The sequence below is a fragment of the Desmodus rotundus genome, chromosome 5 (genome assembly GCF_022682495.2).
Source record: "Desmodus rotundus isolate HL8 chromosome 5, HLdesRot8A.1, whole genome shotgun sequence".
Classification (NCBI taxonomy): Eukaryota; Metazoa; Chordata; class Mammalia; order Chiroptera; family Phyllostomidae; genus Desmodus; species Desmodus rotundus.
The window spans coordinates 100,765,672-101,342,387 of NC_071391.1; the positions used below are offsets into that span (position 1 = coordinate 100,765,672).

Here is a 576,716-nt window from a genome sequence, read left to right on the forward strand (position 1 = left end):
AATAAACATGCTCTCCAAATCACCTAGACTCACGCTGTGAACTCTTTCCTACACCAAGTCAAGAATCCACATGCTACAGGCCGGCCGGAGGCAGACATGCTCCAGCTTCCAGCCCAGTCCATACCACTTGCCTAGAGGCAAACTCAGCAGGTGGGGGAAGGGGCACCACACATGCACTAGATATGGGCAAGAGCAGTCTTCTTCCCATTATGCAGACTCTGACCTGCTCTCTGCCCAAAGCCCTTCCAGAGAACAGAGTGTCACAGGTGGGCACAGGTAACCAGGTTCTTGGTGATGAGGACAAAGAATTGAACTGAACACCCAGAGTTGATAGCAGAGAACATGGGAGCAGACCAACTCCAAGCAGAGATTGACCTCACGGGCTGGAGGGATTCTGTTCTTATAGGGCGGATCCTTCCTGGCTAGTTCTGGTGGGCTTTTATTGCGCATGTACAAGTACTTGTATTACTTTAAAGTTACTGCACATGTGGTCTCCCATGATTTTCCTTGATTGGCCACCAGAGAAGGGGTCGTGCAATGTTACCAAATGGACCCCCCTTCTGCTGGGGGTCCCCTGTACTAGGTTCACCTTGCCCACTGCCAGAGAATTATATTTGTCAATGTCAGAGATTGGTGAAAAGGAAAGAAATTGTTTATTTAAAAGTTATGCAGACTTAAGAGTAATGACTTAATGTCTTCATTAAAATCCCAAGGACCCTTATAATACCCACAAACATACACAGTCCTTCCCCCCCCACCTTTGCCTGGTCCAGGGTACCATATCTCAGGAAAAGAAATAGAGGTCTATGGTTCAGGTAGCCCCCGGTTCTTCCCAGTAATCCGTGCTTGGCTGGCAGGCCTCCCTCGGTTCCCAGCACCATCAGCTGTGTCACCCGGATCTCCAGTTCTTAATCTAAAACCCCACTTCACCTTCTCATGGCCCACCAGCAGGAATCCTTTCACCCCTCTCCTTCCCACAGTGTCTGTCCTGCATTCTTCCAAACTGCTGAGAGACAGCTCTGCATCACTGCTACATCCTGCTTTCCAGCTTCCTAAGCTGTGTGACAAAGAGAGACCCAAAGCCACGTGGTTCTCCCCTTACTCCAAAGCCATGTGGTCCCTCCTACCATGGCTGCTGTGCCTGGGTTTAAAACCCAGCACCAATCTTCCTCTGCAGTCCCATTTCTGACTCCTCCCACAGTCTGCTACACCTGCCAGCATTCCTATATTTTTCCAGCTTTTCAGGGCTGTCATAGTAAGTCTGGGCAGGTGTGGCCCTGTGGCATGGAGCCAATCATCTCCAAGCTCTTATGCAGGCGCTGTAACCAGGGGGAGCTGCCTCCCAGTTAAATCGAGTGTGGAATTCTCTCCCATCTCCCTGGCTCAAAGCATGGCCACAGCTATTTAACATATCCATGAAACAGGTCAAAAGTTATAGATATGTTAAATGACCATTCTAGAGGTTATTTGCAAAACTGTTGCTATGCAAAACAACTCTCAATGGCCCTGCTCCATGTGTCCCATCTCCCAGTTCAGACTTGTGGGGGTGAGGACAACCCATATTTTTAGTATTTCCTGGACACCCTGAGTTCTGGACCCCATTACAAATCCTTCTGGGGGGGGCCCTGGATGCACCCTCTTACAAGAGGGCCCTTCAAAGTCTCTGCTGGGTGTATGAAACAGACCTCTGCTCAGGTCCTGAACTGCTGCATGGCCCTCCCAGCAGTCACAGACTGGAGCGAACTTCTTAAGCTAGTGTTGTAACAATGGGCTCACTCCTTCCCTGGGATGGTGCTGCTCTCGAGCCTCCCAGGTGACTCCAATCCCTGCTGCTTCCTACCACCCGATGCTACACAGGCTGCACTTCCCTGTCTCTTATTGCTCTTGACTGGGACACCTGCATGGGGCTGAGACCCCACAGTTCCCAGGGAGAGGGAGCTCTGCTGCCGCAATATCCCTCTGGCTTCCCTGTCACCACACCTGCACAAGAGGGCTCACCCTTTCCTTGTCTCTTCCCATCTCCCTCCATGCTCCTGTTTATAAAGTTTTAGATTAGCTACACTTCAACTGGTTTTTCAAGTTGATTTTTCTGAAGTTTAGCTGCAAGTCCAGTCTAGGTCTGGGAGGAAGCAAACAGAGCTTCCAACCACTCCACAGCCATCTTGGAATCCTTATGCATTTAATACTTTTTAAAATGTGACAATTAAAATGAAAATAATCCAGGTATGTTGTTGACAAGAGCTGAGCTGAGTAAGGCTCAGTGTTTTTCTGCATGATACACTTCTACTGAGTCAGCATTATTTCTCATCAGCTTTTTGCCAGTTTTTGTGGAGACACATCATCCTGAGGTTTCAAGTCCTGTTGAATGAGACCGTCTAGGCCACATCTCTTCTTCCTGTACGTGGGTGGCTGAATTTGGGGGGGGGGCATAGTGCAGAATCTTACATTTGTTCCTTGTAAATTTTCTTGATCTCCATATTCATCCCATCATGGAAGTCTCTCAATGTTTTGGGATCCCGATCTGCACCCATTATTTGGCATATTTCCTCAGTGCATGTTAATTGTACATTCTATCCATAATAAAGTATACAGAGTCCATATCTTTACCCAGGCCTTGATGAAAACGTTCACCTGGGCAGTACTGAGCCCCAGGAAAGTCACATCTATTAAGGAGCACCTCTGATGACCTTCATGTTACAATCCACTAAAAGAGTCTTGCATACAGTACACGTTGGCCACCTCTAACAATTAGCAAAGGTGACTGTTCTTTTGTAGGTGAAAAATGAAGGCTTTGGGCTTCGAGGAAAACTCAGGCGACCTTCCTGGACCAGGACCAGGCTCGGTTGTGAGAGGGAGCAAGTTTGCCCTCAGGGTTCTCTGTCTGCCATCTGGGCCCTGTCCCCTCTGCCATGGCACACACACCACCCCCTCACTGGTCTCCAGAGTCATTGAATGTTCATCTCAGTCTTTCTTACCAGATGTTGCATTTGATTCTTTATCTACATTCTATATTGGAATTATCTGCATTTTAAAGAAACCAAAGACTGAAAATGGAGGGAGGGTGGAATTTCAGTCCTTGACAGTCAGATACAGGAAATTTGGGTGGAGTGGGAAGGCTGACTATGGGGCCGTGTAGACGGTCCCTACTGTTCACTGCCTACCATGCTGACCTGAAGTGGGGCTCCCAGGGGACAAGGTAGATTAGACCCCAGAGTACCACAGTCCCCCTCAAGCTCTTAATGATATTGGATAGAGTTTACAACTCTTCAAATCTCACTCATTTAACTTTCCTTCTATCTTCCCAACTGCCAGGTAGGTGAGGGAGACAGATGCCATCGTCTCCATTGCCTGAGAAGGAAGCAGGCAAAGTGGGCCTTAAAAACCAAAAAGAGCAGCTTCTGTTTTCCCCCATTCAGGGCCTTTTCAGGGCCTTTTCCCCCTAGAAGACTTTGCACTGACAGAGAATTCCTGCTGGGGAAATTGGTGTGTCATCATTGGTGCTCATGTGAACCTTGCCTACCTCCACATAAATATTTAGTTTCTCAACAGCCATTCCTACAAATTGCCCTATCACTTGGCAATCCCCTAAACTATCTGTGGGAGCAGACCCACACCCTCCCGTTTATGATAACTGGGCCTATCTGTGTGCACTCCTGCTTTTCATCTGCTAGTCTGGTTTATCCCTTTATTAGATTGCGTGTTTTTTAATGCACTGCCCACCATGTGGTCCCCAGCTGAAGTGCTGTCTTGTTGGCACCTATGCTACAATTTATGTGCCTTTTAAACCTAACCCATAAATATCAGGGCCCAGTACATCTGAAATTTCTTTGGACAGGCAAATTTTACATCATTAGAATATCAAACATTTAGTTCCTGTCAAGTTTTAAAATAAAAAAGTATAAAACACACCAAGAATAAATAGCAAATAATATATTTACACAGTGAAACTTAAAGGACTATAGCTACAATCAATATTAGATGCATTACTGAATCTAATATTGATTGGGGGGAGCAAATCCCAGAAGACTATATAAATTATAATCACATTTTCTAAATGTTAAAAACAAAGCTACACATTGGGGAGTCCCCAGAGTCACAACACTGACTGATCAGGCCAGGATGCAATTCCTCTAGGCATGGCTTGCTCTTGTCCTTTTATTTCTCTGGCGCTGAAGTCACAGGTGGATTGAACTGGATTCACCCAGGTCCCTGGGGTCGGCCTTCTTCAGCTCCTGATGATTGGATATCACCCTTTTCCCCACAAACCCTTCATTCCTTAGCACATCCTGAGTAAGATTGAGAAAACCTGGGACTCACCTAGTCCTTTCCCCTCCTCCCAGCCTCACCTGCCCTATCAGAGCAAGGAAGTGGTACTTTCTCTAAAGCTCCCTTCTCACTGTGGTCTCCCTATTCTGGCACAGTCTTTGGGTTTCTGAAGTTCCCTTTGGTGCCATGGACCTGTTAAGACATCACACTAACTTGTCTGGGGTTGCAGAGTACTGATTGTGTCCTAGAACTTGACAAAGGATTGATGTCCCTTCCCACACTGTACCACACACACCTGGTTGTATGAAGCCTGAACAACAGGGCAGATCCCCAGAGGCCACCCCATCCAGTGAATCTTTAGCCAAATCTGGATCTCCATCCTGGCAGCCCAGGATCTTGCTGCTGGATGACTTTTGCAGGCAAATCCACAGATATATCCCCTCCAGGCTCTTGCTGCTGATATCCGGTCTGTTTTTCTGATTCCATCTTTCAGGTACCAAAAGTTCTTCAGTGATAAATACTGCCACACACATTGTTTCCTGAGGGCCAGTGATGTGCCTGATCCCAAACTGGATGCTCTACCTCATTTATCAGACTCAGTGCATGTCAGCATTTCATGCATTTCATGGTTAATTTTGTAAGGTCTTGTTCTCCCACCATACCCCCAGATCTTACAAATGGTCTGAATTTCAAAAACAAAATCCAAAGGGATTTTTTATTTTTAGGATTATGCCTTAAACTGTCTCATAGTAACTACTACTTTCTCCAAAATCAGCTCTGACATGTTTCTAGACAATAGAAAATAACCATCTGTTTCTCCAAAGGCAAGACAACAGGAACCAGCTTTAATTTGTAGCATAAATGATGGGAATTAGAGGAGGAAAAGCATTTCCTGACAATGAGAACTGTAAAAAAAAATTGTTCTCAGTGTAACTGATGTATGTTGGAGGTTCTCTTGATTGGACACTAAGGGTCTTGGTGAAGCATGGCTCATGAGTGATGTTTTCTCTCGTGTAACATTCATTTCAGGTTTCTTCCAGGAACCCAAAAGATAAAGCAACAACTCTTTTCCCCTTCAGCTTCTGTGGCTTCAAAACAGAAACTTTGTTTTGTTGATTCTCCACTTCCATTCATTTGCTTTCCCACTACCAGAGTCCCTTGATTCCCAATGTTTAACCCTGACTTGACTTTTGTGAAAGTTTTTCTAGGTTTTGCTTCCCTTCTTTAAGATGAGTGTGTGTGTGTGTGTTAATGTAACTGTTTATTTATCCAGTGAATAGTGTACACTTATCTCTTTCTTCAACTGTTGCACGGACTTGAAAACTTAAGCCTTCTAAAGACAATCTGCTCCACAAATAGAAAATTGGATAGATGCGTTCTGGAAATGCCACGTGCTCCAAGTCCCTAGAGAAGCCTCTGGTTTTCAGGCTGCTGTGGTATCTGCTCCTGCAGTGGTTTCCCTCATAAGTGTGTCTGTTAGTCATGGAAAGCTGGAACCAAGAGGCTTCCAGACTAGAACACCAAATTCCTCCTGGGATCTGCCCCTGCCATCCAGAATCAGAGTGAGGGTGGGGGTGGGGGAGGTGAGGTTAGGTCTCCATCCTGGATGGAGTGCCCTTCTGTGAGGAAAGTGAGCTTGGAGAAATGTGGAGGCGTTGTGCAGTAACGTTATTCTTTCCCCAAGGAGTTTAAGTTCCTTTGGCTTCCATAGAGGGCAATGATGACTAGCTAGATTGGTGGCTTTTGGTTTTTAGTTCAGGGCATCTGGTATTGTCTGTTGTGATAAAAGGAAACAAAAACTCTGCAAGGAGAACACACAATATTCCTAAGAGAGATTGGTGTCTAAACCCTCCCTAGGACTGTAAACAAGTGTAGACTGTAGATACATTCCCACCTTTAACTCCAGACTCCCAGATCTGCGCTGTGTCCTCACCTAGCGTGGACGACATCACTGGTAAAACAGGCCAGAGCAGAGTCCAAGGTGGACACTCGCGGGTAGGAGAGAGTTCAAGGTTGACAGGTGGACTTCTCTGCTTTCTTACTCCCGGCTCCCCCTCTCTTCCCCAGAAGGGATGGTGACATGACCCAGGGGCTCCCGCCTCTTCCGGGACCGCCCCTGAGGCTCCAGAGCCTCACCCACGTTCTCAGAGGGAGGCTACAGGCTTCCACTGCAGAGCACGGTCCTGGGGCCTGGCGCCCACACCCGGAGGGAGGCAGGAGACGCTCAGCCAGACGGGCGCACCGCGGGAGCTCAGGCTTTGGTGGGGTAAGGATTTTAGGGGCTCTTGAGCTGGAAGTGCTGGGGCTCTGGGTGGTGTGCTGAGGAAGCAGACTTGGCCTGGAGAGGGGTTAAAATAAAGTTCGAGCTGGGGAGCAGAGTGCGGAGCGTTTGGGGCGCGGCGCTGTCCTCCGTCCCCGGTGCTGAAAGGGGCTGCCTCGCGGCGGAGGAAAAGGGCGCGGAAAGCAAGGGCCAGCTGGGCTCTGCTCTCACTCGCCACCCCTGCCACACGCACCCCTGTAGCCGGAGTCGCTGGACAAGAAGCTTCCCACTGTTACCCCCGTTCTTTCGCCCCCTTTTTTACTCACGTCCCGCAGCCGCGCTGGACCAAGCCGGCTGAGCCGTTGGGACAGGAAGCAGAAGAACATGGGCAGGCTCCCAGTGAGGACAGGGAGGGAGTCCACCCGCGACACCACCCCCTGGACACCTCCCCAAGACACTCTACACCCGGAGGCTGCGCGTCCTGGAAGGGGCTGCCGACCGCCTGGCTTCCCCGCTCCCCGTCGGGGACCTGCACAGCGCCTCCCCCAGTCCGCGACGTTCGTGGGGGAGGTTTGCCCAGGGGTCGGAGGAAGCGGGAGCCCCGGGAACCAGCGGACTCGGTCGGGGACTGCCTCCGCTGGACCCTAGTCAGCCTTGGGGATCCAAACGGGCAGGTGGGCTGAGGAGGAGGAGAGGAATTAAAACCTTCTGGGGAGTCAACAGTCACTGTTTTTAAAGTGATAAAGTCATAACTCGAGATGTAGTCTCAGCGCTCAGGAGCTGGGAGCAGGGACGCGGGCCCCCTGATCCTCTGCAATCCCCTAACCGGATGATCTCACGGCTCCCTGCCCTCGAGCTTTTCTCTCAGCTCAGCCCTTATCCCCACACCCCCGGGCTGGCCCTCACTTGCTGGGATGCCTCGGAGCCTCTCCGCGGGCAGCTCTGCGGACGCAAACTCCGTCCCGGAAACCCAACAGCCAGACGGTGGACGCCCCTCACCAAATCTCCCGCGGGGCAAAGCTGGACTGTGGCGCGGTCCCTGCCACCCCAACCGCATGCACATTTTCTGCGCCACCCTCCCCCCTCCCCGGCCCATGTGGGTTTGGCCCAACCCCGTCGTAACTTTCTCTGAGGACTATCTACCAGCCCTACCCAACCTGTGCGAAGAGCTCGTGCTCACCCACACACCCATACACATACCTTTATCCATAAAAACTAGCAACCACGCCACTGTCTGGACATAGGTCACACACTCCCTGAGTGACAAATCATTCAAGGGGGCAGGGAGAGGGGAGGTGACCACTTTCCTAACCAGGTCTCCTACGCCAAAGTCCCGTTTTCTTGAGAATTCTGCCAGGTCGGGGAACTCAGCTGGGGTTTCACTGAGCTGGTGGGAGACCCCTGGACAGGGGAGGGGCTGGGAAGACATGCCGGCCCTATCACACAAATGCCCAAGCACACACTTTCCCTCTTCAGCCTTTGTTTATAAACTGGGGTTCCCCTCCAGCGCTGATTCTGGGAAAGGGTGAAAGGTGGCTCTCTGGGTGACTGGCTGGTCAGTACAAGATGTCAATCACTTTAGCTGGGACTTTGGCCAGGACTTCCTGTGACGCTTGCCTTTGATGCACCTCTTTTTATACCTTTTCTGTTCTCATGCACTATCTGCCAGGGATCCTGCATGTGGTAAATAATGGGGTTGCCATAGCGCCAGCCTCCCATTGTTAGGGTACCCAGGAGATAAAAAATTGGGAGATGCAGAGGCTCTTCACTAGCTCCCCCAGATCCTATGGGCTTCTTTGGGTTTCCTGGAGAACTTGGGGGGGGGGTATGTCCAAGCCCTGCAAACCCCTCTCCCACTCCCACTGCTCCCACCAGCAGCCTACTCACCTGAAAGCCTCTCTAGTCCCTACAAACCATTGGGGCCTCCTGGTTTTTCCCCTTATCTTTCAAATGCATAAACTGAAACCAGGGGGTAAATGGCTTTCCCTCTGACCTAATTCATATCAGCTGCACACTGTCAGTACTCCTGAGCACAAATCACAAGGTTAAATCCTGTGGGAGAAACGGAATTAAACACAGCCCACTCTGGACGTGATGGTATAGTGTGGGAGACCAGCCCTCACACCATGGGACAGCTAGCCTGTGCTCTGGGCTGAAATAGAGGTGATTACAGTGCTCTGGGAGTGTAGAGACGTGGGAGAGACTGACTCCCAGGGGAGGTCACATTGGAGTTGAAGGACCAGATAGGCCCTGCTGTGGTAACATATAGGCTCAGAATGCCTCAGTGGCTTAACCCATCATTTATGCAACATTATAAGCATCGATCCTGAAGAAGAAAATACCTACAAGAAGGGTTCCTGATTGCTAATTAGGCTCAAAATTAACATTTTTTAAAAAAAAGACTCTATAATAGCCAAGTACTGGAAGCAACCTACATACCCATCAGCAAATGAGTGGATCAAAAAACTATGGTACATTTACACAATGGAATTCTATGCAGCAGAGAGAAAGAGGAGTTTATACCCTTTGCAACAGCATGGATGGACCTGGAAAGCATTATGCTAAGTGAAATAAGACAGGCAGTGAGGGACAAATACCATATGATCTCACCTTTAACTGGAACATAATCAACAAAAGAAAAAAGCAAACAAAATATAACCAGAGACATTGAAGTTAAGAACAATCTAACAATAGCCAGAGGGGAGTGGGAAAGGGACAGTGGGGGAGAGGGGATTACAGGAACTACTTACTATAAAGGACACATGGACAAAATCAAGGGGGAGGGTGGAGGTGGGGGAGGGAGGTGGGTTTGGCTGGGGTGGGGTGGAGGGATGGGGAGAAAAGGCAGACAACTGTAATTGAATAAAAATAAAAATTCTTAAAAATTAAAAAAAAAAGAGTCTAGCAGTCATTCCTAAAGAAGGCCTCTCATATAAGCCATGCTTCAGGGAGAAGCCTACACTAAACTACATGCATGTGCACTGAGCTGTTTGCCTGCACTGTTTCTACCATCTGAGTCAGCCCTTAAAAAGGAGTTCCTGGAATAATATTTCAACCAATAGGACTGAGACTCCCATCCAGTTGGAGCTACACAACTATAGCCTCATTAACATTTTCACCTACCAATCAGAGTGGCTCCATTCTGACCAATCAGACAGTGCTTTTTGGACCAATCAAACTGTGAAGATTTGGTGTCCTCATTTGCATGAGGACCGCCCAATGAGGGACCAGTGGTGGAGATGCCTACTATATAAGTCAGGTTTCCTCTGCCTTGGGAGCACACTTTCCCTTTCCACTGAAGCCTGGGTTTTCCTAGCTGGAAACTGAGTGGTCCTATCTCAGCACACCTGAGTGGCAAGGGCAGCCTTAAAGACATGTTTTTCCATAGCCCTGCTGTATCACGATTGAGCTGTTTGCACTGAATAAAGACTCCTCCTTCACCATACCTTAAGGTGGGGATCCTGTTGGTATCCAGTTGGCACCAGCAACACTTACTTGACATGGGCATTGGGGGAACCTGCATCATGGGAAGAGTACACCAGCCGGAATTTTCACTCAGCTCTCACCTGGCCTGGAAGGGAAGCAGAAATACAGGAAAGCACAGGTCAGCTTGGGTGAGCAGTCTCTGCCAGTTGGTGAGACAAGAAAATTCATGACACACTTAAGGAAAGGGTGAGTAATTTGGTTTAAATTGAGCGCCCCACTTAGGCTGACATCATCTTGGTTATAAAAAGTCTTGAATGTCAGGTTAAGACTCTGTGCTGGAAAAGACAGGCAGCCTCTGAAATATCTGAGTCACATGATTAAAACTGCCTTTCAGATACAAAAGAGTGCCTGTATCTATTTATATGCATTGGTACAGTACAAAAATAGGTGGAACTAATCTATGATGAAGTCAAGAACGTGATTAGCCTTGAGCAGGTATCAGCTGGGAAGGGTTTGCTCACTTCTGGGGTGGGGGAAATATTCTGTTTCTTGATCAGGGTGCTGGTCACATGGATGTGTTCACTCAGAAATTTTACGAAGCTATATGCTTATGCTTCGTATTCTTTTATGTAAATATGTCATGCTTCAAAAAAAAGTTTTTAAAAACTACCTTTCAGAAAGACCCTGGCGTCAGTGAGGAAGATTCACTCATTTGTTCATTCCACACTTTCTGAGCACAGCCTGGGTGCCAGGTTTTGGATGGGTTGCAGAGGTGAGATTGAGGGTGGAGGTGAGCAATGGGAATTGTTTCAACAATCCCAGGGAGGGGGACATGGGCCTGAGCAAAGGTGGGAGCAGAGCTCAAGGAGGCCTCTTTTGTCCCCCTCTGCAGAACTTCCTACATTCCACCCTGTATTATAATAACATAGAGTAGGGGTTAAACTGGAACAGACTTTCATTCCCCAGTTCTGCTACTAGGTGACTTTGAATAAATTGTTTAATCATTCCAAGGCTTAGTTTCTCCATGTGTAAATTGGAAGTGATAGTTATAATACCTGCCTCATTGGATTGCTTAGAGGAGTAAATGAAGTAAATGGGGTTTCTTCCTTCACACAGCACCTGTCATAGCAATCACTCAAAGTTAGATATGATCATGTATTATGATTTTCTATAATGACAGTGGATCCCTTTTATAAACATGTCCCAAAAGTTAATTAAGGAAAAGATACACACACACACTTTACCACCTGTGTCTGTGGCTAGGCTTTATGAAACAGGTCCTTGGGGGAAGAAAGGGAGGTCTCCTGTGCATGTGTGTTGGGGTGTGAGGTGGTTGTGGGGAGCAGATGGACTTCTGGGGAGAGCATCTGTAAGCCTGTCTACAGAGATCTGGGTTCTCCAGCTCTGGCAACATCTGGAAAGCAGTTTCATCTTCTTGGAATCTCACTCTGAGCAGCTGAATCTTATCACAAAGCAGTTGTTTTGAAACTGAGCACACTTAGAGCTGAGGAAACCAGCGTCCCATTAGTTCTGTGTTACCTCTGCAGAAGACTAAGACACTTTCTAGGCATGAGGCAGTCCTCTGTCTGGGGGTTGGGTAACATAATTGATAACCTCGTTATAATTCCAGTGCATTCTCTTTCACCCCAAATCTCTTCCTGTTCTTGGGAACAACGTTAATTTTTATTCTCAGGCAGGAATTGAAAACCTGCATCTGGAATATGGTTGTGTTATAAAAACACACAGAGTTCAGGAGGGAGAGATCTAGCTCACAGCCATCAGAGCTTTTTTGGGAAACAAGACTCAACTCTTCTAACTCAGATACTTTCTACCTATCTTGGTGTGGGGGCATTCCTGGGGTTGCCTATACCTACAGGGGTCAGCAAAGTAGATTTACAGTTGGAATACAAATAAGTAATACAATAATTAATAACTAATAATATAAGAATAAACTCTGTGTTTCCCATAGTCACAACAGTAAGCCTACTTTTGCCCACCCCTGTAAACATTGCTCCACAGAAAAGGGGAACAAGGACTCTGACCTCCATATCCCTCATCACCTGGCTCAGCCCTGAGCACACCTGGACATACCCTTGTGGTCTAAGACTTGAGCTGCCCTTTTGGACCTTTTATGGACAAATGAAGGAAGCTTGGTATTTACTGGTCCCAGAAATTGGCCTTGTTTATTGAGAGGCAGGAGATTAAGCTTGCAGGCTCTACAAGTAGCTTGTCTGCTATAGCCCTGGCTGTGTGAACTGTGTACCTCAGTTTGCTCATCTATAAAACAGAGATGATAATAGTACTTACCTCAAGGTATTATTGTGGGATTAAATGAGTTAATACTTGTAGAGCAGGGCCCTGAAAAATATTGTTGTTGTTATAACTATTATTATTATTGTGATATTTTGACATTTCTCTTCTTTGTTACATTTCTGGGTTTGTTTTGGGTTTTGGGGTGTTTTTTTAGTTCCTTGTAGGAGATATTCTGAATTTTACATTTTAAAAGCGTTTTGATTTTAGATTGAATATTACTTCTTTTTTTAGATATCATTCACGTGCCATAAAAGTTGTCCATTTAAAGTATACATTTCAGTGATTTTTAGTATATTCTCAGTTGCACAACCATCACCCCAATGTAACTTTAAAACTTTTCAGCATCCTGAAGAGAAACCCTGTGGTCATTAACAGTCATTCTCTCTTCTGACCCCGCCTTCTCTTGTCCCTAGCAACCACTAACCTACTTTCCAACTCTATGGATTTGCCTATTCTGGACATTTTACACAAATGGAATCATACAACATGCGGCCTTTTGTGCCTGGCTTCTTCCACTTAGCATAATGTTTTCAATTCATGCACATTTTATTCTTTTTTTGATGTCAAATGCTCACCAGTGAAGGGGTTCTTGCTCCCCTGACCACTGTCCCCCCCATAGAAATCAAGACAGGAAGCAAAACAGATTTAAAAAAGAAGAGGTTTGACCTGACCAGTGTTTCATTTGGTTGAAACAGTGGTTCACTTGGTTGGGCATCATCCTGCAGAGCAAAAGTCGCCGGTTCAATTCCCCATGGGGCATGCCTGGGTTGTGGGTTCAGTCCCGGTCAGAGCAAGTATGAGAAGCAGCCGACTGATGTTTCTTTCTCACATTGACATTTCTCTCCAACTTTTTCTCCCTCCCTTCCCCTCTCTCTGAGGGTAAATAAAATATTTTTTTAAAAAGACAGCTAAACTTTAAAAAAAAGAAGAAGAAAAGGAAGAAAAAGAGGTTTACTGAAAACAAGGTGGAGAGAAAGGAGAAAGGGGGGGTTCGATGCATCAAGGGAGCACACACTGGCACCATTTGTGTATGAGGACTCCAGTTGCTCTTACCAACTCTTGCTATTGTCTTTTTTATTGTAGCCATTGTAGTTGGTGTGGAGTGGTATCCCATGATTTTGGTTTGCATTTCCACATAACTAAATGTGTTAAATATCTTTTTATGTGCTTGTTGGTCATTTGTATGTCTTCTTCAGAGAAAAAGCCATTCGAGTACTTTGCTCATTATATAATTGGGTTGTCTTTTTATTATTGATTTGTAGGTGTTCTTTATATACCCTGGATACTAGTTCCTTAACAATATATGATTTTAAAATGTTTTCTCCAATTCTGTGGGCTGCCTTTTTACTTTCTTTATGGAGTCATTTGATGCACAGTTTTTTTTCTTTTTGTGAAATCCAATCTATTTTTTCTTTTGTCACTATGTTTTTGGTGTCATATTTAAAAAACTATTACTTAACCCAAGGTTGTGAAGATTTACACCTATGTTTTCTTCTAGGAATTTTATAGTTTTACCTCTTAAATTTCAGTCTATGTCTCTGAGATTCTATCCATTCAGTAGTTTTTCAATTATTCTGAGTCACTACCACAAATCTAGTTCAGGCAACTATTCTCTCTCCCCTGAGATACTGCAGCATTTAGCTGCTCATCTCGTATCCACTCATGTTCCCTGAATTTGTCCTTCCCAGTGCATCCCTTCTAGACACAACTTGCAGGACCTGTGGGTCGACCATCTGCCCCACTAGACTCTAAGATCCTTGAGAACAGTCTTTGTCTTCTCTTTCTTTATATGTCCTGTGATCAGCCAGAAATACACTGTTATATAAATAAATAAAATTTTGAAAAATCAAAACATTGAGAAAATTATAAAATTTAATGTCATAAACTATCAGACATCGGAGATGAACCGTGAGCATCTGAGCCAATGGCTTCCCTGAGTAACTCACAGTGAGTTGACCTTGGTTAGCCGAGACCACACTTATGATGGCTGCTGTGGTGCCGTGCTCTGGGCTCCTTGCACGGACCTTCCTTTGGGCCTGGAATTAATGTAGTCTTAAAGTGTGTCACTTGGTTATTTCTAGAAATCACTACCTTCTACTGGACTGATCTTTACTGATGCCTGACACACTGAAGCCACGTGGTTGCTCAAGAGAGCCAGTGCCCGTCTGTTCAAGAGAAACTGCCCTCAGGGACTCATCTTGCCCCTGGAAGGCTCTGATCAGAATTATAGAACTGGCCAGTCTTTGTCTTCATGTTCTTCACACCAGCCCTGCACTCACATCAGCTTTCTTTTCTCGTCAACCATAGGAACACCTTCCAATGTTTGCTGATGGACGGTATTCATGGCCTGATTTCTAGCACCAGGGTCATGCCATTGACAGGTTTTATCTATCTTTTCATTTGGCAACCTGCTTAACACCTCTGAGTCTCAATGTAGCCATTTTTAAATGAGGATAAAAATCATAATATCTGATGAGATTATTGTGAAGATTAAATGAGATGAAATGTATACTGGGTTTAACATCACTTTGTAAAGATTTTATGAATGCCAACTATTATTAGCTTTCTAAGTTTTGTTTTAAAACAGGATTTGGGGTAGCTGTGAAAACATGAGCAAAATTATAAGAGAAAACCAGACTCAAGAAGGATATCTCATTACCCCAGACAATGAGGACTTCAGCTTTCTTTCATCAGATAGCAACTTGGCCATTCATTCATTCACTGGATCAGCACTTAACTTTGAGCAGCTCTCAGGCATGGCAGCATATATGAAGGAGTAAGGGACTTTGCTTATGCTTCAGATAGGGGAGCAGAGCCCAGAGATACCCAACATGAAACACAGCGAGGCAGGAAATGTGAGACGAAGTGGAGGAGGGCTTGCCTGGGGAGTAGCCCTCACATAGGATGAGCTGAGTCTGCAGTTACTTCCTGTTTTGATCATATCTGCTGCGTGTTCTGTTTCAGCAACCACCTTGGGGCTAAATGTGACAAAGCAAGAACATGGCCAGGATTAACACTCAATACTCCCACCCCAACCTGCCCTGTCCTGTGGTAAGGACCACGGACAGAGATCTTGATCACCTTGAAAATGGCCTCAGCAGGTAAGATGGATTTTTTTTTTAATTTTATGCCTGGAAAAGGTTATTCCCATAGCTGATCTATACTGTGGGGGAAGAAATGCCTTTGCCTGTCACCAACCACAGGTCAGTGGGCTGGGGCTATTCACAATGAGCCCCCTAACTTCATTTTTCATCTCACTCAATCCCCACAACCTACCCACAAAGCTATTGAAGTAGCTTTTGGTCTTATTTTAGAGATGTAGGGAAATAAGGGTCCAAGAGTTACATAACTTCTAGAAAATAACAAAATGAAGATTCAAATGTGGCAGATTCAACTCTACTGTAGAAATTTCTCCAAACTGCCACACCTTCCCAGGTATACAGCAAATATGTACTGGACTCTGTGTGCACCAGCCATTGTCCCAGGCACTGGGGATGCCCTGCCTTCACTTCCAGGGGCAGGTCGGGATTTACCCTGTGCTCACAGGCCTGTAGGGAGTGGGCCGTGCCCTGCCAGCAAAGCCGTTAACCCTGTCAGTGACATCCCAACACACTCAGCTGTAGGAAAATCTGCGGCCTTGAGTTCTACTTCTACCTGGTTGCTAACTTACTAGGAGACTTGGGGAAATTCACCTTAACCTTTCCTTGCCTCAGTTTCTACAACTGCACAGTGGAGCACATTCTTTTCCAAGTCCCTGACATACTAGTGAAGAAATGGGCGGGTGCCTGTTTGGTGTAAGTGGACTTACCTTTTCACATTTCTTAAATTCCCAGTGAGCTGATTAAGTGGAACCATGAGAAACATTATTTCCAGTAGTTGTGTTATTTTTGTCTTACATATATAACACTGAAAATTTCTCCCTCCCATGATAACTGCATAGTATCTGATGGCCAAAACACTGCAATGACAGTCCCTCGGTCCCCATGTCACTGGTATTGGGCCCTCATCCATCATTTCTCCTCACTCAGATACACATTTGTCTCTTCTTGGTCTGGGTTCTTGGTTCCAGTTCCTTAACTGTGAATAAGTGAGTGATGGACAACAATTTCCAGAGAGATTGAGTCTTTGTTATTGAAAATTTATGCAACCCTGCCCAGTGTGGCTCAGTTGGTTGGGAGTTGTTCTGCAGAGTGATAGTTATTCTGCAGGGTCGCTGGTTTGATTCCAGGTTGGGGCACGTGCCTGGGTTGCAGGTTCATTCCTGGGTCGGGGCGCATGCTGGAGGTGGTCGGCCAATCCATGTTTCTATCCCTCTCTTTCCCCCTCCCTTCCCCTCACTCTAAAAATAAATGAATAAAATCTTTGAAAAAAAGAGAACATTTATATAGCTCTTGGCTCCCACCTCTTGGGATTCAGGCAAAAGGAGGAAAGTCTCCAAGCATCCCAACAGAGATTTATTCCCTCCATCCATTTCAACAGGGTGCTGGAGCCGCAGGAAATTTGACGTGACTCAGGGGTTTCAGAAACCCCCACCCTCCTCGCACTGCTTCCTCCTAACTGGCCTGCTGTCACTATCTGTGTCCCACCACTGGAGACTTACTCCTTTAGGTTAAGGCATTGCCCCTTACTTAAGGGAAAATGGAACATTTTTAGGACACTAATCTGCTATTAAAACTTTGATATGCCTTAATAGTGTCCTTCCCATATCTGAGCTAATAAAGTCCCTCGAAGGTGGGCTTCTAACGAGTTTGGGGGGAGGGGAGAAAAGAGCCAAGCATGGGGCATGTTAGGGTGGTAGGTGACTCTAGCTGTGAAAGAATTCACAAAGAGAAGAAAATGTAGAGAATAAAGTTTTTAGTCACTCTCCAAGAAAGGAGAGGGGCATGGAGTGGAGAGAGACACCAGCATTGAGGGGTGGTGCTTTGAAATTGTATTGGGTTATAATTGGATTAAAAAAGGGTGGGAGGTTGCTGTGTGTGTCCCCTGGGCTGTTGGGGTGTAACCCGAGGCTGCAGTTTGTTCCCATGTTATCTTCTGCCTGTGGCTGTAGGGAGCGGTTAGTTCTGTCCTTGCTCTCCAATAATTTCCAGTCCTGAGGACATAAGCTCAGAAGAGTAAAATAGCAGTCATGTTAACAAGGTCACAGGCTTGCTCAGCAAATGGTGCCACCATAGCAAATGGCACTGACTTTATCCTTTCAGGGCACAGCAGTAAAGTCATGTTCCCTGGGTAGCATCTGGCTCCCAGGATCTTGGGCTGTCAGGATCAGGGAGAGTTTAAAGCAAAATGGAACTTTCTCCCTACTGCTCCCCTTTGCCTCCAGTGGGGCATAACCAGAGCATCTCTTGGAGCTTGCAGCAGACTCCCTGGGGCTGAAAAGAGCAGCAGAGGCTCAATCTGGCTCCTTCTTGTGAGATACTCAAGAGAAGGAAGGCCCAGTGGTGCTGGGGCTCTTGCCCAGAATGACTGCTTGACCAGATACCACAGTGGTCCAGCTCTGCCTGATTTCTCCTGGCTCTTCCTGGGCCAGTGGCCTGCAAGCCCTGACTTTCAAGTGGGCTAATAAGAGCCCCTGGAAGATGAGCCTTTGCAAAAGGAATTGCTAGCTTATTAAGCCACACTGACACCTAGCGATGGGCCTCTGGCTTCCAAGAGACTCACTGTGGGCTCATGTCAGTTCAAATTCTCTCAGGGGGGGTCGGTCATCCACACAGGTCAGGGCTCTGAATCAATGCTCTTCAACAATGCTATTTGCACCTCCAGGGCCCCTCCCTACTGCCCATTCCCTGACCGGCATGAAGACTAATAGCTCAGGTCAGGCTGCAGACCTGAAGAATGGCTCCATAACTGACCAGCTCTGAAATGATGCTTAACTGCTCCAAGTCTCAGTTTCCTCATCTGCATGATGCACTAGCACTTACCTCAGAGGGCTGCAGTGGGGTTCAAACAGGTTAGAGGTCTTGGCTCAGTCCCTGTCTGTAGTAAGTGCGCCATGAACACTCACGTGTCTTGGAAATGAGTTCCCCTTGTGTGGGCCCTCTCTGTGTGGATGCCTTCTCCTCCTCAGAGAGCCCCAGCTGTTCCAGCATCTGGAAAAGGCCCTTCCCTGACTGTGGCCCAGTCATGCTTTCTCAGGCTGACCACTAGCTAAATCTCTCTGGGCACCTGAGGCCTCACCCAACCGCTCATTTGGGAAAATCTTGTTGGCAAATTAATACAGAATCCCATGAAAACACTGCATAGAGTTGAGAGAGACAGAGAGAGAGATTGAGAGAGAGAGAGAATGTTTCTTTCATGAGAGAAGTGCTGTGCTTTATCTCGTGAAAGCAGGAGTGGGTAAACAGATGGAAATTTACAGAATGGTCCCCATGGCATCACCAGGGATTGGGAACCACATTCAGGCTGGGAGTGGAGCAGGTGCTTCCCAGCGCAGCCCAGCATCTGTCTAGTCACAGACTAATTTTCCCAGTAAGATTTATTTGAACACAGGACTCTGGCACATACAAGAAAACATTTTAAAGTTTCAAGTCACTATTTTAGGGGAGGAAATAGTGTTTGAACAAACCACATATCTTCACCTTAAACTTCAAATCCTTTTAGAAAGCTTTTGGGAGAAATAATTGTGAACGTGTGTCCTCTTTGTCCTCAGTGACACCCAGCACCTGTGCCGGGAGCCTGGGCATCCAGGCCGCCCTTCGAGGAGGCCCCAAGGGCGTGGAGACACTTTGGCCTCTCTCCTGAGAGAGCCCTGCCCCCAGGGTTTTGGGATTTTTTTTTGCTTTTTACCAAATTGGAGATTCAGGTTTCTGTTTCTCTTTTTAAGTCATTGGGGTCATTTTCCTGGTGAACAGTCATAAGGAAGAATGAAAACATTTCATTTAACAAAAAAATTAAGTTTACTCCCTGAAAATACCAAAATTACAAGTTTGTAATTTTTATTTTCTATTTAGATCTGTTTAGTTGATGATTATTTAAGAGCTTCCTGGTGTATTTTTGAAGATGACACAATAGGGAAAGACTCCAGAATCTAAGGCAGAAAATTGCTACTGGGACCAAGGGCACCCCAGGTCCCAGCCCAGTGTCCTAGGGTAGCTATTTTAGGTGAGCTTTGGGGCAAAGGGGTCTGTGTCCTACAGAAAAGACACTGTCTTCATGTTGATCCCTGAGCTGAGTGCCAAGGAATTATCACTGAAGTAAACCATTTTCAGCTGCTCGCCTGGAACGGAAGGCAAGAACACAGTGGCTTCAGTTCCCTGAGCACATGCGGCCAACGGCAGTGCATGCTGGCCACTCAAGTTCCTCGGGACTTGGAAGGATGAAAAGAAGTATAATGTACCATCATACTCTTCACTCTTGTTCTAAAAGGTCACTTCTGTTTACTCTCATGTCCCCAAAGTCACTGGAGGAAGACAGCAGGTGCTCCACAGAGGGCAAAGTTAATTAATTACCAGTTCCAGTTCTGATGAGACCTCTGTCCTCTCCCAATGACAGAGGACACAGGTACCTCGTAGACATCACTTCCTCTTTATAAATAAACATGGAAGGTGAGCATTGTACGTTGGAAAGTACCTTGTCTTTCAAAAAGTCACCTCATTGTGTTGCCCTCCTTGCTCTTGTTATTGCTAATTACCAACCTCGTGGGGCTTTTTCCTGCAAGAACACCATCACCGCCTAGAGCTGGGGTCTATGAGTGGGAAGGCAGGCAGCTTCAGGGCTGTCCTGGCCTGATCTGCCCATTTTGCAGAGACTGAGGCCCTGTCAAGTCCTTGCCCCAGGTCCCCCAAGAAGCTCCGGGAAGACCAGGGTCCAGTTCCCAGTCTGTTCTGCCTCTGAATTTCCCTAGGAGGTTCTAGGTCCCTTTTTTGCATTGGTTGCCAAAAGTGTCTCTTTTTTCTCAGTACCTGTGCATCCTTGGGGACTATAAATGTCACCTCAGACATTTGGTTCCTCTCCTCTCTTCTCATCTTCCCTTCCACCTCAAAGGAGTAACTAATTGGGTTTACTGTTTAAATACGCCAGGCATTTAACAAGGTAGGAACTCTGGCCTAGAAGAAAGACATCACGGTAGAAATTCAAGCATCAAGAACCAAGTGTAGAAATGCATCAGGAAGAAAGACTCCTTCGGGTCCCGTGAACTTAGATCATACCAGGCTCTCACTGTTCCCAAAGGAAGAACAGTCTGGAAATAGATTCTTCCATGCTGTCACAGGAAAGGCATTTCAGGGACACATGTGTAGGGGGACTTTAAGAAACAGTGCAAGATTTACTAGAGCTCCCTTGAAAAGGCTACCATACTCCACGAGGCACTTCCCTGGTGCTCAGCTGGTACATCGAGCTCACTGCCCCCACGTTCACCACCCATGTCTCATCCATGACCAGGTAGTTCAGCTCCTTCTGGCTGTGGGTGAAATCTAGCTTCATGGGCTGCAGGCCCGCCAGGCCCAGGAGGATCAACAGGGCCTAGAGCTGCATCACCCCAGCACCCACAGCTGACTTTGGGCAAGTTTCTAAATTTCCCTGTGCCTCATTCCCTATCTGCACAACCTCAGCCAAGGCTCAGTGGCATCTGGCCAGGTTGCCACTGCGCTCTGGCCCATGGGGCTGCTAAAGAGAGACTGGGGCCTTCCTTAAGCTTCCCTTGACTTCCTTGAGTTTGGGGAGGGGTAAGCTTTCTTTCAAACTATCCAATCTCTTTCCTGGCTTTTCCCAGGTTTGTATCCATTTTGGCTCCTACTGTGCATGCATCCATACAGGAATTTCCTCCTCACTGTTCCTCCTTCCCCCATTAATCTGGGGGAAATGAGGGGTTGTTCCCTGGGGTGATCGGAAAGCCTGTCTTCCATGAGTGACTGGGCCATTCCCTGGAGTGTCTGTGAAACTGTAGTTTCCTAACTTCGGGCTCAGCCAGTTTTCTTCCTTCTCTTTTGTTAAACCTAACTAGCTTACTAACTAACAGCCCCATTCTTCACCACTAAACGTGCCCTCTGGACTTGTGTCTGTGAACAACACTTAAATCAATATGAAATCCTATTTTCCCCTTTCTTTCCTCTATGAAGAACAGGAAGCAAACTCGGGAAGCGTGAGTGGTCCGCCCACAGAACACCAGGCTAATAGAAGCTGGGGTAGGGATTGGACCCAGGCCTCTCACTCTGCCATCTCTCCTCCGAGTGAGTGCCAAAGGTCCTGTCCACACACAATCGCTCTCACTGATGCCAGCAGCAGACCTGCTTTGAAACTGGGGTGGGCTCTGCCCTCCTCACTAGCCCACAAGTTCTGATGCCGCGGGCATTGACCTTTTGCTGCTAATGCAACTAAATCTGGTTTCAGGATGTGCCTCCCCCACCTCATAATTAACTGAAACCAGACTCAGCTGAAATGCTGGGTTGACTGCTTGGTGCCAAGAGCTCCCTGAGGACCTGCTGGTGAGGAAAAGACATGTCCATCCTTGAGGATGCCTCCAGTTCTTCCAGGTGTTCATGCCATGACCAAGCTCCAGGCCCCTATCTGTGCACTGCCCCCTCTCATCAACCCCATAGGCCAGCTGTGAGGATCCAAGGGCTGTCTCCTCCTCTTATAACTGACCTCAGTGCCTTGGAATGAGCATTCCTCCTTTGCAATACACAGACTATTAGAAGGGCAACTGAATTATAGCTTCCTAACTGTGGCAGGGCTGACAGGGTCTCCTATATGTATAAAGATGAGACATGAGTGGTCTCTTATAGGTATAGAGGTAGAATTCAGTTAAGTGGTTTGGAAATAAAGAGTCACGCCTACACAGTGCAGCTAGCTGGGTGGATCAGAGTCTCTAGTTGCATGCCACAGGGGTCAGTCCTCAGCCATGTCCTATTTAACTTTTGCTTTAAATGGTACCATATATACAGAGGGCAATTTTGTGGCGTGGATGCAAGCAGGCTTTGAAATGGGATGGAATGGCATTCAAATCTCAGCTTTGCCACTTGGCTGTATGCCCTTGGAAAAGTTACTTAACCTCTTTGAACCTTGTTTTCCTCTATTACATGGTTATTATGTGGATTAAATGGTAAAACATATGTGGCTGGCATAGAGTAAGCAGTAAATAAATGGCATACAGTTTGTGTATTGTATTTGTGAATGAGATGGAGTTGGGAGGAAAGACTCAGATAAATGGAAGGTCCAATACTTACTTTCAACAAATAAATTGTACATGCATAAAACAGGACCTTCTGGCTTAGCAGCAGCCATGCTACAAGACTTGGGTTTTCGCTGATAGTGGTTGGTGATGAGGGCACCAAAAGCACACGAACCCACAAACAAAGACCTCTGGCTTGGGGTCCAGTAGCAGCAGGGTGGTCTTTGTCTCCCTGCCCAGTCAAGCAGGAATGCAGGAACCTGTCCGCAGGGGAATGACTGTGACAGGAAGAGACATGAACCTGGTAAGGAATGGCTGGGTGAGCTGAGGGTTCCAGGCTGGAAAAGCAGCACAGGTGTGAGAGTTGTCTCATCGTGGAAGGTGGCCATGGAAGAGATGGAGGTGCCTGACTCCGAGTTTCCAGCAGAAGAAAGCAGCCTTGATATGGGGAAGCTGAGGGAGAGGAGAACCTGCTAGCAGTAGAGGCTATGCCAAGATGCCCCAGCAGAACATGGGTACAGGATTCTGACTTCTCATCACTCCCTGGGGAGAAATGGGGCCTTTTCCTCTGACATTAATTCCTCCTTCAGCCTTTACCACCATGTTAAGAAGGCTGATTGGGTTGGAATAGGTCATGAGATAGAATTAACTTGTCTTGCCTGGGCTTTTCAAGACTCACAGAATGAAGTACAAATCCCTCGAGGCCAGTGCCTGGATGGCTTTTAATCAGGCTGCTCAAGCCTCAGTCCCAGGAGATTTTACAAGAAAGGGAGAAAAAGAAAAATATTCACAGACCCACTGGTCTTATTCTAGGCAATTCCATAAACACTAGGGAAGACCTTCTCAAGGTGGCGGCACTTGATCTTGCCTTGGAAGATAGGGTTTCATTAGGCAGAGATGAGTTTGAACCAAAGTCCTCCTTCCAGAATCAGTGTGGAAACAGCTGCTGTGGCTCAAGACGGCAGCACCGGGACCGCCCCCTCCCAGTGCTCTGATGAGGACCGGTTGCCGGCTGGCTTGCCCCTCACACTGAGCCCATGGCAGCAAGCAGCTGGTCTTGAGCTACTTTCCTTGGTCAGGTTTGCTGCGAAGGAAAGGCCACATTTATCGTAAGATCCAGGGCCTGGAGCAGCGTGACCCGAAGTGGAGAGCCCCTGGGTCGAGGCCCCATGATGGCAGCTGTCCTCATTAAGCACGGCGTCTGGCCATCTCATTCCTGAGTGTGTCCGGGAGGTGGATGAGCTTGAAATCAATTTAGCCTGCCGAATATTTGATTTCCTAGGACTCACTCGCCATGCGAGGAGACATCGTCAGGACTGCAGCAAGGGATCGCCATGGAGACCAGAGGACGGTCTGAATCTGGGCAAGGCTCCTTCACGGGCCAGGATCCTGCCAGGTAACTGATGGGTCTCAACCTTCACCTTGGGAAGGGGGAACTTGAGGCAGAAAGGAAGTAGATGCATCTCAGAAAGAAGTGGTGGTGGGGGTGGGTTGAAGATTTACAGAAAATAGAGGCAGGAGCAGGGCAGTCAGAAATCCATCAGTGAGTAATTCTCTCTTGGGTCAGGTGTTCTGAGCTCAGAAAAGTCTAATAAAAACTGTCTTTATCTGAAATTGCTTTAGTAAAAGTGATCTTGCGGGACTTGCTCAATTCTGGAAGAATTCAGGAAAAAAGCCAACCAGGGAAGGTTCAGAAAAAAATTCAGGAAAAAAGTCCAGCCAGCCGTGGGAGACCATTGGGTGGACCACGCAGCACGTAGACCACAGCAGTGGCACTTCTGACGTCACCCATGGCAGGTCCTCACCAGATATCGTGTGTCCGCGTGAAGGCATTTGAAAGGTTAACCAGGCTCTGTCTGCCTTCCGGTGCCATCTGTACTCTGGCTTCAGTAGCTGTACCACCTGAGGGAAATCATTGCACCTTTTCAAGTCTTATCTAGAAACACCTGTGCCCACGCTGGCCGGTGGCGCGGGGGCTGCATCAAAGCCGGGCACGGACTCACAGCGGGTCCACAGACCTGTGCTCCTGGTCTCCATCCACCAATTTTTTTAACAATGCCATAGTTATTTTCGATAATCATGTGTCCTGCAGTTTCTGCCTAAGGTAATTGCAAATTTATTTATTTATTTATTCTTCACATTTTTCATTGTGAATGTTGCTACCATTATTTATTTCACTATTCCATTATAGTTGGACATTTAAGTGATTTGCAGTGTTTTCGTCTTACTAATGAAGTGCTGTCTTAAGGCTCATTGATTGCAAGGGAAAGAATGCCTTCAAACTAGCCCAAAATATAAGACCTGGGACAGGGCTGGGGCAGGGTGCTGGTGAAGGTAAGATACAGGCTCCTCATAGAACCGGAGCCAGTGGGGCTCATAAGGGGAGCTGGGGAGGCACTATCTTCTCCCTCTCATTTTCTCGTGGACTTTTAGGTCTTGATGCTTTTTTTCTGCCTGTCTCCTTTGTTTCTGTCTCTCTGCTCACACATCAGCAGTACAGGCTGAAAATGGCCTTCACCATGTGCTCTTGAGCTAAAACATTCAGCCCCATGTTGGAGTGGCTCTCAGATCAGTAGCCTGAGTGACTCTGATGTTCAGCTGTCCATCTCTGAGCCCTTTGGCTGAGGCTGGGGGGTGGTATGGCCTTGGTTTCACCTCCTTGGCAGAGGGACATTGTGGAAGCCGGGAGCACCCAGAGCAGATAAGTTGGGCTGAGAGGCAGCTTGACAGGTGTCCACAGCAGCAGCTGTAAACATCTGTTCCTGGGATGTTTTCTTGCTTTAATTTAGTCCCTTAGGCTAAGGTCACAAGAGTGCAGTTAGGGTCACTATGTGTGACAGTTCACTACTTTATTCCAGGTTGTTCAGAACTATATTTATTGGGGACTGTGGCGTGCACTGTTGGTGCCACGTTAGGGAAACCAGACACCGAAATAAAGAGCTGAGCCTCTCCTCCCATCCCCTGGCAGAGTCAGAGATGGCGGAAGGCTGGGCTCAGGGAAGCTGGAGCTAAGACTAACACTGTGGACATGGACTAGTGGTCTCAGGGCCCGAGGCCCAGGTGGGGTCTGGCTCCAGGAGAAGGGTCAAGGCAAGGTGCAATGGAATATACGCATGAGCTGGTGAGAAAATGAGAGTTTGTGTAAGAAACCATCGGACAAGGGTTGTGGGAAGACTCTGTATTGTGTCTGAGGATGCCCTGGCCAGGCAGCTCAGCTGGTTGGAGCGCCATCCTCATCCCATCCTCAAACATCCCAAAAGGTGGCATGTTTGATCCCTGCTCAGGGATGCGTAAGGGAGGCGACCGATTGATGTTTCTTGCTCACATTGATATTTCTCTGTAGGTAAGGATTTTTTTTAATTGTATCTGAGGGCTTGTTTCCTTAAACCTTGTTCTCAATTTTTCCCCACTGGGAAATGATATTTTTTACTATGCTTACCAGTCGTAGCAGAGAGTTTCACATGGGGCAAAAGGAACAGTGAGCAGAGAAGCTTGCTCTTGTCCGTTTGAAGGCTCATGCCTTCATGGAGTCAAGGTGTTAGGGAGACAAAGCCATTGTGAGGACAACGTCCCCAATGGAGGAAGCTGTGTTCTGGGTGCAGGTGTCAGGGAGATGGGAATGAAAGGCCCCAGCATAGTGAGGTGCAGCCTGAGCCTGGGACCTAGAATGAGACAGAGCTTTCCTCTTCTTCCTCTGTGTACTGGCTACCCGTCTGTGCCCTTCCAGGCTGTGGCGCCTCATCGCCTCATTGCGTATGTGGGCTTCCAGGCACTTACACCATCAGGACCAGAGACCTGACTCCTTCTTGGAGCGTTTCTATGGAGCTGAGCTCAAGGAGGTGTCCAGCCGAGAAAGCAATGCCCAGGCCAATGGGAGTGGCCAGGAGTCACCAGACAGAGAGAGCAGGTAAGGAGCCAAAAGAAGGGTGAACCACCCACACCAGATGGGCAGCAGGAGGCATCGCTTGCTAGTTCAGCTGTAAGCTTCTCCTTGAAGAAGGCTTCTGTCTTGCTATCACTGTCCAAGTGCACGAAGTCCTACAGGAAAGAAACCCTTTAACCAGGGTCCCTAGCCTCATGAGAAACTTGACCTCATCCTATTCAGAGTTCAGCTAGTGTCCCCTGTAACTGGTGCTCTCAGAAACACACACGGGGGTGATTGCCTCACCCATCTCTGTCCCTCAAAGGACCCTCCTCCTAGACTGCACTGTATCCCACCTTGGTACAAACCCACCTTGATACCATGAGCCTCGGGGAAAACCTGAATGGCACCCAGTTTTATGCATAGGTATGCATGCATTTTTCTGGGAATAAGGTTGAACATTGGTGAGAATTTTCAAGGAGAACCACTCATTCCAGATCAGGTTAAAATCCATGGGGAAGGACACAAGGAAAGGCTAGGGTGGGGAAGTATTTGCTTTTTGATAGAACAAGTGTCTGCAGAATGAGGGTCCTGGACATCTTGCCTGACCCATTGCCCAATGGGGAGCTTGTGGCCAGTGCCATCTGGGGCAGACATGTAGAGAATACAGGTGCTGGGCTGATGTCCCCACCCCACCCCCAGCATCCCACACAGCCGCTGCTTCTCTCCTCTCTTGTTCTTGAGAAATCTCCCCAGCCCGTGGTCAGTGGAGAGACCACTGGGCCACCACCAGCTGAATCAATAGTCACTGAGCAGCAGGGGGTCTCCAGGACCTGAGAGGCAGTTGGAGGGGAGGGCAGGCAAGGCGTTCGTGCAGGAGAAGCTGATCTTCCCTCTGCCTCATGAATAGGCGGGCTCCTGCTCAGAACCTGCTTTCTGAAAAGAGGGGCTTGAAAAGCTCTCTTGGCTAAAATTTCTAAGTAATGCCAAGATTTATAAGGTACAAAGGTGAAACCCTGACCGATGTGACTCAGTGCATTGGGTGTTGTCCCTCAAAGTGAGGGGGCACCAGTTTGGATCCCGGTCAGAGTGAATACAGGGGTGGGGAGCAGCCGATTAGTGTTTTGGTGTTTTCTGTCACATCAATATCTCTCTCCCCTTGTTCCCCTTCCTCTCTCTCTCTCTCAAAAAAAAAAAAAAAGATGCAAAGGTGAAAATAAGCCCCCTGCTGCAGAGCAGAGTCTCTATATAACTGCTGGAGACAATGCCGTGTGTCTTTGTACCAAATGACAAGTGCTCAGCTGTGGGCATCTGAAATGAGCACAGAAGGGCCCCTGGGGGTAAAGGTCATGAAGGTCAGGGGACACAGGATGGCTCTTTCTGGAGCTTCCATTTAACTTCTGGACATGCAGTAGATGGCAAAATGCACATGCATGTTTAAGATGAAAGAGTCCAAGGCAATTTCTTGCTAGTGATCACTTTCGGAGACCCGCCTTCAGTCTTCTTGCTGGGGAGAGTTGTGAGAGTTGCTGCCTCAGATGTGAAGGCCCTGGAGCGACATTCTTGGGCTCCTGTTTTCTCATAAGCTTGGAGTGCAAACTCCTGGGCTCCCTGGGAAGGGGACCATGGAGGGCCTGGATGCTGGCTAAGACCTGTGCAGGATGTCCCAAGTTGCTAGGGCCAGGCGCCCCAGACCAAGCAGGCCCTCCCTGACTGCAAGGCCTGAGCACTATTCACTGCTGAGCCAGAAAGATGGGGGTTGCACAGGGTGGGGAGGTTGGCAGCTAAGGAAAAAGAAGGTGGGGAAGGAGGAGGAGCAAGAGAAGCAAAGAGGAAAGAAAGAGGTTTGCTAGCAAGCCGACCAGACCCATTCAATTCTTTTTGGGGAGGCAAAGACTTCTTTGGCTAAATTGATCAAACTAATTTCTCTACAACCTTAGGCTAATGCAGATGAACATTAGACTCTGTCGATTTCCCAATGTGGCCAGATGAGTGGACGATTGAGGTAGGACCTTATCAGGGCCAAGCTCAACTGTATACAAATGCCTGGTCTCTTTTGGGAATGTTCAGAGTACGTAGATGAATTTGATGGTGCAGGATGGTAGCTGATCAATTAAGAAGGCTTCCTGAGGGAGGAAGACTTTGAATTTTTGAAGCAAATTCCTGTTGGCAAAGCAAAATGTATGCAGAGATGGATCCTTAGTTTGGTGGGTTTGGGCTCGTGCAATTACCAGCACAGAGGTGTGATAAACACAGGCCACTGCACCCCATGCAGCTAAGCTTTCGCTCCTTCACAATCTCACAGGAAGTTTTGCTTCCTGGCTTTTCAGATAATTGGAACCAATCCCCACTGAGGAGAGGGAGACTTGGGCAGGGTAAGAAGGAGACCCAAGATGGCATTTGGCCAGGTGGTCAATATAGTAGCAGGCGGGCCCTGAGGGTTAGGCTGGGGTGTTGCTGACCACTAGCTCTGCTCTCCAGGTCTCCCATGGGTGTCTGCAGTGACCACAGACAGGCAAGCCACCCTCTGGCTCTGTGAGGCAAGCTCCTTACACCAGCAGTGCCAAAATGTGCCCTGGCAGTTGACTGCTCGGAGATAATACTTTTGACCCTGAAGTACTGTGCAGTTCAGCTTCAAATAAATGTTTAGTTGGTTGCAAGACCAGCTCCTCCTCCTTCCAGGTTCTCGCATAGATCAGGGGCGGCAGCCCTGGAAGTTTTAGGATGAGCACGAGGGCAGGGGATGGGAGAGCAGAGACTAAGAACTAGGACAGTGCTGCCCACCATCTATGTTTGCCCTGCAAATTGGAAGTGACAGCTGTGACTGAATTTTCAAGCGGAGGTGCCCGCCGAGAGCCCAGCCTGCGCAAACAGGGATAGCAGGTTGTCACTGCTGCTGACGTGCCCATTCTGGTGCACAAGGCGCTCCACCTGCCTTACCTGAGAGCACCCCAGGGCAGGTGCCACATTAGGTCCATGTCTGTACCCTCACTGCCATTTCCCCACGGTTAAACTGAGTGAAATAGAGTGGAATCTGAGCCAGATGCTGGATGGACTCACACGGTTGATCCCCATTTATTCAGAAGCCTCCATTTATCCAAGCATTCACCCCCTCATCCACCATGGCTTTTACCAGAGTGAACTAGTCACAAAACATTTTCGTCCCTAACACCCTCTGTTCTTCAAGCTGTGTGGAAAGGCCCAGGAGACGGGGTAGGGGAGTGCTGGAATAACCACTTGGGGCAAATGGTCCCCTGAATCGGAGCTGAGTCCATGTTCCCACACTTCGTTCTCTTGCAGTGGCAGGGGCTTCCTGCAGTGGCTGGCCCCTGGCCAGGAGCAATGCCAACACCTGCAACAACTCAGAGAAGGAGTGAGTACCTCTTCTCCCCGCAGAGCCCCCGCCTTCCCTCCTCCCCATAGATGCCCCACCTTTGCCTCCCTCCTTAAGTATCCCTGCTTCCCTCTCAAAACACTGACAAACCATTCCAGAATCCTGTTCCTCTCATTGGACTTCCATTCCTGTGGACAAACAGGGGAGGGACCTGGTCTGTATAACTTCTTAGGGCAAGTCTTTTTATGTCTTTATCTCAGTTTTCTTATCTATAAAGAAGGGTTGGATGGGACCACTGCTTTCAGCTTGAGCACCCTCTATTGCTGTACAGTTGAGCGCAGAACTGGAGCTCCCTTACGGAGCATTGGGCATTCTCCTTCACAGAACCTCAGGCTCCCGTGTGCCAGTGAAAAGCTCCTGTCCTAAAGGTCAGTTCAGGCCAATTTGGAACGTGGAATCAGGGCAGTGTGGGAAGAGGAAATTTAAATATTTCCGGGGCATAGCCTCTAGAAACGGTGACCCATTGTAATTACTTTCTGTCACCAGTCACTAAGCCAGCAGATCAGTGTGATGTGTGATCATGGCAAATGCCATCCAAGAGCCCAAGGAGGGAATGTGCATGTGTGATCATACATGTGTGTTAGCGTGTGTGTGCCATTCTCTTGCCTCGTTCATGGAACACCATGGGAATAGGTAGAGGTGAGCATCTCAGTCAAAGCTGAAGGAAAAATCATTGAGATCAGCAAGAAATGCCAATTTCTTGACTTCCAATTGAAAGAGAAATGCACCAAGATTTTTTTGTTATTTCCTTTTTTCCCTCCAGTAAAACTTTTCTCCATCACCCTTCATGAACCTTAGTTGCACTTTATTTGCATAAATTTGGACGTCAAATCCAGAGACCCAAATGCCAGCAATCAAGAAAAAGGAAATTATTTCAGCTACAAAACAATAGCTATTGAAATATGTGCTTGGTTTAGAGCCACACCTGATATTAAATACCTTTGAAGCCAGGTTTTGAGCCCTACAGTCAGGGAGAGGCTCGGGGCTCTAGCAACCATGGGCGGAGGTCCTGGGGGTCTCTAGGCTTCTTTGTCCTGGGGCTGGCATGTGGACGAGGCCGGCAGGGGAGGGGGGGCAGTGGATGGTGTTGGCTGCATTGAGCTCCGATAAACCTTTCAGACGGGCTCATATCATATTAGTGGGTCCACACTGCAGCCAAGGACCAAGGGACAAAATTGGAGACTGTCCCAAATAAGGCCACCTAGACACAGAGATACAGAAATAACTCTGATGGACATGCATCCCCATTTTTCCACCTCACTTCTGGCTTTTTCCTGTAGTCCCATGCGTCCTGAATCTCCCTCCCAGATCAAAGTGTTCCAGCCGAAACCAGTATTGTATTGTGTGTAGGTCTTTCGGGTCAGTGCTGGGTGGATTTGGAAATGCAGCTGGATGGTACAGGGTCTTTCCTAGGCCCTCAGCAGGTTGGTAGCCAGAAGAAAGGCCAAAGCCTGTGTTTGGGGCGGGGGGGGGGGGGGGGGGGCCGGGAGGGGAAAGCTGGGGGTGGCACAAAATTCTGGACAAAGAAACCTGTACCTGGTGCAATTAAAACTCCCAGCAAGGTTTGCGACAGCATGGATGGAACTGGAGAGCATTATGCTACGTGAAATAAGCCAGGTGGTGAGGGACAAATACCATATGATCTCACCTTTAACCGGAACATAACAAAAGAAAAAAGCAAACAAAATATAACCAGAGTCATTGAAGTTAAGAACAATCTAACAATAGCCAGAGGAGAGGGAGGATGGGACAGTGGGGAGAATGGTTTTCAGGAACTACTATAAAGGACACATGGACAAAACCAAGGCAGAGGGTGGAAGCAGGGGAGGGAGGAAGCAGGGGAGGGAGGTGGGTTTGAATGGGGTGAGGGGAGGGGCGGGGAGAAAATGCGGACAACGGTAATCGAACCACAATAAAATAAGTAAAAAATAAAAAATAAAATAAAATATGAGATATACTTTCAACTAAAAAAAAAATAAAAATAAACAAATAAAATCCCAGCTGGGCTTAGCATGCCCAATTAGCGTGTGGGCAGCGCCCTCTGCTGGTGTTTTGATATTAAGACTTCAGCAGCAGAAAAGACTTGCTCTTCTCACTTAAGTTTAATACATTTTATTCTTATCCAATGTATTTATATGTGCATTGTTAAAACTTGCAAAACACAGAAGAGCAAACATTAACATACACCCACAGAAAATTACACTTCATGTTAACAGTGGAATCCCATTATCAGAGAAAACCCTTCTTAACATGTGGGCAAAGATACTTCCCAGTTTTTCCTAGGTATGAAAATTGAATGGATAGATAGACTGTATTTAATACACATACTGGTTGAGAGAATTTGTATCCCAACTCGGCCACGGCAGGTCTTCGTGACCATGGGTATATTACCCGACCTCTGTGCATCAACTCCCTGGCTTGTAAAATAGATATTGTAATAGTCTCTTTGTTTCAGGTTTATATGAAAACTAAATGTGTTAAAATATGTAAAGTGCTTAGAACAGTGCCTGGCGTGTAGTCAGTGCTCAATAAATATTGGCTAGTATGTTAAGCAGAATAATTTCAGACTGCAGCTGGAACCGGGCTTAGGGGTTGGGACCTCAGGCTGCAGGTCCGCCTGGGCCGGCTGTGTGAGCTGCTGGCCTGGCCTCTGCAGTTCCCACCGAGCCTGACCCTCCTGGCTGCCCCACCTCACTTGCCTCTCTGTGTCTCTGCCAACCTGGGCTGCTTCTTGCCACAGGCCCACAGAGCAGCTGCTTCCAACGTGCTGGAACTCACGGACGACATCTTCTTTAGAGAGTCGCCTCTCTGACGTGGGCTCTGCAGTCCTCGTGCTCTGTCAGGTTCTTCGCCCTGGTGTGGACCCTTCAGGAAGCTTCCCTCAAGTGTGAAGCTGCAGCTACCGGATTAAAAGGAATTGTTCCATTAGCAAGGGTTGACTGTACTGCCAACACCAACACCTGTAGTAGGTCTGGATGCAGTGGATAGTCAGCCCTGAAGGTATTTGGAGATGGTGAAGAAGCAGGTGCTTATGGTGGCCTGGGACTGTGGATGGAATTGTCAACCACCTGAAGAGAAGGCGGGACCAGCTTCAGCTCCTCTCGGGGATCAGGAAGAATTCGAGAAGTTCATTAGTGATAAGGATGCTTCTGGGGTGGATTTCTTCAAGGATTTATTCAGTGAAGCTCACTCGGAGCTTCCAAAAGCAACCAGCAACTTGAGGGATAACTAGTGATTCATGCACAATGATGTCGAGTCTCTGGTGAAAAGTATGATGGTCACGGTGATGGTATTACCTTGTTCATCCTTCACATCTGACGAACAAGTTTGAGGACAAGATGGTGGCCTATGCAGAACAGAAAATGTCCGGTGGCCAGATTTAAAAACATATCCAGGAAAACATTCCTGGTATCTGCCTTACCAGGCAGAAGACAACAACAACTTGATACGGGGCAAAGACTGACTGGAGGCTTACCCTGATGTGGGCGATGAAAAGAATGCTAAGAGTTCCACCGCTGGGGAAACAGGGTGGCGATGGGGGCACAGGAACTCCTGGATGGATGCTGGACCAATCTCAAGTCTGCTGTAGCGAGCCGCAAAACCTTTACGCACGAACTTTCCAATTTTGGTCTGGAAAGCACTGCCAAAGAGGTTCTGCTGTTGCCGTCAGAACTGCAAAAGGAGAGAAGCTTGTTGTGCAGCAGGAATTCTCACATGATGGTGTGGCTCTGGGGAGATCCCTGCGGGATTACTCCGATGGGAACCCGAAGGGATACCTGAAGGCTGAGCCTGTCCTGGAGAGGAACAGCCACCCCATGAAAGCAGTGGTAGGTAGAACAATGGGTCCCTGTGATGCCTGGGCCCTAATCCCCACTCCTGTGATTATATATTGCCTGACAAGACAAAAGGAGCTTTGCAGATGTGATTAGGTGTAAGGACCATGAGTTAGCAGATGATCTTGATCCTAGAGTATCAGGGTGGGCCCCCTCAAATCACATATATCCTTCAAAGTACAGAACCTTTCCCCGTTGCCAAGAACGAGGGAGACAGCATCTGAAAAAGAACTGAATCTGCTGCTTCTGGCTTTGAAGATGGAAGAAGGGTACCACAAACCAAGGATGTAGCAGCCTCTGCAAGCTGAGAATGTCTTCGGCTTACAGCCAGCGACAAAGTGTAGATGTTGATCATACAAGCACAAGGAATTGAATTCTGCCAACAGTCCAAGTGAGCAGGAAACAGATTCTACCCTGGAGTCTTCAGAGAGGTCACAGCCCTGTGACACCTTGACTTTAGCCTGGTGAGCCCCATACCACACTGCTAACCACAGATCTGCAAGACAACTTTGAGTTGTTTAAAGCTATGAAGTTTGTGGCAATTTGTTCTGCCAGCAGCACAAACAAATACAGCTATTATTATCAACTCGTTGTAGTCTGCTTTATAACTTAGCTGAACATCAGGACCATTTTCCCATGTCATTGATACCCTTCAATGACCTTTGCAGAGGCCTCGTTGGATTTCACCGTTGATGATGACTCTCCTGCCGTTGTGTGATTGAATTGCTTACACTGTTTGACTATTATAAGTAATGGTAGTGCCTATTCTTCTGTATGCTTGTTTGCACAAAGCTTTAATTACTTCCTTAGGAAATGCTAAGTAAATTGCATTGGTCTTCTTCAATGAGTGTTTAATGAGCCAACATTGATCTCTCAACCAGTGTCTTCCTCCAGGCTGTGGAAAAGGGAGTCAGAGGGGCCCAGGATTCTGGCGGGGACCCCTGAGGCAGGCCAGGCCACTTCCCTTCTTCCTTGGTTTCCTCAGCTGTTCAATGGGTGGCATTGCCTGACTTGCCGAACTATCGTGACTATTAACAGAGAGCCTCTATGACTGTGCCCAGTCCTTAAAGGGCAGCTGATAAAGAAGAGGAATCGGAGTGAAGCCCTGTGTAAGCAGATGGCTGCACTCACAGGACCTTTGGGCCCATGGCTTTCCACCCACGTTCTTGGGTGACTCTAAGATGAGCCGCCTGTGGCGAGCCCGTTCTCACCTGTGGGGGGCTTGCTTCCTTCCTGCCCCCAGCTTTCTCATCAAGGCCAGGTTTTCATTTGATCAGAGGCAGGTTTTGAGAACAACCAATGGGCCACACCCTTTCCTTCAGAACAAAGTGCTTTGTAGGTGACTTCCAAGACTCTCAGTGACTTTTTCACACTAAAAGTGTGGGTTTGGGTTTACTTCCCATTACCTCAAAATGTCTCCAGTCTTAGCTGTTTGTGACATCCTCAGGGCTCATGAAAATGGGCCGAAATTTGCACAACAGTTGCAGGGCTGAACCACTGCGCACACTTCAATGTACACACCGTGAGCTTTGCTGGCTGGTTTACCTCACACTTCAGGATTATTATTATTATTATTACTATTATTATTAAATCAGTAACTCCTTTCACCCCAGCATGCTGGAAACACCCAGTCCCCACCCCAGGCCTTCTCCTCCGCCTCAATCCGGCTTACCTCTCCATGTGGTAGTGTCTATGGTTTACGAAAATTGCTTAATGTCACCCTGTATCATCAGTGACAAGGTGAGAGAGGAGGAGAAAGAGAAAAAGGAAGAAGAGGGAAAGGAAAACTGCCTAAAACAAGAGTAGTAAGTACTGAGAGAAGTGCTTCCCAGGAGGGGTTCAGTGGTCACATGGAGCCTGCCCCTGCCCAGGGACCCAGGGCCTGGGAATAAGGGTGATGCTGTCAGGCCTCAGGGTAGCCCTGGAGAGGAGGCTGGTGACGGCTGCAGAAGAGGAGTTGGTCCCAGGCAAGGGTCAGGCCTATGAGGTCCTGTGAGAGCCTCGTCCTGCAGGGAGAATCCTGGCCCAGCTCCAGGACTCCAAAGCATGCTTACAGGTAGTGAGGGTGGTCTGCAGCCTTGGGGAATCAGCTAGAGGATGTCCCTGTGAACCGGTGCGACCCATCACCCCCAGGCATTCTGTTTGCCCACACAAGTGCCATCCACACAGTCAGGCAAGCTGGGGCCTTCTCTGGGCACTTGGAAGTACTATAGTCACAAACCTGAATCCAAACCCAGTGCTGGTAAGTGTGGAGAACAGTTCATATCCTATCGGTGAGCAGGTAATCTTACACTTGCTGAGCCCAGGTGAGGGCAGCAAGTTCCCCAGGGCTCCCCCAAGACAGAGCTGAGACAGCACATGGATCATATGGGCTGGAGGAGGGGACCCATGGGCCCAAAGAAAAAGCATCATTAGCACTGTCTGTAAATCTAATCCCCAGGAAAGTGAAAACAGAAAGCACCCTAAGCCATTTGTCCTCTTGGCGTTGCCCACCTCACCTGGGTATGCGCAGGGCGGTGGTTTTGATGGAGAGGCAGGATCCAGGTGCTTGGAAATGAGCCTTTAGAACATCTATGCAGATGGCATGAGCAAGGCGGGAAGTGTTCTCCAGGGAGAGCCCGGGCTCCCAAATGCTGTCCAGAGAGGAGTTGCCTCAGAACCACCCAGCAATGTGTGAATGCACATTGGCAGGCTCCAGCCCTGGAGGGGGTTTGGGTGGGCCCCGGGGAACTGCATTTTCACAAAGCTCCTCAAGTGGTTCTGAGGCTTCATCCACAACCCTCGGTGACATCATCCCACTGCATCTTGAATCCCAGCATCCTGAAGGCACGGATGTTACCACCGTGATGTCACAGTCAGCTTGGCTTCCGGGGGAGCAGAGCTGGGACAGAGGACTTACACAGTCTGCCCTGCCTCCCAGCCTGTCTTCCCATGCAGGGACACTCGTGTGACCCTTGAGGCTGACACTGTCTGGGACAGCCCTCTCTCTCGAGCTTCCACCTGCAATGGCCCTAGGGTTCCTAAGCTAGGCCAGGTTTTTAGGACCCTCCAAGCTGTGGTCTTTCAGCACACTGCACTGTTTGTGGATGTCTGTGTTTCCAGAAAGAAGGACACCATCGTGGTGGACCCCTCTAGCAGCGTGTACTACCGCTGGCTGACCGTCATTGCCCTGCCCGTCTTCTACAACTGGTGTCTGCTGGTGTGCAGGTAGGGGTGGGCCTCCACCCAGGGAGGTAAGGGAGAGGGAGGGCAGCCAGGCATCAAAACAGAACTCCGAGTCTCACTCCAGACCCTAGGCTCCCGGTCTCCTCTTGGCCACCATCTAGCTGCTTATACATCAGTTTCTCCATCTGTAAGCAGGTTCTAAAAAAGCACCAACAGGGTGCTCTGAAGCACTGGTGGGACCTGTGCTCAGGACAGACAGCAAGGATCCTGGCACCTTGGAGCCTTAATGGAGTTGCAGGAGAAAGATGAAGCAGGCAGGGAGGGGGGCATTCCTGAGCAGCCTGTGGGTCAGGGTGTGGGTCAGGGGCGCTGTTCTGTGATTGCAAGCTGTGGGCTGGGCTTTTTGCGCAAGTGTACAGGTAAGCTGCTGCTCTCATGAAAGCAGCCAGATCCTTTGGGGTGCTCCTGAGCAGGCCTGCAGGACAGGGTGCAAGTTCCTAGGCAAGTGTGTACTTCTGGGATGCAAGGGCGAGCTGTTGCTCTTCTGGGGATAAGAGGAAGCTCAGGAACTTTCCTTGGTAAGCTGGGGGACAGAAAGGTGGGCAGGCTGCAGCTCTCTGGGGGCAAAGAGAAAGTCTGCAGGAGAGTAATGTCCGAATGGGTCGTTTCTCCTCTGAAGGCATAGGCAGAGGTCAGCAGGCATTTCTGAGCAAGGTACAGGGCAAAGATTCAGGAACAAGAGGCTGAATTTCTGAGAGTGATCTGTGGCTTTGGGGCATTCTTGTTCAAGTCCAGAGACAAGAATGCAAGGGTGAAGGGGCTCTTGGAGTTGGTGCAAGGGGGACCTGGAGGGGATGAGCAGGTGCAGCTATTCTTCTGAGAGGTGGGGACTTTGGAAGTTTCCTTAGCAGGCATTCAGGGACAGAGCTGTTGCTCTTCTGGGCATGCAGGAGGGTTTGGGCTTTTCTAACCAAACTTCAGGACATGATAAAGGGTGAACGGCTCCTCTTTGAGAGTTAGCAAGGGGTTGGGGGCTCTTCTTGGCAGGCCTGCAGGACAAGAGTGCATGGTGAGCTGCTCCTCTCTTGAGGGTAGAGAGGGCACAGGGAAGGTGGCAGGGGAACTTTGGGCTCTTCCTCAGCAAGGCTGCAAGGCAGGTAGGACTACTTCTGGGGGGGGGGGGCACAAGGCATTGGGGCTTTCCTAAGTATGTGGTAGGACCAGGATGCAGGGGAGAGATGCTGCTCTGTGAGGACAAGCAGGGCCTTCGGGGCTTTCCTGAGCCAGCCTGCAAGGCCAGACTGAAGGAGTGAGTACTGCTTTCCGGGTTGGTGTGGGAGCCACCCGATGGTGCCGCATGGCAGGGATGCAGAGACCCACGGCTCTCGGGGTGTGAGCAGGGCCTTTTGGAGTATTTGAGCAAGGGGCAGACTCTTGTTCCTCTGAGGGTAAGTGTGGGGGTGAAGAAGGGGAGAACTCAGGACCTTTCCTAGCATGCCTGGGGGTACAGAGGTGAGCTGCTGCTCCTGGGGGCCAGAGGGATATTTTGCAGGCAGTGTCTGCATGAGAAACAGTGAACACAAAGATCTAGAAATTAGAAAACGTCTACTGGTTTGGTCAGTTGTTGACCTCCCAGAAATTCTCATATTGTTGACCCCAGAAAGGGCAAGTCCTCAGCCCCTTCACCTGACATCACCAGGGAGGCCTAGAGAAACTGCCCCCTCCCCCCATCCCAGGGTCTCAGAACTTCCTTCTCAGAAGCATCAAGGCCCACTCATTGGGGTCAATCCCAGCTCTTCCAAGCTACATGACCTTGGGACAGAAAAGCCCATCAGAGTCTGGGGTGCTAACACTGGGGTACAAACCCTGCAGGCACGGCTGTCACTGGACCAGCTAGCCCAGTGTTTGCAGGCTGAGCTGGTGCCCAAACAGGCACCGTGCCCCACACACCCACTCCTTGTCACGCTGTTTAGGGCCTGTTTTGATGAGCTGCAGTCTGAGCACCTGATGCTGTGGCTGGTCCTGGACTACTCGGCTGATGTCCTCTACGGCGTGGATGTGCTGGTGCGAGCCCGCACAGGTGAGTGTGTCCCCACCTGGGACCCTCTGGGCCAGGTCCAGGCCCCACATCAGGAAGGGTCCGGGGGGAACCACAAGCCATGTTCAGGAAGATCGAGAATGGTGGAGTAACATTACCTACCCCTGACCACTAGAGGCCAAGACGGCCTGGGCTACCTCCAGTAGTGAGGCCGGTGGTGCTGCCTCAAGCTTCCTGTACAATGACCCCTTTGATGGGGCCTCATTCATATTACCTATGAAATAAGAAGGCCACACCATTCCCTCAAAGCTCCCCTCCAGGCCTGGAAGCAGGAGACATCTCGGTCAGTCTTCCCTTGGAGAGTCAGAGGACCCAGGGCACGTCACTCTGTGGCTTTTACAGGAGTATTTAATATGGAGAACTGCAATCTGAAATAGGGCCTTCCTACAGACCGCCTCTGGTTGCAGGTGAGAGACAAACACCCCCATGCCTCAGCCTCCGAGCCATGCATCTTTTCCCAATTTGCACAGACATCCCATAAGCTAGTGGAGGTCCTGCTTGTGACTTCCAAGATTTTTTAACTAAAAACTGTGCCATAGTCATCAATATAAACAGCACTGGATCACGGCAATGGACCATGTGGCTTCACAGTATGCAGAGCGTTTCAGCACATCTGGTTCCCTAGTAGGACTGCGACATGAGAGAGACGTGCAGGCATGACTCTCTCCATCGGCTGATTTAGAAACTGAGGCCCAGAGAGGCTGAGTGACTGGCCCAGAGTCCACGGTCACTACCCAGCAGCCCCCTGCTTCCACATCAGTGCCCAGCATCGTAACAGAAGACCTCATGTACACAGCTGGAAGCTTGCATGGGTGACTTGGCCAGTCCTGGGGGTCGGCCGCTCCATGCTCACGTAAGCCTGCCAAGACACAAGAACTCCTGGAGTGGCCCAGCTCATTGGGCCAGCTGTCCCTGTTTCAACCAAGCTTCAGGAGGACAGGTTACTCTGACTTATGCCTCAACCACCCCCACCTCCTTGTGTTTTGGTGCTATCCCTGGCAACTTAAAATTCAACAGGGAGCCAGAGGACAAGGGGACAGGTGGGCACAAAAACAAATTGACTGTGATTATATTTCAGAGGAAAAAAAACCTCTTAACTCTTCAAAACTGAAAGGAGATGTAATAACGAAGTATTGAGGTGTCTCAGGGCACAAGGAGTGCCATGAAATGATCTAGGTTCTCAATGAACATGAGTATAAGCAAAGAATGGAATAAAGAATAGGGGACTGGGAAGCAGGGTATCCCTAACATACAACAACACACTTGATGTTTATTTTTCCCAGGGGGGCAGTCCTACCTCTGTCTGCCTCAGAGCATGGCCCCAACCCCTGTGGCAAGCGCCCAGGCCTAACTCTAGGGAGAGGTCCAGCTCCCGGTGTTTCACAGCCCTCAGGCTGGCCCAATGCTTATCAAAATCTAAAAACATTTGTTAAATTATTCTTTCTACTTTTGTGCATGTTTGAAAATGTTTAAGAAAAGAGAAGAAGAAAAACAACGCAAGTCGTGCTCCCTGGATTGATTCCACCAGTAATCCAGCAATTGTGCCTCGTGACTCCCAATGTCCAGACCAGTCTAATTTTTGGGGGGTAGGTTTCGGGCTTCATATGTTTTCAGGTCTCTTGGATGACAGCTGTGTGCAGCCAGGAAGGAGTACTGCTGCTTTCCTAGATGATGGCTTTCAAAGGCAGGTCATCACCCAGCAGTGACTGGTGAAATCAGCTGGATAGGCTATGACCTGTGCTTTTAACATTTTTATCAATAGTTTCAAATACACAGAAAATCAGAGCGAGTAGTATTATGATCTCCATGTCCCCTCACCCAGCTTCAACAGTTACCAACACTTTGTTAATCTTGTTTCATCCGCCCTTTCCACCCCTTTTCTTGTCTGGAATATTTTAAAGCAAATCCCAGACAGTAACCCCTTCACCATGTATCTTTAACTTTAAAGGACCCATTAAAAATATCACTTCCATTTATGTTTCAAAAGTTAATAATCATTTCTTTCTATCTTTAATACCTAATCCACATTTAAGTGGACCCAGTTGATCTACATTTTTAATTGAATCAAATGGATTAGAACATTATAGACTAGTAAATATCAGAGTACATTTCCTGCAGTAATGATAAGTATGGTTTTTGACATGGTTTCTATTATTTGTCTATAACTATGTCTCTTGTAGTCATGTGAAATATCTGTCTGTGGGCAAAAAACCCAGCTTCTTGGATGCCCAAGTGACCTCCATCTCCTTCTTTAGGCTTCCTTGAGCAAGGCCTGATGGTCAGAGATACCAAGAGCTTGTGGCAGCATTACACAAAAACCTTGCACTTCAAGCTGGACGTGTTGTCTCTGGTCCCCACAGACCTGGCTTATTTTAAGCTGGGCATAAACTACCCAGAACTGAGGTTCAACCGCCTACTGAAGTTTACCCGGCTCTTCGAATTCTTTGACCGCACAGAAACGAGGACCAACTACCCCAATGTGTTCAGGATTGGGAACTTAGTTTTGTACATCCTCGTCATCATCCACTGGAATGCCTGCATCTACTTTGCCATTTCCAAGTCCATTGGCTTCGGGACAGATTCCTGGGTCTACCCAAACATCTCAAACCCAGAGTATGGGCGCCTTTCCAGGAAATACATTTACAGTCTCTACTGGTCCACCTTGACCCTGACCACCATTGGTGAGACCCCACCGCCTGTGAAAGATGAGGAGTATCTCTTCGTAGTCATAGACTTCCTGGTAGGTGTCCTGATTTTTGCCACCATTGTGGGCAATGTGGGTTCCATGATCTCAAACATGAATGCTTCACGGGCTGAGTTCCAGGCCAAGATTGACTCTATCAAGCAGTACATGCAGTTCCGCAAGGTGACCAAGGACTTGGAGACACGGGTCATCCGGTGGTTTGATTACCTGTGGGCCAACCGGAAGACGGTGGATGAGAAGGAGGTGCTCAAGAGCCTCCCAGACAAGCTGAAGGCGGAGATCGCCATCAATGTGCACCTGGACACACTGAAGAAGGTCCGCATCTTCCAGGACTGTGAGGCTGGGCTCCTGGTAGAGCTTGTGCTGAAGCTGCGGCCTGCAGTGTTCAGCCCGGGGGACTACATCTGCAAGAAGGGGGACATCGGGAGGGAGATGTATATCATCAAGGAGGGCAAGCTGGCAGTGGTGGCTGATGATGGGATCACCCAGTTTGTGGTCCTCGGTGATGGGAGTTACTTTGGGGAGATCAGCATCTTAAACATCAAGGGGAGCAAGTCAGGGAACCGCAGGACGGCCAACATCAGGAGCATCGGATACTCAGACCTGTTCTGCCTTTCCAAGGATGACCTGATGGAGGCACTCACTGAATACCCTGATGCCAAGAAGGCCCTGGAGGAGAAAGGACGGCAGATCCTGATGAAGGACAACCTGATCGACGAGGACATGGCCAAGGCTGGGGCAGACCCCAAAGACATCGAGGAAAAGGTGGAGCACCTGGAGTCCTCCCTGGACACCCTACAGACCAGGTTCGCACGGCTCCTGGCTGAGTACAATGCCAGCCAGATGAAAGTGAAGCAGCGTCTCAGCCAACTAGAAAGCCAGATGAAGGCCTGTGGGAGCAGCCCTCTGCTTGATGGGGTCGCTCTAGAACCAGAAATCAAACAACAGTGAAAACACAGAAGTCTGTCTCCTGCTTCTCAGAGTCAGCTGTCAGTGTGATACTAGGTAGCCAGCAAGGCAGGGGACTGGGCAGGGCTGCATTCCAGCTCCCCTTGCCCTTTGCAGGTGGTGTGGTCCTGGCAGAGAGCCTCAGGTTTCTCACCTAGAAAATGAGACTCATTATGTCAACCTCAGTGGAGTGGTAGGTTAGTATGGAATCCACATGAACATTGCGTGGGGCAGGACTTGGTAAAGTGCAAGGTGTCACCAGCCTAAGCATATGAAAACGTAGGAAATGAACTCTTATTTTTTTTATCTCTAAGGAATTTAGACTTCTGGTCTTCCTTTTGTATAATTGAAATGTGGTTTAGTCCCCCTCCCCCTTCCCACCTTCCTCCACCACCTGCCATAAAGGGAGAAGTAACAAGAGGCTGAAAATACAATGTGTGGGTACAATGTGAGTATTCTAATACAATGTGAGTAACTAACTCAAATCAACCTCACTCAAGGCAGTTTGAGGCAGATTTCTGAACCTGGTGTCTCCTCGTGGGCTGTTTGGGACTCTAGAACCCCCGGCCTTTAGTGGTGCTGTGACAAACACAGTGTGAAGCAAGATCACTCCATCTGAGGTCACTCCGAGTCTGTGATGCAAATCCAGACACCGTGCCATCCAGCACCTGTGAAATGGGAATCCGCTTCATGGAAAAGAGCATCTCAGTTGGGGAAGGATACCTTCCTTCTAACCTGCCAAAGGGTTTCAAAGATAGCCTCTCTTGTCCTTGAGTGGGGGCTCTGAGGAGGCCTGTCCTGGCAGGAGGAGGAGTTACGTTTAGGGCAGAGCCTTTCAGGTTGGTGGTTGGAATGAGGTTTTCAGCCAAACAAAGCGGACAACTGAGACTTCAGGAAGATGAGATCCTTAGGCCATATCTTTGCAAACTGCCCATTCTCCCCCAGGAAGCCTCACCCTCCCTTGGAATTACATCTTGAGGCAAAGCTTTTAGCTAGCAAAAAGCATATGGAGTGCAGAATGTAGCTTTTTAAAAAATCCAGTAAATAGGATTCCATTAACATTTTATAAGATATTTATGTAGTTAAGTTCTATGATTGAAAATTATAATCTTAATGATGAGACTTTGCTTAAATCACCCCAAGAGGAGCCACTCTCCTAATGTAGACAAGTCATAAGGGCAAGTTTCCTTCTTTTCTCCTCAATCTCTCTCTCTCTCTCCCCACCCCCTTTCATATCTCTTTTGAGACAAAATATCCCATTTTGCTTTGGCGACTTTGAAGTCTCTGTGGTCTGATGTTATAATCCATATGCCCAATAACTGGGCCCTAATGTAGTTCATACAAAAGGTGCTGCATTTTCAAGTATGTGTTGTGGATTTTTATGGGTCTCTTCTGGTTTTTATTATGACTCATTTCACCATTTTAATTTTTTGAAATGAATTTAAAAGGTTTATTAAATGATATTATGATCAAAGCTCATATCATCAGCAAAATATAACTAGCAATGTATTCTCAAAATGCATATATTTTAAAAGCCTTAACTGTTAATTATGCCTACATCCATATTTGCAGAGGAAAAATAAAGACCTGAATTTAAGAACATTGAATGACTCCTGCTTTGTATTTTTCCATATTTTGTCATGAGGAAAGATGCAGTCATGATGTATGTTTCTAAGGCCATGGGCTGGCTATCCCAGAAAGAACAGGTGCTGGTGGGCAGGGGACAGCTCACTCCATGTGAGGACACATACACAGCTCAAAGCAGGTGAGAAAATGCAACCAAAGCTGTGGCATTTGTCAGAGTGAAGAAGTCAAAGCATTCAGATATATACAAAGTGTATCCCAGGCAGGATGCTCAATTTGCTGGTATACTTTGTCCAGGGTCATCAGAGGGGTGCTCAGGCAGTTTGGGAAGGCATGCATAAACAGAAAGGAAGCTGGAGGAGGCCTGGGTATAGGAAACCTATCCGCATGGTATGGGAAATATAGCCCAGCTTCCACTCGGAAAGGCCAGTGGGGAGCAAGGTACAGGACACACGCCCACAGACAGGTTCTCCCATGGGGAATCAGGCCTGCATTGTACCTAGGCTGCTATGAGACTTGTTTTTGCTAAAACTCCCTCACCCTAGATTGAGGCAGCAAATGTTTACTGCATATCTTTAAAGTAACTTCCTAAAATCTGTGCTAAACCTCCCACATATAGAGTGTAACCAGGTCAACCACTTTTCCCCTTGATCTGTAGCATCCTTCTCTTTGAAGTAATTAGCAACATTCTTTCCTTTGTTATCTGTAAAAGGTAATCACCTAGAGTGAACCTGTGCATAGTAAATGAGGACCATCCTCGATGTAATGTACCCAGAAAAGCAATAAAAGCCTGTCCAGGCAGGGGTCAAGGCCCTCTGGCCCTCTCTCTCACTTACAGAATGGCCATGCATTTCCTTTTCCTCCACGGGACTTCTGTGGTCCATGTGAATTGTTTTTTGCAGCCACAACACACAGACCCTTCTGGCCAGGGTCCACATCACCTGGGTAAGCATATTCCCAGCTTTTCCACTGCTTACACCCAAGGAGATTTGGTAGTAAGTCAGAAAATGGGAAGACAGGCCTGCTCTTATTCAACTCACCACCTTTCCACACAGGCAAGATATTTTATCTTTAGGCCTCACCTTTTTCACCTGAAAAGTAGGAATCACACTGCCCACCTTATAGAGTTGTAGTGAATAATCATTATTTTCGGCTAGTTAGCCTCCAACTTTCAAGATAGTTGAGAAGCTGAGTCTTGGGTCATTCTCAGGATTCCTATTCACTGACTTGGAAACTGAGACAAGGTTTCTGGCCTCCCAGTCACTGTGGCTGCCCCTGGAGGCCACCATCAGAACCCAGGCTGGGAGATAGCTTCTCATGGAAGTGTGTGTGTGTGCATGCCTATGTGTGCCTCAAGACAGAGAGTCCCTGAGACAGGAAAGGAAGAAAATGGATATGGACTGAGGCAGGTCCCCTGGCAGAACCCTGGGGAGGTGAGAGGTGGTAGGATCTCAGATGAGGGGCTGGAGCCTTGGCTTTGTGGAACCCGGTCTGGCAAAGATTCCAGCACCTCAGGTTTGGGAAAATCCAAAAGCTGCTAGTCCTCAAGGATCCATGCATAGTTGGACAACTGGTGTCTTGGTAGTAACTAGTATAAAAAATGTCTGAAAGTATTTGTAACTCAGCTGAGTTATCAGGCAGGAAACTTGCTCCACCCCCCTGAAGTATTGGCCCTCAGAGATCTGATGCTCCCAGCTGTCAAAGTCAAACAGGGCCAGGGGCCTATAACGGCTTTTATCAGGACACCTCTGGTCCATCCCAGCCCCTTCTGCCAGCATTTCATCACAGAGAAACGAAGGTGGCTTCCTTCTTTGGGTCTCATAGCCATTAGTAATACCCCAAGGAAGGAAAAGTGAGATGCAAAATATGATGAGCAAAATGGAGAATGAAAATGCTTCCCTGTAGTGCAGGGAAGGATTTTGTCCAGTAAAGAAGAATATGTCAATCCATGTCACCTAGCAAGCCTACTTCTGGCTCCACATTATAAGAAAGCTCTCACCCATGTGTACCTGGGGATGGGTATAAATGTTTATTGCAGCATTGTCCTTAATAGAAAAAAATAAGAAAGAACCTAAATATCAGAATCTAAGAACAAATTGGGATAAATATATAATATGTTAGGTATTTCACCAAAGAGAATTTAATAGATGGAATGAATTGATGGGCGTTAAAGGGCTGAAAGGGCAGAATCAGAGCACTGAGGTTATTTGGAGGGAGCAACTGCGGGAGCAGCTATTGCGCCCCCTGGCAGGGAGAACAGGGGCTAGAAGGTTAGCAACTCAGAGCAGGACCTCAGACCTTTGAGGAAGGGCTCCCACTGGCTGTTTCTGGTAATGTAGGAACCCAGAGGAGTTCAGCAAAGAAGAGACTTTGAACATTATCTGAAGAGGGGCAATGCATGGTGAGACTAGTCCTGGGAGCCCCCCACCAAAAAGTCCCGAAAGAAGTCTGGAACCAACTGCCACTGTCACGATCTTCCGTTGCTGCTGGGATGATATAATCAGGACAGTAGGCAGACAGAAAAAGAAAGTCCATCTCTGCTCCCCTTCTTTTCCATCTTTCTCATAGAAAGTTCTAGAAAAGCAAGGACAGGGAGGAGGACTTCGGACTTGGCTAACAATGTTGTTTCGTTTGTATTTATTTGTTCACAAGTGATTCTACTATTCCCTCCATTTGTTTATTAGACATTTGAATTTTATTTCCTATGTATTGTCCATTCCAAGCCTATTTCATGCTGACTATACATTCCAGAGAAACAGGATCACCCCTTGTAGAAAGGCTGGACAAGAAGAAAATCAAGTGTTATCAAAATCACCCCAGGAAATCTCTTGCATGGTTCTCTGCTTTCAGTCTAGAAGTGTTTGTTAGGTCTAGTAGAGCCAGCATTCCCTTCAGGGGAGCAGGTTGCTCACTCTTGGCAGGGGATGAGAGGAAAGAGTTGGCTTGTTTTTACCGACACTGTGCAGGGCTGTCACATGTGATTGCTATAGTTGTGCACCACCCAAAAAGGTCCCGTCAAAAAAAATATTCTTAGAGGACTTCTGCTCAAGATGGTGGTATAGGCAGACATGACTCACCTCCTCTCACAACCACATCAAAATTACAACTAAAATTTTAGAACAAACATCACTCAGAACCATCAGAAATTGAGTTGAATGGAAGTCTGGCATTTACAGAATTAAAGAAACCACATCCATCCAGACTGGTGGGAGGGGTAGAGACACAGAACAGGTTGGTCCCACATCCACATGCAGTGGATAAAAACTCAGGGAGGCTATCTTGGGGGTGAGGAGTCCCAGCCCCACAACACGCCCCTCAGCTCAGGGTTCCAGTGCCAGGAAGATAAGTCCCCATATTTTCTGGCTGCAAAAATCAGCAGGGATTGAGTTGGTGGAAGAAGCTGCTGGAGCTTCTGCCCAGGATGGGAGATGTAGGTATACATTTTACTTCCTCACACAACCAAGAAAGGATAACAACCAATTAAAAACAAACAAACAACCAGACTGCCAGAAAATCAAACTGAATGGAAGTCTGACAACCCAGGAGTTAAAGAACAAACATTCATCCAGACTGGTAGGACAGGTGAAACAGGCAGCTGAGGTGGAGAGGACACTTGGCAAGGCAGAGGCTGGAGGACCAGGTGGTCCCACATTTGCATGCGGATAAACTGGGAGGAACGAATGGGGTGTGAGACAGACCATGCAACCCAGGGTTCCAACATGGGGAAATAAAGCCTCAAAGCCTCTGGCTGTAAAAACCTGTGTGTGTTGCAGTGGCAGAAGAAACCGCCAGTCTCACAGGAAAGTCCGTTGGAGGGGCTCATGGGGTCCTAGAATGTACATAAGCCAACCCACCCAAAAATCAGCACCAGGGCAGCACCTCAAAGGGTGCAATTCATTTGGGGAAGTGGGAGAAGTGACTGAAAGTGGGGCAAGAGCCAAGCAAGCAGTATTGTTCCCTCTCTGACCCCTGCCCCACAGACAGCACCACAACAAAGCCAAGTGGGTTGCCCTGCCCTGGCAAACACCTAAGACTCGACCCCTTACAACTTAACAGGTGGGTTGAGACAAAGAAGTATGGCTCAAATGAAAAAACAGATCAAAACTCCAGAAAAAGAACTAAGCAATGAAGAGATAGCCAACCTATCAGATGCAGAGTTCAAACACACTGGTAATCAGGATGTTCAGAAATGACTGAGTACAGATGCAAAATAAAGGAAGAAATGAAGGCTATGCAAAGTGAAATAAAGAAAAAAGTACAGGGAACCAACAGTGAAGGGAAGGAAACGGGGACTTAAATCAACGACTTGGAGCAGAATAAAGAAATAAACATTCAACCAGAACAGAATGAAGAAAGAAGAATTCAAAAAAATGAGGAGAGGCTGAGAAACCTCCTGGACAACTTTAAATGTTCCCACATCCGCATCATAGGGGTGCCAGAAGGAGAAGAGGAAGAGCAAGACATTGAAAACATATCTGAACAAATAATGAAGGAAAACTTCCCTAATATGGCAAAGGAAATAGACCAAAACTATGAACAGTAAAATGACAACAAACTCACAACTATCAACAACTGAACCTAAAAAACATAAACAAACCAAGCAAACAGCTAGAACAGGAACAGAGTCACAGAAATGGAGATCACATGGAGGGTTATCAGTGCATAGGGGTCAGAGAGAATGGGGGTAAAGGAACAGGGGATAAGAAGCATAATTGGTAGGTACAAAATAGGCAGCAGGAGGTAAAGAATAGAATAGGAAATGTAGAAGCCAAAGAACTTATATGTATGACCCATGGACATGAACTAAGGGGGGGAATGCTGGAGGGAATGGGGGTGCTGGATGGAGGGGGATAAAGGGGTAAAAAAGCATTGGACAACTGTAATAGCATAATGAATAAAATATACTTTTAAAAAAAGAGAAACTTTTGGAGAACCAAGCAGTTCCTATTAAAGAACCCACACAGACTTACTCAGGCTCACTCTCTCTGAGCTCCAGCACCAGGGTAGCAGTTTGAGAGGCACCAGAGGGGCATACAGGAAGGAACGGAAGTGTCTGGCGTCAAGGTGGGAGCTGGGGGACAGCTTTCTCCCAGACAGAAAGGTGGGCAGAAGCCATTGTCCCTTTGCTGAGCCCTCCCTCCACACATCCACAGGAGCTGGCAGGCTGTGGCTGTATCTGAGACTCTATCAGTCTGGTTAACACTGTTTGCCCTGCCCTGGAGATCCCCTGAGACTCTGTACCAGTCACACCCAAATTACAGGTAACCCAAGCTGTTAACCATGAGTTTTCCATATGAATGGCTGACTCATGAATCTTGACTCATGCTTCACGACTACCTAAATCTTATCAAATAAGCAAGAGCTGGCCTCAGTAAGTCCCCAACCCCCATCTCCTGTACCTCTTGTTAAGTGGCCCCAGGACCAGCACTAGCAGCAGCCAACCTAGGTTCAGAGCTTGGCTTCACTTGGGTATCTCCAAGCCCAGCACAAGTAGCAACCACCTCAGATTGCTTTATAACTCAGGCAGGGTGGCCGCAGGCAAAACACGGGTGGGTGCTGACCTTGATCTGTACCACCCAGGAAACCCCAGAACTTGTGCACCCAGTGGACAGCTACTGACCACATCAGAGCACCACCACCTTGCCCCTGAATAGCTCATCCTCCACAGAGGGTGAAGGTTGGTGGTCAGTGGTCATAGCCAGTCCTTGCAGCTGACTGGTCTGAGTAAATCCCTCCCATAGACCTGCCAACAGCAATTAAGGCTCAACTACAAGAGGAGGGTTTACTCAGCCCTCAAAAGGGCACACCTTGAGTACCCAGCTTAGGTGATAAGGGAGAGCTGTGCCACTGGATCCTGCAGGATACCTACTATATTAGACCACACTACCAAGAAACGGAGTCAAAGTAGCTCTACCTAATACATGGAAACACACAGGGAGGCTGCAAAAAAAAGGAGACAAAGAAACATGGCCCAAATGAAAGAACAGATCAAAACTCCAGAAAAGGGACTAAACAAAAAGGAGATAAGCAATCTATCAGATGCAGAGTTCAAAACACTGGTTATAAGGATGCTCAAGAAACAGGGAGGACCTCAAGAGCACATAAGAGATCCAGTGAGAAATGAAGGATACACTAATTGAAATAAAGAAGAATTTATAGGGAAACAACAGTAGAATGAATAAAGCTGAGAATGAAATCAATGATTTGGAACATAAAGAAGCAAAAAACAACCAATCCATATAACAAAAAGAAAAAAGAATCCAAAAGACTGAGGATAGCATAATCAGCCTCTGAGACAACTTCAAGCTTTCCAACATTTGCATCATAGGTGTACCAGAAGGAGAAGAAAAAGGAGCAAGAAATTGGAACTCTATTTGAAGATATACTGAAAGAAACTTTCCTAATTTGGTGAAGGAAATAGACATGCAAGTCCAGGAAGAACTGAGAGTCCTAAACGAGATGAATGCAAAGAGGCCCACTCCAAGACACATCACTCAAATGCCAAAGGTTAAAGAAAAAGAGAGAATCTTAAAAGCAGCAAGAGAAAAGAAGTTAGTTACCTATAGGGGAGTTCCCACAAGACTGTCAACTGGTTTCTCGAATGAAACTTTGCAGGCTAGACGGGATTGGCAAGAAATATTCAAAATTATGAAAAGCAGGGACCTACAGCCAAGATTGCTCTACCCAGCAGAGCTATCATTTAGAATCAAATGGCAGATAAAGAGTTTCCCAGACAAGAAAAAAACTAAGGGAGTTCGTCATCACCAAACCATTATTGTATGAAATGTTAAAGGGACTTGTTTAAGAAGAAGAAGATCAAAACTATGAGCGATAAAATGACAACAAATACTTATCTATCAACAACTGAATCTAAAAACAAACTAAACAAAAAAGAACAGAAACAGAATCATGGGTACAGTGTTTCAATGTTTGCCAGATGGTAGGATGGATGTGGGAGTGGATGAAGATGTGAGGGGATTAAGAAATACAGATAGAAGTTACAGAATAGCCACGGGGGTGTAAAGTACAGTGTAGGAAATGGAATAGCCAAAGAACCTATATGCATGACCCATGGACATGGACAGTGGTGCTGGGATTGCCTGAGGGAGTGGGGGATGCTGAGGGGTGTAGGGCAAAGCGGAAAAATGGGAACAACTGTAATAGCATAATCAATAAATTATAATTAAACATAAAAAATAAAAATAAAGTGTTTGAAAAAAGAAAATTAAATTTAAAGAAAAAAGCATTGTGGTTTTTCACCATCAAGGTTTTTGTTCATTATGACGGAAGGATTTTTCTAATGCAGTTATTGCAGTATGACAATTCTCCAACAGGGGGAGGTAAAGAGTGTTGTCTGGACAGGCTGCTGTGTATCCTTCCCGTTCACTTACCTACAGAAACATGGGTTTTTAATTAATTTCTGCCCCCCACTAGAATGTTAAAGTGTGCATGTAGCAATGATTCACTTCTCAGAGTTCTTACATATATATTTATATACAAATTCAGGTAGACAATACCAGTTGCTTGTGGAGAAGGTAGCTTCTTAAGACTTACAATGTCACAAGAGAAATAGACAAATGCCATAATCATATCTATAGAAAAGAGATCATGGGACACAAAGCATTTAAAATGTCAGAGAATTTCATTTCCACAGAAGCATGTGTATGTATTTGATAACAAATCAATACAGTTTAGTGATTTTGAGTTCCTGTGAACAACAGTTCAAAATTTCTATTTTTGTTTGATAATTTGCTTCATATAAAGAATGGTTTTATGTTTGTTACAGTTGTTAATATTGAGAAATGTAGAAATCCATGAACTAAAAGCACTGTTTGCCTGGTCCTGGCATGTTGAATGTCAGTGTGGTGAACTGCTCGCGCTCTGAGATGCTCTTGGGATGCCAGCTCCCTTCAGCAGTGGAAGGATGTGCAGAGCCTCCCACACTGTTCAGATTGCCTCTTGCCTTCCCTCCCTCCCACCCAGCTCCAAAGTCAGACAGTTGAATTTGCAGAGATTACATGAGCACATGGTTCAGCTCTACCATGTTTCTGAATGTTTTGTCAGGCAAGGATACTCTGTTCAGGGCTCTGGGACCGCTGTGGTGGATTAATGTTTCTGCTATCAGGGTTTCATCACAGCTACTGTATCTCTGCACCTGGGGCAGGGTCGGGGGCGTGGAGTTACGCAGTTTCTGAGGCATCTCCTGCTCTGCCCTCCTCTGATCCTGTCAGGAGGAAAGAGGATAACTGTGGCCCTGGTGTTTTGTAGGTAACTCTGGTGGCCACCAGTCCTTTGAGTAAAGTCGCCCTGGCAATTGAAATGGACTCAGTGTTTCCCAAGAACACTGGAAACATGTTCATCATGGAAGAAAACAGGAATTGTAAGAGTTGGCTCCAAGTTATTGAAGTCATGAGTTTTGCAGTTGTTGTCTGGGGCAGGGCAGCCCCTCCCTGTATTGGAAGCATCATACTGTGCCCACTGGGCATCTGTGGCCCATCCCCACTAAATGCCTTTAGCACCTGCAGTCACCTTGACAAGCCAGCACTCTTTTGCCACACTTCCCAGTGCTCTCTGGAGGGCTGGTTGAGAACCACTGAAATTTATTCTAATTTCAGAAATTAATGTGGCTTTTAAAAATCCTTTTGGGACAACAGTTCTATGTACTTCTTTATTTTAAGTTAGACATATATTGTAGAATACAGAGTTCTGTCCTTATAATTCATTTTGTTTCCACAAGCCACTCGATAATTCATGTCAAACACATTTAAAAGTAATAGTGAGTTTTCATTTTCAACTGAAAGCTCACTATTTAGAAAAGTTACTTACCTTTAGATCAAGGTGCACTTGGGGGAGGTAAAAGGCAAAAATCCACAGGTTTAGGGGACGGTAAGAAGAAAGGAAAAGAGGCTTCGGAGGGAGCTCCCATCTTTTGCTCAGCCTCTCTTCCCTCCCCTTACCTCCAGCCAGGCCGAGCTTTGCTCCACATTGCCCTAACTCACAGCGCTCATGGCACTTCTGTGTCACCAGTATGGAGAAGCCTGTCTTCCTTATAAAATGGGTGATGGGCAGGGCAGGGATGGGGGGAGTAGAGAGAGCCTGATTGTCGGAAAGAGAAGATTCTTGCTATCCTGATAGAATTCTGGTTTTATTTTCTAATAGAAACATTGTTATAATATCAGTTAAATAGAAATCTGCAGGCTCCCTGGAAACTTTGTCCCCATTTGTAACACTGATTCTCTAGGGCAAAAAAAGGCAGCACGATTGTAGACAACTTTGGAAACAACTTTTCTCTTTGGCAACTGCTTTCACAGGACTGATTTTTTATTTGGGGCAATGACAGACAAGAGGATTATAATGAGTGACTCCCTTTTTTCCCCCATTAGCCAGAGGAAACACTGACATCTGTGCAGAGCACCATTTTTCGGTATACTCAGGAGCAGCTTACACAGTCTTAAATGAATACATTATCCTACTTTTATTGGAACCTGGGAATGTACATGTTAGTATGTTTGGTTCCCTGGGCTCACAAGCACACACCAGCATTTCCTCAATTTTGGAGAGGGTAGCCGTCCCTCTGTGTCCCTCTGCCACCTTTACTCTTTCCTCCACACCTGATAAAAGTCCACTCCGAGATTCAGAAACCCACCTTCCAATGCATTTCTGGACCTGTTTGTAGCTTAGTCCTGGGGGACCAGGGGGCTCAGTGCTGAAAACTGAAGTGGTCATGAAATTATGCTCCATTTGAAGAGTGAAGAGAAGCTGCTGCCTGCATTGCCCTAGGGTTTTGGCCTTCTGGACTTTCACCTCCTCCGTGGATAGAGATGCTGGGGCTATTGAAACAACTTATTGAAAGTTCAGCATCTAGTTAGTACCCTTATTTCAGGCTACCAGCTTCATTGATCAATTGATTGATTGATTCATTCATTCATACTATATCTTATATTGCTAGAACATAAAAGTTGGGATGGCTTGAGATGAAGTAGGAGAGACAGTTAAGGGCTGACCATTTTATTTCCTGACACATCTTTCTTGAACCCTTTTCACCCTGGTGATCCTCCTGGAGCAGGAAGTTACTTCTCTCTTGGTGCTTTCCAGATTCTCTCCGTCTTTGGCTTTTGCTAGTTTGATTATGATGAATCTCTTTGAGTTTATCCTAGTTGGAATTTATTGGACTTCTTGGATGTGTAGGTTAGTATTTTTCCACCAATTTTAAAAATAAAATTGGGAAGTTTTTAGCCATTATATCTTCAAATATTCTTCCTGTATCTTCCTCTCTCCACTCCTTCTGGAACTCCCAGTATGTGTATGTTGACATTCTAAATGGTGTCCCACACATTTCTAAGGCTTTGCTCATATTTTTAATTTTTTTTCTTTATGTCCCTCAATTGACATCCTTCAAGTACTAATTCTTTCTTCTGCCAGATCAACCTGCTGTTGTACTCGTGTAACAAATATTTTTCATTTCAGTTACTGTACATTTTAATTATAGGATTTCTATTTGTGTGTGTGTGTGTGTGTGTGTGTGTGTGATTGCTATCTCTTCACGGATACCCTGTTTTTGCTGCTCTCATACTTTCCTTTAATTTTCGGGTCATGATTTTGTATTTGCCTGGTAAGTTCAACATTTTATTTTCTCATGGACATTCTATTGGCCTGTGTTCTTTCCCATTTCTTTATGTGTCTAGTAACATTTTGTTTAAAACTAGACATTTTAAATAATTAATGTGGCAATTCTGGAAATCATATTTCCCTTCACCCTAGAGTTTGTTGTTGCTTTTTGTTTGTTTAGTGACTTGGAATAATTCTGTAAAGTCTGTATTCTTTGTCCCTTCAAGCCACTTAAGTCCTTGCTTGGTTAGCTTAATGACTGGCTAATGATTAGATAAAATATATTCTCAAATGCTGGAACCAACATGCCTCCCTATCTTTATGGAGAAGCTCTATGTGTACGCTGACTCACATCTTCAATGCCCGGGCAGGCAACCTACAACTCTGCCTTACCCTTCGCTGCTTGCTTTCTCGAGGCCTCAAGGTCAGCCAGAAGTGAGAGATTATGTGTGTGCTTTTACAGTGCCAGAAATATGTCAGATCTTTCCAAAGCCCCCACCCCCATGAACGTCAGTTCCTTATTGTTTCCTTTTAATTTATTTGGTCATCTCCTTTGTAAGCTCCAACTGGTGTCACCTCCTTAGACCGCTGCCACGTTAAACAGTTGCTGCTATTTGAGTCACCAAATGCCTTGTGATAGAGCATTAGTACAGAGTCAGTTCTGAGCCATGTCAATTAAAGATAACCCCTGAGAATGGAGCTTTTCAAGTCAGCTGCCAGGCAAATAGTCACACCTCTCTGGGGAAAGGACCTTGGCAGCCGGGCTGTTGATTTTCAAGGGTACATATGTTCTCTAATGAAAGCCCATATGGACATAAATATATTGTGTTTAATAGCCCAAAAAGAAATTCTCGTATAGGTTGGTTCAAGTCCCGCAAATTACACTATTCAGCTCACAATGACCTAATATAGATGATCTAAATTAGCTTACTAATTGTATATAGGACTGTCTAGGTCCACATGTTTATCAGAGTCCCCTGGCTCGTTAAATAGATTGCTTGCCCCGCTTTCAGTTTTTGATTCAGTAGATCTGGCATGGGGCCTGGGACTTTGCATTTCTAGCAGGTTCTGAGAGGATGTTGTCATTGCGGGTTGGGGAACCCATGATGGGAGCTTCTAAAGGGTGGGAATACTTTCTTCTGTCACGTTGTGATGCCTGCGGTGCATAGCACCATATTTACTGATAAACTTGGCTCCTCTTCTCTCCACAATATTTACTCTACAATTGAAGCCCCACTTCTTGCCACATTAAAAATGTGATTAACCTTTTAAGATTATACAGAATTACACAGCAGTCAAGTGACAGTGTTGTTGGAAGCCTGATCCTCATGCAGTGTTTGTTACTGTGCTAAATGAATGGTGTGAACAGAACTGATGTCTATTTATAAATGTTTGTGAATTTAAATTTGTTTCTTTTTTTAAAGCTAATGATTTAAAAATTTTCAGTTTGATTAAAGCTAGCATGGCCATAAAATATATTGTCTGAACTTTTTTGAGAACACTTTTGAGAGTGAAAGGGGCCCCTACTAATAATTCAGTTGGATAAAAGGTGCCAGCTGGGGCTGTCCCAGGTAAAGCAGGTATAAGGGTCACCCTTAGGATAGAAAATAAAATATAAAAATATGTTTGCATTTTCACAAGCTTGTTTGATTTTCTGACTTTAACTTTATACTAGGGCTAAAGTTCTGACAATATATTTTTTCCATTTATCTAAAGAAATAAAAAATGTTTTGTTAGTAAATTACTTTCCAGAGTAGAAATAAAGTAAAAAATCAGAAAAGAAGTTAAACCGTTAAAGTCATTTTATATTCGCTTATTTTTATTCCAGATTATTATCGGCATTTGGATTTTGGTGACTTGGGGTGTCTCAGATATAATTCTAAATGAGATCAGAGAATTGTTTAATTTTTATTTCTAATAGGTTAATATCCTTTCTTTTAAAGGCAAATTATAAATGCTTTAATACCTACAGGATGTGAACGCTAAGAAGTGTTCTGATTTATTGAATTAAAATAGTTCTCATTTAAGAATATTTAAGAAGAAACATTTTTTCTCCTGATAAAATGTAAAGACCTCAAGATAAAATGCTGTTTTAAAAAGACTTTAATTTATTTTTAGAGAGGGGAAGGAGGGGAGAAAGAGGGACAGAAACGTCAACGTGTGGTGTCTCTCATGAGTCCCCTACTGGGGACCTGGCCAGCAACCCTGGCGTGTGCCCTGACTGGGAATCGAACCGCGTACCATTTGGTTTGAAGACTGGCACTCAGATCACTGAACCACAGCAGCCAGGGGTCAAGATACAGTGTTTATATTCAGTCTAGTAGTTATCTTTGCTCAAGCAGAAATATTAAGGTTTAAAGTCATATTAAAGTACAAAGTTTCTTCCAAATTTTCTGACTATTCTATTTTCCTGTAAAAAAAATAAAGCTTTGGGGGAGAGAGGTGTAGGGAACTAATATTTGGTGAGAGTCTATAAATGCATATTTACATAATGTACTGGCACAAGTGTGGATGTTAACAGTTTCTCTTCTTTTTGCTTATCTGCATTTTGGCATTGAGATGTTAATTTTGCGTGTTTCTGGGTTAAGTGTTGCGTTTCCTTACTTCTCCTAGGGTACCTGCAAGCGGACGGCGCGCTCCTCCTGCCGGCGAACCGCGGAGCGTGTCCCGGCTCGCGCGTCTCCTACGGAGCCTCCTACCTTGCGGACGCGTCAGGCCCGCAGAAGCGTCAACACACTGGGCCGAAATGCCTAGGTCCACGTAGGTGAAGAGGTCCAAGGGCCCCCACTGGTGATGCAGTCCCCGCCGACAGCGGGGTCTCGCGGGAACCCAGGAATAGGATTCAGAAGTCGGTCTCGGGGGCGGACCCAGTGGGGCGCATGCGCGGGGAGGGGCGGGCCTGGGCGGGGCTGCCGTGGCCGCGGCCTTCAGAGCTGCGGCTGTCGTCCGGGAGTCGGGCTGCGGCGCGGGCGGTTCTTTGGCGGCCAGCGCAGGAGGACCAGCAGCGCCTGGAGCCTGGCCGGAGCCTGCGACCTGACGACTCCGCGGCGGCGCTGCAGCTACCGGGCTCGGGCGCGCGATCCGGCGGACCGAAGACGGCGGGGCAGCTGGGCGCTGGCGCCGCGGGCCGGAGCGCGCCAGGTACGGGGGCCAGACGAGCTGGTGGGTCGGCTGGGCAGGGGGCGCAGCGATGCTGCGGAGCTGAGACCTCGATGCCTCCGGCGGGGCGCTGTGCGCATCCTAGCACCTGTGCTCGAGATAGGGACGGCGCCGCGGTTGTCATGGAAATTTGCAGCCGAGCTTTGCAGTCTAGGTCTCGTCTTCTGAGACCTGACCGACCCTGCGCACCCGGGCGAATGCAGACCTGGCGTCTCCGCCGGAGGGGACCGGGACGCGGGACCCGGCGCCCCGGGCCGGCCGGCGCCTGCCTGGTGCATCTCCAGGGCGGATCTGGTGACTCCAGATGTTGCAGGCCTCGCCGTGTTTCGGGTGTAAACATATCTGGTAAAAATAAACGTGGGAAATCTGCGAAATATGCCTTCCATCTTCGAAACTCTGCCCTTCGCTGCAGTCCTCTAACCCCCGACAGCATTTGTGGCATCTTTGTTTTTTTATAATTTGTTTATTCCTGCCTTTGCTAGTCAATGAATGGAGGCCTGAGACATTTGCAGGGAGCTGTGCCCGTCTCTTTAAAAGCCAGTCATGAATATGTAGGCCACAGAAGACCGAAACACTCAAAATGTCAAGGTGAATTTATGTCTTTGTGGACTCAGCTTTCCCTTCCCCGTGTGGCCTGCCCTCTGACTTTACATAATGGTGTGTTCCTCCTGCTTGAGTTGTCTGTAATGACAGATCCTGGAAGTATTCCCCTGGGCAGGAAATAAGTATAAGGCAGTGGTAAAGTCCATCTTCTTGTGTTTTGCTTTGCTTTCTCAATGTGTTTTGTGTTGGGAGGCTGCTTAAGAGGAGTGTTTGATCTGTCGCCTGCGCCTCAGGGCAAGACGAGGGGGTGGGGTGGCAATTTGAACGCCTGATTCTTCTCCATTCACAGTGGATTGTGTGGACTGTGGGCGAGCCAGTAGGGTGGGGACGGATAGACAGACTTACTGAGTGTGAATCCTGGATCTGCCACTTGTTAACTTTTATTCTGAATTTTCTCTTCTCTGAAGGATGAGAACAGAACCCCCTTTGCTGAGTGTTTTGGGATCTACCTGCTCTTGGCATAGGATAGCTGTAGGTTGGCCTAGAATTAAACCTAATTTTTCTTTGGTTGAAAATAGGCTTTCTTTAAGAGGAATTTTGTCTTTGGATCTGGGCTAGGGCCTTTCTTTTGGGGGTTCTTTGCAGAAATGTTTACTCCTAGGAGATTCAATTTATTAGTTTCTTTGACAAAAGATGAGTGATGGTGCCCACATGGGAAGGTCAGTGTGGTGGTCCTGTTGGTGGGTTGGTGTCAAAAGACCATCTCCTGTCCCTCGGGTGGTGTTGCATGTGAACAGAACCCCACAAGGCCTCGTTCCCTGCTGTTCCTTGTAAACACACCTTCTTAACAACAAGCCATAGTTACCAGGAGGTTTGCCCAGAAGACAGGCTTAAATGAGTGGATGCTGGACAGATCCAAAGAGAAGGGAGGGTGGGATTTCTACTGAACTCAGTGACAGAATTAGTTACACTAATTCTATATAGTGGCTACTTTACGTATCTAGTTTTTATTTGGCTTATGCATCTTGGACGGAGTGTTTATCTGCTCATGTACAAGTCCTGTCTTCTAACTAGACTCAAAGTCAAGGGTAGACATAGTTTATGCCATTGTTTTGAAAACCGAATATTTGTCATAAGGTTATTAAGCTGAATCTTAGGATTTAAAAAAAATCACTTTAAGGAAAAGGTGAAATAAAATAATGTATATGAGAATGTGTTGTAAACTGTAAAGCACCAGGGAGGCAAGATGTATGATGACAGAGGGAACTGCTGACCCTGAAAGTCCCTTTAGCCAGCTGCCTACCTGGGAGCATTCTCCACAGCCAGCAAATCTGTGAGTGCACCAGAGGGACGGAATGGAGAGGTGTGTGAGGCCAACTGACCTCTGACCTTAACTATTCTTTATTGCGAGACATTTAAGTTGTTTCCAATCTTCTGCTTTAAGAACAGTGAAGCATGTCACTGTTAACACTCACAAATACCTGAGTCTTCTAGATACCTAGAGATGGAATTTCTGGGTCAAAGAATAATTTTAAACTGATAGTTTTGCCAGATTGCTCCCCACTTGTAAGAGGCTTTATCAGTTTGTACTTCTGTTGGTATGTGAATTGCCTTTTCCCCTTCAACTCAGCCAACACTGAAGAGTATAAATCTTGCTAATTTTTGCAAATCTAATGGATAAAGAAGACATTGTTTCAGTTACATTTTACAGCTTACCAAATATATTGGAAACCTTATTTTGCTAGTTTATATTTGAGCTTCTGTGATTTAACAATGCACAGCTTTGCCTGTTCTTTTCTTATTAGGTTGTTTTCTTTATCTTTTTGGATTGTGGAAGTTACTATAAATTCGGACTTCATTGTAGTCAGCCTTAGGAGTCTCCTTTAAGTGTGATGTGTTTTCATCCTAAAGGAGAAGGAGCCTAACATTTTCTGAGCACCACCTGCATACCAGTCCCCACAGTCTACATGCGCCTTCTCTGAGGAGATCCTGTGGGAGTGGAGTTGGTGCATGGTGAGGAGTGGTTAAGGCACCTACCTGAGGGGTAGTTGTAAGAGGTTGGGCTGGCATTCAAGCCTAGGTCTGTCTGGATTTAGTGCCATTTACATGAAATCACATGGCTGCCTTTACAGGACTTTAAAATAAATGCCGTGCCCTAACCAGCATGGCTCAGTGGGTTGGGCATCATCCTGTCCTGCAGAGCGAAAGGTTACGGGGTTGATTCCCAGTCAGGGCACATGCCTGGGTTGCAGGCCAGGTTCCCAGTCGGGGGTGCACGAGAGGCAACTGATCTATGTTTTTCTCCCTCTCTTTCTCCCTCCCTTCCCCTCTATCTCTGAAAATAAATAAATAAAATCTTTAAAATAAATGCTGTACTTCATGTATCAGTAAAAATTAATCACTTGGAGTCCCCAATATCAGCATTTTTTATTTTCGGTATTTTGATTTATTAGGATTTTTTTTTACTCAATCCTGTTTTTTCATTATACTAGTCTTTCAAAATTATTTATTTTAATCCTGAAACTATTGTGGACTTTACAGCTGAGTTCCCCATGAACCCCCAACTAGCTGTGTGATTTGGGGCGAGTAGCTTAATCTTTCTGTGCCTTGGTATTCTCATTGCAAAACTAGGCTGATAGTGGCAGCAACTCCAGAGTCTTGTTAGGGGTAAAATGAGTTAATACATGGCAAGTGCTTGGAGTGACCCCTGGTACCTGCTGAGCACTGAGGGACATCAGCTGTTGTGATGAGTTCACATATAGAGCAGGTGCAGGCAGTGTGGAGCTAGATGAGCCTTTTCTCTGTGGGTTTAATTTCTTTTTTTTTTAAAGATTTTATTTTATTTTTAGAGAGAGGGGAAGGAAGGGAGAGAAGCATCTGTGTGTGAGAGGGAAACATCCATTGGTTGCTTCTTCTGTGTCTCCACTGGGGACCTGGCCCGCAACCCAGGCACGTGCCCTGACTGGGAGTTGACCCAGCAACCTTTTGGTTTGCGGGAGGAGGCCCAACCAAATGAGCCACGCCAGTTAGGGCCGTGGGAATAATCTCTCAACCGTCCCTTTCGCCGTAACCTGGCTGACGAGTGGGAAATCAGAGCCCCAGGGTGTCTGCTCTCTGCACAGACCTGCTCACGCCTGGTCTGTGCCTGCCAGCCCAGCTGGCCTCTGGTGTTTGCCTGTGCTCCCTAACCTGGGTCAGGTGAGACATTGCAAGGTTTTCAATGTGAAGTCAATGTGAGGTTCATTTGGCGAAGGCCTCAGAAGCAGGAAGCACCCAGTGGGGGAGGGTCATGCTAGGGTGATAAAATGAGGTGTCCATTTTCTGGGATAGGGTCAGGAAGACAGAAGTGTGTCCTCTGGACTCCAACAGGAGGAAAGTGTTCACCTCCTCTGTTCCTGGGGTTCTGTCTGATCCCTGCCCCACAGACACCTGGTAATTCTCCTGACTTGGAATTCCTGCACAACCCACCTGTTACACTTACTAGGTAGGATTGTGAGGCCTCCGAACCCCCCTGCCTCTCTTCCCGTTCCTTGTCCCCACACCTCCACCACAGCCCTGCAACAGCTGGTGTCAGCTGCTGTTACAGGAGCTGATTAAATCAACTCACTCTGGGATGTGGGACTCCTTTTCTTCCCTCTCCTGTGTTGCTGGCATTGCACATGCTGTATTCTCTAAGTTATTAGTTCAGATGTTTAAGAAGAATGACCCAGGTGTACCAACTCGGGAGGTATGAAGGAAATACAGTTAGGTATGTGGGTGTTTCTGGGGATCAGAGTCCTATGAGGAAAGAATGATGCCCAGTTCAAGGGTCTCCCTGGATTGTGGGGTGTGCCAGTGGGTGCTTTTGGCTGTCAAGTAAACAATAAGGACATTTGTGATCTCACAGCACTGGAGTCTTACTGTATCAGCATTTTCATCAAGGTCCTGGATTCCTCTCTCTCTGCCTGCCAGCCATCACTGCCTCCTCATGATTATGAGGTGGTCCTTAGGGTCAGTGGGACTGTGTGCTGCTCCCCTGCTCCTGTTCCTGTCAGCAGCAGGGGAGGAGACACGCCAGCTGGTCCCCAGCCATGCTGTCTCGCAGTCCTCCTTCTGGCTGTGGAGTGGTGAGGGTCATGTAGTCTCCCTGGACCAAGAACCCAAGGCTGTGAGAATAGGGTTCCTCCAGGCGTGGTTCCCAGGCCAGCAGCTTCAGCTTCACCTGAGATCTAACAGAAATGCAGCCTCAGTCTTGCCCTCCGCCCCGAATGAGGACCTCTGAGATGGGGCCCAGCAACGATTATCTTTTAACAAGCTCTCCAGGTGATTCTGATGCAAGGTCAAGTTTGAGAATTGCCTTAGTCTAATCAAGACCACAGCCACTCCTCAGCTGGAGATGGAACTGGCTTTTCCTTAATCCAGAGAGGGTAGTTCCCAGACTAGGAAGAAGGCAGAGTGAGTGTTGGGTCAGCCACAGTGGGAACTGAGGGTCACGGGAAGTGTCTAAGGAGCCTTTGGGCAGCTTTGCTCTCCTTGCACCTGCCCCATACCAGCCGTGTGCCCCAGTTTATCGACCCAGCTGCCATGCCTGCAGCCTCTCCAGTGTCTCTGAAGGACACCCACGTCCCCCTGCAGACCTGGGTGCTAACGGAAGCAGCATGGGTGACAGTCTGTCTCTGACCCAGCAGGAGTGGGGTCTGTTGGGCTGGCCATCGAGGATCTGGTCTGGCCCTTATGACCTACTTTCCCACAGATGCTTAGGGTTTGCATTATCTGCTACTCCTGCTCAATTAGAAAAGAAAACAGAGCGCTACTTTAGTAGGGGCGGGGCTCCTTGCAGCGGCAGCTTGTAGCTCCCTCTGGCTTTGCCCAGAACAACTTGCGCTGTTGTCCCTTCTGCAAGTAGAGCTCCAACTCTATGTTTGGGTGAATTAAAATAGCCACCCACACCGTGTAATTTGGGAGATTGAAATAGCCCACTGTTACACATTTTTTCCTGGAACTAGTCAGCTGTGGTACTTCCAGATTTTCATGACTTTCCAAGGCTTCCCAAGGTTCATCTTAATCCATGAAAAGGACAGTTAGGAAGGCTCCGGCTGAGCTGCGCCACATCAGTGCTCATCACTGAGGGAGGACGAGCCCCTGGGGAGGGGGTGGCTGGAGAGGGGTCCAGAAACAAAATCCATCTGAGGTTGTAGTCAGTAGTTAAATTTTTTTTGAAATAGAGTAGAAAATATCCACATATACATTTTGTAGGAAGAGTAAGCATTTTTTGATAAAACATGTTAACTGCATGTGGTGTATGTTGGCGCGTTGTCACAATGTGAATGGTGCTCATGGTGCGTTTTGATGAAAATGTGTCAAACCCAAGCGCTGAGCACAGGGAGGAGGGGCCACAGGCAGTCTTTTCCTGGGGAGAGGGCCTGCGACGCACCAAGGGGAGAGAACCACTCATCTAAAACGAGAGGGGCCTTCAGCGGTGCGGGCCAGTGCGAGTGGAGTTGGGGCCCACAAGAACAGCAGGAAGAAGGGCCTAAATTTTGCTCGTGCTCTGCTTTGTTCTCCATGGTGTTTGACCACCTAGGCCAGACCCTTCTGGAGATGTAGAGGGTCCTTAGCATGGCCACTCTGAGAGATGGGGAGGCAATGGCAGGAAGTGTGTCAAGTTGTCAGAGGTTTAAATTTTAACTCTGGATCCCTGACCATTCCTCCTACCAGCGGGGATCAGCATACCTCTACCTATAGAGGGGGGTGGGGGGGGGAGAAATAGACGTCTGGCCCCACTGAAGCCACTGCTGCCTGTGACGCCCCCCTGCAGTCTTTGTGGTTTAACAGTGACAGGACACGCCCCAAGTCGCTCTGGCTGCCTTTGGGTTGGGTGTAATATCCGTTCCCTGATGCTGGTGTGAGTCTAGTTTGTGTCACAAAGCACACGCAGTATGCCTTCGGGGGCATCTGTCTGTTTTTTGAGGGAGCAATGCTGGATTGCGGGAAGAAAAAGTGCTGATGTGAACCTGCATCAACTTTCTCATCTGTGAAATGGGAAAGTGCCCAGCGGACAGTGGGTCGTGTGGATTAAATAATGTAAGTGGAGAGATCTTCGCCCACAAGCTACAAGGCTCTGAGCCAGTGCAGGCAGGAAGTTGCTGTCTTGCAGGAGACTCAGTCTCTCCTCTCGACTTCACAGTCCTGACAGCTCTGTTTTTCCAGGAGTGCCCCTCCTTTTCTTTAATTCTCAGTCAAGGATATTTTATTATTGCTTTTTAGAGAGAGAAGAAAGGAGAGAGAGGTACATTGGTACAAGAGAAGCATCGATTGGTTGCCTCCTGTACGCACCCAGAACGGGGATCAGATGTGTCCAAACTGGGGATCATATGCACCCAGACGGGAGACTGAATCTGCATCGTGGGCATGTGTCCTGACCAGGAATTGAACCCACAACCTTTTGGTTACCAGACGAACCTCCTATCAACTGAGCCACACCGGCCAGGGCATAGAGTGCCCCTATTTTTTAAAAAATGTATTCAGAAGGCAAGGGTACCTCCCATCTCTGACTCCTGCCCAGGACACCTCTGAGGGGAAATGTTGCAGAAGCAGGAGTCTCTGAGAGGCAGGGGACCACCAGCAAAGGTCAGAGGACTAGGATGTGGGCAGAGTGGGAAGGGGGAAGTGGGTAGGCCTTGGCTCCTACAACTTAGTTAGGTGGTCAGTGACCCAGCTAAGTCTTCTACTGACACTTTTGTTTTTTAAGAACCTAAAATGTTGTGATTGTGTGTGGTGGAATGTTGAGTATTTTCACATTTGTTATTCATTGCTTTGACTGTGTTCTGTATATACAAGTGATAAACCAAATGATCACATTCCATGATTGGGTGACAATCAGATGGACAAAACATGGAAGTAAGGTGGTACTATGTGCCGAGAAATGTCAAGCTACCCCAGAATCTTCCAAACATTGTTCCTCCCCTGGTTTTAAAGAGGAGAGAGAGGTGGGTGAATGGATTGACTTTAAGGAAACACCCTGCTGGTGGACAGTGCTCATCTCAGGTGGCAGAAAAGGGCACACTTGGATTTTGCCCCCAGCTTGTGGTGACCTGGTAAAGTCATGCCCGAACCTCATTGTCTCCTTCCTGGTAAAGTAAAGGTGAGCCTCTCCATGTCTTCTTAGCTTGTCCTCCCCATCCATCCAACACCAGCGTGAAGTTGTGATAGTGCTGAGTTGAGGGCTGGTGTGTGAGGGGCTATGTGCTCTGGATGTAGCTGGCCTTGGAGTCACACACACACACACACACACACACACACACAATGTCTCTTTAGGGAAGTGCCGTTGTAGTCTGTGGCCATGGGAATCCAACTGCTGCCTCTTTAGCCTTTCACTTTCATTCCCCTCTGCAGTGATTCAGCAGTAGCTTTCTAGAGTAAGACACTTGGAGTCAGGGACCCTGGAGGACCCCAGATATGTCCATGACGATCGAAGCTGCCTGTGTGTCATGAAACCAGACTCTTCCTGGTCCAGGTAGAGCATCTGGTGCCTTTCCCTGGCTCCACCCTGCTCTGTTCCCACATTGCCCTTCTGAGGCCCTTTGCAGGCACTTCTCCGGTACAACGACAGGTTTTGTGTTGAAGCCCACGTCATTTTGCCATGGACCGGTGGGGACCACTTTACTTCCTGATAATTTCCTCCAGTAATTTACACACAGTTGTCATCTGGTTCAGGTCTGGACTCTGTCTTCCTGGAAGCTTGACATTCTTCCCTTAACATGTCTTTGATCTTTTTTTTAAATCCTTGCCTGAAGATACATTCATTGATTTTTAAAGATATTATTTATTTATTTTTAGAGAGAGGGGGAGGGAGGGAGAAAGCGAGGAGAGAAACATCATTGTGGGAGACAGACATCAATGGGCTGCCTCTCGCATGCCCCCAGATTGAGCAGGCAACCCTTTGGTTTGCAGGCCGGCACTCAATCCACTGAGCTACGCCAGCCAGGGCTACATTAATTGATTTGGGGGGGTGGGGGGTTGGGAGAGAGAGAGAGAAAGAGAAAAAAATATCTACAAGAGAGAAGCATCAATTGGTTGCCTCCCGTATGTGCCCCGATCTGGGACCAAACCTGCAACCTAGACATGTGCCCTGACCAGGGGTAGAACTCATGGCCTTTGGGTGCACAGGACAGTGCTCCAACCAACTGAGCCACATGGGCTCTTTGATCTTTTTTTAAACTCTATTTTAACCTTTTATATTTCCTACTTAGCCATTCCCAACCTTTTATATAAAGGGTGCCTGGATTTAAAGTTACTGTAAAAAAACATAAACTGATTAAAAAAAACAAAGAGCTCAAATGGATACAACTCTGCTGAGTGCTGCCCCTTCAGGAAAAGTCCTGAACGTATTGCTACAAGCTTTCCCGTTCTTCATTTGTGTGTCTTTCTCCTTGAAGCGCCGCGGGCTCAGGAGAGCAGGAACCTGCCTTGCCTGATGGTGCGTGCGGTCTTCAGGTAGTCAGCGCGCTCCCGGAGACTGCTCACCCATTTGTGATGGCTGTTACAGGTGCCTGTGAACTGTGTGGCAGGCAGAGTACTTTTCCCGGAGGGAGGAAGATCTTTGCATTTGGAGTCAACTTAATTATTTTAATCATTCTTCAATTAGTCAAATACCTTCCCCAAGCTGGGTATTAACCTCGTTGGTCAGTCGGAGTGAAAAAAGCCACAGGCGGATTGTGCAGCAGTAAGAGGCCTTTGCTGGGTTGGCTGACTGGTTCCAAGAGAGGCCGCTTTAGTGACCACAGTGTCACTCTTATACTGACTTGCTTGTTAAGAAGCATCCAGGCTTTAAAGTTAATTTCAGTTAGTTTCTAACCTGGGGAAACACTGGCCTTTTGCACTGGGAGCTTGACTGTTGGGCTGTGTTCCCCTGTGTGCTCCGGCCCTGAAGCTCATAGGGTGTCGGGCTGCCTGTCTGGAGGGCAGGTCTGGCCTCATACAGCAGCCACCGCAGCTTCAGCCCCTTAACAGCAAAGAGAGTTCCAAGCTGTAGTGGGCTAGATACAGGAAAAAAAACGAAGGAAAGGAGGCTTCGTCAAGACAGGTGTTGGTTTTTCTTTCACGTGCTCCCTGGGAGTTCTGGGCGGAGCTGTGCATGAACGATCTTTACAGAGAAACGCTACCTGATTCTTACATCTGAAGTGAGGGCATTTCTGATTGTGTCTCCAGAAGTAATGATGAACCTTTGCTAGTCTGCAATAGCAATTTTTCCCAGCCTTCAAAAAATATAATTTCACATTTTAAAAAGGCAAGGATTGTCGCCCGGCCCTTTCTCACCTTCTCCGCCCAGAGAGGCCATGGCAGGCAGTGAGCAAACAGCATCTTTCCTTGATTCCCACCTGGAATCGTTGCTGCCTGAGCTGGCGGTTACCTTCTACAGAGTTCTGCTATCCAGCTCTTTCTCAGTAAAAACATAATTGTTTATTCATCGTAGAGAGTGAAATATTTTACTTAAGGGAGATGACTACTGAACTTCACAGAAAGCCCCAACGCCACCCTGCCCCATGGGTGTGCTGGTTCAAGTATTATTTGGGACTCACCTTTTCATTCCCAAGGTGCTGCGGGTGGGTGTCTGGCCCCAGTGAGGTGGATGCCACTCATGTTTTCAGAGGAAACTGACTCCTGGGACACTCCGTGTGTGCATTATGAATGCAGGAGCGGAGGGCCCGGCCAGGGGGGGTGGTGACTCTGATTCCACTTCATCTGCCACTCTTAAAGGGAGGCATGACAAGAACAGAAATATAGAAAAGGTGGAAGCTTTTGAAAGCATTGCTGACGAGAAGGTGGCTGTCAACACACTGTGTGGCCATCGGTCTGGTAACTATTGCCAGGGACATAGTAGGTATTTGGGGAACGTGTTTCCAAGTGGCGACCACCACAGGCACAGAGGCACCAAAAGAGTGGCCGGAGCATCCACGCAACACAGAAATAGGTCCTGGTTGGGGTTGGGTGGCGCTCAGGTAGAGTTCTGTCCTTAGTGAAGAATGTTTACTGTGAGACAAGATGGACAGAAGGGGTCTAGACTGTCCTAGGGGAACAGTTCACGTGCTGACTGGACCTGGGTCAGGTGCTTGCCCCTGATGCTGGGGGCTCAGCACTCTGCCTGCCTGAGTCTGTTGACCACTGTGCCCCCACCCCCGAACTGAGCGGCACACGCCCCTAATGGAGCTCAGGGAGCTGTTACTAGGAGGAAGGTGGTGAGTGCTGGGTGGCAAAAATGAAACAGAATAAAGTAACCTACCCTGGGGACCCTGAAGGGCTGGCGTGCAGGGTGTTGAGTAGCTGGCTGTCCTGTGCCCCATGTTTGGGCGGCCTCTTACCCTCCTTCTTGCTGTGTAGCTCCTGACAGTTAACACCTTCAGGGTCTGAATCCCTCGTGTTAAATTCTGCTTTACTGCGTTTTATGGGGTGTTGTGTGCCACAGTGTCATTTACAAATGTGAAGATTGTTTTCTGGGGCCATGCCCAGCGAACACAACAAATCTGGGGTGTCATTCCTGAGTCTTAAGTGTCCTCCGGAGCAGGGACAACACCTTGGTTTTCTGTGTATCTTCAGAGCATCCCGGAGTGCCCCACACAAACCACGTGTACAGTCAATGTTTGTCGAGTGAATGAGTGAACAGAGCTACTACATCATTGTCAAAGGTACAAGAAAAGCCTTGGTCTCTCTTGGGAAGCTAGCCTGTTTGTGGGAGGTCAGGTTGGGGTTCAGTCTAACTTAGGAGAGGGGGGTGAGGCGAGAGCGGTGGCACAGCTGTCAACCCGGTACTTCCCCAGAGTGAAGCCCAGCCTGTCGGTCGTTCCCCAGCCCCTGATGTGTCCTTGCTGTGCAGTGACATTTGTGTCCTCGGCTCACTAGCCCTCTCGTCCAGCTGCCAGAATCCGGGGACTGCTTCTGCTCCCCTGGGAAGAAGGGGCCACACCCTAGGCGTTGGTCATCTTGGATTTTTCTTTCTAAATTGAACCTAAAGAATACTTCTGTTTGCACGTGCGTAGGGCCCTGAGCGTGGTTTCGTAGGCACTGAAGATGAGGAGAGGCCGGGAAGGTGCAGTGCCCAGGGAATGTGGGGGCAGCCCAGAGCTCCATGCAGGGTGAGTTACTGTCTAGAGACGGTGATGGCCCGAGCTGGGGGGTCACATGGGAGAAGTGTGGGCAGGGCTGGGGGTGACACACCAGGCGAGGCTGGACAGCCCAGCAAGTGGCTCAGGGCCCATCAGGCCTTCTTCAACGTTTGGGGCTTCATTCATCCCACCCTGGAGCTGCTTCAGACTTTTTAAAGCCTTTTTATTGTTTTGCTTGTATCATTATTCTTATTTTAAATGACAACAGCAACTCCATAACAGCTACAACCACTTCTCAATGGTTTGAGGATACTCTTTCTTAGATTGTCATAGTTCTTCTAACCATACCTGCTCTCTAGCAGGTTTGTGGACCAAGATTGGCTTCTTCCTCACTGCTCAAGGTTGGCCCAGCAGGTCCTGACGCAGGGTGGCAGATTATCGCCAGAGCCCGCAGTGGTGGCCCTGAAACCGTGTCTGAAATGATAGAAATGAAACCAGCACTGGGGAAGAATATTCTCAACCACCTGTGAAAACCAGGCTGCCTGAAGAAGAGGAAGAGGAAGCGTTGGAGTGTGAAGAACCCCCAGTAATACAGGTTCCTAGAAACGGATGTTAATGTCTCAGGGTCCTCCTTGTAGTGAAACAGCTGAGTGGGCAGTTTTGGTTGCTGTGCCCCCCCCCCCCAGTCATGCTGCCCTCGTGACCTCGCAGTCTCTGTGCAGTGGGCGCAGCCTGGCAGAGACACAGAACAGTCAGGCCTGACGTCCACTGGCGGGAGGAGAGCAGGGACTTAGAGATACAGGGACAGGCTTGGCTTTGTGATTCCTGTAAAGTACTCTCCATCTCTAAGATCTGGGACTTTGGCACTTGGAGCCTGAACTTTATATAGTGATGTAGGCAGAGAGGAGAATGTGGCAGGATGAGCCAGGTTGCAGAAGAGGAAGGTAAAGGGCAGGGAGCAAGGGATGCTGGTGGTGGCGAGCTGACGGAGGCGTTGCCAGCAACAGCACAGCCCTGTTCCCTCACCTTTCATCCCCCCACCCACTTGTTGGTGGCTAGGCATGAAGCGACACTTGGTGGGAGTCCTCAAACCTGCCTTATTTAGCTTTATTGGAAAAATTTGATAACATTTTATGTTATGTTTTATAATAGGCATACATTTTCATGGTCCAATAATTAATAAGGTACAGCAGGGTACCCGGTAAAGTCTTCCTCCTGCCTCACCCCCCAGCCACCCAGAAATCTCCCTGGAGACACCAGTGCCATGTGCTTCCTGTGTATTCTTCCCCAAGAGACTCTGTCTGTGCAGCGAATGTGTATATGTACACGTTAAACACTTTTTTCACACCCGTGGCATCATCTCCACATTTGCTGCACCCTCGCCTTCCCCTCCTCACTGTATCCTGGGACTCAGGGCACACTGGAACAGAGAATTTCTCTCTCTCTCTCTTTTTCTTTTTTTTTTTTTTTTTGCCCAGCTGCACAGCATCCCCCTCCAGGCTGCACCGTCAGCTCTTTAACCCGGGCTGTCTTGGTGCCTGGTGGGCTCTTGCAGCCTGCGCTTGGCACTGACATGGGAACTCTGTGAAAGGACTGCACCCACTTCTGTGAGGTCTGGGTTGAGTATCGCCTTGGCCGGAAGGAGAACCTGGGTTTACATGATGTTTGAAGGCTCTTCCCCATTTATTTCACTTCTCATCTGGCCTGTAACTTCTTTGGGGAGAGGAGGGCCGTTAATCTATTATGTATAAGCTATGCTGCTTTAAAATATGACCTTTTAGTTACCCACAGACCTTTTAAACAAACCCATGACATCCTGAGTGAGGCTTGTCAAGGCTGTCTTTGACCCCAGCTTTAGAACAGTGGCTCCCAGGGGCTTTCTTTTGCCTGTTCCCCCCCCTCCCCGAGGCTGAGCTCCCCAAGTTCTCGATAGTGATTTGTAGAGAAATCTTCCCATGCTGTTCTCTTCCAAAGCAATCTCCATGAACGTCTTTAGTTTCCTATGTACAATGGCTGCAACATCCTTCACTTTCTAACTTTTATGTTTACCTTTACTAATAACCAAAATAATATGCATAGCAGCCCTGAGAAATGCTGTCCCCTTCCTGCCCTGGTGGTGACTGTGAGCTAGCTCGGGGCACAGGTCTCCACCAGGTGAGCCCAGCCCTTGCTGGAGAATAATGGGGCAAAGAGGGCAGTTCAGAGGGCAATGCAAACGGCCACTTTCAGGAAGTGAATAGGCTTCTTCTTTTTGTTCATCTTTCTCTAAAGTGCTCACAGTTTCGAGACTCCACCCTGACTGAGCTCTTTGTGGCTAAGGGTTGTGTGGCCTGGTGAAAGGGACAGTCCTCAGTCCTTATCTTGTGTAGCTATTGTGGAGATTGCAGGCTGGAGCCAGGGTGAAGGGGCCCTCGGGGCAGCACAGCCCCAACCCTGAAGTGAGTGGGGGCAGGGGGGAGGGCACAGAGCTGCCAGGATCCCGGCCTCATGATGCAGAGCCCAGAGGAAGCTGAGGCTGCAGGGTCTGCACAGAGGAGGCCTCCAGCAGCACAGGAAGTGGAGTTGCTGCACATCGTGCACTTATTTCGACACTGGGACTCAACCCTCAAGAAGAAAAGCCGAGAGTGGGGGATGCACGGAGCAGGCCAAAGAAAGGAAAAGCTGGCGCAGAGGGCCAGATGTTAACCCTCATCTTCCACGGGCTCAGTGGCCTTCGGCCTGGTTGGCCCTCACTGGTAGAGGTCTCAGACTCCACATTGGGAGCCCAGCTCAACCCCTTCTTTGGCAGCTGCAGCCTGTGGCTCAGAGAAGTGCTCTTGCTGTGTCTACTCACAGCTCATTGTGCCTGAGGTCTGGAGGGTCCGCTCCAGAGATGTCAGCAGTGGTCCCTGTGAAATACCTGAGCTAATTCTGCTGTGTGTTTGATGAATGAATGTGGCAAAATTGGCTTTATATAGGCCAAGCTAAGAGTCCTTGGGAACCCCTTCTGGGAGAGACAGTGTTTGTGAAGGAGCTTTAAAGTATAAGCAGGATAATGACAGCATGAGTGGCAGCCCTCGTGCAGTTGAGGACTGGCCAGTGGTCCAGGCAGGGTGGCAGGAACCACCCTTCCCTGACAGACTTCTTGGTTTGGAGGAGGGCTAGGCACTCTGCTGGTCGCTTCACGTGCACTTCCCGTTCGATCCGGGGTCCATGTCCTGGGGCTGCTGTAACCGATGCTTGCACAGGCGTGGTCTCTCTCAGTTCTGGAGGCTAGGAGTCCAAAGTCAATATCACAGGGCCAGAGTCAAGGCATCAGCAGGGCCGTGCTTCCTCCGGCAGCTTTCGGGGAGAATCCGGTCTTCCAGGTCCAGCTCCTGGGGGCTCCTGGATCCTCCTCCATCTTCAGGGTTGGCTGTTTAGCAACTTTTGTGTGACTGCTTCCCTCTGCTTCTGCCACATGGCCTTCTTTCCTGTCTGAAATCTCCTTTCGCCTCCTTCTCATAAAACACTTAGGACCGGATTTAGGGCCAACCCATAGAATCTGGCATAATCCCCTACCTCACACCCTCAGTTTCATCTTATCTGCAAAGTCTGTGCCATGTAACCACACTCACAGGTTCCAAGAGTTAGAACAGGGACATATTTGGGGGCCATTCTTGGGTTTACCTCATCCACCACAGCCTTACGAGGACATCCAGTTGACAGAAGGAGGAAGCTGAGGCTGAGCAACTGTTGGGTGGCCATGGTTCTCTTCCCTCCAGATTTTGCAATGGTGGCTGTTTTGTGATGTTGCTGGACATGTATTGGGTTGGCCAAGACGTTTGGTATTTTCCATACGATGGCTCTAGTAGCACTTAGTTGTCTTTAACTTCAGAACAGTTTTGTTAGATTGTATTGTGACAGCTGTCACATCAGCGTGCATTTTTAAAAAACAATGAAAATTGCTGAATTTTTGTGTAGCCATTTTAATAATGAAGATGGAAGAAAATAAGCAACATTTTCTGCATATTATGCTTTATTATTTCAAGAAATGTAAAAACTCAACTGAAATGCAAAAAAAGGTTTGTGCAGGGTACGGAGAAGGTGTTGTGACTGATCGAACGTGTCCAAAGTGGTTTGCGAAATTTCGTGCCGGAGAGTTCTCGCTGGACGATGCTGTTCCACGGTCAGGTAGACCAGCTGAAGTTGACAGTGACTGAATTGAGACATTAATTGAGAACAATCAACATTATACCACATGGGAGATAGTTGACATACTCAAAATATCCAAATCAATAAAGTATTGGTGAAAATGGAAAATGTGTCTTATTTTTACAGGAAAAACCATAGAGACTTTTTGGCCAACCTAATACTTGGTGAACAGAGCAGTCCCTGTTGTTTTTCTTTCTTGTTACATTGGTTTGAAAGAGCAAGAGCCTTGGTGTCCAGCACCCAGGCTGCGTCTTGTTCGGGACACCTTTGTTGACTGAGTGAATGCGTTTCACTGTGGCCGGGTGCTTGGGGCAGCTTCATTCACCTCTTCTGCACACTGGTGGGAGGACAGCCTGTGGGCCCTGGTGAAAATTAGATCCTATCACTTGGGTGAAGTGGCCCAGCAAGGGTCTGTGTGCCGTGTCTCTATTCAGTGTGCGTTCCAGGTTTCAGCCGAGGATAAGGCACATGAACAAGGCATTTAGGAGTGACCGTGTCTGTATCTGGAAGAAGTAGTGCACTGGGAGGTGTGCACGTAGTTGATCCGTTAACATGACAGACATTCATCGAATGCCTGTTCATGCTGGGCAGTCTAGTGGACAAAGCAAACAGAAACAGTCCTTCTTGCCCCGAGCGTGGGAGTCAGGGGACAGATAGTTAAAGAATCCTTCTGCAATTGCAGACTCAAGGAAATAGTCTTAACATATGAATACACATACATTTGCATATGTTACATATTTATATAAGTAACCTGATGGATATTCATGGTAGTTCCCGCTCCTGAATCTGTTTGATATCTTCAGCTCATCCTTGTCTCTCACCCACCTCAGTGGCTGGTTGTTAGTCCCTGAGGTCCCAGTGGCTGGCTTTCAGGTCCCTGGAGGAGCCGACTGGGCCCAGTTATTTCCTTCCCATTGAGCAGAGTCCTCTTCCTGCCTCTTCTCCCTGAACACTCGCTCCAGTCGGGGCCTGTGGTTTCTTCTCCCAGTGCAGCCCTGGCTTCCGCCCAGCTGTCGGGTAGACAGCCGCATGGCCGTTAGAAGGAGCCACCGGCTTTCAGGAGCCTTTCTGTGAGCTACTACTGTGCGCTGCCTGGGTGCACATTGGTTCCTTTAATCCTTTGAGCACTGAGTGATATGTGGCTGGCTCCCATTTTACAGATGAGAGAATGGGGTTGCAGGGAAGTCGCCCGGCTGATGAGTGGTAGAAGTCTTTGTTTCTACAGAGCCGCTCACTTACAGTTAGACCAGTCACCAAATTCACAGGAGTGATGGGTGCCCGCCGGTGACAATGCCTGCCTGTATTTTTTGGGTGGGAACCTACAGTTTTATCTCTGTCTCTTTCTCTTTGGAATGCTTGTCTCACACTTGTGGCTGTCCGGCAGTCCTCGAGTGCCGACTCCAGGCTTCTGGACTCTGAGAGTCTTACAGTGGAGTGGGGCAGGGCGAGTTGCTTCCTTTCCCCCTTGGGTGATGCCTTGTGCCTCTGCTACACGTCCTCCTCCTTCCCCTGGTCACCATTCCGTTTACGTGGTCTCCACCTGTTTACCTCCTTTCTCCTTTGCTGTGTTTTCCGTTAAGACTGAGAACCTGTCGGCAGTGTTAGTGACGCCCTGCATGTGGGGCCACAGGTGTGGTGAAGACCCAGCAGCATCTGTGTCCTTCGCCCTTGGAACTGAGCAGAGCCCCCGCTGGGCCTCCGTGGACTGACTTCCACGTGTGTGATGTCCAGCTTCTTTCCTTAAGTCAGAGAATTCTCTCATATGCCCCACACACTCGTGCTTGATTTTCTTGTAAATAGATGCACATGCAACCGCACACTTGATTTTCCTGAATTATAACAACACTTTTTCATATTTTAAATCAGTAAAACAACAAATGAGTTAAATAGCCATTTGCCTATCAGCTTGGAAACTTAAGTGGCATTTAATGGTAATTGTACATGAAAAGTATTCTCCAGGTTCCAAATAACTTACAAATGGGCTTTGGAAGGCCACTGTCTGTCAACTCAGCCTCACCTGTGTGAAACGCCAGAACTGAGTTTTAAAATTGCGTATCAATGGTGGTGCTTTGTTTACTTTCCAATGCAGTGAGAGCACGGCCTAATTTAACATGTGATAACTTGGAGTGGAATAGTAGTAAAATCTTGAGGTTTTATAGTAAGGAAGTGAGAGCCTTAGATAACCCAACTTTGATGTCTCAGTGAAGAACACAGAAAATTTAAGGGTGCCATCATGGAGAAGAAATAAAGAAAGGAAGGGAAATAAATAAAACCCAGACCAGAGCCAGTACGGTGCCGTGTGAGGCTGGTGGGTCACAGTTAAGGCTCTGAGACCTGTGTGGGCGCCTCCTTCTTGATGGTCTCGATCCTGACCCAGTGAGATGTTGGCTTCCGGAGAACAGTGAACAGTGAATGACCGTAAGCCCATCTGAGACAGTACAGAGCTCATGGCTGGACATGGAGGGCTGGGGGCACCTCAGGTTGCTCCCCCAATTCTGGGACTCCCAGCCGAGGAGGTTGGTGGAAGCCTCTTGAGGTCCTTGCTGAGATGGCAGACAGGACAAACTGGCAGGACAAACGTGTACAGCCTTGGGAAAGAAATTGTTGCGGGTAGGGGGTTACAAAGGGAAGCAGACTGGTACTATGACTTCTTCTACCCTACTGCATGTGACAGTCACCTGGGAGCTTTTGAAAACCCCACTACTCCCACTCAAGGCCAGTAACATACTGTGGGGGTGGGGCCAGCATTGGCATTTGTCACCTTTTCCCAGGAGGTGATTCTAAGGGGCAGCTGAAGTGGGGTGATGGGCCCTAGAGGCTCAGAACTTGGGCTTCTGACCTGGACCAGCCTGTTTTGAATCCCACAGAGCTAAGCTGAGCCAGCCTTGTAAATGCCGAGCCTCGCTCTTCGGTCCATCTCTCAGAGGAGCGAAGGTGGAGTGAGGGGGTGTATGGGCTACAGTGGAGTCTGCCGGCCCGAGGAAGGCTCTGTGGCAAGGGCAGCAGTTTATCGCTGACATGAAGGGGCCATTGGCGAATGGCCCACCTGAGCCCTCTCTCTTCACGGCTTTGCTTTGTGGAACCACGGCCCTGGCTACAGCCAGTTGTCAACACAGCGTTAATGGCTGAAGAAGAACACGTAACCACACTGACAGACCTCTCCAAAGTCATGGCCACAGAGCATATTTCCCTACTATCCTAGACCAGCGCTTGGCCAACTTTTCTTTGAAGGGCCAGAGAGCTCATGTTTTAGGCTTTGTGGGGCACGCGGCTCTGTAGACAATAGGTAAACAAATGGGCATGTCTGAGTTCCAGTGAAACTCATTTCACAAAACCAAACACTGTGCAGGATTGGACCCTTGGGCTGTAGTTTGCTGACTCCTGTCCTGCACTATTATTTCATACTCTGTCTTCACACTTCAATACCTTTTGTCTCCCCCACCTGACCCCTCGCTGCCGCTGGCCCTACTTCCAGTTTGCTGAGAAAACAGCCAGCCTGGAGAGCACTTCTCAGAACCACTCACCAGGGTCTGTGCCCTGTGCCTGGCCTCCAAGGCCAGCCCCCAGGCTGTGTCTTAGGTGGCTTGTCGTCACCACTTCATCAACTCCCTCATCCTTTAACCTCAGCTCCCAGGATCCCTCACTTCAGGGTCCTCCTGACAGCCTCCTTGGCTGTTTTTCTTCCACTCCCCTTTGGTACTGGGCGTGTGCTGGGACCTCTCCTCCCCTCTCCTCATTGCTTTGGTGGCAGTGTCCACTCTGGTGCTTTAATTTCCCACCGCCAGGCCCTAGCAATACTCTCCAGTTCCAGCTTCTCCCCTGGCCTCCAGGCTCTGATTCCACCGCCTTCCTGACAGCTGGCATCTCAAACTGAACACGTCCCCTCAACCCACACCTCCTTCCCCTTAGCCGGTGAACACACATCTCTGGTGTCAGGTGTTCAGTGAAACCTTGGAGTCGTCCGTGACAGCTTGTCGCTTCCCGTGCTGCCTCTGTCAGCACTCCTGCTGACTCCGTCTTCAGAAGACACACGCTCCTCCTTTCTTGGTGTCCAAACCTTTGCGCAGTCACCCGCCCTCCCTGCAGCTGCCCTTGCCCAGGTCAGTCTGTTTCTAGCAACATCAGCTCAGTCACTCCTCTGCTGACAGCCCCTCCCCCCCAGGCTCTCATTTGTGTGAAGCAGCACCGTGAGGCCCCACCTGGCACCCCCACCGAATCTCCTCCTGCTGTCCCCACGGTGGCCTCAGGGGGTTCCCTGGCTTGCCCTGCTCTCCGAGCTCTTGCCTCACACGTTCGCACGGCTTACTCACTTTCATAGCTCCTTTGGGTCTTTGCTCAGAGGTCACCTTAGTGAAGCCTATCCTGGCAACTTTATTCAAAATGTAAGTCTGCCACCCTCCCCAGCTTGCCCACTGTCTCTGCCTTGGTGCTCACCCTGCCGCTCGAGTGCCCCCGACGTTGCCATAGGATGGTGCCCACATGAGGCCCAACACCCGGCAGCTGTTTCCAGATCCTCTTCAGCCAGGTGTGGCTGGGTTTGCAGCAGGCATCCTGTGAGAGGCCTCGATGGGCCAGCACGGCCGACCTGTGTGCGTCCTACAGCCAAGTGTTCCGAGTGGTGATGGAGAGGTGAGGGGAGAGCTGTGGGAAAGCCCTGCTTTCTTCTTGAAAACAAAGGCAGCTTATTTTTCATTAACAGCTTAGGATTTATAGCCACAAAGCCTTTGAAATGATACCATTTGTTAAACCACGTTCCTCTTAGACGTATAAAGGGTTAATGTGTAGGCTGAGGCTGAGGTGTTAACCCATCTGGCTTCCACAAACACTTTCCCCTGCTTTTTCTTTTTCCTTTCCTTTTCGCTTGAGATTTCAGAGTCCTACTATTCGCCTTGTCACGTCCCTGGATATGGAGCCCATTTCGGGTGTGGTGGGGAGTGTCAGTCTGTGGGGGCTAACCAAGTGCAGGTGCACCCACCCTGGGTGCCTCCTGATCCCGGACCCTGGACCCAGGGTGCCCCCTGACCTCATGACCCCCAGCCCCCGGGTGCCTACTGACCGGAGCCTTCCTGGCTCACAGCCCCCATTGCACAGAGCAGAGGGACGAGGCCCTTTTGCCATTGGTTCTGAGCTCTGCAGGAAATGCTGTGTCCCCGAGTGGGTAGCCCTTCCCTTCCCCTGCATTGGGAGGCATGGCTAGACCTGGAGCCCCGAGTTCAGCCCGCTGCCCCTAGGCCCTGTGCAGGGAAGGTTGTAGGTGTTTCTTTCTTCCTGGGCAGCCACTAAGGAGCAAGAAGGGAAAGGAGTGGTGGCACTTCGGGTGGTTCCTTCCTGGGTGCCGCTTCTGGTCGGGCATGGTTCAGGGCCACGCTGCAGGAGGGCCTGGAGGGCTTTTCCTGAGAAAACTTCACTGGCCACCTTTGGATGGGTTCCAATATGGGCTTCATTTGTGCCACAGCTGACCCAGTCTGCAGTCTCAGAAATCAGAATGAAGCGGGCAGACTTGATTGGAGGTCACATTAAAACAGTTCTAGCCATGGGCGTCGTATGTGTGCGTGTGTGTGAGTTCACATGTGCCCGTGCCTGTGGCTCCTCTGCGGGCGGCCAGCACCGTCCCTGTCCTGACCTTTGCTTGTGAGAAACACCATGTCATTGTTTCCAGTCACTCCATGTACGAGGAAAGAATGGATGACTCTGGGGGGTTAAAACATTGAGTTTTAGAAAGCTTTTTCCCTTTAAACTTGACAGTCTCACAAAGCTATGTAGGGTTAAAATACATAACAGGTAGGGGTGTGTGCATTTTTAACTTACAGTTAAGGCTTCCATCCTACCTTGTCACACGTGGAATGTCTATTAGGCCATCGAGGAGTTAATTCTTGTGAATGAAGGCAAGGTGCTTTTTGAAGGTCAGGACTGTGTGCTGCTTCTCACAGAATAAAAGCCTCAGGCTGAGCTTTTGGGAACTAGGGACCAAGCTCAGTGTGCATTTGCTGAATGGACTGTGTAGGTTTGAAATGCTCAGCCCAGTGGTCTGCAAGCTTTTTTTTTTTCCATCCCATAAATGTTGAAGCTCTCCAAGATGTTGTGGACACTGTTAGTGATCCCCCAGCCCTCCGGGCTCTAGAAGTGTTCAAGAGCCCCCAGTGCCACCCACGGGAAGATCAGGTTTTAGACCTGGGATCTAGCCTGTGCGAGTGGACTGCCAGGGGCGGGGGCAGCCAGGGGCGGGCTCTCCTAAGCAGGAGTTTCCTTGGATGGCATGGAAGGCACTGCAGGCCCCGCTGACAGTGGCATTGGTGCTGGGCCTGTATCTGAGGGCCACCTGTGCTTGTCCCTCTTTCCGTGCCCTGCTGGGAGTGTGTGGGGACCAAGGTATTGACTGGGCTGTGGTCTGCTTCAGCAAGTCCCCCTTTTTGATCTTCTGTGTGATTTTATTTTCTTTTCCGCTCCTTCAGCCAGGCCTGCTTCCGCCCCTCTTAGGCCAGCAACACTGTCCACACTGTTGGAGAGCTGGTGAGCACAAGCCACAGGTGGGGGTGCCTGAGCTTGGTGAGGGGAGAAGGGCGTGGGTTACACGGCTGGGCATAAGCCTAACACCTCCCATAGTTTCCGCAAACACTTCCAGGGTGCAGGGGTCAGTGGCGTGAGCATACACAGATGGCAGGACCCAGGGCCTTGACTCTTCTGGCAGGTGCTCACTGCTGCCTTCTGTGCCAGGCCCTGCCCCCAGCACCTCTGGGTACTGTGGGGAGGGTGTGAGTGGAGTGAAACTCCTCTGGGAGCCCACAGCCCAGCAGAGGAGGCAAATACTGCGACCAGTGTTCAAGGAACCAGGCCAGTCTTACCCAGGGACCTGATGCAGACATCAGTCCCTCTTCTCTAGCTGCTTCTGCTGAGGTCCCCTCTCCCTTGTATAGCCTTTTCTCATGTGTCACCCTGTCTTGTGGATGGAGACTTCATGAGGGAGAGACCACAGCAGACTTCTGTGTCCTACCCCGAGCCCTGGCCCAAGCCTCCCTGATGGTCCGTGCTGGACCTTGGGATGTGTGGGCATTTGCATAAGGCATCTGTAGAAATGGGCAGTGACTGGGGGTCTGAGTTACTCTTGTTACAGAAGAGGGAGCCAGGGGCCAGAAAGAGCAAGTGACTTGCTCAGAGATTGGCTGCTCAGCCAGAGCCAGGACTGGTTCTTGAGCCCAGGCTCCTGGCCTCCCACTACACTGAGCTGCTCTTCTGTGAGCCACAGAGCTGATGAAGGGAGGGCATCATGGGTACAATTTGGAGAGGGTAACAGCTGAGTGTTGGCTCCTGCCTCTCCATACACTGGGTACAGCCATGCTGGCTGCATTAAGAACTGTGCAGTGTGGGCAGTGGCCTCACCTGGGCTGGGCTGGGCTGCCTTGGTGCATAGGTGGGTACTGGGGATACCTGGTACCTGCAGGCTGTACCCCCGCACTCCTGGCACACTGACCATCCTACCTGCCTTGATTCATCCACTCCTTCATCCTTCATCAGTCTGTCACAGATTTGCATACCAGCTTCCAGGTACACTGCTGGCCAAGTGCTTTCTACCTGCCCTTCTATTCAGACCAGTCGCCCTAGGGTCAGCGACACGTGGAATGTATGTGCTTCCGAGAAGCTGGGAAGCGATTGTTTTGTTAAATGCCTACCCAGGGTCACACAGTTAAGAAGCTGGTCTGGACCTTAAGTTGTCTTGACTTTCCGCCTCACCAGGGAGTTGAATGAAAACATGTTTGAGGGTTAATACATGTGATTGGAAAAGATACGATTCATTCACAGTGGGACATTTTCAGAACTTGTCTTGAGGCTAATACATATCTTATGTCAGTAATTTTCAACCTTTTTCATCTCATGGCATGCACCAACTAAGTACTAAAATTCTGTGGCACACTAAAAAAATTTTTTTGCCAATCTGACAAAAAATAGGTGGAATTTTGATTCACTCACACTGGGTGGCTATTGTGTTGTCTGCTGTCACTTTTTTATTTGACAGTCTAAGGGAAAAGGTCAGTGCCCCTGACCGAGCAGTCAGGTATCGCATGTTTTAAAAGTTCTTGCAGCACAGAAGTTGAAAATCTCTGCACTACACAGTCACACACTGTCAGGTTGTAATTCACCTGTGGTGTCCAAGATTCCAAAAGTCAGGAAAGTCGGCCCCTGCTTGTCCTCCAGTTGCCCCAGGTGTAGCCAGCAGGCCTGGGCTTCGCGCCCTCGGGAGGCTGGCTGTCGGGTAGATGTTAAGTACGTTCTGTGCCTCTTCCTTCTGAGGTGTGCAGGAGTTTAACCAGGCTGGTTTGGAAGCCGTGTACACAGGGTTATGAAATCACATGTGGTTTTTATTTCAGCCTCCCATGTTTTCCTTGTTGTGTTAATAATATCTAATATCACCGTCTCAGCCTCAAGATCCGCCTGCTGCTCGTGAGACGTTGGTGTCCGCGATGCAGCAGCGCGGGCTGCCTGCCAGCCTTCTGGGCGCTTGGTGATGTCGGTGGCCGGCTCTGTGTTTTTAAGCAGGACTCCTACGTGAAAGGGTGTTGCGCGGAGTAGCTGCAGCTGGAGGCTGGTTTTGTTGCATTGTGTTCTAATGCCTGAGACATGCAAGTGCTCTTGCTCAAGAGCTTTGGAGTGAGGTGAGTCCTGACTGATAGCCTCGGACCCTTCACTCTCAGAAGTTAGCCAGGCAGAGAAGGGGCCTGCTGGTGAGCAACAGACAAGACTCAGACCAGGCTTCTGACCCAGCCCTTGTCCTTCATGTATACCGCAAGGCTCCGGAAGCTGTGGGCCCATTTCAGCCAGTTGCCATCACCCTGGCAGGCCGCCCTCACCCGGACAGTTTGCAGCCTCTCTTTGCGCACTGCCACCAGCATCTTATGGTCATGACTTTAAAAACAGCTATTTCATTGATAAAAAGCACTTCCAAGGCACTTTCCTTACATACCAAACCCATCTGGGACATTGGTGATACAAAAATATTTTTTCTGTCATTTATTCATTTAATAAAAGCCTGCGTGGGCTCCTTCTGTAGGTGTGCTTCATGCTCGGCACTGAAGGGAACAGATGAAGGTGACTCAGTCCCTCCATTAAGGAGTACAGGGGAGATGAGGATTTACAATGCGTTATTTCTTCTTTTTTTTTTTTTAAGATTTTATTTATCTATTTTTAGAGATGGGGAAGGGAAGGGCAAAGAGAGGGAGAGAAACATCAGCGTGTGGTTGACTTTCACATGCCCCAAACTTGGGTACCTGGCCCTACAACCCAGGCATGTGCCCTGACTGGGAATCGAACCAGCAACCCTTTGTTTCACAGGCCTGTGCTCAATCCACTGAGCCACACCAGCCAGGCCCACAGTGTGTTATTTCTTAATGGCTGTAGATAGGGCTGTGCCATAAAATCCAAAATATTCTGCCCTGGAGAAGCTTCGTAGAGGAATTGCTGTTTAAATTGGTGGTAAAGCATGAGTTGAAATTGTCAAGCCCAAGCCCAAGCACAGGAAGGGCGTTCCAAGCAGAGTGGACAACCTGAGCAAAGGCAGGGAGAGAAACAGCTGGGGCCTGTTACTTAGTAAGCTTGGGAAGGGGGAGAGAGGGTGGTGCTGGAAGGTTCATGCTGGTGAAGGACTGTGCACTACCTCCTTTCTGCGCTGAGAAAGCCATGGGAGGGATGGAGTCTAGGGACTTAGCCCATCAGGTTTATAGGTTCCAGGGAGCCTCTGTAATCCCACAGGCCATGGTTCAGGTTCAGAAGTCATCTCCCTCCCCCAGCCATTTAAACTCGAAGCCTGATCAGTGAGGATGAGAGCTGAGGGTAGCAGAGGGAGGCCAGGCCCGAATGAAGCAAAACCATGGGCAACATACTACATAAAACCATGGGCAACATAAAACCATGGGCAACAAAAAGAGTCAAACATACTACAAAATGAGTTTACTCTGGCTAAGATTACATGTAAAATTTAGCAGCACGTTGAACTTTTTCAGATATATTGTTTTTATACTTTAAGCGTCAGTATTACATTACATGGCCAAAAATGGTCATAATGGCTTGCCCTTGACTGTGGCAGACGGGGCTGTGGGCAGGGCTGGAGCTCCAAGCCCTCGTCCTCCTTCCTGGTTTCCTTACCTGGCTGGGAGCTGAGGAGGAGGGCACTCCCCGTGGTGGGGGAAGACAGGCCTCAGTGGGGGCCTGTGTGTGCCGCTTGGTTGCGAGTATTTCCGAGTAGCAGTATGGAGTGCGGTTATAATGGCTTTTGTTTGTTCCCACAGATGTACTGTCTTCTCATTGTTTACCAAGGCTAAGCCACAGCTGTTGAATCTGCTCACAGGTAGTCAGAATTCAAGGGCAGAATCTTACTAAAATTCACTCCAAATAGCTCTGTGGCAATGAGCCTTTTTGGCAATGAGATTTTACCCGTTTTTCTCCTTAATAAAATTAGTCAGATTTGCCCCTGGAACTTTTTTTTTAATCTCAAAACTTTAAAAAAAATTTAATTGGAATGGTTGCATAGGATAATAAAGACTTATATCATAGAAACTTTCTTTCTCTCTCAATTTGAGTCTCAATATTTGCTTATTCAGTGGTAGGTAACCCCAGGGTTTGGGTCTGGTGTTGCTAGGACACACGTGCCAGAGCTCACTGCACTGGGCTTGAAGGTTCTGCGTGAACCAGCGCTTGACTGCACTCTCCGTCTCAGCGCAGCTCCATGTTGAGTGGAGATCGCCGTGCTTGCTGGCCCTCAGAAGGGTCCCCATCCAGGAGCAATTCAGAGCAGGACTGTCTCTAGCTGGGCTCTGGGGATGAGAGTCCCCTCTTCTCTCCCCCTCAGGTGTCTGGTCTCCAACCCTGGTGTCATGGGGCCCTCCCTGGGTACTGTGGCCCGGCTCCAGGTTGTGTGTGTGGAGAGGAAGCCACTGCAGGAAGGTCTCTGCTGGGGGCAGGGGCAGGGGCTGGGGCGGTGTTCCTGGAGACCTCTCCCTGCTTCAGAGGGAGTGGGCCCACCTCCATCAGGGGTCCTGGTCACCAGGTAGTTTCCCTCATGCACCATCACCTGGAACATTCAGTGTTGACTTGTCTCCCTTGTCTTCCAGAAATTCTCATAGGGCCCGCTGGGCCATTCTTTTCCTAGCCAGGTTTTTAAAGGGTACTTTTAATAGTTTTATTGACCTTCTTCAAGGCCTTATTTCCTATGGGAAGCCTTCTGTTTCTCTGGGCATTTGGAGCCCGTCCCTGCTGTCCTTGGTGTAGTGGCCTGGCCTGGGTCCTTCCAGGATCCTTGTTCCTGAACAGGTAAGGAGTCCAGGGCCTTGGGAGCATCAGATGGCCTTGTTTGCCATGACAGTAATAAAAGCAGCGAACACTTAGGTAGCATTTGTGTGCGCCAGGTCCAGGTTATAGGGATCGAATGTGCCTAGTCCTTATAATAACCTGGTGGCCTAGATGCGTGTTCTGCTCATTTCAGGGGACAAACTGAAGAACAGAGGGTTAAGCAAGTCCCCTGGTTATAGGTAACCTGGTGAGTGGCAGAGCCGGGACTGGAACTGATGGTCTGGCTCCAGTCCACACCCCTCACCGTGAAGCTGCGCCTCTTTCCAGGGGCACGAGGCATGCTGCCCTTGCCCCACTGTGCGCCAACTCCTTGAACTGCCCACAGCAGCACCCTTGGGTCTGTCCTGAGCAGGTGTGGTGGCATACCCTGGTCGTCCTGCCTGGACTAGGGAAACGTGGCCCCAGCAGTGTCCCAGTTCTCAGCAAGTGACTGCTCCAGGCCTCGTTTCCAAATTCCAGGGGCATCTTTGCTGCAGCCTTTCTCAGGTACACAAACAAGGTGCTCTCAGACCACATCCTAATGAGACAGGGTTAACCAGACTGTCCATTTCAACAGACCTTCAGCCGTTTTGGCTGGCCATCACCTGCCTCTCCCTGCCCTTGTGGGAACTGTCCCCCATTTGTGACAGAATAAGACCATGATATTCACAGTTCTAATAGTGACAATTCTTTAGCCCACAGTTTATAAGTCTGATGAGCAGGGTGTGTGTGAGGAGCACTTCCTCCCTCCACTCTCATCCCCGCCCAATGCCATTGCATCTAGGAACGCCCTCCCTGCCTGGAGACCACAGTTGGAGGAGGGAGGAGGGGCTGTGGGCCGTCCTGATCTGAACGGCCTGGGCCCTGTGGTGAGAGCAGTGTGCAGAGGTCAGAGTGGACAAGGTAGAATTTGAGTCAGGAGGACCTGAGCAGCCTTTTTAGCTCTTGGGGCCTCAGTCTCCTGGTCCTTCAAATGGGGATGGAGGGGGAGGGGGCTAAATGCTATCTGTGCTCTGCAGCCTCATATTACAAAGTTCTCATCTTCCAAACTTGGGTTCTATTTTGTAGCCCACTTAGGACCTGCCTTTGATTTCCCTAAAATATGATGTGGTATTTCGGACTTGCTGCCCATGAGAGGGATGTGTGTTTAAAGCTAAAATAGGGTGTACTTTCTAACTTGCGGGTGTTTCCTTTTCCTGACTCAGGCACTCTGTGTTTAAGTCATAGGACAGCCTCAGGCCACGTGAGCCCAAACACTGGCCTTGGAGGTGGCATCCTGCTCAGTCAGGCTCCTCCACTCCTGCGTGCTTTTCGAGGATCAGTGTATAACCTCAGCTACTAGGGGAGGTAGTTATTCATTTTCAGTTGCAGATCAGGGAAGTGAGCTCAGAGAGAGATCAAGTGGCTTGCCCAGGTTTTATCCAGAGTCCTGTTGTGTGTTCTTGTGGCTCAGCATAGTTTTTGTTGGAGGAAGGATTGTTATTGTAAATCCACCTGTTAGAAGCACCCTTGCTGACTGTTTTCTCTGCACCACCGGTTATGGAGCACAGGGCCCGAGTCTGGGCTCCTCCTTGGCTCTCTGCTGTCTCATGTGGCTCTCTGTGTGCTGGGCAGTGAAGGTGGCCAGCCTGCCCCTGTGCATTTGCATGCTTGCTCCCTCACTCCTGGCCAGTAGTCATACCGGACAGAATGTGCTCTGTCGCCAGCCCTCTCAGTGGCCAGGGCACTGACTCTGCAGCCAGCCTGCCTCCTTGTTCCTGGAGCCCTGTGTCTCCCCAGCCACACCCCCTGCTCCAGCCTGTGGGCGGTGGGGAGGCAGGCCCACTGGTGCCACAGACCCTCACAGGAATGAAGGATGCCATTGGCATGCCTGCCCTTGTAGGTCAGGCTTCAGCTGTGGGGTGAGCCCAGGAAGCCAGCCTCTGCAGCACACTGTCACTGTGCAGAAAAAGAAACTGAGGCCAAGAGAGAGGAAAGCGGTGCTGGGAACTGACTTCGGGTCACATAGGTGTGTTGCTAGTTAACCTGCTTTCAACTCTAAAACCCTTTGGAGGTGGGGATCCAACAAAACAGAATTTAACCAGAGCACCTGTGAAATATTCCTGCCTTGGGTGCTTCCATCCCAAGGTCATGGGTGTCACTGGGTGTTTTTCTCTCAGTGTCAGCCCTCGCCCCACAGAGAGGCCGGGGGTCCGGAGCAGGAGCATCTGTGGACATGGTGTGACCCTTTGAGAGAGTTGACGACACCTTCCTCTGAAAATTCCCTAGAGCAGTGATTTTCAACTGGTGCGTCACAAGAATTTTTAAAACATGTAGTACCTGACTATTTAGTCAGGGCACTGACCTCTTTTCCCTTAGATTGTCCAATAAAAAATGACAGCAACCCACACAACAATAGCGTCTGGTGTGAATGAATCAAAATTACACCTATTTTTTTTGTCAGATTGGCAAAACATATTTTTTAGTGTGCCACAGAATTTTAGCTCTTAGTTGGTGTGTGCCAATGATGAAGAAGGTTGAAAACGCCGCCCTAGAGAGAAACCGCACATCCTCCCCTGAAGCCTCAAAGGTTCTCACGTGCCAGTGCCCGCTTGGTCACTTGGCACGTTCGAAACACACCGCCCTTGGCAACTGGAGCCCTCGCATCCGCATTTGCCTTCATTCCCTCTGATGGCCAGGGGCCACTGGGTAATCCTGTGATGTTTAGACTTGATTTTAATCAAAATTTCTTTTAATGTATCACTGTTTTTATTAGGTTCCTATCTTTTTTAATTTATTTTTAGACAGAGGGGAAGGGAGGGAGAAAGAGAGGGGGAGAAGCATCAATGTGTGGTTGCCTCTCACATGCCCCCATACTGGCTACCTGGCCCGCAACCCAGGCATGTATGTGCCCTGACTGGGAATTGAACTGGCCACCCTTTGGTTCACAGGCCAGCGCTCAATCCACCAGCCAGGGCTAATAAAAATATTTTAGTTGATAATTTATGTGGAAAACCACAGGAGGAATAATACAGTGAATGCCCATTCAGCTTAAGACACTTTAATTCCCAATACAATTGAAACTACATATGCCCTCACCTCTCCCTGAGGTTAGTATCTGAAGTCTGCTGAATTTACGTTTTATTATTCTCATTCACTTAATTCTTTGTATTTAGTGACTCAGTCATCATAGATTTTTATACTGGGAGATGGGAAGTAAGCATTACTTCTCAGTTTCAGTCATGTGGTGCTTATGGTCAGAAACAGCTGTTCTTGAAAATGGGCTATGGCTGCTGGGCTGTCCCAGGTGGTAAGAGAAAGGTCAAGTTCAGTGTGGGGCCAGGTCCTAGTGGATTAGGCTCCCTCTCCTTCTCTTCCTTCTGCCTGACCTGCTGGGTGGGCATGACCTGCCCTGGTTCCCAGTACAGAGCACTGCCCTCCTTTGCTGCAGAGTTGACTATTCTGGCAGGTTCTCTGTCTGCCACCGAGCATCCCTGTACTCTCTGCTTCAAACACCCTGCCCCAAAGATGGCAGCCCGGGCCACCTCTCTGTCTCCCTTCTTCCTGGGCCTGTTCCCATTTTCCCCTCAGCCACCCTGCCCCGTGGACAGTGGGGCAGGAACACGCTAAGCTGTGTTGCCACCCGAAGTCTGGTGAATAGATGGGCTGCGCTCAACAGACAGATTGTGTTTATATTCAGTCCTGTGAAATCTTCCACTTTCCCCACTCTGCCGGGAGCCTTTCCTTCGGCTTACTGATGCGCTTGGTACCTGCCCCACCCCCTCCTCTGCAGAAGCCCCTTTGCCTCCTTACGTTGACTGAAATGAGGCTGGTTCTCCTAGGAGAGCCAGAGCCTCAAAATGGAGTGGGGTCCTTTCTCTGTACATCCTGGAGCCCCTTCCTTCTTGACCCATAACTGTGCCACCTTCTCCACTTCCTCTCACTGCCCTCTGTCACTCCAGGTTACCCAGTCTCTAGAGAGGACTGGGCACCTGCCTCTGAGGTCCTGTCACCTCTGACAACTTTTGTCTGTGGGGGGCATGTGGTGCTGCTACTAAGCCTTTGTCTTCGGCTTCCTCTCCCGTGGTCATTCCTTCAAACTGCCTCCCCACATTGCCCACCCCTGGATCTTAGCCTTCTGAACCCCCACCTCCCCTCCTGCTGTGTAGCCTGCTCTGTAGGCTGAGAGTGGGCAAGTGTGATTGACATCAGGGACATGATCCAAAATGCTAGATGCATAACTTCCTATTTAAAAGAAATGCGTGACTTCTGAACTCCCACCCCATTTTTCTGTGTCTGTCACTTCCCCCAGAGCTTCTTGTCCATTGGTCCATTGGCCCTGAGGTACAGGAATGACCGAGTCCCAGCCACTGACCTAAAGGACCAGTGCAGGGTGTGACAGTCTCGCTGTGACTAGTGTGATGAAGGAGAGGTTGGCAGAGGGGCGAAGTATTTGAGGAAGCTCTGGAATAACTCTTCGGGCAGGATCCGGAAGCTGCAGAGAGAGGAAGTAGCCCCAGAAGCCAGGTGGGAAGGACATTGCAGGGGGTCTGGGAAAGACAGGGAGGTACTCAACCTAATGTAGATATGCTTTTTCCAGTTCTTAAAATCTTGCATACTTATTGTAAAGGGTTTAGAAAAACATGGTTCCATAGATAAAAAAGAAAATCACGCTACTTCCTATGTTAACATTTTAATATATTTTCTTCTATCTCTTCCATTTTGTGAGTGTGCTTCTGTGTATTTACATTGGTGGGTCTTAGAATTTTGCACTTACCAAGTTCTTATAAACTCAGTGCTTTTTGTTTGAAATGTCTATATAGTATTGGGTTGGTCAAAAAGTCTGTATGTTTTTTTCTGTAAAATGAAAGATACATTTTTCATTTTCACCAGTAACTATTGATGTGGGCATTTTGAGTATGTTGGTTATCTCTCACATGGTATAACACTGATCGACCTCTGTTAATGTCTTGATTTGATTGCTCTTCACTTCAACTGGTCTACCCGACCACGGAGCACCATCCAGCAAGAACTCTCCAGCACAGAACTTTGCAAACCACTTTTGACAAGTTCAGTCAGTCGTAACACCTTCTGCAGACACTGCACAAATCATTTTTTGCATTTTAGTTGTGTTTTTACTTTTCTTGAAATAAAAAAGCATAATATGCAGAAAATGTTGCATAGTTCCTTCCATCTTCAATACTGAAATGGCTATACAAAAATTCACCAATTTTGATGTTTTTTAAAATACACACTGATATGACAGCTGTCACAATACAATCTAACAAAATTGTTTTGAGTGAAGTTAAAGACAGCTAAGCGCTGCTAGAGTTACCTTATGGAAAAAACCAAATGAACTTTTTCAGCCCACCTAGTATTTCACCATGTAATTGAACCATAATATACAGTTTCCTTGACAGGCATTTAGGCTGCTATTGAATCTTGCAGTTTGTGGTGTAAAATACGTAATGGCATAAATAATGGTGCAGTGAGCATCCCTGTCTGACGTCCTGCCAGGGAGCAGACTTCTGTCTTCTAATCTCACTGTGGCCAGTGGTAGCAAACGCACTCCCCTCTGCCCCCAACACACACTCCTGGTGGCCGCATAGAGTCTAGCGGCTGCACACCTGCCTTGTGGGTGGATGGCTGGGCCTCAGGGGAATGGCCTCATTCCTTGTGGAGTTCTAGCCTTCCTGCTTAACAGAAACAACCACACAGGCCCTCGGGGCCTTGCCAGTCCAAGGCTGTTATCTTCTTTGTAAGACCTATTTTAGATTAAAGTTTAAAAAATACATGTGCATGAGGATGTTGGTGCAGTCTTTCAAGTATCATGACCGTGCAGCCTGGTAACAGCAGGAGATCTGTTTATGCTCTAACATTCAAGTGATTAGCAGGATGCTACACATTGGTACCCACTGATCTTGTCTATGTAAAACACAGGGAACAACTGACTTCATTTAGGGTGTGGTTATGAGTGGGGGTCCCCTTTATTTTCTGAGCTTGCTGTGATGGAACTGTGGTAACAATTTTTAAAGGTTTTGTGCTGACCGCCCTTGGCTGGCCTCAGGGTGGGTGCGGGGCAGCCCGGCTTCAGCGCAGCCAGTGTGTGCTGTTGGGCCCCCACCTCAGGGCCCACTTCTGCTCAGGGCCCACTGCGAGCTCTTCTGGTGATGGTCCCTGTATTTTGTTGACTTCCGAGTATAAGCATCTTACTGACTTTAACGTATTTTGATTTTTCAATAAGACTTTTGGGGACTCTTTTCATTTATCATCCTCTGAGTGAGTAATCCGGAGATTTGTTATAGTAGAATACTCTTTTCTTGAGGTAAATCTGTAACTGAGAAAATAGAAGTCTGTTGGAGACACCTTATCTAAAGAACTAAAATGTGCTATTGGCTAACCACCGAAATTGAATATTTCTCTTCTTCATAAAGATTATTTGTTTTATTGTAAGAGATACTGCTTATTTAAATCGGAGGAGGAAGGGCTCAGGATGAGAAAGTGAAATTAGAAACAGGTCTGTTTAAACTTTAATCACAACCTTAGTGGTGGACTTGCCACAGTCCGCACAGTGGACAGAGGCTGCTGCCCAGGGCCCCCAGCAGGCGGTTTCTCTCTGTTGCTGGAAGAGTCTGTGACTCTTTTCTTTCTTTTTCCTGGGAATCTTCCCGGGGTCCCGTAGTTGTGTTGGCTGACTTGTGTTTTTCTTGGAATCTTACTAAGAAATTAGGCCAAGTTTTACGGAAATGCACGTACATGGCAGGTGCTCTTACGCGATGGCCTAGGAAGCAGCTGTAACCTCGTGGCGCTTTGGGAAGCGGCAGACGTGCTGTGAACCTTCCCGGGTCCCAAGAATCTGGGCAGTTTGAAAATCCTCCCACCCTGCCCCGCTCCTTTTCGGCTCTTGGTTCTGTTCTGGGAGAGGACATCCGCAGTCTTTCCCCACCTTTGCCGTCTGCCTGTGTATTCCTTTCTGCAGCACCGTTTGCCTTCATGGGTTAAGAAGGTGTGGAAACCATAAATTGGCAGGTGAGCCAGAAGAAGTGAGACCCAAGTTAGAACAGGCCGAGCTCCCTGGAGTTGCCCGAAGGCCCTGCAGTTTGTGGTGGGCAAAGCTGGCCTGGATCACTGAGCGTTTAGGTCATGAGCCTAGGTTCCTGCAGCCGAATTGCGCCAGAGGAGTCTAGGAATAGAAGTCAATTCTTAGAAGGCTGGGTGCGTGACGGGCAAGGCAGCCGCTCTCAGATGTCCGATGGCTTCACTCGTGCTGGCCTCTGCTGGGAGGGAACTGTCCTGGGAGGAGTCTGCTGGCCTGGAGCTCTTGCGACTGTGACCTATGCCAATAGCAGGCGGTGAGCAAGGGGGAGACTGCAGCCAGCACCAGGCTGCCCAGGAATGGCACTGATCGGCTCCAGTGGAGGCCAGGTGTAGCTAAGGGGTGCTCTCTGGGGAGATAAGTACAGGTTTTCATACTTGCTCTTAAAAAAACATAAAGGAAAGGCTAGTTGATTCAAAGCTAAGCTTATTTTTAAATAAAGTTTAAAATTTTAGGATAGTTTTAGATTTACAGAAAAGTTACAAAGATAGTACAGAGTCTCTCTATATCTACCCACCCCCACCGCCCCCCGTATTGTTGTCCTAGCACATACAGTGCTTTATTAACTGAAGTCCATACTTTATTTAGATTTCCTTAGTTTTTTTAATTAATGTTCTTCTTCTGTCCCAGGGTCCTAGGATCCTATCCAGCATGCCACATTGCATTACATTTATTTGCCTTATTTCCTTAGGGTCCTCTTGGTTGTGAGAGTGCCTCAGACTGTCCTTGCTTGTGATGGCCTTGAGAGTTTTGAGCTGGACTGCTCAAGTGTGTGGAATGCCCTTCATTTCGGGTTTGTCTGATGTTTTTCCCATGAGCATACTGGGTTGTGGGTTTGGGGGAGCTAGTCCACTGACATGAAGTCCCCTTCGGGACATTTCATGGCAGGGCACATACTGTCAACACGATTGTCACCGCTGGTGTTGACCTTGCTCACCTGGCTGAGGTGGGGTTTGTCAGGTTAATCTGGAAAGCGACTCTCCCCACCTCCCCCGGCGTGTTCTCTTTGGAAGGCAGTTGTTCTGTGCAGCCCACAGGTGAGGGGTGGGAGTTGGGCTCCACCCCTTTGACAGGACAGGGGTATTTGCAGAAACTGTCTGGAGTTGTTTTATATGCTCAAATTGTTCCATCGGGAATTCTTTCAGTTGGCTCTTGTGTCCCTTTGATGTACTCCTCTTATAATGCTTTTTTATGTTTACATTTTATTTGTTTAAGCATGCCTTGCCTTCCTGGCACTGCAAGATGCTCCAGGATCACCTTGTATATAGTTCCTGCTCCAGCCCCAGGGTCAGCTGTTTCTCTTTTTATTGGAGAATAGTATTAGAGACTGAGCACCGAGTGGTTAAAGCTACTGTAATTTCAGTTTCTATGTACTCAACTTAGCAACAAAAGCAAAACCTGTACGTAGCAGTACCAGCAAGAAATAACTGAAAATCTCTCTCCGTCTACCAGCTCTGCACCCCCTTGGGCTCTGTGACCCAGATGTGCTCCCCCTCCTGGTTCTGACCTTGTCTGTGTCTGGTGTTGTCTTCATGCGCAGGCTCTCACTCCATCTCTGCAGTCGCATGCTGTCTCACTGGCTTGTCGTGAAGATGCAGTGAGCAGGTCTCGAATGAATGGTACCTGCTGCCTCAGCCCTATAGTGGCTCGTGGTCAAAAGCAATAAAGTCTAACCGGAGAAAAGAACCTGACAGAAGAGAGTTTTAGGCACACAATGAGCTATGTAGACAGGACGCACAGCCAGAGCTCCTTAGAGAGAGGGGTTGCTCGATGCTCGAGGCTGGGGGTCAGGGAGAGGAGGATGGGGTGGGTGGTGCTGGCTCCTGCAGGCTGGGTCGGGGGGAGTGTTGTGGGGATGGTAATATGGAAGCTACAGGTGCAGGGGACTGATCAAAGTCTTGCACTCCAACCTAAAGACTCTGGATCCTCATCTTTAGGCGAGTGTATGCATGTGTGTGTGTCAGTGAATGAGTATGACAGAAGTGTAATCTTTGGCTCTCAGCCAGGAGTCCAGGCGAGGGCAAACTGACTGGGAAATGCTGGATTGGGCCTCCCGAGAGTCCTCAGGGTTGACGGAGTTAGGTGTCATCTACTGGATGGTTGAGTGGGTAAAACTGGGAAGGTGCAGGAGAGTGGAGGCCCACACAAGGACCAGGTCTGACCTGCAGCCTGTCCCTGTCCTAGCACTTGTCCTTATTGTTGGCAAAGAGAGATGCCCCTATCATGCTGAATGACTCTGGCAGCCACTGGGACACTGAAGCACCACCTTCGAGCTGTCATTTACACATTATCTGTTGACACCACTGGTTCCAAGTGGTTTAGGGTCTTATGGATTCTGGACCACTGTGCTGGAACCCTGAGGAGCCCAGCTCCTTTGAAAATCTCATTCTCAGGGAAATTTGTCCCTAAACTTTCCTTCTTGGCAGAGCAAACTCTGCTCCTCACTTCCTGGGGCTGAGAGGACGCATAGGCATATGAACCCCTCTCCCCTACGTAACTATGGGCACGTAATTTGTTTCTGGGAGGGAGATGGTGTGGAGGCATGTTTAAGTGTTTGGTCTGAGTTTTTGTCCTTGGATGACGTGGCATTTCATGTAGGGTTTTTACATCGTCCCCCTGCGCAACCACCAAATTCTGACTGCCTTCTCTGCTCCATCTGTATGGAATTAACATCTGCGTAGTGTTAATGATCAGGGGCCTGGCCCTGGGTGGGTCTGCCTAGGGCCAGCCGTAGTGTGGGTTCTTGACTTCATGAAGGAAAGATTTCACAACATGAGTCCAGGTGACTATGAGGATACATTTATTAAAGCTGGGGGCAGTGAAACAAGGAAGGGCTTAGACAGAAGATGCAACAGGAGAGCCTAGGCTGGGCTGCCTGAGCTCACTGGGAAGTCGGAGGAAAGGGGGCCTGGGGACCAGGTTCGGGGGTCAGCGTGGGACAAGCTGCCAGCTGCCTATTGCCTTAGACAAGTGTGCCTGTGGGGAAAGAGGAAGGGAAAGGAAATGGCTTGGGGTCCTTTGTCTTGAGGCTTTTATCTCTTTCTTGCAGGAATCTTAGGGGAGGTGTCCGGCGGGTTTCAGCAGAATACTCCGTCAATTCTCCCAGTGCGCCCTTTCAAGCTCATGGTCCCCTCTGGTTGGTCAGTGGCAGGGCAGGGGGTCTTTAGTCAGTGCAGTTGGCTCTGGCCTCCAACCCACCTGGTGTTGCTGCTGTTCTGGGCCTGGAGCTGAAATACAACTGAGGCCTAGGTGTTACCTCCTGGGAGGAGAGTTTACCCGGGGGGTGAGGTCCTTGTTTTCCCAGTTTTGCCCCCTGCCAGGCACTTGGGACCTTCAGCCCTGGTGACCATCTGCATCTGAGTAAAAACTGCTCAGCCACTGTGTTAAGCTATCTGTCTCAGCTTCCTAATTCCACTGGCCAAGGAACTAATTTCCTTCCTTCCTTCCTTCCTTCCTTCCTTCCTTCCTTCCTTCCTTCCTTCCTTCCTCCCTCCCTCCCTCCCTCCCTCCCTCCCTCCCTTCCTTCCTTCCTTCCAAGATTTTATTTATTTATTTTTAGAGAAAGAAGGGAGAAAGAGAGGGAGAGAAACACTGATGTTTGAGAGAAACATCAGTCCTATGAGAGAAACATCGATCTGTTGCCTCTCAAACACCTGTAACCAGGGACCTGGCCTGCAACCCAGGGACGTGACCTGACTGGGAGTCAAACCAGTGACCTTTTGGTTTGCAGGGCAATGCCTCACCCACTGAGCCACACCAGTCAGGGATTGCCAAGGAATTTTCCTAGCTTCTCGCTGTCCTGTCTCAGTAGGACCCACATGCATGTGGAGTGACATGGACCATCTAGAAAGGGCCAGGGTGATGGAGTTTATCCAGGAGTCCTTGTGATCTCATAAGGTGTGGTGGCAGGGACCTAGGTGGGAGCTGCGCTGATGGCAAGAAGTGCTCCGATTCTGGGCATGTCACTGGGACTTGGTGATGGGTTGCATAAGAGGGGGAGAGAGACTGATGGAGGAAGAAAGGGAGACCATGTTTTTGGCGTGGCCTGCCTGGAGGATAGTGATGCCGTTTGCTGAGTCAGAGAAGACTAGGGGCAGAGCAGGAGGGAACGAGGACCAGCACTGATAGCCCCAGAGAGTTGAGTGTGGCCACTTCAAGGGCTGGGTTTTCTGCTGATTTCTTTTTTGACCATGTTCCTTATCACAGGGGAATCTCTGAAAAGAGAGGAGAAGAGGTTTTGGGACCAGTACCTGGCTTCGGAGAATGGAGCCCCTGTGGACATGGAAGTGCCCATGTGGGGGGCACTGTGTCCGTCCCATGGTGGTTCTCAGGCCTTGCGGAGGTACCCGGGGTCCCTGCACCTGTGGTGTCACCATTAAAAATGCATGAATAGTCTGAGGCTTGGGGAAGGGTGTTTGACACTTCACTGCTTACTTCTGGGGGTATTTGTGATCTGGTTCTGTCCAGACCCCTTTCTCACCTTCCTGGGGATGCCTCCTTCCCTCTTGTTCTGTTTGAAGCTAGGACCCCACTCCATGTCTCCTCGCCCTGGAATCACCACTGACCTGTGACACCAGGACCTTCTAGTGGGTGAGGTGGTGACAGCTAGGGGAGTGGCAGAGAGGGTGTGCCTGAATCTGGTCAAAGAATACTTTGAGGAGAAATATTCAGTCCTGTTGGTGGCACAACAGATCTTAAAAGTGTTTGGTTTGTTTGCTTTCCAAAATTACTATTTTATAACACTTGGACTCTCTGTTTAGAACAAAATAAAACAGTTTCTGCAGAATAAAAGCATTTTAATGCTGACTTCTTACTTTAAGAAATATTACAGTGGGGAAAAATGAAATGAAGTTGCATTTCTTTATGGTGATGGAGAAAAAATGTCCAAACCTGAACTGGGTCAGGCAGACAAGAGTAAGAACAATAAGCTCCATCTGTATCTAATTGCAGCTTGAGACCCAGTTAACCGAAAACAAGTTATATTTCCCAAAGGGAGTGGGAAGTGAACTTTGCGCACTTCCAGAGAATTTCCACATTATGGTTAGTGTCACAGTCAGATGGCAGATTTTTTAAAGTTTGGGATAAAGTCTGTTTTAGGCAACTGACCCCCTGAAAGCTCCCAAGAGCCTGGTAACACCTGCAGCAGGAGGGTCAGGAGGTCAGCCAGCCTCAGACCAGTGCAGAAGGTAAACCGAGTGCCTTTGAGCCCCCAAGGCCCTCATCCAGTGGGGGTTCTCTTTAAAACAGGCGTGAGCACACATGTGTACACACGCTCTGTCATGGATGATTTGGTTTCCTCCCCCCTGGCCAGGGAGAAGCACCGTATTTCAGTTGACATCAGTGTTGAAAACTGATAGACCAATTGTGGGTGAAGAAGGTGAAGCTGTGGTAAAGCACAGATATAACGATGGAAAAGGAGCAGTAAGTCCAATGCATTTTATATTGAACTGGCAGCCCGCATGCGCCTGAGAGAAGGCAGCTGGTGTACAATCACACGCTGAGTTGTTTTCATCTCTTTCCCCTTACTGTTGAGAGAAAGGGAGCCCAGGGGTGTGACTGCCAGAGCATGCAAGTCAGGGACAGGACCGATCTGTGTTGTGGGTCTCTTGTTCAGAATGGTTCTTAAAGTCAGGGAAGAGCGTCATATATTTTAGAGTAAGTTTCGTTTACTGTGGTTTGCTTTTTAAAAATTGTTGCCCAAGTGATAGCTTACTGGCCAGAAGCAGCTGTCAGGGATTTTCCAACTGGAATATCTCTCTTATGGTATGAAGGGCAGCCTTAGCGATATGCCGTCCCTTATCATTCATTCCCATCTTATCTCAGAGGGGTCAGAGGGGTTTGAGGGATCTGTATCTCTGTGATGCTTCAGGGTCTTCAGTGATCTGTTTGTGCCTTCCTGAAGGTGAGCACACTCAGGTCCCAGGGGATGTCCAGGTAGGGGCTGGCTCTGCAAACGTTGCCCACAGGAAGCATAACCCTTGGATATCATTGTGATATCCAGACCCATAGGGGGAACATCCCAGGGAGGGCCCCTGACGAGAATATCTGCAGTTTGCCAAGTGCTGGCTTTGAGCCACAAAGGCTAGGGCAGGTCCCCATCCAGTTCACAGATCCCTAGTCTGGGGTTCGAGGGTCCAGGGTCCAGTGCAGTTTTTAGCTCCTGCATGGCAGAGCCAGCATCCTCCCCTCCCATCCACTGCTCATCAGGTGGAGGTGGTTGGCTGGTACCTCACATTCCCAGCCCCCTGCTCAGTTTGGGGTCTGGGAATGCCATCTGCTGCCCTTGGGCCGTGGGCAACACTTTGTGACTTCCAAGAACGTGTTGGTAACTCCCCTCTCTCCCATGCCTGCTTACCCGCAGCCAGTTGTTTGGGGTAACATTTCTTTTGGATGTTGATTAGAACCCTTTGACCTTCTCAGCTGAATGGCCCAGAATGAAATGAGCCCCTTCTGTGTAGAGAGAGCCCCTAGAGGTGGGTTTATTTGTGAAAGACGTGTGTGGCTTGTTTGCTTACTCTGATGTCCTGATCTGTGACCCCGCACCTCTCATGCACAGCGGCATTTCCTCACATTTTTCAAATGACTTGCTAATCAGGGTATCTGTCTAGGTGGCTGTCACTTTTAACAAATAAAGTGTATTTATTTAACGCGTGGCTTAGTTTCTGCTGTGAGGAGGTTACCTCGTACTGTGTAGAATTCACATTCTGGTGGTTGACGTCAGCTTTCCTAAAATGGAGTATTAGACAAAAAGGAACTCGCACGCAGTATTTTTTCGTTGATTGTTAGAAATTAAGTATAAATTTTGGGGGGACTGACTTTTGGAATGATAGTACAATATTAGGAGCTCTGAGAGCTGTTGGTTTTTCAGCAAAACAACAGTTGTTGAAAATTATTTTAAGAAAGCAATCAATTAAAATATTGAGACAATTAAATTGTCCTAAGCATATACAGCAAATGAAGAAACATCTATTCAGGAAAATCTAAATTTCAGTAACAACAGCAAGAGTTTGTGGCACTTGAGTCATGACCCACTCTTTCCCACCCAGTTCAGCAGGATGGAAGCTCTGCTCTGGCTGGGTGTGGCCAGGAAGATGTAGCTCCCTGTCCCCGAGTTTCCATCAAGGCTGCAGTATTTCCCTGCAAGGGGAAAGCTGCCAGCATTTCTCCTTCCCCTCAAGCTCCACATTGTAGATGCTAAATTCTAGGAGAATATAGCCAGCCAGCCCTTGCTCATGGCTGGAGGCCCTGCACCAAGCCAAGACTACTAGGGCCCCCGTTGTCCTCTGTCATCCCAGTTTGCTCATAGAATAGAGGTTTGATTTTAGAAAAGTCAAGCCAAAGAAGAGCAAGGCTACTGCCATCACCCAGCACTCTCATCATAAAGTGGGGGTGTCCGCTGAGAGAGGTGGGCCGTTGTCTTTGGTCTCAGCTCCAGAGTAGTGATTCAGAGATTTTGCCAAGGAGGAGAGGTAGGCCACAAGAACAGAAAGTTCTGAGGTACTGAATTTATTCATAATGAGTGTGGGGATGATTAAACCTAAGGATGCTCTCAAAAACAAGGAGATTTTGGTGGTAAGCAGCTAACAAGAGCCAGTAGGTCCATGAGTGCAACAGTTGGGACTTTAGGCTAGAGATAGCCCAGGAAAGAGACAGCTGAGGAGAGCCCTCCTGGGGTTAGAAAAAACCTTAACATTGACCTCAAAAATTATCTCTGCAGAAAAGCCTAAGTTTGATTAGACTAGGCTGCTCAGCAGTTGATGCCCCAGGACATTGTCAGAACCAGTGGAGCAACCAGCCAGTAATTCATGGAGCCTAACAGCTGGGCGTGATAGCATCAGAGGCAGGCAGCCTAACGGGGAGGAGAAAAGAGTCCTAATAAATGCATTGTCACCCCAGGGAGACTGCACACACCCAGGGCAGTGCTCTCTGGGGAACAATGGCAGAAGCTGCATGCTCTGAGTGAGGGAGGGGTGGGGAGGATAGACTTCACTAAACTGGTCTAGCGAACTCACTGAAAAAAGGAGCAAACAAAGACAAGCTCAAGGGGGGAGGTGAGTATTCAGAATTGCTACCATATATTATTGAAAAGGTCCAAGATTCACCATAAAAGGATAAGATGTGCAAAGAAATAGAAAAATATGTTGGAGGTGGGAGAGGAAGCAATAGAAACTGCCTGGGAGAAGGCCCAGATGTCGGATTTAACAGACAAAGACTTTGAAGCGGTTGTTATAAATACAACATGGGTTTGTGTTTATAGAACATTATAGAACTCACAGGTTTGAGCTGCACAGGTCTACTGATATGTGGATTTTTTCCAATAAATAGTATGGTCGGCCCTTGGTATCTGCAGATCTCATGTCTATGGACTCAACCAGCTGCAACTGGCGGTATTTTCATATTCTGAATCATGATTTTCCAATCGTGAATTCCCAGCTGCAGGTTGAAAGTACTGTTTTCCACCCACAGTTGGTTGAATCTGCAGATGCAAATAGCCAACTATAGTGTCAACAGTTACACCAGATTTTCAACTGTGTGTGGGGGCGTTGGTACTCCTAATCTATACATTGTTCAATGGTCAACTATATATTCAAATAACTAAAGGAAATCATGCTTAAAAAATAAAGACAAGTATGGTTACAATGTCTAATCAATTACAGAATATCAATGAAGAGACAGAAAGTAAAAATGAACCAAGCAGCAATTCTGGAGTTGAAAAGTAAAATAACTGGAGGGTTACGACAGTAGGTGTTAACTAGCAGAGGATAGGATCACTAAACTTGAAGGTGGAGTGATAGAGATTATGCAGAAAATGAGGGGATGAAGAAGATGAACAGAGCCCCAGAGAAATGTGGGATACCATTAAGCACACCAGTATACACATAACACAAGTACTAGAGGAAAAGAGAGAGAAAGGAGCAGAAAAATATTAGAAGACATAATGGCTAAAAACTTCCCAGATTTGATAAAAAACAATGTACACATCCAAGAAACACAACAAACTCCCAAGTAGTGTAACCACAAAGTTCATACCAGGCCCATCATAGTAGAAAGTGTTGAATGACAAAGATAGAGAGAAAATCTTGAAAGCAGCAAAGGAAATATGACTGATTGTACCAGGGAGTCACGGTAAGATTCACAGCGGACTTCTCATTAGGAGTAGTGGGGACCGGAGGGCGGAGGGATGGAATGATCAACGTCCTGAAAGAAAACCAAACCATCAACCAAGGATCTCATATCCAGCACAACTGCATATGAGATCCAGTTCTGAGATCATAAACGAAGGCAAAATAAAGGCATTCAAAAATTTAACAAAACAAAGCAGGGTTTGCTGTCTGTCAGCAGAGCTGTGCTACAAGAGAAATATAAAGGAAGTTCTTAAGGCTGAAAGCAAATGACCGCAGGTGGTAATTCAAATCCGTATGAGAAGACAGTGGCAGTAAAGGGTATTGTGTTGTTATAAAAGACAGTGTAAGTGCACATTTCTCCTCCTTTCTTAAGTGATTTAAAAATTAATTTTGTGAAATAACATGTATACCAGCACACCTCATTTTATTTTGCTTCACACACACTGCGTTTTCATCAATACCAACACGACTCTCCACCAGCAAAAAAAAGAATTATGACTTGCTGAAGGCTCAACTGATGATTAGCATTTTTAGAAATAAAGTATTTTTAATTAAGACATATACATGGTTTTAAAAAGCCATAATGCAGTCGCACACTTAGTAGACCACAGTCCAGTGTAGACATAATAACTTTTGTGTGCGCTGGGAAACGAGAAAGTTCACGTGACTCGCTTCATTGTGACATTTGCTTTCATGTGATGGCCTTGAACTGAACCTGCACTCTCTGGGGTGCGCCTGTATCTAACTATATTGTGGGGCCCTATAACATTTAGGAAGGCAGTGTGCTCGACAGCAGCATAAAGGAGGCAAATGAGAGAAAAGCTGTATCGGAGTAAAGAAATGACCTTGCATTAGGTAACTCGAATCCATCGGAAATAATGAAGAGAACCAGAAATGGTAATAAGAAGATTAATATAACAATCTGTACAAATATATACGTGCTTTCCTTCCTTCCCTCAGTTTCTTTAAAAACATGAAGTTATGTGTAGTGGTAATAACACTTTTTGAGTTTTTAGTGTATAAAGATGTAATATGTATAAAGATAATTGGACAAAAAGGAGGAAGAGGGACTAGAACTAATTAGGAGTAACTTTTCATATATCTCTATCATCGGAATTGTGTGTGTAAAGGAATGAAAGTTTACAATAGAAAGTAATGCTGTTAACTCAAAGGAAAGCAGAAACGAGGAAGAGGAACAAAGAAGACAGGGATGTCCATGTCCTTGCCACCAGCCAAGTGTCTTATTATTAAAATAAAGGGTGCAAACTAAATATTAGAGTGTGACCTTTCAAGAAAAGAAATTTCATCAGCCTTCTTTAGATAGAGCCCTTAGCTGTCTCAGGTTTGTAAGGAATCTGGGCCTTCTTGTCAAAGGTGTATTTCAAATGTATTCGGAGCATGTACAGGTCTGACCTGGAGGTAGTGCTGGAGTAGCACTGGAGTGAGGGAGGAGCTCAGGGCAGGGAGCTCACAATCTGGGGTTGGGGTGTTCTGCCTCTGCTGATGTCTGCATTGTGACCGCGAGCTGCTCACTTTTCCGTGTCTGACACTGGGTGTCCACTGTGGCATGGTCGCCCTGAGCACTCTGAGATAATGACTGGGAAGCGCTTGACCACAGATGGCTCTTCCTGCCTTCTCCCAAAGAGCCAGATGTGGGGAAGGGAGAGAGGGCATTCAAGGTTCTGTGCCCCAGTGGGAGGGCACTGCACCCTCTGCAAGCAGAAGGCGGGGCAGCTTCACTGCCTGTTATTCTTAACCTCCCACTGGCAGCACCCACCCACGCAGATGCTGGACTTGTGCGGCGCTTTAGAGATGCCAGCTGCAATCTGTAAGGCGTGTGATGGGCTGAATTGTGCCCCTCCCTTCAATTCACATGTTGAAGTCTTAACCCCCAATGTCAGTGGATTTGGAGACAGCATCTCTACAGAGGTAATTAAGGTTAAATGAGGTCATTAGAGTGGGGCCCTAATCTAATGAGACTGGTGCCTTTATAAGAAAAGACACCGGGGAGGATGCCCAGAAAAAAGGCCAATGTGAAGACAAGCAAGAGTGTGCCCATTGCCTGCCAAGGAGAGAGGCCTCAGGAGAAACGCAACCTGCCAGCACTTTTGACCTTGGACCTCCAGTCTCCAGAACTGCGGTAAAATAGATTTCTGTTGTTCAAGCCCCCCGTCTGTGGTGTTTTGTGACGGCAGCCCATGCAGACTCGTACGCATGTCTGATTGGAATCTGCATGTTCAGGCTTGATACCCAGCAGCGTGACTCCAGGTTCTGTCCACTGAGGAGCTGGGAAGCAGCCGCACTCCGAGTCAGCAAGTGCAAGCATGCAAGATAATCACACACACAAAGGTGGTTTTGGGGACGGTCTTCTCTCTGCCCTCCTTCTGACCTGTTTAATGACCAGCCTGGCACAGAGCCATTCGAGTGGCCGCGTTACCCTGTGTGCAGGGCTTTGAGTTTGGCTACTGTGCAGTGACCCATTGGGGAAGGGTCACGTGGCAGCAGTTCGCTGAGAAATGCCAGATCGGCCCTGGATTTAGATCCCCCCCTGTGTTTTCCCCTAAATCGTGGTATTTTTAGAACTGCTTTGCAGTTTTCTCTGTGCAAACCTTTCCTCAGTCGGGTGTATGGTTTAATACTCTCATACAGCCTTTTAAAGATCTACAGGGCGCTGTATTTATTCGACTTCATCTGAGATTTCAAGGCTTTTCAGAATGTTGCTCCAAGAAATCTGATGAATGCAGAACTCCAGAATGTATGCCTTAAAGGCTTACCTGCCGATCGGTTGGTAGACTTTCTTATGACTTACCTCCCCCTTTTTCTTCTAGACCCCGTAGGGCAGGGCAGCTAAAAGCCCGCCTTGGCCTTGGAATTAATGTCTGGAAGTCTTTTTTTTTTTTTTTTAATAAACTTTATTTTTCAGAGCAGTTATATAGACTTATAGCACAATTGAGCAGAAAGAACAGAGCTCCCTTTTACCCTAGCCCCCCCACAGTACATCTTTTTGGAGCAGTAGTAAGTTTCTCAGGTGGAGCGGTGGAGGGCGAGTGTGTCAGACGACCCCCCTCAGGCTGTGGCTCATTCATGACTTTGGGCCTGACACCCAGCACGCTGTCCTTGTGTCTGACGTGGCCCCGTGGAGCCCCGGGGATGTCATTGGCAGGCCCAGATCTAATTCCTGGGCAAGATGCCCTCTGCTGACAACTAAGGCTATATCATTTCTAGAAAAAATGTGTTATTTCAAGATGTAAATTCTTACTCCTGTCTTTGCAAGACATTTTTGCCTTTGTATCTCACTTGACCCTTGGAAGGCCTGGTGTCACTGAAGTTTAACATAGTAACTTGGGGTCTGTAGAGCCTTCCCACAGAGGTTTTCTTAATTGAGATTTGCAGCAAGCCTCTAAGACGGGAACGTCTCCCCCACAGAGAGATAGTGGCCGTGAGCTCAGAGTCAGCCCTTCCCACAGCAAACAGCTGGTGGTGGTTGGGGTGGAGGTGGGATGCTGCGTGCTGGGCCTTCCGTTATAGGCCCAGGTCTCCTGACGGGCGGGTCTGCCACGGGGGAGGTAGATGTGAGCCTTGTGTCTAAACAGTTACATTTCTTTATGTAAGTACTTAAGTAGTAATTTGTTCAAAATGCTAAATGTAGTAAATTTAAGTTAAAATTTTATTTAAAGGAAAATCTATGAACGACAGTGCAAGGCTGTGGTAGAAGTTGTGACCCCCAAGTGCCTGCCTTTTGAGATGTGCTGCAGTGTTGGCGCTGGGCCTGCGAGGTGACCAGAGTGGCAGTCGGAGTCCTGCTGTCTGTCCCAGCCTCGCTGGTTTTCCACAGAATGACTGAGGGTGAGACACCCTCTTCTCTGAACCTGATGTCACAGAGACGGGGTCCAGTGATTTACCTGGGACTGGGACAGGCTTTGTTGTGCGGAGCAAATGACAGAGCAGAAGAAATATGACTCACACTTTCTGGGCACTCCACCAGTGTAGGATAGGAGATTGGGGCTAAGGGGTGGGGAGGAGGGGGCCACATGTGCAGGCAGAGGGTCACTGAAGTGCCCAGAATCTGTAATTTGCCCAAGATCTGGTAGCAGAATAAAAATCTGAACCAGACCAAGAGCACAAGGGCTTCGACTCCCATCCATTGTGTTTCCGTGACATTTCTCTGCTCTCATGTGTGGCTGATGGGTGGCCCTCCCATCAGTGTCCTGGCCGGCCCTGAGGAGGCAGGGCCTGAGGTGGCTTGCTGCATGCCAGCTTCCAGTGTTTAGTGTTCCTACCAATTTCTCCTGGTGGGAGATGGGAGAAGTTCTAAAAAATAAATTTTTAAGGCACATTTTCCCTGATCTCTTTATTACCCAACTTCTAAGAATGTTAAAAAATGTGAAAGCACAGTAGAGATTTTAATTAGCCTTCACTGTCCCTGCTTGTGTTGGGGTAATTGTAACCCACGCTTGTGACAGGAAGACACTTCCTGGGGTCCTTGTTCTCAGCGCCCCTCTACAGTTCACAACTCAGCTGCGAACTTCGGAGGAAAATAATGCCAAAAGTACCTCCTGACGTTTTTCTTATTGTTGCCCAGAAATCCGATTGTTAACCTTCTTCTAAACAAAAGCACAAGCAGCTTAGGGATCTCTGTGGCACAAGGTCACAGTGACAGACAGGGAGGCCGGCTCTGGCTGAGCAGTCTCTCTGCTGCACAGCTGAGGCAGAGGTTGCCTGAAGGGCTGGCTAGTGGCAGAGGGTGGCCCTGGGGTAAGGTGTTTGCCAATAGACCTGAAATTTCCAGGCCTCTTCACTTACTAAGTGGTCTTAGTTCCTTTTGTGGTAGTTGATTTTGGGTTTTGTTTTGTTTTTAAAAACATACATATTTAACTTTATCATTGTCATTTAAAGCATGATTTTAAAAAACACAAAAAGACATTTTTAAGAGTTCTATATCACTGGAATTTAAACAGTAGAAATAATGAAGAAATAACAATAGTTTTGTAGGTGTAAGTTATATACATTAAAATCAAACAATTGGAGTTTTTTTCAATATGGAAGTTACACAAATGAAATAAATGGTAAAAGGACCTTACAGCAATATTTTGTTATTATGGATTATCAGTTACTTTAGGAGTAAACAAAGATGCTGAGTACTCAGACTTCTTACGCTGTGTTTCATATTTACCTGTGTTCTGAGTCAAGCTGCTTGACTCAAAGGTCTGATTTAGGAAGGCATTTCGCGCTAAGGAGAAGTTTTCCCATCTACGGTTACCACCTCCCAAGGAACTGACATTACAGTGCTGATGTAAGGTGCTGGCTCCCTTTGAACAGTGTGCAAAAAGTGACGTCTATAAAAGTTAAACAGGTATCAAAAAATGGGTCATTTATGCACAGTTCAGGAATAACTTTTCCCCGTCTAAAAACTAATCAATGAGATAAAACATGGAGTACAGTTTACTTGCTTCCAGGAAGCACACACAGGAATTACATTGTTACTCTTATCTTATCTTCAGCGGAGGAGGGGGATTTTGTGGGCCACCCACCGGGCTGTTTACTTTGTGGGCTGTAGTAGTGAAGGAATGCAGATGGGCATGCTCAGAACTGGTAATGAACTGTGGTCCCAACTCTTCCCACTTTTCAGGCACAACCAAATCTTTGTATAGATCAGCAGATCAAATAGAGAAACTTCCAACTGTGGCAGAAATGTCATTGTGGCTGTGGTCTGTCTGAGCACCGAGTGGATTTCATCCTGGGCAGCTTTCCGAGACTTGTCTGGCTGTGTTGTCACCTTTGGCAGTTCTGTCACACTTAGTATCAAAAGTACCATCTTTCAAGGACCTCACAACTTTCAGCATTCGAGACGACTGCCTCCAGTTTCTGAACTGAACGTGTGTTTAACCAGTCTTCTAGCTGTTCCACCACATTATTTAGGCATTTCATAAGGTCACGATCGGTAGTTACAAGCAAGGTGAGTCCATGTTTTGCACTTGAGTAAAGGTTTCAGAAAGGTGTATGCCACGCTGATGTAAAATGCTGTTGATGCCAAATGAGAAGAACCGGGCCAGAGTCCCGGCGTCCCCGAGCAGGGTGATGCCGCCCCGTGGCCTGGCGCACGGCTGCAGAGCCCACTTACCACAGGCGACTGCAGGGCTCTGCGGCAGCTTCCTGCCACTGCTTTCAAAAGTAACCTGGCTTTCGTTTTTTATTTGCAGAGCTGGATAGCGCTTACTTCAGAAACAGTGCATGTCCTGGCTTTAGGTTTAGCCGGGCCGGAGACCTGGCAGGACAAGGAAGTTAGCTGTCCCTATGTGTTGGTCATAGATGTAGCCTGTCTGGTTTATGACGGCGCCATCTTGGCCCAACTTTACCAGGCCCGACTGGGTTTGTACCAAGAGAGTAAGAGGTTCATTTTCAAAAGCTCGGTAGAGTTCGGGAGAGTACCAAGACTTTTCTGACTTATTTGAATGATTAAGATTCCAGAGATTTCTTCATTGCCTACTAGCTAAAATGCACTCCATGGTCTGGTATCAGTGGCTCCCAGAACTGGCCTGGACCTGGCTCTTCAGCCCATTCTTTCTGTCCCTGAGAAGACTGGGGCTCCCGGTTCCCTGAGATCATTGTCGTGCCTGTGCCGTTCGGAGTCAGATCTGGCTACACTGCGTCAGAGTCGTCTCTGGCTGGATTTAAGGTTTCTTGCTCCCTCCTTCCCCCTCCTGCATGTGCTTTATTTTGACCTGGGGTTGTCTTGTCTGAATGTCTCACCCCATTGTTACACTTTTGGGTCCTTGTAGGCAGGGACCACTTCTGACTCACCTGTGTGTGACTTCTAAGTGTCTGGTTTGCTGCCTGTTGAACAAATGAATGCGCAGCTCAGGTTCCAGATTGCAGGCTCCCATGAACACTCCTGTCAGAGGCACCACAGTGTAGGTCATCCAGCCAGGCTTGGTCCTGAGGACAGAGATGCCCCCAGCGCCGCTCTCTGTCCTCTGCCCCTGGTCCCTCCCCTGTTGGCCTGATCTTCACCAGTGGCTGTCTTTTTCAAATCACTTTTTGGGGGTGTTTATCATTCCTGTCACCGTCAGCTTTGCGATGAGAGCTGTGGCCAGGCTCCTGTGGCAGCAGCCCTGGAAGGCCTCCCCTGAAGGTGCTCTTCACCCTGGTCTGGAGCATGCTGCTGACCTTCCTTGGCGGATGCTGCCTGGGAAGGAGACAGTCTGACCAGCGGTGGTCAGAGCCATGGGACCCTCCCCATCTCCCCACCCTCCTCCCCGGAGAGGGAGCCTGCCTCTTCCAGCTTTGGCCCAGTCCTCTCCTCCATGCACACATGCACGGGTGGAATATGGGAAAGAAAGGATTGTCTCTCATGCCAGACTCTCTTCCCAACTGGTCAGCCAAAGGGCTGGTCTCCTGGTCTCAATCCTGTCACATGACATCATCTGAGAGGAAAAAACAAAAAACAAGGCAACACCACAACTGAAAAAAACCCAGACAACTGAACAGCAGACTGAGTAGCTGAAGCTCTAGACTCCTGTCTCCTGAGCGGTCTCATGTCAGAATCCGACCGCCTGAGTTTTATTTCTATGTGAGAATTTGGAGCACTGAAGGCCTTTCAGAGTCTCCTCCACATGTGCCACCCAACAGTGACTGGTTGAAACAGGATTCTTTTTGCGGGTAACGTACCACTTAGCCAGAGATTTATGTATGATAAAACTTGGAAAATGCGTGACCTGCTTTGTGTTTCCAAGATACACTAGAAACCGAGAGTTCTCTCCCCGACTTTGGTTTGTTGCTGTGCTCGTCCCTGGTCTCCTGTCCTACTGCCTTGTTCCAGAAATAACTCCGTCTTCCCAGCATGTCATTGATCCGTGGCCATGGCCTTGCATTTATAGCCCTTTATGGAATTGTGTTGCTACTCAGAAAATTTCATATTCTCCCATGAAGCCAACTTTGACACTTTGAATTAAAAAACAAACTTCCCTAGTGATTATAAAAATAAACTAGACCTATCCAGCCTCAGTCATGTAAATTACTGTCATCCCTGCTCTGTCACAGGCAATCTGGAAGGAAATGAAGGTTTGGAGTGACCCTGCCTCTTCAGGCCTGTGCCCCACCCTGTCGAAGGGCTGGGGTGACGAAGGTGAGGGAGGGTTTGGCAGGAGCAGGGTGGAGGTCGGGCTGCCGCAGGGCTGCTGGTTGGAAACTCGTGGTACGGTGCCAGTGCCCCTGTGCCGGAACTTCAGGGAGCCTGTGGCTGCTTATCAGATGAGCCCTGGGAGCTGGGCCTAGGAGCTGGGGTGGAGGGCGGCTTCCCTTCCAGGGCGCGCTTTGCTGTTAGGTTTGTGAAGGACCAGGCACGTCTTTGGGACTCCCGCCTGGGTCAGGGCCTGGTTTTGCACGTGGCCTGCTGTGTCTCTGTGTCCAACCACTGCCCGCACCGCACGGTGAGCTGTTCACTTTCCCTGAGAGAGGACGTGGGAGAGTCTGTGAGGAGAGAGGCCGCATGCTTCATTCTTCAGCTGTGGGGAGTGTGTCACCCGTGACACTTCCCCAAAGCACCATGACAACACACACTTACTAGCCCAGGATATTCTACACGAATGAGTAAAACCTGTTGGGAACAGTAAAGAGAAGGAAATGACCAAAATATATAGCACTTACAAAAAAAGAGCAGAGGAACTTTGCTAATGAGGTTAATGTGTCAACTGCAGAAACTAGGTCTTAAGTCACAACTTTCTGGTTCAGGGATCGATGAATTTCCCATTCTAGTCTCCCACTGAAATGTATCACTTCTGTACGGTATTTATGTAAGCTCCTTCTCCACTATCAGGAATACAGAACATTATATATATATTTTTACTTTAGTATTAGTTAGTATTGTTGACCAGGTCTGTTTATCTTGTTCACAAATTTTTGTGTTTTTTAAATACTTATTTTGAAATATTTTGATTAAAATATTTATAATATTTTTTAAGGAGCTTAATTTCAGCTTAGGAAAAGAAAATCAAACATGAATGATGTAAAAAAAGAAGCTGCTTCCATCCTAAAGTTCTCTCTTTGGACTTCTCTGGGAAGATGCATTCCTCACAGGTAGCTAGTGCTGTAGTGTTGCTTACCTTGGAAGCTGGAGGTGGGTGTCAGAGAGCGAGTAACTGGAGGGGCAGGGCGCTTGTAAAGACGGTGGCTGGGGGCAGAGATGGAAGTCGTGTTCAGTGTTGGATTCTTGGATCTAAAATCTTTTCTTCTGGAGGGGGGTCCATTAAAGGGGTGGAGAGAGGAAAATAATATTGTAATGAACATTGAAAGGTTAAAATAATATGCATGAAAGGGCTTATAAAATGAAGGCCTCTACGAGTGAAAAAGATTGTGCCTTTTATTAGTATTCGTTTGTAGCTGAGTGAATGTGCCCTGTGTACTGTTTTGCACAAGGACTGGACTAATGAGGCCTGATTTCAGGGCCCGAATTCCTTCCATGGCTCATGGCCTTGAGAAAGCCTGTCTACCATTGTGAGCCTGGCTCCTGTCTGTCAGACACCCACCCAGCAGTTGTGTGTGAGGAGGGCCAAGCGAGCCAGGGGACACAGAGGGCATTGCAAGCTGTGTCATTGTGGCTCACACGCTTTTTTCCCAGCGAGGTGTCCTACTGAGATGGCCTCTAGACGGGTGTTTCGTTCCATGGAGACCTGAGAGGCTGGTGAGTGGCCAGAGGCAACCTCGGCTCTTCCTCTTGATACTCTCCCACAGGTTAGACACATCGTGAGACACTTGGTCACTTAGGTGAACTGGCAGCAGATGTTAGGAGCATAACGCTGTAAACAGGCTGAGGAGAGGAAGATGGCTTCCCTTCTCAAAGGCAGGGTCACAGGGGTCGTCTTGAGTTTGCCCTTGAGTGGCCCTCTCTATGGGTGCTCCACCACGGGGACTCGAGGGAAGTAGCCGGGGTCCAGTCTTTCACACAGCCAAGCCATGAGGCTGTCTTTTGCACTTTTTCTCTATAACTTTCTTGATTTCATGCAAAAGAGCAAAAACATGTGGAGGCCCTGCCACCTGCAGGGGTCCTTAGACCCCTGTTCATAGTCTAGGGGTATCGCCACATCCCCACTCCTATGCGCAACTCGACAGCTCATTTTTCTGGGCAATGGTGGCTGCTAGCCACTGCTATTTTGACCAGATAGCTGCTGGGTGGACCAGAGTGGCCATTGTGGGCATTTGTGGCCTCGGGCCAGGCTGTGGAGTAGAAGGTGTGGCGGGCGAGGCCTTTGGAGTCCTCAGGGTTATGTTGTGTGATGGTTTCTGTACAAAGCCCACCCTTCACATTAAATCAGCGCAAACGTGAGTCCGTTGGTGCTGGGGTTTTGTTTGTCGTTAAATTATAGATCTCTTAGTTTTACTGTAGTTTCAGAGCTCCAAGGGAAAAGGAGTCTATACCTAATTTTATGCTTATGTTATCTGTTTTAAACAATGTAGAAAACATTTAGTTAACACTGGGAGTTCTTTGACTTTCTTCTTAAAGTTTTAAGAAACACTTGCTGCAGGCTTTCTCCACTTGGCACTAAATGTTGCTGTGAGCTGAGGTGCTTTGTTCGGTCTCCCCTGTCCCCTTTGTGGGCACTGCCCCCACCACACTCAGTCCCATGGGAGCACCCCTGCAGTCCCCCAGCCAGGGGGCACCTGGCCTGAGCTAGGCCCTTGGATTACCTTTACCAGGAAGAGCTGGACCAATGGCTCAGAGAGAATCCATACACTTGTCCTCTCCCATGGCTAGAGCTAGAGGGTTTAAAGTTGGGGGCTGCTGGCTGCCTCGTGTCTACAGTGTACACAGACAGTTGGTTCATTTGCAGGGATGGGGGGGTGATGTGGGAAATAGAGGGGAGCCTAGTAGAGTCATCTGTGCCACTGACATTGGGGCCCACCAGCCATATTCCTGCTCAAGTTCTGTCAGTCCGCCAGAACCTTTATGACAAATGTGCCTTCTGCTGAAACATGTCTGAGTTGGGTTCTCCGACCTGCAGCACAGGTGTGCTGGCTGCCAAGTATGGTGCCTTGGTCAGAATAGCAGGGGTACCCAGAAGTCGCCCTCCCTGCGATGGCCTCATCACCACACCAGCAGGATAAAGCAGAGGGAGTTGCTGCAGCGGGGTGTGGGTCACTGCCCCTGGGAGGCACCCCCTCTTTGCACTATGATCCTGAGGAGCCATGAGCACCTGTGGCCACACCCACACTTGCCATCCCCTTGGCTAAAAGAGTAGACCATTCCCAAAGGGGACGAGGAGAGAAGTAGAGTCTGGGTGGGCATCTGCCCTGATGGCTGGGTGCCATCAGCTTTCATTTGGTCAACTTTGAGTGGGGGAGGTAGAAGCAGGCACCAGGACAGGCCTTAAAGCTCTGGGTTTGGGTGGAAAAAGGAAGGGGATGGGAAAGAAGAGTCTCAGGCAAGGAGTAGGGAACACCTGCCCTAGAGGAGCCAGAGCTCCCTTCTAGCTGCAGCTCTGGGAACCAAGCTCTGAGTGAGTGCCTTGGGGGCGGCAGCGTGTGGGTCTCCAACACCCTCCTTCTTGCTGGTAAGGCCTTTACGGAGTCCCACTCTGGGGCAAGCTGACCCACAGGTCACAGAGATGCTATTGTCCTCATCTCTGGCTCTCGGTCCTCTGGGACAGCATGTGTTCATTAGCAAAGAGAGTTGATAAATACTGATGGTTTCCCCAGTCCTTTTACACACCTATTAGGAAATTTCTGTGGCACTACTGAGAGGCCTTCCTGGCCAACATCCAAGAGGACTTTCAGTTAATTATGGGAGGGTTTTGAGTGGCACTAAATGTTGCTGTGAGCTGAGATGCTTTGTGCCTAGGAGTTGACAATGGGGCAGGACATAATACTTGTCACAGTCATGGACATTTCTCGGAGGGAGAGGGACAGCATTGACACTGATGTGCATTGTCTCCAGCACTGAACAGGCAGCTCTCACAGGGTCCAGAATGCCTGGGGCAGCAATTCCATTATCTTGGTCTGTGGTGTTCTGGGAATGTATGTGGTAATTGAGTGACAAATGAAGCCTGGTACATAGGAACACTGGGTTGATTCACCCCAAGAGTCAGCCTCCAGAAACCTTGGTGCTAGCCCCCTGGTGCTCCTGCCCAGGAAGTGGACAGCTGCAGGCCAGTCCTTCTCACAGGGAAGGTTCCAGAAGTGTCCTGAGCAGCAGTATGACCCTCAACTTATCCATTACTCCTGTTTTGTTTTATTTTGTGTTTTTATCCTCACCTGGGGAGGATAGGTTTATTGATTTTGATGGGGGGAGGGAGGGAGGAAGGGAAGGTGAGAGAGAGAGAGAGAGGGAGAGAGAGAGGGAGGGAGGGAGGGAGAGAGAGAGAGAGAGAGAGAGAGAGAGAGCGAAACATCAATTGGTTGTCTCCAGTATGTGCCCCAACCTAGGATCGAGCCTGCAACCTTTTGGTATATGGGCAAATGCTCCAACCAGCAGAGCCACCTGGCCAGGGCAATCATCACTCCTGTTATGTTTCCTGTGATATGTTTCCTGCCCAAGCCTTCCTGTTCATCTCTGCATCCCTAAGGCCTGGTCCATGATAGACCTTGACTGTTTGTTGAGGAGATCACCAGTTGATGGAGAAGAAACAGCATGAGAAGGTATGGATGCTTCAGAAGAGTGGCCAAGGCACGGGAGGGCTTGTTTTGACTGAGGCAGCCCGAGGACTCCCACCCACCCACTGCAGCTGCTGCTGAAACTTCCCTGAGTCTCTCTCGTCTCACAGATGCCAGCACCCAGATGCCTGGTCCTGTACCCGTGTTGCTCAGCAGGAACACTTATAAATACTTTTTAAGGGTGACTTATTTTCAAGCTGGTTCCTGTAGAAAATCCCCGAAAGGCTCATGGTTTGTAGGTGAAACACCAGGGCCCCAAATGCAGTTTCAAACCGACTGTCATGAAGATGTTCTGGAGAGGCTGATTTTGGGAAGGACATGTATGAGGGGGACCCAGAAAACCCCCGAATTTATTTATAAAACTTGTGTATTTATTCTTACATGTTTAAACTTCAGTCACCTTCAAAGTACTCTCCATTTGATGCAATACACCTATTGGGACATTTTTTCCACTGCTCAGAACAGTTTTTGAACTTGTTGATTTTGATGCCTTTTAGTGCTTCGGCCACTTTTTGTTTCACTTCTTCCACATCAGCAAAATGTTTCCCTCTGAGGACTTTTTTCATCTGGGGGGAAAAAAGTCACTCGGGGCCAGATTGGGTGATGTGGGGGTTGGGGCATGGGGGTCACACCAGTTTTGGTCAGAAACTGCCGAACACTTAGCGCAGTGTGGGCAGGTACGCTCATAAATCACCCATCTCAAAATGGACAAATGTGTTGAGTCTTCAAAAAAAATTTACTGAAGCCGAATGCAGCCTCTCGCAACACCAGCTGGTGCACTGATCCAGATGGGTTCCTAGAACGCTCACCTAGCGGGAGGAGCCTGTACTACAAAGGGGCCCACCCTCCAGAAGATAATTCCATTCGGTTTTGGGTCCCCCTTGTAGGTGAGGGAGCTGCCTTCTGGATGAACTTGAGGAGGGTTGCTGGCTGGGGAGATCCCGGCAGCAGGGAGGCCAGGGCTGGAGCCACTGCTGTATGGAGGCAGACTAGGAGCCGTGGAGGGACTGGTCAGAAGCCAGGCAGGTGGGGCTGGAGCGCTGAGGTGGGCTGAAGTCTGGACCTCTGGGAAGGTACAGCCAACAACATGGTGGGTGTGGGGTGTGAGAGAACGAGGAGGCCAGCAGGCAGCGCTGATTTTGTTTCTTGGCTGGAGCAGGTGGAAGGAGGGAATGGCCAATGACTGAGATGGGGAAACCGAGGGTCTGGGGAGAAGCTGGAACAGTCTGGGCTTGTCCTACCCAGGAGCACTTGGCCTGCCTGGCTTTTTAGACACACCCCTGTGGCCCACCCAAGGCGACCGACTCCTGCCCTTGGAGTCCCAGTTGTGCATCTGAGTCTGGGCTAAGGCTTTATATTATATCAGCTACCATCCTCATGAAACCAGTGAGGCAGGTTACTTAATTAAATCGGGTGGTGAACCATCGCCAGGGCTGCTGCCTGTTCAGTGTCACTGGCAGAGAACAGGCTCGGGAAGTGGGAAGCAGGAGGGACTGCCTGCTGTGCGCAGGCCCACAGGGACCCCGGGCAGGTTGTTTGTGACTGCCAGTGAGAATGTGCACCGACTACAGCCCATTTCTCGTGTCCTGGCGTGACTTCCTAAGGCCTGCGAGTCCTTTCCTGAAACCCTAGCAGGCTGCTCTGGGGCTGCAGCGTGCTCACTGTTAGTGTTCTCTCAGTTGAGCTCTGCTCAGTGAGCCTGTCCTCACCGAGGCCCTGTGAGGGTACAGGGAGCAGGAAGTAGCAGAGAGCTGGCTCATGGCTCGGAAGGCAAGGAGGAAGCAGGCCTCGGTATAGGCTTTTTCCTGCACTAGAGGGAAGGGGCTGAGAGTTATCTGTTGGGTGTCTGGGAAGCAGGAAGAAGCCAGACGCTGGTGAGCAAATACAGTTGCCACAGATGTTGACAGTTTGTTTATGGGTGTTTGTCAGAAAACCTGGTCTTTGCACCAGGAGGGTATGGGAGAAGCAAGGGGTTAAGTGTGGCATCCCTAACACACAAGGTCCCAGCCGGTCATCCCTGGTCACACAAAGAAGGGATGGACCACTGGCCATGCCGGGGCACCGCCAGGAAGAATGGCTGTGGGCTCTGGGTCTGTGTGCAGGACGGGCTTCGTGCGGGGGGCGCAGCCGTCTCTGTCAGGCTCTACCGGCAGTGGTGTTTGGTGCCAGGGAGCGCTGCGATGCCCCATCGCTGAGTGATCGTAGCAGTCCTGGATTGAGGGGTTTTAGAGAAAACTCTTCCTCTTTCTGATTCCTCTGAAGTAGCCTCCTCCACGGGGCTTCCTGATCCATGGTGTGACTTACTCAGCCTTTCTCATCCAACTTTCTCTGTCAAGCTGCCCGTGTGAGGAGAGCAGAAGCCCAGGGAAGATTTGCTGTGAGCCCGTTGGCTCCCACATGACAGCAGCAGGGGAGGCTAGGCTACAAAGGACAGGGAGCAGGGCCCCAGCTGAACGTGGGCTTTTTGCTGTGGGTTGTGCCTCACAGTTCATCCCATACTTTCATGTGACCTTGAGAAAGTCAGCTATCCAGTCTGGACTTCTGTGCCCTCATCCGTGCTTCTCCTTTGTAAGATTGTTTTCAGACGAACCCCAGTGTGTATGATGGATAGAAGTGGGGCTCTGTGCTTAGTCCTCCCCAGAGATTACTGATGCGTCCAGAACCCTTTCCTGGCCTGAGGCTTCTTGTTCTCTGGAGAAGCCTCTGACAGTCATCGCCCACCCTCACTGAGCCTGTGTGCGTCATAACATCCCTCCCTGCCTTGCTGATGTCCTCTGCCATCATCTCCCTGGCCCCACACGGGTGGCAGGTACGTTTTGGGGCTTGCTGTTCACTTGGTGGCCTGTGTCCTCTTGTCCAAAGGGACCACGTGTCCCTCACAGAGTAAGGAGGAGGCTGTCAGTTTCATGAGTGCTTCTTTCCTTCTTCTTGCCGCCCTACCCCATCCAGTCCTCTGAATAGCTCCCCGCACCCTCTGTCCTCTTTATTTTTAGTGTAGTTTTGCTTCTTATGAGCTGCAGTCTTCAAATGAGGAAAAAAATGAGGATGGAGGGGACATAGGAATCCTTGGTGAATTACCTTAAATTAATGAGACTAATAATATAAGGGGATTGAGTTCAGCTGTGCAAATTAGTTTTATATTCTGGGCTTGATGACTTAAATTGCAGATTCTAATTAAATGCCCCAAAATAACCACAAAAGCTTCTATGATCTGTGAACTCTATCAAGTGTAAAATTAGTCTGTAGGTGTTTCCCTTTAAGCATTTCTACCCCCAGAATCTCATAACACCTATAATACTAACCCTGCTCCTAGAGGGAAGGGACACATGGGTGGAGTGGTCAGGGGTCCTGCAGGGGGAGGAGGGAAGTGAGGTGCGGCCTCCTTTGGGCTATTGAGATGTCAGGGCACAGATGTAGCCCTCTGGTAGGTGGCACGTCTCTGCTGTTCCAGCTGAATGGGGGGCGGTGGCTGTAATTTCATGAAGAAGCTGGGAGAAGGTTCAAGAGAGAGGAGTGCCTGCCGCTGGCTGATTCATTTCTAGGGCGCCACCTTCGCCCTCGGCCAGCGTAGCATGCAGCTCTCAGTGATGCAGGGGATGACAGTGAGCCCAGGAAGGAAGCCCGCAATTCCCTGCGCCCATGCCCCAGACCTGGCCAGTCCCCCGGCGTCCTGCTGGCCCTTTGTTGCTGTGTCACATCTCTTTAAGGGCTATAACCAGAGCACAGTTGGAACAGTCCATTAAAACCCCCCATGATGCAGAACTGACATAAACATTTTTTCATACTGTGCTGTCCTTATTGTAACCATTGACAAAGTTAAACTTTTTACAGAGGTATAAAAATAATTGGTGAACAGCTCAATGAGTTTCACTCAGTAAATTCACTCATGGAACTCAGATTGGGGGACAAGGCCCCCCAAGCCTCCTCACAGCCCTCCTCACAGCCCTCCAGTCCCCGTCAGTACTTGCCCCGCAGAGGGTCCACCGTCCAGGCTGTAACATCACCCTCATGCGGCTGTGCCTGAACCTCATGGGAATGCAGTCGCCTGGATGCACGCAGTGTCTGGCTCTTCCCCTTGGCATTGTTTCTAGGAGTTGTGTGTGATATTTTGTCCATTCTGCTGTTGATAAACATTTGGACCGTTTCTGGTTTTTGACTGTTAGGAATGTTACTGCTGTACATGTTCTTTACACCTTTTGGGGGGAACATACGTATGCATTTCTGTTAGCAATTCCAGACCATGGGTTGGGTGTATGTTCAGTTTGAGTAGATACTGTGGTTGTGCCCTTTACTCCTCCAGCTGTTCGTCTGGTTCCATTATTCCACACCCTCCCAGCACTTGGAATTGCCTGTCTTTTCATTGTGGCTATTCCAGTGGGTGTGCAGATACAGCTCATGGTTATGATTTGCATTTTCCTGATGACTAATGAGGTTGAAGAACTTTCCCTATGTTATTGGCTTTATTATGATCATGTGAACAGCCATACAATAGTGTGTCTTATAGGTGTTAAAGAACCAGCTCACTGTAGTTGGGCATTTAGACTGGTTTCGGCGTTTGTCATTGTAAGTAATGCTGCAGTAAGCATGCCTGGAGTGTTGGTAAGAGTGTTGTGGGAAAATGTTGATAAATAATGTCCGATTGCTTTCCAAAATGCTTGTATCGCTCTGAAATGTCGTGAGCGATATAGGAGAGCCCTATAGAATTTCCCCGGGGGTCTGCCAACAAAGCATACTCTCCACAGAACAACAGACCGCTCTTGGGGTACTAATTTAGGGAATATAGATGTGGCGAGCCTGGCATTAACGATTATGAATGAGTTTGGCCACTTTTCAGAATGTTTACCATGTGTTCTATGAATTCTTACCTTTTGCTACTTGGATTCTTAGTGAGTTTTTAAAAATTAGTTTGTACATCTCAGATTAACAGGTATTAGTACTGCAAGTACTTCCCCATTTGTATCGCATATTTTTGACTGTATATATAGCCTTCTGAGGTTAGTAAACTGATGATTCTTCTCTTTGGTTAGATTGGTGTGTGGAGCTCAAAGGAACATGTAGTAGCTTTTGACTTCCCCATATTTCTAGGTATCGAAATTATAATGTATGTGCTATCTGTTCACTAGAACTCGTGTTTGCTGACTAGCTTGTTAAATTTATAATTTCTTATTTTTAGATGATGGATTTGGACATGCTTCTATGAAGAAATGCCACGTGTCTCTACTGACCCAAGAACAAACATGTCCAGTAAGTTATTGGGTGAATTCACTCGAGAGTGGGAGCGTGGGCCCTTCAGGTTCAGAGGTGTTCACACACTTGCACAAGACAAGGGTGTCTGAATACTGGAAGCTTCGGAAAGGGGTGTTTTAAGCCAGCCTTATTGCTCAGTCTAATCATCTTAACTGCTAAAGTGTGGTTCCTGCTAGAGCCAGCAGGAGTTAGCGTACAGGGTTGGAAAACTGAAACTCACTTCTTGCTGCTACCCCACTTAGAGCAGAATGCGAGTTCTGTGCTGTGTGACCGAGCCTGCAGTGGCTGTTCTCCCAGGGGCGTCCACATCCACAGCACAGCACCGCCCACTTTAGGCTCAGGTTGCCACCTACGTGTATGTGTTCTGTGGGAAAGAAAGCCCCGGACCGAGCCCCACAGGAAGAGGGGAGGTTGGAGGGCACGTGCCTTTGTCCTTCAGTGCTCACCACACTGCTGTCCTTCTAACAGAGGTTGTAGTGAAGTGGTTTAAAATTTTATAAAATTCTGTGAGACCTGCCAATGGCAAAGCATAATAATAAAATCAACAAGAAAATCTCAAAAGCCATATTTCATGATTCTCTGTAAACTGTCATTTAATTTGGCAATCTGTATTGGAGGGAACATGATTTCTGTCTGGGAACCCACGGGCATGCTGTGTTGACACGTGCGTGAGCGCGCGCTGGGGAGCGCACAGGAAGAGACCCTCACTCGGCCCTGACTTGCTGGGACCCTGGCTTTGCTGCATCTGCCCATGTTAGATCGTGGACTTTCGTGGTCACGCAGTGTCTTTCTGCCACCATCTCTGTGCTTCTTACCAGTGTTCTGATTCTCAGGGCTACTGCCACCTTAGAGGACTAGTGCTGGGTGACAGCTCTTCCTGGGAAATCAGGCATCATCTGAACCCAGGAGCGGGAAGCACATCATCACCAATGACAGCATGACAGCAAGAGAGCACAGCCCTCGCCATGGCGCCAGGGCCCGTGTGATGCAGCGGGCATCCACCATTGATGTGGCAGCTGACATGCTTGGCCTCTCTCTGGCAGGTGAGCCCCAGGGGTCCTGCACCCAGCTCCTGGTGGGTTCCACACTGCGGCAGTTCTGGGAGGGCCAAGCATGCCTCCTGGGGCACCTGGTGAATAGCCAGTATGAGACCCCATGACTGCCCCAGCCTGGAGGGGGAACCTGGTGTGGCACCCTCTGGTTGAGTCAGAATCGGGAGGGGAGAGTCAGCACGCTTCCTGGGAACCGCCTCCACTAGAACAGCTGACAGCGGACTGTCAGACTTCCAGTTTGGGGGGCCGATTCACCAGGAGATCATGTGGAACGTCCACAGGGCTGTCTGGCCGGTGCCCGGGCCACAGTAAAAGCCTGCCTCTTGTGGATATGTGGACCTGAAAAGGAAGGGGTTTGGACTCGGAGCCTGATACTTCTTAGGAATCACAAAATAAAATGTTTAGAAAATGAAGAAATCATCTTGCCTAACAGTTTTGGATGGAAAAATCTAGTAGAATGTTGGAGTTTCCCCCCCCCCCGACCAATTTTATTGAGAAGTAATTGATACAAATCATGATGGTTTGATTTACAAATATTGTGAAACAATTATGAGTGTGTTGGGGGTTTTTTCCCCCATAAAATCTAAAAGCAGGGAAAAGTTGATTAAGGGTAACTTTTTTCTGGCATTTCTTTTTATTCAGGAAATCTACAAGATCCAGATGAACCCATTTTAGAATTCAGCTTAGGTGGGTATCTTTAAAATTTTTTTTGTTTTAAAATATATGTTGTTCAAAAACAAAACACAACTGTTACCTTGAGTTTGTCTTAAAGAACTTGCTGCCGCCACCACTGCTACTGAAGTGTCTCTGAGAAGGTAAAGCCGGAGGCTGGTGTGGACTTCTGTAGGGGGTGGGGAGGCCTGGGAACTGCATGCCTACAGGGCTGGAGGTGGTGAGCCCACTCAGAGCTGCAGAGACAGCCTCTCCTCCCCTCCTCCTGCCCCTCTGGGAGACCCGGGAGGGGTCAGAAGGTGGGGCTTAGGGCCAGCTGTGCCATCCTGGCCATGAGGCCCTGTGTGATTGAGGTTAGCTTTCTTGCCCTCATTTCCTACTCAGTGAATGGAGGTGGTGACACATGCGTGCTCCCCTTCTTAGAGAACATCATTGAGGGAGTGGACTAAAATTAGTAGAACGTGTCAGCTCCAGGATCAGGGAAGTATGGCATTACAGTGGCTTGTCCAGGAGGTTGGAGAGCAAGGTGCGCTCAGCTGAAATGTGTCTTCTCTGGAGTCAGTGCTCTCTGAACCAGCTCACTGTAGTTGGGCATTTAGACTGGTTTCGGTGTTTGTCATTGTAAGTAATGCTGCAGTAAGCATGTCTGGAGTGTTGGTAAGAGTGTTGTGGGAAAATGTTGATAAATAATGCCCGATTGCTTTCCAAAATGCTTGTATCACTCTGAAATGTCGTGAGCGATATAGGAGAGCCCTATAGAATTTCCCTCTGGTGTCCTCTCCCCTTTCCTCATCCCCTCGTGGTGGTCAGCATTGGTCAGTGACCTGACAGTGGTGTCCAAGAGGTGATGTGACATAAAAGAAGCACCTCCTGGGGAGTCAGATGGCCTGGAATCTAGTCCTTGCTGTGCCACAAACTGACTGCTTAGCCTTCAGCCTGTGCTTGGCCTTGCTGGGCATGCGATTGTGTAGATCAGTAGCTCACGCCTTCCTTGCTGGGTGTTTGTCCACCATGTACATGAACCACAGCTTGTTCTCCTGCTGATGGACATGTGGGTTGTATATAAATTATATATTTACATAAATATATTTAATGCATATTTATATATAAAATTATATTTATATATTTATTATATATAAATTATAATTTGTAGCCTCGAGAGGATAGTAAATCCATCCAACAAGAATGGGATACTCTAAAGAAAAAGAGAGCAGTTCAAGCATATGGATAACTTTAGAAATTTTAAAAAGGATAGAAAATATTTAAAAATTCAGTAAAGGTTGGAAGATATTTAAGGAATTATCCCAGAAAGTAAAATTTTAAAAGCAAAATAGAAAATGGGAGCGAAATTAAAATGGAAAGTTACAGAGCAAATTTGGGAGGTCCACCACTCAGAAAATCGAAAAGAATGTAAGGGGGAGCTTCGGGTCAAGATGAAGGCATGGGTGGATGCACCCTACCTCATTGCACAACCGTAAGAAAGACTACAACTTAAACACAAAAACCACCCAGAACTGCCAAAAAATCACCCAGAAAAACACCAAAAACTGTATGGAAGTCAGACAACCAAGGATTTAAAGAAGCTAAATTCATCCAGATGGGTAGGAGGGGCAGAGATGGGGAGTCGGGTTAGAGGGGACATGGTGTGGGGGCCAGCGGGGTGTGGAGAGGCAGAGAGGCAGTGAGGCAATGAGGTAACGGAGGCTGGCAGAACAGGCAGCCCCACATTCACGTGTGGTGGATAAAAATCAGGGGGACACCTTGTGGGTGAAGGAGCCCAGCCCCAGACCATACCACGCAGCCCTGGGCTTCGGTGCCAGGAAAAATCAAGCTACATAACTTCTGGCTGTAAACTCAGTGGGTCTTGGGCTGGCGGAAGACACCGCCAGAGAGTCCTAAACATACACAGACACACACACCCTGGGAACCACAACCAGGACAGCAGTTGAAGGGGTGCCAGTTGCACACAGGAAGTGCGTGAAGTGACTGGAAACAGAGCAAGGGCCAGGCAAGCTCCCAGAAGTCAGCCTGCAGCGGCATTGTCCCCTCTTCGACCCTTCCCCACACATGGAGCCAAGGTTGCCCACCCTGACGAATATGCAAGGCTCTGCCCCATACGACTTAACAGGTGTGCTAAAATAGAATCAAAGCAGCTCTACCTAGTACACAGACACAAGGAGGCTGCCAAAATCAGGAGACAAAGAAATATGACCCAAATGCAGGAAAAGAACAGAACCCCAGAAAAAGAACTAAGAGATGTGGAGATAGCTGACCTATCAGATGCAGAGTTCAAAACACTGGTGGTCAGAATGCTCAAAGATCTCGCTGAATATGGCAGAAGCAATATAGGAAAGAAATGAAAGCCCTACTAAGAGAAATAAAGAAAAATCCACAGGAAACCAACAGTGGAGGGAAGGAAGGATTTAGATTAAATCAATGATTTGGAACATAAGGAAGAAATAAACCTCCACCAGAACAAAATGAAGAAACAATAATTCAAAAAAATGAGAGTTAAAGAAGACTCTGGGACAACTCCAAAAGGGCCAACATCCAAATCATAGGGATGCCAGAAGGAGAAGAGGAGCAAGAAATGGAAAACTTATTTGAAAAAATAATGACAGAAAACTTCCCTAATTTGGCAAAGAAAATAAACATACAAGTCCAGGAAGCACAATGTCCCAAATAAGTTGGACCCAAAGAAATCAACACCAAGACACATCATAATTAAAATGTCAAAGATTAAAGATAAAGAAAGAATCTTAAAAGCAACAAGAAAAAGGCAGAGAGTTACCTACAAAGCAGTTCCCATAAGACTATCAGCTGATTTCTCAAAAGAAACTTTGCAGTCAAGAAGGGACTTGCGAGAAGTATTCAAATTGATGAAAAGCAAGGACCTACAACCAAGATTGCTCTATCCAGCAAAGTTATCATTTAGAATGGAAGGGCAGATGAACTACTTCCCAGACAAGGTAAAGCTAAAGGAGTTCATCATCACCAAGCCCTTATATGAAATGTTAAATGGACTTATTTAGGAAAAAGAAGAAGATCAAAACTATGAACATTAAAATGACAACAAACACAACTATCAACAACTGAATTAAAAAAACAAAAACAAACTAAGCAAACAACTAGAACAGGAATAGAATCATAGATAGGGGGATCGTTTGCAGGGTTATCAGTGGGGAGGGAGAAGAGGGAGAATGGGGAAAAGGTATAGGAATATAGAAGCATATTGGGTAGTACAGAATAGACAGGGGATGTTAAGAACAGTATAGGCAATGGAGAAACCAAAAAATTTACATGCATAACCCATGGACATGGACATGAAAAGGAGGGGGCGGGTATTGCTGGAGGGAACAGGGGATCTAGGCGGAGGGGGCAAAGGGGGAAAACTGGGACAACTGTAATAGCATAATCAATGAAATATACTTAAAAAATAATGTAAGGGAAGAAATTAGCTACAAATACTACCAGGGGTCTCTCAGGACTGAAGAATGTGTTTCTAGGTTAAAAATGTCCACCAGGCCCAGCATATTTATAACAGAACCATCATAAGTCACATTATGCTGAAATTTCAGACCATGGATAATAAAATCAAGACTCTAAAAACTTCCAGAAAGGGAAAAAAATGATCATATGCAAGGATCAGGGATGAAACTACCGGGGAGACTCTCAGTGGCGTTAGAAACTTGAAGGCAGAAGGGCAGCACTTCTAATACGGGAGGAAAACTATTTCCAACCTAGAATGCTGTACTCCCAGACCGCCAGTCAAATGTGAAGGGAGAAGGAGATGTGTTTCAGCTATACAGAGCTTTGTTGAACTTTGAGCTAGGAGTTAAACATTTGGTGAGGTTTCGGTAGGCTGGGTTGGGGAGGAGGCCAGGAGAGAATGTCACCTATAGGAAGATGTGTTCTGAAGGTGGCATTTGGCCCATCAGCCTTTAAACTGATACTAGTCTTCCCATGCTTTGGCCACCTGTTATTCCTCAGTCTGTCTGCCTTGACGTGTGCTTGAAAGGCCCGAATGTTCCAGCCTTGCATGGGTGTAAAGAACCCGCACGTGACGAAAGGGCACATCAAGAGAGACCAGCCCAGGGGTCACTTAAGGGCATAGCATAAAGGACAGAAAGAAAGCAGAACAGTCAAATCCCCAGTTCCTGTTGAGGTAGACGTAGTAGAAGAAATAGAAGAGAACTTTAAACAAGTAAAATCTTAAAGGTTCTAGAGGTAAACAAAGGATATAACTCACAACCTCAGGGTAGTCAAAGATGTCTTAGAATGCAAAAGCACTGACTCTGTGCTTTAGTTTGCTATTGCTGCCATAACAAATTACTATAAATTTAGCACTTCAAGACAACACAAATTTATTGTCTTTACAGTTCCCTAGGTCAGAAATATAATGCACTCCACTGAGTCTCTGCTTAGAGACTTACTGCACCGAAACCGAGGTATCAGCTGGGCTGCGTTCCTTTCTGGTCCCTCAGGGAGAACCTGTTTCCTTGCTGGTTCTGATTGTGGGTGCACTTAAGTTCCTTGTGGCCTTAGGGCTGTGGTCCCCATTTCTTTGCCAGCTACCAGTTGAGACTGGTTCTCAGTTCATAAAGGCCACTCACTTTTCTTGGCTTGTGGGCCCCTTTCTCCATCTCCAGAGCCAGCAGCTGCAGGTCCAGGTCAGGTGCCTTTTGTACTTTGGATCGCACCTCTTTTTCCAGGCTCACATCTTTCTGACTCTACTGTCCTCTCCTACTTTTAAGAGCTCATGTGATTAGATTCAGACCCTCAAATAATCCAGAATAATCCCCTCATGTCAGGATTCCAAGACTTTAGTCACACCTATGGAGTCCTTTTGCCTGTGTCCCATAAACCAAAGTTACGGGTTTGATTCCCAGTTAGGGCACATGCCTAGGTTGCAGGTTCGGTCCCCAGTTGGGATGCGTGTGAGACGTAATTGATCAATGTTGCTCTCTTACATCGATGTTTCTCTCCCTTTCTATCTCCCTCCCTTTCCGTCTCTCTGAAATTAATAAGCATGTCCTTGGGTGTGGATTAAAATATAAAATAATAAAAAAAATATTCACAGGTTTCAGGGACTAGGATATGGATAGTTTTGGGGGGAAAGGAGCATTTTTCTGCCTACCACTTCCTAATATTAAAAATCTAAAATAAGATAATTTTAAAATTTTTAAGAAAATGACTAGATAAATCACAGACTGGGAAAGAGATAATCACAACACATATGCCTGTCAAAAGAACATACCTAAAATAAAATGCTTACAAATTAACAATTAAAAAGTCAACAATCCAATTTAAAAATTGGCAATAGACATGATTAGACTCTTGACAAAAGAAGTTTTAAAAATAAACAATAAGCATGTGGTGAAAAGATGCTTAACCTTGCAGAAGTACAAATTAAAACACATCCATTAGAACAACTAGAATAAGCACTGACCTCACCGCACATTGGTGGGGATGCAGAGCAACTGGAATCCCTGTACATTGCGATGGTGTAAAATGGTGCAGCCACATTAGGAAACTGTTAGCTTATGAAGTGAGGCACATCCTCTGCTGTAACCTAGAAATTCACTCTTAGGTGCTTCTGCAAGAGAAATGAAAATGTAAATTCACAAAAAGACATGGACAAGAATGTTGATAGCACCTTTATTTGTAATGGTTCAACATGAAAAAACTGAAAAGTCCATTAACAGAATGCATGAAAATTTTTTTTGGTACACTTATGCAATGGAATATAACTCATCAATTTAGAAGAAATTGAATCATCAATACGTATAACAATGTAGGTGAAGCTTAAACCATTCCATTTATGTGCAATTCAGGACTAGACTAAAGTGATGGATGTCAGAAAGTGGTTGCAGAGGTGGGAGTTGACTGGAAATACAGAGGGAACTTTCTAGTCTGATGGAAAAAGTCTTCTACCTTGCTTCGATGGTGGTTACATGGGTATATATGATTGCCAGAACTCATTGAACTGAAAAGCTAAGCTCTTTAACATTTCATTACATCCAATAAATAATAAAACCTCTAGGTACATGGGAAGATATTACAAAGGGGAAAATCAGAGGACCAAAATTAATTTTCAGAAGTAAAAATCAATTTCTAAATGTTAAGTCACCAGTGAGCATTTTAAAAATCAAATGGGAATGATGGGGGCAGGAATGACAGAGTAAGGAGCCCCTGAGGTTTTCCCTCCGTGAAGGCGAAGAGAACACTGGCAGAAACGGTCGGAATCGATTGTTTCCGAGCCCTGGAAACTGCGCGCCGCTGGCAGCGCTCCGGGGAGCGTTTGCTCTCCTCCAACAGGGCTGGTTGTTTCTGCTCGTGATGAACTTGGAGTTACTGTATATTTAATCAGTTCCAAGATGTATATTTTTTCATGTTGTGATATCTCTGTAATAAAAAAGTGTTTCACAATCACTAGCATAGTTTAAAGGCAGTGGGGTCATTTTTTTCTTCCATAGTGTGTTTTACAAGAGATAGCATGTTAGGTTCAATGAAATAGGACCGTTTTCCCTGGGTCACTTCTATGATGGAATTCACTGAGTCTCACAATCTATTTCAAAATGCTTATTAGTACAATAAATTTTCTAAATGGAACAATTCTAGTTCTAAAAAGTAACATTTTTACTAATCTTGCATTTAATATGAGTCTTGTGAGGAGAATCAATAAACAATGGCTAAATTTTTAAAAAAGTTTTGTTTACTTTGCCATAGAATTTTAATTTGCTCCCAGTGTCACCCACGCAGAGGCTGTGGCTAGCACAGGCTTGGGGCTCGCATGGCACTGTGGGGCGCGGGCATGAGCAGCTGTGCTGTGATTTCATAGATGCTGGCGCCGCTTAGCTCAGTTGGTTAGAAGTTCACGAAGGTCGCACATCAGGGTCCGACACCATGTGAGGCTGTCGGCTCTGGGCATGGACAGAGATGCCCCCTTTGACTCAGCCTTCCCCTGGCACTTATGGCACTGCTGTCATGGAGGTGGGGGGAGGAGGGGAGGAGTGAGAAGAGATTGTTTCCAATTTAAAAACTCGGCTCCCTGCGACACCCAACAATGTAATTGTCTAATCCCTTTGAGTGCCATGTACTTTTTTTGCTCTTTGAGTGTGTGTAGAACTGAGATCTAACTAGAGCCTTGGTTCCTGATAGTAAGGGATTCATTTCTCCCCCCATCTTGATTCCATAGCCTGCAGTGAGCTGCATACGCCATCGCTAGATCGGAAACCAAACAGTTTTGTAGCAGTGAGTGTGACCACCCCTCCTCAGGCGTTCTGGACGAAGCATGCTCAGACGGAGATCATCGAGGTGGGTGCTGCTGGTCCCGGGGCTCCGCTGCGGGCTCCCCGTGTTTGCCACTGCAGGGGGAGGGCTGCTCAGCAACCTGAGCACCTGAGTTGTCATAACAGCTATGTCAATTGTCGCTATTTTCCATGTCTTTTTAGTAATTGGTATTTTTTCATCACACTCTTCTGGAGGGCATTTTCATTTGCCATATCCTTTACAATTATTGCTCAGCTACTGGCTGGTTATTTTTGAACATTGGTGCTATAAGGTTGATTGCCTTTGAAGAGGTAAGATCCAGTTCTTCTTTGTCTCTTTCAGTTGGCTGCTACTTTTGGAGAATTGTGCTCATTAATCAAAGTTTGGAGAATAACTCTTAACTAACCCTCTTACTGGACATACCTCTATTTTTATTGGTTTTTATTTGTACATCCTTTTTAGTTTGTTATATATTTACTTTTTACATTAAATGATATGCATTCACCTGGGGAATTTTACAAAAGCCTTTCAGCTAATTGAGCACACTGTGTAGTTGTGAAACTAAGTGTAGGAGTTGCTGGTGTGAGATTCTCCTGGGGTCTGTTGGCGATGTGCGGTCCTGAGTGAATTGTCTGCTCCCTGGTAGGCTCCAGCAGGCTCCCACTGCACTTCTCTTCATCCCTGACTTTACGGTTTGGGAGATAGACCTTTTCATTCACTTGTCAACTTATTTCCAAGTTCAAGTCAACAGTCTGTTTTCTAAGCCTTTTTTGAGCACTTCCCACCCACGAAGCATAGTGCTGGGCACTGAGGGTGATACAGGGAATGCTGAGGCCCACCTCCTGCCCCCCAGAGGTGCACAGTCCTGTGGTTGGGGAGGCAGAAATGAATGTGTCCACATCTAAACCCAGTAGAATGTGTGAGGGGGGGTGTTAGAGATGAGGACACCAGGAGGATGGGTTCCCAGGCAGTTCTGAGCACAGGAGGTGGCTTCTTACAGTCGCTTAGTGCGATTCTAACTCCATAGGTCTGGGGTGGTGCCCAAGACTCCATTTCTCACAGACTCCGGATGAGCCCTTGTTGCCAGTCGAGGGACCACGCGTTCAGAGCAATGCAGGTCTCTGCGGTAACGATGCACAGGCCCAGCCACGGGGGAGCGCCACGCGGCTTGGAGATACCGTACTTTGGCCTTGTACAATGTGCTCTGCGTATATGTGCACCCACGTTTTGGGCCCAAACTTTCAGGAAAAAAATATTTTGTTTTAATTTTTTAATTCAATTATTTATTTATTTATATTTAGATACTTCTTTTTTATATTATAAAGGAATTTTGGCATTTGAACATATTATGGTCAAGAAATTTTATGTGACAAATAATTACAAAACACAAGAACAGATACAAGGTACAAGAAATTTTCATATGGATATCGTTATTGCTTCCTAGAGTTATACTTTTAATGCCTAAGCATAAATGAAGGAATTAAAAACATTTATATAGATATGGAATTAGTACTACCCATGTATAATGTGCATCCTTGTTGTTACCTCAGAAATTTGGGCAAACAAGTACATGTCATACATGGCAAAATACAGTAACTTTAGCCTGTGTGATATGTGCGAAAGGCACAGGTGGAGGTCAAGGGGAACATCTCAAACATCAGGCTGAGGGTTTTTTTATAGCTGACCAGCGTAGGCTTTTATGCAAGGGTCACCTGACCAGACTTGGACAGTTGTGTGGGGGTGGGACTTGGCACTTGACTGCACTGGAAAGGAGGGGCAAGAAGAGGCACATGTGAGAGAGGATTTGTGGAAGAGTTCATTGTCACTGGGTGGTTGAGACTGACGAGAAGGAGGCACCAAAGTAGATGCCCAAGTTTGTGGCCTCCTTGGAGGGGAAGTCAGAGACGGTTAGCCAGGGGCAGTTGGAGGGAGACGGGGAGGGCTGTCCAGCAGACTGAGAGACTGGGTCTGGAGCTGCAGAGGGCACACAGCCAGAGACACGGACCCCACCACACAAATACACACGGAACCGCTAACCGTTTGGCTGAGATCATTGCCACTGCCTGAGAAAGAGAAATCGATATCATGGGGCTTTGGAGGATGAGGCCATGCTGCCAGGAAATAGCACCTATGATCTAGAAGCTAATAGCTAGTCCTCAAAAAAAGGGATAGTCTTAAAAAGGTCAGGCCTTAATTGTTCCGAATCTCACAGGATTCTAGAGATAAGAAACAATTCAAGCCATTCAGTTCCTCTGTCCACCTTGGCACATCTTACAGGAACAGCCCAAAGTAGCAGATCCAATCACATCACTCACCCAAAGTTGAACGACATGTGGACAGGCAGCCTGTTTCCACTTTATAACGTCCTCGTATTAAGGAGAAGCCCTTAGAGCGAGCCCTGGGCGCAGCTGGTGGCGCCCATTCCCTGCGTCTCTACTGGTAACGGTCTGTGGGGCTCCTTCCTCCTCTTGGAAAGCAGGTTTTTCTCTGTCTGCGTCCATGGAAGCCCAGCGAGCATTTGCGTTGATCCAAGTTGGTAGGGTTGTTAATTTCTTGTTCTGAAAATGTTGGTGTATTTCAAGAGCAATTACTTTAAAAATTTAACTCCACGTTCTGATGATTTTCTTTTCCATTCTAGGGAACCAACAATCCTATATTTTTAAGCAGTATTGCCTTCTTCCAAGACTCCCTTATCAACCAGATGACACAAATCAAACTGTCGGTGTATGACGTCAAAGACAGATCTCAGGGAACAGTTAAGTAACACGTGGTTCATAGGATTTTCTTCCCTTTTTAAAGTTCTGTGATCATTTCAGTGAGAGGTGAACGCGAGATTGACTCCACTTCTGGGTCGCATATTAACTGCTGTCTGAACGGCTTTGTCTCTGGGAGTTCCCCTCCGAGCACCCCCACTGGGCTCCTGCAGTGAGGGTCAGAGGTGTGTGGGCCCGGCCAGTGGAGCAGAGGCAGAGCGGGTGAACTCAGGCTGTCTTTCCCTCTTCCTCAGATGTACTTACTGGGCTCTGGGACATTCATTGTCAAGGACCTGCTCCAAGACAGGCATCATCGGTTGCATTTAACACTAAGGTTGGTATTTAATTTTGTTCCTTTGAAAGGGTCCAGAGTTATGAAGTCCAGGGACTGATGGGGAAGGGCCCATTTCCTGGCCTCTCCCCGAGGCTGGTCATAGCAGGGAGTGGTTGTTCACGGAAGCAAACTTGAACCTCAGCCTCTCGGGGAGCCTGTTGTGGGAGGGTGCGTGTGGCCTCCAAAGGAAAAAGGAGCACCGCTGGCTCAGACCTGAAGGAAAACGTAGGCACGTATCTATTAAACCACATGTGTTTGCATAGTACCTGCCTCCTGCCCAATAGAACGTCAGCTCCCAGAGAGGGATTTTTTTCTGTTTTGCTTCGTTGCTGCACCCTAACCACGTAGAATAGTGCCTCGGGCTCAGTAAATATGTGTGAGGGGAAACTCCACTGTGTCCCTGGAAGGAAGATGAAAGATGTCAAGACAGCAATCCTTCCCAAGTTCATTTTAGGGGCAACTTCCACCCAAACCCTGACTGGTGTTCTTGTTTTCAAAATAACATGAAAAGTGGGAAAATGGTCCAGAATAGCAAAGAAACTTTTGAGAAAGACGATGCACCCCCAGCTGCATGGTGCGATACTCTGCAGCGTGCTGACAAGAGTGCTGCAGGCACCAGGCGGGCAGAGCCCTGCAGATGCCCTGGTGTGAACGGGGACCTGACTCAGGGTGGAGGAAGGGCCTTAGGGGAAAAGGGAGGGGTCTTGTAGGGGAAAGGGCTCTTTGAGAAAAATACCCAGGTACATCACATACCAGAAGTAATTCTAGTTGGATTGGAGTTACTTGTAAGAATTGGACACTATCCTTTTTAAAAAAGCTAAAGATGACCATTGGGATGGTGTGGGGAAAGGGACTTTTCTGGGCATGAGAACAACGAGAGAAAGTCCCAAAGGAAATGGGCAGTAGCAGTGACCACATGAAAATTAGAACTGGCCAAATCAGCCTCTTAAATTAAAAGCCTGGGGCTTCCCTGGAGGAGTCAGATGGGCCTGGGCAGCCACAGCCCCCCAAGGAATCTTAGGGGTAAAGCTGACCAGGGCTGGATGGGCATTAGCTGTATTGTGTCAGGATTCAGAGGCTTTTGGAAGCCCTGGGTGACCTCAACTGACTTGGGGTGCAGCCCTAGGCCTTGGGCAAATCAAAGCTTGCGGCAGGTGGGAAGGAGCAGAAAGGGATCAGCTGCCAGAAGAAGGTATTCTCCAGGCCTGATTCTGAGATGTGGGGCAGGGGTCAGCCCAGGGGAGCAAACATTGGCCCCTCCCCTTGGCTTCACCAGGCATGCTCACACTGCTCTGTGAGCTTTGTCCCTTCCTCTGTGTCCCTGTGGTTTCCTGGTTGCTGCCCCTGGAGTCTGGGCATGCAGTGAATGCTGCTTGACTGACCAGCTGGCCAGGTCCTGGCACGCCCCGGGCCCCTCAGTGACCCAGGATAGCTGAGATTTAAGCAGAAAATCAAGCACAGTCAATGCCACCACTTTACAAAGCGTGTTGCTTGTTGCAGGTCTGCAGAGAGTGACCGTGTGGGTAACATCACCGTCATTGGCTGGCAGATGGAGGAGAAGTCAGACCAGCGGCCTCCAGTGACCCGGTCTCTGGACACTGTCAATGGGAGGGTGAGCACACCCCTTCCCGCCTCCATCAGAAGGAGTACATAGTTCTTCGTAAATAAATTCTGGGGTTTTGGCCCCTCCCCCCACATATTTATTGTAGTGCTGATGGTGGGCGTTAATCCTAAACGTTTTTCCATGACATCTGTAGGCCCCCTGAGTGCTGTGTGCTCGTCTGAGTCACGATTTTCTTGTGCTTTTCTGTTCACATCACCAGATGGTCCTGCCCGTTGATGAGAGCCTGACCGAAGCGTTGGGAATACGATCCAAATATGCTTCACTGCGCAAAGACACTTTACTGAAATCGGGTAATCAGCTTCCTCCACCGGTACTCATGCCACTCTCATGAGTGTCCTCTGGGCCCATAGTCGCCCTTTCCAGTCCACCTGTTGTGCTTGCCACGACCCTGCCCCCGAAGGTCTCTTCTCTGCTCTGTTCTTTTTGCCAGCATAGAAAGAGTTGGCGGTACTCCCAGGAAGGGGTTTGCTCCTTCGCCTCACTGTCTTGTCTTGCATTGGGTTTAGTGGCTGCCAGCCTCGCTGTCCCAGCCCTTACACTTGGGGATTAGTTACACATTCCAGGACAAGAAGATTGCAGGTCTTAGGGGAAGAGCATTCAGGCTCAGTCACCTGGTGGGTTTTTAGTTTAAATGTTTAATTCCCTTGAGATGACCAGTAAGAAGACTGAGCATGTCAGCACCATTGAGGGCCTGGGAGGAGGACCGGGCACAGGTCCATGGCCTGCTCACACACAGACTGTCTCCCGCACCTCAGTGTTTGGTGGCGCCATCTGCCGCATGTACCGGTTCCCCACCACCGACGGCAACCACCTGCGGATCCTGGAGCAGATGGCGGAGAGCGTGCTCTCCCTGCACGTGCCTCGGCAGTTCGTGAAGCTGCTCCTGGAAGAAGATGCGGCCAGGTGAGGCCAAGTGGAGAGGCTGACCTCCCACCATGCCCATGTCATGTGCCCTTTTCCTTCTGGAAAGCTCTTAAATGTGTGTGGTGGACAGAGCACTGGCACCAGATAGGCCAGTTGGCAAACCCAGCCTCTGCCACTTGCTTGCTCTGTGGCTTGGGCTTCCAGTTTGCTCATCTGTATCCTGGGGTTTCTTGCAAGGACTTCACAGGGCAATGTGCCTAGAACACCAGATGTGTGCCCAGAACTTGGTACGTGCACTCTTCCCCTCTCCTTTCACCTCTCATTTGGCCTCAGAAAGTTAAAAATGGCTGGTGGTTCTTTGGTTAGGCCTGCCTGGGTCAGCAGTTTCCTTGGGCAGAGCCACAGCGATATGGGCTCCAGAAGGTAAAGTAGGTCCCATTGGAGCACCTTCCAGCTCAGGGCGTATGTCATTGGTCCCATGGCCAGGAGAAGCCTGTGAGGTGGTTCGGGCCCTGCAAGCGCTCTGTCTCCCATCTGCCTTATGCGGTCAGTACCGCTCCTTGTCATAAAATGTTAATCACAAACAATATGACAGAAGCGTGAAAGAAGACAATACAGCCAGAATCTGACTGTTTTAATACAGCTATTTAGTTTTAAATTTTTATCTTAAAAACATTGAGACTTAAAAATGGCAAGAAACGCAGAGCTGTTTTCTATTTGTACACATTTTATATGTACTTTAATTTTTAAATTTTTTCTTTTAGCTTTTCGTATTTGTTTCTATATACTTAGCTGCTGTATATCTTCTCTTTCCTTCTTATTTCTAGTTAGGGCATAGTCTCCCATTATTTGTACTAGGTATGTACTTATAGGTACTGTAACTTTAAAGGCTGTGTTCATTTAACAAGCATTTTGCTTTCGAGGGTTGTGTCGCTTTTCATCCTGTGAGGTGGGCGCTGTGCTCAGTGCAGAGGCTTCTTGATGAGTGAGACGGACCACAGGGGACTGTCACTAACAGACAACGGGGCTGCACACAGAGCCCCAGATGTGCCAGCAGAAAGGGAAGGGGGGCTGTGAGAGGAGGGTGGTCTGAGCAGGCCTCTGTGAGACGGTGGCATTAAACTGACACCAGAAACCTAAGAAGCAGCCACATGAAGCACAGGCAGACAGCCAGAGAGAAGGGCCATCCCGGCAAGACAGTGGGGCTCTTGTGCGCGTGAGCCGACCTCAAGCTGGGGCCAGCAGGCCTCAGTGCGGGAGGGTGCTGCCCCCCCACACCCCAGCCTGGCCTGCACCGGGTGTGCTTTTACATTAATTTTGCTAATTTAATAATTAAATAGTATAAGTTTTTTTTAACATCAGTCAGTTTAGTAGATTCCTAAAAACTTTTATAAAATTAGCTATTTTTTTTCCTCAAAGGAAAATGTGCATAGTACAAAAAGCCAAAAGTGCCACGGGCTTTAACGTAAGTCTCGGGACCTCGACGTCCTGGTCCCAGAAACAGCCCCTGTCATCCATTTTAGCGTTGGCGCTGCATTTCTAAATAGATGTGTAGAGCACTTATAATCAGTTTTGGGAATCAGCTACTGATTTCCTATGAAATGATGAGTTTTGGCCTTTTATACTTTCCTGCTCCCCAGTTTCCTGAAATGGTTATCCTTTTTTTTTCCAAAAAATCCATCTTGTGTTTTGTTATTCTGATTATGTAACTATTATTTATCTCTGAGGTAAGAAGTTTATATTTCAGTTCTTATACAGCTGTTGTTTTGATGGAGGTAACAGATCAGGGCGGTTGCTTGTGGCCCCCAGCCCCTCATATCCGGGGAGGGCCACGTGTTGTTCTCTGCTGCCCGGACCCAGACAGGCTGCAGCTCAGCCTTCGCCTGTGTGGTTTGTGATATGACCCAGCGTGTTGGGACCATAGCAGAGCTGCTCTCCTCTCCACTCTTCCTCTTAGTTCCCCTCGAACATTTGACTAAGTTTCTATAAAAAGCTTCTCTGTGCACTTGCCATGTGGTCTGTGGTCTCCCTTCCATGCAGCCCGTCCTTCTGGAGGGTCTGTCATACACCCTGCTGGCCACACGGCCTGGGCCTTCCCTGGCATCGGCGACACTTCCCGTACACTTTGTTCTCTGGGTGGGTCTTCGCTGAGCCTCTCCAGGGAAGTGAGCGGGCTCCACGACCTGATGGGTGTGTCTTGCTTGCAGAGTGTGTGAACTGGAGGAGCTGGGGGAGCTGTCCCCTTGCTGGGAGAGCCTCCGGCGCCAGATCGTCACCCAGTACCAGACCATCATCCTCACGTACCAGGAGAACCTGACTGACCTTCATCAGTACAAAGGTGGGTACCAGGTCCCACCTTCATCTCAGCGCACTCTCTCTCCATTTTCCCACCTGCAAACCTGGAACCCAAAATTGCTCAGATATTCTCACTGACAGGCACTAATGCATTTTTAAAAATAGGTTCTCATGGAGGTGTGAGTTCTTTAATATTTAGATTTTTCAGATCTTAATTAAAAAGACAAATCTGTGAATCGCGTTGAAAATTCCTTCCAAGGTGTCATCTGCCAAAGCAACCGCTGTGGGATGAACGTTGGGAGAGACAAAGTTACCGGCTGTTGGTTCATGTTCTTTCTGCATCTGGGTCTGATATCAGTGAGATGCCCAAAAGGATGTAGGCTGTGTGCTGTCAGACAAAGCAGTTTTCTAGATTTCCCAGTTTACACATTCAGTGGTACTCGTGTTGAACATATAAATTGAGCGGAACTCTTCATTTTAAGGCTCAAAAGGAGAATGAAGTCCAGACACCTCACCTTTTCTTGAAAGATGCTATTTGATTTCCAAAACTCTCTCAGAGAAGATTTAAAAGACTATTCTTATTTCCTTTTTATTCCAAATAGAATAATTTTTTTTGGCTTTTCATTATTTTATTCTCTATCTTTAGATTCTTCCTCTTCATTATTAAAATTTCAGGGTTGAAAAAAAGTCATAAGCCCTTAATGTAGTTTTGACACAGACTGTATGGACGTATGAACTTGGCTGAGAAGAAGCCAGATACAGGGATGATGACAAGATGATAGTGCCCTGGGGTTGCTTTGACCCTGAAGAACAGATCTAAGTGTGCTTCTGAGAGAAGTGGCCGCATTTGTCTGAAAGAATGAATCAGGGTCCTGCCCATGTTGGATGCCTGTTACCTGGGGAAGTCTGACACCCACACAGCCTTGAGTTCTCTGGAGTAGAGCTTTTCAGACGTCACTGTGTCATATACCCAGAGAGTCGTGTTAATGGCAGATAAGGGATTCTGCAGTTCTAACAGGCTCCCAGGCTGCTGGTATCTAGTGAACAGTCTCTTGTGTGAAAATGCAGAAAAGACAGTGGTTGGTCTGTATTTTGTATGCTGGCAAAATAAATTCACCTTCCTTCACAAGCTGCAATGTTTATTTCTTCTACCCTTCTGATTGTCCATATAATTTACAATCCCTTTCTTTTCTAGGCATGGAGTTCCTCACTTAATTAGTTACGGATTCTGACCATAGAAATGAGATTGTGGACATTCCTTACAAAACATCATCCAGCCTCCTTAACTACCCAGGCATATAGAAGGGAATATGTTTAAGTGTGTGCTAAATTACAGAGGGATGTAATTAAAGCTGTCTCACATCTGTTCATCTTGATAGAGCTGGGGTGGTGAGCAGACCTCAGCATTTCTCAGAACTGAGATGTGCTGCTTTGGTCGCACCTCTCAGTTCAGAGCTGAGTCGTGGGCAGGCAGGCATCATCACCGTCGCCTTCTGAAACGGCTTCTCCCTGGGGCCGTTCACCACCTAAGCACCCAGAGGCAGCCTCCTGGCCATCAGGCTGCCCCGGCTCCGTGTTTCACCAGCCACTGTCTGGAAATGAGACTCACTCACAGGTGACTCAGAATCACCTCGGCCACGACCAGCACATCCCTGCCTTCTGAGCGGCACCGCAAACTCTCCCTTTTCTACTTGCCACTCCTGAATGCGGGATACATGCTGGTGACCTTTGTTTTCTAATACTCTGTTTCTCAGGTCCCTCGTTTAAAGCAAGCAGTTTGAAAGCAGATAAAAAGTTGGAATTTGTTCCCACAAACTTGCACATACAAAGGATGAGAGTTCAGGACGATGGAGGATCAGGTAACACTTTTTCTGCCCCTCTTTTGAATCACATCTCACTTCTGTTCTCCCTGTGTACTTGGTCCCCGTGCTGCCCCACATCTGCCCCAGCCTTGCCTGTGTGTCCTGCTGGGCAGCTCAGATAAGAGACACGTCACAGGACCTTTGTAAAATCTTCATTAAGGAGCACAAACCCCTTCCTCTTGTTTATCCTCCATCCAGCCTCCTTTGAGTTGCTGTGGCAGAAAGCTGCCTGTTTAGTCATCCTTCCGAAGGAGGGATGCAGGCTGAGTATTGCTTCCAGCCCTATGTGGCTGCACCCTGTGGGACATGTAGGGGCCCTTGGACAGCCCAGGTGATAGGACTGAGGGAAGCACAGGTTGCATGGGCCTGGGTGGAGGGTCAGGACCCAGAGCTGTGTGCACATCCCTGTAGCTGGCTTGTCCACAGGCCCAAGCCCAGAGTAACGGAGGAGAGCTTTCTGTCATTCAGATCAGAGCTACGACATCGTCACCATTGGGGCGCCAGCAGCACACTGCCAAGGTTTTAAGTCAGGAGGCCTCCGCAAAAAGCTGCACAAATTTGAAGAGACCAAGAAACAGTAAGTTTTTGGAGGTGTTCATGGTCCTTGTACAGCTGTCTGATGCTTCCTAGGTAAAAAAAAAAAAAAAAAAAAAAAATCAGAATATGACCACAAAAACATCCAGCCGTTCAGTCTGCTTTTGCGTGGCGAGGGAGGCCCCTGTGCTGCTGCTGTGTGTGTGACTGAGCTGGGTGGGCGAGGAGGCAGCCTGATCAGTAGTCCTGCCCTGAAAAGTGAAGTCCACCTTGAAAGTGGTGCTCTTGGTGGCTGCCCTGTGTGGACTGCTGCCTTAGCTGTCCTTGAGAGTCCCTGGTCAGTCAGTTGAGTGTCCCAAAGTGTGCACCCCAGGGGAGACTGCCGTGGGTAAACAGTCCCAGTTTTAAAAAGGCTCAAGGGGCTGCCCGCATCTGCCGAGCTGGGCCGGATGCTGTCAGGCAGCCAGCCAGTGGGTGGGGAAGGGCCCTGCAGAGCACACAGTGAGGTGCAGCTGGAGGCATGGAGGCCTGGTGCTTCAGTGCTTTGTGGAGAGGAGCGAGGGAAGAGCCAGCCTCAGTGTGGGGCTGTGCGCTGGTGCCAGGGTGCAGGCTGATAGATCTAGGCCTGGCCCTGAGAAGCTCTGGGCATGGAGCAATCAGTGCTGTGCTTGGGAGCGAGTACACAGAGGGTGCTGTGGAGTGTAAAACAGTTAACACGGGGGTGGGGGGAGAGCCATAACTCCAAGCTGGTGAGTTGGACACGTGGGAGGTGATCTTCCAGAATGTCACCCATCAAGATTTAAATAGATCAAGGGATGTGAGTGTAAGAAGTGGAGGTGGTGAGTGTAGATGGTCCTGTAAAATCCTTGGACAGTGAAAACAGAGGATGAAGGTCTCAGGTTTGGGGAGGACGATTATGACGTGAGTGTGTGTTTAGGCTGAAAGGAAAGGTGAAAGCAAATGAGGTAGATTGAGGAGGACACGGATGGAGCAGGTTCTGGAGAAGGTGGAAAGAGGCAGGGCCAGGCGATTACGGGACAGGAGAAGAAGCTGAGGTTGCAGAGATTTTTGAGGTGGGAAGGAGCAAGCTGAAGGTTTAGTGGAATAATGTCTGCAGATTATGGAGCTGAAAGTTCACACTTGTCCCTGGGAGTGGAACAGTTTGAGGGAAGGTGAAGCAAAGGCCTAGGGAATGTCAAGGGACTTGCACAGGGTGGTCAGACGGAGAGTGTTAGGTGGTGCTGGAGGTGGAGCGCCCTTGCCTGGCCCTGTGCAGCCGTGGCTGGGAGTCAGGATGTGACTGGAGCAAACTGACCTTGGACTGGACCATGGATGGATGAAAGGTCAGGTGCAGTGGTTGGTCACTGGGCTGAGGGGTCAGGGGTACAGCTAGGAGTGTCACTGACCATGGAGATGAGGTTGGAGAGGGGACAGGTGGGTGAAAGAGTGTATTGTGAGGAGTCACCATTCAGATGTGAGCACAGGTTGCCCTGAGCCAGGGAAGTCCTAGAGATGGGAGAAGGAGAAACAAGAGAGGGCCTGATTAGAAAGGGGAGTTTCAGCCTTGGGTGGAGGAGCATTCTCTGGGAGGCCCCCACACAGCCTGCTCCACCTTGATTCATCCCCACCAAGGGCTCTTTCCTGCTCAGACAAGCCAGGTGACCACACCTGCCTGACGACTCACCGACTTGGGTTTCTCTGGACATTGTGACAACTATGAGGTTCCCTGTCCCCACCACAGCTCTGCACAGCCAGCAGAGATCATGTGTCTGTCACGCCATTGCATGTGGCTGTGTGGAGTGTGAGCGCGCCATCTGAGGGTGGTGCGGGGCCCTGGGGGAAAAGCCAGTCAAGAGGGGTGCCCCCTGGCTGTCTATATCGGAAAGGCCGGCAAAGCGATGCCTGACCATTCTGTGTTAGCTTCAGAATGTCTTATCCCTAACAGGCCTCTGTGGTATTTTTGAAATATGTAATATGAATTTTTATTTAATTTCCTACTAATATCATAAAATCCCTGGTAGAGATGGTTTTCATCAGTGGAACTTTCCTTTCGGTGCAGCGGTACCTTGCCCACCAGTGGGATGTCTTCTCGGGCGTAAGCACAGGCCCCGGCATCGCTGCAATGAATAAGTACATGGGACTCATAAGTAAATAGTCTTTCAAAAAGCAAATTCAAGTATTTTGACAAAAGATAACTTGGCTTTTTAATTTTTTGTTTTGCATTTGGTGTTTGCTAACAGATGCTAATATTTCATTTTGGTTCTTTTCTTTAGCAGTTTTGAGGAGTGTTGGTGAGTTTTCTGTCTGTGGAGAGAGTGTCTGTCTGGGTCTCGCTCTCGTACAGAGAAAGCCTGTGCTGTCCCTTCCCCTGAGAGGTGCTTCACCCTCGGTGCCAATGTGGGCTCCTTGTTAAAGCCTCGTGAACAGTTCTCCTTCCAACTGCAACGTTCTTTGATAATGAATAGCCAGTCTCCAGTCTGCTGCTTTGTCTTCACAGTCTGGCAGCCCTACGTTGCTGTGCTCACTCTGAGTGCAGGCCCAGTGCTGTTTTTCCCAGGAGGGTGAGAGCCCAGGCCGGCATGTCTCCGGTGCTGGGGTGTCGGGCCCACCCACTGATGCGCTGGGAATCTCCTTCCGGCTCTTCCGTAAGAATCTCAGGCCGTTCCAGTCTCCACTTCACCATCACCTCTTGTGACAGTGAAGCCAGTTTACTGTTCAGGATAGTTAATAATTTATTCATATTTTTCAGTGTTACTGTTGTCAGTTTTACCAAGAATTATAATAACCAAGTGACTTTTTTCACCAAAGAGTAGATGGCAACCATCGTGTCTGTTGCTTGGGGGTCCCACAGATGCTGCAGGACCCCCAGTCATGCCCAGCATGCTTGCCCTGGCCAGAATGGGGGCTTTGCTGTGACACTTCTTTGGGAGACAGGCCCCAGAGGCACCTTCAGCCCTTTGGAATTGCTGCCCTCTTGGAGCTGCTGAGGCCGGGCCCTGCCTGAGACATTGGGCTCTGCTGGGCACATGGGACAGTAGGCAGTCCTGAGGAACGTGCCTCCCAGGCCCGGGCCTCTTCAGCTTTCCCTGTGTTTGGGACTGGGCAGTTGGGCACACATGCTCGTACAGTCATGCTCACCCTGAACAGCAGCTCTTTGAGATCTACTCATGTCCTTCCTGTGCAGAAGGCCCAGGTTCCCATTATTAGGACATGAACTGTAAGGATGGGGTGAGTGGGCTTGATGCTTTTCTTGGGTGTGGGGAGTATGTGTTTGTTGAAGTATGCACAGCCACGCCCATACACACATGCATGTCTGCACGCAGCACACACTACATGAATGCTCTAAGTGTCAGGACCTGGGAGGAATAAATGCTTTTTCAATTCTATTTGGAGGTTGTATTGTGAAGACCAGATTGTCTTACATAGGCAGCTATTCATTGGGAAGAGGGGTTGCAGATTGGAAAGGCGTCATGCACGCGTGGAGCTGTGGTTGACTCCTGTCAGACCACGCAGGCTCGAGCACAGTCTGCTGCTGCATGGGCTGCTGGCAATCCGTCATCTTTATTGTGGTGTGTGGGCTTGCGTGTGGTTTCTTTCTGGGGTGCTTTGGGTTTTGCTTTTTGCATGTTCAACCCTTATTTCATCCAGGGAAAGGGCAGGGCAGTTTCTTGGTGACTCGCCTTTGGGTTACCCTGGAAAGAGCCCATTAGGGGAGGTTCTCAGTCCTGCCCAAATCACCCCCATCTACAGGGAAAGTGATGGAGGATTCAGCTCTCCACCTTCCCACTCTCCACCCACACTCTCAAAGGGCAGCTCTGAGGGAATCAGTCAGGGCCCCTCATTCTACGAAGTGTGGACACCAACTCCAGCCAGAGCCCATGACTTCAAATTGTGGGGGAGACCTCTGCATTGGTGCTTTATCCTCCCCTTCGCTGCTCCCCTCTGCTTTCACACGTGATCTGAAAAGTCAGTTTATAATGTTGGGTTGATTTGGGATCTCAGCTGAGAGACATGCAATTTACTGTCTCCATCTAGAAGGGCCAAACATGCCAGTCAGATGCAGCCGGGATGTTGAGCTGGTTCTCTAGAGGCTGGACTTCATTTGTGCCAGGCAGTGGCTGGGCGGTAGCATTGATCTCAGATCCCAGACACACACGCTGCTTGGTGACCAGGAGGCAGGGAAGGAGAGAGAAGCAGGTTTCCAAAGCTCCCGGATTTGACAAGAGCCAGGTTTGAGGCATGCAGGCCCGGCCACTGGTTTGGTATGTTCTCTACCTCCTCAACTGATAGAATGTTATTTTTTCAAAGTAAGGAAGTCCTGGAGCAGGGGGAGGGGAGGAAGCCCGGTTTTCTGAGGATTTGCTGGGGTCAGACACAGGAGGGAGGTGGGCGCAAGAGGTTTGAAGAGCTGGGGATGTGTGCACAGGCAGGCCAAAGGAGGATCCTTTCGGCAAAGTCCAGCACCCACGAAAGTCTTCTTCACTGTGATAGACTGACTTCTTCTGGCATCAGCAGACCCCATGTCTCCACTTAGTCCTTCTTAGAATTTGACAGGTGAGGTTCTTAGGTGAAAAACTATGAGCATTTGGATAACTTCTGGATTTAATATCTACATACAAGGCCCTGGCCAAATAGCTCAGTTGGTTAGAGTATTGGCCTGATAAGCCAAGATTGTAGGTTCGATCCCCAGTCAGGGCACATACAAGAAGCAACCAGTGAAGACATAAGTAAGTGGAATAACAAAACGATGTGTTTTTTAATTTTCTTACTCTCTCCCCCCCTTCCTCTCTCTAAAATCAATCAATAAAAAAGAAAACACCTGCACACAGGCACACATGCACGGTATAAGGACAGATGCAGACAAATATAGACAGAAAGCTTAACTGTATGTTAACACTTCAAGCTTCTATCACACACATAGAAATGATCTCCTGAGATTTACTTTTGTGTACCAACCGCTACCCAGTCCAGGACAATGTTCCTGAGTTATAGTGCTTTACTTTGTGTTGGTCGTGGGCTGGGGTTGGGAGGGTGTTGCTGGCTTCGTTGGTTCAAGAGAACCCCTTAGGATCTGTTCTTACCCTTTTTAGTACGTCATCCAGCTGCCAGTCCATTGTCTACATACCACAGGACATCATCAGAGCCAAGGAGATTATCGCCCAGATCAACACCCTGAAAACCCAAGTGAGTTACTACGCAGAGCGGCTCTCGAGGGCGGCCAAGGACAGGTCTGCCACTGGCCTCGAAAGGACACTCGCCATCTTGGCAGACAAGGTAGAAGGGGCTGTGCTGCTGCTGTGGGTCAGGGCTCCCTTGGGTTTCTGGCATCCTGTGCCCAGAGCCATTCATACAGAGGGTGACATTGGGATGATCTTGAAGATCTGGCTTCAGGTCTAGTTCCCACAAGGTCCAGGGGGTTGGTGATTTGCCCGTGGCCACAGACCTGGATAGGGGAGGCCAAGGACAGAGCCCAGGGCTGTGATGACAGCTGCTGCTTCATGCAGAGGTGTCTCCCAGCAAGTGCCAGGGGGTTACTTATGGCTGGGCCAGTTCCACAGCTTTCTTAGTAACCACCTACTCAGAAAATTTTGATCATGATTCTGTTGTACTTGGAATTAAAAAAAGAAAGTGAGTTATTATACAGATACAACATAAGAACAATAAAATGTTACTGGTTTGGCTTACATATAATCAGTAAACCAACCTTTAGTTAATGGTAATTTGGTCCTGATTGAAAATATATAAATGTACATCCAGACCAGGGGACATAGGTACATCAGATCCTTTTGAAGGGTGATGCTTTTTCAAATTACTCATCTCTGTCACTCACCCCCCACCCCCCGCCACACACACACAGATTCTGATCACACTTCCCTATTCACAGCCTGTGCTGGGGTGAGGTACTGTTCTTGAACAGGATGTGTTATATCCTTCACTTGTGTTCACCAGCAAAAAGATTGAGGGCTGGGATTAGAGCCATTTGGAAAAGAAAGATGTCAGAAGTAACGCGATGCGCCACAGAGCCCCCGCTGCACACACAATTCCCCAGAAGCAGGATTGCTCTGCCAGGGGGCCTCTGCCCAGAGCCCAGGGCTCCAGGTATTAGATGTGAAAAGACAAGCCTTCAGTGACCGAACCAGAGTAAGGCTGACCCCTGGAATTAGAGGGGACAGCCCCGACATCCTTGAAGGCTGGGACACCGGGCTCCCTTTAGGCCCTTCCTTGAGTGATGTCATGCTCAGAGGCAGGCAGGGTCAAGGGCTGTCAGAGGTTTCTCAACCTCCCCTCATCTTCTTCGTGTTCTCCAGTCTCCCTGTGGGAAATTCTGGCTGAGGCTCAGCCAGGCGGGTCATGAGGCAGCCTTTAAACTTGGTGTCCTGTGGGCGGGAGCCCTTCAGTTGTTTGTGCTGTGGAGAGGGGCAGAGGGAGGAGTGCTGGGCTCAGGCTGGTTCCCAAGCTCTCAGAGAAGACAGGTCTTATAGCCCCTGGCCTGGGGCTCAGTGGCCTGGTGTGTGTGTGTCTGCAGACCCGGCAGCTGGTCACCGTCTGCGACTGCAAGCTGCTGGCCAACTCCATCCATGGGCTGAACGCGGCAAGGCCCGACTACATTGCCTCCAAGGCCTCCCCTACCTCAACCGAAGAGGAGCAGGTGATGCTCAGGAATGACCAGGACACCCTCATGGCCAGGTGGACAGGCAGGAACAGCCGGTCTTCTCTGCAGGTGGATTGGCACGAGGAGGAGTGGGTGAGTCTGCTGTCTATGGCCCTCATGATACTACTTTGCTCGGGTTGAGAATGTGAAACTTCCCACTAGTCTCTCCCCTCACAGGGGCCTAAAGGGTTGGTGCCTTTGCAGACAAGCTCCGAGCCTCCTTCCAGATGGCTGCTAGGTCACCTGATTTAGGGAGGGAGATAGTATTTCACCACCTGTGTCCATCTGAAGAGCAGGGCAGCTGTGGGCTGGCCATTCACAGACCTGGCTGTAAAGGGGTGATTGCCTCCCTGGAGTTCTCACCAGCCTCCCTGCTCCCTCCACGTGGTTGGGTCAGCTCCCTGGGCTATTTGTGTATTTGCAGATGCGGGAGCTCAGGTGCTGGGGTAGTAGGTGAGGGCTTGGGAGACGCTGCCCTGACACTGCATCGCATTGTTGCTTCCCCACAGTGGTGTCCCTAAGAGCAGATCTGTGTCTCCTGAGGAAGGGGACATACCATAGAACTTGTTCTGTCATTTGTCAGGACTATGTAGAAGCAGAGTCTTAAGGCAATGAACTACTCAGCAGCCACATGCTCCTCCAGCCCTGATCAGGCATCCGGTTCCCATCCCCTGGCCCCCTCTTACCTCCTCCCCAGCACCCCATCTGAAGTGATTGGCTGTTTCTATTCTCTTCCATCCAAAAGGCACCTCAGTCCCCTCTGGTGGGATGTTGCAGGAGTTCTGCAGGACTCCCTGGGCCCTGTGACCCTTCTCTTAGCTCAGGAAGGTACTGAAAGTCCTAGCTGGCCTTCATGACAGTTACTCACAAACATCTCCCAAATTCTGAAACCAGCAACCCCAGAACCTTGCTTTTTAGAGGACTGATTCATCCTTTGAAAAGCAGATACAACTTTAATGGTATTTGGGGAATTACAAATCCCGTTTTGATGTTTCTAAATCTTGTGGTGTTTAAAAGTCTGGTGCTTGGGGTGGGGGATCCATGGAGGATGGTTTGGTTTGTGTTCTGTTCTGTCTTTCCCATTGGAGAGCTGACCCAAATGAGCTCTCTGATTGGAAGGAGAAAGTATGGCTGAATGTTGACAAGAGCCTGGAGTGCATCATTCAGCGGGTGGACAAGCTGCTGCAGAAGGAACGTCTGCATGGAGAGGGCTGCGAGGACGCTTTCCCCTGCGCGGGTGGCGGGGCCAGCAAGAAAGGTAACCACAGCAGCCACGCCTACTGGATCAGACCGGAAGACCCCCTGTGTGATGCCCACTCCTCACCATGCCCTTCCACCATGTCTGCTGCATGCCATCCTCAGCTGACCACATGTGCGTATCATCCACGCTTCCCACCCACTAATTCCATCTCACGCTGCATCTGTCTGTCTGTGTTTGCCCCATGTCCTCCTCCCCCACGCAGACTGCAGGGTGGGCTGTTGGGCAGAGCAGCCATTGCAGTGCATGGGGCATTGGGCAGTGAGGGCAGAGGTGCCCGTAGGCTTCATGCCCACAGAGCCCGCTTGTGCACCTGTGTGTCTGGCAAAGGTAGGCGCTCGGCCCTCCTGGGTCACACTGCCACTGCAGGAAGGGTTGGGCTCCTAGGCTTTTCTCATTTATAAACTGTCTGAGAACCTGAAGGCCAAAGAGCACATGCCTTTCTCATGAGGCTGTTGATTGCATTAGGAACTGGTAGAGTCGAGGACAAGGTGAGTGGTACAGGGACATAGCTGGAGGACAGCTGTTAGCAGGCCCAGCGAACTTGTCTGAAGGCTGATGGTCATTGGTTGGGCATACTCACCCAGCAGAGGCATGTTGCGTTGGGATGTGTTGGTAACTCAGTCTGGTGGTGGCACCAACTCTTGTGCTTCTGGGGGCTGAGTTAGGTTCCTCTGCTGTTCCTGCCTCTAGGGTGGGGCTCTCAGTGTATGGTAGAACATTGGCATGAAGCAGCACGCTTCAGAAGGAGTCTTCTGTCTGCGGAGACATAGAGCATAACCAGATGCTGAGCCCTGCTTATAGCCATAAGGCTGGTGACAGGGCTCCTCAGTCCCTGCTGCTCAGGGCCTCCCACCTTTTCCTGCAATAGCTGGAGAGGGACTTGGCTGCAGACTGAGCTTCTGTTTCCTCTTACTCTTCTTTGGGGTATTTAGCCACAGGCAGCAAGGCCCAGAAGTGCCAGGGTTAGGCTTCCTACAGCGAGGACTTTTATTTTTGGAACCGGGCAACTTTTATTCAAGTCAGGATCATGCTTCGTGATTTAGAGCCTCTAGGTAAATCCTTCTCCATTTGTAAGGGGCCCTTCACCTTCTTAATCTGCCTGCAGTCTGTCTCCAGGGCACTGTTTCCCTTGAGCCTCTGTCTCAGCAGTGTTCATGTCCTCCACTATTCCATTCGTCAGGGGCTAGAGTTCAGTTCCCCAAGCCTGTGATTGGTTCATGGAGCTATTTTGTCTCTGTTTGTATTCTCATTTTTAATGTAAATTGTGTTTCTTTTAAAAGTTTTTGGAAGTTCATCACTCATTTCTCTTTACATTGTCGTGCTTGTACTTTAAATTTTTTCTGCAGATATAAAAAGTAATTATTAGATTTTTTTAAATGCAGGAAATAGTTTATTTAATCAGATAGACTGTTATATCCATAACTCAAATGTCATTTGTCTCTAGGTGCATTCTGTATTGTTCAAATAGAGACATATTTATGCAGTTTTAAGGTTTTTTAATGAGCACTTATTTATGACTTGTACTATTTAGGGTTTGACGTGTAACTGTGCGTGCCACACAGACGAGCTGTGCTGGGACGGTGGGAACAGGAGGCACGCATCGAGAGAGTCCGACTGCTGACCAGCACTCACAGAAATGCGGGGAGCCTTATGCCACTGAGTTAACTGCACACAGCCCCTAGCTCAGAAACCTTGCACATTGCCAGGACTCTGTTCAGCCCTCAGCATGACCAGGAGGGTCAGAAAGAACCAGACCATGAGCCGTGGATTTTACTCAGCCTCTTTTCCTCAAGGGCCAGGGCCGGGCCCTGTCAGACCATGCCCTGTTTCTGGAGCAGGTGTTTGGCCTAGTAAGCAGGTTGCATTCACGCCCGCATATTTATCACATACAAACAACTCCCTGCTTCTCTGAAAGTCCTCATTACTTTTTGTTCCAAGTCTCTACCCATCCTGGGTCCTTGTTTTCATCATTTGCTGCAGATCTGCCCCGTCACTTGGCTCACTGTCCTACAGACTTGGTCCAGAGCCTTGCCTGGCAGGTGGCGCTCACTCAGGGCCAGGGCTCTTTGGGATCCACTGGAGGCCCCGTAAGCCTCTCTGTGCTCCCCATTTTCCCCACAAGTGCCCACACCCTTTTCGCAGCCTGCACCCCGCTCCCCCCACCAGCATTTGTGGCCCCCATTACCTTCCACACGCACGCTTTCTTGTTCTCCTCGTCCCTGAAGAGTCATTCAGCCAGGACCAGGTTGTCCTTAAGTGTAAACCTGTGGGTTGCACCCAGGTTTGTGTGCACTGAGATTAGGTGCGAAAACAAGAGAAAGTTCATAGTGGTTATCGAATCTCAAGGGACTCCATTGACCTAAGACACAAGCAATTGGTCCAGGAGTACCCCAGGGGACCACTCCCACTCCCCTTTGATTGGAAGATGAGTTTACCCAGTGGCTTTAACCCCAGGCCTTCTGAGGAATTCCCCCAACCCAGCTGTCTGGGATTACCATGGAAGATCATAAAAATAGGCACTAGACTCTTGCAAAAGGCAGAAATATGTTTTTTTTTTCAAGGCCTGGGGTAATTCTCATGAGTCAGACAGGTGTGTAAGAGTCACTGTTCCACATCTCCACGCCACAGGGGTCACTCTCTGCTGGGCAATGAGCTCTAATGATGAGGTTGCAGTCTGCCGCTCACAGAGGCCTGCAATTACACTCTATTTCGGTCCCCTTTGCCAGGATGACTGGAAGGGAAGGATCCCTTGCCACCCACTTTCGGACAGCTCCACAGGTTTTGAAAGTCTCTGGTCCTAGCTATTCTTGGGGATCTGAAACTGCCTATTTCAATATCCTGAAGACATTCTCTGAACCAAAAAGTTTAGACAGCAAAGTAAAATAAGCTCTTACTGCAAATGATCCGTTTTCAAACTTGTTTTCTTTCAGGTGGCACACCCAGTAAACCAGGAAATTTAGAATTTTTAAAGGAAATGTGAAATCGAAATGAGTACTGCCCAATGTGACTCAATGTAGGTGAAACTGAATTAAAATTGGTATTCTAGGGACCTGGAGGGACATTCTAATTCTAGACTTCCCCCTGATCATAAAAGTTCTAGATTTGGCTTAAATTTGAAAGAGTGGCATAGATGTTTCTGGCATATTGGCTTCATCACTGGGTCCTACCTTTGGATCTCAGCAGCCAGGCTGTAGCCCAGGTTCCACTGGTCAACAGAGCAGTGGGAACCTCCAGGGACTGGTCAGGCTCTCTCATCTCAAGTTTGCTTCCAGTGTTGTGAGCCAACATGGGGCTCCATCACATGCAATGTGATGGATGTGGGCACTTCGTCACATTGCAGTGTGTTAGAGTGCTCACCATGGAAGAGCACTGTATGTTGACATACTAGCAACATGAATGTGCATGCCTGTGAATCAAGCTGTGTTTACTACCAAGGGGGCTCGGCTGCCGCGGAGCAGCTGGAGCACGTCTGTGACTTGTCAGGGAAGAGGCAGGCTGGCCCCACCTCTTCTCTGTTCAGGTTAGCCACCTTACTGCAAACTGTTGAAGCAGTTGCTCTAAGTGTTGAGTTGCTGGTGCTTGAACTGTGTGCTGCTCCTTAATCATCCATGTTGCCCTCCGTTTCTGTGCAGATTGCAGCCCCCCTCCTGAAGAGTCCAGCCCAGGTACGTGGTTCCTGCTCAAGGTGTCTGCAGATGTCTTTTTAATACACAGCTAGCATTTGTAGCTATGTTATCAGGTTACCTTATGCTCCCAGAGTTAGAAAGTAGTTTTAGGAGTTTCTTCATTGTGAGCATGCTTTTCTCAGTTTAGAGAGGGACCAGCTGGTCTGGGGACTGTGGCCTGAAGCAGGCCTACACATGCATTTTCTCCACTCACCCACCCTAAAGCCTTTCCAGATGAGTAAGTCCATGAGTGCATTGGGATTCCGGAAGCAGGTGACCTGATTTGGAGAGGTACACAATTGTAAAGGGTACTACCCTTGATTTCACCTGGACTTAGGAGCATCACATGGAGGGAATGGTTGGATAATAGATAGCCACCCAAATGTTGACACTCGTGATCACACAGCACCTCTTCTCTGAGTCTGGGTGCAGCTTTAGCTGTCAGGCACTGCTGTGGGCTTCCGCTGGAGTTAACACTGGAGATGGGGCTTTTGCTCCATTTCCTTATAGAAATGAAGGTTTATGGCTCTCGTTCAGGGGGCGGCAGACCACATGGCTGAGCCATCCTGCCAGGCGCCTGCTCTTGTAAATAGCATTTTCCTGGAAACCGGTCGTGCTCATGTGGTCACGTACTGTCTCTGGCTGCTTTTGCAGGGCGGTGTCAGAGGCCAGTAGTCGCTGTGGAGACCCCATGGCCTTCAAAGCCTAAAATATTTACTCTCCAGCCCTTGACAGAAAAGGAGTGTCAACCCCTGCTCTAGTTCATATGGAGTTTCCCAGATGTAGCCTGTGGTTTCCTCACAGTGAGAGTGGGGCCCCGAATAATATGTCATTTTCCTATACTCTAAAACAGTTGCACAATTGTCTGACGACCACATGTTCCTGACTGGATGTAATGTGAGCTAGCAGGACGCCGGCTTTGTATCTACAGGGCAGCACACAGGCACGTGTGGGGTTTCCCAGACTATGCCTGTCAGGTGTTAGCAAGGCCTCTCAGCTCGCAGCAGCAGCACCGGGGATCCAGCTCAGCCCCTGGGGGGTCACTGCTGGCCACAACCCCAGAACCCCATTGGTGTGAGCTCATTAGTGGGCTCATCTGATTGGGTTCATCATTCCCCACCCCAAAGTTGCTTTTAGCCCATTTACAGTTTTTCTTTCCTCAAAAAGTCAGTGTGGGGTCCCCCATCCCAAACCTCTAGACCCTCAGGGCCACCTAAGTCTTGGTAGACACACAGGTAGCTACTTGGTCCTGGCCCCGCCATTGCCGCTCGCGGCCTGCATCCTCTCCTCCCTCATCTCTGTCTCTGTGCTTCCAGTCCCCAGCTTCCCCCCACGGCCAGTCTGTGCCTTCTTGCTGTGCTGGTTTCCTGGAGTCTGCGGTAAAGTCCAGACCACACCCAGCTGCCACCACTAGGAAAGGGGCAGCAGCATGAACCTGTGCCCTGGAAGCTCAGGGTTCCCTCCGCAACAAAGTGTCCTGACGTTTATAGAATTAATGGGGAGACTAGTGGGTTCCCAGGCAGGCAGCACACAGGCTGTGCCTGGCCTGTAGGACTCTCCTGGCTTGTGTCAGCTGTGTCCTCTCTAGAAATGCTGGTGCATGTCCACAGTTGATGTCAAATGGACTAAAAGGTCCCCTGCCAAGAATTCCTTTGACTTTTACTGCAGAACTTTATGGAGTCTGGATTCTCTCTCTCTCTCTCTCTCTCTCTCTCTCTCTCTCTCTCTCTCTCTCTCTCTCTCTCTCTCTCACACACACACACACACACACACTTTCTCTTTCCCTTTCTCTTTTAATCTCCTTCCCTCCTTCCTTTCCCTATTAATAAGGAAAAATGCAACAGTATGGTCCATGGATTGGCTACCAACCAGGAAATGCTACAGGTTAGCAACAAGATAAGGAGCTTGCCCCAAACAGTGTGTTGGCTGCATCACTAAGGGCATTGTTAGTTGCTGCTCTTTTCTTTCATAGCAAGACTTTCTTGATGAAGGAAGCAGAGTAAATAACCCCTTCACCAACCCTAACGTCCCAGATACCTTACAGGTCCTGGATAGACGTCTTGTTACTGTCCCTGAAATTCGTTTTGTTTGGAAGTTTTACATTTTAATTTCTCCTCATATTGACCCAAAATGTATTACCCCCAACCCCTACTCTGAAGCACTGTCACATCACAGAAATCCACATGGACAAGTGGCCAGTCTTCCAGTGTGTCTTCCTCAGCCTTGCTGAGCCTGTTTCCTTACCTGTGTCAGTGGCTTAAGTGAGAAAATGGTTAAACAGTGAAGCGCTCAGCAGGCAGTGCGTGGGGGGGGGGGTGGCTCACGCTTAGTCTGAGCCCTTCTCTATGCCGATGGCAGACCCAGCCCCACCCCAGTCCTCATGTCCTCTCCTCCAGGACAAACACCCAGTGCTTTCTAACCACTCATTCTGTACTCCCAGGGCTTTTTCTGTTTCCAACTTTGTGTGTGTGTGTGTGTGTGTTTAATGTAGGAAAACAGTCATCCTTCTGTGGATTTTTTTGAAGGAGAAGTAGGCAACGTCAGAAGCAGCTGTGTGGAGAGGGCCTGTTCAGTCAGAAAGGACCACTCCTGTGTTTTGAGCATTTTCAGGTTAAAATGATCATAACTGTCATGTTAATGGCACATGTATATGCACATTAAGTGGAAAAGAAAGTAAAATTGCAGCAGTTGCTCTAAGAGCATTTACTTCTTCATGAATAGTCTTTATGACTGCTCACCTTTCCCCTGGACTTTCCGGCTACTAAAACTTAGTTGCCATTGGCCTTTGTTAATAGTTGCTGAATATAGTTGACATGCATTCAGCAGAGTTCTTCAAAGAAACAAAAACATGGTCTCTGAGATTTTTAGAGGAAGGACTTGGATATTATTTAGTAGATCGCTCCCATTTTGTCAAGCACCCGCACAACTGAGAGGGTCGAGGGGCCCGCCCACGGCCTGCCACGTCGGCAGTGGCACTGGGGCCCAGGACTCACACTTTCCACGCTTTGGTCCAGGGTTCTTTGTCATTGTGATTTATTTGCTAAGACCTTTCTGCTGTAGACTTTCTAAATTTAAGCCTGCTTTTTTCCATTACACATATAAATCCTTGTCCACATACAGTGCGCTGACGTATAGTTAGTTCATTGCCAAGTTTTGAATAGCTATGTATACTTCAAAAATCTACATTCACCAAACAGTATAGGGAAGTTCTTCTGCAGGTTTTAGGCATTTGTCTAAATTTGTTTTTCAATGAAGCACTAAACACCCAGTCAGAGAGCAGAGCCAGGTCGAGCTTCTTGCTGCGTTTATCTAAGGCAGAGAGCTTACCCTTCCTGCAGATGTTCTGCTCACGCGGCCCCAGGGCCTTCCCGAGTGCGGTGACATTTGTGGGCATTCTGTGGCTGACACCTCGTGCTCAGAGTCATCTGCTGGCCAGGGTTCACTCCACTGCCTCTGCCGCACTTGGTGTGGTGGGTGCACCCAGTGGTGATGACCGAGTGACTATTTCTGGGTTTGGTGACCTGGTAAAAATATAACTGATGAGAGCATGTCTTCTCCGTTTCAAATGTCTTCTAAATAGGAAGAAAAAAAGAGCCAAAGCCAAAAATACCTTTCACTCTGTTTTTCTCCCCTGAGGTTCTCTTTTTACAAAGTTGTTTTGGTACAGGGTCAAAGCTTCCTTATTTTCCTAAGAAAAGAAATCTAGGCTAGAAATAGATGACAGCTGGGCAGGAACGTCGGGGTGGGGAAGAGAGTGAGTGCGGAAGGGACGTTCTGGGAGCTGGAAACACGGGGAACCGCTGTGGGACAGTCTTTCTTCCAGATGTGCACAGGGGAATTCAGCCCAGTTGCACGAAGGTAGACAAGGATAGAGTTGTCCTTTGCTCTACGAGGACAGGAGTCTTCCTTAATACTTACATCGAGAGAAGCAAGGCAACAGGTCACTTTCCTGGGTGCCTTTATCCCCGGGTGGGGGACCATTGGTGCTGTCAAAGGGGCTTGGCCTTTGCAGAGTAATTTTCTTCATTTATCAACTTGAACTTGAGGTTTTTTTGTTTTTTGTTTTTGTTTTCTCTGTTTCCCTCAAAAAGAACAGTCTTGAGTACTTATATGTTGAGTTCCCATAGGTTCAGGAGACCAGGCCTGTGTCAGGGTCCCAGAAATAACATTTGAGTTTAATAGAAAGCTTCAGGCTGGAGGGTCAGAGACTGGATTGTATCCAGGCAGAACTTGGCACCATTTGGGGCCAGAGCATGGGCCAGGCAGAGTTAGAAGATGCAGAAAGGGTGGGACTGGGACTGGGAGTGGGAGTGGCAGTGGGAGAGCAGTGTGGGTGAGAGATGGGCACCTTGTTAGCCTTCCAGAACCTCATTCTTCAGTCTTCTCAAACGCTGTCTTCTCCCCTCACCCCCTGTGCTCAGGTGAATGGAGTGAGGCCCTTTACCCCCTGCTGACCACGCTCACTGACTGCGTGGCCATGATGAGCGACAAGGCCAAGAAGGCAATGGTCTTCCTGCTCATGCAGGACAGCGCGCCCACCATAGCCACCTACCTGAGCCTGCAGCACCGCCGCGACGTGGTCTTCTGCCAAACCGTAGGTCCCAGCACCTCCGCCCCAGAAAACAGGCAGAGGAAGCCGTTCCCCCTCTCTGTACTTTGGAGAAACCACAGATGGTGACATGTTCTTCCCCCTGTTGCTTTTACATTTATTCGACATGGAGCACTAGATTTTAACACAGAGGGAGGAAACTACTCAGTTGTCTGTGTTTAGGAGCGGGTCTGATTCCACACTGGCTTCCCTACCAATGGGCACTGGGAATGCACACACCTGTTCCTCCTGCCCCCAGGACATGGGGGTGCTGCCAATGGCTCAGGCCTCTTTGCTACCTTTTTCCCCGCTACAAATGAGTTTAGTGAGGGAGACACGGCTGTCCGCCGTCAGTGCAATCTGTTTTCTTGTTTATAGAACAGCAGGTGCTTAGTTCTGCAGCTGTGTATACTTCTGTGTTAGTGATTTCTGTTGTCCTCAGGGAATGGAAGAACTTAAATGAGTGGCACAGGTTTCATAGATGCCAGTCATCAATTTAGCCGAGGAAATGGCCATAGAGGGTTGGGCTGGCTTTCTGTGTGTTCTTACCCATCCGCATGAGACCTGTCTCATCCTGTGGAACATCTCCCACTGAGAAGACGGGCAGAGTGACTGTGTCCTCTCTCACTTCTGTTCCTTGTTGTGGTCACCTCAGGTTCTAGCCAGAGCTGGCATGGAACTGTGAGTATATAGACCCTTTCACTGAGGGGAATTAATTTGGCTTCCAGAAGGTTCTAGCCTAGGGGTAAATGCAGGGAGTTCAAGTCAGAGGCTGAGGCAAAACCAAACTTACCTTTGGGAACAACAGAGAAGCGAGCCTGGAGCATGGCACACTCTCCCTGGGGTCCCAGAGCTGGGTGCTTCCCACCCCCAGGCCCCACAGCAGATGCGTCCTGCTGAACCTCCATTGGAGTGAGGAAGTAGAGGAGCTGGGACCAGGGCAACTACCACTGGGTGAGGAGGTGTCTGTCCCCACAGCTGACTGCTCTCATCTGTGGCTTCATCATCAAGCTGAGGAACTGCCTGCACGACGACGGCTTCCTGCGGCAGCTCTACACCATCGGGCTGCTTGCCCAGTTTGAGAGCCTGCTGAGTACCTACGGTGAGACCCTGGGCTCCCACACCTTTGCCTCTGTGATCCGGGGTTTCGTGCAAGCGCACACATGTGTGACCCCATGCTCTCTTCCTAAATATTTTTCTGATTAAACAAATAACGTGCTGATTCAAATATATCCAACGTCGCCAAAATATGTAACCAAGAACCAGATGAGAGTCCTGTATAGTTACCCCCACCTGTTTGTTTTGTGGTTTTTGTTACGTATCTGGGGATCTTCCCAGTTGAAGATGGATGATGATTCTTTATGCCCCAACTTCCTGTAGGACCCTTAGAGTTCCTCCTGTGACAACAGTGTTGGTGTGTGTGTGTCTCTGCACATGGTCTGTGACCTTGTGGGCCCATTTCTGTAGCCACTGAATTACTGGAAAGTTGCTCTGCCAAATGGTAGAAATATGTTAAAATTTCATAGATATTTCCAAATTGCTTTCTAGAAAGGATCTTTCCTCCCTACCTTCATTTTTATTTATTCTGAGAATGTAAAAATAAATGTCTTTTAAGTGTTAATTTTTAGAATATAAGGCATCTAGTAAATATCAAGCTGTGTGCAGTGGAAGTATCTGGCTGCAATACTGTCTTTGTCCACTTCTGAAGAGCCAGCTCTTCCTTCTGAGGCTCTGTGCCTTTCTGTGTCCCTCCCCACACTGTCCTTCCTCAGGAAAGGGCTGGGCAGTGTGGGCTATGTTGCCACCAGCTGCATTTTTAATGTGACTGTGGGTTTCATAGCAGCATTTACTCAGAGAGGAGCGAGGTGCCCAGTGAAGAGGCTTAGACAGGCCCCTGCCCACACTCTCCCCACCTCTCGTCACAGCCACACCTGATTGTGCCACCTTTCATTTGTGCCCTACCCTATGACCAGGCTGAGTCCATGGGGAGAGTGGCAGGTCCCCTCCATCTAACAGCCCCCCTTCCCTCTTTTGCATCCAGGTGAGGAGCTGGCCATGCTGGAGGACATGAGCCTTGGAATTATGGACTTGAGGAATGTGACCTTCAAAGTCACTCAAGCCACTTCCAATGCATCGACTGACATGCTGCCTGTCATCACAGGAAATCGGTAGAAGTATTTTATTAAATTCTCAGAACTAGCAGTGTCTTAATTTATGTTTATTACCTGTCATGCACTCTTTTTACTAAATTAATTTTTAATTTTTTAATTACAGCTGACATACATTATTATATAGTTTCAGGTATACACCACAGTGATTAGACATTACATAAGTGATCATCCCGATAAATCTCGCACCCATCTGACACCACACATAGTTATTAGACTATTATTGGCTATATTCCCTGTGCTGTACTTTACAGCCCCAAGATTATTCTGTAACTACCAAATTGTGCTGCTTAATTCCTTCACCTTTTTCACCCATCCCCCCAGCGCCTCTCCCATCTGGCAGCCATAAGAACGTTCTCTCTATCCATGACCCTGATTATGTTCGACTTGTTTATTTTGTTTCTCTAGATTCAATCGTTGATAGATACATACTAATTGTCATTTTATTCATATTTTTGATCTTTTTTTCTTCTTCTTAAAGAAGACCCTTTAACATTTCATGTAATATTAGTTTGGTGATGATGAATTCCTTTAACTTTTTCTTGTCTGGGAAGCTCTTTATCTGTCCTTCCATTCTAAATGATAGTTTTGTTGGGTAGAGTAATCTTGGTTGTAGGTCCTTGCCTTTTATCACTTTTAATATTTCTTGCCAGTCTCTCTGGCCTGCAAAGTTTCTGCTCAGAAATCAGCTGATAGTCTTATGGGATATCCCTCGTGTTTTTTACTTAATATATTCCAAATCGCTAGTTTGATTCTCAGCTTCATCTACTCTATTGTTGATTCCCTGTAAATTAGTCTTCATTTCAGTTAGTGTATCCTTCATTTCTGACTGGTCATTTTTTGGGGCTGTTGATGGTCTCGCTAAGTTCATTGTGCATCCTTATAACCAGTGTTTTGAACTCTGCATCTAGGGGATTGCTCATCTCCATTTTGTTTAGTTCTTTTTCTGGAGTTTTGTTCTGTTCTTTCACTTGGGACATTTTTTTTGTCTCCTCATTTTGGCAGCCCCCCTGTGTTTGTTTTTTTGTATTAAGTAGAACTTCTGTGTCTTCCGGGCTTGGTAAAGTGGCCTTAATGTAGTAGGCATTGTGTAGGGTCCAGTGGTACAGCCTCCCTGATCACCCAGGCTGGGCACTTGAGGTGTACATACCATGTGGGCTGTGTACACCCTCCTGTTGTAGCTGAGTCTTGATTACTGTTGGCGTGTCAATGGGAGGGATTTACCTCCAGGCTGATCATCAGCAAGGACTGACTGTGACACTGACTACAGCCCTCTGACCACCATGGAGGATCAGCTGTGCAGGGGGCCCACTCCACAGAGCAGAACTTACTTCACTGGGGCTCTGGTGCCTGCTGAGTCTGCCCCTTGAATGTACCGCTTGTGGAGATGGTTGGATGGTGGTGCTTCAATGTGGTCTGAGGCCTTCTGGGAGATGCAGGCCAAGATCAACTGCCTCCTGTGTTCTGCCCAGGGCCAACCAACACGAGCTTTAAAGCGATATGCAGGTAGCTGCTATATGTTCTGGGCTTGAAGGTGCCCAGACGAGGCCAAACTGTGAACCAAGGCTGGCTGCTGCTGGTGCCAGGGCTGGGACCACTTGGTGAGAGGTATGGGGCATGCAGAGACCAGATGCTGCTTGTTTGAAAGATTTTAGGAAAATCTGAAGCATGAGTCGAGACAGGCCATTGGTATGGAAAAGCCACTGGAACAGCTTGGGTGGGCCTGAAAGTTGGGTGTGGCCTCAGAGAATCACCAGGGTAGGGTTAACAGTGTGAGCCAGGTTGATGGAGTCTCAGATATGACACCTGCCTGGCTGCTCTTTAGGGGAAGGGCTTAGAAAGGAAACACTGGTCTCTGCCAACAGTTCTGTCTGGGAGAAAGCTGCCCCCCAGCTCTTGCCCTGATGCCAGACAATTTAGTTCCTCCCCATGTGGCTCTGGTGCCTTTCAAGCTGCTGCCCCAGTGCTGGTGCTCAGAGGGAGTGAGTCTGAGGAAGTCCATGTGGGGGCCCTTTAAGAGGAACTTCTAGGGCTCCAGCTGCCCTTTGTCTCCCTCAGCCTAAATCTCCACTGGGTTTTACAGCCAGAAGTTATGGACACTTCTCTTCCCGGCACTGGAATCCTGGACTTGGTGGCCTGGTTGGGGCTGGGACCTCTTACTCCATAGGGGGGACCTCCACAGCCAAGATAATCCCTCACAATTTTTATTCTGCACACGTGGGTGTGGGACCAGCCCAGTACATGTTTCTGCCCCTCCTGTTGTTATCAAACAAAAAACCTTGGAGATTTGTCTGCCTATTGCCACAGAAGCCAAACTTGGGAGGCAGATGCTGGGGCAAAAGGAAAGAGGTTTTATTCAGGTGCTGCATCATCTGGGAGAATGGCGAACTCCTGTCTCAAAGCTCACCTCCTCTGCAAGACCAAGACCAAAGTCAGTGTCCAGAGTTCCTGCTTCATTTTAAAGTACTGTCCTTTGGAGCCCACAGGTGACTACTAAGTAGTCATCTAGGTAGCTTAGCTTTTTCCCAATGACAGTTCATTTCAAGCTCCCCCCTGGAAGCTGTGTGTGGAGTCTTTGTGGCCATGGGCCACGTGGCTGCCGTGGTCACAAAGTCGTTTGAACGCACTAACCAGTGTGTCACCAGGTGGGCAAGAGACTGAGAGAGAGGCTTCCTTATGAAGGCCATGGGCTCCATGGCTGCTAAGGCCACGTGGCCCATGGAGAGAATAGGTGAGCCCACCGTCCAAATGCAGATCATGAACCAGGAAGCCAGAGAAAAGAGAGTGAGTTTTCTGTTCCTCTGGGACTGTGTTTGGGTGTGGGACGGACCAGGGGCTTTCACAGCCTTTGGGTGGGTTCACCTCCCAACCAATCTCTTCTTTCCCCAGGCTAGACTGACAGGCCTCTTTGGTCCAGCGCTGCCCCCACTGCCATTTTGACTTCAATGGCGCATGTGCCTGCCTTCCTCCAATTGAACCCCAATCTGGTACTGGGAGTGGAGGGAGGTCTTTTTCCTCTATCCAATTATCTTGTTAGCCTTGCACATGCTCAGTGTAGGAACCTCCCCCTGCCACCATCTTGGCCAATGGGGAGACTTCCCTGACCCATCAACTCCACACCTCCCATGCCCTAGTCCCTGCAGGCAGTGAGTTGCCCTCACTCAGAGCCCACTAACAGCACCGACCCATAGGCCTAAGCAAAGGATCCCTGGAAACCCCATACAGCCTCTCATGCAGCACTAAGGGCAACCTCAGTGGGAGGGATGGGGCGTCTGCTCCAGGGACGGAGTGTTCACAAGGCTTGCACTCAGTTACTCGGGCAATGCAGCATCACAGCACATGGAAGTGCAACCTGGCACTGCATGCATTGCACTGAGAAACTCGGTGCCGTCACTATTACACTGGGCCGTTCGTATAGGTATTCTTTGACCACCTGCATGCCCTCGGTACTCAAACCTCTGACTTCTGTCCCTAAGGAGTGTGGCTTGATGCACAAGTGGCTCCCAGGTCCCATTCCAAAGGCCTAGCTAGCTCTATCCTTTTGGCAGCTCCTCCTGTTCCCCACCCTCAGCCTGCTCCCAGCACTGCTACAGGCCAGAGCCTCCTCATTGGTCCAGACAGGCTGTCTACTGGTAACACAAGTAGTCTTGTAGTGGCTTCTTCTTTAATTCCCTAGTTGTAGGACTTCCATTCAGCCAGACTTTGGGTGGTTTTGAATAATGGTGGTTTTGTAGTTTAGTTGTAAAGATGTGGTTGGGGGAGGAGGTGAGTATTGCATTTACCTCACTGACATCTTGACCAGAAGTTACTGCCATACACTGTTCATTTTTGTTTTATTGTTTCATTCAGTTAAAAGTGCTGATCACAGCTCTACATTAATTTTACCCTTTAAAGGTCACACCCAGCAGTTTGGAAATCACTGAGCCAGATGGCCAGCCCACACTCCATGTTGAGGAGAGCTGGTTTTCCTCTTCTTACACACCTCCTCTCCCACCACCTCATCACAAGCCTAACCCCTCCTCATCCTCTCTCCTGTTTCCTAGGGACGGGTTTAATGTGCGGATACCTCTGCCGGGCCCCCTGTTTGATGCCCTGCCTCGGGAGATCCAGAGCGGCATGCTGCTTCGGGTGCAGCCCGTCCTCTTCAACGTGGGCATCAACGAGCAGCAGACACTGGCTGAGAGGTGTGTGCTCTGCCATCGCAGGGACCGGAGTAGCTGGGATGGTCAGTGAGATGATGTAGAAAGTGTACTTGTCCCTCTTCAGTTTCTGAGTGCTGGGTGGACTTTGTCATCCCTTCCTTCCTTTGGCCAACAGTCTTTAAGTGCAACTATATACCCAGCCCTGTCTTTGGTGGTGGGGACATGCGATGAACCAGACATGGCCCGTGTCCTCAAGAGACTTGGGCTGGTAGGAGAGATGTGGGTGCAAGGATGAAAATAAATGCAGGGAGTAGGGGCCCTAACAAGGTCTGAGAGGGCCTGTGAGAGCTTTCCTGTAGAGGGTGATTGCTAAAGTGGGATTTGAAGAGTAAGTAGGAATTGGTCAGATAAGGAGATAAAAGAGGACCCTGGCTTCCCAGGCCAAGAATGCTGAGCAAAGACAGGAGGGGACAGACTGCCTGAGGGCCAGAGGCCGGCCCCAGGCAGGATGGGCAGTAGTGAGGTTAAGCCTATGTGCAGGGTTGAGAGCCACACCTTCATCCTAAAGGCTTAGGCCTGTAAACTCCCTCCAGGGTCACCTTCTAGGCAGCAGGGAGGAGTCATTTGTGCAAGTGTGTGCGTGCACATGTACCGAACACGTGTTGCAGAGGAAGAGGGGTTTGGATGTGTGTAACCTGCAGTGAACTTTATCACTAGTACATAAAAATCTTTCTGACTTCACATTGTATTCATGTGCTTTGTGTGCTTTAAAACAGAAAGATCTCTTTCTGTTAAGGACATTTGATCTCCAGGATGATAGGCTATATTCCTACTGGGCTTTTAACCCAATGGATGTTGACCCGTAGGTGTAGGGTCATCCCACTTAGCAACTGTGGGGAGAGAGATGGGAGAGCTGTTAGCAGGGCAGGACATGGTCAGGTTTAGTAGATGGCTTGCTGGCTGTGTCCTGAATGATGTTAGGGCACAGTGTGCTGAGGAGGTTATTGGAAAGAGTCCAGCCAGAGGCAGGCAGGGGCCATGTGGGTGGCAAGCGATTTCAGCAGTGAAATTGAAGGCTGGGTCTTCAGTTGGGCAGGTGTGAGGGAGACAGTGAGGAGAATGACAGCCAGGTTTCTAGATTGGCAGTGGGAGTTGGAGTGCTTAGCTCAGGAGCCAGGAGCTCATGCTCTGGGCAGATGGAGGAGCCCATTTCAGGGAGAGTGGGTGTGTCGGGGCCCTGCAGGGAGCTTGTCCCAGGGAGGAGAACTACATCTGCTGCGAAGGCAGCTGCCATTCCCACTGACTCTGGAGAGCAGTTTTGGGAAGGGCTGAGGCAGTGTCCTATCTCAGTGAGCGAGGTGGCAGGTGGAAGAGGACGTGATGGTAGGGTGAGTACAGGGCTTTTATTTTGCTCCTGGGACACTCCACAGCTCATGAACAAGCTCTGCTGCCATGCCCCAGGGTGATCCCCAAGGCAGCAGGTACCCAGAGGAAAATCCATGTGGTCCTCAGAGGTGGACAGGCTGAGATGGACGCACAGGAAGGAGTCCTGCCCTCTGAGCAAGGACATGGGGCCATGAAGAGGCTGCTATGCAGGGAGATCACACAGCAGGGAGGGGTAGAGCTGGACTGCGCGCCAGGCCTTGAAGCCAGTGCAGAGCCTGCATGTTTTTGTGACCGCTTTGCACCTTCTTGGTGCTGGCTCCTCTCTGCCTGTCTCTTACGCCTCGCATGTCTTGATGCCTGCGAGGTGGGCAGGGTGAACCTGCGTGGTGAGAGGAGCTAGAGTCTCCACACAGTCCAGGAGGAGCAGCTGCGGGTGTGGTCATTCAGCAGGCAGTGCAGCTTCAGACCACGTACAGGACTGTGTCCTCACTCCCCAGCCTTCACCCCGCCACTGTCCCCTCTCCTAAGTCCCTCCAGGGTGGGAGGACATGGGACTCCCAGCCATGCGCAGTCAGGGTTTCTGTGCTGTGCTCTGCTGTGCTGCGTTGTGCAGGGGGCTGGTACAGACTGAATTCTCCTAAACTCTTAGGCATATCTGTAACCCATTGTGCATGGCTCCCACTAATGAAAGGGGTTTGAACTTGTCACCAGCACAGTGGAGACAACCTTATGCTTGGAGGAGGAACGTGGCTCAGAATTTGATGTGTACAGTAAATGTTTGAGAAAATCTTTGGTGCACTGTGGTTGTAGTAGAAGAAAGTGACATTAACCAACTAACAGTGTCTCCTGTGACCTCCAAAGGTTTGGCGACACATCTTTACAAGAAGTTATCAATGTGGAGAGTTTGGTGCGATTAAATTCCTACTTCGAGCAGTTTAAGGAAGTTTTGCCTGAGGATTGTAAGTGTTTCTTCATTTGTGGTAGGTCCAACCCTTTGATATCACTTTGGGAGTTTGTGTGCTTCCTGCCACTCCGGCTGCTTTCTGGCCTTCCAGGTGCTGCCTCCTTCCTTGCTCACTGTCCCTCGTGACAGCCCTTTTACCTGCTCAGACTCTGCATGGTCGAGACCCCACCCAGAGAACTATCCTTGGATTGCAGTCCCAGGGGTCTCCTTTCTGGCTGGTCCTCTTCCACCTACATCACACAGGCCTCTGTCACACTCTGTCTTAGTCACTGGCAAGCCCTGTGGGCAGGAAGGGGGAGTTCTGTGCTTAGCATTTTGGGGGGTGGACAGTTTCCAGTGATGGAAGGCCCCAGGAGATGTTAACATGGCCTGGTGATGAAGCCAAGGAAGGGTGTGGCTACAGGAGCAAAAGCTACCTGGGCACGAGCCTCTCCAGGGCGGAGCCAGCAGCTCTGGACTGTGACCCAGGGGGTTGGGGGAATGGCAGCCATGTAGCCTTTAGCCCCTGCAGAACTGCTGGTCTGTGAGGCTGAGCGGGTAGAACCCACCCGGTGAACACCCCTCTGGCTGCTCTGTTCGTCAGTAGGCAGGTGTTCACTGGGAGGGGCGGTGGGGGGCCAGGAATAAGCTGCAATTCATCTGGGGAAGTAAGATGGTCTCCTCCAGGACACTGAATTCTCATTTGTCTCAAACTTGCCTCCTCTGGGCACCCACAGCCTGCATCACAGACCAAGCCTGTTTCCGTTCCGGTGTTTCTGCGCTGTCCTCTGACTGGCATGGCACTGAGAGTATGAAATGATTAGCACAGGATCCTGTGTCCACCGGGGTGAGGTTTTACAGTGGGCACTACATGTGCATCTAAATCCCAGAATTTGGTGTATTTGGCTTTGATCTGGAGACTTAGGCACCATGACTGTTATCCGTAGCCCTGACCTTGAGATTCCTCTTTTCCTCTGATGATCCAGGAGTCTGAACATCCCAGGTTTATTAAGTGAGATGGCCATGTGACTGATCTTTGGTGTGAGCGGTCCGGGAAGGGTTTGGAGATGTCATGGCAGAGGGAGCTGTTGGAGAGGGTGGGAAGACACCTGCCTGGGCCACTCCAAGGCCACCTGCAGGAGGCTGCCCTTCCCACATCCCTCAGCGATGGCAGAGCCTACCTAGTGGTTGACACCACTGCCCAAAGCATCCTCCATCTCTGGGGAAGGTTGTGAAGACTAGATGGGTCCTCCTCACTCCTACTTCCCTCCCTCCTGCCCTTGGCAGTTCAGTGTCTGCCTTCCAGCTTCTTGGAAGAGCTGAAATGGGATGAAGCAAGTGCCCTTTGCAGGTGGAACCGAAGTGGCAGTGGAAGTAATTTAGTGCTCACCACACTGGCAGCCAGGTCCGGGGCCTAAACACACCCCTGCGTTCTTGCTTAAATTGCACTGAACTTCCACCTTCAGACAGAAACCCTTCATCTTGCCATTTCTGAGCCTAGACAACTCACAGGGCTGCGCGCCTGGGCATGGTGGCAGCTCCCAGCTCCTCTTCTCTTCCAGGCTTGCCGCGGTCTCGGAGCCAGACGTGCCTGCCAGAGCTGCTGCGGTTCCTGGGCCAGAACGTCCATGCCAGGAAGAACAAGAATGTGGACATCCTCTGGCAAGCTGCTGAGGTGTGCGTCACCATGAGGAAAAGGGTGTTACTGTAATATTAATAATAACAACAGTAACAATCCAGACCTGGGCCAGGAATGGAGAGGGCGCATTTCTCCATGTGGACACAAGGGAAAGACACTGAGCGTGTCCACAAACTCGGGCAGATACTCAGAATTGCCTGTGACTTTCAGGCTCCCTGAATGCTGATAAGCTTGACACAGAATCTGTGCCATGGGGCACTTAATAACCAGGCTGATGGTTGTTGTCACCCTCAGACACCTGCATTTGATACCAGCTAAACTCCCTGCCTCCTGCATCTTGGAATAGGCCCAGAGACAGACTGTGGTGACTGGTACAGTCCCTGTAAATGCTTTATCATACGCAGCAGCTCGGATCTCCTCTATGACCTGAGTGTCTAACATTCCAAATATGTGGGGTTCTAGGTCCCTGCTCTGAGCCTGGTGTCACAGCCGTTTAGTGGTGAGTTGTTCACTCACCCCTCACGGGGCGGGTTTAACTCATCTCCACGGAGCACTGGGACCTGTTTGTCTTTGGGACTCACAAGTGGCCCCACATGGCATCCCAGCTCCCTGCCTGCCCTGGGTACAGAACCTGGGGGCAGTTGGGGGGACTGTCCCCCCACAGTGTTACAGATAGCAGTGGATGCAGAGACCTCTGGTGCAGGTCCACAGGCCCTGTCTGAGCCCCTTGTGGCCAGATGGTTTGGAATTCACAGATGTCCTTATTTCAGAAGTGACATGGCATACAGTTGGTACATATGCATGTAACGTGGAACACGTATGTGATTTAACATCCCAGGAGACTCTGGGAAACACTCTGGAATCAAACCGATTAATGCTGCTTCACTGAAAAGCATGATTATTTATACAAAAGGGGTAAATAAAAATTATAAATAGGCTTACACCAGCTCAGCTCTGGATCTGCTGCCAAATGAAGCTGCTGCAGACTTACTCAGAAAATCTTTTGTTTTAGGGCTTTTTGGGTTTCGGGACTGTGTACCAAGGATTGTACCCAGGGATGCAGATGAAGTGACCCCAGACATCCTTACCATGGGGCGAGGGGATGCCCTGAGGTGTCCCTTTCCCAGCCTGGAGGTGGCCCACCAAGCGAGCTCCTCATATGTGAGGGGCAGGCACACTGGCACCTTGCCTGTGCCAGGGCCTGAGGGAGGTGGAGTATGCATGGCCTGTGGGGCCTGGTGGTCAGGAGGTGGCCTTCTGAATTGTCCCCATCTGTGTGGGACAGGAGAGTAGAGACCAGTGGGTCTGTTTTGTGCCTTCCAGAAAGGTCTAAGGACCTGACCAGGGCCTTGGCCTTGGCATTCTTTGAGCTGCTCTGACTTCCTTCCTTGAGTTGGTCTTTGCTGCCCCTCCACCCATCCTCAGAGTGGTCAGCAGCAAAGGGCTGGTTGATGAGACGGTGTTGTCATAGTTTGGAAGAAGGTGACACTCCTAAAGGGAGGGGCTCTGAACTGTGAAAGAGCACCCTGTGAGTGCAGGCACACGCCACCTGTGCGGCAGGGCGGGGTGGCCCCAGGGCAGGGACCACTCGCCATCTCCACCCCTGGAAGGACACGAAGCTCCCTGAAGCTGGGGAGCCGGTACAGAGGGAGTGGCTGGGCCTAGGACTGAGCTGTCACCTCGTCCCCTGCTGGGCCCTCCGGAGCCTGTGTCTCGTGTGGAGTGTGTCTCCATTCTGCAGCCACCTTCTAAGCACAGCCTGTGTTCCTGTTGGCAGATCTGCCGCCGCCTTAATGGGGTCCGGTTCACCAGCTGCAAGAGCGCCAAGGACCGCACGGCCATGTCGGTGACGCTGGAACAGTGCCTGATCCTGCAGCACGAGCATGGCATGGCCCCACAGGTCTTCACCCAGGCCCTGGAGTGCATGCGCAGGTGAGTCCGTGCCCACCCCTCCGTCCCCCCTGCTCCCTCCCCGGGCTCCCCGGCACAAGGCCCCTTGACGCCAGCGTCATGCTCTGGTTTGACTTTGGAAATTTTGCTAGTGTCTACAAAGTCAAACTACTGGCACTATCAAATTGAGACAATGTTCTCTTTTAAGTCAAGGGGGAGATAAAGAGCTAGCAGCCTCTGGAGCAGAACTGCACGGAAACAGGTAGAGACAGGGGCCAGCTCAGGCGTCAGGAGTGATACAGGGAGCACCTCGTGAAAGCCATGTGTCACATGGCATTCCCCCAGCCACCAGCCTTGCTGTGGGTGTGACTTACGGCCAGAGCTGTCTCAGCATGTGTCTGCTGTTTACATCATTCGTATGTCTCCGAGTGACAAAAGCGTGTCTGCAGGTTGCACTGGTCCGCTCTGCTTCTTCCCTAGCAGTCGACACAATTTGCTTTTATGAGCAAAGTGTCAGATGAGTGTTCTGTGGCGACGGCAGCCACCCGCCCGCCTGTCTGTGGGCTGTGGCGACCTCACCCTAATAATGTTCTGATTCCGAGACAGCAGGCGTGTTTGCAGAATGAAACCCAGGACTCAAAAGTGTCTGCTGTTGACTGATGCCTTGTTTCAAGCACTGCCGGGGAGCACCCTACCACACATACCAAAAGAAAGGATAAGAAACCTGGTTTTCCTGTCTCCTTCACTGTAGTCACCAATGCTGTCACAGTCTCGTTTGCGAGTCACTCCTACTGAATGTTCTGCCATTTGTCCTCTCACCAGATTCTTTAAAGCGTTCGACTCTCTTATCCTTTCTGTATGTTTCTGCCGTTTGGCCTTCTCACAGTGGTGCACAAATGCCAGGCCTGAGCTCTTGCCTCTTGGTAACATAGCATTTTGTAAAACTAAAATTGTTCTGTCTCTGTTTTGCCTTTCCAAGTTCATCTACACCTCTCCGTTTTCTCAGAACACACTTTCAGAAAGTTCACCACTCTCCCTGCCTTAGCCTCGGGAAAGCAGTGGAGGCTTAGAGACCCCTGCCCAGAGTGCCCTTGACCGAGGGCCTGTCCCCATGGAGTTTATGCCTTTCAGGCTCAGTGTCCCTGGTGCCACTGGAGTGGCAGGGCCGGGCTTCCAGCCACACCTGTGCGCTGTTGTTATCCGAGAGGCGGTGGGAGGCACTGCTCTGGTGACGTGCAGACCTCAGCCAGCAAAGAAACAAGGGACCTGGATGGGGGATGCCCTGGGAGCAAACACTAGGAGCAAACACTAGGACCAGGTCCACTCAGGAGGGCGCAGGAAGCCTGAAACATCGCTGGAGGCAATGGACGAAGCTGCAGTTTTCCTGTTTCACATGCATGAGAACACAGGGCTCTTTGGGAAAAACAGTAATGCTGGGAAAACAGAAGGCAGCAGGAAAAGATGAAACCCAATATGGGTTGGATTGACTCCCTAAAAAAGCCTTAGGCGTGAGTTTACAGAAGCGAACAGGGCTGTTGAGGACGGGACACTGTGGACATCAGTCATTCATGGGGTCGCCAGGAGTCGGGGCTGACTCAGCGGAACGTGATACACAGCATTCAGGAGACCGGGCCCTGAGCCAGGTGTACAGCTGATACGTAACCTCTGTCCAGTCTTGACTTCTGGAACAAATTCAGTGACGACAAGAGTTGATCCTGACTGCATCTGAAGGGCTCAGGAGACCAGGGAGGAGGAGGCTCCTCAGCCATGTGGCTGCCCCACCAGCTGCCTGTAGCCACCTGGGGTGAAGGGGCCGTGCCCACACGCACACAGATTGGTATTACAGTTTAACATACAAAGCACATACAGTTTACACATACAGTTTTTACTTTTTATTACAGAATTAATTGACACTCCTTATAGGAAAATTAGAAAATGCAGTGGTTCACACAAATGCACACCACAGAAAAATTCTCCATATTCCTATCAGCAGGTAACAGTGCTAACACTTGATATATACTCTTTCATAGATGCACACGTACAGACACGCACAGGGGTGTGAGTGCGGTTAATCCACACACTGCTTACCCAGTCCCCGAATGAAACAGAAAATCGAACACACACAAGCACAAAGACATGCGCAGTTCTGCCTGCTGGTTTGAGGCCGCTTTTTTCATTTAACGCTCTTGTGAGCATTTTTCAGGTTAATAAACATAGACCTTCTTGTGGTTAGCACAGCATAATGTATCCAATTGGTGGTCACTGACTGTTTAAGCTGTTATCGTTTGGGGCACTTTAAATGGCACAGTGAGTGTCCTTATGTGTTCTCCTGGCCACACTTTCCCCATTGAGTTCTTAGGTTAAAGAGTGTACATCTTTGTGAGGCCTTTAAATGACACCAACAGGCTGTTGCCCTACCAAGTCACACGCCCTCCCCGTCTCGCAGCGACTGCTCATCCACCATCTGGGTGTTTCCATTCCTGTCACCGTTCTGAGCACTCCTGACTCCCTGCAGTTGGTGACGTCTTCTTACCTCATGGGAGGACCCCCGGTCCTGAGCAGGGAAGGGCCCTCCTCCCATGGGAACAGGCACCATTCCCTTGGTCTCTGCTCCCTCTCTGAAATCCCCACCCACCTCCAATGATTTTATCTTTTTAAAGTTTCTTATTTATGTTTTTCTGAATTTTCTAGATCTCTATAGTGAACATGTATTACAATAATAACTGTGTCTAAGAAGTTATTAAAAACAAGGCTCGATCCCATTTCACCTCTGCCTGCCCCCAGAATCCTCTCAGCACCAGCCCAGGGTGCTGTCCCGATTGCCACCTTGTCCTCTGACCTTGTAGCACCTCAAGCTCTGGCCACATGCATTTGCTTTAAGGTGACACTGTTACACTTGACTTCTGGGTTTTCTGGATTGTCCTGTGTGGGGAAGACAGGTTCGCTCATCACCCACAAGCCCGAGGGGCAGGGTCACGGGCCCTAGGGAGGCAGCAGTAGATAGTGGCTGTGCCCTTAAGTGAAGGTGCGCATTTTGGTGCGCTTGCTGTCTCCCTTGTATCTGACCTGAGGAAAGTAGAGCGTGCAGGCCAGGGTGGGTGTAAGAGAGAAGTGGGTGTAAGGGCCAAAGCTGATGCCCAGGCTGGCCTTCTCCTGGAGGCCCAGGGTGAGTAGTGGCAGTGTTGTGCTAGCAAATGTTGAGCAACCAGCAATCTCTCCAAAAAAAAAAAGAAAGAAAGAAAGAAGAGAGAGAGAGAGAGAGAGAGAGAGAGAGAGAGAGAGAGAGAGAGAGAGAGAGAGAAAGAAAGAGAGAGAGAGAGAAAGAAAGAAAGAAAGCCCCAAACCCCTGATCGGTAGCATTTGGCAATTCTGTGGCATAAATACTCCCACTGGGGCCTACTTAAGCTACCAGTAGGACACTGTGGGACACGGAGTTGGGAAGAGATGTGTACACATGGCTTTCCGAGCTATCTGAGCCGATTCCAGTTCACCGCTGGTGGCCCCCTCTTCTCCAGTCCAGTGGCTGAAACACCAGAGTGGACCTACCTAAGGACTGCTCGGGAACATGGCAGTCAGCCAAGGCGCGCAGCACGGAGAGTGTCCCCGTCAGAGTAGCACCCCTAGCAGGTCAAGTCCAAGGCCTCCTACTCCCTCTGGGAAACCCTGGGAGGACCTCTGGACTGTCCCTCTCCCAGTGAGTCCTGGCACCTCGGTGTCACTGTTGCCACCTCGATGACCATGCATGGAGGATGTGGTTCCAGAGCCCTGCGTCTCTGGCTGCCGTCTCACTCACCTCAGGACATTTTTTCTGGAGCACCAAAGGGAGGGAAAACTCAAAGTTCCCAATGGAGCTTGGTTGGATGCCATTCCTGGGGATAATAACTTGAAAAGCTGGAGCTGCCAGCAGCTCATGCCCTGCTGCCGCTGAGCCTGAAAGCCAAGGTGCGTCTGGTGAGGGCTCTGCCTCGGGTTGACACTTGAGGCGAATAGTATTTGTTTGAACAGTTCATCAAGAGGCAGCTTCGGCAAGCTCGGTTGCCCCGCCCCCTGCTCAGGCACCTGTCAGAAGGTCAAACTGCCCAATGGTTCTTCATGTTCAGCTTGCTGTTTGGGATCCGTGTCTTCGCAGCATGTGAGCGCATGGCTGGGCCGCATGACGCGCGCCGGGCAGCTGAGAGCGTGAACATGGAAAACCATTTCGTCAGCCTGTGTGTGTATTTTCGGTAGACTATGGTATTTTTTTCTTATTTTCACTTCTCTTTCTCTTCTTTTTTCTTGTAACTGTGCTGGTTTTGTTTTGGTATTCCTTTCACACCCTTTTCTGCATCTCATCTTTTCTTTCTGTTGTGGCTTCATTCCCTTTTTTTTACTTTATCTTTTGGTTCTCCTCTTTTTTTCCATGATTTTGATAAAATCCATTGCATGTGTCTCTCTCTTTTTATTTCCTTTCCCTTTTTCTTTTCCTTTCTCCCAAACTTTTTCCTTTTCACAGCATTGGAACACGAGAGGTAGTCACCCAGAAGAACTTGAGCGGCCTGGTGCCCATCCGAGACTTAAGACTAGATCCCAGCCTCCTCTGTTCCATCCCTTTATTGGCTCTGAGCCCCAATTTACTGATTGTGTGGCTCTTTCTGAGCATAGCATACCTGGTGACCAAATTGCGTTGCAAATGAGTATCATTATGAAAAATTAATAAGTCACAAGAAAACAAAAGTGCCAGAATATACCTAACTGGACAGAAGGAATGTGTCAAAGCGCGGTTGCCGAGAAATATTTCATGCCTTACAGTTGGGCGTTTTGTTGTTCTGAACTATAAATACCTGCCAAATTGTCTCACCAGGAGGACTTGCTGTTTGACTTCTGCAGTTTTCAGTGCTTGTAGTGCGTTCTTACCGTGCCCTGTGGCTGCACTGTTTAGCTGGTCTGGAATCATTTGTACCAAATCTCTTATTTTCTGATGTAAAGCTATTCATTACCTGTATATCACATGTGCCCTGTTTCCAAGAGAAAGGAATTCTGTCTGAAAGAATTTGTATATTTGATACTATCCTTTAAATGTACTGCTAATCTTTCCTTTCCTTTTGAAGAGAAATGATAAGAAAATGATAGATGCTTTATAACTGGCTCATCTGTATACGCCTATTTATTAGGACATTGACTTTCTGCTTTCATTTCAAAGCGCAGTCCCTTAAATTACAGTAGCAAACAGTTTGCAGAATCATAACATTTCCTTGCTCATGTTTATTATTTCCAATTTGAGGTGACACGAAGCGGTGAATACAATAGCACATTGTACCAAGTCAGGCACATAAGAGAACATACTGCATGTGACTTCAGATTTACTCTTTTAAATCTTTAAGGATCATTAAACTGATCACAGGAATTAATACATATATTAACAGAAGGCTGTTAAAGTTATATACATTTATTTTTCTTGAAATAGCATTTTCCATTTTAAAGACTGCATCTTTAAATTTGGATTAAAGTCCGGACAGCTTTTATATCTACAAATCAAATGCAGTTAATAATGAAAACAAAGTCAAAGAAAGGAGACCAAGAAAGGAGGCTTGCGCTTTGGGCAGTTGTGCTAGATGGAGCTGTGAGAGGCACAGAGTTACTCTGGTTTCTGCTCTTATCACTCTTAATTTTAACAAGGCACTGTCCATAAAGTGGGATGATTTATTACCTTAACATCACATTTGGCAGAAGGGTAGTTGTACACCTGTAACGGTATCAGAATGAATAAGGGGAAATTCCAGAGGCCCTGTGTGAGAAAGACTTGGTGGCTTCTCTGTTTTTCAGTTCAGATTGTGTTGTGAATTCTTTTTGACCTCCGTCTGGTTCCTCATACACGGTATCTCATGAAATATTTTTTACTAGTCGAGGAAAATTGGAGTGGATTTAGAAAAGCTAGCGTTTTCAAAAACTTTACATCCACGCATGCACACACTCAGTCCACCACAGAATCTTGCCTCTACATTCCCTCCCCAAGACTTCCAGGACTTTCTCTGGGAATTCTCTGGCTCGGTGTCAGATCTGAGTCTGGGTTTCAGGAATCGCAGAAGCAGTTGGCAGTGAGTGATGAGCGCCAGACTCAGGCTTCAAATTCTAAAATGGAAGCTAGTCCTCCTCACACACCTGGGCACCCTTCCCTCCTGGACCCACCAGAGCACTGCAGGAGCCCTGGGGCAAGTGTCACACCTGGAGAGAGTCCACTCTTCTCACAGGTACAGTGGTGGCTGCACTGTCTTTTCTAGAAAAAATGAGGTGGCTGTTCTGTGGCACAGCTCCTGACAGCCTTCAGTAGGGAGCCTCTCTGCGAATGCCAGGGACTGGTGGTGGTAGATGGTAGAACATGACCCTGGTTACGAGGAGTGGTCCTGTCAGTTGTGATTCTAGGAGAAGTACGTTGACCACTTGCTCTCCTCTGGATCCTGGTGCACTCATCAACTCAGACCCTTGTTTACTTTATTTGAAGGAGGGAAAGTAGAGTCCACAGACACGCTCAGTTCCCACTCACAGCTCCCTGGTGCCCCGCAGGAGGGACACGTGCTGTGCTCACCTCTAGGCTGGGCACAAGCCATGCACAGGTGACTACAGACAGCCTGCCCCCCTCTTCCCTGGGCCCATGCATACATCTGTGACTCATCAGAGGCTCGCTCAGGACCCACCCACCGCAGAGCAAAGGAAGGCCAGGCCAGCCGGGGAAGCCCCTGCTCAGGGTCACAGGGCTCATGGACACCACCGCCGCTCCTTGGCTGTCGTGGTGCAGCCAGGCCTTCCTGCTGCATGTAGGATTGGCGCTAGGTTGAGAGGATATGAGATGGATGAGAGAGAGGATACGGTTCTTGGTTTTTCTCTTCAGGCGCTGGGTCAAAAGCCAGCACGTTCTAACTCTGCAATGGTAAGGCCAGCACAATGGAGGACACCGTCGGCCTAGTGCTGTGGGCTGTTGGTTTGTTTTGCTTTGTTTTTTTGGTAGAATATCTGAGAAAAGAGACTCAGTATGCCCACCCATTGTGCTGAATTTTAATCTCACTAAGGCCTTTTACTCTAAATCAAGCTACATGTATATCTGGAATCTTTTCTGCTTTAGTGAGAAATAGGCAAGATGAAACGAACAGGGAAGATGATTCAAGAAAGGGGAGTCCCTGAGATTTGGTGATGACTTTCAGGTGGCTTCTAAGCTCATGCTAATGCTGAGAATGGGTCACTCTAGACATTCAGAGTCACTAAGACACCTGTGCATCCAGATGGGCCCTAAAGTGGAAGAACCCACCAGAAAGGGAAAGCCAGAGTATCCCTAAAATGAGTTGCTGTTTGGGTTTCCATTCTAATCTTCCGTTAAAAAAATGGATGTTTTGAAAAAGAAATTATTGTATAATGTATTCAGCCAGTTAAACCAGTAATTACCTTCTTTAACATGTAAATAAAAGATAATGTCAAAGTTCCCAAATTATTCTTTGCTCCTCAAAGGAGTTACTCATGAGAGGTGGTTTTTGAGAATGTACACTTCTGTATAAATGGAGAAGCCCTGGCAGAAATAGCCCCATAATGTGAGTTTCCAAAGATTAAATGAGCCTAGAGCTTCTGCTTTAACTGGAATTATATTTTTATCAGATTATTGGATGTTAGACAGACATAGAATTGTTTACTCTGGGATCCTCTCAGACGGCCTAGACGTTCAGCTCTGATGACACTTTTCCTCACTGAGGGCTTGAGGCTCTGATGACAGAGCAGCATATTTGAGTTACTAAGTTATGTAATAACAAGCAGGTGAATACTTTTCTGAAATACCCATGCTTATCTTTTGAATAAAATTACTGTTTCCCCCAAAATATTTTACATATTCTTGAAAATGAGAATGTCATTTTCACTTTAACCACTGATATTTTTTAAAAAACGCATGACATAATGGTGTTCATACAATGGTAAATATTTTTTTAATCACTGTTTCTTGGTAACTCTAAATTTTACATCTCATAAAGGGGTTTTTGTACTAAATTTGATAACTAGTTGATTTCATTGGTAGTCTCAGAAAATACAAAAATACAATTAGACTACAGGAAGTCATTTATATTGAGTTGCTTTTGCCTGTTAATTTGATGTCTACACCAGAACGCTTTCCAGAGAACTCCCCTGATGCTCTCATTTGGGAACGTGAGGCCTGCCTGCCCCTCATCCTCCTGCTCTGTGCTTGCTTTGCACACTGGGTCGCCCCCCATCAAATCCAGCGGGGACGGTGCTGGCCGTGGCTTCTCTAGGGAAGGGCACCTGTTGGCTCTCACTGGCTTGGTAGCACTCTTCTGAAAGGTGACCACAGTTCACCTGGAGAGGGTGGCTGGCTGCCACCAGGGGATCTCAGTAGGGTCACTCCTTCAGGACACCCCAGCCCTGATAGCCATGCAGACCCACCATGCAGCGTCACCTGGGACCACTGGATTGTTTTGCACCCACTTAGGAGACAGCCTGTTAGCACAGCCTTCTCAGCCACATGGCTTTGCTACACGTTGAATTCTGCAAGGAAAACCAGCTTTTTGAATTTGAGGTGATTAACAGCTATGGCTAACATAGAAAGATGCAGCTCTTTAAAGGCTTTGGTAAGAGTCGCACTGCCTTGTTTTCCATTTAATTTGCTATGTAACAGAATCTTTGGACCACTAGTTAGGATAGAACCCTGAAATATCTAGAAATGAAATACATGACACCATTAACTTCTAAAAAGTTTGCTTTCATTTAGATACAGTGCTGCTTTCGCAACTGCAAAACGCGCAATCCCATACACCTGTTCATCGCTGTGCTTCTTAATTACCTTGCTCAGAAACCCACCATCTTATGTGCGTATTGTTGGAAATAGTCTGGCACCCATTTAAATTAACCTTTTTTTTAATGCTATAAAAATAATCAGTTCATTCCATCTTAGTTTAAGTCTTTTCTTTTTTTTTCCTTTTTTACTGCTGTCATTTCTTGTGCTTGTTTTTTCCCCAGTGAGGGTTGTCGAAGAGAAAATACAATGAAGAATGTTGGAAGTCGCAAATATGCGTTTAATTCCCTGCAGCTGAAGGCTTTCCCCAAGCATTACAGGCCTCCTGAAGGGACTTACGGCAAGGTTGAAACTTGAACACTTGGTGTCCTCTAACTAGCCATTATGTAACAAATGTGGGCGCCCTCTAGTGTCACATATGAATTCTTCAAGAAGACCCGAAGGATTGGTTTTTACTTTCGTGTTTTAAAATATTTCACTAAAGAGTCTATGGAGCATGTTTTTTATCCCGTTGGAATCAGTAGGAGGTAATGTCTGGCTCAATGGTGTGGGTAGTAGCAACTGCCCATTTCAACAGTCTGCAGCCAGAACCAGAGGAGTCACTGATAGTCACCTCCAGGAATCAAGCTAGGTAGGTCTAAAATGCTAAAAGATTTTTTTAAATGTCCATTTAGGCAGCTGCTCACTTATTTTTCTACCAAGTAACTCAAAATTGAGCATCGAATTACAACCTACTTTTTAAAAATCTGAATGTAAAACAGTAAACATTTGGATCCTGGACAGACCAGTAAATGTTACATGCTAATTCAAGATTTGGGGAAAGAAGCTAACTCTGCCACATGCAGTGAGAGCAGGTGGCTCTAATGAATTATGTCTGTGACAGCACAGGTGGAGCCAAAAGTTGAAGTAGAGGTTGAAAAATGGCCTGAGACAGTACTTTATTAGAGGATAACACTTACAAAGCCACTCACCCAGTAAGGACCTCTTCTGTCCCTTATGAGTTAGAGAACAGGGTCTCTGCTTGAGAATGGGAAGCCAGCTGTCTCCTGATCTCTTATCTCCATGTCTAGTGACCCAGGGTGCATGTCCCCCTCTCGCATGGACGCTGAGTTACAGCACCCCAGGACCTCGCATGGGTGTGGCTGATGCCTTTCGCAGCAGTGGAGGTTTATGTGCGTAGGTGGTGGAAGCCTGAATCTTTTCAGATCAGGTGTCCTTAGTGGGTTTACCTATTTGTCTTCTGAAAGACAATACAATGTTTGACTCTTTGATGAAAGTGTTTTAGGTTTGCAATAATTGTTACTATCCTTTTCTCATTCTGTTATGTAAGGTGACTATTGAGAAAGTTGAAATTAGCTCCTAAAGTGAGATTTTGGAAAGGGATTAATGGGCCATAAAACCTAGGAACTTCATAGAAAATGATGTCTGGTCATCTATTATAAGATGATGAGTCTTATCTGTACATAGCAGAGTTTTTTTTTCTTAGTGCATATGTTTTATCAATTCTGTTTATTATGATGATTGTTTATGTTATTTAAAAGGCTATAAAAGGAATATATTTGGCACATTTATGATGCTAATCCTAACAACTGGTGCACCCTTAAGAAATTCCTGTGCCTACAATTCTGGGTATTATTCTTTGGGCTCCTTTAGAAATGCCACTTGGAAATGCAATAGCCTGGGGAGCTGAGGCACAGGCAGGAAGAACCACCTGTGGCAGGGACAGGCGGGGTAAATGTGGAACTGGATGACCTTCCAGATCCCTCCTACTTGAAAGTCAGTGTGTTCTGAACAGCCCGACGTGTTCTGATTTCCGATGGAAAGAAAGTTTCCACTGGTCGAGTGTGAACTGGTGTGGAAGACACGTCAGTGAGGGACAGTTGGAGCTCACCGTCTCTGTCGAAGCTGGATTCACTGGAGGGTGGTGGCAGAGAAACTCACTTCCACCAGACCCACTGCACAGGGGGCAGCAGCTGGTGTCAGGTTCTCTTGTGCCGATCCCCGTTCAGACAGTTTCCAGTATGGCTGGTTAGCCTTTTACCTGCCCACCATTTCATTTATTTTGTAATTTTTCTAGTATCTTTTACATTTCCATTTTTTCTCATTTTAACATCAGTACCTTTTAAAATATTCCCTTGTCTTTTTAAATTAAATGTCACCCATATTATTTTCAGATTTTTTTTTTTTTGGTCTGAAAAGCATTAAACACCTGTGTTTATCAAAAGGGAATATGGCAAATGTTGAGCCAGTTGTCGCAGTTTTGCATGTGGCACCTCACTGTTAATTACTCTTCCAATTTTGTCTTCATGTTATGGACGACTGTGAAACCCTGACTTGGCTAATCCCACAGAAAATACTCGGGTTGCAGTATTCTGTCTGAGCACTGCTGCTGGGCTCCCACGAGGCAAGTCTCCAAGGGCCTCACACACTTTCCATGCTTGCTGAGCAAGGCACGGTGTCACGGTGGCCAGCAGCTCCTCAGGACACCTAGGAGCTTTGAGTCTGCAGTTGTACAAGGAAGGCAGTCTTGCAGGATACCATAAAATAAGAGGTTCATCCAGTGTTCCTTGTAAGGTCCCCACTGAATAAGAAATGTTGAGACACACTGAAAACCCAGGACGTGCTGTGGGTTCTGTCAAAGAACCTGCGGCACCGATGCCTTCGGTTTCCTTTAAAATATACAAATGTTGTATAATGCAGTTTGTCTCTACACAATTGTATTTACCAAGCTTAGTGCACTAAAGTACTTTTATTTATTGTTTTGGACAGTATTAATATATATAAACATGTAGTTACCATTTTATATATTCTTAGCTCATTCAAAGCCATGTATGCTGTAAATGTGCTAGTCTTTAGAATGACAAATAATAAACAACTGACAACATTAAACTTGGTCTTGCCTGATTCATCCCGTTGCATTAGGACCATTAGGACCAGTTCTCTAGCCAGCATCTGACTGGACGACCGTTAATGGGCACTGCATTGAGCACTTGGGTGTTTGTAAACATGGGACCATGACTCGTTTTGTGACCTTTTTTCACTTAATTTGAAATGAAGGGGCGTTGGGGTGTGGGATTAAGAGCATGGATGTCTACTTCGGACAGACCCAGGTCCCAATCCTGTTGTCACTCCTTGGCTGTGATTCTGAGCAAGTTATTTTGTTTTCTTTGAGGCTCTGCTTCCTCATGTGCAAAGTACAGACAAGATGGCACCTTCTTCACAAGGCCATTATGAGGTGACTCGGCATCAAGTTTGTTAGATTTGGTTGTCACTGTCCCATGTCCATTAATATGGGTCACATCTTCTCTGTGGGTTGCCTGGTCATCTGCTGTGTGACTTGATAAAACATTTCATTAATGTTTGATTGTTTGTTATAACCAGGACTACATCTTGCACCCTTTTCTAGGCACGTGTGCCCAGTGACTTCCCTTTGGATAAATTCCTGGCAGTAGAAATATATAATTTAAAGGATAGTGTAAATGTTTTTAAAATTTTTAATTTTTCATACAGGTCTATAACTCAGAGATATTGCGGGTTGGTTCCAGACCATGACAATAAAGTGAGTCACATGAATCTTACAGCTTCCCAGTGCATAGAAATGTTTATACTATACTGTGTAGTCTAGTACATGTGCTATAGCTTCATGTCTAAAAAAACCACTGTACATACCTCAATTAAAAATTACTGCTAAAAAATGTCAACGATCATTTGGGTTTCAGTGAGTTATCTTTTTGCTGGTGGAGGTTCTTGCCTTTAATTTGTAAAAACTCAGTATCTGCAAAGCCCAATAAAACAAGGTTTGTATTGTTCCCAGAAAGATAGCTTACCGCCTGTAGCATGTGCCTCTTCCCTTTATTCTGTTTAAAACGGCACCTTGTTTCAATTTTCCTATCTCTGATTACTATGAAAACTGAACAGCTTTTACACTTGTATTCCTACCCCTTTTGTGACTTCATTAGAGTGGGGTTTTTTTTAATGGTTTTTAAATATACAATATATTAATCTATCATGTTGCTGCATTTTAAAAGCTATTTGTTAGTTGTCTTTTAGTTTTGTTTATGGTAGGAGTATGTAGCCAAGTATTCCTGCCGGGGTTGGTTTGTTTGGTTTTTTTTTGAAGCTTGTTTTGAAAACAGGTCCTGGCTTCACCACGGAAGGTGACAGTGGGAGCACCTGTCTTTGTCCATGAAATGGGCACAGTGCTGTGCCACCCCTCTCCATTCTGTGCTGAGATTCGGCAAATGGGTAATAACTGTCTTACTCTCATTCCAGCTATCACTACCTGAGCTGTGGCACAGAATCCCAGAAGTGTAAATCAAAATAGTCACACTTCAAATTCCCCCTCGCACCCCCTGTGTGCCTCAACACTATCTTTGCTATGACTCCTTCCTGCACCAGGCTCCTGGTGGGCCTTTTTGGCAGGTCCAGGCTGGTCTGCATTCAAATACAGACCTTATGGTGCCGTCTCTCTGTTGTACCATTTAACAGACAGAAAGGGAAAAAAATTAAAAAGCTGAGACAGGTTAGGGAGGATAGGAAACTTGCTCTGTGTCCACTGTAAGGAGGAAGATATCTTCACTAGAGAGACGGCTGTAGAAACACAGAGCACTTTATCACTTCCTCCTGCTTGCACTTGCCCTCCTTTGGCTTTTGTGGCTTCACTCTCCTGGTAGTCCTACCTCTTACCATCCCCCTCCCTCTGATTTGCTTGCTGTCCTTCACTCACCACTAACATTGTGTTCTTCAGGTTTCTGTCCCTAACCTTCTTCTCACTTTGATGCTTTTCCTGAAGTGTTAACTATTCCTATGGGATAAATTACCACTTACTTGCCAATGACTCCCAAATTTCTAGGTCCACCAAGACTCCCTAGGTCCAGATCCATCTACACATCCACCCGCATCCTAGTCACTCTACTTGCGTGTCTTCCACACAGCATGTCAACACCGAACCCCTGCATCCCCTCCTCCATGTAGGCCAAGTCTTCCTGATAAATGACCGTACCTTCCACCCTGGCATTCAGTTAAAATCTTTCCTGTTCCTGCACTAGACCATGTTGCTTTCCTCTGGTCTAGTGCTATAGTCTGTTATAGTAGTACCCACACCCCCTATCCAAGATTTCATTTTCCATGGTTCAGTTACCCACAATCAACATATCACCACAAGAAGGGTGAGTACAGTACAGTAAGATTTTGAGAGAGACTACATACACATAACTTTTATTAGTTTATTGTTATAATTATCCCATTTTTGTTACTGTTAATCTCTTTGCCTACTTTATAAATGAAACGTTATCAAAGGTATGCATGTATAGGAAAAAAACAGAGTATATACAGGGTTCAGTACTATGCAGTTTCAGGCACCCATTGGGGGTCTTGAAACATTATCCCCCATAGATACGGGGGGACTACTGTACTCTAACACATCTCAAGGAGCCAAACGCGACAAGCTCACAGGAGAAGGAAAACTTAAGAGCAGAGTGTAGCAAACACCAGAAGAGTGGTTTTCTCTCAGAGGTGAGCAGAAAAGTCAGGCATTAGAACAGGTCATTCAATATTCTGTTGACCTGGATGGTAGTAACGTGAAGATTTATAATTAGTTAACGTTATACAAACATCCTATGTATTTTTCTGTATGTCTACTGTGTTTCACAATAAAATTATAAAAAGTTAACCCATCATCCAAATAACCTAGAAAGAAAATTAAGAAGACAATTCCACTTCCAGTGGAATTTGCATAAAAAAAAATAAGATACTTAGGAATAAACCTAACCTATTTAGGAGTCAAGAGTCTTGTACACTGAAAAATTACAAGATGTTGCTGAAAGAAATTAAAGAAAACAACAGGTGGAAAGGCTTCTCATGTAAATGGACTGGAAGACTTCATACTGTTAAGATGCCAACATTCCTCAAAGTGACATACAGGTTCAATCCATCCTGAAATTCATATGGAACCTCAAGGGACTCTGAATAGCAAAAACAATCTCAAAAAATAACAAAGTTGGAGGTCTCACATTTCTTGATTTCAAAACTTATTACAAAGCTACAGTGATCAAAACTGTGTGGCATGGCATAAAAACAGACATACAGATCAGTGAAACAGAACAGATAACCCAGAAATAAACCCTGGCATACGTATAGACAAATGATCCTCAGCAAGGGTGCCAACACCATTCAAAGAGGAAAGGACAGTCTTTTTATCAAAGATGCTGGGAAAACTGGATATCAATATACAAAAGGATGAAATTAGACCTTACCTTACACGATATACAAAATCAACTCAAACTAGATCAAAGACCTAAACATAAGAACTGAAATGGTACAACTCCTAGAATAAAATGCAAGGGAAGAGCTTTATTAGACTGGGCAATGCTTTCATGGATATGACACCAAAAGCATAAGCAACAAAAGTAAAAACAGATAAAGTGGACTACATCAACCAAAGAACACAATCAACCGAGTGAAAAGAAATGGGAGAAAATATTTGCAAATCATATATATCTGTAAAGGGTTAATATCTAGAATATACAAAGAACTATAATTCAACAACAAAAGAACACACAACCTTACTTAAAAATGGGCAAAGAACCCGAGTAGACATTTCTCCAAAGGTGGTTTACAAATGCCCAACAACAACATGAAATGATGCTCACCATCGGCAGACAGTGGCTGCCAGGGGTTGGAGGGACAGGGTGATGAGGGGTTATTTAATGGGTATAAAGTTTCAGTTTTGTAAGATGAAAAATGTTCCAGACATTGGTTGCATAACAAGGTGAATATTCTTAACATTGTTAAATTATATACTTAAAAAGTGATAAAGATAATAAATTTTACATTATGTGTATTTTACCACTAATTATACAGTTACTAATACAAGTATCAGAAATTATTTTTAAATGGATTATAGAGCTACACATAAACTATAAAACTCTGACATGGAAACATAGGAATAAATGTCCATAAACTTGGGTTAGGCAGTGGTTTTCTTAGATAAACAGATAAATTGAGTTCATCAACATTGAAATTTGCTTCGAAAGACAGCATAAAGAAAGTGAAGACAAATCACAAATTGGGAGGAAACATTTACCATTGATTTGTGTTTAAGGAACTTATATACACAACCTATGAAGAACTCTTACAACTCAACAATAAAAAGATAACTCAATTGAAAAATGGATAAAGGACTTGAGCAGACAGTTGTCCAAAGATATAAAAGTGACCAATAAGCACCTGAAAACATGCTCATCATTAACCAGTAGGGAAATGCTAATTGAAATTCCAATTAGATACCAGATCCCACTTCAAATCTAGAATGTCTATTACCAAACAGATGAAAAATAACAACTGTTGGTAATGATATGGACAGACTGAAATCTTCATTCATTGCTGGTGTAGCCACGGTGGAAAAGTGTGGCAGCTCATCGAAATGTTGAGTTAAATGACCCAGTAATACCACTCTTAGGTACACAGTAAATTCTCACTTAACGTCCTTGATAGGTTCTGGACTTTAAGTGAAACAGCGTATAATAAAACCAATTTTTACCATAGACTAATTGACATAAACAAGAGTTAAGCTTCTACAGCATCACATCAATGTTATAACAACGTTTAATAACTAGACCTTCTAGGACCAGCTGTATACTATTATAACATTAGTCATAATAGCCCCAAGGTGCAAACAACTGATGAGTGGATAAATAAAATGCAGTCTAGCTATACTATGGAATATTATTCTACAGTAAAAATGAAGTACAGATAGATGCTACATATGGATGAGCCTTAAAAACACTATAAGTGAAAGAAGCCAGGCACAACAGGCCACATATAACCCTACAAAGGCAAATCTATCAGAGACAGACAGAGAAGGCATATTAATGGCTGCTGGGTGCTAGGGGAAAGGGGAATGGGAGTAACTGCTCATGGGTATGGGGTTTCTCTTCGGGGAGATGAAAATGTTCCAGAATTAATGGTAACATTGCACAACTCTGACTAAAAAATCCAAATACAAAACAACTGAATTGTATATACTTCGAGGGTAAATTTTATAGCATGTGAATTTCTTCAAATGAAACTCAATAAAGCTGTCACTAAAAGTAGAGTTCTATAACAATTTTAGCAAGATTCCTTATCAAAGTTATTTTTAATAAAAGTTGTAGCACTTAAGTAGTTATACAAGTATTATTGAAAAAACCCATCATTTCCCCTTTCCCAGTGAAAAGTAGCACACACACTAGACCCCCAGCGTTTGGCAACAAGGACTAGTGCTGTGTGGAATCCTCGCAACTTTAGGTGAGCATCTAAAAAAGAAACGAGCTACGGAATACCTTGACTGCTTTAACTCCAATAACCTGTGGATGTTATGAAGAAGCTGTGGTTCTTCATTCTTCAAAACTGAAAATAAAGTTGAAAACTTGGATTCATATTCAGCTCTGTACTGTATTAAGTGATCAGAATAAAATTACTGTGGTTCTAAACTTCTTCAAGCATTTCATGTTTTTTACTCTTGCCTTCCATCGTGAACACATCTATTTTTTCAGTTTGCGCTGAATCCTCCTTTCTTTTTGAGAAGAGGCCCATCACTCATCCAGTGCGGTTCTCACAGGAATAATGAGACCCAGGCCTGGCTGAGAGCCTGGCCCTATTCCTTTTGCCACCGGGACTGGTGCAATTTAAGGGCAGGAGATCCAGGGAAGACAAGAGTTCTTTTGTAGAATCTGACTTGTGGCTCCAGGTAAAGGAGATTCTCTCTCTTCTTTTTGGATCAGGGATCTTAAAGACTTGACTTTTGGCTGACACTGTCCTCTTTCCTATTACAAGAGAGGGGCAACTTGAAAGTGAGGCCAGGAAGCAAAAACTATAAGGTCAAGAGATGGAGGCAAAGGGCTCTGGCAATGGAATCTGGGGCTTCGCATCCAGCTATGCGTAACATATGATATTAAGGTTCTGAGGCTGTTACCTCAGTGAATCAGCACAAATGAAGCATTTCTCCTCCAAGAAATCAAGCACAAGTTATTTTAGAACTAAATAGGACAGACCGAATAAAAGCAGAGCTTTATCCTAAACCTTCCCGATAGACGTTTTCTCCTCAGGCTCCATGTTATTGATTTTAACAGTCCCCTCAGTGGCCTTCATGATATTCACAGAGGATGTACAAAGTGTGTCATTTGGTTAAGGAGTCAAGTTTGGAAATAACAATCTTTGTGCTTTAGAATAATTCTTAAAACACATTTATTATACTTTGCACTCATAACTAGTCCATTAAATTTTCCTTCTAAAAATAACTTAGAGCAAGAGAATCATTATACACATTCAAAACCATAACTCATCCATTCTCTCCAGGGTTCCATGGTCCGACCAAATAGGTTTAAGATAAAAGTATGTTTTCTATGTTGGTTTCTGTGTTTTAACGACCAGAAGAAATCCTTTGTTGTTTCCATCTTGGTTTCAACATAATACTTATCAATATCCTTTTCTTCCTCTGAATCTTGATCTGGCATCCAACTGAAAATAAATGTACAATTAAATCAGATTTTGTACGACATAATTAATTAAATACAACTTTGGTAAGGGACAACATTACAGAAGAGAAGTAAACCAGTTTCTGGCACGATCAAAAAGGCAATTGTCGCTGCTCTCTCTAGGGAGCCTTCCCACCTCCTTCCCCTGAGTGTGTTTTCCTTGCCTCTTTCTTGTAAGCTCCAAGGGCCCTTCTGCCTCTGTAACCTATTTCCTGAGCCCATTTCCCCCACAGCTCACTTCTACCTCTGTGACTTTCTAAATAAAGTTTCTCTTATTGCTTGAGTCTTGGCTCTGAGTTCTTTCTTAGCCAGAACTCAAGTACCAAGATGCTGAACTAAGCTCTGGTGTGACTCCATGGGCCTAACACCTGGTGCCATTTTACCACCAACAATACAATTAACTCATCTTAAATACAATTCAAGGTTTTTTTTTTTTGTGCATATTCACCATCATCACAATCACCCCCATTCCTTCCTCCATATCCCTCTTCCCCATGTCACCAACATTAGAAACCATTAATCTACTTTCAATTTTATGTATTTGTCTATTCTGGACATTTTAATATAAATACATATATGCAAAAAAGGCTGAAAAAAAGTGAGCTAACTGTTCACCTGAAGATGTTAGAAAAAGAACAAATTACACCTAGGTAGTAGAAACAGGAAACAGAATTTTTTTTTAAAGGCAATTTTCAGAACTATCAAAAAACCCCACAAAGAATCCAAAATACTAAAGATGGAGTTAAAAACAAAATTTGCATTTAAGGTCACAATAAGGATTTTCTTCTCAAGTAGAATCCCAATTACATTTCTCTTTTTCTCTGAACTATACTCAATGTATGTTTTTCTAGCAAACAACTTCAAAGAGCAACTAAAAAAAGAAGAGCCTTGAAAAATGGTAAGTAACAAGTAATCATTGGGGGATTAAAAATCCTTAAATTGTCTATTCAAAGGATAAAGCGATTAAGTTCACAGTACAGCCTCTTAAGGGGAAGGGGGAGGGGAAGGGGAGGGCCAAGTCAGTATGTAAGGTGAATTTGCATGGTTGTCAGTGTCACTCCCTAGGAATTCTACAGGAAGGAATTATTTTAAAGATAAACTATTAATGAATCCAACACAGTAAATGTGGGACAGACAGCCATTTTTTCACCTGATCACTACATGAAGCTAAGAGCCATATTTTCAAAAAATTAATAATCTTTAAACATGAGCAAGATGACTAGATATTTAATACTATGAGAAAACAGATAATTCAAACTTCCCATCAAACCTTCGTTCTTAGTTATACACTCATTGTTTGAAGTATTAAGTAAAATTACCAGCACGATTTAAATTATGTTTCAGGTTTTTGCTAAGCATGTGTAATTGAAGTTGAATTAGGAGTGATATCAGTCCTTTCTTGAAGGACTAATAGTGAATCACTACTTTCTATTATACTTGCCAAGACTCCATTATCGTCCCCTAAAAAGTTCATGATGTCAGCAGCTGTGGTTAGTGTGGTGGCAGCGTAACTGTGGGTTTTCCTGAGTGCCACTTCACATGAACTCACTGGAGGTCTGCACAGTGTCACTGCAACGTCATTCACATATTTGATTCCACATAGCTAATTTTTAGGGTAAGCTTTAAAAAGTCTTTTCTTACCATTGATCTTTTACATTCAAAAAATGAGTATTTCAGAGCTCTGCAGTTTCCTTCCTTCAGACATTGCCGAGGGGATTTTCCTTCCTATGACACATAAAACAATATAAATGCCTGGAAATTTTCTAACAAACAACAAAACAATACCCTTCTGAAAACAGTTCTTTTTTAAAAATCCAAAAGAAGAAAACAATAAATTATGTAAGAAATAGTTCATAATTCATTTTGACTATTTTAAGGGGGCTCTTGAGTTCTTGAAAACACTGGTTTCCATGGGATATTTTTCTTTGAAATGTATACATATAAATCTAAAAACTGGTATCTCCAGCTCCTTGTGGGCGGGAAAGGGAAAGAGTAAAGGAGAAAGTAGTAATGGCTTCTTCCGTGTTCTTAAAACGTTTACACTCGAGAACTAGAGACAGAAGAAAGTAGTGTGTTTGAGACAGAACACATGCATATGACACATCGGGCCTGTGGTGAATGGGAGGGCTTGTTCTGGAAGGTAGTATCAAGTGCCTTTAAAGTCTCCACTTGTATCTTTATAATGCAAGTATTTTACCTCCAACACATCTCTGCATTTTCCCACCTCCTAGCCCCCACAGTCAAGCTCTCTATTCTGAGAAGCTCAACTGAGTAAGAACTGCAAGAGGAAAAGAAGGTATAAGCAGAATTGACATTCTTGTGAGAGGAAATCTGCCTGAACCTGACGTAAAATTAACTCATCTTTAAGCAGTGAAAACTCAAAAGGAGGTTACCAAGGAAACAGGATTAAACCACATTCCCTTTTGGCCATCACGGCAGGATGCCGTTACAAGAATGTTCACAAGAGAAATGCTTGCTTCTGACTCTTAATAAATAAACCTTTTTTTTTAAAAGCTATAACTTAAAAATCTGACTTGACAAAGTAACAACTGCAAAACTAGGTAAGAGCTAAAACTCGGTAGTATTTTCCTTTTAAGTTATCAGGGAATAAAAACCCTACTACTACCTCTGCATTATCTTAAAATATTTTAAACAAATCTGTAAATTTAACACAAAGGCACTTAAATATATTGTACGCACAGATGCATCTACAGAAGGTATATTACACAACTCAAAAAGGCAAAATTAAAATTTAATTGCCATAAAATTTCTTTCTGAATACTTAAAAAAAAAATCCTCACCTGAGAATGTTTTTTATTGATTTGAGAGAAATGTCAATTGATCAGTTGCCTCCCATATGCACCCTGACCAGGGAACTTGCAACCTAGGTGTGTGCCCTGACCAGAACCGAACCAGCAACTAACTCCTTGGTGTACGGGATGATGCTCCCACTAGCTGAGCCACCTGGCCAGGGCAAAATTTCTTTTTGAACACCCTACCCTACTAATTTGTGTAGTAACTAGACCCTCATAAGAACCAACTTACTAAAACATAAATAAATCAGAACAGTCCTAGATCAGTTTAGTAGGAAGATAAAAAATGAGTATATACTAGATATTCCTGCCTACGCAGGGCTTTTCATACGAGGCAGGAAAGAAGGTGTATACATGCAAAGGCTAACTGGCAGTGTGAGCACATCACAAAGCAGGGGAAGTGCCTGCCACAGGGGTAACAGGGAACTGTTAAAGGGGTTTAGTTTCCCAGAAATATAAATACATAAAACACCTGGAATAAGCAGACTAAACTTGAAATTTCTGAATAACTTGAGGTTTAATGATACCAAATTCTGATTTGCAATCATAAGAAAATAAAAACATTATTTGACTATTAAGGAAATGTTAATTAAAATAAAAGTCTTACTGCTTATAAACATCAGCCTTATGCAGTACTTGACAATATAAGGGTGTAGGAGAGCTTTGACGCAGAGTCCCAGCCCCCCCACCCATCTGCCACGGATAAAAATAAAACTACCAAGACAGGATCTGCTTGGGGAGGAAAGGTGGCAGATCTCTCAAAGGAGAAGAACCAAGAGCCTTTTCCTCAATGGGCTTTTATTGGGTTCAGTTTGCACAGGAATACAGGTAAAGCTCATCAATCATTGTGAGGCAGTAAGGATCAAACAATAGATAACAAACAAAGAACTCTGAGGGCTTATTCTGAGTCAGGGCCAGTTAGCTAAAGTTAAGCAAACTCATTCAGGCTTGGATCCTTATCATTTAAATTGAGGGTATTAGCAAAGCAGGCTTCACAGGATTGTATGCATTCTTTCTTAGGCCTGATCCCCCTGGGGAATCTGCCCTTTCTAGCACATGGCCGCACCCACCTCTGTCACTGTTTCAGGCTTAAGTTAGGCAGGGAAGTAAGGCAGCCAAGAGATCAGACAGAGGTCTGATCCTCCTTGCAGACAGAATGAGGACTCAGGCTATGTCAAAGCCAAGGGGCGAGGGTCCATCACCCCCTTTTTCTATAGCTCCCCAAGTCCTTCCCTATGGGCATCTTCGTGACCATGCCTGTCTTAGGTCGTCCCTCCCTTGAAGAATCTTACCCCATCATTGGCTAACTGGTCAGGCTCAGGGCCAAGCAAGGTAAAGTAAACTGGGCAGAGGTGGAGTCCCTGCCAGGGAGATAAGCTTTGTCTCCTTAGTGGCTTATGGTCCCAAGGTCTCTGACTCAGCCTCAGCCATGGGGGTTTACAGCTTCTGAAACCAGGCAGGGCGGTTCCCAACATAAGGGAAGATATAATTTTGCAATTTTATCTCAAGCAATTTTGATGATAAAAATGACCCTTTTAGTGTTACTTTAAAAGCTCAAACAGCCAAAATTAGGTACCCTAAAGTTAGAACATTTTTAGTGCTAGTAATAAATACTTTAGATAGATATTAATGGAGGGAAGGTGGAGTACTACTTAAATAGAAACACCTGGTATGTTCATGCACCGGGAAAAATTAACCCAAATTTTATCTATTCTGCATCTTCAGAGATTTCCCCTCAAGCAGATTTTGACACCCAGCCCACCACTCTAACCACTCCCCACAAACCACCAGAGAAGACAGGATATTGTCCTGAATCTGCAAAACCCAATGTTTTGCCTCTATACTGCCCTTTTACACTCCAGTGGAAATCACCCATCAGGATGAATTTACCACAAACAGTAAATGCACTTCCCTTTAAAGGGATGTTTATAAACATTAGGCTCTCCTAGGTGACCAAGTTCAGCATCAGTAGAGCCATATATCAACAGGGGAAAGCAAAGTCTGTGTCATGTGTCCTGGTCATTTTCTCTGACTACCACTTTCTAACTTTCCAGAGATGCAGTTTCTACACAGGAGACAATGTGTCCCATTCATCTGTATGTTCCTTGACTTAGAGCTTGGCACCGAAATGTTTGCTAAATATTTCAATGATTCAATTGTTGTAACAAGTCACCCGAGTTTCTTTCCTCAGTCCTACTCTATGTACTTTATTCCCTTGATCGCTCATCTCCATGGCCTTCTTGATGCTGACTGTTAGGATAAAATCCAAACTCCCTCTTGACACACAAGGGCTTTGACAGCCAGGAACCTTCCTCTCAAGCCATCTGCCATACTCTCCATCCTTCAGGCCCAAGTAAAATGAGGTGCTCTCCACTGGGCTTCCAAGGCATTTTGCTCCTACTTTACGCATTAAATAAATGCTTACTAAATGCTTAAACAGCCCTTGTCACAGGAATTCAACCCCTCACATGTCCATTCTTCCCATCAGACCAAGCTTGTGTAGGTAGTGACTGACTATTTCTGTGTGTCTCCAGTGCCTGGTAGCATGCCTGCCACTTAAGAGGTATTTGTTGGGAGCTGGCTGAATAGTTGTACCAAGAATCAGCAGTCTGGAAATAGCCCTGGCCAGGGGAGTCTGAAGGTAGGACACCTCAGTTTCCTCACTTGTACATAAAATAAAAGCTGGACTACATAACCTTTTAAATTCTTAACTGAAGGAGAACCAAGATGGTGGCGTAGGTAGACACACTGCTCCTCCTCGCACAACCAGAACTGACAGAAAATCGAACGGCAAGGAAGTCCGACACCAAGGAGATAAAAAATAAACATTCTTCCAGACCAACAGAGATGGCAGCCAGGGCGGAGAGGACTCGCGTTGCCGTGGTGGGACCAAGACTGGCGGAGTGTGGGACGAACGGGGCAGGCAGTCTGACCACTAGCAAACCCTGTGGCCCTACACTCCAGCACAGATAAACCAGGACAAACGGCTGGGAGCGAAGCAGACCACGCAACCCAGGGCACCAGCGCCATGAAATAAAGCCTCAAACCTCTGAGTGAAAACACCCGTGGGGGTTGGAGCGGCAGCAGGAGAAACTCCCAGCCTCACAGGAGAGGTCGTTGGAGAGACCCACAGGGGCCTAGAGTGTGCACAAGCCCACCCATTCGGGAACCAGCACCAGAGGGGCCCAACTTGATTGTGGGTAGCAGAGGGAGTGACTGAAATCCAGCAGAGAGTGGAGCAAGTGCAATTGCTCCCTCTCGGCCCCTCCCCCACGTACAGCGTCACAGCGCAGCAACCAGCATTACCCGGCCGGGGAACACCTAAAGCTCCGCCCCTTTACCTAGGGAAGCACCAAGACAAAAAAAAAAAAAAAAAAAAAGGCCCAAATGACAGAACACTTCAAAGCTCCAGAAATAATTCAACTAAGCAGCGAACAGATAGCCAACCTATCAGATGCACAGTTCAAAACACTGGTAATCAAGAAGCTCACAGAATTGGTTGAATTTGGTCAAAAACTAGATGAACAAATGAAGGCTATGCTAAGAGAGACAAAGGAAAATGTACAGGGAACCAATAGTGAGGCGAAGGAAACTGGGACTCAAATCAACGCTGTGGACCAGAAGGAAGAAAGAAACATCCAACCAGAAAAGAATGAAGAAACAAGAATTTGGAAAAATAAGGAGAGGCTTAGGAACCTCCAGGACATCTTGAAACATTCCAACATCCATATTATTGGGGTGCCAGAAGAAGAGGAAGAACAAAAAATCGAAAACTTATTTGAACAAATAATGAAGGAGAACTTCCCCAATCCGGCAAAGGAAATAGACTTCCAGGAAGTCCAGGAAGCTCAGAGAGTCCCAAAGAAGCTGGACCCAAGGAGGAACACACCAAGGCACATCATAATTACATTAGCCAGGATGAAACAGAAGGAGAGAATCTTAGAAGCAGCAAGAGAAAAGAACACAGTTACCTACAAAGGACTTCCCATAAGACTGTCAGCTGATTTCTCAAAAGAGACCTTACAGGCAAGAAGGGGCTGGCAAGAAGTATTCCAAGTCATGAAAGGCAAGGACCTACATCCAAGATTACTGTATCCAGCAAAGCTATCATTTAGAATGGAAGGGAAGATAAAGTGCTTCTCAGATAAGGTCAAGTTAAAGGAGCTCATCATCACCAAGCCCTTATTATATGAAATGTTAAAGGGACTTATCTAAGAAAAAGAAAATAAAAAATAGGAACAGTAAAAATGACAGCAAACTCACAGTTATTAACAACCACATGTAAAACAGAAACAAAAGCAAACTAAGCAAACAACTAGAACAGGAACAGAACCACAGAAATGGAGCTCACATGGAGGGTTATCAACAGGGGAGTGGGAGGGGGAGAGAGGGGGGAAAGGGGGGAAAGGTACAGAGAGTAAGTAGCATAAATGGTAGGTAGAAAATAGACAGGGGGAGGGTAAGAATAGTGTAGGAAATGTAGAAGCCAAAGAACTTATAAGTATGATCCATGGACATGAACTATAGGGGGGAAATGTGGGAGGGAGGGGGGTGAATGGGACAACTGTAATAGCATAATCAATAAATATATTTTTAAAAATTCTTAACTGAAAAGTTTTATAGACACTGGGAGGCCAGTCTGGCTGACTGCGAAAGTCAGTGAACCAAACGTAAGTCATGAATCAGTAGGAACACTGATAGTCCTTTCTGTTTATGTCCATTTTGGGATTGTTTCCTTTGAAATAGCAACTTTCTGAAACTGTATATCCAATTGCACACAACTGATTGCCCTCTGTAATTGGAAAAGGCACTCAGAATCTAGCACAGTGGCAGCATTCAATAAATATTTCTTGAACTGAAATGGTTTGTCACAAAAATCCAACGGGGGTGGTATCTTTATTTCCAATCTAAAACCGAAGGGAACTGAGGCTCCGACAGTGCCTATATCCAAGTCTATTAAATTGGAGTTGTGATCTGCACCCAGCACCAATAAGTCTGAATCACGTGTCCTCGCCGAAACCGTAAACCGCCAGGGACACCTTCCCCACTGCCCATCCCCCCTGCCTGGCCCCCCCGCCCCCCCACCCGCCCGGCCTCCTCTTTCCAGCGTTAGCTGCCGCGGACTGCGCTACCTGAAGCACACAGTCGGACTGCAACAGACATGCGCCCAGGTCCTCCTTCACGCCGGCGCAGGCGCCGCCCTCCGGTTTGTCCTCGTAATACCTAGGCATGGCTGCACCTCCCGCCTGCTGCGACTCGAACAGATTTGGTCGGCAACGGCCGCGACTAGGCTGTGCACCTGCAACACCCCCTGCAGAAGGAACCAGAAAATGGCAGCAACAACTTCCGGTGAGCTCGAGCGAACCTGTAGTAGGAGAGGGCCCGCGCGGCGGAAGTAGGCGCAGGTCACGTGTCGCATCCGGGAGGCTTTCTACGTTGCCGGAAGGGACGTTAGCCCAGCGGCTGCGCGGCTAGGCTGCGAGGTGGTGGTGCCGGGCTAGTCTGGAGCCGGTGGAGGCCGCAAGGCGGCTCCAGGTGAGTCTTGAGGAGGACTCTGTGCGGACAAGACTTGAGCTCCCCCGGTGCAGTTTCCCTCGGCCATTGGCGGCCCGGCCTCTCTGGCCCTGGAGTGACTAACGCGGAGCCTGCTCGGCCTGCGGGGGGGCGGCGGGATAAAATGTCGGACGCTAAGCTACGGCGAATTTCAGATAAAGTAAATAAAGAATAATTTTTATTATGAGAATGCCCCACACAGTGTTTCAGACATACTTATACTAACAAGCATTCCCATATCAGATTCCAATGTAAGTGGACGACTTTATTTGTTACATTGGCAGCCCTACCCTGGGCGGGGTCTGTTGGGGAGCTAAAGACTGCGCCGCCGGGGCGTGAGCGCCGGACCGAGGCTGACTACCCTCACCTGGCTTCAGAGTGGTTCGACAGGTCTCTCAGGGTGACATTCCTCAGCTGAACTATTAACGGAGAAAAATACTGGATTTAGTTTTGCTTTATTTTTGTAACACCTTCTAGTGAACAAGTTGCCTGTTGGCAATGCTTGATGGACCACCTGTGTGATTAGGTCATTTACTTCACCTGGTTGGTAACATCATTTCGTTTCTAATTGGCCTAAACAAAGGTTTCTTTTAAAGCAGGGGTGTCAAACTCATTTTCATCGGAGGCCACATCAGTCTTGCGGTTGCCTTCAAAGGGCCGAATGTAATTTCAACTCCTTAATAGTTACGGAGTAGTTACGTTTATACAGTCCTAAAATTATTTTGGGCCTTTGAAGGCAGCCGCGAGGCTGATGTGGCCCCCGGTGAAAATGAGTTTGACACCCCTGTCTTAAAGGCTTGATGTTTTAAGAGCCGAGGGATTTGAGCCAGAATGTGATTCAGAATCTCAATCTCCCTCTCTCCCGCCCTTCCTTTCCCTCTTGCTCTCTCTCTCCCGCACCCTCCCCACACCCTCACTCTCTTTTTCTCTGACTGTAGCTGCCACTACCTGGGAGGACTGTTTTGAGGACTGAGGGAGGTGAGGTGTGGGAAACGTATGGCCCCTGTATGAGTGTTACTGTGTTCAGAAGGGTGTGGTGCCGCAACAGGCAGTTCTCCAGCCCCAACCAAGCCTCAAAAACAACTACATTTGTTTTGACCACTGACTTTTCTCAAGGATTGGAACGCAAGTGTCAGGTGACTTGCCTCGCATGTAACTCAGAAGAGGAGTGCTAGTAGCCAACACTTTCTTCAGATTACTAGTAAAGTTTCCTCCCCCCCCAACCGTAGGAAGATGTTACCAAGTACTTCCGTGAATTCCTCAGTGCTGGGGAATGGAGCATTGAATTCCAGGGATGCAGCAAGACACACTGCAGGAGCGAAGCGCTACAAATATTTGAGAAGGCTTTTTCGTTTTCGGCAAATGGATTTTGAGTTTGCTGCATGGCAGATGTTCTACCTGTTCACATCCCCGCAGAAGGTTTACAGAAACTTTCATTATCGAAAGCAGACAAAGGATCAGTGGGCCAGAGATGATCCAGCTTTCTTGGTCCTATTAAGTGTCTGGCTGTGTGGTAAGTGTTAGTTCATCTTCAGTACAATTGAAAACAAATTGAGTGTGTGATTGGACTTGTCATGTGGAGACACTTTTGTTGTAAACTGTTGTGGGTCAGAATTTGGGTATATGTAGCTCTTTTCTGAAGCCCCCTAAATCTCACAGGAAAGAAATCTGTATTCTCCCTGGTTCTAAAGGGCCCAAGAGATGCCAGAGTAAATCATTACCTCAGAACTATAAAAAGAGGGACAGAGTCGCTCCATGTCTTTTTAACTACTGTGGTAAATACATTGATACCCAAATGCAAATTTACTGTGAAAAGGAATGTCAAGGTTGGAAATTGCTTTTCACAATTAGGGAAATTCAGGGAGAGAATTCTAAAAGTACAATATTTATATGAACTTGAGAGACTACTTATAAGGTCTCCAATAGTGTAGCCAAAGGATCCTATAAGCCTTTAAGGTAATAAAGTGTGTAGATATTTCTCACCTTTAACTTATCTTAAATATATGGGTGTCTTTTCAGTACTAATGGTATTCCAAAAGGTGAGCCACCCTGGTGAGCCACACACAGGGGCCGCCTTGGTAAACTTGAGGTATTTAAGTGGCCCTTCCATGTTCTTAACCACATAGAACACATCCTGGGAGTTTTGTTTATAACCGTCTCCCCCCACTGGACCTTGTGCATCTGGAGGGCAGGGACTATGTGCCTTATATCCCCAGAACCTTGCAAACTGCCTGAATGAAACTTGTAAATCTTCTTTCAGTGTCCACTGCAGGATTTGGCATTGTGTTGGACATGGGACTTTTTAAGATGATAAAGCTTCTCCTTTGGGTCGTATTGATAGATTGTGTGGGTGTTGGCCTTCTCATCTCAACTCTGATGTGGTAAGTACCATACCTTTGGTTCTTCTGATACTACTATAGAGCCTCCTTTGCTTGCTTCACAGATACAGTAGCTGGTGAAAACTGAGTCAAGATAGATGAACTGAAAGCATCCATTTTGACTGTTAAGATTAGTGTTACTTTCCTTCTTGTGTCTACCTGTGTCAGAAAATACTCTAAGGTAGGGTCTGTATTGTCAAAGTACATGCAGCAAATAAGTGAATTGAAGTAATGATTATATCATACTGACAAAATTGGTGATTTTGCAGTTAGCCAGTTCTGGTTAAGTTGTCTGGATGATGGCTCGTTCTGCTGCCTTTGTCAGTGGGTCACAACTAAATATATAAGATCTAGGTTATTTCATGGAATCTTACTTTGACTTTTTTGTGTTAAATGTAGCACATTTGAAAAGATTTTTTCATTAGTGCCTTCCTTCTGAGGGAGACACACACACACACAGAGGTTTTATTGAAAGGATTTTCAATTTGATTTTGTCTAGGTTTAGTTTAACAACAGCAGTACTGAGTGTAAATCTGGTGTTTGGTTTTTCGTTGTTCTCACAGGTACAGGGCTCCTCTGTGGTTGGCATGATGAATGAAGGAAATGAATGTGGTGGGTGAGCTTAGAAGATGGCCAGTGATTGAGTAGGGCTGGTGGTCATTGTGTATCAGAGAAAATACTCTGGAGCATTTTAGGCACAGAGAGAGCTGGGTTCAAATGCCAGCTCAGCCATTTACTGTGTAACTCTTAGCCTCGGACCCCTTATGTAAAATGGAATTATCTACTTTGTAAGATATTTGAGAAGCTTGTAGTAGGAAAAGCATCTGGCATTTAGAAAGTGCTTAATAAATGGTAGCTATTAATGTTTTAAACATAATTCTAAGACTTTAACCTCAGAAGATACCAACCTTTTCATTTCCTTTATAACTTATGACTAGTACAGCACAGGTTTTGTATGTGCTGGATAGTCAATAAATTGTTAACGTAAAACTCTAAAATCTGACCCAAAAATAATACTGCTAGTATAAGTCACATATTCATTGTCCAGATATCCATGAAAAACATGATATATGGAAAAATTGCAATAACTAAGTCTTTCAAGAGAATAGTTTGGTTTGTCTTGGGTTGGCTAAAAAGTCCATATGGTTTTTTTCTGTAAAATAAAAGACATGTTTTTGGTGTTCACCAATAACTCTATTGCTGTGGATATTTTGAGTATGTTAGTATCTCCCACTATTGGCTTCCAGTAGGTAGAGGCCAGGGGTGCTGCTAAACATCTTCCAATGCATAAGACAGCCCCACGGCAAAGAATTATTTGGCCAAAATGTCAGTAGTACCAAGAAACTTTGTAAACCACTTTTGACACGTTTGATCAGTCACAGCGCTTTCCCCATACACTGCACAAATCTCTTTTATTTTTTATTTTTGCATTTCAGTTACATTTTTACCTTGACATAATAAAGCATAATACATTGAAAATATTGTGTATCTTCCATCTTCAGTATTAAAATGGCTGCACAAAAATTCACCAATTTTGATAAGATTTTTTAAATATACACTGATATGATAGCTGTCACAATACAATCTAACAAAATTGTTTCAAATGAAGTTAAAAAGACACCTAAGCACTACTAGAGCCATCATATGGAAAAAAAAGTAACGGACTTTTTGGCCAACCCAATAGCAAGCTTTCTGCCATGAATGCACTGACTCTGGAGAGCCACAGAAACGAAATCATTCTGGAGTTGAGTACCTTTAGTATGCTTCTATATGATAGTGTAAGTTAAATAGAAAAGGACTCAGTGTGTTTTTGAAAACTTGTCTTGCAAATGATATGAGGAGCTAAAAATAGAAATGATGACTTGTGATTGCAGTTACCCAGAGGCACCACAGGAAGTAGCACGAGGAAGTGGTTTGGGGGAGATGAGATCAATGATTGCAAGGACGTAGAAATGTGGACAGCACGCTGGGTGTGACAGTGTAGGGTGACAATGTCTGGGGCAGACATTTGACTAGAGAAATTGGCCTTAAATGCAATTCAGAAAAAATAATTTGACTTTATCTCAGAGGCTGCTTGTGGAGGTTTGGGGACGAGGGAGAACTGTGGACCTTGGAGACTTTGAAGTAAGGAAACAACATCAAATTCACACTTTATTTTCTATGGCAATGGTGGAGGAGAAGCTGGAGAGAGGTAAGGCTGGATACAGTTGTGGGTCTGCATGAGTAGAGGAGGCCCACACTAGCGTGGTGATCAGAGGAAGAGAGGAGAGAGATGGGCTAGAGAGCTTCCTGTGATAAGACGGTATGATGAGGACAGGGGAGGAGAGGAAGCCAAAGGCTCCTTTGGGATGGCCGACAAGTTTTTGGCTTAGGAGTAAGTGGTGGGTATAGATGAAGGATTCCATGTTGTACCCTGAGTTCAGGTGGCACTTTGAATATGTAGTGGCAACAAAGGTTCATTAGACAATAGGGTACGTGACTCTGAACCTATGGTGAGCCTGGGCCAAGGTGAGGACATAACTGGCTTCATTAATGTGAACATGGGAGGGGAAACCACAGTTGTCTTTGGTCTTTCTCAAAAGGAATGTCTGTGTGCTAGAGGTGACACTCTCTGAGGACAGGAACCTAGAATGTGCCCATTTAAGGGATAACCAGAAGGGTAGGAACAGCAGCAGGACTACAGAATGGAAATTCTTGGGCAGTGAGCTAGATTCTTATTCCGTTCATTTGATGACACATGTTTTTGGCTAAAAGGGAAAATGTATTGGTAAGTTCCAGTTTGTTCAAGCAAAGCAATGTTATTTTGACATTTTTAAGGTAACTTGAGTATAGAACGGTTTTATTAGTACTGTGCTCTGTTCTTCCTCTTGTTTCCTTATTTTTCCTATTTTTATTTCTAATGGAAGCATACCATGTTCTTAATTGTATCCCTGAAATGAAATCACACATACAGAAATCTGTTGAATTTCTACAACTGGGTCTATAATACAAATGGTCCTGTTTGTTCTTTTCCTTTAAAGATCTATTTTTATATTACTCTTGATATTTTATTTTTTAAGTTTATTTTTAATTAAAGTTGACATACAATATTATATTAGTTTCAGGTATACAACATAGTGATCAGACTTTTTATGATTCCCACACATAAGTGAAATCATGATATTTGTATTTCTCTATTAAACTGATTTCATCTTTTTTCTTGGCTGAGTAATATTTCATTTTATGTATCTATCACATCTTCTTTATGCATTCATCTATGGATGAACACATAGGTTGCTTCCACATCTTGGCTATTGTAAATAATGCTGCAATGAACACAGAGGTACATGTGTTTTGTTTTCTTCAAATAAGTATCTAGAAGTGGAATTGCTAGGTCAAACAGTAGTTCTGTTTTTAATTTTTTGAGGAAACTGCATACTGTTTTCCATAGTGGCTGCACCAATTTATAATCCCACCAGGAGTACATGAAGGTTCCCTTTTCTCCACGTCCTCACAGAAGCTTACCTTTTATGATAATAGCCAATGTGACAGATGTGAGGTAATACTTCATTTTGGTTTTGATTTGCATTTCCCTGATGAGTAGTGATGTTAAACATACTTTGATATGTCTGTTGGCAATCTGTGTATCTTCTTTTTTTAAATTAAAAAAATTTTTTTCAATTACAGTTGACTTGACAATATTAGTTTCTGATGTATAACATAGTACATTTATACAAGGGGTGACCCCCCCCCCCAAAAAAAAAGAAACCAGAATTATATTCTGGAGGGTGGGACCCTTGTAGTACAGGCTTCCCGGCTAGGTGAGTGTTCTAGGAACCCATCTGTATCAGTGTACCAGCTGGTCTTGTTTTGAGACACTGTGTTCAGCTTCAGTGAATATTTTTTTGAAGACTCTTTCAAAGCATTTGCCCAGTTCATGATGGGTGATTTAGGAGCACACCTGCCCACACCACACTGAGTATTCAGCAGTTTTTTACCAAAAAAGTCATGACTCCCATTACCCCTATTCACCCTATCTCATCTGGAGTGACTTTTTTTTGTTTTCCTGGATGAAAAAAGACCGCAAAGGGAAATGTTTTGCCAGTGTTGAAGAGGTGAAACAAAAAAAATGGCAGAAGCACTAAAAGGCAAAAACATCGACGGGTTCAGAAACTTTAAGCAGTGGAAAAAAAGTCTCAATAGATGTATGCATTAAATGGAGAGTACTTTGAAGGTGACTAAAGTTTAAACATGTAAGAATAAATACACAATTTTGTATAAATAAATTTTGTTAGTAGTTATAGATCTAGTCTCATTTTCTGGTTCTTGACTCAGTCTTGGAAAATCGTGTTTCTAGAAATTTTCCGTTTCAGGTTGTCCAATTTGTGGGCATATGATCGTAGTATTTCCTTATAATCCTCTGTATTTCTGTGGTGTTGGGTGTCACTTAACTCCATTTTTTATTTTCTTTGGGTCCTCTCTATTTTTTTAATTTTTAAAAATTTATTGGAGTGGCATTGGTTAATAAGTTTATATAGGTTTCAAGTGTACATTTCTGTGATACATGACCTGTATTTGCTTGTGTGACCACTGCCCAAAGTCAGATAATCTCCATCACCATATATTTGGTCCCCTTTACCCTTTATTACCCCTGAACCCCTTCCCTGTGATAACCACCATGCTGTCTGTGTCTATGAAATTTTGTTTTTGTTTGTTCCCTTGTTATTTTCAGTTTTATATTCCACACAAGTGAAATTATATGGTTCTTAATTTTTTCTGACTTATTTCACTTCGCATGATACTCTCAAGATCCATCCATGTTGTAGCAAATGGTAGACTTTGTTTATTATTGATTTGGGTTGGAGGGGGGAGAGAGAGGGAGAGGGAGAGAAATAGTGATAGATCATTTCGTTGTTCCACTTATTTATGAATTCATTGGTTGCTTCTTGTATGTGCCCTCACTGGAGATGGAACTTGCAACCTTGGCTTATCAGGACGACTCTCTTAACCAACAGAGCTACCCAGCTAGAGCTATTTTATCTTTTCTTATGGCTGAGTAGTATTCCATTGTATGTATGTACCACATCTTCTTTATCCATTCATCTATTGAAGGACACTTCCATTGTGTCCATGCCCTGGCCACCGTGAATAATGCTGCAGTGCACATAGTGGTGCATATATTTTTGCAAATGTTTTCAGATTTCGTGGGGAGATATTTAGAAGAGGGGTTACTGGGTCATATGGTGTAACTCTGTTCTTAATTTTTTTGAGGAACCTCCATACTGTTTTCCATAGTGGCTCTATCAGTTTCCATTCCCATCAGCAGTGAATGAGGGTTCCTTTTTCTCCACGATCGGTGCAACACTTGTCATTACTTGTCTTGTCGATAATAGCGACTCTAACAGGTGTGGAATCTCATTGTAGTTTTGATTTCCGTCTTTCTAATGGCTAGTGAAGTTGAGCATCTTTTCATATATTTGTTGGCCATTTTTATGTCTTTTTGGGAGAGGTTTAGGTCCTCTGCCCTTTTTAAATTTTATTATTGATTGATGTTAGAGAGAGGAAGCTGGGGAGAAAGAAACATCAATTTGTTGTTCCACTTATACATTCATTGGATGCTTCTTGTATGTGCCCTGACCAAGGATTGAACTCACAACCTTGGTGTATGGGGACACATTCTAACCAACTGAGCTACCTAGCCAGGGTCTGCCATTTTTTAAATTGGATTATTTGCTTTGTATTGAGTTCTGTGAGTTCTTTATATATTTTGGTATTAACTCCTTGTCAGGGATGTTTGCAAATACCTTCTATTTGGTTGGTTGTCTTTTTGTTTTATTAGCAGTTTCTTTTGCTGTACAGAAGCTTTTTAGTTTGATATAGTCCATTCAGTTATTTTTGCCTTTACTTCCCTTGCCTTTAGGGTCAAATTCATAAAATGTTTTCTAAGGCCAAGGTCCATGAGTTTAGTATTAGTACTTAAATTTTCTTATATGTAACTTATTGTTTCAGATCTTATATTTAGGTCTTTGATCTGTTTTGAGTTAATTTTTGTTTGTGGGGACAAGCTGCAGTCTACTTGCATTGTTTTGCCTGTGGCTTTTCAATTTTCCCCTCTTTTTTTCTTGATGAGTCTGGCTCAAGGTTTTTCAGTTTTGTTTATCTTTTCAAAGACTGGGTTCTTGGTTTCATTGGTCTTTTCTATTACGTCCCCCACCCCCACCTCACACTCCACCCCCCACCCCTAGTGTTTATTTCCTCTTGGATCTTTATTATTTCTTTACTTGTACTCACTTTCAGCCTTGCTATTTTCTTTTTCTAGTTCCTTTTGTTATATGGTTATATAGTTTATTAGAGATTTTTCTTATTTCTTGAAGTAGGCCTTTATTGCTATGAACTACCCTCTTGAGGCTGTTTTTGCCGTGTCCCATAGATTTTGGGTCATTTTTTCATTTTCATTTGTCACAATATGTATTTTGATTTCTTCTTGATCTTGTTAACCCATTCATTGTTTAGTAGTATGTTTTTTTAGCTTCCATGTGTTTGTGTGTCTTTGTTTTCTTTTTTTCCTTGTGTTAAAATTTTTTTTATTGTTGTTCAAGTATAGTTGTCTCCATTTTCCCCCAACCCAGCCACCCCCACCTCCCACCTTCCATCCTGACCACCTTTGGCTTTGTCCACGTGTCCTTTATACATGTTTCTTGACAACCATTCCCCTTCTCCCCACCCCCCCTTATTCCCACCCACATTTCTATGTCTCTGGTTATATTTTGCTTGCTTGTTCATTTTGCTGATTAGGTTCCACATATAGGTAAGATCATATGGTATTTGTCTTTCACTGCCTGGCTTATTTCACTTAGCATAATGCTCTCAGTTCCATCTATGCTGTTGTGAAGAGTAGGAGCTCCTTTCTTTCTGCTGTGTAGTATTCCATTATGTAAGTGTACCAGTTTTTTGATCCACTCATTTACTGAAGGGCACTCAGGTTGCTTCCAACTCTTGGCTATTGTAAGTTGTGCTGCTATGAACATTGGGGTGCATAGGTTCTTTTGAATTGGTGTTTCAGAGTTCTTAGGATATAATCCCAGCAGTGGAATAGCTGGGTCAAAAGACAGTTCCATTTTTAGTTTTCTGAGGAAATTCCGTACTGTTTTCCACAGTGGCTGCACCAGTCTGCATTCTCGTCAACGGTGCACTAGGGTTCCCTTTTCCCCACGTCCTCATTGGCATTTGTTGTTTGTTGATTTATTTATGATGGCCATTCTGACAGGTGTGAAGTGGTATCTCACTGTGATTTTACTTTTCATCTCTCTGATGGCTAGTGATGCTGAGCATCCTTTCATGTCTCTGGGCCCTCTGTTATCTCCTCCTTGGAGAAATGTCTGTTCAGGTTCTTTGCCCATTTTTTTAATTGGATTGTCTGTCTACCTGGAGTAGAATCGTGAGAGTTGTTTATATATTTTGGAGATCAAACCCTTGTCTAAGGTATCATTTGCCAATATATTTTCCCATACAGTTGGTTCCCTTTTCATTTTGCTGATGTTTTCTTTAGCTGTGCAGAAGCATTTTATTTTGATGAGATTCCATTTGTTTATTCTTTATGTCCCTTGCTCTAGGGGACATATCAGTGAAAATAGTGCTGCGTGGAATATCTGAGATTTTCCTACCTATGTTCTCCTCTGTGATTTTAATGGTGTCACGACTTATATTTAAGTCTTTTATCCATCTTGAGTTTATTTTTTGTGTGGTGTAAGTTGGTCAAGTTCCCTTTTTTGCATATAGCTGTCCAGCTCTCCCAACACCATTTGTGGAAGAGGCTATTTTTACTCCATTTTATGCTTCTGCCCCCTTTGTCAAATATTAATTGACCATAGAGACTTGGGTTTATTTCTGGGCTCTTTACTCAGTTCCACTGATCTACGTGTCTGTTCTTAATGCCAGCACCAGACTGCTTTGATTACAGTGGCCTTGTAATGTAGTTTGATATCAGGTATTGTGATCCCTCCTACTTTGTCCTTCTTTCTCAAAATTGCTACGGCTCTTTGGGGTCGCTTATGGTTTCATATAAATTTTTGAAATGTTTGTTGTATATCTGAGAAATGTCATTGGTATTCTAATAGGAATTGTGTTGAATCTGTAAATTTCTTGGGCTGGTATGGACATTTTGATAATGTTAATTCTTCCAGTCCATTAACAGGGTACACACTTCCATTTGTTTGTGTCTTCCTTAATTTCTTTCTTCAGTGTTGTGTAGTTTTCTGAGTACAGGTCTTTTACCTCCTTGGTTAGGTTTATTCCTAGGTACTTTATTTTTCTTGTTGCTATATCAAATGGGATTTTTTTCCCTGATTTCTGTTTCTAATGTTTCATTGCTGGTTTACAAAAATGTCTTCGATTTCTGAATATTGACTTTGTGTCCCACTCTTTTGCCAAATTCACTTACAAGGTCGAGTAGTTTTTTGGTGCAGTCTGCAGGATTTTCTTTCTACACTATCATGTCATCTGCAAACAATGACAATTTTGCTTCTTCCTTCCAATTTAGGTGCCTTTTATTTCTTCTTCTTGTCATATTGCTGTGGCTAGGACTTCCAATACTATGTTGAATAGAAGTGGTGAAAGCAGACGTCCTTGTCTTGTTCCTGATCTTAGTGGGAGAGCTTTTAGTTTTTGCCCATTGAGTATATTGTTGGCTGTAGGTTTCTCATATACGGCCTTTATTATGTTGAGGGATGCTTCCTCTACTCCCACTTTGCTGAGTGTTTTTACTATAAATGGGTGCTGTACCTTATCAACTGGTTTTATTGATATGATCATGTGATTTTTGTCTTTCCTTTTATTTACGTGATATATTACGTTTATTAATTTGCGAATATTGTACCATCCTTGCATCCCTGGAATCATTCCCACTTGATCATGGTGTATGATCTTCTTTGATGTATTGCTGGAGGCAGTTTGCCAATATTTTGTTGAAGATTTTAGTGTCTAGGTTTATCAGCGATAATGGACCATAGTTTTCTTTCTTTGTTGTGTCTTTATTTGGTTTGGGGATTAGGATGATGCTCGCTTCATAAAAAGAGTTTTGGAGTGTTCCCTCTCTTGGATTTTTTGGAATAGTCTGTGAAGGATAGGGGTTAGGTCTTCCTGACATGTTTTGTAAAATTCTCCTGTGAATCCATCTGGTCCAGGGCTTTTGTATGCTGGTTTTTTTTTTAATTACTGCTTCAGTTTCATCAGCTGTTAATCAGTCTGTTCAGGCTTTCTGCTTCTTCATTCAGTTTTGGAAGATTATATATTTTTAGGAATTTCACCTAGGTTTTCAAATTTCTTGGCGTATAGTTCTTCATAGTAATTTCTGACAATCTGTTGTATTTCTGTGGTACCAGTTATAATCTCATCTCTTTCATTTCTGATTTTGTATATTTGGGTCCTCTCTTTTTCTTGATGAGTGTGTTTAAAGGCCTCTCGATGTTGTTTATATTTTCAAAGTACCAGCTACTAGATTTATTGATCTTTAGAATTGTTCTTTTAGTCTTTTTGTCATTTAATTCTGCTCTGATCTTGGTTATTTCCTACCTTCTACTTGCTCTGGGCTTTTTTGTTGTTCCTCCAGTTCTTGTAGATGTAGGTTTACGTTGTTTATTTGAAATGTTTCTATCTTCTTTAGGTAGGCCTGTATTGCTATGAACTTCCCTCTCAGAACTGCCTTAGCTGTGTCCGTAAGTTTTGGACTGTTGTATGTTCATTTTCATTTTGTTTCCAGAAATTTTTTGATTTATTCCTTGATGTCATTCTTGACCCATTCATTGTTTAATATCATGCTATTCAGTCTTCATGAATTTGTGTGTTTTGAGCTTTTTCCTTGAGGTTGGCTTCTAGTTTCGGGTCTTTGTGGTCTGAGAAGATGCTTGATATGATTTCAGTTTTCTTGAATTTGTTGAGGCTTGTTTTATGTCCTATCACGTGGTCTATCTTTGGGAATATTCCATGTGCATTTGAAAAGAATGTACATTTTATACTTCTTTGGGATGAAAGGTTCTATATATATCTATTAAGTCCATTTGATCTAGGGCATTGTTCAGTACCGCAATGTCTTTGTTGATATTTTGTTTGGAAGACCTATCCATTTTGGGCATTAGGGTGTTAAAATCTCCTACTATAATAGCATTGCTGTCTATATCTTTCTTGAAGTCCTCCAAGATTTTCATTAGGTATTTGGGTGCTCATGTGTTGGGTACATATATGTTTATAATGTTTATGTCTTCTTGGTGGATTCTTCCCTTGAGTATTATGAAGTGTTCTTCTCTCTTTTTATGGCATTTGTTTTGAAGTCTGTTTTGTCTGATATAAGTATTGCTACCCTGGTGTTTTATTCTTGTCCACTTGCTTGGAATATTTTTTTCCAACTCTTTCACTTTCAGTCTGTGTAGGTCTTTTGTTCTGAGGTGGGTCTCTTGTAGGCAGCATATGTGTGGGACATGTTTTCTCATCCATTCCGCTACTGTATGTGTTTTGATTGGAGCATTTAAACCATTTACATCTAAGGAGATTTTTGATAGGTACTTATTCATTGCCATTTTACCCCCTTTGTACCCATGTTTCTGTCACATTCTTTTTCTTCCTCCTCTTAAAGCAGTCCCTTTAGCATATCTTGCAGTGCTGGTTTGGTGGAGGTGTGTACATTCTAGAAGTAAGGAAGAATACAAGTAAGCAGAATTTTAAAAACTACTCATAATTCTACCACCTAATGTTCTTTTTTTGTCTTTTATTGCTCACGTTTTTCTGTGCATGTATGTGATATACAAATGTACCCTTTCCTTTTAAAAATACGATATTCACATATTCCTTAGTAACTTTCTTTTTATTTTATATCCTGTCAGGAACCTCTTTTTGTATAAATGAGTAAAGCTGTCTCTCCTATTAAAATGCAGAGACCTGAAGATTGTTTCCAAATATGATAAACAATGAGATGTAGAAATAAGAGATGCATCTAAAACCACTAACAGCAACAAGTTAAAAGTACAAAAATGGAGAAAGGTTTCTCAGGAAAATGTAAATCCAAAGAAAGGTATATGACAATGTTAATATCAGAAAAAATGAAAATCAGGGTAACGTACATTAAATAGGGGTAAGAGTAGTTTCAGTTAACCTTCTGGTGCATCACTTTAAGTTTGTTTCTTACTCTCCTTATCTCCTCTAATTCATTTACTTCTCTAACCATATCATCATTGCTTAAATGCCTATTGTGTATGTCTTCTTTAAATTCCTGGAGAAATTGAATCAGCCTTTCTCTAAAAGCTCCTTCTGTTTTTCCTCCTTCTCTGGCTCTTCCCCTGATTTTGGCTCTTCCTCAAGCTTTGGTTCACTTTTATTTTCTGGTTTTCCTTCAGTTTTTTGCAGGGTTTTATCTTGTGTCTCTCCTCTTCCTTCCTCCTTTTTTCTCTCCCTTTCTTTTTTCCTCCTAATTTTTCTTTGGATAATTGCTTCAGTACTGATCTGGTTGGTTTCTTGTCTTGTTTAGCTGTTGTGTGTGTAGTGTTGTGGACCACAGATCTGCAAAATTCAGGCCAGTTGACTCTTTCTCCTTCCATGGCCTCAGGTCTGGCATTAGCGCTGTGGAAGGAAGCTGGTACCCAGACAAAGACCAGACTAGCAGGACTTCTGTCTTGTTCTCTTCTACTTGATTTCTAGTGTCTTACCATTGCGATCAGAAAACATGCCTGATATGAATGATTTCAGTCTTCTTAAATGTATTTGTCACATGTGGGCACAGGTAACCAGGTTCTTGGTGACTGTGGACAAAGAATTGAACCAAACACACAGAGTTTATAGTAGAGAGAGAGCAGATTCATTAAGTGATAGTACACTCCACAGAACATGGGAGCAGGCCAACTCAGAGCAGAGATTGACCTCAGGGGGTGGAGGGTTTCTGTTCTTACAGGGCAGTTATTTCCTGGCTAGTTTTGGCGGGCTCTTATTGTACATGTACAAATATTTATATTACTTTAAAGCTACTGCACATGTGGTCTCCCATGATTTTCCTTGATTGGCCATCAGAGAAGGGGGTTGCACAATGCTAATTTATTATAATGCTGTTATAATGAAGCAGGGGTCATGTAGCATCTTCTGCACAGGTGCATTCATGAGTCACCATGATTCAGTGCTTTTCCAGAGAGCGGGGGCAACCCATCTTAGAACAGGGTCTCTGTCCTGTATTGATGTCCTTCATCTTAGCCCTGGGGCACCTACGGAGTTTCCTCCTCCCTGACTATCTCCTGCCTCATATTGAGACTTGTTTTGTGGCCCAGCACGTTGTCATGGAAAATGTTCAGTATGCACTTGAAATAAGTATATTCTGCTTTTGGATGAAATGTACTAAAAATATTAATTATACGTTCATCTGGTCTAATGTGTCATTCAAGGCCACTATTGTCGACAATTTTGTCAGTGCAATGTGAAAGTCTCCTACTGTTACTGTAATGCTGTTGATCTCTCTCTCTCTCTCTCTGTCAGTATTTGCTTTATATATCACTTCTACATTGAGTACATAGATGTTTACAAGTTATATCATCTTGTTGGATTGAAATATTTGTCATTATGAAATGCTTCCCGTCTCTTGTTATAGCTTGGGTTTTAAAGTCTGTTTTGTCTGATACAGGTATTGCTACCCACCTTTTTATTTGCATTTACATGAAGTATCTTTTTCTATCCTTCTACTTTTAGCATATGTGTGGTTTTTAATGTGGAGTGGGTTTCTTGTAGGCAGCATATGTATAAGTCTTACTTTTTTAATCTATTCAGTCACCCTATGTCTTTTGTTTGGGATATTTAATCTATTTACATTGAAAGTAATTTGATAGATATGTCATTATTGCCATTTTATCAGTTGTTTTCTGATTATCTTTGTGATTTTTCTCTGCTCCTTTCTTAATCTCCTCTTGTATGTTGTTTTCTGTTTTGTTTATTTTTTTTCTATAGTGTTGTATTTGGATTTCTTTCTCTTTATTTTTGCATATCTCTCTTGTAGATTTTTGGTTTGTGGTTACCATGTACTTCCTATATACCAGGCAATGTTTATATCAGACTGTTTCAAGTTGATGGTACCCATCAACTTGGGTTGTTGGGCTGTTAAGTTCAAACAGCCTATAATCACTATAATCTTTACCCCTCCATGTTTGTTTTTGTTATTGTTTTTTACTACTTTTGCATGTGTGTTTGTGTGTATCCCTTAATTTAATGTTGTAATTACATATGGTCTTCCTGCTCTTTTAACCTTTGTAGTAGCTTGGTTGATCCACAGTTTTTACTGTTTGGTTTTTTCAGTGAGATTTCTTTCCTATATTTTCTTACTCATATTTTTAATCTTTTCTACTTAAGCCCCTTTAACATTTCTGGTACACTGATTTTGTGGTGATGAGCTTGTTCAGCTTTTCTTGTCTAGGATACTCTGCTTCTTCAATTCTAAATCATATTCTGCTGGTTAGAGTGATCTTGTAGGTTTTGGCTTTTCATCACTTTGAATATTTTGTGCCAGTTCCTTCCTTTCGGCCTGCAGAGTTTCTGTTAAGATATCAGCTGACAATCTCATGGGGCCTCCCTTGCACATAACTGATTGCTTTTCTCTTGCTACATTTAAAAATCTTCCTTTTTTTTCCCAACCTTTAGCATTTTAATTATGACACATCTTGATGTGGGCCTCTGGGTTTATCTTGTTTGGGACTCTGCACTTCCTGGATTTTTATGTATGTTTCGTTTACCAGGGTAGGTAAGTTTTCCATCATTATTTCTTCCAATAGGTTTACAGTCTGTTTTCTCCTGTCTTCTCCTTCTGGGACCCCTGTGGTTTGAAAATTGGTAGACTTGATGTTGTCCCACATGTCCATTAAACTATTGTCATTTTTTAAGATTCTTTTTTCTTTTTGCTGTTCCAATTGGGTGTTTTTTACTACCGTACCTCCCACATCACTGACTTGATCCTCTGCTTCATCTAACATGATGTTGATTTGCTCTAGTGTATTATTCTCTATTCTAGTTATTGTATTCTTCAGTTCTGATTGGTTCTTACGTTTTCTTTTTTTTTGTCTCTATATCTTTGTTGAAGTTCTCCCTGAGTTCATATATTCTTCTCCCAAGTTCATTGTAGTGTTTTGAACTCTGCATCTGGTAGATTGCTTGTCTCCATTTGATTTAGTTCTTCTGGAGTTTTGCCGTTTTCTTTTATTTAGGACTTGTTTCCTCATTTGGTTGACTCCCTGTGTTTATTTCCATGTACCAGGTCAATATGGTACGTCTCCTGGTCTTTTTAGGGTGGCCTTACGTAGGAAGTGGACAGTGGTATAGTTGTTCTAGTCACCTGAGCCAGTTGCACCAGGGGTGTATGCGCCCTCCCGTTGTAGTTGTACCTCTTGCTGGTGGTATGTCATTGGGTGAGAGGTTGACCCTCAGGCTGACTGGCTGTGATGGTTGGATGTAACTGCACTGGATGAGCTGTTGTGTGCGACCTGACCCTACAGATTGGGTGTTGATTTAGCACCCAGTGTGGCTGTGGTGCCAGCCTAGGCTGCCCTTTGGGTGTACCATTTGTGGAGCTGGTTGGGTGATTCTCTGGTGTGGTCTGGAGATGTATTGGGGCTGGAGTCTCTTGGGAATAGTTCCAGTGCAGGCCAAGGTGAACTACCACTTGTGCTGGGTTTAGTGCCTCTTGATAGGTACTGCAAAGTGATCTGAGGTTGGGTGTTGTATGTGCTGGGCTTGGAGGTGCTTGGGAGAGTCTACACTGTAAACCAAGGTTCCCTGCTGCTTATGCCATGATTGTGACCCTTTGCTGGGCGCTACAGTGCACGCTGAGATCATCTGCCACTTTTGCCTGGCTTGTGGCTTCTTAGTTAGTACTACGTTACAGGCCAAGACTGGCTGCCACTTATACCAGGATAGGGGCCACTGGATGGAAGTTAGAATATAAGTTGAGACTGGTTTCTGCTGGAACTGAGCTTGGGGCCTCTTGGGAAGAGCTACAATGCATACTGAGGCTGGCTGTTGCTTATTTGAGGTTTGCAGAACTTCTGTGGCACAAGCATAGGACAGACACTGCTTGTGAAGTTTGGACATTTTGAGGAAAGTCTACAGCACAGGCCAAGGCAGGCAGCTTATGTGGAGGAGCGGCTTGAAGAGACAAGGGCCTAGCCAGCAAGTTGAGTGGAGTTTTAGGAATGATCAGGGTGAAGCAAACAGTGTTAGTCAGTTTTATGAAGAGCACCACGGATTTGGTGCCTATATGCACAGGGCTGGTTGGGTGGGAGGAGAGGTCAACCAGGGAACAAGGGTGCCTGCCAGTACTTTCCGTCCCTGGTGAAAGTTGTCCCAACCCCTGCCCCTCCAGCCTTCACCCTGAAATTAGTCAGTTCCACTCCTCTTTGTATGCTTCTGGCACAGTTTGAGTTGCAGCCCTGCGCTTAGGTTTAAGAGTAAGTTCCTGAGTCAGTGAGTCTGCATAGTCCCTTTAAAAGCAGTGCCTTAGTCTCTCTGGCAGCCCTTTGCCTTTGGACACAGTCCTGGCTGTTTTGCGCAGCCAAGTGTAATGGTGTTATGAGGACTCCTTCCCAGCACTGGGTGCCCCTGTCTGGGGAGTCCAGTGTAGGGCTGTGACTCCTCGCTCCTTAGGACAGACCTCCGCAGCTACATATCCCTCACATTTCATAATTGCCACACCATGTATATGGGACCTGCCTGGTCCCAGTATCCACTCCTCCTGCAGTCTTGACGTGCCTGCTGCTGTATATCTAATTATAGCAATTCTGTTCATCTAGACTTCAGGAGGTTCTCAGTGTTGTTCTATAATGTAGTTGTGATTTTGGTGTGATCGTGGGAGTTGATGAGCTCCAAGTTGACCTACTTGGCCATCCTGACTAGAGGTTGTTCTCTCTTTTTTTATTTTTTCCCTCTGTAAGTTCAACTGGGTGATTTCCATTTCCTTGTCTTTCAGCTCATGGTGTATTCTAGAACATATCTTTTGTCTCATTTTGGTTCTGTTTTATTCTATGAATTAGGGAAAACAACCACCTCTCCCAGTCTTGAAGGCGTGGCCTTGTGTAGGAGGCCACGCCTTCCCCTTTGTAAACTGCGAGCATTGGGTATCTTTGGCAGGGCAGCTGGAGCTGGAGCGTTTGTGAGCTGCAGGGAGCCTCAGGGTCAAGCTAGAGCACTAGGGCTGCCTTGGCAGACCAGCTGGGACTACATACAGTTGAAGCCAGCTCAGGCCTCCTGGGGTTGGGCGTCACAGGGACCATGTTGACAGGCTGGCTTGAGCTGTAGTTGGAGGGTCCAGAACTGCGGGGAGTCCTGGCACAAGCCACACCAGGGGCTGGAGCTTTAGTTGTAGTTTAGTTGGTGTAGGGGCAGTTCACACCAGGACTGCCTTGGCAGGTCAGTTGGAACTCTAGTTGGAACAGGCTTGGGTTGTGGGGAGTTCTGGGAGCAAGATGCCAGAACTTGCCAGCATATTCTGAAGCCAGCATAGTCTGTGGAAGTCCCAGGGACAAGCCATACTGGGACGGGAGCTATAGCTAGAGCATGTATGAGCCATGGGAAGTTCTAGGGACAAACTGTGCCGGAGTCACCTTGGAAGGTCGGCTGGAAGTGCTTGCTGGAGCAGGCCACTGGGAGACCTGGGGACAAGCCAAGGAGATGCTGTCTGCCTAAAAGCTTTAGCTGGCCTTGCTAGAGTGCCTGGGTCATCGTCCTGCCCATGTAATGAAGGGGTGGGGAAGGGCAACAGTTGCTGCTCTGTAGTACCTCTGACACTGGAGAGAGTTCCCATGATTTCCACAGTTCCTCTCACTTTTGGCAGATAGTTTAGGTGCCTTTTAAACCACTTTTCACCATGTCCCAGGGTGGGTGAGTCTGCGTGTGGGCCTTTCAATGAAACCCTCCGTAGATCAGGTTATTGGGTTGGGGTTCCCACTGTACCGGTGCCATGTCTCTGTCTCTCCTACTGTTTCCATATGGTCTCTCTCTGTTTGTCGTGCAGAAGCTGTTTAGTCAGCCCTTGATTCTTCCTTAGGGGGAATTGCTCTGTGGGTGTAAATTCTGTGTGTGTGTGGGAGGAGATGAGTTAGGGTTACCCCATCTTAGACCAGAAGCCAATATTTTACTTTTCATTTATTCGTAATTTAACTAAACTCATGGCCCGTGTTGTGGAACGGTGGCATAAGCTTGAATAATTTTTCTTATGGTTAGACACGTCGCTGTTCACTCTTTTCTTACCAGTTCCACCTGATTCTCTGACCTCAGACCTTGGACCTGTTCTCTCTCTGCATTCTGTAGGTGATTGCACTCAGGCCCTTGTCTGGAAATATCATCCACACACTGATGAGTTTGTATCTTGTCTGGCCTTCTTCTCTAAAATCTAAGTTTAGACTTAAAGATTTTTAAGATTTTTTTTTAAAGATTTTTTTTTATTTTTAGAAAGAGGGGAAAGGAGGGAGAAAGGGAGAGAAACATCTATCGTCTCTCATACACACCCTGACTGGGGTCCAAACTTAAAACTCAGGCATGTGCCCTGGCCAGGAATCGAACCTACCTTTCACTTTGTGGGACAACACCCAACCAGTTGAGCCACACCGGTCTGGGATAAATAAACTCTAGACTTTATATATAATTTGTTATTCTGTACTAATTGACATCTTTTACATAACAGATCCAAATCCAAACTCCTACAGTCTCCTTCCTGTGCCAGACCATTCTTTCAGCAGCCATTCCTACCTCAGTCAGTGGTAGCTCAGTCTTTCATTTCTTTAAAGCAAAAATCTGTCACTCTTGACTTTTTCCCCTCATATTCCACATCCAGTACTTAAATCCTGTTGGCGCTTTCTAACTATAGCACACCCCACATGTCCCTCCTCCACCTGGGGCTTCTCACACAGAAGACTCTCAACTGCTCTCTCCACTTCCACTTTTGTCCCCGTAGTCTGCTCTTGGGAGTGGCAGCTACAGGAACCTGCTCAAAACAGTAAGTCTCTCTTATGGGAAATCCAATGATTTATTTCACCAAGAGTAAAATACAGAGGTCTTAAAATGGTCACAGACTGTATAAGATCTGGCTCCCTGTTTCTTTTCTGATTTCATTTCCTGCTCCTCTGTTCACTTGGTCCTGGCACACTGGTCTCCTCACCAACTCCTCAAACGTGCCGGCACGCTGCTACCTGCTCCGAACTGCACCATCTCCTCCTCCTCTGTACTTGGCCTCCCCCGGCCTGGAATGCTCTGCCCTGGGAAAATCCTGTTACTGCCCTTGGGCCTTCACCTAGGTGGCTTTCTTGTGACTATCATATCTTAATATTGCATTTCAACTCTGTATTGTTTTTTTTTTTAAGACTTTATTTTTTAAGAGGGGAAGGGAGAAAGAAAGGGAGAGAAACGATGTGCAAAAGATACATCAATTGGTTGCCCCTTGTACTCCCCCAACTGGGAACTTGGCCTGCAATGCAGGCACGTGCCCTAGCCTGGGAATCGAACTGGTGATCCTTTGGTTCACAGGCTGGCACTCAGTCCACTGAGCCACACCAGCCAGGGCTTCTCTATTTTTCTCTACTGTTTTTTCCATAGTACCATCTAACATGTATTTATATTGTTAGTTTACTCCCATGAGATTGAAGGTAGAGATTTTTTGTCTGTGGTATTTACTGCTCTAACTCCAGTGTGTGAAATAATGCTTGGTATACAGAAGGCAGTCAGCAAACATTTATAGAATTTTTATTGTATTATGAAAGAAATTTTAATTTTGCTCTTCAGGTTTATCTCTAACAAGTATTTGGTGAAACGACAGAGCAGAGACTGTGATGTGGAGTGGGGCTATGCCTTCGATGTGCATTTGAATGCTTTTTATCCTCTCCTACTCATTCTGCATTTTATCCAACTTTTTTTCATCAACCGTAAGTAACAGTTGCTTCTTAAAATATTATTCAAATCTATTGAATGCAATGAGAAGTGAGTCATTGTCTGCATCTCTTCACCAGATGTCATCCTAACAGACACATTTATTGGATATTTGGTTGGAAATACCTTATGGTTGATTGCAGTTGGCTATTATATCTATGTAACCTTCCTGGGATACAGTGGTAAGTAATGAATTTTCTTGGTTGTCTGAGAACATAACAGGGTGGGGGAAGTTAACAGTAATACAATTAGCTTGCGATTATGGAGCCTTGCGAGCACTGTCCCAAATATTTTATATGGATTATGTCATTTAATCTTCATAATTATATATAATGTAGGTTTACTTATCCCCATTTTTCAAATGAGGAAACAAGCAGAGAGAGATAAGTAACTTGGTCGTGGCCACTCATCTCAAAAGCAGCATGGCAAGTGTGTAACAAATTTTATCATTTCAAGGAATCATACTATCTTATCTCCATGTTACCTACTGGAGCCCATGACCAGCTTCTCTTTCCCAGGCTTTCAGGTTCTGGGTCACCAGTGATAGATAGGTTAGAGAAAGGAAAGGATTGGTGGGATGAGTTTTAAAACTTTTGCCTCATTTTCCACTTTTGTGGTCACTGTATGGTTCTGTAAATGATCCCAGAAGATCAGGCCCGACTTCTACTGACCTGAGAATGTGTTTGCAAATTTATTGTTAAATGCTGCTATCAGTTTGTTTTAATACGAATGAGAAACATATTTACATTATTCTTCATTTATTAAGAAATTATTTCCATTAAGTAGAGCTAAATTAAATCTGGAGATCTTATAACTTATTAATGTTACATATTTTTTTAACCCTTCCTTTCCTGTCACTCTGGATGATTAGGACTTTAAATGCAAACTATTACTCACTTATGACTGGCTCCCCTGGTCAGAAAACTGTCTCACCCTCTTGGCTGCTTTGCCAGAGACCACGTAATCCCCTCAAATTGAAATCCTTGTTTGGATAGGGAGTCCTTTCTCCAGTTAAGGGGAGATGTTTGTGTCATGTCATATGATTAGCATGCTGCAAGACAGTGGCTTCTCTGAGTGGATTTTTGTTGCTCTCCTGGTGACTCCCTGTAGTTTAGAACAGTTTGAGTACAGCTCAGTAGTGTGGTTCTGGCTACATAGCATCATCTTATTGATTGAAAATATGCCTCTTTGGCCCCACGTGTTGTAGTACGAGCTGTCTTTCAGAATGTTCATTTATTAGTCATATTTCCTCTTTAAGAAATGAATTTATACTTTATTTTCCAGCATTGCCATTTTTGAAAAATACGGTAATTCTTCTCTATCCATTTGCACCTCTCATTCTGATCTACGGGCTGTCACTGGCGCTAGGATGGAACTTCACCCACACAATGTGTTCCTTCTACAAGTACAGAGTAAAATGAAAAAAAAAAAAAAGTGAGACTGTTACATCTTAACTGTGTCAACAGTATTGGTGAAGTGATTTCTTGTGAAACTTGTAAGTAAACTCATTGTAGATATCTTAGAGTTGTAAAGTTTGTGAATTTGAGAAAATATATTAACACTATTGTCATACATTCCTAAAAACTAAATGTACATTTCTGTAATAAATGTTTTTTAAACTACAGCATGTATTTTATTCTAATATTTGTACACACAAGAATAATATACAAAATACTGAAGGCATGAGGAAATTAGAAAGGTAAAAGCTTTTTAATATGAATTCTTTTTGAAAGAGTTTTAAAAAATTTTTTTAATTGTTCGAGTAGTTGTCTCCATTTTCCCACCACCACTTCCCCCCGCCCCGCCCACCCCACCCCCCACCCTCAATCCTATCCTCTGTTCCTGGGTCCTTCAGACACGCTCCTGAAAGGGCTTCCTTTTGGAGAATGTAATAGTGTGCTCCCCTCCCCCACTGGTACTGACAGATTACATCTGCTGCCTCCATTTGTAATGGGTTATATTTTAAACATTTATGTGGGGCATGTTATCTTAGTTTAAACTTCAGAATGTAAATATTAACAGCATTTTCTCTGCAAAACAAAACAAAAACACAATGCTTAGAGTGAACAGGCCCGTTTGGCTACACTTAATTTGGAAGCTGTATAGTGCACATAATACATGAGCGAGTATCTGTATCACACTGATAACCACTATCTTAACATCAAGGCTGTTTTTTTCTTTAAAAGATTTTCTAAAATCCACATGGAAGATCCACTGCCGTTTTTCCAACTGAAAATAGTTCAAGTAAACTATTACTGTATCAGTGTTAAACAAAACCAATAAAAACAAAAACCTTGCTGCCCATTAAGTCTTACCTATTTTTATTAGGAGTCTTGAATTCAGCATGACTTTAAACTTCTTTATTTCAATACACATGAACAGCTGTGGCACAAACAGTGATGAAAAGGCACAGTCAATGGGACCAGTTATTACCATATTTTTCGGACTATAAGATGCACCCCTTTACCCTCCCGCCCCCCCTTATTTGGAAGGAAAATTCGGTCTTATAGTCCGAATGTAGCTTACCTGGCTCCCTGGGGGTGGGGGTGGGGGGCAGTGGTGGAGCGCATTTTTTTCCCTGTTTTCCTCCTCTAAAACCTAGATATGTCTTACAGTCCAGTGCATCTTATAGTCCGAAAAATACGGTAGGTTACATCAGCATATTTGAAAATAAATAACCTTCCTTTCAAAGTCTTAACAGGTACCCAAAATATTACTACAGATATTACCCAGTCAACCAATGAAGACATTGTAAAGAAATACGTACAATACATTAAGGACAAAAAAAAATGTACAACCTGGAAAAGCAGTTCCCCAGACAGCTTCTCCCAGGGGTACTTCCAGAAATATCCCCAAATGCAAAGACTATCTTTCCCAACAGTGTTCTCAATGAGAAACAGTTTTTCATTCTATGAATGAAAAATGACTGTTTAATCAGCTGATTTCTAAATCTTTCCTAGAAAACATTACTGTCTATATTTAAATGAAAAGTATCAAATCTGCTGGCAGTGCATCTTACAGTTCTGGCAATACCAGCCATTTTTAAGGCTCAGAAAATGTATTTGAGGGGCATTTTCATCCAATTTCAATAGTATTAGAATGCTCATCTCACTAGGGTACCGAACCTTTGATTCCAGGGCAGTTTGCCATAGGAGCAATGTTAGAGTACACCCCACAAATCACTCCTAATTTTACGGTACATGACTCTTAACATTTTCACTGCAACACTGACAACACTGGGAATAGCACAAAGTACAGTCCATTCAACACTCATTTTCTTGAACAATGTCTTACAAATTCTCAACTCAAATGCACTCGGGTGCCAGCTTATTCTTGTTTGTTCCTTTGAAAGCGATCTAGTTAGCATCCATACTGGTGAGGGCAGCGTTTCAGGTGAGAAGAGTTTATATACATAGGCATTGACATACATACATATGTAACAAATCCTTTTATAAAAAATATACTGTGGTGATAAGTTTTATTAGCATTATATGTCCACATACATTAAAGAAATAAAATAAGGATAGTAGTTACGGCATACATCTGTTAAGATTAATAGTTAAAATTTACAACAAACTAAACTTTCCACACACAGCTTGGAAAAGTTATCTTTTCTATAAAATAGATGGAATACGTTCAGTTCCCTTAATACTAAGTTATGATTATGACCCCAATTTATTTTTTTAAGATTTTATTTATTTTTAGAGAGAGGGGAAAGGAGGAAGAAAGAGAGGGAAATACACCCCCAACTGGGGACCTGGCCCACAGTCCAGGCAGGTGCCCTGACTGGGAATCGAACCACCCACTTTTCAGTTTGTAGGCCGGCGCTCAATCCAGAGCCACACCAGCCAGGGCAACCCCAGTTTCTGACCTGACGGTGTTAGCCACTCATTCTTTCCTTTAGCTCTACTTACATCAAGTAAGTATGTATGGCATTATAATAAAAATAAAAATTAATGGAAAAAACAAAATAGAACACTTGCAGGTCATGGCTTGGAAGCAGAAATAGTTTGGAAAACATTCACACAGTACAAAAGTCTGGCTAGGACATACAGGATTTGATCTGTGCTTAGATGAGCAGTTTTGGTTTGAAACAATACTTCAATATAAAGTAGATTATAGGATCTCTACATAAAGGCAGAAAGGTTTTTTTCCTTTTTAATATCTTATTTAAAATACCACTGTTCATCATTCTTAATACACTGACAGGCTCAGAGCAGACTAAATCAATATAAAGTAATACTTGCAGGAGAAAGGTTCCTTATACACTACTTGGGTTCTACTCCTACAATCTCATTCTAGCAGTTCCTTTAGAAATATTACTAAGATCCTGCAAGTTTTTGTCAACAAACTTCCAATTAAGACTGAAATCTCTGGCACAGAAATTCCTGCTGAGGCCCAGATATATATGCTAGTAAAACTATTCATGCATTTATTGAGAAATATCACCCATACTATAGGGAATCTTAACCTTTTAAATACTGTATTCATTTTTCATTGCTGCGTAGCATGTCACCACAAATTTAAGATACCCATGTCGTATCTCACAGAAGTCCAGGCAGGCTTCACAGTTCTCTGCTCAGGGTCTCAGGCCGGAATCAAGTGTTGGCAGCCTGGGCTCATCTGCTGGAGGTGAATCCACTTGCCAGCTCACCCAGGTTGTTGGCTGGATTCAGTTCCTGTGGCTTTACAGGTCCTTTCCTCACAGCTGTCAGTTGAGGTCTCCCTCAGCTCCCTAAGGCCATGTGCGTTTCTTATGTGGCCTCTATCTTACACCAGCCAATGATGCCTCCTCTTGCTTTGCATTTCTAACTGCTGCTACCAGACTGAGAAAACTGTTTACACACAAAGGGCTCACATAAGATTTACTGTCCCCAGATAACCTTTTGCTGTGTAACAATTATGGATATTCCCAGGTTCCACCCACACTCAGAGGGGGAGGATATCCATACAAGGTCATCAGGGGTCATTCACAAAATTCTGGCTACTACAAATACACAGTTATTAATTAGAGCAGTCTCTCCAAACATGCTGTTCCATAAAACCAGACTTGTCTTTGTGGACAAAGAGCATTGTTGGGAGACAATTTTTTTATTATTATGACAGATTTGAAAGAATACTTAATATTGCTGAAGCTTTTTTAAATAAAAAGACACCTAATTAGTGGTGGAACCATTGATTTGAAAAGCAATACCCTTATTCATAGACATTTCCAATGTTTAAATTAATATACTTGTCTGTAACAGAAATGCATCTGTGTGCTCAATAACCCATTGCATTCACTTTTTCCAAAGCTTTCATCTACCTCACACCATTGCGCTTTTTGTTGACGTAGGGGGCATGCTATAAAGAACACCAACACTTAGGACAAATAACACACAAATCTTGGCTGCTCTTAGAATCCTAGAAATAGGTCCTCAACCTCTTCTCACCCAAAATGCTCATTCATCATTTGCATCATGATACATTCTGCATGCCTACTTTTAACCTAATAATCAAAATTCATTATTCTGGTTTCTAAAATGTTTATACATCAGCAAGCTCAATACCGTGCTGGCAAACAGAACTTTCTGCAGTGAAGGAAATACCTGTGCTGTCCAATCCAGTGGCCAGTGAGCCCCTAACTGTAGCTAGTGTAAGGGAGGAGCTGAGTGTCGTCTTAAAGGCCCACCACGTATCCAGTGGCTACCATTCAGGACAGCATAGCTTGTCTAGAGTTTGAATAGTTTATGTGAAATACACACCAGACGCCAAGCCATGCCCTATTTATGTAAGTAGTTTTACCATTGGGTTTTCCCCACTCTCCATTTTGGTAAAAGTGATTCAGTGTCCTCTCAAGGTCAAGAAGTTTACTTTTAGTCCCGGGACTCCTCACTGCTGATCTTCTGTCCACACCCCTCACTCATTAACATGACTCTTACGCACTACCACTATAATTTTCTTGCTTGAGGAAAGTATGCTGCTTCTAAATGTCTAGTATAGAGCTCAGAGAAAGGAAAGAACAACTAAAAATGAGACTGTCTGAGCACCTGCTGGCCACAGAGGACAGGGAAGAAGTATGAGTCTCAGTCTTGCCCTCAGGAGTTAGAAGGTGGTTAAAAGGTTACTCCCCATAATCAAACACTGGAGAGCTGAGTGTGCATGTAAGTGTGTGGCAAGGGTAGTAGGTAAAGCAAGTTAAGGAAGAGGGTTGGGCTGGAACAGCTGGTCCCTTATCCAGACACTGACTGGGCACCTCCCACGTGCAGGCACTCCTGTAGGCACTGGTAACAGATTCACGGGGAGGGGAGTCCTTGGAAGACGGACAAGATTTGGCTGAAAGTACGTGTTCTCAGAAACAAGGGATGATGACCAGGAAAAGACTCAGTCTAAAGCCTGAGACGTCCCAATGCATAGCAGGGGCCACAACAACTGTGACCCCTGTGGATGTTCTGAGCACGGCATTTCTCCTGCAACCAGCTGGCTACTTAGGAAGCAGGGAAACAAAGGGACTTCTGAACCTACCTCCAAATTTTACCTCTGAATACTTAGCAGCAATTTAGTGTGTTAAGCTAGTGACGTAATTTTATAATGAAAAGTTATTTTCAAGTAAAATCTGCTGGTAGGCACTGGGCCAAGAAAATTTCAGAAGAAAACCAATAGTAAATTTTTTAATGAAGAAATAAATGTAAAATTCCCAATAAAAATTTTTAACTGTAGTTTGACATAAAATATCATTGGCAACGTGTGACTTTTTATTAAATTAAAAACTAAAAATTATTCTAATATGGAGTAATTGAAACCACCCTATCAGTGCTTCCCAGCCTGTCACTTCATAACAACGCTGTCTGGTCAGCACACACAACCAGGTGAGCTCCTCCAGTCTAACAGCCACCAGCTGGAGCCCCCGGCCGCCCAAGGCCTTAGCCAATGACGTCTGAAAGCTCGGATCGATCTCCACCATCTGTTATCAGTCACCCACCTGCAACCCACCTGAGGCATGCCAGACTGGTTGGGAACTGACATTGATAATTCAGAATTTTTTTTTTAAGTAAAATACTTTTGTAAAGATCACTGATGCTAAGACTGATTAATAGTTTTGTTATAGCTATGCAATATTTGGAATTGCATGTTTCAGAGTAATACTCTTTGAATATGAATTTATAAGTTCTAATGCAATAAGTCATTTTGAAAAAATACAACTGCTACAATACCTTTCACCAAAAAGCAGTATTACAGTTTTGTTTTTCTTTAAAATTAAACCAGTTAAGACACAATAGCATTATCTAGAAAACATTTTGTCAAGACTCATGGAATACAAAGATCAAAAAAAGAGTTTGTCATCTTCTATGTCAGAAGAAATGTAATGAGTTGTCTATAATAATTTGGGTTGAAGGCATCACCCCTGCATATTAAAATTTATCAGACTGCCCTGGCTGGTGTAGCTCAATGGATTGAGCACAGGCTGCAAAACAAAGGGTTGCCAGTTCGATTCCCAGTGAGGGCACGTGCCTGGGTCATGGGCCAGGTCCCCGGTACGGACCACAAGGGAGCAACCACACATTTGATATTTCTCTCCTTCACTTTCTCTTCCTCTTCCCCTCTCGCTAAAGATGAATGAATAAAATCTTTAAAAATATTTAATAAAATAAAATTTATCAGACTGATTTTTTTGTTGCTATACACCATACACAGTATAGTAAAATAAACCTCAAAAAGGGCATTGGTTTTTTAAATCTCAGCCTTAAGGAATGACAAATGCCTTTGAAAATATTTTGCTTGAAATCAGTGATATAGAAGTCCCCCCTTAACCAAGGGGGGTACATTCCAAGACCCCCCGTGGATGCCTGAAACCGTAGCTAGTACAAAACCCTACATATTCGATTTTTTCTATATATAAACATACATACGGATGGTACAATTTATAAATTAGGCACAGTAAGAGACTAACGACTAATAACAACAGAACAGATAAAACAACATACTGTAGAAAGTTATGTGAATGTGGTCTCATACGTGAGACACAATGCCTGCGTGATGCCATGAAGTGAGACGCACACACTGGACAAAGGGACGATTCAGACCCAGGTGGGATGGATGGGACGGCGCAAGGTTTCATCACACTACTCAGAACAGCGTGCAATTTAAAACTTATGAACTGTTTATTTCTGGAACTTTGTATTTAGTATTTTTGGACCACATTTGACTATGGGTAACTAAAACCGCGGAAAGCAAAACCGTAGATGGAAGGAAGCTACTGTAAAAAAGTACCTCAGTTAGGAAATCAATCCAGAATCACTCTTAAGTGGCAGTGCATTTGAAAAATGGCATTAACAGATAATGTGCATTTCCAAAGGAAAATGTAGAAAGAACTTAAAAAAGCAAGGTAACCATTTTTCAAAAAAAGTATTGATTCAAAAATTTACTGCACAAAAATATGTACTTCTTAAGTGTTTCTAATAAATTAACTCCATAACATTTTTATGTATATTTATATATATATATAATCCCTGATAATCTATAAAAGAGGGTCTATAATAGTAAAATAAATGAATTTCAAAAGTACCCCCTTCATAAAATGTATTTATCATTATTTTTTTTTTCAAATTTAAGCAATGTAACAATATGTACAACTCTTATGTATTAGTATAATACCAAAATAGTACAAGTCATATTAACAGGCTGTCGTAAGTGTAAAATGTTTGAGTCACGTTAAAACTGGAGGACAGCTTAGGTTTGAATGAATATAATTATCTGTGGGAGATTCACTTTCCGAGTGGAAATGACAATCATCTACAGTAGATTTCACAAGAGGTAGCGTTCAAGTAAAAAAAAAAAAAAAAAGTACATGCTTCATTATCTTTAATCAACAAATTTACAGGAAAAAGAGATGTATTGGTTTCTTAGCTGATAATCAGTTGGTGACTTTTTTAATATGAATCTGAAATACAAAATTGTGAAGAGTACAATGAGGCAATTATTTTTCATTTCCAAAAGTCTTTAAATATGAAATCAAACTGTGAGAAAAAGTGGACTCTAAGCTGTCTCTCTGATGTCATTTATTGTCTTACCTCGTTAAGAATGGCCCAAACAGCAGAATTCTGAATAACTGAAAGTCGAAAGGCTGCAATGGGGTTCAGGTTGGGATCCACCATTCCTTCTGCAACACCATTCTCAAATTTTCCTTCAAAATAAAAATCAACACTTGTTGGGTAGGCTGGAACAAACATGCTTCAAATATCACTGACATAAAGCAGGAAAGGAAAACACTGAAATATTTCCAGTGGAAGTCTTCAGACAGGGAATGGGCCACTTTTTCCTTCTTCTTTTATTCAACTTTAAAATTTTTCATGAAGTAGTACATGCTTTAAAATAATAGAAGCAATCCACTTGAAGAGGAGGAGCTATATTTTTCTTATTGTAAATTAAGAACAAAACAAAAATATATTTGTTCGTGCATCAACACTGTTTTAACACACAGCTTTTTAGCACAATGTGACTTAAACCACACTAGAATATACTCTGTACCAACCTCATGGGGAGTTAAGTCAATAAACAAATTTCAATGCTTTAATTAGACATACATATTAATATACAATTGCTGGCCCTGGGCAGGGGCTCAATGTATGTGTACTCTTTCCAAGGGCTCATCTAGAAGGAATTACAAAGTGATACCTTCTCTAAGCAAATGCAAAGTAAAACTCCATTATAAATGGCAAGCTGAAAAAGCTCTCCCATAAGGATAAGGACCAATAACTTCTATAAAAGTTAATGTGCTCTGTACCCAATTCTTCTTGCTGTGAGGAATACTATTCTTTTTAAAACAAAACCAAGTAATGCTGTTGAATAAGTGACTGAATAAGTGACAGGAAGATGATTAGTTCTGAGCCACACTTCCCCAAGCCAGGAATTGGCCACCTTTTTCTCTAATAGGCAGACAGTAAATATTTGGGGCTTTATCAGGAAGCCCCAAGAGGAAAACTGAGGATACCATATAAGTATGTACATAGAGAGAGAAGACAAATTTCCACAAAATTTTTATTGATGCAATTCAAATATATTAAGAACTGAGTACAGTATTTTCCCATTACAGGTGTACTAAAGAGAATGTAATTCTTTTTGAAGGATAACATTTCAATTAACTGGAATTCAAAATCAGTGTTCCTTACCATCAAAAATCAATTGCAAATGGTCTATGTTAATGTGGACCAATGAAGATTTTATATAGTTCACCCTGAATATTTCACACAGCTGAGATACTGCCTAATACATCAGTCCACAAGCACGTGATTTTAATGGAGCATATTTATCACTTGGAAGGTATTCATGGAATTCTTAGATTATTCTCTTTATATTTGCGTTAGTGTGTCATTACTTAAAGGGATTTATGGAAGCACCTCATTTAGCTTGCTATGACTTGCAGTTCAAACCATGCTGTCATCAGTGACTTGGCTGCGATAAGCACTGTCTGTAATTTTAGGCCAAATTCATTAAGAAATATCAGGTCTGCAGCAAAAATTAATTTTCAAAGAGATAATAGTGGTTGAGGGCAGCTCTTTGCACTTAGAAAAATTTTAATCTTATTCCTGAGTTCAAAATAAAAAATACTTTTTTAAATCACTACTAAGCTCCAGAACTGCTGTGTGGTAGGGCAAGTCAGGATACTCAGTTCCCGTTTCTCACACAATTCACAAGACTGATGATAGCGAAGTCCATGAGAGAGAATAAAATTCACTGTAGACATTGCTGGTTCAATAAAATGATGACATTCAGATATTCGCTGTAAAGTACCTGCTGATGAATAATAAAATAACCAGAGGCTTTAAAAACTTTACATGTTCACAAGCTTTGTAAATTTATCCAACTAAGCCTTCTTCTCCTTCACATGTATTTTTACCACCATTCACTGTAACACGTCTTAGCAGATTCCACTTGCGGTTGTACCAATTTTGTGTTCTCTCAACTTGTTTGAAAATATTCTTGTCTGTAGTTGTTCAGAGACTATTCAGAGACCAATTCTTCAGTCACTTCATTGTGGCATTGGCTCCAAATAACTGGGCAGAATCAGTACCATCTGTCAACTTATCAAGAGCCAAGGAAACAATTCAAATAATTTGCTTTGCTTTCTGACCATTGATATCGTTCCCCAAATCTTCAACTCTTCAAGTAATTATTGCTGAAAGCCTACCAGTTTAAAGTTTTTTCTTCTCTGCACACATATCTTTGGCCATTGCAATTAAGAGTGATTTAATTAACTCATAATTGGTCAGTGGTTTTATCTGTTTAACACGAGCCACTTTAAAATTCACTTTGGTTACTTCCTCATTTGAATTTATTTTGTGAAGAAATTCTGCTGTGATGACATACTCCATTTAAATTGTCTAAGTTTTCTGATCACTGCCGTCCTGTGAGCTGGGAACAGTGTGAGTGCTCAGTATGGTTACGTCTTTTTGGCAGGGCTACTGCATCACTGAGTAACAACCACAACGACCTGCCACCTAATGTCATAAAATAACCCACTGAGTTACAAAGCACTCAGAGTCTACTTGTTATGTTCTGACATGGTGGGTAAGCACTGGCAACTTTTTTGTAAATGTCACAGTACAGTGATGTGTGTGGAACTAGAAACACTGTCAAATTAGAAACACATTGTTGGTATTTTTTTTTAATTTGTTAAGATTTATTTTTTAGAGCGGAGAAGGGAGGGAGAAAGAGAGGGAGAGAAACATCAATGTGTGGTTGCCTCTTGCGCAGCCCCTACTGGGGACCTGGCCCGCAATCTAGGCATGTGCCCTGACTGGGAATCGAACCAGTGACCCTTTGGTTCACAGGCCGGCAATCGGTCCACTGAGCCACACCAGCCAGCCATCACTGCTATTTGTAGTGCGCCAAGCAACAATTCGAAGCAGTGAGAGCACTACCTCGATCTCTATTGCAACTTCTCCCTCTGCTGTTGTAGCATGAAAGCATGCAGACAATCCATGATACAAATACAAATGAGCATGGCTGTGTTCCAACACAACTTTATTTATGGACACTGATTTTAGAACTTTTTGTAAGTTTTACATGTGAATGATATTCTTTTTATTTTTCAACCATTTAAAAGTGAAAATAAACAATGAGAAAGAATTTTAAAAACGTTCTTAGCTCACAGTCCATTCAAAAACAGGCAGTGAGCCAGATCAGACCCTGGGCTGTAGTCTGCTAACTCGTATGGCGTTACACAGTCTACTCTAGGGTCTTACAACACACAGACAGACTAGGCCTCGAGTAAGATAAGATACAAACAAGCTGGAAGTCATACCAGACAAGGCTTGCATTCATTTGTATAAAAATATTAAATGTATGTACCTCTAAAGTAATGTTTTTATTGAAAAATTATTAATAAATTTTTTTCATAAAAGTATGTCCACACTTGGGACTGGACCAGGATAGGGAATACCAAAAATATTACTGATTATTGGGTTGTGCAGGGATTCAAGGCTGAAAATTACTGTGAAATTGAAACACTTCAACAGGGAGCTATCTGGCATTGTCACCTGATGAGCTCATTTAATTAGAAAAACAATTACCAAGTGATGTAATTGGCCTCATTAAAACACTTCTCCCAGCAATTTTACTCTGCAGATATGTTCTTACATGTGCAAAAATTGCAAACGAACTAGGTAACCATCACTAGGAGACTGGCGAAATAAATTATGATATGCTAATACGATGAAATACTAGGCAGCCAATGAAAAGAATGAAGTTGAAGGTAATGCAGTTGAAGACTTCCTGCCATCTCTAAGTGTATGTTGTAGAGCAGGGGTGTCAAGCTCATTTTCACCGGGGGGCCACATCAGCCTCGCGGTTGCCTTCAAAGGGCCGAATGTAATGTTAGGACTGTATAAATATAACTACTCCTTAACGAGGGGCAAGGAGCTTGGCGCTGCTGCCGGCTACAAACAGGATAAAACACGGTGAAAGGCCAGATTCGGCCCACCGGCCTTGTGTTGGCCACCTGTGTTGTAGAGAAACTCATACACGTGTGCGCCTAAGTGTTCAAATCAGCATTGTTCATAACAAAGAATGATGGAAACAAAGTTTATGCCAAGCAAGAGAATGTATAAGGCAGTGAAAATGAATGAGCCATAGATACACACATCCACGTGGTGTCACAATGGTAAGAGAAAAAAATTATAGACTACAGAATGATGCAACATCAAATTTAAAAACAGTAAAAATAACACTGAGCATTGCTCAGGGGAATTTTATACTTATGTAGTACAGTGCACATGGAAATGGTAGCCATAAAATTTAGCACAGCAGTTACCCTTGGGTGGAGGGAAAAAGAAGATATTAGGAAAGAAATGAATCGGCAAATCTTAGGCTGGATACACAGATATTCATTATATTTGCATCTTTTTGTGTATCTGAAATATTTACAATTTTTAAAACTGTTCATTTTCCACATGCACATATGTACTTTGTTCAGAGAAAAAAAGATGCAGAACAAGATTGTACACTCAGTATGGGATCATTTGTGCATGATTATGTGTTTTCAAAGAATGTACTCATTTTTATTTGTGACTAGGCTACTTCTGGAAGGACACAAATCATCATAGTCATTGCCTCTGCGAAGCACTAGGCAGGAGGGGAAAGAAGAGGGAATAAAACTTAAGTTTAGCCGTGGGTGGGTGGCTCGGATGGTTGGGGAGTCATCCTGTACACGAGAAGGTTGCGGGTTCAATCCCCAGTCAGGGTGTGTGCAGGAAGCCGACTGATGTGGGAAACTTGATTCTTTTTGCTGATGCAGTAAAGAATTAAAGATCAGCAAGCTGATTAGTATACAGGCAGAGTTTCCTAGTAATACTTTCTCAGGGAGGAGAACAGGCCTAGGCCTTAACCCACCAATCAGTATGTAACTCCCTCATCTCACCCTGCAAACTATGTAAATCCTCAGGACAAAGGGACTGGGGGCCTATGCCTATCTCGCCCACACTGGCTAGGCCCGTTGTCTTCCCTGAGAATATGTTACTAATAAACTCTGCCTGTATACTAGTCAGCTTGCTGATCTTTAATTCTTTACTACGTTGGCAAGAAGAACCAATTTTCCCACAACAGATGTTTCTCATCTGTGTTTCTTTCTCTCCCTCTCTCTCTAAAAAACAAAAACAAAAAATATATCCTCAGGTGAGGATATAAAAAAATGTTTAAAAGACTTAGGTTTACCCTTTTAAATTTGTATTTTATAGCATGTGTATGTATTATCTTTCCAAACAACAAATTTAACTTCTGTCCTTAACCCAATGGTCTATACTAGGTAAGCAAGACAGGAAAAAGGGAGAAATTGAAGGAGGAAATTACTAAACAATGACTAGAATCGTATTGTAAAATGTTGGCATTGCCAGGGACTTCCAAGGTCATCCTTTTCAGACCTCATTCTGCCCCCCTGACAGTGGTTCATTTCTTTCAGTGTTTCTCTGTGAAAGGCTCTTCTGCCCTCTTTACCTTAATAAATCTAGTATTTCTTTCACAAGACTGTCCTTGGCTGTCATGCCACACGTATCTAACCTACCCCGTCTTCAACCATCAGTTCTCTACTAATTGCCAGTTGACTGTCTCCTGTTTCTGATGTGGCTTCAGGCATAATTTGTTGATTGGTCAGACCCAATTAAATCTTGCCCCCTTGGTGGGCCAGTCATGGTGACTCCTTCCCACCCAAGAAGACTCTTACTAAGTAGCTCTTTCCCTGGTTCTGTCAAACTTCTGGATAGGCTACAGTTTAGCTTGAATGTAGCTACCAGTCTCCTCTTAGTTTCTCACCAACAAAATCACAATCATATTCCACACTGCCCTTAGGCTTGAACTTCACCAAGCTCTGTTTCAAATAAGTCAGTGCCCTTCAGGAGAGCTACAGAGCTCTCTGTTCTTAAGTCTGCCTCTGTACTAGAGAAAAATCGCTGTACAACTGCCCAGGATCTTTGGCAGGGACAGCAGTCCATTTCCCCCAGAGTAACACCCTGCTTTATTGAGCAGAGCACTGGGGAGCAGCAGTATCTCTTCATTTTCTTGGCTCACCTCTCCCAGTGTGCTGGAGCAAGTGACCTGAGCTGAGAGTGTTCAGGGCCAAGTCTTCTCACCTTGCTGTGCCTAAGAAAGAGCTTCTGCCCTATGAAGGGAAGTTTAGTGAAGGAAGGGAGCCTCAGATTTCTTAGCTGCTCTTGTCTGAACAGAGCTTCTGCACCACAGAGTTGAGGAGGAGGAGACACTGGCGCCTGCCTTTCCTGGGGAGATTCCACAGGCCCAGCACGGGAACTGGTGGGAGAGGGAGTTCAGTGTTCTCGGCTGTACCTGCAGAGAGCGGAGCTTCCACCTCACTGACCCGGGCAGTGTGGGTAATGAAGTGAGTGAGGGCTTAAATGCCTCGGACTCTTTAATGTTCTTACTGAGATTCAGATTTTCACAAGTGAATGCTTCTCATTTGCTGTATTTTTCAAAAAAAAAAAAAAAATTTCATGCCCTAGCCGGGTGCTTCAGTTGGCTGGAGCATCACCCTATACAAGGAGTAGTAGGTTTAATCCTCCGTCAGGGAGTGTACAAGAGGGTAACCCATAGATGTTTCTTCCTCTCCTCCTTTCTCTCTTTCTCCTTTCCACCTCTCTCTTTCCCTTCCCCTTTTTCTAAAATCAGTAAAAGCATATCCTCAGGTGACAATTTAAAAGAAATTTTTTTCACCAGTTGTGGTTATTTCACAAGGGAGAAGGCCTGTGAAGCCCGTCACACGCAATTCTATTAAGCACACTTCTTAAAGGAGATTTTTTTCTGTTCAGTTGAAAAAAAAGATCACTGCTCCATGTTTCTGATGAACACTTTTGTGATGCAAGATCCAGGGGTCTCATGATTCGTAAGTTCTCTTCTGGTTCTAAATATGTATGAGAGGATGTTTGAGATGATCTTATGTTCAGATTGCTGAAGGATACTTAATATAGATGTATGTATTTCCTATGCTACTTTTATAATCTAGAACACAATATTCTGAGAAATTAATCGACATGTAATAGGGTTAATAAATGTCTCAGTGCACTCTGCCATTTTATGGATTTTCTAGAGGTGGGCTAAGATATAACCCAAATATGAAAAGAAACTCATCTGTACACCCACACTACGTAGAAAGTAGTTAGGGTTAGCATCCAAGCCTTGTGGCAAAAATTGAATGACATTCACCAAATGTAAAATTGCTCTATACGCTGTGTCTGCCCTGTAAACTCACAATATTAATTTACCAGTATTCTTTTTTGCCTACTACTAAGAAAAGCATTAATTTGTTGTAAGCAACAGAAAATAGGCTCTTTGGCCAAGATGGAGGTGTAGGTAGATATACTTCGCTTCCTTGCACAACAAGAAAGATAACAACCAATTTAAAAACAAAAAACAACCAGAACTGACAGAAAAACTGCATGGATGTCCGACAGCCAAAGAGTTAAAGAAGAAACATTCATCCAGACAGATGGGAGGGGAGATGGGCAGCCAGAGTAGAGAGGATGTGTGACAAGGTGGCAGCTGGCGGATCAGGCAGTCCCACATTCGCATGCAGATAAACTGGAACAACTGGGAAGGGAGACAGACCACACAACCCAGTGTTCCAGCATAGGGAAATAAAGATTCAAAACCTCTGGCTGTAAAAACCTGTTGGGGTTGCAGCAGTGGGAGAAACTGCCAGTGTCACAGGAGAGTTTGTTGGAGGGGCTACAAGATCTTACAACATATACAAGGCCACCCACCCAGATGTCAGCACCAGGGCAGCATCTGAAAGGGCACAATCTGCAAGTCAGAAGCAGGGGAAGTGACTGAAAGCGAGGCAAGAGCGAAGACGGTGGCATTGTTCCTTTTCTGGCCCCTCCCCCACATACAGCGCCACAATATGGCTGCCACGTCCTGGCAAATACCTAAGCTTCTGCCCCTTACAATGTAACAGGTGTGCTGAGACAGACAAATATGGCCCGAATGAAGGAACAGATCAAAAATCCAGAAAAAGAATTAGGCGACAAGGAGATAAGACAACCTATCAGATGCAGAGTTCAAAACACTGGTAATCAGGATGCTCAGAGAAATGATTGAGTACAGTCACAAAACAGAGGAAGAAATGAAGGCTACCCAAAGTGAAATAAAGAAAAATATACAGGGAATCAACAGTGACAGGAAGGAAACCAGGACTCAAATCAATGGTTTGGAGCAGATGTAATAAAGAAACATTCAATCAGAACAGAATAAAGAAAGAAGAATTCAAAAAATTGACGAGAGGATTCAGAACCTCTAGGACATCTTTAAACGTTCCAACATCCAAATCATAGGGGTGCCAGAAGGAGAAAAGGAAGAGCAAGAAATTGAAAACTTAGTTGAAAAACTAATGAAGGAGGACTTCCCCAATCTGGCAAAGGAAATAGACTTTCAGGAAGACCAGGAAGCTCAGAGAGTCCTAAAGAAGCTGGACCCAAGGAGAAACACACTAAAGCACATCATAATTACATTACCCAAGATGAAACAGAAGGAGAGAATCTTAGAAGCAGCAAGAGAAAAGGACACAGTTACCTACTAAGGAGTTCCCATAAGACTATCAGCTGATTTCTCAAAAGAAACCTTACAGGCAAGAAGGGGCTAGAAAGAAGTATTCCAAGTCATGAAAGGCAAGGACCTACATCCAAGATTGCTCTATCCAGCAAAGCTATCATTTAGAATGGAAGGGCAGCTAAAGTGCTTCCCAGATAAGGTCAAGTTAAAGGAGTTCATCAGCACCCAGCCCTTATTATATGAAATGTTAAAGGGATTTATCTAAGGAAAAAAATATGAACAGTAAAATGATAATAAACTCACAGCTATTAACAACCAAACCTAAAAAAAAGAAAACCATAAACAAACTAAGCAAACAACTAGAACAGGAACAGAATCACAGAAATGGAGATCACATGTAGGGTTATCAGTAGAGGAGTGAGAGGGGGAGAGAATGGTAAAAGGGAGAGAGAATAAGTAGCATAAATGGTAGGTAGAAAATAGACAGGGGGAGGTTATGAGTAGTATAGGAAATGCAGAAGGCAAAGAACTTATATGTATGACCCATGGACATGAACTAAAGCGGGGGGAATGTGGGCAGGAGGGAGTGTGCAGGGCAGAGGGGAATAAAGGGGGGAAATGGGACAACTGTAATAGCACAATCAATAAAATATATTTTAAAAAACTTATCAAAATTGGTGAATTTTTGTGTAGCTGTTTTAATATTGAAGATGGAAGAAGATATACAACATTTTCAGCATATTATGCTTTAATATTTCCAAAAGGTAAAAACACAACTGAAACACACACAAAAAAAATCTGTGCAGTAGAGAAGGTGCTGTGACTGATCGAACATGTCAAAAGTGATTTTCAAAGTTTCTTGGTTCTACTGACATTTTGGTCAAATAATGCCTTGGTATGGGCCTGTCTTATGTATTGCAAAATGTTTATTTAGCAGCAGCCCTGGCCTCTACAGGTTAGAAGCCAATACTAGGACATAGCAAACATACTCAAAATACCCAAATCAATAAAGTTATTGGTGAAAATGAAAAATGTGTCTTTTATTTTATAGAAAAAGCTAAAAAATATTTTTGGCCAACCCAATAATAGTGACCTTTTGAAGAGGTAACTGCAGTGGCTCTATGGGAAGCCAATAAGAGGACAGAGGCAGACGCAGTCCATCTCTGCTTCAGTCACGGAGGCACGGAGCCTAGATCACCGTTACAAATGGACATAGTTATACTAATGGGTAGTAAAGCGCATGGGGTGGTATGCGGGGTGTCTCCCCACGTGACACGCAGGCAACCAGATGAATGGTGACAACAAACAGTGTGGTGAGCAATAAAAAAAATGTCGGTGTTACACACGCTCAGAGTAGGGGTTCTGGCATATGGATATCGCTGAGACCATGAGAACAGCTAGGGTACAGCAGCAAGACTGCAAAATGCAGCTGAAGGCAGATTATCTGACATGTATTATCAACAAGTGGCAGGTGGAGGAAAGAAAGGGGAACCAGTAAATGAACCTTTGATCTGAAATCCTAGTTGGGTCAAGATAATAAAACACAAGAACAAATAAAACTTGGAGTGCACTGGTGGTAACTGTAATCCTAAAGCTGCTGAACATTTGAAAGCATTTAAAATTACTTTATGATTAAGTTCAAAAAAATCAAGGACATTTTTACCAGTCTAAAGTAGGCATTACCTATCCTGAAATAACCATCTTCTAATCGTTTGTCTTTGGTTTCCTTGCTTATTTCCAAACCTTCACTCTAAAATAAAACAAAGACATTAATTTTATAAACTCTTCCATTTAAAACAAAGATAAGTTATCAATATACCTTAATAAAAATAAAAATGGCATTTGTGGCACAGCTATCTCTAAAAACAGAAAATGTCATTTTAGTCTTAAACCTTAAAGGGCTTATCAATATGCGTGTTCTTTTTTTCTAACTATCATCTGAACCTGTATATAATATACTGGTGATTAGGAATTTAAATTTTAAATAATTTAAAATTCAAATCAATTTAATGAAACACTAGTTTCTATGAAAAATACGCACAAGAACTGTGTGCTAACTTGAAAGAGATCTAAGCATTCCTTAGAGGCCAACACATTAACTCTGTGTACTAATCAATAAGCATTAAAGCCACATGGTATCTGGGGACTTGAAATACAAACAGCAGGTAAACATTAAAGTAAAAGAATGATTCATTTATTTTCCTAGTATAAACTTCCAAGTATTTTCCAACAGGAAACAAAATGAAGGCTCATTCCATGAATAAGGCAAACAGGACAACATAGTAGGGGTTCCATATTTCAAAAGAAATTAGTATTACCAATGAGGTCCCACAATAATGAAAATTTTCTTTCACCTCATAAATAAGAATAGCCTCAAACCAAGTCTATTGGTATTCTTAAGGAAAATTAAGGGGAAAAAATAGTCATACCTTAAAAGGCAAAACTTCCACAGATGTGTTTAGCAGCATGTCTCCTGGATGTTCTTGGTTGCCACTATGGAATAAATAACTAAAAATACAAACATAAAAATAAAAATACAAGTCAGACTAAACTTTACAAATGTTCAAGAAGGTGGCCTTCCTGCAGAGGAAGCTTCTACAGAAGCTGACGCTAGAACTTGCAGCAACTGCACATTATGTTCTGAGTTGCAGGGAATTAAAAACTGAAGGCTGCGAGCCTTAGGTGACATGTTAATTCCTTCTGTCAGAAGGGACATGTTTGCTGTTTAACGTAACAATGTACTTAACAGATTAAAAATGATGGCGGTTTTATGTTGCTGTTTATATGGCTTTAAATATATAAACTTCTTGACAGGAGTAGTCAAAATTGCATTACAATACTGTGTCTTGATCAGAGAAAATTTTCACTAGCACAGACACGAGTTGTTGCAAGGTCAAAGACTAGTTTTATCCAATACAAATAATTTTAGTACTAATAGGGTAAAAATGCATTAACCAATTCCAAATATCTGAATAATTCCATTTGTCAGTGTTAACAAATATTTGAATAATGACCGATTACGTGACATACTGTGCTACATCTGAAATACTCTCTGGGTATGAGTGTTTTGTTCTTATGTTTTGATAGGCTGAAAACCAGTATGTGTGGGTAAGTGGAGGGGGGTGGAACCCAGACAGGGCATACAAAGCATACCTAAATCCAAATCTGAAACTCAAGATTAGTAAATTAGGTGGTTAAAAGTTTACGCTCAGTAGTCACAAAGACCTGCAGCCAAGCCCTAGGTGTCCCGATCCCGAGAACTCCACCTCAGCGGGCTGCACCAGCTTTCTGAACCTGAGTGTCATCTAATACAACGCAGGTATTCTCACCCTCACATGACTGTTATCAAGAAGTTTATGAGAACTGACAAAAAGTACCTCGCATATTAAAAATACTCAGCAAGTAATAGTTACAATAGAGCTCTGACATGGTTACAGTACGACATTTGTGGGCAGAAGTCATCTATGATGAGGACTTGATTTTCAAATGTTACACAGGTCAGGGATCCCAGTAAGAGGCTCCTTCTAAGCTACACTAAAAATTACTTCCGCATTTTCCCTAAGACATGTCTTTTTAAGACATCTTTGCCTTGGAATGCTACATCCTATTACCATGGGCCATTCAGTATCTCAGCTACAGATGCAAAAGTATGAGTGGATGTAATCTGGAGTGTAGACAGGTTGATTCAGAGGTGTTCTCTATGCAATTAACTATAGGGAAAAACTCAGTACCACCTAAAAATTTAACATTGGAAGAAGTAAATGATGGTGGAGCCATGCCTGTGCAGCCACTAAAATGTTCACGAACCATATATGACAGAGTATAATGCTGGAAAATATAAGATATAAAATTACATGTCCACTATGACCTCAAAGTAGAAAGCACACAGAATAACCATGAAAAACATGTGCCAATGTCACAATGGTGTCCTTGGAGTTCTGATTCTTTTCCTTATTCTTTAAACTTTTAAATTTTTGTATGACATTGTTGGTGGGAATGCAGACTGGTGAGGCCACTGTGGAAAACAGTATGGAATTTCCTCAGAAAACTAAAAATGGAACTGCCCTTTGACCCAGCAATTCCGCTGCTGGGATTATACCCTAAGAACCCTGAAACACCAATCCAAAAGAACCTATGCACCCCAATGTTCATAGCAGCACAATTTACAATAGCCAAGTGCTGGAAGCAACCTAAGTGCCCATCAGCAAATGAGTGGATCAAAAAACTATGGTACATTTACACAATGGAATTCTACGCAGCAGAGAGAAAGAAGGAGCTCCTACCCTTTGCAACGGCATGGATGGAACTGGAGAGCATTATGCTAAGTGAAATAAGCCAGGTGGTGACGGACAAATACCATATGATCTCACCTTTAACTGGAACATAATCAACAAAAGAAAAAAGCAAACAAAATATAACCAGAGACATTGAAATTAAGAACAATGTAACAATAGCCAGAGGGGAGTGGTGAGGGGACAGTGGGGAGAGGGGTCTACAGGAACTACTATAAAGGACACAAGGACAAAATCAAGGGGGAGGGTAGAGGTTGGGGAGGGAGGTGGGCTTGGCTGGGGTGGGGTGGAGGGATGGGGAGAAAAATGCAGACAATTGTAAGTGAACAATAAAAAATAAAGAAATAAAGAAAAGCAAAAAAGGTTTTGTATGATGAACACATACCATGCTATACAGTCAGAAAACATTTTTCCTAACATGTCATGTCTATAGTGATAAATACAACTTCTGCTTTCCCCCTCTTAGCATGTAAGTTATTGTGAAAATCAAAAAGTGATTCCTTTTTTACTGTCCTAGGACGCGTGGGCCTATCCAAGAACTCTAAAATTCATAATGAGTTTCTGCTAGAAAAGTGCCCTCAGGAGGGGCATGTAAATACTACTTTACAGAGATTTCTTGTAAATGTACTATTGTTAAGAAATTTGATCTTTGATACATGAGGTTTTTAGGTAGATTCTTCAATGGAATTTTCATTTGCTAAAAATAAACCAATAGACATGCTTGAGGCTATTCTTGTTCATCAAGAAGGTGAAAGAAAATTGTTTCTAATCCTGCGATGACTCTAAGTGCAGTAAACAATACCTCAAAGTACAGATAATCACTATGTAGTATAAACATAAGCATTAAATAACAAATATTACATACTTATTTAAGTGCAAAATATTACTTCACAGTACTTCTATGTTTTTCCCAGTGATACTCCCATTGCTTAAAACATTCTCACACTTAAATTTCTCTTTAGAATCAGTTTAGAGTAACTCAAGAAAATTTACAATATTTCATTATAGCTATGCATTGTTTTTGTCCACCTTAAACAGAATTACTCCAAATGACTTTTGGCATATTCTAAAAACCAAATGACCTCTCGCAAGAACGCATAACATAATAAACCAGAGGCTAAAGAATTATATTCTTTTCTGGGGATCACATGTAAATATGCTACACAGTCTGGGGAACACAGCAGAAGCAGAGTCTGAAGGACTCATGATTACTAAAAAAAAATGGAGATAAAGAGTCCTAAACTTTATACAATGGACGTAAGTGTTGAAAAACATAAAAGGGTTGTGAGTTCCTCCATGATGTAATAAAAGTAACCCAACATTTGCAAAACCATTGACTAGAGATAGTCACAGTCTGTTAAACTAGCCATTTCAACCAATCTTCTGAATAGTCAACCATCTCTCACTCAAATCTTAAGGGATATTCCAGGATAAAGATGAGAATACGAATTTGAGATTTTGTGGCACAGTTCTACATGTAAGTATTAAAAATATACTAAATATATGTTTAGACATAGCAAAAGAATTTATCAAACATGCTAAATGCTGCTTTCCTATCTAAAAACAACACAACCATTTTATTACCAAGTTGTAGAAAATATATACTATAACCCAACATTTGGAACCCACTGTCTCCTCATATCTGTTATACACACAAAACACTCCACCATCAATCACATTATAAAAGAGGTTTTAAATGTAAGCCCTAATGTATTGCAATAATCACCAACCTTTCTACATTGACCGGCTTATCAAATTTAAACAAGATGTAGTCTCCTGCCACTGGGGTTATAGCCCAGAAGAAATCCTCCCCCATATATGTTTTCTCCAGTGTATGTCCTTGGTAGACCTTCAAAGAAGTAGAGACTTCTGCAGGTGGGTTTACATGGATTTTTAGGAGTAATGGTTTCATGTAATCTTTATCCTAGGAGGAAAGATACATATACAATTAAAACAACCTATAACTTATTTATACTTAAGAAGAGGACTGATAATGTACTACATAACAAATTGTATGTTAATGAGAAAAATCAAACAAAATCACCAACCGTAAGTTTCTGAATTTTTCCTGTTAGTGAAGAATGGAGACCAACATGTTGAAAGAGGGAAGGTCTGAAGCGAATTCGTAGATTTGCTTTCTGTCTATCACAATGTTTCTAATTAGGAAAAAAGTCATGTTAGTGTTACATTATAAAGTGAAATCCTGTCATCTGAAAAATGAGTTCTTTAGGTAAACATTGAAAAGACCATCCCACTTCATCTCATAATTACAAATCACATTTTTTAGGGTCCTCACTGAGACATTAATAGACTTACTACCTACCCGATAAACAGACATGATGCAGAAATTTAAAATAAGCACATATAAGGGAAGAGTTAAAAATTTAGTTCCAACCATTTCTCAAGATATGTCAAAAGAGAGTTGACTTTTAATATTAAAATGCACAAACTATAAACTAGGGGTTTAGGTTAAATAGACAATATATACAAAAAGATAATAGAATGAAGAATTTACAAATAATATAAGGCACATTTTGTTACGTGAAAGCAATTTGAACATGTGAGGCAACAACTTATATAAGCAAGCAAACCGTATTAAAGGTTCCACAGACAAATCCATCTCGGCGCAGTTACGGGACACCTACTTTTCAACTCAAAGTGCCTCATGACTCACATTTCAGATTACAATCTGTCCTCAAACTTGACCATAGTGGGACACCTATAATGTCAGCAGGATTATCAGTTAGTCTGATGCTTCAAGGTAGCCATGGCTAGCTGGTGATGCTTTTATAAACTGTTCATTTCAATGACTTTTTATAAACTTTTAGGCCAAGAACATATTGAAAAAAACCTATTTATAAAACATTTCCACTTTGAGTGGGAATAGAGGGAGCATCCTCAACATAATAAAGGGCATATATGAGAGACCTACAGCCAACATCATACTCAATGGGCAAAAACTTAGAGCTTTCCCACTAAGATCAGGAACAAGACAAGGACATCCGCTTTCACCACTTCTATTCAACATAGTATTGGAAGTCCTAGCCACAGCAATCAGACAAGAAAAAGAAAGAAAAGGCATCTAAATCAGAAAGGAGGAAGCAAAACTGTCATTGTTTGCAGATGACATGTTAGTGTACACAGAAAATCCTACAGACTCCACCAAAAAACTGCTCAACCTAATAAGTGAATCTGGCAAAACAGCAGGATAAAAGGTCAATATTCAGAAATCAAAGGCATTTTTGTACACCAACAATGAAATATCAGAAACAGAAATCAGGAAAAAAATCCCATTTTCTATAGCAACAAGAAAAATAAAGTACCTAGGAATAAACCTAACCAAGGAAGTAAAAGACCTATACTCAGAAAACTACACAACACTGAAGAAAGAAATGAAGGAAGACACAAATGGAAGCATGTACCATGCTCATGGATTGGAAGAATTAACATCATCTACCCAAAGCAATTTATAGATTCAATGTGATCCCCATTAAAGTATCAATGGCATATTTCACAGATATAGAGCAGACACCTCAAAAATTTACATGGTACCATAAATGACCCCAAATAGCTGCTGCAATTTTGAGAAAGAAGAACAAAGTAGGAGGGATCACAATACCTGTTATCAAACTGTATTACAAGGCCACTGTAATCAAAACAGCCTGGTACTGGCATAAGAACAGACACATAGACCAATGGAACAGAACAGAGAGCCCAGAAATAAACCCAAGTCTCTATGGTCAATTAATATTTGACAAAGGGGGAAGCAGCATAAAATGGAGTAAAAATAGCCTCTTCAACAAATGGTATTGGGAGATCTGGACAGCTACATGCAAAAAAATGAAACTTGATCACCAATTTATACCATGCACTTACACCATAAATTCAAGGTGGATAAAAGACTTAAATATAAGTTGTAACATGATAAAAGTCCTAGAGGAAAACATCGGCAGGAAAATCTCAGATATTCCATGCAGCAACATCTTTACTGACACATCCCCTAAAGCAAGGAACATAAAGGAAAAAACAAACAAATGGGACTTAATCAAATTAAAAAGCTTCTGCATGGCTAAAGAAAACAGAATTAAAATGAAGAGAGAACCAACTATATGGGAAAACATATTTGCCAATGACACCTCAGACAAGGGTTTGATCTCCAAAATATATAAAGAACTCACACAATTTCCACTCCAAGAAGAAAAAAAAACCCAATTAAAAAATGGGCAAAAGACTTGAACAGACACTTCTTCAAGGAAGACACAGAGAGGGCCCAGAGACATATGAAAAGATGCTCAGTATCACTGGCCATCAGAGAGATGCAAATTAAAACCACAATGAGATACCACTTCACACCTGTCAGAATGGCCATCATAAACAAATCCACAAACAAGTGTTGGAGAGGTTGTGGAGAAAAGGGAACACTAGTGCACTGTTGGTGGGAATGCAGACTGGTGCAGCCACTGTGGAAAACAGTATGGAATTTCCTCAGAAAACTAAAAATGGAACTGCCTTTTGACCCAGCAATTCCACTGCTGGGATTATACCCTAAGAATCCTGAAACATCAATTCAAAAGAACCTATGCAACCCAATGTTCATAGCAGCACAATTTACAATTGCCAAGTACTGGAAGCAACCTAAGCACCCATCAGGAAATGAATGGATCAAAAAACTATGATGCATTCACACAATGGAATTCTACGCAGCAAACAGAAAGGAGCTCCTACCCTTTGCAACGGCATGGATGGAACTGGAGAGCATTATGCTAAGTGAAATAAGGCAGGCAGTGAGGGACAAATACCATATGATCTCACCTTTAATTGGAATATAATCAACAAAATGAACAAGCAAGCAAAATATAACCAAAGATACTGAAATTGAGAACAGGCTGACAGTGACCAGATGGGAGTGGGGAGGGGATTATAGGGGAAAAGGGTGAAGGGTTTGCAGGAACAATTATAAAGGACACATGGACAATAACAAGGGGGGGTGGAAACAGGGGAGGGAGGTGGGGAGGGCTGGGGTGATGGGGAATGATGGGGGAAAGGCAGAAAACTGTACTTGAACAACAAAATATTTTTTTTAAAAATTTCCACTTTGAAAGACCTCCAATAATTTACTGAGTGTTAAAAGGCCTGATTTTTTTGAGACCCACTGTCTCCTCTCATCTGTTATACACACAAAAAGTTCTGTGATAAGTCACATTATGAATAACAGATCAAAATTGTAATACCAAGTATATTTCAATAATCACCAACCTTTCTATATTGACCAGCTTATGAAATTTAAACAAGAGGTTAGTATTATTACTAACAATACAAGTGTAATAGTATATTTTATTCACACAAGTTCAACTACTCAAGTGGAAGGAGAGGGAGAGGAAAGGGGAAGAGCAAAGGCAGGAAGAGAAGAAAAGGACAATTGGGAGCTGAGACTGAGTCAACCACTCAGTAGGCAATGGACACATGTGGGCCTGAGTCCGAGCCGGCTGACAGAGCTTTGGAGGAATGTGTGAAAGCTCTGAAGCGCTCCCCAGACCACTGCCAGAGAGACTGGTGCGGATGCCAGCAAGTACCGTGAGAGCAGACAGCTTCCTGGACAGCCTAATGGAAGCAACTGAAGAATTACAGGCCATGGAAAAACGTGGCCTAGGAGTAAAAGAATAGATAGAACTGGCCAAAGCATGGTGTACTAAAATTTACTAGTGATTAAAAGGTTTTCGTTGTTTTAATTTTTATTTTCAGAGATTTTAACTTCAAGAGCTCATTTTAGAACCTAACTATATATTAGATTAAACTGCATAGGACCAATTAAATGCAAGCAGATTTTAGGAGTGTAACGGTGACATTGTGTCCTATAAATAAAAATTCTTGTAATTTACAAAGCAAAGACAGGTATGGTTTTCATCATAAAAATAGGTTGTTCAAATCAATTTATACATTCAATTTAAATGCTAGAAAGTAGATATTCTTCTATTTCACTATATTCAACAATATTCACTATATATCTTTTCTCTAAGCAACTGATTATTTAAAAAAAAAGTAGAGAGACGATGAATGCGATGATACATTACAGATACCAGAAGACAGTGTCCTAAAAGCTGACTGGAGGGTAGGATGATAGAACTATCCTAGGGAGTGTAAGGTCAAATTAAGTTAAATGTTTATTTGTTAGAATGACTATTAAATCAACCCTATAATGACATATGCTTAAATGAACATTTACTCATTACATGTCAAAACTTATTCATTTTTAAGAATGTATCAAGGAACATGTACAAAGGACACATGGACAAAGCCAAAAGGGGTTAGAATCAAGGGTGGGAGGTGGGGATGGGTGGGGTGGGGGAAGTGGAGAGGGACAAATGGAGACAACTGTACTTGAACAACAGTAAAAATAAATAAATAAATAATAAATTTCATTAGATTATTTGTTAGGTTGGAGACTGGACAATAAAAAAAGAGAAAAATGTATACATTCATATTTCATTTATGCTTATACTAAATAAAATATTATTTTTTTCAGAGGTATAATTCAAATTGGACAAGAAAAACTCTAATTTTCGTAATAAGATTTCTAAGAAAGTAACTTGATATTTGAATAATCAAAGCAAAAATCATCATTCACTCACCACCGCCATCCCACAGGTCAGTGTATATGAACACTGGTTTCTTCCAAGTAATAAACTAAAAGGTACTTTTTTGATTTGCCATTGCTTTAGTATAAAATATTACTTCTCTGTTACTACTTATTTCCAGATGGCCAGGGGTCTGATATTGTCCCCAATATATTTGAGAAAAGCAAGCTGACAGAGAACATGAAGAAAATTGAACTAACAACCGACACAGGACAGATATGATCAACACCGACAGTCAACAGTAATGAAATGGCAGAGCCTATTTAAAGAAAGGTGGGCTTTCCCGATTTATCAGACTTTCACACTGCTATTTAAAGGTACCTCTACTATAGAAACTTTGTCAGTTCCAGAAAGAAGGCAAGCACTTGAAATGTTAAGTGGAAACACCTATTTCACTATTCATTTACAAAATCTAGCTCCATAAAAGTCACTTTCACAAAACATAGAAAAGAAGTTTCTTCTACCCTCATAAGAAATTAACTTACTGCATCTTTTTCCGGGTTGCAGACTTTCACCCAGAGAATATGGTCCAAGAGCCAATCAATGGGCTTCTCCTTATAGAACATAAATATGAATTCCACAATCAGAGTGAGGTCTGGGGCTTGAAACATTTTACCTGAAAAGATATTCCAGTCAATAGATGTAATAAAGTAACCAAGCATCAATTTGGCTTAAGTGAAACCAATACAACAAATAAACCAAAGCTTGGGCTTTCAGCTATAAATCATTATGAATAATGTCCCCTCTTGTCTTATCAAAAACAACAAACTGGCTTTAGCTCAACACTGAGCTGTCATCTGGGTATAAACGGAAGTGCTGAGTTCCCAACTTTCTCTATTACGGAATCTGTACGACACACAGAGTTTTGGAATGCAGACCAGTGATCTGCCGAATAGATTCTGTAATATACACAAGCTGGAGATTTTTCCTTCATGTCTTATTAAGATTGTCCCCTTTAAAAAAAAGATGTTTAGATAAAACAAATTTTAAACAAGGACCCCTAATTCTGTCTTCACTTCACTTAAAATTTCACAAGTAAAGATGTTTTTTGACTTTTAAAGTAAGTTTGAGATACATGATCGACAAGGTCAAAGGCCCAGCCTCTAATAAAGTTTTACAGTACTATTATCCTCTGGGTGTTTTTTAAAATCTGTATATTTCCTTCAATTCTTCATCTTTCAACACATTTCCTTAAGTTGTATAATTTGGGAGTATCAGTGAAAAAAGCCCTTTAAAGCGAGCACCCTGAATAGTCAATAAAAGAAACAAATGAATATAAATTAATCACTTAACAGGAACTTCATGTACTACATCAAACACCAGGAATTCATATTAGAAAACTGTTCGGCATTCTTTAAAAAAAAAAAAAATCTTGCAAAAGCAGTGGGCTACAGCAGAAGTACCAGAGAACTCAGACGCTTCACCAGGACCATGAGTGGCTTTACACTTGGACATATGGAGCCAATGGCTGCCTTGGAGAACTCTAAAGTAAATACTACAATCTTAGAAATCTCCAAATACTATTTTGGATGGACTTTCATCATTTACCTAAGCTAAACTCCTAAAAAACAATGCATTTCCAGAGAGTAAAGACTACTTTATTTTATTTTATTAAAGATTTTATTCATTTATCTCTAGAAAAAGGGGCAGGGAGGGAGAAAGAGAGCGAGAAACATTGGTGTGAGAGAGAAACATCTATCAGTTGCCTCTCGTATGCACCCTGACTGGACCTACCATGAACTGGTGACATTTTGCCTTGCAGAATGATGTCCAACCACTGGCCCACAACAGTCCAGGTGAGAATAAAGACAATTTTAAAGTAAAAAATAATAATAATAAAAAATTTAAAAATCTAATATCCCAAAAGACACAGTTATTTCTGAAAAGTAGGTAAGTCCAACATTTTTCTTACCAATGAAGCCCAGCTGGGAGAATTCCAGTATCATCCATTCCTCAGAAGAAAGTTGAAGGGCAAAATTTTTTATAGTATTAAAGTAATTCTGTTTGGCAATAATATCATCTTCAAGCTAAAGAAAGTTGATCATATTAATAAATCAGAAACAGAGGAAAGATGTAGATAGAAGAACCTTCTTTATTATGAAAAAAATAAACCGTACTTTATCATGAAAACAAGTAAACAATGGTCAAAAATGAGGAAAATACAAAACTAAATTTTATTAAAATAAAATGGAAGGTGCACAGAGCAAGTCAACAAAACCACTCCCTTTTCACATGAAATATTTGGTCTTTTAATATAAAGTGCCCAACATCAACATAATTTCACACTGTCTTTTTTCTTTTTAAAGGAAATGAATTTTTATAGACCTTTATTTTATTTAGTTTCTTTGCTTTTTACATGATACACATACCAAGTCAAAGAGAAAGTAAAAAAAAAAAAAAAAGCTAGTAGCTTCCCTTCTCTGCCCCCCACCTTGCTAATTGAGGTAACCAATGTTAAAACTTGGGGGTGCATCCATTCAACACCTTCTGTATGAACTTATACCGCACAGAGACCCATACACACTTAAGGTTCCCATTTCCCTCTACGTTTTTATTAAAAGGGGGAATCATATTGTGAACATTTTTTCCTTCGTATATCATGAATTATCTTTCCAGGTTAATAAATACATCCTTTTAAATGAAGTCATAGTATTCCATGCTACAGATATGTAACAATTCATTCAACTTGCTGTGCTCATAGGCAGACATTCAGCTTCTCATTTTTCGCCTGGGCAAACAATGTTGTGCTAATATGCTTATACTTAAATATTTTTCATTTCTGTAGGATAGATTCCTAAAAGTTCATTTACATGTTTAAAAAAAAATCTTCAAAATTCTTAAGAAGACAGAGCAGTTCACAGAGTACCAGGTAACCGATGTGTTCTGCCAGCACCAAGAGTTATCAGTGCTTGAATTTCTGCCAGTTCGGTAGGGAGTTGAGAGACATCCGCAATCATGAATGTATGCAAAGACTTACTCCCCAGAATCTCCTTTAAGATCATTTTAAAGTCACAAAATAATTTTAATATCCTAAGAAAACTTTTCCTTTCCTTAATTTCACACTATCATTTCTAGTTACCTGCTAAGTAATTTTCACTTATTTTAGCAGATAGTGTTTTCACGTATTTAAGTCATATAAGATTTCTTCTATCTGTGAAGAAACAGTAGTAGCATTTGAAAAGATATTATAACTCGCCAAATATTTATTGAGCTTTTGTTACATTCTAGACACTGTACTAAACCCTGGGAATATATCACTGGCACACAAAGGTATCTACAACATGCTAAGTAACAGCAAAATAGGCTACCAAACGTATGTACAGTATAACCCTGCTCCTGTAAAAAGGGTCGTATTAAGTGACTTTATATGTAAACCATAAATTGTAAAAAACAATACCTGACACAGGGTAAGCATGCAATGAATGCTAGTTCATGGCCGCTGCTGTTGTAATACTAACCCCTGCTGCTACATACTGACCCTGCCTAGGGGAAGTTTTCTTTATCACCTTCTTTCTAAACTCCAACTTTTAATTTCCTATTTACTTTTCCTACACTCCACAAAAAGCTTTAAGTTTCCATTAATTCTCTCCTTGGAAAGAAACTTAAAGCAAATTTTAAAAGAAAAGTAATTTACTTTTAAGTTCTCTTTATAAAGTTCTTTTTAAAAAAATATGTATGTATTTAATAAAATCTGTCTTCTTTTCAGTAAAGTCACCTACAATGTTATAATCAAAACTTTTACATAATTTGTATTCTGTTAAAAGGGATGATCTAAAGGATTAAAAAATAAAATGTAACTATTCAAGTATACAAAATTTAAATATAGTTTCAGCAAAAATGCAATTTAAATATCAAAAACTTAATTTGAAAAATTTATTTTTCAATATTTTCAAAAAAGTTATTTTCCTCCAAAATATTAAATTTGGCTATTAAATTTAAAAGGTAAAATACAAATAATCAAGTTCAATTTTTAAAAACAAAATTATTTAATTTTAATTTATTAAAATTAAAAATCACTTAATTTTAATTTAATTAAAAGCCAATCTTTTAATTTTTAAAAAATATATTCAGTTTTATTAACTGTTCTTGTCAAAATGAAACTATTAGCAATAGTAAAAAATCATTATTGCATATATATATTTAGATCCTCAAATTTAAGAGTAAATGAATTGTTTCATATTGCAAACTATTCTTTAGTTCTTAACTATAGTGTAAATATATATATAGTGGCCCTAGAACAAACAGCAAGGTTTAACTACAGTAATATTTGGGATATATTAAAATATATGGGGGGTTTTGGTATATTTTATTTATTATGCTATTATAGTTGTCCCAATTTTATTTCTCCCCTTTATCCCCCTCCACCCTCCACCACCCTACTCTTCTGCATTCCCCATCCTTAGTTCACGTCCATGGGTTGTACATATGTCTTTGGCTTCTCCATCTCCTATACTATTCTTAACCTCCCCCAGTCTATTCTGTACCCTGTCTATTCTGTGCCCACCAATTATGCTTCTTATTCCCAGTGCCTTTATCCCCATTCTCCCCCCACCCCCCACTGATAACCCTCCTTGTGATCTCCATTTGTGATTCTGTTCCTGTTCTAGTTGTTTCCTTAGGTTGTTTTTATTTTTGTTTCTAGGTTCAGTTGTTGATAGTTGTCAGTTTGTTATCACTTTACTATTCACATTTTTTATCTTCTTTTTCTTAGATAAGTCCCTTTAACATTTCATATAAGGGCTTGGTGATGATGAACTTCTTTAACTTGACTTTATCTGGGAAGCACTTTATCTGCCCTTCCATTCTAAATGATAGCTTTGCTGGATAGAGCGGATAGAGTCATCTTGGATGTAGGTCCTTGCCTTTCATGACTTCGAATACTTCTTTCCAGCCCCTTCTTGCCTGCAAGGTTTATTTTGAGAAATCAGCTGACAGTCTAATGGGAACTCCTTTGTAGGTAACTATGTCCTTTTCTCTTGCTGCTTTTAAGATTCTCTCCTTATCTTTAATCTTGGCTAGTGTAATTATGATGTGCCTTGGTGTGTTCCTCCTTGGGTCCAGCTTCTTTGGGACTCTCTGAGCTTCCTGGACTTCCTGGAAGTCTATTTCCTTTGCCAGATGAGGGAAGTTCTCCTTCATTATTTGTTCAAATAAGTTTTCAATTTCTTGCTCTTCCTCTTCTCCTTCTGGCATCCTATGATTTGGATGTTGGAATGTTTAAAGTTGTCCCAGAGGTTCCTCAGCCAGTCCTCATTTTTTTGAATTCTTGTTTCTTTATTCTGTTTGGCTGGTTGTTTATGTCTTCCTTTTCTTCCAAATTATTGATTTGAGTCCCAGGTTCCTTTCCTTCACTGTTGGTTCCCTGTATATTTTTCTTTTTTTCACTTCCTTCATTTTGAGACCTAACTCAGTCATTTCTGTGAGCATCCTGATTACCAGTGTTTTGAACTTTGCATCTGATAGGTTGTCTATCTCCTTGTCACTTAGTTCTGGAGTTTTGATCTGTTCTTTCATGGGGGCCATATTTCTTTGTCTTGGTGTACCAGACTGGATGAATGTTTCTTTAACTCTTTGATCGGTGGACTTCCATGCAGTTTGATTTTCTGACAGTTCTGACTGTTTTTGTTTTTTAATTGGTTGTTATCCTTCTTTTGGTTGTGCAAGGTAGCGAAACATTTCTACCTATGCCTCCATCTTGGCCAGAACTCCAGATTCATCAAAATAAATGTTTTGAAATTACTATTTTTGCAATTAAAAATGAAGACTTCTCTAAGGTATTTAAAGGAAATGTACTCTCTAAACTTAGGATATTGGTTTTTATATGCTCAAGTGTTGTATAGTGTCATATACAATGTTAAATCCTGACCCTAAAGTCATTTACATCTCCATTCCTGCGAACCAAGGCAGGGTTCATGCACATGTGAATGAAGCTGGCCCAAGGTCAAATGTCAAGGGAGACAAAGTCTGACCTCAGTAAGTCTACCTTCCCATGTGACGCCAAGCTTCCTCCCTCTTTCCTCCCCTCCCAATACCCTCCCTATTTCTCTCAACCCCTTCAAGCTGCCCACCATTTCCTTTTTGATTCATGGACACATAATCTCTTCTTGATACTTTCATCAAAACATTCTCCTAGGTAAGGATCTAGTAAACTTTTTATACTGAAAAATCAATAACCAACAGGCTTTGTGTGCTATTCCTCTTGGGGGTGTTTACATTTCAAGCAAGGGATGAAGGCCTTTGGTGAAAGAAACAAAATTCCAATTGGAAAATTTAAGCTTAAGTCATTGAGTAAAATGAGATTTGAAAGAAATAAGAGTTTTCTAGATTATTGAGATGCTGTCTACCTGGCTAACTCAAAACTCTTATCCCTATAGATTTATTCTTTTAGCCATGCTGCTAAATTAAATGTCAGTTGTATTATCTCCAATATAAATATCATTGTCCTGTAGCATACAAAGAAACTATACTAATAAGACCACTAATAAAATTATTAGGAAATCCTTCTTTAAAATTTTTCCAAAGGAGGCTGAAGAGAGAAGATGGAGGTTTGGGAGAAAAGGAAGGAGATGAGTGACCTGTTCATTGTCACACCAGTAAGTGGAGAGCTAGTGTTTGTGCTAAAGAATAGAACCTCAAAGCCCACATTCTCACTGACTATGAAAGACCCTTCCGCTCTCTGATATATGTATTGTTACAATCTTATCGATCTCAGAGGGTTTGTGCTTTCAACACATTCTGCTTTAATGAAAGTACACCCTTGATGTTACTTTTTCTTTTCATGTGAAAAACATTAAAGGAAAAACCATACTTACCTGAATGTAATATATGCCCTTCTCCTGAGCATACATCATTAGAAAACAGTAATCTAGGTTTTGCTTTGTTCTCCATCTGAAAGAAAAATTTTCAAAAATAAGTTAGGAATTGGACTCAAATTAAGCAAAATAGGGTTAAAAGTGTTATATTTTATAATGTTATGATATAATATTCTGTAGTATATCCCTATATTACAGACACGATATGTATATGACATATTCTATATACATCATGTATACACAATATATATCTGTATGTCTATAGATACGTAGCTGTAGATCTATATATCTATAGACATACAGATATATAAAAATACACACATACACAATGTATCCACTTAGGGGAACGTGAAAGAGAATTCACTTTTCTCTAATGAAACCTTTATCAAAATGTATTTCCCAAAACACTAATTCTCAAGATACCCTGACCAAAAAAGGAGTCTACTATCAAGGAAGTTTCGGGAGCACAGGTATTCCCCCTCTGGAGATACATTAATACGTATTTAGAGGCACTGAAACATCCTGCAGTAAACACATTTACTGAAAAAAATCTGCAATTCAGTATTTTCCAAACTTCCTTGCCCCTTTTTTTCTTAACATCTTAATGTCTTTGGGGACTTGTGCTTCATAAATTATACTTTGAGGGTCACTGCTCTGGTGGCTAGGACTGTGCTTCAAATAGGTAGAAATTAATAAGTATGTATTGAATGCTTAAAAAACCCAAAACATCCTATTAAAATTTATAATATTAAGTCCTTTCAGTGAATCCTGGTAGCCTACAGAAACTGGCGAATGTTAGATAAGAAAAGTAGTTCTAAAAACCAAGTTTTAAAAAAAACAGTAAAATATAAGCTTTGAATCATACTAAGCAAACTTCTCCACAATATAGCTCATGGGCTACTCTTAATTTAATGAAACTACCTAGAATTTCTTACCAAATACAACCCTAAATATTTTTAAAATAAAATTATATTTACTAAGATACAATTAAACAATTATGTGGACATATCTGTCTTTGGGACAAATTAACAACTCAAGAAGTACAATAAATCTCTTCCCCTAATACCATTTTCTTTCTTTTCTCTAGTTACATAAAATCCAAAACTAATACCAATATCTCTTAGATTACTTTGTTTTTAATAACACAATGAAAGTTAAGTCCTTCAATTTTAGAGTTCTAAAGACAAATCCAACTGATTAGTTATTATGATATAATTTTGTAGAAGAGTTATTGTTTTTGTCACTTTTATTGTGTCAGTTCTCATTTCTATCGCATACAGACAGGACATTTCTATATGGACTAACTTCTGAGTTATTGATAATACACTCTTTAAAAAAGTCATAATATCAGAGCAGCAGTTACAAAAATTATTAAGTTTACCAAATTCAACCTCTCCTCAGCTCATCACCGAGTTGCCAGAAGATACAAATTTTTCCAATACCACAAGAGAATTTCCAAGAAAATACCCAAGAATTCATTAGCTCTCACTAATTGGCTGAACCCTAAAATGTATGAAGCTTTGATAAATAAGAACTACATTCATAATACATTATATTCACAAGGGTGGGGGTTCTAAAATCACAGGCTCACCTTACTCTTTCTTTAGAGTCTCCAAACGTCTCCTTTAAGTTTGTCAAGTCAGGATAATAGCTTTCAGGAGGTGATATTATTTCCACCAAACCAGAACTGATTTCTTTAGAAAATCTATCATGAGAAAGGTTAGCTGAGTTATTTAAGCTCTGTGAGATTTTATTTATCTTAATGCTCAATTCACTGTGTTAATAACATAAAACACATCAGGAAGGTGTGTTATGGTCACAATGTGTTCAATGAAGCAGCTCATCACCGAGTTGCCAGAAGATACAAATTTTTCCAATACGACAATATTATTTTTTAAAATAATGCTTTAAAAAAGTGTAAAATGCCACTATCCTTAAAGAGCATGAAAATCCTAGGCCAACTGCAGATATTACTTTCCTAAAAAGTATAAGAATTTTAACAAATCAAATCAAGGTATCACATAAAATAGGAATTGAAGAAAAACAAACTAACAAATGTGTGTGTGTGTATTACATACATATATTTACACAAGAATCAAAGCACTTCAATTTGAGGAGGTTTTTGCTGTGAGTTATACACTGTACCGTTCTATACTGGTGTTTCTCAACTGAGAGGGATGTTGTCCCCTGAGCAATGTCTAGAGACATGTGGTCACCGTAACTGCGGACTGTACTGACATCTAGGACAGTCCTCACAACAAAGAGTTAGCAAGCCCAGGATGTTAACAATGCCAAGGCTGAGAAACTCTGTTCTGAAGGTTTTAAAATCAGTCTTACTCAACTATAATTTCTTTCTCATTTGCCTTCTCCTTTATCTCATTTTTGCAAATCTCCACAAAATGCGTGTGCAATTTATCTGCCTTTGCACAAATGTTTTCAGTGCTTAATTGCACTTTTTTTTCTGGGCAAGACTTTCCTACACATTGATGAAGAAAGGAACCAATAGAATCACTTCATGTGCCCCACAGGAGCCCAAGAGAAGGGGACTAATAATTATTGCCCTGGTCCTACATTAAGGAATCTACACTAAGCTGTGCTAATATGAAGGCTGCCAAGAAATTGAGCACTTGAGGAAAAATCTAACAAATGCACAGTTTAATCCTGAACTATACATATACATATACCTTTTTTTTAATCTCTGGTTTTAACATTTTGAAAGAAAACGACAGAGCCACATCATTTTAATTCTAGAGTTGGCAAATAATTATTTCTTCTCTTTTGCCTTTTAAGTAGAAGATAGTTTGGGGGGACAAAAAGAGACACAACTCAATAAAGAAACCATATCAAGACTGATTTTTTTAATGTTTCTATTGAAAGTACCAAGGCAGTATTTTAAAAATCAATGACACCTGAAATTTACTAAACTTTCCATCTGTCACTTGCGATGTTCCTTGCTGCCAGCAAACTATTACTCAATCTTTGCAAAATAGGTCAGATTTAGATAGTTTAGCAATGAGGTCTGAAACTGCTACATGACAATCTGCCTTGACAGCAGAAAAATATTTGCTTGGTAAACAGGGTTAAAGATTTAAGTAATCTCATATGACTCTCTCTACATTCACTGTCTTCCACATAAAAACTGTTATTTGATAATGTTACATAAATGACATTCAAATCTTTTCTATAATGAAATACACCAATTTATACCATCAGGTAACTGGACAGTTATATACCTACTGTATGACAGCGTCAAAGACCAATTATAGGTGGTCCAATGAACACTGAACTCCAGAGAAATGCACTATAAAAGAAGGCATTATCTTTTAGCAGAAAGCGAAGAAATAATAGTAACAATTATTTTCACTTCCATAATCAAGAAGAACTTACTCTTTCTCCAGGTTGGCTATAACACCGTGTACATAATCAATATCTGTCTGGGAAAGAAAAAAAAATTGTACCTACGTTGTTTTTATATTTTTATTTAACTTTTAATACTGAACTCAAAATTAAATAAATGAATAAAACATTCATTGAAAACATTACATTAAATTTTCAGATAGCTTATGGGATTTGCCTTTCCGTAGTACACCTTACTGCGCCACTACACATCACTGAGTACCCACTAATACAATAAGCAGGCAACTATGTTTTTATTGTTTCCAATTGTCAATGTTCAATTCAAAAGAAAAATATTGAGCACAGGAACTGTTTCTACTTCTTCTGAAACATCCAAACTATAAGTAATGAGCAAATAACAGCTGCAGCATTGATAGGGAAAGATTTGTCCACTTGGAATCACAAAACCCAGCTTTGAGATTTGCCTCTGCAGCTACTGGCCTGTATAAAGTAAGCCAATTCTCTGAGCTTCAGTCTCCTGTCCATTAAAAAAAAAAAAAAAACGGGAGGAAAAAATACCTCATAGACTATGACCATAAGTGATACAAATGTAATAAAAAGCTTAGTTATTATTCTGTATTTTTATTATCAGGTTGATAATGAAAACCCAAGTCAGGAGCACTTTAAGCACAGTTAGAAATAAAATTTATTAAACCTGTGTACTTTCAAATTATATACAAATGCAGATCTAATACCCCTATCAATTTCAAATTTTAAAAGTGGCAGCTTATATTAAAATGCTCAATTGCTAAAAGAATTCAATGACACATGAAGCCTGATCTATGTTAACAGACCATCAAAACACTTAAAACTTTACAAAAAAACAAAGATAAAGCTTAACCCTAAAAGTTACAAAACTTTTACATTATAAAATGTTGTTTTATAAGAGGTTTCATGCAAAGGTATTTTAACTTTAATTTCTGTAAGTTGAAAATAATCCCTATTTTTATTGTTAAGTTTATAGACTTGAAAGTGAGACATCTGATTAAGACCACATCCTTCAAACTCTGAAGAACTATGGAGCTACAACTAGAACACAGCCCACAACCCTCTGTACTTCCCCTACATAAATGTAAACAACAGTGCTTTCTTTTTCAATAAATTATTACCCGGATACATGTTTAACCAGTGAGTATCTTACTACTTGTTAGGTTCTAATTTTGGACAACATGATCAAGCCTGGTTTATATAAACTATAGTAAGTTTAGCAACAACCTGAAATTCAATTTAATATGCATTTACTAAGTATCACTAATTTTCCTAACCAAGCAAACAGAAATACAAAGATGAACAAGACCAGCTCCCTATCCTCAGGAGGCTCTCCAAGAGGAGGGCCAAGAAGAATAAACTTATGTGAATGTAGACTTACTGTGCCACATGCAATAAAATTTATGAAACACAAGTGCTCCATATCTAATACTACACATAACCCCTATGCTGCATGCTAAATTACATAACTAACACAAGATTCACTTGAATGACTGTACCTGGTGTCGTTTTCATACAACAGAATCAATCCTTTCTGCTATCAGCTGAGGGACCTGTTCTGGGACTTCTCTGAAGAAAGCCAAACATATAATTGGCCCAGAACACACAGCCAGGCCCATCTATGTCTCACAGTAGGGGCTCTGCTTGCCTCTCCCCCACTCTTGAATGTTGGCAGTAAGAAAGGCAGTCTCTGAGATTTTGGAGCATACTTGATTTATGTAAAGAGAGAACTTTTTCCTGAGACATTTTTAAAGGCACATGGAGACTGTAAAAAGGTAATATTATCCTCCAATTCTGAGAAAGTATCTGTAAATCTAAAACTAGAACACATGTATTCTAGGGGTATGTAAATAATATGCTTGGGGTAGGTGAAGAAAAGTGGACGTACATAGCAGAAGAGCATTTTTTCCTACAGAATCAAGTGTTCTTCATGGTTAGGTAAAGTTAAATATTTTTATATTAAAGCTAGGAGATATTACTGATAATACTGCAACTTGCATGAAACTCAGAAACATTATGCTAAGTGAAAGAAGCCAGTCACAAAGAACCACGTATTCATATGACTTAGCTTATATAAAATGTTCAGAAATAACATCACTTCTGAATGCAATAGCTGTTGTATTCTGTAACACTGCAGAGATGTGTGAAAAAGAAATATGAGTAAAAAGATATTTTAAAGTAAATTATATATATTTATTTCTAATTATATATATTTACCTACAACAGAAAGTTGTAGGTAAGCTCCTATGGAAGAAAAATAAGTCTTGCGAATGTTAGAGACTTGAAGCTGCTGTAAGAGTTACCCAGATGAAAAGGAGAAAAAATAAATTTTAAGCACCAGATCAGAAGAGAACACAGAAGTAAGAGAACTAAGTTTAAATAACTTGAAGGTAAAAATTGGTTCTAAAAATATTCTTTATATGTAAAATTGCTGTCTTCTTTCTAGTCATTTCACCCTCACAAGTGTTTACTTGGTGTCTGTACCATACGTGGGGAGATGCTGTCAAGCTCTGCATATAGACTGGTAACTAAACAGACAAAATCTCTGCTTTGTGGAATTTAAAACTAGTGAAAGATGCAGTCCATGAAAATACCAAAATATTATATATAAATATATAATTGAATATTTATTATGCACTATAAAAATTATGAATAGAGAAAAATAGAGATGACCGTATAAACAGGATAGTCAAAGAGTCTCTCTGAAGATTTGACATTTAATCCTAAATCTGATACATATTTCCATTCAAGTCTACAAAAATAAACAGAAAACAGTAAAAGATTACTATAGCTTAACTGATATGTTAATTAGGGCTTTGCCTCTGCCCAGAGACAGAGTATGTGCAAGATAATCCACTGGAATGTATCAGACTGTAAAATTTTCTAATTTTGACATATTTTAATGGGTATAACATGCTAGTAATAGTACACATATGTAATTCATAAATATACTCTATACATACAAGTTAGGAACATGTGATCAATGGAATTCTGAGCAAAGAAGCTTAGATAGCGCCTATATTGGATGAGTCTCGGTGAGACAGGCTGAATTAACCAAATAGCTCATAAGGTGGTCTGGGGAAGAAGTAATAAAAATAAAGATGATATCTACCACCTTTGATGGTTACCTTCTAAATAACCTCTTACAACTTTGTATCATTAGGTGGAGAGCATCATTCAAGCCTTCTCTATCCTCACTCTTTTACTGTCTACCCATTCTAGCAAGTCCTGAAACAAACTGCATTTGAAATTGCAAACAAAGATTATGAAAGGACTTCCGTAGGTCTCAGAAGCCCACTGGTCAAAGGTCCCCAGCCTGTGACACAGCAGGAGGGCAGGCAAGCAAGCACTGTGAATGGGTCCTCAGGGTGCCCACCTGAAGAAGGGACAGAGGCTGGAGTTCCTCCCAGGTTTTACAGGTGCCCACAAACCTGGGTGTTAAGAGGTTCTATGCAGCATAAACTCTATGTAGTGTTGATTGATTAAATGTAAGATAATTCACCAAAAAAGTGGGCTTTCTACCCCAGCACATTTTTTAAGTCTCTTACTCTGTATATTTTACCTTGGATAGATTCTATTGTTATTCTTTTAAGTTCACTGACCTTTTCTTCTGCTGTGTATCATCTGTTATTAAGCCCTGGCAGTGAATTTTCAATTTCATATATTGTAATTTTCATTGTTTTATGTTCCATTCAATTTTCTTATATATCTTCCATTCCATTCTTAATTGTGTTTTCTTTTAAGTTCTTGAAAATGTTTATAACACCTGTTTATTGTCCTTATCTGCCAGTTTATCAACTCTGTCATTTCCGTATTTCTATTGGCTAAACTTTATTCTAGTTATGGTCACATTTTTGTTTTGCTCCCTGGCATTCTAATAATTTTTATATTAGAAGTATACTGGGCATTTTACATGCTACATTTTTGAGTGTTCTGATTTTGCTGTCTTCTTTAAAAAGTGTTAAGCTTGCTTTCTTCTACCAGATAGCTGTGGAGCAGTTGATCCCTTACAAGCCTCTTTTATTTTATTTATTTTTACAGAGAGAGGAAGGGAGGGAGAAAGAGTGAGGGAAACACTGATGTGAGAAACATTGATTGGGTGCCTCTCATTCAAGCCCCCACTGGGAACTGAACCCATAACCCAGGCATGTGCCCTGACTGGGAATTGAACCAGCAACCCTTCACTTTGCAGGACGATGCCCAACCAACTGAGCCACACCAGTTTTCTAACTAGTCTCCTTGCTTCTGCCCTTTCCACAGCAACCAGCATGATCCTTTGTTGTTCTTGCAAAAAAATGCGTGACTACAATCTCATCATGAGAAAACAGCAGACAAATTCAAATTGAGACAGTCTACAAAATAACTTACCAGTACACATTAAAAGTGGCTAAGTTAATGAAAAACAAGAGAAAACAGAGGAACTGTCTTGGATAGAAAAAAATTAAGGAGTCAGAACAACTAAATACAATGTGATATTCTGGGTTGAATGTTGAAACAGAAAAGTGACCTGAGTTGGAAAACCATGGAATTTGAATAGTCTGTAGTTTCGCTCGTTGTAGCATAACAATGTTAAGTTGCTGGTTTTGAGCATTTTATTATGGATGCATAAGTTGCTAGTTAACATTAGAACAATCTGAGTGAATGGAATAGTCTGTATCATTTTTGTAACTTTTCTGTAAATCTAAAATTATTTCAAAATATGTTTTAAAGTGTCTTAAAGGAAAAAAAAAAGTTCAAGTGTCTTCTCTACTGGAAACCCTTAAATGGCTTTATATCATAATTAGAGCAGTGGTTGGCAAAACAGATGGGATGCCTATTTTCATAAAGTAAAACAATGTGAACACAACTCCCCCCACTCATTTAAACTGTATTTATGGTTGTTTTGGGCTATTACAGCAGAGTTCAATAGTTTCTAAAGAGACTGTACAGCTTTCAAAGCCTAAAACAGTCACCATGTGGCTCTACAAAAAACTTGGCTAGTCCTCTGATTTCAAGTAAAAGCGAAGTTCTTACAATGGCCTGTAGTGTCCTACATTATCTGCCCCACTCCCCTCCTTCTCTGACTGCCTTACTATTGACCACTTCACTTTTTCTGCATCAGCCACACAAGCCTCTCCTTACTGTTTCCCAAAATGTGCCAAAGCAATACTCTAACCTCAGGGCCTTTGATTAGGCTGTTCAACTCCTGAATCCTTCACATCTTTGTTCAAATGACGACATCTCTAGTAAACCATCCCCTGGAAACTGTGTACTCCCTTTCCTATCTACTGATTTATTCTTCTTTTAAAAAGACTTTATTGATTTATTTTTAGTAAGAGGAGAAGGGAAGGAGAGAGGGAGAGAAACATCAATGTGTGGTTGCCTCTCACATGCCCTCCACTGGGGGCCTGTCCCACAACCCAGGCATGTGCCCCAACTGGGAATCGAACCACCAGCCCTTTGGTTCACAGGCCAGTGCTCAATCCACTGAGCCACACCAGCCGGGGTACTGATTTATTCTTCATAGTACTCACTACCATCTAACATACTACACCAGCAGTTTTCAACCTTTTTCATCTCTTGGCAACATAAACTAATTACTCTGCAGCACACCAAAAAATGTATTATATATTTGGCCAATCTGACAAAAAATTGGTTTAATTTTGGTTCATTCTCACAAACACACTACTGTTGTGTTGGCTGATGTCATTCTTTCATCTGACAACCTAAGGAAAAGAGGTCAGTGCCCCTGACTAAACAGTCAAGTATTCTATGTTTTAAAAATTCTTGTGGCACACCAGTTTAAAATTGCTGTACTATACATTAGTTCTTTTCATCTGTTCTTTATAATGCAGGTTCATTGGGCAGGGGCTTTGTTTTATTTGATGATATGCCTCGCACTTACCATTGTTTCAGTAAATATTTGTTGAATTACAAGCAAATTTTATGAGGTATTACGTGTGTGTGTATACACACATATACACACATACACCTCCGATTTCTTCCCCATTGGACTTGTATGACTTATAACCAAATGTATAAGTAAACATCTTAAAATCTCACTGCTGAAAAATTACAAGCCCAAAAACTACCACTGCACCAAACGATAATCTGTAATTTAAAATCAATAATAGAAACAACAGCTAGACAAAAAATCAACAAGTCTACAGAGTCCTTGAACAGCACTATCAATCATCTTGATCTAACAGGCATCTACAAAACACTCCTCTCGACAACAGCGAAATGCACGCTTTGTAAGCATACATGGAACCTCGTCCAGGACAAATTCCACATGCAAGTCCATACATAAGCTTTAAGTACACACGGAACTTCGTCCGCAGGTTCAATATGCTAGTCCGTAAATAAGTACAGGAGGCCCCTGCTGCCGTCCACATTTCACTTTCCACAGTTCTAGTCACCCACAATGGTCAGAAAATATTAAATGAAAAATTCCAGAGAGAAACAACTCCCAAGTTTTAAATCATATGACATTCTGAGTAGCATGTGAATTCTTGCACTGCCCCACTCCTTCTCCCCCAGGAACCATCCCTTTGTCCAGTGTACCCACATTGTACATGCTACCTGTCTGTTAATTACTTAGTAGCCATCTTGATTATCAGATTGATTATTGTAGTATCATACATAGTGTTTGTGTTCAAGTAACTCCTATTTTATTTAATAATGGCCCCAAAGCATACAAGCAGTGATGCTGGCAATTCATGTATGCAAAATAGAGCCATAAAGGGCCTCCTTGAAGTGAAAAGGTAAATATGTTTAGGAAAAAAACACAGAACATATAAACCTTGGCTCTTGAACATCTCCCATCTTGAAAAGTTTCTCAAGTTCTTCACAAAAAAAAAGTCTCAGTTGTGAAACAAAATTTCAGTTCTCCATCTGACAACTCTTTCACGCTCATACCTGTATAATCAGTCACATGTCTCTTAGGCAACAAACAAAAAAGATGCAGTTTTCAAACAAATCAATTTTCAAACAGTTTTCAGAATGACTTAAGTTTGAGAACTGAGGTTCTACTGTAATATATACGTTCAGTACTATCCACAGTTTCATCCGCTGGGGGTGCTGGAATAATATCCCCACGGATAAGGAGGGAGTACTGTACTGATGAACTCAAAATGGCTAAAATCATCCAAGGTCTCTTCTCTGACTACCAGGAAGTTGAATTAAAAATCAAACAACTGAAGGAAATTTGGAATATCCACAAACAGGTAAAAATCAAACAACACATTTCTGAATAAACCATGCGTGAAAGATATAATTACAAGGTAGAAAACATTTTGATCTGAATGAAAATTACAATGACATATTAAAATGCATGGGATGTAGCTAAAGTAGTGATTAGAGGGAAAATGCTCTAAAAGAGCATTAAACTGCCTATATTAGGAAAGAATTCCAACCAATAATCTAAGCATTCACCTTAAAACTCCAGAAAAGAGTTAGCCAAACTTAAAGTGAGCAGAAGAAAGAAGAAAATCAATTAAATAGAAAATAGAGAAATAATAAAGTCAATAAAACTAAAAGTTGGTGTTTTGAAAAGATCAAAAAATAATATGAATGGAAAAGCATAGCAGGAAGCCACTTCAGTTGATGACTAGCCACCTAGAACTAAAAGAGCCAAAGGTCTCAGAGGGAGAGAAAATGAGAAAAGGAAAAGGAAGGGGGGACAGGGATAGAAAAATAAAGACAGGAGAATGCTATTTAATACTACAATGAACTCTGTGGAACAACTGGACTCTTAAGCCATGTGCATGTATAAGAAATATTTACAAAAAATAAATGTTTATTAAAAATTGACAAAGGTATAGAAAAAATATTACTGTAGATGCCAGACTACAAGTTAAAGATACGATCTATTGTCTAACAGATTTTTAAAACATTTTAGTCTCCTCCAGTATGTTCCTCATTCTATTACTTCAATAATTACTTCATCAATGAGTGAATGAATACTTAGAATAAAATATGTATTATTGCCTTTATTAAAAAAAGGAACAAGTAATCATGAGAGCTTGAGAAAATGTAACTATAGAGAAGGCTACTATTTATTTCTGAGGCTGCTGTACTCTCAGGTGCTTTAGGGTATAAAAAGTTCAAGGAAATCCAAAATGGCAGCAGAATAAGTAGAAGCTACACTGACTTCCTCCCAGGACCAAACTGGAATTACAACTAAATTATAGAAAAATCATCCTGAATTACCAACTGAGGACGAGCAGGAGAGAAGCCTTATAATCAATGACTTATGGAAGAAACCACATCACCACATGGAGACTGGTAGAAAGCGCGGAGGCGCCAGAGGACTGGCTGGGCTCCCACGGGCTCCCATGGGCGGCAGCTGAAGTTCCAGAGAGATATTTCAGTGGCCAGGGGCTTTCCCCTAAGAAGTGTGGGGTCAACCCTAAGCCAGGCTCCTCAGCCTAGAGCACTAGAACTAGGAAAAGCACCCACATAACATCTGACTGTGAAAATCAGCAGGGTTTCTGTCTGCCAGGGAGAGACAGCTAGAGACACTGCCACCCTCTTAAAGGGACAATGCATAAAATTTTGTTTGCAGCCAGTTACCCTGGGCTCCAATGAACAGAGGGCAAAGCAAACTAGAGCTGTGTAAGGAAAGTCTGGGGTTGGTGGCTCTGGGAAGGAGGCTGACAGGTCACACACCAAGTTTGCTGTGCTCAGTTATTCCCCATACTGCAGAAATCATCTTTCAAGGGCAGAACACTCTCCTCCATGTGGCTTCAGCCTGGGGAGAAGCAATAACCCCATCTGCAGGCCTTCCGGTCACCCCACCCTGTACAGCTTAAGCCCTGCTGCTGAGGAGCAGAGCTGGAGGCACTTTCAGTGATTAAGCCTAACAAACAGTCTGAAGGCTGAGGTAGATCTCTGGGTGATTTGAGACTTTAGCTGACCCGCCCCCAGGCCCAGTGCTGGTAGAAGCCAGCCTTGAAGCACAGCTTGCTACTTTACTCATGCACCCAGGTCCAGCAAAGGGTGCCACAGACTGTGAATCATTGATAGCACCATACAGGTGCCTGGAGCCAGTCAAAGGCAACATCTGACAGAGAACTGCACCACAATCTTTTAGATTTACCTAATACACAGAAACAAACAGAAAAAAGCAGTCAAAATGTGGAGACAAAGAAATAGGCCCCAAATGAAAGAACACAAGACTTCTCCAGAAGAAGAGCTAAATGAAATAGAGGTAAGCAATTGATCAGATATAGAGTTCGAAGTAATGATTATAAGGATGCTCAACTGCATGAAAAAGACATAGAAACCATAAAAAAGTCAGAAATAAAGAAGGCAGTATTTGAAATAAATAATACCCTGGAAGGAATATGGAGTAGGTTAGATAAAGCAAAGGATCGAATCAATGATTTGGAAGAAAAGGTAGAAAGAAATCAGAGCAGCAAAAGGAAATAATAATTTTAAAAACACAAGGATAGTTTAAGGGACTCTTGGGACAACAGAATTTTAACAACATCCACATCACAAAGGTACCAGAAGGAGAAGAGGAAGAGCAAGGGATCAAGAACCTATTTGAAGAAATAAGGACTGAAAACTTCCCTAACCTGGTGAAGGAAAAAGACACACAAGCCCAGGAAACACAGAGTCCCAAACAAGACAGACCCAAAAAGTCCTACACCAAGACACATCATAATTAATTTGGCAAAGCTGAAAGACAAGGAGAGAATCTTAAAAGCTGCAAGATAAAGGCAGTTAGTTAACTACAAGGGAACTCCCATAATACTGTTATCTGATTTCTCCACAGAAACATTTCAGGCCAGAGGGATTATTATTTCACCCTGGCATTTTCACCACAAAACAGTAGAATAAATTCTTTCCAAATACACATGGAACATTTTCTAGGAGAGACCACATATTAGGAGACAGAACAAGTCTCAATAAATTTAAGAAGACTAAAATCATATCAAGCATCTTCTCGAACCATAATGCTATGAAACTAGAAATCGATCACAAGAACACTGAAAATTACACAAAGACACGGAAGCTAATTAACATGTTATTAAACAATGACTGGTTTAACAATGAGATCAGAGAAGAAGTCAAAAGATACCCTGAAGTAATGAAAATGAGAACACAACAACCCAAAATCTGTAGGACACAGCGAAAGCAGTCCTAAGAGGGAAAGTCATAGCATTACAGTCCTATCTCAAGAAACAAGAAAAAGCTCAAATAAACAATCTAACTTTACACTTAAAGGAACTGGAAAAAGAGCAACAAAGCCCAAAGTGAGCAGAAGAAGGAAATAATAAAGATCAGAACAGAAATAAATAAAATTGAGTAAAAAAATGATATAAAAAATCAATGAATCCAAGGGGTGGCTCTTTCAGAAGATAGACAAGACTGACAAACCTTTACCCAGACTATTCAAGAAAAAAAAGTGAGAACCCAAATTAAAAACATCAGAAATGAAAGAAGAAATAACAACTGACACCAAAGAAATACAAAGGATTGTAAGGAAATAATATGAGCAACTATATGCCAACAAATGGGACAATCTGGACAAAATGGATCAATTCCTAGAAACATACAATTTTCAAAAACTAAATCAGAAAGTCTGAATAGACAGATTACAACTAGTAAAACTGAAGCAGTAATAAATTCCCCCAAAACAAAAGCCCTGAACCAGATAAGATGCCTTCACAGGTAAATTTTACCAAAGATTCCAAGAACAACTTACACCTCTCCTTTTCAAACTATTCCAAAAAAGGAGGGAAGACTCCCAAGCTCATTTTATAAGACCAGCATTATCCTAATTCCAACACCAGAGAAAAACACTACAAAGAAAAGAAAATTACAAGCTGAAAAATGTGGGAGCACAGCGGCAAGGTAAGTGGGAGCAGAGCCCCCTTCTCCCTGTGCCCAGCTGGAACACCTAGCCAATCTTCTAAGGAACAGAGTGAACAGCCAACAGAATCCTAGCTTATATGAAGTTTAGAGGCCAAAAATTGTAGAGGTCATTGAAAAACAGACGGTGAAGAGATTGCATTGGGATGCTAAGGTCCCTGGGATCTGCACAGGGACTTAGGCTGCTGTGGCCCCCAGCCCAGCACCTGCTGCAGGATAGTTGGAGGAGAGGTTAGATCACCAGCTCCCTCCCCTACTAGAGCAGGGAGAGCAGCCCAGCACCAGGAGGGACTTGGATGCTTGAAGTCGCTGGGGGGATAGGGACAAAGTGGGAGACACACAGAGGTGGTATACATCTGCTGGGACTAAGGACGCCAGCTAGGTCATTACCAGAGAAATTGGGGAGCCGGGAGACACCTGGAGAAGGGAGAAGAGTTGGGCCATGTTGGACCCAGACGTGGACAGTCTCCAGTCTGGTTAAAAAGTTGGGCTATGTGAAAAGCCAGGTGCTTGTTAAGAACAGTGGGCTTAAAACAAGAGGCTTTTACTAAAAAAAAAAAAAAAGAAGAAGAAGAAGAAAAAAAAGGCTCTCAACTGCTTTTTAAGGAACTCTCAAGTAGCAGCTGGCTCACACTGCTGAATCAACCCTCTTACCAGGAGGCTGACTGGAGCCACTAGCCTGGCAGCTGAGTCTCAGCTGACTGGCACCACTTGTCCGGACACGGTGGGCTGGCAAAGAGCAAGGAGGAGGCGGGACAACAGGGACCTAGGCACAACTGGTGGATTAAAGGTGCAGGCCTGGCACAGATGGACAGCAGGGACCTGGCAGCTCACAGAGGACCTGGGCTGGAGGCTGAGCAACTGTGAATACTGCAGACCACACCTGGCCCCCTTTCTCACAAAACCACAGGAAAGGAGAAAACCAAAGCCCAGCCCCCTTTCCTGTGGCATCCAGGAAGAATAGCAGAACTCACTCAGCTGGTTTAAAATCAGCAGGAGGCTTATTTTTTTTCTTTCCTCTTTTTTTTTCTTCCCCCAAATGAGACAATAAGACCTGGAGTTGTGAAAGGCCGGAGACAGATCCAAAGAAGGAGCACAAGGTTAACCCCAACAACTGAGAAACTGCGACAAATTCCACTCTGCTACCCCACAGAACTGGCATTCTATTGTTTATTTGTATTATTATTATTCTTTCATTATTTTTACTTCTTTTATTAGTATTTTTCTTTCTCTTCTTTCTTTTAGTTTTCTTCATTTTATTCGTCTGTTTAATTGCATTGTTTGACTGGTTTTCCTTATTTTCTCTTTCATATTATATTTTAATTTTCCATCTTTCACTTCATTCGTATTCCAATAACACACTACTCTTGATCATCTATTTTCTATTCTTATTATCAAAATCATATATGTGTCATATTATTGTTGTTCCTATAATAAATAATTGTTGTTCCATACAATTGTAAATACTACACAGCACCCCTCCCTGATCTTACCCCATTTAACTATATTCCTGAGCTTTATTACTGTTGTGGTTAATTCTATTCTCTCACACGCTACGCCTACTTTCTATCCTTTACTCTCACTATATCTCATCGTCTAACTTTGTATAAGCACTCTGTTTTCTGGATGCAGATCACAATCCTCCTCCACTATAACAAGAGTCTTATCTGGTTTTCACCTTTTATTAAAAGTGGCGAGTTGGGTGAAACATCAAGGTTAACACTGTACTTATCCAGAGGATCTCCTATCTCTTCTTCACTTGTTGGTACTTTAAATCCCATAGAATACTCTCCTGCTGTCTTAATCTATTTTGCATACCTCCTGCCACTGATCACATACAAGATTAAGTGGGAGCCGTGAACATCAGAATGCCCAGTGGAGGAGAGAACCCACCAACAAAGGAATCACCAAAAGGTAAAAACCCAAGTACAACAAGAAAGTCCACACAAACAGAAGAAAGGGCAAACCTAGAACATCCAGACAAGGAGATCAAAGAGACCACACCACTGAATCCCACAGAATTCCTACCATAGAGGTTTGCCCAGAAAGACAGCTAGCAAAGCGGAATATCAGGAAGCATAGACACAAACTAAAAGTCACCTAAAATGGGAGGCAAAAAAAGAACCTACAATCAAAAGGAATGGAAGATTCCCTACTAAAAAAGCTAAATGAAATGAAGGGAAGCAAACTATCAGATATAGAATTCAAAATAATGTTTATAAGGATGCTCAAGGAACTCACAGACAACTACAAGGATCTGAGAATAGTATGAAAAAGGAAATAGAAACTATAAACAAAAACCAGGAAGAAATGAACAATAAAACTTCGGGGGGAAAAAACACACTAGAAGGAATTGCAGGAAGGCTAGATGAAGCAGAGGACCAAATTAGTGACCAGGAAAACAAGGTGCAAAGAAACCTCAGGTAGAGCAGCTGCATGAAAAAAAAGACTAAAAAAATATGAAGATTGCGTAAGGGAATTCCAAGGTAACATGAAATGCAACAACATTCAAATCATACGAATAACAGAAGGAGAAGAAAGGAACAAGGAATAGAAACCCTGTTTAAAAAAATAATGACAGAAAACTTTCTGATCCTGGAGAGGGAAAAAACCATGCAAGTTCAGGAAGCAGAGAGCCCCAATCAAGGTGAACCTGAAGAGGCCAACTCCAAGACACATCATAATTAAAATGCCAAGTATTAAGAGAGAATCTTAAAAGCAGCAAGAGGAAACAAGAAGTAACACACAAAGGGGCTCTGAGAAGGCTGGCAGCTGATTTCTCAACAGAAACACTCAAATCCAGGAGAGGATGGCAAGAGATATTCCAAGTAATGACAACCAGAGGCCTGCAACCAAGACTACTCTACCCAGTGAGGCTCTCAATTAAAATGGAAGGTGAAATAAGGAGTTTCCCAGACAAAAGAAGGCTGAAAGAATACACCTCCACCAAACCAGCACTACAAGATTTACTAAAGGGACTACCATAATAAGAAAATGGAAAAGAGTGAAAAAGAAATGAACACAAGTACAAAGAGGGAAAAAAAAACAAATACCAATCAAAACTAACCTTAAATGTTAATGGATTAAGTGCTCCAATCAAAAGACATAGAGTAGCTGAATGGATAAGAAAACATGACCCACACATATGCTGCCTACAAGAGACCCACCTCAGAACAAAAGACCTACACAGACTGAAAGTGAAGGGTTGGAAAAAAAAAATTCCAAGCAAATGGACAGGAATGAAAAGCCAAAATATCAGACAAAACAGATTTCAAAACAAGGGCCATAAAAAGGACACTTCATAATACTCAAGGGAAGAATCCATCAAGAAGACATAAACATTATAGACATATATGTACCCAACACAGGAGCACCCAAATACCTAATGAAAATCTTGGAGGACTTCAAGAAAGTTATTGACAGCAACACTATCATAGTAGGGGATTTTAACACCCTAATGCCAAAAATGGATAGATCTTCCAAACAAAATATCAACAAAGACATTGCGGCACTCGACAATGTCCTAGATAAAATGGACTTAATGGATATGTATAGAACCTTTCATCCCAAAGAAACAAAATACACATTCTTTTCAAATGCACATGGAACATTTTCAAACATAGACCACATGATAGGACACAAAACAAGCCTCAACAAATTCATGAAAATTGAAATCATATCAAGCATTTTCTCTAACCACAAGGGACTGAAACTAAAAACCAACCTCAAGGAAAAAAACTCAAAAAAATTCAAATTCATGGGGATTGAATACCATGCTATTAAACAATGAATGGGTTAATAATTGGATCAAGGAAGAAATCAAAAAGTTTCTGGAAGTAAATGAAAATGAACTCACAACAGTCCGAAACTTATGGGACACAGCGAAGGCAGTCCTGAGAGTTCATACTGATACAGGCCTACCTAAAAAAGATAGAAACATTTCAAATAAACCACCTAAACCTATATCTATAAGAACTGGAGAAACAATAACAAAGACAGCCCAGAGCAAGTAGAAGGAGGAAATAACCAAGATAAGAGCAGAATTAAACGACATAGAGACTAAAAGCACAATTCTAAGGATCGATAAATCCAGGAGCCGGTTCTTTGAAAAAACAAACAAAATTGACAAGCCTTTAAGCAGACTCATCAAGAAAAAAAGTGAGAACCCAATAAACACAATCAAAAATGAAAGAGGTGAGATTACAAAGAAATACAAAGGATTGTAAGAAATTACTATGAAGAACTATATGCCAAGGAATTTGAAAACCTAGGTGAAACAGACAAATATCTAGAAAAATATAATCTTCCAAAACTGAATGAAGAAGAAGCACAATGTCTGAACACACCAAACACAGCTGACGAAATCAAAGGAGTAATCAAAAAACTCCAGGAACAAAAAAGCCCTGGACGAGACAGTTTCACAGGACAATTTTACAAAACATTTAAGGAAGAGCTAAACCCTATCCCTCACACACTATTCCAAAAAATCCAAGAAGACGTAAGATCCCCAAACTCTTTTTATGAAGCCAGCATCATCCTAATCCCAAAACCAGATAAAGACAACAAAGAAAGAAAATTGCAGGCCAATAACGGCGATAAACATAGATGCTAAAATCTTCAACAAAATATTGGCAAACAGCATTCGGCAATACATTAAAAAGATCATACACCATGATCAAGTGGGATTCATCCCAGGGATGCAAGGATGGTACAATATTTGCAAACCAATAATTGTAATACATCACATAAACAAAAGACAAAAATCACATGATCATATCGATTGATGCAGAAAAAGCATTTGATAAGGTACAGCACCCATTTCTGATAAAAACACTCAGGAAAGTGGGAATAGAGGGAGCATTCCTCAACATAATAAAGGCCATATACAAGAGACCTACAGCCCACATCATACTCAATGGGCAAAAACTTATCAAGCTTTCCCACTAATATCAGTAACAATAACAGGATATTCACTTTCACCACTCCTATTCAACATAGTGTTGGAAATCCTAGCCACAGCAATCACACAAGAAAAAGAATAAAAGGCATCCAAATTGGAAAGGAGGAAGACAATTGGAAAACTGTCATTGTTTGCAGATGACATGATAGTATACATAGGAAATCCTATAGACTCCACCAAAAAACTATTCCACCTAATAAATGAATTTGGCAAAAGAGCAGGATACAAAGTCAACATTCAGAAATCAAAGGCATTTTTGTACACCAACAATGAAATATCAGAAACAAGAAACCAGGAAAAAAAATCCCATTTGATATAGCCACAAGAAAAATGAAGTACCTAGGAATAAACCTAACTGTGGAGGTAAAAAACCTGTACTCAGAAAACTACACAACACTGAAGAAAGAAATCAAGGAAGACACAAATGGAAGCATGTACCATGCTCATGGATTGGAAGAATTAACATCATCAAAATGGCCATACTACCCAAAGCGATTTATAGATTCAACGTGATCCCCATTAAAGTACCAATGGCATATTTCACAGATATAGAACAAACATTTCAGAAATTTATATGGAACCATAAACAACCCCGAAGAGCTGAAGCAATTTTGAGAAAGAAGAACAAAGCAGGAGGGATCACAATACCTGATAGCAAACTATATTACAAGGCCACTGTAATCAAAACAGCCTGGTACTGGCATAAGAACAGACACATAGATCAGTGGAACAGAATAGAGAGCCCAGAAATAAACCCAAGTCTCTATGGTCAATTAATATTCAACAAAGGGGGAAGCAGCATAAAATGGAATAAAAATAGCCTCTTTAACAAATGGTGTTGGGAGATCTGGACACCTACAAGCAAAAACATGAAACTTGACCATCAACTTAAACCATACACAAAAATAAATTCAAGGTGGATAAAAGACTTAAATATAAGTTGTGACACCATACAAGTCCTAGAGGAGAACACAGGCAGGAAAATCTCTGATATTCCACGCAGCAGTATTTTCACTGATATGTCCCCTAGAGCAAGGGACATAAAGTAAAGAATAAACAAATGGTATCTCATCAAAATAAAAAGCTTTTGCACAGCTAAAGAAAACAGCATTAAAATGAAAAGAGAACCAACTGTATGGGAAAACATATTTGCCATTGATACCTCAGAGAAGGGTTTGATCTCCAAAATATATAAAGAACCCACACAACTCCACTCTAGGAAGACAAACAAAGGGTCCAGAGACATGAAAAGATGCTCATCATCGCTAGCCACCAGAGAGATGCACATTAAAACCACAGTAAGATACCACTTCACATGGGTGAGAATGTCTATCACAAACAAATCAAAAAACAAGTGCTGGAGAGGATGTGGAGACAAGGGAGCCCTAGTACTTTGTTGGTGGGAATGCAGACTGGTGTGGCCACTGTGGAAAACAGTATGGAATTTCCTCAGAAAACTAAAAGTGGAACTGCCTTTTGACTCAGCAATTCCACTGCTAGCATTATATCCTAAAAACCCTGAAACATCAATCCAAAAGAAACTATGCACTCCAATGTTCATAGCAGCACAATTTACAATAGCCAAGTGCTGGAAGCAACCTAAGTGCCCATCAGTAAATGAATGGATCAAAAAACTGTGGTACATTTACATGATGGAATACTATGTAGCAGAAAGAAAGAACTCCTACCCTTTGTGACAGAATGGATGGACCTGGACAGCATTATGCTAAGTGAAATAAGCCAGGTGGTGAAAGACAAATACCATATGATCTCACCTTTAAGAGGAACCTGATCAACAAAACAAACAAGTGAGCAAAATATAACCAGAGACATTGAAATTAAGAACAAATGGACAGTAACCAGAGGAGAGGTGGGAGGGGATAATGGAGGGAAAAGGGTGAAGGGTTTTCAGGAACAAGTAAAAAAGACACATGGACAAAACCAAGGGGGTGTGGAATCAGGGAACGGAGGTGGGGATGGCTGGGGTTGGGGGAAGCCGTTGGGGAAAAGGCAGACAACTGTACTTGAACAACTATAAGATTTTAAATAATGAAAAAAAAAAAGAAAAAGAAAATTACATTCCAATATCCCTGCTGAACATAGACACTAAAATCCTCAAAAAATATTAGCAAACCAAATACAGAAATACATCAAAAAGATCATACGGCATGATCAAGTGAGATTCATCCCAAGGATGCAAGGTTGGCACTATATCTGCAAAAAAACCCCAAACAAACATGATATACCACATAAATAAAATGAAAGATAAAAACCATATGATTATATTAACAGATTCAGAAAAAGCATTTGGTAAAAATTCAGCACCCATTTACGATACAAACTCTCAGCAAAGTGGGAATAGAGGGAAGATCCCTCAATATAATAAAAGCCATATACGATAAACCCACACCTAACATCATACTCAATGGGCAAAAACTACAGTGTTTCCCTTAAAATTGGGAACAAGACATGGATGTCTACTCTCACCACTCTTATTCAACATAGTACTGGAAGTCCTAGCCACAGCAATCAGACAAGAGAAATAAAAGGCATTCAAATTAGAAAGTAAGAGGTAAAACTGTCATTGTTTGCAGACAACATGATACTATATATAAAGACCCCTAAAGATTCCACCAAGAAACTACTAGAACTGATAAGTGAATTCACTAAAGTAGCAGGATACAAAATTGATATCCATAAATCAGTTGCATTTTTATATGTCAATACTGAACTATCAGAAAGGGATATAAAGTAAACAATCCCAATCACAAATGTTTCAAAAAGAAAAAAACACCAAGGAATAATTTTAACCACAAAAATAAAAGACCTATACTCAGAATATTATGAGACACTGAAGAAAGAAACTGAAGAAGATACAAATAACTGGAAGCATATACTGTGTTCATGGATAGGAAGAAGTAACACCATTAAAATGTCCATACTACCCAAAGCAATCTATAGATTCAACGGAATTCTAATTAAGATACCAATGACATATTTCACAGAACTAGAACAAATAATCTAACAACGTATATGGAACCACAAACACCCAAATAGCAACAGCAATCATTACTTAAGATTTTATTTATTTTGAGAAAGAGGTGAAGGGTGGAAGAAAGAGGGAAAGAAACATCGATCAGCTGCCTCTCGTATGCCTCCAACTAGTCACCTGGCCCGTGCCCCAGGTATCTGCTTTGACTGGGCTTTGATCAAACCAGTGACCTTTCGCTTTGTAGGACGACACCCAACCCACTGAGCTGCAACAGTGATCTTGACAAAGAAAAGCAAAGTTGGAGGAATCAGGTTACCTAATATCAAACTATACTATAAAGCCACAGTAATCAAAATAGCATGGCCCTGGTATGAAAGCAGACATAGATCAATAGAACAGAATAGGAAGCCCACAACTTTATTCTCAAATAGTCAACAGAGGATGCAAAAACATACAATGGGCTAAATATAGTTTATTCATTAAAGGGGTGGGGAAAATTGGACAGGTATGTGCAAAGAAAATGAAACTAGACCACCTTCTTATGCCACACACAGGAATAAACTTAGAATGTATTTAAAACTTTAATGTTAGACTCAAAACCAAAAATCCTAGAAAAAAAACCATAGTAAAATCTCAGACATCTCTCCCAGCAATTTTTTTCGATATATCTCCTTGGGCAAAGGAAATAAAAGAAAAAATAAACAAATGGGACTACATCAAACTAAAAAGTTTTTGCATGGCAAATAAAACCACTGAGTGGGAGAACCTATTTGCTCATACAGATGATAAGGAGTTAATATCCAAAATTTATAAAGAACTTATAAAACTCAACACCAAAAAACAAACAATGCAATTAAAAAATGGGCAAACAACCTGAACAGACACTTCTCCAAAGAGGAGAGATGGCCAACAGACATATGAAAAGATGCCCAACCTCACGAATCATCAAAGAAATGCAAATTAAAACCACAATGAGATATCACCTCACACCTGTCTGAATGGCTATCATCAACAAGTGCTGGTGAGGATGTGGAGAAAGGCAAACCCTTGTGCACTGTTGGTAGAAATGCATATTGGTGCAGCCACTGTGGAAAGCAGTATGGAGTTACCTCAAAAAATTAAAAAATGGAACTGCCTTATGATCCAGCGATTCCAGTTCTGGGAATTTATCCAAAGAAAGCTGAAATGCTAATTCAAAAGAATATGTTGATCTCACAAATACCCCTTTGCTGATTGCATTATTTTAACACCCTATATTTGGAAGCAGCCCAGATGCCCATCAGTAGATGAGTGGATAAGACAGCTTGGTACATTTACACAATGGAATACTACTCTGCCATTAAAAAAGAAGAAAATTTTACTCTTTGTGACAGCGGGATTGACCTGGACAGTATTATGCTAAGTGAAATGAGCCAGTCAGACAGAGACAAATACCATATGATCTCACTTATATGTGGAATCTAATGAACAAAATAAACTAACAAACAAAATAGAAGCAGACTCATGTAGAGAGAGCAGGCTGACAGCATGGTGTGGGGGCATTCAGGGAGGTAGAGAGAAAGAGCAAAAACAGAAAATCAATTCATAAACACAGACAACAGTGTGGTGATTGCAGGTGGGAGGGGGTGGAGGTTGAAGAAGGTATAGGTGGGATACATGGTAATAAAAAAAATACAATAACCCTGGCTAGTGTGGCTCAGTGGATTGAGTGCCAGCCTGCAAAACAAAGGGTCGCCAGTTCAATTCCTAGTCAGGGCACAGGCCTGGGTTGTGGGCCAGGTAGGTCCGCAGTAGGCGGTGCACAAGAGGCATCCACACATTGATATTTCTCTCCCTCTCTCCCCCCCTTCCCCTAAAAATAAATAAAGAAAATATTTTTTAAAAAATAAAAAAATAACTATTCAAAAAAAAAAAGGTCCAAAGCATTCAGGTAACCAACCCCTGGTTGAAAGCACACTAAACTGACTAACTGGAAAAGACTCAACCACTTATACAGAGTTCCCCCAGGAAAAAAGCATTGACATTGTATGCAATTATCAATGAAAATCAGATACAAATCTATGGAATAGAGAACCTATGGAATATAGCTAACACAGTATTCAGAAAAAAATTCATATTAATTCTTATATTAACAAAAAAGAAATAATGGAAATAAATCAATTCAGTATCTGGGACAAGATATTTGTAAAGTATACAATGGAACTAACAAAAGCAGAAAAATTTAATAATGTTAATAGCAGATGTTAATGAATTAAAAAACAAAATAAAAAGAGATAATAAATATACCCAAAGGATGGTTTTTGAAATAATAAATAAAAACAGATCCGCCCTGACTAGTGTCGCTCAGTTAGTTGAGCATCATCGTCTCACAAAGCAAAAGTTTCACTGGTAGATTCCTGGTCAGGGCACATGCGTACATTGTGGACTGGTCCCCAGTAGGGGCCTGTGTGACAGTCAACTGATGGGTGTTTCTCTCACACATCGATATTTCTCTTCCTGTCTTTCTCTCTCCCTCCCCCTCTCTCTAAAAATAAATAAAATCTTTTGAAAAAACAGATCCATTAGCTAATCATTAAAAAAAGGGCAAGGAATACAAATATACACACATACACAAAGAGATTGGGGAGAAATAACCACGAAAAGAACAAGATTACTTTGCTCCACTCTGTATAAAGCAAATTTTAAAACTTAGATAAAATGGATGATTTTCTAAGAAAATATTTTACAAAAAATCTAAATAGCTCTTTATATGTTCAATATGAAAAGTTAATATTATGCCATCTATAGAAATAGGGAGAAAAAGAATATATCTACATATATACCCATTAAATATCTCTGAACGCAAACAATCACCATTAACGTTGTTACCTGTAGAGAGGTAATCAGTGGCTAGGGGACAGCACTAAAAGGGAGAATTTTCAAAGTATACAGTACACACATTTATAAGTTTTAAAGCACATGATCATATTACCTATCCAAAAAATTAATAACTAAACAGGAAATAATGTTTCTTAGAAAATAAAATATATAATGAAAGAGATTTTTAAACCCACAGCAATTTGATCAATTCTCTTATTCAATTTCTGCATTCATTTATAAATTTACCTGCTTTGCAAATTTGTGCTCATAAGCTGGCTACGGAATTTTAAAGAAGGCATAGTAAGGGCCTCAGGCACTCTGATTGTAAAACACAATTAAAATGTGTACAACAGTAAAATCAGAAAACTAAATAAAATGCAAAACTATTTTCAAACTGTATACTAAACATACTATGAGCTGAAAATTCTCTAAACTCAGTTTTTCAGAGACTACCTTTAGGTGCTTTTCCAACATGATGAATTTGTTATTTCATTATAGAATCTCACCTTGAACCCTTCCATTTGGGAACTTAAAAATTGAACATGGCTTTGAAATGTTTTTAGGCAAACTGCAGAAAAAATGTGAATAATCAGCATGCTATAAAAGAATATGCTACCTAAAGAATGGTATCTAAAGTTCTCTTTCAAAATTCAGCAATTTTTATGGTTATTATCAACATAATCTGGCTGTTATAATTTAGGCAACATTCTACCTGGAACTCACCTCAAAATTTCATTTCATTTCTTTCTTTCACTTGGAATAGCTTTTAGCCACCTAGCCCTGCACATCCATGTTGATTGCATGTTCTGTTTCTGTGGCAGTTATATAGCAATTTAGGTATTTTTGAATAAGATACAAGCTCTATCAGTCAGGATGTCAGTTGCAACAGTAATTGACTCTGGCAGAATAGTCAGAAATCAATTTACTGAAGGATGATGAGCAGAATTCACAGAACCTCCACTTAAGGTTAAGGAACCAGGCTATAAAGGGGGCAAAAATAAGGCTGGATGACATCCAAAAATCACAGAATGTTCCCAATGTCACAGCTTGCAAAGTCCTCACCATCAATCTTCAGTACCTCTGGACGCTGCCCCAGTGACCCCAAGGGAAGATACCACTGCCGTCACCACCACTACCTGTCGCCAGAATGGACTGTCCACGATCCCTGATCCTTTAGAAAAGTATTTCTTCTAAATGTATTTTCTTATTTTTTGTGACTGGCATATAGAAATATAAGTTGATCCTATACCCAGCTACCTTGATAAATTCCTGTTATTTCTAATAATTTATATGTTTATTCCTTCAGGTTTTCTGTGTCATCTGAAAATAAAGCTCCACTCAAAGTCCAGGATAGGAATACCCAAGTGGGTGAGCCCAGGTCACATGCCTGAACTAGTAAAGCAAGTATCTGACATTTTTAGTTTCCATAATGGGAGGGAGGCACTTTCTCTCACCAAGATTCATAAAATACGGAACTCTCCAAATATGAGAATGGGACAGGAAAATACATTTTTGCTAAAATTCAGAGTACAATATAGAAAAATATTTTGTCAGAAATGATGATAGAAATAATATAAATAATGATGTAGTACAATAAATGTAAATACAGCATAAAACATATAACGAAAATAAGCAGGCATACAGAAACAAGTTATTAGAATACAAAAATTATAACTAAATTCTGTGTAAAAGAAGACATAAACATGATACAATCTTAAAATGTGAACAGCATGAACAGCACACTTGGATCATCTCAAGGATCCTTCAGAATAACTGTAACTCATTCTTCTCAACTCCTTCTGAAATTGCACAGTGGAATCCATGAACTTTCAAATGATGCATTGATAATCAACTGTCCAGGACCCTGCATGTTCTACAAATGTCTCATCAGATATGCCCAACAAACTCCCAAGGGAGAAACACCAGAGAGAAACAAAGAACAAAATATAGCTAATAATTACACTTCCGTCTCTTCTCACACCCAGAGAGGCAGTTCATGGTACTTCCCTTCAAGAAAAGAATACAATGAACAGAAAGTCAAACAGGGATGAAGAGATTATGATGCCCTTTGTTGTCTATGTGTTTCTTCTCCAGGTCTTTCCCATTCCTAATTTTCTCCTCATATGTTAAAGTGAACCAGAGATAATCCAATCCTTTACAAAAACTGAAAATGTTTATTGTACAAAAGATAAATTTACTTTTGCTTATTTACTCTAGATTAATTTCACACGGGAAACTAGGAACCGTTTTATAAAAGGAATGAACTGGGACCTAAAGGATTGAACTGGGACCTAAAGGATGAATAAGAAAAAGAGAAAGAAAGATGTAATTTTTCAGGCTAAGGAATAATTCAACCAAAATTGAAAAAGCACAAGGTAAACATAATGAACTGGGAGTAGAATGATTAGAACACAGAATTATTAAACTGGGATGTAAAAAAGCTTTAATAAACAGATGGGAAAGCTAGAAGAGAAGCAGTATGAGGAAACCAGATTATTTTAGTTATAGACAGGTTAATAGTTGCCCATAAAAACAATTCAAATTATGTAGGCAGTTGGAAATATGGGCTCAAAAAAAGGCTAGAGATCAGTCTAGATCTAGTAACCATCCCATATGTAGATGAAGGTAAAGGCCAGAGAATATCACTTGTTACCAGTGTTAACGAGCCCCAGGGTACCAGATACTTAGGTTAAAACTATTCAAGGTAGAACCAAATATAGTAATTAAGAATTTTAAATTCCCTACAGTCAATTCAATCACTCTGTAAATTAATTCTTCTGTTCAATTCAGTTTTTCTTGCAAATTACTGAAATTATATATAGATACAGACTTCCAGCCAAGATGGAGGTGTAGGTAAACATACTGTGCCTCCTCGCACAACCAAAAGGACAACAACAAATTTAAAAACTAAAAGCAACCAGAACTGACAGAAAATTGAACTGTATGGAAGTCTGACAACCAAGGAGTTAAAGAAACATTCATCCAGACCAGTAGGAGAGGCGGAGACCAGCTGCCAAGTGGAGAGGACTTGTGGCAAGGTGGTGGCTGGTGGACCCAGCAAGGCGGTAGCTGGTGGAGCTGGTGGTCCCACATGAGGATAAACCAGGAGGAACAACTGTGGAGCAAGACAAACCGCACAACCCAGGGTTCCAGCGTGGGGAAATAAAGCCTCAAAACCTCTGACTGAAAAAAACCTGTGGGGGTTGAGGCAGCAGGAGAAACTCCCAGACTTACAGGAGAGTTCATGGGAAGACCCACAGGGTCCTAGAAGGTACATACGCACACCCACCCACACCAGGAATCAGCACCAGAAGGGCCCAATTTGCTTGTGGGGAGCGGGGGAAGTGACTAACAACTGGCAGAGAGCTGAGCAAGTGACATCTGTCCCTCTCAGACCCCTCCCCCACATACAGCGTCACAACACAGCCACGTGGGTTGCCCTGCCCTGGTAAACACCTAAGGCTCTGCCCCTTATACCTAACAGGTGCGCTGAGACCAAAAAAAAAAAAAATGTCCCAAATGAAAGAACAGTCCAAAGCTCCATAAAAACTACAACTAAGCAATGAAGAGATGGCTAACCTATCAGATGCACAGTTCAAAACACTAGTTATCAATATGCTCCAGGAACTCACTGGGTACTTCAACAGCATTAAAAAGACCCAGGTAGCAATGAAGGTTGCATTATGTGAAATAAAGAAAAATATACAGAGAACCAACAGTGAGGGGAAGGAAACTAGGACCCAAATCAATGGTTTGGAGAAAAAAGAAGAAGGAAATATTTGACCAGAAAAGAATGAAGAAACAAGAATTCAAAAAAATGAAGAGAGGCTTAGGAACCTCCAGGACAACTTTAAATGCTCCAACATCCGAATCATAGGGGTGCCAGAAGGAGAAGAGGAAAAGCAAGACATTGAATACTTAGAAAAAATAATGAAGGAGAACTTCCCCAATCTGGCAAAGGAAATAGACTATCAGAAAGTCCAAGAAGCTCAGAGAGTCCCAAAGAGGTTCGACCCAAGGAGGAACCCACCAAGGCACATCATAATTACATTAGCCAAGATTAAAGAAGAGAACCTTCAAAGCAGCAAGAGAAAATGAGGCAGTTACCTACAAAGGAGTTCCCATTAGACTGTCAGCTGATTTCTCAAAATAAACCTTGCAGGCAAGAAGGGGCTAGAAAGAAGTATTTGAAGTCATGAAAGACAAGGACCTACATCCAAGATTACTGTATCCAGCAAAGCTATCATTTAGAATGGAAGGGCAGATAAAGTGCTTCCCAGAGAAGGTCAAGTTAAAGGAGTTCATCAGCACCCAGCCCTTATTATATGAAATGTTAAAGGGATTTATCTAAGGAAAAAAATATGAACAGTAAAATGACAATAAACTCACAGCTATTAACAACCAAACCTAAAAAAAAACCCAAAAAACCAAAAAAACAACCTAAGTAAACAACTAGAACAGGAACAGAACCACAGAAATGGAGATCACATGGAGGGTTATCAGTGGGGGAGTGGGAGGTGGAGGGGGAGGAAGGTACAGGGAATAAGTAGCATAAATGGTAGGTAGAAAATAGACAGGGGGAGGTTAAGAATAGTATAGGAAATGGAGAAGCCAAAGAACTTACATGTATGACCATGGAAATGAACTAAAGGGGGAGAATGCAGGTAGGAGGGGGTGTGCAGGGAGGAGGGGAATAAAGGGGAGAAAAATGGGACAACTGTAATAACATAATCATTAAAATAAAATAAATGTTCAGTAAAATTCACCAAAAAAATAAAGACATAAAATTATATATAGATACATATATAAATACTGCAATTCTGGGGGTGTGGGGGTGCGTGTTCAAAGATCAGAATATTGCTGATCTTTGTAACAGCAATCAGAGATATTGCTGATCTCCCTGTAACAATACTAAGCTCAGACGGCTCAGTAACATTATATATTCTCATTTTAGACATGAAGAAACTGAGGATGAAGAAAATAAAACAATCTGCTCAAGTGGCAGTAAGTGACAGAATCTAGGCCCTGAACACAAGTTGTTTGACTCCAAACAGAGTGTTATTACATCTTAGTATCAAATGAATGGCTATGGCAAGACGGTCTTGAATCTGTATGTATACTAATCTGTCTATATACTGGACATTATTTTTCAAGTGTAAGGATACATTTTTTCTTTTATAGTACTAAGACTTTTTCTGATTAAAAATTAACATGTTCACTGTTAAAAAAGCTAATTTTATAAAACTGTATACAATAGAAGGTGGCATCTCCTGGTAATCTCAACTTTCAAGATACCTGCTACTAATAGTTTGCAGTATATTCCACAAGACCATTTTCTCTACTTATTTTTTTTAATCCTTATCGAAGGATATGTTTATTGACCTTAGAGAGAGAGAAAGAGGGGGAGAGGAAGGGGTGGAGAGAAGTGGAGAGAGAGAGAGAGAGAGACAGAGAGAGAGAAAGAGGGAGAGAAACATCAATGTGAGAGCGAAACACTGATTGGTTGCCTCCTGTACACACCCCACGCGGGGATCATACCCACAGCTTAGGTATATGCCTTGACTGGGAATCAAACCTGGAACCTTTTGGTGTACGGGATGATGCTCCAACCAACTCAGAAACCCAGCCAAGGCCATTTTCTCTATTCATTTCATTAATGCACATGTAAGAGCTGTACATGTGTGAATGTGCTTACAGGAAACTGTGTCACAGAGTATACTTTAAATTTTAATAGCTATTGCCAAATTGCTTTCTAAGGAGGTTGTATCAATTTCTACTGGTATACAATATGACAAATTTGGCAAATGACAAATTTAATAACTTAAAATGTAAAATTTCTATAACAGACAAGAAAAACCAACAGACAACAAAATTCATGCAAAAGAGTAACTGGACTAAATATTTCAAAGAATTCATTCCTCTCATATATGAAAATGTCTTACAAATAAAAAAATGAGCAAAGGTTATAAAAATAATTATAAACACAAATGGTCCATAAAAACCTATGAATCAACATTTAACCCCACTCAGTAAAGAAATATAAATTAAACCAAAGCAATGTATTATTTTTTACCCATCAAACTGACAAAAAAATTAAAGGCTGTTATTATCTAGCAGAGCATGGGAACAGGGAAAGAACATTTCTCACTGAATGCTGCAAGAGAGATAAACTGGCTCAATTTCTGTAGGGCATTTTGGCCATGTGTGAACGTTTTAATGTATGTGGACCAAGGCAATTCCATATTTAGAAATTGATCCCACCTCCCAATAGTTTATTTACACTAATGCTCAATACCATGTTGAAAATAAGAGAAAAACTTGAACAGTTTAAATGTCTAACAATCGGAAATTAAATAAATTATGTTAATACAATGGAATATTTTGTAGCCAGAAACAATGATGCTGTGAGATTCTTTTCAACATGAAAAAAAATCCATGATATTAAAATACATATAGAACAAATACATTTATATATACATATACAAACCATGGAAAAATTTTCTTACAATATATTTCAGAATACCTGTAATTGTTCTATCTGTATGGAGGAATAACAGATAATTTTTAATTATACATTTTTGTAATTGTTTTGAACAGTGTACATTTGCTTACTCTTAACAAAAACATTAAGAACATTTTCATTTTGAAAGATATAGGAAACACTGAAAAGTTGGGAATCATTTCTAAATGACTCTAAATCCTTTCACATTCTGAAATTCTATATAATAATATAATTACTCTAGGGTGCTTTTTTCCTCATTATTTATGAAAAACTTGCTTAAGATTTCTTTCCCTAAACCTTTTGAGCAAACTGCAATACAAGAAATATAATAGCCTTCATTCTTATGATATTTTGTTTTCAATAATATTGATGGCTGCATCTTGTCAGTACAGACGCAGGGAAAATAAAAGATGATAAAACCCCAGGCTAGGCTACACCTTCCTCAGGTTTCACAGCTGCCAAAGAACATCAGTGCAAATCTCCAAATTTAGGTCCTGGAGCTAGAAATAGGAACTCATTCTTCTTAAAGATCAATGTATGTAATATTTATCCTACCAAAAACAGATGACTATTCCTGGATTGTAACTGCAGGAGAGAAGTTAAGGTAAACATAACAAGTTAGGTTTAAATGTTACTGTTGGATGGAATATCACCTAACCTTTACCCATCGCATTTGTAAAAACTGCTCATAAAACTATATTCAAATATTCAATTATAGTTTCAACTCTTATAGATTATATGTGGTAAAAAAAAATAACAATTAAATAATTACCTCTCCTATGAAGACCACTATTACACAGTCCAACTTCTCTTCAGGATACAAATTATCAATAAGGGAATGAAGAGTTTCTATGAGGTAAGATTTAACTTCTCTCTTCACAGTAGGAATTCCCATTACTATTGAAACTGAAACAAAATAATGATAGCCATTATATAAAAAGATTTTACAAAGACAATACAGAAAAACACCACTACTTTAGAAGTATTACACCCCCTCAAGTTGATAAAAATAACTGAGGGATCAAAATATACTACATTTCAGAAAGGAAAATAACCAAAGGATATAAAGGCATACCCATAATACTCTAATTATTTTCCACAGTGCTTATCCGTAAGAAAAGAAATAATGTCAGAGAGTCAATAAAAATGAAGGATATTAAACCTCACATTAAAAACCAATGGCTGTAAAGTATAAACAACAAATTTAATTATACAACTAAACCTTAGAAACACTAAACGCACCTTAAAAATTAAAGTCCCACATCCCATGTATATGGTGCACTAAGAAGGATATGATATCCCTTCTGTGGTTTCCTTGTTCAAAATGCATAACCTCAATCTAACCAGGAAGAAACATCAGACCAATGCAAATTAGGGAGTACTCCACAAAATAACTGATTGGCCAGTACTCTCTGAAGTGTCAATACCAAGAAAGACAAGAAAGAATGAGGGTCCCTGACTGTCCCTGACTGATGAAGACTAAAGAGACATGATAATTGGGTGAAATATGGGATCCTGAGCTGGCTCCTGGAAAAGAAAAACAATAATGAAAAAAATAACAAAATCTGAGTAATTGACAGTATGACATCAATTTTATCTTCTGGTAATATGGTTATATAAGATGTAAACATTTAAACGAACTTGGTAAGCTATATGGAAAGTGTACTATTCATGCTACTATATTTAAGTCTAAAATTTCAGTTCTATAATGCTTATTTTGGGGCAAATTTGTCCCTATATGTGATCAGTATATTAGAGAAACATTTTAGCATAAAACGGATTTCATATTTGGTCATCTGCAATTTCTCCTCTGGGACGAACACTTCACTAGATGAATACAGAATATTGCACCCATGGAACTGAGTTCAGAAAACTGAATGGGGTAATGTAGAAATCCACAAAGTACACATACGACCAGCTGAGCTACCAGCTGCCTCAGCTCACCGCATGACGCTACGAACCACACCTATCCACACCTGGTGGTACACCTTTCTGTCAGATTTCGGATAACCTGCCTTGCACCACTCCTTCAAAGCTTCCAAGATGCAGTCCTTCTGAAGCTCATTTTAACACACATGGGGTCTTTTTCAAGGTATAGTACCATATTTATTGTAGTCATTTTCTATTTTTATTTATTATTTTATTTTATTGTTGTTCAATTACAGTTGTCCCAATTTTCCTCCCATTACTCTCTCCCTGCTCTACCTACCCCCACCTCCCATATTCAATCCTTCTCCAGCTCGCCTGTTGTGTTTGTCCATGGATCCTTTATACATGTTCCCTGACAATCCTTCCTCTTCTTTCCCCAGTTATCCTCCTCCCCTCTGGTTACTGTAAGTTTGTTCTTTTTTTCCATGTCTCTGGTTCTACATCGCTCCCTTGTTTGTTTTGTTGATTAGGTTACACTTAAAGGGGAGATCATATGGTATTTGTCTTTCATCACCTGACTTATTTCACTTAGCATAATGCTCTCCAGTTCCATCCATGCTGTGGCAAAGGGTAGGAGCTCCTTCTTTCTTTCTCCTGCATAGAATTCCATTGGGTAAATATACCACAGTTTTTTGATCCATTCATTTATTGATGGGCGCTTAGGTTACTTCCAGCACTTGGCTATTGTAAATTGTGCTGCTGTGAACATTGGGGTGTATGGGTTCTTTTGAATTGGTGTTTCAGAGCTCTTAGGGTATAAGCCCAGCAGTGGAATTACTGGGTCAAAAGGCAGTTCTATTTTTAGTTTTCTGAGGAAATTCCATACTGTTTTCCACAGTGGCTGCACCAGTCTCCATTCCCACCAACAGTAATTTTCTATTTATCAATCATTTAATGTGTGTAAAATAGTGCTACCATTTTTATTAGGTTCTTTTTTTATGTATGACTGGCAAAGCTGTTGAGCGTTGTAATCCTAACCCCATTTTCCTCAGTTTACTCCACAATTATCCATAGTGTGATAATTTTTAGGAATGCCATGTATTGTGTTACAGTAGGGCTCTATTTCTCAGAAAGTCTTTAAAAAATGTCTTTTAAGCTGGTGAGGATGTGGAGAAAAAAGAACTCTAGTGCACTATTGGTGGGAATGCAGACTGGTGCAGCTGCTGTGGAAAACAGTATGGAATTCCCTCAAAAAATTAAAAACTGAACTGCCTTTTGACCCAGTAATTCCATTACTGGGACTATACACTAAGAATTCTGAAACACCAATTCAAAAGAATTTATGCACCCCTATGTTCATAGCAGCACAATTTACAATAGCCAAGTGCCAGAAACAACCTAAATGCCCATCGTCAGTAGATGAATGGATTAAAAACTGTGGTACAGTTACACAATGGAATACTACACAGCAGAAAGAAGGAACTCCAACCCTTGTGACAGAATGGATGGAACTGGAGACTATTATGCTAAGTGAAATAAGCCAGGTAGTGAAATACAAACACCAATGATCTCACTTATAAGAGGAATCTAATGAACAAAATGAACTAACAAGCAAAATAGAACCAGAGACATGGAAACATGGTGAACACACTGACAGCTGCCAGAGGAAAGTGGGGAGAGTGAGAATAGTGGAAAGAAGGGAAAGAAATTAGCAGAGGACATGTATGAATGTCCCATGGACACAGACAATGGCGTGGGGATTGACTGTGGGAGTAGGGGGTAGGCTGGGAGGAGGAAGGCAAACGGGAAAAATTGGGCCAAATGTAATAGAATAAACAAGAATAAAAAATAAATAATTAAAATTTTAAAAAGAAGTCTTTGTATCCCACATGTTATAAATCAGTAGGGAAATACTTCATGAATGTTAAAAACAATTAAGTTTTAATAATATTTGGGAACTTTATAAGACAGGATAAAATAATACAATCTTTGAAGGTAACATGTACTATACAAATAAAATGTGGCAATATTAGAAAGAGTGATTAGGTGAAGGAGAGGGAGAGGTGCCTTTATTGATAGTGAGGGTCATGGAAGGCCTCTCTGGTATCAACTGAGCTGGTAATTAATAATGAGAAAAAGCAGAGGAAGTATGTTCCAGAAGAAGGAACAGTAAGGCCCTGAAGAGACAATGATCTTAACATAGTTAAGAATGAGCCTAGATTCAGAGCATTAGTTAGTGGTCATTTCACATGAAACTTTAAATTTAGTTTTGATTTTGAGAGTAAGAGGAAGGCCATCATAAAGCTGTAAGTAGTAGAGTGACATTATCCAATTCATTAATTTTAAAAGTTTACCAAATTTTGTGGAGAAAAGACACAAAAGTGTTAAAGAGTAAAAGCATTTTGGGAAAATCAGGACATTACTGCAGCAAGTAAAGGAAAACATGGTCATTTGAATTAGGATATTTAAAGATGACAAGTGCCTGGATTTAGGAGACATTCTCCAGTGGGACTTAAGACTAGGAGAGATGAAGAGGAGACCTAAAGGACGACTTGAGTAAGTAGATGGGGGGATCTTTTAATGAGAACACCACACTGTTTTGACCATGTTGTTCTGAGATGCCTAATACAGGATGAGTTATCCTGGAAACAAATATCCATATACTTTACTTAACTTACCTCAGAATTTAAATTAAAAATATCTTAAATATTTAGAACATAAATTAAAAGGATAACATTTATGATGCAAAGCATGTCTAAGAAATGTTAACTTATTATATAGAGTTAAAAAATTCTGCATATGGAAAAAGCAAAATACATGCTTGACCCAGAGTATGCAAACACAAATGGTATAAACTTACAGTGTAAGCTCTATTCCCTACCACAGTCCTGGGTTGCTTTGTTTCTGTTTTAAGTTCGTTTATTTTTTTAAAGATTTTATTTATTTATTTTTAGAGAGGGGAAGAGAGGGAGAAAGGGAGAGAAACATCAATGTGTGGTTGCCTCTCACATGCCCCTCTGACTGGGGACCTGGCCCGCAACCCAGGCATGTGCCCTGGACTGGGAATTGAACTGGCAACCCTTTGGTTCACAGGCCTGCACTCAATCCACTGAGCCACACCCGCCAGGGCTTGTTTTAAGTATAGATGGCATGTTTAGAGAACCCATTTTTCCCAAATATACAGTTTTGGAGGTGAAATTTAACTTTTTTAGTTTAAAACAAGGCACTCAAGGACTCCAAAAGCACTAAAAATGAGAGTACTAATCTCAGCTAAACTTAGCAATTTGGAGTATCTGTCCTTGTGGTATGTCACAAAATTACCACAAAAAAGGCAGTTTTTCCTGCCTTCTGGGCAGAAGGTAAGATTGTACTTCCTGGTTCCCTTCGGGTTGAGGAAAAGAGTGGGAGGGCTTATAACTAGTAACAGACTCATCCTCATGCTTAAATCATGGGCTGAGCCAGAGGAACTGAAGAGTGAAATCCTTCAGGGTTGTCTTTTTCCCTCAGGAGGATGGCGGCTGCTCTGTATGCTTGGCTCTCCTAGTGATCAGGAATGCACAAAACCCCCACCAACCCTGACAGACACATACTTTGCGAAAAAACTAAATAAATAACCCTATATTACTTAAAGCACTGAGATGTTGGGGGTTTAGTTAAAACAGTATAACTCAGCCCGTCCTGGTCTTGTTTGATACAATGTTCTTTTATGGTTTGCAATCTAGAAATGTATATATTCTAAGGGATAAAATTTAGAATAAATCACAGAAAGCAGGCCTCCGGCCAAGACAGAGGCATAGGTAGACACACTGTGCCTCCTCGCACAACCAGAAGGACAACAACAATTTAAAAACAAAAAACAACCAGAACCGACAGAAAATCGAACTGTATGGAAGTCCGACAACCAAGGAGATAAAGAAGAAACATTCATCCATGCCGGTAGGAGGGGCGGAGACGGGCAGCCAGGCAAAGAGGACCAGTGGCAAGGTGGTGGCTGGCAGACCCTGCGGCCTCACATTCGCGCATAGATAAATGGGGAGGAATGGTGGGGGAGCAAAGCAGACTTCGCAACCCCGGGCTCCAGCTCGGGGAAATAAAGCCTCAAACCTCTGATTGAAAACACCCATGGAGGTTGAGGCAGCAGTGGGAGAAACTCCCAGCCTCACAGGAGAGTTTGTTGGAGAGACCCACAGGGGCCTAGAGTGTGCACGAGCCCACCCACTCAGGAATCAGCACCAAGGGGTCCGGTTTGATTGTGAGTGGCAGAGGGACTGACTGAAATCCGGCTGAGAGTGAAGCAAGCACCATTGCTCCCTCTCGGCCCCTCCCTGATGTACAGCATCACAGTGCAGCAACCAGCTTTACCCCACCCGGGAGAACACCTGAGGCTCTGCCCCTTTATGTAACAGATACTCCAAGACAAAAAAAACGGCCCGCATGAAAGAACATATCAAAGCTCCAGAAATAATACAACTAAGCAATGAAGATATAGCCAACCTATCAGATGCACAGTTCAAAACACTGGTAATCAGGATGCTCACAGAATTGGTTGAATTTGGTCGCAAATTAGATGAAAAAATGAAGGCTGTGCTAAGAGAAACAAAGGAAAATGTACAGGGAACCAATAGTGATGGGAAGGAAACTGGGACTCAAATCAACGGTGTAAACCAGAAGGAAGAAAGAAACATCCAACCAGAAAAGAATGAAGAAACAAAAATTCAAAAAAATGAGGCGGCTTAGGAACCTCCAGGACATCGTTAAATGTTCCAATATCTGAATTATAGGGGTGCCAGAAGGAGAAGAGGAAGAACAAAAAATTGAAAACTTATTTGAACAAATAATGAAGGAGAACTTCCCTCAGCTGGCAAAGGAAATAGACTTCCAGGAAGTCCAGGAAGCTCAGAGAGTCCCAAAGAAGCTGGACCCAAGGAGGAACACACCAAGGCACATCATAATTACGTTCCCCAAGATGAAACAGAAGGAGAGAATCTTAGAAGCAGCAAGAGAAAAGGACACAGTTACCTACAAAGGTCTTCCCATAAGGCTGTCAGCTGATTTCTCAAAAGAGACCTTACAGGCAAGAAGGGGCTGGCAAGAAGTATTTGAAGTCATGAAAGGCAAGGGCCTACATCCAAGATGACTGTATCCAGCAAAGCTATCATTTAGAATGGAAGGGCAGATAAAGTGCTTCTCAGATAAGGTCAAGTTACAGGAGTTCATCATCACCAAGCCCTTATTATATGAAATGTTAAAGGGATTTATCTAAGAAAAAGAGGATTAAAAATATGAACAGTAAAAATGACAGGAAATTTACAGTTATTAACAACCACACCTAAAACAAAAACAAAGGCAAACTAAGCAAACAACTAGAACAGGAACAGAACCACAGAAATGGAGATCACACGGAAGGTTATCAACAGGGGAGTGGGAGGGGGAGAGAGGGAGGAAAGGTACAGAGAATAAGTAGCATAAATGGTAGGTAGAAAATAGACAGGGGGAGGGTAAGAATAGTATGGGAAATGGAGAAGCCAAAGAACTTATATGTATGACCCATGGACACGAACTATAGGTGGGGAATGTGGGAGGGAGTGGGTGGGCAGGATGGAGTGGAGTGAAGGGGGGGAAATGGGACAACTGTAATAGCATAATCGATACATTTTTTTTTTAAAAAAAGATTCAGAATAAATATGTGACCAATGTGAACAATGTAGACAAATCATCCTTACAGGGAGGAGCAAGGTGGAACAAGTACCAAACAGAAATAGAGCCAAAGGACTGGGCTTAAATACTTGGTTCCACTAATTAATTGTCCAATATTTTCTATTCAAGAATTAACTGTGTATTTATAATACATCGATTATGTACTAGACAATCCAAAATACAATCATAAAATAGATAAGGTTGCTGCCTTGTAGTTTTCATAATTTAACAGAGCTAACTGTTATTCCAGTTTTCTTTAACTTTCCTGGAAAGTTTTCAAATTCTAGTAATTATTTTGTTTAATATACACAATTTAAAATTTAAAAAAATTAAATTAAAAAACCCCTAAATATGTAAATAATTATTAGTACATTAAGTGCAAATACAATTAATACACAAATTAAAAAGTAAAAATAAAAATAAAAGACAATTTAGTAACAATCTTAATTTGGCATTCTCAATCTTTACTTACTAATCTACCTTCAGTTACAACTAAATTACCTCCCTTTTTCAATATTCATTGGTAGTCAAGTATTTTTAGTCTATCATGCTTCCTATGGTTTGATTTTAGTCATTTATGCCCCATTTCTTTCCTTGTATTCCAAGACAATGTATTTATGTCTACTGTCTAGTTGCACCTTATCTACCTTTGTTGACTTCATCTTTCTTTTTCCTGAAAATTAACTGATGGAGAACCTTCAAGGCTCAGTTCATCCAGATGGGTTGCAGGGGCAGAGGAATGGAGACTCACATAGAAGTGCATGGACAGGCAGGGAGAGGTGGAGAGATGCAGAGATGCAGAGTGGCGTGGAGAGGCACAAAGACACAGAACAGGTAGTACCACATTCATGTGTGCTGCATAAAAAATGGGAGGGATACCTTGGAACAAGAGATCTCAGCTGCCAACCAAACTACCCAGCCTAGGATTCCAGCACCAGGAAGGTAAGTCCCCATAACCTCCGGCTGTAAAATCCAGTGGAGGTTGGGGCAACAGAAGAAACTGCGGGGTTCTCAAAAGAATCCTCTTAAAGGTCCTGCAAAGGTCTTAAGACTTACACAGACCCACCCCTTCTGTGATTCGGCACCAGTGGCATAAGGGGACAAAGAGAAGTGACTGACAACAGGGGGAGTGCCACGTGATAGCTTCATCCTGGGCAAAACTCCAGAGGCCAGGCAGTGGCAATATCCCCTCTCTGAGCCCTCCCCCACACAGAACCACAAAGCATGGCAATGGAATGGGTTGCCCCGCGCTGGCAATTACATAAAGTTTCACCCCATCCAACTTATAGGCACACTTTTCTACAATAGGCCACATTGATAAGACAGGGAGTCAAAACAGCTCTACCTAATACACAGGAACAAACACAGGGAGGTTGCCAAATTGAGGTGACAAAGAAATATGGCCCAAATGCAAGAAGAAAACAAAACTCCAGAAAAGAACTGAATGAAATGGAGATAAGCAACCTATCAGATGAAGAGTTCAAAACATTGGTCAGGATGCTCAAAGAACTTGCTGGATACTGCACCAACATAAAAAAGACCCAGGCAGAAATTAAGTTACATTAAGTAAAATAAAGAAAAATCTATAGGGAACCAACGGTGGAGGGAATAACGCTGGGAATCAAATCAATGATTTGGAGCACAAGGAAGAAAAAAGCATTCAATCAGAACAGCAAGAAGAAAAAAGAATTTAAAAAAATGAGGATAGGCTAAGGAGCATCTGGGATAACTCCAAATGTACCAACATCTGAATCTTGGGGGTGGCCGAAGGAGAAGAGGAAGAACAAGAAATTGAAAATTTATTTGAAAAAATAATGAAAGAAAACTTCCCTAACTTGGTGAAAGAAACAGACATACAAGTACAGGAAGCACAGATGGTCCCAAACAAGATGGACCCAAAGAGGACCATACCAAAACACATAATTAAATGCCAAAGGTTAAAGATAAAGAGAGAATCTTAAAGGCATCAAGAGAAAAGCAGAGTTACGTATAAAGGAGTTCCCATAAGACTGTCAGCTGATTTCTCAAAAGAAGCTTTGCATGCAAGAATGGACTGGCAATAAGTATTCAAAGTGATGACAAGCAAGGACCTACAACCTAGAATACTCTATCCAGCAAAGCTATCATTTAGAATGAAAGGGCAGATAAAGTGCTTCCCAGACAAGGTAAAGGTGTTCATCATCACCAAGTCCTTATTATATGAAATGTTAAAGGGGCTTATGTAAGATAAAGGACATCAAAACAATGAAAATTAAAATGGCAATAAATTCACAACTATCAACAACTGAATCTTAAAAACAAACTAAGCAGTTCCAACCAAGATGGAGGTGTAGGTGGATGTGCTTCACTTCCTTGCACAACCAAAAGAATAACAACCAATTTAAAAACGAAAAATAACCAGAACTGCCAGAAAATCAAATTCTATGGAAGTCCAACCACCAAGGAGTTTGAGAAGAAGCATTCGCTCAGACTGGTAGGAGGGGCGGAGACGGGCAGCTAGGGTGGGGAGGATGCACAGCAACACGGCAATTGGTAGAATGTGTAGGTGAGACAGCAGCTGGCAGACCGGGCAGTCCCACATTTGCAAACAACTGGGGAGTTAGACAGACCATGCAACCCAGGGTTCCAGTGCAGGAAAAGAAAGCCACAAAACCTCTGGCTGTAAAAACCTGTGGGGGTGTGGTATTGGTAAAAGGCGAAAGATTTATGCAATCTGAAGAGAAACCAGAGTATAGGGGGCGTGTGGTATTGGGAGAAACTGCCAGTTTCTTGAAAGTAGGGCAACAGCGGAGCAAGTGGCATTGTTCCCTCTCTGACCCCCCCCAACATACAACACCACAATGCAGCAAAGTTGGTTGCCCCACCCTGGCAAATACCTAAGGCTCTGCCCCTTACAAGGGAACAGGTGCACCAAGACAAAGAAATGTGGCTCAAATGAGAGAACAGGTCAAAACTCCAGAAAAAGAACTAAGTGATGAGGAGATAGTCAACCTATCAGATGCAGAGGTCAAAACACTGGTAATCAGGATGCTCACAGAAATTATTGAGTATGGCCACAAAATAAAGTCAAGAAGCGACTGGAAAGGAGTATTCAATGTCATGAAAAGCAAGGACAGACAACCAAGATTACTCTATCCAGCAAAGTTATCATTTAGAATGGAAGGGCAGATTAAAGTGCTTGCCAGATAAGGTCAAGTTAAAGGAGTTCATCATAACCAAGCCCTTATTATAGGAAATGTTGAAGGGAGTTATCTAAGAAAAAGAAGAAGATCAATACTATGAAAAGTAAAATGACAACAAACTCACAATTATCAACAACTGGACCTAATATAAACAAAAACAAACTAAGCAAGCAACTAGAACAGGAAAAGAATCACAGATATGGAGATCACAAGAACAGTTATCAGTGGGGAGTGGGATGGGTAGAATGGGGAAAAGGTACAGGGAATAAGAAGCATAATTGGTAGGTACAAAATAGACAGGGGGAGGTTAAGAATAGTATGGGAAATGTAGAAGCCAAAGAACTTATATGTATGACCCATGGACATAAACTAAAGTGGGGGCTCGGGAATTTGGAGTGAATGGGGGTACCAAGTGGAAAGGGATAAGTGGGAGAAAAAAAAGAATGAGACGACTGTAATAGCATAATTAATAAAATATACTTAAGAAATAAAAAACAAACTAAGCAAATAACCAGAACAGGAACAGAATCATAGACATGGAAATCATTTGGAGGGTTATCAGCTGGACAAGGGAGTGGGGAGAATGGGGGAAAAGGTACAGGGAATAAGAAGCATAAATATAGTTACAGAATAGACAGGGGGATGTTAAGAACAGATATGAAGTGGAGAAGTCAAAGAACTTACATGCACAACCCATGGACATGAACTAAAGGGGGGATTGCTGCAGGGAATGGGGGGTACCAGGTGGAGTGGTGTAATGGGGGAAATTTTTTTTTAATTAAACATTTTTTTTATTGTTGTTTTATTACAGTTGCCTGCATTTTCTCCCCACCCCTCCAGCCCACCCCAGCCAAACCCACCTCCCTCCCCTGCCTCCACCCTCCCCCTTGGTTTTGTCCATGTGTCCTTTATAGTAGCTCCTGAAAACTCCTCTCCCCACTATCCCCTCCCCACTCCCCTCTGGCTATTGTTAATTGCTTTTAACTTCAATGTCTCTGGTTATATTTTGTTTGCTTTTTTCTTTTGTTGATTATGTTCCAGTTAAAGGTGAGATCATATGGTATTTGTCCCTCAGTGCCTGGCTTATTTCAGCATAATCAATAAAATATATTAAAAAAATAAATTAAAAAGATAAATTTCAATAACTATTAAGTTATAGTTTCATCATTTGTTAAAGAATTATTAGGAGAGCAAAATAATATTTTTGGTCTCTATATTTAAAAATCTACAAAGAAAAATGAACACAAAGTGGAGAAATAAAAGCATAAATCAATGGTAAAGAGATCCCACAAGAAAAATGTAAGAAACTCTTATAGCTCTAAGAGAAGAGAAAATGGTATAAATTATCTCTGGTTATATCAGAAAAAAAAGAAACAAAGCACCATATTTCTATCATTAAATGAAAGGTAAAATAAAGTAACTATGTACTCCCATCTCTGCAAGAAATAGTAGGGGCAGATATAAGAAAAACTTTCTTGACATTACCATAAGAGCTTTTAATGTTAAGGAAAAAAAGGTCATCTTTCCCAAATTTTTAAAATTAAAAATGACAAAGGTTTAAACGTTTTCTGCCTGGAAAAGGGGCCTGAACTAGATTTCTTGTGATCCTTTTCAGCTCCATTAATTTGGTCTATGGAGAAAAATGGCTACCTCCTTTCAATGTGAACTTTAGAATGAATCCTAAGTTACCATGCACAGAAAAAGGATTTTTATTCTCTCACCTGCCAGACTTCTAACAGTCAATATAATACTGCAAGACACAAATTAAGACCAGCATACAACCACAAAAAGAAACAAAATAAACATACCTCCTGTCCTTCCATTACCAATCTGCACAGCAGGTTGAAGGCTTCCTTGATTTTGCAATAAATGAGGCAAATGATAATAAATACTTGGCACTTGAAGAGATTTTTTGCTTGTTAACTCCTTTAATAGCTTTAGGGTGTTATCTGAAACCGAAGAATAATTAATCCACAGTACACTTTACTTATAGAAGTTGCAGCTTTTACAAATACAGCAGTAAAACTTACAAAACTAGAACTAAAGAATTTTCTTTCCTAATTTCATACTTTGGTGAATGAGATCTCCATTTAAAATAAAAAAGACACTTTTGAAACCAAACTAAATAATGATACTAAATTTTGGTGATAACGTGATAAATGTTTCAGCTATTCAGAACATCAAAAACACTAAAACACATCTGTCCTATCATAATTTCCCTTTTAGAAATGTAACTTTTATGCATTCAATGAATATTTAGTGATCATCTATTTTGTTGCAGCCACTGTGCCATGTGTTTGGAAATCAATAGTCATCAAAACAGAGATCCTGTTTTTAAGAATGTCATAACCTAATGAAAATAACTTAAAAGAGCTAACAGAAATATGACTGACTTATATGTAAAGATGTTCATCACAGAGCTAAAAACTGGCAGGGAAACCACCCCAAAATTGTATTTGCCTAAATATAGTAAAATGTTTAATATATTATAATATATGATTAGCTGAGAAATTATACAGCCATTAAAAATGGTATTTTTGAAGAATATTCAATGACATAATAAATGCTAATAGCATAATTTCAAGAGTACAAATCAGTCCATAACACACAATCACAATTCCAAAGTAAAATATTCATGAAAAAGAATATTACAGACTAGATGAAAAAAAAAATGTTAACAGAAATCACTTGACAGGAGGCTTATGGATGATTTGTTTTTGTTATCTATACCACTCCATTATTTTAAATGTTGTTATGCCATAATCAATTCCATAATCAGGAAGGCAACCAATAAACATGAAATTTTAAAAATAAGATAAGGTAGTGAATGTTAAGACAAGAGGAACTACATGTATGAATTTAATTATTAGAATAACAACAGCACAGAAACAGAGAGAAAATTGGCACTCGTTTTACGCTGACCAGAAGTTCTCAAAGAGAAAAAAAGTCACATATGTCCAAAAGTGTTGAGAACCACCCTGCCTGGTTTCAGAAGCTGTAAACCCCCTGGCTAAGGCTGAGTCAGAGACCTTGGGACCATAAGCCACTAAGGAGACAAAGCTTATCTCCCTGGCAGGGGCTCCACCTCTGCCCAGTTTACTTTACCTTGCTTGGCCCTGAGCCTGACCAGTTAGCCAATGACGGGTAAGATTCCTTAAGGGAGGGACGACCTAAGACAGGCATGGTCATGTAGAGGCCCACAGGGAAGGACTTGGGGGGCTACAGAAAAAAGGGGGTGATGGACCCTCACCCCTTGGCTTTGACATAGCCTGAGTCCTCACTCTGTCTGCAAGGAGTCTCCTAATCTCTTGGCTGCCTTACTTCCCCTGCCTGATTTAAGCCTGAAACAATGACAGAGGTGGGTGCGGCCATGTGCTGGAAAGGGCAGATTCCCCAGGGGGATCAGGCCTAAGAAACAATGCATCCAATCCTGTGAAACCTGCTTTGCTAATGCCCTCAACTTAAATGATAAGGATCCAAGCCTGAAATGAGTTTGTTTCCCAAGTCTTATAGCCCTTTAGCTAACTGACCCTGACTCAGAATAAGCCCTCAGAGTTCTTTCTTTGTTACCTATTATTTGATCCTTACTGCCTGACAATGATTGATGAGCTTTACCTGTATTCCTGTGCAAACTGAACCCAATAAAAGCCCATTGAGGAAAAGGCTCTTGGCCCTTCTCCTTTGAGAGATCTGCCACCTTTCCTCCCCAAGCAGATCATGTTTTGGTAGACTTATGCTCATCTGTGGCGGCTGGAGGGGGGAGGGGCCCTGTGGACAGAGCCCCCCCTCCCCCCAAAAGTACCAATAACAAAACTTTATAATTTTTCCTATTAAGTCAGATCTAAGATTGCTTCCAATAGCTCAAAGATTCTCCAGAGTCTATCTTAAGTCCACCCAAGTCACAACATAAACCTGTATATATGCAAAGTTAAAATTTGATCTCATTTTTAATATAGTTTTAAAAACATAAAAACACTGTTGTCAATGAAATTTATACCACTGAAATTTAACCCATTATTACTCTCTTAAAATCAATTAACAAAAACTTTTATAATTTACCATAATAGAAAGTTTTATGTCTGATTTTTCTCTCTGAAAAGGGTAACAAATGCTGGTTGACAAGGTACTCTACACAACTTTCAAATGAAATATTCCACATAACCCTTTGAAAATACAATCTTTATAAAACCAAAAATATAATATGTACCTGAAAATTTATTCAGCGTGTCCTTACTCCCATTGGTTTCTGCTCCTACACGTCTGAACTGCTGTACAATGGCACTTAATTCAGAAGAGCGCTGCGAGATTCTATGTTCAGCTATTCGAAGACGTTCTTTCAAAGCAAGAAATTCTCGTTGATAAGCAATCAGTTTTTCTAGAAGTAAATGCAAAAATTATTAGTGTATTTCTAAAAAAAGAGAGATAAAAACAAACATAGAACAGAATTGAAAATAAAAAGGAGCCCTCATGAGTTACATAAGAAAGCACCATTAACTAAGTATGCTCAAATATCTGCCAGAATGTGAGCACTTTTTCCTTAGTACCTCAGAAAATAAAAGATACAGAGAAAAAGACGAAAGTTTTTAGAATTAACACGTCAAGAATAATATTAATATCATTCCTTAAAAGGTACAATTACAAAGATGTATAAAGAACACAGATGAGGCACTGAAATCGATGATAATATATCTAATTCCTATTAGCATAATATGGTGCTAATGCAATTAGCATAGTATGGTGGTTCCCAGAGGGAAAGGGTTGGAGAGGGGTGGTAAAGGGTCAAGGGGCCATATATATTGTGAATGAAGATGATTTAACTTTGGGTGGTGGGCACACAATGCAATATACAGATCATGTAACATAGAAATCTATACTTTAAACATATATCACCCAAATAAATATAAAAAATGTGCCACACTAAACTAAAAAGAACTGCTTGAAATTTTTGAAAAATATATATCTAACAATATAATGAATATAACCTCTTTCATAGCATAATCATTAACTTTCATAGGCTAAATGTTTCCTCTGTACTTCAATTCTGCAAAGATTTCCCTAGGCCAGACTTCAGTCAAATTCCTGATCCCTAAAAACTGACTCCAGGAAGATAAACAACCCAATTAAAAAATGGGCAAAGGACTTGAACAGACACTTCTCCAAGGAAGACATACAGAGGGCCCAGAGACATATGAAAAGATGCTCAGCATCACTAGCCATCAGAGAGATGCAAATTAAAACCACAATGAGATACCACTTCACACTGGTGAGAATGGCCATCATAAACAAATCCACAAAGAAATGTTGGAGAGGATGCGGAGAAAAGGGAACCCTAGTGCACTGTTGGTGGGAATGCAGACTGGTACAGCCACTGTGGAAAACAGTATGGAATTTCCTCAGAAAACTAAAAATGGAACTGCCTTTTGACCCAGCTATTCCACTGCTGGGATTATATCCTAAGAGCCCTGAAACATCAACCCAACATTCACAGTAGCAGAATTTACAATAACCAAGTGCTGGAAGTAACCTAAGTATCCATCAGTAAATGAATGGATCAAAAAACTGTGGTACATTTACATGATGGAATACTATGCAGCAGAAAGAAAGGAGCTCCTACCCTTTGTGACAGCATGAATAGAACTGGAAAGCATTATGGAACTGGAAAGCATTATGCTAAGTAAAATCAGCCAGGTGGTGAAAGACAAATACATATGATCTCACCTATAAGTGGAACCTAATCAACAAAACGAACAAGGGAGCAAAATATAACCAGAGACATTGAAATTAAGAACAATCTGACAGTAACCAGAGGGGAGGTGGGAGGGCATAATGGCAGGAAAAGAGGGAACGGTTTTCAGGAACAACTATAAAGGACACATGGATGAAATCAAGGAGGGGTGGGATCAGGGTTTGGAGGTGGGGATGGTTGGGGTGGGAGGGAGTGGTGGGAGGAAAATGGAGACAACTGCACTTGAACAACAAAAAAATATAAAATAAAAAGATACTTAGAAAAAAACCTCAATCAAGTAGACGTAAGATGACCCAAGTTAAAATCCATTCATTTTTATTTGAGAGAATCACAGGTCAGGAAAACCTGGTACAGGAAATAAATGTAGATTTTTATGAGGATAAATGTAGGCACTAAAAGAACAGTAGGAGATACCTCAGAGAAAAGTACACAGTGAGAAGAGGCTCAAGTGTTGGGAACCGCCCTGCCTGGTTTCAGAAGCTGTAACCCCCATGGCTAAGGCTGAGTAAAGAGACCTAGGGACCATAAACCACTAAGGAGACAAAACTTATCTTCCTAGTAGGGGCGCCATCTCTGCCCCCTTTTACGTCACCCTGCTTGGCCCCAGGCAGATGACTGGCTAGCTAATAACAGGTAAGATTCCTCAAGGGGGGAGGATGACCTAAGACAGGCACAGTTGTGAAGGGGCCCTCAGGGAAGGACTTAGGGGGCTATAGAAAAAGGGGGTGATGGACCCTCGCCCCTCAACTTTGTCATAGTCTGAGTCCTCATTCTGTCTGCAAGAAGTCTCCTAATCTCTTGGCTGCCTTACTTCCCCTACCTGACTTAAGCCTGAAACAATGACAGAGGGCGGTGCAGCCCTGGGTAGGAATGGTGGTTCCCTGGGGTGATCAGGCCTAAGAAAGAATGCACAAAATCCTGTGAAACCTGCTTTACTCAGAATGTCCTCAATTTTCTGATAAGGATCCAAGCACAAAATGAGTTTGTTTCCCAAAGTTTTCTGGCCCTTTAGCTAACAGACCCTGACTCAGAATAAGGCCTCATACTTCTTTGAATGTTATCTATTGTTTGATCATTACTGTCTGACAGTGATGAATGAAGACCTTCCTTGAGGTGATGCTCCCAGAAAAGCAATAAAAGCCTGTCCAGGCAAGGGTCAGGACACACTCTCACTCAGAGACTGGCCGTGCCGTCCCTTTTTCTCCATAGGACTTCTGTAGTCAGTGTGAATTTGTTCATCACATCTACAACACACGGACCCTGGTGGTCAGAGTCCGCATCACTCAAGGACAGACCAGACACCAAAATCTAAGAGCTGGTAGAAGAAAAAACATTTATTTATCTTGGTCACCAGAGCTGAAAGGTAGCTGAGGCTATGGCAGAGGTATCAGGAATTCCACAACCTCATTAAACTAAGAGAAACCAGAATAATGATTTTCTTTTCTTTTCAAGATTTTATTTATTTAGAGAGGGGGTAAGGGAGGGAGAAAGAGAGAGAGAAACATTGATGTGACAGAGAAACATCAATAGGTTGCCTCTTGTACATGCCCCACAACCCAGACATGTGCCCTAACCAGGAATCACACCAGCAACCTTTCACTTTGCAGAACACCGCCCAACCAACTGAGCCACCCTGGTCATGGCCAGAAAATGATTTTCAACTTCTATATCAGGCTAGATAATCCCAAGCTACCATTTTGATATCTAAATTAAATGTACCTTAGAAAGACTTTTTTTATTTAATATTATAATCTCTGCTTTATTCTAGCATAGACTCAATAAGAAACAGACTTATGAAAAATAAATCTGCACACTTCATAAAGCTAATCCTAAAAAGAGTCAATTATACTGTTCTTGTACCTTACACAAAGGTCCACAAAGTAAATATCTGTGGCAGGAAAATAAAGTCTCCCCTGCTTAACTGTCGTGCTTCCTATATAGAATAACGAAAGCCATGTGAGCAGCTGTATTCCCCTTAATTTGCTGGCTTTAAGAGAGAGGGAAGGAGAAGAGGGTTGTGACTAGGAAAGGTCAAACAGTGAGCTTCAAGGTGCCAGCAAAGTTCTATTAATTGAGCTAGGCAGTGGTTAAATAAAATTCATTACTATATATTCATGGTTTAGGCACTTCTGCATATGTGTAAATTTGTAATAAAAGAATTGTTAAAAGATACTATTCACAAACACTAAGCCAAAAGCAATTACTGATTACCATGAGCAATGTGGGGGTTCATTAGGGGTGCTGACCCCACACACGGTGGAAACTCCACATATACCTTTTGACTCCCCCAAAACTTAACTACAGTTGGCCCTTCATGTTCATGGGTTTTGCATCTGCAGATTCAACCAACTGTGAATTGAAAAAAGTATTTTCGATCCACAGGCTGGAATCCATGGATGCAGTGGGCTGACTACTCTGTTAGCTTACTGTTGTCTAGAAGTTGAACCAATAATATAAACAGCTAACATATATTTTGTATGTTATATGTATTGTATTCTGTATTCTTACAATAAACTACAGAAAAGAAAATTAAGAAAATTATAAGGAAGAGAAAATACATTTAATGTATTCATTTAAAAACATCTGCATATAAGTGAACCCACACAGTTCAAACGCCATGTCATTCAGGCATCAACTGTATATCATAACAAAAACTGTGACAATTATAACAACTGACATACAACATTTATGTTATGAAAACTACATGTCCTTTACTGAAGCCTATAACCAAAGAATGAATGAAGCCTTTTTTTTTTTTTTAAGATTGTATTTTTTTTAGAGAGAGGGGATGGGAGGGAGAAAGAGAAACACTGATGTGAGGATTGGTTGTCTCTCACACGCCCCCAACTGGGGACCTGGTCCAAAACCCAGGTATGTGCCCTGAACCAAATCCAACCAGTGACCTTGCAGTTTGGAGGCCAGCACTCAACCCACTAAGCCACACCAGCCAGGGCTAAATGAAGTCATTTCTTAATCCTAAATGGGAAGACTCAATCTTGTAAAAAAGATAAATTCTGCCCTAAGCTAAATAGTAAGTTTAATTCAATACTTTAAAAAATAACAATAAGCTTCCGGCCAAGATGGAGGCGTAGGTAGACACACTGCACCTCCTCGCACAACCAAAAGAAGGACAACAACAATTTAAAAACAAAAAACAACCAGAACCGACAGAAAATCGAACTGTATGGAAGTCCGACAACCAAGGAGATAAAGGAGAAATATTCATCCAGACCGGTAGGAGGGGCGGAGACAGGAAGCCAGGGGTGGAGAGGACTCATGGCAAGGCAGCGGCTAGCGGACCCAGCAAGGTGGCGGATTGTGGAAAAGGGCAGGCAGTAGGACAGCTAGCAGACCCCGGGGCCCCACATTCGCGCATAGATAAACGGGGAGGAATGGTGGGGGAGCAAAGCAGACCTCACAACTCAGGGCTCCAGCTCGGGGAAATAAAGCTTCAAACCTCTGACTGAAAACACCCGGGGGTGTTGAGGCAGCAGTGGGAGAAACTCTCAGCCTCACAGGAGAGTTTGTTGGAGAGACCCACAGGGGCCTAGAGTGTGCACAAGCCCACCCACTCAGGAATCAGCACCAAGGGGTCCGGTTTGATTGTGAGTGGCAGAGGGACTGACTGAAATCCGGCTGAGAGTGGAGCGCCATTGCTCCCTCTGGGCCCTCCCCCACATACAGCATCACAGTGCAGCCAGCGTTACCCCGCCCTGGTGAACACCTAAGGCTCCGCCCCTTTATGTAACAGGCATGCCAAGACAAAAAGATGGCCCAAACGAAAGAACAGATCAAAGCTCCAGAAATAATACAACTAAGCAATGAAGAGATAGCCAACCTATCAGATGCACAGTTCAAAACACTGGTAATCAGGATGCTCACAGAATTGGTTGAATTTGGTCGCAAATTAGATGAAAAAATGAAGGCTGTGCTAAGAGAAACAAAGGAAAATGTACAGGGAACCAATAGTGATGGGAAGGAAACTGGGACTCAAATCAACAGTGTTGACCAGAAGGAAGAAAGAAACATCCAACCAGAAAAGAATGAAGAAACAAAAATTCAAAAAAATGAGGCGGCTTAGGAACCTCCAGGACATCTTTAAATGTTCCAATATCTGAATTATAGGGGTGCCAGAAGGAGAAGAGGAAGAACAAAAAATTGAAAACTTATTTGAACAAATAATGGAGGAGAACTTCCCTCAGCTGGCAAAGGAAATAGACTTCCAGGAAGTCCAGGAAGCTCAGAGAGTCCCAAAGAAGCTGGACCCAAGGAGGAACACACCAAGGCACATCACAATTACGTTCCCCAAGATGAAACAGAAGGAGAGAATCTTAGAAGCAGCAAGAGAAAAGGACACAGTTACCTACAAAGGTCTTCCCATAAGGCTGTCAGCTGATTTCTCAAAAGAGACCTTACAGGCAAGAAGGGGCTGGCAAGAAGTATTTGAAGTCATGAAAGGCAAGGGCCTACATCCAAGATGACTGTATCCAGCAAAGCTATCATTTAGAATGGAAGGGCAGATAAAGTGCTTCTCAGATAAGGTCAAGTTACAGGAGTTCATCATCACCAAGCCATTATTATATGAAATGTTAAAGGGATTTATCTAAGAAAAAGAGGATAAAAAATATGAACAGTAAAAATGACAGCAAACTCACAATTATTAACAACCACACCTAAAACAAAAACAAAAGCAAACTAAGCAAACAACTAGAACAGGAACAGAACCACAGAAATGGAAATCACATGGAGGGTTATCAACAGGGGAGTGGGAGGGAGAGAGAGGGGGGAAAGGTACACAGAATAAGTAGCATAAATGATAGGTGGAAAATAGACAGGGGGAAGGTAAGAATAGCATAGGAAATGTAGAAGCCAAAGAACTTATGTGTATGACCCATGGACATGAACTATAGGGGGGAGGTATGGGAAGGAGGGGGTGGGCAGGATAGAGTGGAGTGAAGGGGGGGAAATGGGACAACTGTAATAGCATAATCAATAAATATATTAAAAAATAACAATAACATATTTTTGGAAGTTGACTTTTGATATGTTATTCTAAAATCCATCTAGAAGACAATGTTTTTAAAGGGCCAAAAATAAAAAAAAAAATAAAGAAACTAGAACTTGCTCTAAGAACTGAACATACTACAAGGCCATGGAAATTCAAGCAGTATGGACTGCCAGGTCCAGTAGTATGGAAAAAAGGCCAATTATGCCAAGCAGAATGTGTCCAAAATTAGCATGAGTGCACTATCTCGAGTTCTTACCTCTTTGTATGAGCAAATTAAAATCCTTTCCTTAATACTTACGCAGTGCTGACAGAGTGGTTTCTACACATCATCTGCCCTAAAAAGAATTAGAACTCTGAAGAAATAACTTGAAGATGAACCTCGAGTATTCTATGTCAAGTAATAAAATGTTATTGAAAGAAAAGACAGGACTTGTCAAAAAGGCATAGGAAGGTACTTGAGGCTCTCTGAGTGACCAAATTTGGGATAATTTAAGTACTAAAACAAATACTGACAGTAACAGATTATAACCTATTGAATAAAATAAGAATCCATGACTCCATTAATAATAAATAAAAATTAACAGATGAGGGGAACATGCTTCTTACAGTAGTATGCCAACTAAGAAACATAGAAGGAATGATGAATGTTAGAAAATCACCATTTTGCAACTATCATAGCAATAAATTATTCAGGCAAGACTCAAAAATGGATGCTAAAACTAACAGGTGAAAGTTTGATGAGGAACAAGATGCATATATCATCTCAAAGTATCTTCCTACAAAGTACTTACTAATTTACCAAGGAAAACTGTGGCAGATATCACCTTAATCAGGTGATCAAAGTTCACCTTAATAACAATGGAACAGATATCATGTGCTTTCTGTTGTGATGCACAGAGCACAGGCCTCATTTATGTGGCACTTCTGCAAAAATGCATAATTGGAATCTAATCTCAAGGAAATATAACTCACATTCAAACTGAGGACCAATGTACCAAACAAAAAGCTTGTACATAAATTTAAATGTCATGGTCGTCAAAGACAAATATTTAGGAATTGCCTGAGATTAAGAGACTAAAGGAAATATTACAACTAAATGCAAAGCACAATTCTAGATTGGATGCTGGACCAGAAAAAATAAATGCTATAAAGAACATTACTGGGAAAAAAAAATAATACAATTTAGATGATAGAGTAACTAATACTGTCCCAATGTTAAATGTCCCAAATTTGATACTTGTACAGCAAGTGTTCACATAACACCACTGATAGGTGCTTGGAAACTGCAACTTTAAGCAAAACATATAATGAAACCAATTTTACCACAGGCTAACTGATATACAGACATATGCCACAGGACCTTAACTCTTGTTTATATCAATTAGCCTGTGGCAAAATTGTTTAAAGTCAACAACAGTCAGGGAGGACTTACTGTACTGTATTAATATAAGAGAATTCCTGTTCTTAGGAAACAAATACTAAATTATTTAGGGGGGGAAGGTATGATTTCTGTAATTTACTTTCAAATGTTTCAGAAAATAAACATATCTATAGATAAAAAGAAGATAGAGGCAAAATGTTCAAAATTCATAAATTATACACAGAAGTTATTTGTATGACCCTTGGAATTCATTTCTTCATCTGAAACATTTTTAAAAATAGAAAGTTTTCAAAAAGCAAGCAGAAGGATTGACGGCATAAAGGTTCAGTCTTGTTAGTATGGAAGAATACGGATCTGAAGGCAGTCTCTACAGCTACGTGCATTTTTTTTCTGGGTACTTCCTGAAACCACCTTCCCAGAGGCCAGCTTTACCATGTAGGGAGACCAATCAGTACCAACAGTGAAATACCCACACCCTTAATTCCAAAATTCTACCCTGCTTTGAGGTGAACTAGCTATGCACAAGCACACAATTATTTTCTCTCAGGCCCAGATGTTATTGCTGCTCTTAGTCCAAAGCCCACAGCTATGAAAGGGCTCCCAATGGGTCACTTCCCGTCTCTCTTACATCCGTCCTTTGTTTCTAACCCCACCTTTCTGTATTCAAAGGACATCAGTGCAAGTCCATACTCTATCTCGGAAGCCAAGTCAGTGAAAAAGAATGTGTGTGGTAAAGCCATCAGCTAGTCCTGCTAGGCAAGGAAGTCCACAGAATGATGTTGGCTCTTCTAAAGCAGAAAGGAGTTTTATATTATCTTCCTACAGCCCTCCCTTGCAGTCTATCCTCCATCATCCACCCCAAACATAGGGTTTTTAGTGACTTTTCCTAGATTTATATTTCCCACAGTACTGCATGGCTCTCTTGAGAAGAGTGGTGTTATCAGCTCCCAGAATTTTAGTTCAAACTTTAACATAATAGTCCACAAACTCCTTCAAATTAGTGGTATGTGATTGACAATTTACTATTTTTAACATTAGTAGCAAATCCTTATTTTTGCTTTTCTTTGAATCATTTCAGTAAGTTTCTATGGGTGCAACACTGCAAGAAACTGAGGGAACTCTTACCCAATCATTTCACTGGTAAGTGCTTAGTTTTGTTTTTATTGTAGAAAGAATCTGCCTATTTTTTAATTATAGAAAGTTTTATATCCAGATTAAACAATGAAAGTACAAATCGTGTTCTGTGAAGATAAGATTCTGAAACATACAAAATTTCTAAAGAAACCACTTTAATGCCTTCAAATCATATAATCAAATCAGTTTTCCAGTGAAAACAGTACCTTTAGCTTTCAAAGACTTATTAGGTTGAACCACATGAAATTAGTGAATGATCACTTTTTTACAAAAATGGCATTTTCCTATGGTTGAAAAATTTAAACAACAGCTTTGGGCTCAATTTAATTTTAAAAATGGATACAGTATAGATGAAAAATTAACCCAAACACAAAAGCATTAATAACTAATACCCAATGTATAATACATAAAAAACAGAATAGAAAATTTTATTTTCTAAACAGTAACTTCTTATTAGCAGGATGTGGGGGATACTACTGACTTCGATGAACCAACATTAAAACTGGCTTTTTATGTTGAAATTAAAATGACCAAAAATTAAGCCTACTTTTAAATTTCTTAATTTTAATTTTACTAAACAATAAACTTCTGGTACTGGAAAGAATGTTGGTAAGTCATCTGGTCCATCCCTCTGTCCTTTACTACTACATTGAAAAACATTTTATTTCACATTCATCATTCTTATACAACCACTTTTTAAAAGATTTTTAAGTTATCTTTAGATATATTATTTTTAGAGGGGAAAAAGAGGGAGAGAAACGTCAATGTGTGGTTGCCTCTCGTGTGCTCCCTACTGGGGACCCAGCCCACAACCTAGGCATGTGCCCTGACTGGGAATCGAACCAGCAACCCTTTGCTTCTCAGGCCGGCACTCAATCCACTGGAGCCACACCAGCCACGGTTGCACAACCACTTTTAAATAGAAAGAAAGCCTAAATAAAATTATAAGCATTGCCCACTTATAAACAACTTAAAGGAAAAAATGAAAGCACTAGATTCAGAACTAAATCTAGAAAAAATGAAAGACATAGTAAGCAGGAATCCACAGGAAAGAGGTTGAAAGAACAGACAATTCTGATTAGAATGGATAGACAAAAATTACAAACAAGACTAGGTATCTCATAGTTTACCTGACTTTATCATGCAGAACATCCACCTGGTGAAGAACTTGTTGAAACACAGAACTCTGGACCCCAACTCCAGAGATTCTGATTCAGTAGGTATGACATGGGGCCTGAGAATTTCCAACAAGCTCCACAGTGATGCTGAACCACCTAACCCACTGAGTAGCAGTGATGTAGCCAATATTGTCCTCAAAGTGGGTCCAGACTCCAGTAGCCTGGAAATTTACAGAGTTCTGCTCTCGCAGCTCCTTCTCCTTTCCTCTGGCTACATGTTAAAGGTTCCAGAGACAGAAGGAGTTTAATAAAATGATTAGGACCATAATCCTCAAGATTACACATGGGTAGGAGAGTGGTTTCATAATATCCAGTGGCCATCTATTTCCATGGTCTTTTTTAAGAACGATGTAGAACAAGATCATTCCTGGTTTTGGAGTACAGTAAATCCTCACTTAATATCACCAATAGGTTCTGGACTTTAAATGAAATGACATATAACGAAAACAATTTTACCATAGGCTAACTGATATAAGTAAGAGTTAAGTTTGTACAGCACCTCACCTAAGTTATATGAAATGACATTAAAAGGAACAATGTTATTCGAGGACCTGCAGGAGTCCAGTCAGAATTCCCCATGTAAGCATAGATTATGAAAAGACCTGCACCATTTTAAATTCCAAAGGGAAAACAGGGCTCATAGAATATAGAATCATATACTTTATGTAAATTAAAGCAGAGAAAATAATTCCATTTGTTCCCTTACATGATGTTTTCCCAGTGCATACAAAACAGGATGCTAACCAGTAAATAGCAGGTATGTTATGGTTGAAAAGTTTTCTAGAACACAATCATTATTTGCAAGTTATCCTCTAAGCAATATAATCATTAACAGTGTTATTCAAAACAAACTTCCAGGTAGAGGTTTGTAAGTTAAAATCTATCCACTAACCTTATAAAGCACAATACCTTAAGATAATCAAATGATGCTGCATATGCCTATAACACACACTTTCTTAGAAATATTTTCTTAGTCTGAATAGCTGCAATCATTATCCTTGATTTCTCTAGAGAACAGGGCAATCTCTTTTCAATAATTTGATCATAAAGTCCCAAATACTATTATCATAGTGAAATGAGAAGAAAAAACAATAAATTACATGACTTAGGATAATGTTCATTAGAGTGTATGTTTATAACAGTTCTTTACATTTAAAAAATATTGACAGTCATTTTATACAACCTGATTCTTTGAAATTTAACAAGCCATAAGAAGCTGGGAGCAAGTTACCAGATTGTTATAAACTATTTTCCTTCAGTACTTAAATTTATTGGCAGACATTCCACAAAAGTGTTGCTTCATTCCCAAAAGAAAAAATATAAATATCATGTTCTAAAGGACATAACGGTATGTATTTTCCTATGAAGAATCCCTCAAGATGTAGCATTTTATTCTATATTAGAACCATTTTTAAAGAGAAGAATACTCATAATTAATCAATCTCATACAATGGACTAACTAGCTCTACCAACAAACATGATGTCCACTAACTGTACCTCCCCAGCTAATCTAGTCCTTCCTTTTATGACTTATTTCATGCTTTCTTCTTCCCTTTCCTCACTCTCCTGATGCTCCTTATTTTCCACCTATCCAATTACTCTTCCACAAAACCCTTTTTAATTTCTTCTTCTGTTTCTCTGAATTTTTCATTTTCAACCTCAAACTTCACATCTCTCACTTCTTTCTTTCATATTATTCACACTCCCCCCATTCACTCTGCAATATCCCCATCTTCTCTACTGTCTTTGTTTCAAATAACTGAGGACTTTTTTTTCTCCAACTGACATAAATAGTCCACTTACCTGGAGACACTAACTTTGTAGTCTTTTATAACTTTCACTGAAAACAACTGAGAATTTAGGATTTTTCCTCCTTGTATACATAATGGCAAAGAGAAGAAAATTGGCAAAGGAAAACAATTCACAATTATTAGATGAATCAGAAAATGAATATAGAGATACAGGTACTGTCACTTTAAACTCTAATAATGTTGGTGAAATTGACTGTAAAAATGCAATCTCAGACTATGAGTCTTCAGATGACAGTATCCTAAATGAATTTTCTCAAGTTCAAGATTAGGACTTCCAGTTATAGACTAAGATGGAGTAGACATACTTCTCCCTATTCTTTCCGTTACATAAAACAAAGACACTGGACATTACACATTAAACAAACATATAGAAGACTCTGAAAGGTGAAGAAAAGGCAGATAGAAGTGACCTTGGGACTCAAGGACCAAGTTTTCTTTTTGCTTCATATATCTGAGACTGAGTACTGGAGAGGGGAACATCTGGAAACATCAACAGGAGCACACAAAAATGCCCCAAGACACACCTACTCTCTACAGACAAAGAACTAAGGATGGGGCCACTTAGCAAGACAGAAAGCTTTTAGACAATTAACTGCTCTATTCCAACCAATCACCATGGGAATAAATATAGTTCCATCCCCATCCCATTGGCAAAAGCCAAGTAGGGAGACTTCCACTGCTTCTCAACTGTAACAAGGGCACACAAATACACACTCACTGAGGTGGTATCAGAGAAGTGTGAGTGAGGACCCAGCATTTTACTGCCCTCCAGGAGTAAGGAGCTCCCCAATAAGCTATCAGTGGAAGCCACATAAAAAGTAGTAAGAGCACCTTCCCTACTGCCAGCCAGAGTGGTGTCAGCAGAGGCCTCATGGAGAACTTATCTCCCACAGAGGTAATGACAAGCCCTTCCTAGCTGAGTAGCAATGGAGGCCAAGTGAGGAGTCTGGACTTCTCACTTCGTAGTAACAAAGTGGCACTCCCTCTTCCCATCCCAGAACACTGTCAGAAAAAGCCAACTAAAACAGACAATTTAAATAAGACCCAGAGGTTCATACCCAAAATGTGCTGGATACAATTGAAAATCATTCATCATATTAAGAACCAGTAAAATCTCAACTTGAAAAAGACAATCTATATATATCAAAACCAAAGTAATACAGATGATGGAATTATCTAATAAGCATTTTAAAGCAGCCATCATAAAAATGCTTCAGTGGGCAAATTAAACAAGTGAAAGAAATAGAAACCCTAAGAAAAAGAAGATATAAATTACAGAAACAAATTAAAATGTTAGAACAGAAAATATAATTGAAACAAAAAACAATGTATGGGCTCAACAGCAGAATGAAGAGGATAGAAGGAAGTATCAGTGAATCTTGAGAAAGCCAACTAAAATTACCCACTCTGAACAACAGAGAGAAAACTGACTGGGAAAAAAAAATTAACAGCCTCATGGACTTTCGGGACTTCAAAAAAACATATAAGATCTAACATTCCTATCATAGGAGTTCCAGAAAGAAAACAGAAAGAGGGAGGGATAGAAAAAGTATTAGAAGAAATAATGACAAGAATTTCCCAAATTTGGCAAAAGACATAAACCTATATAAAGATTCAAGAAGTTGAAAAGACCCCAAACAGTATAAACCCTCCAAAAATCTCATCTCAAGAAACACTATAAATGAACTTCAAAAATCTAGAGACAAAGAAAAAATCTTGAAAGCAGATAGAGAGAAATGACACTTCACCTACTGGGAAAAAAATAACCTGAATGGCTAGAATTTCTCATCAAAAGCTGTGGCAGCCATGAGGAAGTGGCATCACATTTTTTCAAGTTGCTTAATGAGAGAATGATGACATACATTCTGAGCAATGTGTCATTAGATGATGTCATGGTTGTGTGAATATCATGGAGTGCACTTACACAAACCTAGACGGTACTTTTACACAACTGGCAGTGTAGCAGGTTTGTTTACAACAGCATCACAGAGACACGAGTAATATGTTGTGATATCACAATGGCTACAGCATCACTAAGCAATAAGAATTTTTCAGCTCCATCATAATCCTACGGGACCGCCTGTTTTATATGAGGTCCGTAGCTGACTGAAATGTCATCATGTGATGCATGACTGTACTTAAAAACAAAAACAAAAAAAAACTATCAACCACAGGTTCCATATCTGGCAAAATTATCCTTAAGGAATGTAAGGGCAATCAAGGTATTCTCGAAGGAAAAATAATGAATGATGTCATCAGCACACATACCCTAAAAGAATGGTTAAAGAAGTTTGTGAATTAGAAAGATCTTGGAACACCAGGAAGGAAGAACTGAAAGAGCAAAACTACGTATAAACACAACAGACTTCTGTTCTCTTGCGGAGTTTTACAAATTGTGTTTATGGTTGAAGCAAAAAGTGTAACATTGTCTGATGTGCTTTGCCATGTAGAGGAAATATTTAAAACAATTATAAACTAGGGAGGGTAAAGGGACTTTGAAGAAGATAAGGTTTCTACATTGCACTCAAACTGATAAATGTCAAAAGCAGCAGTCTGTCATTAGTTACATTAGTATAATACCTAAAGCAACCACTAAAATATCTGTACAAAGGGCTACATACACTCAGAAACACTGTAGATAAATAATAATGGAATTTTAAAAAATGTTCAAGTGAGCCACAAGCAGTCAGGGAAAAAAAAAGATGGAATAACAGTGAACAAAAATAAAATGACAGACTCTATTATGCCTACCATTCTTAATCACCTTAAATATAGTCTAAAAATACCAATTAAAAGGGAGATTGAATAGAGTAAATCAAAATATATTATCCAAGGTCTACGAGGCTGACATCCATGGAATCTTACTCAGCAATAAAGAATTACTAGAACACCCAACATGGTGGATGGACCTCAGTTACATTGAGTGAAAAATGAAAAATGTCGATCTCTACAGGTCACACACTGTATGATTCAATTTATACTCACATAACATTTCCAAAATGACAAAGTTATAATGATGGATAACAGTGGCTGCCATAAGTCAGGGATACTGGAGAATGGAAGAGCAGGTGTGACTATAAAGGGAGAGCTCAAAGGAGATCTTTGTTGTGATAAAAGTTGTTCCGTATCTTGTTAGTGGTGGTGGTCACAAGAGTCTGCACGTGTGGTGATATAGCTTACAACTGTATACATTCATACCACCAATGTTGATATCCTGATTTTGACACTGTACAGTATACATATAGAACTTAAAAGAAGTAACCCACTGGAGAAAAATGGGTAAAGGTTACACTGTATGTCTCTTACTGTCTTTGCAGCTTCCTGCAATTCTATAATTATTTTTTAAATTTTATTTAATCCTGGACCTGAGGATATATTTATTGATTCCAGAAAGCGGGAGAGAGAAACATCAGTGAGAGAAACATGGACCGGTTACCTTCCATATGCACCCCAACAGGGGGCTGAACCGCAATCCAGGTGTGTGCCCTGAGCAGGAATCAAACCCACATCCTTTCAGTTTACCAGATGACGCTCCAACCAACTGAGCCACACCAGCCTGGGCTCTATAATTATTTAAAGTAAATAACTTTTTGAAAAGCAAACAAAAAAGATTCAGTAAATGAATGAAATTTCTAAGGACAATAAAGAAACACGGCATCTTCATCCAGTTGGTCATTCAACTGGAAAGACTTCATCACAATGTTTGCCGTAAGAGCCCAGAACATCATGTTTTGCTAAAGCATGGATAACGGTACTCTTCTGTCTACTATGTATTTGTGCAATGGGATTTACTGGATGACTTCATAAAAAGACAAATGATAAGGGCTGGTGTGCCTATAAAAGTGGTTAGAAAGAGATAATTTAGAAATGAAAAACTTCACTGGACTGATCATTCTGATTGGTTTCATAAATTTAATAATAAAAATGTTTTACAATTAAGGAACAAAGAAGATGACCATCCTTTCTTCAAGAAAATTATGAGCTGCAAAGTTTTCAAAAGTTCTGTGTTTTGATGAGAGTACAGAACAACTACAAGTAAAGAAGAGCTAGAACCTATCAGAGATGTAAAATCTGGAATTACATAATTTACAAGCAGAATGCGTCCCAGGTTCATGCATGACAGTTCATGAGCACGTAGCTATATTCAAAGATGTTGCCCATTCCTGTCTGTATACCTATCAAACCAGAAATATGTGGAATAAAAATTTGATTTTGCTATGTTTAAATTCTTATTAAAAGTTACAATAAAGTCTTTTTTACTATTCCTTTATTATCTCTGTAGATTTGTAAAATTACTTACAATAAAATAAATAAAAGGCATCCAATGGACCCAGGCAGTAAACACTGATGTGTATGTCTTTCTACAATGGAGCACTGAGTTTATGAAGACTGCCTCTTCCTTCCATCCACCCCTTCCCCCATTATCTAGGGCAAAGCTCAATTTGCGGGTCTCTAATGTTACCTAAGGGGAAAAAGTATCAATGAGTTCAGTAAATACCTCTTGATGTAGTCCATTCCAGTAACTTCTAAAAGGCCAACTCTACATCTCCTGTTATCTAGTGAGGTAAGGGGGACAGAGAGGATGGCCCTACGCATTAGATAACAGGCTGCAGCTGCTATAAAAAAACACATACCCTAAAGTTCTCATTTATAGGCTGAGTATATGTCTGAAAAATTCCTTAGGCCCACCCACTCACCTTTCTCAATGTTGAAGTTTTTCATGCACTAAAATTCCATCACATTTGCTTACCCTGGTGCTCATCTACACTCTCTTCTTCACACAGATGCCACTGCAAACCCTCATTTTATCCCTCACCTGGATTAGAACATTTTCACTGTCCTCCTGCCTTCTTGCGTTCCCCTCCAACTACTCTCTGAACTATCACACAGTTCACCTTCTAAACTGGAAAGCGTGGCTTAACTCCCCAATGTTATCCAGGGTCACTTCTGCTTCAACATCGCCAAAATGCTTAGAGCTCTCCAACACACTGAGTTTTATCCCTCTTAGCTCATGCTATCTACTTACCAGACCCACCACTCTTTCTTCACGTAATGAAACTCACTCATCCTTCAAAATGCTCTTTGGTTGTCTTCCCTAGGAAGCTCCCTCTGACCTCTGTCTTCTTTTTATCTTAATTATACTTTATCTTACACACTCCTCTTTTATGTCTACTATACTTTCCTGTAACTACATAAATCTCTCTTTTTCCCTACTGAACTCTGAGTTGCCTGGTGGCAGGTATGTCAGGAATTTTCAAGACAACATTTAGGTCCAGTGATTCACAAGGACTCACAGGACTCAGCACACAGTGTACCAGCAAAGGAAAAATGCAGATGGACAGAAGTCAGAAGGAAATCAGGCACAAGCTTCCAAGTAAATCCCAGTGGAGTGGTATAGAACACAATTCCTCCAGCCATGAGTTTTGACAATACATGCAAAATGGTGCCTACCTGGGAACTCATTAGAGATTCAACGCCCAAGGTTGTTACTGGAGGCTGTTCATGCAGACACTCTCTGCCTAGCACATACCAAAATTCCAAACTCTTAAGGAAAGCACGTGTTCAGCATAAACCAAATTGCTTGTACAAATAGTTTAGGCACAATGAGTCACTCTTGGAAGAGTTTTTCATGTAGGAAGAGTTTTATGTCAGTGTTTACCAGCCAAGTTTCCAGATGCCAGCCAAGATACCAACCTTACAAGCTGACCTTTCTAATGATTAGCAGTCTCAGACCTGCAGTTAACTCATTTCTTTACAACAAGAATCATATTTTAGGTTTTTGTCCCTAAATGCCAATGCCTTGTAGATGTCAGGTAATTAGCAGCAATGCCAGTGAACTGAGGCAAGTCTTTTTCAATTTTAGGAAAAAAATTACCATAGGAAATTGATCAATAATATATGCAAAATATATACATTATTCATAAGGCTTAGTTAATGATGGTAATTACATAAAATAATATTATGGAACCACTAAAAATCATAACATAGGAAACATCTGTGATATGTCAGGCAAACATAGATTATACAACATGCTCAATGCAATGTCAATTACCTTTTGTTTATATTCAATACAGTAGCTCTCAGACTTTTTGGTCTCAGAACACCTTTATACTCTTCAAAATTAGAGGACGTCAAAGACCTTTTGTTTATGTGAATTATATCTATCAAGATTTACCATATTAGAAACTAAAACAAATAAACATGGAAAATGTTTTAAATTCATTTAAAAACAATAAACTTTTTTCTTTTGTTGATTATGTTCCAGTTAAAGGTGAGATCATATGGTATTTGTCCCTCACCGCCTGGCTTATTTCACTTAGCATAATCCTCTCTAGTTCCATCCATGCTGTTGCAAAGGGTATAAGACATTGAAGTTAAGAACAATCTAACAATAGCCAGAGGGGAGTGGGGAGGGGATAGTGGGGAGAGGGGTTTACAGGAGCTACTATAAAGGACACATGGACAAAATCAAGGGGGAGGGTGGAGGCGGGGGAGGGAGGTGGGTTTGGCTGGGGTGGGTGGAGGGATGGGGAGAAAATGCAGACAACTGTAATTGAATAACAATAAAAAAATTTTTTAAATAAAAAATAAAAACAATAAACTCATTACATGTTAACATAAGTAACATTTTATCAGAAATAACCATATTTCCTAAAACAAAAATTTAGTGAAGTGACATCTGCTCAAAAATCTTTAATGTTTGACTTAAAAAATACAGCTTAATTCTCATATGTGCCTGTGCTATTTCTTCTGAGAGTGAAAAAGCCAAATAACCAAATTACATCAATATTATTATAAAAACAGTCCTGAGTTTATGAACCTCCTGAAAAGGTCCCAGAAATCCTTGTCGGTACTTGGACCACACTTTAGGAACCGCTAGCTCAGGAAAATTAAAGAAAATATACCGATTGGGGAAGATGGCGGCAACATAGGTGGGAGCAGAATCCACTTCCCCTCAGCGCCAGGGAAATACCTAGCTGATCTGAGGAGCAGAGCGAACAGCCAACAGTACTCCAGCATATACGAAGATTAGAGACCAAAGATAGAGGACATTGAAAGATCTGACGGTAAGAAGAGTGCTCAAGGACAATAAGGTCCCCGGGACCCGGGACCGCGCGGTACAAGGGCTGCAGAGGCGCCAGCCCTGGCGCAGGGGCTGCTGCAGGAGTCCTGGGAGAGGGCCAGGCTGCGCTGTGAGCAGCCAGGTGCTTGATTGGACCAGGGGGGCTTGAAAAGGAGGAATTTCTCAAAAAGAAAAAGAAAATAGAGACACTCAGGGGCTAGTTAGAGAACTCTCGGTGGTGGCCGAGGCCCCTGGCGCCCCTCCCCCCTCCGCCCCTGGACTGCGAACGGGGAACGCGGGATAAGCAGCACCGGCGCTCACCTGAGGTCCGGTTGCGCGCGGTAGCGCGCGCGCAGATTAGCGAACGGGGCCCATACATGCAACCCCCGAGGGGCGCCCACACCTGAAACCTCCGAGATCTTTTGGAGCAGAGACTAGCTGCTCCACCCACAGACCCAAAACCTCGGAACCGAGGACCGAGTGATTCGGTCCCAGGGCGGCCCCGCCCACCCGAGAGTCTCAAGCCCCGGGCGGCTGGATCGGGCCCCCAAGCGTAGAGCCTCTGGCTCGGCGGCGGGCTGCGCGCTCACCAAGCGTAGGGCCGGCTGGATGCGCACTTCCCAAGCACAAAGGGGCTGGCGAGAGTCGTAACACCAAGGCGGCTGAACCAGCAGCTTGCAGCGCGCCAGCCTCCCTAGCCTGGGCGGCTCGATTGGTCGGCCGGCTGCGCGCTCAGAGCCCAAATAACGTCACAAACCCGAAGCGGCTGGATTCCCCTGCTGCGCTTGCACGCGTCCGGAGCCAAAGCGGCTGGAGCGGCCACTCGAGAGTCCCAAGAACAAAGCTGCTGGATTGGCTGATCAACGGCCTGATTGACTGCCAGGGACCACACCTACAAAACAGTGAAGAGTGTGACCCAGGAAGGAAGAAAAGTGAAACCAATCCTTCCAACCACCCCCTCCCGTTGCACAGACAGGACAAAAGCAGAAATAACCTGAACGGTTTAAAGCCAACAGAAGATTTTTTTTTTTCCCCTTTTTTTTTTTTTTTTTTTTTCCCTTTTCCTTTCCCCCTGAACTCCTTCTTCCTCTCTCTCTCTTTTTTTTCTTTCATTCCTTCTTCCTCCCATCCTTTACCATTTTTATGTCTTCTTCCTCCCTTCTTTTATCTATTTCTATGTTTTAATTTTGGTTAAAATTCCTTCTTATCTTGCCTCCGATCCTTCTTTAATCCTTCTTCCCTCCTTCCTCCCTTTCCTCCTTTCCTATTTCCTTTTTCCCTCCTTCCCATCTTTGGTTTTTTTTGTTTGTTTGTTTGTTTGTTTGTTTGTTTTTTCCTTTTCTTTCTCCCCCCCTTTCTATTTTTCCCACAGGTGCGACAACAAAACCTGGAGTGCTGAAAAGACTAGAGTTAGACCGTGTTAAACACATAAACGTCAGCTCAAGACCAGTGAGCACAGGAGAGTAAGGAGACAGCACCACCGAATCCCATTGGCATTCTACCATAGAAGTTCATATCATAAACCCAGGGATTCAGAACAAAGCAATTTAAGAAGCAGAGGCCAACAAGAAGAGCCTCACAAACAATGGGAAGACAAAGAAACAATTCCCAAATGAAAGGAAAGGAGGAAGTCTCAGAAAGAATACTAACCGAAAAAGAGGCAAGTCAACTATCAGATACTGAGTTCAAAGCAATGGTCATCAGGAAGCTCACTGAGCTCTCTGAGCTCAAAGAGAACTACCAGAAACTACAAGGAAACTACAATGAACTCACTGCAAACTATATCAACATGAAAAAGGAAATAGAAAATATCAACAAGAGCCAAGAGGAAATGAAGAATACAATTTCTGAATTGAAGAACACAGTAGAAGGAATTAAAAGCAGACTTGATGAAGCAGAGGATCGGATCAGCGAGCTGGAGGATAAAGTAGAAAAAAACACCCAGAAGGAGCAAGAAAAGGAAAAGAGGCTCAGAAAGAATGAAGAGGCAATAAGGGAAATGCAGGACAACATGAAACGTAACAATATCCGTATAATAGGAATACCAGAAGGAGAAGAAGAAGAGCAAGGGATAGAAAACCTGTTTGAAAAAGTAATGATGGAAAATTTCCCTAATCTGATGAGAGAAAAAGTCACCCAAATCCAGGAATCACAGAGAGTCCCAAACAAGAGGAACCCAAAGAGACCCACTGCAAGACACATCATAATTAAAATGGCAAATTTCCAAGACAAAGAGAGGATCTTAAAGGCAGCAAGGGAGAAAAAGGAAGTAACATACAAGGGAGCCCCAATAAGGTTAGCAACTGACTTCTCAATGGAAACGCTCCAAGCCAGAAGAGAATGGCAAAAAATATTCCAAGTAATGAGAACCAGAGGCCTCCAACCAAGACTACTTTACCCAGCAAGGCTCTCAATCAAGATAGAAGACCAAATAAAGAGCTTCCCAGACAAAAGAAGTCTAAAAGAATACAGCTCCACCAAACCAGCTCTGCAAGAGATGCTAAAGGGACTGCTTTAAGGAAAGGAAGGAAAAGAGAAAGACAGAGGAACACAGGTAGGAAATAATGGCAATGAATAACTACCTATCGATAATAACCTTAAATGTAAATGGATTAAATGCTCCAATCAAAAGACATAGAACAGCTGAATGGATAAGAAAACATGACCCACACATATGCTGCCTACAAGAAACCCATCTCAGGACAAAAGACTTACACAGACTGAAAGTGAAGGGCTGGAAACAAATTTTCCAAGCAAACGGACAGGAAAAAAAAGCAGGGGTAGCAATACTCATATCAGACAAAATAGACTTCCAAAGAAGGGCCATAAAGAGAGACCCAGAAGGTCACTTCATAATACTCAAAGGAAGAATCCACCAAGAAGACATAAACATTATAAATATATATGCACCCAACATAGGAGCACCCAAATACATAAAGAAAATCTTGGAGGATTTCAAGAAAGATATTGACAGCAACACAATTATAGTAGGGGATTTTAACACCCCACTATCAAAAATGGACAGGTCTTCCAAACAAAAGATTAACAAAGATATTGTGTCACTTAACAATACCCTAGAGGAAATGGACTTAACTGATATATACAGAGCTTTTCATCCCAAAGAAGCAAAATACACATTCTTTTCAAGTGTCCATGGATCTTTTTCAAAGATAGACCACATGATAGGACACAAAGCAACCCTCAACAAATTCAAGAAAATTGAAATCATATCAAGCATCTTCTCTGACCACAAGGGTCTGAAACTAGAAACCAACCCCAAGGGTAAAAACCCAAAACACTCAAAATCATGGAGACTGAATAGCATGCTATTAAACAATGAATGGGTCAAGAACGAGATTAGGGAAGAAATCAAAAACTTCCTGGAAACAAATGAAAACGAACTCACAACAACCCAAAACCTATGGGACACAGCTAAGGCAGTCCTGAGAGGGAAGTTCATAGCAATACAGGCCTACCTTAAGAAGTTAGAAACAGTTCACACAAACAACCTAACCCTACGCCTACAAGAACTGGAGGAACAACAACAAAGACAGCCCAGAGCAAGCAGAAGGAAGGAAATAACCAAGATTAGAGCAGAACTAAATGACATAGAGACTAAAAGCACAATTGTAAGGATCAATGAATCCAGAAGCTGGTTCTTTGAAAACATAAACAAAATCGACAAGCCTTTAAGTAGGCTTATCAAGAAGAAAAGAGAGAGGATCCAAATAAACAGAATTAGAAATGAAAGTGGAGAGATTACAACTGATACCACAGAAATACAAAGGATCGTAAGAAATTACTATGAAGACCTATATGCTAAGAAATTTGAAAACCTAGATGAAATGGACACATTTCTAGAAAAATATAATCTTCCAAAACTGACTGAAGAAGAAGCAGAAAACCTGAACAGACCAATATCAGCAAAGGAAATTGAAGCAGTCATCAAGAAACTCCCATCACACAAAAGCCCTGGACCAGATGGTTTCACAGGAGATTTCTACAAAGCATTTAAGGAAGAACTAACCCCTATCCTTCACAGACTATTCGAAAAAATCCAAACTGATGGAAGACTCCCAAACTCTTTTTATGAAGCCAACATCATCCTAATCCCAAAACCAGATAAAGACACAACGAAGAAAGAAAACTTCAGGCCAATATCGCTGATGAACATAGACGCTAAAATTCTCAACAAAATATTAGCAAACCGCATCCAGCAATATATTAAAAAGATCATCCACCATGACCAAGTGGGATTCATCCCAGGGATGCAAGGATGGTACAATATTCGCAAATCAATAAACATAATACATCACATCAACAACAGCAAAGACAAAAATCACATGATCATATCAATAGATGCGGAAAAAGCATTCGATAAGATACAGCACCCATTTCTGATAAAAACACTCAGCCAAGTGGGAATAAAGGGAGCAGTCCTCAACATAATTAAGGCCATATATGAGAGACCTACAGCCAGCATCACATTCAATGGACAAAAACTTAGAGCTTTCCCACTAAGATCAGGAACAAGACAAGGATGCCCTCTCTCACCACTCCTATTCAACATAGTATTGGAAGTCCTAGCCACAGCAATCAGACAAGAAAAAGCAATAAAAGGCATCCAAATTGGAAAGGAGGAAATGAAACTGTCACTGTTTGCAGACGACATGATAGTGTACATGGAAAACCCTACAGACTCCACTCAAAAACTACTCGACCTAATAAATGAATTTGGCAAAATAGCTGGATACAGAGTCAATACCCAGAAATCAAAGGCATTCCTGTACACCAACAACGAAACTGCAGAAACACAAATCAGGAAAAAAATCCCATTCGATATAGCAACAAGAAAAATAAAGTACCTAGGAATAAACCTAACCAAGGAGGTAAAAGACCTGTACTCAGAAAACTACACAACACTGAAGAAAGAAATTAAGGAAGATACAAACAAATGGAAGCATGTACCATGTTCATGGATTGGAAGAATTAACATCATCAAAATGGCCATACTACCCAAAGCAATTTATAGATTCAATGCAATCCCTATTAGAGTACCCATGACATATTTCACAGATATAGAACAAACATTGCAGAAATTCATATGGAACCATAAACGACCTCGAATAGCAGCAGCAATTTTGAGAAAGAAGGACAAAGCAGGAGGTATCACAATACCTGATATCAAACTGTATTACAAGGCAACGGTAATCAAAACAGCCTGGTACTGGCATAAAAACAGGCTCATAGACCAATGGAACAGAATAGAGAGCCCAGAAATAAACTCAAATCTATACGATCAATTAATATTTGACAAAGGAGGCAGGAGCATAAAATGGAGCAAAAACAGTCTCTTCAACAGATGGTGTTGGGAGATCTGGACAGCTACGTGCAAAAAAATGAAACTCGATCACCAACTTACGCCATACACGAAAATAAACTCAAGATGGATAAAAGACTTAAATATAAGCCGTAACACCATAAAAGTCCTTGAGGAAAACATTGGCAGGAAAATCTCAGATATTCCACGCAGCAACATCCTCACAGACACATCCCCTAAAGCAAGGGACATAAAGGAAAGAATAAACAAATGGGACCTCATCAAAATAAAAAGCTTCTGCATGGCTAAAGAAAACAGCACCAAATTACAAAGAGAACCAACAATATGGGAAAGCATATTTGCCAATGATACCTCAGACAAGGGCCTGATCTCCAAAATATATAAAGAACTCACACGACTCCACTCCAGGAAGACAAACAACCCAATTAAAAAATGGGCAAAGGACTTGAACAGACACTTCTCCAAGGAAGACATACAGAAGGCCCAGAGACATATGAAAAGATGCTCAGCATCACTAGCCATCAGAGAGATGCAAATTAAAACCACAATGAGGTATCATCTCACACCAGTCAGAATGGCCAACATAAACAAATCCACAAACAAATGTTGGAGAGGATGCGGAGAAAAGGGAACCCTAGTGCACTGTTGGTGGGAATGCAGACTGGTGAGGCCACTGTGGAAAACAATATGGAATTTCCTCAGAAAACTAAAAATGGAACTGCCCTTTGACCCAGTAATTCCGCTGCTGGGATTATACCCTAAGAACACTGAAACACCAATCCAAAAGAATCTGTGCACCCCAATGTTCATAGCAGCACAATTTACAATAGCCAAATACTGGAAGCAACCGAAGTGCCCATCAGCAAACGAGTGGATCCAAAAACTATGGTATATTTACACAATGGAATTCTACGCAGCAGAGAGAAAGAAGGAGCTTATACCCTTTGCAACAGCATGGATGAAACTGGAGAGCATTATGCTAAGTGAAATAAGCCAGGAAGTGAGGGACAAATACCATATGATCTCACCTTTAACTGGAACATAAGCAATAGAAGGAAAAAGCAAACAAAATATAACCAGAGACATTGAAGTTAAGAACAATGTAACAATAGCAAGGGCGGGGGTGGGGGGTGGGGGCGGGGACAGTGGGTAGAGGGGATTACAGGAACTACTATAAAGGACACATGAACAAATCCAAGGGGGAGGGTGGAGAGGGGGGAGGGAAGTGGGTTCACCTGGGGTGGGGTGAAGGGATGGGGGAAAAGGCATACAACTGTAATTAAATAACAATAAATAAATTTAAAAAAAAAAAAAAAAAAAAAAAAAAAAGAAAATATACCAAAAATGTTAACACTGCTCTTCTAGTTTCTGTTGATTAACATTTTAAGATTTCCAGGTATTTACATTCTAGTTAGTAAGACTGATCTATTGCTCTCTCTTTTATGCTCCTCTTGTCCAGTACTGGTTTAAGGATCCAGCACACCTTTTATCCACGTACTTCATTAAACAATGGAGTCTAGAACTGGACAGTCACTTGTATTCCCAAAACCTAACTGGCAGTCATCCTAAAGCAGCACAAAAAATTCAGTTAGCTAATAACGTTCTGTAATAACCCAATGTTCTCAATTTAATCTCCTCTAATATATCATCCATGAATAATATCCTTTCAAAGTTAAGAATACATCAAGCACAGATTCCAGATAACTTCTGAGCACAGTGTATGTACTGCTTGAGAAGCTTCCCACAACCTGGAAAAGTAAGATCAGAAAACTGGTTTAGGAAATAGATACTAGCCAACTAAGCCGAATATAAAATAATACCGTATCAACTTGAAGGGCTAAATCTACCAACTTTAATATATGAACAAGAAAGGCTGCTGACCAACTTGGCAGAATTCCTAGGTCTGTATTCTAGCCCCTGTTTAGGTCCTGTTTTAAAACTAGGTCCTTATTTATAACACCCCATATATTAAAGAATTTGTTTGGCAATTCAACATGGCAAAAACTTTATTATGCCATGATTTTATGTGTATGTACAACAATGGGCAAAAGTAGGTCTGCAGTTGTTCATATGGAAAATAATACATTAATAAAGAATATAAGAATAAGCTGTTTTATATACTCAAAACTGTAAACCTACTTTTTCCCATCCATGTATTTAGAGCTTAAGAATCCTAAGTGTAATGGTTTTCCACTCTGGCTACATATCAGATTACCTAAGGGAATATTTAAAAAATACCCAGGGATTTTCCTAACTTCTGGTATCACTGATTAAGGAGGACCACACATTCTCTCTCCCAAAATCAACTATAAAGACGGGCAAAAGAGTCAAAACAACCATTTCAGTGCTCTAGAAATCAAGCAAAGACATACAACAAACTGAGAAATGTTTATTTATGAAATTACTGCAGTTTGGGTATGAACAGCATAAGTCTGTGACTTTAATGCCAGGAACTGACCTCATTCTTCTCTAGCTCTATTAACTTCAGAAATTCAACAAGGAGGGAGCTGACCTTGGAACCAGCAGATTCACTGCTGTGACAGGAGGTGGGGGGAGGGGGTGGGGACAGGAATTTGATTTACAGTGTTGTTAGTCAGAATGGCAATCTCAGAGGCAAATGAATACAGAGGGCTAGCAGCTCTGCTAGCCTGAGGCTGTGCTGACCTACTTGGGGCAAGCAATGGACTGGCAGACCAGCCAGAGACTTACAGGGAGTTCCAGGGAGTGAGACAGCTTTAGGGAGCTTAAAAAGCTCTTTGCATATCCCAGATTGACTGGAGGCTATGAGCATGCAAAGCAGAGATTACAGTGGGCCCAAGCCACCCACACACGCCTGGCTAATGAGCTCATGCACCCACATAGAAAACTGATAAAGAGGCCAGGAGAAAGTAAAGCTGGAGCAGACCTGAAAACAGCCTGAAGTACCACTGCTCACAGTCCACATGAACCCATCAGCAGAGAAGGGACCCTGACTGGCTCAAAAAGTCAGACTGCAACCTCTGACCAATCTTTCGCTGAACTCTATGCTATACAGACATAGGAACAACACCTCTAGAAAACCAGGCTTAAAAATAAAAACAAGTCAAAAGAGAAGTATTCAAACATCGGCAGTCATATACTAGGGAGATTTAGTCCAGTCATGTTACTAAACAAATGAGCAAACAAAACACTAGACTAACACCTTCAGGGGTAAAAAGTAAAAACCTAGAGTTGCATCAATATATTATCTAAAATATCTTCATGAGACATGCAAAGGAAAAAGAAAGTGTGGCCCACACTCGGGAAGAAAAAAAAAAGCAGTCAATACGAATGCTTTCTGAGTGTCCCCAGATGTTGGATTTAGCAGATGAAGATTCCAAAGCAGCTAGGGTAAAATAATTAATAAAATCATATTTAAAGAATTAAAGGAAACTGTGATGAAACTGATACAGTAAATGGAAAAAATAGAGAGAAAGAAATTATAAACAAAAAACTGGAGTTGAATGTTCAGTAACTAAAACAAAAAACTCACTGGAGAGGCTCAACAGATTTGTGATGGCAAAGAATCAGTGAACTTGATTTAGATAAATGGAAATAATCCAATCTGAAGAACAGAGAGAAAAAGACTGAAGATTACTGAATAGAACCTCAGAGTATGAGCTGTACCCAGAAAGAGAGGAGAGGGAAAAATTGATAGAAAAAAATGTATGGAAAAAGTAATAGCTTTCCACAAACTAGGAATAGAGGGGAACTTCCTCAATTAGAGAAAGGATATCTGCAAAAAGATGTAAAGGTAACATCACATATTACAGTGACAAACTAAATGCTTTCCCACTAAAATCAGGAGCAAGGTAAGGATGTCTACTCTTACCACTACTAGTCAACATCATACTGGATATCCTAGATAATGCTGTAAAATAGGAAAAGGAAATTAAAAGTATGCTTGGAAAGAAATAAATAAAACTTTCATTGTTCAAAGACAACATAATTGTCTACACAGAAAATACCAAAGGTCAAAAAAAAAAAAAAAAGAAGAAAACACAAGCAATTATGGCAAGGTTTCAACATATAAAATAAATACACAAAAATCTATTTCTTTCTTAGAAACCAGAGATAAAGAATTGGGATTTGAAATTAAAAGCATAATACCATTTACAGAATGAGCCCCCCAAATTAAATACTTAGGTATAAATCTAAAAAAATATGTACAGGATCTATATGCAGAAACTACAAAATTCTGCTGAAATAAATCAAAGAAGATATAAATAAATACATATTTCATGACATCAGTTCTTCCCAATTTAATCTACAGATTAAGATGTCAGTTTTTCACAAGTTAATCTAGAGAGAAAAATCAATAAAGCCAAAAGTTAGTTCTTTATAAAAATCTTCCCAAAGAAAAAAAATTCCAGTTTCAGATGGTACTGAATGCTTGGTTGGTTCAACATCAGAAATCAATAATATAATACACCATATTAATGAATAAAGTACAAAAAAACATGATTTTCAATAATGCATTAAAAGTATTTGATAAAAATCCAAAACTCATTCATGATTTAAAAAACAAACATAAATTCACATCATACTTAATGGGAAAAGGGCAAGGATGTCCACTCATGTCACTTTTATTCAATGTTGCACTGGGAAGGAGAGAGGGAGAGAGAAAAAGGAGAATATAAAATAAATTTTTTAAGTTTCTAAAGGAGTAAGGGAAATAGGTAATACACAAAGGATATAGGACTCATTTTAAGAATGTGCTAGAGCAAAGAAAAGGGAAGAGTCTAGTAAGAAAAACCTGGGATCTGGAAAACGGGATCCCAAGGCAGGAAGAGAAAGGGAACTCCCATGATAATGGTGTAGGGAGGAAAGAGCTCAGCAGAAGGCCTAGAATGCAACCAGCCAGACTGGAGAAGGACAGAGAGTTTCAAGAGGAAATTAACTGGAAAGAAAATAAAATTGATAGGTTATCTGGCATATGTCTGAACATTTGTAGACAACAACTAATTAGGCATGTGGCATTGAGTATCAACTGGAAAAATAAACAGACAGAAAATTGCACAAGAGAAGAATGAGACATATTAATACCAAGAAAAACAAAAAGTTGTGCATTAAAGGAACAAGTACAATATTTGGCTCAAAAGTAAGATACATTTACTGAGTCTCAATTATGTAAACATGGAGTAATGATTTAAATAAAAACTGTGATGTAACTATATTGGAAGAATGAAAAGGAAAGAGGGGATAAGAGCTAAATTGTCATCTACAACAGGAAGCCTACAGATCATGTCTAAAATTGAAAAAACTCAAGAAGTAGTGTATCTATCTATAGACAGAATTTATAAATATGAAAATACCAAAAGCAACAACCAAAAGAATTGAATACAGCTCCATCCAGGAAAAAGTATGGGAGAGTACACAGAGGTGCAGCTGGACACTATTTTTTCTTTTTTTTTAATATTTTATTGATTATGCTATTACAGTTGTCCTGATTCTTCTGCCTTTGCCCCCCTCAACCCAGCACCTCCCACTCCCTCAGGCAATCCCCCCACCATTGTTCGTGTCCCTGGGTCATATGTGTAAGTTCTTTGGCTATCCATTTCCTACACTGTACTGTACATCCCATGGCTGTCCTGTAACTACCTATTTGTACTTCTTAATCCCCTCAACTCTTCATCCATTCTCCCACACCCCCTCCCATCTGGCAACCACCTGGTAAGTAACTTCTTTTCTCCTGATGCTTTTTTAAAAAAATTTTATTGTTGTTCAAGTACAGTTCTCTGCCTTTTCCCCCCACCCCAGCCTAACCCCCAACCCTGCCCATCTCCCTCCTGTTTCCACCCCTGCTCCCCAGTATTGTCCATGTGTCCTTTATAATTGTTCCTACAAACCCTTCACCCTTTTTCCCTGAAATTCCCTCCCCTCTCCCCTCTGGTCACTGTCAGCCTGTTTCAATTTCAGTGTCTTTGGTTATATTTTGCTTCTTTGTTTGTTTTGTTGATTAGGTTCCTGTTAAAGGTGAGATCTTATGGAATTTATCTTTCACCACCTGGCTTATTTCACTTAGCATAATGCGTTCCATCCATGCTGTCAAAAAAGGTAGGAGCTCCTTCTTGCTTTCTGTTGCATAGAATTCCATTGTGTAAATGTACCATAGTTTTTTGATCCATTCATTTACTGATGGGTACTAGATTGCTTCCAGCACTTGGCTATTGTTAATTATGCTGCTATGAACACTGGAGAGCATAGGTTCTTTTGGATTGATGTTTCAGGGTTATTAGGATATAACGCTAGCAGTGGAATTGCTGGGTCAAAAGGCAGTTCCATTTTTAGTTTTCTGAGGAAATTCCATACTGTTTTCCATAGTGGCTGCCCCAGTCTGCAATCCCATCAACAGTGCACTAGGATTCCCTTGTCTCCACAACCTCTCCAACACTTATTGTTTGTTGCTTTGTTTATGATGGCCATTCTCACCAGTGTGAGGTGGTATCTCATTGTGGTTTTAATTTGCATCTCTCTGATAGCTAGCGATACTGAGCATTTTTTCGTATGTCTCTGGGCCCTCTGTATGTCTCCTTGGAGAAGTGTCTGTTCAAGTCCTTTGCCCATTTTTTAATTGGGTTGCTTGTCTTCCTAGAGTGGAGTTGTGTGAGTACTTTATATACTTTGGAGATTAAACCCTTCTCTGTGGTATATTGGCAAATATGTTTTCCCATGTAGTTGGTTCTCTTTTAATTTTAATACTGTTTTTTTTAGCCATGCAGAAGCTTTTTAATTTGATGAGGTCCCATTTGTTTATTCTTTCCTTTATGATCCTTGCTCTAGGGGACATATCAGTGAAAATACTGCTGTGTGAAATATCTGAGATTTTCCTGCCTATGTTTTCCTCTAGGATGTTAATGGCATCACAACTTATATTTAAGTCTTTTATCCACCTTGAATTTATTTTTGTGTATGGTGTAAGCTGGTGCTTGAGTTTCATTTTTTTGCATGTAGCTGCCCAGCTCTCCTAACACCATTTGTTAAAGAGGCTATTTTTATTCTATTTTATACTGCTGCCCCTTTGTCAAAAATTAATTGACCATAGAGCCTTGGGTTTATTTCTGGGCTCTCTGTTCTGTCCCATTGGTCTATGTGTTTGTTTTTATGTCAGTACCAGCCTGTTTTGATTACAGTGGCCTTGTAATACAGTTTGCTATCAGGTATTGTGATGCCTCCTACTTTGTTCTTCTTTCTCAAAATTGCAGCAGCTAGTCGGGGTCATTTATGGTTCCATATTAATTTCTGAAGTGTTTGTTCTATATCTGTGAAATATGTCATGGGCACTTAGGAGGTATTGCATTGAATCTATATATTGCTTTGGGTAGTATGGACATTTTGATGATGTTAATTCTTCTGACCCTTGAACATGGTATATGTTTCCATTTGTTTGTGTCTTCCTTGATTTCTTTCTTCAGTGTTGTGTAGTTTTCTGAGTACAGGTCTTTTACCTCCTTGGTTAGGTTTATTCCTAGGTATTTTATTTTTCTTGTTGCTATATCAAATGGGATTTTTTCCCTGATTTCTGTTCCTGATATTTCATTGTTGGTGTACAAAAATGCCTTTGATTTCTGGATATTGACTTTGTATCCCACTGTTTTGCCAAATTCATTTATTACATTGAGCAGTTTTTTGGTGGAGTCTATAGGATTTTCTATGTATACTATCATGTCATCTGCAGACAATGACAGTTTTGTTTCCTCTTTTCCAATTTGGATGCCTTTTATTTCTTTATCTTGTCTGATTGCTATGGCTTTCCTGATGCTTTTAAGAGTCTCTCTTTATCTTTAACCTTTGGCATTTTAATTATGATGTGTCTTGGAGTGGGCCTCCTTGCATCCATCTTGTTTCTTGGACTTGTGTATCTATTTTCTTCACCAAACAAGGGAAGTTTTCCTTCACTATTTTTTCAGAGAGATTTCTAATTTCTTGCTCTTTCTCTTCTTCTTCTGGCACCCCTATCATGTGAATGTTGGTACTCTTGAAGTTGTCCCAGAGACTGCTTATACTATCTTCATTTTTCTGGATTCTTTTCATCTTGTTCTGCATGGTTCTTCTTTGCTTCCTTATGTTCCAAATCACTGATTTGATTCTAAGCTTCATTCACTCCATTGCTAACTCCCTGCAAATTGTTCTTTATTTCAATTAGTGAATCCTTCATTTCTGACTGGATCTTTTTTATGCTGCTAAGGTTCTCACTAAGTTCCTCGAGCATTCTTATAATTGGTGTTTTGAACTCTGGTCTGATAGATTGCTTATCTCGTCTACAGCCATACCACCCTGGACATGCCCAATCTTGTCTGATAGATTGCTTATCTCCATTTTGTTTAGCTCTTTTTCTGGAGTTTTGATCTGTTCTTTCATTTGGGCCATGTTTCTCTGTCTCCTCATTTTGGCAGCCTCCCTGTTTTGTTTCTATGTATTAGGTAGAGCTGCTTTGACTCCATGTTTTGGAAGTGTGGCCTAATGTAGTAGGTGTCCTGTACAGTCCAGTAGCACAGCCTCCCCTATCACCCAAGCTGAGTACTTGAGGTGTGCCCTTCATGTGGGCTAAGGACACCCTCCTCTTGTAGTTGAGCCTTTGGTTGCTGTTGGCAGGTCAATGGGAGGGATTTACCCAAACCAGAGAGTTGCAAAAATTGACTGTGACCATGGACCACCAACCTCCGCCATCCACGGAGGATCAGCTGTGCAGGGGCAGGGTGGTAGTGCCCAACATGGTCTGTAGCTGTCCACTGGGTGCACTTGTGTGGGGATTTCCAGGAGGCTGAGAGTACTTTTATACCAAGTTCCAAAACCAGTTCTTGGTCATGATGATACACAGGTGACATACTGGCAGAGAACTACCAAGAAGGGGTGAAGAGACATCTAGAGATAAAGGGAGTGTTGAGGCACTTACACTAGAACCTATGGAACAGGTAAGACTGTAGCAACAAGGGTTAGGGGAGAAATATCTGCAAGAGTAAAGGCCATCAATTTTGGGTTAATATTAAGTAACCCAAAGATAACTTAGACAGTGATGACTTAGAAGATGAAGATGAGCTAGATCCTGAAGACCAATGAAATGTCAGGATAAGAAACTTAAGAGTTGTACATAAAATTGGTCTGTCCTCATCTTGACCTCTCAACAACCTTCCACATGATTGACCATTTTTCTCCTTAAAACACTTCCCTCGTTGACTTCTTTGGAATCACAATTTCCTAATATTCTTCTTCCTCCACTAATTGCTTCTGAGTGCAACAGGTCTCAACCCTCTAAGTCACCTCATTCATTTTATAACTAAATTTCACCTACATGGCAATAATATCAAATTTTATATTTCTGGCCCAAGCACCTCAAGTTTATCATAGAATTCTTGATGCCCATACTCCCTACACCCCTTATCTTGGTTTTATCCACACTGACTTTATTATGTTCTTTCAACATGCCAAGCTCATTCTTACCTCAAGACTCTTATACTTGCTATTTCTACTACTGGGACTTCTCTCCTCTGGCTTATCATTTAAGTCTCAATTCAACTGTCACCTTCTCAAAGAGGCCTTCTCTGACTACCCATATCTAAATAGCCCCCATTCCCACCTCCATCATTCTACATCACATTAGCTTGTTTTATTGTCGGTATTCATTGCTAGCCTGTTCAGTTACTGACCTATTATTGTGTGATACCTCCTCTCCCCTTAACATCTCTATGAATAGTCTCTATGACAGCAAGAATGTCACATATCTTATTTACCATGATATAGCTTATGGAACATGACCTTGTACATGCTCAATTAACACTAGGTGAATGAACAAATTAACTGAGCTAAAGAGACAAAAAGGAGCAATATGCATGAACTTACTTACAAATCAGAGTAACTTTACCAATCAACCACTAATATCTTATAACTAGGATAATAAGTTTCCCTCAAGAGCTATTACAGCAGTAGTTTAAGCACAAGACTGACAAAGGCATCGTTCAATTACTCCACTATAATTTAGCATATTAACTTCTGGAGAGTATACCAAATGAATACAAGAGGCATAATTCCCATGCAGGAAGAAACTTCCCTTAAGAAAGGTGACGAGACACCTGGAGTGTCCTACTTTTACTTTATTTTTAATCTTAGTTTTCTGATAAGGAAACCCAAATTATCTTTACTGTTGTATCCAATCAGGTCAGAAAGGGCAAAGTTCATTTACCATGAGAAGAAGTTTTGCTCTAGATAGGTTTATTAAGGCCTTCTAGATCTTAATCAGTACACTAAAAGGTAACTTCCTTTCATTACAACTTCAGCAAATGCTGGCCATCGCCTCAAGGAAGATTTCCCCTCTCCTTATTGCTTTCTCCTTAAAGCATTATTGCCGTTCTGTGCCAGTTTCCCATGTTTTATGAATGCCCTGGATCATGCGGGTACATAGGTTCACAATGATTCTGAATGACGGCTCTAGATCACTGAGAGCTTTCTTTCTCAACACAACTGAATCAGCTGTTTGCTTCTGTCGGAACATGGCCGATCATTTCCTACCATTGTCCTTTCACTTCACTAGGACAGTTCCACTTTACCACTGCTGTCCCAGCATAATTTTTAAGAGCACTCCCTTTACTCTTAAGTGCCCAGTTTGGACAATAAACTCTGTGATCATGGAATAGTCTGAACTTAATGAAAATCAACTAATAATAAAATTTGTATTACTAGATACCAAGAATAAATTGCACCCAAACACTGAATATGAAAAATACAATGTGTATGTTAAAGAGACTGATAAAAATAATAATAAAGATTTTTTAAAATATACTGTATTGATTATGCTATTACAGTTGTTCCATTTTCCCCCCTTATTCCCCTCTGCCCCGCACACCCCTTCCCGCCCACATTCCCCACCTTTCGTTCATGTCCATAGGTCATACATATAAATTCTTTGGCTTCTCCACTTCCTATACTATTCTTAACCTCCCCCTGTCTATTTTCTACCTACCATTTATGCTACTTATTTTCTCTGTACTTTTCCACCTCTCTCCTCCCTCTCACTCCCCCGCTGATAATCCTTCATGTGATCTCCATTTCTGTAATTCTGTTCCTGTTCTAGCTGTTTGCTTAGCTTGTTTTTGTTTTGTTTTCTTCAGGTTCGGTTGTTAAAGCTGTGAGTTTGTTGTCATTTTATTGTTCATGTTTTTTACCTTCTTTTTCTTAGATAAGTCCCTTTAACATTTCATATCATAAGGGCTGGGTGATGATGAACTGCTTTAACTTGACCTTATATAGGAAGTACTTTATCTTCCTTTCCATTCTAAATGATAGCTTTGCTGGATAGAGTAATCTTGGACGAAGGTCCTTGCCTTTCATGACTTCAAATACTTCTTTCCAGCCCCTTCTTGCCTGCAAGGTTTCTTTTGAGAAATCAGCTATTCTAGTCTTATGGGAACTCCTTTGTAGGTACCTCTCTGAACCTTTTTCATTTCATGGCACCCATAAACTAATTACCAAAATTCCGTGGCAAACAAAAAAATACATTTTTTGTCAATCTGGCAAAAGAAAAATAGGCATAATCTTGATTCATTCACACCAGACGGCTAAAGGAAAAAGAGGTCAGTGACCCTGACTAAACAGGCATTGCATATTTTAAAAATTCTTGTAGCACACCAGATGAAAATCACTGCTTTAGGTGACCAACAAAATGAGATTTCTATCCCTGATCAGGTGGCTCTATTGGTTGGGCATAATCCCACAAAGCAAAAGGTCGCAGATTCGATTCCCAGTCAGGGCGCATGCCTGCATTGTAGGTTCCATCCCCTGAAGGGAGAGACAACCAATCAATATTTCTCTCCCTCTCTTTCTCCCTCCCTTCCCCACCTCTAAAAGTAAATAAATAGGACTTCCAATCAAGATGGAGGCATAGGTAAACATAGTTTCCCTCCTCCCACAACCACATCAAAATTATAACTAAACTACAGAACAACCATCACTCAGAACTGTCAGAACTCAAGTTGAATGAAGTCCAACAACTATGGAATTAAAGAGGAAATCACATCTATCCAGACTTGTAGAAGGGGTGGAGAGGAGGAGACACAGAGATGCAGAACAGGCTGGTCCCACATCCATGTGTGGTGGATAAAAATCAGGAGAAGTATCTCGGGGGTGAGGGGTCCTAGCCCCACACCAGGACCCCCAGCCCAGGGTTTCAGTGCCAGCAAGATAAGTCCTCATAACTTCTGGCTACACAAACAAGCAGGGATTGAGTTGGTGGAAGAAACTTCAAGAGTCCCGAGCAATTCTTCTTAAGGAACCCACACACAGACTTACTCAGACTCACTCATTCTGAGCTCTAGCATCGGGGTAGCAGCTTGAAAGGCAACAGTGGCATACGGGGAGGAACTGAAGATACTGGCATCAGGACAAGAGCTGGAGGACAGCTTTCTCCCAGACAGACTTGTGGGCATAAGCCACTGTTCCTTTTCTGAGCCCTTCCCCCCCACAGAGCTACAGAGCCTGCAGGCAGGATGGTGCCACATCTGAGGCTCCATCAAACTGGCTCACACTCTGCCCCACCCCAGTGATTCCTTAAGGTTCCACCACCCCCAACTTATGGATCCACCCAAGCTATTAACAGTGGCTTTTCCCTATGAATGGCTTGTTTTGGCTCAGGCTTCAAAACTTCCTAAATCCTCTCAAACAAGCAACAGGGGCATCAGCGAGCCACCAGTCCCTATACCTCTTGCTAAGTGGCCTCAGGCCCAGCACTAACAGCAGCTGGCCTTGGTACACAGCCTGGCCTCACTTGAGCAACTTCAAGCCCAGCACAAGTAGCAGCCATCTGCAGATCGCTTTATAGTTTATGCCAAGTGGCCCCAAACACAACACAGCTGGTGGGTGACCTTGGCCTGCACCACCCAGGAAACCCCAGAGCCTGTGCACTCAGTGGACAGCTACTGACCAAGTCAGAGCACCACCACCCAATCACCTCCCAAAATGACACGCTCAAGGGGGAATTCAAGCAAGCTCCAGAGCCCTACTGAAGTTAAGTCCTGCTTTGTGGAATGGGCCCCTGCACAACTGATCCTCCACAGAGGATGGAGGTTGGTGGTCAATGGTAATAGCCAGTCCTTGAAGCTGACAGGCCTAAGTATCCCTCCCATTGACCTGCCAACAGGAAACGAGGCTCAACTTCAAGAGGAGGATATACTCAACCCATACAGAGGGTGCACCTCAAGTATTCAGCTTGGGTGACAGGGGAGGCTGTGCCACAGGACCCTATAGGACACATACTACATTAGGCCAATTAGGCTACCAAGACACGGAGTTATTGCAGTTCTACCTAATACATAAAAACAAACACAGGGAGGCTGCCAAAATGAGGAGACAAAGAAGCATAGCCCAAATGAAAGAACAGAGCAACACTCCAAAAAGAACTAAACGAAATGGAGATAAGCAATCTATCAGATGCAGAGTTCAAAACACTGGTAATAAGGATGATCGTGGACTTAGTGAGGACCTCAATAGCATATAAAAGATCCAGCCAGAAATGAAGGGTACACTAATTGAAATAAAGAACAATATACAGGGAATCAACAATAAAGTGGATGAAGCTGAGAACCAAGTCATTGATTTGGAACTTACAGAAGCAAAAAAACAACCCATCAGAACAGCAAGAAGAAAAAACAACCCGAAAAAATGAGGAGAGAGAGCAAAGATGGAGGCATAGGTAGAAATGCTTCACTTCCACACACAATCAAAAGAAGGGCAACCAATTTAAAAACAACCAGAACCGCCAAAAAAATCAAACTGTATGGAAGTCCGACAACCAAGGAGTTAAAGAAGAAACATTCATCTAGAATGGTACACAGGGCGGTCTCAGGCAGATGCGGCAAGGTGAGGCAGAGGCTGCCTGATAGTATTTTCCACATTTGTGTGAGGATAAGCCAGGAGGAACAACTGGGGAGTGAGACAGACCATGCAACCAGGGTTCCAGTGTAGGAAACTAATGCCTCAGAAACTGCTCGCTGTAAAAATCTTAGGGGGTTGCGGCAGCAGAAGAAATTCCAAACCTCACAGGAGAGTTTGTTGGAGAGACCCAGCAGGGGATCCTAAAACGTACACATGCCCAGGAATCAGCAACTGAAAGGGCACAAGCCACTTGTGGGAAACGAAAGAAGTGATGGAAAGTGGGGCGAGAGCTGAGCAATCGAGCAAGAGGCATTGTACCCTCTCTAAACCATCCCCACATATAGTGCTACAACAAAGTGAAGTGGGTTGCCCCACCCTAACCAATACATAAGGCTCCAGCCCTTACAATGTAACAGGTGCTCCAAGACAAAGAAATATGGCCCAAATGAAAAAAACAGATCAAAAATCCAGAAAAAGAACTAAGTGACGAGGAGATAGCCAACCTATTAGATGCAGCATTCAAACACTGGTAATCGGGATGCTCACAAAAATGATCAAGTTAGGTCTCAAAATGAAGGAAGATATGAAGGCTACCCAAAGTGAAATAAAGGGGGAAAAAAAAGTACAGGGAACCGACAGTGAAGGGAAGGAAACTGGGACTCAGATCAATGATTCGGAGCAGAAGGAAGAAATAAACATTCAACCAGAACACAATGAAGAAAGAAGAATTCAAAAAAAATGAGGAGATGCTGAGGAACCTCTGGGAGACTTTAAATATACCAATGTCCAAATCACAGGGTGCCAGAAGAAGAGGAAGAGCAGCAAGAAATTGAAAACTTATTTGAAAAGATAATGAAGGAGAACTTCCCTAATCTGGCAAAGGAAACAGACTTTTAGGAAGCCCAGGAAGCTCAGAGTGTCCCAAAGAAGTCAGACCCAAAGACGCACACACCAAGGCACATCATAATTACATTACCCAAGATTAAAGATCAGGAGAGAATCTTAAAAGTCGATAAAAGCAGCAAGAGAAAAGGAGACAGTTACCTACAAAGGAGTTCCCATAAGACTATCAGCTGATATCTCAAATGAAACCTTGCAGTCAAGAAGGGGCTGAAAGAGGTATTTGAAGTCATGAGAGGCAAGGACCTACGTCCAAGATTACTCTACCCAGAAAAACTATCATTTAGAATAGGAGGGCAGATAAAGCACTTCCCAGATAAGGTCAAGTTAAAGGAATTCATCATCACTCAGCCCCTATTATGTGAAATGATAAAAGGACTTATCTAAGAAGAAGATAGAAAACTATGAAGAGTAAAATGACAACTAACTCACATCTATCAACAACTGAACCTAAGAAACAAATACAAAAACAAACTATTCAAACAACTAGAACAGGAACAGAATCATAGAAATGGAGAGCACAAGGAGGGTTATCAGTGGTTAGGGGGACAGGGAGAATGGGTGTAAAAGGTACAGGAATAAGAAGCATGATTATTAGGCACAAAATAGATAGGGGGAGGTTAAGAACAGTATAGGAAATGGAGAAGCCAAAAACTTATGTGTACAACCCATGGACATGACCCAGAGGGGGTAGCATTGCAGGGTGGGGGATGTGCATGGTGGAGCTGGATAAAGGGGGAAAAGACTGGGACAACTGTAATAGCATAATCAATAAAATATACTTTAAAAAACGAGGAGACTATAAGGAGATTCTGGGACAACTTCAAGAGCACCAACATTCGATTCATTGGGGGTCCCAGAAAGAAAAGATAAAGAGCAAGAAACTGTAAGAAAGAAATCTTCCCTAATTTGGTAAAGGAAATAGACATGCCCATCCAGGAAGCATAGAGAATCCCCAACAAGATGGATGCAAAGAGGCTCACACCATGACACATCATAATTAAAATGCCAAAGGTTAAAGATAAAGAAAGCACTTCAAAGCTGAAAGAGAAAAGCAGTTAGTTACCTACAGGGGAGTTCCCATAAATCCATCATCTGATTTTTCAAAAAAAACTTTGCAGACTTGAAGGGATTGGCAAGAAATAGTCAAAGTCATGAAAAGCAGGGTCCTACAGTCAAGACTGCTTTACCCAGAAAAGCCATCATTTAGAACCAAAAGGCAGATAAAGAGTTTCCCAGACCAGAAAAAACTGAAGGAGTTCATCATCACCAAACCATTATTATATGACATATTAAAGGAACATAGATAAGAAAAAGAAAATCAAAATTATGAACAATAAAGTGTCAATAAATACATATCTATCAACAATTGAACCTAAGAAACAAACTAAGCGTAAAAGAAGAACAGAGACAGAATCATGGATACAATCATGGATACACGACCATTCTGATGGTTGCCAGATGGAAAGCGGATTTGGGAAAATGGGTGAAGAGGCGCTGGGATTAGGAAGTACAAATTGGTAGTTACAGAATAGCCATGGGGATTTAAAGTACCATATAGAAAATGTAGTACACAAAGAACTTACATGCAGGACCCATGGATGTGAACAAAGTTGTGGGAATTGCCTGAGGAAGTGGGAGGTACTGGATGGAGGGGGACAAAGAGGGAAAAATTGGGACAACTGTAATAGCATAATCAGTAAGATATATGAAAGAATAAAAGTAAATAAATAAAATCTTCAAGACAATGAGACTTCTAGAAGCTCCTCTACGGTGACTCCATTTAGGTAACACTACTCTACTCCGTAGGAGGCAGTGGGCAGACTATCTATAAGATGTGTTTCAGGTAGTACATGCCATAGCATCAGATGTACCTTGGCTCAGATCTCATAAAATATCACTCTTCAGTCATATAATAGAGTGGAATTAAGGAGTTTACTAATTGCCCAAGTCTCTTCATGTCAAATAGGGATTTAATACTCACATACTTCCCTGAAGCTGTTGTGAAGACTATATAGACCATGGACACAAACATACTCAACAAATGGTATTCTGAACCTCCCCTGCCAAAAACAATATGGCACTGGGCAAAAATCTATCATAGCAGCAAGCCATTAAACATCCAGTTTAGGAACATATTTCCTGGAACTATTTACCTTCTTTTTTCATTAGTCATATACAGAATTTACGAAGAAATTTAAAAATAATTTTTTGACACTTTCAAATAGCAATAAAGATGCCAACAGAAAAGTCCCTAAGAGAAGCTTGCCAGGACTAACAAAGAGATAAATTCAAGTAACAACTGGCTGTTTCCTACTGTGTAAAGAAAGAGATAAACTAGTAGGCAACTCTTTTCCTATCCCACACAAATTTTCACCTTCTCCTTTAAATAACAAGTACCAGGCTGCCCAGTTTCCCTAGAAAACTTGAATCCTATTGGAACTTCTGTTTAGATAGCTGTAGTTCATCAATATAGAACAAAGTCTTAGTGATCAATGACTCCTCATACAGGAAAAAAAGGTAGGGTACTGCAACCTGACCAGTTAACTGCAACATGACCAGTTAATGTGGAAGTGACCATTTCCTAAAAAAACAGCAACACTTTTTTAAAAGCTGTGGTACATTTACACAATGGAATACTACATGGCCATAAAAAAGGAAATCTTACCTTTTGCAACAGCATGAATGGATCTGGAGATTATTATACTAAGTGAAATAAGCCAGTGAGAGAAAGGCAAATATCATATGATCTTACTTATGTATGGAATCTAATGAACACAATAAACTGATGAACAAAACAGGCACAGAGGCATGGGTACATGGACAGACTGACAGCTGCCAGAGAAGAGAGGGTACTGGATGGAAGAAGGTGAAGGAATTAGCAAAAAAACTTATATACGTAACACACACAAAACAGTATGTGATAGCCAGAGGGAAAGGGTGGGGTAGAGGGTAGGTGGAAGTGAGCAAAGAGAGAGGGGAATGGGGATCGAAAGAGACTCTGCTTGGAGCAATGGATGCATGACACAGTGTGCAATGTTTTATTGAGTTTTACACCTGAAACCTGTATGATTTTGCAAACCAATGTCACCCCAATAAATTCAATTAAAAAGAAAGAAAGAAAACTACAGGGAACTGTTCCGCATGGCATGGCAAATGTAGCCCAGCCCCTAACTCAGGAAATCCAATAGGGAGCGAGTCGGCACACAGGACCCACACCCACAGATAGGTTTTCCTATGGGGAATCAGGCCTGCAGTGTACCTAGGCTGCTATGAGGCTTGCTTTTGCTAAAACTCCCTCACCCTGGATTGGGGCAGCAAATGTTTACTGCATATCTCTAAAGTAACTTCCTAAAATCTGTGCTAAACCTCCCAAGTATGGAGCGTAACCAGTTCAACCACTTTTCCCCTTTTATCTGAAACATCCTTCTCTTTGAAGTAATTAGAAACATTCTTTCCTTTGTTATCTGTAAAGGATAATCACCTACAGCAAAGCTGTGCATAGTAAATGAAGACCATCCTTGATGTAATGTACCCAGAAAAGCAATAAAAGCCTGTCCAGGCAGGGGTCGGGACCCCCTCTCCTTCAGAGGGTGGCCATGCTGTCCTTTTTTCTCCACAGGACTTCTGTAGTCCACAGAAGTCCGTGTGAATTTGTTTGTCGCAGCCACAACACATGAACTCTGCAGGCCAGGGTCCACATCAAAAAACAGCAACACTTTTACCCATTACTAAGTCTCATGGGCACTTGAATTTTGGTCTCTAATATAATTCCTACTGAAAGGAACTAGGTCTATTAAGGCAAAGCTACTTCCACTACTTCTGATAGGGAAAAAAAAAAAAAACCCAAGATGCGTCTGGAAGCATAGAAATAGGGTAAGAAAGAAAGGATGCTTTCAAAGATGTCAGGGAGAGTTCTAAAGAGATAAAACAAACAGCCTAAAGAGAGCCCCTTGTAGACAAGTTGTGACAATGTGGACATTTGAAGGGGAAAAAATTATATTTGGTGGATATAAACTTATTTTGTAAATAGTACTGAAAAGGAGAAAAATAAAATATTCAAAAATGTTCAAAAATTATAAAGAGGTAAAAATAGAATATAGTTAATTTTCTGTTAATTTAAATGAACAATAATTGATGCACTACAGTAATAATTGATGCAGACAAAAATCATCAGTGGAGGTTAAAATTTCTGGGCAAAAGTATGCTGGGAAAAAAGATATCTGCTGAGTTTTAAAGAATGACTCCACAAAATGTTATTAATTACAAAAGAAAAAAATAAGAACTTCACAGGTGGAACCAGGCAGACACCACTTTAACCAAGTGATCCAAGTTAACATAACCCATGATGAGACACATCAACATCATGCTCCTCTCAACATAATGCACTAAGGACACAATGTCATTTCTGTGGTATTCTTGCCAAAAATGCATTATCTCAATCTGATCATAAGAAATCATCAGACATACTCAAATTAAGAGATATTCTTCAAAATATCTGGTCGTATATCTTCAAAAGTGCCAAGGACATAAACGACAAAGAAAAAATTGAGGGAATTCCCCACAATGGAGGAAACTAGGAAAAATGACAAATAAATGCAATCTGAGATTCTGGATTGGATCCTGCAACAGAAGAAGGACATGAGTGGAACAGCTGGTAAAATTCAAATAAGGTTTGTAGATCAATTAATAGTATTATATAAAAGTCAATATTTTGTTTTAGGAAACTATGCTCTGTGGTTATATAAGTTGTTCGTATTAGATGGTATAGAGAACGCTGTGTGCTATTTTTGCAAATTTATTATAAATCGAAAATTATTTCAAAATAAAAGGTTTTAAAAAGCACACTTATTACTCTTCAGCTTACTGTTTAATTAACTTATGTTTTTCTTAGCTCTCTCCCCATCACTACAGGACGGGGACATAGATTCACTAATTCTCTGATATATTCACTAATGTAACCCAAACCTCTTAATATAGTGCCTGACACACAGCAGGCACTCAGACAAAAACTGTTACACAACCTCAGTGAATCAGAACCATAATATTGTACTCTAAATCCTAGACTTAGTATTAAATTTCCTTATATACTGTTTGAAATGAGCTTTGCTTATTCCATAAAGAAAAATTTAAAAAATCTAAAAGATTTTGTTCACTATTGTTGTTCACTAATATGACTCATAGTTTTAAATAAAAAACTTTATTTAGTGTCTATATTTTTATAACTAACAGGATATGACATCTGGTCTTTTCACACACGTTCATGCACTACAGCTCTGCATTGGGTGCAGTGTGCTAAGAATACTGAGGACCCAACAGCCTTTCCTCCAACTAATGAGGCAGTACTTCCCTGCCAGGTCAGGCAGAGCCAAGAGAACCTCAAGCTACTGACTCCCTCCCCCCTTCATCCAGGGCTCAGTTCCTATAGTGGGGGTACCACTAAGAAAGAAGCCTGTCATGATCTCCACTCCGCCCTCCAGATCTCTGGCTCAGATATTTCCCTGAAGAAAACACAGACTATACAACAGTTCCTAATCTCTCCCCAAAAGAACTAACTTCATTTGTAACAGAGCATAGTGGAGTTTAAACCTAAACCCCTCTCTGCCCTGGCCAGGTGGCTCCACTGGTTGGAGCATTGTTCCATATACTAATAGGATGCAGGTTCAATCCCTGGTCAGGGCACATACCTAGGTTGAATGTCAATCCAGCCTGATCAATGTTTCTCTCTCTTCTCTTCTCTTCTCTCTCTTTCTCTTATCCTAAAATCAGTGAACATATCCTCAGGTGAGGATTTAAAAAAAAAACAAAACCTAAACCCCTCTGAAGACTTTAAAGAAAGGAAATGAGAGAATTGGAGAGCCAATGAAAACACAGCCTACACTGTAGGTGGCTAGTTTGCAAAAGAGAACCAGGAAAAGTGTTGGCTTTCCTGGGGTCAGAAATAACAAACATTGATCTCAGAAAGAATTTCTTCAAAGAAACTATTATTTGATAGATTAGTTTGTAGAATTTATGCTTCAGTGCACTGTTATAAACAACAGAATAATCAGCAGTAATTACTGTAGAGGTTGCTGAGAAAGTGGGAGAGAACCCTACCAGAGACAACAGTCATCCCAGGATGATCCCTCAAACTATGCCTCCTTGAGGAGCAACAACCTTGGGGTGACAGGGAAAAACAGGGTTCAGCAACTAACAATTTCAAAACAGCTATTATAACTCCACTCACAGAACTAGAGCAAAGCTTCACAAAAGAAGTAAAGGAAGATATTAGATGCAATGTTGCATCTAATAAAGAATATCAGTAAAGATACAGAACTTTTAAGAAAGAACCAAAAGGAAATTCTGGAGTTGAAAAGTACAGTAACAGAAACAAACAAACAAAAAAACCCTATAGAGAACTCAATAGTAGATCTTAACTGGCAAAGGAAACAGTCAGCAAGATTCTTGTAAACTCCAGCAAGATTCAGAAGACAGAACAATAGAGATTATATAAGGTAAAGAAAGAAAAAAAAAGAATGAGAAAAAATGAACAGAGCCTCAGAGAAATTTGGGATACCATTAAGTATTCCATCATAATTGTAATAGGAAAGGTGAAAAAAGTATTCAAAGGTACATAATGACTGACTCCTTCCCAAAGTTAATGAAGAAAAATCTAGGAAGCAAGACCCACAAGCAGACACATCATGATAAAAATAATAAAAGTCAAACACAAGAAAATCTTGAAAGCAATTAAGAGAAAAATGATATATCACTTACAAGGAAAATCCAATAAAATCAATACCTGACTTCTCATCAGAAATTATGGTAGCCAGAAGTCAGTGGGATAACAAAAAATGCTAAACAAACAAACAAACAAAAAAACCCTGTCAACAAAGAATCCTATATGTAGCACAGCTATTTTTCAAAAACAAAGGTAAAATATAAACATTCAAAGATAAACGAAATTTGATAGAACTCACTGCTAGCAGACCTGTCTTATATGAAATACTAAAGTAAGTTCATTGGGCTGAAAGCAAATGATCCCAGAGAGTGATTCAAATCCACGCAAAGAACACCAGTAATTATGTGATTATGAGATGCTATTAATGCATACTATTTTTCTTTCTCAACTAATTAAAAATGATTGTATAAATAATATATATATAATGTATTTTTGAGTCCATGATGAATAAAGTTGTAATGTGCTAGGGAAATAATAACAGACAACAAAATAATTATAACAATGTACTGTTGGGTTTGTAACATTACAGATGTTATGTGTATAATGATGCCACCAGCAAAAAAAGGTGGGGAAAGGGAATATAGGTATATAGGAATAACATTTCTAACATTTCTACATATTACTGAAATCAACCTAGTATAAATCTGAAGCTGATTCTGATAAGTTGAGATGTATATGATAAACCCTGAAACCACCATTAAAATACACTCAAAAGGTAGTCAAAAAGTCATTAATGAAATTAAAGTTCTACATCAAAAAGAGCAATCAATGCAAAAAAAAGAAAAAAAACCAGTAAAGAAGAAATAGAGGAACTATAAAGACATGAGCCATACAGAAAATATATGAAAATGGCAGATATAAAGTGAACTATAACATTAAAACTTAGATGGATTAAATAGTTCAATCAAAAAGTAGACATTACTAAACTGGATTTTTAAAAGAATAATCCAACTACATGTTATTTACCAAGATTCACTACAGATTTAAAGACACAAATAGGTTTAAGGTAAAAAAGGAAAAAGACACACCATACAAGTAGAAACCACAGGAAAGCTGGAGTAGCTATATTAATATCAGACTAAACAGACATTAGAACAAAAAATGTTATTAGAGATAAAGAGGGAAGACTTAAAAATTATAAACCTATATGCACCCATAACACAACACCAAAATAGATGAAGCAAAACCTGATAGAAATGAAGACACAAATAGACAATTCTATAATAGCTAGAGACTTCAATACACCACTTTCAATAATGTATAGAACAACTAGAAAGAAAGTCAACAAAGAGATAGAAGACTTATAAAGTACTACACACATGCTGGAGCTGACAGACATCTATGGAACATTCCACCCAACAACAGAATATACATTCTTCTCAAGTGCACATGGAATATTCTACAAGATAGACCGTATTCTAGGTAATAAAACAAACCAAAATAAATTTTAGAAGATAGAAATGTTACAAAGTGTGTCTTCTGAACACCTTCCTAAATAAATAATTGGTAAAAAGAAATCAGAAAATACTTTGAAATGAGAGAAAACTAAAAATAGAAGGTACCAAAACTTACGGGATGCCCCTAAAGCAGTGCTTAGAGAAAAACTTATCTCCATAAATGCCTACATTATGAAAGATCTCCAATCAATAACTTAACTCTCCACCTTAAGACACCAGAAAAAGAACAAACTAAGCCTAAAACAAGCAGAACAAAGGAAATGGTCAAGATTAGAGCAGAAAATAATGAAATAGGGTATAGAAAAATAGAGAAAGTCAAGAAATCAAAAGCTGGTTCTTTGAAAGATCAACAAAATTAACAAACTTTTAGTCAGTTTGACCAATAAAAACAGAAGACTCAAATTACTAAAATCAGAAATGAAAGAAGGGACTATGAATAATTGTACACCAATAAGTTAGATATTTTAGATGAGATGGACAAATTCCTGGAACAATACCAACTACAGAAATTGACTGGAGAAGAAATATACAATCTGAAAACACTGTAACAAATGGAAAGATTGAATCAGTCACCAAAAATTACCCGCACAGACCAGACCCAGATGACTTCACTGCTGATTCTACCAACCATTCCAATAATTACAGTAATCCCCCTTCCCTTATCTGCAAGGGGATATTGGCCAAGACCCCCAGTGGATGACTAAAACTATGGATAGTATCAAACCCTCTACATACTATGTTTTTGCCTATACATACATACTTATGATAGTATCAAACCCTCTACATACTATGTTTTTGCCTATACGTACATACTTATGAAAAAGTTTCGTTTATAAATTAGGCACAGTGAAAGACAATCATATAATAACAATACGTGTGTACTGTAATAAAAATTATATGCCTGTGGTCACTCTCAAAATATCTTAGTGTACTGTACTCACCTTTTTCACTTTAAAAAAGTACTCTATGGCTTCTCTTTAGCATATCCAAATTGCCAGGATCACTACTCTTGCATTTTGAGGCCATTATTAAGTAAAATAAGGGTTATTTTAGCACAAGCACTACCATACCACAAAAGTCAATCACATAACTGAGACTGCTACTAAATGACTAATGGGCAGGTAGTATATACAGCATGGATATGCTGGACAAAAGGATAATTCACATTCCCAGTGGGATTGGAGTAGGATGCTGAAAGATTTCATCATGTTACTTGGAATAGCACATAATTTAAAACTTATGAATAGCTTATTTCTGGAATTTTCCACTTAATATTTTCAGACCATGCATAATTAACCACAGGTAATTGAAATTGCAGAAAGCAAAATCACACATAAGAGGGGGATAACTGAAATGCCAATTTTCCAGTCTTCCAAAAATAAAAAAGAACAAGAGGAAACACTTCTCAAATCATTCTACGAGGCTAGTATCACCCTGATATCAAAACCTGACACACTAAAAGAAAACTACAGCCCAATATTCCTTATTTATATGGATGCAAAATCCCCCCAAAATACCAGCAAACCAAATTCAGCAACAAACAAAAAAGGTTATACACCATGACCAAGTGTTATTTATCCTAGAGATGCAAGATTGGCTGAACACCTAAATATCAATTAATGCAATGTATCTTAATAGAATACAACACAAAAATTACTCAATAGGTGCTGAAAGATGCTCATCACAACAAATGTAGGAAAAGAATGACAAAATCCAACATTCTTTCATGAAAACACTCAGTAAAGGCAACATCCTTAACAAAAAAAAGAAAGCATATACTTAAAAACCATGCAATTTACAAAAGCCAAGAGCTGGAAGCAACCTAAATGCCCATCAGTAAATGAGTAGATCAAAAAACTATGGTACATTTACACAATGGAATACTACGCAGCAGAAAGAAAGGAGGTCCTACCCTTTGCGATAGCATGGATGGAAATGGAGAGCATTATGCTAAGTGAAATAAGCCAGGCAGTGAAAGACAAATAGCATATGATCTCACCTTTAAGAGAAACCTAATCAGCAAAACAAACAAGCAAGCAAACTATAACCAGAGACATTGAAATGAAGAACAATCTGACAGTAACCAGAAGGGAGGTAGGAGGGAACAATGGGAGGAAAGGGGGGAAGGTTTTTTAGGAACATGTATAAAGGACACATGGACAAAACCAAGGGGGGGGGTGGAATCAGGGGACAGAGGTGGGGATGGCTGGGGTGGGGGAGGAGAAGTGGTACAGACAACTGTACTTGAGCAACAATAAAATAATTTTTTAAAAACATGCTAACATCTTGAACAATATGTACTTGAACAACAATAAAATAATTTTTGAAAAAAACCACGCTATCATCTTGGTTAAATGTAGAAGATTGGCTGATTTCTCCCTCATCAGGAACAAGACAGGATGTTGGCTCTCACCATTTCTATTGAACACTATAATAAAGGTCCTAGCCAGGGAAATTAAACAAACAAAAAAAACCATTTGTAATGGAAAGGAACAAATGAAATTATTTTAATTCACAGATGGCATGATTTGATATGTAGAAAATACTAATGAAACCACTAAAAACCTATTAGAACTAATAATAAAGTTCAGCAAATTTTCAGGATACAAAATCAATATACAAATATCAACTGCATTTCTATAAACTTGCAACGAACAAACCAAAATAAAATTAAGAAAACAATTTCATTCAAAATGCCATCAGAAAGAATAAAATAGGTATAAATTTAATAAAAGCATAAAAATTATACTATGAAAACATAAAAACACTGTTGAAATAAGTTAAAGATAAAATAAATAGAAAAAAAATCTCATTTTCATGGATTAGAAGACCCAACATTGTTAAAATGGTAATACTACCGGATATGATCTATTGATTCAACACAATCCCTATCAGAATCCCAATTGACTTTTTAATACAAAAAAGGCTGATTCTAAAATTCATATGAAATTGCAAGGGATCCAAAATATCCAAACTAATCCTGAAAAAAAAAAAAAAGACTAAAGTAACAGGTCTAACAGGTCCCTATTTCAGAACTTAGTACAAAGCAACAATAATCAAGACAGTGTGGAATAAAAGTGGGTTCAAAATGGTGACATAAAGAGATCCTGAACTCACTTCCTCCACAGACACACCGTATGAAACAATTTTCTTTGAGAAATACCTGAGAATTAGCAGAATAGCTCTTTCACAACAAAGGCAAACAAGGCCGTAAGATGAGTAAAACAGGCAGAGGCTCAGTTTCACCAGGACCCCCTGTCCAGCACGGCAATTCACAAGTGGGAGAGAGATCACAAACATGGAGTTCCTGCCAAGAAGCAAGGAGTTAGAGCCCCACTTCAGGTACCCCAACTCTTGAGACCTGCACCAGAAAGACAAGCCCCTAAAATATGTCTTTGAAAACCAATGAAGCTAACATCCAGGAGGCCCAGGAATATAGGGAACTGAGACTCTACTCTTTAAGGGCTCTCACACAGAATCACCCACTCCAAGTTCCAGAGCAGAGGTAGCAGTTTAAAAAGTGCCTAGATCGCATGTGGGAAAGATTCATTAACTAACCTTAAAGTGTATGCTGCAGAGACAGGAGTCGGTTGAAAATCTCTCTCAGGGAACAAAGGTGCTGGTGGGCACAATTTTTGGCACTCATCACCAACTGCCCTATACCAGTGCACCCTTGTGGCTTCTATCCCCACCTTGACCCAGCCCAGCACTCCTCCACCAGTTCCTGTTCCAGCCCAGCCCAACCTAGTGGGCGAGGAGGTGCTTGCCCTGGTCCTGTGTTCTTCTGCTGTGACCCTGCCCCACAAGACCTGGAGGGTGCTTGTAATCCAGACAAGGGACACCCCTTAAACACCTGGTGTCAGTGGCGACGGGGGTAGCTTTTGTTTCTGGGCCCCATGGGACTGATACAATCTTAAGAGATAGTTCTTGGCACGCTACTTCCCCCAGTGCACTGCAAAAACATCAGACTGAAACACACCTGCGGTTTGCCAATGACCACTTTTTCAAGACTTGGAGACAGAAACAGAGTCAAGCAAAACGAGTAAATAAGGTAGTATGTTCCAAATGAAACAACAATATACCTCACCCCCCCCCAAAAAAAAACAAATGAAATGAAGCAGTAATTTATCTGATAAAGAATTCAAAATAATGGTCATAAAGATGCTCTCTAATTTCAAGAAAAGAATGGATGAACACAGAACTCCAACAAAGAGATAAAAAATATAAAAAAGTACCAAACGGAAATCACAGAGCTGAAGAATACAGCAACTAAACTGAAAAATACACTAGGGGGGTTCAACAGTGGATAAGGGGAAGCAGAAAAAAGGATCAGTGACCTAGCGGATAGGGCACTGGCACTAACAAAGACAGAAAAGGCAACATCCTTAACAAAAAAAAGAAAGCATATACTTAAACACCATGCAATTTACAAAAGCCAAGAGCTGGAAGCAACCTAAATGCCCATCAGTAAATGAATGGATCAAAAAACTAGGAAAAAAATGTTAGTAAAGTTAGTTTAAGGGACCTATGGGACATCTTATAAAACAACATTCAGATTATATGGGGCCCAGAAGGAGGAAAGAGAAAAAAAAAATAAAGGACAGAAAGCTTATTTGAAAAAATAATGTCTGAAAATTTCCTCAACCTGGGGAAAGAAACTGACATCCAGATCCCAGAAGCCTAGTGAGTTCCAAACAAGGTAAAGCCAGATATCTACTCAGAGACAAACTGTAATCAAAACATCAAAAAAGTTAAAGTTGGAGAGAAACTTAAAAGCAGTAAGAGAAAAACAACTTGTTGTATACATTGAAATATCCATAAAACTATCACCACAGTTTTCAAGAGCAACTTTGCAGGCCACAAGGTAGTGGCGTGATATATTCAAAGTGCTGAAAGCTAAACACTTCCAACCAACAATGCTTTACTATCATCTAGAATCATCTAAAATTATCATCTAGAATCAAAGAAGAGATACAGTTTTCAAAACAATCAAAAACTAAAGAAATTCAACACCACTAAACTGGACCTACAAGAAAGGATTGAAAAGTTAAAAGATCACTAATACCAAAAAAAAAAAAACAAAGGAAATTAAAATTCTCACTGGAAAACAAAAATATATAGTAAACATAGTAGACAAATCAATTGTAAAGCTCGTATATAAAAGTTAAAGTAGTAAAAATAACTATAACTACAACAGTTAGTAAAGAGACAGACAAAATAAAAAGATATAAAATGTGACATCAAAAACAAAATGTAAGAGAATAAAAATGTAGGATTTTCCAATGTGTTAAAACTTAAACTTGCTATTAACCTAAAGTAGATTGTCATCTGTGTGTATATCATTCATATATATGAATGAGACAGACATAAACTGATATATAAAATAATATACGTGACCCTCAGATAACCACAAAACACAAACATATAGTAGATACACAAAAAGATAATAATGCAATCTAAAAGACACTAAAAAAGTCATCAAAACACAAGAAGAAAGAGAAGAAAGGAACACAGAGGAGCTACAAAACAGCCAGAAAACAATTAACAAAATGGCAGTAATTACACATACATACCTATATGTAATTATAATTACTCTAATTGTAAATAAACTAAATTCTCCAATCAAAAGACACAGAGTGGCTGAATGAATTTTAAAAAGAGATGCATCTAATGTTGCCTAAAAGAGACACACTTCAGATACAAAGACACACAAAGACTTAAGGTAAAGGGACAGAAAAGATGTTTCATGCAAATGGAAACCAAAAGAAAGCTGGAGCAGCTTATTTATATAGGACAAAAAAGACATTAAAACAAAAACTGTAGTAAAAGACAAAGGCAGGCATTACGTAATGATAAAGGGGTCAATCCAACAAGAAAATATAACATTTGTAAATATATATGCACCCAACATAGGAGCACCTAAAAATACAAAGTAAATAATTAGAGTTGGAGGGAGAAATCAACAGCAATACATGGCAGGGGACTTTAATGCCCTACATACATCAATGGATAAATCATCCAAACAGAAAATCAATAAAAACTCCAGCCTTAAGTGACACATTAGCCCAGACTGACTTATATCTGATCTATTGTGAACATTCCATCCAAAAGCAGCAGAATACAGAATTCTCAAGTGCACATGGTACATTCCCAACTAGACCATATGTTAGGTCACAAAACAAGTCTCAATAAATTTAATAAGCTTGAAATCATAGCAATCATCTTTTCAGACTATGATGGTATGAAACTAGAAATAAATCCCCCCCCAAAAAAAACTGGTAAATTCACAAATATGTGTACATTAAACGACATGCTTTAAAAAACCAGTGGGTAAATGAAGAAAAATCAAAGGGGAAGCCAAAAAATGACTTGAGATAAATGAAATGAAAATGGGAATACAACATGCCAAAATCTATGGATGCAGCAACAGCAGTTATGACAGGCAACTTCATAGCAACACAGGCCTATCTCAAGAAACAAGAAAAATTTCAAATAAACAACCTAACTTAACACCTAAAAGAACTGGGAAAAGTAATCAAATCCCAAACTTCGTAAAAGAAAGGAAATAAATATCAGAGTGGAAATAAATGAAATAGAGACTAAAAAAACAACAGAAAAGATCGACAAACATAAGGGCTGGTTGTTCAAAAAGATAAAACTGACAAACCTTCAGCTAGATGCACCAAGAAAAAGAGAGGGCTCAAACAAATAAAATCAGAAATGAAAGAGAAGTCACAACTAATACCACAGAAATACGAAAGATTATAAAATACTACTATGAATTACATGGCAATTACATGGCAACAAATCAGACAACCTAGATGAAATACATTCCAAGAAAAATACAATCTTCTAAGGCTGAACCAAGAAAAAATACAAAATCTGAATAGACCAATTGGTAGTAAAAAGACTGAATCAGTAATTTAAAAAAAAAAAAAAAAAAAAAAAAAAAAAACAAAGTCCAGGACCAGAGGGCTTCAGTGGTGAAATCTACCAAGCATTAAAAGACAATGTAATACCTGTCCTTCTTAAACTCTTCCAAAAAAACTGAAGAGGGAGAATGCTTCCAAACTCATTCTACAAGGCCAGCATTACCCTGATGCCAAAACTAGAAAAAAAGATAATACCCCCCCCCCAAAAAAAATTACAGGTCAATATCTCTGACGAATATAGATGCAAAATCCTCAAAAAATATTAGCAAACCTAATTCAACTATACATTAAAAGGATCACACACCATGATCAAGTGGGATTTATCCCAGAGATATAAAGATTATTCAACATTTGCAAATCAATGTGATACACCACATAAACAAAATGAAGGATAAAAAAATCACCTGATGATTTCAATAAATGCAGGAAAAGCATCTGACAAAATTCAACATTCATTTATGATAAAAACCCTCATCAAAGCGGGTATATAGGAACATACCTCATCATAATAAAGGCCATATGCAAGGTCTATCCAGAAGGTATCCAGCCATGTAATATGCAAATAAACATTTACTGAAGAAGATACAAGATATAAAAAACATTGTACATAGAGCAATGTCACTCATTTCAGTCCCCTTCAAAGGAGGCACCTTGGGACCTCACACAGTTCTCCCAATTGCCATCAGCTGCCCCATTGTATTTTCCTGAATCTCATCAATGGTCTGAAATCTCTTACATTTAAAAGGTGATTTTAGTGTTGGGAAAAGCCAGAAGTCACAGGGCACCAAATCTGGGCTGTAGCGGGTGCCGAGTCACTGGGGCGATTTGATGTAACACCAAAAAACCCTGCACCAGACGTGATGCATGAGCAGGTGCACTGTCATAATGAATCTGCCAGTCACCAGCCGCCCATAGCTGCAGCCTTCTGAATCATCCAAGTAGTTTCCATGAAGGAATGTTCAAGCTTAATGCAAAATTCGATTTAGACTTGTTGCTCTACTCTCTGAGTTATTTTGAATGCAATGGCCACAGAGTACACATGGTCACTCAACAGAATCTGCTGCCCCCACTGACTAGTACAGTGAAGTTGTCATTGTTCACACATGCACATTCCAGTCCTCTCTCCTTGGCTGCCAGGTTATATTGATGTCACACAAACTGTTCTCATTATATTAACAATGGCTAAACTTCTCCGGACAGACCTCATATGGCAAACCCACAGCTATCATCACAATGGTGAAAAGGTCACAGCTTTTCCTCTAAGATCTGGAATAAGACAAAGATGCTCACTCTTACCACTTTTATTCAACATAGTATTAGAAGTCCTAGTACAACAATTAGTACAGCAAGAGAAGAAATAAAAAGCATCCAAACCAAAAAAAAAAAGTAAAACTGTCATTATTTACAGATGGCATGATCCTATATACAGAAAACCCTAAAGATTCCACCAAAAAAACTGTTAAAATAAATGTATTCAGAAAAGTTGCAGGATACAAGGGAGGGGAGAAGCAGATTGCAGAGCAAAGAAGGGGAAGGGTCAGAAAGGGACATGTATGTAAAGAACCCATGGACAAAAAACAAAAGGGCAGGGGGGAGGATTGAAAGTAGAAGGTGGGGGGTAGGTAGGGCAGGGGAGAGTAATCTGGGGAAAATGAGGACAACTATAATTGAACAATAATAAAAAAATTTTTTAATCAATATACAGAAATATCAGGCATTTTTATACACTAATAATGGACTATCAAGAAGAGAAATTAGTAAGACAATCCCATTAACAACTGCAACAAAAAAGAATAAATACCTAGAATTACATTTAACCAATGAGGTGAAAGACCAGAAATAAAAATAAAAAAATTCAGAAGTTTAAATTGTGTGCTATTCTGGGTAGCATAATGAAACTTAATCACTGTCCTGCGGTGTTCTGCCTAAAACATAAATCATCACTTTGCCAGCATCTTCATGCTGTATGTGCTACCTGTCCATTAGTCATGTAGAAGCTTGCTTAGTTATCTGATGGACTGTTGTAGGGTCACAACAGTGCTTGTGTTCAAGTGACCCTTATTTTATTTAATAACGACCCCAAAGTGCATGAGTAATAACACTGGCAATTCAGATATGCCAAAGAGAATCCTAAAGTGCTTCCTTTATGTTAAAAGATTGCTAAGAGCTACAGTAAAAAAGAATTTTCCATCGGTGAAATTGTAAAGAAGGAAAAAGAAATTCATGCTAGTTTTGCTGTCACACCTCAAACTGCAAAAGTTATGACCACAGTGTGTGATAACTGCTTCGTTAAGGTAGAAAAGACATTAAATTTGTGGGTGGAAGATATGAACAGAAAATGTGTTCTGAATGACAGCAAAGTGCTGCACCAGAAAGCATTGAGTCTATACAAAGACTTCAGCAAAGGACCCACTGAAACAAAGGACACCCAGCCATTTATTTACTAATATATCATCAGAAAGTCCAAAGTAGCCTAATGCTACGTCACAATGCCTATGTCATTCACCTCACTTCATTTCATCACCTAGGAATTTTGTCATCTTACATCATCACAAGAAAAAGAAAGGTGAATATAGTACATAAGATATTTTAAGACAGACCACATTCACATAACTTTTGTTGTAATACACTGTTACAATTGTTCTAATTTATTATTGTTAATTTCCTAATATACCTAATTTATAAATTAAAGTTTATCATAGGTATACATGTTAAAAAAACATTATATATATAGGGTTTGGTTACAATTCACAGTCTCTGGCCTCCACTGGAGGTCTTGGGACACGTCCCCCATAGAAGGGGTCTACTGTATGCACCCCAATGTTCACTGCAGCAGTTTTTACAATAGTCAAGACATGAAAACAACCTAAGTGCCCATCAACGGATGAATGGATAAAGGAGATGAGGTATATATACATGGAATACTACACAACTATACAAAAGAAGGAAATCTTGACATTTGTAACAACATGAATGAACCTTAAGGGTATTATGCTAAGTGAAATAAGTGAGACAGGAAGACAAATACCATATGACTTCACCTATATGTGGAATCTAACAAACAAAACAAAAACAAACTCATAGATACAGAGAACAGAATGGTAATTATTACCATTGAGGGGAAGAGGGATGCGGTGAGCAAAATTGGTGGAGGGAGTCGATTGTATGGTGATGGAGAGTAACTAGATATATTGTGGTAATCACTTTATAGTGTACACAAATATCAAATTATAATGTTATACACCTAAAACTTATACAGGGTTCAGCAGAAGTAACACGTGCTTGAGTGTGGCTGGTAGGGTAATAATATGGGTGTAATAATTCATATTTTTAATTTGAACATTTCACTTAAAATGTCATATTGTATGCTTGAGTGTGATATTATGTTGTGGAATTACATGCTTATGATTTTTATAATAAAAGATTTTGTAATAAAAGAGGGTTTTTTTGTACCAGAACCCTGTAAAATGTTATACACTAATTTTACCTCAATAATAAAAAGACAGTGAGAATCTAGCACAGGGAAGGTCAACAGAACAGAACTGTAAGTCCAAAAATAAATCTATAATCTATGATCACCTGATTTTCTTTTTTTTTAATTGTTATTGTTATTCAATTATAGTTGTCTGCCTTTTCTCCCCATCCCTCCACCCCCCACCCTAGCCGAACGTACCTCCCTCCCCCACCTCCACCCTCCCCCTTGATTTTGTCCATGTGTCCTTTCTAGTAGTTCCTGTAATCAGTGCCAACACTATTCAATGGGGGAAACATAGTCTTTTTAACAAATAGTGCTAGGACAACTAGGACAACTGGAGAGCCACATACAAAAGAATGAAGCTGGACCTTGAGGTCCACCACATACAAAAATTAACTTAAAATGGATCACAGAACTAAACATAAGAGCAAAAAGTATAAAAACCTTAGAAGAAGCATAGGAGATTCTTCATGATCTTATATATGGCAAAGAATTCTTAGATATGACACCAATAGCACAAGCAAAAATAAAAAAATAGAATGAAATTCATCAAAACTATATATTTGGTGCTTCACAGTACGCCATCGAGAAAGTGAAAAGAAACCTACAGAAGGGAAGAATATATTTGCAAATCATACATCTGATAAGGAATTTTTATCTAGAATATATAGAGAACTCTTACAAGTAAATAAAAAGGCAACCTGACTTCTGGTCAAGATGGAGTTGTAGGTAAACGTGGCTCGCCTCACACCACCACAGCAAAACTTACAACCAGAATACAAACCAATTATCAACCAGAATTGTCATAAAATTGAGCTGTATGGAAATCCAACAACCAAGGAATTAAAGAAGCAGATTAAAGAAGCTTAAAGAAGCACATCAATCCAGACAGGTAGGAGGGACAGAGAGGCAGAGATGTGGAACAGGCAGTCTTACACCCACATGTAGTGAATAAAAATCGGGAGGAATACCTCAGGAGAGAGGGATCCCAGCCCCACACTAGACCACCCAGCGCAGGGTTCCAGTACCAGCAAGATAAGTCCCCATAACTCTGGCTGTAAAAACCAGTGGGGATTGGGGCAGCAGAACAAACTGCGGGATTCTTAGGAGTCAACTCTTAAAAGGCCCACAATGGACTTAGGACTTACACAGACACACTCACTCTGGGCTTCAGCACCAGGCAGCAGCTGGAAGGACACCAGTGGTATATGTGGAGAAACTGAACTGTCAGGCATCAGGGTGAGTGCCAGGGGATAGCTTCCTCCCAGACAAAACTCCAGAGGCCAGGCAGCAACACTGCACCATTCTGAGCCCTCGCCCACACAGAGCCACAGAGCAGCAACACCATATGGAGACTCCATCAACCTTGTTCACATAGATGCCTCACCCTGGTAGTTACCAAAAGCTCAACTTACCAGTGAGCTTTTCTACAATAGGCCATGCTACTAAGACAGGGAGTCAAAGCAGCTAGCTAATGCATAGAAACAAACACAGAGAGGCTGCCAAAATGAGAGACAAGGAAATATGGGAAAGAACAGAACAAAACTCCAGAAAAAGAACTAAACAAAATGGAGATGCAGTCTATCAGATACAGAGTTCAAAACACTGGTTATAAGAATGTTCAAGGAACTTAGTCAGGACCTCAAAAGCATAAAGAAGATCCAGTCAGAAATGAAGGATACACTAACTGAAATAAAGAACAATTTATAGGGAAACAACAGTAGAGTGGATGAAGCCAGGAATCAAATCAATGATTTGGAACAAAAGGAAGCAAAAAACAAGCAATCAGAACAAGAAGAAGAAAAAAAAATCAAGAAAAAAGAAAAAAACAAGGGTAGTGTAAGCAGCCACTAGGACAATTTGAAGCACTGCAACATTTGCATCACTAGGAGAAGGAGAAGAGAAAGAATAAGAAACTGGAAATCTATTTAAAAAAATAATGAAAGAAAACTTCCCTAATTTGGTGAAGGAAATAGGCATACAAGTCCAGGAAGCTCAGTGAATCCCAAACAAGATGGACACAAGGGGGACCAAAACAAGACACATCAGAATTAAAATGTCAAACATTAAAGATAAAGGGAGAATAAAAGCAGCAAGAGAAAAGCAGGTAGTTACCTACAAAGGAGCTCCCATTAAGACTATCAGCTGATTTCTCAAAAGAAACTTTGCAGGCTAGAAGGGACTGGCAAGGAGTATTCAAAGTGATGAAAACCAAGAACCTACAACCTAGATTACTCTATCCAGCAAAGCTTTTCATTTAGAATGGAAGAACAGATAAAGTGCTTCCCAGACAAGGTAAAGCTAAAGGAGTTCATCAACGCTAAGCCATTTTTATATGAAATATTAAAGGAACTTAAGAAAAAGAAGAGGATCAAAACTATGAACATTAAAATGGCAATAAACTCACAACTATCAACAATTGAATCTAAAAAACAAACTAAGCAAACAAGCAGAACAGGAACAGGATCATAGACGTGGAGATGATTTGGAAGGTAATCAGTTGGGAAGGGGAGAATGAGGGAAAAGGTGCAGAGATTAAGAAGTGCAAATTGGCAGGTACAGAATAGATGCAGGATGTTAAGAACAGTATAGGAAATGTAGTAGCCAAAGAACTTACATGCCTGACCTGTGGGCATGAACTAAGGGGTTGGGGGGACTGCCAGAGGAAATGGGGGGTACTGGGTGGAGGGGGACAAAAAAGGAAAAATTGGGACAACTGTAATAGTATAACCAATGAAATATACATTTTTTTATAAAGGCAGCCCATTTTTGAAAACAGACACAGGATGTGAGTGGACATTTTTCCAAGAAAGTTATACAAATGGCTAATAAGTACATAAAAAGATGTTAGACATTATTAGTCATCAGGTAAATCAAAACCACTATGAAATACTACTTCACAACCACTAGGATAGTAGAATCAAAAAGCCAGATACCAAGTGTTGCCAACAATGTAAAGAAATAAAAACTCTACTACTGTGCTGAAGGAAATGCATAATGATCCAGTTGCTTTGGAAACCAGTCCGGCAGCTCATCAAATTATTAAACATAAGTTACAATATGACCCAACAATTCCACTTCTAGGTAAACATACCCAAGAAAATTGAAAGCATACGTCCACACAGAAACATGTACATGAATGTTAAATGTCCCATGGACACGGATCTACAACTGCTTGCTGTCTTGCCGAGTTTCTGGATTGTTCCTGACCAAAGTAGGAGGTTCATTAGGGGCCCTATCTCCCACCAAGTAAGACATGTAATTACTCCTGCCCTACTTCATAACACCTGCCTTCAACTTTCCCAACATGTCCATGCCACATACTTGGAATTCCAGTCATTTTTATATGGGAATTCTATGTACTCTGGAACTGGTAACCTGGTCCAAATTCCAGCTCCCCTGGATGGGTTCCTAACATCCTCCCCAATTTATACCAATCCCATGGTGCTTGTGTATTCTTCCAAGTGGGAAATGAAGACCTATGACAAACTAGATATACTCCTAGAAACTGCACTGTGATTACCAGTTAAAACTTGAGACAGTCTAGGAATGCTATGAGCCAATCACAATGAGCATTCCACAAATCCAAAGCACAAATATATACTCTACAGCCTTTTAGAACTCCATGGATGCACAAGCAGCTCCCTCTACCTCACATGCCCACTGTTCCCTACTCTCCCAGAACAGCCTTCACATTTACTCGTCCTCTGTGAAGTGTCACAAAAATCAGTAGCTTCTGTCTCTGCTCTTCTGGTCAACAGAGCAATAGCAAAGAGCATCATGTCTGGAATCAGGAGCCCTGAGTTCAAACTTCACTCTACCACTTAATGTATGACCTTGACAAATTTCTTAACCATTGTGTTGGTTTCTCACCTATAGAAAGGAGGTAATTATGCCTCCCAGGGTTGTTATGAGGATTAAATGAGAGATTACACAACATGCAATGTGCATATAACAATACAAACCCAGCACTGTTATTGCTTCTATCTCCAAACTGATAGCATCAAACTTGTTCACAAGCATCTTCCCCTACCGGTCCCTTAGCTTCTCAAAGGTGTGAAGTTTCTTACTCCTTCTCATATTCATAGCATATAATACAGTGCTAGGCACAGGGTAGATACATTAAAGGGATAAATAAAAAATAAAAACTATTAATCCAGCAATGTCAAGATTGTGGAAACCATGCTTTCAATATAAAAATCACAGCACGCGGTTAATGGGTATACTCGAATATCTGCAATCAGGTCCGCTCGGAAAACTCCGAGTGGTTGGACTGCCAGAACAATCTAGAAAGAATGCAAATGCTCAGCAGTTAGAGTGGTTACATAAACGATATGGCATTACAACACAGGGGATTTTACAGAACTATAACAGGTCTCTGTTGATATCTGAAAGAGTATGGACAAAACACTAAGAAAAACAGAACAGAAGAGTATGCATGGAAGTATTACAGAGCTATTCAAGGAGTGATAATCAAAGAGAACAGATTTCTTTATGTGTATCTAAATGACATGGTGAAAGAATCTTATATTTTTAAAATTAATTTTGATTCTAAAGACAGCTTAATACAAAAAAAAAGCTTATAATACCTTTACATAAGAAACAAGATAAATGGAATAGATAATCCAAAACTTTTAATCCCTTAAATACAGTGAGAAGAGTCAAGTTTCTCCATTATTAAAACTCTCTGAACAGGTAAGTTTCCTGACTTGAAAAAAAGAAATCCAAATACCCTTCTTATGGTTAATTCCCTTACTTCATAAGTAGACTTTTAAGGCCAGTCATTTGTTTTGTTCATATCAGGGACAGTCAACAGATTGATTAAATTAACTAATCAAAGTTCTCCCTGCATAGATCTTTTTTCTTTAGTACAATTAAAAAATAAAGCCTAAAATGCATAATCTGTCCACAAAGAAGAAAGGTCTCCAACAAGTTTTTCATTCATTTTTCTACAAAGAGTTCCTCCCAAAATCAGAACCCAGCTCACGGGGGGCGGGGGCAGGGGGTAGAAAAAGAAAAAGAATACATACTTGCTCAAAGCACAGAGCCTATGTTTTTCACTTATATCAGCTTATTTATTTTATACATATATTCACAGATATATCAATATGTAAATATGCATATCTATATAAACACATCAGAGAAAAATTGTCATGAAACCATCTTTTCAGTTATCTTTATACAAATCAATAAAATAATGTCAGCAATAGCATCATCAAATAACCAGGCTATGATGACTACTCTAACTGGACTCTAACAAAACAAATATGCCCTCATCTCAAAACCTCCATCTTTCCTGCCATCAACATTCCTTAGATTATTATAAGGAAAGGACACAGGTAAAAAGTATGGATAGGAGTCTACTTCAAATAGTTTCTCTTCAAAAACAGCCCCAAAAAAGGCCTTATCCCTGAATATAGTTCCAATCACTAAACAGATAACCTTCCTTAAAAACACAACTCAACAGTCTAACATAATTATTTTTTTTAAGTTTTTAAGTTTTCTAATCACAATTTCTCATCAACTTCACAAATACTTTTTCCTAAAGAGCAATCTGTCAGCACCTACAGCTTAAATCATTAACCACACAGCACCAAATCATTAGTATAATCACCATGTAAATTTCATGAAGTTGCCGATTAGATCCTTTTAGGCATTTTGTACAACATCCAGTAAAGGATGCTTATTAAACATTTATGATGTTTAATAATAAAAATAAAGTGCAAAGAATCTTGATTATGCAACTTTCCTGTCATACACAACATAACCCACTGTTCAGTATCTGTTTCTCCAAATGCAATTATAAGATACCAAAAACAAAACTAACCCCATTCAAATTAAAAATTCTGTGTCCTCTGTCCAAGAATATTGCTTCATTTTTATGTCAGAAAGAAACTGCTAGGCCCCCAGCAGGTATCATACAAGATGCAGACTGTTGGGGTATTTAACCTAAGCATTTATGTACCATTAACAAAGCACAAAGCCTAGTATATTTCATACAGATTTTGAGAGATATTTCCTTACCTTTCCCATTTTGCCATGTAGTATACCAAGATAAAGTAAGGAATGAAGTGATAAATGCTAAAACGGTGGCTACAGTTCCATTTCGGAGCCTCATCTCATTTCACCATCACACTTGTTCATACGTTAACAAAGTCAAGTGAATCCAGTACTCCTGGCTCTGGGCCAATGAAAACAGTCAGTAAGAGAGGTTCATTGCAGATGCTCTACAGAGTATGTCTGACAGCATCAGCAGTCACAACTGCTATTCAGACTTGTCTTCACAGTCTTCATGGGTTGATTTCTCAGGCTTTCTTCCTATCCAAGAGGAAAACAGAAAGAAAAACTTGTTCAGTAATGCAAAATATTGGTTTCTTCATTTATTAGTCACCGTTACAAGCAGACTTTTGGCAGGGCCAAAATGTGTCTATGAAGATTAGTCCCACCTCTAAATCACTCATTTAATATACTAGGATTATAGGGTTCTTCTCCTCAGGGGAAAAAAGCATCAAACTACATATATTCCCTCCTTGTTTGTTCATCTGTGAAAAGAAAGTTATGGTCATGTGTGTAAGGAGGGAAGTTGTGGGGCTCATTAAACATATAATAAGCCAGATTCCAAGCTGAGAACTCACACAATGGTTCCTGAGTAACATAATCTTCACTCTCCCCAGTTTTCCTATAGCACAATAACAGTTAAGTTTTTTAAAAATGTAAGAAACCTGACTGACTACAACACACAAGGGTCAAAAAACCTGGGTCCTGCATCTGGCTCCATCATTACTTACATGATAAGGTATGTCACTTTAGGCATCGCTCTTTAGGCAAATTTAATGCCTGCCCTCAAATTGGGAAGGTTTAGGCATTTTAAAAATGCAGTTATCCAACCAGAATACTGTATGACTGAGGATCCATCACTTTATCACCCCCATCTAATAAAACTACTGAAAAAAGTGGAATGAAATACAGTCTTCAGAAGTATTTGAGCACAGTTGCCTAGCACATAATAGGTTCTCAATAAATGTTAACTGTATTAAAAATAAAACCAAACAAAAAAAACTATAGCCAGTCACTTGCTCAGTCCACTTTATGCATAACTGGTCTCATTCCCTGGGAGCATGTCAAGCACTCTGAGATGAGCAATGATTACCGGCGGCCTCAAGGAGACCCCAAGATGCACTTCACAATGTACTAAATTACACTCTAGTGGGGTGAGTTAATGTATCTCCAAAAAGGCCTACCAAGCCCAAGGGAATATTCCCTCAGTAGAAGAATATGGCTGATTAAAGCAGCCACTCATAGGCAATTCTGAAACTACCATCTCAGCTACTTTGTAAAACTGAACATTACTAGAAATCTCTACCAGCGCAGAAAGATCACTAGAGCACAGTATTAGTAATACAGACACTGCAACTCATTGAGTGTCTCCTATGTGCTGGGTCCATTACATATTTTTAAATTTAATCTTTATTGCATTTTTTCCCACTACCATTTAGTCCGTTCACACCCACCTCCCCCCAGCAACTACCACACTGTTGTATAAGTTTTAAATCCTCACAAAATCCTATGCAGCAGGCATTATTAACCCTATTTTATACACAATAAAAATGAACTCAAAGAGAATCTTAATTTGTATGACTCCTAAGTCTAAATTCTTACCTACCAGACCTTTTGCCTCTCAAACTCATCCACGGGCACCCAGGCGGGGACAGCGGTGCCAGGGATACTCCCAAGTCTCAGGTTATATAATGTCCACAAGGTGTTAAGTTTAGCCAACAGTTTAAGTGTGAATTTTAAAAATGTTTATACTCCATAACAAACATGGAACTATTACAAAATAAGCTGCAAAATTCATAAGAAATCTCTAAGTTTAAACTTATAACCTTGAACAAATTTCTCCTCCTGTAGCCTTTGGCTAAGACCCCTCCCTATAATATGTGCGTGCACCAGCCCCTAAGGCATGCCTGTTAATCCTCCTTGGCCAGCAGCTCTAACTGTGGTATAATGTTCTAGAAGCACTGAACTCCCCCACGCCACTTCCTTGGTTACTCTTATTATCTAAAAACAACGAACTCAAAAGATATTCTCACTTACAAGTTATCACTGTTTTCTAAACCCTAAGTTATTCGTCTTCTATAGTTAACACAAGTTAACATCAAATATGCCCATGTTCACAATTTAAAATCTTCATGGTGAAATTCTATAATTTCAATTCCATAAAATGCCTAATAATCTTATATAACTAAGCACCCAATAGTGGGTTCTGATTATAAAAAAAGAAGTGATAACAGTGAACTATGTACCTTGGGATTTTAATCCTGGTATGACATTATATGGGGTGGCCAAAAAGTCCATTACATTTTTTTCCATGCAATGACTCTAGTACCACTTAGTTGTCTTCAACTCAATTTGAAACAATTTTGTTAGACTGTATTGTGACAGCTGTCGTGTCAGTGTGCATTTAAGAAAAACTTATCAAAACTGGTGAATTTTTGTGAGGTCATTTTAATAGCAAAGATAAAAGTACATTTTCGGCGTACTATGTTATATTATTTCAAGAAAGGTAAAAACACAACTGGAATGCAAAAAAAAGACATACAGTGTATGGAGAAGGTGCTGTGACTGATCAAACGTGTCAAAAGTGGTTTGCAAAGTTTCTTGGTACTGACACTTTGCCCCAATAATTCCTTGCTGTGGTCTGTCTTATGCGTTGGAAAGTATCTAGCAGTACCCGTGGTCTCTACCCACTAGAAGCCAATAGCAGGAGATACTGACATACTCAAAATATCCAAACCAACAAAGTTACCGGTGAAAATGAAAAATGTGTCTTTTATTTTACAGAAAAAACTAAATGGACTTTTTGGCCAAACCAACATAAAAAGTTGTATAACTTTCTGTTGCTATATACTTAACCCTACCTTCAGGAAGGATTTTGTCCTAGTAAAAGATCTAAAAGTATATGGGTTAGAGTAAACATTCAATTAATAATCATGGGGAAGTAGAGAAACAGGAAATCATAAAATTAAGGATATTTTAAAATACAGTTTTATCAAATATAAATAAAGCCCATATGATAAAATTCAGTACAAATGGGCAGAGACAATTAAAAGTGAATGAATTCTAAAAGCAAAGTAAACTACAGATATACTATTGAAAAACATAATAAATATTAAACAGAGGAATTTATTAAGCCCTGGTTTAAAGATATTGCACTTATAATGAATTCTACTAACAAATAAGACCTAAAATTCTGCAAGAGAACTAAAACAGCATTTTACTCAGGAAGAATGCAGTCATGCATTTTAAATCAAGGTTTCCAAACTAATGAAGTTTAACTTCAGTGAAGTGAAGGCTCAGGACAAGAGCAAAACTAATGATCTCTGGTATTTTTTTTTAATTATTTTATTGATCTCTGGGCTCTTAAACCAGGAGAGGCAATTGCTAGGCTGGACAACCAAAAGCCCTCTGGATTGACTGCCTAACTCAAATAAGAGACAAAGTGACCCATATTTTAAAGTATCCCTGTTCACAAAAATTTTATTCTCAGTCTATCACTTTACACTTTTGAATCTTTAACAAAAAAGGTAGTGGCTAAAATTACTAGTCATCTTTTCCATCCTGACAAAAATGAATGGAACTTTCAACTCTAGATCTCAGACTGAAAAAAAAATGTTTATTAACAGATTTTTAAGGGCTGCAGTCCTATATATTTATTATTAGGTAACAGGTTATTTTAAATTGTTCTCTGGACAATTTCTCTGGAAATTGTTCTCTGTTCCATTGCTCATAATACTTCTGCTGAACATTTGACAAATTCTTTAATCACCATCCTACGCACAAGGCAGATGGAAGGAAGGAAGGAAGGAAGGAGAAAGGAAGGAAGGAAGGAGAAAGGAAGGAAGGAAGGAAAGAAGGGAGGGAGGGGCAATCGTGAAATCCAAGATGTAATCTGTCTAACTTTATACACCGCAATTATTTTAAAATTCACTTATTTTACATTTATGAAAGGAGTCATATTTTTACTTAAAACATCTTACATAATTTCATCGTCCAGTGCGTTTTCGGATTTACACGTGTGAGTAACGAAACCGATGCCATACCCTGTTAGTAAACTATTTTTTAAAATAATCAGAAAAGGAAACATAAACCACAAAACGCATAGTATTTGATTCTAAATTTAGGTTCTAAATTAAATAAAACAACGTCATATCTTATATGAGAATTCGTCCAACAGCAAAAGCACAACAGTAAAATATACGGAAAGCATCAAACACATACATTGTGCCTGCTCATATTTCGCAATTCGGACTGTAAGCAATGACCGGGCTTCAGAGAACACACGCTGCGAGAAATAAAAGCGGGCGCGCGAGGGGTATGACTGCCAGCTCACAAAACACGCCTTCGAGCTATCACCTGGCACACTCAATGGAATCATCAGGACCCAACCTAAGGATCCCACGTGCAGCTTCCTCCGTAAGTGGTGGGGAAATGGGCTGCTCTTTGACACCACACTATTACCAGGTCTTCACTTTGTAGGAAAATTCGCTACCACGGCTGCACGCCCCCTCACCAAGGCAGGAGCAGCCCCCTTCCTCTGGGCCCGGGACCGCCTCGCCCCCACCTGGCCCGCGGCCCCGTAGAAACGCCGGGCGCGGGCCCTCGGGCAGCCCTGTTCGGTCCGCGGACAACTCTCACTTACCCTCCACACCCCCAAACCCACTCTCTCCTCCACTTTGCCCCGAAGTAGAGCAGCCCCGCCGCGCGGGGCAGCGCCGAAAAGCACCAGGAACCCGACCGGCCACCGGAAAGCGCGCGGCATCGAAGGGCCGCGGTGTCGGCGGCAGGGAGCTTACAGAGCGACCCAGACACCCGGCCCCCGCCCCGGGGCCCAGCCCGCGCCCCGACTGGCCCCGCAGCAGCCCGCGGCGCGGAAGGCTCCGTTACCAGCAGGTGGATCCCTGGCAACCCTGCTCTTGAGAGCCCGGCAGTGGGCGCCACCTCTCAGCTCCGCGCCTCTCGGCACAGCCGCCCTTGCGCCACCACCTCCAGGCCGCCGACTTCCAGCGGTCACCGCGAGTGCCCCTCACCCTCATCTATCTTACCACAGCTGCAGTCGATACGGCTTTGGCTCCGCCGCTACTGCTACTGCTGCTGCTGCTGCTACCGCCGCCGCCCGGTGCCCCGCCTCCCCGCCGAAACTCCGCCCCCGCTTCTGGAGCGCTAGCCGCCCCGCCCGCGACCCTGCAAGCCATTGGCCGCCGGGGCTTCGTGCCGTCCACTGGGCGCCCCCACGCGGCCGAGCTGCTCCCGTCAGTGGCCCACCCGGCTGTCATTTAGGGGCGCGGTCTCGCAGCCTATATAATTCTCGTGAGATCTGCATTTTCCTCCCCCTTCTTCTAATGTCGCGCTGGGTCTGTAGCGGCTTCCCCTAGTCTAGTCCTAGACTGAAAGAGCTTGGCCTGAGCTCGCCGCCCCACCGCCACAGATAGCTTTAATCCTCCCTGGCACGTGCATAGGCAGCCTAGACGGCCAACAAAAGGCTTCGCGAGCCCTCGGCCTCCGCCTTGGCGCACAGCCTGGTCACTCTGGACTGCCCCAGTCCGGCTCCTTCCCACCACCGTGGGTCCCTTTCCCTGGACGTCGTACGCGGGTAGCGCTCCTGGTGACAGGTCCCAGGGGCGGATCACGCCCTAATCAGTCCAACCGGAGCTTCCGAGGCCCTCAATTCTAGGCTCCTCCCTGACTGTCTCTGATCGTCGCGATACCTCCAGCCATAGACAACGTTATACCCAATTTACAGATGAGGAGATGAGTACCCAGGGAGAAGGTTATTAGGTAACATAACCTGTTACCTAATAATGAGTACCCTGGCTTAAGCAACTAGGAACAAGAAATGTAACTAGACTTTAAATGCAGGTCGTTTTGAGTGCTAAAATCTGTGACTTTTCCACTACACCACACTGTTCTGCCCCTTTCTCCTGAGCCCCATGTCCATAATCTATTACCATTTCCCATATTTTGAGATCAACTTCAGAATCAAATAGATAATCACTTACAGAAAGCCTGAGTGGTCTGCCCTGTTTTCCTTGGTATTCACATGTACTATGACTTGCGTTAATAAATTCAATTTAAAAGTTGAATTTTTTTAGAAAAGTAATTACCTTGGGTACATCTTTGGATACTTACCATATACCAGGCAACATGCTAAGATTTCAATTGCGTTGTCACGTTTAATCCCCATTTTTCTTGAGGAAACTGGAGCTCAGAGAGTTTGTCCAAAGTCACTCAGCTGGTGTTAGATCTTCATTCAAACACCAGAAATGTGTTATTTTAACCACAACAGTAATCCTTTTAACCACCTTGCAAGTTAATATTGACAGGAAATCAGGGGCTCGAGATCAAGAAAACATCCTTGCTCCTGCCAAGCTCCTAAAGTAATAAATAGGTTCTTTTTAGAAAATAGTAATTTGAAGATTCAAAACTCTAAAAGACAACCATCAATCAGAATGTGGGGTGTTTTCCAGCAAAATTCCTTTATTTTTGTCTCAAATAGAAGTAATTAATGATCAGCTGTAATATGCATGGGTTTCTCGGCTCTCCCATGGTGAGTTCTCTCTCCATAACTGTCAAACTGTTTTAAAGGTTCAGAAAGAGATACATGATTCCCCTTCTTCTATGATTCCCCTCCGATTTAGGGGAGCAGACAAAAAGAGGTTTATCCACTATTCAGTACCACAAACATAACTTAGGCATGACAGCCATGACATTGAATGACAACCTTTCTGTCTGCTTTGAGAGCCTGAGTCAGATTTCCTGTATTCTATGACAAAGACATTTCCTAGTAGCAAGCTGGCAATGGATTTCATGAGCAGAGGTAAGCAATAAAGACCGAGCCATTCCAGGATAAACCTTTGATCCATTGTTCGATATATCTTGCCTAAAATATTTCTTATGGATAGACAACACTAGACCTTGTCATACAGTGCTTTTAATGACAGACAAGCAAACTCCTTCTTGCAGATGAAGAAAGCCCTGCCATTTGACGATTTTGGAGAAGCCACCAAGCCACATCCACAGGATTGGCCAAAGACCTGACAGCACAGGTAGCTACTATCCCTCCTTTACAGAGGAAAAAAGTGAGGTTTAATTTTGCAGATACAAGTAGTAATATAAGCAGCTAGTAAATTATCCAACCAGAATTCAAATCTAGAGCTGTTTGATGTCAGAGTTTCTATACCATCCACCATACCACCTCTCTGCTCCCACCTTCAGGAACTGATAAACTTTTGTTGAGTGGATAAATATTAAAATACAAGACCTGTCAGGAAGGTATCCAGCCATGTATTATGGAAAATAGAAACATTCATTGAAGAAGATACAAGATATAAGAAACATTGTACCTAGGACAATGATGCCTCAGTCCCCTTCAAAGTAGGCACATTGGGACCTCACACAGTTCTCCCAATTGCCATACTTGTCATACTTGCCTGAAGCTCATCAACAGTCTGAAATCTATTCCCTTTCAAAGGTGGCTTTAGCTTTGGGAAAAGCCAGAAGTCACAGGGTGCCAAATCTTTAATTGGTAAACAAAGCTGTCAATCACCAGCTGCCCATAGCTGTGGTCTTCTGAATCGTCCAAATAGTTTCCTCGGAAACATGTTCAAGCTTAATGCAAAATTGGTGCAGATTCGTTGCTCTACTCCCTCAGTGATTTTAAACGCAAGGGTCACACAGTACACATGCTCACTCAATTGCGTCTACTGCCCCCACTGACTCGTACAGTGAAGTCGTTATTGTTCATGCACGTTCCAGTCCACGCTCCTTGGCTGCCAGGTTATATCAATGCCATGCAAACTGTTCTCGTTATATTAATAATAGCTTTTTCCGGACAGACCTCATATATATGTTTCTCAAACTGACTATTTTTTTCTCTCTCAGTGTGGGAAGAAAATGAAAGCATTCACAAACATTCTATAAACATATGTGAGAGGAGAAAGGAAAGCCAGGAAGGACAAGCTTCAAACACAGGCTCAATGGATTATTCAGGAAGACAGTAAGAATTCCCTCTGGATTCTGATTGGCGGCAAAACCCATGGCAGAAGATAAAAATCTCAGGAAAAAAAACCAACTGCCTTTCTTTTGGGGCCTTTCTGATAGTTTTTGGCTACTCCATCTGGCAGCAGAAAGGCAGATTTTGTAAGAAATCTGGTGGCACAGTGCACTTGTCACAAACAATTCACATTTTAGCTCAGGAAAGTCTGGATTTCAGTTTGTTGTCTAGAAATTGGAATGACCTGGAATACAAGCCTCGAAGGATGAGTTAAGAATTGGTTGATCATATATCTTAACTCTGCAGGCTACACAGTCCTGGATTTTCCAACCAAGTCTATGGTATTTGTTTTAAACTATCAAAGGCAATCATTCCAAACCCCACTGAGTCCAATCTACCAGGGAGGACCCAAAAAAACAGAATTATCTTCTGGAGGGTGGGCCTCTTGTAGTATAGGCTACCCCCTCTAAGTGAGTGTTCTAAGAACCCATCTATATCAGTGTACCAGCTGGTATTGTTGTGAGAGGCTGCATTCAGCTTTGGTGATTTTTTTTTTTTGGAAGGCTCTTTCAACACATTTGCCCATTTCATGATGGGTGATATGAATGCACCTGTCCACAGCAAGCTGTGTTCAGCAGTTTTTGACCAAAAATGGCATTACCCCTATGCCCCACCCTTCCTATCACTTGATCTCACCCTGAGCAACTCTTGTTTCCCCAGATGAAAATAAGTCCTCCAAGAGAAATGTTTTGCTGATGTGGAAGTGAAACAAAAAATGGCAGAAACACTAAAAGGCATCAAAAACTGTTTTGAGTGGTGAAAAAAAATCTCGATAGGTGTATTGCATCAAATGGAGATTATTTTGAAGGTGACTGATGTTTAGACATGTAAGAATAAATACACAATTTTTTATAAATAAACTTCAGGGATTGGGGGGGTTTCTCCTCATATGTCTTTATCTCTTTTCTACCGGCATTCTCCTTTTCTATTGTTCCCTTTTTATTTCTTCTCTACTCTTGCAGTTTCTTGCTTTGCCTTCTCCGGGCCTTTAGTTCACACACTCAGTAGAAATGGGTGAGTGCTTAGGTAAGAAGTTCTGTCTGTAACTCCATTCTATACTCTGTCCCTGCTACGTGGTGGCTGTCCTTTCCACACACATTTTCTGAGTGCCCATGATGTGCAGAGGCAACTGGTGTCTAACTATGGTATGTTCAAAGATGAGTGACAGAGGTGGGTAAGGAATTAAGCCACAAGCCTAAGGTCCTAGGACAGGAGATGGGTTGGGCCGTCATTCAGATTCTTGGGGCAGGGAAGGTTTCTTGGAGGTGATATCTGACCTCAATGCGGAGTACACATAGGAAGCTAATCTTTTCCTTTTGTTGCTTTTGATGGTGAGTAATTGTCGATGGGGCCATGACTACAGCAATCAGCTTCTACGAAATAAAGCACAAGGTCTTCAGTTCTCTGTTACTTCAGTCCCCTCCTTGTGTTAACAATCCAACTTGCCTCACTGTTGAGTGTTTATGAATGTTGTGATTTTGGTTTCTTAGCTACTAGCTCAAGTGGAACTTTTTTCAGTTATAAAGGCTTCAGGAGGAATTGTATCAGGAGGTTCTTCCTGGCTTTTTAGAATGACTTATTTAGAGGTAGTAAGAACCCTGACTTTTTACATGAACAGTGCACTCTATCACTATGGACTAGAAGCCATAGCAGAACTAGGACCAGGATAGGCCATAACTCTTTTAACTCTTTGTCAGCTGCAGAGTGTTTCAGATACAGTGTACAAACTATTTCTGTTATGTAGACAGACAAGGCACATGATGTCCAAGAAATTCGTGAGAGAATTCAAATAGAACCATTTAATATTGAACTCTAGGTGGAAAGTAAGGCTCATTCAGGTACAAGATAGTAGAAAGCTACATTATTTATTTTATTTTATTGTTGTTCTATTGCAGTTGTCCCAGTTTTTCCCCTGTTGCTCTCCCCTGCCCTGCCCACCCCCACTCCCATAGTCAGTCTGCACCCTGTTATCCCTGTCCATGGGTCCTTTATATATGTTCCGTGACTACACCGTTCCCCTCCTTTCCCCCATCACCCCTTTCCCCCACCCCTCGAATCACTGTCAGTTTGTTCCTTATTTCCATGTCTCTGATTCTATTATGCTCATTTCTTTATTTTGTTCATTAGATTCCACATATAGGTGAGATCATATGGTATTTGTCTTTCACTGCCTGGTTTATTTTATTTAGCATAATGCTCTCCAGTTCCATCTATACTGTCGTGAAGGGTAAGATTTCCTTCTTTCTTTCTGCTGTGTAGTATTCCATTGTGTGTATGCACCACAGATTTTGATCTACTCATTTACTGATGGACACTTAGGCTATTTCTAGCACTTGGTTGTTGTGAATAATGCTGCTATGAACATTGGGGTGCACAGGTTCTTTTGAATTGGGGATTCAGGATTCTTAGGGTATAATCCCAGCAGTAGGATCACTGGATCAAAAAAGGCAGTTCCATTTTTAGTTTTTTGGATGAAATTCCATACTGTTTTCCACAGTGACTGCACCAGTCTGCATTCCCACCAACAGTGCACTAGAGTTCCCTTTTCTCCACATCCTCACCAGCACTTGTTTGTTGATTTGTTTATGATCGCCATTCTGACCAGTGTGAGGTGGTATCTAATTGTGGTTTTAATCTGCATCTTTCTGATGCCTACTGATGTTGAGCATTTTTTTCATGTGTCTATGGGCTCTTTGTGTCTTCCTTAGAGAAGTGTCTGTTCAAGTCCTTTGGCCATTTTTTAAATTGGATTGTTTGTCTTTCTGGTATAGAGTCATGTGAGTTCTTTATATATTTTGGAGATCAAACCCTTGTCTGAGGTATCATAGGCAATTATGTTTTCCCGTATGGTTGGTTCCCTTTTCATTTTTTTTTTATGTTTTCTTTAGTTGTGCAGAAGCTTTTTAATTTGATGTTGTCCCATTTGTTTATTCTTCCCTTTATATCCCGTGCCCTAGGGGACATATCAGTGAAAATACTGTTGCATAGGATAGCTGAGATTTTCCCACCTATGTTCTCCTCTAGGACTTTTAGGGTATCACAACTTATATTTAAGTCTTTTAATAATCTTGAGCTTATTTTTGTGTATGGTGTAAGTCAGTGGTCTACTTTCATTTTTTTGCATGTACTTGTCCAGATCTCCCAACATCATTTATTGAAGAGGCTATTTTTACTGCATTTTATGTTCCTGCCCCCTTTGTCAAATATTAAATGATCATGTTGACATGGGTTTGTTTCTGGGCTCTCTATTCTGTTCCATTGGTCTATGTGTCTGTTCTTATGCTAGTACCAGACTGTTTTGATTGCAGTGGCCTTGTAATATAGTTTGGTATCAGGTATTGTGATCTCTTCTACTTTGTTCTTCTTTCTCAAGAATGCGGAGGCTATTTGGGGTTATTTATGGTTCTATATAAATGTTTGAAATATTTGTCCTATGCCTGTGAAATACATCATTGGTATTTTAATAAGGATTGCATTGAATGTATATATTGCTTTGGGTAATATGGACATTTTAATGATGTTAATTCTTCCAATCCATAAACACAGTATATACTTCCATTTATTTCTATCTTCCTTAATTTCAGTGTCCTGTAGCTTTCTGAGTATGGGTTCTTTATCTCCTTGGTCAATTTATTCTTAAGTATTTTTCTTGTTGCAATAGTAAACAGGATATTTTTCCTAATCTCTTTTTCTGATATTTCATTGTTGGTGTATAAAAATGCTTTCGATTTCTGAATATTGACATTGTAGCCCACTGTTTTGCCAAATTCACTTATTAAGTCGAATACTTTTTTGGTGGAGTCTATAGGGTTTTCCGTGTATACTGTTATGTCTTCTGTGAACAGTGACAGTTTTACTTCCTCCTTTCCAATTTGGATGCCTTTTATTTCTTTTTCTTGTCTGATCACTGTGACTAGAAATTCCAATACTATGTTGAATAGAAGGGGTGAATGCAGACACCCTTGTCATGTTCCTGATCTTAGGGGAAAAGCTTTTAGCTTCTGCCTGTTGAGTATGATGTTAGCTGTAGGTTTTTTGTATATGGCTTTTATTATGTTGAGTTATGCTCCCTCTATTCCCATTTTGTTGAATGGTGGTTTTTTTTTTATCATAAGTAGGTGCTGTAATTTATCAAAGCTTTTTTAGCACCTATGATATAGTCATGTGATTTTTGTCTTTCATTTTGTTTATGTGGTATATTACATTTATTGATTTGTGAACATTGTACCATCCTTGCATCCATGGAATGAATCCCACTTGATCATGGTGTATGATCTCTTTACTGTATTGCTGGATCTGGATTGCCAATATTTTGTTGAGGATCTTAGCATCTATGTTCATCACAGATATTGGCCTATGGTTTTCTTTCTTTGTTGTGTCTTTACCTGGTTTTGGAATTAGGATAATACCAGCCTCATGAAAAGAGTTTGGGAGTTTTCCCTCTTCTTGAATTTTCTGGAATAGTTTGAACAGAAAGAAGTTAGCTCTTACCTAAATGTTTGGTAAAATTTGCCTGGGAAGCCATCTGGTCCAGGGCTTTTGTGTGCCTGGAGATTTTTGATTAGTGCTTCAATTTCACTAGCTGTTATTAGTCTATTCAGACTTTCTGTTTCTTCTTGATTCAGTTTGGAAGATTATATGTTTCCAGAAATTTGTCCATTTGCCCAGGTTGTCAAATTTCTTGGCATATAGTTCTTCATAGTAATTTCTTACAATCCTTTGCATTTCTTCATATTAGGTTGTAATTTCTCCTCTTTTGTTTCGGATTTTATTTATTTGGGTCCTTTCTCTTTTTTTCTTGATGAGTCTGTTTAAAAGATTGTTGACTTGGTTCATTTTTCCAAAGAATCAGTTCCTGGATTTATTGATCCTTTGAACTTCTTTTAGTCTCTATGTAGTTTATTTCTGCTCTGATCTTGATTATTTCCTTCCTTCTACTTGCTTTGGGCTTTGTTTGTTGTTGTTCCTCTAGTTCTTCTAGATATAAAGGTTAGATTGTTTATTTGAAATTTTTCTCTTTTTTAGGTAGGCATGTATTTCTATAAACTTCCCTGTCGGGACTGCCTTCGCTGTGTCCCATAGGTTTTGGGTTGTTGTGTGTTCGTTTTCATTTGTTTACAGATACTTTTTGATTTCTTCCTTGATCTCATTGTTTACCCATTCATTATTTAATAGCATGTTATACATTCTCCATGAATTGAAATGTTTTTGAGGTTGATTTCTAGTTTCAAGCCATTGTGATATAAGAAGATGCTTGATCTGACTTCACTCTTCTTGAATTTGTTGAGGCTTGTTTTGTTTCCTACCATGTGGTCTATCTTTGAAAATGTTCCATGTGCATTTGAAAAGAATGTGTATTTTGCTTCTTTGAGGTGAAAGGTTCTATATATACCAATTAAGTCCATTTGAGATAGAGTGTTGTTCAGTGCCACACTACCTTGTTGACTCTTTGTTTGGAAGATTTATCCATTATTGCCAGTGAGGTGTTAAAATCCCCTCTGATAAGTGTGTTGCTTTCTATATCTTTCTTGAAGTCCTCCAAGATTTCCTTATGTATTTGGGTGTTCTTGTGTTGGGTACATATATGTTAATAGTGATTATATCTTAATGGATTCTTCCCTTAAGTATTATGAAGTGCCTTCTCTGTCTCTTTTTATGGCTTTTGTTTTGAAATCTATTTTGCCTAATATAAGTATTGCAGCCCCGGCCTTTTTTTTTCCCTGTCCATTTCTTTTATTTTGTTTTTAATCCCTTCATTTTCCATCTGTGTAGGTGTTTTGTTCTGAGGTGGGTCTCTTGTGGACAGCATATAGGTGGTTCGTGTTTTCTTATCCATTCAGCCAGTCTTTGTCCTTTGATTGGAGCATTTAATCCATTTATATTTAAGGTTATTATTGATAGGTACTTATTCATTGCAATTTTACCCCCTCTGTACCTGTGTTCCTCTCCCTCTCCCTCTCCCTCTTTTTCTTCATCTTCTAGAAGCAGACCCTATCACATCTTGCAATGCTGATTTGGTGGAGGTGTATTCTTTTAGCCTTCTTTTGCTTGGTACACTTCTTATTTCATCTTCCATTTTAAATGAGAGCCTTGGTAGGTAAAGTAGTTTTGGTTGTAGAATTTAGTAGAGTAGTCTTTGTTTTTCATCAGTTGGAATATTTCTTGCCATTCCTTTCTGGCTTGCAGGGTTTCTGTTGAGAAATCAGCTGCTAGACTTATTGGAGCTCCCTTGTATGTTACTGTCTGTTTCTCCCTTTTTCTTTAAATTCTGCCATTTTAATTATGATGTGTCTTAGAGTGGGCCTCTTTGGTTCATCTTGATTTGGACTTTCTCAGCTTTCTGAACTTATGTGACCCTTTCTGTCATCAAGTTAGGGAAGTTTCCTCTCATTACTTTTTCATACAAGTTTTCTGTCACTTGCTCTTCTTCTTCTCTTTCTCTTATTCCCATTATATGTATATTATTATGTTTCATGTTGTCCTGCAGCTCCCTTAACCTCTCTTTGTTCTTTTTGAGCCCTTTTTCATTTTGTTGCTATCTGTGATTTTTTTTTCTACCTTGTCCTCCAGCTTGCTGATCTGATCCTCTGCTTCATCTAACCTGTTTTTAATTCCTCCTATTGTGTTCTTTATTTCAGATATTGCATTTTTTAAATTTCCTCCTGGCTCTTATTGATAGTTTCTATGTCCTTTTTCATACTGGTATAGTTCACAGTAAGTTCCTTGTAGCTTCCCTGGAGTTCTTTGTGGTTCACACTGAGCTCCTTGAGCATCCTTATAACCATTATTTTGAACTTGATGTCTGATACTTTGCTTGCCTCAATTTTGTGTAGCAGTCTTTCTGATGATTCCTCCTTTCCTTTAGATTGAGGGGTGGTTTCTTTGTCTCACCATTTTAGGCAACTCTTCTTGTTTGTTTCTGCACATTAGATTAATTTCTTGATTTCCTGTCTTTGTGGTGTGACCTTCTGTGGTAGGAGACCTGTGGGGCTTAGTGGTAAGTGGTTCAGTCCCCTTGATCTTCTGAGCATAATGCTCTTGGGCTGTCCCTTATGCCATTTATGCGAACTCTCTGGTTGTAATTGGATTTTGGTTATTGTTGGGTCATTCTTTGATGGGTCCCTCTAGCTGGCTGACTGAGAGTCGCTCTGCTCACCACATCTTGTGTGCTGTTGTACAGGTGCTGCCAGAACAAAATCAACCAGCACAGGAAACAAAACCACACCCACAAAAGTAACCTCCACCTACAACCACACTGTCAACAGCAAATGAGCCAATATTAATAAAGGTGTAAAGAGATTAAGACTACTATAAGAAAGGAAAAATTGCCTGTAAGGTCTCTTTGGAGAAATCAGCTGACAGTCTTATGGGAAGTCCTTTGTAGGTAACTGTCTCTTTTTCTCTTGCTGCTTCTAAGATTCTCTCCTTCTGTTTCATCTTGGGGAATGTAATTATGATGTGCCTTGGTGTGTTCCTCCTTGGGTCCAGCTTCTTTGGGACTCTCTGAGCTTCCTGGACTTCCTGGAAGTCTATTTCCTTTGCCAGACTGGGGAAGTTCTCCTTCATTATTTGTTCAAATAAGTTTTCAATTTTTTGTTTTTCCTTTTCTCCTTCTGGCACCCCTATAATTCGGATGTTGGAACATTTCAAGATGTCCTGGAGGTTCCTAAGCCTTTCCTCATTTTTCTGAATTTTTGTTTCTTCATTCTTTTCTGGTTGGATGTTTCTTTCTTCCTTCTGGTCCACACCGTTGATTTGAGTCCCAGTTTCTTTCGCATCACTACAGGCAAAAAGGAGCTGGCAAGAAGTATTCCAAGTCATGAAAGGCGAGGGCCTACATCCAAGATTACTGTATCCAGCAAAGCTATCATTTAGAATGGAAGGGAAGATAAAGTGCTTCTCAGAAAAGGTCAAGTTAAGGAAGTTCATCATCACCAAGCCCTTATTATATGAAATGTTAAAGGGACTTACCTAAGAAAAAGAAGATAAAAAATAGGAACAGTAAAAATGACAGCAAACTCACAGTTATTAATGACCACACCTAAAACAAAAACAAGAGCAAACTAGGTAAACAACTAGAACAGGAACAGAACCATAGAGATGGAGATCACATGGAGGGTTGTCAATAGGGGAGTGGGAGGGGGAGAGGGGGGGGGAAGGTACAGAGATTAAGTAGCATAGATGATAGGTGGAAAATAGATAGGGGGAGGGTAAGAATAGTGTAGGAAATGTAGAAGCCAAAGAACTTATAAGTATGACCCATGGACATGAACTATAGGGGGGGAATGTGGGAGGGAGTGGGTGGGCAGGATGGAGTGGAGTGAGGGGGGGGAATGGGACAATTGTAATAGCATGATCAATAAATATATTTTTTTAAAAAAGAAAGGAAAAATTACTAGGAGATGTCTAACTGCCACAAAAGTGATTTTGCAAGGACAGAGGGAGGAGCAATAATAAGAGTAGGGACTAAAGACAAGGCAAAGAGACAAAGCAAATAAAACTTACACTGTAAATAAAAAAGGGAGGAAGGTAGGCAGAATGGAGTAGGAGAAGGGAAGCATATAGTATTAGGTGTAAACTGAAATTTATATATATATACATACATATATATAAGTGCTTCTCAGAAAAGGTCAAGTTAAGGAAGTTCATTATCACCAAGCCCTTATTATATGTATATCTCTAACTATATATATAATATAGATATAGTATATATATTATATATATATTATATATATATTATATATATAGTTAGAGAAAAATCAACAACACAAAAGAAAATATATATAAAATAATAGGGACATAATTGGAGATAAAGATCCACCACAGCCATATCAACAACAAATGTGGTAACATTTATATAGGTGAGATTGGAATAAGAGGGAACAAAGAAAGAAAGAAAAAATTATGAGATGTCTAGAGGAAAGAGAAGTTATTTTGAGAGGGTAGAGGGGAAGGAATACTAAGAGTGGGGAATGAAAACCAGGCTAAGACAGGGAAAAATTAATCTTTAAAATGAAAAAAAGAGAGGGCAGGAGGAAGAAGAGATGGAGTAAGAGAGGGGAACAGTAAAATTTGAGATTTGAAATTCAAAATTAGTGACTTTCTAGAAATGAGATTGAAGGGATGCAACAACAACCGCCTTATCAACAAACAATGAGGAAAGATTAATAAAGGTGGAGAGAGAATAAAGGTATTTTAAGAATGGGAAAAAGAATATGAGATGACTAATGATGATTACAAATGGTTTTGAGAGGCTGAAGTAGGGAGAAATAGTAAAGTGTGGAATAGAAACAAGTTGTGGCAAAAGAGAAAATAGAATTTGAAACAAAAATATGAAGAGGAAGGGAGAAGGTAAAATGGAGTAGGAGAAGGAAAGAGCAAAATATGGGATTTGAAATAAACTGTAATATAAAATTGGGTGTCATATTAGGTACAAACTTGAAGGATAAGAAATGAATGTTAAACAGCTATGCAGGAGAGAAGATAGTGGCTTGTTGTGCCTGTCCTTATTATCTCTGCTCTGCTGGGTTTAGTAGATTAGGGCCCAAAGAACCATGTAGCTCATGATGTCTGGCGAAGGGCCCTTTCAGTGCTTTTTCTTCTTTCCCCTGCAGAAATGTTCCCAACAGGACACTCCTGAGCCTAGAGGTGCTAATCTGCATGGACTATAATCCTGCAGGTGGGGGCTGGGCTCACCTGTCTGTGAGGGGATCTGGCTGGAAGCAGAGAATCTCAGGCATTCAGCTCCTGCCTTCTAGTCCCAAGCCTGCTGCTCTCCCCAAGAAGGTTTGGCTGAATTCTCCAATCTGAAAAGCCCTCTCTTCATAAACTGTGCTGGGTCTGGTCCTACCATTCCTTCAATGTACTCTTCCTCAGAGTTTTTGGTTAGCAGAGCCTCTCTGCCTGTGTACACAGACATGCGCAGAGGCGTGGGATCCATGAGTCCCTGCTGAGTCTTGGGTTTCATCTCAGTTCCCCTTTTAAAAGAGTTTCTGTGTGGCCTTCACACTGTAGCACTGGTCCCTGGGTGGAGTCTGTTCTCCACATGCTTCCCCTCCCCAAAAATCACACAGTCTCTCATGGTCAGGGCTGGTCACTGCCTTTCAGAGCCTCCAACAGTTTTAGATGAAGTTTCTCTCTGGATCTTTCCCAGATTGCATTGGGAAGAGCTCCACAGCTATATTATAACACAGGGCGGCAGTGGGTGTTGACCCCACTCCCTCCAGAGATCTTCAGCCTCAGCGGGGCCTGCTCCTGCCATGTTGTTTCTGGGGCCCTCACCTCCCAGGCCTTCACAGTCCACCCTGGTAGCTTGCAGCTGCTGAGCCAATCTGCCACCATCCAAGCTGGGTGAAGCCAGAAGTGCTGGGCTGGGCTGGGCTGGGCAGCCATGGCAGCTCTGCTTAGAAAGCCTGGGCCACCAACACTGGGCACCCTGCTGGTTCTTGCCAACTGACGTGCACTCCTCATGCTCCCATCTGTGTATGCATTCACTCCCAGACACTCTCTCTCACTCTCTGCACTGTGTTTTGACTGCAAGTCTGGTCTGGGTCTAGGAGCAAGTGCACAGAGCTGCCAGCTACTCTGCCAACTTTTGGTATTTTGGACAGATGAAATATTACACAGGAGATTGCTTGTAAAAGTGCTAGAAGGGTTGAATGAAGAAAGACAGGAGTTAAAAGCAAAGAGAAATCAGGATGGAAACCCAAAGATCAGAGGTTGCTAATGGCCTTGGGTGGGCACCTTGAGCTTGCATCTGCTGATGATTACTATTGGAGGACTGTTGCTGTTGGTTCTGGACTCCTGAAAAGATGTGGCCTGAGCCTGGTCAGCTGAAGCCAGGAATCACCCCAGACCCTCATTACATGTGCAGCTGTTGCCAACCACCTCCAACAACTTCCATACTGTTGGAATCAGAAGCCAGAAGCTTCTCTCCTTCCTCTGCCTTCTGATCTCCAACCAGTGCCCTGTATTGGTAGATGCCAACAGAAAGCCAGCTCCAGGAAGCCCAGGAACTAGTTTCCATGTAGTACCAGCATTGCAAAACATACTATAGAAAGGCAGCAGCATGTGAGGCTAGAGACAATAGGTAAATAACCAACCCAGTGTCAAGAATTAGGCATTCTTTTAAGTGAAACCAGAAGCTTATCCTGGAAACATGAAGAAGTGGAGAATTATATGCCTGTCCTATCTTTCCACCCCAGTTGGACTTACACAAACTCTTGAAAACACCTTTCACATTTACATTGCTCTTCAGAGAGACTGTTCACAATCTGCTGGCAGCCAGCACAACATTGTCACTAGCAAATAGGGATTTTCTATCAGTGATGCTATGTTGAGCCCTTAGGTAATCAGCAGTTTAGAAAGACACAAATTATAAAATGTGGTCTCAACCCTCAAAGAGTTCACAGCCTGGTTGGAAGAACACCTAAGACCCTCCTCATCTCATGCCTGCTCACCCTTAGAGCCACATTCTTGTCTCTGCCACTCAAGTAGAGCTATGCCATGCTGGACCACTCCCTCCCTTCCATGAAGAGGCACACACCAGAGACAAGTGACTCCCAATCACCACTCCACCACCCACTTGTCTAGCTAACATCCTTCAATATTCAACTTGATGCCACTTCCATGGGAAGCCTTCCCTTATCCCCAAGCCTGGGAGAAAGACTCCCTGCATTCTGTCTCTACTTCTGTCAGTGGATTTATCATATTGTACCATCATCCTGAGTTTCAAAGCTGGTGTTAGTTAGAGAAAGGGTATGCTTTGGTGCTTCTCAGCCTTTGGAGTGGTTGAGGCTGATTGGAGGCAGCTGGAATCCTCCAGCTATGAGGAGCCTTGGGGGTGATTATGAATATTATCATTTTCTCTATATTTTATTATGTGAAAAAGTTGGGCAGCACCAATATAATTGTCTGCTGACTTACCTGCCTCAATCACTCAGCTGTTCTGCTGCTTGAGAACAGGGACCATCTCACTCATCAATGTATGGTAGGCACATGGGAACTAATCTACAAGTGTCCACTGACAGAATGAAGGAGGACTTAGTGAAAGAAGACACACTTGCTCTGAGCCTTGAAGAACAGGTGTAGGATTTGGGCAGGTGTAGGGAAAAAGGAAATAAGCATTACAAGAAAAGGAGCACACACTAATAAATAGGGCAATGCATACTCCATGTTCATAGCACTTGGGCAGCAGGGAGTGAACAGTGGCACCATGGGAAATATGGCAGATCATGGAAAGTGCTGGAGAGACTGGACCTCAGGCTCTGTTGAGAGGAAAGCACTAAAGGTTTCTGAATAGAAAAATATGTTATAACAAAAATATTCAAGACTAGAGGAGTCTTCATGTCATTGACAGTAACTAGAGAGTTGCTGTAATATTTTTACCTGAATGAAAAAATATTGGATATTATGATCATCAAAAAAGAAGGGGGTAAGGGAAGTAAAAAAAAATTTCACTGAGCTGTTACTATATGACCCATCTACATACTTCTACCAGAGGTGCTTAGTAAATATTTGCTCATTGTTCTGGTGTTGCTGTCTACTTTAAATTTTACATTGGTCTAGGATAAAAATCATAAGGCTTAAATTAAGATAAGGAGAGTAGAGAAAGTTCTCTTCAGCAAATGAATGTTCTAATATTAGTGTCTACAATGCAACTGAAAATGCCATGTCACTTCAGAAATTAACTGTAGTGAGAACCAGGGTGTTCCTTAAGAGAAAAGAATCTTCCAGAATTCTTAAGGAATGAACACTCCATTCAATAGACTTGTTCTAGTCAGCCTCTATGTAAGGAGTTTGGGAAGTAAGAAATCAAAATGTCCTCTGAATGTAAAATCTTGGTGAATGGACATATCAATAAAACATTTCAAGATAATCTCCACAGAGTGATTTGTAAAATTAACTTTAAAAGAATTCTCTGAAAAGTTTTTGGACAGCAATTTGCTTGTGTCCTTAACAAATTTTTATTGAGGGTACACTTTGTGAAAGTGAACTACCTCTGGTTCTGTATGGGAAGGGGATAGAGGGCAAAGTTCAAACCTTATCCTGGAGCTAAAAGGGATATATATCATCAAGTCCTCCTTGGTGATATCATCCTTGAGGAAGGTTGAGGAGGGCAAGAAAACACTTCCTAAGAGAGGTACAAAGAATCTGAAAACAGTTGAGTTACAAACATAGAGGCCTCATTTAGAGGAGCTCAAGTTTTGTGCCCACTGTGTTCCCCTTCTTTTTCCCCTGGGTCATCAGGCCTGGTTCATATAGTCTTGAGCCATCTTCACACCAGCCAGCCAGGCTTTTCTCATACACTGACTTCTCTGACCAACTGAACAGTTGTCCCATCTTTTCATTACCGGGAACCTTTGGTTCCTGTTGGGTTTCCTTCTAAGGATTCTATGTTACTTAAAAGATTTTGCATACCAAGCAAGCTAGATGTATTGCATAAATATTTTTCTATTATTAATTAAGTGATAGATACAGATTGACAGATAGTTAATCAAAATTTCTGATTCACAACCATGAGCTGCCTGACTCAAAGATGGCTAACCATTTACAGTCTAGATGGCATACCATCTCCCATAGGAATGATTTAACCTGAGCAGAGACCAATAGACTCCTCAACTCTCATTCAATGTCAGGATGGAAGCAAAAAAACAGAGAATGAACTAGGCAGAAGCCATGAGCAAAGAGGAAGCCAAAAAGTGAAGAGTAAAGTAGAGGAAAGTGAGTCCATGAGAAGTTGAGAAGCCTCAGGCTCGGGGAGAAGCAGAGAATGAGTAGCTGAGGCTTGAGTGAGGCAGTTGCTAGAGTTGCTCTAGGGGCTGAGCTGCTATGCCACTCAGGGGGGACAACACAAGTGCCTGCTGATGGCAGGATGAGGACAGACAGACTCGAACTTTTCCACGAGGTGGCAACTGTGGATTCCTCCTCTTCTCAAAACTTATCAACAAATGACTCTGTATACTCTGTAGGGCAGGGGGGTCAGGCCTGTATACAGAGTCAGCCAATCTTCATACATAGGACTTAATTGTTTTTTGTAATAGACCATGATCTCTTACGAGATCATGTATGCAGATTCAAGAGCAAAACCTAATACATTCTGGAATCAAAAACATATACATGCTTTTTATATTATTCATGGTTTATGTTATGCACTCTATTGTTCCATACTCTTGTCACCTATTAGTTGAAAAAAGAAGTAGGGAAATAAACTTATTTTCCTTTTGAAACTTGAATATAAGACAATTGAGTATGGATTGAAGGAATAGAGAGGCCAAGCTTCCTCACCTCATTAGAACAGCCAGTGATCCAGCCAGGCCAAGTTTTGATAAATGTGTGACTTATCACGATAGATTCTAAAATCATTATACAAAAGGCAAAAATGGTCTATTTCTAATAATGATTATAAATTTCATTGTTCCATTCATATCACCAAATCTCAAAACATGAGATCACACAGATAAATCATCTTGCATTTCAGCACTCATTAGAACTTCCTGAGTGATATTACTTTTTATCAGCTTTCTAATTTTTCTTTTTTTCTTTTTTTAATATATTTATTGATTATGCTATTACAGTTGTCCCATTCCCCCCCCACTCCACTCCATCCTGCCCACCCCCTCCCTCCCACATTCCCCCCCTATAGTTCATGTCCATGGGTCATACTTATAAGTTCTTTGGCTTCTACATTTCCTACACTATTTTTACCCTCCCCCTGTCTATTTTCCACCTATCATCTATGCTACTTAATCTCTGTACCTTTCCCCCCCTATCCCCCTCCCACTCCCCTATTGACAACCCTCCATGTGATCTCCATCTCTATGGTTCTGTTCCTGTTCTAGTTGTTTGCCTAGTTTGCTCTTGTTTTAGTTTTAGGTGTGGTCGTTAATAACTGTGAGTTTGCTGTCATTTTTACTGTTCCTATTTTTTATCTTCTTTTTCTTAGGTAAGTCCCTTTAACATTTCATATAATAAGGGCTTGGTGATGATGAACTTCCTTAACTTGACCTTTTCTGAGAAGCACTTTATCTTCCCTTCCATTCTAAATGATAGCTTTGCTGGATACAGTGATCTTGGATGTAGGTCCTTGCATTTAATCTTGGGTAATGTAATTATGATGTGCCTTGGTGTGTTCCTCCTTGGGTCCAGCTTCTTTGAGACTCTCTGAGCTTCCTGGACTTCCTGGAAGTCTATTTCCTTTGCCAGATTAGGGAAGTTCTCCTTCATTATTTGTTCAAATAAGTTTTCAACTTTTTGTTCTTCCTCTTCTCCATCTGGCACCCCTATAATTAGGATGTTGGAACGTTTCAAGATGTCCTGGAGGTTCCTAAGCCTCTCCTCATTTTTCCGAGTTCTTGTTTCTTCATTCTTTTCTGGTTGGATGTTTCGTTCTTCCTTCTGGTCCACACCGTTGATTTGAGTCCCATTTCCTTCGCATCACTCTTGGTTCCCTGTACATTTTCCTTTGTTTTTCTTAGCATAGGCTTCATTTTTTCATCTGGTTTCGAACAGATTCAACCAATTGTGTGAGCATCTTGATAACCAGTGTTTTGAACTGTGCATCCGATAGGTTGGCTATCTCTTCCTCGCTTAGTTGTATTTTTTCTGGAGCTCTGAAGTGTTCTGTTATTTGGGCCTTTTTTTTTTTTTTTTTTTTTTTTTGTCCTGGCACCTCTGTTACTTAAAGGGGCGGAGCCTTAGGTGTTCCCCAGGGTGGGGTAACGCTGGTCGCTGGGCTGTGATACTGTACGTGGCGGAGAGGACAAGAGGGAGCAATGGCACCCGCTTCACTCTCCTCAGGATTTCAATCTTTCACTCCGATACCCACAATCAAACTGGGCCCCTCTGGTGTTGGTTCCCGAGTGGGTGGGCTTGTGCACACTCTAGGCCCCTGTGGGTCTCTCCAGTGACCTCTCCTGTGAGGCTGGGAGTCTCTCCTGCTGCCACCCCAGCCCCCACGGGCATTTTCAATCAGAGGTTGGAGGCTTTATTTCCCCGAGCTGGAGCCCTGGGTTGCGCGTCCTGCTTCACTCCCTGCCGTTCCTCTGGTTTATCTATGTGTGAATGTGGGGCTGCGGGGTGCTACCCACTGCTCTGCCTGCCCCGTTCTCCACCACTCTGAGTCTGGCCCTCTTGGTTTATCTGCGCGAATGTGGGGCCGCAGGGTCTGCGAGTGCTCGGACTGCCTGCCCCGTTCGTCCCACACTCTGCCAGTCTCAGACCCGCCACAGCCACACAAGTCCTCTCCACCCTGGTGCCCGTCTCCGCCCCTCCTACCGGTGTGGATGAATGTTTACTTTTTATTTCCTTGGTGTCGGACTTCCTTGCCTTTGGATTTTCTGTCAGTTCTGGTTGTGCGAGGAGGTGCAGTGTGTCTACCTACGCCGCCATCTTGGTTCTCACTTTCTAATTTTTCAACCCTAATCCTCTCTCATTGGTCACATTTATGTTGCCATTTAGCAATAACACAGAGGGTGATAGTCAGAAATTTGAGGGAGGTAGACTCTGAAACTTCTGGCAGGGTGTGGACTTGGCACCATGGGCTTAGAATGAAAAAAATATATAAGAACTGCTTGCAGCTAATAGAAAAATAAATTGGCATTATACTGGGAAAGTGCCCAAAAGAACTTGCCTCAAATGAAAATTGAGTTTTTATTAGAAAAATTTTATAAGAGTAAAAAAAGTTCCCTTTAATCATCAAATAGTCCTTATAATTTATCATTTCATTGCCCCCTATAAAGGGACATTACACTTTAGCATCTGTCAAATGTCAAATGTTTTTGTGATTATGAAAGTACCCTTTGCCCAGCAACCTGAAATAATTCCTCCTGTCATGTGAAAAGCTTCAACCTTACAGTGAAAGCACATGTGTCAATTTCTTCATCTTACAAGGACTGAAGGAAAAGTCATCATCTTAGCCTCTGCAGAGAAGGACGAATATTTAAGGAGCTTCCTCCTCATGAATTTTAGTACATGTCATAGATGCTATTTGTCTACATATCATATTTCTTTCCTATTAAACAAATACTTATTGAATGTTTACCATTTTCTGGCCACCAAATGCCCTGTGATACGCACAATTGAACACAGATCTTCAATTTTTCTGGAGTGCACAGTATAGGAAGAAATGAGGTTACACAGAAAGATTGGGGCTTGAGGTCAGTTTTTTTTTTTTTTTGATATGTTAGGCAGGCTTTGGTACTAGCATAAGGAGTTTGGACTTTATTTGATAAACTATGCGAAGCCATCAGACGTTTTTGGGAATGATTGGTCAGAGCCTGCACAATGGGTGGAAGGAAATGAGAGTGGATCCTCTGAGCAAGGGCTAATCAGTTCCAAATAAGGTTGCTAAAAGAACAGGTAAGAAGGGGCAGAAGTGGCACTGAGATTTAAGCCCAGTGGTGGGGCTGATAGCATTACAAATCAAATCAGCAATCACAGTGATGGAGATGGGAGTAAGATAACTTCATTTTCACTGTACTTAATCAGAGTTGTTAAGAGACATGGAGATGTTGCTCTTTGGCATGAGTAGAAAATGAAAGGATATAACTCTGACTGTAAAAAACAGTGGGAGGACTTCTGGCCAAGATGGAGGCATAGGTAGATACACTTTGCCTCCTCACACAACCAAAAGAAGGAGGAGTTATTTTAAATGACAAATTATTTAAAATTTATTATCATAAATTCATAATTTATAATTTGTAACAATAAATTTATTACTTATAATAAATTTATTGATTTAATAAAATTATTATTTATGTGTTATTTTAAATAACAAATTTAAAAACAAAAAATAACAGAACTACCAGAAAATTGAACCGTATGGAAGTCTGACAACCAAGGAGTTGAAGAAGAAACATTCATCCAGACCAGTAGGAGGGATGGAAACGGGCAGCCGGGTGGAGAGGATGTGTGGCAAGATGACGGCTGGAGGACCAGAGCAAGCGAGGTGGCGGCTGGGAGAGCAGGTGGTCTCATATTTGCATGTGGATAAACCGGGAGGAACAACTGGGGTGTGAGACAGACCGTGCAACCCAGGGTTCCAGTGTGGGGAAATAAAGCCTCAAAACCTCTGATTGAAAAAACCTGTGGGGGTTGAGGCAGCAGGAGAAACTCCCAGCCTCATAGGAGAGTTCATTGGAGAGACCCAAAGGTCCTAGAACATACACAAAACCACCCACCAAGGAATCAGCACCATAAGCGTCCAATTTGCTTGGGGGTAGCAGAGGAAGTGACTGAAAGCTGAGGGAGAGCTGAGCAAGTGGCATTGTTCCCTCTCTGACCCCTCCCCCAAATACAGTGCCACAACGGAGCCACCTGCATTGACCAGCCCTGGCAAATACCTAAGCCTCCACCCCTTACTATATAATAGGCATGCTGAGACAACAAATATATATATATATGGCCCAAATGAAAGAACACACCAAACCTCCAGAAAAAATACAAGTAAGCGATGAAGAGATAGCCAATCCATCAGATGAAAAGTTCAAAACACTGGTAATCAAGATGCTCACAGAAATGGTTGAGTATGGTTGCAAATTAGAGGAAAAAGTGAAGGCTGTGCAAAGTGAAATAAAGGAAAATATACAGGGAATCAACAGTGAAGGGAAGGAAACTGGGATTCAGATCAGTGGTTTGGAGCAGAAGGAAGAAATAAACATTCAACCAGAAAACAATGAAGAAACAAGAATTTAAAAAAAAAATAGAAAAGAAAACAAAACAAAAATGAGGAGATGCTTAGAAACCTCCAGGACAACTTTAAATGTTCCAACATCTGAATCATAGGGGTGCCAGAAGGAGAAGAGAAAGAGCAAGAAATTGAAAACTTATTTCAAAACATAATGAAGGAGAACTTGCCTAATCTGGCAAAGGAAATCGACTTCCAGGAAGTCCAGGAAGCTCAGAGAATCCCAACGAAGTTGGACCCAAGGAAGCACACACCAAGGCACATCATAATTACATTACCCAAGATTAAACAGAATGAGAGAATCTTAAAAGCAGCAAGAGAGCCCTGGCTGGTGTGGCTCACTTGGTTGGAGCATTGTCCCCTAAACCAGAGGGTCATGGGTTCGGTTCCCAGTCAAGGTACATGCCTAGGTTGCAAACGGGGCACCTATGATAGACCACGGATTCATGTTACTCTCCTTTTAAAAAAAATTTTTTTAAAGAAGCAGCAAGAGAAAAGGAGACCATTACCTACAAAGGAGTTCCCATAAGACCGTCAGCTGATTTCTCAAAAGAAACCTTGCAGGCAAGAAGGGGCTGGAAAGAAGTATTCAAAGTCATGAATGACAAGGACCTACACCCAAGATTACTCTATCCAGCAAAGCTATCATTTAGAATGGAAGGGCAGATAAAGTGCTTCCCAGAGAAGGTCAAGTTCACGGAGTTCATCATCGCCAAGCCCTTATTATATGAAATGTTAAAGGGACTTATCTAAGAAAAAGAAGATGATCAAAAATTTGAATAATAAAATCACAACAAACTCATAACTATCAAAAACTGGACCTAAAACAAAAGAAAAACAAACTAAGCAAACAACTAGAACAGGAACAGAATCACAAAATTGGGGGAAAAGGTGCAGGGAATAAGAAGAATAAATGGTAGGTACAAAATAGATGAGGGGAGGTTAAGAATAGTATAGGAAATGGAGAAGTCAAAGAACTTATATATATGACCCATACACATGAACTAAGCATGGGGCGGGGGTTTGAATGCTGGGCAGTGGTGCAGGGCAGAGGGAAATAAAGGGGAGGAAAAAAATGGGAAAACTGTAATAGCATAATCAATAGAATATACTTAAAAACACCAGTGGGGATTGGGGTGGTAGAAGACCACCCAGGGGCACAACCCATGGACATGAACTAAGGGGGAAGATTGCTAGAGGGAAGGGGATACTGGGCAGAGGGGGGCAAAGGAGAAAAATTGGGACAACTGTAATAGCATAATCAATAAAATATATATTCTTAAAGAGTTTTTAAAGTAGGAAATGAAAGAAAGGTCAGGTGACACCCGCCAGGTGGAGAGGGATGGGGGTAGGTAGCAGCTGTGTGGGTGCACCAGCTAGGCCCGTGACCACCTTCACAGGGGCTGTTTCAGTGGAGCATTATTGGTGAGAAGCCGTGCGGTCATTTGCCGAGGATGAGAGAGTGGTAAGGCTCAGAAGACAGGGAGCTTGGGCTATGCTCTTGCAGAGTGGAGTGAATAAGGACTTTTTAGTTTTGTTCTTAAGATCACAAACATTTGAAGATTAAGTAAAGGGGGATTGAATGAACAAACCCCAATCTCCCCCCTAACTAGCTACATCCTACTGAGCATTCCCTTTTGGATTTGCCAGGTTGGTATTCCTAACCATTGACTGTGCCTCTGCTATTTTTCTATAATTGCAAATAAGAATGAAATAATGGTCAATATAGTTAGTATTCCTAGAACATTCCTACTCTACTAACCATCATACTATGAACTTTATACATATTAATTTAATCTTCACAATGGCCCTAAAAGGTTGAGACCCTCATTTTCCCTTTTTTACAATGAGACATTAAATAACTTGCCTAAATTCACACAGCTAGGAAGTACCTCAGGATTCACCTCAGGCAACCTGCCAGAGTCTATGCTCTTAATCATGATGCTGGGCCTCCCCTAACCACAAAAAAATATAATAGGAGTCCTAGGAATTTTGCAGAAACTAAACACAATCATGGAAAACTTTCATTTGACTTATAGACTAGCTCATTTTAGCAAATGACACAGGCTAAGTTCAACATCACTTACTTCAAATAGTTATATAGGAGAGCTGAGAAACCTGCCAGCATCAAACATAAGCCTAGAAATGAAGGACTCTAAAGTAAGAGGAACACTAAAGCCCCTCTTGTCAAATGATTTCTTTTACATTATAAGAAACCACCACCCAGAGCAGCAGAGTGACTAGGCCAAGGTCAAGTGCAACTCAATATCGACGGTCTTTCCATTGCACCTGAAGGAGCTTGAGGGTGCTGTGAGAGAGGAAAGAAGCATGGGGAAGGCTGCACCCTAGAACCCAGTTTAGGGTGAGAGTGAATAGAACTAACCTGTCCACAGGCTACAGTCCCCCTCAGGACTTTTCCTGAGAGGTCTCCCTGAGTTTGCAAATTCCTTTCTCCCACTGAGCATGACTCATTTCCTTTCTCTCTCCCCACCCCCCATCTCCACCCAATCTCTTACCCCCACTGGTCTTACACTGTCTATACACAGAAGGAAATGTTGATGAGGTCTAGCACTCAAGTAATTAAGGAATGTTTTTAAATGAATTAATTGATCCACACATGAATGACAATTAAAGGAGAAACATGCAGAGTAAAAGTAGCTCCGTGGTTCTCCTCTTGATCTACTAGGGAGGCAAGAAAAAAGAACAAAATACATATCTGTATTAGTGACATGAACTGTGCAGTGTTCGTGCTGGTCCATTTTAGTATTTGTCCACTTCTTTTTAGCATTGAAGCTCTCAGCATGTGAGCTGCAGTCAGAAACCATAACGTCTTCACACATTCTGTCTTGCTGCCAACAGGGATGCAGTAATGGGAAAACACTAAAGGAGTGTCTCTTGCAAAAATAACTTTCCATATACACACAAAAAAAAACTTACTGTGCAAACATGGCTGGTCCCTAAATGGCCCTACTCATAGTCCAAGAAACAAAAAGCACATTTTGCAAAATAAGCCTCTCAAACTGTTCAAGCTTTTCAGGTGGTATTAAATCTTGTAAGCAAGAGAGGAAGAAGTTATTTCTACTCAATAATCATCTTTTGCATTTGGCTTGGAGATACAAAGGCCTACGTTTGAGGCCATTTATTTCTATAATTAAATTGAATAACAAGGAAAATACAAAAACGTTTACTTTTTATATCAAAAATATATAGAATAGGGTGGTTCAGGTAAAGGTAGTATCCACTTGACTCCACCCACAACCACATCAAAATTACAACTAGCCCTGACCAGTGTGGCTCAGTTACTTGGGCATTGTTCTGCAAAGTGAAAGGCTGCTAGTTTGATTCCTAGTCAGGTAATATGCCTGGGTTGCAGGTTGGGTCCCTTGTTGAGGCACATGTGAGAGGCAACCAATCAATGTTTCTCTCCCTCTCTTTTTCTCTCTCTTCCCCTCTTTCTAAAAATAAATTAAATAAATAAATAAATAAATGAAATCTTTAAAAAAATTACAACTAAACCACAGAACAACCATCATTCAGAACCACCTGAAATCTGGCTGAATGGAAGTCCTACAACTAGGGATTTAAAGAAGTCACATTGAAACTGGTAGGAAGGGTGGAGATAAGGAATGGGCTGGTCCCATACCAATGTGTGCAAGATAAAAATTGGAAGGGATATATCAGCTGCAGAGGTCACCCTTGAGAGGCAAGAGGTCACAAGCCCACACCAGGTCCCCAGTCCAGGATGCAGTGCTGGGAAGAAAAGTCTCCATAACTTCTGGCTGTAGAAACCAGCAAGGATTGAAGGTGAGGGAAATGGAGGGTTTCTGGAGTCCCAGGCCATTCCTCTTAAAGGGCTTACACACTGACTTACTTGGACTCACTCCCTCTGAGTTCCAGTGCTGGGGCAGCAGCTTGAAAGGCACCAGAGGTATATGGAGAGAAACTGAATTGTCTGGTATCAAGGCAAGAGCTGGAGGGGCAGCTTTCTTCCAGACAGAAGTGCAGCCAGAGGCCATTGTTCCTTTGATGAGCCCTCCCCCCACAGAGCCAGCAGGCAGGCATCATATCTGAGACTCCATCAACCTGGCTAACATTGTTTACCCCATCCTGATGACTCCCTCAGCCCCTGCCACACCCAGCTTTCAGGCCCATACAAGTGGCTTTTTCATAGCAATGGCCTGTCACAGCTCATGCTTCAGATTTTCCTAAAATCTCTCAGACAAATAGTACCTGGCCTTGGTGAACCCTCATACACTGTACCTCCTGCTAAGTGGCCCCAGGCCTGGCACTAGTGGCCCCAGGCTTGGTTTTCAGCTTGTCCTTGCCTGGGCACCTCTAAGCCCAGCACAAGTAGCAGTCCTCTGCATATCATGGGCAGAACACAGGCAGCAGCTGACCTTGGCCTGCATCTCCTAGGAGGCCTCAGAGCTAGTGCACCCAGTGGACAGCTTCAGATCATGTCAAAACATCACCACCCAATCACCCCCACAAGCAACACACTCAAGGGGAAGACTCAGTGGGCACCAGAGCCCCAGTGAAGTAAGTCCTGTTCTGTGGGGTGGACTTTTGCACAGCTGATCCTCCACTGTGGCCAGAAGATGGTGGTCATAGTCACTCCTTACAACTGATCAGCCTGGGGGTAAGTCTCTCCCAATGAGGTGCCAACAGCAATCAAAGTTCAACTACAAGAGGAAGGTGTACACAATCCACACAGGGATGCACTTTAGCTTCCCAGCTTGGGTGATCAGGGAGGCTGTACCACTGGACCCTACTGAATAGCTCCTACATTAAGGCCACTCTACCAAACCTGGGAGATGTAGCAGCTTTACTTAATACATAGAAACAAACACAGGGAGGCTGCCAAAATGAGGAGCCAAAGAAACATGGCCCAAATAAAAGAACAGAACAAAATTCCAGAAAAAGAACTAAACAAAATGGGGACAAGCAATCAACTAGATGCAGAGTACAAAACACTGGTTATAGGTATGCTCAGTGGACTTAGTGAGAATATCAACAGCATAAAAAAGGATTAGTCAGAAATGAAGGATACACTAACTGAAATGAAGACTAGTTTACAGGGAATCAACAGTAGAGCAGATGAAGCTGAGAATCAAATTAGCAATTTGGAAACAGGAAGAAAAAACACCCAATCAGAACAGCAAAAGGAAAAAAAAATAAAATGGTGACAGTATAAGCAACCTCTGGGACAACTTCAAGTACACTAACATTTGAATCATGGGGCTGCCAGAAGAAGAAGAGAGAGAGCAAGAAATTGAAAACTTATTTGAAAAAATAATGATACAAAACTTCCTTCACTTGGTAAAGGAAATAAACATACAAGTCCAGGAAGCACAGAGAGTCCAAACAAGATGAACCCAAAGAGGCCCACACCAAGACACATCACAGTTAAAATGCAAGAGGTTAAAGACAAATAGGGAATCTTAAAAGCAGTAAAAGAAAAGCAGTTAGTTACCCACAGGGAGCTCCCATAAGACTGTCAGCTGATTTCTCAACAGAAATTTTGCAGGCCAGAAGGGAGTGGCAAGAAATATTCAAAGTGATGAAAAGCAAGGGCCTACAACCAATATTACTCTACCTAGAAAAGCTATCATTTAGAATTGAAGGACAGATGAAGAGCTCCCCACACAAGAAAAAGCTAAAAGAGTTCATCAATACCAAACCAGTATTATAAGAAATGTTAAAGGGTCTTTTTGAAGAAGAAGAAGGAAGAAGAGGAAGAAGAGGAAGAAGAGGAGGAGGAAGAAGGGGGAAGAAGAAATCAAAAATTTGAACAATAAAATGGCAATAGATACATATCTATCAATATTGAATATCAATATGAATCTAAAAAACAAAATAAACAAGCAGAACTGAAACAGACTCATAGTTACAAAGAAATTTTTGATGGTTGTCAAGTGGGAGGGGTTATGGGTAAAAAAGGTGAAGGAATTAAGAAGTACAATCTGCTTTTTACAGAATAGTCATGGGGAGACAAGGTACAGCATAGGGAATATAGTCAAAAATATTCTAAAAACTATGTATGCTGTCAGATCAGTGTGAGATTTATCAGGATGATCACTTAGTTTGTTATGTAATGTCTAATCACTGGAGTGTACACCTAAAATTAAAATAATAATGTGTGTCAATTTAAATTGAAAAATTAAAATGATTTAATAAATAAATATATATACAGTATTAGCTATAAAAAAGAAGAAAATCTTGCAGTTTGTGACAACATGGGTAGACGTAGAAAGTATTATGCTAAGTGAAATATGTCAGACAGAGAAAGACATATACCATATAATTTCACTTATATGTGGAACTTAATGAAACAAACAAATAAAACAGAAGAGAACTCATATATACAGAGAGCATTTTGATAGTTGCCAGATGGGAGGGGGTTGGGTATAGGTGGAAATGTTAAGGGGTGAAGATGTACAAAGTAGTTGTTACAAAATAGTCATGGGTATGTAAAGTACTACATTGGAAATACAGTCAATAATGTCGTAATAACTATGTATAGTGTCTGATGAGTCCTAGATTTATTGGTGGGATCACTTTGTAAGTTACATAAATGTTTAATCACTATGCTGTATACCTAAGCTGATATAATAATATTGAATGTCAAATGTAATTGAAAATTTTGCAAGCCTTCCTTTTTTAAAAAGCTTGCCTTTTCTTATAATCCCACTTTGTCCCTAGGTTATAACAGCAGACAAGCAAAGCCATCTCCTGAGTCAGTTCAGAGGAACGTCCTTTCCTCTGTGCTGCCTCCTTTATGCTCAAGCATAAGCTCAATAAAATCTCTCTGAAAATTTCTCAGGGGTTTCCTCTCGATTTCTATCTTGGGGAACCCAAGAACCCTAATACTGGTAACAGTCCCATATTTTTAGGGAACCCTCTTATGTACACAAATAATAAATGTGTCTATTTTCTCCTGTTGATCTGCTTTATGTCAATTTCATACTAGAGCAGCCAGAAGAACTTTAAAAAGAAGGAAAAAAATTATTTTCCTCCCTCACACTAGTTATACTTAACTCTTAACAGCCCAGTTTTTACATCTGTAAAATAAATATGACATTAGCCACCCTCCAACAATGCTGTGAGAATTTATAGCATACCTTCTTTTCCATGGCAACTGGATGCCCTGGGGAGCTACTTGAAACCTGGGGAACCCAAAATCCCTAATGCTGGTAACAATGGGAGGCTTCCAGTGTTATGTTTATACTTTCCAGATGGACAGATTTCCCAACACCCAGAAATTCCCAAACCCAACAGTTTTTCTCCGTCTGGATTTCCTGGCCCCTTCAGCAACACTCAGCTCTGCTAGGCCCTCTCTGAAACTCCCTCTTCTGCTGAGCCCAGCACCTCACTACTCTGAGTCCCTCCAGGTTGTGAGTTGATGCCTTCCTCCTGAACTGGCATGTAAATGGCCTGAGGTCTAGTCCTCAGCCCCAGGCCCCTCTGTCCTCTTAGTCTCAGAGTGCTCTCACCCTTCTACCAGCACATTTCTCCATTCCCACTTCTGCCCAGCAGACCTCTCAGTAAGTCAGCACTGCAACTGCATTCGGGTGGCTTTCAGTGTCATTATCTGATTATCCCACTACTGTGTAGTTTGTCCAACATAGAACAAGCCCAGAATGGGTTCCCTCTGGGTGAATGTTAGGGACCAGTTCCAGTCCTTTTTCCATTCTAAAACTGAACACATCTTCTCCAACGTACATCTCCTCCCCATGTTCCCACCTGAAGGATAGTATCCTCTGTTCACAGTGACTGAGGCTGAAATCTCAGACAGCTTCTGCTCCTGTCCCAACTCCCTACACTTGGAGTCAGCTGCCACCTCCTAGCTGTCCACCTTTCATAAATTGTACCAGCATTTTCTCTCATTTCTTCTGTGCTCTCATTAGGACAAGCCCTCGTGACCTCAGCTTTTTGGCAAAGTGTTACAGAAACCCCTGCAATCTATCTTAAGCACAGAAAGGGGATACGTCTGGGCTTCATGAGAGATGGAAACCAAGAAACAGAGCCAAACATTGGGCTTCAACTAGCATAAAATGTTAGTGGATCTGAGAGAAGGGGTTGTTGGGGAGGGTAGGGGTGAGGAGCACTCCCGCGGCTGTGAAGGATGAGTCCCAAACTCTGTAGCCTGGCACTCAAAGTTGGCCACAGATATGCCATTCCCTCAAAAACACCTGATTCTCTTTCTTCATACTACTCAGAAAAATATGATTTAAAATTATAAAGGGCCTATGTAATAAAAATGTCTGAGAAAAGAAATATGTCTCTTTAAGATGAAGACTTTTTTCAAAGGCATATGTAAAAATGAGACTTACTATATGTCTTGATCTTTTTAGAAAACACGCTTTTATTTTTATTTATCCTTAGATTGTATGGCATAGACATTTCTTCCTCTATATACTGGAGGCTTCCAGGGATGTAAAGGGAAGTCTAATGGGCAATTATTGTTTTTTGTTTAACAATCGCCCTTGTAGCAGAAACAGAAAATTGCCTATCCTATTTCAATTCTCCATTCTTCTGGGAATGGCAAGTGCCTGACCAAATGAACACATTCCCAGTCCCCCTTACAAATGTGGATGACAATATTTGTTCCTGCCGCTGATAGTTGAGTAGAAATTATGAAGTGAACTTTTACCCTTGGCTCTTCCCCTTTCATGTTGTGTGGAAAGTGGACCTAATGGCTGGTGGTTTTGCAGTAATTTGTGACTATAAGGACAAAGGTCTCACCCCCAGGAATAGTTAACCAAAAGTCTAGGAGCAGCCTGGGTCCCTACCATCTTGTGAAGCTGCCACACTAGTCTTGAACTCTCTACCTTCAGATTTCTTGCCATGTAAGAGAACAATAAGACCCATCATCAGTGGTTCCCTGTGTGGGCTGCCTATTGTACTCACCAGAGGGGGTTTAAAAATGATGACTGCCTGGATCTCACTTTAAAAGATTATGAAGTAATTGATAGGAGGCCAGCAGGGCATGTTGTTTTTTTAAAATTTCCAGATGATCCTACTATGCAGCAAAAGTTGAGAATCACTGACTTCCCTACTTTGTTTGGGCCACTGCTTTTCCAGTTTTTTCACTTGTAGCTAAATGCAATAGCTCACAGATAAAACCTTCTCTCATTGGGGAATCACCTACTCTCAGCCACCCAGTATGTTTTAGTTAGAATGATAACTGAGAACTGTAGAGGTAGGGCACATGGATACTACATAGAATTGGTAGATGCCTGACCTAACCAGGGCCAGTAAAACAATAACACTTTAGAAGCAAACATAGGAGAATAACTTCATGACTTCAGGGAAAATATTTCTTAAACAAAACATAAAAAGCACAAAACAAAACATAAAATTTTAAACTAATATTTTGTTGTGAGGCAGGACAGCAGGCCCTCTCAAACCCTGCTGGTGGAGAAGAAATAGAAATAGACCACCTGGAAGACAGTGTCATTGAACAGCAGAAGCCTTACACTTTTGACTCATAATTTCACTTCTATGAGTTTATCTTAATAAACAACAGAGGATTGGTAAAAGTAGGCTGTATGGAATATTATGCATTAAATTAGTAAAAGTAATTTGGTAACTACAGTAGTAGAAGAAAATGACATGGGAAAATGCTCATGATATGTTCAGTTTAAAAAAGTTATCAAGTAGTGTGCACTTCATGATCTCATGTAAGTGTGTACAGAAATCCTGAGATAGATTGACAGATCGAACAATAGATAGATAGGTGTGCAGGGGTAGATGTAGGTATATTTGCAGATATATCAGTGTATATTGCCCAAAACAAAATATGGAGGCAAACTGTGTGCCCTTAAATATAAAACACAGTCTCTGAATATCCCATATCTTCAAAGTGGGGATCAGGCTGTTCCCACAGAGAACTTTGGAACATCTGTATTGGCATCCTTGGCTGCAGAAATCTAAGGAAGTCCCACAAGTTCCAAGACTGGGTGAACAAAACCCTTAAAGAGCAAATTCCGTGTGTGTGCTGGATCTCTCTGAGCAGCAGTAAAACGTGGCACTTTTATCAGATGTTTAATCTACCAAGTTAGAGTATTTTTACAGGAAATTGTTCTTCCTGTGCTTTACCAGTAAAGTAGCTGCACTGTGGCAGAACATGCCACCATCTGTTACATCTACTCACGGTGCGTCCCGTCAGTGCACAGGCCGGGCGGACTTCCTGCTGCATGTCTGGGGTTTTGCACAAGTGGAAGCAAATGTTTCATCACTGAGTGTTTCTCAATCCATTTCCTCAATCCAATATACAGCTGTCCTCTCTCAATTCCTTAAAAAGTGCTTTAACATCTTTTATAGCTATATTGCATTTCTCAAAACTTTGGCTTCAGAGCATCAGTTAAAGAAGTGGCCTGGACCTGCTTCCTACAGACAGAAGTCAATGTGTGTCTTTCTCAGAAATAAATACTACAGAAACACAGACACCAAAACCAAACGAGCTGCCTGCTAGACTCCAAATAGCTAGTTACCTAACTGAATTCTACTTAAAAGCTTTGATTACTTGTGCAGAAACAGCCTAGGTTTCTTCAGATCCTCAGGGCATGTCATCAAAGACAAAATATCTGGTTGAATGGGAGAGAGCATTAGGATGCAGTGGGCCCTCATCACAGAACAGGCCCCAGAAAAGGGAGACTGTTTCCAAAAGTAGTGGGTACATGCAGAGCTGGGAGCAGGGCAGGGTGAAGGATGTATGAAAATGGGTTGGGCATGACTTCAACTGCTCTAGCACTGCCTTTAATCAAATGAGAGTCCTTCTGGACCCTAACTTGGAATTCCTCCCCTCCTTAACTCCTAAGCCCCTGCCACCTTGGCTACACTCTGGCAATACAAAAGATAAAACATGGAAATGGGGTTTTATCCACAGTTTCTTACAGATTAGGGGGGAGTATGGCCAGAAAAGAGTCATTACTGATGCCTGTTCATGCTTCCTCTTCTCTCTTGCTGTCTGGAAAACTTTGAGAAACAAGAAGAAGTACACAAAAAGGAACAGCTAAGTAGAAAAAGAATGTGGAACAACTATTAAGGTGGTAAATTGGTGTCTTTGAAACAGAGCCAAACATTGGGCTTCAACTAGCATAAAATGTTAGTGGATCTGAGAGAAGGGGTTGTTGGGGAGGGTTGGGGTGAGGAGCACTCCCGCAGCTGTGAAGGATGAGTCCCTTCACAACTTTGAAAATCATAACTGATATAAACGTTATGCACTATGCAAGGAGTGGTAAGCAGTAAAAAGAACATAGAAGTTAGAGTCTCTTCCCACAAAAGCTTACAATTTCTGTGGGTAAACACACAGGGTCAGATAGTACAAGGAGCCTGGTTGAAGTAGACTAATAGAAGGCTTCATTCACCTCCAAAATTTAAAAATCAAGAGATTTCCACATTAAAATCTGGGAATCTGGCTTCTTGTGAAAAATCAGAGGATGGAACAATCCCAAATGTGTATTCTCACAAGGCAAAAAACTGCTTGGGTCTGCCAGTGCCACCTCTGGGGCAGGCATCCTTCTCTTCAGAACAGTCCTCACCACTCCCTGGTGCCTTACTCTTTATCACTGTAACTGCTTGGGCCCTAGGGCATATGAATTTTATTCCCAGCTGGGACATCTGAAACATGAAATTAGAAGACAATTTTGTAAATTCAACAAAAGGCCACTTATGTTATACAGCCATCGTGAATTCTTGTGGAAGGAGGAACAGCATGCATCGATTCTATAAATTTTCTCCAGGTCCTCACTCAGGAGTTCTGGTCTGATTGCTGGGTGAATTCATCCACCTTCTGGCAGCTGGACAAGGAGACCTAATTGTGATGGCTGACCTCTCAGTCTCTGGGCCCATTTGGAGGAGGGCTGGGGTGCTGCCCTTATACACAGCTGCTCAGCATGGAGTTGGAGAGGGGAGTACAGATCCTGTCTGATATCAGCTTTCAACATGAGGGTGCCATGAGGAGGATGCATGAATAATTCATATCACAACCAGACTGATGCTCAGTGAATTTCAACAGCAATGAATTACCTTGTATGCATTTCCTGCCTACACATCAGTCTATCTTTTCATTGGTGCCTGTGGCAAGTTTATGAATGGGTGCATTCTCTAATGCCTCTGCTGGCTTGAATTTCCAATTTCTGACTTGCTATTTACAAACTGTACATCATAAGATTTCAAATAACACATTACTAAAAAAAAATGCCCTTACTAAGTAGGAGTTGGGATGGAAATAAAGGAACAATAGTTCTTTTAAAGTCACTGGACATTCATGCACATGAAAGTCAGAAGATTTGGGTGTTTTGGTGATAAAAAGTGGTGAGGGGAAGAATGCAAACATTTATAGAACACTTACTGACTTAGGCACTTTATATGTGTTCTCATTGTTAACTTCGTTTTGCAAATAAAGAAACAGGTTCTGTGACAACACTGTCCAATAAAAATGCACTGTGAACCATATTTGTAATTTAAAATTTACTAGTAAGTACATTTTTTTAAACTTCACTGGAGGACATTTTTTTTCATTGCTTTTAGAGAGAAACATCAGTGTGAGAGAGAAGCACCAATTGGTTGCTTCCCATATCTGCCCGGACCAGGAATCGCAAGCTCTAAGACTGGGGGATCAAAACTGAAACCTAGGTATGTGCCCTGAGCGGGAGTCAAACCTATGACCCTTTGGTTATGGGACAACACTCCAACCACTGAGCCACACCAGCCAGGGTTAGTAACTACATTTTTAAAAGGTAAAAAGAATAGGGTGAAATGAGTTTTAATATTTTTGTTTAATTCAATATGTTCAAAATAATCATTTAAGTATGTAATTATATAAAATATTACAAATTAGATATTTTACATTTTTTTTTCAAACTGTTTTTCAAGTCCAAGGTTGAGTTTACACTTACAACATGCCACAGTTTGGACTAGCCACATTTTAAGTGCTCAATAGTCACACATGGCAGCAGCACATCTATTAACAGCACAGCTCTGAGAGACAGATGCACTCAAAGTTGCGTGACATTGGGTAAATTGCTTAACTTCTCTGGTCCCCCATATCCTTTTTATAAAATGTGAGAAAAACAGCTGGATTTTGCCCAAGTCAGGCATGTCTGCTCACTCTCCTAGGTCTTATAACAGGGTAATAGAACACAGTGATGATTGTATATGATGGCAGGGTAACGACAGAGGCAAATGGCAAAATGACACAACTGACGTAATTACGAGTTGTATCTCAAGTCCAGAGAACATGGGTAATTAATGGCAATTTTCACAACCACGTGAACTTTGAGGTGACATGTAAGAATATTTGAGGCCTGGAAAGCTCCCACATGGGGCTTCCTATAACTTGTCAGGCCTTCACCTAGATGGGCAGAATTCTAATGCCACCAGTCAGAAGCATATTCTATGAGGAACCAGGGAGATGACAACTTCTTCAGTCTTACCACAATAAACTATCACTTCTTTAACACTTGCATGTTGAACATTTGTTTATAATTATTGCTGTACCAAAATAGGACACATGTAAAAATGTTATACCCAGCTTGTTTAACCATTCAGTTATTCAATTTTATTCAAACCAATTGCACTGTCTTTTTAATAATATTATTCAGGTGACTTCCAGTCAAGATGGAGGCATATGTAGATACACTTTGCCTCCTCGCACAACCAAACAAGAACAGCAACAAATTTAAAAACAAAAAATAATCAGAACTGCCAGAAAATTGAACTGTATGGTAGTCCGACAACCAAGGAGTTAAAGAAGAAACATTCATTCAGAATGGTAGGGCAACAGAGACCGGCACTTGGGACGGAGAGGATGCATAGCAAGGCAGTGGACCAGGTAGACCTGGTGGACCAGGCAGTCCCATATTTGCATGTGGATAAACGGGGAGGAACAATTGGGGAGCAAGACAGACCATGCAACCCAGCGTGGGGAAATAAAGCCCCAAAACATTTGACCATAAACACCTGTGGGGTTGCAGCTGTGGGAGAAACCCCCAATGTCACAGGAGAGTTTGTTGGAGAGACCCACAGGGTCCCCCACAAGCCCATCTATTCAGGAATCAGCACCAGAAGGGCCCAATTTGTTTCTGAGTAGTGGGGGAAGTGACTGAAAGCTGGCTGAAAGCTGAGCAAGTGGCATTGTTCCCTCTTGGACCCCTCCCTCACATATAGCACCACAACCCAGCAATGTGAGTTGCCCTGCCCTGGTGAATACCTAAGGTTCCACCTTATAATGCAACAGGCGTGTCGAGATAAAGAAATATGACCTAAATGGAAGAACAGATCAAAACTCCAGATGAAATACAACTAAGCAATGAAGAGACAGCCAACCTTCAGATGCACAGTTCAAAACAGTGGTAATCAAAATGCTCACAGAAATGGTTGATTATGGTCATAAAATAGAGGAAAAGGTGAAAGCTATGAAAAGTGAAATAAAGAAAAATGTACAGGGAACCAACAGTGAAGGGAAGGAAACTGGGACTCAAATCAATGATTTGGAGCAGAAGGAAGAAATAAACATTCAACCAGAACAGAATGAAGAAATAAGAATTCAAAAAATGAGGAGAGGCTTAAGAACCTCTGGGACAACTTTAAATGTTTCAACATATGAATCATAGGGGTGCCAGAAGGAGAAGAGGAAGAGCAAGAAATTGAAGATTTATTTGAACAAATAATGAAGGAGAACTTCCCCAATCTGGCAAAGGAAATAGACTTCCAGGAAGTCCAGGAAGCTCAGAGAGTCCCAAAGAAGTTGGACCCAAGGAGGAACACACCAAAGCACATCATAATTACATCACCCAAGATTAAAGACCAGGAGAGAATCTTAAAAGCAGCAAGAGAAAAGGAGACAGTTACCTACAAAGGAGTGCCCATAAGACTAGCAGATGATTTCTCAAAAGAAACCTTGCAGGCAAGAAGGGGCTGGAAAAGAAGTATCCAAAGTCATGAAAGACAAGGACCCATATCCAAGATTACTCTATCCAGCAAAGCTATCATTTAGAATGGAAGGGCAGATAAAGTGATTCCCAGACAACATCAGGTTAAAGGAGTTCATCATCACCAAGCCCTTATTATATGAAATGTTAAAGGGACTTATCTAAGAAAAAGAAGATGATCAAAAATTTGAACAATAAAATGACAACAAACACAACTATCAACAACTGAACCTAAAAACAAAACAAAACAAAACAAAACCCTCAAAACCAAAAACAAACTAAGCAAACAACTAGAACAGGAACAGAATCACAGAAATGGAGATCATAAGGAGGGTTAATAATGGGGAGGGGGAGGGGGGGCAGGCAGAATGGGGGAAATGGTACAAGGAATAAGAAGCGTAAATGGTATGTACAAAATAGACAGGGGGAGGTTAAGAATAGTATAGGAAATGTAGAAGCCAAAGAACTTATATGTACAACCCATGGACATGAACTAAGGGGGCAAATGCTGATGGGAAGGGGGTGCAGGGCAGAGGGGAATAAAGGGGAAGGAAAAAATAGGACAACTGTAATAGCATAATCAATAAAATATATTTTAAAATATTATTATTCAAAGAGTTGACACTTTGACTTAATCAAGCATGCCTATGCAATGTGATGAAGCCTCCCTAAAAACTTAAAAGAAAAGGGTTTCAAGAACTTCTAGGTTGGTGAACATGTTGGAGGTACAGGGAGGCATGTCTGGAATGGGCATGGAAGCTCCGGACCTTTTCCTCATACCTTGTCCTAGTCATTTCTTCCCTCTGGCTGTTTCTGAGTTATATCCTTCATAACAAACAGATGATCTAGTAAGTAAAATGTTTCTCTGAGTTCTGTGAGCCTCCCTAGCAAATTGAACCTGGGGAGGTGGTCATGGGAACCTCCAATCTGTAGCCATAAGCACAAGTAACAACCTGGACTTGTGACTGGCATTTAAGGTTGTGGTAGGGGACAGTCTTGTAGAACTGAGCCTTTAACTGAGGATCTGATGCTGTATCTGGGGAGACAGTGACAGAATTATGTTCAATTGTAGGACACCCAGCTGGCGTTGGAGCATTGCTTTTTGTTGGTAGGGAGGAACCCTCCACACATCCCCACACACATTGAAAATGGTCTCAGACTACCAAAGGGGGTGTTACCATTATAATCCCTTTCTACAGACAAGGAAACTGAGGCACATTACTAATTAACTTGCCCAGGATCACCTATATTAAAGGTGGGATACAAACTCAAATAAATCTGATTCCAAAGCCCTTATGTCTTCTGTGTCTATGCTGTCCACTAAGAACAAAGAAGAAGATCCTAGTAGTCCCTGTAGCTAACAGAATGACTAGCTGCAAAAGACACAATGTATGGGATGCTGGACAAATAAAAGAAGGGCAGTTCCTAGCTTCAAACAGGGAGTAGGCTCTTTTGGTGTGACTTGAGGGACACTGAGGCACCTTCATCAGGCTCTTCTAAAGCTTCCTACCTGAGAATACACATTAGAGTACCATTTTGTCACTGAAGGTGATTTGTGGTTTGGGGTTTGTCAAAACAGCTCTTAACAGCCATGTGTGTGTGTGTGAGTGTGTGTGTATATATGTATATAAATATTTATATATTTATATCTATATATTTATATCTACATATCTATATATACATATACATATCTACACACACATATGTATACACCTATCTCTATATTTATATATACATAGAATTTTTTCTCACTACCTTTGATAGCAGAGAAGGGAAATCTCAAAGGCTCTGGGGTTTTGAGAGAATTCTGGTGAACTCTGAGAATCATGGACCTCGCCTACCTTTTCATTCTGCCCAGGTTGGATTTAAAAGTTTGTGTGTAGAGTACATGGAAGGAGGACAGGACTCTTTGGTTAGATCCATTCATCTCCTTCTCTCCAAGGCCGATCTGACTGGGGAAAGCAGCTGTCCTTCGTCTGCTGCCTGGACTCTACTTGGCTGATTCAATGCTGGGAACTATACACCTGGATCAGGGAAGTTCACTTACTCATAGACGTCCTGCATTAAGAAGGATAATAGCCAGCTGTTCCCACTCTCCACAGAGCCAATAATCTGGGTAAATGGTTGGTACTTTCTTCCTGATCCTTCACCCATCTGGACTCTTCCCTCTCACTCCTCCCAGCTTCCATAACAGGCCCCTTTGACAAGGCTGTCCAAAGTCTAATGACAACTGTATTGATTTCATTTTACTTTTGGGTGGAGGGGTAGGTTTCCTGAAATGTGTTTTCTCCACTGGGTATTATTTTGTTGGGGTTCAGTGTCCCTAGTGAGAGGAAGAAATTCCCACAAGGCAACTAACTGTTAGAGCTTCATTTCTTGTGTTTTCCCCCTAACCACAGATGTGTAATATTTTATTTTAAAAACCATGATACTTACTAAGGTGAAGAGAGTATCCCAGCCAATCCCAGCTCAGACAGGGACAGTGGTTCTCCTAAATTTCTCTCCCACCCTCCAACAAAGGAATCTCCACTGCAAGAGGAAACCTCAATTTCTGTAATTAGGATGGGGCAGTCCAGGTTTGGGAAACAGCTGGAGGTGGTATGAGGGGATGCTTGGCAGTAGTTAATGTTTGACTCCTTAACTGTAGGGCCAAAATTCCAAGAACTTCCAGAGAGGACCACCATCTACCTGGGGTTGAGAATGGCTGCTGTAAACACTCCCTGGGAACCAGGCAGGTGCAAGGCATGGCCTCAGGTGGGTGGATGGGGACAGGACAGGAGGAAGGGCTCCTTTGCTCCCCCAAATCTACTCTCTGTTTAAAGACAGTTGATGAGATCCAAAGTACCTCTTGACTTGGTTTCTCATTTCCTGGGCTGGATCACCGTGATGGCCAGGGTAATATATTAAGCTATTCACAATTTCCTATACTTTAAGAATCACCAAAGCACAGCTTCCCAGATCATGTTTTAAAAGGGAGAAAGGAGAGATATATGATCTTCAGGGCAAGCCTGGGTGAGACCCCCTTGGGAGCAGAGTTGGACAGAGGGACACTTATGAGAACACCAAACATAACAGAAGGATGGGACACAGGTGGTGTATTAGTTTGCTTGGGTTGCCATATAAATACCATAGACTGGGAGGCTTAAACAACAGAAATTCATTTTCTCACAGTACTGGAGACCAGAAGTCCAAGATTAAGGTGTCAGCAAGTTTGCTTTTTTGGCCTCTCTCCTTGACCTACGGATGGTCGTCCTTCTGTTTGTGATGTCTATTTCCTAACTTTTCTTATAAGGATATCAGTCATGTTGAATTAGGGCCCACTCTAATGACCCCATTTGAACTGAATATCTATCTACAGGCTTCGTCACGAAATACGATCATATTCTGGGGTATGGAAGTTTAGGACTTCAACATATGAATTTGGTGGGGGCGGGGGGACATATTTCAGCACATAATAGATGAGAAGGGAAACAAAATCCAAACACAGCCTCCTTCTACAGCTTGCGGAGAACATTGGGGTCACATGTCCCTGCCAGGAATTCCCTGGAATATGGGCTCATTCTTCCCTCCAAAAGGATGTCCTAGGCCTGGGGTGTCCCCTCCTTGGGTCCCCGGCAGAGCAGGAGCTATTGCCATGGGCTCAGTGGCTGGCCTACCTCATGAGCCCAGGTGCCTGGACAGCTTCAGCTTTGTCTGCGCAAGAGACCAAGGAGAGAACAGAGTCCCTTTCCTGTCTCACAGTTATGAAACATACTTGGGAGAGAATCAAACTCCATGCTAATTTAATAGTTATTAATAATTGATAACACCCATTCTTCAAGGATTATTTGCACAGTGCTTGGAGGCTTGAGAATTAATGATAACAAAATTTTAGCATTATGATAAAACTGGGTTAAGAGTTTTTTTGCCTCTGTTTTAAATGTTTCTGTATATAAAATATTCATTTTTTAAGTTATAAACTAATAAACAAAGATATTCCCTATAGGCTCCCATGTGTACAAAAGCTAATGTGATAATGTAAATCAAGAAATAGTGATAAAAATGATAATAAAATGATCACTGGGTACACAATGACTAAATTATTAGAGTAACAACTCAACATGAAGAATATAAACAGGGCAGGAAGGCAAAGGGGCTGAATCTGTTATGACATGCAGGTTTAGCCTTTATCTGTTCATTGGGCAGCTATGATTTGACAAATGCTAGGTTAGTCTGATCAAAAGCAGGGAGATGTGTTCCACATGTGGTCCTCACTCACCCTCCTACCCTTTTTTCTCTTTTAAAATGATTCCATGAATGCCAGAATTTAAAAAGGTAAAATGCTTTAGTTCTTAGGACTGTCCAGCCTTTCCCACTTCAAACCTCTGATGACAGTGGATGCTGTTGTCTCCCCGCTCTCCAGTCTGGTTGATCATTCTATCTACCCAGTCTTTTAATATTGGTGTCCTTCAGGGTTTGTCCTAGAGCTTCTACCCTGCTCTGTCTACACCCCTTTCCTAGGTGGTTTTACCATTCTCATAGCCTTAAAAAATGTCAGTGCTGACAACTCCCAATTTGTATCTTAAGCCAGGATCCTTCTTGGAGCTCCAGACTCACAGGACTATCTATCTCATTGACATCTCCACTTCAAGAAGTTCATCCCCTCCCTTCACTGCTTCTCCTTCTATGTCAGTCAATGACAATACAGGCACTCACTTGCTCAAGAAAAAAAAAAACACAAGAGAAATCCTTGATTCCTCCCTTTCCCTTACTCCCTATATCCATTCATCAGAGAACTCTTTTAGTTCTACCTTCAAAATGCATCTGGAGTCTGTCTACTTCCACCCATCTTCTCCCCACCACACTGATCCAGTCACCATCATCTCTGAATGACGTTTGTACAATAGCTTCCCCATGGGTCTCCCCACTGTCACTATGCCCACCCAAGCAGCAGCTAGAGTGATTTATAAGCAGAAATTAGATCATGCATGCCACTTCCACCCTAGTCTGCATAAAAACCCTTCAGTGGGTTTCTGTCACACTTAGAATAATACCCAAGCTTCTTACTGTACCCCAACGCCCTGACTGAGCATGCACCACCCACATCTCCAGCTCCATCTTGAACTACCTCCCCTCTCTCAACACATTCTTCCTAGCCTGGCCTCTAATGTTCCCCTAGGGCTTCACTACCTTCAGTGAAATCTCAGGATCAGTGGCCTCACCATCGTCTGGAGGCTGTTAAAAATCTCAAGACCCACCCCAGATCTACTGAAACAGAATCAGGATTTCTGTAAGATCCCCAGAATGAAGTGTCTCCTGGATGTCTGGAGGTGGGGCTAAAGGTTCCAATCCCTAACTGAAGATTCATTTCTCTGGCAGCTAGTCCCCATCCTCCAGAAATTTCCTGGAGAATGAACTCAGGTGTAGTGGAAAGAGGCTGATTGTGAATAAGAAAAGATGCTCCTCTCACCTTAAACAAGAAATCACCAGGGTCGTAGGAGCTCTTGTGCCAGGAACCAGGACAAAGACCACTGCTTTCAGTTACATTTTTACTTTTCCAAGACCCATGTTATAGTGTTTACATTTCATTTTGTAAATGAACTAGGTCTTTGGTACTCGGCCAGGAGTTGATCCTAAAAATTACAAACTAGAACATGGTATTTACAATGTTTTAATTATGTAAATATTAATCACTACAGAACCAAGTCATGTGACTAGAAAATAAATACCATCCTCTGATACTAAATGCATCTCTCCACAGAGAATGTCCTAAGCATCAAAGCCATGTGGATTGTTTTTTTCTTATACTCCAGCAAATACTCAAAATCGTATCACATTTTAAATTGCAGTCTTATCCTGGAAATCCTCTAATTAACCTTTAAGAATACTTGTTCTCAGCTCCTTTTTCAGGTTAACCTGTTCTTGTTTCATGGGAGCAAATCCTCACACAGAGCTCTGAGACATCCCTTTCTTGAATTCTCTCTCCTCCCCCTGGGAACTATTCTTGAGTTACTCATCTCTGTTCTTCTCTTTGAAGCGGTTGGTTTTCCTCAAGGCTATCTTGGTTGTCCATTTGTTTTTATGGATGAAAACCAGACTGGTTTGGGGAGTGGCTGTGGGTTCCTCTGCATTTGTGTAGCCCCTTTCTCCCCCAAATCCCATTTGAAAATAGGAAGACCAAGTCCATGGATGGGAAGATCATCCAATAGGCTCAATTTTAGAGTGTATGGCAGGAAACAGGTAGCTACTACCTCCCATCCTCCAAATAAGTTGGACTTTCCTCTGGGATGGGGAACAAACATCCACACTGGGGCCTCACCCAACTCCCTCAAAGCCCCACCTTGCCATTTCATTGGAGGGCAGCTATCCTGGTTTAAGATAATATTCGGAGTTGGCACTGTAAGGTAGCTGCCCAATGGGGCACAGTTTTTCAGATGCCTTTGTTTGACCAGCCTAATTTCTCTTTCCACTGGTATGTTTTGTACCTGTAAATTCTGCACTTAGAGCTTTTGGGGGGCCAAGACGAGGGCTCTGTTTCCAGGGCTATTTTCTCTTTTGCATCTTCTGAGCTGTGGCTTACTCTGCTATAGAAACTCAGCAGTGTCATCACGTCTACTTTCTGGCTTCCAGTATTATGTCACTATCTGATCTGCTGCTGTTCTCAGGACTATAAAATGGAGTAACTATGGGCAGGAGGCATGGTGAATGTCAATGTCAGTCTTTCCTCTTATACTCCTTTTGTTTTTAAATCATCAGCTGGCAACCCAGAAAACAGGAAGCTTTGGGAACATTTGCCCACTAGTTGAAATACACAAGGTAGATTTACCTTTGTAAAAAACCTAAACCAAATAATTCATACGGTATGGAAAATCTTGGTTTCATATCAACAATTGTTTATATATTTCCATTGTTTGAATATAAGGAACAGTAATTCTAAAAAAAGAGATTTGCTAATTTGTAAAACTCTCCAAAACAGAATTTTAACCTGAATTTACTCTTCCCCAAAGAAAAGGTCATTGGCCCCAGTTCTTCATATTTTAGGGGTATTTGAAAAGAATATTACTAATCCATTAAGCAGAATTGTTTTCTCCTTCCCTGTATATTGATATTATGCATCATTTTATCAGCTTGGAGAGTTAAAAGTGGGGGGTCAACAGCCAAAGCCTCACTACATAAGGAATGAGTTGCACCACCCCTGGGGGAGTTTGAGCTCACATACTAGCTCAATTGAGTCTGACCTTGATGTTCTCAGCAAAGGCTCTAGAAATGCTCTTTAAGCCTTAGGTAGCATTTGGCGATTGGGGGAGTATTTTCTGAGCTAGGTCTGTCAGCTTAGAAGAAAGGTCCTTTTAGCACCTCAATCCTGGTAAAGAGTTCCCTTGAAGGTTCTGAAGGGGTTAATCCCTTGAGCTTCTGAGACAGAGAGAGCTCCGTTCTAGGGATTGAACAGGATGCACAGAAATATAAGATGTGAGTCATTGCTTCCAGGAACTTAACGTTCTCAACAAAGAACCATCCAGAGCAGCCAGCACCAATGAAAGCATCTTTAAATTAATTGGCTCCTTTCTAAATCCAAAAGACAAATTAAATAAATGAATTGTATGAAGCTAGTTGATTTGTAGTTCACATTTCTTCTGGAAAGACTCGACTATACATTTATTACTGCATTTCTGAGCCACATGATTTAGTGCTGAAGCCTTTTTGGGTCTTTTGATAACTGCCTTGATGACCGAGGCCTTGGAAGGTACGCAAATGCGTTTTCCACAATATTTACTTATGCCCTCTGTATAAAAAAAATGTAAACGTGTTGCCAAGAATGTTACTGAAAATTGGTAAGAGACAAAAGGCATTTTATTCTTTTTTCTTTTTTTCTATAATGTACCACGTAAATATCATCTGCAAATTGTAACCACTCAGCTTGCAATTTAAAAAACTTAATTAAATTAATTATTTTAATTCTGACCCAAGGACATGTTGTTTATTGATTTTAGAGAGAGGGAGAGAGAGAGAGAAACAGAGAAACAGAGAAACATCAGTGTGAGCTCTGGCTGGTGTGGCTCAGTGGACTGAGTGCCAGCCTGAGAACCAAAGGGTCGCTGGTTGGATTCCCAGTCACGGCACATGCCTGGGTTGCGGGCCAAGTCTGCAGTTGGGGGTTCTCGAGAAACAACCACACACTGATGTTTCTCTCCCTCTCTTTCTCCCTTCCTTCCCCTCTCTCTAAAAATTAATAAATAAAATCTTAAGAAGAAAAGAAACATCAATGTGAGAGAGAAACAGTGATCAGTTACCTCCTGTACTCACCCCAAAGAGGAATTGAACCCACAACCTAGGTATATGCCCTAACTAGGGATTGAACCCACAACTTTTTGGTGTACGTACAGGACAATGTTCCAACCGACTGAGCCACCCAGCCAGGGCTCAGTTTGCACTTTTATAACAGTGTTGGATCATGGGCTGAAAAGCAGCTCATGGGGTTGAACAGGGATGTGCCAGGCTAGACTTTGTTTTGAAAATGCCAAAACATGTAAATGTTCCTTCATTTGCATTTTGTAATAGTGTAAAGTGAAAACTATCTGACCTTAATTTCAGACATCGTGAGGGAAAAAAACACCATGACCAACCATGATAGCTAATTTTCTGTGTCAACTTGATTGGACCACCTGATGCCTAAATAGCTGGTTAAACATTATCTCTGGGTGTGTCTCTATGGGTGTTTTGAGGAGAGATTAGCATTTAAATCAGTAGACTAAGTGAAGCAGATGATCCTCCCCAGTGTGGGCATCATGTAATTTGTTTAGGGTCCGAGTAGAACAAAAAGGCAGAGGAAGTGCTGGATTTGCTCCCTCTGCCTGACTGCCCATCTGGAACACTGGTCTTCTCCTGCCCTTGGCACTCCTGGTTCTCAGGCCTTCAGGCTCAGGCCTCAGACTGGAATCTACACCATCGCCCTTCAGCTCTCAAGCCTTCAAACTTCAACAGCATTCCTGGGATTTCTAGCTTGTACACAGCCAGTAATTGGACTTTCCGCCATTATCCCAAGAGTCAATACCTTGTAATAAATCTCTTTATGTGTGTCCTATTGGTCATGTTTCTCTAGGGGACCCTGACTAATATACCACCTAACAATGATTTCTAATTTGTATTGCAAGAACAATAACTGTCTCGGCTGTCCTCACACATTTTATTCTGGAATGGCACTGGGAAATGGTTGTCCAGAGTGATAATTCACCAGCTATCACTCCCCCACTTCAGAACAGGTTGGTGAAATATGGTAGATAGGAAAGTCAGTCACTGAGGGGTAAAGACACCCATGGGTAAAATGTGGGGGTGGGGCTGTGAGGATAGGGGAATCTGCGGAGCATGTTACTATGACTTCCACTTTAAACCAGAGGCAGTAATAAGGAAGGCTATGTACCTTGGAATTGCCTCTGGTTTTCAGCCAACCCTGAGAAAGGTGAATACTCACCTGTACTTGTGCAAGGTCTGCCTCTAGTTCAGAAGGCGGGCTCTGAAGGAAGAGGGAATCAAGACTGTGCCCCCTATCACCACACACATGCACACAGCTAACTGTTGTTCTCTGAGATTATACCTCAAGGCCTCTGAAGAGACCCCAATCTGTAAAACACAGGTGGTCAAAGGCTTTCTCATGACACGCTGTAGGAGTCTTCTGCCTTCATTATAGTAAAACCACAGCCCCATATGGCTGCTCCGAGAGCCAGCCTCATGGCAAAGCAGACTTCCTGATGGCTTCCTCCAGCTAATTCCAGGTGACTGCCCATGTGGGCCTGGGGTCAGGCAGGAGGGCATGCAGTGTTCCTGGACCTCCTCCTGCTGCCCAAGGCCATACTCATCCCAGGGTACTATGCAGACACCTTGACACTGAGTGAGGAATCCAGTTTAATAAAGAACAGGTACAGATATTTCCTATTTGATTTGAATACCTGATATCTGGTTCTTGGAACTGAAGTTCTATTCTGTTGGCCACCTAGCAGAGCTCCAAATAGTAAATCTGAAATGAAGGACCATTCTTTCCTGTCCTTACTGTTGCAACTCCCCTGAGGGATCCTTGAATTACCCCAGGAAGCCTCATGCCTACTGTGATTCCAAAGGGTAGTCTTGGCTTCTTGCCAGAGCACTGACAATCCAAAAGCTGCAACACAGGCATAAGGAGGCAGATCAGCACCTTGTTGTAGGTAACTGAGCTATAAATGGAGGTACGTGTAAAAATAACAATAAATTAGAGCTTACACTCCAGAGAAAATGCGTTTGAGAGCAGCAAGTGAAAGGTGGACGGTGGCAGCTGTGTATTTACCCAAGGTGTGTCTGGGGAAAGTTTCCTGGAGTGATCAAGCTTTTGAGACTTGATTGAAATGTGGCCAGAAAAGGGGAGGCTGACACTGAAGGGGCAAATAGGCATGTGATCCTGGCATTCCCGATGCTGCCCTGGGCCCACGTTTCACTGCATCCAGGAGGGACTGCCCAGACTCCAGTGACCAGATGCTCCCACCAGCACCACTGGGATCTGTATTCCCTGGGGCTGACTCACAAGCCTCAGAAAGGTCATTCTGTAACTGAACCCAGGTCCAGCTGCCTGCCTCTACGAAAGCCAATACCTGAGAGGCAGGTGCTGAAGTAAAGGAAAGTGGTTTATTTGCAGATGCCAGCCACCCAGAAGATGAAGGACTCATGTCACAAAGCCATTCTTCACCTCTCAGTGGAGGCAGAGGTTTTTATAAAGAGGGAGAGGGGAAGAGAACAAAGACATCAAGGGAGGGGGTTGCAAATTTCTTTGCGTGCAGCTGAGCACAGTCCATTCCAATAAGACAAATGATGGTCCGGGTGCATCATCCTGGTTAGTCCTCCTGACTTCACATCATCCTGGTTCCACAGTTGAATGTCAGCAAATCTCCCAGAGCTGGGATGCTTGAAGGTTGGGGTCTGTATCTTTTGAAACTAGTTCCTAGGATTCTTATATAGACATGTTTACCAACAGGCTACATATTAGTCAGAGTCAGCACTTACAGAAACAATGTCAAAAAAATGGTGAGGTGGGTTATAATTTCCCACCACTGTAATTTTCCACTGTAACAATTCCACACCATTTTCTATTTTTTTCTTCATAAAAATTTTGCACATTTATTGTTAAGTTTATCTTTAGGTGTTTTATTTTTTTCAATTTTTAAATTATTTTATTGTTGTTCAATTACAGTTGTCTGCATTTTCTCTCCACCCCTCTACCTCACCCCAGTCAAGCCCACCTCCCTCCCCTGCTTCCACCCTCCCCCTTGGTTTTGTCCATGTGTCCTTTATAGTAGTTCCTGACAACTCTTCTCCCCACTATCCCTTGCCACCTCCCCTCTGGCTGTTGTTAGATTGTTCTTAACTTCAATGTCTCTGGTTATATTTTGTTTGCTTTTTTCTTCTGTTGATTATGTTCCAGTTAAAGGTAAGATCATATGGTATTTGTCCCTCACCGCCTGGCTTATTTCACTTAGCATAATGCTCTCCAGTTCCATCCATGCTGTCACAAAGGGTAGGAGCTCCTTCTTTCTTTCTGCTGCGTAGAATTCCATTGTGTAAATGTACCACAGTTTTTTGATCCACTCATTTGCTGATGGGCACTTAGGTTGCTCCCAGTACTTGGCTATTGTAAATTGTGCTGCTATGGACATTGGGGTGCATAGGTTCTTTTGGATTGGTGTTTCAGAGCTCTTAGGGTATAATCCCAGCAGTAGAATTGCTCGGTCAAAAGGCAGCTCCATTTTTAGTTTTCTGAGGAAATTCCATACTGTTTTCCACAGTGGCTGCACCAGTCTGCATTCCCACCAACAATGTACTAGGGTTCCCTTTTCTCCGCATCCTCTCCAACATTTGTTTGTGGATTTGTTTATGTTGGGCACTCTGACTGGTGTGAGATGGTACCTCATTGTGGTTTTAATTTGCATCTCTCTGATGGCTAGTGATGCTGAGCATCTTTTCATATGTCTCTGGGTCCTCTGTATATCTTCCTTAGAGAAGTGTCTGTTCAAGTCCTTTGCCCATTTTTTAATTGGGTTGTTTGTCTTCCTGGAATGGAGTCGTGTGAGTTCTTTATATATTTTGGAGATCAGACCCTTGTCTGAGGTATCGTTGGCAGATATGTTTTCCCATACTGTTGGTTCTCTTTTCATTTTAATGCTGTTTTCTTTAGCCATGCAGAAGCTTTTTATTTTGATGAGGTCCCACTTGTTTATTCTTTATGACCCTTGCTTTAGGGGACATGTCTGTGAAGATGTTGCTGCATGGAATGTCTGAGATTTTCCTGCCAATGTTTTCCTCTAGAACTTTTATGGTGTTACAGCTTATATTTAAGTCTTTTATCCACCTTGAATTTATTTTTGTGTATGGTGTAAGTTGGTGATTGAGTTTAATTTTTTTGCATGTAGCTGTCCAGATCTCCCAACACCATTTGTTGAAAAGGCTATTTTTGCTCCATTTTATGCTCCTGCCTCTTTTGTCAAATATTAGTTGACTATAAAGATGTGGGTTTATTTCTGGGTTCTCTGTTGTGTTCCATTGGTCTATGTGCCTGTTTTTATGCCAGTACCAGGCTGTTTTGATTACAGTGGCCTTGAAATACAGTTTGATATCAGGTATTGTGATCCCTCCTGCTTTGTTCTTCTTTCTCAAAATTGCTGCAGCTATTCGGGGTCATTTATTGTTTCATATAAATTTCTGAAATGTTTGTTCTATATCTCTGAAATATGTCATTGGTACTTTAATAGGATTGCATTGAATCTACAAATCACTTTGGGTAGTATGGCCACTTTGATGATGTTAATTCTTCCAATCCATGAGCATGGCACATGCTTCCATTTGTTTGTGTCTTCCTTAATTTCTTTCCTCAGTGTTGTGTAGTTTTCTGAGTACAGATCTTTTACCTCCTTGGTTAGGTTTATTCCTAGGTACCTCATTTTTCTTGTTGCCATATCAAATGGGATTTTTTTCCTGATTTCTGTTTCTGATGTTTCATTGTTGGTGTACAAGAATGCCTTTGATTTCTGAGTATTGACTTTGTATCCAGCAGTTTTATCAAGTTCTTTATTAGGTGGAATAGTTTTTTGGTGGAGTCTATAGGATTTTCCATGTACACTATCATGTCATCTGCAAACAATGACAGTATCGTTTCCTCCTTTCCAATTTGGATGCCCTTTATTTCTTTTTCTTGTCTGATTGCTGTGGCTAGGAGTTCCAATACTATGTTGAATAGGAGTGGTGAGAGAGGGCATCCTTGTCTTGTTCCTGATCTTAGTGGGAAAGCTCTAAGTTTTTGTCCATTGAGTATGATGTTGACTGTAGGTATCTCATATATAGCCTTTATTATGTTGAGGCATGCTTCCTCTATTCTCACTTTGCTGAGTGTTTTGATCATAAATGGGTGCTGTACCTTATCAACTGGTTTTCTGCATCTATTGATATGATCATGTGGCCTTTGTATTTGCTTTTGTTTATATGGTGTATTATTTTTATTGACTTGCGAATATTGTACCATCCTTGCATCCTTGGGATGAATCCTATTTGGTCATGGTGTATGATCTTTTAAATGTATTGCTGGATGCGGTTTGCCAATATTTTTTTTTGAGGATTTTAGCATCTATGTTCATCAGTGATATTGGCCTGAAGTTTTCTTTCTTTGTTATGTCTTTATCTGGTTTTGGGATTAGGATGATGTTGGCTTCACCAAATGAGTTTGGGAGTCTCTCATCTTCTTGAATTTTTTGAAATAATCTTTGGAGGATGGGGGTTAGCTCTCCCTTAAATGCTCTGTAGAATTCTCCTGTGAAACCATCTGCTCCAGCCCTTTTGTGTGTTGGAAGCTTTTTGATTACTGTTTCAATTTCATCAGGTGTTATTGGTCTGTCCAGGCTTTCTGCTTCTTCTTCATTGAGTTTTGGAAGGTTATATTTTTCCAGAAATTTGTCCATTTCATCTAGGTTTTCACATTTCTTGGCATATAGTTCTTCATAGTAATTTCTTACAATTCTTCATATTTCAGTAGTATCAGTTGTAGTCTCTCCTGTTTCATTTCTGATTGTGTTTATTTCACCCTCTCTCTTTTTTTCTTGATGAGCCTGCTTAAGGGCTTGTTGATTTTGTTTATCTTTTCAAAGAACCAACTCCTGGATTCATTGATCCTTACAATTTTGCTTTTAGACTTTATGTCATTTAATTCTGCTCTGATCTTGGTTATTTCCTTCCTTGTACTTGCTCTGGGTTGTATTTGTTGTTGTTCCTCGAGTTCTGTAGGTGTAGGGTTGGGTTGTTTATTTGAAATATTTCTATTCTTTTTAGGTAGGCCTGTATCACTATGAACTTCCCTCTTGGGACTGCCTTTGCTGTGTCCCATAGGTTTTGAATTGTTGTGAATTCATTTTCATTTGTTTCCAGAAACTTTTTTGATTTCTTCCCTAATCTCATTCTTGATCCATTCATTGTTTAATAGCATGCTATTCAATCTCCATGTTCTTGAGTGTTTGGGGGTTTTTTCCTTGAGGTTTGTTTCTAGTTTCAGTCCCTTGTGGTCAGAGAAAATGCTTGATATGATTTCAATTTTCTTGAACTTGTTGAGGCTTGTTTTGTGTCCTATCATGTGATCTATCTTTGAAAATGTTCCATGTGCATTTGAAAAGAATGTGTATTTTGCTTATTTGGGATGAAAGGGTCTGTATATATCAGTTAAGTCCATTTCATCTAGGGCATTGTTCAATGCCACAATATCTTTGTTGATATTTTGTTTGGAAGATCTGTCCATCTTTGACAGTGGGGTGTTAAAATCTCCTACTATAATTGTGTTGCTGTCAATATCTTTCTTGAAGTCCTACAAGACTTTTTTATGTATTTGGGTGCTCCTATGTTGGGTACATATATATTTACAATGTTTATGTCTTCTTGGTGGATTCTTCCTTTGCATATTATTAAGTGACCTTCTGGGTCTCTCTTTATGGCCCTTTTTTTTGAAGTCTATTTTGTCTGATATGAGTACTGCTACCCCTGCTTTTTTCCCCTGTCCATTTGCTTGGAAAATTTCTTTCGAGCCCTTCACTTTCTGTCTGTGTAGTTCTTTTGTCCTGAGGTGGGTCTCTTGTAGGCAGCATATGTGTGGGTCATGCTTTCTTCTCCATTCAGCTGTTCTATGTCTTTTGATTGGAGCATTAATCCATTTACATTTAAGGTTATTATTGATAGGTACTTATTCATTGCTGGGTTTTTTTTGTACCTGTGTTCCCCCCCCCCCTTTTCCTTTCTTTCCTTAAAGCAGTCCATTTAGCATCTCTTGCAGAGATGGTTTGGTGGAGGTATATTCTTTTAGACTTCTTTTGTCTGGGAAACTCCTTATTTGGCCTTCTATCTTGATCGAGAGCCTTGCTGGGTAAAGTAGTCTTGGTTGCAGGTCTCTCGTTCTCATTACTTGGAATATTTTTTGCCATTCTCTTCTGGCTTGGAGCGTTTCCATTGAGAAGTCAGCTGCTAACCTTATTGGGGCTCCCTTGTATGTTACTTCCTGTTTCTCCCTTGCTGCCTTTAAGATTCTCTCTTTGTCTTGGTATTTTGCCATTTAATTATGATGTGTCTTGCAGTGGGTCTCTTTGGGTTCCTCTTGATTGGGACTCTCTGTGTTTCCTGTATTTGTGTGACTTTTTCTCTCTTCAAATTAGGGAAATTTTCCATCATTACTTTTTCAATCAGGTTTTCTATCCCTTGCTCTTCCTCTTTTCCTTCTGGTATCCCTATTATACAGATATTATTACGTTTCATGTTGTCCTGCATTTCCCTCAACCCCTCTTCATTCTTTCTGAGCCTCTTTTACTTTTCTTGCTCATTGTGGGTGTTTTTTCTGCCTTATCCTCCAGTTCGCTGATCTGATCCTCTGCTTCATTGAGCCTGCTTTTGATTCCTTCTACTGGGTTCTTCAGTTCAGAAATTGTATTCTTAATTTCCTCTTGACCCTTGTTGACAGTTTCTATTTCCTTTTTCATGTTGATATAATTTACAGGGAGTTCATTGTAGTTTCCCTGTAGTTTTTAGTGAGGTCATTAAGCTTCCTTATAACCAATTCTTTGAACTCAGTATCTGATAGTTGACTTGCCTCTTTTTCATTTATCATTGTTTCTGAGACTTCCTCCTTTCCTTTCATTTGGAGGTTGTTTCTTTGTTTTCCCATTGTTTGTGAGACTCTTCCTGCTAGCCTCTGCTTCTTAAGTTGCCCTGTTCTGACCCCCTGGGTTTATGGTGTAAACTTCTGTGGTAGAGTACCTGTGAGATTCAGTGGGACAGTCTCCTTGATCTCCTGAGCTTACTGATCTTGGGCTGTGGTTTATGTTAGCTCTGTGTATGTCTTTAGTTTTTGGTTGTTGTTGGGTGTTTCCCACCAGCTGGTTATCTGAGGGTCAGTCTGTCTACCACCTCTTGTTTTCTGTTGTGCAGGTGTGGGCAGGTTGTGTTGGAGCTGGTTATTCTGTGTGTACAAGGTTTTGAGGCTTTTCTCTTGCTCTTGTTCAGTTGTTTGTTCTGAGTAATTTCTCCACTATTTAGTTGTATTTCCAGATATGTCCTGGGTTGAGTTAGTGTGACTTCCACTCCCTCCTTCACCTTCTTCTGTTCTTATCTGTTGGTGGTTCCTTTGTTGGTGGGTTTCCTCTTCCAGGAGGTATCCTGGTGTTCACAGCTTCTACCTACTCTTTTTTGTGATAGGTTGTAGTGGGAAGATAAAATGGTTTAAGACAGCAGGAGTGTATTCTATGATATTTAAAGCACCAGCCCTTAGAGAAGAGATAGGAGATCCTTTGGATATGTATAGTGTTAGCTGTGATAATTCACCCACCTAGGCACTTTTTAGAAAGGGTGGAAAGAAGATAAGACTCTTGCTGCAGGGGGGAAGGATTGTGAATTGGATCTAGAAAGCTGTGAGCTTGTGGGATGTCAGGTTATGAGGTAAAGTAAGAGTAAAGGGTAGAAAATAGGTGTAATAATGTGTGAGAGAATAGAGTTAACCACACCAGTAATAAAGTTCAGGAAACAGTGAAGTGGGCTGAGATCTGGGAGGGGTTCTTGTAGTATTTACAAATGTATGGAACAGCTATTATTTACAATAATAATGGGGCAACAATTATATGACAGAATCTATGTGATCTGGATAACTAGAATAGGGAGTGTAGGTCCTAAAGTAGTGTGCCAATGGAACACAAGTGAAGTGAAAGACAGTTAATTAACAATACACGATGAAAGATAGAACAAGGGGAAACCAGTCAAACAATGCAAATTAACCAGTCAAGTGAAGAAGACTAAACATAGAGAAGAGAAATACAAAAATACTAATAAAATGAGTGATGTAAGAATAATGAAAAAAATAATAATACAAATATACAATAACTTGCAAGTTTTCCGGAGTAGCAAAGTGAAATTTGTTTCACTGTCTTAGCTGTTGGGATGCCCCCTCTTTGGGTCCAACTCTGGTCTTTTCACAGTTCCAGGTTTTATTGTCTCACTTGTGGGGATTAAAAAAAAAAAAAGACAGAAGGAAGAAGAGATACAAAGGGAGAGAAAGAAGGAGTAGAACAAGAAAGAAGGAAAGAGAAGAAGGTGTTAAAAGAAAGGAAAAAAAAATAATAAAGAATCACTTAAAAAAAAAAAAAGTTTCCTGCTGGCTTCAAACTGGCCAAGCCAGTTTTGCTGGTCTATTTGGCTGCAGCAGACTCAGGGGGTTTAGTTTAGCTCTTCTCCATTCCAACCAGCACAGGCAGCCTCCGGCCCAGCTCTCCAGCGGCCCCCAGACCCACAGGTTCAGGCACTCACCCTCCTTGGAGCTATGGGTGCATGCGGGTGGGGGGGGGGGGCTTCCATGATGTGCACTCTCCCTGGTGTCTGTGGTCTCAGGTCCCTCCGAGGTGCGCACTCTCCCCGGTGCTTTGGATTTGGGCTCGATGCCCCACCACACCTCCGCGGGAGCACCGGGAGGCTGGGTGGAGTGGAGACTGGAGCTGTTGTTTCAGGAGATTTCCCCAAACTGCCCCCGAGGGTCTTTTTCTTTTTGAGAAAATCCTCCTGCTCAATCCTGCCACTCCATACAAAGAAAGGCCTGTCCTCTCACACAGCCCACCTCTCCAGCTAGACCGGGGACTGTCCGGGTCAGGGCCCCACATGGCCCAACTCTCAACTCTCCCCAGCTGGTGTCCACAGTCTCCATGTGTTTACCACTTCATCCTTATTCCCCTCCCTGCAACTTCAAGCAACCAGGTCTCTCTCGGTGCTGCTCAAGCCTTGTTTGGCAGGGGAGGGAGCCATTAACCTGACTCTCCCAGGAGTCCTGCGGCACGCCCTGTGGGCACAGGCCTGGGGCTGCAGCCACCCTGGTCCCCTTTTTGTCCTGAAGCAATCCCCTTACCGTCTGTTTTCTCAGTGTCCTCTATACTTTTTGGTCTCCTATCTTCATAAACGCTGGGGTACTGTTGGCTATTTGCTTTGTTCCTCAGTGGATAGGCTAGGTGTTTCATGTGGGGGAAATGGACTCCACTCCCACCTATCTCGCACCATCTTGAGCTCTCCTCCACACTATCTTCTTTTGACAAATATTTACTGACCATCCATCCTGACCCAGGGAGGGTGGGGATGCCATGCCTGTGACGCCTGCACTGAGTGAGACCCATCCCTGAGAAGGAGTGAGCTGAGGGGGAGGGAACACTGTGTCAGAGAATATGCAGGAGTTAAGAGTTTATTCTAAAATCCATGAAAAATCATTGAAAAGTTTTTGTTTGAATTTCTGTGACATTACTCTCATCCATATGCTAACAATTCCCAGCTTTATGTCTCCATTCCAGACCTCAGTTCTGAACTCCATATGCCTGCTCAGCATCTTCAGAAGTCTATTAGGTACCTTCTTCACATGCAAATCTCTTCAGCCTGTCATAGTCCCCGTGCTACTGTGATATAAGAAATATGTATTTGGTCTTTGTCCTGGCTTCTGGATAAGGATGGGGAGAAGTGTAGGGTGATAAGGAAAAATAGGATCCCCATATCATGGTGGGGAGGATCAAGAGGAATGGTGTCCTGTTTAACGGAAAAGGAAACAGCAAAATTATAAAGGTAAACAAAAGAAAAACTATAATGTTTATAAAAGACAAGTCTTGGGGAGTAGTGGAGAAAAGAGGTAATGTGAGTCAGGTAATTTTTTCATATTTCATAGGGGGACTCAGTAGATGCCATGTAAAATTAATAAACCAAACAAACACATTATCTAGAATTTGTAAGTACCCCGAAATACAAAAAGCTGTTAAATGTGATTACTCTAGAGAGAGTGACTGTTTCTGAGAGGGCAAGGCTTTGATTTTTCATTTCATATTATTCTATAGCTCAGAAGTCAGCAAGTTATGGCCCATAGGCTGGCTGCTTGTTTTTGTAAATAAAGTTTTATTGGAACACATTCACACTCATTTGAACAAAAAGCACTCCTCAACTGTATGCCCACTAAAATATAAACCCACTAAAATATAAAGACACTAAACCCACTTCAAATATAAAGACATACATGGGTTAAAAGTGAAAGGATGGAGAAATATATAACATGCAATCATTAAGTGAAAGAAAGGTGGAGTAGCTATATTAATTTTAAAGTAAACTCCAGAACAAGGAAGATTATTAGGGATGAAGAGGGACATTCCATAGTGGTAAAGGGGTCAAATCTCCAAGGAGACATAATTCTACATGCTAATCCTAACAACAGAGCTTCAAAATATACAAGGCAAAAACAAATAGATCTGAAAGGATACATAGGCAATCCACTATTAGAGGTGAAGAGTTCAATGTCCTCTTTCAGTAAATGATAGAACAAGTAGGCACAAAATTGTAAGGATATAAATGACTCAAACAACACTATCAACCAATTTCATTTAGGTGATACTCACAAAACATCCCACCCAGCACTTCCTGAGTGCACAGGGAACACTGACCAAGAACAGCCACCAAGAACATCCACCTTGATCCCGGCCACTAAATGCTAATGTAAAGGCTGCGTTCCACATATCAGGTAGATTTGGTCTGAGACACACCAGAGAAGAGCAGGGTTGGGTAATATGAAAAAGGTATTATATAACTGATTCTTTTTCCTACTTCCTCCTTTCCTTCCCTGCCTGCCCTTCCACTCCCACTTAGAACCTTTGGGCTGGGCTCTGACAAGCGGGAAATGGAGAGTGAGTTGTATATGACTGAAATGATGTTTTCTTATAGACTGGTACTGACGACTCATGAGGGGTACAGAAACGAAGTTATCAGGAAGTGGGGAGAGAGGATGAAAAACTGGGGATTGTTCTCTTTTCCTTAGTAAACAATAACCTGCTAGAAGTATTAAAGCTTTTGCTCAAGACAATAAGCTTATATTCTTTGTGGCTCACCACAAAGGCCCAAGAGGCCACCTCTCCCCGGCCAGAATAGAGAGACAGTCTCAATTCAAAATATAGACCACCCAGACCTGCGTATTAGTTTGCTCAGGCTGTCAAAACAAAGCACCGTGGACTAGATGGCTTAAACAACAGAAATCCATTTTCTCATACTCTGGAGAACAGAAGTTCAGGGTCAAGATATCAGTACAGTTGGTTTCTTCTCATGCCTCTCTCTTTGGCTTGTAGATGGTCATCATCTCCTTTTGTTACCACATGGTCTTCTTTGTGTGTATCTGTGCCCCAATCTCTTATTAAGACACAGCCATAAGATTAGGGCCCACCCAAATGATCTCATTTAACTTAATCACCTCTTTAAAGGCCCTCTCTCCAAATATAGTCACATTTTGAGGTCCTGGGGATTAGGACTTCAACATATGGGTATGGGGGGGGACACAGGCCTATAACATCCTGGTAGCCCAGCACCCAGCTGGACAAGATCCTAAATAGAAGAGAGCTCTGGAAACCTGCTACAGCCAGTGCAGAGGTGACCAGTGGATGCGCAGAACCACAGCCTGTAAGGGCAGGAGCTTCTGGAACTTCAAGGTTCCCAGGTAACCTAGGATATATCTGGCTCCAGCCACTGCTAGGGAAGTCAGCTCCTAACTTGTCCATAACTAATTCAGTGCCCAGCCCCACATCCGTTACAAACATTTCTCTCTCTTGCAGCATTTCAGCACCACCAGGGCACCGAGGACAGGGCCGTTTGAGACTGGGGCTCTGCAGGGCTGCCCTACGCTCAGCGAGATAGTGGGCGTCCACACTCTGCCTCCTGCTCTGGCCCCATGGAGCCTGGGCAGCACCCCTGCCTAGGGGCCATGATAGATGAGGTGGCAGGGGTAGGTAACAGTGAAAACAAATCTGATCACTTCCCTCCTTACCCTCCCTTGGGAAGAAAGAAGGGGCACCTGAATTTAAAGGCTTCAGCTTCTGAAAGATTGGGTTCATTTTGTCTAAAGGACTCCCTAGTGGTTTGCCCCTCCTTTTCTCTGTCTCAGTAACAACTTTGCATTTTCCTAAATTTAATACCAAAATTCTTATTCCTATGGGGAAATATTTCAGGGGCAACTTGTTCTTTATTGGGTAGTGGGCTAATGTTGAATCACTGTTTTTCTGCAAATGTAACAGCAGAGGTGTGCAAGTCTGGAGGCCTCTGGCCTCTGTAAACGCTTCAGGTGCAGTTAGGAGAGGTTAATCAGCAAACTAGAGTGTGCCCCAACACCCAGCCTGATTGTTGTTGTTGTTTTTGTTGTTGTTGTTGTTAATAATCTGGGCACCACAAACATAGCTCTTCTTTACTCCCATGCTAATGATGATTTCCCTATGGAAAGAGCAGGAAGGAAGCTAGACAGCTCACATAAAGCAAATGTCAGCTGCTGCCTGAGCACCTGTGCTATTACCCAGAACGCATGTGTTCAGCCTGCACTATTTCTTCTGTTTGGTCCTAAGAGGCCTATTCACTAGAGATTATTTTCACCTACCAGGGAATAAATAAATATTTCCCTCTATGAGGGAGTTCAGTAGAGCTGACCAGAGGTTCAGGGGTGGGGCTAGGGAAGCAGATCTGCATCCCTCCCCTATCACAAACAACTTACAGAGGGGGGCTGGGAAGGCCCATCTGCTGACTGGCTGCTTCTGCCTGGCTTCCTTCTCCTGGTAATAAAAAGTTTTCAAAGCACTCTGAACAACCACAGTCTGCATAAAAGCCCATTTGGATCATTTTCTGGATGGTTACTTCTTGGTTATAATTAGAATTCAGAACAATATAATATAACTACACTACAAAATGGATGTAAAAGGCACTGCTTTGTAGATCTAGAGTAGTTCTGGAATCGGCCACCCAGCGCAAACTCCTTTCCAGGGCCAAGATCTGTCCTGCATCCCACAGGCTTGCTCCACAGCTTGCTCACCATTGAGTGTCAGGGAGCTCACCTAACCAGCATCCTGTCCCAGGCTCCTTGCCCTCCCTTGAGGAGTTATGCTGCGTAATTCCAACAGGTAAAACATGTCTCTGTCCTTCTCTGGAACTTTCATTTCTGGTCCTGGTTTGTTCCCTGTGGAGTTTTATAGAATAAGTCAATTCTCTTCTCTTTCTTTAAACACCTGAAGGAACCTCTGCTGCCTCCCCTTGGCCTTTCTGACCTGAGTATCTCCTTTCTCTGAAATCTCTTCCACAGGACACTGCCTTGTTAACTTGGCTGCCTCCCTGGACCCTCTCTAGAAAGTTAGAACTTTGTGGGTGAGATGCCTATCACTTGTGCTCTCAGTCCATCACCCAGAACCCAGTGACAGGGTCCTATGTGTAGGCAGGTGTGCGATGGGCGGGAGGGGTGCAGCTAGAGATGGGGTCGCTGGTTGGACATCTGCTTCCAGAAACAATGCCACACTACATGAGGCGATTACAGGTCTTTGGCGTACACCCCTAGCTATCTCTGCCATACAGCCTTGGGCAGACTGCGGTTTCGGAAGTGTCTGACATACTGTGCGTATGGTAAAATGTGAATGTAAAAACAAGTGAGGTCTTTTCACTTTAGGACCCAGGAAAAGAACACAAAACTGCCATATTAGGTACCTGTAGCTAAGTAACAAATTACTACAAAACTTAGTGGCTTAAATGCTAACACACATTTGTTACCTAATAATTTCAGTGGGTCAGGATTTAGGAGCAGCTTAGCCTGGCAGGGCAGTCTGGCCTGCGGTCTCTCATGAGGTCACAGTCAGTATGTCAGCTGGGCTACACTCATCCGAGGCTTGACTGGGGATGGACTCAGACAATTCTAAGTGGCTCATTCACATGGCTGGCAAATTGGTGCTGGTGATTGACAGGAGGTGCCTATTAGTCTGCTCCTGCTGCCATAACAAAGTACCACCAGAATGGGGAACTCAGACAACAGACATGTATTGTCTCACAGTTCTGAAGGCTGGAAGTCTGAGATCAAGGTGTTGGCAGGGTTGATTTCTTCTGAGGCCTCTCTCCTTGGCTTGTATGTGGCTATCTTCTGCTCATGTTGTCACATGGTCTTCCCTTTGTGTGTATCTGTGTCAAATTTCTTCTCATAAGAACATCAGTCATACTGGGTTAAGGTCTACCCTCATGATCTTGTTTAATTACCTCTTTAAAGGTCCTGTCTCCAAATCCTGGGGAGTTAGGACTGCAACATACGATTTATGCGTGGTAGTGGGGGGACACAATTTAACTCATAACTGGAGGTCTCAGTTCTTTCCACCCGGGCGTCTCCCTACGCCACTATAACATCCTCGAGACATGGTGACTGACTTCTCTCAGAGAGGACAGTCCCAAAGAGTGCAGGGTAAGGCAGCAACCTCTTTCATCAACGCACTTCAGAAGTCACACAAGTCACCTCTGCTACATTCTGGAATTAGAAGTGAACGTTAAGTCTGTCTCACACTCACAAAAGGCAAATTAGGCTCCACTTTTTGAAGGGAAGACTGTCCAAAAATTGTGGCATATTTTAAAACCACTGCAGCTGCCATACAAATATTTCCCTATTATTTCTCTTATGATCCAATACAGAGATTGCTGCCTTTCAATTTTTTTCTTCCTCAATCTTCCACTTAAAACTGATGCAAATCTAGGACCCATCTCACTGAGCACATTGCAGGGGCACCTGTATTAGCTCAGTGTTTCTCTGCTTCTTGACGATTTCCCTCCTGTGAAGGAGATGAGTGTTGTCTCCTCAGTGTAGATGAGGAAGCCTTATTATCCTCAAATTGGCAGCCTTGCTTGAGCTAGAGACAGTCCCTGTAGTTTTAGGGAGAAATGGTTTGGGATAATAATAGCCAGCATGAATTGTTTTTCAAGTTAAATCTTTTCATGTCTAAGCTTTTGGAGCAAGACTAGATGGATGGGGTACTTGTTCAGAGTACATGCACCATGGCATTCGGTATTGATGCTAAGACAGCGCAATTAATAAATCAATTTGGTTGGGGAAAGAACTATCCCAAGACATTTTCAATAAAGGTAGACCTGGTTAAATTGTGTAGTTCTAACAGCTAGAAAAATAATTAGTCATGAAGATGAAAAATGCAATAAAAGTACCAGAACTTAGCGTATGTAACATCATATGTGAGGTCTTACTGGTTCCGATGGCTAAATGTCCTTGGTCATATACATGTTCCCATGGGGATTAGCTTGTTAAAAGGAACAAATTGGAAATGTTTTTTTTTTTTTTTTTTAAATAGAGGTGTTATATAACAGAGACATGATTCTAAGATCCCAAAATATATGCTCTTCCTCTGCTGGCTTGTCCACATTCTACATTCATGGGTCATCTTGGCTATGCAGTGAAAACCTAGTTTTAATGGAAATATGCAGGTTAGATCAATTAGATGTTAAAGAATTGTAACAATTTGGGAAATTTCATATTTTTCATGTTACACCAAATAGATGAGAAGAGAAAAAAACCTATATTAGCTTCTGATTTCTAAAAAATAAACACCACAATTTTATTGGGGGGGGAGTCTAAGAAAAACACAAACTCCAAAATCAACCCAATCGAGATTTTAAATGAGATACATATTAAGCGAAACTCCACTTTTCATTAACTAGTGCTGGAGGACATTCTCTAAATGTGAGTAGAAATAACTTTTACACATATGAGAGAAGCATATTGGAAACCTTTTATTGAACAGGCAATGTATTGTGCAATGGTTTAGGACACAGATGCCTGGTGGAAAAGTTTAAAAATTATTTTTGGAAACAGTCTATGAATTGATGTGCCCTGCTGTGTCCTTTCTGCGCCTTCGTAGAGTGACTATCTTCAGAAAAACTGACTTTTACAGCTGCTTTTGGAAAAGGCAGCCCTGTTGACCATAAACGTCACACCCAAGAGTGAACATGAGCAGAGGAGGCAGGATCCACAAGCAAGACAAAGACCAGAGACACAGCTGGATCTCAGGTGGAGGAGCAGACACACGTTCTCCTGGTCCTGGTTATGCATCCATGTTTCGTTTCCTTTTTCCTCCTAGTTGGGGCCCCTTTGATCAAGGGGTTCTGAAAGACTCGCATTCATACCTTTGGGCACAGGGCCTTGTTCCTGGCCCTTTTCAATGGTGTTCTTGTTTTCGGGCACTGCTGGCCCGGCCTGTGGCTGTGTGTCTGTCTTCCTTGTTTGCTTGGTTCGTTCTTCCAGAGCCTTGCCCTCTCATAACCTGATGATAAAAATCACTCTTAAGTTTCAGTTTGTTTGCCTTTAGTGGCACTTTTTCGCTAAGTGACCCGTCAAGGTGGTGGACATCAGCACATTGTCAACCTATTTTATAATTTGGGGCATATCACTCCAAGCTTGAGATTTCTTTCTGGCAAGTTCCATCCAGGAGGGCTGATCTGCACTGGCATAACTTGCTCTCTTCAGCTGGTGTAATTCCTTCTCAGTCATTACTGCCGACTGAGCTGCTGGTAAGGTGACAAAACAAACAGAAACATAGCAACGAGTTTAAATTTTCACTTAAGCTTCTTGAATTTCTTTAAAATACTCATCAAGGTCTTAACTGTGGTCTCAAATGTAACATCCTTAATGTGTAAAAATTTAAAGAAGATTTAGAATAACTTATGTGATAAGAAGACTGACAGGCAGGCTGAAGTGCAGTGAGGAGAAACTTCCAGAATAAAACTGCAGAACTCTGGGGACTGGCTGTACAAGTATGAATTTTCTTAACACCACTGAGGTGCACCCTTAAAAGTGGTTAGGATGGTAAGTTTTGTTATGTGCATTTTGCCATAATTAAAAACAAATTTAAACATTACTGATAAATGCAATAACAAAGATGAATCTAGAAACATGCTCAGTGAAAGAAGCCAGATACAAAAGGACACATATTTCATGATTCCATTTATAAGAAATGTCTAAGAAAGGTAACTATAGAGAGACAGAAAGTAGATTCGTGGCTGCCTAGAGCTGGGGTGGGGAATGGTGAATGACAAAGGCACACACGCCTTTCGAGCCCTTGCTTTTTAGGGCTCTAAAACTGGATTGTGACGGTTGTACAGCTCAGTAAGTATATACTCATTGCCCATCAATACCCACTGAACTGTACACCTAAAACACGTGAGTTTCATAGCATGGAAATGATAACTAGAAGCTGTTTTAACAAATCAATGTGTCAAGTAATTTAGAAAAAAACCAAACCAAACCAAACCTGCAAGACCCACCCCAGAAACATATTTCAGAGTGTTTGGGACTATTTGCAGGTTTCATACCCAAGTTCTGATGGGACAAAGAGATCCCTCTTTGCAGCCCCTCCTGCAGGTGGAGCTTGGTCCCTTGCCTTCGGTCCACAGTGGGCTTAGCTGGGGTCATCAGGAAAGACTTGCTGCGGACAAAGTCAGGTTGCTTCATGGGTTCCTATTAGGAGACAGGAAAGACACATGCTGCCCAGTCACCTGAAGTTCAGATGGGTACAAGCAGAAGCCACCCAAGGTCTCTCTGCCAGCAGGAATCGTGAGGCCGGTGCTTTCTTGGGGGAGCTCTGCTCTGGCCCTTGCTGATGTCCGGCTGTCAGAGCACAGGCAGGCACTCAGACTAGCATGGGCTTCTTCTGGGCACACACGGACATCCTGGTTTCTGCCCTGTCCCCTGTCCCCTGTCCCCTGCCCTCAGCCCCAGATATTGGCCAGCAGGGATCCTATTTGAAAGTCAAAATGAATTGTGTTTGGAAATACTTTTGAGGTTTTTATGATACTTGATATGCTCACAGAGGCCCCAAACCTGATCATTGGTTAATATTTGTTTTATAAATTCTCTAAGTCTGCAGGTTTTCAGGCAAGGGGCCAGTTGAGGTTTGGGTTAGATTGAAGGGAAGCAGGTCCTACTGCAGGCTCTGGCTCATCTCCCCAGATGGATGAAATACCCTATGGATTCACTGTGGTGGCTAGAAGGGAGAACACAAATGCCACGATTCTCAGCTTGCTTTGAAGCACAGCTGTCCGGGTTTGAAAAAGTTGTTTACAGTCCAGACTGCAAAATGGAACTCTGGGTTCTAGCCCTGCAGCCCTGGGTAGCAAGTAAGGAGCCTTGGGAGGCAACCTGTGCAGCAGCAAAAGCAGGGCTGGTTCAACACCACATATGGAATCGAGACAGAGCTTTTGATATAGTTGCTGCATCTAACTGAGAAGTTATTTTAACCCTGTTCCATTTCTCCAGATGCTGCGTTGCCTAGGAGGCAGAGAGCAGAGAGCTAACTCCAACCACCTAAGGGATCCACCTACTTCTCTGCCTCCCTAAAAGCTCAGCACACACCAAAGGCAGACAGCAGCCATCATCACAGGCCCTGGGCTCTATAAAGACCATGCAGGGCATGTGGTCTCATGGGGTCTCAGCCCCTAGCCCCAGCTGGCTGCTCTCTCCTGCATCTACAGAGACAGAAAGGGTTGGCTCTAAGCACCTGGGTTCTCTCAGGTGCCTTGGCTGGCTTTCCTATTTCGGACTTCAGGGCCTGGGCCCCATGCTTGTCCTCCTGGTGGGGTGGCTGCTCCGGGGCTCCTCGCCGCCTCTGTGGAGTGATGGTGATCCAGGGCGGCCCAGGCTGGCCCTCCACTCCAGGCCCCGTTGCTGTGGGAGGCAGACCCTTCTCTGTGGGTAGAGACACAAGGTTGTCAAAACAGTCCTAGTCCCTCCTCAGTCTCACTTTTGCTGCTTCCACACAGAGGACACTATGTGGGGGCAAGGGGAATGGGGGGAGTGGGAGAGGGAAAGATGTTTGGGAGCCTCTCTGGGGAGGCTATTACTTTTCTTTAGGGGGCTTTGTTTTCTCATTTAAAGATTCACCAAGGAAATTATGCTCTTCTAGTCTGAGGCACAAGTGCTCCTATACACACAGTTTAGAGCCAGCTTCCTCCTATGGGATATTTTCTGGAATGACATAAAAGTAAGTGCACAAATAGATAAGATTTCTTTAATATCAGCCTAGTCATTTTGGACTAGTACATACTTTCTGATTTGTTTGGAAGTTGTAGGTACATTATTATCCTCTTTTCTTTTAAAAATTGTAAGCATGCCCTTCATTTGTAAAGAATGACACCAAAAATGACCACAGCTATCTCCCTTAATGCTCTAGAGAGAAGAGAAATGGTACCTTTAAAACTGTAATGTTTTGCTGAATTCTTTCCCGTGTTCATAGTGCTGATCTTGGGTAGTAAGACTGAGGTCGTCCCCTGTACCCCCCTTTTTAACTCTTCTGTATTTTCATATTTTGTATAATGAGAATTTATTACTTGCATCAACAGAAAAAAGAAGCAATTTTATTTGGTTTTTTTCAAGGAAAACTACAGATGAAATAAAAGGCCTCTCGCAGGTTCAAAAGTACATTCTCTCCAAAGTATACTAGATTCAGATGCTGCCCCCAGCCTGCCCCTCTGAGTATCTGCCTCCACCACACAGAACGAAGACTGACATTATCTCCATGCACCAACTCCCGCCCCTCATTTGCCTCCTGCACTGTGCACCCCAGGCAGCCAGGCGAAGGCAGTGTCTGCCTCACAGCAGATGTCCGAGAGGAGTTAGCATCATCATCCTTTGTATTCTGAAATATGCCACCCCTTGTTCTGGTGTGTATGGGGTACCACTGTATTTGTCTATGCTTCTGCTTTCAGTTCAAACCAGAGTACTTTTCTCTCAGTCCCTTGGTCACCAAGGAGGGACAAGGGACGGCTGCCATTGCTCTGAGAACCCCTGTCTCACGCCAGAGCAGAAAATGGGCTAGGGCTTCACACGCTGGGCTCTCCTTGGCCAGGGCAGCTGGGAATGGCTCCCGACCTTCTCCTGGCTGCTCCCTGAGAACCCTGCTCTGTCTCTTTAACTCATCCCTTGTCCCTTCCTGCCTCTTCAGGCTCTTCCTGGCCACTGACTTCTTCCCTGTTGCTTTGTACAATGCTTGGGTCACCTACAGCTCAAAGAAAAAATGTCTCCACTGAGGCTCACCGTTCGCGTGAAGCCTCAGTTCTCCATTCCCCTTTACCCTCACCTCACATGGCCTCTGCTTGTGTCTCTTCAGCTAATTCCTAACCCAGCCACGCCATGAACACTGCGCTATCTGCCCAGCCACTGAACCACAAATACCGATGTCTTTCCCCATTCTCAACTTGCTTTACCCCCTGCAGCTCTGATGTGACCACATAACCTCTCTTGGGAAGCTAGTCCTCCTTGGGTGTTCCCTCTCTAGGTCCTTGTCAGATTCTTGCTCCTAAACCTAGAAATTCTTCCTTGTTCCCGACCTCCACTCTGCATCTCTTCTTCCAAAAGTCTCTCTGGCCCACTCCTGATTTCAATACTCAAATTTGCTCAGATTACTTTCAAATGTCTAATCCAGCCCTATTTTTTATTCTTTAAAAAAATTTTTCATTATTTATAAATTTATTTGGAAAGAAAAGTAGGATGTGAGGAGAGGGAGCTCACCTTAGTAAAGCCAAATTAAAAGTTTAATTATATAAAGTGTATACATAGCGATAAAAAGGGTCTTTGCCATTGTAGGTGAGTTGTATTTTCCTTTATACAGCCCAACATTTCTACTCCCCTTCTTCCCTCCCTTCCATCCATCTATTCTATCCACCCAACTACCAATCCATTGTTTGCTATGGGCAAGGATTGTGTTAAATGCTAAGGTGGAAAAAGAAACAACACATTGTTTCTTCACAAAACTCAAAGTCTAGTGGGAGAGACTAAGTACCAACAAGTAAGCATGGTGGAAATTGGAAAATGCTACAATTTGTGAAATTCCATGTACGCACAGGGCTTAACGCCAGTGGAAGGTTTTGAGGGTGCTGCCTGGGGCTGGGGCCTGGGGGACAGCATACATAAGCTGAGCAGAGGGGCAGGAAAGGCCTCCTAGGTGGAGGGGGCAGAGGCAGGGCGGTCTGCAGGCCTGCCAAAAAGGCTGCCAGGAAGGTGGGGCGACAGAGAAAGGTCCTTCTGGCCTCCATCCTGTCCACATGGAGAGCTTTGAGGGGCTTATCCAGGGGCACACCTCAGCAGGGAGCTGAGGAAGGAGGCTGGGGTCACAGTCCAGAGAGCTGGCAGGGGATTGGATGCCCTGTTCCTGAATCATCCCTTCTCATCCACCAAGGCCCTGCCCAGATGCCAGTTCCTCCATGCAGCCTGCTCTGGTTCCCCAGGTTGACAGTCTGTCCCTCTCCCATTTCTTCTGTAACTCTCTGACATCTGCCCTAATGGTTGGTACTACACATGTCTGGTAGCTGTCTACCCCACTGATACATGCTTTTGGTCATTAGAACATCTTATTTAACACATGGCACATACTACATACCAGGTCCTGTTCTAGTAGTAGCCCATTTATGACATAATTTTACATTTTATTGCTTTTCCAGAGACCCTGGCACACAATAGGCTGGGTGGTTGCATATTTTACAGAAAGTCTGCATTTCTCACTCCTTGCTATCAATCCCTCATTCGCAGAGTTCTCATACTCTTTTCTTAGTTCCTGGACTTTTCTTAAAAGGCTTAAATTCTCACTTCTCCGATCTCTTCTTCACACTCAGTGAAGTCGCCAGTCTTGTCCTCTGCTCTCCCCTGGCCCCAGATGTGGGAGCATTCTGTCCTCGCAGCGGCGCCCAGCGCGTGCTGCTCAGGCGCCTCCGCCTCACCACAGGCAGACTGGACAGAAGGATTTGACTACAGGCTGAAACTCATTACCTCAGTCAATACAATATTCTGAGTAATTTGGTCAAAACAAAGTGTACATAGAGAGAAAATTTCTATCCCAGTTTTTAATCCACAGGCAGAACAGTAGCTATGCAATGCCAAGGCAGCCGCGGCATCTCTGGTGTTGAAGGGGAAGCTCTGGCTGCCTCTCCAGCCCTCCTGTAGCTCAGCATGGGGTGCCAGACACACACGTCCCTCTTATCATGAGGGCACAAGACATAGCTTTGATGAGTTCCTATGCCATGCAATTGGGTTACTCTCTTTGAGCCAAAAAGAGTGTTTAAAACTGACCGGAGAAAGTTCTGTGAACAGGGGACTGCAGTGTTCCTGGGAACTGTGGTGAGAGGAGGCCCTCAGACGAGGCTGGGGACCCCCAAGGGTGTGCCAAGGCCAGGGACTGTGTTCAAGGCTCACATCTCACACCTGAGGCAAATCATATTCTTTCTCCTTCCAGTCTGCTCATGGGAACAGCAGTCTCGTCAACGAGGCAACTACGTTCAGTGTGGCAAAAGCTGGTGGTTTTCCTTTCTTCCACCAAGAGTGTGCTGGCAGATTTCACTGTGAGTGGAGAAGGGTCGCTGCTGCATCGCCTGTCTGTGGGGGAGTGTGTGCCCACATGTCTGCGTTCATGGGCAGACCCACGAGAGGGAGTACGGGCCACAGCTGGGCCATGCCGTGTCAGTGCTGGACAAGCTACCTGGGATGGTAGTGTCTGCTAATGCTGGACCAGGCATATGGCCAGGATCTGTCACCAATTGTTTCTCCCTTTTCTGGTTCTACCACTTCTTTAGCCTGAGTGATTGTCTTTCCTTGCTTCCTGTACTTTCTTTTCCCACTTTCTCCTTGTCAGGAGTGCAAGTAGGCCAGAGGGACCCTGATAGCCTCTGGACCCTTTCATAGCCTCACAGGGACAGGGCACAGGTGGTAGACAGGGCCCACACACCAGGAAGAAGGGAGAAAACCATGACAGCTCCCAACCATGATTCAGAAAGGCCTGAGATTCCACCTGGAGCCTCAGGTAACCTACAGGTACATCCCTGTCGTGGTTGGGATGCAAAGGCAGAGCAGCTGGGTGATGAGCAATCCTGCTGTATGGCAGAAGGCCTTAGCAGCCACTCTCCTCTGCACCCCCACACCCTGCACCTGGCCCCCACAGCAGGCAGGGGCAAGGTTTATGTGGTGTGTGTAGGCAAAGGGAAGGATTAGGCAAGTTTCAGGGGCCAAAAACCTTTCACTGTATCATTTCTAGAGCAGGAACATCCAGGGTCAAGGTTCTACCATAAAATAGCTTCTGAGATCAAACATATTCAAAATGTCATTAATTCCAGATAACATAGATGTGGCACCTGATTAAATAAAAGGTGAAAATACTTCGTTTACCTCCTTCTGCCTCAAGACACAATTCTTTTTTTTTCTTTTTTTTTAAATTTTTATTGTTATGCAGTTACAGTTGTATGCCTTTTCTCCCCGTCCCTCCACCCCACCCCAGCCTTCTAACCAATCATTTGTATCAGGAAGAGCTAAAATTAGCCATTCAGAAACCTTTATGTCAAGCTATTTCTAGATATTGAACCACCCCTCTGTGAGAGATGCCTCTTATTGCTTAATTTTGACTTACTGATTTGGTGATGGTTCTTCTTTTTTTTTTTTTTTCTTTTCTCTTTTGGTACTTACTAAAATTCAGCCTTAAGGTAGCGTTTCCATCATGCACAAAAACTCCTCTAATGTCCAGTGGAGGAAGAGACAGTGGGACTCTAACGGTGGTCTACACCCCGTATGGCAGGCAGGACACAACGGTGAGTCTGCAAGCTGGGAGTTGTCAAGAGCTCTCTCTCCTCAGTGAGAGGCATGAGCTGTGCTGTATGAACTGCTGGGATTTCTTGGCTTTTGGCTAAGAAAGTAAAGTAGATGCTCTGCCTTAAGCTAACACAGCAGGACAGCAGGATTCTTGTGCCTTTTAAAACCTTGGTACAGGCTGCCAGTTTTGAAGAGGCAACTTTTAAGAACCTTTTTCCTATCATGAAATGTCCTCCTTGTTTATAAAAGTACTCATGCACATTGTACAAACTCAGGGAGCAGATAAACGTGTAAAGAAGAAGAAAAAGTTTTCCGTAAGTCAACGACCAGCAGCACTGTGTTAATACTTTGGCACACTCCTTCCAATCTATTTTTGTTATGCTGTTATCTTAAAAACACATTGCAAGAGCTCATTCATAGCCCTTCAAAGCATTTTCCATGGAAGGACAGACCCAACTATGCTCTCTACGATTTCTGATCTGACAGGGGTGCATCATCCACACTAGCTGAAGCCAGAGCAGTGCCTTGGTGCTTTGGTGACAGGGCATCTGCCTGTTTCTGTCCCGCCCCCAGGTCCTCTGCCAGGCCCTGGTTTACATGGAGCTGACGAGGTGTGTCCATAGGCACTAGGGGATTGCTGGGGTGGGGAGGGCCTCACCCACACTGAGCATTTACATCCGATTTCCTGTATGAAAGTTGAGGTTGTTTTTTTAAAGCAATTATTGATCTATTGTCAGTTTTGCCTTACAGAGACAGCTCCTGATCAATACATGCTGGCAGTCTGCAGTGGCCCTTCGCGGGGGCTGCCCAGGGCCAGGCTGTGTGATCTCACCAGAGAACCTGGCAGCTTCCGTGCTCGTGCGAACATTTATCTCACAGCCATGCTGAGCATTCTGAGGCTGAGCCAGGGCTTTCCACAGAGCAAGCTCTTGTTCGTAACATGCACGATGGGGCTGTGCTCTAGTTCCACCTCCAGGTTAAACCTAGCACTGTTCCTGCCCTTACCAATTCAACAAATGCAGTTGGTCCTCAGTGTTTGAAAATTCTGTATTTGGGGGTTTTCCTACTTGCTAAAATGTATTTGAAACCCCCCAATCGGTACTTGTGATCCCTCATGGTCATTTGCAGACATGCACAGAGCAGTAAGGTTATGCACTGATCAGCCGGTAAAAATGCTGTGACTGGAGGCTTGCAGGAACCTCACACGGTATCTCCCCAGGAGCAATGGTTCAGTATCTGCTAATTCAGCAATTGCGATGACATTGTAGAGCATAGCTACTGCAAATCAAGGAACTGACTGTACTTGGTAAGAGCCCACCGGGCACCAGGCCCTGTGGTAGACACCGAGACCACGGAGAGGAAGGATCTTGCTAACCTAACACGTCTTTCCAATGCGCCACACACACGCTTTCCTGCAAGAGCAATTATGAATAGTGGGATCCGAAGTCCAGGAATGAATTCCAGAGCCCACTGGAAGGGGGCATGGGAGGTGCCTCTGGGTACTGGTCTCATTGGTTTTTGGTTGGTGTGGTCGGTGTGTGAATCCTAAGCATGAAAAATCAATGTATGAATCACACCTGTATTTGGATGTGTGGGGCTGGTCCCATGCAGACATGTTTACTGGGGTGCCCCAAGGCTCAGCTGCCTTGACCATAGCTTGACTTCGGGTGCTGCACTGAGCCCTCAGCATGTCAAGGCTGGCAGGTATCCCAGAGTTCTCCAGCCCAACCCTCACATCTCGTAGTGGAGACCCAGGAGCCAGTGACAGGCTCAGAGCCCAAAGTTGTGATTGAGGAGCTGGATAGAAAGTCCATTTGCTCAACCACTACTCTCTGTATGATCAGTACAGCCTCTGAGCAGAAGACAATGACCAAAGTCCATTTGAGCACAAAGTTCGCTGGTCTCCATTACCTGTCAGGTGATATAATGGGAACTTACAAGTATATAGGGATGGAAAGGCACTGTTATTTGAAAATAATTTTGAGTTACAGCAGGCAAAGGAGAAAAAGTAGTGAAACTATTATACTACATGGCCCCCTTTTACAATTTGAAATGTACACAAACACCCTGCCTTGGATTCCTGGAGGAGCTCCAGGGATAGCTGGAATCCTGCAAGAGCTGTTTCAAGCGGCCATTTGGAGAATGTCATGAATTCGAGGGATGGTCTCCATCCACAGACTTGGATTTTCCTCTCTTTAGTACAGCTGAGCCCCTCCCCTACTTCTCCACGAATGGGGAAATTTCTCCTGACCAAAGAAATGCCAACAGATAAGGTTTATTTGGTCTTGATTTTCAGAGCAGGATCATGTTCCCAACGACCCACACAACTCCCTTTGTAATGTAAGGATATATTCAATCCCATTTCAGAGATAGGACGCAGTGTCTCGTGAAGTACAGGCCTTGTTTAGGGCTACACAGCCAACACGTCATGTAGGGGCATCGGAATACAGGCTTTTTGATTGCCAATCTTCACCCACTACATCACAACGTTCCTACACACCATACCCTCTGCATTATCACCCATCACTGAGCGGTGAACAATAGTCAGTCAGCCTCAGCACTACTGAGATTTTGGGCTGGGTGATCCCCAGTTGAGGGCTGCCCTGTGCACTGTGGTGTGTGTAACTGCTACCGCCGGAAGGGTATGGCTGCAGGGGGTCTCCTGGCTCCTCCCACAGTCTACTCATTGTGTGCCTTTGGGCAAGTTCTTCCACTCTCCCATTTATGAAATAGGACTGTTGTTGGAAATTAAACTGTAAAGCATCTGATACGACACTTGGCACTCAGTAAGTGCTAAATATACTTTAGCTATTGTTGTCATTAGCTACCCACTTACTACCCATGTGTGCAAGTCATGGGTAAATCCACTGCAGACCTTAACTGTGGGAAGCTGATGTTGGAGATGGACATGTGGAAAAACGGGTGAAAGTATGACGGTGCTCTGACACCAAGGACATGTTCAGGAACAGCACAAGCCTGACAGAGTCTCAGAAAAATGTTACTTGCTAACGACAGCCCTGAAGCGGAGGATGACCTAACGAGTGCTGTTCAGCAGGACTTCCTCGACGACGGGAAGCTGGCTGTGCTGTTGGCTAGTCATGTGCCACCTCTGAGCCCTGGACATGCAGCCAGTATGAGAGAGGAACTGAACTTTTAAATTTAACTTAAGTTCATTCCTGTTCACATTTAAACTGTAACTGTGTCCTCATCCCAGACGTACTGCACCAGAATCTTCGTGTTAACAAGCTCTGTAAGTTTATTAAGTGCTGCTCTGGAAAAGGTTCCTCAGTGCTAGACACGTTAGACTCACCTGCGGAGCCTTCCAAGTTTCCAGCCAGAGGGAGCCTTGAGGGAGAGCCCACAGTGTCCCCTTTCTGGCCAATACAAAATGCCAGAGAACCGGGCTGATCAACTGGCCTGGAAACCAGCTGGGCCCCCTGCCTTGCATCTGGACATCCACTCCCAGGGCTGCCATGCTGGCGCCCACACAGTCCCCATCTTTGGCCTCTGCTCTCAGGCTTTCTGGCACCCTCTGTCCTCAGCCCTCAGACGGGCCCCTGTCAGGGGAGCTCACCCACTTCTGTCATGAAGACACGGCCTGCCCTCTTCAAACCCGCTTTTCTCCCACTGCACCGAGCCCTGGGATAACTGCACAGAGGGCTTCAGTCTCCACACAAGGTTCATGGCTGCCCTAGACAAAGGGCTGGATGCCCCCCGAAGTGACACCAATGCAGCTGATGGACAGCAGGGGACATTGCTGATCTACACTCTAGGAGGTGGGCTGCACCCTGCAGGACCTGGCTGCGGGCCCTCAGGTCCCAGACAGAACAGAGCATAGCTCGACCCTGATCTCTGACAGACCCCTGCCCAAGGTGGGAACTGGGAGATTTGCAGCAGTTTCCTGGTCACCCTCAGGTCCTAGTGGTCACTGAGGTCACTGCAGAACAGTGCGTAGCCTCTGGGCCGAGTCAGCATTAAATCTCCTGTCCCCTTCGTGCAGGTGTCTGAGCTGGGATGGGGACTCCTTTCCCAAGGGCCGTGGGTCTGGATAGGTGGGGAGGTGGCAGAGGACAGGCAGGGCTCTCAGTGGACTTTGTCCTGCCTGGGCCAAGCTGAGTCTGAAACGGTGGGATTCTCCTCCACCACTGTGCCTCTGTGGCTGTGACTCAGTGTTCCCCCAGCTCCTGTGACCTGGTGGCCTTTGCCCTCTCCATAAGGCAGGGCTCTGGGAGCACAGGCTGGTTGTGTGGCCCCTGGTAGTGGAGCCCAGCTCCCCAGGAAGTACCAGCGAAGCCTCCCCTCCTTTCCCTGAAGACAGCATGAGGGAGATTCCTGGTGCTGCCCCACTGAGCCGGGGCCTCCCAGAACTGCAGCTGTGCTCTCAGAGTGTTTTGCAAACCCCCTTTCTTCCTTTCCCCTCTCAGGACCCATGTGTGTTCTTGGGGTGGTGGGTGGTGGTTCATGACTCCCCACAATAGTCTGCACACACGCTCTCTACACCAGGAAGAATTCCATTCCACATACTGTTCTATGTGGCCTGGAGGATGATATCTTGGTACATCTTAGGAAAATGGGACTGAACTGTATGAAACTGTATCACATTAAAATGCTTTTGCTGCCCTAACTATCACTAACCTCGTTTGACAAAGGAGGACGTTAAGACTCAGAGATTAAGAAATATACGAGATCAGAATCTCACAGCACCTGGAAGTGGATCTGGGCATAAAATCTCCAAACCCAGGCTCTACCACCTCACTACCCAGCCCCCTGCCTTGCTAGCTTCCCTCCCCGACATTGCACCTGGTCGTAAGAGCATGGCCAAGGGCTACCCACCAAAGGACAGGCGTCCCGGGCACAGGTCCTTGGCAGAGTAAACAAACCCTGCTATTTTCAGGGAACTCAAATTCAGGGGCAAGGCGCAGTGTGCTCAGAGAGAGCAAGGGTGTGCGCAGCGTGCAGAAGGGAGCTGGTGGCAGGGGTGAGGCTGGAGACATCGGAGGGAATGCAGTCGTGGCAGGCAAACTCGGGAAGGCAGGACTGTTGACTACGGCCCAAATCTCAAACGCCTTAGACGCCTTACCTCGGAGTTTAAATCTTATTCTACATGCATCACAAAATAGCACTGAGAATCTTTTAAAGAGGAAAGCTCTACGTTAGACCCACGACTTGGGAAAAGAGGCTGAGACGAGAGAGTTGGGGGAGGAGGTGCTGTCGAAGTCAGGTTAAAGGTGGTGAAGGCTGATGTGGGGACAGGGTTGGGGAGGACAAAGACATTTAGTATTAGGATGACCAGGACTTTCTGACCAAGGTGTAAAACATAGCTAACCATCTGCATCCATCAGACTGAAAAACAATTTAAGAGTCGGACAACATTTGGTGATGTCCATCTGTTTAAATGCTGAATGATGACTGTTGAGATAGAGGAGAGAAAGAGTCTCTGTCCTGCTCAGAAAAGTGTGATCCAGGCCCAACTTCACGGAGGGTCATCTGAAGCTCGTTTTCTGTTAATTTAAAATTGCACATGCTCCGTGAACCAGAAAACCCAATGTTAAGCATCAATCCTAGAGAAACAATCAGGTGAATACACAGAGGTGAAATGGACAAGCATGGTCATCTCTAGTGCCCTGATCTCTCTGCCACCTCCACCAGCCCTTTATCCGCTGGCATGTGCTCTCTGCATTTGGCCCTGGTTTTAAACTGTATCCATGGGAGGGCCGGGGTGGGTGTGTTTACCCCACGTTGGGCAGAAGTACAAGTCCCTTTTTATGTGATCGTTTAAGCAGAATTACAAGGTGATTTTTCCTATATTTTTTTTGCCTTTCAGTATATCCCATGTTAAATGTTTTCAATGACTCCGAGGTCTCTGGCTTGTGTACCCAGATAGATGGGGTACTGAGAAGGGCAATGGTCTGGGGTGGGCGAGGGGCTGATAAACTGAATTACGAATGTTGAGATGCCAAGTTGGGGTCGTCCACAGATGGTTAGGGGCCGCGAGAGTCAAGGGGAGAGCGGACGTCAGGAAACAGATGGGAATCCGTGATGTGTCATGTCCTGTGAGGGGGGGTCAGTGAGACATTTGTGGTTTGAGGAGCACAGCAAAGATGGGGAATGGAGGCCAGAGGGCTGACCACACTTGCTCAGGAAGGGACCCTGAAGGGAAGGATAAGGTAAAAAGAAATGTAGGTGTGAACAAGGCTGGTTTTCTTTAAGAATTCAAGACATATGAATATATTTTTAGCATGATACTAAAAATATCCATCCTCCTTGTACTCCACTCAAATGAACCTCAATACATTGAAATAACTGTCATTAAGTGACAGTCTCTTTGAGTTCATTTCCTCCGGAAAATGTCCTTGCCATCCAGAGATAAGACGGGCATCTAACACTCCCCCATGACATCCAGCTGCCACCTGCCTCCTCCTCGAGGGCCAGGGCCTGTGCTTTCCCTCTGGGGCAGCACTGTGCTGTGCACGTGGCAGGGGCACGAAATTTCTGCTGAAAGAACAGACTCGTGAAGGAGTGAGTCTGAGAATCTAGAAAAAGGGTCAGAAACCTGAGTGTGTCCCTGTGTCACCTGTCCAGTCTGGATGGAATAAGCTGGCCTGGAGGCTGAGACTGGCTACCAAATGGGGCCCCAGGTGGGGGTGGCAATTTGTCCAGCCACTGTCCAGAATATCTACCCTGTGACCACAACTATGTAAAAATAAAGCACACACACACAAAAGAAAAACTAGAAGGAAATCCAACAGGGATGACACCTAGAGAGTAGACTCCAAAGTGATTATTTTTTCTACGTACTTTCTGTATTTTACCATTTTTCTATAAAAGAATCTCTGACTGCTCTGTTCTAATTCTAAACCTGTGCACAGGAAGCTGTAATTTAGACTCTGGGCTGAGCTAGCCCAACAGGAGGATGGGCAACGTCCTGCACACATGAACAAGTCTGACAACCCCGCGCCACCCGCCTGCCAGGCACCAACAGGTGTCCTGTGGTACAAGAGCACAAACATGGCACTGGGCTTGCAGTCACCACCTCAAGATGGCCCTGCGAGGCCCAGTCCACTTGGCAAGCTGGGATCCTCTGTTTATTGCAACTGCAATTGAATTCTCCCAGCTGCCCTTGCTGAGGAGTGTCACAGGCCTTCAAAGAAGAAAGACAGAGTGTGGAGGGGAGGAGAAAGAGTAAGCAGGAGTGCTGGGGGCCTAAAGCAGCTTTAGTCCCTGAGGCAGAACTGTGCACCTGTCTGGGACACCTCAGTACCTGACTTGATGATTTGTACCCCTGGAAAAGGGACGGGGAAGGTGGCAGCCCATTGGAAGCTCTGGGTAAAGTGCCTGTCCCTACAAGATAATAAACAGCAATAATTAGGACTTTCTGGAAAACTGAGCAATACTGTTATTAAACTTTCCTGATCTGTATGTTTTATATAAACTAAATTGCCTTCGGCTGCTATAATTTGTGAGGGATGAGGATGACAGTATCAGTAATAATAACGAACTAAACCTCAAGCAGACCCAATGTCTGGGAACGGCGTTGAGGCTGCTTTACTGGCGGGGGTCAGCAGTACAGGCCTTGGGACCCTGCTCCGGTCTGCATGAGGCAGCCCTGCACTCTAAGGTTCGCGGGCACCAGGCAGTAGCCACAGCCTGTCCTAGCACTTGTCCCTGAAATGCCACCCTCCTTGGGAGGGTCAGTTCCCAAAAGATTGTGGGTAATTCTTTCCCTCCTGTTTGCACTGAAATGAAAATCACCATCGGTGCCCATAACCTAGATTCTTTCACTCTGGAATTCACCTGAATTGGTTATCTCTGTGGCTCAGAGAATGTTAATACACATAGATGGACAAGACAATTCTCTGTTTCTATTTAAGCAAGGCTGTTAATAAATAAATACTGTATTGCATTTTATAAAAAGCCCAGGGCCTCTAACTGCTGATCCACCCAGGCATTTGACAGTGAACAGAGCCCAGCTCCGGTGGCACAGGAAGTCATGAGTCTTCGACGTGTCAAGCACGGATCTCTGAAGCTTCCTCCCCAGATCCTACCACGAACACGAACATGTTGCTTTTACGTTCCGCTCATGCAGCAAGTCACTGACGGCCATTTTCAGTCTTGGGTCATGAAGGTGGATGTCTGGGTTTTTTCTGCACAGAGCAAGTCCCCTCCTTCCTCCCTGTTTCAATCAAAGGCTTTTGAATCACTGCACAACAGCCTCAATAACCTCGCTGGAAACTGGCAGAGTGGATACTCAGCTATGGCTTGGACCTCCCCCAGATCCCTCACCGATTGTCCTAATGTAGTGGTGGCAGCAACATCAAAATATCCTGGTGGAGCCGGGGGGCGGGGGGGCAGGATAAGGAAGGCCACCCGTGCTCTTTGTGGGCATTTTCGTTTTCCTGGCCTTTCTCCCGGGAACTGCCTGCTCCTTGGGTGTCACCTTTGGACCCTGAAGCACTTTGTACACTGCACTATTACTAACTTCCAAAGAAGAGGGAGACAAAAAAGGTTAGAATGGTTTTGAGCCTGTCTTTGGGTTGCTTTGTGTGAGCTATTTCCTTCTTCCTGTGTGTGTTCTCATCCTGCTTGCAGGGTGTGGGGCCCTTAGAATAACTTGGGTTCTATTTTCTTTTGTCCTACAATGCAGTGCTTAAGTGCAGCCCTGGACTTAGAATATCCTGAAAGTTTTGTTTTTTTAAATAAAATTTACAATGAAAAATGACACCCCACCAGGTCCTCATCAAAAATGCACATGACTGCTTTGTGGAGCTACATTCTCTGGAACACTGGTGTCCACTGATGAGGGAGACAGCCAACCAAAGACTCTCCAGCTCCACTGCAAACACCCATTTCCTACAGACTATTTGTTCATCTGAAACACTATAGATAAAAAGTGGGGGCGTTTGTCAAATGTCAAAGATTTAGAAAAGTCATCGATTTTGGCAGTGCTCATTTTAGAAGACAGTTGCTTTAGAAGATTCTTGCATTCTGCCCCCAACCTAACACCGTCTCCCTTTTGGGTCAGGGAGCTAACTAATGCCCACCCTCTGAGGGCTCACACTTGACAAAGGCCGTGACTCCAATAGACAGGGTGCTTCCTGTATGACACTGGGCCTTGGGAACCTAATTACTAAACTGGGGGAACACTTCTTTGGGGGTAAAGGTCAGGACACTAAGTGATAAGAGGAGCCAAATACTTCCTTTACAACCAAGAAGAACATAGGCCCTGGGAGAGCCTCCATCAACCAGAGCACCTGTTCCCAGATCCTGGGCCTCACGGAGTGCCCAAGGTAAACAGTGGAAGCAGCACATGAGTACTCTACAGAGGAGCCCACCTCCTCTTGGGGAAAAATGGCCTGAAAAATGAGTGTGGGCAATTTCTTGACTTCTCTGAACTTACACAAAATCCTGGCATTTGTTTCCCCTTCTCCAATCTCCACTCCTAAGTCTTAATCAAACACGTGAGTGGTACCATGAGAAATTTTGACTTTTTCTTCCAATTCTCTTGTAACAAGGTTTTCACCCAAGTGTTTACACACTTGGTGAATGTTCAGAAAGCCATTCCCACTAATGTGATTTCCCACTGCCCCGCCCTTTCCAAACATGCTCAGGCCAGCCCACTACAGGGCTGGAGCTCTTACCAGTTTCCCGGTGGGGCAACCTTTTCTCCACTGTCCGATTCTCCTTTCTGGGGCCCGGGTGTGGCATGGCCTTCTCCGGCTCTTTGGGGCTGACATCAGGGGACGCAGGCAGGTAGGGGAGGGTAAGGGTCTGCAGAAGTGGCTTCCTGGGCAGGGGTGGCTTGGAGCCCAGCTGCTCTGATGACCGCGCCTTCCCCTTCCCCTGGTCATTAGGGGACCTGGCCCCCCGAATACTGGGGGCCATCCCCACATGACACTTGTCATCTTTCGAGAGCAGAGTTGGTCCTCCTTTTTCTAGCCTGACCTCAGCACTATACCTCTTGATTCCTTTCACTTCCGGCAAGGACACATCTCTGTGTTTGAAAGAGAGAGATGTGGACCGGAGCTTGATGGGGAAGGGGCTTCTGTCCCCCCGTGTGAGTGGCTCCTGGGCAGCAGAGCAGGGGTCACTTGTGACCTGTGTGGTCACCACATCCTGGGGGTTCCGCCCAGGCCCAGCCTGGCTGGCCACCCTGTTCCCTGAGTCCTGAGAGCCACACTCAGCTGGTGAAGGTAGCTCCTGAGGGTCCAGTTTTTGGTTCTGGCACTCCAGAGGCACCTGGAGGTCATCGAGGGCAACCTCACTCCTCCAGGCCAGGCCGCTCCTCAGAAGGGGCAGCCGGATAGTGGAAGGGACAGCAGCGGGGCCCACAGGGCCAGGGTGCCCCAGCCGTCCTCTGTGGCCTGTGCGTGGCCATGCCCGGCCAGAGGACACGGAGAATTTCTTCATGCCCCGTGGCTCACTGCCTCCCCTCCCCATTTTATGCTCCTGTGCCTCCCTTTCAGGACCCTCTTGTGGGGACTCGGCTTGTTCAGCCCTAGGGAGCTCTCGGGGGGTGGCTTCTTTGTCCAGGGCACAGGGGGTGGGCTCCTCTGAAGAGGACTCCAAGGTGGGTGGGGTCAGGGACACACTGAGGCTCCTGCTTGCCACCAGGGCCTTGTGCTTTAAGCAGCTCTTGGGGGCTGGGGGGCTTGGGGCGTGATCCTCAGAACATCCTGTCTCTGCTCCCTTGGGCACTGCCAGTGTCAGCTCCCCCTGCTTCTGTGCATCACGGTCTGGCGTGTCCGGACCGGAGGGGGTGTCCAAGATGACGGCGGGGTTGGTCGCAGGAGGTGTCGTGTCTTCCTCAGGGATGTGGGGTGATAACAAACTCTCAGCATCTCCAGAACCACAGACCACCTCATCAGCTATGTCCTCGGAGAGCGGACATGTGCTTTCAAGAGACAGCTCCTCCCTCTGATTTCTGCTGTTGGGATCAGGGTGTGGGGAGCCTTCTGGCAGAAGTGGGAACTCCAAGCAGGGGGCTGGGCCTGACACAGGCTCCATGACCTCTGGGGTTGCTGGATGGCTGGAGGCATTGTCCCCAGGAGAGCTGTCCTCCTCAGCACTGGCACTGAGCGCTGGGCAGTGCTGCAGGCGTGCCCGTCTCGCACGGGTTCCCCCAGGTGGCAGCATGGTGGCTGGTACCCTGGGCTCAGGGCCTCTGTCCAGGACCACATCCTGCGCTCCAGCACTGGCTTTCTCCTCTGAGCTGAGCGTGAGTAATGGTGTCTCGTCTGATTCCTCCTCCTCGGGGGTGCAGGTCAGGTCACTCAGGGATTCGGACTGTGCCCGCTAGGAGAGGTGAGAGGACAAAGACAGCACCACATACTGATTAGGAAACCTGTGACCATCCCACTTTGTTCAAGGTATCATATGGTTTAAAGGCAGCAGTTGTCTCAGAAGCTGGCACCTGAGTGGACACTCACATCCAGTTGTCTTTTCCTAATCCCTCCCTTACTGGTCTACTTTGGATTCTTGACTCACAAGCTTGGCTTTCAGCAGGACAGTTGGCAGCTATGCCCTCAAAATCAATGTGGCCTAAGGCTCCCATGGCCAAGCCCCAAAACTAGTGGACTGTGCTCTACAGAGCAAAGCAAAGGAAAGGGGACCAAGACCAGGTGGAGGTCTGCCATGTTTTGCACTGTACACTTATTACTTCATTTACTCCTCAATTCATCCCAGTGAGAAAAGGACTGTTACTCCCCGGGGAACTCAGACAGGTCCACACCTTGGTCAAGGACAAGCTGATGACTCCAGTGGAACGCTGCCGCTCTGTAGCCCTGGGCGTCCTTAGAGACGGCCTCCACCTCAATGCTCTCTCCACAGGCCTGCACCCTCATAGTGAGGGCAGACTGGTTTTGCCTAAAACATGATTCCCATCATGTCAAACAGGACCGAGAGTAAACCAAAGTTTATAGGATAAAGTGCACACTTTTCTTTTCAGCTAAATTTAGTCTTATAGTCTCCACTCTTAACTTGTTTCCCCAGCTCCCTACTCAGGTCCAGCCAAGCTCCCACTGCGGCGTCTGAGTAACTCGCCCACACCTCCAGGGTACTGTATATCAGCAGTCCCCAACCTTTTTGGCACCAGGGATCGGTTTCATGGAAGACAATTTTTCCACAGACCCGGGGCGGGGGGATGGTCTGGGGATGATTCAGGCACATTGCATTCAAGCTCACCTCCTGCCATGCAGCCCCATTCCTAACAGGCCACAGAGCAGTACTGGTCCATGGTCTAGGGGTTGGGGACCCCTGCTCTACAGTAACCCCCAAGACTGTCTAAAATGCCACTCCGACAGAAAGCCTTCTTGCTTCTTCCTTGAGGCTTATGAATCTCCCTTCTCTATGAAACCCTAAACTGTCTTGTGGCATTTTTCTTAGATTTAATCAACTTCCTTCTTCCCATGCACAAAGTCAGTTCCTGCTCTCTTAGGAAGCAAAGGAGATCAAGGGAATCATGAAGCATCCAAAGCCATACATGAAAATAACCCAAAGGTAGAGGGCGTTGAGACTGATCTTTAAAAAGTTCATGACACTGGGCTGGAAAGTTACCCAGGCTGTTGCACAAACACAGCTCTCTCCTCCCCCTTTTAGGAAACACTCCAGGTATGTTTGCAGCAGGGTTTTGTTGCTTGTTAATGTTATTTTTAACATTTTCCAGCCAGCATCTCCTTGCTAAAAGGACACAGGATAACTGGAATGTTGGAACAATACTAAGCTATTCTTGTCAAGATGCACAATCCTATTTTTCTGGGTATAAAAAGAAGATGTGTAAGGAAATCTACAGAATTTTCAAAAGCTGCAGCTACAAAGGCATTACTGGCCTTTTGCTGTTACAGGAAATTATTGATGTTGAAACCCTTTTAGGATGTGGGTCACATTTTTTTTAAATGCTTGGAACCCACACTAAGTCAGTACAGAGCAGAGGAGCAGGCCCCACGTGGGCCTACCCCAACCTGAGCCACTGGCAGCTCCGAGGAGGCTCCAGTGGAGGGGCAGGCAGGGAAAAGGCTGGCATGGAACACGGGCTCCAAAGGATAGACTTGGACGCTGAGCAGAGGCTTTGCAGGGAAGAGGCCTCAACTCACCTGGACTCTCTGGCTAGGTACAGCAGCAAGGATGGGTACACCCACTCCACCTCCACCACCTCCCAGTTGCCTCCTCCTCTGGGCCCTCCTGAGAAAGTGGAAGTGGAGGACCATTGCTCAGCCTGCACCGGGATGGGGACTACCCTGGCTGCCTACTCGACTCATCATCCAAGTAGGATACACTGCTGATGAGCAGTGCTGGGGTGAAGGGAGGCACCAGTCTCTGTCTGAGACCTGGGACTTATGGCTGGCAGCTCTGCCAGCCAAGCAACCTTAATCTAGTCATGTGACCATGCTGCTTCTGGTAGAATTCCTGATAGTCCCTCCTCCTGGCACTGCCTGAGTTGGGGTGAGGGCTGACTGGTATGGTGACGTTGTTTGGGTTTTCCACCTCTGCGCTGGAGCCACACACAGGGCCGGTTCCGTGAAGCATGGTTAAAATGCTGAGATAACAGCCTGCGCTTGTCTTTCCTGACCTCTGCTTTGCATGGGGGCAGACAGATTCTACCAAATGCACACTTGAATGTGTCTTTAAAACTTGAAATAAATATTACAGTCTTGATAGCTAAGGACTATTTTTTTTAACTATGCAAGACTGGGTTTTTAAGGTGAGGAAAGCCCTTTTGCTCTCCTCCAGAGCTCCACAAGAGTCAAAGCCTAAGTGATGTGGAGGACTGTTTGCCCCCCTGATAATGGAACTGGAGGGGCCTGGCTGGGCACGGACAGCTGTTCTGCCCAGATGGAGGAAGGAACTTGAGCAGCAGGAGGAAGAGAATAAAGTAGAGGACTCTGCAGGTGACTGAGTCTGGGGTAGGGGTGGGTGGGGGATAGAAAAAGAAATCCCAGCTATTGTGAGGGATCATAAAGGCAGAGGAAACATGGGCCTCATTGTCTAGTGAAGCCCAAAGGGGCTGTGAACCTCCAGAGACGTTCCAGGGTCAGGAGGGCAGCAGAGGGGGCAACGTGGTGGCTTGTCCCTACCCGCAGAGCAGGATGGGAGCATCAGAAAGCACTTTGGTCCCCAAGAGGGGCCAGGTTACCAGGGAGGTCCTCATGATCAAAGGGCTAAGGAGGCTGAGGACACTGAAGAACAGAAGCCTCCACCTGAGGACCAAACAGTGGCACTGGTGACCACTGGCCAGATACCTCTGCCCAGTCAGAAAAATACGAATGCCTCCAAATACTTATCACCGCTGCTTCCTACCAAGGTGGGGAGAGAAAGAGGAGGGGAAGATATGGAAATGATGGTTTAAATGAAGGACAGACTGTATTTACCCAGACTGGTAAAATCAGACATTTTGCTATTCTAAAAAATGTGTTTCATGAGCTAAGTCAAGTTCAAAAGTGAAGAAAAAGAAGTACAGCTTTTCTTCCCCCAAGGGCAGAAAGAAGGGATGCTGCACTTCCCCCTGAAGTAGGAGCCGGGTCTCCCCCTGCCACTGTGTCCCGGCCTGGCCGTGGCTGAGGGAGGTAATATCTGTCAGGTAATAGACATCCCATGAGAAAAAAACCCACACTTGAGGTGCCAGAGGGAGCTGGCTTTGTCCCTGCCCGGTGGCTGCACTCAGCACAAGGACAGGCAGGTCAGAGCTACTGGGCCTTGCCAAGTCCCCACGGCGCAGAGCCTTTAACTGTAAATGCCCTAGATATGCAAGCATTTAACCACATCCCCTAGTTCCCAACTTGCATGAGGGCACACTGCCCTGGAGATAACCATAGCTTGATTCTTTCTCTAGCTTTAGTCTCCTCAAAAGTCAACCTTTTAAAACTCGTGCCAAGCCTTCTAGCACATTCCACACATCCAAAGGAAAACCCGTTCTCTCAGGGAGTCCCTGATATGCCGAGCAACCCCACGCCTCTGTCTCCAGTGAAGCACCTAGCTTGTCCTGGGTATGTTATCAACACCCCACAGTCCCGTCTCAAGGGATGATGGGAGAGAATGTTGGTCTGTAAGTATCTTTTTCTCAGCACTGTACACTCTGTGGCCGGGCTGGCCCACATCCTACTTCTCAGCTCCTCCAGGAGTGAGGCAGTGTAGGCACCACCAAGCAGGGCAGAAGGTACCAACCCTGTGCTGACCAGGAATTCCTTGGTACGATGAGGCCAAAGTACTCCATGAGTGAGTCCTTGGCTCCCACAACTGTGAGCTGACAACTGCCCCAGGCAGCATGCCCAAAGAAAGCTCTGTCCTTACAGGTGCACATTCCTCTGCTACTCAGCAGGTGTCCCTTCTAGTGGTTCAGCTCCTTCTTCTGTCATTCACTCACCCATTTATTTATTCATTCAACAAATGTTTACTGGATGTCAGCTCTGTGACTAGCCTGGCTTCAGGGGCTGGAAATAGAGCTGGGACAAAGTCTCAGAGAAGACTGGCAGTAAACAAGTGAGCACACATATTTCCAAAGGTCACATCTGTGTGTGGCAAGCGCTGTGAAGGAAGTGAACATGGTGGTGGGAAGCTGGGGCTGCTTTCCACAGGACGGTCTGGTGAGCCTCAGTGGGGAGAGGACTTCTAGCTGAGACCCCAAGGTTGAGAAGGAGTCACCAGGAGAACAGCATCTTGAGCAGGAAATCAGCAGGCACAAGGCTTGAGGTCCCGGACAGCTTAGAGAGCTCAAGAAGCAGGGAGGAGGCAGAGTATGTTGAGTGGGAGAGGGTAAGAGGAAGTCTGAGAGGCAGGCAGGACCCGGGCATTCCAGGCCTAGACTGTGGACTCCACAGTGAATGCAGTGGGGAGGCAACAGACCCACAGCACATAGCAGGTTCCTGATAAATGTTGCAGAAGGAAGGAAGGAAAGAAGGGAGGGAGAGAGGGAGGGAGGGAGGAAGGAAAGAAAAAAGGAATGAAGGGTTTATGGAGAGGAGAGACATATCTAATTTATGTTGAAAAGACAAGCAACTCCACCTTATGCAGCAGGTCTATGGGGCCAAGAATGTCACTCAGAGGGGGCACTTAACCCTGAGAGGAGAGCGGGGTGGAAGGGGTGGGGGAGAAGCACAATTACCGAAGACAGGCGCCTCATTTTGCTTGACCGCTGGTTGCGGGGCTTAACCAGGAGCTTGTGCTTAGCTGCAGAATTGTCCAGGCAGGATGAGAATTCTGGGGGGTGACTGAAATCAGCCACAGGTGCCACACTGCTGTTCAAGGTCTGGGGAAAGACGGGGGCATCACTCGTGTGCCTGGAGGAGAGCTGCTCTGGAGAGGGCGGCCGGGATGAGACCAAAGAGACCTTCATGAGACAAGGAGCAAACAGTAAGTATTAATTCTTGATATGAATGGGTACAGCAAACAACATTTCAACTCTCTCTTCTTCCTGTGTCCTGTCTTCCTGTGAAAGGACATGTTTCACATTGAGTCTCAACAGGGGGAGGGTCCAAGGGGAAAGGGCTGGGAGGTGTACGTGCTGGGCCACGCAGACAACCTGCATCCCAGGCACCCTCAGCAGGATCACTGCCTCCACCCTCCCACAGCTGCTGGCACAGGTGCTTCAGACAAGAGCTAGCTTCATTGATGACATAGACCAGCTCGATTTCTCCAAGGGCAGAGCCAGGCTTGGTCCTGTCTCTGGAAGCTGAAAGCGTGCCCCAGCAGTGTGACTCACAGGTGTGGGCACAGCATGCACCGAGCCCACTACCAGCAATCCATCAGTGAAGCTGTGGTCTGTCCGTTCTAGAAGGTTTCTGCATCCTTATGCACTCTCTTGGAGAAATTTGGCTGTAAGTTACCATCTGTTAAGCTACAATATTTTACTAGTTTACACCACAGAAAAGAGCAACTGACAGCCAAGAACAAAAGTGTTGCCAGGGAGTCTGGCTGTCACATGCAAGAATGATGGTGACACCTTAAGGGCCCTGCCCACTGAACTTGGCAAGCTCCTCCACCAAGTGAGGTCTAAGTGGGTCGCCGGCAAAGACATTTGACAGCATAAAGTAACAGAGCGGCACCCACTGAACACCACGACAAATTCAGTCCAGATGATGAGCGAGGTACAGAGAATCTGGGAGGTGCTGGCTTTAGTTACAACCCTGCCACCTACAAACAAACTTTCTATTCTAGCATGGTGCTCAATATTAGTGTCAAGTTTACATGATTTTTCCAATGTTATCTTCCAACTTTTTTACTGTAGTAAAATACACATAAAATTTAGCCTCCTAAACATTTTTAAAAATCCTCACCAAGAATAAGAATATCTTTTTTTGACTTTAAAGAGAGAGGAACGGGGGGGATGGAGGGAGGGGGAGGCAGAGAGAGAGAGAGAGAAAGAGAGAGAGAGAGAGAGAGAGAGAGATAAACATTGATGTGAGAAACATCAATAGGTTGCCTCCCTATGTGCTACGACTGGAGATTGAACCCTTAACCTTTTGGTGTATGGCGGGAGGCGTGTGTGGGAGATGCTCCAACCAACTGAGCCACCTGGCCATCGCTAGCATCCGAACCATTTTTAGGTGTGTAGTACAGTGGTATTAAATACTTTCATATTATTGTGCAAGCATTACACCATCCTTCTCCAGAACTTCTCCTCCTGTAAAACTGAAAGTCTGTGCCCCTTAAACACTAACTCCCCATTTCCCTTTCCCTCAGCCCTTTGCACCCGCAGCTCTACTTTCTGTTTGCATGAACGGGACCTCTCTCAGTAACTCACGTAAGTGGACTCATGCAGTATTTGTCCTTTTGTGAAGGGCTTGTCTCACTCAGCATAAAGTGCTGGAGGTTCATCCACGCTGCAGCGCGTGTCAGGGTTCCCTCCCTGTGCCTGCGCAGGCCGCATTCTGTTTATTCAGTCCTCTGTTGATGGACACCTGCCTCGCTTCCAAATTTTAGCTATTGTGAATAATGCTACTATGAACATGGGTGTGCAAATATCTTTCCAAGAACTTGCTTTCAATTCTCTTGGGTATTTACCCAGAAGTCGAATTGCTGAATCATAGTGTCTTGTGGAACCTCCATACTGTTTTCCATGGTGGCTGCAGTTTTACTTTGCAAACACCAGTGAGCTGGGATTCCAATTTGTTCACTTTCTTGCCAAAACTTTTTTTTATAGTAGCCATCATAATGGGTGAGGTGGTGTCAAGTTTACATTTTAACTTAAGCCCATAATTTTATGTATCTCACAATGATTTAGTAAGTCCTCTTGGAAAAAACGTCTCCTCAGGAAGGAGGCGGAGAATAGCACCCAGGGGTGTGGGTCCACCGTGCTGACCCCTGGAGCCCCACACCGAGCCTTCGCCAACCTGTGGCTGGCGGGGCAGAAGGAAGACACTGCTGAGAGGCAGGCTCTGATGCAGGGACCCCCTTGCAAGGGCACCGCTTCTTCCCTGTTCATGTAAAGGTCCCTTACATCTTCTAAGGCAGGTATGAAGTATATTTCTGTCAGTTGGGAAAAGACAGTTACTAAAATGAGGGGAAGGCGTTGTAAGTGGACATAATCAGCCCTGAGTGGTGTGGCTCAATTGGTTGGGCATCGTTCTGCAAAGAGAAAGGTTGCCAGTTTGATTCCTGCTTAGGGCACATGCCTGGGTTGTAGGGTGAGTCCACAGTCTGGGCATGTGCAAGAAACAAAGGACCGATGTTTCTCTCTCACATCGACGTTTCTCTCCCTCTCTTCCTCCCTCCCTTACCCTCTCTCTAAAGATAAACAAATGGAATCTTTTAAAAAACATAAATGGATATAATCAATTTTAGTTCTCTTGTTTTAGCTACTCAGGTTCTTATGGGACTAAAGCAAGAAAAATTATTTTTAAAATAAACCACAGGACTCCTGGCCACGACTTCCTTTGTACCTGTGGCTGTCACTTCCCCTGATGTAGCTGAGGACTCAGGAAGTCGCCTTGGACTGAACTGGTGACAGCTTCCCCAGGTTGTCCTTCTTAAGGGTCACAAGTAGAATGGGTCTTTTAAAAATCATATAGAACCCTTCATTTCTCCCTTTGTCTAGAGGAGCAGTACATATAAACACTTGGTAAAACTTTTTTTGTTTGTTTGCTTGTTTTGCTGGCTGTCTGGAACTCAAGAGAACAGACAAGCTGCTTTGCAAATGCAGAATTATTACTTTTGTTACAAAGGGCCTCTGGTCACCCCTCTATAAACTTAAAGGACAGGAATTCCCTTCTCCTCTCCCCCAGGGTCCTCTGCATTTGCTCTGCCTGGGCAGATGGTCCTGGCGCAGCCCACTCTGGCCCCTGTGCTGGGGGCCCTTGGCCTGGAGTTTCACTTCCCCGACACTGTGAGCCATGACCTGAGTCCCAGTGCACCCCCTGTGCTGGCTGTCACAGTGGGACTTCCTGCTGGGAACTGAACTCTCCGCTGTGGGGTGAGGTCCCAGGGTCTAGAAAGACCAACCCCTTCAGGACCAGGAGAACCACAAGCTTCGTCTCTGATCACTGAAGTGACTACAGGAGGTGGACTGGGGTCCAAGGGGAGGGGGGCAGGAAGGCTGACTGGGGTTGTCAACTGTGTGTTGGCAGCATCTGAGCATTCACACAGGCACTGCTGGCTCCCAGTCAGTCCGCCTTGAAATCCGTGCTTCTGGATAATTCTGGAAGTGGATGATTTAAAAGTCTAACTGTGGCTGTGCGTTGGGGTCACAGCTCCCAGAGCCCTGAGGAAACGGCCTGGGGTTCAGAGACTTTTGGGGGAGCAACTGTGGGTGACAACTGCTTTACAATGTTTGTCCCAAAAAGAGGGCTCAGCCACTGATGAGGGCTGAGGTCAGTGTGCTTAGGAGCAGCCACCCACTCGAAGTAGGGGTGCTGGGGCTGGCCTTTGCTTGCGAGGAGAGGGCAGGCTCTGACCTACCTGATCTCTTCTGGTTCTCTCCCAAACCCTCTGAGGATGGATTCCTAGAGGTGACGGAACCTGCCCAGGGTGCTGTGTAGCAGTGAGTGTGTCCCCCTGTTGCCACCAGACCCTCCACTAACCTGCCCTCATCTCCTGGAGCAAACAGACTCGCCAGTATGCTGTGCTCTATCCCAGGCTCTGTGCTTGATGGCAGGGCACCTAGAGCATGACTAGCTAGATCTAACTGTACTTTAAAAATCACCAAATTAAGTTTCATCAGTTGCCACCTCATATGGTGATAAAATTAAAAAATATTCCATGTATTTCTGGAAAAACTCATTCTACCAAGAAATACCACCTTGGCAGTGACATGAAATACTGTTACTAAAGACCTTTTTTCACAATAATCTTCCTAAGTTTCTCTGTCCAGCAGGTAAGCCTGTGTGAGGTATTGCAGCAGGAAAAATATTAAACGGCCTGCAACCCCATCCTTTGGGATGTAAGGTGCCATTATATCAAATACCACATATTATATAAACACACCCTGAAGTGTGTATTGCTTCCCCTCTCGATCGGCACTCTGCACGAAGAATTTTCAGGGCATAAAATAGGATCATTGTACCTTCAAAACCATGATGACAAAGATTACCTTTTTTTTTAAGTCTTAAAGGCTCAGATTTTGGTTTCCTATGAAGCTAGTGGATTGTTCATGTTACACAACAATTGATAAAATCCCAGGATGTTTTTTGTGAAAGAACAGAACAAGCTCGGGAGGAATGTTGGGAAGGATGAAGTCAGCCCTGCCCAGCATGAGTGGTTCTCACTCAGCTAATTGTGGAGTTTGTGCATCAGGCCCTTTGTGGGTTTGGAGCTGGGCTCACTTCTTACTGAACAGAGCTAGAAAGAACCTGTTCCCTGTACTGCCTGTCCCTTCCAAACACAGAGAACAACGATGCTGTGAGCATTAGACAGTGCTTGGGGTGGAGGGGCGAGTCCGTCAGTAACGGCTCACGAGACATCCCCCGTAATGTGGTCCTGAAACACTCAAACTTGCATGTGGTCCTGAGTGTCCACAACGAGCTTCACACCTGAGGGTGCAAAGTTGTCTCTGTCACATGATAACTACAATGGAAGCAGCCACAAGCCTGTAAACCTCTCCAGTATACTAAGGTGTTACAAGTGTGGTGTTGGCTTGAAGTCCAAGAAATGGGGCAAACCATCCTCCTGTCCTCTCTCCCTTCTCCTCGAGGTGGGAGAGCAGTTGTGGGTAGCGTGCTGTCCTTAGACCCTGCTTGTGCAGCAAGCAGGGACCGGCTCCCCCTAGAGCAGAATTCTCAGGAGAATTTTGCGGCTTGTTTATTCTGGAGCTTGTTTACACTCAGTCACACCACAGCCCTTCCTGTGCCTGTCATCAGTGACCCACAAGTGCACACAAATGAGGAGAGATTTCTTCCCCTGCCTTTGCAGTAGGGCTTCTGGATGTCCAGGCTGAGGTGACTACTGACCGTATTTCAGAGCAGCACAGAATCTGCAAGACACCGAGTCACAATGAAACCCCAAGACCTCCCTGTGAATGGCCCTCCACCAGGGTAGGAGTATGGCTATAAAAAGGGATCCTGGCCTTCATTTGTTTTCCAAGCATCAGCATGCATAACTCCAACTCTGTCCAGCACCCAGCAAGCTTGTCTACAAGGGAAAAATGATCATTTATGTACAAGTACACGGTACGGGCTTAAAATGGAGGCACCATGAACTTTGCTGTTTGCACATTCGTAAGAGCTCAGTTCCTCTTCATGGATTCTCATAAGGAGGGTGGTGTCCAGGATGAGTTCCCCCGCCCTGTAGAGGCCATAAATACCTCTCCTGCTTGCTGCCCTGTTTACCAGAACCAAGCCTCACATTCCTATCCCTGACCTAACAAGTTCTCATTGTCCTCCACTCAGGTATGAGAGCCTGGGTTAAGTCGTATATGTCTACCACTCCCTTCTCCCTCCAGCCAAAGCTCAGGACAACAGAGAACAGACGCAAAGGTGTTTTGTTCTTTGAGAGGAGATGCTGTCTGGTCATCTGCTCAGACAGGAAAAACAAGGCAAGGAGTCGATTGTATCAGATCTCTAAACATCAAAAAGAATGTCACCAAGCCCCTATCTCCTAACAAGACCTGAATTTCTGCTCGAAGAATGAAAATAAATACTAACTGTGGGTTCCAGTAACCTGGCTGGAATGCCTCCTGCTGCATCATGCCCAGCCTCGCCTCATGGGAGTCACACAGTGGCCACTGGGCACCCAGCTGCCCTCTGTGGTGGGTGAGGATGGACACATGGGGTGCAGGCTGACTTGCCTTTATGGTTGTGCTGGGACCAATGTCGTGCAGCAGGGACATCTCTGGGGGGCTCCTGGGCAGCCCATCATCCTCAGAACTCATGCCGGCATCATCTCCCCGCTTGGCAGGAAGGCTCCCTGGAGGAGGTGGCAGCCCCACTTTCACGTTACACTGTATTTTTAGCTGGATTGGAATAAAGGACATTGGCTCTTGTTTTCACCAGTGACTTTTATCAACAAAGCCTCCTGCCCCAATTTGTCCATTCAGGAGATATTTTCATCGCCCTTATCTGGGTTCAGAGGACTGAACTGAAAGAACATCGGCCACCAGCTCTCTGGCTGTCATCTGGAAAATGAGTAGTTGTAACTTGGAATGGGTCAAGACCCAGCTGTGACTAACTTGGCATGTCTTGGGGAAATTGTGATGTGCACACAGTTATTCTTGAAAATATATCAAATAAACCAAGCAGGAATAATTTTTAAATATCTCAAGTCATATTTGACATACATACCCAGTGACACGGCCGAGAAAAGGTTTACCTGCAGAGCCTTAATCCGGTCACACACGTTTTCTTGGGAGAACACCCGCACAGGCCGAGTCGGGTCCTGTCCCGACTCAGGAATGAAAATACTGTCATGTGAGAGGGCGCGGCTGCCCAGCGCGCCCCTGGACTCCCTAGGAGAAGGAGACACTGTGAAACTCTGCTCACTGTCCCGGCCTGGGGCCCCGGGATGGAGAGCAGGGCCTGTGGGTCGGCACGACCAGCCCACGCTGCATTTATTTTTTATTTGTTCCCGACTTCGGCTTACCCCCCACCATGTCAAATACCACAGTCAACTGTTAGAAGCATTGCGGAGATAGGAATTTTCCTGACATATCTGAAGTTTGTGTGAATTCTTTTTATTAACAGAAATACCAAGGTCTGACAAGGTGTGAGGTCCGAGACAGGGGCCTCGGCTGGCTGGCTGGCTGCACTGTTGGGAGGGTGAGGTCATACCTGTGGGCACACACGCAGTGCCTTGGTGGGCCAGAGCCGAGCTTGCCCAGCAGGTCGAGGGCCTGCCTGACAGAGGCCCCCTCACAGGGCCCAGAGCACACATCCACGGCGAAGTGTGAAATGAGAACTGCACATCTGCAAAGCCATGCCCTCTTTTCATTACCTGATATGATCCGTGCAACCCAACCTGTGTGCCTAGGTCCTGGAGTGTAGAGGGCAGCGCCTCTGTCATCATCAGCCCAGCCCTGTCCCCAGCCTCTTCCCCAGCTGAAGGCTCCAATTTGGAACTGAACCCACAGGACATTCACGAAATGTTCTAAGAGGATGTGGGAGTTAGCTGTCGGATTTTCCTAGCAGCAGTGGCTGCCTAAACAATAGGTGGAAGGAGGTGATTAAGACCCGACAATGACAGAAGGAAAGCCCACCCCCCAGAGACCATCTTATACACCATGGTCCCCCACACCACCCTGCCCCTGACATCCTGTCCTCTGTGAGGTATTAGGGACTCGTAGGCAGGGCCCTGCTCCACTGCAAATCCAATTGTATTGGTTAGTGATGCTCTCTAACTACGTTCTAGCCTGCAATAGTATTTGCAAGTGGGGCCCCCAGAAGAGCATGTCCTTACATTTCTGGAAGGGAATCAGGCCAAGTGAAAGCACCAGGCAGCCCCCCACCTGTGGCAGCTTTTGTCACAGGACCACAGACACACCTGGTTTCCCTCCACAGTGGGCAGCCCCTGGCCACACCCTTTGGAAACCATGAACACTGCCCAACCACCTCCACTCTGCGTGGATCTGGGGGTTGAGAGAGCATGAAAAGGCCTCTGCAAAGATACATTGGCAGAAACGCAAGGCCATTAACGGCAGCAACATTTACAGAAGCAACCCAAGCATCCCTCAGGAGGTGAACATGACGTCGTGGAGACTGCAGCTGACCAGTGGGTGAGGAGGATCTCTGTAAACTGCATTTGTGCAGCGCCGGACTACACTAAGTGAAAAATAAAAGGCAGGGTGCAGAACAGCATTCACGGTGTGTTAGCTTGGTGTGGGGAACGGGGGACGGATATATACAAACAAATGCAAACCTACGTGTGAATCTGCTTATATTTTTAAAAATAAAAGGATAAGTAACAAATTAATAAAAGTGATTTCCTTCAGGGGAAGGACAGAACAAGATGGGAGACAGGGTGCCATGGTACTTCCAGTTACAATTTTGCCTTTGAAACTATGTAAACATTTTAACTATGTAACGTTTTACATAGTTAAAAGACAAAGTCAAACAAAAAGGAAATAAAAAAATCTCTAAAACTAGGAAACAACCAGAAACAAGCTGAATTTTCTATCAGGTTTTGGCATAACCACACAGAAAAAAGTGATCTCCAGTGACTTTCATCCTCATACAAGTGACTTTTGACTCTACACCTGCAGCAGGATGAATTCTAAGAACAAGAACCACAAAGCTATCACATCACACTTGGTAGTCATCTTAGCGGCAATACTGATTTTTTAAAAAATAGTGAAGAATAATCTTTACAGTATGTAACCTCTGTGTGGAAAAGGAGGGTAATAAAATCATTATAAGTATATTATATAATAAAGAAAATAATTTTGTTAGTATGATTAGGAACCAAGATATCCAGTATAAGAGAAAAATAAATTCAAATAAAGAATCAAAGAAGTAAAAATTTTATCTTATTAATTTAAAACTGGAAATATCTATGAATTAATGGATATAAAAAATATCTATTTAAAAAAATAAAGCGTGTTTCGTAGCTATTTGAACTGGAAAGATCTAGAAGCAATGACAGCCGACTACCTAGCAATCGTGACCCCCAGCAGCCAGCCTGTGGTCTCCTAAAACCACTTCACGCTAAAACAAAACAGGACCCTGTGGCAAAATGGCTGATTCCAGGTCTAGGGCAGGAGTGTGCAAAATAAACCTGAGGTTTCTCATTGTGCAAGAAAGCAAAGCAGCTTTCAGAGACAAGTGGGGTCATGTTAAAAGAACCCAGGAGCTAATTTGAAGTGACTCCCAATAGTGTAACATGGGACAGTGTGAGCATAAAAGATCGACGAAGGTTGTCAGGGGCTAAAGCAAATCAAATATATAAAAATCCATGCCTTAATAATGATATTAAAGAAAAAAAATTCATTGGTCAGTACTGGAAGTTGCTAGGGTACCAGGTCATCACTATGAGGGTAGATCAATAAAAGGATAATTATCTAAGCACTATCCTGCCCTTCCTGTACAAACTGTATTTGAGAACCACCAGGAAGTTGATGAAGGAAAGGTGGTCTTCCTAGAACTCCAGCCAGCACGTGCAGAGTAAGTGATACAACAGCGCCACTCTGCAATGACGCGATGGGTCCAGGCAATGACTGCCAGTGGGTATTAACACCGCTAGTTGACAACTGGTGGAGGGACCACACTAAGAATTCCCCGAACCCGCTGCTCAGTCTCAGAGTCATCCGAAGTGGGACAACTGGAAGTATGTCCCTCATGATCTGAAAAGCACCACCTTGGACCTAAATCTAACTTAATACTTAGGTTCATCTAATGCTTCGCAAGAAATTCCAAGAATATGGAGACGAGTTCAGTCATGCCAAGAGAAAACAAAGCCAGAATGTGGGATGTTCTGCAGAGCAACCGACCCTGCTCCTTCAGCAGACCAATGACATGAAACAAAGGAGCAGGGGTTGTTACAGACTAAGAGACTCAGAGGCATAACCGCATGCAGTAAGTGGGCATCAACTTTCCAAACCCACCGAGTCCCATGGGCTCTGCCGGCATTACTGTGTCTTGGCAGATGGAACTCTTCTGGCCATGGTGATGGATGAGTAGTTGCTGCAGTGTCTCTTGCCTTGGCCAAAGAGTGCCTTTAAGATCTTGCCAGTCCTCCACACTGCTCTCTAAATACGTTATTTGCATTTCCAGAGCCCCACCTTACTCCACCCTCAAGCTTCCTTTCCTAGCATCAATCCAGCAAACTATTTCCAGTAAACAGAGGCCCAGGCCTCTGCTAGGCGCTGGGAATATAAAGATGAAAAGGACACAGTCCCCACCTTCCCAGGGGCTCTGGTGATAGAGCAGATGGACAAGTGGACAGGTCATCTGGCCTGGCACACCCCTCCTGCTATGCTCCTGTTCCAGAGGTGGAGAGGCCACTCCCAGGACTGTCTTCCCGACACCAGAACTGTGTGTCCTACTCAGGAGGGTGGGTGAGGTGAGAGTTACAGTTCTCTGGGGCTGGCCCAGTGAAGACATTTAATAATTAGCCATGTATCAATATCTTGATAATGTCCTCACCTCAAGAGTTTGGAACATACCGCCTAAAAATCCAGTGTTCAGTCCCACCTCTCTGTGCTCCACAAAGTGCAGTGTGGGAATAACATTCACCACCACCACCGACAAAACAAAAAACAAACAAAACCAGAGAGAAAAAACTTGAATCTTTCCTCATCAGTCATTTGGTGCCATCAAGTGGTCAGTGTGATTTCTACTCTGTTAGAAACCAGCAAGGCGACTGCTGAGCAGGAGGGGCAGGATTCGGCCACTGGGAGGCTAAAGCCAGTGGCCCCATCTCCTTGGTCTGTTTCCTGATCCCGAGGGTCATTCTGCCTTTGAAGAGTTTTATCCTCAAATTAAGGACCGATGTTGTTTCAAAGAAAATACAAAAGTTGTCATGGCAACAAATCTGGGTTTTTTCCCCTTTTTACTCACATATAAAACTGCTGGAATAACTCAACATATGTATCGTAACTACATTTTGGTGAAATACACATTATAAAATTAAGAAGACTTCCACAAACTGTCATAACCTATTGAGTCTGTTTTTCCAGAAAATATTTTTGGATAATTTTTCTAAGATGGAATAGCAAAAAGCCTTCCCTTCCCATCTCTCTTGTCTCTTTCTTCCTCCCTCCCTCTCTCTCTCTGTCTCTCTCAAAACTTTCTTATTAGATTACTCAAAGTTCAAGCTTAAAGCGATGTATTTTCTGTTATAGTATCCAGGTCCTCAAAAGAATTTTAGGTCAAATTAAATCAGGGCTCATATTCCAATCTTGCCACTTTCCTGTGCAGGATATTGGGCAAGTTCTCCAAAATTTCACTAATGCTTGGTTTGCTCATTTATAAAATGATATATCCTACCTCCCATTCCACAGTTATCCTAGAATTTTAATAGATGCAGCACCTGGCACCTAGCAGGTGCCTAATAATTTTGCCCTAACTTTCTCCATGTATGAAAAGGCAGAAAGCACAACTTCTGTGGGAGAATCTGCTGTGGAATTACCCAGGAAGAAAGCAGGCTCAGAAAACCAGCAACTTACATGACAACAACATAGTGTTCAGCCCCCCCCCTCTCCCCGCCCCAAGGATGTGAAAAGTAACTTACTCAAGCTCATCCTCTGAGTCATAGCCCACTGGCCCTGACTCAATGGCAATGACCTCACTTTTCGCCTGACTTTGTTTCCAGGTGCTACTTCCTGTGGAGGAAGGAGATTCCTTTCTTTTCTTCTTCCCGAAGAACTTCTTAAATGTTTTGAATTTGGATTTTTTCTTTCCTGTGCAGAAGGAATGCATGTGAGTGCTTACCAAGCCCGTGTGAGACATGCACGAGAAAGAGGGAGAGCAGCTTCCTGTCCGTGCGCCAGCGCATTCATTCCTGAAGAGTCCTTTTACCACACAGAGGTACAGGAAGTGCACAGCACCCCATTTCTGCACACCTGGAAACAAATCTTTACTTCTGTTTATTTTGGACATTTAATAAAAGAGCCAAGAAAGCTCTGGAGCATGATCACAGAATCAAAGCATAAGCAATTTTCCTCTCACTTGAAATCAAGTTTTAATCTCTGAAATACACAGTCAAAAGCAAAAAGTCCTGATGAGGTAAAGACCATGTCATAACCCAAATTATTTTTCAAAATAATCTTAAGTGCTTCCTTTAGCGTGGACATGAGCACCAGGAGCAGTCGGAGAAGGGCCAGCCTCGTGGGCAGGAGGTGCTTGTGGGAGTCCAAAGGCCGTGATGAGCTAAAGCTTTTGATGAGAACAATCATCCCATGATGGTGGCAGTGCTGAGCCTGACTGTGCTGCGGTTCCTGGACTGTTAGAATCCACAACCCTGGCCTCCTGCATTCTCACCCACATGTTCCATCGTATCTGGGATCCTGTGACTTCACATCAGCAGCTGAGCAGAGTTCCTTGCTTTCCTTCCAAATCTTTATGAGAACGAACAATGGAAGGGTGCAACATCGTGAATAACCAGGAAGCTCATATATCCTGAAAATCTGCTGAAACAATTTCTTAGTTTTATAAGTAAATAATTTTGTAAGCGGAATTTCTTCAAAAGTAAACGAAATTGTTATATTTTGTTTATATTAACGCCTCCTAAGGAAGTGTACACGATCTTGCTCTGATGTGGAGAATTAATTAGCATCACTCCAGCAGGAGTTCCTATAGTATCTTAGGTGGAGCAAATCCCTGCCCAAAGGGAATGTAGTTCTACAGCCAAGTCTTCTTAATGTCTGATGAAGTGTCCTTCCCTTTCTAATCACGAAATGATTGTGTTGTTAACTGGTGGTTCTCACAGGGAATCTATTATCTGAAAGATTCTTAAGAGTTTTCTGCATTTGCCAGGTCACCACCTGGCCTTTCCCTGGTTGACAAATGGGTACGCACCCCTGTAGGTCTGGGTAAGCATGCGGCCTCACTGCCTTCGACAGTTGAAGAGGCCGCAGCTGTTCAGTGGGTACGGGTGAGAGTGGCAGCCCAGACCCAGTCTCACCTGAACACTTTTGTTTGACCTGCAATGATTAGTCAGCCATCCAGTAGGGGCCTGTTTGTGCTACATTTATTTACCTGCTAGATTTTTAAATTCAATTTCTTTACCGGCGACAAGTACTACTCAGGTTTTCTACTTCTTGAATCTATTTTAGTGCTACATTTTTCTAGGAATTTGTTTATTTTTTCCAAATCTTCAAATTTATTGGCCTATAGTTATTAATATCCTCTTATTGTTTTAGCATTCATACTATCTGTTATAAAAGTTCTCTTTCTCAGCCGTGATATTAATTATTTGTGCCTCCTCTTTTTCCTTGATCAACTTCATCAGAGGTTTGTTGACTTTATTGGCCTCAAAAAATGTTTGGCTTTGTTAATGCTCTTTACTGAATGATCACTTTTTGTAGTAATTTCTGTCCCTATTGTTATTCTTTCCTTCCTACTTTTTTCAGGTTTACTTTGCTGTCTTTTTTTATCCTCACCCGAGGACATGCTTATTGATTTTAGAGAGACAGAAAGGAATGGGAGAGAAAGAAACGTCAATGTGAGAGAGAAACATTGATCAGATGCCCCACTGTACGCACCCTGAAGGCGGACTGAACCTGCAACCCAAGAATGTGTCCTGACCAGGAATCAAACCCACAACCTTTTGGTTTATGGGATGATGCTTCAACTAACTGAAGCACCCAGCCAGGGTTACTTTGCTATCTTTTTAAACTTCATGAGATGAATACTTAGCAAGTTAATTGTTAAGCAATTTAATTTATTAACTGTAGGTACTTTTAATTTTTTTTTAATTTATTTTATTTTTTTAAAGATGTTATTTATTTATTTTTAGACAGGGGATGGGAAATCTACTCCACGGTTCTCCTCTTCTAACTTTTCTTGATTTGCTAGCCATCTTTGGAGTTCTTAGGTTTGTAGATGCCACTGCCCTGATCTCTGACTTCACCTTCACATGGTGTTCACCCTGCTCAGTCTATGTCCAATTTTTCCCTTTTCATAAGGACATCAGTTACATTAGTTTAGAGGCCCACCATACCCCAGTATGACCTCATCTTAACTAACCCATCTGCAAAGACCCAATTCCAAACAAGGTCACATTCTAAGGTACTGGGGGTTAGGACTTCAATACATGAATTTTGAAGGCACATAATTCAACCCGTAACATGTTGGTTCTCATTCATGGTGCCTTGTTGCCTTATACGCCTGGTTGTCACTGACTATATGTTTATCATAGTACTGAAAATATTAGTTTCTATAATAATTTGAAGTCTAGATAGAAGGTGCCTTCCTTTAGAGAATGTACCTCTGCAAGGTACCTGGGGTCACATTCAGTCTGGATCTACTATTAGCGAAGTTCAAGGCTTGAGATTCTCTGAATTACCCAACTGATGCAAACTCAGGCTATACGTCCACACAACAGCTGACTTACCTCTGCTTCGCACTTACTCAGGTTTTGTTGCTCCTTTGGCTCCCAGATTATTTTAGGGAGTGTCTTCTATTAGAGGGGGCCCACCTGGTACAGGTCTGTACCTTGATATCTGACCCTCTCCCTCAATCCCACCTCATGAAGACATAAAAATGAAATTTAAAATTTCAAAGATTGGTAAATGATCTGAAGGCAAAAGTGGCTTCCATGTTCACTTATCTTTCTAGCTTATCATTTTCTTTAATTTTGGCCTCATTACTTCTTACTTTTGAAAAGATTTTTTAAAGAATGCTTTTGTTTAGAATTTTACATTTTAAACGGGAAGAGGTTGATCTGAATAACCTAGTAAACTATTATTTGAAAAGGAAAAGAATAGCTTTTCTTTCTTTTAAAAAATTGATTCTTCATGGTGACCTCTGTGAGTACCACAAACCAGTGTTTATGGAGTTTGTTCAGGCTAATGAACTACTTCAAACAGTATTTTCTTGTTTAAAATCAGTAATAAATTAGTATCCCATAATGAGAGAAATTTTGCAACTCATTTTTTCTCAGGATTAATTTAAAAAACTTCACATTGTATCTATTTTTGGGGGGGAGTATCTATTCAATTGTGACAGAGGAAAAGTAGTTCTAACATGGAACAATAAGTCACATCTATCAATAATGTGACAGAGAAAAGGTAGTTCTAATATAGAACAATAAGAAAAATCTAATGAAAATATATGAAACAGAGTCTTTAATTAAATGAGTATCTGAAGCTAATGGTTAGCAGCTAGATTTAATATTATTGAAGCTACTCCCCCTGAGCTATATTTTAAAATGACTACTAGCATTTTTACTTTAAATAGAAAGAGGGATATTTGTTACCAAAATAAGGTGAGTCTAAATGGCTGATCTATGGAAAAGATATGCTGTAGGGAGATCAATGCTTTGTAATGTCAATTTTACAACTCTGTGAAGACATAAACAGCAATATAAGAGTAACAGTAAACCAATCACATAATTGGGTAACTCTTAGGACTTGTTATGACATGATGATTCATGGGCCTGGAATTTCACTCAGCAGAGGATATAATAAGATCTCCCGAAGAGGAAAAGCCATAACAGAGGAATTAAAGGCTTTTTCTTGTTAGTATCATTTGTCTGGGCAATCAGGCTATCTAATACTTGGTCCAACCTCCTACTGGTACCTTCAGATGTTCTTGGGTAATAAATGATTCCATTGCACCTCTTTTCCTTATATTTTCCAGTCAACCAAACATTGGGACAGGCATGAGGAAAATGACTCTAACTCATCTTCCATGTTTGACACGGAAGCAAAGGAGGATCACCTCCTGAGGTGCTCTCCAGTTACAGTATGAGGGACCAGGGGTATCTAAGCATGCTGTGACCTGAACCCCTACTCTCCAAGCAGAGAAGCCCTAAGGCCTGGTTCCATCAGCCCCTCTCCCTGTCCCACAACTCAATGAGGCTCTTTGCAGAGCAGGGGGAACAAGGGCCTTACCTGTGCTGTCCTCCCCAAGGCCTTCTGCGGCCTCCCGGAGCTTAAAGTCCATCACCCTCGTGGAAATCATGTCCAGGTCACTAAAATCAGATGGAAATTCACATTAAAGGAACATGATCAACAGGAGTTAACAGTGAGCAAAATGGTGGTGGTTCCTTCTTCTTGTCTCTGACCTTGCCTACCCATATGCCAGCAAAGACCGCTTGGCAGAATACAGGACAGTACAGCCCAAAACAACATCCATGGCTCACAACTAGTAACTGCAGAGGCACTTATCTAATCACTGACCAGAGCATTTTAACAGAAAACAGATGACTGGGACAAATGCTTCACCAATTCAGTTGCAAAATAGCCACAGAGACGTGGATTACACCATAGGGAATACAGTCAATAATATTGAGAGAGAGAGGTATAGGACCAGGTGGGTGTTGGGGCAGTGGGGGGACCACTTTGTAGAATATGTGATTTTTCTGGACACTTTGGTGTACATCTGAAGCTAACGCAGAATGGTGTCACATGTAGACTACAATTGAAAAATAAAGAAAATCCTTCACCAATTTACATAATGCAGATCTGGTTCTGCAGATCTGGTAATGCAGATCCAGATCTGCAGATCCTTTTTTCTCAAAAAAAGGTTTTCAGAAGTTATGTTTTTCTCTTATTCATTATAGATAGTGTTGAAGATATGGAGAATGAAAACCATCCATAGTCCTACCAACCAAGGATAATCACAGTTAATGTTTTAATGTATTTCCTTCCCATATTTTTTCTATGCAAATATTTATGTGTATATGCACACACATAACATATTAGGAAGACTGACTTCCTGATTTTCTTATTAATTCTTCCTAAGTGTTATTGTATTGGCTACATAATATTTTGATATAAAGCCATACCATCAATTTATATTGAGTTTCTTTTTTGAACTTTTCATTATGAAAAGTTTCAAAGAGCTACAAAAGTACAATATGGTCACAGTAGTTTCATATTTACCCCTTCTCCTGCTCCAACTCCCACTAGTTTATTTAAAAGCAAATCATTCCAGATACTATTATCATTTCATCCATATATATTTCTTCCTAAATAAAACATCTCTGACTTTTCATGGAAATCAAATGAATGATTAATGGTCAATATTCCTGCTTCAGAATATCGAGCTGTGTTCCTGCCTTTCAGAGCTGACTTTTAATGGTGCACTCTAACCCTAGCCAGGTAGCTCAGTTGGTTGGAGCATTGTCCCGTACACCAAAAGGTTGCAGGTTTGATCCTCGGTTGGGGTACATACAGAAAGCAACTAATCGATGTTTCTCTCTCTGTCTGTCTTTCTCTTTTCCCCTTCCCTTTCTCCAAAATCAACAAACATATCCTCCAATGAGGACTGACGGTAAATTGATGCACTCTACCCCACACATACCAAATGACCATTTATTTGGAAAACTATTTCTTATTGGCAGTTACTATGAATCCTCACACTTAAAAGGGGGGCTCAAATATTTAATTAACCAATTAACATCTACCACTTGAGCACAGCACTTAATAGGAAATGATGGGAGAAATACAAAGGAAATATTTAAAAGAGGAACGAAGTCACAGGTCTGTGCCAGACTCAGTCTTATATTTGTGTCTCCTTTAATATTTATGACAAAATGTCCATCTCCAGACCAGCTAATTCCTTAAAGATGAAAAAAATTTTATCAGTTTCGCCTCTCAAGTTTCATACAATTTGGCTTCATAAAAATAGTCAACAGAATGAAGGGAGGAAAACCCACATAATCACCTCAACTGATGCAGAAAACCTTTTGACAAAATTCAATACCCTTTCATGATAAAAACACTGAAAAAAAAAACATAGTAAAGACCATGTACCAAAAGCCCACAGCTAATGTTATAATCAACAGTGAAAAACTGAAACCTTTTCCTCTAAGATCAGGAACAAGACAAGGTTGCTCACTCTCACCACTGTTTTTCAACATAGTAATGGGAGCCCTAGTTAGAGCAATCAGTTGAGACAAAGAAATAAAAGACATCCATATTTAAAAAGAAGTAAAATTATTTCTGTTCACAGATAACATGATCTTATATGTGGCAAATCCTAAAGATTCCCCCCTCACAAAAACTGTTAGAATAAATAAAATGAAGTCAGCAAAGTTCCAAGACACAATGGACATACAAAACTTCAGTTATGTTATGTTTCTATATACTAACAATGAACAATCTGAAAAGGAACTTAAGAAAACAATTCCATTTACAATGGCATCAAAAAGAATAAATACTTAGGAATAAACATAACCAAGGAAAGATTTGTATACTAAAAACTATAAAATGGGACTTCCGGCCAAGATGGAGGCATAGGTAGATACATTTTGCTTTCTCACACAGCCAAAAGAAGGACAACAACAAATTTAAAAATGAAAAATAACCAGAACTGCCAGAAAATCAAACTTTATGGAAGTCTGACAACCTAGGAGTTAAAGAAGAAACGTTCATCCAGACCTGTAGGAGGGGTGGAGATGGGCAGCTAGAGCGGAAAAGACTTGCGGCAAAACAGCAGCTGTCAGACTGGGAAGTCCCACATTTGCATGTGGATAAACCATGAGGAACAACTGGGGAGTAAGACAGACTGAGCAAGCCAGGTTTCCAATGTAGGGAAATAAAGTCTCAAAACCTCTGACTGAAAAAAACATGTGAGGGTTGCGGTGGTGGGAGAAACTCCCAGCCTTGCAGGAGTTCATTGGAGAGACCCACAGGGTTCTAGAACATACAAACATACAAACCAACCCACCTGGGAATCAGCACCAGGAAGGTCCAATTTGCTTGTGGGTAGTGGAGGAAGTGACTGAAAGCCCACCGAGAGAGCGGAGCAAGCCTCATTGTTCCCTCTCAGACCCCTCCCTCACATATAGTGCCAAAATGCAGTGATGTGGGTTGCCCCACCCTGGCAAATACCTAAGGCTCTGCCTCTTACAACATACCAGGCACACTGAGACAAAAATATATGGCCCAAATGAAAGAACAGATCAAAGCTCCAGAAAAAATAAAACTAAGTGATGAAGAGATAACCAACCTATCAGATGCACAGTTCAAAACACTGGTAATCAAGATGCTCACAAAATTGGTTGAATATGGTCCCAAAGTGGAGGAAAAAGTGAAGGCTATGAAAAGTGAAGTAAACGAAAATGTACAGAGAACCAACAGTGACAGGAAGGAAACTAGGACTCATATCAATGATTTGGAGAAGGAAGAAATAACCATTCAACCAGAACAAAATGAAGAAACAAGAATTCAAAAATATGAGGAGATGCTTAGGAACCTCCAGAACAACTTTAAACATTCCAACATCTGAATCATAGGGGTGCCAGAAGGAGAAGAGGAAGAGCAAGAAATGGAAAACTTATTTGAAAAACAATGAAGGAGAACTTCCCTAATCTGGCAAAGAAAATAGACTTCCAGGAAGTCCAGGAAGCTCAGAGTCCCAAAGAAGTTGGACCCAAGGAAGCACACACGAAGCCATTTCATAATTACATTGCCCAAAATTAAAGATAAGGAGAGGATCTTAGAAGCAGCAAGAGGAAAGGAGACAGTTACCTACAAAGGAGTTCCCATAAGGCTATCAGCTGACTTCTCAAAAGAAATCTTACAGGCAAGAAGGGGCTGGAAAGAAGTATTAAAAGTCATGAATGGCAAGGACCTACATCCAAGATGACTCTATCCAGCAAAGCTATCATTTAGAATGGAAGGGCAGATAAAGTGCTTGCCAGATAAGGTCAAGTTCATGGAGTTCATCGTCACCAAGCCCTTATTATATGAAATGTTAAAAGGACTTATCTAAAAAAAGAAGAAGATCAAAAATATGAACAGTAAAAATGACAACTAACTCACAACTATCAATAACCAAACCTAAAAAAACAAAAACAAGCCAAGCAAACAACTGGATTCAAACAGGAATAGATTCACAGAATGGGAGATCACATGGAGGGTTATCAGCAGGGAGGGGAGTGGGGAGAATGGGGGAAAAGGTACAGGGAATAAGAAGCATAGATGGTAGGTACAAAACAGACAGGGGCAGGTTAAGAATAGTATAGGAAATGCAGAAGCCAAAGAACTTACATGTACAACCCATAGACATGAACTAAGGTGGGGTAATGATGGGGGCGGGGCATACAGGGCAGAGGGGAATACAGGGGAGAGAAAAATGGGACAAGTGTAATAGCATAATCAATAAAATATATTTAAAAAACTAAAATGTTGGTGAAAGAAATGAAAAAGGATACAAATAAATGGAAAGACATTCCATGTTCATGGATTGGAAGACTTAGTATTGTGAAGATGTCTTTACTAGCCAAAACAATGTACAGACTCAATGCAATCCTATCAAAATCCCTGATCCCATATTATTCTGCTGCTCAATGACAATATAGGAGAAAGGGAGAAGCTACCATAATATTTGAAGGGAGAGGTTAGAGAAGGGAAAGCAGGAAAATATAAGAAACAAGAGAGTGGAATGGTGAGGATTGGTTACGAGTCATGAGCTATGACCTGTGTACCATCCTCTACAGTTGCCCTGAGCTAAAAAGTACAAGTGCCAGAGCTTTCTCCTGCTTGAATTTGAGGTTAACCATAACTGCAATCACTTCTTCGGCATGTAGCATGAATTACCCTCTGAACTACCTCACTTAATCCCCAAAAACTCTTAGTATTCCCATTTTGGGATTGAGACCATATGTTATAGGAGTTAAGCTCACTAACTGGCCCAAAGTAGCAAAGCATAGGCACTACCCTATATCCTCAGGGTGCACACAGGTTGGCACGTGTACTATGCTGGCTGCATGTACTCGTGTTTTACTCATGTTGACTGCACACCCAGCATGGGCAGGCACCTTCAAGGCCTGGGACACAGTGATGGATGACACCAATGTGGTCCCTGCCTCCTGCAGGTGCTGAGCCATTGAAGGGGACAATCCTGAGCTGCCCCCAGAAAGGCTTCAGGGAAGCTGGGCCATTCAAAGGATGCAAATCTCCCACTAAAATGGCTCTGTCTGCCAAGCAGCCTCTGTTTGGGGTCAGGCCAGGGCCCAAAGGCTGACAGAGTCCCAGAAGACCATCCATTGGGCCTGACAGGGTATCTGGATCTGAGGGAAGGGGCTTGTGGCTGCCACGATGTCACCTAACACTCCTGAGAAACTATGACGTTACCTTCCAATGTCCAGTCATCTCTGCCTGTTTTAATAAAATGCTCCTTGCTGGGAAGTGCTGATAACATAGAAGTGTATGTGAGAGTGTGTGCACTGGCCCTGGGGGTGGGCGTGAAGGGCACCCCACCCACCAAGTGTGGAGTAAAACCAGGAGATTGCACTTGCTCCTCCTGAGCTGGATGATGTGGTGATAAACCCTCACCAGACAGAGGGTTGAGGAGTGAGTGGGAGGGTAGGAAGCCCTTGAATATGGCCCAGTCCTCAGTTTGCTGTCAGGTCATCCTGCTGGGTCCTAGATGCAGAAAGTATGGCTAGATGCAGAGGTTGTTAAAGACTCACACATGGAGGCCAAAGTCTCTCCATAGATGAGGGGATGACAAATCAACTCACCTCGCATGGGAGGTTTTAAAACCTGTTCATGTTTTATGTTCTGAACACCTTCCCACTAACAAGAGTGCAACTGGATATAGAGGAAAGGGACCAAGACTTGGAAGTCAGGCTGCCCTGAGGTTGAGTTCCCAGCATACTACTTAACATTGTTAAGCCTCAGTTTCCTCATCTACAAAACAGAGATAATAATGCTTTAACTACCTGGGATGGAGAACACAGCACAGATGAGCACGTGCTGAGAACAGCAGGTGGTTTCAGCAGCCATGCCTCACCACACTCTCAGGTATCTGCACAGATGCAGATAGGAATACACACCTGGCCTCTGGCAGCAGACAAGTGTCCACTTGTCTCATGAAGAAAGTGTCTTGCACAAGCGGCTTGCGTTAGAGCCACCATGATCTGACAAAGATCAAGACACTGGGATTTGCAGATGAGCCCCAAGCTTGCCCAGGCCCTACAGTCTAAGGGCCACAAGAGAAACTGTCACCAAGTAACGAATGAAAACACTCCAGGCCCCGGAGGCAGTTGGCCCTCTGAGACTCTGGAGTGTGCAGATGGAGGACTGTCCCCTTGTCTCAGACACTCTGGGTGGAACCCCTCCGCTGCTGTTACAGTGGGGTGTCTTCTCTGTGGGGCCAACAACCTGCCTTCTGAGCACACGTTCTCCCACTCTGAGTGAAATTCATGGAAAAGCCAGAAGGAAAACTATAAGAAAGGCCATGTGGCAAATGCCCCCTATCTCCCAGCACCCCTTTGCTTCTCACTGAAACTCAATGTTCAGTGAAGTCAGGCTGCCTACCATCCCCTCCACACTGCTGCCCCCACCCTCCCACCCCTGTTTTTCTGACAGCTCAAGTCCAAGTACAGAAAAATTTAGTTTTTAAATCTGGACCTGAGGGTGCCTCTTTAGGGGTTCTAATAAACTCAAAAGGGGTGCTGAGCCTCCAGCCCCCTCTGCAGTTCACAGCACTTATCAGTGTGTACCTGGGTATCTCAGAATCTTGGAAAGGCTTTCCTCCAAAGAGGGCTCCCCATGGGGGCTGCCCCACCCCCTCTCCCTGAACCCTAACTGTAACCACAGGCTTCTTTCAAGCTTAGGGCAGAATGCCATCATTAGTTGCAGCTTACCTTGAAAATTTCGACAGAAGTTTATGTGAGGAATGAGAATAGATTTTAATATGGTATTTTAAAGGTTTCAATCTATTGTGCTTATCTACACAATGCAAAAAAAATTCATAACCTGATTACATACCTCTGAGCATGTAATTATGCACGAAAGCCTTAGTGTTCCCCCTGCAGACTGGCTAACTCCACACCACCCTCCAGGCCATGGTCATAACCCTGCGGTGTTCTTTCTCAGCCCCTGTACCTTTCTTCACCCAGGCTGCCAACAAGGACTTGTTTGTAAGGTGTCTGCCTAACATGCCCCTCCCTTGCAAGACTGTGTGCTTGGTGGGACGAGTTAGGTGCCTGACAGATCCATCACTCTCTTATCAGCACCAAGGACAGTGCCTGGAGCGCTGTACTGACAAGACAGATGACAAAACTCGAGGGGCTTCTGGACATGATCGACACAGGTGCAACTGTGTTTCTGTGGAACAGAAAACAGCACTAAAGTCATCAACTGGGTTCTATAAATGGACCTAGTTTTACAATCCAATTTAAGACTGAGGGAAGTCCTCTAGGATATTAGTGATACCTGAGTTGTAAAAGGTAAATAATCCCCACTGTGACCCTTTCAGTCTATGGGGGAATTGAAAGAAACTATATTTTCTTTACAAGAGCAACACAACTTTAAAGACATGAAACCAGAGGTACATTTGCACAGAAGTGACAGCATTTCAGTGAGGCCGACCTGCGCATGCTTTTCTAATGCTTCTTCCAGTGCTCATGGCTGCTGGACATGGAGTCACCACATCCTAGAGAAAGCTGACTCCACCTTAGCCTACATGGATGTACCTGGGATTCCCAAGGTGAATGATGAAAATTAAGTAATTTTTAAGATGTTTAATAGCAAATGATCACAGATCCATAAATGCAGAGGGTTTTTGGGGGGCGGAGGGTTGTTTGAAAGCAAATCAAACAAATCTAAATACCAGTGTTTGTGTGCCAAATCAGCTGAAGTTCTTAGCACCAATTCCAGACAGCTATCTTGAAACTATCATTTAATTACTGGATCAAACTTTTCAATGTTTGTAAAAATAAAGAACATTGAGAGAGTCCTCCGGGTCTTAGGGAAGCTCTTCTTCCTAGAGGAAGCACTTTGGGGACAAGGGCTCCACCTTGTCCATCTGTGTATGGGGCTCCATGTCTGGCCACAAAAGGTGCCTAGTACACATTTGCAGAATGAGTGAACAAACAGGTGTGCCACATAACACGCTTGTTGTCCTTGAACTTCAAAAGTGTTGATGAGCCTAGTGACCATTCTTTGAATATTAACATAGATGCACCTAACGACAGAGCCTATCCTTACACCCCATTTAGGGCGTGTGTTGGAGCCTGCGTGGTGGTGTGTGCATTTGGGTAGGTGGTGGGTGGGAAAGGCAGATGCCACCATCCCGACAATGGAAATATAACTAAACTCATATCCTGTAGGACTGAAGATCATTCCTGATATCAGACTTTGGCAACTGCTCTTTCGTTCTCTTCAAGTCCCTTGAAGACATAATCTACCTATAATGAGCTTTTCATCTACTATTCATGCACCCAGTCCCAGCTCTAGGAATGCATGGTGTTTATGATGGCTTTCATAGCATCCAGACTCCTATCAGCCCCAACTTGCCTGCTGATCAATATCTGTGTTTCCCACCCATGCCCTTGAAAGCTTTCTGAATATTAACATCCAGCCCAGTAGTCTATCTTTCGGTCTTTATAGAAGGTCTGTCACTCTTCCCCAGAACACAAAATAAAAGGTGGAAGGAGAAGCCATGACAGAGAAAACAAAACACACTGCAGAGCACATTCAACTCAGCAGAGCAGGGCAGGGGCCTCAGTGACCTAGAGTGTAAACCAAAAACGCTCCCAAACATGAAGATGCAATGCCACAGAGAAGTAAACACGGACATAACTAATCAAAGGAGAATATGGCAGATACAGAACATTATAAGAAAGCAGCTTTGTGGGACAGAATATCCAAATATACCTGCTGACTGGATACTTACTAGATTTATAATAACCAAGGTCAATAGGTATTAGGATCCTGACTTTCAGATTTTTGAATTCCAACTCATCTAACCTCAAGAGAGCTGTGGAAAGACCAGTAATCACTCTTAGCTCACCTTTCCCCTGGCCAGCTTGAGGAGGGGACCTAATTAGGGAAGACTAGGTAAAGAAATCTTTCATTTGGTCTCCATCCACTTCCCTTTCCAATGTTCCTCCGTCTGTCTTCTGTGCCTCGCAGGGTCCTGCATCTGTCCTGCATCATATCCTCCAGGTCTCTGTACCCACCAACTTTCAGGACAGTGATGGCAAGGTTATTATCCTCTCAGAGGCAGCTGTTAATCCATTAGGCAAACATAATGATTATTAACATATATGCAAATTTCCAGAATAGGCAAGCCCCTAGAGACAAAAAATAGATCAGTGTTTGCCTAGGGTCGGGGAGTGGGCTGCTAGGGGGAGGGGGGGAACAGAAGTGACTAATGGCCACAGTGTTTCTCTGGGGGGAGATGAATGTGTTCTAAAATTAGATTATGTTCTTAGTCAAACAATTCCGTAAATATAGTAAAACCTACTGACGTTACACTTTAAACAGATGAATTTTATGATATGGGGAAAAAAGGTGAAGGGATTAAACAAAGAAAAAAATCTCATAGACACAGACAGCAGTATGGTGATTACCAGAGGGAAAGGGGACGGGGAGGTGGAAGAGGGTGAAGGGGAGTACATGGTGACAGAGGACTTGACCTAGGGGGTGGGGGGATGAACACACAATACAATATACAGATGATATGTTATAGAATTGTACTCAACCCTTTACAATTTTATTAAACAATGTTACCCCAATAAATTTCATAAAAAATATTTTGTTAGCAGGTATGTGGAATGATTATTGCAAAATATCAGAAGTAAGTCCCTGGCTGCTTAGCTCAGTTGGTTGGAGCGTTGTTATGATGCGCCAGGGTTGCAGGTTCGGTTCCTGGTCAGGGCACATACAGAAATCAACCAATGAATGCATAAATGAGTAGAACAACATATCTATGCCTTTCTCTTTCTCTCTATCTCAAATCAATAAATAAATTTTCAAATATCAGAAACAGGTAATTTTCTGGCAATGATAAATTATTTGGGGACATAGAAAATTATTTACAAGTTTCTAATTCATTTCATGGAAATAGGAATAACACATAAAAAGTTAATTCACATAGAACAAGTAAAAATGATCTTTAAACATGTGAAAATAATATACAACCTCACTAACAATCAAAAATGGTAAACTGAAACACAGTAAGATTGTATTTTTGCATAACAAACTAGCAAATATTTGAAAAACTTAATTATATAATCTCTACTTTAAAAAAATCATTCTGTGAGACCATAATGCTATCTTTTATAGTGAAATAAATAAAACCTCAGTGGAATAGTTAAAAAAAAAAAAGAAAAACAGGTGACATGATACAATTTGTCTCTAGCAATCCCACACTAAAACAAATGCTAGAAAAAGGAGGGTATGATCTCAGATGGAAGTTTAGAAATGTAGGTAGGAATGGACAGCAATATTTATGTGGGTTAACCTAAATATGGACGAGACGAGCAGTCACCCTGGAATTCAGCTGGAGGCCCTGTGCACAACTAGCATAAACATGGGCCTTGGCCCTACTCTCTTGCCTCCCACAACATTCCATTTCCTTCCAGCCAGGGCCTTTGCAGATGCCGTTCCCTCTGTTTGAACATGCTCTTCCCTGCCCTCATGCTCAACTTTCTTTTTATCAAGTCCTACTCATCCTTCAGATAGCAGTTTCAATCTACTTCTCAGAGAAGACCGATAGGTGTTCGAATGAGTCAGGACTCCCACCGGCACTGTGAGAACCCCTGCACCTTGTCCACGGCACTTGCCAGTTCAATCATCTCCGCGTTGGCATGGCTTTGATCCAGCTCCTCTTCACAGACGCAAAACTGCTTACATTCTCTACACATTTAATCAAGTTTTCCTTCTCATGGGACAAAAGAAGAAAATAAACTGTGACTTAACTATTATTCTCTAGTGAGTCACACCAGGATCTGCCTATACCTTTTTTGTAAAAATAAGTTTCCGATTTCTGAGGCGGATGGAACGTGCAATGCTTGCAAAGTTCCTGGGGGAATGCCCTGTTTGAATATGTGCCAGCTTACGGCATCATGACAGGTAACACTCTCCTCAACAGCAGCAGGTGTGGCCACTGCACTTGACCCACAGTGCAGGGCTGTCGAGACTGGACCTCACCACAGCCAATCACTTCTCCTTGAAGGTGTCAGAGGGTCCCCTGCCCTTTAAAGCAGACACCTCAATATGTGTGCACACAACCTCTGTCTACCCATCAGAAAAGACAGGGAGGAGAAGGGAGAGGCCTACTGTGACATGGGAGAAGAGAAATCAAAGAATTGTCATTAGCCAAGGGCTGAAACCAGAGAACTCAGATGCTCAGTCCTTGTGCTCTGAGCAAGAACAGAGAGTAAAGGAACTTAGTGGGTGGTCAGTTGTGATGTTTCCTAGTGTCCTGTAGTTATTTATCTTATAAAAAACTAAAATTAGGCATGGCCTAGAGAGTGAGTCATCCCCTATCTTGCTAAGTATATAACACTTGAAGACTAACTACTTGAGGAGAGGAACATGGGCCAGCATGGTACTGTCACACCACGTGTACTCAATAAATATCATTGAATGAATGAATAAATAAATGAACAAATGGATGAACCAGAGGCACTCATAACACTTGCGAGACAAAAGAATCACCTCCTAATAAGAATGAGATAGCAGCAACTACCCAATCATAGTTCCCAAGTCACCTCCACTGTTTTAAGGAAAAACTTCCCTCAAAATCCATGACTTAAACCTATGTCACATTTCTTTAGCCTGAGTTTTTCCTATCAATTTCCCTCCTTTAGACATCACCTTCCCTATAACCATGCAGAGCTGGAGTTCAACAGGCTTTGGGGGTAAACAAATATGGATGCAGGGGAGGTCCCTGCCCCAGATGCTCTGATCTCATCCTCAGGCTTCCCTTGGGCCAAGGGCCAGGCAGGGACAGTGAGGACACCCAGAGAGAGCAAGTCAGTGAGCCACAACTCATTAGGATGTTTCTTTGCAAAGAAACAATAGAGCTTCATTGAAAAAAACTCAGTAATCAACAAGATAAACAGCAGGGGTTATAAGCACATAATAGTATCCTAGGTAAGATAAACAGCTGATTTCATGGGCAGTCAGGGTCCTTGTGAATGGACAGACTGGTGAGGTGCTGAGCCGGGAACCCAGACCGCTGTCCAGCGCAGCGCATGCGCACACACACGCACACAAGAACTTAAGTTCACACGGGCGACCTACGTTCCCATGAACACCGCTCAATAACACTCGTGTCAGACTGCAGTGCATGTCAGCTTTCAAAGGGGTAACCTGTTTTCACTCACCCTGGATGATGAGATTCGAAAAACATTAGTTTAGACATTTTCAGGTTATTAGAGTTAAAAAAAAATCTCTTCAAGACTTTTACAAAACCATCATTTCAAAAATAGGTAAGTGTAAGAGCTTCAAACTTTGTGACCAAATTTGAAATTGTATTTGTGTAATTCTTGGGAAAACATAAGTTCATTCTAATGCTGGGGGTGTTATGCCAAGATGCCATCTCACTTGGAGACTTTCACGCTGGCAGTGAGGGCTGTGCTTTGCGCTGAAGGCCGCACACTCAGGCGGTGCGCAGAACCCCGAGCAGGGGCACAGGCAAGGTCACTAGGGCTGGTTTATTTTTAACTCCGTGAGTTCATTGAGAAAATAAACTCCCCTGAGAAAGAAAACACATTTTATGCATGTGTACCAAAAGTAATGACACAAAGGCTTCATTTACCTACGATGTTTCATATGTGATTGGCATTTCTGTGGCATGGCAGATGCATAGTGGAGATTTATTTTTCATAGGAAGTCATGTTGCAAAGCCTGTTGCTAAGAAGACATACCACCACTCTATTCTGACCCATTCAAAATAGGCAGAATCAGAAAATGAGGTTGAATAATTATCAGTAATTTTTTTAGCTTCCGAGATCAAATGAGATCGGGTGCGTTCAGGGTGATACGGATGTAGACTATCAGTAATGTTCTTGGTGACACGGTAACAATGATGATGACTCCCATGCACAGGGCTTTACACAGTACAAAGGCCTGTGTTCACAAGTAATTCTTAAGTTGTTGGATTACTGTCCCTCTGTAGCAAAAGAAGAAAGTGAGGCTGGTGTCGGGGGGCGGGGGGCTGTCGGGGATGTGTTGCCGCAGATGCAGCATCACTTTCCCAACACCGTCCGCCCAGCCCAAGTGATGTGCAGTGTGACAACGACCTAGATCGACAGAGGCTGCCACACTGGGAATTTTCCATCTGGTGTACAAGCCCTGCAATTTGTTTATACTGAGCAAGTGGATTTAAATCACACCGCAGCTCTACTTCCCTCAGTACTGTTGTGACAGAATCAAAATGCACTGAGAGCCAAACACCTTCAGGGGGTGAGGTCACCTGCAGCAGGGCGAGGTGGCTCTGCGCAGGATCACTGGCCTCTGCTCTGAGGGGCTCGGCGGGTCCTCTCCCACAGCCAAGGCTGTCAGTGAAGAATAAGCCCCTTGGTGCTGATCTTTAGGAATAAGAATAATTGTAATGACCTCTGCTGTCTCCCCTCCACCCAAGTATATGAACTGTACTGTGTGCACCTAAGTTACAGGCATGGGATATTGAGAGAAAAATGCTGTCTTCCCCCAATTCCCCCTCTTCTCCCTTCCCTTCATTACCCCCCCAACCTTGCTTTCACACTCTGCTCCTCTGTCTCATTCAATACGTATATGCGTCATAAAGAAAACAAAGAAAATTGTTATTTTGTCCCAGAATTCACACAATCCAAGGAAATAAAATAATGTCTGTAAGGAAGGAGGCCGTAAGCACACAGGACCATGGGTGCTGGGTCTATTCTGTGTTGGGGGCGGTAGGGGGCGGTAGGGGATGGTAGGTGCAGCATGGCTCCACCTACGGTCCTCCCACCACCTCTCTGCTCTCAGATGACCCACCTGGGAGAAGGCAGCCACCTTCCTGAAGGGGGAGTGAGCCTCCAGCACTTTCATCCTCAGGGAATTCACTGCAGGAAGAAGAGGAGGACTTCCTTGTCCTTCCCAAGGTGGCTTAGGGTCCTTGGGACACCATAGGGTGCTGATCAGGGGCCCCTGTCCTTGTCTCCTCACCAAGCAGCTCCCCTGGGCCTGGAGGCACCCGCATGAGATCCCAGCAGGTGTGCAGCACGTGGTCAAAGCTGCCTAAGAAGCACATGCACTTCTTTTACTCCGAGCCAGCAGAGGGCAGTGATCAGGTGGGCTGCATCCCCATCTGAGTCCAGGCTGGTCCCAGGAAGATTAATGCTGAGAACATCCCAGATTCTGGGCCAAACACAGCCAGGTCCTGTGCACCCTCTCATTCCCCCACCAAGAACACTTGTACGACTCTCCTGCCTTTCTTGGCGTGTGCACCTGTGACCTGTAGTGTGGGGCATTATGGGGACGTGTCGTCTCTGCCCTGCACGTTAGCTTCAGCTTTCTTGTTATTTGTTCTCAAAGTCCCACCATGATACCTCGGGGCCTGGATGTTTTGTGAACTGCTTTCCAGTGACCTTCCAATTGCTCTTGTCAGCCGGGCGCTGGCTTGCCCTGCTCACTGTGCAGTGACAGGATCGCAGCACTCCCTGCCCGAGACCACACGGCAGGTAGACATTTGATGAACGAGTGAGCCTTATCACCCATGCTTAGCAAATGCAAGGTCAGCACCCATTAGACAAATCACTTTATTAGCTTTCTTCAGAACATTGAAGAAAATAAATGTTCCTCCAATGCTTGATTTTATTTAAGCCATCTGGTAAGATTCTCTAACAGAGTGTTCCTGTGTGAATCAGACGCGGGGGCTGGTTGGGTTTCACACAAATATCCTCCCATTTTGTAACTCAAAGACATCACATTTGGAGTGTGAGGACATGCAGCAATGTGAACATGCATTTGGTTAGTTATGTGAAGACATCTAAAATTCCAAATTGTTCCAGCCTCTCTGTATTTTAAAGGCATAAAAAAGCAGCAACCCCGCCCCATTTTTAAAAATAGTTTCATGGGGGTGGGTGTAGCATATAGATCCCCCACACCATTTAACACTTAATGATATTTGCATTGTCTCGTGGGTCATAGCTGGCCTCCTCATCAGACTCTGATGTCCGAGAACAATACCAAAGAATTTCACCATTCCTGTACATCCCAGAGTACCTAGTGTGCATTAGGTGCTTAATAAGTGCACTGTGATTAATGCAGTGCAACATATAAACCATGTACTTCTCCGGCTGGCCAGACTCATTTGTGGACACAGCACTGGGCACGGCACTATGGTCATTAGGGGAGCACCGCACAAATTCCTTAGGTGGCGGGTGTGCGGGAAAGCGAGCAGAGGGAGGCAGGCTGTGTTGATCAGGCCAGAGCCTGTGAACAAAGGAGGACAATGAAGTTTTCTCAGACTTTACCTTCTACTACTCCAAAGCATGATGATGCTGGTAGCTGACCACATGCCAGGAACTGCTGTAAATATTTTACATACATCTACTCTCTAAATGTTAGCTGCACTGAATATTACAAGTACTTCATCCAAGCCAGGCAATTCTAAGTTGTTCATAAAGAAGCAGAGTCACCAGGTGGCAGTCGGCAACAGCAGGAGGCAGGGGCACAGGGCAGGGTGGAGGTCTCCTGGCATCTGTGAGCCCGGGGACCAGAGAGGGACTCCTTTCTGAGAGTTTGCTGAGTGCCTGCTCTTGAGGTAGTAATAGGATTTCCAGTTCTCTGACAGCAAGTTCAGGTGGGCACACAGCTGGGAGGCTCTCTTCCATCTCTGCCTAGCCAAATTTATTTCCAAGTGCTGCAGTGATAAGCCACTGACTAGGGCAGCACCAAACTCCTGACACTCGGTCACACTGGGCTCTGATGGAAGACAAGTGCTGGAGAGCCCAGAGCCCTTGCTCTCGCTGCAACTGTGGCCAAGTCTGACACAGCCACTCATGTGCAAGGGAAGAAACTGCCTGCCCCACTGACTGCCCCACTGACTGCCCCTCGGGGAGGAAACCTCACTGAGTGCTCTATATGATAGCTTGAGGTGCTAAGAGATAGACCAACCTGGAAGACCTGTGCGTCACCCTCAGGACAGCTGTCAGTGCTATTTCAGGGATCCTAATGGCTTTGAGGCCCATGCATCAGAGGGGGCAGCCTTGGCACCTGCCTGAAACTGAGAGGGCAACTGTGTCTCGGTAGGCTGTGGCTCTGCTTTCTACCTGAGGTAGCCCAGTGGGATGGAGCCCATGACGGCAGGACAACACTGGCCCAGGCTGATGTGCCCACCTGCCAGGGGATGTTGGGAGGCCTCATGGACACAATGCTGGGTCCCCTGTCACTCAAAGTGTGGCCTGGGGCTCAGAATCCTCAGCACCACCTTGGAGCTGGTCAGAGGTGCAGACTCTCCACTCCACCCAGACCTATGGACTCAGAATCACACTGGAACAAGGACCCCAGGTGATTCCACTGCACATTCAAGGTTGAGAACCATGCTTCAGATCAGTTGTTCTAGACCCTGGCTGCATGTCAGAATCACCTGGGGAGCTTTCCAAACTCCTGATACTCAGGTGATGCCTCAGCCCAGTTGCCGGCAGTGAGGACTCCAGTGTTAGTATTTTGTAGCCCCGCAGGTGATTTCAGAATGCATCCAGCGTAGAGAATCACTTATTCTGGAGGCAAGTCAAGACCTCCGAGTGTGGCCCTCATGTCACGAGGTGAGCCTTCAGCTGGGGCTCTCTCCCCATGTGTAATGACACAGTGCTCATCCACAAGGACAAGGAGCTCCCATGAGCTTACGGCCTGCACCATCCAGGCAGTGGAAGCATTTGTGGCTCCATGGTCATGACCTGGAGGTGGGAGCTGGGCACATGGCGTCCCTGATGGGGAGGGGGTGCTCTTATTGACCCAGTCCCTCTCTGAGAGGTGCTCTTCCACTACAGGCTTAGCATAGCCTGAAAGATCCACCCTCTAACCATGACTAGGCTGCACTCAGAAGGGCTGGACAACTGGAGTTCCTGGGTGGGTGCTCTCTGGTTCCTGGGGAGGGTCTGGGAACCGTAGGGGTGATGTATCTAAAGCACAAAAATGGGGTGGGTGAGGGGAGCACAATTTGGCATCCAATGTACAGTCTTTTTAACAAAAGGTTTTCCTCTGAATCACTGAAGGCCAAGCAAAGGAGACCCAAGAGACTGTAGCCCCCTAGAAATGGGACCCCACCCTAGGAGATTCAAGACCACTTATACTGCATGCTGCTTGACATCAGCAGCAGAGGCAGCAACTCCATTCCCAGCACCAGTGCACAGAGAGGGCTTCTCTTCCAGCAGGACAGAAACTGTGTTCACCAAGCTCAGAACCTGCCAAGGCCTGAGTCTTAACACATAGTGTGGCCAAGACGGGAGAGAAGACGTGATCCAGGCCTAAGCTGCTTACTGAAGTTCTACACCCTGGCAAGGGTGGTTGTTTCAGGGACAGGCATGCAACTCATCTCAGGCCAGGAAGAGTGAGGCTCAGGGCCTTTATGCAATTGTAGAAAGAGAATATTTCTTTTCTGTTAGGTCAGAGAGGATGTGAGTCTAGAGAGGAAGGAATCACCAAGAGATGAAGAGAAAAAAGCAAATATAGAGAAAAGAGCACCTGGGGACTCTTATTCAGAGTCCTGGATCCAGCTGTTCCTGAAGTCAGCTATCCATGATTTTCCAGTAATCTGAGCTGCAAAGTCTGTCTCTCTGGTGCTTTAAAGCCAAACAAGTATTTGCAAGCACTATTTGCAAAGAAAAGAGCCCAACTAATTCCCTGAGCAAATGGGCTGGGCGAGTGACATCAAACCATTTGAACCTCTGGGGCTGCCTGGACATGCTTTGTTTGTTTCTATTTTTAGATCTATAGAACAAAGGAGTTTGGTAAACTTTCAGGATAGCTGAAATGACATAGAAATAATGAGATAAAAATAATGAGGGCAAACAATAAGGCATGGATCAGTAAGGGAAGAAGAATATGTTCACGGTAGATTTACTCTGGGCAGAAGCATGATTCCTTTGTATCAGTGTCACCACTGAGGAGCCCAGCAAGCAGCAGAACGAGCAACCTCCAAGCTGTGAACCATTCCCTGCACATGCCTTGTGTGTCCTGACGGTATCACCTCTTCCATTAGGTGGGAAAGATCTGGTAAAGGAAGAAGGGCAAGGCCTGAGAGAGAGACAGCCCAGGTGGAGTCAGGCAGTGGCAGGAAGATCCTTGGTGGAAAGAGCTACAAGTGGTGATTAGGAAAGCAAGCCTCAGAGGTCTCACGTGGCATCCCGGGACCCAGTGTGAGCGGAAAGACAGAATGCCTCCTGTGCTTCAGGGGTGGCCTGGGGTGGGGCAGTTCACAAACACAATGGGACCACAACAAGGGAAGACTCAATGTCAACCCAGGGTGACTGGTGCAGAGGTGGCAGGATGGAGGTCTTGATGGATCTGAGAGATGGCACTGAGGGCTGGCAGCATTTCTCCCATCCTGAAACCAAGCGCCACATTCCAGGACTGAGATGCTACCCACTGGGTGTTGAGGGCTGGAAGTAACACTATGTGGGCTGAGACTAAGACAGGTGGCTAGGGACCACTGGCAGGTCCAAGCAGGAATGAAGCCAAGTTAGAGAAAAACCAAGTTGTTTTCAGGCACCTACACTGCTGGCCTGAGACCCTGGGGCTCAGGTCACAGCAGGTGCTGGATGAGAGGTGGCAGCATCTGCTCCCACTGGTCCCATGCCACCTTGGGCAGAGTGTGTTTGCCCAACACTAACACTAAGTACAATGTGTTTGACTGACCTGAGTGAAAACATTCTATCTAAATCTAAACAGGGGGATAACCTGGGCCTGAGTAGAATAGAAAGAGCTCCAAGTTGCTGTCTGCATTGCAGTCCTGGTTGTTGCTTCCCAGCCAGGCCTTGGTTTCTCATCTATAACAAGACCTGTTGTACAAGCTGCTGTGAAGGACCAGCTGAGGTGACGTAATGCATAAAGGAAGGAGGGGGCTAACAGGAGAGCTCACTGCTCACCACTATTTTTGGCTTCACGCAGAAAGCAGCAGCACATGGACACACCCACACCACCTCCACACAAGGCCTGCTCCAGCTTACTGCTCTGGCATTGAGTCTTCCCTTGTTGTGGTTCCTTTGTGTTTGTGAATTTCCCCACCCCAGGCCACCCCTGAAGCACAGGGGGCACTCTGCCTTTCAGCTCACACTGGGGCCCGGGACGCCACGTGAGACCTCTGAGGCTTGCTTTCCTAATCACCACTTGCAGCTCTTTCCACCAAGCATCTTCCTGCCACTACCTGGCTCCACCTGGGCTGTCTCTCTCTCAGGCCTTGCCCTTCTTCCTTTACCTGTCCCTAACTCACCGAGATTTGAAAACAGTGCCGCCCACAGGAGATGATCTTTGGCTGGCTAGCAGCCTGTGCTGGGAGGTAAGGACAGCTCACCGACAGATGTCCAATCCACTTGGCCAGCAGAGGGTGCAAGGGGACCTGTGGGTTAGAACCTGGTAACAAGGAGGCAATGGAAGTGCAGAGCAACCTTGCCTATTCCTGCTGGGAACACCTGCCCCTCTCTGCTGAGATGAGAATCACCGAATCTGAGACAACCTGGATGCAGAAAATTACCTGCACCAGTCAAATGATGCAGAGGCCTGCAGAGCTTAGGCAGCCAGGAGTGGGGCTCAGTGCAAAGGGACAGGGCATGGCAATGGACTGAGCCAGTGACTGATCACAACCTTGAGTGCAGGCCTTCAGAGAAGAAACATGCAGGGCTGAAAGTAGGTGAAAAAGGAGTTAGATGGTGGGGATAGACCTAAACTCCGCCCTCTTCCACAGTGAGAGAAAGCCAACCTACCTGGCCACACCACAAGTACATCCTGCCCCATCACTGCGACCTACCTGCTGGGACCTGAGAAATGGGGAGATGAATCTGGGCCTTCAGACAGTACTGCTAGGCTCTGTGTCCCTTCCTTGAACCCTGGACAAGTGACCACTAAGCTGGCTTCACCTCACAAGGAGGACAGTGAGAGGGCACCTGGCACAGAAAGGAGAGGTGTGTGGAGGGCAGCAATCAGGTGTCTGCACTACAGGACTATCAGAGGGATATGAATCCCAGTACAGGGACCACCGTTTACAGAGATGACATAGTCAAGACAGTGACTGAAATCTGTGGTTGGGTTGATTCTTCAGCAACTGTCAAAGGGGACATAATATGCGTGGCTCAGGTAATATGGCACCTCATTTCCATCCCTGACACCATTATCCTGTCCTAGGGCTGACTTAAAGGCCTCTTCTTTAATTTTGCACTAAGGAGTTACTAAACTAAGGGTGAAGGGACATTGGTGGGAAGACAAACCCCATTTTTGTATTATGATAAAATACATAGCAACTGCCTTTTCAAAGTTTCTCAGCAGGAGCAAATAACAACAGCCAAACACCACTAATCACAAATATGATTGTTAGGGTATGGTAAGAATATTAAATTAACTCTGTTAAAGCTGCATAAGGGAGAACGGAAAATGCAGATGAAAATATGGCGTTTAGAAGCTCAGGATTTCAGAGGTGGTAAAAACTGGAGTTCTCACTTGACAACCCAGCATTTTTCAAGAAACAGAACTGAGGCTGACAGGATCTGTAACTTGCCCCAGGACAATCAATAGGCAGAAAAAGTGAGCTCTTAGCTAACCAAATATTATAATGCCAAACACGCAATGGGATTCAAAACACTTTTAACAAAAAAAGCAAAAGCAGTGACATCAGAAAAAAATAGTGGCAAAAGAATACCCCCCCCATCTCTCCTCTATAAAAGCAATGAGAAAACTGGCACCAAGAAAAGTTAGAATCAACTTTGTCAGAACTCTGGAAATTAACCAAAGGCTTATAGCACTAATGGAGATTTAGTCGAGAGAAATGGCTGAATCTTGCTAAGAATAGTGAGCTCTGTAGCAATTGAAAACCAACATCTTCGTAATTACTGTGTAAATCAGCAGCCTGACAGCCACTACAGGGGTAAAGAACTAGGCTGGAGCTTCTTCAAATCTCCATTCCCAGAGAAATATTATTACTTGACCTGTGTGGTGGTTCCCTTGAAAACCCCAATTGCAAAAGGGAAAACCCCACTCTGACCTGAGTCAGAGCCCAATCAGTATAAAAAAGTCCTTTCCTCCCACCGAGGTGTTTATTGAAGACAATTAAAAGCAAATATTTAACTTCACTGGTAGTGGATAACATTTGGGACAAACAATGACAAACTAACTAAAATGTTTAAAAGAAAAAAAAAACATATTCCTGGGAATCTAGAAGACCACATGGAGGGTTGTGCACATACTCAGGAGAGACCAGAGGAGGTCCTAAATTCTCACCTCTAGCTGACCTTGAGGCTTTGTGCAAGTAAGAAAGAGGGTTTAGACACAGCTGTTAAATGCCTGGATAAGAGTTGAAGGAGTGCCCCCAACACACAGAGTCCCTCAGCAAAAACTGAGAGGATTATTGATTCTAAATGTTTAAGAAAGTCTGTCCAATCATTAGCCGATTATTAAGCTAACCAAGCAGAGACATCAGTGGCCATACATGACCAAAAAAACAAACAGATTTTATAGAATTCGTATAGCAAAGGCAATAAATAATAACAACAAATGCTGGGGAGCAGGAGAAGACCTGCTACTACCTCAAATTGCCCCATTATATTTTTTAATGTTCAACAAAAAATTGTAAGACACACAAAAAAACCAAAAAAGTATGATCCGTACACAGGAAGTGCAGATATAGAAATTAGTAGACAAATTGAAAAAGAGGAACAGCTATCTTAAATATGTCCAAAGGACCAAGAAGCTATGTATAAAGAAAAGTGTAAGAATGATGTCTTACCAAATACAAAACATAAATAAAGAGAGAGAAATTATAAAAGAGAACTAAATAGAAATTATGGAATTAGAAGTATAATAACTGAAATTATTTTTAAAAATATATCACTAGAAGGTCTCAATATCAGACCTGAAGTGACAGAAGAAAGATTCAATGACCTTGAAGATAGGTCATTTGAGATTAGCCAATCTGAGAGATAAAAAAAATACCACAAAGAAAAATGAACACCTCTGAGCACGCATATCTGTATTTGGAGTCTCAAAAAGAGAGGAAAGAATTGCGCAGAAGGAATATTTGAAAAATTAACAGCTGAATATTTTCAAAATTTGAGGAAAACTTTAGCCTATACATCAAAAAAACTTCAACAAACTCCAAGTAGGAAAAAATAAGAGATTCACACCTGGACATCATAATCGAACCATCAAAAACAGATATAATCTTGAAAATAATAAGAGGGAAGTGACACATCACCTACAAGGAATCCTCAAATAAGATCCACTGCTGATTTCTCATCAGAAGCCATGGAGACCAGAAGGTAGTGCAGTAAACTATTCAAATATGAAAGAAAAAGACTGTTGACTAAGAACACTAGATCCAGCAAAATTCTCCTTTAACAATGAAAAAATGAGGAGCCACTGCTTAACAGGTACAGAGTTTCCTTTTGAGGTGAAAATAATGTTTTGGTCATAGATAGAAGTGGTGGTTGTACAACATTGTGAATGTACTAAATGCCACTGTATTATTCACTTTAAAAGGGTTAATTTTATGTATGTAATATTCATCTTAATTTTTAAAATTAGGGAAAAATAAGACAAATTAAGACATTTCCAGATAAACAAAAGCTGAGAGAAACTGTCACTTAGCAAACCTGCCCTACAAGATATACTATTGGAAACTAGACAGTATCTAAAATCCACATAAAAAAATAGATACTAGTGAAGGTGATTACATAGGTAAAATAAAAGACAGTATAAATATATTATTGTTTGTAACTCTCTTTTCCTTCTATCTAATTCTAAAAATAGTTGCATAAAGCAAAGACCACACATCTGTGTTGACGAGCATACAGCACATAAAGATGTGTGTGATAATGACAGCATAGAAAAGGGGAGAGGGGATGGAGTTGTATAAGAGCAAAATTTTTATGTACTGCTGAAATTAAGTTGGAATTAACTTGAACCAGATTGTTATAAGTTAAAATGTAAATTGTAATTCCCAAGGGCCACTACTAAGAAGATAATTTTTAAAAAAGGTAAAGAAATGACAAGGGAATTAAAATGGTATACTAGAAAATATCTATTTAACACAAAAGGCCACAGCAATGGAGGAATAGAGGAGCAAAAAAGGCATAAGACATACAGAAAGCAAAGAACAAACTGGCAGATGTAAATCATGCCTATTAATAATTACACTAATAATTACACTTCACCTGGGTGAGTAGCGCAGTTGGTTAGAACATCAACCTGATAGCGAAGGTTATGGGTTTGATCCCCAGTGTGGGCACATACAAGAATCAACCAATGAATGCACAAATAAGTGGAACAACAGATTAATGTTTCTGTCTCTCTCTCTCTCTCTCTCTCTGTCTCTCTGTCTCTCTCTCAAATCGATCAATAAAAAATTTTAAATTACACTTCAAATAAAAGAGACTGGCAGAGTGGATTTTTAAAATGCTCCAACTATATGCTATCTAAAAGAGACACACTGTAAATTCAAAGACACAAAGAGCTTGGAAGTAAAAGGGTCTTTCCAGAAGACATACCATGCAAACAGTAACCAAAATAGAGATGAAGTGTCTATACTAATATCAGGCAAAACAGATTTCAAGACAAAAATTAGTAGAGACAAAGTAAGAAATTACATAATGACAATGGGGTCAATCAATCAAGATTTAACAATTATACATATATATTCACCTAATAAACAATGCCCAAAATACATGAAGCAAGACTGACAGAACTGAAGGAAGAAATAGACAATCAGGCAATAATATTCGAAGTCTTCAATGCCCATTTCAACTAGATGTAAGATCAACAAGGAAGACTTGAATAACATGCTAAACCAACTGGACCTAATAGACATCTACAGAACACTCACCAGTAACAGTAGAATACACATTCCTCTCAAGGGCTCATGAAACATTCTTTGTTAGGTCATAAAACAAGTCTCAATCCATTTAAAAATATTAAAATTGTACAAAGCAGTGTTTATAAGGAAATTTGTAGCTTTAAATACCTAAATTTAAAATGATTTCAAACCAAGAGTCTAACATTCCACCTTAAGAAATTAGAAAAAGAGCAAACTAAACTGAAAGCAAGAAGAAAAATATAAAGATTACAGAAAAAAATAATGAAACTGAGAATAGAAAACCAGAGAAAGTCAACAAAACCAAAAGTTGGTTCTTTTAAAAGGTGAACAAAATTGGCCAAGAAAAAAGAAGAAAAGACTGAAATTACTAAAATCAAGAATGAAAGAGGGGCCACCACTAATGACCTTACAGAAATAAGAACATAGGGGAATACTATGAACACCCATAAGCAACCAACTAGGTAACCTAGATCAGTGGTGCCCAACCTTTTTGGCACCAGGGACCAGTTTCGTGGAAAACAGTTTTTCCATGGACTAGCTCAGGCGGTAATGCAAGCGAGGCTTTGCTCACCTGCTGTTCACCTCCTGCCTTATGGCCCAGTTCCTAACAGGTCACGGACCACTGCCAGTCCACAGTCCGGGGGTTGGGAGAACCTGGCCTACATGAAACGAACATATTCCTAGAAAGACACAAACTACCAAAAGTAGCTCAGGAAAAAATTATGAATTGACCTATTGCAAGTAGAAAGATTGAATTAGGAATTTTGAAATCTTCTCCAATGAAAAGCTCAGGCTCAGATGGTTTCACTGCTAAATTGTACCCAATATTTAAAGGCTAATAATGGATATTTAGTTTCTATATTCCCTGCCGATCTGTATTAAAATTTAGATATATCCTGTGATCTGAGAAACCTTTCAAGACTAAGGATCTATTAAAGCACTTCCATGTTTCTCTTCACTTCTGAACCATCAGCTGCCACTGTTTCTTGTACACCATGCAAGCCCTGTTTTCATTTTGTTTTCTTCATCTGGAGGGCTTCTTTAACTGATTTATCTTTCTTTTTTCCCCCCATAGAGCATGTAAAGGCGAAATTCTGAGGTCCTCCAGGCATGAAAACATCTTTACTGGTTCTCACACTTGATGAATAATTTAGCGGGGAGCAGCATTCCAGGTCAGAGATCCTCTCTCCCAGAACCCAGCAGATGTGGTTCCACTGTCACTTCAAGTGGTGCTGATGAAAAGTCTGCTGCCAGTTTGATTCTGTTCTTTTTGGCAGAAGTTTTAACAATATTTCCCTTACCCTTACAATTCTTAAGTTTTGGTACAAGATATTTCCCCTAGGCCTGTTCTCTGAATGGGAGGCTACCTGCAGCTCTGGCTGGTAAGCAGGGGGACATGCCGACAGACTGGAAGCCTGGGACTCACTACTGCCAAAAATAAGACAGCTTAACCTTGGACAGCATCATCTTTCCTTGTTTTGTTTTCCTCCAATTCTGTTCCAAGGTCTGAGTTACTACCTCAGGCTGTGCAACTATTCTCAGAGCCAACACCACCACTGAGCCTACAGACTGATGATGCCCACCTTTTTCAGAGAATTCTCTCAAGGGCGGGGGAGCACATACAGTTCTTTTTTTATTGTTTATGCTGTTACAGTTTTTTCCCCTTCACCCCCCCAGCCTGTCCCCCACTTCCATAGTCAACCCCATCCGTTGTCCATGGGTCCTTCTTATATGTTCTTTGACTAATCCTTTCACTACTTTTAATCAGTCCCCACCCCACCCCCCCTTATAGCTGTCAGTCTATTCCATGATTCTATGCCTCTGGTTTTATTTTGGTCATTAGTTTATTTTGTTCATTAGATTCCACTTATAAGTGAGATCATAGGGTATTTGTCTTTTCACTGACTGGCTTATTTCACTTAGCATAATACTCTCCAGTTCTATCCATGCTGTCGGAAAGGGTAGGAATTCTGTCCTTTTTCTGCTGCAAACTATTCCATTGTGTAGCTATACCAAAGCTTTTTAATCCACTCATCTAATGATGGGCACTTAGGCTGCTTCCAAATCTTGGCTATTGTAAATAGTGCTGCTATAAGCATAGGGGTGCATAAATTCTTTTTAATTGGTGTTTTGGGATTCTTAGGGTATATTCCCAGAAGTGGAATTGCTGGGTCAAAGGGAAGTTCCATTTTTAATTTTTTGAGGGAATTCCAAACTGTTTTCCACAGTGGCTGCACCAGTCTGCATTCCCACCAACACTGCACTAAAGTTCCTTTTTCTCCACATCCTCACCAGCACTTGTTGATTGTTCACTTATTAATGATAGTCATTTTAGTAGGTGAGATGTGGTATTTCACTGTGGTTTTAACTTGCATCTCTCTGATGGCTAGAGATGCTGAGCATCCTTTCATATATCTATGGACCATCTGTATGTCCCCCTTGGAGAATTGTCTATTCAGGTCTGTTGCCCATTTTTTAGTTGGATTGTTTGACTTCCTGGTGTTGAGTCATATGAGTTCTTCATATATTTTGAAGATTAAACCCTTGCCTGATGTATTGTTGGCAAATATGTTCTCCCATACATTGGTCCCCTTTTCATTTTGCTGATGTTTTCTTTAGCCTTGCAGAAACATTTTAATTTGATGTAGTCCCATTTGTTTATTTCTTCTTTTATTTCCCTCACCCTAGAAGATATATCAGCAAAAATACTGCTACATGAGATATCTGAAATTTTACTGCCTACTTTTTTCCACTAGGATTTATGGTATCATGAATTATATGTAAGTCTTTTATCCATTTTGAGTTTATTCTGCTGTATGGTATAAGTTGGTGGTCTAGTTCCATTTTTTTTTTTTTTTTGCATGTATCAGTCCAGTTCTCCCAGCACCATTTACTGAAGAGACTGTCTTTACTTCATTGTATGCTCATGCCCCCTTTGTCAAATATTAATTGACCACAGAGACTTGGGTTTATTTCTGGGTTCTGTATTTTGTTCCATTGATCTATGTGAGTATTCTTATGCCAGTACCAGACTGTTTGAGTTACTGTGGCCTTGTAATACAGTTTGACGTCAGGTATTGTGATCCCTCCTACTTCTCAAAATTGCTGTGGCTATTTGGGGTTATTTATGGTTCCATATTAATGTTTGAAATATTTGTTCTATACTTATGGAATATGTCATTGGTATTTTAATATGGAGTGCATTGAATCCATAGATTGCTTTGGGTAATATGGACATTTTAATGATGTTAATTCTTCTAATCCATGAACACAGTATATGTTTCCATTTATTTGTGTCTTCCTTAATTTCTTTCTTCAGTATTGTGTAGTTTTCTGAGTACAGATCTTTTACCTCCGTGGTTAGGATTATTCCTAAGTACCTTATTTTCATTCTTGCTATAGTAAAAGTTTTTTCCCCTTAGTTTCTCTTTCTGTTGGTTCATTACTAGTATACAAAAATGCCTTCGATTTCTGAATATTGACTTTGTACCCTGCTACTTTGCCAAATTCACTTATTAGGTGGAGTAGTTTATTGGTGGAGCCTATATGGTTTTCTACATACTGTATCATGACATCTGAAAATAATGACAGCTCTACTTCCTCCTTTCCAATTTGGATGCCTTTTATTTCTTCTTCTCTGATTGCTGTGGCCAGGACTTCCAGTACTATGTTGAATAAGAGTGGTGAAAGGGGACATGCTTGTCTTGCTCCTGATTTTAGGGGGAAAGCTTCTACTTTTTGACCATTGACTATGATGTTGGCTGTAGGTTTTTTTGTATATGGCCTTTATTATGTTGAGGTATGCTCCCTCTACTCCCATTTTGTTGAGGGTTTTTTTTTTTTTATCACAAATGTGCACTGTACTTTACCAAATGCTTTTTCAGCATCGATTGCTATAATCATGTGATTTTTGCCTTTCAATTTGTTTATATGATGTGTTAGGTTTATTGATTTGCAAATATTGTACTATCTTTGCATCCCTGGAAAAAATCCCACTTGTTCATGGTGTATGATCTTTTGAAGGTATTGCTGGATCCAGTTTGCTGCTATTTTGTTGAGGTTTTAACATCTACGTTCATCAGCAATATTGGCCTGTAATTTTATTTCTTTGCTTTGCCTTTACCTGGTTTGGAATTAGGATAATACTGGCCTCGTAAAAAAAGAGTTTGGGAGTCTTCCCTCTTCTTGAATTTTCTGGAATAGTTTAAGAAGGATAGATGTTAGTTCATCTTGAATGGTAAAATTTGCCTTTGAAGCCACCTGGTCAAGGGCTTTTGTGTGCCAGAAGATTTTTGATTATTGCCTAGTTGTTAGTTGTTTTTCACTAGTTGTTATTGGTCTATTTTGCTAGTTGTTATTGGTCTGTTCAGGCTTTCTGCTTCTTCCTGATTCAGTTTAGAATTTTGAATGTTTCTAGAAAGTTATCCATTTCACCTTGGTATTCCAATTTCTTTGCATGTTGTTTCTGTAGTAACTTCTTACAATCATTTGTATTTCTGTGGTATCAGTTGTTACTTGTTCTCTTTCATTTCTGATTTTATTTATTTGGGCCTCTTTTTTATGAGCTGGGTTAATGGTTTGTCAATTTTTTAAAAAAGATTTTATTTATTTTTAGAGAAAGGGGAAGGGAGTGAGAGAAAAATCAATGTGTGGTTGCCTCTAGTGCACACCCTACTGGGGACCTGGCCCACAACACAGGCATGTGCCCTGACTGGGAATCGAACCAGTGACCCTTTGGTTCACAGGGTGGCACTCAATCCACTGAGCCACACCAGCCAGGGTTGATTTGTTGATTGATTTTATCTTTTCAAAGAACCAGCTCCTGGATTCATTGATCCTTTGAATTGTTTTTTGTTTTTTGTTTTTTAGTCTCTATATCATTTAATGCTGCTCTGATCTTGATTATATCCTTTCTTCTGCTCACTCTGGGATTTGTCTGTTGTTGTTCCTCTTCTTCTTTTAGATGTAGCATTAAGCTGACTATATGAGATTTTTATGTCTTCTTTAGGTGTGCCTGTGATACTATGAACTTCCCTCTCAGTACTGCCTTCGCTGTTTTCCACAGTTTTTGGGTGGTTGTATATTCATTTTCATTCATTTCCAGATACTTTTTGATTTCTTCCTTGGTCTCATTGTTGACCCATTCATTATTTAATAACATGTTATTCATTGTCCATGTATTTGAATGATTTTTTGCTTTTTCCTTGAGGTTGTTTTCTAGTTTCAAGCCATTGTGATCTGAGCACATGCTTGATATGATTCCAATTTTCTTGAATTTGTTGAGGCTTATTTTGTGTCCTACCATGTGGTCTATCTTTGAAAATGTTCCATGTGCATTTGTAAAGAATGTGTATTTTGCTTCTTTGGGGTGAAAGGTTCTGTATATATCAGTTTAGTCCATTTGGTCTAAGGTGTCATTCAGTGCCACAATATCTTGTTGATACTTTGTTTGGAAGATTTGGCCACTGTTGACAGTGGGGTGTTAAAATCCCCAATGATGGCTGTGTTGTTGTCAATATCTTTCTTGAAGTCCTCCAAGATTTTCTTTATATATTTAGGTGCTCCTATGTTGGGTGCATATGTTTACAAGGGTTATATACTCTTGTTGGCCTACTCCCTTAAGTATTATGTAATGACCTTCTCTGACTCTTTTTACGACCTTTGTTTTGAATTCTATTTTGTCTGATATAAGTATCACTACCCCAGCTTTCTTTTCATGTCCATTTGCTTAGAATAATTTTTTCTATCCCTTCACTTTCAGCCTGTGTGTATTTTTGTTTTGAGGTGGGTCTCTTATAGACAGAATATATGTCGGTTATGTTTCTTATCCATTCAGCTACTCTATGTCTCTTTTTTAAAAAATATTTTATTTTTATTTTTAGAGAATGGGGAAGGGAGGGAGAAAGGAACGGAGGGAAACATCAATGTGTGGTTGCCTCTTGCATGCCTACTACTGGGGACCTGGCCTGAAACCCAAGCATCTGCCCTGACTGGGAATCAAACCAGCGACCCTTCGGTTTGCAGGCCAGCACTCAATCCACTGAGCCACACCAGCCAGGGCTACTCTATGTCTTTTGAGTGGGGCATTTAACCCACTTACATTTAAGATTATTGATAGGTACTTGTCCATTGCCATTTTTCTCCCTTTGTATCTGTGTTCCTCTCTCTTTCTAGTTCTTCTTCTTCTTAAAGTAGTCCCTTTAGCATCTCTTGCAGTGGTGGTTTGGTGGGGTTATACTCTTTTAGCCTTTTTAAAAAAAATTTGGGAAGTTCTTTATTTCTCCTGCCATTTTGAATGACAGCCTGGCTGGATAGAGTAGTCTTGGTTGCAGGTCCTTGCTTTTCATTACTTGGAATATTTTGTGCCAGTCCCTTCTGGCTTGTAGTATTTCTGTTGAGAAATCATCTTATCACTTTATTGGAGCTCCCTTATATGTTACCATCTGTTTCTCCCTTGCTGCCTTTAAGATTCTTTTTCTTTAAGTTTTGCTATTTTTATTGTGACGTGTCTTGGAGTGGGCCTCTTTGGGTTCCTCTGCACTGGGACCCTCTGTGCTTCCTGAACTTGCATGACTTTTTCCTTCACCAAATTAGGGAAGTTTTCTGTCATTATTTTTTCAAACAGGTTTTCTATCCCTTGCTCCTTTTCTTCTCCTTCTAGTATCCTTATGATGCAAATATGGTTACACTTTATGTTGTCCCAATGCTCTTCTAAACTATCCTCATCATTTTTTAGTCTTTTTTCATTTTGTTGCTTGTACTGGATGTTTTTTTCTACCTTGTATTCCAACTCACTGATTTGATCCTCTGCTTCATCTAGCCTGGTTTTAATTCTTTCTAGTTGTACTTTTCATTTCCACCTGGTTCTTATTCATTGTGTCTATGTCCTTTTTCATGCTGATGTAGTTCCCACTAAATTCCTTGTAGTTCTTACTAAGCCCTTTGAACATCCTTATAACCATTACTTTGAACTCTATGTTTGATAAATTATTTGCCTTCATTTCATTTACCTCTTTTTTCTGGAGAGTCCTCCTTGTCTTTTGTTTGGGGGTTGTTTCTTTGTCTTCCCCTTTTAGTTGTCTCTTTGTTTTTGTTTCTATGTATTAGATTGATCTACTTTGACTCCCTGTCCTGTGCAGTGGCCTTGTGTGTTAGGATTTCTGTGGGACCCAGTGGTGCACACTCCTGATTTGGATGCTCTAGGAATGTCCTTTGTGTGGGTTATATGGACTCAACTGTTGTATTTAGGTCCTGATCATTACTGGCCCGTTTGTTGGTGGGAACTCCCCTCTGGCTGACTAAGAGGCTTGACCTCTACTCTGTCTTGTATGCTGTTTTATAGGTGCTGACAAGACAAAGAAAACAACACAAAAACAATCCCCCACCACAACAGCAATATCAACTACAGAAGAACAAAGAATAATAAAAGCAGAAAGAGAAATGGAATAGTAGAGAAAAGGAAAAAGGAAAAAGAATATGAGAAGAGCAGAAGAAAGAAAAGTGATTATGAAAGGAGAAAAGGGAAGAGAACTAATACTAGCAATGAATTGAAAGTGGAAAATGGGGAGAAGGAACACAGAGAAAAGCAAAATAATAAAAAGAAAGAAGAAGGGAAAATGGTGTAATCAAAGGTAAGAGTATAAAATAAGAGATATGAAAAAATAGAACACCAAAAATAAAAAATAGATAAAAATAATAAAATGTCTATGAAAAAGAAAAAACACTGAAAATAGTGAAACAGGAACTAATTGGATTCATCTCAGCAGAGTTTGGTACTGCTTTCTGATTTCTCCCTTTGGATGTGGCTCTGATGGCTGATTCTGGTGGTGTAGGTCAATGTCAGGTGATATCCACATCTGGCCTTCAGCAGCCTTTTCAAAGCTACAATAGATTCACAGCTTGTGGCTGATGCCTCCAGGCTTTGCTGCTCCCAGGATGGGCCAAGCTACTCTGCAAAGCTGGCTTTTATCATCATTGGGTCCAGGGGTATGTCAGCAACCATCCCATGTCACCTCAGGATCTGCCTTTGTCTGTCCCTGTCTGCTTGCCTGCTGTCATTCTTAGACTAGTCCCAGACCTTACTATTTCTGAAAGGGCTTCTGGCAGAAACAGGGGGCTGTGATTTCTGAATCTCCCATTGCAGGTGCTTTTCAGACTTCAGGGAAGATAGTGGATGTGTTTCCCCTCCCCTGAGCCACTAGTCTGAGTCTATCCAGGGTGGGGCTCTAGTAGGTCTCCAGAGCCTAGCTTTTGGGTCTGCCTGAAGCCATTAGGGTATCTCTATGGCTATCCCATGAGGGGGAAGCGCCAGTCTGTTTCCCAGGAAGGTGGATGGGTTGGCTGTGCACTACAGGCAGTCTCTGACAACCTCAAGTCTCTCCTCGGCAGGGGTTAAGATACAGGATGGGAGGGAAAAAAGAAATAAATAATAACCACCAAGACAGAGCCAAAATGAAAGAACAAAAAAGATGCAGGGTGGAGTGAACAGGATTCCAGAGGGTGTGGTGAGTGGAAATCCAGAGGTCAGGGCAAGGTGGGAGGGGTGACATTCCACAGGGTAAGGTAAACGATTTTCCCCTGGGAGGGGCTTGCTCTTCTCAAGAAAGATGGCTGCTGTGGAGCCCAGGAACATCCAGGACCCCAAAATCCCACAGTTGCTCCTCCAACTCTCTCACCAGTACTTCCTGCTCCAGACCCTCCTGGAACAACTCCAGTCTGAGCTGCCCTCCCTTCATTGGGACCGAAGATGAGTAGCCGCAAACACCACACCTATGCTTTGTCCCTTTAAGGAACTGCCCCCCCACCAAAACAGAGACAAACTGAAAGAAGAACAAAAAAGGTATAGGGTGGAGTGAACAGGATTCCAGAGGGTGTGGTGAATGGAATTCCAGAGGTCAGGGTGGGCTGGGGGCTAGCTTTTCTCATGAGAGATGGCTGCTGTGGAGCCCAGGTATATTCTCACCCTGAAAATTCCACAGCCACTCCCCCAAGCCTCTCCCCAGTGCCTCCCCCTCCAAACTCTCATCATGTGATCCCAGTTCACTCCACCCTCCCTTCGATGGGGCCCAAGGTGAGCAACAGTGAGCACAAACTCTGTGCTTTGTCTCTTTAGGGGAAAAAAAAGATGGCGGGTTTGTCTCCAGCAGTTTTCATCTCTGCCCACAGAGAAAGACTGTGTGGCCTTTCATAACTGGTTTTGCTACATGGTGGGCTGATCTCTGCACTGGCTCTCTGTGCTTGGGAGCCTGATTTGTGGTCCTGGCTTCTCTCCTCTCAAGGGAAAGTTCTTACATCCATGCAGCCACCTGGGTCAGCACACATGTTAATGGGGCCAGCCCCTTTAAGGTGTCCCCATCCTTCCTACTGGTCTATGGGTGGTTTTTTGGCCATCCTTGGTTAAAGTTTCTTTTTCAGGTAGTCTTCAGTTTGACTTGGGTGTTCTCCTCTTTAATTTTATTTCCAATCTTGTTCTGGGAGGAGGTGCACGGTGATCCATCCTCCTCCTCCACCACCATCTTGGAGCACACCCCCTCACCCCTGCCACTGTTCTAATTCTTGTGTTTAATCACCTGGAGCTTGGAGCATCTCCAAGACTCCCATGAAAGACTCTCTCTAGGGTCTTACACTGCTCTGGTTTCCTTGGCAACCCCATCTATTCTTACTTTCTAGGGACTCCTCTGCATTTCTGCTTTGCTGAGGTTGTTGTGACTTCATTTCTTTTTACCTCATTGTTTATCATTCCACTGGGACACAGAGAAGAGGGTAAGTCGATGTGTGTGCCTAGTCCACCATCCCAAACTCTAACTCCCAGAACAATAACTTTATTAAATCAAACTCCTCGAGAGACTCACAAGGATCACTTCATCCAAACCCCTCATTTGAGAGTTGAGGAAACAGAGACCCAGAAAAGCCAGTGACTTGTCCCTGTGCCACACTGGCTGGTCAGTGGGAAGCTAGGACAAACCAAGGGCCCTGCCACACAGGCAGTGCCTGTAGCCGAGGCTGTGTAAGACTTCCCTGTTCCGGGAGGTTTGTTTTTAACCAGGAAATCATACAAGGCTTCAAACAAGGACAGGTAGGTGCCCTTGGCCTTGACACAACTTTGAAGCCAGCAGAACTTGTCAGCTCTTTGTGGACCTTCCCCTTGACAGTCTTAATGGCTGTGAGATGCAAGGGAGCTTTCCCAAGGGAACTTTGAGAGCAGGCAGGCAGGCTGGCTCAGCTTTGCACTGGGTACGGCTTCGGAGATGGCCATGTTAGCCCTGTGCATGAGGCACAGTGCTCCCCTGCCTAGGGGGAACCACGGGGACCCACAGGAGCAATGTGCTCACCCCATCTATCTGCCCCCGATTACCTGGGTCTAGGGCCTGAGCAGATGAGCTGAGACCCAACCCAAGGGCAGAAATCCCTGCACATGGACACTTCCAGCAACAGCTCTGGGGCAAGATACAGACAAGGGTGGCTTTGAGACCCATCCCAGCTTCCAACCTGCATGTGTGCTCAAACTTTGATTCTGATACTATGTTTTCCAAGTTGAAAGCCATCTTTCTAAGTGAGGGGGGAAAAGAGGAGTGGAGAGAGAAGGGAGAGGATCCTGCCCCCCCCCCACATACATACCTCTATAGATGATTTGGCTGCAGGACATGCTGCAGAAGAGGAAGAGTTGCAGGAGAGGAAGAGCTCATGAGAGGCCAAATTGGGTGTTCCCACACTAATTAGAGCAGAGAAGCCACAACACAACCTCACCTCAGCAGTCTGTATGGTATGAGAAGGGAGGGAAATCTGTATAACGTGAGAAAACAGGCAGAGAAATGGTTTGGGGAAAGGTGTTCTGTGAAACCTTCAACAGCCTCAACCCCTTTAGCTCCCATGTACAGTCCACATCATATGGTTTAACACAATCACTATTCAAGTATTTCAACAGCTATTATTTCCCTGACCAGACTGTAAGCAATTCAGAAGGCAGGAACCAGTGCCTGGAGGTCATTACATTCCTGTTGGTTGCAGGCTCTGAGATTTTACAGGTTGACTCTGTCCATTCATCATAAAATTTTTCCTCAGCATCTTCTAGCTCTAGGCACTGTGCTAGGTACTCAGGACACAAGAGTGACCACACAGGGAGGACCTTGACCGCAAAGACCTGGGGGCAGTTGTAACACAGTGTGACAGGACAAAAGAACAAACTACTCCAAGGCTGGGAAGGAAGGATGCCCAACCCAGAAGATTTAGGCTGAGGATGGACAGATGAAAAGGAAACTTGCCAGACAGATGCTATGTGATCGGAGGTGGGGGCATGACATCAAGTGTAGGAATATGGCTGGAAAAGCCAAGGCAGGCATGAACAGAACCTGTCCAAGGCTGTAGGAAGTGTGAGTGTTGGGTTGGGGGTGGGTAAGGAGACAAGCTAGAGAAATAAGCAGAGGAAAGGTAAAAGATCCAAGAACATTAAGTCATGTTAAGGTGTTTGGGCTCTATTCTAATGTTAATGAGAGCATAACAAGATTTTCAGCCCGAGAATGATCAAAAATGAGTGTCTGAAAGACTCTGTGGTTGGAGCCAGAGTGGGTGGTGAGCTGGGGTGGTAGCATGGGATGGAGAGGAATGGCCCAATTAGAGGGCTCTTGAAGAGACACGACATACAAAACATGGTGCCTAACGCAGGACTGAGAAGGCATAACAAGGATAGACCCCAGGTTTCAATCTGGACAAGTGAGTGGATGGTGGGGTCATTCTCTGAGCCAGCAGACTCAGCTTTGCTGGAGAGAGAGAAATGAAGATGTATTCACAGTTCTGGACACATGCAGGTTTTCAGAGAAGAAAATACTTCAGGGGAATAGCTTAACAGCTGAAAAGGAATAATTGTTCTAAATTTGTTAATTTTATATGAGCACCTGCATTCATTTAAACACTTATATATAAATCCTATAAACACAAAAGGAAATCCTGAGATTGGCTAAAAAAATTCACTCCAACCTGCACTCCATATACATCCTAAGGGGCAAGTCTGGAGCAGAGGAGCAAATCCCACAATCTTTCATGCAACAGAGAAAACCAGATCATAACCTTGGGGGCACCCTGACAACTGTCAACCGGTTGACACTCATGACACTGCTGTGGTCCCGGGGTTGGAGATCTTTCTAAACCTCTCACACAGAGGTGGTTACTTCCGGGAGAGGAGGGGGCCTGAGACTGTTGGCAGTGACTATACTGTTTAGGCACTGCTCAGTCTTCTAGCACTATTTTATTCTAAAATTATCCTATGGTAAATCTGACTTTTTATGTCTGTGCACAGTTCCATGAGTTCTGGCACATGTATAGATACCACAGCCGAGACACAGAACAGTTCCATCGCCCCCAAACTCCCCCAGCTGCTTCTGTATAGACACACACTTCCCCTCCCCTACCCCCTGGCAACCACTGATCTGCTCTCCATCGCCATAGTCCTTTCTTTCTGAGAATGTCACAAAAATGGAACTGTACAGTGTGTAACATTTTGAGACTGGCTCCTGTCTCTAAGCACGAGGATTTTAAGATTCATCCAATCTGCTGCATGTACAATAGTTTGCTCCTTTTACCCTTCTGGTGTTGAGTACACAAGCACTGAAAGCATTGAGAATGGGTATGTGCTTTCCTGCTCCTTTTATCACCTGCATTTTCTCTTTCACGGATACCAGTGAAACTGTCTCTCTCACAGGTGCCCTGATAGCAGCAAACCGACTTCATAATGCAGAATATGTGGAAAATCAGTAACTTTTACTGAAATAGATTAGTAAACCACAAAATCCCTAAAGGTTCTTTTTGGTATAACTTTTGGGTCACTTTTAACTCCTAAAGTAGGGATGCTCCATTTAATCCAGTGAAAAAAAGACATATTGACCTTTATTTTAATCCTTTACAAATCTAACTTGGAAAACAAATTAAGCCTTGGTTATTGTTTTCCCTTACTATTCTCATTTTTAAAAGGGTGAGGGGAAGGAAGGCAGAGCAATCACACATTCAGCTATTCATAGAGCTTGGGCTACAAGGCCACTCTGGCTGGCATGCTCACTTGATAATTTATTTAGCAAACCCTGCACAGCACAGTACTAGGAATAGAGAGAGGCAGCCCCCTTCCTGCCTTTAGGGAGGTGGTTCCAGATTATCCCTAAACTACAGAGCCCACCATGAGGCTTCCTCAGACATCTTATTTCCTTTGCTGCAGTTACGTTCCATTAAAATCATGGGGTTCCCCATGCTTTCATCATCAATGGGGAGGACCAGGGAGCCCCAAAGCCTGCTGAGTAGTTGGGGAAGCTGACATGGGATTTACAGTTTGTTACATATAATCCCAAATGATGGGTTCACACATAAGTAATCAAAAGGTGATGGTGTTAGGATTAGCTACTGTAAAGATGAAGATATGAAGACTATGGGATCAGCTAAAGGAAACTTCTACCTGTCACTTGGCTGGACTGTGGAGTTTTATTGCTGGTTGTTGGAGTCATACTGTTTTTTTCACACAAAAAAGAAAAAGGTCAACAATTGATACTCATTTAAAGGGCCACATGCAGGTCAACTTGGTAGGTGATATAGGGGTCTTAGTCTCAGAACTGAATCGTCACTTCTCTGAGATAGTGGGAGAGAGAAGATCCACCTATGACAAAAGCATCAAAACATGGTGTCCCATAATGAGTGCCAATGAGAGGCTCAGATGGTAAATGTCACAAAGGTTAGAAAAGGGAGGGCCAGAATGGCCAACAAGCTCCCCAACAGTCTTCCTACCTAGCCATAGTGAGCATGCTCTGGGCCCAGAGCACAGTCTCCTAGCTCAGATGGGCTTGCTGGAGCTGAGAGCCTGGCCTCCTGGGTCTGGGCCCCTCCTGCCCAGACCCACAGCACCTGTCTATGGCTTCTGCATTGTCCGGAGCTTGGCAGGCAATGGAGGCCTTGCATCCTGTCACTGGGGACTGTGAGGGCCGAATGCTACAGAAAAGCCATCTCTGTATTCAAAGAGCATGAGGGCAGACTGTTCTGCCTAGGATGACAAACAGCTATTTCACACCAGACGGTGCCTTTTTTCTTAAGTAAAAGAAGACTGCACTAATTTCTGCCAGAAAGGGTGTCTTTTCCCGAAAGGAGACAACAAAGGCTGAAATCCAGAGAGGGGTCACAATCCAGTCCTTTGCGGTGACGGGACGAACCCTGTGCCAGTCCACAGTTAACCAGGCAGGCCCCCCCAAAGCCAACACACCAGAAACACACCTTGTGTCTCATCAAACCAAAGAGGTAATTATGTCCTCCAGACCAAATGACGGCAGACAACATTAAATTCACATACTGCCATGTGAGCCAGTCCATCCAGACCAGACCCCAAACCCTAGCAAAGCCCCACAGAGCCTCTCTTGCTCACATACACTGTCCAAGGAGTGGCCAAGGGCCCAGTGCGATGCTGGCCATTAGGCAACTCCAAAGGGTGAGACAGGGTCTCTTAACCTCAAGGCATTAATCCTTTCTTTCAAAGTTAAAAATACTCAATAAGCACCAAAAAATGACAAAAATATTAAAATGTTCTCCTACAACCTTATTGTTTCATGGGAAAGACAGTAAGTTAAACAAGTCTACAGGAGAAAGAAAAAAAGTCCTTAAGGCAGAACACGAGCAGGTGCCAAATGGGGGCACAGATCGCATTGGGAATGGAACACCTGGAAGGACATTTTGAAGCTGGGACCACAGCCACACTGTGAAGGACAGGTAGGCATGTCCAGGTAAAGGAGCAGTGGTTGGGGTTAACACTGTAGTGGGCGGAAAGCACCTGAGCATGTGTGGTGGTAGCAAGAGGGCTACACGTGGTCAGCAGATGGACTGGCCTAATCAGGCCAGAGAGGAAAAGTAGCTAAGGAGGAAATGGGAGAAAAACAGCTGAAAAGCTAGTGCAGGCTTGATGATGGAGGGCATGATGGCAGGACTCCTGGGTGTGTGATGGGGAAATCTTCAGCCAACAGGAAGGCAAGGGATGGACTGGAGGTTTGGGTAAGAGTTGCCCTGGTCTCCCGGGGAGCCAGAATCAGGCCACAAAACCTGCCCAGCAACGATTCCCCTAGTGCTCTCCTCCCCCTAACTTTCAAGGGGGTCTGGGTAGGCAGAAGAGAAAAAGAGCAGAGGTGGGATTCAAGGTCTCACTATGTACTATGCAGGGTAGGTGCAGGTGGTAGGGGAAGGTAGGCTGTTCAGGAAAGTACAAAGGAGGGCAGCCTCCCAAGGGGATCATTTGTCCCATTCATTGTCACCCCAGAAGTGATGCAGGAGCCTGAGTTGGGCCAGGGAGAGGTCCACGCTTCTCCTAAAGCCTTGCTGGGCGGAGCAAGCAACCACATTAGAAACAATCAGAGCTGGTCTGAGTTTGCTCCTGGCAGGGGCTTGGGACAGAGTGTCGTCTATGATGGAGGCAGTCTGAGGGTGACAGAATTAAGTTCCGTAGATACAAGGACAGTGCCCCTCTCTTCACTTAGGACAGGAAGTGATTCAAATCAAGGGGTGGGGGTGGGCACAGGGCGTGGGCTTTGCAGGCCCTGAGTTTAGATCTTGGCTCTGACCCTTATACCAAGGTGACCCTCAGCCAGTTCCCTGGGACTTCATGGCCTTTCTTCACTCTCATCTGTGAAATGGGACCACACCTTTGCAGGGCTGCTGGGAACTAAATGAAAATGTGTTGTCACAGGGCCTCGCCATAGGAGTGATCAATAAACAGTGACTGTTTGGCCATTAGGAGGCCCTGGTGCCTCTGTTAGGACAAGGGTCTGGACAGTTCTTACTACATGCTATTCTTGCTAAATTATATTCTTGTTAAAATGTAGCACAGTATTTTGCAGATGCAGCTGTAACCAGATGAGCATGACTGGAACCCAACAGGGTAAGTTTAGCCAAAAGCAGAGAAGAAATGTGTAATTAACCAGCTAGTGTATATAAACCATGGCTAAGCCTCCCTTGGGGAGAAAGAGATTTGGATATGAATTCCCTGACTCCTTTACTTACTACAAGTAAATAAAACTACCTAATGACAACCATCTCATTCTTGAATAGAGCACCCCAAATAGCAAACCCTTGACTTAAGTAACACCTTGGCTGTGGCAGGAAAGTTGGCAGTTCTGCACAAATGGGTTTCTGGTTTGGGTCCCCACACAGGAGAAGAAGAAGCCATCTTCCCACTAAAGGTCTGCCCATCCTCAGTGCTCAGGGGAGCCCCAATCCTATCTATACAGCTCATAGGGCACAGGGAACAACACAGTCCAGGGCAACTTCTGTCCAGGGCTCAGAGTGCTGGAGGCCGGAGTGTGTGGCCAGCTCAGGAGGCCTGAGGGTCCTGACCCAGCACCAGTGTCTCAGTGCAGGGGGCCGTAGGCTAACATCACATCACCAAGCATCTCACCCAGGGTGCTTTTCTGTGTGTGATGGGAAGTCATCACATCAGACTACGGGGCCTGCAGTTCACAAGCACTCCTTCTGTCTCTTCTTAAAGACAGAGTCTAGAGACTCTGCTTATAGTCAGGGGAAGATCCTCTTTATTAGACTCCAGAATCTGGGGCCAGAATGGGCAAAATTGGATGAGCCCTGTCTCCATGTACACTGTTGGTGAGTGTGGTCCAGCATCACCAAGTAATAGTTTCCTGAGAACATGCATCCAGCAGTGTAAGTTAGGATCAAATATAGCCTGTCCTCACAAGGAACTTGTGAGCTAGTTTAAGCAGTAAGACGTGAACATGAGAGAAGCTGAGAAATAAATTAGGCAAAATATTACATGGCTGGACACCGAGTGAAAAAGTGGGGCTTTGGAGGCAGGAGAGACCCCTACACTCAGATGGTCAGAAAGGCTGTTCTCTGATATACAAAGTCGCAAATGGAATGACAGAGTGGGCCACGTGGAGGCTCACCAATTCTAAAATGTGACTTGGAAACACATGCGAATGTGATTTAGATGTCAACCCAGGGGAGAAAAAGGAAGCCACATCATTGGTGAAAGGAGCCAGGACAGATGTAGTCATGGACGTGGGAGCGGGCTCACCTCTCAGAGCGTCACTTGCTCTACAGTGAAGTGGTCCCTGGAAGCCTCCATACCCACTGTGGCCTGCAAGGTCCAGGGTCGGGGCCAGGAAGAAGGCAAGTGACAGCCCCTGCCCCACAGTCAGAAAATTCCCCTTTCCTAACACTGTAGAAACCTCTCAATGGGGACTCCACGCCCAGTGGGCTCCCTGAGTGTGTGGGGGGAAAGGGAGGCAGGAAGCAGACACAGGCATTCTGGTCTTTGGATCAGCTGTGTCTGCAAACCAGGCTTCAGGCTTTCAAACCTGCTTTGAGTGAACTGTGGGGTGGGGGGGACCCTGGTCCCTGCCAGGGCCTGATCATCCCTCAGGCTGGAGGGAAAGGTCTGTAGGGCCAAGGGTCCTGCACTAGTTAGGCTCTCCTCATCAGGCAGAAGCACCTGAGAGGGCCGTAACTAGGCACCCACCCTGCCTGACTCCCTGAACCATGGGGTCAGTATTCCTGGCCCAAGAGTCACCTCTTCATCCAGAAACACATCCTGGTCTCTGTATAAGTCATCTCTCCAAGATAATTACCTACTTTTAAAACCCACTTTGTTTTCCCCTACTTCTAAAACTATCATCTAGAAAAAAATAAAGGGGCTGAAGTCTAAGAGAGGATGTCACACTTCACTGCTAAGTAATCCCACCTGCGGGAAGAAGCCAAGTCTCAGCGGGCATGTGGATCAAAGAAAGGTTTGAACTACTGCCAACACTTGAATCAAGGAATAGATGTTTCTATCTAAAGCAACAATATACTAACAATCAAAAACATTTGCATCCTTATTAACCCAAACTCTGAGAATGAGGTCAACATTCGTAACCTGCCTCACCCCACAACCCTCTGCAAGCTGATCTTAGTAATAATTTTATTTTTGATGTGTCACTGAATTGTGAGGGAAAAACACTCTTTCCAGCATTACACACACACACACACACACAGAAGAGTGTGGTCTGTAATAAGCAAGGTTGCTGTGCTTAGAAGTCCTGCTTTCTTGACCCTCAGTCCAGGTGACACTCCCTGGTCTGGTCTCAGGTGCCCAGAATGACATCTGCAAAACAGAGCCACAGCCTCGTGTAAGAGAGCCCGAGCCACCGTCATCGCAGCTGTCAGCGATACTCTGAGCTGCTGTCAGCTCCAGGTGGAGTGAGAGCTTGTAGCCCAGTAAGAACAGGTAAAATGATCCCCAGAGAGAGAGAGTGTTGTAACAGGTGGGGGCCATAGAGAAAGCAGACACTGGATGCAAAAGAGTATGATTCGAGGTGCCCACTTCTTTGCACACACCCTCAGAGGCATTCACTTTAATCCCACAGCTTTGCTTTAGGTCCACCCTCATTCATCCTTTCCTAGAGAACATGCTTGGAACCCTTCCCCCTGCAGTTATTATGGCCTTATCCGAACAATACAATGCTCTTTGTCTCAGGCAGTCCAGGTACTGATTTATTCAATGCACAAGACATCTTAGTTAGAGTCCCACACCCCCACCCCAAGACCACTTGACTTGGAGTTTGTAGACCTGGGTCCTTGTCCCAGACGTGCCACCTCATATGGGAATAATCTTGGGAAACTCACATGATCATCTTGGCCTGTTTTCTTCATCTAAGAAGATGGAGGCGGCGTTTTTCTGGTCTATTTTGATGATCCAATGAGATGTGGCACACACACCCAGCTTTCCTTTTGGCAATGAACCCATTATTGTTTACTGACACGAATTGCAATCAGAGGAGAAAAAGATCACCTTTATTTCTCCCCATTGATGCCCAAACAGCTCAGGGAGACATATGTGAGAAGAACTGGGCCACACCCACAGGCCCCTCCAAGGTCCCTAGGCCCCGCAGGGGCCCTCTGTCCAGCCAGGATTAGCAGGGCCCTTCCCGTGCCTCCTCGCCCTGTGAAAATATCTGATCCTGGCTGATGCTGGGCTGGCTCCAGCTTCCGTTCCCACAGACCTTCCATTGAAACAGATCTTGAAAACCTGGAAAATTCTTTTATTCCACCTGCATCCATGCATATGTGCACAAAACAGAGATACAAGAACATGTAGCCTCATGAAGATAAAACCTGAGGGCAGCCGCCTTGCCCATGAGTGGCTGTGCAAAACCTCTGTGAAAGGACCTGCTTCCCAGCATGAGTGCAGTAGGAAGAAACAAGGGACTGAAACCCAGGACGCAGGACCTCAGCCTGTCTGTAGAGCTGGAGGTCGGTGGCCAATCTCTGCCTCACCCTCCCAGCCACCGTGTCACTGGCCCTGTGCCATCCCATGTGGCAATGTCCAGGAAAGCACCCTGCAAGTGATGGAGTGCCACACAAACAACAGGTGCCCTATGGAGGTGCCCTGTCCTGCTCAGGACTTGGCAAGGCATCCCAATTTTTCACTGAAAATTTTCTTTCACGGTAAAATGACACAGGTTTTCAGAAACGATTAAAGCAAACCTAACAGGCTACCCAAGCAAGTACTTCCATTTCAAGGTGTTTACCCCCAAGCCTTGTCCCACTCAACTCTACAATCTGCTGTCAATCATTCATAAAACAAACAGCACGTATTGACTACTGCTCAGCTCCAGGCACTGCACTAGGCACTGCAGAGTCTGCCATGAGCAACCACAACAGACATCTTTGTTCTCATGTTCTAATGGGGAAGAGAGCCAAAGAACAAACATACCCAACAGGTTTGGTGGTGGTGAGGGCTTTAAAAAACAAAGTGAGGTAAAGGAGGAACTATTTTATGTAAAGTGATCAGGGAAGACCTCTGGGAAGGGGACAGTTGGGCATACACCCGAATGAGTGAGGGAGTGAGTGAGCAGTGGGGGGTGTAGGGGAAGAGTGGGCAGGCACAGGGGAGAGCAAATGGCAAAGTTGTGAACACAGCAGAGTCAGCCAGGGGAAGATCGTGGAGAGATCAGAGACATGCTGGGTGCTGTAGGGAGAAGAGTGTACACAGCAAGAGAGCCTCGTAGCAAACGGGAAGGACTTTGAATTTTAATCTGAGTGACGTAAGATGCCATCAGGGTGCCTACCAGAGGTCTGGCACAATGTGACTTATACTTTAATTTCACTTTCCAATTACTCTTGCTAATATGTAGAAATATCATTTTTGCATATTGACCATATAACCTGATCTTGCTAAGTGCACATTACTAGTCCTACTAGCATTTATTGCAGAATTATGTCTTCTGCAAATAAAGATAATTTCACTTTCTCCTTTCCAACTGTTCTGCCTTTTTTTTCCTGTTTTTGTTGCCTTACTGCACTGACTGGGAGTTCCAGTACTGTGCTGTTCAGAGTGGTGAAGGCAGACTTCCTTGCCTAATTCCTGCTCAAGTTGGAGAACATTTGCTGATTCATAGTTTAGAATGATTTCAGCTGTGTATTTCTGGGAGATGTCCTTTACAGATAGTGGAATTTTCCTTTTATTCTGAGTTTGCTGAGAATTTTTAATCTTAAATAGACTATGAATCTTGTCAAATGCCTTTTTCCTGCCTCTACTCAACAGATCATATATTTTGCTTTTTATTCGGTTAATGTGCTGCATTACACTCATTGAGTTTCACAGGTTAAGCCAACCTTTCATTCCCAGGATAAACTCCACTTGGTGATGAGGTGCTTCACATATTGCTGTATTCATGTGCTAGTGTTTCATTGTTTCTTCATTTTCTTTTTTTTTTTGTATCCTTATGTTCATGAGGAATATTGGTCTATAACTTTTCATTTTTTATTAAATATATTTTATTGATTATGCTATTACAGTTGTCCCATTTTTCCCCATTATTCTCCTCCACCCTTCCCCCCACACCCACCAGCATTCCCCCACCTTAGTTCATGCCCATGGGTTGTACATATAAGTTCTTTGGCTTCTACATTTCCCGTACTATTCTTAACCCCCCCAATCTATTTTTTGTACCTACCATTAATGCTTCTTATTCCCTGTATCTTTTCCCCATTCTCTCTACTCCCCCTCCCTGCTGATAACCCTCCATGTGATCTCCATTTTTGTGATTCTGTTCCTGTTCTAGTTGTTTGCTTAGTTTTTGGTTTTGTATTTTTAGGTTTGGTTGTTGATAGTTGTAAGTTTCTTGTCATTTTACTGTTCATAGTTTTGATCTTCTTTATCTTAGATAAATCCCTTTAACATTTCATATAATAAGGGCTTGGTGACGATGAACTTGACCTTCTCTAGGAACCACTTTATCTGCCCTTCCATTCTAATTGATAGCTTTGCTGGATAGAGTAATCTTAGATGTAGGTCCTTGTCGTTCATGACTTTGAATACTTCTTTCCAGCCCCTTCTTGCCTGTAAGGTTTCTTTTGAGAAATCAACTGATATTCTTATGGGAACTCCTTTGTAGGTAACTGTCTCCTTTTCTCTTGCTGCTTCTAAGATCCTCTCTTTATCTTTAATCTTGGGTAGTGTAATGATGATGTGCCTTGGTGTGTGCTTCCTTGGGTCCAGGTTCTTTGGGACTCTCTGAGCTTCCTGGACTTCCTGGAAGTCTATTTCCTTTGCCAGATTAGGGAAGTTCTCCTTCATTATATTTTCAATAAATGTTCAATTTCTTGTTCATCCTCTTCTCCTTTCGGCACCCCTATGATTCAGATGTTGGAACATTTAAAGTTGTCCCAGAGGTTCCTAAGCCTCGCCTCATTTTTTTTTTTGACTTTTTGTTTCTTCATTGTGTTCTGGTTTATTTCTTCCTTCTGCTCCAAACCATTGATTTAAGTCCCAGTTTCCTTCCCTTCACTGATGGTTCCCTGTACATTTTCCTTTACTTCACCTTTCATAGCCTTCACTTTTTCCTCTATTTTGTGACCATACTCAACCATTTCTGTGAGCATCCTGATTATCAGTGTTTTGAACTGTGCATCTGATAGGTTGGTTATCTCTTCATCATTTAGTTGTATTTTTTCTGGAGCTTTGATCTGTTCTTTGGGCCGTAATTTTTCGTCTCGGCAGGCCTGTTACATAGTAAGGGGTGGAGCCTTAGGTATTCACCAGGATGGGGCTGTTCATGGGGGAGGGGTCTGAGAGGGAACAATGCAACTTGCTCATCTCTCATCAGGCTTCCAGTCTCTTCCTCCACTATCCACAAGTAATTTGGGCCCTTCTAGTGCTGATTCCCAGGTGGGTGGGCTTGTGTACATGCTACGACCCTGTTGTAAGGGTCTCCCCAATGAACTCTCCTGTGAGGCTGGGAATTTCTCCTGCTGCCTCAACCCCCACAGGTTTTTTCAGTCAGAGATTTTGAGGCTTTATTTCCCTGCACTGGAACCCTGGATTGTGCTATCTGTCTCGCTCCCTGGTTTACCTCCTGGAGTTGTTCCTCCCAGTTTTCTGCACACAAATGTGGGACCACTTGGACCACTTGCTCCAGCAGCCTCCACCTCACCCAGCCTGGTCCAACAGTCACCACCTTGCTGCAAATCCTCTCTACCCTGGCTGCTTCTCTCTGTCCCTCCTACTTGGTCTGAATGAATGTTTCTTCTTTAACTCCTTGATTGTCAGACTTCCATAGAGTTCAATTTTCTGGCAGTTCTGGTTCTTTTTTGTGTTTAAATTTGTTGTTCTCCTTATTTTAGCTGTGTGAGGAGGCAAAGTATATCTACCTACACCTCCTACTTGGCTAGAACTCTCCCTTTCCCTTTTTTTTTAATCAGGGTTATGCTGGCCTCAAAAAATTAACTGGGAAGTGTTTCCTCTTTCATCCTCCTCTGTGAAAAGGTTTGTGTAAGATTATTTTTTCCCTAAAATTTACCAATGTAGCCACTTGGGCCAGGGTTTTCTTTGTGGGAATGCTTCTAATTACAAAATTTATTTTTAAAAATCAAATTTAGTATTATTCAGATTTCCTCATATCAATTTTGATAATTTGTCTTTCAAGGAATGTATTCATGTCATCTAATATATTAAATTTGGGGGGCATAAAATAGTTCTTAGTACCCCACATTATCCTTATCTATGGAATGTATAGTGATACAACCTCTTTTAAACCTGATATTGGCAGTTTGGTTTCCTCTCTTTTCTCTTGATTAAACTTCTTAGGGGTTTACAGATAAGGACACAACAAAGAAAGAAAACGTCAGGCCAATGTTGCTGATGAACATAGACACTAAAATCCTCAACAAAATATTGGCAACCCGCATCCAGCAATATATTAAAAAGATCATAGACCATGACCAAATGGGATTCATCCCAAGGATGCAAGGATAGTACAATATTCATAAATCAATAAACGTAATCTATCACATAAACAAAAGTAAAGACAAAAACTACATGATAATATCAATAGATGTGGAAAAAGCATTTGATAAGGTACAGCACCCATTTATGATAAAAACACTCAGCAAAGTGGGAATAGAGGGAGCATTCCTCAACATAATAAAGGCCATATATGAGAGACCTAGAGCCAACATCATACTCAGTGGGCAAAAACTTAGAGCTTTCCCACTAAGATCAGGAAAAAGACAAGGATGCCCTCTCTCACCACTCCTATCCAACTCCTCTCACCACTCACCAACATAGTATTGGAAGTCCTAGCCACAGCAATCAGACAAGAAAAGGAAATAAAAGGCATCCAAATTGGAAAGGAGGAAACAAAACCGTGATTGTCTGCAGATGACATGATAGCGTACATAGAAAATCCTATAGACTCCACCAAAAAAACTGCTCGACTAAATAAATGAATTTGGCAAAACAGCAAGATATAAAGTCAATATTCAGAAATTGAAGGCATTTTTGTACACCAACAATGAAATATCAGACACAGAAATCAGGGAAAAATCCCATTTGATAAGGCAACAAGAAAAATGAAGTACCTAGGAATAAACCTAACTAAGGAGGTCAAAGACCTGTACTCAGAAAACTACGCAACACTGAAGAAAGAAATTAAGGAAAACAGAAACAAATGGAAACATATACCGTGTTCATGGATTGGAAGAATTAACATCATCAAAATGGCCATACTACCCAAAGCAATTTATAGATTCAATGCAATCCCTATTAAAGTACCAATGGCATATTTCACAGATATAGAACAAACACTTCAAAAATTTTTATGGAACCATAAATGACCCTGAATAGCTGCAGCTTTTTTGAGAAAGAAGAACAAAGTGGGTGGGATCACAATACCTGATATCAAACTGTATTACAAGGCCACTGTAATCAAAACAGCCTGGTACTGGCATAAGAACAGACATATAGACCAATGGAACAGAACAGAGAGCCCAGAAATAAACCCAAGTCTCTACAATCAATTAATATTCAACAAAGGGGGCAGCAGCATAAAATGGAGTAAAAATAGCCTCTTCAACAAATGATTTTGGGAGAACTGGACTGCTACATGCAAAAAAATGAAACTCGAGCACCAACTTACACCATACACAAAAGTAAGTTCAAGGTGGATAAAAGACTTAAATATAAATCATGACAGCATAAAAGTCCTAGAGGAGAACATAGGCAGGAAAATCTCAGACATTCCACGCAGCAACATCCTCACAGACACGTCCCCCAGAACAAGGGTCATAAAGGAAAGAATAAACAAATGGGATCTCATCAAAATAAAAAGCTTCTGCACAGCTAAAGAAAACAGCATTAAAATGAAAAGAGAACCAACCATATGGGAAAACATATTTGCCAATGATACCTCAGACAAGGGTTTGATCTCCAAAATATATAAAGAACTCACACAACTCCACTCTGAGACAAGCAACCCAATTAAAAAATGGGCAAAGGAGGAGAACCAAGATGGCGGCGTAGGTAGACACACTGCGCCTCCTCGCACAACCAGAACCGACAGAGAATCGAACAGCAAGGGGGACCAACACCAAGGAAACAGAAAATAATCATTCATCCAGACTGGTAGGAGGGGCGGAGACGGCACTGGGGTGGAGAGGACTCGCGTGGCTGTGGCGGGACTGAGACTGGCGGAGTGTGGGACAAATGGCGCAGGCAGTCCGAGCACTAGCAGACCCTGCGGTCCCACATTTGCACAGATAAACCCAGAGGGCCGGACTCAGAGTGGTGGAGAGTGGGGCAGGCAGAGTGGCGGATAGCACATTGCGGCACCACATTCGCCCACAGATAAACCGGACGAACGGCGGGCAGAGAAGCAGACCGCTGCGCAACCCAGGGCTCCAGCTCGGGGAAATAATGCCTCAAACCTCTGATTGAAAGCGCCCCTGGGGGTTGGGGCGGCAGGAGAGACTCCCAGCCTCACAGGAGAGGTTGTTGGAGAGACCCACAGGGGCCTAGAGTGTGCACAGGCCCACTTACTCGGGAACCAGCACCAGAGGGGCCCAGTTTGATTGTGGGTAGCGGAGTGAAAGACTGAAATCCGGAGGAGAGTGAAGCGGGCGCCATTGCTCCCTCTCGGCCCTGCCCCCACGTACAGCGTCACAGCGCAGCGACCAGCATTACCCCACCCCGGTGAACACCTAAGGCTCCTCCCCTTAAAGTAACAGACGCGCCAAGACAAACAAAAAAAATGGCCCAAATGACAGAACACTTCAAAGCTCCAGAAAAAATACAACTAAGCGACGAAGAGATAGCCAACCTATCGGATGCACAGTTCAAAGCACTGGTTATCAATATGCTCACAGACTTGGTTGAATCTATTCGAAAAACAGATGAAAAAATGAAGCCTATGCTAAGAGAAACAAAGGAAAATGTTCAGGGAACCAATAGTGATGAGAAGGAAACTGGGACTCAAATCAATGGTATGGACCAGAAGGAAGAAACAAACATTCAACCAGAAAAGAATGAAGAAACAAGAACTTGGAAAAATGAGGAGAGGCTTAGGAACCTCCAGGACACCTTGAAACGTTCCAACATCCGAATTATAGGGGTGCCAGAAGGAGAAGAGGAAGAACAAAAAGTTGAAAACTTATTTGAACAAATAATGGAGAACTTCCCCGATCTGGCAAAGGAAATAGACTTCCGGGAAGTCCAGGAAGCTCAGAGAGTCCCAAAGAAGCTGGACCCAAGGAGGAACACAACAAGACACATCATAATTACATTACCCAAGATTAAACGCAAGGACCTACGTCCAAGATTACTGTATCCAGCAAAGCTATCATTTAGAATGGAAGGGAGGATAAAGTGCTTCTCAGATAAGGTCAAGTTGAAGAGGCTCATCATCACCAAGCCCTTATTATATGAAATGTTAAAGGGAGTTACCTAAGAAAAAGATCAAAAATAGGAACAGTAAAAATGACAGCAAACTCACAGTTATTAACGACCACACATAAAACAAAAACGAGAGCAAACTAGGCAAACAACTAGAACATGAGGGTTGTCAATAAGGGAGTGGGAGGGGGAGAGGGGGGTAAAGGTACAGAGAATAAGTAGCATAGATGATAGGTGGAAAATAGACAGGGGGAGGGTAAAAATAGTGTAGGAAATGTAGAAGCCAAAGAACTTATAAGTATGACCCATGGACATGAACTATGGGGGGGGAATGTGGGAGGGAGGGGGGTGGGCAGGATGGAGTGGAGTGGGGGGGGAAATGGGACAACTGTAATAGCATAATCAATAAATATATTTAAAAAAAAAAAAAAAAAAAATGGGCAAAGGACTTGAACAGACACTTCTCCAAGAAGGACACACAGAGGGTCCAGAGACATATGAAAAGATGCTCAGTATCACTAGTCATCAGATAGATGCAAATTAAAACCACAATGAGATACCACCTCACACCTGTCAGAATGGCCATCATAAACAAAGCAACAAACAACAAGTGTGGGGGAGGTTGTGGAGAAAAGGGAACCCTAGTGCATTGTTGGTGGGAATGCAGACTGGCACAGCCACTATGGAAAATAGTATGGAATTTCCTCAGAAAACTAAAATTGGAACTGTCTTTTGACCTGGCAATTCAACTGCTAGGATATATTCTAAGAACCCTGAAACACCAATCCAAAAGAACCTATGCACCCCAATGTTCATAACAGCACAATTTACAATAACCAAGTGCTGGAAGCAACCTAAGTGCCCATCAAAAAACTATGGTACATTTACACAATGGAATTCTATGCAGCAGAAAGAAAGAATGAGCTCCTACCCTTTGCTACAGCATGGACAGAACTGGAGACCATTATGCTAAGTGAAATAAGCCAGGCGGTGAGGGAAAAATACCATATGATCTCACCTTTAACAGGAACCTAATCAACAAAATGAACAAGCAAGCAAAATATAACCAAAGATACTGAAATTGAGAACAGGCTGACAGTGACCAGATGGGAGTGGGGAGGGGATTATAGGGGAAAAGGGTGAAGGATTTGCAGGAACAATTATAAAGGACACATGGACAATAACAAGGTGGGATGGAAACAGGGGAGGGAGGTGGGGAGGGCTGGGGTGGTGGGGAATGATGGGGGGGAAAAGGCAGAAAACTGTACTTGAACAACAATAAAAAATGTTAAAAGAAAGAAAGAATAAATAAAATAAAATATTTATATTAAGAAAGATTTCTTAGGGGTTTATCCATTTTATTCATCTTTTTAAACTACCAATTTTTTTTCACTAGTTTTTCTCTATTGCTTGTCTGTATTCTTTCATTTACCTTCCTCTTGTTCTTTGTCAAACATTTTACTACTATATAATGCTAAAAAATCCACAATAAATTCCTATTATTTTGTTTTAAGCCACTAATTGTCTTTTAAAGAAATTTTTAAACAAGAAAACAAATGTTTATATTTACCACACATTTCTCATTTCTGGCACTTTCCTTCCTTCATATGGATCTCTATGTTTGCTATATGGTGTAACTGACCTTCAGGCTGGAGACATCCCTTTAATGACTCTCACACTGCAGATCTACAAGAAACAATTTCTCTTAACTTTTGTTAATCTGAAAACGTCTTTGTTTCATATTTATTTTTGAAAGACTTTTTTCCCAGAACTATAAAGATGATGTCTTGCTGCCTTCTGGCATGCATTATTTTTTTATAAGAAGTCAACCACATCCTTATTTTTGTTCCCCCCTACTTTCCTTTGGATGCTTTAATATTTTAATATTATCTTTTGTTTTTAGCAATTTCATTTTGCTAAATTTCATTTTCAGCAATTTGATTCTGGTGGGCCTAGATGTGGTTTTCTTTGGGGTTACCATGCTTGGGACTCATTGAAATTCTGGCATCTGTAGGTTGATATCTTCTTTCATCAAATTTGGGGAGATTTCCTCAAACATGTTTCTGCCCCATCTCTCTTCTACAACTCTAACTACACATCTTTTAGATTACTTGATATTATCCATCACATGTCATTAAGGCCCTGTTGATATTTTTTCAGTATTTTTTCACTCTATAGATCAGTTTGAATGATTCTTGTTAATCTGTGTTCAAGTTCACTGATTTTTTTTTGCGGACATCCCAAAATGGTAGCTTTTATTTATTTTTAATCATCTTTTTTGTTATTCTATTACATTTGTCCAAATTTTTCTCCCTTTGCCCTCCTCCACCCATCCCACCCTGACTCCCACAGTCAATCCCCACACTGTTCTCAATGTCCATGGGGCATTCATACATGTTCCTTGACTAGTCCCTTCCCCTTCTTTCCACCATTATCCACCTCCCCACTCCCTTCTGGTCACTGTCAGTCTGTGCCATGTTTTGGTGACTGTGGTTCTATTTTGTTTGTTAGTTTATTTTGTTCATTAGATTCCTCTTATAAGGTGAGATCATATGGTATTTGTTTTTCACTGCCTGGCTTATCTCACTTAACATAATATTCTCCAGTTCCATCCATGCTGTCACAAAAGGTTCCTTCTTTCTTTGTGCTGCATAATACTCCATTGTGTAAATGTACCAGTTTTTTTATCCACTCACCTACTGATTGGTACTTAGGCTGCTTCCAAATCTTGGTTGTTGTAAATTGTGCTACTATGAACATTGGGGTGCATAGGTTCTTTTGAATTGGTGTTTCAGGGTTCTTAGGATATAATCCCAGCAGTGGGATTGCCAGGTCAAAAGACAGTTCCATTTTTAATTTTTTGATGATATTTCATACTGTTCTCCACAGTGGCTGCAACAGTCTGCATTCCCACCAACAGTGTACTAGCATTCCCTTTTCTTCACATCCTCACCAGCACTTGTCTGTTGATTTATTAGTGATGGCTATTCTGACCAGTGTGAGGTGATATCTTATTGTGGTTATAATTTGCATCTCTCTGGTGGCTGGTGATGTTGAGCATCCTTTCATATGTCTAGGGGCCATCAGAATGTCCTCCTTGGAGAAGTGTCTTTTTGTATCCTTTGCCCACTTTTTAATTAATTTGTTTGTCCTCAGGTGTTGAGTCATATGAGTTCTTTATACATTTTGTAGTACCCTTGTCTAATGTATCATTGGCAACTAAGTTCTCCCATACGGTTGGTTCCCTTTTCATTTTGATGATGGTATCTTTAGCTGTGCAGAAGCTTTTTAATTTGATGTAGTCCAATGTGTTTATTCTTTCATTTATATCCCTTGCCCTAGGAGATATATCAGCAAAAATACTGCTACATGGGATATCTGAAATTTTACTGCCTATGTTTTTCTCACAGGGGTGTCCAACCCATGACCTGGGTGCAGCCCAGGAATGCTATGAATGTGGCCCAACACAAAATCATAAATTTATTTAAAACTTTTTTTTGTTGTTCATCAGTTTTTGTTAGTGTTTCTGTATTTAATGTGTGGCCGAAGACAACTCTTCTTAAAGGATACCCCTGCTAGGACTTTTATGGTGTCACAATTTATATTTAAGTCTTTTATCCATCTTGAGTTTATTCTGGTTTATGGTGTAAGTTGGTGGTCGAGTTTCATTTTTTTTGCATGTACCAGTTCAATTTCCCAACACCATTTATTGAGGTGGCTATTTGTACTCCATTGTATGCTCATGTCCCCTTTGTCAAATATTAATTGACCATAGAGCCTCAGGTTTATTTCTGGGCACTCTATTCTGTTCCATTGATATGTGTCTGTCTTATGCCAGTACCAGACTGTTTTGATTACAGTGGCCTTGTAATATAGTTTGACATCAGGTATTGTGATCCCTCCTACTTTGTTTTTCTTTCTCAAGATTGCTGAGGCTATTCAGGGTCATTTTTGGTTCCATATAAATTTTTGAAATATTTGTTCTAGATTTGTGAAATATGCCATTGGTATTTTAATAGGAATTGCATTGAATCTATAGATTGCTTTGGGTAGTATGGCCATTTTAATGGTGTTAATTCTTCCAATCCATGAACACAGTATATGCTTCCATTTATTTGTATCTACCTTAATTTCTTTCTTCAGTGTTCTATAGTTTTCCAAGTATAGGTCTTTTACCTCCTTGGTTAAATTTATTTCTAGGTACTTTATTTTTATTGTTGCTATAGTAAATGGGATTTTTTCCTCTAGTTTTTCTTTCTAATTTTTCATTATCAGTGTACAAAAATGTTGTCAATTTCTGAATATTGACTTTGTATCCTGCTATTTTGCCAAATTCACTTATTAGGTGCAGTTTTTTGGTGGAGAGTATCAGGTTTTCTATGTACATAATCATGTCATCTTGAATAATGACAGTTTTACTTCCTCCTTTCCAATTTAGATGCCTTTTATTTCTTTTTCTTGTCTGGTCTCTGTAGTTAGACTTCCAGTACTATGCTGAATAAGAGTGGTGAAAGCAGACACTCTTATCTTGCTCCTGATCATAAGGGGAAAGTTTTTAGTTTTTTCCCATTCAGTATAATGTTGGCTGTACGTTTCTCATATATGGCCTTTATTATGTTGAGGTATGTTCCCTGTATTCCCACTTTGCTGAGTGGTTTTATCATAAATGGGTGCTGGATTTTATCAAATGCTTTTCAATATCTATTGATATGATCATGTGGTCTTTGTCCTTCATTTTGTTTATATAGAGTATTATGTTTATTGATTTGCAAATATTGTACCATCCTTGCATGAATCAATATTCATCCCTGGGATGAATCCCACTTGATCATGATATATGATCTTTTTAATGTATTGCTAAATCTGTATTGCTACTATTTTGTTGAGGATTTTAGCATCTTTGTTCATCAGAGATATTGGCCTGTAGTTTTCTTCTTTTTTTGCATCTTTAACTGTTTTTGGAATTAGGATGATACTTGCCTCAGAAAAAGAGTTTGGGAGTTTTCCCTCTTCTTGAATTTTGGAATAGTTTGAGAGGGACAGGAGTTAGTTCTTCCTTAAATGTTTGGTACAGATCACTTCTAAAGCCATCAGGTCCAGGACTTTTGTGTGCCAGGAATTTTTTGATTACTGCTTCAATTTCACTAGTTGTTATGAATTTACTCAGTCTTTCTGCTGCTTCTTGATTCAGTTTTAGAAGAATGTATGTTTCTAGAAATACGTCCATATTGCCTAGGTTGTCCAATTTATTGGCATATAAATTTCTTAAAATCCTTTATATTTCTGTGGCATCAGTTGTGACTTCTCTTTCATTTCTGATTTTATTTATTTGGGTCCTCTTTTTTCCTTGATGAGTCTGGTTAAATATTTGTCTATTTTGTTAATCTTCTCAAAGAACCAGCTCCTGGATTCACTGATCTTTTGAATTGTTTTTCTTTTTTTAGTCTCCATGTCATTTAATTCTGGCTTGATCTTAATTATTTCCTTCCTTCTACTTGCCCTGGGCTTTATTTGTTGTTGTTGTTCTAGTTTTTGTGGATATAGGGTTGGGTTGTTTATTTGAGATTTTTCTATCTTCTTTAGGTAGGCCTGTAATGCAAGGGCAGGAGGAAGGCAAATGGAGTAAGACAGGGGGAGAGTAATCTATGAGATTTGAAATAAAGAAAATAGTGAATAAATAGGAATACAATCGAAGAACAGCAATAATCGTAATACCCAGGCCAAGCAAGCCACAATTTATAAAGATGGAAAGAAAATAAGAATATTATAAGAAGGAGGAAAAGAATGTGAGCTGACTAAAGGAAGGAAGAATGATTTTGAGAGGATAGAAGGAGGAGAAATAGTAAGAGTAAGGAATAGGAACAAGCATAGGGGAAAATAAAATTTACAACAAAAATAAGAAAGGGCAGGAACAAGGCAAAAGTAAGACAAAGGAAGGGTATAATGTGAGATTTGAAAAATAAATAAAATATAAATAAAAGTAATAAAAATAAAAGACAAAGAATAGTGAACTAGTTGGAATACAATTGAAGCAAAAGAAGAAATAGTAAAAGGCTATGTGTAGTAAGGATAATTTTCCTTCTATAGTATCCAAACTGCTATTAGATCTAGCCAGTAAATTTTTCATTTCAGATAACCATATTTTTCAGTCCTAGAATTTTCATTTGCTTGTTTCTTAAATGTCTATTTCTCTGCTGAAATTCCTATTTGTTCACTCATATGTTTGTATGGGTTTGTATCTATTGACCTTTTTGTCTTTGTTATCGGTCCACATCATCCTGCCAGTCTAGTGATTTTTTTTTTTATTGTATACTGGGTGTTGCATGTATTGTTTAAAGAGTGTTGAGTTTTATTCTGGCAGACTGTTAGTTGGCTGGCATATCATCTTTATCCTAACAAGGCTTGTTTTTAGGTTTTGTTATATGAATTTAGCATGGTCCTTACTCCAGGCTAGGGTAACCCAATCCATAATGTGTGGCCTTCCTGTGGTCTCAGATGAAAGTTTAAGGTGTTCAGCAACGTCTCTTCACTCTGGCAGGTTACAACTAAGTCTCCCAGTGCTGTGTGACCTCCAGAATCTCTGTCCAGCTCCCTAGCTACTCCCTGTCCCTGTACCCCCAGTAGTTGTTTTCTGCCAAGCCTCAAAGAGTCCTTTCCTGTGTAAACATGCTTATTATTTAGAAAAGCTTCTAGGGAAATACTTTGAAGATTTCTCATGTCCTTCTTCTGCTTCAGTACCCTGCCTCAAAAATTCCAGCTGCCTCTGCACCCTCAAATTCTGATCTGTTTCTTTTGCTCAACACTCTGTTGGTGTTTGCTTCCTTGCACCTTGGGTTGGAAGGCGCTTCCCAGCAGAAAGCCGGGATGAATGTGCAGCTTGCGTTACACACTTCAGTTTGGATCATAGACCTGCCCTGAGTATTATTCCATTCTTGAAAACAGTTACTTCATATATTTTGTCTGATATTATAACTGTTAAGGAATAGATAGTAAATCCAATATTTATTACCCCATCATGGCTAGGATCAGAAAGCTGATTACATTCTAAAAGGTGATTGGCTGCTGTGTGGAAGAGATTGCAAAATGAACTATCTACTTCAGGGCCACATAAAAATGGCTGATGATGAAGGTTTTCTTGAAGCAGAAAATGCTAATGCTTTGATCTGTTAAACACTTATGCAAATCAGGCAAGAAAACAGGAGTAAAATGTGTACCTTCAGATAAACCCATGGGAACATGAGGTCATTTCTGATCCCTGACCCCAGGTGGAAACCTGAAGTTTTGATGGCTGGAGTAAGAGGACCTCCTCCATAATTTTTCTGGCTAAGCCCAGCTACAGCTATAGCAGGAGCTGGCAGTCCCCTATTCAGACCTCTAGCCAGTGGACTGACTGGCAATCTCATCTGGAAACCAGGTACAAAAGAAGAGGAATCCAAATGTGTGTCCTGAAGAGCTGTGAGGTCACCTCATGTATAGACAATTCCAAATCCTCGGCTGTGAGGCAAGAATGGATCACACACTATCCTTCCTGAAAATATAGGATCAAGTTAATCCTCCAACAAGTTATTTTCCTAGCTAACACCTGCCCCTGGCACTGCAAATAGGGGTCTGGGTCAGAGGGAGGGGCCAGTGGTCCTTCCTGCCCACGCAGCTAGATGGCTCCATAGCTTTTCCCACCAACAGCATGTGGCTGGCTTGTCAACCTAACAGCTTCAAGTGAACAGAAAGACTTTATCAGCCCAAATAAAAAACCAGACTCAAACTCACTTACCTATCGCTGTGAATGTCTATCAGGCAGATAAATACCTGAAGAGCCGTCCCCTCCCTTCCCTGGTACAAGCTGCCACTTGCCCTGGACAATAGGCTGCAGCTTAGGTTTCCAAGGTGGCTTACAGATCCAATGACCCCCTATGGCACTGCCTCCAGACTGTTTCATAGAATGACACTCAAAATCTTTAGAGGGCCATGATCTTCACTTGAGAAGTGGACTTAGCCTCACAATTTCCATGAAAATTCCACGTGTACAGAAATTTAAGACATTTACACCTCACCCGTTTTCCCTCAGGCTGGACTGAGTCCCTGCGTAACTAGCCAGAAATATCCCAAAAGTTTGGAGGTCCGTGCAGAAAGAGCCCAATGCCTGAAGTTTGTTTTCCCCACCCCTAGGTTTAAAAGCTTAATGCAAATGCTATGAATAGAGGCTGTATAAATATGTCCTGATTTTAAGCCTCACACGACACAGTGAATCAGCATTTCTGAAACTCTGCACCTGAGAGACTCCAGTGAGAAGTCTCCACTAAAAATTCAGAAGATTGGTAGAGTTTCTGAGCGTGCCCTGAGATTCATTTTTTCCAGAGCCCTAGGTTGCAGTAAGAAATTCTTAAGTTTCCCTTATGATATTTGCATCAGATTCCCTGTGTTGCTTAAGGGGTATTTATTTATTTATAAGATTACTTTCTTTATTGGGTTCATTTTTTCTTGATTTACATGGAACAAGTGTGCAATGAAATTGCTATAACTTTTAAGAAGAAGTGGGCAGGTCTGTAAAAATCCCCATTAAATGTCCGGGAAAGCAGTCATGATTATTAGATGAAGGATCCCAGAGGAGGTTGAGAACATTTCCATGTAATTTGGACCCAAGTGACCGTCATCAGCCTTCAATTCATGAAACCCGCAAATGCAAACTGAGCTGTCAGGCTGCAGGACACTGGCAAACACTGGCCATGCAAATGGAATTTCCTCCCCTTGCACATTCCCGCTGCTGACCTGCCAGGGCCGGCTGAAATATGATGCCAAGGCCGCCCTCCCAGTGGAACAGGGGCCTGGCACTGAATGCTCCATCTGGGCACACCCCAAGCCACCTGGCCAGCTGCTCTTTTTCCCTGGTTCCCTTGTGGCCAGAACAATCCTGCTGCTGAGCCACCTGTAGTCTCACAGAGCTGGTCCCCAGGTCCAGGGCCCATGGAGGGGTGGGGAGTGGCAAAGGGCCAACAACTTGGCTGAAAAAAGATGACAATAAAAGGAACAGTTAGCAGGGCTCTGGCAGCTTTTGAAAAGGAGTAATTTAATCCTGAAGGAGGAAACTGCTGCATTTTGTGCAGATCTCAACCCTCCGGCTGAATAAAACATCAAGCAGCTAGATACCAGCTTCCTCACTGTGTCCCTTCTCCCCTATACCATACTTGGGGGAATTCTGACCCCCTCCCAGGACACACCACATGCATTTTGAGAACAGTAGACAGCAGTATGTTCTGTGAAAACAGATTCTCACAAGTTCCTTCTTTCTCAAACCACTGTTCTGAGGACCCCCCCACCCACCCTCCCACACCAGAATCAGCTCTGGCTCATGAGGCCAATCATTTCCCCCTAAACAAGGTGCATGTCAGTCACACAAACTCTGCAGCTGCTGTCTCATCCCCGGATCTATTCTTGCTCCAAACTCTAAGATTCTCTCATTACGCCCAGTGTTCTGGGTAGGACCTGGGGGGCTGTCCTGATGGGATGATGCCATCCACCCGCATGAAGTGCTGAATTGAGAAGTGGGACACCCATCATGCTCATATTCTGGTCCCGATGCAGGAACCTCCCTTCTGCTCTCTGTAATTCTGGCCTCAGGTACCTTGTCCTTCAAAAGGGCATATTAATTCTTGCCCTGCTCACCTCACAGTTAATGTGGGGCCCAAACAAGATTGGGATGCATGCATGCCTTGGAAAGAAGAGACGGCCATACCAATGGGAAAGATTCTACAGACTATGGGCCCCTTTGAACAAACGCCCCCAGGTCCTGGGTCCAGGTGCCAACAGAGGGTCATGGAAAGGCTGTGAGCCTGTAAGCACTTACGGAAGGTCCTGGTCCTCTGTGTGCAGAGCATTAGGTCGGGCACTAAAGGGACAATGTGGACAGTTCTTGAACTCTCACAGATGAACATTTCCCCTCTTCATGTGCTAGGTCCAGGTGTGGTCCGACACAGCTTTCCTGAGATCGCCCTGGGACAGACATGGATGAGGAGAGCCAGGTCTAAGCAGGGCAGCAGTGCCAGGGCAAGAAGGGAGGCACCTGCTGGGACGGGAGCTTCCAGCTACACTTGGAGCCAGTCCTCCGTGGCTTCCTGAACCCAAACACTAGTGACCGAGGCCAGGCTAGCATCTAAAGCCGAAATTGCCTGCTGAGCCTCAAAGCTGGGCCACCTGAAAACCTTCAGACGTTGTTTTCTCCCTCAGCATTCTCTACACAGGATTAAACCCACAGAAACCCCGAGCACGCCTACCCTCTGCTCGCGTGCGTTGCACATGGCAACGGGAAAACCACAGAGGGAACGTGCTCATACCGCATACCAAAACCTTTAAAAATGTTTTCTCTAGGACAATGCTGACACACATATGACTGAATATTTTACTGTCCCACCTGGCTGACTCACGGTGGCGACAGGAGTGCAGGATTTCCCCACCCTGGGAGGCACAAACCTGCCCTGCGCTCTGCCCTGGTGAGCGGCAGGAGAGGTGAGTGTTGCTGTCCTGTTTTCTCTGGTGGTGACCCCTGGCTTTCTGAGCAGTGTACCTGTACCAGAGGGTGAGGGGGGCAGAAAATGGGGCAGAGGACAACAAAGTCTTTTTTAATCCTCACCTGAGGGTATGTTTTTATTGATTTTAGAGAGGAAGGAGGAGAGGGGGAGAGAGAGAGAGAGAGAGAAACATCCTTGTGAGAGAGAAACATTGATGGGTTGCCTCCTGCGCATGCCCCAACCGGGGATCAAACCCACAAGGTAGGTATTTGCTGTGACCAGGAATCAAATTTGTGATCTTTTGGTGTATGGGACAACACTCTAACCAACTGAGTGACCCATCCAGGGCAGGGGACAAAGCATTTTGCAATTTATTAAAATACCCAGGCTAACCACTCTCTCCCTTTGAACAAAAAGGCAGTTTGCAAAAGAGCGAAAGCATGCCGGCAGGAGGAGGCTGTGCTGTCAGGTGGCAGGTCAGCTCAGGTTCAGTTTGGCTCTGCCTGCCTGGGTGTGCCGTGGCAGGTGACAGCACTGAGCTGCAGAACACGAGCAGGGAGCATGGTGATGCCCACACCTGCCTGCCACTTGCTCATTGGGGCTGACATGGCCATACCCATCTGTCCCCCATATTTGTCTCAGGCATACTGGGGTCACACCAGCTCTGGTTGCACAAACCTGCTCCTTCGACCCACTGCTCATGTGCAATAGGGTGTGTGCCAGGCACAAAGCAGCCACCCCCTCCCCAAAGCCCTGAGGCCACTGCAGCTCAGGGCTGCCTGCCTTTGCCTTTCCTTCTCCCCGCTCCCCACCCCCATCTGGCACAGCCACCCCCTCCACTGCAGGAAACACAGCTGAACTAATTCTGGGCTCCCTGCCACCCGCACAAGCCCACGCTGCACATGTTCTGACTCATTTCTGAGGCGCCCAGAAGCAGGGCCCAGGAGAAAGCTGCAAGGCACCCACCAGGCACTTTCAACAAGTCCAGGGCCAGAGGTCCTACGGCCTCAGTGGAACCTGGAGGCAGACCTGAGACCTGTCACCGCCTCAGCCAAATCACACTGGTAAGAGATGAGCCCAGATTTTAAACTCCATGAATTTCTTGAGACATCCAGCCATATACTCACGGTAAACAATCAGGGAGTTAAAATCTGGAGTTAAAAATCACCTAAATCTGTATCACTCTTCATCACCAAGGCCCATTTTGGCAGATGGGAAGTTCTCACCCTATTGCCAAAGTTCTCAACCATAAAAAGCATTAGATCAGAAAAGAAGGGAGAATATTTACATCTAAAAGCTCAATTCAAAAACCATTTACTGAACATCTATTATGTATTATTCTTCTGCATCCTCAGGAAATCTCAGTCTGGGGGGAGGCAGACACTTCGGACATTTACATGTTGTGGAGGTGCATACAGAGCACTGGAGAGGAAGTGACAGGGAACATATGTCTGCCCAGGGGGTAAGGGCGGGGAAAGAGTGACCTGCGGGCAGTCTGCTGGGGGACCAAGTGGGCAGTACAGACACAGGTCTGAGGTCTGAGGCCTGTGGCCTTTGGGATGTTTGCAGAACAGGGAGTATCAAGGCCGGAACCTGTGGGCAGTGAGGGGAGGGGCAAGTGTGAGAAGTGGTTAGACACAGAGACACAGGTCAGACTTGGAAGACCTGACACCAAGCCCCTTAGTAATCAAGGACCATACCTCCCCTCACAGGGCAGGACGGGGCATCCAGGGAGTCCCGGAGAGACCCTAACCAATGAATGTTGTTGGGCAAGTTACTCCCACACTCCAAGCCTCACAATAATAAGAACAAACAACCAGAGCAAAACCTACCTTTCAAGTCATTCTGAAGGTTATATAAGCTAAGCTGTGTGAGAGCCTGTGACCGTGCTCCTGCAGTGACCCAGGAGGATGGACGTCATGGGGCCGGGGGCAGGGGGGTTATTCAGTTTAGAGCCAGCTCCACTGCTTAGAAGTAGTGCCACCTGCGGAAGTTACTTAACCCTTGGAGCCCCTGCCTCCTCCGCAAGAAGAACAGGAAGAATATGTACCCTGGTAACAGACTTGAAAATCAGCTCTCTATTGCAGGCTTCTATTATCATTTTGCCATTCCCCGTGACACACTGACCAGTGCGGGGCTGGCCGGCTGGCCCATGTGCCCACTCCAGGTCAGGAGTCAGCAACAAAGTCAGGAAACCGACCAGGGAAGAGAGACTGATCCAAAAAGCCCAGGTAACTGTGTTCCCAGAATTCGTCTACAGGCCCTTCTACTTCACCAGTCTCCCCCTCTGCCTCCTGCTGTGCCACCCAGCCAGCACAACGGCAGAGAGGCTCCAGGCAGCCTCTGAACCTCCCCCAGGCACGCAGCATCACAGAGCTGGGATTTCAGGGGAAGGCTCCCCTTTCTATGTGAGCACCACAGCCACATGCATGTGGATGCCACTAGTATAGACACACACAAAAGGCACACTGGGCACCTTCAGACACAAGGAAGGGCCCCTGAGCAACCCAACAGAGTCCTGCCAACCCCATGCTAAGGACAGTCACTACCCTTCAGGGCTCAATTCCCAGGCTCCTCCCCCACCTCCAGACCTTATCCCCAGGCTACCTGAATCTTCAGCCAGACCAGGCTCCTATGTGCAGGGCAAGCAGAAGACACCTTTACATGGAGTGGGGCAGACGTCGCTGGGCTGAGCCCACAGGGCTTCCACATGAGCCTCTGCTCCCACCTTTCCCTGCTCCCGCCCTGGATATAGGTGTCAGGCCTGTTGCCAATGCCCACCATGGCTCTCAGATCACACAGGCTGGACGTGGTCTAGAAGAACCAACTACATTTTCCATTCTCTTTGAAGGAGACTTTTTAAAAATAGGAGTCCCTGCTGGGGAGGAAGGAGCCCTGCCCATCCCCTCACCTGCCCTCTAGGGAGAGATGATTCCCAAGTTCACAAAGGTGCTGCCCTGTACTGTTACCACAGAGGAGACCAGGGTGGCCCTGGGGCGGATGCCTTTTGGTCAGTGCCCCTCCCTGGTAGGACTTGAACAGTCAGCCCCCCTTCCTCTTGAGTCCAATTTTTGAGTCTCATCTCTGGAAACCAAGATCCCTGAGAGAGAAGAAAGGACAGGGTTAACCTTAGCCCTGAGGCTGCTCCCAGTGCAGGTCCCCAGTCCCTTGGTGGGTTGCCTGGCAATGGCAGGGGCCCAGTGGGCCAAGGGCACAGTCCAGGGCAGGACAGCCAGGCACCTGGGCACCACCTCCCTGGTCAATCTGGGTCTCCGCAGAGTGGGTGGGTTTGGTGAAGTAGTTAGCCTAGGAAGCTCAAGATAAAAAAATGATGGAAGGAGGTCAGCAGGATAGGAGTGTCCATTTCTTGGCCTGGCCTTGGGACTGGCTGACCCCAAACTGGATAAGAAATGACAGAAAAGGACATCATGGGACAGAACTTAGGAGACTCAAGCCCAGGGACAAGGGGGTACAAAGTACAGGAAAGGGGCAGCCCTTACCATCCCATTTCTTCCAAGGGTGGCCAAGTCCTTCCTTTGGGCCCAGGAGAGCCCAGGAGGAGGCCAGGGCATTTTATCACGGTGGACTCACTCCTGAACTCACTGGAGGCACCTCCTGGGACCCCAGAGGTAAGTGAGGCAATAAATGGGGCAGAGGCATGCCAAGGCCTGTTGCCATGACCAAAGGGCCGGAGGTGTCTGAGAAAATGCCTGTCCTGAGACCTGGGGGAGCCTGGAGTCCTACAGGATGGCCCCGGTGTGTGCCAATCCAGGAGACAGGGAAGAAAGACCCTGTAAAAATACCCAAGAGCAGAGGGAGGAAGGCCATCAGTTGCCTCTAGGTGAAGAACCAGAGCTGAGGGGAGATGGCGTGAGGGCTGCACTGGGCAGGTGAAGAGGAGGACTGCTGTGCACAGAGGGGCCAGTGGGAGGGGCAACCACTGTCAACAGGCCTGGGCCTGGGCGGGTAAGCCAGCCATCAAGGGCAGCAGCATTGCCAGGGCTCAGGTGATGCATGAAGGTCACACACTGCTTGCCAGCTGGTGACAAGAAGTCAAGTGTCTTCAACAAAGCTTTTTCCAATTCTCAGACTGAGGTGAAGCACAAGGGCACTTCTTCACGTCTGCTAACCAGCACTCAGTCTCCTGTAGCCAAAATCAAAGCTCCAATCATTCAGGCTTTGAATGCTCAGGCATTCAAAGGTGTGGCCAAGCCTTCAGTTTGGCGAATGATAGCATGTGGTCTCTCTGCGCTGGCCAGACTGCTGCCTTCAAAGTCATTTGCAGGCCTGGAAAACAGTCCCAAACTTTCAGAGAGGGATGGAGTGCAGGACCCAAACTCCCATCTCAGGGTACACTTAGAAAAATGGGGATTTTCCTCATTAGTTCATTGGATTGTTAAAAAAGAAAAGAAAAGAAAAGAAGAGAAAAGAAAAAAAGAAAGAAAGAAAGAAAGAAAGAAAGAGAGGGAGAGAGAAAGAAAGAGAGAAAGAAAGGGAGAGAGAAAGAAAGAGAGAAAGAAAGAAAAAAAAATAACCACACCATGTCCACATAAGAGATACTACTCAGTAACAAAAAGGAATAAATCATTGATATGTACAGTTAACTCCATGGACAAATCACAAAATAATTACAAGTTGAAAGAAGCCAGACAGAGAGAGCATACATTGTATGATTCCATTTATAGAGCATCCTAGGGAATATAAACTGAATAATAGTGACAGAGAGCAGGCCAGGGGTTGCCTTGCAGGGGACAGGGAAAGGGAGGGGAGATGGAATAGATTACAAAGGGCAGGAGGTATTTCTGGGGGTGATGATGTGTTCATTATCTTGACTATGCTATTGCTTTTACAGGAGCATACATATATCAAAACTTATCAAAGTATTCACTTTAAATGTATGCAGATTAAATGTCAATTGTACCTCAATAAAGCTCTTTTTAAAAAAGTAATCCACAGAAATTAAAAGAAAATACAGAAAAATATTATGTCTTCCAAATTCTATCAGAGCTAACCAGAAACTTTTTTATGTTTCCTTCTAGTCTTTTCCCTATATGCACACATAAAAATTCATAAATTTGGTTTTATGTACAATGAAACTCCTCTTTTTATAAGTTTTATGTTATGTGAATTTTCCTTTTCTTTTAAAAAAGCTGTATGTCCTGAGTTTTTTTGTTCGGTTTTGAGCTCCAATCCTTCATGCACATGGAGAACAGAGGGTGGAGACAGCAGCTCCCGGGGAAAGGGTGAGTGGCTGGGAGAGGGGAGGAGTCCCCAAGGCAAAGCCCATCTGGACCCTGATGGACCCTGGAACACGTGACAGAGTGTCTGTCTATTACCCTGAGGGAAAGCCTGTCCAGTGTCAGCACCCCTCTCTGGCTCAGTTTACCCAAACCTCCTCCTTCTCTAAATCAAGCCTAAATGAGAGTGCCTGGCACCCATTACCTGATCAATCAAAATTCACTGAAAAAATGAAGACGACCTGTTCTCCCAACATGTCTCCAATCTTAACTTTGGCCCCTTGCCCTTTCTATCTTCCCGCTCTGCCTCCATCTCCAACCACCATCCTTCCTGCTTCTTCATTTAGCCTTGATCACGATGTTCCCTGTGACTAAGCATCCTTCACAAATGATCCCAAGGGCTAGACCGAACTCCGGCGTTAAGAATGACTCATTCCCAGTCACTGCATGTTTAAATTGCTTCCAAATTTTCACCTTTATAAATAACATCGTGATGAACATCCTTGCACAGAAATCTTTGGACTGCAGATTTAATTGTTTCCATGGGAAAGATTCCTAGAAGTGGAATCACCATGATAAAAAGATGAATTCTTTTAAGAGTTTTGGGACATAGTGCCAAGCTGCTTGGCAGAAAGCTTGCATCTTCCATTCCCGAAGGCATAAGAGTGTCCTCGCCGCACACTCCACTTGCACTGGGTGCCATCATTCACAAAAGCAATACACCCAAACATCTGATAGCAAAAACCAGTTTATTCTTTAAAGGTGCACCTATTTGATTACTGTGAGATGAATCTTCTCACACTCACTGCCACTTATTTCTCCTTGTGTGAACTATTCATATCTTCACTCACTCTGCTATTGGGAAGTTCATTTATAACACAAGTCCTTCCTATGATTATTAAAGTTATTTAGGTGAGAGGGGATTTGTCATAAATGTTGCAGGCATTTTTTTCTCAGTTGATCAACTATCTGTTAATTGGGCTTGGGGTTTTTCTTTTAGCATACTAAGAAGTTTATTCCCCCTGATGAACTAACAAAAACATTTTTGGCCTTGTCCTTTCTTTCACTGATGTTGTGTTTCTCACCCATAATTTCTTAAATACTTACCCTAAATGAATTTAATGATTTCATTTTTACATTTAAGATTTTAATGCACATGGAATATATTTTGGGGTTTGATATGGTTGAGAAATGTGATGGTTTCCCAAGTGGTTAAATATTAATGAAATCTATTAACTTCTGTTTTCTAGACTTTCTAGTCTGTTTCATGGATAGGCTTCCTATTCCCATCCCAATGCCCAAATGTTTATGTTATCATAAGTTTATAATTATGTTTTAATATCTGGTAGGTTATCCACCCAGATTCTGGCTAGGAATGGCATTATATCCAAAAATTAATTTGGGAACTTAAATATTTAAAATATTGATCCCTGCGTTCCAGGAACATGCAAAATATCTCTATTCCTACATATATACATTCACACACACATACATTCATAAAGTCACAGCACAACTTGATGGTGTTCTTCACAAAGGTTCCACACATTTCCTACAAGCACCCTTCCTAGGTGTTCTAGCTTTGCTTCTACCATGAACAGAACAGCCTCCCCATCACACTTCCTGAATTTATCATGGGCAGAGAGGCTGCACTGTGCACACTTCTGCACATGGGCACTGTCTTTGCGACCCCCCGAGCCAAGCACAGCTGGTTCTAAAGCCTTTATGAATGATCACCATGTGGGCACCCAGGACCATGATCACGACCCTGAGAGATGCCAGCACTTTCCTCCAAGATGTAGGACCTCCCCAGGTTAGCTGCAGCCTATTACTCTTAAACTCCTCTGCCCTCAAAAGCCCTCCCCACAGTCCACACCCTGTCCCATCAGACACAACCCATCCCACGCATGCCAGACTCCACCTCAAATGGAGATGCAACTCCCTGTGCTTCCTGCAGAAATGACATGCATTCCTCTAGATCCATTCAAATGCTGCCTCCATAACCCAAATTCATTCATCCTCACTGGGCTTGCATTTTGTGGAGTGACCCTTATCTAAGCCTGCTTTATGATAAGTGTTATCCACATGTCTGTTCCCTATTAGGTGGCTCTGTGAAGGCCCAGCCCACATCTAAGCCACCCTGCCTCAAAAATCACAGTGCTGGGCACAGGACTGCAACAAATGCATTTTGACAACCTATCAAATGAAGGGAACTGGAAACATGCACCACCGTGTGGCAAAACCACTTGCCCCTGCTCATTCCCCGAGCCATGAGGGAGAAGTACTCCAGGAAGACAGTGAGGCCCACAGGTCTGAGGACAAAGGAATGACTGTGCCTCTTCAGAGCAGATGGGGTGCAAGCCAGCCCAACCTTGCACTCTTGGAATGTCCCCAGACAAGGTCTTGGGATCCTCTCTCCCACAGGAACGTGAAAGCCCCAGACTTAGAAATCAAAACTGCCCATGGCCAAGACAAGGTTAGGTGAAGGTCAAGGCTGTCAGGCACACACAGCAGATTCACCTGGAAAGCCTGTTAAATGCAAACTACAGTCCCACCCAAACCTCCTGAGTCAGCCTGGGAGGGGAGGCCAAGGCAGCCATACAGGTGCTGACACCAGGCCAAGGAAGGGCCCAGGTAAGCACACCTCTATCATTCAGGCTTTCCCTGAACAAGGCAATGTCAACAAGCAAAGGAGAAGGAAACCAACATTAGACAATGCTAAAGGCCAGGTGCTGGGCTAGGAAGGCACTTGACACATATAATCTAATCCCCTCGCAAAAGTATATGAATTACAGCCCCAACTCAGAAAAGTGGAAACACAGCTACAGGTCTAATACTCATCTCCAAGTGACCAGGCTGGGACTAGGACTAAAACACACACACACACACACACACACACACAAACCAACAACCCCCCCATATTTAAGAAATCCAATCTTTGCTGTTTTAGCTGACTCTGAAGGTCCTAAAATTTCCAAGTCTCTGTCTCTCGTGATGCCTAAGCCCAAGGCACCCAGGGCCTGGTCCTGAGCCTGCAGAAACCGGCGGCTTGCCTTCACAGAATGGGTGCTGTTCAAGCTGGAGTCTTTCCAGGATCCCTGCTTATCCTTCAGCCCCATTCTGCACCTGTGCACTACTGAGCCAAGCCAGTGAGTCGTGCCCTGCTACCCTGGGTCATCCCGCCTCTGTGACTCTGCTGAGGCAGTAGAGCAAGTCAGAAGGGCCCTCTGCCACAGGCCTAGCCAGGGCCACAGTACGACTTTCTTGGCTCTAGGCACTTTTGCCTTCATGGGCCCCTTCCTCTATTCAAAAGAAATTAAAAAAGTATATTTTACAATTACATCAGTATAAAGATAAATACATTATTATATACTAAAACATTTCCTTTGACCTAGAGTTCATGTCTTACTTCCCACTTTAAAGTAAATTAAAACATTTCTGTGGATCCCTGAAACTACTAGGGACCTTCAACACTGTGCCTCCCATGCCAGTGGCCCTGTGGCCCTGCCCTATTATGCATGAGCTCCTTGGGGTCTCCTGGACACTCCGCACAAAAGACCCAGCTCAAGCGTGGCCGGTACCTCTATGACCCAGATTCCTCCCACCCCTGCCTCATGGAATCTGCTGCCTTTACCCGTCACACTCACTGTACGTGTGCTAATATACATATAGCTACTGTTTAGACTGAGTTCCACAGGGGCCTTGATAAATGTGTACTGAGGAAAACCGAACAGAATGAAGTTAATTTTTACCAATGAAACTACTGGATGAATTGATAGGTCTGTTTGAGGGGCTTTTGTCTGATTTTCTTGTGGCCATATACAAGGTCTAAGAAAAGGCCAGCCATTGTTAATATAATGAGAATGGTTTTGAGAGACATCGAAATAACCTGGCAGCCAAGGTCAGTGGACTGGAATGCACATGTGTGAACAATGACGACTTCACTGTACTAGTCAGTGGGGGCAGTAGACACCATCGAGTGAGCATGTGTACTGTGTGGCGTCACATTCAAAATGACTGAAAAAGTAGAGTGATGAATCTGCATCAAATTTTGCAATGAACGTTCCTCCACAGAAACTATTTGGATGATTCAGAAGGCTAAGGCTATGGGCAACTAGTGATTGGCAGCTTCATCACGACAATGCACCTGCTCATGCATCACATCTTATGCAGTTTTTTTGCGAAATGTCAAATCACACAGGTGACTCAGACTACCTACAGCCTAGATTTGGCACCCTGTGACTTTGGTTTTTCCCAAAATTCAAATCACCTTCGCAAGGTGATTTTAGAGAGATTTCAGACCATTGATGAGATTCATGAAAATATGATGGGGCAGCTGATGGTGACTGGGAGAACTGTATGAGGTCCCAACTTCAAAGGGGTCTGAGCCATCACTGTCCAATGTACATTGTTTCTTGTATCTTGTATCTTCTTCAGTAAATGTCTCTATTTTTCATATTACATGGCTGGACACCTTCTGGACAGACCTCGTATTTCATATTCAAATCAATTCAACACCCACTTATCTCTCACAGGTGAATAGAAAGCCAAGGTGCCCATCAAGGCTGGGCTTCTTAGGGAAAGACATGCCTGCAAGAGTCTCAGAGCCTTCTGTAAGGTCCTGGTAGAAGAGGGGCCTGATGTGTCTCACAGTCCCTAAGTGGCTAAAATGACCTGTGTATTTCTAATGCTGTAGCTCTACTGAGCTGGGACACTTCACACGCTTTGGAAGTAATGCAGTGGCTGATGCTTGGGATTGCTTTTAGTGCCTGAATGCTAAGAAAAAAAATGCAGAATTAAACTAAGCAGTAGTTAATCATTGGAATGTTGGTGTTACTTACCCTGCTACATCTTTTAAATTTGTCTTTATGTTTGGTTACCTCTTTAGACTGTATTCTCTCTTTTATTTTTATCCTCACCTGAAGATACATTTATTGATTTTAGAGAGAGAGAAAGGGAAAGAGAGAGAAACACCAGTGTGAGAGAGAAACTTTGACCAGTTGCCTCCTGTATGTGCCCTGACTGGGAATCAAACCCACAACCTTTTGATGTATGGGATGACACTCCAACCAACTGAGCAGTCTGGCCAAGGTTAGACCATATTCTCTTAATTCATATTTTTTAATGAAAGTATTTTGTCCTAAAAAAAAATCTTGGAGTAGAAAACCACATTTGGTCCCATCACTGGATGAAGCCTCACACTGCAGATGCACTGTAATCCCAGGCACCCCCAGTGGAATCTGCTTAAATTGCAGGCAGATTAAATAAAGTCCCCGGAAGAAACAGCAAACTGCAAGGAGCATACCCACTTTTTTGAAAGGCTACAAATATTAAATCTTCAAACACAGACCCTTAGTTCTTTGCATGTGAATTCCTGATGTACAATCATTATCTGAAAACAGAATCACTATGATGTCACAGACATATACAGATTATTTTTCAGTATGTGTAGATATGATTAATAGAATACAATGTCATCTCAATGAGCTTCAAAATTCATACTGTCTTTTTGTTTATACATATTTTCTTCCTTGACAGATCATGAAAATATAATTACTTTCACATGAAAGGTTTTCCAAATTGTTCAACGTTACAAAGGGACTCTCGTACTTAGACCAGGGATGCGTTAGGGGAGGGCCGACAGCAGTGAAGAAACCAAACATCGTGGCAGGCCATCCTAGAGAATGCTCCCTAAGGTGAATTCAGACGGGAATTCTAGTTGGCCTGACAGAAAGGAGCTTCCACTGTAACTTTGTACTAAACACTGTAAGTCCATCCATCAGAAGAGCAAAGAACTATAATACCGTGGTGTTTATTTGGGAATTGGGAAGAAACAAGAACAGAAGAAGTTTGGGAAGTACTTGCTCCTTCAGCTAATCATGCTGGCCATGGTGAACAGTTCACGTAGAATCATACTCAGGACACAGACACACTCGTGCCATCCGACCATGGGCTCTGGTCGCTAAAGACACCGTCTTTCCTGGACTTCTTCCTTAGCAATGTATTCCTTAAAGGACTGAAAACACAGCAACCCACTCAGAGGGTGTTCTTAGAACTACACAAACACCTGAATGCACAGTAATTATGCACAAAGCCTGTTTGAAGAGGCAAGGAGAAATACTGTTCATAAATTGACTGTTGAACAATTGTAACTCATGAAAAAAAAAGGCCATTAGCTTAGCAGTCTGTTAACTCTTCCTTCCTACCCAGGCCTGGTAACTGGGGGTCGTTTAACATTCACATGACACAGCCAAGATGGGACAAAGAGAACCAAGGGTTCTCCCTTGTGGAGAGAAAGCAGCCGACAGTCACAACCCTGCCCTTCCCATTTAGGCAGGTCTCTGTGTACAAGACAAGTCTGTGGAAACAATCATGGGGCTTTACCATGTCTTTCTGCTTATTTGGAGCTCAGGCTGGTGAAGCCTCCAATCTGGCTTCTAAGAGAAGAGACTGGAGCCCCATCACAGAGCTCTGAAGAGGACCAATGACTGATTTGGTGACAAAGGGGCCAGGCCCACAGTACCCATGGCTAAATTCTGTGACTCTCACCTTGGCCTGCATCATATATAACATAAAGAGTACAAAATTAAAAAACAGAGAAAGGTTGAGATTCTCCTCACCCCTCCTGGTTTGTTCACTACCTGCTGGAGGCTGGGAAACCATGGCTTCCCTCCTGCCAGGCTCCCACGTGGTGGACTTTCCTGCGCATCTCTGCTAAAGGGCACCAGGCATCAGGTGTTCTGGTGGGTTGTCACAACTCCACATATGGACACTGAGCAGTGTGAGGGGGACCCTCCACAACCCCACCCTGAGCAGCTGCCAGCCAGCTGAGGTGGTTATTGCTGCAGGTATGGCCGAGAGCCAAGTTTCTAGCAATTCTGCCACTGTTGAATCGCATGCATTAAACCCTCTTCTGCTAAACGAAGTCTTGTGCATCCTGAATAGCACAGATGCTGAAGGTGCTGTCGCCCCAGATGCAGAAATCTCATGGGAAGACTCCTTGGTGTGAAATTGTTGGGGGCAGGACATGTCCACAGAGGCGGCTTGTACACACACAGGAAATCTACTGAGGTGATGTGCAAAAGAGCACAGACAAGGATGTTCACTGTCGTGCTGTTACTAAAGACAAAGGGTTGAAAACGACCTACCTAAACATCCATCCAAAGAGGGCTTGGGCGAGTAAGCTGAGGCCTACCCATACAATGGAGCTCCTCACAGCCACAAGAACTAGTGCTACGGAAGACTATCTAATAATATGGAAATGAGACTCAACACATATTACTAATTTTGAAAGGCAGCCCACAAAACAATCTAGACGTGACCTCTTTTAAAAATACATTTTTGTGCATACATGCATATATAAATATTCAGTATAGCACAGACCAATATTGGAAGGATATGGCCCCAAATGTTGCCGGGATCCCATTCATGTTCTGCCCATGGGAGTGCTGAAAGTAGAGACTATCTGTTATGGTGGCCCTGGCCCTGAGCCACACAAGGGACCAGTCAAAGAGCAGAATGGCTGGAATGAGCCAAATGACAAGTCTGGTCCAAGCCCCAAAGGGCAGGCAGGCCTGTTCTGTGCCACGTTCCCTATCTTTCCAGCCTTCCCTGCTTGCTGGCCCAGCCAAGTCCTGTCCCCAGTGGTTCTTCCACCACCTACAGACCCACCTGGGTTATCCTAGGACCCATGAAGTACACCCAGTAATTCGTTCTAAATGAGGTGCCAGATAAGCCCTGTCTTCTCAGTTCCAAGGCTCACATTTGCTCACAAAGGCCATGCAGGCAAGATGACACTGGCCAAGCCTTGGAAAATGGATGACTCAGACCTTCAAAGTGCTTGTGTTTATATGTCAAGAGCCCATTTTCACCCAGAGAGTATACTGAAAATGCTAATCTATGGTGATTTAAGTATCTGACTTCCGATGGAACATGCAGCTGACACTCAGCAACCGTCCAAAAATATGTGGCCAATTCTATTCCTGTGGAAATGATTCCAGTTCGCAGAGAGTGAATCACCAGTTGGAGTGGTGTGACCATGTGGTTCAGATGTCAAGTGGGTGGGTCTGACTCCCCAACAAACCCCGCCTCCACCTCCTCATTTCCATGAGCGGAGTCAGCACTGCAGCTTCTAGGTCACAAAGCCTCCTTGCAGAAAGGACCCACAGAAAGTTCTTGGTACCACTCTTTGGGAGGAGGAAGGTGAGAGAAAACATGAATCACGAAGGTATTAAATCAAGATGGCGCCCAAGGACTAGGATTTAGGTGTAAACGCAGGTTAGAGTAGCAGGTGCAGAGAGGAAATGGGGCCTCAGAATGGCTCACTGCATGTCCCATGTTGGCTGCAGAGCAGTGAACTCGAGAGGTTCAAGTCTGTGGAAAACATTATGCTAAGTGAAATAAGCCAGAGAAAGACAAATACTGTACAATCTCACTTATATGTAGAATCTAATGAACAAACTGATAAACAAAACAGAAGCAGGAGCTTAGATACACAGAACAGTTGTCAGAGGGGAGGGGCCTCGGGGGGCTGGGTAAAAAAGGGTGAAGGGATTAAGCAAAAAAAAATACACACACACACACACACATATCTCACATAGACAGATGACAGAATGGTGATAACCAGAGGGAAAGGGGGTCGGGGAGGTGGAAGAGGGCAAAGTGGGGGTAAATGGGGACAGAAAGAGGCATTACTTGGGCAATGGGTGCACAATGCAGTGTGCAGATGATGATATGCTAACTGGTATCTAATGGCGCCAAATATTCCATCATGCTATACAAGAGGAACCTAATTTAGGTCTTAATTCACTTGAAACCTGTATGGTTTTGTTAACTAATATCACCCCAATAAACTCAATAAATAAAGGACTCAAGTTTGAGTCTCTGCCCTGCAACGAAGTGTGGCCTCCACACCCACTGCACCTGTCCCTGTACCTGTCAGGTGCAGACACTGTGCCTGGCCACAGAGACACAACCAGACCAAAAGGGCTGAAAGTCGAGACTGCCTTACACAAGGCTCACAGCAGCATATATAGTGTGGCTAATGACCATTCTCCCAAGGTCACTCCTTTCCTGAGGAGCTGAGAGCAGAAACCAGCCCTGAACACACCCTTCAGTGTCCATCTGCAAACCTAAAGTGGGAGTGAACAAGCTCCATAAGCCTGTTCAGACCTATCCCCAGTCTCACAGGTCCCCAAGCACCACAGGCTCACCCACTCCAATGGGACAATGGCTTCACAAAAGCATACCCAATCTGGAAACTGATTTTAAGACACTGATTTAGTGTTTTGTAATGTCCCTTTGTTGTACTGTTTGAAAACATTCAATTCTGAAGAAAAGACAGCAAAGGGAATGGATGACTTGTAAGATATATTAAGTGTAGATAAATACTCATGAAGTAAAGCACATGTGTATTAGACATAGATGGAAAGCTGTGGAAAGACCAAGAGACACCTACCGTTCATGAGGCTACATACAGCCAGGTAGCTGGGCAGTAAATGTTCATGATACGCTAACTGGTATCTAATGGTGCTAAATATTCCTGATATGGTGGTCATGGTATACAAGAGGAACCTAATTTAGGTCTTAATTCAGTTACCCACTGGCGACACCCATTCTGGTCCTCTAATCCATGGCTGCTTGCCAAGTCTCTGGCAAGCCACAGATGTGGCAGCTCAGAACTGTCCCTACACTTGCCAGTAGGACCATGTGTGTGTCACTGGCCCAGCACCTCCCATCCATGGCCCCACTGCAGGTACTTTAACTCTGGTCCCTGTGATCACATATTAGTGGGAAAAGCTGATGCTGCAGAGCAAGATGGAACACATGAACGCTGTGGACCCTGGGCCTAGGGGCTGAGGGTCTTCCACCAACTTGCACCCTCTCCTGCTTCTGTTACCTTCCCCATCTCCTTCCCCTTCCTTCTTGGTATATGTTTTAAATTGCACCAAGATCATCATCACTCACCTGACATCTCCCAATAGCTCTTGTTGGGAGCACCCTGTGCAGCAGATTTGCTCATTCTTCCTCACATGCCATCAGATCCCTATGCAGAAGGGCCCTTGGTTGCTTTAGGTACTTTGCTAGGGGATCTCCATTGGGAATTATAGTAAGCACTCTCTCACCTAAGGAAGACAATGGAAGAGTAATAGCTACAAATAATTTATGAAGCATTTTCTCTGCTGATATAGTATCTCAAGTGGGGTGTGTGTGTGTGTGTGTGTGTGTGAATCACCAGCTCACCAGCCCCACAGTATGGTGTGTATGAGCTGACAATGGAGTGCTGACTATCCACTGGTACCCCCTGGCTGGACCACCTGCTTTAAGAAAGTAAAACACTGTCACATCCCACATTGGTGCCAGCCATTCTGATAGTGGTTTCTTGGGAAGCATGCGCTCCACAGCTAATGCTTCTGCTGCCTCCCACAGGTATGAGAATCGGGGATGGGAACCAAAAGAGCTTGGTGTATAGACCTCAGATGGGAGGCAAGTCTTCTGGAAGTTCTCAAACTTCAGACATTAAAAGCTAGTCCCACACACCAGGGCCAGGAGGAGGCTTGAGCAAACCAATAACTTTCTATTCCTCACTTTTCAAAGGATCTTTTGTAACTTCTCTTCAAAGATACCTTAATAATAAGAAAAATATTGGAGAGCCCTTCCTACCAGGAATCTACTCAGGAACAGTGCAAGTGCCTACCTATATGGAGTTAGGAGCCGACTCTGGAGAGGGGTCGTCCCCAGTCGCCAGCCACAGCTGTCTCAGCATGTCTTGTCAATCTGCTCAGCACTCATATGGCATCTTCTGGTTCACGACCCACTGAGTCAGGATTAAGGGTTAAACCACATTAAAGCAATACAAAGAATTCTAAGGTAATTCCTCAGAATCACAAACGTGTCTGAAGGACCAATTACCTGACCTAAAAGTTTGAAATGATTTCCTAGATGCAGATACCTAAAAAAATAGGATTAAATGAAAATTCCTCCGATTTCTATTCAGTTGGAGAAAACACAGCAATTTAGAACATTGTCCTACCTACAGGTGACACTAACCGTACCAGGCTTTACAGGTACCTAGACAACGAAAGGGATCAGCAGGACACCAGGAAGAGTCCAGCCACAGGTGGGTCCCAAAAGGCTACCCTGGGCAGGCCCTTCTGTCTCCAGGGGTTCAAGAGCTTCTTCTCATGGGAAGTTCTCTTTCATCTCATGTTCATGTGGCCAAGACTTAATGTTACTTAAAGTCCCACCTCCTCCAAGAAGCCTTCCCTGACCACTTTGCCTTCTACCCACTGAGCATGTACAAAACCCAGGGATTGGGTGTTCAGCTTTGGGTCTCAAAAGAGGCTAATTCTATTCAAGTAATTCCTAAGCACCCTGAAAAAGCAATTATGTCTGGGACTTTTCTGTATTTCCTCAACTGCTTTTGAGAAATGCCAAGTACACAGTAGACCATTCTGACGATGAAGAAAGCATGATGGATTGGAAGACATTAATGCACATGAAACTGACTTACTGGGCTGGGCTCAGTACTGTATAAGCAGAAAGCGTTTCTCTTCTCCCCCCAGCAACCCTACACAGCTGCTCTTTCTCCTGCTTCCTCCCAGCCCCTGACTGGTTTCTGCAGCAGTTCCTCCCACCCCAGCTTTCCCCGTCTTTTTCAGGTGATAAGAAGTCCAATGCACATAACCCAGGTTGGAAACCAGAAAGACAGAGAAGGGGGAGAGGAAGGGAGCTTCCTGTCTCTTTTCCTAGCTTGCTCCTCCTGGCACCAGGGTGCATGGCTGGACTTGACTGTCCACCACCTCCCCTTGGCTGGACCACCTGCTTTAAGAAAGTAAAACACCCCTGACACTGTCACATCCCACATTGATGAGAGCCATTCTGATGGTGGTTTCTTGGGAAGCATGTGCACCACAGGTAATGATTCTGCTGCCTGCTGGTTTCTCCAGGGATGGGGAGTTAACCGAAAAAAGAGGTTTAAATGCCCTTTACATATCACAAGTAAAGCTTGGAAGCTTTCACCCAGGCTTTACTCTAAGCCACAAAATACAGAGGAGAGAAGATACAACCTAAGAAAGATTCCTGCCCCCAAGGTAGACAAAAAGCTCTTCCAGTACAGGGTGGGGTGGGGGGAGAACCTGGCAAGCCCCCTCCCCCTTTGCACCTGGCCTGGAGTGGGAGAGGTGGTGAGGGAAGAAAGACCCCTGCAAGGCAGAGGGAGACGTGGAAAGCATCATCCTTGTTCGTCCTGCTTCCTGCTGGGAACACTGGAGGTCACTCAGTACAGCATAAATGGCATCCTAACAAGGCTCTGACAACCTGGACAGGTGATCCTGTGCCCAGTATGGCAGGACCAAGAGGCAGGAGGCAGGTCCCCTGTTGCAGCTCACCCCAATGACACCCGACTAGACAACACTCAGTGGAAACAGGAGGAGGCTCAGTGGTGGTGGTAGGGAGCTCATCAGAGGATCAGATGACCAACAAGAGGACACTCTCCTCCATGCCCTAGTGTGACCACAACCTGCTCTGGGTGTCCAGAGACCAGCTGCATCAAGAATGGGCTCCATGGTGACCTGGAGAGACAGAGAGGCTGACTCTCAAGGGACCAAGCAGCTTTAAACTAGACAGTGACTGAGATAACATCACTTGAATTAGGTTCAAGAAAATCACAATCGTGAGCTAGGACCCAATATAACAAAAGGAACCAAAGTCATTGGTTTGGATAGCAAAATTAAATTCTCTTAAAACAACGGCTGCACACCACCACGTGTAGTGGTCAGCTCTACCCCTTCCACAATAAGCCTGGACAGGGAACATCTCTACTCTGACTCAAACACTTCTGTGGGAACCCACGCAGGATTTATGAGGGTCCGTGCATGACAAGGCACAAGGCTAACCTCCAAAGGAAAAGCAGGTGGACGCAAGCTTACCAAGGCAAATCCAGGTCCACCACGCCATTGTAGAAAACTGACCAGCTAGGAGGGCCAGGCATTTCCACACAGTCTCCCATTTATTCCTGACAGCATCCTGTGAGCTGGCTATCATTACTCTCATTCGGCCAAGTAGCCAACTGAGACTCAGCAAGATTCAGAGACAAGTGCAAGATGACCGAGCTCAGTAGTGATACTACTAGGACGAACACTCTTTAGCATGTCCAATATGCCTGGTTCTGCACAGCAGCCAGATGCTCTGCATTAGCTGTGTAACATCCATGGAGGGTCCACTGGCTTTATTTTCTAAGCGAAAAAGCACACTTAGGGAGGTTAAGAAACTTGGCCCGCAGGCAAGTCTAGAGCTGGGGTGAGGCAAGTAAGACACTCGCCTCAGGCCCAGAATTTAAGAGGTACCAAAAAACTCCCTGAGATCAAGGTTTTCAAGCAGTGTTTTCAAACACCAACATTAACACAAAATCCACATTGTAAATAACATCACAATTTTAAATGAAGACAAGATCAGCATTACTTACTGATCTCAAGCTCCAGCATGGCGAAGCCCAGCAGCCGGGCACAGCCAGGAAGCCAGCCCAGCTCACCCCTTCTGCACTAGTCCCCAAAGGCAGGCCCCCTAGCTGTCCCTGAACTGCATCATCTCTAGATATGTTTCTCCTCGCAATTTTATGACCTTGAAGGGCTCTTAGGAGTAACTACGATGGCCTGTCCTCCATGGTGTGCGTGGTGTGGCTGAGGTCCAGGAAGAATATGGGGTCTAAACAGATTCTGTTCTGTAGTCATGGGTGCCTTATGTAAATGAGGGAAACTTGCGCTTGGATAAGAGACTATATTTTAAGACATCAGCTTGAGAAGGTGTGGGGTGGGCTCAAAAAGGATCACACAGCTGCTTGTCTCCCACTTGAAGGATTTCCTGGCTCAAAATTAAGTGTTCAGCAGCAACACGATGCCAGCTGTCCGCCTGTACCTACACAAGTCCAATTCCACGCTGGCATCTGTTTCTCCTTGCATCTCAAAAGCCCAACGTCAGCTCACTTGAGTAACTACTTAGTTACGTTTGTTAACCTCATATTAAAGCCAAGCCTGATAAGAAACGTCTGTTCAACAAATATTTGTGGATTAAAAATTTAAACATTTCTAAGATCAAGCCCAGAATCCCTTACAGCTGGCTTGTACTCAAAGCCTAAAACTTGTTTTAACAGATAAACTATTGCCTGAGCATAAGGAAGACAGTGAATGAATTTGTCCACATTTCCTCCTGCAGTGGCCTTTAGGGGCAGGAAGCACAAATCTTTCCTATACTAACAAACTCCACCCTGCAAGACTGGCTCCCCTCACCTTTTATTTTCTTAACCCATTACCTGCCAGGCTTTGCCTCCCAAGTCCAAGTCAAGTCCAGCAAACTGAGCAAAAGGAAACTTTCGAAGCGCACCCGGCTCACCTTGCCCCAGGCCCTGCGCTGCCCCAACGGCCCACCCACCGCGGTCCGAGGGGCAACTGGCTCGGCTTTCCCCGCACCCGTCCAGACTTCGGGACATGACCAAGCCCGATTCAGCTCCCACCGAACCGCACTACTCGGGTTCTCAGCCCCCTTGCGCCACGGCCAACCCAAGTACTGGCGCCCAGTACCTGCACAGGTGGCGGCAGGGCTGCGCCAGCTCCGGTACTACCGGCGGCCCGCGGGATCCTGCGGCCGGATGCCACGCAGCAGGTGGCCACTGGCCTCCAGACGGCCAGAGTCCGGGAGCCGCGCGGGCAAGATCCTCCGGCAGCAGCGCGCGCTCCCAGCTCCCAGTCGGCGCCGCTTGCTCGGCCGCGCTCTGCCGCTCTGCGGGGGCGGACGCCGTCCCACTGGCTCGTCCGCCGCTCGCCTCCCCCGCCAGCCTCTCTCAGGAGAGTCGGAATGGTCTGCCGAGAGCCCCTGCGGGGAGCGCTGGGGGGGGGACCTGGGGCCCGGGGGTGGCCCCCTCGCCCCACGCCGGGCAAACCTTCCCCACCTGCCCGCCCGGCGGTGCTGTCGGGGCTCCGGGACCAGCCGCCCCGACCTCAGCGGGCAGTGGTCCGCCTGAGACCCTGGCGGGTCGGAAGGGCGAGGCCAAGTCCCCGAGCCCCAACTCCAGCTGCCCCCTTCCAGGTCACCTGGGCCTTCGCGCGTCACATGGGCCTGGGGCTCCGGATCCTCCTTGCGAAGCTCTCCGCCCGCGGGCTGGGCCAAAGGGAGTGGGCTCCGGGGTGGGAAGTGCGTATTTGAATAAAAGTAAAAGTTGTTTTTTTTTATAACCGTGTGAGTCTCCAGCGTCTCCAGGTTAATTAGGAAGCTGCCGCCCTGTCTTGAGGTGATTCACTGTTGTGACACTGCAAGTGTGGGAAGGAAGGCTGCTGAGGACTTCGCAGCCACGCCGGCTCCCCTTTTTTCTTTTACAGACAGGCGGGTCTGCGTGGGGAGACAGTCTGGAAATGTGCTGACCCCGGGTGGGAGGGGGAGCGGATGCCCAGCTTAACCCCCCAGAGACCCGCGCTGAGGCTTGGGTCGCCCCCGCCCCGCCACAGGCCGAGAACAGGCAGGGAAGAGGAATGAACTGTGTTCCCGCAGGAACCATGGCCGCAACAGCTTACACGCGACAAACCTTCATGCCCAGCAGGAAGAGGTAATGCTGAGGTCAGAAGTCTGAACGGTCAGCGCTGTTCTGTGGGGGACCCTCACCCCAGCATCTGCGCCACGTCCTAGGATGATGGGCCTGGTGAGGTTACCGTGTGGATACAGAGGACCAGCGAAGACTACGTACGTTTGCACAACTATCCGAAGCAGAGCCAAGGGACGTGGAAGGGGTTCTTTTCACCTCTGGCTGTGAACGGGATCAAAGTAAAAATTGGGACCAAAATTCCAAATAGAAAGAAGAATGGGAGGCAGGGCAAGGAGGTAAAAGGCAGATCTCATTTAATAATCATATATAGAAAAGTTCCTTCTACATTTTTTGATATCCCTTTGGCACAAGCTACTCACATAAAAGCCCCTCTTGACAGTTAAGTGCTTTAAATTCTCTGTGTGACAAGAACTGAAATGTATTGTGAATCAGTTCACAGCGCCCCCCCGCCCCAAGTTAAAAATCTGTATTCACAATGGACGGGTGACTCGGGAAAGAATCAGTAACTTGTTAGTGATTTTTACTGAAGAATTCTCAAACTAAACCCAACAACTTCAGCAAATCCAGACACCCTTTTCTCCTTTCCCCCACACTCTGCTCCTTTTCAAAATCACTTTTATTGTTGTTGTTGCAACAACTAAATATTATTGACTCTATAAATCACTTTTCTACCTAAGAATTTCATTTGTTCCCAGAGTATATTAAGCCCCTGGCTTTATTTGTGTGTGCTGTGGGTGGCTTTTGAAGTTCCCAGAGGCTCTGAGAGGACAAAAACCCTCTGTGATTAGCTAAGGCTCAGAAAGAACATATCGTCAACATCCAAAATAGCAAGTGGTGAACTCTGTGAATAGTTTAGGGAAGTGGCAAATTATTTGGAACCTGGGAGAGCAAGTACTTTCATTCTTTAAAAATGTTGAAAGGAAGAATATCCCTCCCCCATCCTCCTCACTTCCACCTTCCTCCTGAGGACTCTGGTGCCCAGGGCACTGACACGTGGCCTCCAGGGACCTCTTCCCTCCCGGATGCCTCTTGGACAAATCTCAAAGTCAGGTTGAGAAGAAGCTAAAATGTGCGGGTAAGGTTTTGCCAAAGGGTCAAGGAAAACATTTAGTCCCCAGAAGACCGCTGAGCTAAGACCTGCCATTCCCCCACTTTGCAGATGAGGGACTACTCCATGTTGTGGAGAAGGGGACTCAGACTTGAAAAGGGCAAATAATGTGCCCAAGGTCATGCTAGAAGTAAGGGGCAGAGCCAGGGCTGTACAGGCTGCCTCTCTAAAAATGGCATCTAATTGTGCAAACTAAAAAGCGCCTTTAGTTTTGAAAAGAAATGAGAATCAGCCCTTCCCACACTCAGGATGAGGTATCCTTTGAGATATCAGGAAACAAGAGTATTGAAGTCTAGTCTCTACCCTTCTGACTCTTCATTTTGTTGAATCAGAGGGCTGCCATTAATGGGGCAAAGAGGGTTTCACCAAAGACACAAGGCTTCCTAAGCAGGCTGGTACCTGGGAGACTGTGTTCTTCAATACAGGGCTTCACCCCAGGATTCTGCTCTTGGGTCTCCCTTCATAAGACACTCACTCTGCCTGTCTTCCCATGAGCTCCAAAAATACAGACCCCATAGGCACAGACATCTCTACATGGGTAGAGGATTGGAGCCAAGGACCAGCAAGGAACCAGTGAAAAAGGGAACATCATCCTTCCTATGACCATAGGCCCATTGCTCAGGGGGGTTTTGGAGACAGGAGTGGACTTGAGCTGCCTCCCTGTCAGAGGCCACAAAAACCCTACTCCTGCAGAACTCCCCACAGGCTGGCTGTCCTGCAGAATCCAGATCCCAGCCAGTGTCCCTTCCGTACTCCTCCACTAATATCAATGACCATGTCAGGTCCTCCTTTCAAAACCCTTCCCCATCATCCATGAAGTTGGGATAAAACCCAGCCCCTTAAGAGGGCCTAATCTGTCCCCTGCCCAGCTCTTGGGCCTCCTCTCAATGCCACCATCTGCTCACTCCACTACAGCCAAAGGAGCCTTCTTCCAGTTTCTTTCTTTTTTTATTTTTAATTTTAATTTTTTTAATTAAAAAGAAACAGCAAATTACTAAGCAATAATGTACTGTATAAACACATTTTTAAACAGTACATTATTGCTTAGTAATTTGCTGTTTCTTCTTCCAGTTTCTAAACACTCACCTCCTTTCTGCCTCGGGGCCTCTCTCTGAGCAGCTGCTCCCTGGAGTGCTTTCTCTTTCCCTACCCTTCACCTGGCTAACTCCCACTCATCCTTCAGGTTTTAGCTTAAATGTCACTTGCTTTGGTCTTTTTTCCTGGTCTGTGTTTCCCGCTGGCCCCTGTTCTTTTCTTTACAGTATATCGCACCCTTTGTAGTGGTTTATTTTTGGTTTCTGAATTTCCCCAGTGGAGGACAACTCTAGGAGGGCAGAGTCTGTATTGATTTTGAGCATCAGTGGTGCATATCCAGCACCTGGCACAGTGCTGCTACATAGTAGCTGCTAGATAAATATTATTAATTAGTGCACTTCCACCATGACCCTGTCTGACCCTGAATTGCTCCACCTCCTTCTTGTATTAATCTGCAGTAGTCACTCTCTCTTCCCCACTCTTTTCCACCCTGTTCTTGCTCCCTGCTTCCCAAATTTCTGCTCTTTCCCCATCCAGGATGTTCTGCTCTTTGACTGCTCTCATCTCGAATCATTCCTTCTAACCTCCCTTCATATCCCTGATCCTCAGCGTCGTCGTCGTCCCCGCTGCTGACTAACTGGCACCCATCCTGTGCTGCTCTCATCTACTGGTCTTCTTGTCATGCCTTCCTGGTGGGAGCCCCAACCCTGCACCAGGCTTCTCTTCCTACAGCCAGGCCTTCCCAGGCTCCTGAGGAAAAGCACAGACCCCTGCAGGCTAAAACCACAAAGATTTATTGTCTCCAATTTCATCTGAGCCTTAGACATTCATTTGAGGATATCTTTAGACATTCTCTGAAAAACAAATAGAACAATAAATAAAAGAAGAAAGAAGAAAAGATCACGAATAATTCCAATCCTGGAGGAATCACTGTCACCATTTTATTATTTTTCCTTCCACTTCTTCTTTTATAAAGAAGGCCCTGGAGTTAGCCTGCAAGCTAGTTGAGATGAAGCCAAATACACAATTTTATGTCCCAATATTTTTCAACTACATTCTAACATAAGTGTCTTCTCGAGTGATAACAAAGTCTCCATAAATGTAAATTTTAGTAACTGGCTAGTAGTCCATCATGTGGATAGATCGTAATTCGTGTTACCATTTCTCCCCTGCATCATTTCCAATTTGAAGGTATTACACAAATTTCCTTGACAAATGTCTGTGTACATAATTTGTCTGCATTTATAATTATATCCTTAGGAGAGCTCAGGAAGAGGAATTCCTGAGTCCCTGGCTGTGAATGGGCCTAAGGCTCTGGATGAGTCAGAGGTAGCCCAAATGACACACTCGGACAATACTTCCATTTCTCCCCGGGGCAGTGTCTTTTCCTGTCCCCTCAGCAAGTAGCCATAACGGCTCTCAGGCACCCATGCTCTGGTTCCCATCATACTCTTCTGAACAGATGGTTTTGTTTCTTTTTTCAGAGAAAATTAATGTTATCAGGCATAGAAATAAGTTTACTAAGTAGTGACCTTAAAATAGGGAGATTTTCCTGGGTTATCCTTGAGGGTGTAATCCCTATCCAATGTAATCACAAGGGTGCTTAAAAAGTGAAGAGGGAGGCAGATGAGGACCAGAGAGGTGGCAGTGCGAGAGGGACTCAGTCCAACATTGCTGACTTGGAAGGTGGAGGACGGGGCCACCGCCAGAGAAAGTGGAGGCCTCCGGAAGCTGAAGGAGGCGAGGAGATGGGGTCCCCCTCAGGTCTGCAGAAGGAACACAGTCCTGCCAACACATTGATTTTAGCTCAATGAGGCACACGTCAGACTTCTGACCTCAGAAAGAATATTAATTTGTGTTGTTTTAAGCCATGAAGTTTGTGGTAATTTGTTACTGCAACAATAGGAAACCACTACAGAATTTATTTTGGAGTTCCCTAGTCTCATAGCTGGAACCCCACGTCTCCATCCCCACTCACTGACAGTCCATGGCAGAGGCCCCTTAGACGTGCTGTGCCTCAGTCCTAGCTACACATGCTTAATATTTTAAATAGAAGTTACCATTCAAACTGCTCTAATATGATTTGGACTCTTAGCTAAGACTCTTTTAGGCACTGCTTTTCTTTTTCTTTTTCTTTTTCTTTTTTTTTTTTGACAAATGGCAAACACTGAGAGTCTGAAATTTTAGACCCTTGGGTACCGGTTTAAATACCCATCAGAAATTTATAGACCTTTCGCGGGAAAGTCCGTAACAGTATGTTCTAGCAATTCAAAAAAGCTTTCAGTTTTACCCTGCCCAGATTTCATAATATTTATTTTTAATTATTCCATCTTTTTAAAAGTATGTTGTCTTGTTACATCTAAATATCATAGATTTGTTGGGTTTTAGCAAATAATGTTACCGTATTTTGCCATGGATAATGCACTTCTATGTGCACGCATGTTTGTGGCCCAAACTTTCAGGAGAAAAATCTTTTAATTTTTTAATTCAATTATTTATTTATTTATCTTTAGAAACAAAACCGATTATTGTATTCCAGGGTATTATTTTCCATATGGATATCATTATTGCTTTCCTGAGTTACACTTTTAATGCATAAGCATAAATAAAAGAATTAAAAACATTTATATAGATATGGAATTAGCACTACCCATGTATAATGTGTATCCCTATTTTTCTCTCAAAAATTTGGGCAAAGAAGTACACATTACACATGGCAAAATATGGTATTTTCCACAAAACTCTTCACTTTCAAGATGAATGCTTACTCTAACCCAGGGGTGTCAAACTCATTTTCACCAGGGGCCACATCAGCCTCGCAGTTGCCTTCAAAGGGCCAGATATAATTTTAAGACTGTATAAATGTAACTACTCCTTAACTAGGGGAAAGGAGCTCGGCACTGCTGCTGGGTAGAAACAAGGTGCGGAGCCAGATAAAACAAGGTGGAGGCCGGATTCGGCCCGCGGGCCTTGTGTTTGCCACCTGTGATTTAACCTAACAAGTGTTTGCTTGTCTGAAAGTATCAGCTTCCTGGACTGGGTAAGAATATGGAAGATTATTTTGGAATAGTGCCCATTTGTGTTTATTTAGAGTAATATTTAAATAAGAACTCGAGAACTTTAATTATGCTTATAAAAAATAAGTCTACACAGCTAAAGAAACCATCAGCAAAATAATAAGGGAACCCATTATGAAGGGACTAGACAAAGAACCTATATGTATCACCCATGGACATGAACAACGGTGTGGGGATTGACTGTGGGTAGGAGCAGGCTGGGCAAAGGGAGGCAAAGGGAACTGTATGGGAGAACATATTTACCAATGATACATTGGACAAGGGTTTAATCTCCAAAATATATGAAGAACTCATATGACTTAACATCAGCAAGACAAACGATCCAATTAAAAAATGGACAAAGGACCTAAATAGACACTTCTCCAAGGAGGACATACAGATGGTCCAATAGACATAGGAAAAATGCTCAACATCACTAGCCATCAGAGAGATGCAAATTAAAACCACAATGAGGTATCATCTCACACCTGCCAGAATGGCCATCATTAACAAATCAGCAAACAACAAATGATGGTGAGGTTGAGGGGAAAAGGGAACCTTAGTGTACTGTTGGTGGGAATGCAGAATGGTTTAGCCACCATGGAAAACAGTATGGAGGTTCTTCACAAAATTAAAAATGGAACTGCCTTTTGATCCAGCGTTATTTACAATAGCCAAGAAAAGAAAGAATTCTTACCTTTTGTGACAGCATGGATGGAACTGGAGATTATTATGCTAAGTGAAATAAGCCAGTTGGTGAAAGACAAATATCATACAATCTCACTTATAACTGGAATCTAAGGAACAAAATGAACTAATGAGCAAAGTAGAATCAGAGGTACAGAAACAAGGAACAGACTGACAGCTGTAAAAGGGAAGAGGGAAAGTTGAGAGTGGTTGAAAGACGGTGAAGGGCCTAGACAAAGAACCTGCACGTATCGCCCATGGACATGAACAACAGTGTGGGGATTGACTGTGGGAAGGAGCGGGGTGGGCAAAGGGAGGCAAAGGGGGGAAATTGGGACAACCGTAATAGCATAAACAATAAAAAAAAAAAAGAGTAAGTCTAAACCACTACTTTTCTTTTAGGCAGAGAAATAAAACAAGCATGTATCTGATTTATATGCTGGCCCACATAGCTCCTTTTGCAAATGTGGCTTTAAATCAGCTAATCTTTTTAAAGTCTTTACACTGACTAATTTAGAAGCAAGAAGAACAAATGTGGGAGTATAAATGTAAGGCACTGAACATGAGCAATAATCTCTGCCAATAAGCACTCTGCTGTGTTTCTGAGTACCCAATGCCATTCCTGTGCCTCTCGAGCACAATGTGTTATGTGACTGAAAATCAAATCTGGAAGGTCAGATCTGTCCAGGATCTCAGGATCTAAGAGATCATGGTCTTCAGCCTCATTTTATTTGGGGGGGGGGAGGTGATGGAGGGTAGAGAGTGACTAGCCCAATGTGACACATCGATGGCTGAGCTATACACCTCACACCTGCCTTTGAAGGAGGGTGGGTGACAACACCTGCCCACCTCTCCCTGATTCTGTAGCTTCCTGACACTCTGGTGATCACCAGCAAAATTTGAGGAACAATTTGTATTCCCAGTAGAACAAATTAGCAACATTTTTATTCCTTTGATAGGAACACAGCATCTTATCCACTTGGTATTATAAATGAAAGTAAAAGATAAACAAACAACTGTAAAAAGGAAACAGGGTTTTATAATCACAGAAAGACTTTATAGTTGTCATTTTGGGGCAGTGCCTTATTTTTGACTGAATTACGAACAAAAATGTGTTTGGTATCTAAGACATATAACTCACTTCTGAAAACTGCTGGAGCTTCTCTTCCTCGTCTGTCAGTGAAACGACATGACATTGAGGGGAAAGAACTAAGTGAATGTGTCTACAGCAAATGCTAACACTAAAAATAGTGTTTGGAGTGAAAGTAGGATGAGGGATAATTTCTTCGTTGTTTCCATGGAAAAATAGGAAAGTGGGAAGATGAGGCACTGACTGTGCCTCTGAGGCCTTAGGTAGATTTAGCCACTTCTTAAAAGAGATGGGATGGCATCTTCAACATGATAGCTCCCCAAACAACTGTTAATCACTTTACTGCCATTTTTGTGTTTCTTCCCATTCTAAATATCTGTGAGTCTGATTTCATGTATACATGAAAGTTTGTATTAACTGTACTTCATTCTATGCAAAATTGCATAGGGGTTACTGACCCTGTGTGAAATTGGGATGTAGGTTAAGCTCATTTTTGAGACACTCAGAGTCTTCTTGCAGCTCAAAACCTGTTTTTACAGGTGCCCTAGACCTGCCTCCTCCAGGTAACACCCATTTTATACCCCTACCTCCACTCTCACTCAAATGTACCCATTATGTAAACCTCAGCTAGTAAACCAATCCTTTCAAAGGTATGAATGACAAGTATTGACTTGCTATTTTCCTGCCTCTATCACCATTTAATAGGAATATGTATAATTTTTTCAAACTATGAAGAAAAAGTCTTAGAAAATGCATGTTTGTTTGTAAAAAGCACAGGACAGGGCATTGGGGGAGCAGATGCAGGGGTATAGGCTTCTGGTAACTTCCCATTGTAACACCAAACCCGATCTGCTCATCTATGAGCCAGTTGCATGTCAGACTTTGGGGGAAAGCACATGTTCCTACTGACTACTCGCAATGCCTATGAGAAAACATCTCCATTTCAGAAAGTAAAAGACTAAGAAGGACTTGCTGAGGTTCACATAGCTAGTGAGTGGAGAAGCCAGAATTCAGATTCAAAGTACTTAGCATGGGGCCTAACACACACACACTCTCAGATAGAACTTGCCTCTCCTCCTCTTTATCATAAAGAATTTGGAGAAATTCTGATCATTGGGTTAACATAATTTGGTGCTTCTGAACTGGAATGTTTAGTATGAATAAATGTATTTCTTTTCAGACTAGGGGGCATAATATTAAGACCAGTCAGCTAAGTGAGCTCCCTGTGGGAAAGTGGACTCCAAGCTCCTCTGGGGTTGCCTGAAGCTGAGGGATGTACCCCTTGTCTCCCACATGTGGCCTATGAACAGATTTAGCTAAACTAACACATTCCTGCTTACTTGTACACATGGGCTGTGGCCAGACCTGTGATGAATGTCATAGTAAGCTTTGTGAGCCTTCCAGAGGATGGCTATGCATGCCTTTTAACTAAACCGTGTTGTGAAGGTAGAATCTCCCAGGATTCAGTGCTCCAAAGGCATTTAAAAGTTGTGGATTTGCCCTGCCTGGTGTAGCTCGGTGGGTTGGGTGTTGTTACACAAAGTGAAAGGTTGCCAGTTTGATTCCTAGTCAGGGCACATGCCTGGGTTGTGACTTCTGTCCCCTGAAGCGATGTTTCTCTCTCACACTGATGTTTCTTTCCCTCTCTCTCTCCCTCCTTTTACCTCTCTCTAAAAATAAATAAAACATTTTTAAAAGTTGTGAATTTTACATCAATACAGATAACTTTATGGCTGTTTTAAAATGTCCATTCTGAACTTCTGCCCCTTAGTACTATGTGTAAGAAGGACAAGACTTAACTTTGTCCTCTAGAAAACTGGAACAAAGATATAAGACAATTATGTTCAGACAAAAAAAAAAAAGACAATTATGTTCAGACATTTAACTACAGGCAGCACAGGACTGTGATCCTTGATCACCTTGTCTTCCTGCCTGGGGTGATCTCTACACCGCATGGGCAGAGAGAAAGAATCCAGACAGGTGGCAGCCTTGTTGAGTTAGGGAAATGGCGATCAGAATTCAGGGATGCTGAAGAAGCTGAAATTTGCAGGGCAGAGTTCTGGAAAGGAAGGTTGTGGGGGAAGAGCTCAGGAATCCAGTCTCTCTTGAGTACAGGCTGCACATGTATAGAGTGAAACTCTGCAAGGCTGGATGGAGGACAATTGAGTATTGAAAGCTGAGCAATTCCCAGTGCTCATACAGATCAAGGGGACAGGTAGGTATTGACCGGCCAGAGGGAGAGTCCCTGGACATCAAACAGCTCATTCAGTAGAGATCCCAGAAAGGTCATGCCTTGTTAATGGAACTACACTTTCCCCAGATTAATTATCCTCTAAACTCACCCTGACAAAGAGGTATGGGTTGACTTGTGTCCCTGCCAAAATTCATATGTTGAAGTTCTAACCCCACTCTCCACATTCCATACCTCAGAATGTGACCTTGTAAAAGAGTTGTTGCAGATGTAATTAAGATTAGGTCATACTGGAGTAGGGTGGGCCCCAGTCCAATATCACTGGGTGTCCTTACATAAAGGGGACATTTGGGCATAGGCATGAACACACAGGGCGAACCATATGAACATAAAGGCAGAGACCAGGGTGATGCTGCTACAAACCAAGGGATGTCAAAGACTGCCAGCAAGCCCTCAGAAGCTAAGCAAGAGGCATGGAACAGTTTCCCCCTCCCAGTCTCTGAAGACACCAGCCCCACTGACACCTTGATCTTAGACTTCTAGCCTCCAAAACTGTGAGACAATAAATTTCTGTTGTTTAAGCTCCCAGTCTGTAGTACTTTGTTCCAGCAGCCCCAGGAAACTAGTACAATACACCAAACCTGAAAGCAGGTGGAGATGGGACAGTCATTGGGGGATGCTGTACTCTGCAAGCCTCAACTAGCCCAATTTGTACCTGCATTGCCTCAATCTGATTCTCAACATCAAAAAGCCAAATGCCCATTTGACAAATTTGAGGAAAACAGAAACTTTAGGAGGTCAAGTGTGTCTAGATGAGTCCTCTATGAAGGACTGGCAGAAGAGATGTTAGACTTTTGAAAAGAGTTCCTTAAAGATCTTGCAGGCAAATGCTACATGTTTGAAGACCATGTCTTATTTGGGGGTCACTGTAAACCAGATATTCACCCAATGGTTAATCTAGCAACCTCTGTGATTAACAGGCAGATCCCAAACACACACGTCTCGCTGTCTTCTCTATCCAGTGGGCTCAAATGTTATTACTGGACTGGAAGAAACTAGTTGTATTCCCCTGACAGAGTGTCTCTCCATGAACTGCTGACCAGAGAGCAGTTTAATGAATTAAAAACCAAATTAGACTTTTTCTCCATGGCCTATTCAGGAAAAGCTTTTGATAACCAGCCATTTTTAAATACTCTAAAAGCTGCATATCCAAGCTTTGTTCTTCAATTGAATTGGTATCTTGTCTTTTCCATTCTCATTTTTGTGGACAGTTGCCTTCTTTATAACAGCTTCATGAAAAGAACCTATCATTTCCCATCCCATCTCTGAGTTTTACTTTTTAATATCTAATGAGTTACTCAGGATATTTTGTTTGATTGCCTTCCTCACATGCTCTGTCTTACAATTTGTAACATCTACAAATACACACTTTATGATAACAAACATACAAAACAGAAAGATAAGAAGGAAAATAGTCTTGGGAGCAAAATGAATTGCTTTCACTCCTCATACTCTGAACAGCTCACTGCAAAACTTCACACGCAGAATGGCTACCCAACCTTGCCCTTCTTTCTCAAAATGAGACTCCTTAAATAGCAAACCACCAACAATGCCAGGACCTTTGAGAGGATAAAGCCCTCCTGAGCCATTTAGTATTGAAGTGACAAAGGAGATTGGGACTTCCAAACATAAGACCATGCTTCGTGATTACCAATGTTTGGCGAGCAATAGGACAAGGCAGAAGACATGCTTTAATTTTCTTTCTATTTCTTAAAACTTAAGGTTGGTATAGAATCAGCTGCAGAAATACTGGGATTCTAAGAAACAAGTATTCAAAAATCTCTCAAGATTCTCCCCCAAAGAAAAGTAGGGGGAAAGTCTATCTCTAGAGGACAAGTGTGTAGTACAATAAACAATTACCTAAATTGTGAAAGGCAAAATAAATAGAAGTGGTGTTAGTATTAGTAAGAAGAGTCCTTGTCCTAGACTTGGCTGAGCCCTAAAGTAGTTGCTTATGTGAAAATTTCAAAGACTTCCTGAACTTTGATTTTTCTACCAGTAAAATGAGAAAATTGAATCACTTAGAATGTATTTGATTTCAAATTGAGACACTCCATAGTTCTGACAGAAGACTAATAGGCTAGCTTCTTGGTAGATGCGAACTGACTTACTGTCTTGCTATCTGTTTTCTGTGTGTCCCATGTGTCTCATCTATTCATTGTTCATGGTGCGGATGGGTTTGTGTGGGTATGGGCCTTCTAGAAGTGAAAAATAAATATCTGAAATTAAAAATTCACTAGATGGGGTTAACAGCAGATTAAATATTGTAGAATAAAAAAACGAGTGAAATTTAAGAACTATTTGTAGAATTTATCCAAAATAAAACTCAGGGAAATTAGACTAAAAATAAAATTGAACAGAGCCTCAGTGACCTGTAAGACCAGGTTACATGTTCTAACATACATGTTATTAGACTCCAAGATGGGGAGTAGAGAGAATAAATTTTAAAAATATTTGAAGGAATTATGGCTACAAAGTTTCCAAACTTGATGAAAACTCTAAACCAAAAGTTGACTATTTGAAAAGGTCAACACAACTGACAAATCTTTAGGTACACTGACCAGGAAAATATAAAGAAGACTCAAGTAATTAAAATCAGGAAGGAAAAAGAGAGTTTCACAATCAACTTTACAGAAATAAAAATTATGATAAATGAACACTATGAATAACTGTAAGGCAACAAACCAAATGTCTGATGAAATGGAAAAGTCCTGGAGAGACACTTCCCAACTCTAACTATGAGGTTAGTAATATCTTGATACCAAAAATAAAGACATCAAAAGAAAGGAACACTATAGACCAATATCCCTTACAAATAAAAATGCCAAAATTATTAATGAAATACTAGTAAAATTAATCCAGTAACATATAAAAAGGATTATACACCACGCATGAATAAGTGGGATTTATCCAGAAATGCAAGGTTGGTTTAACATACGAAAATCAATCAAGGCAATAAATCATATTATTAGACTAAAATACGAATACATGAACATCTCAATAGATGGGGGGGGCGGAAAGCATTTAACAAAATCCAACACTTTTCCTGATGAAAACACTCAACAAACTAGGAATGGAAGAGAAGTTCCTCAACCTGATAAAGGGCATCTATTAAAAACCTACAGCTAACATCACACTGAATGACGAAAGGCTAAAAGCTTTCTCCAAGATCAGGAATAGACAAAAATATCTATGCTCACCATGTCCATTCAACATTATATTGGAAGTACTAGCCAGAGTAATTGACAAGTAGAAGAAAAACAAGACATTAGATTTGAAAGGAAGAGTACAACAATCTCTATTTAAGGATGACATAATCCTGCACATAGAAATTCCTAAGGAATTCACGTAAAACATATTGGAACTAATAAACAAGTTTAGGAAAGGTGAGATATAAAAGATCAATATACAAAGTTCAATTGTATTTCTATACCCTAACAATAAACAATCTGAAATAACAATGAGAAAAATACCCTTTATAATAGCACAAGAAATAAAATACATGAAATATATTAAACAAAAGAAGCATTAGATTTGTACACTGAAAAATACAAAACATTGTTGAAAGAAATTAAAGTAAAACTAAGTAAATGGAATGATACCCTATGATTATGGATCAGAAGACTTAATATTGTCAATTATAGCAATATTTCCCAAGTTGATTTACAGATTTAATGCAATGCAGATCAGAAACTCAGTTCAATTTGTTTTGCAACAATTAGCAAGATAAACCTAGAATCCATATGGAAATACAAGAAACCCACAGTAGGCAAAACAATTTTGAAAAATCAGAACAAAGAGGAAGGACACTTACTTCCCAGTTTCAAGCTACTACAAAGCTACAGAAATCAAGACAGTGTTGTACTGGCACAAGATAGACATGTATATTAAAGGGATAGAATTAATGTTATGAAAATAAATGCTTACATATATGATTAGTTGATTTTTGACAAGAATACTAAGATGATTCAGTTGGGAAAGAATAGTCCTTTTAACAAATGTCACTGAAACAACTGGATGCCTACATGCCAAAGAATAAATTTAGATCCTTTATTTACGTCAGAGACAAAAATTAACACACAGGGGATCACAGATATAAATGTAAGAGCTACGACTATAAATCTCATAGAAGAAAATCTTTGTGACTTTGAGTGAGGCAAAGTATAGCCAAAGACATTGAAATTGAGAACAGGCTGACAGTGATCAAAGGGGAGAGGGGAAGGGATAATGGGGGGAAAGGGTGAAGGGTTTATAGGCATTCATTTCTTATATGTGGCACCAGAAGGAACAAGTGATTAAAAAAGGAGATAAGTTAGAATTCATCAAAATCATATGCTTTTGTGTTTCAAAGTGCACCATCAAGACAGTAAAAAGAGTGAGGAATGTTACAACTTTGGCTCCTTCTAAAATACATTTTATTCTTGGTACCATATTCTATAGAAATCAATGTACCAGGTATCTTTTGATAGATCTATATGAATGCATATAAAGTATGACATAATTAGCAATACAAGGAATATATATCTAAAAATTTAAGTTTAGAGTAAATGGGCAAATTCTTAAAAAAAATTCAAAATACTCAAACTGACTTAAGAACTATTCTTCTAGAAAATAGGTAGTTTCTAATTCATTTTTGGGGGATGGCTTAATCTTAAAACCAAAACCTGATAAAGCCATTATGAGAATGAAAATTTATACAACTTAATTTCATTCATGAGCAAAAATATCAAACAAAATATTAGCAAATCAAATGTAGCGATATGTAAAAAACCTAACATGTAAAGCCAAGTGGTCTTTATTCTAAGAGTACATGGTTAAATTAACATTTGAAAATCCATCAATATAAATTAACTACAGCAACATAATAAAAGAGAAAGTAATATGATCATGAAAATAGATGCAGAAAAACATTTGATAAATTTCAACATCCAGTTAGGATTAAATCTCTTAAATTAGGGATTGAAGTTAACTTTGTTAATCTGATAAATACTATTTTTTAAAAAAATCATTAACCCTACAGCAAGTATCATACTGAATGGTGAAATGTTGAAAACTTTCCCTTTGTAGTGATAAAGACAAGACTATCCATCATCATCACTCAGCTTCAACAGGTAGTCCTAGCCAGTGCACTAAGTGGAGAAAACGTAAAAAGTAGGAGAATTATGGAAGAGTAAAAATGTTATTTTCCACAGATGATATAATTGAGTATGTAAAAAATCCAAAAAATTATTAGAATGAATAAGTGAGTTTTAGTAAGTTTACTGAATATAGTACAAGGTCAAAATACAAAATTGAAATGAATTTTATATGTCAGTAAGAATCAAAAAATAAAAAAATTAAAATGATATATAACCATAAAAAAACATCAAAAAGTCAATACCAAGTAATAAATATTTTAAAATTTGTGGATCTACACCTTCACACAAAAACTATGAAGTATTACTGAGAAAGATCAAATAAATAAAGGAATATTTGTTTATGAGCCGAAAGACTTGATATATAAAGATGTCAATTCTCCCCAAATGTATTGGTAAATTTGATGCAATACATTAAAATCATAACAGGTTTTTAAAAAAGATTTTATCAATTTATTTTTAGAGAGGGGGATGGGAGGGAGAAAGGGTAAGAAACATTAATGTGAGAAACATCAATTAGTTGCCTCTGGCACATGCCCACCTGGGGACTGGACCCACAACCTAGGCATGTGCCCAGACCCGGAATCAAACTGGCAACCCTTCACTTTGCAGGACAACGCCCACCCAACTAAGTCACATGGGTCAAGTCTTATAACAGGTTTAATGTGGAATTTCACTAAATGATTTAAGTTATATGGGAATGAAAAAGCAAAAATAGCCACAGTACTTCCGAAGAACAACCATAACACAAAAGGACTTGCTCTAGTGGATAGCAAGATTTCATTATAAAGCTATGGTAATTAAAACAGTGAGGTATTTGCCAGATGGAAAAGTAGCACCATGGAAAGCCCAAAGAAAGTCACACATATTTGGACACTTGATAGGACAACATAGTAATGCCTACCAATAGGGAAAAGACAGTTGCAGGGGAACTCACTTTAGATGCAACATGGCTCCAGCAGCAAAGGCATCTGGGAAATGTTGGACTCTATTTAACTCTCTGAAGCCTCAGGCTTGGCTGACTACTCAGAAAAGTGGAAATGCAGCCCAAAGATAAACTCACGTCCCTAGGAAGGAGGTTATAGAATATACAGAGTGTGATAGCTGGCTGGCAATCATCTGTTAACTTAGGAATGCATTGTTCTTTCTGGTGGCCTGCATGACTACCACATGGTTTTACTATTAACCCCCTATAAAAAGGGATCCTGCCCTGGGAGGGGGGTAGATTCTTCCCACTGGCCACCACTGGTAGCAGCTGCTTTGCGTGTGTATGTTAAGTTTCTTCTATTAAAGTTCTTGTGAATTTGAATAAGGCTATGTGCCACTTCTTCAGGATCTATCCTGAATTTAGACTTCTGGGGCTTTCTCCGAACAACAGTCTTTTCAATAAATGTCCTGAGTTAATTGGAAATCTTTACGGAATTTTTGAAAATCCCAGTGTCTACCTCAATAATACACAAAAGTCAAATCCAGGTGGATTGTAGTTCTAAAGTTAAAAAGAAAAACAAAAAGGTTTATAGGAGAAACTATGAAACATCATTATCACCTTAAGGTAGGAAAAATTTTCTTAGGACAGAAAAATAATGCATATTCATAAAGGAAATTACTGCTAAATTGGACATATCAAAATTAAGAACTTGTGTATTGAAAGACATCATTAAGTGAGCAAAAAAGCAAACCTCAATACAAGGTTATCAGGCTTATATCCAGATTATATGATGAGCCATAAATTAGTAAGACAGGAAATAAACAGAAAAGTAAGTAAAATATTTGACTAGAAACTTCACAAATATGTATACCAGTCAGGAAATAAGCACCTGAAAAGGCATTCAACCACATTAAGTCATTAGGCAAATGCAAATCATAGCCACAGTGATGCACCACTTTACATCCACTCCCAAGGCAAAAAATAAGAGTGACAAAATCAAGCCTGTGAAGCATCATCAACTCCCCTATACTGCTGATAGGTGTGTAAATTAGTGCAATTACTTTGGAAAACAGTTTGGTGTTATTTACTAAGGTGAACACATGCACACCCTTCAAACCAGGAATTCCTCTTACAGATGATGTGCCACATGCACCAAGAGACATGCACACGAATGTTCACGGTAGCATTCGCCTTGACTCTAATTAGGAAGCAATCCAAATGTCCATTACCAGAAGAATAAATAAATAAAGTGTGTCATATTTGTACAATAAAATAATACACAAAAATGAACAAAATGAAATTATAGGTACATTTAGCAATATGGATGCGTTTCAAAACAAAATATTGAGTGGAAAAAAGGAAATAATATATCCACTATGATTCCTTTTATAAAAGTCTCCGAATAGGCTAAACCAAGTTATAAGTCTTAGGAATCAGGACACTGGTTACTTGGGGGGACTACAATGGGAGGCAAGAAGAGTGACTGACATGGGGCACCAAGGAAACTACTGAGATTCTTCATGTGCTCCTTACCTTGACCCAGGTAGTGGGTTTATGGGTATTTGTGATAATTCATTGAGTTCATTAAGCATTTCTATTGTGTACTTTTTTGTATGCTTATAATTCTTTATAACAAAAATGGGGAAGGGGCAAGCCAAGGAACACAAATAGAGGACTCATGGGCACAGACAATGGAGGGTTGACTGCAGGAGTTGCGGGGGCAGAGCAGGGGAGAGCTATGGAAAAAAAGTGGGACAACTGTAACTGAACAACAATTAAAAAATATATATGTATATATAAAAAACTTGCAAAATAGTGACCCATCAGAACTATTACCAATACAATTATTTGAATAAATAAATAAAAATAAGATTGAACAATTAAAAAATACATTCTATAAAGTATTGCTAAGTTTTATTACTTACTTATTATTAGATTTTTCTAAGATTAAAATACATAACATTCAGATGAAAAACATCTTCCCTCATCCCTAAAGGGGACTTTTTGCTAGCCTTCCTGAATGTACCTGGCATATCAGGTATCAGGTCTATGATCCTGTGAGATCATGGCCACAAAGATCATGAGCATTGTTTGCCAGAAAAAAAGAAAAAGTATTTTCCATTGTGGAATCCAGAGATGTCTGCTTTATTTTACTCCAGGGAGCTGTGAAACAGTGGGCAACAGTACCTGAAGAGAATAGCACAGAGAGGCATCCAGAGGGACAACAGTCTGCCCTGTGTGGTTTGGATGATCTGTGGAAGCTCCTCTAATAGACTATTCCTATTCATCCTTTCTCATCAAGAATTAACCTGTACAAATCTGCCATTCATTGCTATCAAGGGAGATACTATTCTATTGCTTCATGTATGCATTACCCACTTTCCCCAACCTAGGTTTTTATTTCAAAACCTCTGAAGGCTAACCCAATGCCAGATGGGGACTTGGGGAAAATCTGAGGTCATTTATCTTTTCATCTACTTACTGAAGATCCTCTTTACTGAACAGTTCAAACCTCACAAATAACAGAGGTTTGTAGATAAGCAGAGAGATTTAAAAATTGTTATAATGGGGGCTTCAATAGTCAAATGTGCACTAGTTATAGCAATACCCATAATTCAATAAATTGAAAGAAAAAAATCATTTTTCTTTTTTCTGGAGCAAATGTGAATTGTGGTAACAAATACAGTTCAGGATTTGTTTTTAACACATGGAAATTTCTTTTTGCAGTAAAAAATAGAAATTTTTGGGGTCTTGTGGATATATAAAATATACATTTATGTGGGTTTACATAAAGTTTTTTTAGGCATTTAATATGGGTTTCCTTTAATAGAGGCAATCAAGAGCTTGTATTAATACCTACAAAACCCAAGATTAACTGTCCTCATCCAAATAGAAGTCCTGAAAATGGTCCAAGGGACTTGTTTCATTCTAGGTTAAATTGGTTATTGAATTTTACGACTCCGGGCTGCTAAGGTAGAGTTCTTTCATTGTTTCCTGCCTGTGACCACCTTCTTCAGATGTGCCTTCAAGTTGTTTTTGCAAAGACCCTCTATCTTCCTTTTCTTTAATGAAGAAATGATTATCTAAATCATTATATAGAGTTAGTAAAGCTATGCTATATTTAGTTAGAAATTTTTAGAAGCTGGAGAGAAGTGGGCCATGTTTCAAAAATGTAACTAAAGAGAATCCCTCAGTAGAGCAGAGTCTATTTGCCAATAGATAGGCCTGTATGTTAACAGCCATTTCACGGATGTCCAGAAACCGTATTAAGATGGGCTGCCCTGGAGCGCAAGTTCAGTGAGTTCTTGGGGTTACAGAAAACTACTAAGGCAAAACTTTCATCCTGATAAGTTTTAAAAATAGGTTTTTCTCACGTGTTTATTCAACAAATATTTATTGAACATCTATTAAAGTCACTGGTGCTTGAAGTGGAATTGGTGAAAGTGTTGCAACAGCCCACTGAAAGAATAGGAAAAACATTATGAAAATAAATGCCAATTTAAGCTTGTACTTAAATACGGATAACACTTTTTTTTGCAATATATGCAAGTATCAAATCATCATGTTGTACATCTGAAACTGATATAATATTATGTCAATTATACCATAAAAACACATTTTCCTTGGAAAATAAAGTCAGAAACAAGACAACCATAAGACAGGTTCCTGATCTCTCCATTACTCTCAACAGAAGTAAAGACACTGAAATAAAGAACAAACTGACAGTAACCAGAGGGGAGGTGGGAAGGGAAAATGGCGGGGGGGGGAAGGGGAAGGGTCTTCAGAAACATGTATAAAGGACACATGGACAAAACCAAACGGGGGTGGGATCAAGGGTGGGAAATGGGGATGGCTGGGGTGGCAGAGGAGTGGTGGTGGGGAAATGGGGACAACTGTACTTGAACAACAATAAAAAAAATGTGGAAGAAAAAAAAAGAAGTAAACCATAGGCCTATTTTGTCTGGAGCTGTTATCCTGAATTATACACATGCATAGATGGTGTTAATTAGCTGTCCTTGAGCTAGGCTTACCTCCAAATGCCCTGACTTTGATGGAAACATCATAAAAAACTGCCCCTTTAATAGCACTCTGGGATTCCACAGTTGTTAAGAAAACTTATGAAGAGATTTCTATCATGTCAAGGAGTCTGGAGGCTTCCATTTCAGAATATTACAAAATGATATCTCTATTATATCAGATGCTATAACCTAAGAGATGATGCAAATCCATTAATAATTTCTATAATGCCTGTTTTCTACTGAGATAAAACTGGAATAAATCCAGCTCAACCAAACACAAATAAGTTGGTAGCAAGCAGAAGATGGTCTTTTTTCCTTAGGTCTTTAAAATAGAACACTGTATTTGTCTTGCCTAAATAGATACCAGGTATTACTATACATATAATTAACATTACCTCCAAAAACAAAATAAATATAAAATAATAATCTCTCATTTCCTGAAGGACAAAAGTGGGAATTTATATATTTTATCTTGTTTGTTGAAGCTGCTTGAGATTAGGTTTTCATTTTCTAAATGTCTACATATTGTATAAGATGAAAAATGTCCTGTAAGTTCAGCAACATAAAATTTAATGCCCCCCAAATTTCTGCACAACAAAGGAAGCCATTAACAAAATGTAAAGGCAACCTACCAAATTGAGAAAAATATTTGCAAATCATGTATCAGATAAGAGGTTAATATCAAAAACATATAAAAAACTCATACAACTCAAAAGCAAAAAACGGAAGCAATTTGATTTAAAAATGGGCAGACAATCTGAATAGACTTTTTTCCAAAGAAGACATACAGATAGCCAATAGATACATGAAAAGATAACATCAGGGAAATGCAAATCAAAACCACAATGAGATGTCACCACACACCTCTTAAAAAGGCTATATCAAAAAGACTATAATACATTTACACAATGGAATACTACACAGCAGAGAGAAAGAAGGAGCTTATACCCTTTGCAACAGCATGGATGGAACTCGAGAGCATTATGCTAAGTGAAATAAGCCAAGTGGTAAGGGACAAATACCATGTGATCTCACCTTTAACTGGTAACTAATCACCAAAAGAAAAAAGGAAACAAAATATAACCAGAGGCATTGAAATTAAGAACAATCTGATAGCAACCAGAGGGGAGGTGGGAGGGGATAATGGGGGGAAGGGATGAAGGGTTTTCAGGAACAACTATAAAGGACACATGGACAAAACCAAGGGGAGGGTGGAAGCAAGGGAGGGAGGAGGGTTTGGCTGGGGTGGGAGGGAGTGGTGGGGACTAATGTAGACAAATGTAATTGAACAACAGTAAAATAATTTTTAAAATATTTAAACATAAAAAAGAATGTAACAAGTGTTGTCAAGGATGTGAAGAAAAGGGAACACTTGTATACTGTTGGTGGGAGGGGTAGTAGATTGGCATAGCCAACTATGAAAAACAGTATGGAGGTTCCTCAAAAAATTAAAACGAAAACTATCATATAATCCAGAAATTGCACTTTTGGGTATTCATCTGAAGAAAATGAAAACACTAACTCAAAAAGATATATGCGCTCATGTTCATTGCAGCATTATTACAATAGCCAAGATATGGGAAACAAACACATTTCTCAGCTGAAAAGCTAGCCTTCTAGTTAGTGGGTAAATGGATAAAGAAAATATGATACATCCCTGGCTGGTGTGGTTCAGTTGGTTGTAGTGTCATCCCATACACCAAAAATGTTTTGGGTTCCATTCCCAGTCAGGGCACATACAAGAGGCAACCAATCAATGTTTCTCTCTCTCTCTATCTCCCCCACCCCCTGCACCTTTCCTCTCTAAAAAAAAAAGCAATGAAAAAAGATGTCCTCGGGTGAGGATTAAAAAAAATGTGATACAGACACATACAATGGGACATTATTCAGCTGTAAAAAAGAATAAAATCTTGCCATTTGCAACAACATGGACAAGCCTTGAGGGCATTATGCTAAGTGAAATAAGTCATAGAAAGACAAACACCATATGATCTCACTTATATGTTGAATCTAAAAACAAAACAAAAAACCCAAATCAAGCACACAGATACAAAGAACACATTGGTGGCTGCCAGAGGTAAGGGGTGGGGGATGAGCAAAACAGGTAAAGGAAGTCAAAGGGTACAAACTTCCTGTTATAAATAAATACATCATGGGCCTTGGCTGGTATGTCTCAGTGGAGTGAGTGCCAGCCTGAGAACCAAAGGGTCACTGGTTTGATTCCCAGTTCAGGGCACATGCCTGGGTTGCAGGCCAGGCCCCCAGTAAGGGAAACGCAAGAGGCAGTCACACATTGATGTTTCTCTCTTTCTCCCTCCCTTCCCCTCTCTAAAATACATACATACATACACACACACACACACACACACAAAAAAAAATACATATATAAAGTATTTTAAAAACATCATGGGATGCCATGTACAACATGGTGACTATAATTAACAACACTGTACAGCATATTTGAAAATTACTCAGAGTACATCTTAAAGTTTTCATCATAAGAAAAAAATTATAACTATATATGGTGGCAGATGTTAACTAGATTATTGGAATCATTTCACTGTATATAAATATTGAATTAGTATGTTATATACCTGAAACTAATATAATGTGTATGTCAATTAACACATTGTAACATGATTAACTCCATAGGATACATATACTGAGACAGCCAGAGAACAGGAGAGAAAGAAGAAGCAGCAAATATATTTTGAAGAAATAATGGCTAAAAAGTCACACATTTGATGTAATACATTAACCTATACATCCAATAAGCACAAAAAACTACAAGTAGGATAAATAGAAAGATATCAGTACCCATACACAATGATGGGTACATCTTGAGTATGACTCAAGATGTTGAAGCCAGAGACAAAAAAGAAAATTTTGAAAACAGCAAAAGAACAGCCACTTTGTATATACTTCAATAAGACTAATGGCTAATTCCTTATTCAAAATAATAGAGACCAGAAAGTAGTGGGATGACATACTGAAAGTGCTGGGAAAAATAACTTGTCAACCAAGATTTCCATATGCAGCAAAACTATGTCTCAAAAATGAAAGTGAAATAGACATTCCAGTTAACTAAAAATTGAATTTGTTAGTGGTATACCAGATTTACAAGAAATACAAAAGGAAATTCATGATAATTTTCACTGTAGCTCCTTGCTTTATATATTTATTTGAATTACTGATTGATATTACATCCTTTCAGTCTAAAGAATTTCCTTTTGCATTTCTTGTAAAGCTGGTATGCCACTAAAAAATTCTCCCAATTTTTAGTTAGCTGGAATGTCTTTATTTCACTTTGGTCAAAGACAAATACCATATGATCTCACCTATTAGTGGAACATAGTCAACAAAACAAACAAGCAAGCAAAATATATTCAGAGACATTGAAATTAAGGAAAAACTGACAGTAACCAGAGGGGATATGGAGGGGATAGTAGGGGTAAAGGGGGAAGGGTTTTCAGGAACATGTATAAAGGACACATGGACAAAACCAAAGGGGGTTAGGATCAAGGGTGGGAAGTGGGGATGGCTGGGGTGGGAGGAGTGGTGGGAGGGAAGGGGAGACAACTGTACTTGAACAACAATAAAAAATGTGAAAAAAAAAGTGAAATTATCATGATTGCCAGGAAAAAAATCCAATTTGCTATAGCAACAAGAAAAATAAAATAGCTCAAATAAACCTAACCAAGGAGATAAAGACCTGTACTCAGAAAACTATACAAAACTGAAGAAAGAAGTTAAGAAAGACACAAATAACTGGAAGCATATACCATGTTGATGGATTGGAAGAATTAACATCATCAAAATGTCTATACTACCCAAGTAATTTATAGATTCAACGCAACCCCTATTAAAATACCAATGACATATTTCAAAGATATAGAAGAAACAGTTCAGAAATTTATATGGAACCATAAAAGACCCCAAATAGCTGCAGCAATTTTGAGAAAGAAGAACAAAGTAGGTGGGATCACCATACCTGATGTCAACCTATATTACAAGGCCACGGTAATCAAAACAGTCTGGTATTGGCATAAGAATAGACACATAGATCAATGGAACAGAAGAGAGAGCCCAGAAATAAACCCAAATCTCTATGGTCAATTAAGATTTGACAAAGGGGACAGAAACATAAAATGGAATCAAAATAGCCTCTTCAACAAATGGTGTTGGGAGATCTGAACAGCTACATGAAAAAAAATGAAACTCGAGCACCAGCTTACACCATACACAAAAATAAACTCATGATGGATAAAAGACTTAAATATAAATTGTGACACCATAAAAGTCCTAGAGGAAAACATTGACAGGAAAATCTCAGATATTCTACACAGCAATATTTTCACCAATATGTCCCCTAGAGCAAGGGATATAAAGGAAAGAATAAACAAATGGGACCTCATCAGATTAAAAAGCTTCTGCATGGCTAAAGAAAACAGCATTAAAATGAAAAGAGAAACAACTATGTGGGAAAACATATTTGCCAATGACACCTCGGACAATGGTTTCATTTCCAGAATATATGAAGAACTCACATGACTCCACTCCAGGAAGACAAACAACCCAATTAAAAAATGGGCAAAAGACTTGAACAGACACTTCTCCAAGGAAGACATAGAAAGGGCCCAGAAGCATATGAAAAGATGCTCAGCATCACTAGCCATCAGAGAGATGCAAATTAAAACCACAATGAGGAGCTTCCAGACAAGATGGAGGCATATGTAGACAGACTGTGCCTCCTCGCACAACCAAAAGAAGAACAACAATTTAAAAACAAAAAACAACCAGAACTGACAGAAAATCGAACTGTATGGAAGTCTGAAACCAAGGAGATAAAGAACAAACATTCATTCACACCAGTAGGAGGGGCAGAGACGGGCAGCTGGGGTTGAGAGGACTAGCAGCAAGGCGGTGACTGGCAGGCCCAGCAAGGTGGCATATTGTGGAACGGGGCAGGCCAGGCTGCAGCTAGCAGACCCCACAAGGTGGTGGCTGGCAGACCCTATGGCCCCACATTCACGCATAGATAAACTGGGAGGAACAGCAGGGGAGCGAAGCAGACCTCACAACCCAGGGCTCCAGCGCAGGGGAAATAAAGCCTCAAACCTCTGACTGAAAACCCCCATGGGGGTTGAGGCGGCAGCAAGAGAAATTCCCAGCCTCACAGGAGAGTTCATTGGAGAGACCCACAGGGGCCTAGAGCGTGCACAGGCCACCCACTCGGGAATCAGCACCAGAGAGGCACAATTTGATTGTGGGTAGCAGAGGGACTGACTGAAATCCGGCAGAGAGTGGAGCAAGCGCCATTGCTCCCTCTCGGCCCCTCCCCCCATGCACAACATCACAGCAAAGCAACCAGTGTTACCCTGCCCTGGTGAACACCTAAGGCTCCTCCCCCTTACATAATAGGTGCACCAGGACAAAAAAAAATGGCCCAAATTAAAGAACAGATCAAAGCTCCAGAAGAAGTATAACTAAGCAATGAAGAGATAGCCAACCTATCAGATGCATGGGTCAAAACACTGGTAATCAGGAAGCTCACAGAATTGGTTGAATTTCGTCGCAAATTAGATGAAAAAATGAAGGCTATGCTAAGAGAAACAAAGGAAAATGTACAGGGAACCAATAGTGATGGAAAGGAAACTGGGACTCAAATCAACAGTGTTGACCAGAAGGAAGAAAGAAACATCCAACCAGAAAAGAATGAAGAAACAAAAATTCAAAAAAATGAGGCGGCTTAGGAACCTCCAGGACATCTTTAAATGTTCCAATATCTGAATTATAGGGGTGCCAGAAGGAGAAGAGGAAGAACAAAAAATTGAAAACTTATTTGAACAAATAATGAAGGAGAACTTCCCTAATCTGGTGAAGGAAATAGACTTCCAGGAAGTCCAGGAAGCTCAGAGAGTCCCAAAGAAGCTGGACCCAAGGAGGAACACACCAAGGCACATCATAATTACGTTACCCAAGATTAAAAATAAGGAGAGAATCTTAGAAGCAGCAAGAGAAAAGGACACAGTTACCTACAAAGGAGTTCCCATAAGACTGTCCGCTGATTTCTCCAAAGAGACCTTACAGGCAAGAAGGGGCTGACAAGAAGTATTCCAAGTCAAGAAAGGCAAGGACCTATATCCAAGATTGCTCTATCCAGCAAAGCTCTCATTTAGAATGGAAGGGCAGATAAAGTGCTTGCCAGATAAGGTCAAGTTAAAGGAGTTCATCATCACCAAGCCCTTATTATGTGAAATCTTAAAGGGATTTATCTAAGAAAAAGAAGAACAAAAATATGAACAGTAAAAATGACAGCAAACTCACAGTTACTAACAACCACACCTAAAACAAAACCAAAAGCAAACTAAGCAAACAACTAGAACAGGAACAGAACCACAGAAATGGAGATCATATGGAGGGTTATCAACAGGGGAGTGGGAGGGGGAGAGAGGGGGAAATGGTACAGAGAATAAATAGCATAAATGGTAGGTAGAAAATAGACAGGGGGAGGGTAAGAATAGTATAGGAAATGTAGAAGCCAAAGAACTTATATGTATGACCCATGGACATGAACTATAGGGGGGAAATGTGGGAGGGAGGGGGTGAGCAGGATGGAGTGGAGTGAAAGGGGGGCAATGGGACAACTGTAATAGCATAATCAATAAATATATATTTTTTAAAACCCACCATGAGATACCGCTTCACACCAGTCAGAATGGCCATCATAAACAAATCAACAAACCATAAGGGCTGGCGGGGTTGTGGAGAAAAGGGAACCTAGTGCAGTGTTGGTAGGATTGCTAACTTGTACAGCCTCTGTGGAAAACAGTATGGAATTTCCTGAGAAAACTAAAAATGGAACTGCCTTTTGACCCAGCTGCTCCACTGCTGGGATTATACCCTAGGAATCCTGAAACACCAATTCAAAAGAACCCATGCACCCAATGTTCCCAGCAGCACAATTTACAATAGCCAAGTGCTGGAAGCAGCCCAGGTGCCCATCAGTAAATGAGTGGATCAACAAACTATGGTACATTTGCACAATGGCATACTATGCAGCAGAAAGAAAGAAGGAGCTCCTACCCTTCACGACAACATGGATAGAACTGGAAAGCATTATGCTAAGTGAAGTAAGCCAGGCAGTGAAAGACAAATACCATATGATCTCACCTATAAGTGGAACCTAATTAACAAAACAAACTGGCAAGCAAAATATAGCCAGAGACATTGAAATCAACAACAAATTGACAGGAACCAGAGGGGAGGGGAGAGGGAAATAATGTGGGAAAGAAGGAAAGAGATGTAAATGAACATGAATGAGGGACCCATAGACAGAGTGAAGGGGTTGTGGGATTGAGGGTGGGAGGTGGGCATGGGTAGGGTGGGGGAAAGTGGTGGTGAGAAAATGGAGACAAATATTTGAACATCTATAAAAAAAGTAAAAGAAAGAAGAAGAAAGAAAGTAGCTGGGTAAATATTGTGGAAATCCTATCAGAAAAATTAGACAAGAAGATTCAAGAAGTGGCCTGAGAAATTAGAATAAATTAAAAATTTAAAAAATACCTTTTTAAATTATTTTTATTTTTAAATTACAGTCAATGTACAATATTTACTAGTTTCAAGTGTGCAACCCTATGATTAGACATTATATACCTTATGAAGTGATCACCCCAATAAATCTAGTACCTGATACCATTTAAAAAGTTATCATGATTATAATTATAAAAGACAATATAATTGTATGATTATTATTCTTTCTTCTTTAAACTAATTCAAAAGGAATTTATATATGCATCAAAAAACACAATGAAGTAAAAAGGCAACCCATGAAATGGGAGAAAATATTTGTAAATCGTGTATTTGACAAGGAGTTAATATCTAGAATATATAAAGATATCCTACAACTCAACAGCAAAAAATTTTAAAAACCTGATTTACAGATGGGCATAGGACTTGACTAGATATTCCCCCAAAGAAGTTTTACAAATGGATAATAAGTACATGAAAAGAGGTTCAAAGTTACTAATTATTAAGGAAATGCAAATCAAAACCAAAATGAGTTATCTCCTCCCACCCATTAGGATGGCTACTATCAACAAACAAACAAACCCCCGAAAATAACGTTAGTAAAAATGTGGGGAAATTGGAAAGCTTTGTACTATTGGTGGGAATGTAAAATAATTCAACTGCTAGGAAAAACAGTATGGCAGTTCCTCAAAAAATTAAAATTAGAATATCACTTAATCCAGCAATACCACTTTTATGAATACATCCAAACAAACTGGAGTCTTAAAGAGATATTTGTACATTTATGTTCCTAGCAGCATTATTCCCAATAGCAATAATTGGTAGAAGCAATGCAAATGTCCATCAACTGATGAATGGATAAACAAAATTTTATATACAGTGTCCAGCAGAAGTAACGCCTACTTGCATGTGGTTGGTAGGGTAATAATATGGGTGTAATAATTTATAGTTTTAATTTGAACATTTCACCTAAAATGTCATATGGTATGCTTGAGTGTGATATTGTTATGTTACAGAATTACATGCTTGTGATTTTGTAATAAAAAAAGGAGTGTTATTTGTGCTGGACCCTGTATATGTATACAATGGAATGTTATTCAGCCTTAAAAAGGAAGGAAAAATTCTGATACATGCTACAACATGAATGTATTGCTAAGGACATTAAGCTAAGTGAGATAAGTAAGGCACAAAAAGACGAATACAGTATAATTCCACTTATATGAGGTACTTAAAGTAACCAAATTCACAGAGACAAAAAGTTGGATGGTGGTTGTCAGAGCTGAGAGAAGGGCAGGGGCAGTTATTGTATAGTGGCTTCACAGTTTCAGTTCTGAAAGATGCAAAGAGTTCTGGAGATGGAAGGTGGTCATGGTTGCACAATAATATAAATAGTTAACATGGTAAATTTTATGTTATGCGTATTTTATTACATTTAAAAATAAATTAATATTTTAAAAGCAAGGGTTCGCCTGGAGTGGGGGGGAGGGATGGGGAGAAAAGGCAGACAACTGTAATTGAATAACAATAAAAATAAAACAAAACAAAAAAATAAAATAAATAAAAATGAAATCAATTATGTAAGTTACATGTAGGTTCTAAATTGATTTATGTTAAAAGAGATTTTTTAAGTTCATTTAAATAAGATGAAATAAAGAAAAAATAAAAAAACAAAAACAAAACAAATAAAAGCAATAATGTAAAACAATGTGGCTAGAGGGAAATTATAGCTGTAAGTACTTATATTTAAAAAGATTCCATAGCAATAACCTAATATTCCACCTTAAGAAACTGTTAAAGAAAAAACTAACTCAAAGCAAGCAAAAGACAAGAGCTAATAAAGATTACAGAATATCTTTATTTCTGAATGAAACAGAATAACAACAGAGAAAATTAAAACCAGAGGTTGGTTCCT

The 576,716-nt window shown here is 43.3% G+C and overlaps 6 protein-coding genes, 1 long non-coding RNA gene and 3 pseudogenes across 28 annotated transcripts; 5 read left to right on the forward strand and 5 right to left on the reverse strand.

The window, feature by feature from the left end:
• Nucleotides 1–15,265: 15,265 nt before the first annotated feature.
• On the forward strand, nucleotides 15,266–42,380 carry CNGA3 (cyclic nucleotide gated channel subunit alpha 3). Its single transcript, XM_053924634.1, has 6 exons — nucleotides 15,266–15,366; nucleotides 23,656–23,769; nucleotides 26,101–26,280; nucleotides 36,565–36,669; nucleotides 38,601–38,707; nucleotides 40,981–42,380. Exons 1-6 carry the CDS (start codon nucleotides 15,266–15,268, stop codon nucleotides 42,378–42,380), a joined length of 2,007 nt encoding a protein of 668 aa, XP_053780609.1.
• Nucleotides 26,818–34,407, forward strand: LOC139440893 (protein disulfide-isomerase A3-like; annotated as a pseudogene).
• A 15,103-nt stretch (nucleotides 42,381–57,483) lies between the features above and the next one.
• INPP4A (inositol polyphosphate-4-phosphatase type I A) lies at nucleotides 57,484–176,178 on the forward strand. 14 transcript variants are annotated; one of them, XM_053923730.1, is made up of 26 exons: nucleotides 57,484–57,710; nucleotides 104,719–104,887; nucleotides 118,860–118,930; nucleotides 119,767–119,976; nucleotides 120,628–120,672; nucleotides 127,856–127,974; nucleotides 130,568–130,684; nucleotides 130,937–131,016; nucleotides 132,517–132,628; nucleotides 132,840–132,930; nucleotides 133,396–133,543; nucleotides 135,712–135,842; nucleotides 137,554–137,658; nucleotides 138,130–138,238; nucleotides 143,286–143,469; nucleotides 144,722–144,940; nucleotides 145,967–146,219; nucleotides 149,741–149,773; nucleotides 154,195–154,367; nucleotides 155,340–155,463; nucleotides 156,403–156,529; nucleotides 160,573–160,713; nucleotides 162,919–163,016; nucleotides 164,563–164,675; nucleotides 166,417–166,571; nucleotides 171,022–175,509. In XM_053923730.1, the coding sequence occupies exons 4-26, from the start codon at nucleotides 119,871–119,873 to the stop codon at nucleotides 171,200–171,202; spliced, it is 2,964 nt and encodes a 987-aa protein (XP_053779705.1). In that variant the 5' UTR covers nucleotides 57,484–57,710; nucleotides 104,719–104,887; nucleotides 118,860–118,930; nucleotides 119,767–119,870; the 3' UTR covers nucleotides 171,203–175,509. The 14 variants fall into 14 exon arrangements, with proteins under 14 accessions (XP_053779705.1, XP_053779710.1, XP_053779715.1 ...); XM_053923735.2 differs by lacking the exons at nucleotides 104,719–104,887; nucleotides 171,022–175,509 and adding an exon at nucleotides 175,518–176,178; XM_053923740.2 differs by lacking the exons at nucleotides 104,719–104,887; nucleotides 171,022–175,509 and adding an exon at nucleotides 175,518–176,178 and having other exon boundaries at nucleotides 145,967–146,105.
• Nucleotides 106,528–107,961, reverse strand: LOC112315179 (mitotic spindle assembly checkpoint protein MAD2A pseudogene; annotated as a pseudogene).
• Nucleotides 176,179–184,501: 8,323 nt separating the features above from the next.
• Nucleotides 184,502–192,984, reverse strand: COA5 (cytochrome c oxidase assembly factor 5). The gene is made up of 3 exons (XM_024571846.4): nucleotides 192,754–192,984; nucleotides 186,450–186,533; nucleotides 184,502–184,791 (listed from the first exon to the last, which is right to left on the reverse strand). Exons 1-3 carry the CDS (start codon nucleotides 192,850–192,852, stop codon nucleotides 184,750–184,752), a joined length of 225 nt encoding a protein of 74 aa, XP_024427614.1. The 5' UTR covers nucleotides 192,853–192,984; the 3' UTR covers nucleotides 184,502–184,749.
• A 27-nt stretch (nucleotides 192,985–193,011) lies between these two features.
• UNC50 (unc-50 inner nuclear membrane RNA binding protein) lies at nucleotides 193,012–216,082 on the forward strand. Its single transcript, XM_024571863.3, has 6 exons — nucleotides 193,012–193,156; nucleotides 194,404–194,687; nucleotides 195,435–195,555; nucleotides 214,315–214,454; nucleotides 214,539–214,640; nucleotides 215,743–216,082. The coding sequence occupies exons 2-6, from the start codon at nucleotides 194,408–194,410 to the stop codon at nucleotides 215,877–215,879; spliced, it is 780 nt and encodes a 259-aa protein (XP_024427631.1). The 5' UTR covers nucleotides 193,012–193,156; nucleotides 194,404–194,407; the 3' UTR covers nucleotides 215,880–216,082.
• On the reverse strand, nucleotides 202,887–365,297 carry MGAT4A (alpha-1,3-mannosyl-glycoprotein 4-beta-N-acetylglucosaminyltransferase A). 5 transcript variants are annotated; one of them, XM_071221516.1, is made up of 17 exons: nucleotides 365,162–365,297; nucleotides 360,084–360,377; nucleotides 296,239–296,406; nucleotides 293,840–293,980; nucleotides 282,056–282,189; nucleotides 253,114–253,160; nucleotides 251,318–251,431; nucleotides 249,727–249,802; nucleotides 244,827–244,941; nucleotides 243,400–243,530; nucleotides 238,328–238,435; nucleotides 238,010–238,203; nucleotides 234,417–234,495; nucleotides 233,671–233,737; nucleotides 223,509–223,621; nucleotides 216,774–216,840; nucleotides 202,887–206,209 (listed from the first exon to the last, which is right to left on the reverse strand). In XM_071221516.1, exons 2-17 carry the CDS (start codon nucleotides 360,175–360,177, stop codon nucleotides 206,130–206,132), a joined length of 1,728 nt encoding a protein of 575 aa, XP_071077617.1. In that variant the 5' UTR covers nucleotides 360,178–360,377; nucleotides 365,162–365,297; the 3' UTR covers nucleotides 202,887–206,129. The 5 variants fall into 5 exon arrangements, 3 of the variants coding, with proteins under 3 accessions (XP_071077617.1, XP_071077618.1, XP_053779717.1); XM_071221517.1 differs by lacking the exon at nucleotides 365,162–365,297 and adding an exon at nucleotides 365,004–365,147; XR_011651226.1 differs by lacking the exon at nucleotides 202,887–206,209 and having other exon boundaries at nucleotides 216,789–216,840; nucleotides 233,651–233,737.
• Nucleotides 206,133–211,811, reverse strand: LOC128780812 (transcription elongation factor A protein-like 9; annotated as a pseudogene).
• A 61,573-nt stretch (nucleotides 365,298–426,870) lies between the features above and the next one.
• On the reverse strand, nucleotides 426,871–547,704 carry CRACDL (CRACD like). 5 transcript variants are annotated; one of them, XM_045204773.2, is made up of 12 exons: nucleotides 546,950–547,453; nucleotides 543,070–543,189; nucleotides 542,340–542,497; nucleotides 466,620–466,699; nucleotides 462,296–462,464; nucleotides 457,445–457,580; nucleotides 456,924–457,088; nucleotides 450,810–451,034; nucleotides 444,355–446,008; nucleotides 429,648–429,835; nucleotides 428,464–428,608; nucleotides 426,871–427,659 (listed from the first exon to the last, which is right to left on the reverse strand). In XM_045204773.2, exons 4-12 carry the CDS (start codon nucleotides 466,687–466,689, stop codon nucleotides 427,517–427,519), a joined length of 2,895 nt encoding a protein of 964 aa, XP_045060708.2. In that variant the 5' UTR covers nucleotides 466,690–466,699; nucleotides 542,340–542,497; nucleotides 543,070–543,189; nucleotides 546,950–547,453; the 3' UTR covers nucleotides 426,871–427,516. The 5 variants fall into 5 exon arrangements, with proteins under 5 accessions (XP_045060708.2, XP_053781421.1, XP_053781420.1 ...); XM_053925446.1 differs by having other exon boundaries at nucleotides 426,871–427,656; nucleotides 542,340–543,189; XM_053925445.2 differs by lacking the exons at nucleotides 542,340–542,497; nucleotides 543,070–543,189; nucleotides 546,950–547,453 and adding an exon at nucleotides 547,460–547,704.
• On the forward strand, nucleotides 449,766–456,912 carry LOC123480881 (uncharacterized). The gene is made up of 3 exons (XR_006657021.2): nucleotides 449,766–450,291; nucleotides 450,875–451,057; nucleotides 456,050–456,912. It is a non-coding gene; the product is annotated as an uncharacterized lncRNA (long non-coding RNA).
• Nucleotides 547,705–576,716: the final 29,012 nt, after the last annotated feature.

Excerpts from the sequence above, each read along its gene's own strand:
- INPP4A (XM_053923730.1), top strand. The coding sequence starts at position 119,871 with ATGACAGCAAGAGAGCACAGCCCTCGCCATGGCGCCAGGGCCCGTGTG. Across the intron at positions 155,464-156,402 it reads GAGCCTGCTGAGTACCTACG|GTGAGGAGCTGGCCATGCTG; the intron begins GTGAGACCCTGG and ends TTTTGCATCCAG. Across the intron at positions 166,572-171,021 it reads GCCCTGGAGTGCATGCGCAG|CATTGGAACACGAGAGGTAG; the intron begins GTGAGTCCGTGC and ends TCCTTTTCACAG.
- COA5 (XM_024571846.4), bottom strand. The coding sequence starts at position 192,852 with ATGCCTAGGTATTACGAGGACAAACCGGAGGGCGGCGCCTGCGCCGGC. Across the intron at positions 186,534-192,753 it reads AGTCCGACTGTGTGCTTCAG|GAAGGAAAATCCCCTCGGCA; the intron begins GTAGCGCAGTCC and ends TATGTGTCATAG. Across the intron at positions 184,792-186,449 it reads TTGAATGTAAAAGATCAATG|TTGGATGCCAGATCAAGATT; the intron begins GTAAGAAAAGAC and ends ATTTATTTTCAG.
- UNC50 (XM_024571863.3), top strand. The coding sequence starts at position 194,408 with ATGTTACCAAGTACTTCCGTGAATTCCTCAGTGCTGGGGAATGGAGCA. Across the intron at positions 214,455-214,538 it reads CCAACTTTTTTTCATCAACC|ATGTCATCCTAACAGACACA; the intron begins GTAAGTAACAGT and ends TCTCTTCACCAG. Across the intron at positions 214,641-215,742 it reads AACCTTCCTGGGATACAGTG|CATTGCCATTTTTGAAAAAT; the intron begins GTAAGTAATGAA and ends TTTATTTTCCAG.
- MGAT4A (XM_071221516.1), bottom strand. The coding sequence starts at position 360,177 with ATGAGGCTCCGAAATGGAACTGTAGCCACCGTTTTAGCATTTATCACT. Across the intron at positions 238,436-243,399 it reads GCAACCCGGAAAAAGATGCA|AAACATTGTGATAGACAGAA; the intron begins GTAAGTTAATTT and ends TTTCCTAATTAG. Across the intron at positions 233,738-234,416 it reads TGGAAGTTTTGCCTTTTAAG|AGTGAAGGTTTGGAAATAAG; the intron begins GTATGACTATTT and ends GTTTTATTTTAG.
- CNGA3 (XM_053924634.1), top strand. The coding sequence starts at position 15,266 with ATGGCCAGGATTAACACTCAATACTCCCACCCCAACCTGCCCTGTCCT. Across the intron at positions 23,770-26,100 it reads ACGGGCCAGGATCCTGCCAG|GCTGTGGCGCCTCATCGCCT; the intron begins GTAACTGATGGG and ends GTGCCCTTCCAG. Across the intron at positions 38,708-40,980 it reads GCTGGTGCGAGCCCGCACAG|GCTTCCTTGAGCAAGGCCTG; the intron begins GTGAGTGTGTCC and ends CTCCTTCTTTAG.
- CRACDL (XM_053925445.2), bottom strand. The coding sequence starts at position 466,689 with ATGATTTCCACGAGGGTGATGGACTTTAAGCTCCGGGAGGCCGCAGAA. Across the intron at positions 451,035-456,923 it reads GTCCCAGCACAACCATAAAG|GTCTCTTTGGTCTCATCCCG; the intron begins GCAAGTCAGCCT and ends TGTCTCATGAAG. Across the intron at positions 428,609-429,647 it reads AGGCACCTGAGAGAACCCAG|GAACCCATGAAGCAACCTGA; the intron begins GTGCTTAGAGCC and ends GTCTCCTAATAG.